Here is a 576,716-nt window from a genome sequence, read left to right on the forward strand (position 1 = left end):
GCAAAAAAAACGCCGCGTACATCGATTTAGGTTTTCGGGGTTTATCCGTCATAGTAATAAAATCAGTTGCTAGTTCAGTGCGACGTGTCATTTTTATTGTGTTTTAACATCTGTCCGTGTTCTTATCAGTGTACCCAATCATAAAAACCCTGTGTGATTAGAACTAATTTGGTGCACTGCACTACGACGTCTCTCATAGCTCCTTTATCTCTTTTGGATACGTAAAGCTCAATAAACCAATAACAATCAATTAGATTGAAGAAAAAGAATACAAAAGCTCTAAATGTCCCATCGAAAATTATTGAGAGAGGCAGATGCAGACCCTGGCATGCTACTCCAAAGTTTGGGTGAGGTGATATGCGCAACGATCACAAAACAAGTGCGAGTACAGATCGTCTACTCGTGCAACCACGGACAAACACATGCGTGTTTAAGCTTTTCGCGGTGTCACTTCAGCTTTTTCTTTAATCTATACTCGCAATTTCGGCCTCGTTGACTCCACTGCCGGTAAAAATTAAAGAAGCGGTAGATGTTTTTAATGAGGCGGAGGTGGACATTGCAATTGAAGCACATACGCAAGGCGTGTCCCTGTGGAACACCCGCAGGCGGTACACGTTTCCTTACGGGCCAAGAATGCCGCACAGTTTCAAACATGAGTTGCGGTACCAGTGGAGCGCCGCGTTTGGGGAGAAAGTAAACATTTATCGACGGTAACAATAATCCGGGTCGTTCGTTGTACGGGAGATTACATACAGCCTCCTGCCGTGGAATGGTCACGTGACTGGCCCCGAACGTGGCGAATGAGTGCCGCGCGTACGCGGGTCCACATAGCTTCGGGAGTAAATCTCTGGGAGGAGCGACGCAACTCTCCCACGTGTGTAGATTGTGCGTCCGACGTGTGACGACTGCAATGGCACAAGAGGCACCGCGAATGCGGAACGAAAACTCTGCACCCTGTTCCGTTGTCCGTCGCGCCACCCCAGTCACATTCCCCTTTTTTCCCCTCGGGACGACCACGACAGTAGCATATAATTTTTGGTTTAACGCTATTCCGTAAAAAAGTGAGGTTGCGGGTGACAAAGTCGGAACACCTCGGTTGATGGATTGTAGCCTACGCTACTTCTAGTGGGAGAACAAGGAGCTTAGCCGAAGGCTCAGGATGCAATTAGGTCGTCTCGTTTTTCTGTTGGAAAGCTGGCTCGCCTCGGCTGATAGGCGCGCACGGAGCCAATAAAAGGAAAACACTGTGAAATGAAAAAAAAAAAAAGATCACCGCAGCAAAACTACGAAGCACGGTGAGACACGGTCGCGAAGAAAGTGCGCTAAAGCCAACTGTTAGGAAGTCATGCTGTAATAGAGGCCAGGAAAGCACGACACAGCGTAAGAGGGTGTGCGTAAGCGGACGAGTGTGAGACGAGAGTGGCGATAAAACGGGGTCGGTTCAAGCGCCGTCCGGCGCGCCACACTTCTTGGTCCGTGTTTATGATCTGTTTTGAACGAAGCTTTTCTTTCTGAATGTCTCGCCGCCGCGAGCGCCCACCGTAGGGCTGTATCCCGTAATCCTCCTTTACCTCTCCTGCGCTGCACTTAGAAAGAGAAGCAAATTGTGGGGACCAAAGAGGGGGGGAGGAGGAAGGCTTGTAAACTCCTGCCGAGCAGTCCATGTCCTCTATATCGGTTTTCTCGTAGCACCGTTTCTCTACGACTTCCGGGTCACAGCGCTTGGGTGGCCCTTGAGTGCTTACTCGTGGGGCAGGGCGCGAATTTTTGTTTGGTTTCGAACACGGGTTGACTCGCGCTCCTCTTATAGCGAACGGCGGTGTCCTTTGCGTGCGCGCTTTGCATGAATGCGCCATACCATGCCGCTTTCCTCCTCTGGAATAATGTTAGGCGTATAACGAGTGAAGCACCCAGCATCAATTAACATTTTCAAATCTACAAGCCCAGCATGATACTTACGATGTGTTACAGCAATGTGCTGATTAGTTTTGTTATTATCTGTTATAGAAGCCGTATAACCGGCATTCGTAAAAATAAGATTCAGGATCTGCGCTGCGTGCGCGCTAGACCCGTGCACGCGAGGGAGGAAGACCAGCCTGTGTATACCGAGCCCGGTTGGCTGGCTCACACTTGAGGAGAAACAACGCGAAGACGATGATGCAAGCGATGAGGTACAGCAAACATAGGGCTGGCACACACATGGCGGTCATGCTTGCCACTGCAGCGGTTCGGTACTTTGCGACACGGTATATTTTAGTTTAGAGTCATGCTTAAACAACGTCGATGGCGACATCAAATGTAATGAAACTATACAGGTAGGGGACACAGAAGCATGCAAGCGCCCAGAGTAATGTAAGGCTGATTTCTCGACAATAATAAAGGATTGGGTCAGAGTTGGTCGCGTTCTCTGCGCTGGTGTATTCACCGCTCATTTCGTGCTTTCTTGGTTACGCAGCCTCTTTTATGGCTGTCCAAGGTGGACCTCTTGTGCCTGTCGATACACTTCCCGTAAAGTGCCCTCGCGAGTGTGATTCCGCCATGGCAATCACTCACGCTTAAAAGGGTCCCTTACGGCGAGCGATAAACATTTATAACGGAATGTCCGTGACTGCCTCGTGCGTGCGTGCGTGCGTGCGTGCGTGCGTGTGTGTGTGTGTGTGTGTGTGTGTGTGTGTGTGTGTGTGTGTGTGTGTGTGTGTGTGTGTGTGTGTGTGTGTGTGTGTGTGTGTGTGTGTGTGTGTGTGTGTGTGTGTGTGTGTGTGTGTGTGTGTGTGTGTGTGTGTGTGTGTGTGTGTGTGTGTGTGTGTGTGTGTGTGTGTGTGTGTGTGTGTGTGTGTGTGTGTGTGTGTGTGTGTGTGTGTGTGTGTGTGTGTGTGTGTGTGTGTGTGTGTGTGTGTGTGTGTGTGTGTGTGTGTGTGTGTGTGTGTGTGTGTGTGTGTGTGTGTGTGTGTGTGTGTGTGTGTGTGTGTGTGTGTGTGTGTGTGTGTGTGTGTGTGTGTGTGTGTGTGTGTGTGTGTGTGTGTGTGTGTGTGTGTGTGTGTGTGTGTGTGTGTGTGTGTGTGTGTGTGTGTGTGTGTGTGTGTGTGTGTGTGTGTGTGTGTGTGTGTGTGTGTGTGTGTGTGTGTGTGTGTGTGTGTGTGTGTGTGTGTGTGTGTGTGTGTGTGTGTGTGTGTGTGTGTGTGTGTGTGTGTGTGTGTGTGTGTGTGTGTGTGTGTGTGTGTGTGTGTGTGTGTGTGTGTGTGTGTGTGTAACAGAAGTGCCGGCTAGCGAGGCGCATCACCAGACCTTAAGTACGAAGCCGGTTCTCGCTGCTCGTAGGGTAAAACCTCCCCACCCAGTTCAATCTTTCCCTCCTTGCATACCCTGTCAACAAACACCTTCACAATTTTTGGGTGACTTGCGCGAAGACGGGACAAGGAAGTTAACAAACACGAGAGCAGACTATTAACATATGATTTATTTGAAGATACACAGAGCATTTATACTGACACAAATGCACGCCTTGTTAGTCGACGAATGAGTCTATCTGTTATCCGAGGTAGTCATGCTCCTTATCTGTCCCTTCGGTGTATTGCGAGGGCCTCAAATACTTCACGCGTGAGGCGATTATTGTACGTGTACAATGTAGTGCTACACTCAAAATCTGGTTTGCGCATACTGCACGTCGACTCGTGCAAAGGGAGATTGCTTCCGTGGCCGGCTCTGAGCGAGCATGAATGCTCTCTGAGGAGATAATTAACACAACGCCCCATCTGTCCTATTTACGAGCGACCGCATGACAAAGGGACGTTGTACACAACATCGCTGCGGCAATCCACAAATATTTTAAAGTGTTTTTTCCTGTACTTTGCGGACGTCGCATTTTCTCGGTGTACCAGGCTGCATAAATGTGCTACTTTGTTGGTTGCCGATAACACAAGCCGTACCCCAGCCCTTCCAGCAATTTTCTTGATGTGATGTGAAATGTTACGAATTTACGGTATGGCGGAAGTGTTCCGCTTGTCAATGGTGAAAGAGCGCACTGTTCATCCAATTTGCACTTCTTGGACGAGTTTCTCGGCAATGTGTCGCATCGAAAATTTCGTGAAGCCCGCTGATCGTAGCCGTACAACTTGCGACTTGAAACTGTTCCGCATTTCATGCGCACATTACATTTTTAGTGCGTTCCTAAGAAAAGCTGTTGCCACTCGCCGTTTCATCGTCTTTGAATGCGCAGATCAAAAAGGCAGAAGACCCTTCTGAGAACGGGGCGCATAAGCCCAGCATACGTGATCACTAGGTAAGTGAAGTCTCAAATCAAACAACCTTATTTCTTGATTTTCGGGATGCTCTCCCGTGAGGACAAGTTCAGTCAAAGCCGGTGCAATCAAGTCATAAAGGCAATCTATCTCCTGGTCATCGTAGTCTGTTTTATTGAATATCACAAGGAAATCATCCATTAACGTAATATTCTAACGACGCTCGTGCCTCGCAAGACTTCCAGAAGTTTCCTTGTCCCTTCGAGCGAGCAATGCTTCACTCAGAACCGGCGCCCTATACAAACACCCTCTCTGAATATGCAACTCGCCCCGGAATCCAGCAAATGTGGACCTCAAATAGGGCGTCAGGTTGTCCATGAAACCTCCGAAGCTGGTGCCACAAGAGTTCTGGAAGCGAGTAGGCCCAAAAGAATCAATGGCTTACGTGACAGCCTCACAAACAGATGCAACAGGGAGCGAATAATATAGGTCCTTTACGACTACAGAGAATTTGTTTGCCTTACCAGGGCACCCGTCTTGTAGGTAAGTGGGCGCTTAAAAACACTCAAAAATACAGCTTGTATTAACAGTCGAATACCAAGGCATCCCCTCCTTCACTAATACAGTGGTCAACCTCTCTGTGTATTTTCAAATAGATCGTATGTTGACAGTCTGCCTCATGTTTGTTTCCTTCCTTGTCCCGCCTTCGCACAGTCCACCAAAAAGTTAATGTGCACCAAGAAGCCCAGCTTTTTCCATTGTTCCACTAATAGTATCCACAACAAGCGCAACATGGCAGTTAAGACGTTTCTATGACGTCTAGAAAATATGCGAAGTTCGAATAGTTGGTTCGAGGTTGACATCATACGAATATCGCTGACGCCTGTACTGTTTAGAAGCAAGAATTGTAATGGAGGACTTCGATTCTGAGTAACAAATGGTAGTTATTTCGATGGAAATGTAGATTACACACGGCGTAGCGTCGGCAGAAGATGCAAACAGAATAACACAACTGAAGTGATAGACGAAGGTCAGAGGGCACAATAGTACGTACTGCACCAAGTCATTCGCTAATGCTACACGAAAAGAAACTCGACCGGGTGGGTCCGCGAGGATGTTAACGGGGGAAGTGCTGACAGGGAGAAATCCGGTAAGAACCGGACCCGTAGGGACTTTCGAAGTAAGCTCGAGGTCTCTCGAGCTTCGCTAGCTGTTTTAAAGCTACAAAAAGAGAAGGTCGCCGCTCTTCTTATTCCAAACCCTTTCATGCGTCCGCATTCTAGGAATGCAGATTTCAGGGGGATGTGCTTCGGGCAGCAATGTTTTGCATAATGCGAAGCTATGTGGCGAAGTGCGGGTGCTCGCTTTTTTCCGCGGGACAAAGAAAAAACACATAGTGGCTGAAAGCTAGGCGAGCGAGCAATAGGCAGCGAGTTTTTGCAAGGTCTTTTTGTTCTTCCTGGCAAAGACGCATTGTTTTGTTCTTTTTTTTATTGATATGATATAAGGAGATGTTGGCACACAGTTTAAGGCATCGGCTACTCCTTATCTCCTGGGTGGTTCCGTCATACATCATACAGGGTTCAAGATTTCATATCAAATAATCTTTTCACACAAGCACCAGGACTTATCACGCAACGTTTCCACATGAAAACTATGACGTAAGGAGCACATGGTACATACAATATACAAGGTAAATGTCTCCACCCTTATGTAGATGAGTCTCAAAAGTACAAAGGATACTGTCCCCTAATAACACATTGTCTAGTCAGCGGGTGGTACATACATCGTGTAAATGCATTGCCACATACAGTCACAACAGAACAGTCAACTTTTTGCGCTCACGCCGCCGTAAACTCCTTTGCGTACGTAGTGAGAAAGGTCGATCCCGCCCACTTGTCGTCGTCGTCGTCGCCGTCGTCGTCGTTGTTGTTGTTTTTGTCATCATCGTCGTCGTCGTCGTCGGCGGCGGCGGCGGCGGCGGCGGCGGCGACGACGACGGCGGCGACGACGTCTTTGGCATGCGAATTTCCTAAGAAAGTTTATAGAGCCGCCGCTCGGCACAATATGACCAAGAGCGGTCTCCCCTGCGCATGCGTGACCGTTTGAACCTTCTCGGCAGACGCCTTCTATGAGAAAAGTGAGAAAAGGGCAGAGAGATGCCGTGAGCGTTCTCTGCTATTACGTAGTTAGCAGTGATCTGATGGAGTGGATCTAGGGAGTCAGATATGTGTTATTATTTCCTCTTATTAATTTTAGGCGGAAGATTGGATGTCGCTTGTGCTTGGTGAGTTGTGTGTCACTCTTCCTATGCGATCTTGCGTGAACTGTACTGAATGACCAGATGGCACTTACGGTGCTGATGCCTGTGGTGGCACTGCTTCGGCGCTTAACGCTGGTTTAACAAGGGAAGGAGCCAACTTTTCGAGAAGGCGACTGGTCTTCGTCAGCCCCTCGGTCATGCTTGCACTTTTGTGCGTATAACTTATATTGCAGTGTCTACCGTTTATTGTTACTTCCAACTTGTTTTCTCCTTCCTATTTTGTGTGCTCAGTAGCGTTTCTGTCTAAATAGCCGATTCTGAGGAGGCCTACTTTTGAATTTTTCTTCACGTAATAGAAACAAGTTAATTATTTGCCTAAATATTTAACAAAGGCAACACAATAAAACATTGCTCTCCTGCGTTTGTTTTCTTTGCAATCTTGTGTTATTGATTCATACATGCAAAAGTCATATTTGTCTATTGCTTTGTTACTCCCTCAATGCTCAGGTTGGAGAGGAAATGGTCAACTTGTGCTCTTGGGAACAATGGAAAACGAAGTACTACCTATACAATGGCCATCTGTAATAGATATTCAAGAATGAGGCATTAACGAGGGTGGGGTAAAGCCTGAAGAGAGTTTCAAATAAAATGATAAGAAACGAAAAAATAGGAACAAAGTACTGAACGCAAAAAATTCTCATTTAAGTAACCAAAGAATATATATCTTTGAGTCTATGCTGATGCCCATAGAGACATATGGGCAATAGAGGCGCTATTTGTACGCTTGTGAGCCTTTATTATAAAACCTAAAAAATGGGAAGGCAGTTCCCTTTGGGTCTGTTTATACTAAAATTCTAAATACACTGCTTAGGAAAACAAAATTGAACGGAACCTACCGGTATCGGAACTGTCCAAGACATGCGTAGTTATGCGTGGTAATGATGTGTGTTTGTGTGCATGTGTGTGGGGGGAGGGAGATAGGGTGTTAAGCTGATGTAGTATGCGTTATTTATTTATTTATTTATTTATTTATTTATTTATTTATTTATTTATTTATTTATTTGGGAGGAGCTAAAACAGAGAGGTGCACATGCCGAAAATATGCATTCCGCACCCCGTCGACTGCAATCTAATGCTGCGCAGAACTTCGACCGTTCGCGTTCAGGGCGGTTCCACTTAAGAGGAAGCTTTAGCTCGGGCCCAACTCCGACGCGGCCTATTCAAATACATGTAAAAACGCAAAAACGTTTTTCTGAGATAACCCCCGGACCGATATTAATGAAATTTGTTGCATTTGAGAGGGCAAGTGAAATTCTAGTGACTGTTGGTCGCGGAATCTCTATTTAAGTCCTGAATTTTGTTAAAAAGATTTTCAAAAATTCGAAAGTTTGAAAAAAATACAAGCACGAAGTTTACAAATTCATAACTCTGCATCAAGAGCAGATATCGCGGTTCTGTAAACGAGATCCATCAGATCATTGAAAGCGGACAAATTCGATACGTCATTTTATATCTTGCGTGAATTTGTTACGTTGTTTACATTGGGTTCTTCAAAACCTATATTTCCATTTTACTATATTTTTTGACATTCATGTGTAACGTATCAATTTTATCCGCTTTAGATGTACTATTAGATGCAGTTCACGGAATTGTATTATCAATTTTCGTTGCTGAGTTAGAGTTGTAAACTTGATAGTTTCGTTTTTAGAACATTTTTTATTTTTTCCAATTTTTAATAAAAAAGTGACGACCTCAATCGAAAATCCGAAACCGACAGTCACTATATTTTAGGTTTTAGAAAGAACCGAGATGGAAGTTTCCGTGTCAGCGTTGCTTCCTTAGCATCCGCAAAACGCCTTTTGATGCTCTCAAGTGTAGTCGGCCTGGAAGTCAAGCCCTTCATCCCAGAGTCATACACGCGAAACGTTGGGAAAGTAAGACATGTGCCTCTGCAGTATACAGACGAACAACTCCTAGACTTCTTGAAAGACGCAGGAGTTATATCGGCACGCAGACAGATAAGGTATTCCCGCCAAGAGGATGGAGGAGTAAAGTCCCATCCACTTCACACGGTAATTCTGACTTTCAGAGACGATCGCCCTATTCCAGGAAGAATTTACCTGGGCTTCACCAGTCATCCTGTCGAGGAATACCTAGGACCAGCACTTCGCTGCTATAATTGCCAGAGATTTGGGGACATGTCGAAAACCTGCCGCAGCACACGTCGATGCAAAATCTGCTCAGAAGATCATGACCACAAGGAGTGCAAGTCACTTCTTCAACCTAAATGTGCGAACTGTGCGGGGAACCATGCCGCCTCCTTCTCAGGCTGCCCTCAGAACAAGGCAGCGGCACAAATGCGTCGACATGAACGACAATATCATTTGTATTTTTGAGACTTTTATCTACGTAACTGTGGAGACATTTACCTTGTATTTTGTATGTACCATGTGCTTATTACGTCATATTCTTTCTGTGAAAACGGTGTGTGATAAGTCCTGGTGCTTCCGTGAAAAGGTTATTTCATATGTATTCTTGTACCCTGTATGTTGTATGATGGATCCATTCACGAGATAAGGAGTAGGCGGCGCCTTAAATTGTGCGTCAACATCTCCTTATATCATATCAATAAAAAAAGGTGCTCGGACTCATCGTAGACTCCAACGGCACCAGCGGAGAAACGGTCAGGAATCTGGAGACGAAGATCACGAACACAATGAGGCTCATCAGAAGAATAATCAACAGACACCAGGGTAGGAGGGAGGCCAGCGTCGTGAGACTCATACACTCCTTCGTTATTAGCCACATTACCTATGTGGCCGCCTACCGCAACTGGTACGCGGCCGAATATGCCAAGCTGAACACCCAGAACGCACAAGATGGCACTGGGCCTTCCAGACAGCACAAGCACGGAACTTCTGGTACGGCTGGGCGTCCACAACACGCTGGAAGAGTTAATTGAGGCACACCAAATCTCGCAACTTGAGAGACTAGCGAAGACACGAATGGGCAGGAGCATCATGGACAAACTCGGGATAACTTACCACAAGCAGCACGGCGACAAGTCATCCCTTCCAAGCGCGATCAGGGAAAAGCTCCAGGTTGCTAATCTACCCAAGAACAAGGACCCCGAATTCAATCAGGATCGAAGAGAGAGTAGAGTCAAGGCTTTACTACAAGCCTTCGGTAGGGACAAGGAGGCGCTGTTCGTAGACGCTGCAGAATACGAGGATCAACCTGCTTTAACAGTGGCAGTCCTCAATACCGACAAACAATTGGTCTGTTCACGTAGTATACGCGGCAAAAACCCAGAGGTAGCGGAAGAAGTGGCGATAGCCGTAGCCATCGTTAACCCCAGTTGCAGATACGTACTCAGTGACTCGCAGACGGCAGTCAGACACTATGCACAAGGGAGAATTTCGCCAAAGGCTGAGGCCGTACTCAAAGCCAACGCGAACTATGCCACCTCCGAGGAGACGGAGGAACGACACATGACATGGTTCCCGGCTCACACGTCCCCCGACGCCCCCGTACCCAACGTCAACGAGGAGGTCCACCGCGTAGCGCGAGGTCTCACATTCCGCGCCCGCGTAGAAGGATCCACTCTTGGGGTAGAAAATCCAAAGGAGGCATGAACAGAGAGGGACAGAATTTTATTAAAACTCCAGGTGTGTTTATCCACCCCCTGACCCCAAACTCGACAGGCCCCAATCGTTAGACTGGAGGCAGTTACAAACCAAGACCCTCCCCAACCCCGTCCATCTCAGGAAGATATATCCAAATATCTATTCAGACGATAACTGCAAACTATGCGGCAGGGATCACGCATCTCTTAGACACATTCTCTGGGAATGTGAGGTTATATGCAGTTAAATTGCAGTTTCCTCAGATGAAGCTGCGGCGTGGTGGACGACCGCGTTGCGCAGCTCAAACCTCTAAGATCAACTATGGGCCATCCAGCAAGCCCGTGAGGCGCCAGGGAGACAGGGTCTCCGGACCTCCTCGGGGGCCGCCTAGGCCCTGGCCAAGAATTTGCCGGATTTTCAATAAAATTGTTACGACCACCACGTGCCAAAACCATGATCTGATTATGAGGCACGCCGTAGCGAAGGATTCCGGAATAATTTGGACCGTTGCCATTTGTTGGGCGTGTTGGTAAATTGAAAGCATATTTAGCGCCAGCAAACAAGGACGGAAGGGAGACGACAACACAATGCGCTAACTTCAACAACTTGATTTTCAGGAAATACACCTATATAACCCATGCACGGTGGCGCCACCTTATCCAAATCTTACCCATCCAAAAAAGCCGTTTCCTTATCTAACAGGTCGATTGAAGGGGCACTAACACACGTGTCTCTATTCCGCCAGATAGCCTGAGCTTCAATGATCTCTCGCACGTCTTTATCTTTGTGCTTCGCAAGAACCCGGCAGGATTCATACACCGGCGCACAGCCGCATTCTTGACAGTGGGTTGACAGATGACCGTATTGCTTATTTTTCACAGTTTGGCAATGTTCCCGTAATCGGTCATTAAGACATCTTTTTGGATGGGTAAGATTTGGATAAGGTGGCGCCACCGTGCGTGGGTTATATAGGTGTATTTCCTGAAAATCAAGTTGTTGCAGTTAGCGCATTGTGTTGTCGTCTCCCTTCCGTCCTTGTTTGCTGGCGCTAAATATGCTTTTAATTTGGACCACCTGGTGTTCTTTAACGTGCACCTCAATATAATTTCGCCTTAATCTAAATGCGGCTGCCGTGGCCGGGATTATATCCCGCGACCTCGTGATCTTTTAGTGTGATTAGTATCATTGGGGTATACCCAGATGGGGTTTGTATCTCACCTCTTACAAACCTTGAATTTTTTTTAAAGGCCCCTTAAAATTCCCTCGTTGCTGCGTCGATTCCAACCGGTGTCACGTGGGTTCCTCAAGCACATCAGTCCGATGCCTTAGCGCTGCGCCACGAATGCCCGCGGGCAGCGAGGGATTAATTCTCAGCAACATAGCGCGCATGCCGCTCGATGACGCAGCATGTCAAGAGGGTGGTCCACCTTCCAGAAGCATTGGGTTTGAAAGAAGGTATAGAAAGATGAACTGATCAGCAGTCGGGGGGGGGGGGGGGGTGATATAAGTTAGAGACGACTGCAGCACTGGTGGAATGAAAGCAGGGAAGAGAATGACAGAACCGGGGTCATTGCAATTGTAGGTAATGGTACAGGGTAGTGATAGCGGTTTTATATACGGAAGCTAAGATCGATATCAGATAGGCAAAAGGCTAGATAGCGATAGATGTAGTGAAACCGAATAAATCATACAGGCTAGGGGGCTATTTGTCCCCGCCCTGTTTCTAAGGGATAATCATTATAATAGTAGTAATAATAATCAGGAAGCGCGAGAGAGGAACCCGGCTTCGAGTACACGCCACATACATGTCGCGTTTCAGGCGGTGGCCGCGCGGTGTGTCGCTGCATTGAGTGAATGCTTGACGCCTTAACGTCGGCTATCATCGTGGGATGGGTTCTACTAAGTTTTTTTCTTGTTTCCTTTCTTTCTTTGCTTTATTCTTAACTGAGTAGGGTATTTGAAATCTTGGGATAGCCGACTGCAAAGAGGCATTGTGCTTTTTCTGTATATAAATTTAAAAAATGTTTATCAACGTTAAAGTGTGTGCACCCCCTTGCAACTACTGTCGTTATAATAAACTTCTCGTTTGCCCTGCCAGCTCGCTATTTGCTTTGCAGAACTTTGTATGCCTGAACACGTGCACAGCTCTGAGGGATTTATCCTCTTCCTCATTTTTTTTTCTCCTTCGAGTGTGTCTCGCCCTTCTCCGTCCTGTAAAGCGAACATGAACATCTCGAGCCTGTGGATAGAAGCTCCATAAGCAGCTTCTTTGCCCTCCTAAGGGAGCAACATTGTGCGGCCTCATCCTGCTGAAACGAAGTAATCTCCTTCAATGTTAACGAGGCGTCCGTACTGCGTTCCTTGTTATCTTGTACTTTCGTAGCACCCATTTGACCCAAGCTATTTGTCCGTACTAGTTGATCTTATCTTCCCGTGTGTTTAAATGCTTGTGATAATCAATACCTACCTGTTCTTGGCATGTCTCCCCTTGCTTTGCTTTTCTTTTTCATATATTTCTACACCCTGTTTATTGCCCTCTTGAGGTCCATCGCTAAAGCACGGCAATACTTTCATCCGGAAACGTGGGCGGTGGTCTGCCGTGCTTAAGGATCTGCAACACGAGACTTCCACAATGTCTGTCTAAGGTTTTTTTTTTTCGTTTGTTATGAACTTATACGCGGGCCATCGAAGACATTCCCCTCCCCCGTCCCCTTTTCTTACACAAGCTTAGGCAGCAGTTCTTCCCTAGTATTTATAGTGTGCTTTTGAGTAACGACGTCGTTATCCAGGACTCTAATGTCGTAGATGCCGTATTGGTGGCTTCCCTGCACATGAAGGCGGCGGTTCTGCGGTCACATTTCACACTGTTCTCCATTGGAGAGTATAGCTGTATTTTGTGCAACCTAACGCGTTTCATTCGCGTTTGATCCCTCGTCCGTAGTCTTGGGTTACTAAAGCTCGAGGACGAACCCGGTCATTATTTTTGTCACATTGATCACATTGCTCTGACGCTTCGTTTGAATGGACTTGGCAAGTTTTATTATCCCTTCCCTATTTGCGGAAGTGCCTATGTTCTATGCATCGTTGTTAACCAGCGTTTAACAGGCAGGACTTAGGTGCACGTTAAAGAACCCCAGGTGGTCGAAATTTCCGGAGTCCTCCACTACAGCGTTCCTCATAATCAGAAAGTGGTTTTGGGACGTAAAACACCATAAGTTAATTTTTAACAGACAGGACGACAGCAAAATGATATTTATTTTTCACCGAGTTGGGGTCGCTCTGTTCGCATAGCAATAAGTAATGTCGACGCGTGCGCTGCATATTATTTGTTTCGGCGTCTCACTCGGTCCGTTGTTCCGGCCCGATGGTCCGACGAGTCCACACCAGATGTTTTGTTTGTGTTGCATTCTGTGTCCGTTCACTCCGTTCCACAGTACACTGAAGGATTGATTTTTTGCTGTTGATTGATTGATTGATTGATTGATTGATTGATTGATTGATTGATTGATTGATTGATTGATTGATTGATTGATTGATTGATTGATTGATTGATTGATTGATTGATTGATTGGCGTCCCAAAGCAACGCCTTGACTACGATCACGACTTAGTCAAAGGCGCCGCGTTAATTTTGACCCCGAGATCTTCGAGATAGCAGGTGCATTTAAATACGCTATCAGTCTTGTTTCCAGCCTCCTCAAAAATGCGTCTATCGCAGCCCGGGAAACGAACCTGCGACTTCTTACGCAGAAGCCAGACCCCCACTCATGGGCGACCCCCACGCAAGGTGCTGCCCAGCGGTTAGGTCAGAGGACAGTGACTGAAGGCCTTCGTTCGCATAAGTGACTGGTAATGACGTCGTTCCCCGACGCAGTCTGCTCGCAACATGCTAACAATGGCACTGGGACGACTTCCGTCGGGAAAGCGCGCACCCGCGTAATTATCTTTCCCGCGGCGCGCAGGGGGCTTGTCGTGCTCCGTCTTTTCCAATCACCCGGCTTCCTGGAATATCCTAAAGCATGCACATCCACCTCGTTTGCCAATCCTGGCTAATCAACGACGTGTCACGTTGCTTTTTGCTTGATTTTCTCGCTATAGTGGGGCACCCGGCGTTGCAGTGTGTAAAACGTATTATCTTTGCGTTATTGCTCTTGTATTTTACGAATGTGCGAATTCTTGTTGATTATGTTTTCTTTTATGTTCGTTTATGCTTTCCTAGTTTTTTTGTTTGTTTTGTTTTGTCGCTGATGATGACGTAATCAATGAAACCCTCTTCGATAACCTCTTGAGGAGATTCTATAGGCATAAATGAACGAATGAATAAAATGGTGCAACTAACAACGTCCCACTACGAAAAGACAAGATATTCGAGGTTCTTTGTTTCTCTATAAAAATGTGCGTTCCTAATCATCGTCCAACATTATGCCCAGCATTATGCACTCGGCGGATTTTACAACACACTACATGATCAAATGTAAAGCTCCAGCTTACAAGAAAGAGATGAAAGAAATAGTTTTATTAAATTTAGGTTAATATCAACAGAGTTTAAGGCTATTACAACTTTAGCCTTACTTAATGGAACCTGGTATACATTCTCGTCCCTTGTGTTTTTCCTTATCGACCATGCGAGAAGGGAGTAGCCAAAGTATTTCGATGCTTACTACAACAGCTTCTCCGTAAGACAAGGAAGTGCGATATGGCTGGAGCATCAGAGCTTGCTTAGGGCTCCTATGACTGTGAGAGCTCAGAGAGATGTATAAAAAAATCCGAGGACACCCAAGCACTTCTTATGAGCTACAAATGAGAAAGCATTAATGTCCAAATAAACACCACTTCCAGTTATGAAGTGCTCGCGGGCAAGTGAGTGCGTTGAGACACTTGGCTAACAGGCCAGTGCTCTCCGATCCATGAGGTCACGCTACCTTGCCCGGCTGCCCCAGAATCTAATGGGGCACCCCCGAGTAAGCGGAGGGGATTTTGACGTCATCGCTTTCGTGACGCCAGGCTTGGCAATGGAAATTTTGGTCCAAGTAACATGATTTCGTATGCAGCAGAGTGCACAGACCTCTTATCCAGGAGTCTGGTTTAGCCCAGTGGTCAAGACACTCGACATCTGAGCGTGGGGTCGTAGGTTCGAAACTCGCTGCCACCAGCGTCTTTTTCCTTTCAAATTCATTCTGTTCTTTTTATATACATTATTCCTTTATAGCGTTTACCGAGGAGAACGTAGGCGAGATTTTGTGCGTGCAAGGAACGAGCGGATAATACAGGTTTCCGCGAGCGAGGGTGATGTTACGTAGCGGCGATGTCCTCTGCCCTCACGTAATACCTGGCGCACCAGCGAGGGGGCAGGCGCTCGCTTTCCCCCGCTCTGCTTCGTCGAAGCGCAGCTCGTGACATGACGTCGCAGCCAATGGGAAATTGGGTGACGCATTTTGCTGCTACGGACGCCGGCGTTTTCGCTCATTAGGCCACGTGATGTTCTCGCATCAAAAATAAGGAAAGGGCAAGAAGGTTGACCAGGCTGAGTCCGTGCGCTAGCTCGAGTAAGAAAGCAACTTTCCATTACCTAACCACCTTGATGAAACCCTAATACCTTGTGGCCGCTTCCTATTTATAGCCACTCAGACCAGCTCCACCGGCGCAGTGGTTATACCATCACGATCAATAACCATTCGATAGAAGATTTCTCACTTGACAACATCCACCAGTTCGGAGCTTGTTGCCCTCCGAGGTGCCGTTGATTATATTAACAACCAACCGGCTAATTCGTGGGCGATATTCTGTAATTCGAAGGCAGCCCTACGATGTATTCTGTCATCTCTTCGTCGCGGGTCCTGTGAACAACTCATGTCGGAGATACGAGAAATGCACCATCGTATGATCGCGAAAGGACACGACGTCGTGGTTCAGTGGCTGCCTGGCCATTGTGGTATCTCCGGCAACGACCTCGCTGACGAAGCTGCTAGGAAAGCACACGAAGGAGCAACCCTTGTTTCTGTACCTTTATCGCGGACTAATGTAGCCCAACACTTAAACAAGCTAGCGCACAGTATGACATTAGAAAAGTGATACACACCTGTATTCACGCAACATCGATTGCATTCCCTCGATCCATATGCAACTGCGGCTGTCACCAAGGCTTCCGCGTAATGAGGAAACAATGCTGTGCCGCTTACGCTTGGGCCTCGTATTCACCAATGCATATACCTTTCTCATTGGAATGGCTGATAGCGCCGAGTGCAATGCCTGCGGTGTCGAGGAAACTATAGAACATCTACTGTGCTACTGCCCATTTTTTGAAAATGAAAGACATGACCTCTGCACAGCTCTGATTCAGCTAGATAAAGAACCGTTCACCTTGAACAAGATCTTGAGACCATGGCCTCGCATATCACAGCTACAACAGGCCACAAGAGGGCTGCTGCGAGAAAGCTACCGGATTGAGCCAGCGTCTGTGATCCGGTCTGAGTGACTCAGTGGACTTTCTCTTCTTTTTTTAATCTTTCCGTCCCTCTTTCCCTTTCCCCAGTGTAGGGTAGCTAACCGGGCTCACTCCTGGTTAACCTCCCTACCCTTCATTTATCATTTGCTCTCTCTCTCTCTCGCTCTGTTATTTATAGCACATGCAGGACTGCACGATATTTAGCGCTGCTTGACGTTCCGCCTTTCTCCGGCGTCCTTTGTCTTCTGTGGCAACGAAACGACATAGTCCGAATAAGTGTCAGTTTTCTGTTGAAACCATCTGGTAACGCAATCGTTAAACCTCTGTCGGATGATAAATTAAGAGCGGCATAATCGCTATCGCTTTTGCTTTAGTTTTCAAAAGGTTAAAACTCGTTGTGCGTGAAGGTGGGCTAGAGGTTTCGCATGGCTAAAACACTAAGACGATAATGCATTTCCGTCTCGTCGCGGGAATTGTAAGTTCAAAGTTACAACTACTGGGCGTCGCCCGCTTTTAACCAGATGTTCTCTTTCCTTAGTCACAATTCCAAATGGGTGCACACAGCAATATTGCCACTATGTGCTAACATAGCGTCGCACAGATAAGAAACCTAATGACCTCGAGATCGTTAAGGCAAGCAGTTAGATGCTGAAAACAGCTCCACGGAAAACATTAGGAATCGTTCTCAAGCCCATAATGACACGGCAGCGTCGTCTCGTCTTCGTCAGTCACGGCTGCAGAACCGCGTATTTCATGGCACAATTTATGGTTTTGTTTAGTTTCCTTTTCCGAACTTTCGCTTTACTCTGGAGTCTCCTTAATACCTTAATTCCTTTTTGTGTGCTGAATGGGCTAGATTTAGCACCATGTGCTTCCCTTCCCGCCATTTAGTACGTGCTCAAACCTTTCGCTATCATCGTTAGCAGCAATGCGCGGCCCACGACAGCCCATCCGCTCCTTTCTGTTTCTTCTTTCTTTTCCTTTTACTGGCGTAAGTCTCGCGTTCCATTGAAGCGCTCTGTTCTTTCGCTGTTGCCTGGTAGTTCGCATTTAGCGCTAGGGATTTCTCGTATACCTGTTCGCAACGCCTGGCATGTTCTGCCAGTGATTATCTCACCGCTAATTTGCAGGCTGCATTCTGCGGGACGCTGAAATGGGTGGCGCCTTTCCGTATATACCGCTATTTCTTTTTTCTTCGCATGTTCCTCCTCATTTAGCGCATTCCGGCAACGTTTTCTTTACCACCACTTCTTTTTTGTACCTTTTCTTTCTTCTTCTTCTTTCTCTTGCGAGTACCACACACCCGCTAGGCGCCGCTCATGCATTCTGCGAGCCCGCCGAGCAATCTCGCAAGCGGAAATGGTTGTTAGCATGGAGAGCCCACCGACATTCTAGTGCAAAACAAAACAAAAAATAAAACAAAGGAATAAGAATTTACAAGTGGCGTTATGGTGTTGCGAGCACTCCCAATAAACGCTCTGCGCAATCACTGTCAGACCAGTCGCAACGTTTTTTGCGCCCCCTCCGGCTCTCCGCAGGCCCTTCGCTCTCACTCTATTCTATCTGCTTCCTTCCACACTTTTCAATTGCCTCTGTGCCTTTTTCTTTCCTGCTAGTAACTCCGGGCAATTATTTATGAACAAAATCTGAAAGACAAAACTGGGGCTTGCTTATGCACAAAGGCTATATGCGAAGCGGCACGGTGGTTAGCGAAAAAAAAAGCGGAGGGGGGGGGGGTGATGAGGCGCGCTAGACAACAAAGACCAAGGCAACGCTGGAGAGGGAGCACGTTTTCACTTCTCATGCATTAGGGAATTCTGGCTTGATTACGACCATTTGCGTGCGCTCTCACAGGAGTATCACTTGCCCTCGAGTTAGAATTCTACAGGAGAGCTCTTCTTTACTTTGTTCGTCCGTCATTTTTATCTTTCAGTAAGCTGTCTTCACCGGAAATGTTTTTCAGGTAAAGTTTTCACAACAACCAATGACACCCGGATTCTTTCGCGAAGCTTTTGCATGGAAGAACTCTGCAGCCTGACGTCATCACACCGCCTTTCTGTATAGGTTGGCGCACTGTCGAGGTAACCGGCAATATCTCGCGTCGATGCGTGAGGCGGTCACAGCGCCACTGAAGCGTTGTCGGGAAGCCGCTTCATTGGGGCTGGCTATGGCAGCCTCGATAGCTTGAGTAACATATAAGGGCCAGTTGCCTGTTCCACAGTTCACGCACGGTTTTGGTTGAAATATGTACCGAGTGTTGCATACATAGGTGTGCATGGCTCTCGAAGCTAAAAATTCCGCTGATTTCAAATCAAATCAAATTTCATCATTCATCCTTAGTACAGAAGGAGGTCCCGGAGTCACAAGAACTGTCAGGGGGACCTCCTATTAGTAATTTAACAATGCAAGAATTAATACATTATGGCAACATAGCAGCGACAGAAATCAGAAAACACGAAGTTAATGAAGCAAAAAAACAAGTACAAAAAGGTGCTTACAATAATTGAAGTTCAAAATACAAGCAATTGAAACCGATACAGCGTATGAATAAATAAATATGTAGTAATTGACACGTTATCGAAACATAGAAATGAGACATATCAAAGAACACGAGGTTAATGTAACAGATAATTAGAAACAAACATATGCTTACAATACGCCAAGTACAAGTGTTATATAGACTATTGGACAAAAAGTTTAAAGCGCCTAAAAAAGGAGAAAAAAGAAGACAAAGAGAGATATAGAATAAAAAATAAATAAAAGCTATCGATACATTACCTAAATACAGAATCATTGAAAAACTGAAAAAAAAAGTGCGGACACAATATATACTTATAGTAATGAATCAGTAGCCAGTAGTGTCGTTAGTAAATATTTCTTCGTATCTTTCCTGAATGGTAATGTTGTGCGGCAGGCTTTAATATGAGGTGGCAGTTTGTTCCAGTATTTAATGGCCGTAAAAAGGGAAGTAAACCTGCCATAATTAGTGTTTATTCGAGGGAGTAAAAAATTGTTGTTAGAGGAAAATCTCGTATTGTTAGTGTTGGTAAGAGCAGAGTTATTAAATGCATCTAAAATTATTTCATCATTTAGTGTGCGGTATATCAGTAAAACCAGTTTGAGCTGGAGCATGTAACGTAATGGTACTATTTTTAAGGAACTGAAAATTAGTACTGCATGTGACATGTAACTAGAGAAATTGATGATCCTCAAGGCTTGATTTTGTAAATGTTGTAGATGTATTATGTGCGAGCAATATATGTTTCCCCAAACTGAGATGCAATATCGCAAGTGACAATGAATAAATGCGTAATAAAGTGAAGTTCTAACGTTTTGTGGAAAATACGAGCACGTTTGAATTAGTACTCTTATTCCAAAGGCAATTTTTTTTAGACCATGTCAGCATGCAAGTTAGACTTAAGTTGGGGGTCAAGTTTGACGCCAAGGAAGAAAACTTCATGTGCAGGTGAGAGAACGCGAGTTTGTAAGACGAGCGGTGGCGCGGGCGCGATGACGCGTTTATGTGCATGAAAAAGCATAAACTGAGTTTTCGAAGGGTTGATGTGAAGTTTGTTTCTTGTGCACCACGCAGATAAGTTGCTTAGATCAGAATTTACTCGTTTTATTACAGTATTTATGCATTTGCTATTAGTAAATATAGTTGTGTCGTCAGCATATAGTATAGATGAAGTACTGGTTAAACAGTGAGGGAGATCATTAATGTACACCAGGAAAAATAAAGGGTCTAAAAGTGAGTCTTGTGGGACACCCTTAGTGAATGATTTAGTACGTGAGAGTGAACCTCCGAAATTTACAACTTGTGTTCTGTTAGCAAATAACTGCGGATGAGCGTAAGAGCTGGGCCACGAATGCCCAGAGCTTCTAACTTGTAAGAAGGGTTGTTATGACAGATGGTGTCAAATGCTTTACTGAAGTCAACGAAAACTGAACCAACAGTGTGGGAGTTGTCAAGGGCATGTTTTATTTTGTCAGTGAATGATGTTATAGCTATTTCAGTCGAATAACCTTAACGAATTTGCGCTCACCTTTCGCACAGACTAAGCATTTTGCAGTCGTTTCCATTTAATACCACGCTCGCGAGCTTTGCTTGTCCCTCTAGTTCATAAAAAACCCTTAGTTTGCGCCGTCTGTGGCGACGTCATTAATGGTACGTTCCACTGGTCGCTTTCGAGCGCTCCAGGTCACTCTCGCGGCACGCGTTGCGTTCGGCTTGTTCTTTCAGAGCGCCGCGCTCCAGTTCAGAGCGCCTGCAGGAAGCGCTCTCACGATCTCGCCTTCAACTTCGGAACGCCACCAGCGTCTACTGGAGCTCCGGCCACGTGGCTCCTGCAGCTACCGTTGTTGGCGTTGCGTCTGCCGCGACCGCGGCGGCTTGCGCGGCATTGTCAAGGCGCACGCGCGTCGTTTGTTTACAGTGAAGCCGCCGATGTGTTTTCGATCTCTATGGAGAGGGACTGCACGTTCGACTCGGTCACGCTTTGTCTGGCTCCGATCAAGAGCCGGCTCCACGTCCTTGTAATCCGAGTGAGAGCGCGGCATAGGCCAGCCGAACATATCACAATAATATTGTGATTTTGGGGCAGTGGAAGGGTGGCCCAGCCGCCACCATTAGGCTGTGAAAGGCGCATTCCACAATAACACTGACAGATGGCACCACCGTTCCGTTTCGGCATACTCGAGGTTTTTGGTGGCGTCAGCGCAGACGATGCACACTACGCCTTTATTGTGGACTAAAAAGGCAAGTAATGCTCTCAAACGTGGTAATAAACTCAGCTTAGTGTCAAATGTTATTGATTTTGATATTCAGCCAGTGCATTAGCTGGAAGAATCGCACACGCCTGGCGCTCCTATTTTAGCAACAGTCCGTATATTGCACGACAACCGCCAGGTACACGAGTAACGCTGACTGAGACTACCAGTACTGGGTTTAGTACGCATACACAAATTGCCAAAAGCGTGACCGTCGCCGACAGGCGCAGTCGTAGTCCAATTGGTCAAGCATCGCACACTTTATGCGGAGGTTGCGGGTATGGCACCTGTCAGCGACAAGTTGCGTATTTTTTTATTTACTTTCCTTTTCGTTATTATATTTAGATTTAAATAAAAATGGTTAATTTCTTATGGACGCTGAACTCTTGTGCGTCGCTTGTTCAGCAGGTCATTTCATTGGTGACAACCTTCATATGTTCACTTATAATTGTTAATGCATATTATATATATATATATATATATATATATATATATTTTACTGCGTACAGCCCTGGTTAAGCTCCCCGATTTCGTTTGTTTTAAAGCGAAGCTTTCTTTGCCTCTTCCTTTGACTTTTCCACTGCTGCTGCTGTGGCTGTCTTGCACGCCGTATTGGGGGTTGGTTCAGAGCGTGCATATACATAGAAGGAAAGTGGCAAGGAGGAAAGCAGACGCGAGAAACTAGTTTGCACCTTCACAGCGCGTCTAATGGGCACAGTGGCCTGTGGAGCTCCCTAGGCCTCGCCACAATACCCTCTTGACGGCTCTAATTATCCATGACTCCCCGCAGAATCATTGCAGAAACTGAAGCGTTTACCTTTCTACTCATGCGCAACCGTCCAGGGGGATAGTATATAGAATGGTAGAGAGGAGAGAGCAGAGGAGACAGAAAATGTGCAGAATCAACGCAGTCGCAAAACGAGTGAATAACAGCCTTACTGTTCTTCACTTGCCACTTCACTTGCAGGGCGGGAAAGAGAGAGCATGACGCCAGAAGGCTATTAAGCAATTAAACACTACTATTATAAACACGACAGTGGTTGTGGGCAAACTGAATGTGCGGTACGGTCCGTTTCTGTTATTCTTAAAATAGACACCGTGCAGATGTGTCAAGCGGACAACTGACGCAGGGCGTGTAGACGCAAAGCCGCATTGAAGTACCGTTGGGTCAAGGCGTTCGCACGTCAAATCAACACTTCTGTGCGCGCCGCAGCAGCTTTGCGGCTGTGGCATTGCTCGAGTTCGCGCGTTCTATCCCTACCGTTGCATCCACATTTCTACATGATCAAAATACAAAAAACGCTGAAGCACTTAGGTTTGTTTGCACATTAAAGAACACCGGGGTATCAAAATTATTGCGGAGTGAGCGTGCCTCTTAATACAATTATGGTTCTGGTACGTATACAGCCCAATTATTCAATTGAAGTTCTGCCACGATGCGACGTGCCACACACTCTTAAAACGGTTGCACCCTTTGGGGTGTATATTTGTCCCACAACAATAATCGTCATCTGTCTTGTCCGCATTTTCTTTCTTTAACGCTGTGAGCCCGGTACTAACGCTGTGAGCCCGGTACTGTGAGCCCGGTACCGGGCTCGCAGCATTAAAGAAAGGAAATGCGGAAAAGACAAACGACCCAAAGGGTGTAATTTTCTTTAAGAGCACAAGTGAGGCAGTGATAACGCTCAACCCTGTCAGATATTATGAACAATGACACACAACGCCTAAACCAAACATGTCTTCCCTGTGTGTTCTGTGTACTACGCAGACAATCCGCAGCGTTGCACTCAAGGTAACGTTTAAAATTAATTCGCTGCTCTCGTATTGTACTAAACTTTGAAGAAGTTAAAGAATTGCCGTAATCATCACGGCTAATTATCGTCAATTAAAGCAAACAGCACAGAAAGCTTTTTTGTCATCTCTTTTTTTGACAGCCTTTTCTTTTTTCTTCAAGTTTCTTCGTTGACCCCAATCACCTAGAATAACACGTCAGACATTTCGCGAGCTGTAATCATAATATCTATCTACCTACCTATCTATCTATCTATCTATCTATCTATCTATCTATCTATCTATCTATCTATCTATCTATCTATCTATCTATCTATCTATCTATCTATCTATCTATCTATCTATCTATCTATCTATCTATCTATCTATCTATCTATCTATCTATCTATCTAATCTCTTCTTTCTTTATTTTTCGATGTGCAATATTCTTCTCCGTCACTTGCCGCACCGTACATGAACAACTTCTGTTTTACAAATTTTAGACGGCACGAATGGCCGTGTGTTTAACATGTCAGTAAACGCGCTCAGAAAGAATTTTGGCGCATTGCCGTCGACGTACTCATTGTCATGTGGAAGCAAGTATATATAAATTATATACAGGAAAATACTTAAGCTGTGGACTTGGAGGGCACAATCTGAAAGTTGAGAATTATCGAAACGGTCATCTCTGCGTTCATTGTCAAAAGTGCGGCTACGCGGCTTTGCTCTTAACAGATTTGTTATTCTGGCCAGACACGAAGAAAATAATGTTGTCCAAGTAACAATATAAGCAGAGAGAGATGAAGACATTAATTTAAAAAAAAATAAAACACACGCACGCTCAGCTCCAGTTCACATCCACGTAAAGCACGTAAAGCAAAGTATTGATGGTGTGAGTGGCTATACATATATATATATATATATATATATATATATATATATATATATATATATATATATATATATATATATATATATATATATATTGTTACAAGCACGGGGAAAAGGGGTTTATTTAGGCGTGCGAGGGCAGGAACGGCAGGCTACGAAGAACAGGAATGGCCGCTTCACAGTCTTCGTTCTCCTCTTCCCCTCTCTTCTTGATCCCCGCGTCCCTTTGACGCGCTTGGACGTAACATACCTCCCCTCGCAGACAAAGCCCCCTGGGCGAGTCAACTAGCTTGTCGTGGCGTACATGATTTCAACCGTGCGACATGCGCGACTTGTGTCCTAGCAGAACGTCTACCAGTGTTCGTGAGGCGCGCGAGAGTATAGTTCACTTCGCTGACTTTGTCGATGACAACATACGGTCCATCGTAGTTTGCCAGCAGCTTTTGACACAAACCGCGCTTCCTTGTGGGAGTCCAAAGCCAAACGAGATCACCAGGGTGATATGTAACAGGCCGATGTCGTGCGTCGTAGCGGGCTTTGGAGTTTTCTTGTGATGCCAAAGTCCGCAGACGCGCAAGTCGCCGAGCCTCTTCAGCGAGGCATAGCGTATCGGCGACCGTAGGATTTTCGTGGTGGTAAAAGGGGAGGACAGTGTCGTGCGTATACTGGGGTGGCCGAGTATATAGAAGGAAGAAGGGGCTGTAGCCGGTTGTCTCGTGCTTGGCGGTGTTGTAGGCGTAAGTAATAAACGGTAAAACTTCATCCCAATTCTTGTGATCGGACGCAACATACATGGAAAGCATATTGGTGATTGTTCGATTAGTGCGCTCAGTGAGGCCGTTCGTTTGCGGATGATACGGCGTCGAGTGCCGGAGGTGCGAGTTACATAAACGCACAAGCTCTTCCACGATATCCGCCGTGAATTGACGTCCCCGGTCGCTTATGATAACACCAGGCGGTCCACGTCGTAGAACAATAGCGTGAAGTAAGAAAAGCGACACTTCGGTGGCAGTTGCTGATGGTATAGCCGCCGTCTCGCAATAGCGTGTGAAATAGTCGGCGCAGACAATTATCCAGCGGTTCCCCTTAGATGACTTTGGAAAAGGGCCTAACAGATCAATTCCAACTTGCCGAAAGGGTGAGCTGGAAGGCGGCACAGGTTGAAGGAGACCAGATGGGGCAGTGGTTGGGCGTTTCCGACGTTGGTACTGTATGCAGCTGGCGACATAAAACTCAACCGAATGTCGCATCCGGGGCCAGTAAAAGCGTTCTTGAATGCGATAAAGTGTGCGCACAGTGCCTAAGTGACCGGAGGTAGGGTCATCGTGCATAGCCTGAAGGATTGCTGGCCGGAGACGCTCCGGCACCACTAGAAGGAAGCGTGCACCCATGCTTGAATAGTTCTTTTTGTACAGGAGCCCGTCACGTACACAGTAGCTGCTTGTTGCACTTGAATGGGCAGAAGTAAAGAGTGGCTCCAATTTAGTGTCTGTCTGTTGTTCTGCTTTGAATGCATCGATATCTGGAAAAGCGGGTGCCACAGAAGCGACGAGATGATCAAAATCGTCTGCGTCGCAGTCCGTCGTGGCAAGCGGCATACGGGAAAGGCAGTCTGCGTCAGCGTGTTTTCGGCCACTCTTGTAGGAAACAGTGAAGTTATATTCCTGCAACCTCAAAGCCCAGCGCGCAAGGCGACCACAAGGGTCGCGAAGGTTCACGAGCCAGCACAGGGAATGGTGGTCTGTGACGACTTGGAATGGGCGTCCGTACAAGTACGAGCGAAATCGCTGAACCGCAAAGATTACAGCGAGGCATTCTTGTTCTGTCACCGTGTAGATGCGTTCAGGTTTGCTTAATGAGCGACTTGCATAAGCAATCACGTGCTGACGGTCGTCATAGCGTTGGACCAAGACGGCACCCAGACCAACGCCACTAGCATCTGTGTGGATTTCTGTTGGCGCAGTAGGATTAAAGTGGCGAAGGATAGGTCGGGAGGTTAACAGGAACTTCAGCTGACGAAATGCAGAATCGCACTCGGGTGTCCACTCAAACCGTGCGTCTTTATGTAGCAGATTTGTCAGAGGATAAGCGACGTCAGCAAAACCAGGAATAAATCGGCGAAAGTAAGAGCAAAGACCCAGAAAACTACGAAGTTGCTTCACTGACTGCGGTGCACTGAATGCCTCGACAGCTGCCGTCTTGAGGGGATCAGGCCGGATACCGTCTTTGTCAACAAGATGACCCAGCACAAGTGTTTGACGGTCACCAAAGTTACATTTCTTGGAGTTCAGAACCAGGCCAGCGTTTTTGATGCAGTCGAGGACAATATCCAGGCGCGTATTGTGCTCATTGAATGTGCGCCCAAATATTACAACGTCGTCAAGATAGCACATACAGATGTTCCACTTTAACCCACGTAGAACGGTGTCCATGAACCTTTCAAAGGTTGCTGGAGCGTTGCACAACCCAAATGGCATCACATTGAATTCGAATAATCCATCCGGGGTTATGAAGGCTGTTTTCTCCTTGTCTGCCGGGTGTATCGGGATTTGCCAATATCCTGAGCGCAGGTCCACTGAAGAAAAATAAGAGGCCGAATGCAGGCAATCAATTGCATCATCAATCCGGGGCAGGGGATAGACATCCTTCTTAGTCACGGCGTTTAATCTTCGATAATCGACGCAAAATCTCCAGTTACCGTCTTTCTTTCTGACAAGTATGACCGGAGCTGCCCAAGGACTCGAGGACTCTTGTATTATTCCATTTTTCATCATGTCATTCACTTGTTCCCCGATTATTTTCCGCTCGTTAGGCGACACGCGATAAGGCTTTTGCCTGATCGGGCGCGCAGATCCCGTATCGATAGTATGGCGTGTTCGTGACTCGGGGATCGCGAACGCTTTGTCCGGCTGCGCAAAGTCAAACACTGACAGATGCTTAGAAAGCGTATCCACCAAGGTATGGCGCTCCCTTGTGCTGAGTGACTTGTTTATCATAGACAGAAGCTTTTTGTCTGAGACGTGGCGAAGGTCAGCAGGTTCACACGGCCGATCTGTGAGTACGGCTACGGACGAAGACGTGTATTCTGTAAAGTAGGCGAGTTTCAAGCCGTCTGGAAGCAGGATGGATTCTGCCGAGCAGTTGGCCGTCCACAAGCCAGCACGCCCGTTGCCGATGGATACCACACAATGAGGGACAAAAACGTTCTTCTTCATACAATTGAGATGCATTGGCTCTACGGAGGCATCAAAACTGTCTGGAACTTCACCGCGACACACAACCGGCACGCACACAGAGGTGAACGCAGGCACAACAGTATCTGCAGACACACAAAGTTCACCTTGACGGCAAGTCTCCTCTAAGAGCCCGGACGAAACATGGCCATCGACGCAAACTTCCCCCGTGCGACAATCGACGGTCGCACCACACTGTCGCAAAAAGTCGATGCCCAAAATCACTTCGTGCGTCGATCGGGGAATAACTACAAACTCCGTCGCGAAAATTCCACCAGCCAAGGATACGTCAGCAGTGCACACACAAACAGGGCGCAACGACTCGCCGCTCACTCCACAAAACGTTGCAGCCTGGTCCCACTGAAATACAACTTTACGCCCCAACCGACCTTTAAAACCGAGACTCATTACGGATACAGTTGCTCCGGTATCCACTAAAGCCATTGTAGGAACACCATCAACAAGTACATGCACTTTGTTCTTAATCATAGCAACTGCGGGGGGCATTTCTGTCGATAGCACGTGTCGAGCGACCTCACCCCCATCGGCCGCGCTAGCTAGTTTTCCGGTTGTGAAGGCGAGGAGGAGCGGCGCACTGGCGATGGCGATTGACGTAAACGCGGTGCACGAGAAGTTGGCGGTGGCGTCAAACTCCTGTCAGATGCCGGCGAGCGGCTCCTGAAGCTTCTCTGCCAGTAATCGTTGCCAGGAGGGACGCCAGCTGACCAAGAGGTGGTGTACGGCTGTTGAGTTGTCCTCGTAGGAGGTGTGGGCCTGGTTGAAAATCCGGATCGACCATTCCACGTTGTTGGGCGACGATTGCAAAACCTCGCTATGTGGCCCGCGACACCGCATTGGAAACACACCGGCAGATGCCTCGAATTGCGATGTTCTTCCATGTAGTCGCGCATGTTGCTGTCGACTGCATAGACAGCAGGTGGGTGACATTCATCATGGCTAGGCATCGGCCGCCGGGAGGCCTGCGTGCGGCGTGGGTGTTGGCCGTAGTCATGATTTTGATAGCTCATGGTCCCTCTCGTTTGTGGGGTAGACCTATACTCCATGGTCGCTGAGTGAACCGTGGGTTGCCATGCGGTCGAAACGGCCGTGTTTCTCATCTCGTGTGGTGAGTACGCGCCAGTGATGCCGGGTGTGCAACGGTACATCTCTTCCTGATGGAGCAACTCTTCGCGAACAATCTGCCGTATAGTGGATGGAAGGTCAACACACGAGCTCGGGTCTACACTCGCCACCGTTGTGACATTAGCCAGGCGACCAAACTTCGGTATTATCCGTCGCATCTTCAACGTCTCAAAGGTCCTACAGTGGCGAATGACGTCAGACACGGAGTCCAAGCTTTCCTTGCCGATCAAAAAATTGTAGACGTCTTCGGCTATTCCTTTCAACAAATGTCCCACTTTGTCATCTTCAGACATCTGAGAGTTGACTATTTTACACAATTTCAGCACTTCTTCGATATAAGTCGTACAGGTCTCGCCGGGAATCTGAGCTCTTTGCGAAAGCGTCTGTTCAGCGCGTTTCTTTTTTTGCGCTAGAGTCTCCAAAACACGCTCTGAGCTCCTCGACGAAAAGCTCCCACGAAGTGAGTGTGTCTTCGTGATTCTCATACCAGACGAGCGCTGTGTCGGTAAGGGAAAACACAACATTGGACAACTGTGCGGTCGAGTTCCAACCGTTAGACCGGCTCACCCTTCGGTAGTTCGTGAGCCACTCGTCGACATCTTCTCCGGCTTTTCCTCCGAAAGTGAGTGGCACCCGGTAGTATTGCCACGGAACACCAGGTGTTGGCCTTGAAGCCGCGTCAGATCCTTCGGGAATCTGGCAGGCGTATTCAGGCATGGCAGGTGAGGGTGGCGGAAGTCCGGCAAGTCGACGGCTTCGGCGAAGTTGTAGCAGCGTAGGCTCCGTGATTACGAGGTGTACCCCGCACCGTCCACCAATTTGTTACAAGCACGGGGAAAAGGGGTTTATTTAGGCGTGCGAGGGCAGGAACGGCAGGCTACGAAGAACAGGAATGGCCGCTTCACAGTCTTCGTTCTCCTCTTCCCCTCTCTTCTTGATCCCCGCGTCCCTTTGACGCGCTTGGACGTAACAATACATATATATATATATATATATATATATATATATATATATATATATATATATATATATATATATATGTATATGGCACGCGTAGGCCTCTGCGAGCCCCAACCCCCGGACCAGTCCGGAATCTAGCTTTGGTGTCCCCGCTACCGCTTTGGTGTCCAGGAAGCGCCGCTATTAATGCGAAATAATGGCACGATATTTCAATTAGTAAAAAAAACACGATTGAATAAATATAATTACGTCCAGCCGCCAACTTGCGACGCTAAGTTCAGCACTAAAGCGCCCCGCGACTTCTGCCGGCACGCTTCGGGACAAACGCATACAACACGTGCTAAGAAACTCCGCCGTAGTACCTAGGCAGAGTCATATATTCAAGGAGCAACAGTCCCCACATTTCCTCTCTCGCACCCGCTCGCGTATTTCCAATAGTAGGTATAGCGGCGCGTGGCACTTGCAGAGACGATGGCCGTTTGCGCGCATGCGCGAGTAAGAGCGGGTGCGAAAGAGGCAATGTGGGGACCTTTGCTCCCTGAATATGCGACTCTGCCTAGGCACTACGGAGGAGTTTCTTATCGCATGCTGTATGCGCTTGTCCCTAGGCGTGCCCGCAGAAGTCGCGGGGTGCGGTAGTGCTGAACTTAGCATCGCAAGTTGTCGGCTCGACGCAATTATAGTTATTCAATCGTGTTTTTTACTAATTAAAACAACATATCATTATTTCGCATTATTTGGGGCGCCTCCAGGATACCAAAGCGGCAACGGTGACATCAAAGCTAGAACCCGGACCGGTCCGTGGGTTGGGGCTCGCCGAGGCCTGCGCGTGCCAAGGCTGTAGATCGGCTGTCCGTTGTTGCGGACAGCCAATTTTTTTGTGCGAACACCCCCTGGCACGCTTCGGCCTCCGCGGCCCCAACCCGCGGGCACCCTGCTTCCAGCTTTGATCCCCCGCTACCACTTGGGTGCCCCGGAGATCCTGCGCTGCCTGCTTTAATATAACCTCAGGTGCTCTCCTGGGGCCTCCGTTTGCCGGTTACATGTGCCCTCCTGGAGCACTACTTGTAAAAAATGCAACCTATCGTCGTGACTAAGAAAGCGACCCGCGACTTATACAACACCAGTCAGAACCTTGCCCCTTCAGACACAGTGATCACCAAATGGGGCGTCCGTGTGCACTGCCTCACCGCGCGGGCAGCCAGCGGCGGAGCGTAAACAAACTGGACCGCACTCCGCAATGCCGGCATGCCTAGGGGACAAACGCATACAACACGCGCTAAGAAGCCTCCTCCGTTGTGCCTAGGCAGACTCACATATTCAAGGAGCAAAGGCCCCCAGATTTTCTCTCTCGCGCCTGCTCTTATTCGCGCCTGCGCAGAAACGTCGAGTGCCACCAAAAGCGCACTGCCCCGCTGTACCTCTAGCAATTGTAAAAACACCACTCGCTCTTACCCGCGCATGCGCGCACCCGTCCGGCGTCTGTGCAAGTGTCATGCCCCCCTGTAGCTACTAGCAATTGTAAATACGCGTAGCGGAGTAGCAGTGCATGCAACGGACGTGGTAGAGGCACCGATTTTCTTTAAAGAACGTCGTAAGTTGTCGAAGTTAGCGTCACCGCGGTGCCCGACATACGTATTCATTTTGTTCTTTTGTACTTGAACTAAAAAAATTCTAGGTACTAACTATGCTGCGTGAATGCGTGGGCTGCTGTTGCCTCCGAAATATATGCGCAGACTACGCCACACCCCGAGTCTGCGTTGCGCATGCTACGAACCCCTACACGAACTGCCAAGCGCGCTTCCATCCTAAATACTGCTCTTTGCCGTAAACATTTCTGTTTGTTTACGTTTTTTTTTTAGCTTTCAAAAGCGTACGAATGCAATCGGCACCAATGTTCTCATTTACCAAGAGGAGGGTTTTAATGTATTGTTTACATGACAGCGTTATTCATAAGCAACAATATACGCGCACGTTGGATGTAATAAGCAAGAGTTGCCACAGTATAAAAATGTTTGCTGCAATAGTTAGAAACAAAATGCATGATGAACGAGGTGTGCGAACCCATTTCCAATGCTGAGATGGATGAACACAGTGCGTCAGCAAGAGTTTTCCCCCCTAATGATGTCTAGAAGCCATGTACTTTGCGCGCGCGAAGCTTGGCGCGTATCAGAAGTTGGGGAAAACTAATTTATCACTCTTGTACATCGGGAGGCTAAACTGGAGGCTGAGATAAAAAAAAAGGAAAACATGACAAACATGGAGCATAATAAAGATTCGGTGTCGTCCCAAACCGGGGCAAGAAATGTATGCTCGACAGCCACTAACTCAAAAGCGAAGTATTGAGCGAGGGGCGACGAAACACACTTGGGACAGGAAACGGCTGTGCGTGAGTGTGTGTACGAGACAGTTACAGTTGTCATGAAGACTATTCCCTGTTTTCGTGGTCACACAAGCCGCCTCTGCCCAGACTGTCACCCCCAATGTCGATGGACAACATCGTAATCAATCTTCGATGCACCGTCGGGTCCTACTCTTTGATCGTGCAGAACGTGCACTCCGTGCATTATCAGTGCTTAAAAGCTATTGAAGAGTGCTTCTTAGGCACACATTTTTGTGCTTGTTGAAGAAGATGCGGGTCCAGACTACGTGCGTAGCACAACAAAGAATGCTGAAAGCTTCATTTGCAGCACTAAGTCCGTCGAATCGGAACAGCGCCGTGCTCTTTCTTAAGCTATTATTTATATGCTGAAGAATCCGCAGCCGTAGGATGTGCTCAGTGCAACCACTTTCAAACTTTATTTCGCAGGCCCATTTATCGGATGACACCACTCTAAAGAGACCGTCGAATGAGGCCTCCGGATGAGCCATAACTTCAAGTCAGACTTATGGTGAGTTAATTGCGACAACGCTGAATATGCGTTTTTCATATTGATTCAGATCGAATAGCACTCCAGAACCATAGGCAATGCTCAGGCATACTGACTAAGTCATGTTTTCAAATTGAAGCTGACGTAAGCGCGCTGGTCTCTTGCGTATAGCGTCTTTTTCGTCCCTGACTGCAGAATATGACTGACATAGACAACACTTAGACCATTGGTTATCTGCCAAATGCATTACGTGTCTTGCTCAACTCTATGCCTTCCTTTTAATGTCAACTAGAATATCGCTACCCCTATTTGCACCCTAAGCCACACCAATGTTTCATCACTATACTTAGGTTAAAAAGCAAAGCAAACGTAATCAAAAGTTGGCAAAATGGCATACGAGTGGTAAATGGTCTATTACACATAAAAGTTTGACATTTCGTTTCTAGAAGCATTGGAGCCTTAATAAAAGCACATCGTTCCACACAAACATTTGCACGTTTTGTGTGCGATCTTACGTGTATACATATTAGTGACCTCTCATCAATGTTTTTTGTATATACTTCCTCATTTTCCGCCCAGCTGGCGTCAGCAAGATTTGACCATTCGCCGTCCGGCTCCCCACACTGACGGCGTGGCCCTTCAAGAAAACATGCTCGATGCCGCGCTTGCTCGCTTATTTATTATTTTTTTTATTTGGGGGGGGGGGGATATACTGCAGGCCCGTCGCGGCTCGGGCAGGAGTGGGTACATAAATGCGTCACTAGTAGAAGGTGCATAATATTGGTAATTATTCATGGTGAAAATTCAACACACTGTATTTAGTTCATAAAAGATCAATGTTACCGCAAAGCGCAATATCGTTAGGCAAATTGTTCCAGTGGAAGATAGCAGACTGAAAATGGGAGTATTTATGAGCGTTAACATAACTTAATGGTTGGCGGTTTGTTTTTGAATGGCTTAGTCTCGATTAGCGCTTGTACAGGTCTCGCAGGTAATTAGAATGTGTTATGTTTCGAAATGACCATGGTACAATTGATAAATTAATTTTAGTCGTGAAATTATTATTCTCTGTGAAAGTAGTTTAAGGTTTGTCCTTGCGAGCAAACCTGAAGCGCTTCTCTGCCTTAAGTTATCCGAGTATATAAATCTGTCTGCTAGTTTTTGTACGTTTTATATATTATGAATGGGATGTTTTTATTGGGGACTCCAGATTAAATCGACGTACTCTAAGCACAGCTTTATTAGTGTCTTGTCAGCATTTATTTTGACATGTGGCGGCGTAGTACGTAATTTCCTTCTCAAGAATGAGTTTTCGCCCAGATTTCTGACATATGGCTGAGATATGTGGCCCCCAATTAGGGATAGACGTGAGTTTAATACCCAGGTACTTTACCTGATCACTTTTGTTCATTTTAGTGCTTCCAACCGTATGTGTAAAGTTAAGTGGCTTTTTCTTATTTCTAAATGAGATGCAATTAGCTTTTGATACGTTTAATTTCATGCGCCAAGTGTTACACCAACAGCAGATTGTCTGAAGTGCATTGTTAAATTCTATTTGATCGACTGTATGGCTGTATGTAGGACTGTATGTATGGCTGTATACACAACACAGTCATCAGCGAACAGTCGCATCTGGACGAGGTCTTAAACGGGAAAGTGAATATCATTAATGTACAGCAGGAACAAGAGTAGTGCAAGAATCACTCGCGAAAGATGCGAATGGTTCTTGTTTCGTTTAAGATGCGAAACCACGTCGAAGCCCGATCCACTGGTGTAACTCTTTTTCCCTTCGTCCGCATCAGACCGATGTCCATTACTTCTGGAGTCGTAATGGGGGGCACAGCAGGAAGCTTCTTGTGTGTGTGAAGTGATTTTTGGAAAGGAAACGGAAGAGATGAGTGCAGCGCCGTTAACTGCCGCCGCCACACGCACACTTCCTGGCGACATTGCACCCCGACAACAATAAATCATGTTCCGACTTACTTCCTACCACGTCCCTTTTCCTACTGCTTGTCCCTTCGCTCATCTGTCTTCACCAAATGATGACTCTTCGGTCTGTCTGGTTGTCTTAGCGAGGCTCACATCGTTGGAAATATGCATTAAGGAACACAAAAATGGACACAGCAGTGGACCGACGAGCTGAGAATTGGAGGGGTAGGATAGAAGAAACTACGTCTTCAGCGTGTCTTCCTTAGATTTCTTGCACGGTCGGGCTTGCAATGTGAGACAGAAAACGAGATGCAAATGCGACGACGCAAAAGCGAAAGGTGCACGGGTTGATAGGTTCAGGGTAAAGCGATATATTGCTAAAGTTCTCACTTACTTTCTGTTTCAATTTAGTTTCTGCTGAATCTTTATCTGTTTTTTTTTCAATTGTAGTTCTTACTGTATCCAGAGGCGGTACCATTCCTAGCCTGCAGCGGCACATTCACCCAATTAGAGCTAGAGGCTTGTCAGTAGGACCGTAAACTTACGCGCTGGCAATGACAAAGAGAGTCTGCACTAGAAAAAGAGAGTTTATTGGTAACTGAAGCTGTCAGCTCTGGTATGTACAGGGCTTGCTGCCTCAGATAAGGTGCTTCAAATTACAAGAAAATGACAGGAAAAATAATTTAAGATGTAAAATAAAACCCAGTAAAAAATTCTGCAGTAACACTTACATTGTCAGTGTAAGCGAGTAGCCAGAATGAACGAACGAAGTAAGGAACGAATGAGCGAGTGAACGAACGAGCAAGCGAAAGTCTTCTTTGGCAAATGCGACCACCGAACAAAAAAAAATGGCCGAAAGAGTCAGAGAAAGCTGTTCACTTCAAGAACAATGAACACAACAAGGGAGATATATCAGACGGTATCAAAAGGCCAACGAATGTCTAAAAGTCCGGACTGGCGCAAGCACAGCAGCACGGCTTCTGCGGCTCGAACACAAGGGCCCTAGCTGTGTTTGTCTACGTGTATCAAGTAAAGTATTTGGTTCTAACCAGCCAGTGGCATAGCGGCGGTGGCGACACAGCACGTCCTCAATATCCTCTGGTAGATGGGGCACAGCGGCGAGCTCAGTTGCCGACTCTAGAACACAAAACTTCAGGTGTGCCCCTCTCACACAAGCCGCCTCTGCCCAGACTGTCACCCCCAATGTCGATGGACAACATCGTAATCAATCTTCGATGCACCGTCGGGTCCTACTCTTTGATCGTGCAGAACGTGCACTCCGTGCATTATCAGTGCTTAAAAGCTATTGAAGAGTGCTTCTTAGGCACACATTTTTGTGCTTGTTGAAGAAGATGCGGGTCCAGACTACGTGCGTAGCACAACAAAGAATGCTGAAAGCTTCATTTGCAGCACTAAGTCCGTCGAATCGGAACAGCGCCGTGCTCTTTCTTAAGCTATTATTTATATGCTGAAGAATCCGCAGCCGTAGGATGTGCTCAGTGCAACCACTTTCAAACTTTATTTCGCAGGCCCATTTATCGGATGACACCACTCTAAAGAGACCGTCGAATGAGGCCTCCGGATGAGCCATAACTTCAAGTCAGACTTATGGTGAGTTAATTGCGACAACGCTGAATATGCGTTTTTCATATTGATTCAGATCGAATAGCACTCCAGAACCATAGGCAATGCTCAGGCATACTGACTAAGTCATGTTTTCAAATTGAAGCTGACGTAAGCGCGCTGGTCTCTTGCGTATAGCGTCTTTTTCGTCCCTGACTGCAGAATATGACTGACATAGACAACACTTAGACCATTGGTTATCTGCCAAATGCATTACGTGTCTTGCTCAACTCTATGCCTTCCTTTTAATGTCAACTAGAATATCGCTACCCCTATTTGCACCCTAAGCCACACCAATGTTTCATCACTATACTTAGGTTAAAAAGCAAAGCAAACGTAATCAAAAGTTGGCAAAATGGCATACGAGTGGTAAATGGTCTATTACACATAAAAGTTTGACATTTCGTTTCTAGAAGCATTGGAGCCTTAATAAAAGCACATCGTTCCACACAAACATTTGCACGTTTTGTGTGCGATCTTACGTGTATACATATTAGTGACCTCTCATCAATGTTTTTTGTATATACTTCCTCATTTTCCGCCCAGCTGGCGTCAGCAAGATTTGACCATTCGCCGTCCGGCTCCCCACACTGACGGCGTGGCCCTTCAAGAAAACATGCTCGATGCCGCGCTTGCTCGCTTATTTATTATTTTTTTTATTTGGGGGGGGGGGATATACTGCAGGCCCGTCGCGGCTCGGGCAGGAGTGGGTACATAAATGCGTCACTAGTAGAAGGTGCATAATATTGGTAATTATTCATGGTGAAAATTCAACACACTGTATTTAGTTCATAAAAGATCAATGTTACCGCAAAGCGCAATATCGTTAGGCAAATTGTTCCAGTGGAAGATAGCAGACTGAAAATGGGAGTATTTATGAGCGTTAACATAACTTAATGGTTGGCGGTTTGTTTTTGAATGGCTTAGTCTCGATTAGCGCTTGTACAGGTCTCGCAGGTAATTAGAATGTGTTATGTTTCGAAATGACCATGGTACAATTGATAAATTAATTTTAGTCGTGAAATTATTATTCTCTGTGAAAGTAGTTTAAGGTTTGTCCTTGCGAGCAAACCTGAAGCGCTTCTCTGCCTTAAGTTATCCGAGTATATAAATCTGTCTGCTAGTTTTTGTACGTTTTATATATTATGAATGGGATGTTTTTATTGGGGACTCCAGATTAAATCGACGTACTCTAAGCACAGCTTTATTAGTGTCTTGTCAGCATTTATTTTGACATGTGGCGGCGTAGTACGTAATTTCCTTCTCAAGAATGAGTTTTCGCCCAGATTTCTGACATATGGCTGAGATATGTGGCCCCCAATTAGGGATAGACGTGAGTTTAATACCCAGGTACTTTACCTGATCACTTTTGTTCATTTTAGTGCTTCCAACCGTATGTGTAAAGTTAAGTGGCTTTTTCTTATTTCTAAATGAGATGCAATTAGCTTTTGATACGTTTAATTTCATGCGCCAAGTGTTACACCAACAGCAGATTGTCTGAAGTGCATTGTTAAATTCTATTTGATCGACTGTATGGCTGTATGTAGGACTGTATGTATGGCTGTATACACAACACAGTCATCAGCGAACAGTCGCATCTGGACGAGGTCTTAAACGGGAAAGTGAATATCATTAATGTACAGCAGGAACAAGAGTAGTGCAAGAATCACTCGCGAAAGATGCGAATGGTTCTTGTTTCGTTTAAGATGCGAAACCACGTCGAAGCCCGATCCACTGGTGTAACTCTTTTTCCCTTCGTCCGCATCAGACCGATGTCCATTACTTCTGGAGTCGTAATGGGGGGCACAGCAGGAAGCTTCTTGTGTGTGTGAAGTGATTTTTGGAAAGGAAACGGAAGAGATGAGTGCAGCGCCGTTAACTGCCGCCGCCACACGCACACTTCCTGGCGACATTGCACCCCGACAACAATAAATCATGTTCCGACTTACTTCCTACCACGTCCCTTTTCCTACTGCTTGTCCCTTCGCTCATCTGTCTTCACCAAATGATGACTCTTCGGTCTGTCTGGTTGTCTTAGCGAGGCTCACATCGTTGGAAATATGCATTAAGGAACACAAAAATGGACACAGCAGTGGACCGACGAGCTGAGAATTGGAGGGGTAGGATAGAAGAAACTACGTCTTCAGCGTGTCTTCCTTAGATTTCTTGCACGGTCGGGCTTGCAATGTGAGACAGAAAACGAGATGCAAATGCGACGACGCAAAAGCGAAAGGTGCACGGGTTGATAGGTTCAGGGTAAAGCGATATATTGCTAAAGTTCTCACTTACTTTCTGTTTCAATTTAGTTTCTGCTGAATCTTTATCTGTTTTTTTTTTCAATTGTAGTTCTTACTGTATCCAGAGGCGGTACCATTCCTAGCCTGCAGCGGCACATTCACCCAATTAGAGCTAGAGGCTTGTCAGTAGGACCGTAAACTTACGCGCTGGCAATGACAAAGAGAGTCTGCACTAGAAAAAGAGAGTTTATTGGTAACTGAAGCTGTCAGCTCTGGTATGTACAGGGCTTGCTGCCTCAGATAAGGTGCTTCAAATTACAAGAAAATGACAGGAAAAATAATTTAAGATGTAAAATAAAACCCAGTAAAAAATTCTGCAGTAACACTTACATTGTCAGTGTAAGCGAGTAGCCAGAATGAACGAACGAAGTAAGGAACGAATGAGCGAGTGAACGAACGAGCAAGCGAAAGTCTTCTTTGGCAAATGCGACCACCGAACAAAAAAAAATGGCCGAAAGAGTCAGAGAAAGCTGTTCACTTCAAGAACAATGAACACAACAAGGGAGATATATCAGACGGTATCAAAAGGCCAACGAATGTCTAAAAGTCCGGACTGGCGCAAGCACAGCAGCACGGCTTCTGCGGCTCGAACACAAGGGCCCTAGCTGTGTTTGTCTACGTGTATCAAGTAAAGTATTTGGTTCTAACCAGCCAGTGGCATAGCGGCGGTGGCGACACAGCACGTCCTCAATATCCTCTGGTAGATGGGGCACAGCGGCGAGCTCAGTTGCCGACTCTAGAACACAAAACTTCAGGTGTGCCCCTCTCTCATCATTACCATCCCTTATTTCACCTTCAACGGCCTCAACAGTGTTATAGCATAAAGTGGAAAAAGAAGCAAATGCCAACACAAACTAATGTGATAGCTGTCGTTCACTCTATCCCCCACTTTGTGGTTTATATGTTTATGGTGGTTTATGTGACCTTGAGAGAGGCCTTCCCTCGTGAGATTTATTTTATTGAATTCAGTCCTCTAATGACTTCATTAAGATAATTAATGAACCATTTGATTAGGTTATGATTATTTTTTCTACTTCTTCCCGTACACTACAAACTATTTTCCTGTAATTAGCAATTTCCAATTTGTCAATGCCTCTCTTCTTGTCCGATCCTTTTAACCATCTGGCCACTGTGGGTGTACGCCACAATCATTCGGAGCAACAACAAGCCAGGGCTTTGAGACACTTTGCGTGTTACGCGCATAGAATAGCAACAATTTACTTTAAAAAGTGAGAGCGATGAACGTGACGATGAAGATTGAAGCCACGGGACGCGTGCGGTGTCCAAACAAGCCAATCATCGCACTGTGGTGCTGTGCTATGTTTCTGTGACGTCTAGCATGTCGCGTCTGGTTGTTCAACACGTCTTACTGTTGAACTCGCTTTTTCTACAAGGTCCACCATGGTGGCTGAGGGTCGCTTTCGTCAATTAAATCTGCAGCGCGTCTCTTGTCGTGATAAGCAAAACACTGCTTACGAAGATGCCAACCCAAGGTTGGTACTGTCGGGAATTTTTTTAAACAAAGCTAAGTATTGTTAGAAATGTAGAGCAATGAACGAGCGAATACTAACAATATAAACGTTTTGATAGCCGTCTTCTTTTGTATAGTACAGTAAAAAATAGCGGAAGCATAAATTATGTAAACGTACAGACAGAATTATAAACAGAGGTAGCAGCAAAAGTATCTAGTTATCACTTCCGTAATTTTTTCAGCATCACGCTCGATAACGATTGGTTCTGATGGACTGCTCCAGGCTTCGATTACGCTAGAGAGGGATAATTTGTTAAATGCGCGGTATGTTAAAAGGCTCATTAAGTTGAAGGTGCAACAAGATATGTGTGTGGGTGGAATTAGTATGATCATGCAGGTGATAATTCTAATACCATTTGTGAAAGAAACAAAATGTAAAATTTCTCGTCTAAGAGTTGGAAGCTGGAGTTCCAAAGATTATATATTGTAGCTCGCACTGTGGTTACAACCGTGATGCGACGTGATTACCAATTGACCCTCAGTCATACAGCGCCTCCTTGAAAGAAAGGGCCATATAACGTAAAATTATTCTATTTTTATTCCAGTCCCTTGGCGTCAAATTTACGTAACCGCCGACGCAAGCAGCGGGCGATGACTCGCGGTGTTGCTTGAACAGCCCAATCAATCCTCATTTATAGGCGTTCACTTTTGTTTGATTTCGAAGTGACTAGCATTTCCTACTTTTACAGGCTTTTCAGGCCGGCAAGAGACGAGGAGCACGCAGAAATGGCGAGCGTTTTGGTGGGGCCAAGCCAACGCTTCCTAAATAGCAGGCTAGTGCAATCTGCTTTGTTACATCATGCTACTTGGATCGCAATATCTATTGCCAAGCCCGGCGTGACGAAAGCGGTGACGTCAAAATCACCGCGGCTCATTAGTTAGCATTGCTATTATATTTAATGGCAGTCGGGCTAGGTAGAATGACATCATGGATCGAAGTGCAGAAGCCTTGTGCTTTATAGGAGGCGTTGGCTTAGCTAGTGCAGTGAAAGACGATAACCGGATGAGGGGGGTGGTGCCGGTGTCTCAGTTTGACCCGCTTCCCCTTGCTTAGCTTGCGATGGCTGGTCGAAAATCGCTGCTGCGTGCAACGGAAGGTTAAAAAGGCCGCTAATATGGTTCCTCAGCGAAGAAGAGTTGACAGAGCGATGTCTTATACGTGCCGAAAGGGCTCGGCGACGTTATACCTGCTACGTAAAATTTTTATTTTACTCAAGTAAATCCGTTCTCCCCGGCCACTTCGAGTAGTCAGTGTCAGAGCGATCTCCTTTTGGAACGGGGCAGTCTCCGGCTATTCGGAAAATGCTCAGTTTGGTTCGGCATATTAATGCATCTTTAAAACATACACGCAATTCGGCGCGGTGAGTTTCCGTTGTTTTGTGACTTCAATTGGCAGACAGGCGAAGAATTGGACGCAGCCCGAAAGCTTTAGATAGTGGAGGGCTAATACCAAAGAGGTGTGAAAACAGAAATGCTTATTTTTCTTTTGTTCGATCTAGTCATGCATAATAAGCGTGCACACCTCATACCAGATGTTGCGTGACCAGCAGGCGAAGCGGAGGTAGCCCGAAAAATGTTTGACCTATCGTGGAGGGCTGATTGCAGAAATGGAATGGCTTTGCGCCCGAGGTGAGCATTCTGAGTGTGCATTCATCAGATGAGTCAGCACATAGCTTACACCATGAATCTGCACTGGACCTTTGCGTCTAGTCGTGAATCAAGAACGGCTTAGTTTTTCTCTTTTTTTTTTTTGTGTGTGTGTGGACGAATACACGGTTACACACACAAGCACGTTCGCACGAGTGCCCCACAAGCAAAGGCGTGCACACTCACGTAACCGCGTTCGCACGCACACATTTCTTTAGCACATGCGCACTAAGCAACGTCTGCCTTCAAAGGGAGCGCAAGAAAGTACGAAACGAAAGAGACCGAGCTGCCTGCCAAGCCTTTCCCAAGAGAGGCCACAGTGCCAGACCTCCCTCCGGGGAAAACAAAGGTCGAGATTCTTTTGCCCTTTGTACTCCATGAAAGTTAGGGTAGACGTGTAAAGAACTGGCGGATTAATCACACCGTCGAGTTCTATTTGTCACCTGCGTTCCACTTCAACCTGCTCTCCTTTTCACCCACGTTCCATTGGCGGACAGTCACGGCGGGAGCAATGTCACGTTCGCGCTACACGTTGGAATGGGGTTGTAGTTTGCTTGTGACTAAATAAAAGTACAGAACGGAGAGGACCGCTGGGCAAACCAAGTATGCAGCCAACCAAATGAACGAAACAGTAGCGGGAGCAAAAAGCGCGCTTTGGCGAAAAACATGGCCGGGCCATTTGCGACTGTTTCCGAGTCTTGCAGTTTCATCTTTCCTTGCCACTGTTGTTGGTTATTCGCCTTGTCGCGTGAGTATATCGTTTTCACGCCACACCGAGGCTTTATTTCATTTCTCGTTGTGCTCAGCGACGCATAGCATTTGCTGTTTTTTTTCCGCGGTAGGGAAGACAAATAAGTGAATAACAGGCAGAAAACTTCCGCTACCGGATTCTCGTGCGTTTAACCTTCGCGGTCACAATCAGGCTCGTACACTTTTCCTTTTTTTTTCATTTCTCGTTAGTACACACAGATTACGTTGCGCGTTAGGCACAAGGACAACAGAAACAAACAAATGACACAGACACGGCGCTATTGGTTCTCGCTGTCACCAAATTCGCGTGGAACAAAGTCATCGAGTTTTCATCGTCGCCCTGTTGTGTTAAAACCAAGTCATCGAGTTTTTTCGCCGACGTCATACTGTCGATGCACCAAGTCGTCGAGTTTTAGCCGTGATTATGTTTTACTAGAATCAAGTCTATTTTTCGCCGCCGCTTTATTGGGAACAAAGTCATCAAATTTTCGCCGACACCACATTGTGGTAGAATCAAGTCATCGAGTTTTCGCCGTCAGCATATTGAGGTGAAACCAAGGCACCGAGTTTTTTCACCTACGCTATAGTGTTGCGGAACAAAGACATCGGGTTCTCGTCGTCAAGTCATCGACTTTTCGCCGCCGCTACAAAGGAATGGAACGATGTCGTTGAGTTTTTTTGCCGACACCAGATTGTGGTAGAACCAAGTCACGGGGTTTTCGCCATCACCATATTGTGGTGGAACAAAGTGATCAAATTTTAGTCGTCAACATATAGTGGTGTGATAGACCATCGCGGAGCAAAGCGCTCGAGTCAAATAAATGTTTCATAAGCATAACGTTTGTCTGCAGCATACATATAACAGACTGTGTCATATATGAAAAGCCCTAATTAGAATATGCATATTTATATACAGTAAATGACGTATGACAGCATGTGTGACGACAAGTGAGCCTACCACAAAGTTCACGAATACTGGAAAAATGCACCTTCAAACTGCGCTCAAATTGCATTGCCTCCTTACGCTATCTTATCGGAACCATTCGTACACAGCTAAAAAAAGCAAGAAACGAAAACAGAGAGAATTAATTCTAAAATGAGCTAAGAGCCAATTCTGCCTGAGAAGTAGGTTCACGCCTAAATTTGCATGGCAGGAAGAGTAGCAAATATTACTTTTAGTGCACGTTAAAAAATATCTGAGATTTATAGGCATGGTAGTTGAGCAGGCTTACCGCAGCAAAATATCTTATTATGTCTGAGTGGCATGACAAGCGTTTTTCTTATGTAAACAGTCTTGTCGTCTTCGTTGCAGACTTTTAGAATTTACGACGTCCTTGTCGAGTCATAGAAGAGAGCTAGCGTTGTACCGCCAAGAGACGCCTGCGACACTCCAGTCGGAAGGGTCCGTACATATTTGTGCAAGGAGCAACAGAAACTAGGCGAGGCGCCGGAGCATACAACATACAGGAAGATCATTCATCCTAAAAAAAACTCAAAGCATGAGACCTCTATGTGCACGTAATGGGCGTTTTGCGGGCACAGTAAGGAAGGCGTGATATGCCCTGTAAGTATAAGTTGCTGAGAAATCTATAAAATAAGTTTTTTTTTCTTTGTGGCGTTAGCGGTATCTTTCGGAAGATTTCTTTGGACGATAACGCCGAAAGTCTCCTGAAAAATTAGGTTAAACAATGTAAAAATTAGCCCCGTGCTCTTTAGGACGTGCAACTTTTCGCGCCGCTGAAAATATTTGTTAGCATCGGAGAACAGCATCTATATTTCTCCATTCGGAATGGTTACTGGAATTTTGAGTACGCGCTCACTTGAAAACACGACACGAATAAGAGAAACAGACGAACACTTTACAGGACAAAGCCCTTTGCCGTATATATGTGCGTTTCGTGTTGCTCTTTCAAGTGGCTTCCTCAAAATTAACGTGAGCCAGCTAGCCCCATCTATTGTTCAATGGGGAGCACCAAGTGGATAACGATAATCACAGTCGGTGTTAAAGCGTTTGAATGCAAATCGCGAACTGTGACAATGACTGGATGATAGGATAGATTGATGAACTTTATTCTCCAACGGATAAGGTTATCTACCGACCCCCCGAAACGCAGGTCAGGGGGCGGGTGCCGCCGCCTCAGATGCAGGCTGGGAGGTTTTGGGTCCCAGCAGCCTCTTCAGCCCGTTGTACGAGCCGGAGCTGGAGCTCAGAGTCCGAGCGGCGTACCACGTGTCTCTACTACCTATATTGTGCCTACCCCGGGAGAGTGTGGGCATTCCCTTATTATGTGGTCGAGGGTCCCTCTCGCCTCACAAAGATTACATCTATCGCTCCTGGCCTCGGAAAACATGTTCGCCATAACCGGGTGCGGATACGCATAGGTTTCTAGTCGTCTCCACGCGACTGCTTGTCTGTTGTTTAATTTTGGGCCTGCCGAGGATGCCAGTCTACGAGCCAATCTATAATGCTGCGTGATTGCCCCATATTTTAGCATGCGCTCTCCGCTCCCTAGGTCATCGAGGGGCCCCGTAGCGGCTCGGTGGTAGAGATCTCGAGCCAGCTCGTCGACCGCCTCGTTGCCGGGGACGGCTTCGTGCGCCGGAGTCCAAATTATTTGAATTTTTCTAACTTTCTCTGGCCTAGGATTCTGGCCAATAAAAGCGAGATCCTTCGTTTGCTAAAATTTTGTGTGACAGTTTTGCTGTCATTGATCACAAATTTCGCGTCCGTCCCAGCGCAAGCTAACGCGATCGCAATCTCCTCGGCAACTTCTATGCTGCGCCCGCGTAGTGTGGCAGCTGTCTCGGGATTGCCCCAGCCGCTGACGGCGTTGCAACCGCAAAACCGCCGCCACCTCCCGGCCACCTCATGTTCTGAAATTTCGTCGAATCTAATTTGTAACGCTTCTGCTTGTTTTTTGGCTCATGTCTTTGTTATGTTCCGGGTGCACGTTTTTTGACGCGGGGGGAGGAAGAGGGGGAGGGGATAATCAGATTTTTTCTGTATCTACCTCCACTTTTTGGGTGGGGCCTCTATCCGAATTTATTCCAACTTTAGTCAATATGACTCTTCCTGTCCTCGTCGTGCTAAGTCTCTCAATTTGAGAGGTTCGCATCGCCTCCGCCAGTTCTGCCCATGTGTTGTGCACCCCTAGAGCCATCAGTCTCTCTGTGGATGTGTACATGGGCAGTCCCAGCGCTCTTTTTACGCATTCTCTCTTTAGAGAATCAATCTTTTCTCTTTCCGCCGCTTTCAAATCGAGATATGGCGTTGTGTAGCTCACCCGGCTGAAGATGTGCGCCTGTATTAGATTAATCAAATTTTTCTCCTTTAACCCTCGGCCTTCGCTGGCCACCGGCCTAATTGGTCTGCATCGCGTGATTCTGCAGCCTCTTGACGGTCACGCCATTATGGCCGTGTGACTACAGAATCAGGCCCAAGATTCTGATTTGCTTGACTATTGGTACCTCCTTACCTGCCACTTTAATTTTAATCTCCAACGGTGTCTTGCGCCTTAAGTGCTTCGGATTGTATATAAACACTTCTTATTTTACCGGCGAGCACGCTAGGCCTCTCTCGGCCGCGTAACCGACTATGATGTTGGTGGCGGCCTGGAGCAGGCGTTCGATGGCCGACTCAGGCAGGCGGCGGCAGCCAGCGGAGCCCTGGACTTGGTGCCCCACCCATCGAGCTCATAACCTTTCATCCCAATCCCTTTCAATAAAGTTATTCCTTCCTTCCTTCTTACCCGCCGTGGTTGCTCAGTGGCTATGGTGTTGGGCTGCTGAGCACGAGGTCGCGGGATCGAATCCCGGCCACGGCGGCCGCATTTCGATGGGGGCGAAATGCGAAAACAGCCATGTGCTTAGATTTAGGTGCACGTTAAAGAGCCCCAGGTGGTCAAAATGTCCGGAGTCCTCCACTCAGAAAGTGGTTTTGGCACGTAAAACCCCAAATATTATTATTATTCCTTCCTTCTTTCCCCAGTTGACCCAGAGGGTGATATCATCCGCATATATACTAAATTTTAATTCCTCGAGCTTTGCCAGTTGCTCGGGGAGTTCCCTCATAGTCATGTTGAAGAGTAGGGAAGACAGCATTGATCTTTGAGGCGTTCCCTTACTCCCTAGCTCAATTGTGGGGGATTCCAGTGTTTGGAACTTCATGCAGGCAGTTCTGCCCGACAGGAAGTCCCTGATGTACCGATATGTCCTGGTACCTACATTAATCTTGTTCAGCCCTTCCAGGACCGCCTCATGCTTTACGTTGTCGAAAGTCTTCGTTAGGTCCAGCCCCAGAACTGCTTTTGCATCTTTAGACCTTGAATCTATTATATCATGTTTGATTTGGAGCATGACGTCCTGCGTACACAACTGAGGTCGGAACCAGACCATCACATGTGGCCACAGACCGCCCTGCTCCATGAAGCCCATCAGTCTGGTCCGGACGACGTGCTCCATCAATTTCCCCACGCATAAAGCCTCCCCAATTGGCAAACTTATGGTCGATAGAATGAATCAAACTGATGTCTCCTTGTAACGTACCGTAAAATGTGAATATCTTTACAGTGGACTACATAACTGGACATGAATGAGCTTGAGAGCGTTCCCTCACTTCTTACATTGGTTAGGCTTAATTGCCGAAAGTAACGCCGGGGCTAAGGGACACGTCGTAGAGAAATCCAGATTGATTTACAACATCCATGGTTTTATAACGTGCACTTAAATCTACGTGAACGAGGGTTTCTCGCTTCCTCACGACCAAGATTCGAACCTATGACCTCGTGCTCCAAAAGCAGATAGGCACTCGCGGTTAAACAGAACGCGCATTCTTTTGCATGCGCTAGCAACGTGCTCCTTCAGCATAGACAAGCTAACGACTGCAAGACTATAGCAATTCAGCTTACGTCTCACTAAAAGAAAAATGTAATCTTGCCTTATCTATTTCGAAAATTTTACCGTACGCCCCTTAAGCTGCAGGCGCAGAAAAAAAGAACGGCACGCCATTTGTAAGACAAAGCACGTGCGTTTCACTTTTTGTTTTCATTAGTTACAGTTTCCGTCCGCGGCTACGGAGCAAATCGTCCTCGGCAATCATGCTGTGGCACAATTTAGCGCATTGCGCAATGAGCGGAAGCAGCACGCGCGCTGCCCCGCAAGTTTGCGTGCACAAAGCGCGTCAGGCGAGATGTCCGCACTGGGGCCCATTTGAGCGGCTCGTGCAGCTCGAAGCTCGCAAACTTGATTTGGCGGGGAAAAAAAAGTTTTGCCTCTGGAGAATATTGGAGCGCACTGTCGGGGACGAGCAACTAGGCTAATCTCCAAGTTACGCAACACCTCCTCCTTCCTTCGTCTGCTTCGTTGCAGTTGGAGCGCGCCGGTGTTATTGCGCAGGAGCACGGGCTAGGGAATGCAGGGCGGCGCATAGAGTGCGTTCGCGGCGCTACACTGTCTGGTACAGCCGAGACCAGCCCGTGACAGAAGCGAGCTAACCGTTCGGGAACGAACATTAGGTGCTCTTGCACAACACTCTCAATGTTGTTTTTCGCCCATTACAACAGCCTGGGGAGAAACGAATTTCCTGTCACGAAAAGGCGGGCAACTTAGATGTTGGTTTACTTATCGTTAATGGCACTCCTGGCGGCAGAACGGAAGCAAGCGACAAAGATCTCGCGGGATAGTCGGCATGTGCTTGCGATGTCTGCTATGAGCTTGTTTATTCTGCGTCATATGGTAGAACGCGTATTTGTGATATACTCATAAGTGAGACGCCATTCGTGAGTTGGAGAATGCGTGGGGGGGGGGGGGGCTAAGTATGAGAGAGAGTGAGAAAAAGAAAGGAAGTGCAGTAAGGTGAACTAGAGGAACGTCCGATTGGCTACCCTGAACGGTCTTAAGGGGACCAATGATCACAGCGATGCAAGTTCGCCAAAAACAAAATGCCACCAATTCTCTTTTCATTCATTTCCTTTTATTTATCACTTCGTTAAAACAATTAACAACTACAAATAATTTCCCCTATATTTTCATTGAAGTCATTGTCTGTTGGCTTCTTTTCTTATGCTATGACTAATAAAAATTGAGACCCTCGCGTTCCTTTCTTGTCCTACAAATATATATATATATATATATATATATATATATATAAGAGAGAGAAAGATGAGACGCACAACTTCGCGGTTATCTTCTGTTTATTTGTCCAACAGATTCGGTCGGTGCCGAACTTTTTCAAGGGCTGCAGTTAGTACGTCCACGAGAACTTCAATCCCTTTGAGCACGGAACTCCCGTTTTCTTGTGCTACAGCTGCACAAGGCTCCACGGTGTTCCCGGTCTACTTCAGCATGTGGCACCGACAGTGCCCAGGTTGGTGCTCCACATGGGAAACGTGGTCATCGCAGATGATGGAGGGACGCAGGATCTGCAAGGGTTAAAACAACTCGTCAAGAATATTCGCTAACAGCGAGCACAAACGGAGATCTGCCTGCCCCTAGCTATGAACGGCCGCCACCGAAGAGCGAAACAACGCTTCGTCTGCTGATTCACCGTAGAGAGCTGCGACGCGGTTTCTTTTAACTAGACCACATAATCCAGGACATGCCTGGCCGCCGACGGTCTTCATCCGAGCTCTGAAGGCGTGGCGATGCAGGAGCTTCATTACTGACGCCTGCTGACCACCAAAACAAGTCGTTGGCACCCATGCCAGCTGACCTCCCAGCCAGCTGACCCATCTTGCACGCCAGCTCCTGAGGCCCAGAAGTCCATCCCCCCTCCGGCACTACCGCAGATGACCTACGACCTTCGCAGCTATGCCGACATCTCTCGGTGGTCGACGCAGATGCGCGAGAACTGACAACTTGCAGGTTTCAGCTGCGGTCCGCTCCGCTAGTACACGGTCACGCGCATTTCAGCAAATCAGGAAAACGGTTGAGAAACGCGTAAAGTATAACCTCCACAGCATGACGCTTAAGTCACATGCGGCCTCTATTTGGCGCTGAAACGCTTTTGCCTCAAGCTAAATCCGGCAATGACAACACTAGATCGTGATGAACAGGCACAGTGAGACAAAACATTCCATGACGCGTCACTCAATCTCATGAAAATTATTATTGACCACAGTAAACGCAAACGTCACAACCTAGAACAGGCTGAACACTCACTAAAATGCCAGTCCGATCTCAGTAAACAGGAAGGTAAAAATAAAGTTGAGCACGAAAATAAAAAATAAGAGAGACAAAAGAGCGTGAACGTCGAAAATTGAAGCGGGATGGCGTACCTCAGCGCGAATGTATCTGCGGCCATCAGAAATATAAACAATGACGTAGAAACAATGGTGGTCGACCTTTCGTCTGCCCCGTTATCTGCTTCTGCAATTAGTCTTCTTTCTAAAGGCCTTACATTCTGTCCAGTAAGTGGTAAATTCAGTGGATTTGGATTATGTCAAGATTTGGATAATTTTGCCGGAAATGTTCGCTTGCGGGAATATTTTCACAGCAAACCTAGCCGAACAGCCTTTCCCAGAGCATCAAAAAAAACTTGGTCACCACCTGCTCAGAGGGACAGATAATTAGAAATGTATATATCCGCCGTCAATAACGATTTATTATTATTATTATTATTATTATTATTATTATTATTATTATTATTATTATTATTATTATTATTATTATTATTATTATTATTATTATTATTATTATTATTATTATTATTATTATTATTATTATTAAAAACGCAAAGGCATGTGCAAAATTAAAGAACGTTTCCTCACAACTTGTCTTATGGAGAGTGCAAGTCATTGGAGTCGCTGAGCCGCCGATCGTATGTGGTAATTAAACCAGCGGATAAGGGTGGCACAATAGTAATATTGGATAAGATCGACTATATCTGAAAGAAAAATATTGGCAATCAGAAAATAAGCACTTCGATACTGATTCCGCAGAGGACCCCACTAAATTGTTTTAATCTGAAATAAACCGCGAATCATATCTACTCCACAAGGAAGGAAATATATCTAGCGATATGCTTAAAGCAATGCAGCTTATTCAGCCATCCCCAGGTCGTTTCTATTTGCTTCCTAATATCCACAGAGCTAACCACCCCGGTCGCCCAATTGTCTCAAGCAACGGTACGGTAACCTAAAGAATTTCAGGTGCCGTGAATGTCATAATTAAGGAATTAGTTCCGACCATTCCATCTTACATTCAGGACACCAAGCAATTTCTTCGCATAATAACTGGACTCGAGATCCCCAAATATAGCTTCCTGGTTAAATGGATGTAGTATCTCTATGCACAAACACACCACAAGCAGATGGCACTGACTGGACAGTAAACGCTTGCATGAAGGCAAACACGACTGTAAATTTAGACGAGGACACGCTATTAACACTACTGCGTTTAGTACTAGGCTACAAGAACATCGAATTTGACAAGAAACCCTTTCTCCAGATAAGCGGAACGGCAATGGGCACAAAGATGGCTCCTAATTATGCAAATATTTTTGCCATCACTTGAACAACCCTTTTTGCAGCCAGATCTTTGAAGTCGCTCACCTGCAGGAAGGTTCTTAGAGGACATATTCTTTATTTGGGACGACGGCGAAGAAATATTCCTTAGATTCGTAGCAGAAATTAATTCAGCTCATCCATCAATCTCTTTCACTCACAGTTATTCTGAATCAGCTGTAAACTTTCTTGATATCACTGTACAAATTAAAGATAATTGCACATTGGCAACTTTGTATAAAAAGCCAGCAGACCACCATCAATATCTTCATTTCAAAAGTAGCCATCCACGACATTGCAAGACAGCCATATGCCGTATTCACAAGCCCATTGATACCGCCGCATCTGTTCTGACGGGGCAGATTTCAAAATTCACGCAAAGGAACTCAAGGCGATGGTGAAGGACAACCCGGAAAGTATTGTTGATGATGCTGTATGCCGAGCAAAAGCCTTAGATAGAAATGACATTTTGTCGGGCTCAAAGCCGTGCCACGATAAAAATCAAACCAACCTCGTCCTCACTTACTCGTCTACACTACCGCCCTTCAGCAACATCCTATCCAAACACTTCAGTATTATTCGGCAGAGTAGACGTCTGTCATCCATTTTCCCAGAGCCACCCCGAGTTGTCTATCGCCGGGAAGGAACCTAAGAGATATCCTCGTCAGAGCTAGAACAACCAAGGTTGAAAACATGGAATTTGGCTGCGAACCGTGTGGTAAACAACTCTGCAAGGTCTGCAAGCATATGACTTCAACCTGCCTTGCTAAAGCTACTTTGGCTATGGTGTTGGCTTGCTGAGCACGAGGTCGTGGGATCGAATCCCGGCAACGGCGGCCGCATTTCAATTGGGGCGAAATGCGAAAAAACCCGTGTACTTAGATTTAGGTGAACGTTAAAGAACCTCAGGTGGTCGAAATTTTCGGAGTCCTCCACAACGGCGTGCCTCATAATCAGAAAGTGGTTTTGGCACGTAAAACCTCGTAATTCAAAAATAAAAGGTTGCTTCCTCTGATTTTACATTCAAAATTGAGGAACATCAAAACTGAGACTGTCGCAATGTGGTCTATACGCTACATTGTGACGTCTGCGATCAACAGTATGTAGGCCAGATTGGGACCGCATTCAGACTCCGTCGAAGTAACCGTAGATCCCACGTCCGCGCGCTACCCCATCTCCCATTTTCAAAACATCTCAGTCTGCCAGAGCATTCATTCGACAAAATACGTGTCACCCTTCTCCAGTCAGACTTCCGCGCATTCTCGGGAACTGGAACAAAGAGAGTCATACTTTAACCGCGAATTTATAGCAATCACGTACGGCATAAATGAAGACATGGGAAACATCGGTTCTTAGTCCGTAAGTTAGAGAAACTAAATAATAACTAAATCACCGAGGCTCAAAAAATGTGCACTACTCAACTGGGGGCACGGACCGAGCTTGTTTTTCATTTCATTCTTATTTCGTCGCATCATTATACAGTATATACTGTTCGTTTTTTTTTTCTTCATTTGTTTTCCTACTTGTTTTTTATGTTTTTCTTTAGTTTTTCACGATCAGTTCCTTGTACTCCTCGGAGTTGACTCTGCTCCCTGCCTCGTGCCTTTTTTTCTTTTGTAATATCATTTCATTATAGTTATTAATTTCTTGAAAATTTTATCTGTTATCTTTTTTACACATTCTACTTATATTGCGGTGTCTTTGATCAGAATACTACAAAATGGCTTGCGTGTTCGCCTGCCATGTATAGCACGCCTTTCGAATTCCTTTTACGCCTCTCAATTACTCACCCCGTGACATTCGTCTTGGGGACGTATCAAGAACCTGAACACTGCCAATGTTTTATGCGTTTGAGCATGTGTATGTTTGTGTCAATATATAGGATGCTCTGTTTTCGGAATAAATAGTTGTAAGTGTATTGCTCGTCCTTCCTTTTCTTTCGTCCCTCTTTGTTTTCCTTTTTTTTCGAGTTTTCGTGCTAGAAGGTATCATGCCAATGATGAGAAGCGTGACTCCACGAATGCGCGGGAAATAACCCTGTTACCAACAGGTAATCTCTGTAACCCCCGGCTCTATCACACACTTTTCTTTCTTCTTTTTTGCACCGCCTTTCTTCTATTCTTTTCTTTCTTTTCTTTTTCTTTCTCTACCTACATATATAAAGCTCTTCGGCAAATAAACAGAAGATAACCACGAAGTTGTGCTTCAGTAACCCAACACACACACACACACACACACACACACACACACACACACACACACACACATATATATATATATATATATATATATATATATATATATATATATATATATAATGATTCAATGTGGTGTGACTAATGTGATACAAAAATTGTCTCGAACTGCCGGACCTGGCCTCATAGACATTCTGGTGACGTCAAGACACAGAGCGAAATTCGCTTTTGTCGTGTAGCAATAAGGCAATAGGTATGGCGGTGTTGGCCATAAAAATAATCGAGGAAACTCAGCACTTCTTATGACGTGAATACGAAAGCATAATGTACATTTGAACGTCGTTGATCAGTCCTTCGAGTTGTGAACTCCTTGCGGGCAAGCGAGCGCGTTGAGCCGTTTGGCCGGCACTGATTTAGCCCAGTGGGTAATACACTCGGCTTCTGAGCGTGGGTTCACAGCTTCGAAACTCGCTGCCGCCAACGGCATTCCTTTCAAATTTATTCCGGTTTTTTTTTATACATTAACATCTTTATAGCGATTACCGAGGCGCAGTTAGAACGCAGGCGAGAGCTTGCGCGGACAGGGAACGCGTGGGTGACGCAGGCTTGCGAGAGCGAGGTTGACGTGGCGTCGCGGTTATGCCCTCTCCCCTCACGCAACACCTGGAGCGCCAGCACCTTTCGCCCACTACGCTCTGTCGAGGCGTGCACGTGACGTGGCGTCGCAGCCACTGGGAATTCAGATGTTGTTTCGCTGCTACAGACGCGAGCTTTTTAAGGTCAATGGACCAGTTTACGTCTTCGCATCAAAAATACAGTGCTGGGCGCCTTATTGTAGGCTGCGCTCACATGTGGCATGCAGTCGCAGAGATTACAGATACGGAGCGAGCAAGTGCATTGTGACGTTACCATGCATCCATCTCCTCAAACTCTGAAAATTCTTGCCAGCACCTCTTCCGCGATAGTTGCCGTGTTTAGAGTGTTATTAAAGCGAGCGACGAATGAACCCGCCCAGCAACCATTTTTTTTTATCTCCTCAGGGCCTGGATTTTTTTCACCTCTGAGCTATAACTTCCCAGTGCATATATGAGTAACATCGACTGTTGTGTAAACCAGGCCACGGCGGCCGCATATCGATGGAGGCGAAGTGGGAAAACACCCGTGTACTTAGATTTAGGCGCACGTTAAAGAACCCCCGTAGGTCCAAATTATTCCGGAGTCCCCCACTACGGCGTGCATCATGATCAGATCGTGGTTTCGGCACGTAAAACCCCATAATTTATTTTTTTAATTTAACTATTCTGTAAGAGCATTAAGAGAATGAAGTGTCCATTTTAAAAACAGTAGTATAAAAGGCGCTCTTATGGGCATCGTTGGGGTTCCCCAAGTAGTATTTGAGCAATGCCAAGGCACTGCAGCAGACGAAGCAGGGTTAATTAATCAACGCTAGCTCGGTCCAACGTTTTGACCTCACATCGATGTTGCACGCTTCGACCGCGCTGGCTTTCGCAAGATATGTGCTACAATTAAAATCATTAACTCGATCGTCGTGTCGTGTTTCTCACGTCGCATGTTGCTCGAGGCTGTGATTTGTTTTTGGCTGTTGTTCCTGCCTTCTATATGGGAGAGATAAATGTTAAATTGTAACTAACCTGTTGTTTTATTATTTCTCTTATCATACTTTTCCTTCCTCATGATCCGCATTTTTACTGTGAATCATCACTATAACCATGGCAAGAGAGCAAGATCTTGCCTGAGCGTATTTATGGTCAGCTGTCTCATGTGCGAGAAATAAAACATTGAAGACCTACGCCCATGTTGTAAATTTACGTGAAGCGAAGCTTTAGAAAAGTGGTGAATTACTCGTAAATGACATACAACAAACGGCAACTTTCAGTACGTGCAAAGTCTAATCTTAAGCAATGTTTACGTTCGTTCACCACAAAGGTCACAAGTTCAATCTAGCGTTAATTTTTATGTTTTTGCACTACACGGCTCGCAAGTCATGCCGAAAGGTTAACTCGGAATCCACCGGATGCAGAGTGTGCGTGCGTGCGTGCGTGCGTGCGTGCGTGCGTGCGTGCGTGCGTGCGTGCGTGCGTGCGTGTGTGTGTGTGTGTGTGTGTGTGTGTGTGTGTGTGTGTGTGTGTGTGTGTGTGTGTGTGTGTGTGTGTGTGTGTGTGTGTGTGTGTGTGTGTGTGTGTGTGTGTGTGTGTGTGTGTGTGTGTGTGTGTGTGTGTGTGTGTGTGTGTGTGTGTGTGTGTGTGTGTGTGTGTGTGTGTGTGTGTGTGTGTGTGTGTGTGTGTGTGTGTGTGTGTGTGTGTGTGTGTGTGTGTGTGTGTGTGTGTGTGTGTGTGTGTGTGTGTGTGTGTGTGTGTGTGTGTGTGTGTGTGTGTGTGTGTGTGTGTGTGTGTGTGTGTGTGTGTGTGTGTGTGTGTGTGTGTGTGTGTGTGTGTGTGTGTGTGTGTGTGTGTGTGTGTGTGTGTGTGTGTGTGTGTGTGTGTGTGTGTGTGTGTGTGTGTGTGTGTGTGTGTGTGTGTGTGTGTGTGTGTGTGTGTGTGTGTGTGTGTGTGTGTGTGTGTGTGTGTGTGTGTGTGTGTGTGTGTGTGTGTGTGTGTGTGTGTGTGTGTGTGTGTGTGTGTGTGTGTGTGTGTGTGTGTGTGTGTGTGTGTGTGTGTGTGTGTGTGTGTGTGTGTGTGTGTGTGTGTGTGTGTGTGTGTGTGTGTGTGTGTGTGTGTGTGTGTGTGTGTGTGTGTGTGTGTGTGTGTGTGTGTGTGTGTGTGTGTGTGTGTGTGTGTGTGTGTGTGTGTGTGTGTGTGTGTGTGTGTGTGTGTGTGTGTGTGTGTGTGTGTGTGTGTGTGTGTGTGTGTGTGTGTGTGTGTGGTGCCACAACTCAAAAACCAGCGGTGGCGCTGGCTCACACTCCCAGGGCTAGTTCTAGCAGTAACACATAAATACCCCCGAAAGTGGATGCGAAAACGGAGCCGTTGTAGCTCAATTGGTAGAGCATTGCAAGCGTAATGCGAAGACATGGCATCGTTCCCCACCAGCGGCAAGTTGTTTTTTCATCCACTTTCATTTTCGAATAATTTATCATTTCTTTGTTTCAGTTGGTAAATACAATTTTACAATACAATAAATACAATACAGGCTCCGCGCCGAGTACATGTGGGAGCCGATGTCACAGTTGGCTGCGCAAATTTCTGCAACGTTTCACGGTAGCTTGCCTCGCGCGCAGCGGAGCCAAGTTCGATTCGCAATTCATGCCGGCGCGAGGAATTACTGCGACAGCACTTAAGGCTACAAAACAGTGCTTAAATTAATTAAGATCTGAGGGTTCACGTGCCAAAGTCACGATCTGATAATGAGGCACGCCGTAGTGAGGAACGCCGGAATAATTTTGACCATATGGGGTTCTTTGACCATGTACATCAGGTCTTTTTCTGTGTGTGACAGGAAAGGTTGTGGGTTCGGTTCCCACCTACGGTAAGTTGTTTTTTCATCCACTTTAATTTCCATTATTTATCGTTTCTTTGTTTCATTTATTAAGCACAAGTAATTTCCCCTATGTTGTCCTTGGTGTTAGTGTTTGTTGGCTTCTTATGATATCGCATAGTTATGTCACCTAACACTGTTTGAATATTACTTTAAAGAAATTATGGGGTTTTACGTGCCAAAACCACTTTCTGATTATGAGGCACGCCGTAGTGGAGGACTCCGGAAATTTCGACCACCTGGGGTTCTTTAACGTGCACCTAAATCTAAGTACACGGGTGTTTTCGCATTTCACCCCCATCGAAATGTGGCCGCCGTGGCCGGGATTCGATCCCGCTACCTCGTGCTCAGCAGCCTAACACCATAGCCACTGAGCAACCACGGCGGGTTTTAAATATTAATTGACAGTTATTCTATGCAATGCACATTCAATGTATGTCAAAAGTACGCTGAGCTGTCAATTAGGCTGGGGCGGCAAGTTCTTCAAACGGATATACCCACTATTCTTCGAGCCCTTCCCCTGTGTATTCTCGAAGTGATAAAGTACCACTTGAATTAGAGATGTCACTTTAACGGTCACCTAAATCTAAGCACAAGAACGCTTCTGCACTTCGCCCCCACCGAAATGTGGCGGCCGCGGCCGAGATCGAAACCGCGACATCGAGCTCAGCAGCGGCGGGTTCGCTATGACCACCCGTTCCGTTACACGTTCGTCGTTGAGCCGTGATCTATGCATAAAATGTATAATATGGATATCGCATGTGACATTTCCCTGCCACAGGACTGGAGTCGTACCGCCGCCTTTCCACGTCGTTCACGTCGTGTTGTCGGGCCGCCATCTTGTCGGTGCCGTCGCCATGTCCCCGTCGTTTCCCTGAGGTTGTTGATGTCTTTGTTGTCTGCATGCCGTTGCCTTCGTTATACTTCATTGCGGTAATCAACGTTGTCCTGCCACCACCGTGGTCGTTGTCCTCGTGTTTTCGTGATTGTGTACGATTGGAAAAGTTTGCACATCATCGCGAGAGCTGCGAACAAAGTCCTCCGCTGTTCCACTCCTCTAACTGTGGTAGGGGCGTCACCGACACGTCACGGTTACGTCACAATTCCCTCCGGCCAATCTGATGCAGCCGACTGCGACATTGAAGAAGGTTCTTAAAAGAAAGGGGCGAAAGTAGGATAAAGCGCAGCGCAGTAACTGTCTCTGAGCAGAGGGCACCTCAACCGCGCTGCACAGGGGAGAGGAGGGGGATGAAAGAGGAAGTGAGAGAGAGCGCATCAGCAGCAACAACACCCCACGGACGCGAAAAGTGTGTACTATGTAAAAAAGTGCACTATGTACCAACTGGCCCGGATTTCAACCCTTCTGCGAAAAGCGATGGAGTTACAGGCTATCGGCAAGGCCGACGGATTCGGCGGTCAGCAGCGCGCGAAACAGCAACATGTGCAGCGGCCGTCGAGGGCAGCAGCAGAGGCATGAGAGAGCGTGGTGCGGCGGCGTGAGAGCGCAGTGCTGGATGACAGAGAACACTGATTTATTGTCTGCGGCTTCTCCGCAAAAATGACGCTTCAGCATAAAACGCTAAGAGGAGGAGGAGGAATAAACTTTATTAGTTGAAATGAGCCGACGGTAAAATCGTCCGAGGTGGGCGGCGTCCCTAGTCCAGGACGCTGTGGGCCTGAGCATATAGCTTGGCCCTGCTCACCAGGCGATGCTGGTCTTCAGGGCTCGAGCTTGTCAGCTGGGCCTCCCACTGCTCCACGGTTGGTCCGGTGATGGGCGGTGTCGATGGGTTTTGTTGACGTTCCCATACCATGTGGTAGAGGGTATTGGGCGTAGAGCAGAAGGCGCATTTGTAAGTACAGCTCGTAGGATACATGGCGTGTAGCAGGGTGCCGTGCAGGAATGTGCCGGTCTGTAGTTTTCGGAAGATCACCGCCTCTAAACGCTAAACAATATTTATATATCAAAATCAAAAACCCTGTAAAGGCAAAGTCATGAGTACGCGCGATGTGAAATCTGAGAAAGAGCGAAGTACCTCCTGAGCACGCAGCCTCGACTTCGAACGTGATACGTGTACTAGTTCACGCGTTGTTCGAATACTGGAGCCGCCATGGTGGCTCAGTGGCTATGGTGTTGCGCTGCTGAGCACGAGCTCGTGGGTTCGATCGTGATAGGAACCGGATGCAGCGGCGCCCCTCTACCGTGCATTGGGTACAGCGCACTTAGAAGCCGAAAGTAATTTTGGCTACAGCCTACAGCACACGGAGTTTAACGTAATCTGTTCTTGAGCAAGAAAATACGAGTTAATAACCGGTATGGGCGACCATTATCAAAGTAATACGTGTTACATTCGCGAATTCTTTTAAAGTTAACAAAACAGTAGACTGATTGTTTAATTTGCTTTGATAAATTAAGTGAGTATTATCAGCAATGTGTCCAAAGCAAATAAATAGAACAGCGATAAATTGAGCTTTGTTGAGTTTTCTTTGTCTTTTTACATGTAATGTAATTTCTCCCGAGACCATTGTATATTTCCCCGTGTCAAAGTGCTAAATAAATAAATGACATAAATATATAGATTTCTTCTTGCTTATTTAAGAAGTACAGTTGGGCTACTATACGCGCATATTGAAACAGCAAGAAGAGAAACGACAAATAAATAACTGAGCTTAAATATATGTATCCTCGACTGCATATGTCTGAGCTGCAAATATGTCTCCGAGTTCTGTACTGCATAAATTAGATATTTAAAATTCAGTTGCGGAGTTTTACGAGCCAAAACCACGATACGATTATGTGGCACGCCGTAGTAGGGTACACCGTATTGATCTTGACCACCTGGGCTTCCTTAAAGTGCACCCAATTCACGATACAGCACGGGCGCTTTTGCATTTCGCCCGCATCTAAATGCGGCTGCCGCGGCCAGAGATCGCTCCCGCACCCTTGGGCTTTGCAGCGCAACGCCAAAGACCACCACGACGGGTGTAACGAAAATAATGGCAGTGCTTATTTGAGTGCATCCATGTGACGGCTTATCACGACTCCTGAACAAGTCTGCAGCAATCGGGTGGAAATCTAGCCAGAAAGAGAACAAATGGTAAGAACGCGGGTGCGTGTCTTGGGACATCTTGTGGCAGTAGCTGAAACGTTAAAGGAAGGAAGGAAGGAAGGAGCAGGAAAGAAAGCGAGAAGGCAGGAGTGGCTAGCCAGAAGAGCGTCTGGTTGGTTGTGGCAAGTGTAAATGGCAATAGGGAGGGAGGGAATTTCCACCGTACAATGTCGGAAAGCAGAAACACGTCTCGCGTCCCGTGAAGGCCCTGTCGCGATCCATCTCTGGTCGTTTGCACGCACCACTGCTCACAGAGTTGCGCCGTTCACTCTGAGACCGCACATAGATCAATCAAGGACCCCTGTTGATACCAGAGTACAGCCGCCTCCACTTCAACCCCCTGTGCGGATCGCCTCTATGACCGTACGAACAGCGGTCAAAAATTTGGGTCTCGGAAGAATAAGCGAAAACTTTGTTACACTTTTCGTCCTTCCTGGCCTGCGTTGGCACGATCAAGCAAGCACAACGTTCCGTCAACTCCTCACAAAGGCGCCTAAGGCAGCAGAAAGCTACATAAGCCTACATTGTGGCTCAGTGGAACAGAGAACAATATCTGTCACTTTTCTTGGACCGTGTATGGTCAACATTTTCTTTGTTGTTGTTGCTCATTTACTGCGACAGTACAGGAAGTTTGGCTACTGAAGAGCCCTCTTTCCCAGAATAATAAGTAAAGAATAAAGAAACGCACTTGACGCAAGTACATTGATACTTATTGATCTCTTACTGATACTTACGTTTTTCTTGAAATCGATTGCTTGACTACATATCGTCTGGTCTCGTCGTAAATTTATGTCAAGAGAAGGAGAAAGACGCCAACGAAAAAGTCGATAAGAATTAGACCTTTCGGCTTCCTTATCAGAGCCGAAACTCCGAACTCTTCTTGCGAAAAACGCCTTCCGTATGGAAGCCTAAACATCTTATATGCATTAACAACACATTTCTGGTAGGCGTCCTTCTCTTTCTTCAGACAGGACTTACCTGTTTTCTTTTTCTGTGTCTGTGTTATGCGCGTGCGTGTTATATGGGGAAAGCAGTAGCCTCGATTTATTTACTGTGTCTTGGGTTAGCCGGCTCTGACGTAGCCCGTACCTTGCCGTTTGTGAACAATTTTTATTTATTTATTTATTTATTTATTTATTTATTTATTTATTTATTTATTTCAAATATTTTCCTTGCCTGAAGGCATTACACAAAGAAGCGGTAAGTACAAAAAAAGGAGTACATAACTATAAAATAAGAGGTTTTAAAAAGCGGCCGAAAATACAGTAGTCTTGCAATTGTCAACGTCAAAAATGGCAGCGATGGAGGGAGGAAGGTTGTTCTATTCGGCGCTTCGTCTAAACAAAAATACAATAATATGGAAAGAAAATCGTAGAAATAATTAGAACTTTATTACAATTACTCGGAATGAAGGAAACTCACACTATATAATAGCAATGCATTTATTTGCAAATATTCCAAAAGTACCATAAATCTACGTCTTTTCTCACTTGCTGATCTAGACTTTAAGTACTCTGGTCAGTTACTGCAAATTCAAGAGTTACAGATCGGTGTCTAGATGTTTAACCTAAAACAACGCCCGTCTTTCGGCGTACTCGGTACGCAGATTCTCGCGTTTTTGGTGTTCAGTTTCGGTATTTTCCTTTTTTTTTTTGCGTCAGACGCACTCGTTTCACTCCGGCTGCAGTTGAACGAGCGCAAATGCGTCGATGCAAATGTGCTGCAACCCCGGCTGCAGCCACGCGGGGTTTGTTCTCGACTAAGACGGTGAAGCGAAATGCCAGCAGCGACGCATCCCACCCAGCCACAGGTCGTCTGCTCCTTTATAGGGCTGTTTAATTATTGTGCACGCGCGTCGCCATAATTATGTCGCATGTCAGGCACTCTCGCATTCCACTCTTGCGTCCGCTTTGCGTCCTCACGCTATTCACCCGCGTGACTTCCTACTATAGTATTGTAATGAACGAAAAGAAAGGAAACAGATGGGTCCGATGTTTATAAGTCATATCATAAGAAGCCAACAAAGACGCCAAGTACAGCATACGGCAAATTACTTATTATTGCGATAGCAATTATATGAACAATCCAAGCGCATTATCGTCGTCGTCTTCTCCGTGATGTTCCGTATAGAATGCAAGGGCGATCACACCATCGCTGCGCGTCGTATGCTGTATGTGCAAATGAAAGCACGCGAGGTAAGCCGACGATCGAGGCTCAATCTCGCGCGCCATATATGGAGACAAGCGGGGGGGGAGGGGGGAGGAGGGACGGAGGAGGGCGGCTTTCTTTCCTTTCTTCTCGTTTATTACATAGCGAGGGTACGTCTAGAATCTGGCAGCACCGATGCCTTCGGATAGCATGTGTGGATTTATTGACCCAGTTGCTTTCACCCAAAAAGTTCACGTACACGTGACGCCAGTGGTAAAAATGATGTTCCAGATCCACCGCCAAGGCCTGTGAGTGGTGGCTCTGGCTAAACACTCCAAAGTTTAGTTCTGGTAGATAAATGCCACAGAAAGCGGATGGGAAAACGGCGCCGAGCCAGCTCAGTCGGTGAGAGTAATGCGAAGGCTCGTGCACCACCTGTGGCCAGTTGTTTTTTCATCCATTTTCATTTCGATTGAACGATCATTTATTTAATTCAATTATTAAGTACAAGTAATTTCCCCTATGCTCTCCTTGGTATCGCTGCTTGTTGACTTCTTGTGATACTTCAGTACTGTGTCACACAGCACGCATCTCTAACGCGAAAGAATGCTACGGTGTAACGCAACGCGCACGAACGCGGACAAGGTGGCACTTTCGTTGAGTCAAAAGGACTACACGAATTGCACTAACCTGCCCGAAAAACGCTGAATAAACAAGCACAGGACTGTCCCGCTATCGGCTGACGGATAGGGGGAAAAATCCCGAGGTCCCAGTGACACGTTTATTCCCTTGGCCTAATGGCTGTGAACAGCTCTTCTGATATTTCTGCACTGAACAAACGTTGCCGTCGGGCCGTCGACATGCTGTAGTATTCGTCGTCAGCGTCGACACGCCGCTTTCGACATAACCATCGTCGTCGTGTCCATATAATTGTTGTGGTCGTCGTTGCTGTGTCATCCCCGTCTTCATGGCTCTTGTCATTGTCGTCATAAATCGTCGTCATCATGCCGCTAACATGTTTTGTCGTGTCTATGTGCCACGCTGTAGAAACTGTACAGCTGGCCGCTGACAGTACTTAAGATATTAGGGCACGTTGTCACACCGGATGGGTGCGCTAATTGGGCAGCTAGAGCACAAGTTCACTTCCTGTGGTCTTTGGGCCTGCGAGATAGACCGTGATAGTGACGTGTGCCGCCTCGCAATCTTGAGCGACGGTTTCCGTTTCCCTATTCATTTTTCTCCCTCCTTCGCTACCAATGTTGCCATCCTAATTTACGTTCAATGCCAGACGAAGGCCTCTCAGAGAGATCTGCTCCATGTCGGCTCAGCTGATTTCATCCTATGAGAAATTTCGATTTTGTCACACCACCTAATTCTCTGCCGTCCTCGAGTGCGCTTCCCTTCCCTTTCCTCCAATTCTGTGAGTCTATAATACACCGACGGTTATCTGCCCCACGCATTGCATTCCACCAGACTCCATTTTTTCCTCTTAGCTTTAACTAGAATGTCGGCGTCCCCCGTCTGATCTCTAATCCACCCTACGGTCCTTTCTTTCTGTAATGAAGACAAGTAGCGATGCTATCGTTGCCATTTTCTTACGACAGCTACTACTTCTTTTGGCTCACTTAATAACATAAGATAATTATATATATATATATATATATATATATATATATATATATATATATATATATATATATATATATATATATATATATATATATATATATATATATATATAAAGAGCGCGCGCAGGACAAGGCAACGACTGTAGAGGAGCGGTTGAGAGGCAGGGAGGCTCCTTGCGCGGCTGACAAGCGAGATAAGAACGTATGTAGTGGCGAACGAAGCGGTACATGCCGCGCCAATAGTAGCGGAGGCAAAGGCGGGTGTAGCTTTTCAATACTCCGGCATGTACGCACTGTGGGTCAGTGTGGAAGGCGGCGCATGTGTCAGAGCGCAGATGGCGGGGAATTACGAGAAGCCACTTGCGTCCTTCGGGAAGATAATTGCAACAGTATAGCAAACCGTCGCCAAGAATGAAGTGAGGCGCTAGACGGCGTATTTCCCGCGAGAGGGGACGCAGCGTGGGTTGAATCAACAAGCGGATAACAGAAGCAAGCCAGGGATCCTTCCTTTGCTCCTGAAGCATGTCGGCGATGGCTAAGGAGGACACGTCGTAGGGAGACACAGACGGGGTCACAACGCCAGGTGGGAGAGGTGAGCGGGACAGAGCGTCCCCATCAGAATGTTTGTGTCCCGATCGGTAAATGACGCGAATGTCGTCCTCCTGGAGCCGTAATTCCCAACGGGCGAGTCGACCAGATGGATCTTTCAAGGAGGAAAGCCAACATAACGCATGATGATCTGTAACCACGTCTAATGGGCGGCCGTAAAGGTAAGGGCGAAACTTTCCTATGGCCCATATGATGGCTAGACACTCTTTTTCCGTAACCGAATAGTTGGCTTCAGCTTTAGTGAACGCACGGCTGGTGTAAGCGATGACGCACTCGTCAAATTCAGGTTTATGCTGGGCGGTCACAGCGCCAGGGCCAACCTCGCTAGCGTCTGCGTGGATTTCGGTCGCGGCGAATGGGTCGAAATGTCGCAGCATCGGAGGTGACGTCAATAGGTGGCACAGTGTGGCGAATGCATTGTCGCATGCTGGTGACCATGCCGAAAGGTCGCGGCTGCTGCGGAGAAGCTCAATCAAAGGTGCTATGATGGAGGCATATGTATATGAATGAAACGACGAAAATATGAACGAAGGCCGAGGAAGCTGCGAAGTTCTTTCGTTGGGGTCGGTTTAGGGAACTTGGAAACGGCACGCAGTTTTGTTGGATCCGGAAAGACACCATCGCGGGAGACGACATGGCCAAGAATAAGTAGCTTCCGAGCACCAAAGCAGCATTTCTTTAAATTTAGTTGTATTTCAGCGGAACTGAGGCAAGCGAAAACAGCTTCTAGGTGTTCGAGGTGCGTCTTGAAGTCATGCGAAAAGATCACAATATCGTCCAGGTAACATAGGCAAGTCTGCCACTTGAGGCCGCGAAGGAAGTTATCGATCATGCGCTCAAAAGTGTCAGGCGCGTTGCGGAGCCCAAATGACATCACATTAAATTCATATAAGCCATCGAGAGTAACAAAGGCTGTTTTAGGGTGGTCATCTTAAGCCATCGGGGTTTGCCAGTAGCCGGAGCGCAGGTCTAACGAAGAAAATAATTCGGCTCCTTGTAAGCGGTCCAAGACACCTTCTATGCGAGGCAGTGGATAGACGGATAGATAGATAGGCTGAACAAGAGTTCAGCCGGTGGTGGTACTGGCAGCCGGAGCCAGTAGAGATGTCACAAGAAAGAGGTACCAGAGCGGATGAGAAAGGGGGTATCGCAGAGTCAGCGGCAACAAACACTTCTAGAGGCATAGGTGGCGAGTCGACGAAAGCGAGGTCACACAACGGCGAAAACTCGACTTCGGCGCGAGCACAGTCGATGACGGCGTGCTGGGTGGAAAGGAAGTCCCAGCACAGTATTACGTCGTGGGAGCATTACGAAAGTACTAGAAACTCGACGGTGTACAAAATATCTTGAATAACGACGCGTGCTTGCACGCCGCGGAAGGTCGGATTCGTTGCGAGCTCGCAGTGCTCAATGTAAAGTCAGAAAGCGGTGTCGCTACTTTTCGGAGTTCGCGGCAAAGTTTTTTTAGTCATTACAGACACTGTGGCTCCCGTGTCAACAAGGGCTGGAACAGTAACACCTTAGACACAGACGGCAACAGCATTGGAAGGACACAAACGAGGTCTTGAAAAGTTCGAAAACTGCGCTGTTCTAGCCCCCGGAACTGCGGCTTCTAGTTTTCCTCAGGGGCAGGCTGAGGGCGTCGCAGCACTGGAGAAAGGGAATGGTGACGTGGAGAAAACGAGCGGCGCGCGTTGAAGTTTCAGTGAGTCGAAGAAAAGGAGTCAGCAGGAGGACCATACGAAGGATTCTGAAGTGTCGATACAAAACCATAGTTACTTGGTCGTAAGTAATCACGAGAGAGAAATCCATGCCGGCGGCAAAACCGCGCTGCGTGGCCTGGTATGCCACACGAGTAGCATATGAGGTGGTTGTCAGGGGTGCGCCACGGGTTTTGAGAACGAGGCGCCGGTAGTTAGCTAGGACGGACAGCCTGGTACAGGTTGAGGCGGCGCAAGAAAGGTGCTTGTTCGCACGTAGAAGTTGGCGATGGGTAGAGGACGAGGCGTGACCACGGCTTCGGCGTAGGTGCGTGGAGACAGGCGCGACCACGGATCCCACGTAGTTGAGCGGAGCAATCACCGTTAGCGCAGAGGCTGTGGGGAGCACCTCAGAAACTTTCTCATGAACAACGCGCTGTATCGAGGGCGTCAGCGTAGATGGGGCAGTACCAAGGGTACAAGGCAGAAGGGACAGCTGGCGCGCAACGTCCACGAGTACGAACTGCTTAATTTCGTTAAGCAACACGGAGTGGTCTCCTGCAAGGTCAGCCGTTGTTAAAGCCGAAATGGTTTCTTCGGACGAGCAGGCATCGCGAATAGAGTCGCGTTGCTTCCGGAGCTCGTCATAGCTCTGACACAGTTGAATAACGTCGGCTACCATTTGCTGGTTCTTGGCTACAAGCATCTGAAATGCATCGTCATTCATACCTGTCAATATGTGTTTGATCTTGTCGGCCTCTATCATGGATTGGTTGACGCGCTTTCAAAAGCCGACCACATCTTCAATGTAGCTTGCGTAGGTCTCGTCCTGTTGTTGAGGTTAGACCGCATAAGCGCTGTTCGGCGCCCCACCTGGGAACGGCTGGACGACCGAATACCTCCACGTGTTTCATTCTGAAGGCCAACCAGGTGGCAAGGCCACTTTCGTGGTTGCGGAACCACTGATTGGCGACGTCAGTCAAGTAAAATACGACATTGTTGAGCCTATGCGCGTCGTCCCATTTGTTGTGCTCGCTTACCCGGTCGTGTGATTCAAGCCTATTCTCCACGTCCTGGTCGTCGGCTCCTCTGAAGAAAGCAGGGTCGCGTTTCCGAACGCTGCCGGAGCAGACCACAGTCGGAGGCTCGGAAGCAACCGGCTGCTCATGAGACAAGGTACGGCGGCGGAGACCCGGGGTTGTAGGGAACCAGCAACCTCCACCGAATATAAAGGGGGGGGGGAGTCTGGAAGTCATAGGCACATTGACAGCTCTACGTACACGGGACCTGTGGGGAAAACACATACCTGCCTTGCAGCGGGCATGCCGACTAGGGCGGAGCTTACAGCGACACCGGACGCGGTCATAAACTCTTGTCTCGACACCACTAGTAGCGGCAGACTGGACGCGTGCGCTGCGTTTAGCATCCAAGTGCAAGCTTTAACGTCTAAGTAAACAGCAGCGTCGTAGCATTCATCGCGCATGCTACGAGCTTTAACGACAAGAGCGAATGAATGCAAACCATGATAAACGCGCTCCCAGGAGTCGTACATGGCCATACACGGGTATAGAATGCCGTTTGTTCCGCCCGCGCTCAATGTTTCACTTCTGAGATCACTGCGAGGAGACTGGCCAAGAGCACTAGCCGGTCATGGTCTAGTGGCTTCGGTTTTTTTCTGCCCTTGACCATAGCATCTGGATGCTATAGAGTGCAGACGAAGTTTTAATGCTCTGGAAATCTGTTTCATGTAAACACGTCTTCTATAGGTTCGGGTTCTGTGGATGCGAGAACGGGTCCCCGTGCGAGTTCTATTAATGGTTGAAGGCTCACTGTCACATGAGAGGGCACACGAGCTGGCAAAATGCAATCTGAGACCAAGTGTCATGCTTTAGTTTCAGGTATGCGAGTCTTGGCCATCGACGTTATGCAACCCTCTCGCAGGACGCGAGTGCTGCTGCAGTTCTAATTGGTGTGCGTCTGCCAGTTCTGCATCGGTATCACGGTCTCCACGATTTCCATTTATCGTTCTTGTTTTTTCTCCGTGACATCAGAGTGAAGAATTTTGAAGGAAAATGACATCCCAGCGTCTGGGTTTCTGAAATGCACAATCACCCGTAACCGATGAGAGTCGAAGCAAACAGACAGCACCGAAACGTTAAAAAAATAACGAGGTATATACAGAAGACACACGAAAGCAAGACGAGATAATAAATCAAGAAGTAACCATAGACAGCGAGAGAAAGAGGAAATGAAATGCAGCTTAACTATGTTTTGTCCAGTTGGCTACCGTAAACGTTGAGAATGGCATGGGTGAGTGAAAGAAAGAGAGAAGGTGGGAGTTTAGATCAATCACGTGCACTAGGCAAGAAGCAGCATATCTGGTTGGGCTCTCAAATTTGTCATTGACAGAGTTCAAAACATATCAAGAAGAGGAGTAAAATACAAGGATCACGTAAAAAAGCAGTGTCTTACATATACTAATAATGTTATGCCAGAAATACTGCGATGTTACCAGCTATAACGACGCATTTTTAGTTGAAAACGATCTCTTTGCAAAGTATCAAAGTCGTTAAAAGCCAGAAGGACAAAGTTCGGGCAAATCTATGTGCCACTCATCAATGCTAAGTTCGTTCAACTGCCGTATATGCGGATCCGCGGACGGACTTGCCATGCCCTCCGATATTGTGCGGCATGTGATGCGTGCTCCGCCCAATAGTAGCTATCGAGTATAAACGTCAAGCTCTCTCTTCAAGATGACGTCTTCCGTCAAAATCGAGCGACGTGAAATAATAGTTCTCTACAGGAAGCCACTTTATATGCTTAACCGTTTTCATATATTTATTTACTCCTTCCATTTCATCTTGTCTTTTTATCTCCTAGACGATCTTCTTTAACGAAACTCTCAATAGATCTTATCTTCAGAGGCTGCACTAAGCGCGCAAAGCTGAGACGGTAAAGAAACAATCTGAGAGATTGTTTTACTGAGTCATTTCGTGTTGTCCTTTGCTAGAACGCGCTCGATTAACAAGCTCTGTTTTCCCTATCAGGCCCCTCGTGGTGAAGGCTCTCTTTTACTCATCCCGCGCAAAGTTCTACAAAGAAAGTTTGTTCGCATTTGATAGCCGTGCCGCCTCACGCGCTCATACGAACTTGGTTTTCCGTTTACAGCAACAAAAGCAAAAGCAGTACACTCAACCCGGACGGCTGAGAGCGCAACGAAGCGGCATTGTATCGCATCAAGAAAAGTGTCAAGATCCGAGCAGGGGACCATTTCAGAAAGCAAAATTTTACGATATTGCACTTTTTTCGTATGTGTCTGTTTGTCTTCCCACACTTATGAAGTTTGAGTTTGTTCATACGCAAAACATAAACACATAAATCTAGCGTCTTACATATAAATGTGCGATGAGTTGCAAATGTTGTCAAAGGAAGGCGAGAGATATGCGTTTTCAAATGAGCAGTTCCATCACTCTTCAGATAGTGCCATTCGATTCTGCTTCTTTCTTTCTCTTTCTTTCTTCTCTCTTTTCTTCGCACGAGTGAGTACAGCGTTTCATTTTCGCATCTACTTTCCATAATAGAAGATCAGCCCTTTACTTAAAGGATGTTGACGAGAACGGGATACGATAATCCACCATGACTCCTTCGTACTTTTTTACTTTTCTGCATGTAAACGCGCTTCATTTCCTATACATTTCGTGCATCTTAAGCTTTCAGCTTTCTTTGGCTCGGTAGGAGGCTATCAACATTCACAAATAGGAAAAACGGTAAAAGGTCCCTCTTCGACTATGCGCTCGCTATTTTAACGTTTCTATCTAGAGATATTGTGTGCGTGGCTGTTGTAGCATTGGGGAAAGAAAGAATTAATAAGTTCGGAAAATATTGCGGCTATCTAACTTTCTAGCTGAAGAACTTTGTTAATTTTGACCCTCTGGCCCGAGGTTTCCAAGTTATTACGAGGTCTTGATATTGCCACGTTGTAGCGACGGTGAAGAACCATGCAGCAAAAACTGTGAGCCACAAAACTAACTCTTCTTTGGGGGAACATGTGCCCAGTAAGAAAGGCGACCCTCAAAGCACAACAAAAGCGGCGAGCACAGTCGTCTATCTTCGAGATCTGATCTGCGGGTCCAGCAGTCGGCCAGTTCTATGTGACTCGTCGAAGATTCAAGCGTTATCTCTGGTGCTCGTGTGTGTTCTAGAATGTACAACACCATCCGCGTCGCGCACGCAGTCTAATTACACGTGGTTCGGCCAACAACGTAGGCAACAGATAGAATCGGCGACAATATTCGAGAAAGTACTGATACGGGAGTGCCCATCTTGCACCGAGCGACAACTTTGTAACACTTGTTAGCTGGTGATAAACGTTCACTAGAAAAAGACAAACCGGCACGCGCGTCAATATTGTAATATGTCCATCTTTTACGGCCACAATAGCGCGATTCAGTGTTCTGGTCATCCTTTTTTTATTCCTTGTCTTTGTTCGCGCTGTTGCACCTATGAACGCATACCACCTTATCTAATTTACAGTCCTACTGTCCTACTATAGTGACGTTTTGAGGTTAGGTCCGTGTATGTCGTCTGCTTCCTCTGCGATATTTAGTTTTGTGATGAGTCTAATCATCGCATTAACGCTGCCCGCCGACGACTCGGCCAGCCACTCCTCGAGGGTTCGTGATTCAACTTCATCTATATTTTTATTATTATTTTTTATTTCCCTTTAGTGTATGGACACTACGACAGCGTATGTTGCGGGTAAACCCCCCCCCCCCCACACACACACACATTTGTCGCATGTGAACAGTCCTTCATTGCCATAATGTAGTGCATGTAATATTGCGTAGAAAATATACTTTTTGACACCTGACCTTTTATACCTGACGCGAAGGCCAGCAGGGCAGAAAAAGAAGGTGATTAAGAATGGACACGTAAAGACACGTAAATATGCGCAAATCTATAATCAGTTATTTCTAGCCATACCTAAAGATTAGTGAGCAGTGACAATAATATCGTTTGGTTTGCCGTCCTCCTTCCCAACGAGAGTTCCGAATCTAAATTAATTTCCTCCAGTCCAGGCCACGAAAAACTGAACCCTTGCGAAATGCGATCAAGCAAGCAAACCTAGAGACCGAATCGCAATTTATTTGTTAAATGCTTCATTTGCGGCCACATGGAAGTGAGGCCACGCGAAATAACGCGGTTATTGTCCAAAGCTGCATCTTTATTATTAAAACGACTTGGAACGTCAACAAACCAAAATACGACGATATCTGAGTGCACAATTTTTCCAGCGACTCGCCAATAACAACAAGATCAAATATTCTTATAGTAATATTCGCAGAAATGCTCATCCTACAGGGCATATCAAACAGGGTACTGCGCAATGCAGAATGTAGAATGTGAGAGCATTTAAGACAACAAAAAAAAAGTGTCTCAACTGACATCGTGAAATCTTGCTAGCGAGCACGTTTATGAGACGGTCGGAATAATATAAAAAAGTGAAGAAAAACCGACATGTGAGATGCGCGAATGATCGCACTTCGTGTGCGAAATAAAATATTCTCATCACATTCCACGGTGAACAGCGCGCTCCTCAAGAGACCATTGAAAAACGGCTGGGCGTCAATTTTCTTGACTCCTGGAACGGAGCCGCAGGCACTTTTCTTCCCTTCACGCGTTCCGAGCATAACGCTTCGCACCTTCCTTCCCATCGGGCTGTCAGGCAGGCTGGTTGAGAGCTATTCGTGGCACGGACACTCGGCTCCTATTCGACTTGCGGCTGCTTCGCGGGCCGGCCGTCTCGTATTTGCTCGCCTTTCTCGTCCTTCCCGACGCGCCCACGAATCCATTATGTTTGCGTGTTCTACATTCTAGACCATTGCCTTGCCTTGCTCATCTTACTGCACCCCCCTTTGCATTCTTTATCTTTCTCTAGCATATCACCCTTCTCTGTCATCGTGTGCCTCGAAAAAATCTCAATTCTCGCACCATCCCGTTTCGGTGCACCCGTATTTGCTCTTATTGTCTATTCCACTTTTCCTCGGCTTTTCTCAATCACATCTCAAAATAAAGGAAGGGAAAATAAACAATATAAACCTTTCTGAACGTCGAACCATTAAGATATTGCTTTACGGCTTTCTTTTTTCGTTTTGTACTAACCATGCGTCCGTACTACCGCACAGATTATTGCCTTTCTCTTCTTTACGCACAAGCGTACCTGCCTCGTCTATGAAATCGGCGAGATTATCTGTGTCGCCGCAAGGGAAGCGAGCGCTGGAGGAAAAAGGCGCCTGTAAGTGGAGAAGAGAATCGCGCGCCGTAGAAAGTGCGGAGGAACGCGCTGAGTGTGCTGAAAACCCTGAAACTTCGTGAAGTAGCGATACTCTCCTCCTCTGCCTTTGCTCCTCCTTGTTTCTCCTCTCTTTCGCGCTCCCTGCGCGTGCGTGGCGCCACTTACAATGCTTGAGCGTAGCAGACGACCTTTGTCAGAGTGAATACACGCACAGCAAGGCTGTGTGCTTTAAGCTTTAGCTTTATAGCTCCGAATAACTTTGTGTACGGCATAGAATTTCATCACGGAGGGTTATACAAATTCAAACACATTTTTTTCCTGTTTTGATAACTATTTTTGCATAAGTATCTAAACGAGCGCTAACGCCATACCGTGACGACTCCAAATGTATCGCGTATAATACATTTAGGTAAGCAACATTTGTCAAGCGCATGTCACAATATCTTGTTGCAAACGGTTGTAACTAACGCATTAACGATCAAACGCCAATATCCTGGCCTGAAGCAAGCACTCAGTAAGCAGGCGCTCTGTCCCGTCTCCTTCCTTGTGTCGTGTGTGTTTTCGCGCCTAGTAGCCAAGATGAATTGTGACCAACTCGCCCAACAAGACGTCCTTTTAAACTTAAATAATCCGCGGTGCCCTTACCATGTGAATTCACAGTGCGTGTCAGCTATGACGTACAAAGGTTGGCAGTCGTTGATATTTAGACACCATTTGTTGCCTAATTACGTAATTAAACGCACTATCATAAGTACCTTACAGTTAGCGCGTCTCAGAGACATAGTGGCCGTACTAATAGTTGAACTAACGAGCAAGCAAACGACTAAACGAGCGTGTGAACGACAAACGAACAAGTAAACGACTAAACGAACGAGCCAACTATTAAACGAATAAGCAGCAAACGACTGAAGCGACTGGACGAAAAAATAAGCGGCGACTAAGCGAGCAGTGAACGAGCGGGCGACCGCACGTTTTGTCTGCGAGTGCTCCACCACCGCGTCTTAACCTTGAGCACGCACGCTTTTCATCGGTGCCTTTCTATCGAGAATCCGCCGGCCGATCCCCACCGACGAACACGAACAAAACAGGCAAACAAAGTTATTCGCTCTAAAGAAGGCTAGTAAGTCGCCACAGAGTTGGTTTCCTAAAATGAGTTTTCACGCTCAAACCTCATATTTTGTCAAAAATACTGTGCTGATTCTTAAAAGTTTTGTAATCACGTATTCGCCCACAGCCTCGTGTGCCCGCGAATTCAAGCCTGGTAGGCGTACAAAACGATTAAGCGCACTAAATACTACGACGTAGTGCTTATATAAGCAAAGAACACGTAGCGTAAGAATCGTGTTAAAACGTGCAGATAAACGGAAACATGCTCAGTTAACTGCGCAATATCTGCTACGTTATGGCCCTCAACTAACGACGCAAGTCTGACACCTACTATACTATGAGAGATTTGCAACTTACATCGCATAGTCGTGTGGAGGATGTTGGTCTGATGTTCTCCCTCCCAGTTCGATGTATCCATGTCTTTCTTCTTAACCCGTGGCGCTCATCGGATGGTATCGCGAAGAGCTTCTTGCCTTCGCTGAAGGTATTTTGGCATCTGAAGGCGTAGCAGGTCAATCTGATCGAAAATGCCGTGAAGCGCCGTCGCACTTGCCACAAAACTTAGTTCAAGTCGTTCGCAAATCCACGCAACACGAAAGATCAACGACGTAAACATGCGCTCCTCGCCAGTCGGTAGACATTTTTCAAGCATAAATTGCGTAGGAGTGAGACTGTAAATTAACGAAGCCAGCGCCAGGGCCCATGTGATGCCAGCAGTCCAATAGCGACTCGCAAGGGCACGCGAGAAGAAAACGGCACTCTTCAAAGCGTGTCGCTACTTTACGAAGTTTCATAGGTTTTATAGCACGCAGAAAAGCAACTCCACCTAGAGGAGAGTCTATGTGGCGTTGAGCGAAGCGGGTAAGGAGCAAAGAGGCAAAGCGTCGCGGAGGAGGAAGGCAGGCGGAGGCGCGCTTGGGTTGCGTTGACCTCCTCTGGCAGTTGCTGCTGGTTCTGTGTGCGCTGTGGACGTACCGGGTTCGTCTCGTGATCGAGAGGTCTAGCGACGAGCGAGAAGGATGGAGCAGCAACGCAAGCGGAGGCAGGCCGAGCGCGAGTCGACCGACCCCCAAGTAGACTTGTTCAGCCCGATTCCGGCAAAAGGCACGGGCTTGGCGTGCCTAGGAGACTCCAGAAGAGGAAAGAGAACAAGAAAGGAAAAATGAATAGTGTGAATGGTACAGTACCAAGTTGCTTGATGTAATAAAGACTGCGCATTTCCTTACAGTGCTTTATCATCTTCCCTAATGGCACTTTGTACTTTACAAAGGGCGGAAAACGGACATAAAACATACAAAATAAAAAATTATGCTCTAAGATCCTCCATACTTACACGCAATTAAATAATTTTTAAAACATTCTCCAGGCAATGCACTGAGCATGTGCTGGTGGGCTAGTTGGTTAACCATGATTACAAAGACGGCGCCGAATAAAACAACACACGAAGGAGGGAAGACGTGCTTGTCTCGTGCCTCCCTTCGTGTGTTGTTTTATTCGGCGCCGTCTTTGTAATCAGGCAATGCACAAAAAGAGAATAGCACCAACACGCTTGCGCTTAACCCACGTTCATGAAGAGAAACATCTCTGTAACGTCTTTCTATCTTTTTTTTCTTTCTTCTTTTTTTTTTTGTTAAACAGCGTTTTCTGCTTCTCCCATTAATGTATACCGACCGTAGTCAAATACCACGCACTAGGCGATCGGTTTTAAGAAGGGCCTGGAGAACAAAGAAAAGATGACACGTAAAAATAGATGCTGCTGAAGACGTAATTCGAGTTTAACATTGTTGACGAGGCACGCAACCAATGTTAAAGAAAAGAGAAATCGGAAACGACAAGCAAGGGTCATTCTTTTAATCTAATGTCGCTAGTGAGAGACTATAATCTCGTTGGCCTGCGGTGTACCACACTCGACGAATGTTTGTACCCCAGTGGTTGTGCGTCTTGACGTGATTAGGCTCATCGCGCTCTACTTACTTTTCTAGAGGTAAATAACTTAGGTTCACGTTTGTAGCGTCTATACTATTTTTTCTACTTACTATTCTGTAGTTGCGTGACCTTCAGTGACCAGCCCTAGTGTGCGTGATCTGTACTGTGTGTTCTACTTTATTCTTTTAGGTTTGTCATTTGCTCTTTTTTTCCTCTTTCCTCCCCTCCTTCCTATCTTCCAGTTGTGTGTTGCTGTCACCTCCCTTCTAAAGAGCAGGCACGCCTTGTGCCCCTTCCGGTGGCAGTTGCCAGCCTGCTCCTCGTTTTTACTGTTCCTGTTAAATGTATAGATGTTTTAAATAATAATAATAATAATAATAATAATAATAATAATAATAATAATAATAATAATAATAATAATAATAATAATAAAACGCACCTCCTAGGCGCCCGTTTCTGCTGCGAGTGTCGGCGTTGTGCCTCGTAAACGAGCGAACGAGCACAGCGAAAGATGAGAGCGAACGCTGAGCGCAGCGAAAGATGAAAGACGACGAGAGCAAAAGTAGCGGGAGGAGGAAATCAGAGAAGGAGGGTGCAGCGGAACCACGAGGCGGAACTCAGAGGAGGAGGATATGGCGAAAGCGTGAGAAGAAAAGCGTAGTGCAGTGCAAGACGAAGTGCGGCGACGATGGCTACGAGATGGCGCCAGAGTAGCGCGCGTCGTTAGGGTGCCTCGATGAGCTGGCTCGTCTCCGCTCCGTTTGCGTTGACGCGCGCATCGAGGCACTCTACGCGTCGTCTGTTCACCAAAGCGCTGCATGAGCGGGACTCGCCGTGGTTTCTTAGTGACTATGAGGTTGGGCTGTGAAGCACGAACTCGCGGGATTGAATCCCGGCCACGGCTGTCTCATTTCGATGGGAGGGAAATGCGAAAGCACCCGTGTACTTAGATTTAGGTGCACGTTAGAGAACCTCAGGTGGTCCGAATTTTCGTAGTCCCCCACTACGGCGTACCTCGTAATCAGATCGTCGTTTTGGCGTGTAAAATCCCCACAATTTGTTCATGAGCGGAGGTCTGTCAGCGGCGGTTGCTGTCAATCGTGCCCACGCATCAGCCACGCGCTGCCTGCCGCGATCTCACGATTAACGAGGCAGTCGCGCCACACTTCGCTCCGTTTGAAATGTACCCCACGATACAGATTGTCCGCACCAGCCAATATATCGCGAAATAAAAACAGATGTAGAGCTGCACTCCAATTTCGCATTAGGGAGTATCGTAATCATCGCTGATTTTTTTCTACTCGAGCTCGTACTGCATTACTCACCGCCCTTTTCTACTGATAAGGCGCGCCGACTGTCTCGAAGTGCAGCTTACTGCTTGACGAGTACAAAATATTTCACGGTAGTGCACTGCAGACTGAGGCAGGCGGTTTGCGAGCTTGGAGGAGAGAGATGGGAGGCGAGGGCGTTGTAAACAAAAACAAAAAATAACAAGAAAGTTTTGACGTGACGGCAGGACGTCGATTTCCCATGATGACGTCCGTTTGACGAGCCGTCCGCTTGCATGTGTGTCTGTTAAAAGAAAGTCGCCACTGTGCTTGCACAAGGAGGCCGATAAGGAGAGAGGATAAGATGCAGGTTGAGGGACTGTTAGAGGAAAAATTTCTCAAACCGATAAAATTTACGATGCAATGGAATAGTTCAGATGGATTACTTCTAATGCTGCACTTGCGAATGTTTATTTCCGTTTAGTAAATGCGGAAGATGTCTAATACAGTCTCAAGGGCCGCCGCCGCTACACGCACTGAACACAAAAAGGGGAAATGTGATATATAGGTTGCATGGATGAATACTGGCATGGAAGTGAGAAAGACGCATGTGGCGTTTGGGCTCACAAGTGCCCGAGGCATGTCAAGTTGGCGCTTGCCACTATAGCAAAAAGCAGATTGCTGGGCGTTTAGGCAACGTGACAAGGGCGATCTTACAGCAATCGTTGTTCGACGCTCCTCTAGAGCGATTACATTATATGTGATGAGGTTTATCCTTGTCCACTCTGCTACATCTCACCGGCAAGAAGTCATACGCTTTGTCTGCGCTGTGAAATATCGCCAAACACACACAGACACACACACACACATGTACAAAGGTAGCTGTTTCATATAATTTTACGGAAAAGTGCTAAACTATGGTTCTACACCAACCATGTCGTTTACTAGCGCTTCTGACTTGCAACCACAACGTCATTAACAGCGCCGACACCTAAAAGTCACTTGTGTGCAGGCATTTACAAAAGCTGATTAATCTAACTTTTACATCTCACATGTGGCGACATAATATGACTGAAGAGATGCCGACCAGTCTGCTAAAGCAATATCTTAAATTGAGATGGTTGGTCGTACATATCGAAAACACTTGACCGCGCTATAGAGACGGGGAGGAAGCGTGTACAACGTTCTGGCGCCCATGCTCTTGCACGTGTTTCGTCCCCGTCTCTAGCGCGGTCAAATGTCTTCGAGTCTGCTAAAATGACTCGAGAGTGTACTGCCTTGCGCTAGCTGCCCGTCACTCCTCATGGGGAACTGCTGAGTCACGTAAACGATCATCCACCGAGTGACAGGATTTACGCAAATTCTTTTATGTCCAGCAGTCTCCGGTTACCGCGCCAACAAGTGAGGCAAAAGCCATTAGTTGACAAACACAATTAACTTTATACGGGTAACACAATTACGAGGTACTGTTAATCGTGTTAATCAGAGTTATTTGCTAGCAAGCACAAGTTTAAACCCCGAGCACTCTGCTCTCAAGCACCTGTAAAGGGTGCATTGCCTCTTTAAAGATATTTATGTGGTGAAGCAAACATAAAAAAATCAAGACGTTTTGGTATACAAAGAGTAAGAATAATAACAACATGAGAACAGCTCCTCAAATAAAGGAAAGAAGGATATTTCTGGAATGCTCTGGGCTCAAGGAAAGCAATTACATGTTTAAATAAATCAATAAGGTATCATTAAACTTAAGAGAAAGTAACCTAGTAAGCTTCACAGAAGTTGAACAGAACGAATAGTCTAAAATCCCTGAAACCTGTCAACAAGGAGAAGGATGAAAAAGAAGGAAGGAAAGGTAAGGAGGTCAACCAGACGCACGTCCGGTGTACTACCCTACACAGGGGAAGGGGTTTAGGAAAGAAAATAAAGGAGAGGGAGGGAAGAAGGTACTATCGGTGGGAATATGTGCGGATGTCCATAACTTCACGTCTATAATCGCTCACTGAGGCCAGTCGCTTTCATGAAGCGTAGCAGTGCCCGCGTCGCTTTGTAAGCCTGCGACACGTGGGGCCATGGTCCGAGAATCTTAGTCTCTGAAAATAGTCTATTATTTAATCAGTTTAACATTCTCTGAAGAACGTTCGTTGTCATAGAGATTACTGAAACACAACACCTGCTCGTTCGTCTCTTCACAGTTGCACGAGTCACCGATCGGTGTGTGGGACATTCCAATAAGGAATGAGTAGACTGTCGCAAAAGTTACCCCTAACCAAAGGCGGCATAGTAAAGTTGCATCACGGCGGGAGAAGTTCGATGGAATCTGCAGCTTCAGTGTAGGTAGGATCCAGCCGGTAGATACTGTAGTTGGAGAAAATCGCGGTGTTTCACAAAGTTTCAGTCTTGGTTTGAGCAAGTGAACGAAGACCACTCGCAGCAGCTGTTCTTGATAAAGGTATAGGAAGTGTTAGGCTTTCTTTATGGACTCCCTGTCAACAAGCGATTGAAAAATTCAAGCGGAAGCCGTCCAAGAAAGATTTCAGTGAACGCACGCAAACGTAGCCTCTGTGACATATCAGAGCCTGCCGAACCGATGACAGCCCCACTTAGTGGTAGCCCAGACAGAATACACCAAGTAGAAACAAGAAAGAAAATACGACTTTTCAAAAACAGATCTGCAGTTTCACAACAAAATAATAAAATAAAGAAACGACTTACGTTCTTTTCTGTTGATTCGTAAAGAGGATTTCCGGTGGGCAGGCTGTTTACAGGCATTTACCGAGCCTTTCTGCAATTAAGCCTTTCCTAGAGAATTCCTCTTCTCTTTAGTACTCAGGAATAATGTGCGGCGTATGGAAACACACACACACGCTAAAGCTAGAACAAGCTCAACAAGGAAACCTTAGTGAAGGCAGCGTAAAAAAGATGTAAGGTCCATAGCCAAGTCAGTGGGCAAAACGAAACTCTGCTTATCGAGAGCGAGAAAGGCATAGGAAGTCAGCAGCCAATTTGTAGCGAGCTGGCGGAATGTACAGCAAGATTACCCAGAGGATGAACAGGGATTCTTGAAAGAACTCAAAGAGAAAAAAATACTCAAATAAAGAAAAGGAAGCTTACAGTTGGAACGAAGAAGATATAGTATTGAGTTTTTCTAAGCTATCATTTAGGTTCGTTCCCGGAAGCGAAGTTTCCCTAGCAACAGTTTTTCATAGCAATAGGAGTGCGCAGAGTTCCAGTATTTCTTTCATCTGAGCAAGACAAACTGTAAATTTGAAAACAACGAAAACTTTAATACGCCGTAAAGAGCGCAGCTAAACAGTAAAAATGGCCAGACATAGCATTAGTCGGCAGAAAGGTCGCATCAGTGAGGTTGTTTTCTTTACGGTATTAGGTGCAGAAAGCTGGCTACAAAATAGGAAGATAAGCTCCTCTAAAAAGCTTCAAACGCTACAGAATCTTTGAGGCTGCCATTGGTAACATGCGTTACTTGAGGCAGTTTGAGTCTACAATTCTCGGAAGACTAAACGCACTTCATTATTTCGAACCGCCGAACATACTTGAACAGCGAAAAAAAAAAGTTGAAATTTCTTGCCTATCACAAGATAATAAAGGAATCAAGCAGGTCGAAGTGGTGGAATTTCACCTGAGGGCAAAGCCAAGCACGCTTTGTCAGAAAGCTGCCGCAGTCCAAAAACCGTTTTTAGTACATAAAAAAAATCGGGTAGGCTGTATCAAGGATGCACCCTCAGTACTGCATTGAGTGCTTGAAGACGATCATTTGTTTGGCCTGTTTTTTTCCCAACGAACAAGACATATCTCTAGAATAGCAGCTTGGGCTTGTTGGTTTTCCATCCTGCTAGTAACAGCGCAAAATATAGACAAGGGACGAGAGAAGAAGACACCACAAGCGCTGACTTTATAAGAAGCCGTGTTTCTTTCAGAATAAACGTTGTTGAAAGTCAGCGCTTGTGGTGTCTTCTTCTCTCGTCCCTTGTCTATATTTTGCGCTGTTACTAGCAGGAAGACATATCTGTCACCCAAAATACTCACAATCAGACAGCAGACTCAGACAAATACGCTGAACCTGAACAAAGCTACGGCTTCGAGAGCTATCCGGAAACATGAGGCGTCCGCTGGCTGCGAATCGCACTGTAGGGTGAACGTCGAGAGAGCTTCGGCAACATCCCCTGCGAAAAGAATGTCGTGGAGTGCAGCAACGTGAAAAGCAACGTTGCGATTGCAATACACGCTATAAGGTAATTAGTTAAATGTTTATTGTGATTTTTATTAATTAGTCAATTATGCATTTCAATCTTTTGCGCAAGTAATGTCCGCCTCTTTGAGTAGACGAGCTCATGGAATAGAATTGTGATATCTGCCATAGGCAATTTAAAAGATTGTTTAAAGTGTTCGCTGAAACACTCGGTACAAAGCAGTCTTGCTGTATCACACCTATAGACACAAGATGTGTGACTTCCTCCTCAGGGCATTGTAAGTACTTACCTTCCTGTTTTAGCGGGAAGTTTCGGCAGCCATCACTCAGCCGGCTTCGCTAGTGCCTTTACTCATCTCTTCGTTTACCTAGTACTGCTCTCGCCATATGCGATTTCCATCCCCTTCAGCAGATGAACACTCATGCATCATTGATAGCGTGTGAAATAAATATACTCACATAAATAAAGCTGTCATCGCAAAATTACAAGAAGATAAGTCGTGATGTTCTACTACTCTCCAGCAGAATAGAAGTCGGGGATGAAATATGCGGCATGCGTTGAGAAGATTGGTTCTTTCCCAATCGCCACTCATGAATGAAGCGGGCGGGATGTTCCAGCTCTTCCCGAAAGGCTCGCCCATACATCAACCCTACAGCCTGCGCGTTGCCGCCTCCTTGGCTCGTACTGATGGCTCGCACATTGTTTACCTCATCGGAAATCCTCAGCTTCTCAGAAGACCAAGAGCACGTGCGCTGTGTTTGCTGTTGCATCTTGCGATAACAGAACATATAGATTCGTGTCCGGAGTCGCTACATGTTCCAACCTAGCAGCCCAACTCTCTTTGCTGCTCTAGACGTGGAAGTAATCATCCGGACCCGCTACCGCAGCAAGACCGAAAGCGGACGTAGAAGCTCAGGTAAGCGTTAATCTTCTGAGCTTCCATCCATCCTGGCAAGGACACAAGTATACTAATCTGTCAGTGCTTGTCATGCTGCGCACCGACTAATCACAATTATACTAAGCTGTCAGTGCTTGTCATGCTGCGCACTGGCTAATCACAATTATCGTGTACTACAGACAGACTTCCCTCAGCGTGTTCTTACTTTATTAAGGTGTCGTTTATTTGCTGCTGCCGTACTTAGTGATCAGTGCTTCCTTTCAAGGCCAACGGGGTTGCTCTTAATACGTGACTAATTAACTCATCGATGCTGAACGTTAATTTGTGAAATGCGATCCACGGCTTCATAACGTGCGCAGTGGCTGTAAGGAACGACAGAAAAGCGCATGACGGAAAATAAAGTGGTATAGAGAGGCCACAACACCAGCATTATACAGAGTATAAAAAACGGACTATAACGGATAAAAAAAGATAGCATTTCTACACAATGGTTTGTTCTATCCACAAGCATAGCCAAGCCTGCTGGTGCGTATTCGTAGCAACGAGTACACAGCAAGGTGGATGGCTCGAATTTATGTCTGCTGCTATCCATACTTTCTGCGTACTTTCCCAAAACCCTGAAGACTTCTGTGATACATAAACCAGAAAATTGTGAATGTTTCATTTAAAACTTCATTCTGCTGAAGCCGAGGAGCAAGAGAAGTACGTGTGCGCACAAAAAACTTGAATGTGAAATCCGTATGCTCGTATACGTTCAAGGCTGATTCTTGGGCTAGTTGGTACGGTTTACTCATAATGGCAAAGCCTTTAGCGCAATTCAAGAAGACAGGCACGTGTCCTGTGTCTCTGTCACGTCCCTGTCTTTTTGAATTGCGCTAAAGGCTTTGCCATTATGAGTAAACCGTATACCTTGTTTGTCGTTTTATGCCCCGCGCAAACGTCTATGCACAAGTACCACAGCAGGCAAAATATGAGGCACTCTGAAGTTGAAGCAGTACATAAGCGTTACATAAGCGGTGAAGTCGACGGCCGGGTAATGTCAACTGTCCTGCTGCTCTGCTTTTTGCTTCTTTGTACCCATTTTCCTCGACGCACGCTGAGTTAGTTGCCCTCGTCCCTTCACCCTGCGTCTCGTTGGTGCATTTTTCTATTTTCTGCAATGTTCATGCATTACACTCGATTTTCACGTGTTCTTCACGATGACTACAGGTGCCGGCACAACGTTCCGCAGAACAACGTCTTGTTTTTTCGTGCTTGTATGCTCTTCTGACTATGTAATACAATATATTTGTGTACAGACACCAAATATCACGAAATACTGCGTCGCACGAGAGGAAAAGGGATTAGCCGAAGGGCCTGATTTTTTATTAATCATATCATAAGAAGCCAACAAACAAAGACACCAAGGACAACATAGGGGAAATTACTTGTACTTACTAATTGAATTAAAGAAATAATCCATTAATTTGTCATTTCTTTAGTTCAATTATTAAGTACAAATAATTTCACCTATGTTGTCCTTGGTGTCTTTGTTTTTGGCTTCTTAAGTATACTACGTTGCATATTGAAGCATGGTTACAGCATTAATCGGTAAAACGAAGCACAACTACGACAAGTATAAAAGATGTCCATACACCCTGACGATTGACAGCGCGCGTTTACTGGGTGGACATTAGGCGAAAACGTCTAGTCTGATATACGAAGCCTCCTGTACAACTATGCCTGCGTCAGCACACCTTCTAAATGGACCTCGAATGAAGAAATCCATTACTTGAGCAAGCGGATGCGTGGTGCGCGCATGTTATGGGCGATTTGAGTTACGTACCATGTATTCTATAATTTCGCTGCGCATTCGAGCCTTTTAAACATGTAGTTACAACCAGACAAATAAAACAGGTGATGAGGCCAGAGAAGCCGCCACCATGACTGTGAGGGACGCTGCCTAACACTCCCAGGGCTAATCTTGCGCACATGCACAAACACACAAGAAAATGGACAGATGGCGGGCTGCCGCGGGGGCTTAAATAATTTGCTCAAGCACCGAGAGCGTAATACAAAAGATGTGTGTTTGGTTCCCACCTCCGGTACGTTGTCATTTAGTTCGCTTTCATTTCCATTTTCCTCAATATTTATAAATTTCAATCGAACGTAGCCATTATTTCCTTTTGTACTTTATCTGGTATTAGTGTCTGCTTTTATACGGTTGAAAGTCGATTTAACGAAGTGATGACCCCGCTCGAATGATTTTGTTGAATCGGGAAGTTTGTAAAATCGAGAAAATAATTTTTTTGGTTCTGCGAAATCTAAGATTGCAACGTAACGACATGCAAAAGCTACCGCGCCATCGTATTTGCCGCTAATCCAGCCATCTGTTTCATAAACAGTGACAAAACGAAAGCAACCGCTGCCGGCCCTACCGAGGCGGTGTTTAGTCCGCAGTTCCGTGTATGGGCGCGGCGTGCGGCCACCTCGACATAAAGCTAGGGCCGCGACTAGGACGCCTAGATGTTCTAACGCGCTAGATTTAGTGTGCACGCTCGAAGAAAAACCCGTCTCTGTCAAAATTGGAAAGAAATCACCGCTTTTTTTACTCATATATTTCAGGAAGAACTTCGTTAAATCGAGTTTTGTTAGATTGAGTTTTAACTGCGCGCGCGCGCGCGCGCGTCTGTCTGTCTGTCTGTCTGTCTGTCTGTCTGTCTGTCTGTCTGTCTGTCTGTCTGTCTGTGTGTGTGTGTGTGTGTGTGTGTGTGTGTGTGTGTGTGTGTGTGTGTGTGTGTGTGTGTGTGTGTGTGTGTGTGTGTGCGTGCGTGCGTGCGTGCGTGTGTGTGTGTGTGTGTGTGTGTGTGTGTGTGTGTGTGTGTGTGTGTGTGTGTGTGTGTGTGTGTGCGTGTGTGCGTGTGTGTGTGTGTGTGTGTGTGTGTGTGTGTGTGTGTGTGTGTGTGTGTGTGTGTGTGTGTGTGTGTGTGTGTGTGTGTGTGTGTGTGTGTGTGTGTGTGTGTGTGTGTGTGTGTGTGTGTGTGTGTGTGTGTGTGTGTGTGTGTGTGTGTGTGTGTGTGTGTGTGTGTGTGCCGTTTCTAAATCCCTCGCAATCAATCCCCTAGCGCATACTCCTGAAGTTTACGTGTAGCTCCTTAGATTAGTTCTCACGCTTCAACTATTTCAACAAAATTTCGGCACTACCATGGGAACACCATTCGCTCCCACGTATGCAAACATTTTCATGGGACAGCTTGAAGCAGACCTGTTTAAATCCTACCCTTTAAAACCCCACACCTATCTTCGTTACATTGACGACATATTTAATATATGGGAACACGGCACAAGCGCGTTAACCGACTTAATTAGCCATTTCAATCGCTTTCACCCAAGTATTAAATTTACTGCTCCCCCCTCTCCTAGTCAAATCAACTTCCTCGACACGACGGTCTACATAAAAAACGGAAAAATGAGAACTAAATTTAGCCTAAGCGTACGGGTAGCCAGCAATATTTAGACTACAACTGTCATCACCCGCGGCAATGCAGCAAGGAATTTTTGTCGGACAAGCGAAACGAATAATAAGTATCTGCAGCGAGGACCACGATTATATCCACCACCTAAATTCATTTATTTATTTATTTATTTATTTATTTATTTATTTATTTATTTATTTATTTATTTATTTATTTATTTATTTATTTATTTATTACAGCATACTGCCGACCCTTAAATGACCTTAAAACAACGCTAGCAGAAAAAAACTATCCCCAAGTTGCTCTCGATAGAGCTTATGATGTCGCGTCAAGACTGGAGAGAGAGTCAGAATTAGCAAAGAAACAGCCTACACCAGACTCTGACGGTCCGCCAGTCTTTACAACAAAATATTCTAATGCACTCCTAAACATAAACAACATCCTACAAACATACCACCCAATATTATGAAGCAACAGGCGTCTGAGAAAAGCGTTCCCGGTGGTACCAAGGATGACCTATCGCCGCAGCAGAAAGATTGAAGATATGTTAGCGCACATAAAAGTCTGCCAACAACATTCCTCCGTAATAAAAGCATGTTGTCACCCCAGGTTCAAAACCTGCAGGAACCTTCAAAGTGACATTAACATTAAAAACACCGCAAATAGTTATACACACGAAGTGAAAACTAGCTCTATTGTACAAGTTTGGATGTGATTTTTATATGCTTGAATGTTCCTTGTGTAAGAAACAATATATCGGTGAAACGGCACAATCAATGAACGTAGGATTAAACGGACATAGCCGAGACGTAGCTAAAAAGCTTCCCAAAGCCGTCGCCGAGCATTTCAACCAACCAGGTCATAACTTTAATAAACACAAAGTCTACATCTTACAGTCAAATTTCCGTTCTGAACGAGAAAGAAAATGCAGAGAATCATACCTTATCCATAAGTTCAAGACATTGCAACCAATAGGCACAAGCGTTTCAAAGGGAACTTTAGAATCTATTCGCTACGCTAAACTTCAAGCTATAGGCAAGCAACACTTAGTTTGGTTGCTTAGTGTGTTTTTCTCCCAGTTTTCTTTTTTCGTTTTATTTATTTATTTATTTATTCCATCTCAGTATCTTCCTTTATTTTTTTTCACGGGCACCGATTTCTGCTGCTCCTTCTATTATCTCTTTCAGAGGCACGACAGCACACGACCACCAGCGAAACAGGTAATAGAGGGCTGCTGTGCACGCCGTTGACACGCCGGCTGACACACGGCCGTTGACACGTGATTGACAGACGGCCGTGTCACTGGCCTTGTGCACAGCACTCCTTTATCCTCAATTCTGCACCCTCGCCGCCAACAAACCTTCGCTCGTTGCCGCACCCACCCGCCTTACCGCTCTCCTTTTTAGAAGAACCCCACCTACATATACTGTGGCTAGGAAAGCATATGTCGCCTTGAAGAAGACAAGTCCTCTTGTCGAAACGTTGGCTACTGCTTTCACCTTGTTCTCGTTTCGCTCATCGTCCTATATATGTGGTTGTAGCTCTTAAAAAGACCGAAGTCCTCGGATACTCTTGTGCCGCATTTCAAGCATTTAATCATATGCGTTGTAAAGCCAGTTCATCTCCAGCGCCCCTGCTGTGTATTTCATTGTTGTGTTTCGTCTCCCACAGCGCTGTGGCCACGCGTCATTATGCCAGTAGCCCAAGCCGCCGAGGTTTCAGCAATAATAATAAAGTTACGTTGCTTAGTAACGAGGCTGGTCAGGAGTAAATGCTGTGTTAGTCACGTAACTGGACTAATCGTGGTTCTGGCACGTAAAACCCCAGAATTCAAGATTTGTTTATGAGGCACGCCGTAGTGGTGGCCTCCGAAATAATGTCTACCACCAAAGTATCTTTGACGTGCCCTCAATGCACGGGGCACGGGCGTTTTTGCATTTCGCCCCCATCGAAATGCGGCAGCCGCGGCCATGATTTGATCTTGCGACCTCGTGCTTAGCTGCGCAACACCATAGCCGCTAAGCCACCCCGGCGGGTAACGCGTCCCCTGCAGTCAACGCTGAGCCCTCCGAACTCAGCCAGGGGCGGAACCTTAAAGTTCCATCAAACGCCAATGTCCCGCTTCCGCCAACAAAACTAGGCACTTGCTGACTCTCGTTGTTTATACACAGCAGCCCCACTATAAGCGAGTGTCACACCGAATGCAGCAGTGCGAGCATTTCACGGAAGAGACGAAAGCATGAGATCCAGACGTTACACCGTTGGGCAGGTCTCGCTACGCTTAATCGTCATTACCTTAGCCACTGCACATTGATGTCGGAAGGCTAATGCTGCTTGGTGAAACGATAGCCTCCTCTCGCGGATATATATCGAAACGCCATGTGTTTTGCTGGTTCGGTCGTCTCGAGCTAACGTGCATCTGTCTTCCTGTAACAATGTGTTCGTAATTTAGAACAGGCGGCTCATCGTACCTATCAGCCGCCGTTCAGCGTGGACCGAACGAAAGGCCGATTCTATTGATTACACTATTACGCGTAGCAACGAAGAAGGCGTCGGGATGATCGCGCATGCATACTTTAGTGGTCAAAAAGATCTGCAGCAGTTTGATTATAGGGGAATATTTTGCCAGCGCGCGCGCGCGCGCGCGTTTGTGTGTGTGTGTGTGTGTGTGTGTGTGTGTGTGTGTGTGTGTGTGTGTGTGTGTGTGTGTGTGTGTGTGTGTGTGTGTGTCTGTGTGCGTGTGCGTGTGCGTGTGCGTGTGAGTGTGTGTGTGTGTGTGTGTGTGTGTGTGTGTGTGTGTGTGTGTGTGTGTGTGTGTGTGTGTGTGTGTGTGTGTGTGTGTGTGTGTGTGTGTGTGTGTGTGTGTGTGTGTGTGTGTGTTCTTTATTTGACAGTCAAGAGAGAGAACAAGGACAGGAAAGGCAGGGAGGTCAAATGTTATGAAAGAGCTGGCCGGTGAAAGTTTTCATTTCCAATATAATCAAAAAAATAAATAGTTGTTGTTCCGCCTGTTTGGAAAGATACATTACCTTTCTATTTTATCTCTCCTTACCTTTGAAAGACCGATTCGGCGCGAGCCTCATCTTAAAGAAACGATTTTGCAGCGCGAACCAGAAATTGTAATTGCACCTTAAGGAATCGACTAAAGATTCTTGTTTCACCGTCAAAAGACGACTCTAAGCGACTCCTTGGACAAGACTCCCGTTTCTACCATCTATTTTACTGTCGGTCACCCGCCGTCACGTATTTCTTTTTTCACAAAAAAATATATTGTTCCTGGTTGCTCTATAATTATTCATTTTGGATCCCTTTACGTACTCACGTCAGTGCCGAAATAATATGTTACCGTCATCAGTGTTCACGGTCAATCTAGCTTGCTAGGGCTGAATAGCGGTACTAGTATACCCAGAAGATGCACGTGTCCTTTACGTGCACTGGGTTTTTGACAACACACGAGCGGATACTTTGTCGCGCTTCGCAGGGCTAAGACCATCTCTTGCCACACGGCGCATCTGGGTCGCCTTTCAGCCCGAGTTCGCTGTCCAGAAGCTCGCTGGCGAGGCACTGGAGCACTCAGTGCGCTCGCGCATCCGTGTACCCACTCAGTGCACCGACGACCCTCGACAATAAGCGCGTCCATGCACGAACTCGTCTCGAGGCCTTTGGCGAGGGACATTGACCGCACATAACAGAAGGCGAATAGAACGCTACAAGTAGATTTAAATGAGAACAGTGCCGTGTGTCGTGTGCGGATGTTAAAAATACGTGTACAGCGAATCATGAATACGTAAAGTGCAGATTCTTTTCGAGTACTAAGCTTGTATATATATATATATATATATATATATATATATATATATATATATATATATATATATATATATATATATATATATATATATATATATATATATATATATGCAGAGGTTGTGCAGGCGGCAAGTTATGTTTTCGTCCACTTTCATTTCCCTTTTGGTTCATTATTTTCTTCTACATTTCAAATTTAAGTACAGCTAATTTCCCCAGTGCTTTCCTCGGCTTCACTGTCTGTTGGCTTTATATGGTTTACAGGGAAGGAAAACAATTTCACGGCCTTTGAAAGGGCAGTGCCGCCATACTCGAAGTCAGGTTAGGCCGTCCCAAGGGGCGTAGTTATAGAAGGTTCTCAGATGAAGACGATTCGTGCTTAAATCAGAAAAATGGAGACAGATGCTATTGAGAATATTCCGATAGAATGTCACAGTACCCGTCCCGCGATATGAGTAGGCAGGCTGCCTGAGAAATAACAGTTCTGCTTCGAAAATTTGTTTAACATTTGTTTTGCTTCGCAATAATATTTATTTATTTATTTATTTATTTATTTATTTATTTATTTATTTATTTATAATAATGGTTAGCTTTAGCTCCCTATTTTATTCTCACCGTTGCCGATGCGCAATGCGCAAAGGCGAGCACGCCTTGGATGCTGCAGCATCAACAGGCCACTATTGATTTTTAATTCAGGACAGAAGACTGCAAGGTATGTCTGATTGTTTCTAACTTCTCTTAAACGCATCGGGCGGTTCTTGCATTGCCGGGGCAGACTTTTGAAGTCAATCGGAAATTTACCCACTCGGATTTCTTCCGACTACAGGACGTTAAGTAGATATAGTCTCGATGCACATGCGTTTGACATCAGCACTGCATGGGGCTGCTCGCGGAACAAGTGACAGAATACCGTGAAAGTGACGCGCGATAATCGTGAGGCTAAATTTCAATGATCCGATCAATTTCGCGGCTTCGTTATCTAACACGATACGAATTATTTATTTCCTGGTGTTTATTTCACGTGCTGCATGTGAGCGTGAAACAGAGCGAGGCCTCTATCGTCGTAGCCTCCGGACGCTGACTAAAGAACCGTGCTCCTGGTCGAATGAGAAACAGCTGCGACCGTTCACAGTGCGTGTCTCGACCCGGAAACTTCGGTTCGGCGACTATAGCGTTCCTTCCCTGTGCTCTGACCATAAAAAGGGGAGAGCTGGTTGGGAGAGGGGGAATGCGAGGTCACTGGAAGTGCTCCGACCCTTCCAATCCACCTTAACCTATACAATGTATTCACGCAGACGTTCTTTGGTTTACCAGCGCATGCGTCAGTATAATATTCCTAAGCTTTCCGCGGTTTTCAGAAATAACTCAACTAGCGACTAGCCTTCCCGCAGTCTTTGCGTTTCAGCGATTCCCTTTTCTGCACTGCGCTGCGTTTTGTTGGATATCAATTTTTTTTCCGCCAAGCTTTTAGTTTAGTTATTCTCATCTTGAACTCCTATGCGCATCAAACTAGATCGTCGAATGGCGTGTCTCGGCAACCCGTTCTCCTTTCTTTGCGTCGTCTCCTCTGCTCCCCGCTCGCGTTGGCGTCGAGTGCGTGCGATGCCACGGGTACTGCGTCCCTTGAAGTTGAGTTGCCGATGGAAAGCGAGGCTCGGACGTCGGAGTCTGCCCAGAGCCACTCGGGCACGCTTCACCGGTGAATCACGCGTGGGAAATCAACGACAGGAAGGAACATCAGGCAATGATGCGCAAGAGCCCCGATGTTCTTTGGATAATTTTTTTGGTCCCTCTGTCCTTTTATGCCAGCAGCCATCACGCATAAAGCTTTCCATGTGCTCAGCTGTACACTCGGCCACAACGTATTACGGACCATGAAATCTGAGAAAAAGCTGAATATCTACCTAACCTCACAACGCAGTCCGCTGTTTGCATTTCGGGCCTCGACTAGAATGTGCTAAAAACATTGCCTTATACAGTTTTACTGACTATGGTTAAAGGTTCCTCGGAAATTGAGCGCTTTCTGCGATCCCATAGTCCGTAAATTCTTGTGGCTGGGTGTACATGTTCGCAGTTACTAAATAGTAACCCAACTTTCAAAGAATTGAAACCTTTAAACGAAAGAAAATATTTTACTGGGAAGGCAGTCCATAAATATCAGTAAGAGGCGATTGGAGGTTTCGTGGCAGAAAACTAGGGACGCCACAAACAACAGACGCGTGCAAAAAACAAAGTTCCCAGTAATGGTTCAGAAAGTTTGATGTTGGAAATTCTTTGTGTGTGTGTGCGTGTGTGTGTGTGTGTGTGTGTGTGTGTGTGTGTGTGTGTGTGTGTGTGTGTGTGTGTGTGTGTGTGTGTGTGTGTGTGTGTGTGTGTGTGCGTGCGCGCGTGTGTGTGTGTGTGTGTGTGTGTGTGTGTGTGTGTTTGTGCGTGTGTGCGTGTGTGTGTGTGTTTGTGCGTGTGTGTGTGTGTGTGTGTGTGTGTGTGTGTGTGTGTGTGTGTGTGTGTGTGTGTGTGTGTGTGTGTGTGTGTGTGTGTGTGTGTGTGTGTGTGTGTGTGTGTGTGTGTGTGTGTGTGTGTGTGTGTGTGTGTGTGTGTGTGTGTGTGTGTGTGTGTGTGTGTGTGTGTGTCATTAGGTAGGGCATTAGCCAAAATAAGAAAAATAGCTTGGTGGCGCAACAAACCACTCAATTTCAAAGGGGACGCTCATAGCATCCATTCATCCATCCATCCGTTAGCGAAGAAACAAAAGAGCTAGAAATAGAAACAAGAAAGAAGAATAAATAACGAAAAATATAGTAAACCACGTCTCTAAGAGCCGTAAGAAATACGGAAGATTACAAATGCTATTATTGTTATTTCATTTACTAACGTAGATGCACGAAAGTAGCCCGCACATTATACAGGGTGTCCCACGTAACCTTACAATATGCAAATTCTACGTAGCTGAACAGAACCAAGGTAATGCTGTTCGCCGTCTCTTGGAGCTACTCAGATTTTTTTTTAATTCTACCTAATTACATAGTTATTCTTAAATAATTGATAAATTTCTGAAGTATTATAATTAGATTAAAAGTGTCAATGAGAAAATTGTAGAGCAAGATGAAAAACTCCCTATACAGATTTCCGTTGCTCAGTAAAATAGACGTGTTTTTCTGGGCGTGAAAGAAATCTGCGAATACACGCAAAATTGCCGCGTGACTGGCTTCTCTAGGCACATTGGGTGCGCATATATGGACCGCGCGCCAGTTTTCGAAAGCGAAGGTGACGTGGCGTCATGGCGATGCCGTCACCCCTAACGTCACACCAGGCGTGCTAACGAAGCAGCAGGTATCCCCTTTCGCCTGTTCTGCTCAGTCGAGGAGGCCGTATGACGTGGCGTCGCAGCCAATGGGAACTCCGTCGAGGCTGGCGTCGCAGCCAATAGGAATTTAGGAGCCGTTTCGCTACTACAGGCGACAAACACCGGCTTTTTCGATCAGTGGGCCATTTGATGCTTTCGCATCAATAAGCGTATTTACTGTTGCTCAGCGATCGCGGGAAGGAAGCAACGAAAATACGAAACCTCAAAAGCAGGACGCTCTTCTGCTGCGTTGAGTCTCCAGTGTTTTTCGACGCTGTTGGAGCGGAAAACAAGGTAGACGGTAGCATTTGCACGGCGCAGACAACCGGTGACGTCGAGTGAGTGATCTGTACTGCATAAACGGAGCTCAAGCAGAGGAAAGGCTCAGAGCAATGGGGGCACTGCAGCAGACGGAAGAGACAGGTCGCGATGGCGTTTTTATGGGACACTTGGGGCACCAAGAGTCTTGTCTATCCCGCACACTCTTGCCTAAAAGTCTCACTTTTAGCTCCTCTTTCTTACTCAACTTACAACTTGATCGCTTGAGCTGTATTAGTACAGAAAGAGAGAGAGAGGAAAAGCAGTGGGGGTTAATCAGAGGCGAGCTTCCGGTTTGCTACCCTGCAGTGGGGTGCGGGATGTAGGGATTGTAAAGACGATAATAATAATAATAATATTTGGGGTTTTACGTGCCAAAACCACTTTCTGATTATGAGGCACGCCGTAGTGGAGGACTCCGGAAATTTTGACCACCTGGGGTTCTTTAACGTGCACCTAAATCTAAGCACACGGGTGTTTTCGCATTTCGCCCCCATCGAAATGCGGCCGCCGTGGCCGGGATTCGATCCCGCGACCTCGTGCTCAGCAGCCCAACACCATAGCCACTGAGCAACCACGGCGGGTTGTAAAGACGACAAATAGCGAGAGGAGAAAAAAGGGGGAAAATAAAAAAGAAAAAAAAAATAATACAGGTAACAGAAAAGTTGTTCCAATCACAGTCGTTCACACAGGCCGGTAGTTCTCAAAAGACGCAGTAGCGCTTGCACGGCCTTTTGATGCGATGTTAAGTCGCGTCGATGTTGCAAAATTCTTTCTTCCGACAGAGGCTGGTCGTCCAACTGGTTCAGCATGACTGAAAGTGATTGTCTTTGCATACTGGCACTGTGTTCACTAGCAAAGAACATGACGAATCGTTTCCGCGTCGCCGCAATCGCCACGTGCTCCGGTGTCGGCCACCCCTATGCGGAACTCGTAGGCACTCGTAAACGCGACGCCCACCCATGGCCTACACGAAAGGGTCGCGTCTCTTCGGGGAAGTCTCGGTGGAAGTCGGAGGCTTAAGGTTGGATCCAAGGAGTATAAACGGGTGTGCATAAAAATGTGGTTCATTCCACTCTGACGTAGTGTACTGGCGTGCAAGTAGGCGGAGCACCCTTGCAGAATCTCTCCTCGACAGCGAGATCGATAGGTGGTTGCCTTCCGCATGTGCTGAACGAGCAGCTTGATCGGCACGTTCAGTACCGATGATACCACAACGACTTGGTAGCCACTGGAATATTTTCATGTCTTTTCACAGTCAGGTGGGGTATGGCCTCTGTGATTTGAAATACTAACTGTTCATGTAGACCGCGCCGTGAGGCTGACAATAAATGTTGCAAGTGCCGTTTTCGAGTGGCAGAAAATACACCATTTATGTGTTGGTTAGTCTTAATAAAGCGACTTGACTCGAAGCGCTGCGAGGTCTGCTGCCGTCGAAGTTGTCATGTCAGATGCTGTCAGCTTGATTGTGGTGGCTTTTGCTAGAATTACGACAGCTGTGGCAGAGCTCTTCAGCCGGACGGAGCCTATGTGGGTGCAATACCGGTACTTCTCATTTTAAAAATAGGAGTAAGATAAGCTGTTTAAGAACCGGCGATGACATATATATATATATATATATATATATATATATATATATATATATATATATATATATATATATATATATATATATATATATATATATATATATATATATATATATATATATATATATATATATATATATGTTATATTGCGAACGCCAGGTATTGTCAGGTTGATCTTTGGTTGAATGAGACAAAAAGGAGCTAGGAGTCGAAGGTCTCGCGGCAGGTGGGAGGCAAGATGGTATAGCCTCACAATGTGCGGGTACCGTTCGGCAGAACGAGGCACGTGGTCTCTCCGCAGGTAGAGAGGCTAGATGGTGGTAAGGAGTGTGTGCAAGGTGCCTTAAGTGAACTCTTAGTGCTTCAACAGCTATGTGCGTCTTGATGAGGTGGTCTCTGGCATATGCAATAGTTGCCGCCGTTGACGCACTTCGAGGAAGACCTATACAAACCCTGAGCGCCTCAGCCTGAACGATTTGAATAGTGCGTAGGCTTGTTTTACTTGCGTTAGTCAATGCTGGCAAACTGTACCTCAAAAAGCCGAGAAAAAGTACCCAATATAGTTGCAACATAGCACTTGTGGATATTCCCCAGGTCTTTCCAGCGAAAAACTTCAGGGTGAAGATGAGATGCCTGTCAATCGCTTCTTCATGTACAATACATGGGGGCTCCATGATATATATCTGTCAATTATGACACCCAAGAATTCGTATGACCGTAGATATTGTATCATCTGCCCATTTATTAATACACTGTAGTGCATCATGGGCTTGCGCGTAAATGCCACAAGTGCACATTTATCCGAGGAAATCTCTAGGCCTTGATTGCGGAGGTAGAGCGTAGTCTGAGTGGCAGCTATTTGGAGCGTTGCGCGCAGCTGTAAGCGTGTCACTCCAGATGCCCATACGCATATGCCATCCGCGTACATTGATAATTTAACTGTTTGGAAAGTGAGGAAGGAGACTAATCAGAGTGAGGTTAAACAACGTATGGCTCAGTACGCCTCCTGGGGGCCGCCAGAGTAAATGTGATGTATAGGAGTGTCGCCGTCCTCGGGGCTCGCAAAGAAAGATCACATAGAGCGATAGCTATGTATCCATCTAAACATCCGACCACCGAGGCCTACCTCTTAGAGAGTGGCGAGGGTGGCTTCATGTGTAACATTGTCGTACGTCCCTTGACGCCGAAGAACAAAGAAGCGCAGAGACGTTTACATCCTATGTGGTGCTGAGCGTAGGTAACCATGTCGACGATGTTATCAATCGATTAGCGGCCACGTCGGAAGCCTGACATGGCATCTGGGTAGACGTTGGGGCATTCCAAGTACCACTCCAGGCGTCCGAGGATCATCCTCTCCATCACTTTGCTCACATAGTTCACTAATGCAATCGGGCGATACGATGAAAGCTCCAATGGAGACTTGCTAGGCTTCGGTAGCGGAACTACGCGACTAGTCTTCCAGCTTGTGGGGAGTGTGCCAGTTAGCCAGGATTCATTATATATTTCAAGCAGAACACTCATTGCCCGCTCACCCAGATGACACAGAGCTCTGTAAGAAATTCCGTCAGGTCCTGGTGAAGACGTACGTCTGCACAAAGCTAGGATGGCTTGAGTGGTGAATGGCCACTACGTGACCCCCGTGCGGGGGTCACGTAGTGGCGGAAAGCTGATGGAATGTGATAAGTTGTTGGAAGCTGCGAGTTGCCCGGATAATCTGGCACAGAAGTCTTCTGCGACATCAATATCTGGTCGCTGTTGGAAGAGAGCCAGAGCCTTGAATGGAGACTGCTGTACGGGTGGTGTCCTAAGCCCTCGCACCGTCCTCCATAAGTGCGATAGGGGCTTGCGATTGCGAGGGCCTTGCGATTCACAGAAAGCAGTCCAGCGTTATGACTCCAGTTCGCCGTACCGGCGCTAGATCTTCTTTTGTAGGCGTCTAGCAGCTTGTAGATAGTCCACTGAATATGTGTGTCAGTATCTACGTTCGGCACGTCGCCGAATTGCTCGAAGTCACTCTAATTCTCTTTCAAAATCAGTGAATTTAGAAGAGCACATTAGAGTACGCGTATTGTCTTTCGGTGTGCTCTTGATTGTGTCTTCCAAATTATGTAGTAAATTACCCTGATATGGGTCTTCCATAACAGACTGGAATTTAGGCCAGTCCACTCTTTGGATTGTATCATTTGAGCTGGAAGAGGAAAGTCCTCTGATCTTGACATGCATGGGAATATTGTCACTCCCATGTGTTTCTATGTCTGTAAACCACCTAGTACGCCTGACGGGACTTCTTGAGACGAAGGCCAAGTCAACACAGCTACTGTATGTGGAGCCGCGTAGAAATTTAGGACTGTCGTCATTTAAAAGCTAGAGTTCGCTGTCGGAGGCGAAAGATGACAAGTATCTGCCTTTTGCGTTGATTTTCGTACTTCCCCAGAGTGTATGATGAGCGTTGAAGTCCCCTATGACAATCCATGAAGCAGGAGATGTTGGCAGGATGTATCGTAATATTTTGTAATCAAATCTACTTGATGGTAATAGTAGGCACTCGCAACAGTTAAGGCAAGCATTTTGTTCTTTACTGTTAAGCACTGTGCGTCGGTATTGGTTACCGTGATGAGGTGGTACAGGATGAAGAATGTAAGTGAGGTCACTGTGAATAAACACCATAACCTTGCTGTTTTCACCAATAGTTGGCGACATAAATGATTCATAGCCGGATAGCCTGATTGAGTTCGACAAGTTCGGCTCGCAGATGATGATGATGATGATGATGATCATGATGATGATGATGATGATGATGATCATGATGATGATGGGAAACTTGTTGGCGTACACGAATGCGCTGGGAGCCGCAAGTGACCACTGCTTGAATAGGTAACGCATTTTTCGAAGCAGTCGCAGTCCTACGTGAAGATTGTGTATGGCGACGTCCTCTACGTCACACTGTTTCAGAGGCCTCCTTGTGGGTTGACTTGTCCCTAACCATTTGTTTGAGCACGGAATTTTTTTCCTAATCTTCGGGCAGTCTTTGTAAGAAGCACTGTGAGCGCCTTGACAGTTAGAGCACTGCAGAACAGTTGAACCAAAGTTTGATTCTGTGTGGGGCTCGACGCATCGGGGAATGGCAGAATCTGTGCAAACGCCCATCCTCTGGCAGGTATAACATTGCAGTGGTTTCGGAACAAACGGTTGAACCGGGTGACGGAAGTAGCCAACCTTCACGTAGGAGGGAAGGCAGTCACCCTTGAACGTTAATTTCACACAACGTGTCCTACAAAGACAATCGTCGTGCACAATAACATTTTCTCACTCGCTAATTTTATGAACACTGGAAGGTCTACATCGGGGATCTCAATGTCAATGTCACAAGTGACTCCTACAATGGTGGTACCATCCGCTGGGACAATGGATCGAACCCTTATGTTGCCCAGCTGTGTTACACGCTGCATAGGGCTCAGCGCCCTCGCGGTCATCACGTCGATGGCCAAGATGTTCTTCCATGCGTTGCCTCACGTCTTTGATCTCGTTTGGAACAGCTTTCTCAAAAAACAAGTACAGTGCTTGCCTGTCGAGGACGCGCAGGTTGTCAGTCGAGTTCTGTGGCACAAACAGGATGGTATGAGGCCATCGCTGAGGCGCTTTCTTTTTTTTTTTTTTTTTTTGGGTGAACGAACTAGACTCCGAAGATGCCTTGGCGATCCTTCGCTTTCGCTTTGCGGTTCAAGACAGGTTCAAGACCATCTTGCGATGACTCGTCAGCTGATGCGGAGTACAGCTCAGTGTCCTCGCTGTCGCTAGATGTATTTCCTCGCTTCCTCGAGGCAATTCCCGCTAATGAAACGGAGCCGGACGGGACCTCGGGAGGTTGCACGTCCATCACCGCGAGATGTGGGTTGGCAGACCCGACAACAGCAGTGAAAAACCCAGAAAAGCAGAGAGACGGGCAGGTTTTGTTCCACAGAAGAAGCACTTCGTCATCCTATACAGAGACATAAACATTTATTCCTACTGGGGTGGGGCACCTTCATCGCAAGGTGGAGCCTTAGTTCAGGGCCCCATTGGCTCGCGCCATTCCGCGTACCAAAGAAGTCACCCTTACAATCACAATTTGCTCTCTCTCTCTGCTATTATCTCCGCACCCGCCGTGGTTGCTTAATGGCTATAGTGTTGGGATAGTTTGCACGAAGTGGCGGGATTGAATCCCGACCACTGCGCCCCCATTTCAATGGGAGCTAAATGCGAAAACACCCGTGTACTTAGATTTAGAACCCCAGGTGACCCAAATTATTTCTCAGTTCCCCAATCCGGCGTGCCTCATAATCAGATCGTTGTTCTGGCTCGTAAAACCTCATAACTTAATTTAAAATTTTAATTTATTCTTTCCGTCTTCCCCTTCCACCAGTGCAGGGTAGCAAACCGGAATCTCTTCCAGTCAGACTCCTTGTCTCTCTCCCTCTCTTACCGTCAGAAGAGACCTGCTACAAAGAAAACATGTAATAATAAAATAACGGTGGCGCCTTGAAGTTCCCACGCCTGCTGGCAGTGACGTCATGAATTTTGGTGACGTCTGGTCAACCTTAGTCAATTTTTTTATCCGTAAAGGTAGACTACATTGTATTCTTAAGGAGCCAATTGTGTTTGTGTTAGCAAGTTTCAAGAATTATTGTTGAGCCACAGTGGCCCGAATAAAAAGAATACGTTGCGAAAATAAAAAATGGAACATTTACCTTCGTTATCCCATCTGATAATCGAGGCATTGCTGCGAAATTAACGACAATTAGGTTTTGAAAGAATACTTTATCAGTGTAAACTGATTTAGTGTTTCTCTTCAGTGTCCTAGACCACGTGTATGTAATAGGCACAATGGGGCAAGAATTAAGCTAGCTATGGTGGTTTGTTAGACCCCCTTATGTACTCGGAAGCTTACTTCATCTACTAATTGAGTGATAACGAACTTAAATGGTCTATAGAATGGCTACGGAAGTGCAGCAGAAGATGTATCTTCGATAATTGTCCCAAAATTACACCCTTCTAAAATTTAGTAGGCGTAATTGCTTGTCGTCGTTTTCTAGTACATCGCTCTATGCTCACAGAAGTTATTACCCATATAATTATTTTTGCTCAATTTGTGGCCCGTATACTTCGAAACGGATTGACAGCGGAAATTACATAGACTGTAGAGGACAAGTATCAGACCACAAGTCCGCAGAAAAAGCTTCGTAGAGTAACGTCTAATAACCATCCACGAAGTTTCTAGGTAAACTATTGTGAGGGCACATGCACATCTCTAGTAAGACAAGTTCGAGCAAAGCACCGGCTCATGAACGGAATAACTTTTATTTGGTTTATTTGTTCGAGGTATCGTAGGGCAGACTTCGTTACACAAATGTTATAATCTTGTAGTTAAGATATATCGGAAATTCGCAGCGCAAGAACATTGAACCGGCTTCAAATAATCAGACCCTGCTTCTGACCGTGCTTCACATTTTCGAATGTCATATTAAATATCATGATGAAGTTTTTCAGTCACACAAAATCCATAGCTACCCATTTCGATTTTCCTTTCTTCCACACGGTCATTTCCACGGGAGATCTAAACAGGTGGTATATACAGCATTCCTTATTTTTATTATCATTTTAAACATTAGGCACACGTGACAGAATAGTGCTAAACTGCCACCGGTTTTTAAAAAAGCTATTAGCAAACGCGAAAAAATTATCAAAGTCGTCGGGCGACGATAATTTTACGAAATGTGCTTTTTTCCCTTAAATTCGCAACAATGCTTAAGGCCACAAAAGTATAATATAGCAAATATCTTTATTTACAGTGCAAATGTAAAGCAGTGTAAAGGGGAAGTAACTCACGGCATTTTATAGATTTCTGAACAAGGTAACTTTCTTTAAAAAAGTTCTCGAAAGCGCTATAGTCTTCTACCTTGCTCGTCTTTGGGACTCTGTTTCTGCTTCTCTGTCCCAGTTCTTAAAGTCATAATTTTTTACTCAACATATCAACATTAGAAAAGTGTTACTTTACTGAAAAATGTTTATAAAAAAAACGTGTCGTGCGACATGACATCGCTTGTAACTGCGTAAGTGCGTATTGTTTTACTTGTGGTTACAAAACATGTGAAAACTGACTTCTTTTTTTTTTTCGTGCATTGATAGGATTGAATATCATTCGAAACAACAAGGGCAGTCCAGTTTTCTTCGAAGTCAAAATGCAGAACGAAGGATGCTTGCTGCTCGCATTGTTTTGCTTCACGAGTGGTCGCAGCTTGTATCTGCCGCATATAGCCTTGCGGAGGAGGAGGAGGAAAGAGAAAAGAAGAAGGCAGGGAGGTTAACCAGAATAACGTCCGGTTGGCTACCCTACACCGGGGGAATGGGAAAGGGGAAAGCAAAGATCACAGGGAGAGAGAGGAGGGAAGGAAAGAATGAAATTGTGGCAAGTTCGCTGACGCGTGCGGTTTTGCAGAAATTGCCTTAATAGTCACAGGTGGTCGCACAAACCCGTCGTCCTTAAGAAACACAAAAGTGCCTTCACCGCTTTATGGGCCGACGGGCGATGGGGGCGGTGTTCCAGCAGCACCTGCACAGAAAGCGGCCGATTGTCCAGTTTTTGGAAAGCTTTGGCAAGTTCTTGTCGCTCTAGGGCATATCTTGGACAGTGGCACAGCAGGTGGTCGATGTTTTCTTCGGTGCCACAGACCTCGCATGCTGCACTGTCAGTCACCCCAATTAATGTAGAGTATGCCTTTGTGAAGGCCACTCCTAACCAAAGGCGACAGAGAAGCGTAGCTTCACGTCGAGGAAGTCCGGGTGGAGGTCGGAGCTGCAGGGATGGGTTTAGTCGATGTAGTCGTGTAAGTCGTAAGTTTTGCGAGTTCCACTCGGTCACTGTGAGGCTACGTGCCAGGTGTCGAAGCTGCCTTGCAGCGTCAGTCCTCGAAAGCGGAATCGGAATGCAGTGCTCTTCTTGATGAGCTGTGCGAGCAGCGTTATCGGCGGACTCATTGCCACTGATTCCACAGTGGCCAGGTACCCACTGAAAAACGACTTCGTGGCCTTTTTGTTGGACATCGTGGTGAAGTTTCACGACTTCGTATGTCAATTGGTCATGACATCCGTGTCGGAGAACTGACCGCGTGCACTGTAATGCCGGTTTTGAATCACAGAACACAGCCCATTTTCTGGGTCTTTCCGAATCAATGAATTCCAGTGCTCGACGCAGGGCCGTTAGTGAACCCACTTGGAAATCCACTTAGCTAGTTCATTCACGCCCGAAGTATGCTTTCTGTTCAATGCCTCCATTTTCCCACACCTCATATGTGACCTCGGCCTCGTGTGGGACTCCCAATGTTCTTGAGGTTATTCCATCGCTCATAGTCACACTCACCTAGATAGTATTTCGCTTTTGGTGAGGAGGAGATGCAGTTCTTACAAGTTTTCGATGGTATACGCATCACCCATCAAAATATTCAGTAAACGTTCTGAGCTGTTTCCTCATTTACTTCTATTTGCACTGCAAATAAATATATTTGCTATACTATACTTTCGTGCCCTTAAACATTGTCTCGAATTTAAGAAAGAAAAGAACACATTTCATAATATTGTCGTCGTCGCCCGAAGACCTTTAGTAATTTTTTCCCGTTTACTGGTAACTTTGTTTAAAGATCAGTAACACTTTAGCACTGTTCATTCACGTGTGCGTAATGTTTAAAATTATCAAAAATATTAAAAGTGTCAAATATACCACCTGTCTCGATCTCTCGTCGAACTGACCTAACGCAACTGAATTATGGAAACACTTATCCAAGTCTTGCTTCAGATGATGCATATATGCTTCTGAACAAGCTGTGGAAATGTACTTCCACGACTGTGCAACTTTTTTTATGTATTTAGTGTTTTGTATTATTTTGACTTTGAGTTTCTTATGGCCGTGCTGGTTCCTTTCTTCTTTTTTCCCCTCCTTGTTATGACCCCAGCAGTCGGTTGGCAGTAATAAATAAATAAATAAATAAATAAATAAATAAATAAATAAATAAATAAATAAATAAATACTTGTAACTAAATTCTTACCATCGAATTATATAGTAACAACGCATAGGGACGTTATAGGTCGGCGCCATCTTTAACGTACCCTGGGCTGCCAATTAAGCCTTGTACTGTTATAAAATTCATTAATTTGCAAACTTTTGCGAGTTGAGCCTATTTTGATAACGGTGACGGCGCAGAGCGAATAAAACACAGGCAAGAGAAAACCAGCATAAGGGAGAGTTGAAGGAAGGAGGGTAAGCGTGTGAAGGCAAAGTGGGGTGCCGTTAGATCCCGACCAACTCATTACCGGCAACAGCTTGGCGCCCCGTTAGTGGCCGAGCGCATAAGCTTTCAGCAGCGACCACCCGCCCGACCACACTTTTGTCCTCGGCGGTTTCTGTTCCGTTCGTCGTCACATAACAAGTCGTGGCTCTCGGTGTCTGTGCGTTTGTGTGCGTGAGTGCCGACCGAATGCTTTTGGGCTGTCTGCGACTACCCCGTCAGACGCAGCTGCTGCCCTCTTAAGTGCCGAAAGGGGAGGGGGCTTCTCTAAAGCACGGCGCAGGAACAGCACGCGGGTCTGGCAAAGTCCGCCAAGAGGAACACCTCGAATGCTCGAACAAAGGGCCACAACGTATCTCCCGGCCTCGGGGCTTCAGCATTTGCGCCTGTGCTACAAATGGAATCGGTGTCGACACGTGTGACACAAGCTGTACGCTCGATGTGCGAGGACCTCGGAATCGAGGTTGGGCTGCGGAACTAGAGTGGGTGGGATAAAACTATAATTTTCGTACGGCATGCACATAATCAACTTCTAATTAGGATTGACTTATCACCACCGAAAGCTTAGTTTACGGCCTTGTAACATGGTCATGACGCCTGAAAGAACGTCAGGCTGGCATGAAGCGACCGAGATCCTAGCTTGACAAGGTCGCTCGTTTGATGCTCGCACGCGCACTTGCCAGGCACGAGCCGTCACGTCACTCGCGGGCGTCTGCTGTTGGAGAGAGCCACTGCTGACGGTGGCTCTCTCCAACAGCGGCGCTTCTCTGCGTGGAACTGGTTGGAATATATTGCGTTGTAACAATTGTCAGCGTCAACTTTTTTGCCTTTCCGGAAGTGGTTATGAGCTCCTCGGATGGCACGCTTCAAGTCTTTGATTGGGATCAAGCACAAGGCCGCTTTGACTAAAAGGTTGTTTAGTCTAATTTACACATTTACTTGCCTAATTACTACATTGAGTCATTTGCAAATGTATGAATTTATGGTAAAAGCAATACAGGGAAAAGAATTTAGTTATCTCATTTTCCACATAGTTAAGAAATCTTGGATGTATTTAGTTAAACACCCAGCATATTACAAAACTGTAACGAAAAGCACGTCGCACAGCGAATAATGGTTTGAAGCGAAACCATCAAATGGTCCATTAAGTTTTAAAAAATCATGAGTCATTCCGCTCTGTAAAGGTGAATGACCAGCGAAGCTGTTTAGCATACGATATATACAAAGGTGACACAGAATTTTGGACAAAGGTACGAACTCATTTACCCTGATATTTATTTGCATTAGCGTGCACGACGGTAACGCCGCCCCGGGAGAGTAGAAGTAAACGAAAGTAGACACGGCAAATGCTTGGAACGCCGACAAAGAGAGGGCGGTGCGAACGTAGACATGGCCGACGCGGCCGGGTCAAAGTGTATTATCTGTTCTTATCAGCTTAATATCTGATACAGGTTGTATTTGGAACCAAGATATTAAATTTGTATCTGCAAGTTTGCGGCTTGAAGCAGGCTTAAAGCCTGCTTCACCTCCGCCGCGGGTCGGCCCGGTATTCCACTAACTCCGGTATCGCCCCACGGTTCTTGCACACGCAGTACAAAAATGCATGGAACCCTAGCCATAAAGAGCTTCGCTATGAAAGCCAGCGTCTGTAGTCTGGAGAAGCCAAACGGCACCTAAATTACCATTGGCTGCGACACCATGTCACGTGCGCGCCTCGACGGAGCTGAGCGGGCGAAAGGAATACTTGCCGCTGCGCTGGTGCGCCAGATGTGGCGCGAGGGCTTCGCCGTGACCCCACGTCACCCTCGCTCTCGAAAGCGTGTTATCAGCGCTTTCCTTGTCCGCGCAAGCTCTCGCCTGCGTTGTAACGTCGCGTAGATAATCGCTATAAAGGATTTAATCTACAAAAAAAATTTGAATAACTTCGAAAGGAAAGTCGTTGACGGTAGTGAGTTTCGCACCTACGGCGAAACTGAGTGAAGCCAAGTGTCTTACGCGCTGGGTTAAACCAGCGCCTCCTAGATAGCAGGCCTGTGCACTCTGCTGTCTGGCGTCATGCTACTTGACCGAAATTTCGATTCCCAAGCCCGGCGTGACAAAAGCGGTGACGTCACGATCACTGCGACTTACTCGGCAGCGTCCCCATTAGATTCCTTGGCAGTCGGTCAAGGTAGCATGACATCAGATCATATATAGGAGGCGTTGGCCAAGCGTCTCAACGCGCTCGCTTTCCTGCTAGGAGTTCATAACTCGAAAGACCGCTCAGCGGCGTTCAATTGCGCATTAATGCTTTCGCATTCACAACTCATAAGTGCTTAGGTGTCCTCGTATTTTTTTTTTTACAGGCTGATATGGGTACACGGGAAAACAAGAATACTTTATTACAGCGGCAAATACACGAAGTGCAATAAGTAAATAATGGATTCCTTTTGTCGCTTTATTTGTCACACTCACTCAGCGTATCCTGTACGAATGTGCTAAACAAAGTCTGCAATATGCGTTGTTGGTGAAATAGACATAGAAGTATCAATCTGGGTATCACTGTTTACATACGTATATTGACCTGCGTAGTCCCAGCCGTTGAGGTGTAGCGTGTATTGAATGTATACGGAATTTGCAATTTCATACGCCGTACTAAATAATCTCAGTACACGCAAACACATATGCCCTACTCGCATATGTGTTTTGCGTGTACTGAGTCTACGTACGCAAAAACGTATAGATGTGCGGCAAGCGCTCGACAAGAGCCTCTCATGTAGGCCTGCGGCCTACATGAGACTTGCACTTTTTGCACTTCTCGAGCACCCCCCCTCCTCTTTTCTCTCTCTCTATCTCTTTCTGTCCTGTGTTGTGTGCAACGTCCGCACCTGATCAATTCAGTTGGGCTTCAAAGAGGCTCCCGTGTCAACAGCTTGACATCCAATGGAACACTACGCTGGCTTGACAGAATACAGCTGAAAGGCCGCAGGCCCGTCATCCGTTGCAAGACGCACGCGATCTGCGCACGATCGAAAGTAATATTGCAGCCATTTTGCTCCAAAAACACGTCGCAATACATGTCGCTTTCATCGCTGGCCACAATATGATGTTATTTCGACATATGCGCCACAGTGAAAAGCCGGCTGTCGCAGTCGAGAAGCAATAAGTCAGAAGTTGCATAACTAAGGCAGCCTAAGTATTCGTGAATCTGGCTAAACTGCCGGCACGATTGCGCTCAAACTTGTCTGGCAGCTATCGCTTCATGTAGAACTTACGCGCAGTTTGCGGCAGGTCAGACAAAGATCGTAAGTTTTAACAGTAACGAAGCGGTGCCTCCGTCTGACGCCTGTACGGCAAAACCCCTTTAAATTCCATATTCACCACTTGCAACTCCTAGAGTGCTTCCTTGTAGTGGACTTCTTACACAATTGGCACTTCCTCCTAAAAGAATGATACCACTCGGCCTTCAAGCCGCTGGCCTGGTGTGTCTCCCAGGGCATATATTTGGAATGAATCCTATAACGAACAGATCAATTTACCCATGCCCTCGCCACACTTTCCTGTTGATCTCGACCACATGAATATAGATCTCTGTTTCTGGTTCCCGTATTCTCAAATTTAGCAGCTACAGTTGATTTCTGTGTAGCGTGTTCTTCACCTGCAAGTTTTGGTACGATGCGCATCTCATTCTGCGACCTCGGAAACGTGAGCCTAAAACTCGCTATTTCTGCGACACCCTTTCGTACTCCACCTCTTTTTGTTTCTCAACGCGTCGTTCAGGCCGCCCGCCAGAACGACGAGTGCAGTGCGCAGTGGGTAGTTTCCACCATCAACGTCTCTCTCTCTCTCCACGATATTTTCCGACTTGCTTGTACCCTTTCTCGGAGCGCCTTGCCGGAAGGTCCCATGTATTGCAGGAAGGGCACAAGAAATATTAAGCATGATACAACAGAATCAACTGAGTCCATGCAGTACAGTCTATAGTCGTACAAGTTCAAAGCTTGCCCAACATTATAAAAGTTTCGTCTGAATTCACCATTTTATCGTATTCGTTAGTGCCTGCCTCTTGCGCCTTTGTAAGTTCAACAGTCCTTCTTTAAAGTCTGTCGTCACAACAACTAAACAAAACCCTCAACACGATAAATGAGCACCAGAAAACATTAAACACACACCTAATACTGCTTTCCCCGTTGTAGTGTGCATGTTTTACTATTAAGTTATGCTAAGGAACAGGATATCCACCCCTTTGCTCCGCTTCGTCCACGTCCAAAATCTGCGGCGTCCGGGCAGCGCTTAGTGCCCATGCTCAGTCCTTAGCACTGTCGGCCACGTAGTGCCATCTGTGCTATCATCTTGAAACTATGAAAAAGCAGCTACGACCTCCGAGATTCGACAGCGCGACGAATGGTTGAAGCCTATCGAATTCCGCGCCGCGCCTTCTGATCTCGAAGGCCATGAGTCAATAAGAAATTGATGGTGGACGTGCGGCGCCATCCATTCGGTAACCCACGAACTGGGCAACGTCACAATGCGTCTCACTTGCGGAGAGCAAGCGAAATTCTGCAGGGCCTGTTAGCACCTCGCTAAATCTCGTTTCGTTTCTTTCTCTCCTCCTTCTCCTTTGACGTGGGTGATATGCCTGCTCAGCACCTTCATGCTGCTCGATTACTGAAGAGATGGGCATTGGGAAATTTGAGCATGTGAAATTACTTCAAATAAATTTGACAATCAATTAGTTAACCGATCACAATGAATCACAACTTTATTTTTCATGGCAAAGGTACCGAATAGCGTGGCGTTAGGATAAAGTCACCAAAAACGGCGACTCTACTGGTAGTAATGACCAAGACAAATAAAAATAGCAGCAAGCGGTATGAAACGAAAAAGGTCAGAATTAATAAATCTGCGGCAAGAAAAATGTTTGAGCCAGAAACCTGTAAAGGCGATCGCAAACAATAATTCAGGAATATTGCCACGACAGTGCGGGTAGAGATTATGTGCACAATGTAGTTTACAATGAATAGATATAAGCAAAATCAGGTTCACTTCAGGAAGAAGACGATAACATTAGAAAACTATGTAATTAATTACTTGAGCACGTGATATGTTTTGCAGACCAGAAGGAATGTAATAATTATGAGTGAGATTCTTGCATCAAAAGTGTATGGCAAGCTAGGAAGTGCGTGACCTTTTATTTGTCGTCCACTTTTTCACCTGAGCTGCCGCTCGGTCAACAGTAGCACTGGCTAGCTGCAGTGTCTTTTTTGACGCCTTGATCTTTTATTTTTGCCGTTATTATGTTTAGCGAGACTTGGTGTGGCAAGGAATCAAGTTAATACAAAACTATACGCATTTCGCGCAAAACAGACTTGGACGCAGGAGGGGGTAGGGTGTCACTGCAGGTCTTGAACATGCGGAAGGTTACGGAAAACAAGAACTTTACGTTGTCCAGCCCAGAAATTGAAATGTGAAGCGTCAAAGATATGTACAGGATGATTTTTTTTTCTTTGCTGTACCGCTCACCGGACGGTGACATAGAAAAAATGCCTTAGTCTTTTAGAGGATCTCCTAGATTACGTGTCAAGAAATCAGCTTCGTTTGTTTCTTGCTGGTGATATCAGCATTGATGTACAAGCTGTATCACCGTCACAGAAAGAGTTTGTATCATTCTTGTGTGCTTACGGTTTTTCTAATTTTATCGATTCACCGACGTGTGTTACGTGCTCCAGTTCCACAACAATAGACATTATAATCACAAATGCTGACGGTAAAACGGCTTCCGGTACATTAATGTCTGACATCAACTATCACCTTCCTGTATATGTTTGTTATTTATCTATGTGTAGCCCCGATAAAACTTCTACCAGTAATCCTTTGCAATATCAACGAATCGGTGCAATTGCTTTAGACCGCTTTCTAACTGCAATTAATGCACTTGATTGGTGCGACGTGTTGTCTTTGAACGACGTATAATGCACTCATAACAAAAATCATACCTGTGTATGACAAATGCTTTCCATTACAACGCACTCAAAAACAAAATGTCGGGAAGCCTTGGATCATGTGCGAACTGATGCGCAAAATAAAAACCAAAGATAAGGTGCTCGCTCAGTTTTCGAAATCTAGAGAACTTTCAAAGTTGCAGACATACAAAAAATATCGTAACCAGTTAAACCGGAAGCTCAGAGTATCTGAAATAGAGTATTTAAGAAGGCATTTTCATATTCACCTAACAAAAGTGTGAAGAACCAATCGGACCACCTAAATAAAATTCTATACTGCAGTTCTTAGAAACACTGTTACGTCACTTGTGAAGGATGCATGACTTGTACCAAGAGGAAGAGACCTCGCTAATGAATTAAAAATGTTTTCATTAACATCACTGAAACGTTGTGTTGTTCTATCACTCTCTCAAATTACGTCCGTCATGCCCCTGGTGTTTCACATTCGCTTTTTTACGTTTCCCACAATGGAAAATGAGATAGTTACAGTGTTTTCGAATCTTCAAACAAGCAAATCTGTAAACAAATATGGATTTCATGTGAAACCTTTAAGGTACTTTGTCGACTTGTTAGCCCCAGTGTTGATGCACATTACTCTTTGCACAGCAGTTTTCCAAAAGAAATGCAGGTAGCGAAAGTTACCGTCACCATAAAGGGGGTGACGTATCGAACTTGTGTGACTTTCGACCAATCTCGAGTCTTCCATTGTTATCAAAAGGCCTAGAAAAAGTTATATATACCAGAATTAACAAGTCCTTAATGAAGCATTATGTCCTATCTGATTGGCGGTTCGGTTTACGGCATAAAACGTACACAGAACCAGCACTGATGAATCGAAATGACATTATAACTGATTGATTTGAAGGAAAATAAGCAATTAGTATTGGAGATATATGTCAACTTTTTGAAAGCATTTGATCTTCTGAAGCACGTCCTACTAATACCAAAACTCGAACTCTATGAAATGAAAGGGAATAGTCTGAGGTTATTGAAATCCCACCTGAAACATCGAAAACAGATGGTTGTTCAAAACCGCGCATTTTCTAGACTAGCACTCATCCGATACGGTGTAACACAGGGAAGCATTTTAAAGCCTCTACTGTTCCTTCTGTACATTAATGATATTTTTGCCCCCGTTTCAGTAAATATCATAGCGTACGCAAATGACTTAACCATGCTAATTTCAGGTAAAACATAACGAGAAATACTTAATAAAGACAATTATTTTTTTAATACATTCGGTAATGGGGCACTCGAAAACTTCTTAAAAATCCATACCAATAAAACTAAAGGCCTTTTTTTTAGACCAAGAAACCGAATATATCGCTGTAACCTTGATATTATTTTAGGGGATAGTAAAATAGACATCGTACCAGCCAAAAAAAAAAACTTATGCATGGTTTTTACTGAATCGCTTACTTGGTAGGCGCATGTCTATAGCGTAAGGTTAAGAATAAACAGAATAAATGGTATAATGAACCGCCATAGGCACATACTACCTCAGCAGGCTAATATTTTGATATATAATGCATATATACTACCAATTATTTCGTACTGTTTTACTATATGGCGCAAAATGACAAAGCAAAAGGAACAAGAAGTTATTGTTGCTCAAAAACGAGCAATACGTCTAATCGTGAATGTACCATGGTACACGCGCACTAACCCGTATTTCATCGTTTTTCGTATCCTCAAAGTCACTGAGTTCTATCCCTACAAGTTGTGCATTTGCAAAACCGCAGTTCTGGGTAACAATGACGGATTCTTGTCATTGTTCAAATTAAACTGTTCCATACCTGCTTACCATACCCGACATTCTGTCCAATGGAGCCACCCTTTTTGCCACACTATACTCCGTTTCATACATCAGGTGCAACGCTGTGGAAGGTATACGCTAGTAGCGCAGTCTCCAAATTTTATCTCTCCGCGCGTTCCGACCACGCTTGGCTGCGCGCCAGCGGCGTTTGCTCGCGCGAGCATGCACGTGAGGCTGCCGCGACGGGATGCAAATAAAAAACAACGAAAAGCCAATTGACAACGACGTGTTAGCAGCCGAATGGACGCATGGTTTGATTGCTTCTAAGGGTAAATTATTTTCATTCAGAACTGGTCTTATATAAAGAACATTTTCACAAAAATCAGCCAAAAAATTGGAGGACGCTTAAGCTTCGCCTTCAAGAGTGGAACGCGACAGCGTTCCCGTGACAATGGGCTACGGCGCAGCGACTACGCGCCCCGCATCGGACGCGGTGAGCGTCGAGCAACGCAGCGTTCGGCGCGACAACGAAATGTGCGCCTGAGCAAGCGACGCACGCCTGAGCCTTAGAAACAGCTCGTTTCTAAGGCAACACCGCGTTCACTAGAGGCGCTTTTGTACCGCTTTGAAGCATCGAACTCGTGGCTCAGTGGTAACGTCTCCGTCTCACACTCCGGAGACCCTGGTTCGATTCCCACCCAGCCCATCTTGGAAGTTGCTTTTTATTTATGAAGTGCCTGCCGTGATTTATCGCTCACGGCCAACGCCGCGGACGCCGACGCCGACACCGACGACACCGGCTTTTCTGCGACACGAGCTCCTTAAGCTATCGCGTTAAAAACACCAAATTCTTTCTAAGTGCGACCGCACCTACTGCAAAAAGTATCTCCAGCCTCCACAGCGTTGCACCTGATGTATGAAACGGAGTATACATATCGCCAAACAGTATGCATGATATGTTTAGCTAGATACTTTAATATAGTAAATGCAAATAACATTTCTGTTGAACAAATCCTAAAGGGCATGCTGATTAACCACCTTTACATGTTTGAATATGTTTAGTAATTATTTCTCTCACCTGTTCTGACTGATCAGTGTTGTAAATGTCATTTCCTTATTTATCTGTGCAAATTCTTGTCGTCGTCATCATCATCATCAGCTTATTTTATGTCCACTGCAGGACGAAAGCCTCTCCTTGCAATCTCCAATTGCCCCTGTGCTGCGCCAGGCGATTCCAACTAGCGGCCACGAATTTCCTCATTTCATTGCCTCACCTAGTCTTCTGCCCTCCACGACTGCGCGTTTCCCTTCTCTCGGCGCCCATTCTGTAACCCTAATGGTCCGCCGGTTATCTAACCTGTTCATTACATGACCTGGACAGCTCCATTTTTATCTCTTAATGTCGATTAGAATTCCGGCTATACCCGTTTGCTCTCTGATCCGAACCGCTCTCTTTCTGTATCTTAACGTTATGCCTAGCATTCTTCGTTCCATCGCTCTTTGCGCAGTCCTTAACTTGTTCTCAAGCTACTTTGTCAGTCTCCAAGTCTCTGCCCCATATGCAAGCACCGGTAAAATGCACTGATTGTGCACCTTCCGTTTCAATGATAATGGTAAGCTTCCAGTCAGGAGCGGACAATGTCTGCAGCATGCGCTCCAACCTTTTTTTTTTTTATTCTGTGAATTTCCTTCTCATGATCAGGGTTCCCTGATCGCAAAATTTGCAATGTCCTTCTGAAGGGCGGCGCCATCATTAACATTTCTTGCCGCTTTGAAAAGTTTTGCTTCATCAGAACATAACAAAATTGCAGAGCTTTGAATGACTGCCGGAACGTTATTAATCAACAGCGAGAAAAGAAGAGGGCCCAGGACAGGCCCTTGAGGAACTCAAATTGTAAGCACATAAAGTTTTGACGAATGACCATTCACGCTAACGGAGAGGAGGAGGAGGAGGAGGATGATAATGATGATAATGATGATAATGACGATGATGATGCTGACGACAACGATGATGATGATGATATTTCCTTTAGCCCTATACAAAGCGTGGGCCACTAAAGAAACTGCACCATGCGAATTGTGCCGATTTGACTAAGCTACACAGTACAGACCGCAGTAAAGCTCTTTCAACCTAACACAATACGTAAACCTTTCCAGTATACTCTACTACATATTTTAGACTAAGTACATTCCAATATAAACAGCTCAAGAAAAGTGTTCAATAAATTTGGCTAAGTCAAAGCAACATGCAGAATGTAAGAACAAGCAAAATGCACCTTAAGTAATGACTCCAAAAGACAAGACTACTCCTTTTCAATTGATATACATCATACGTAGTATAGCTAAAGCGGAACTGAAATACTCGAGCTGGAAGAGTCCTGTGCAAAAGAGACCCACAACCTCAGTGGCGAAGCAAAGGAAACGGAGAGCATTTGGCTCACAGCCAGGAGAAACCCCCCAAAACAGACTGCTGCCTCGGACAGACGGAAATGCGTGCATGCAGCCTCTCCCGGCCTGTGAGGAAGGTCGATTGCCTCACGCAGTCGTGCTTCTGCCTCAGGCCAGCATTTCAAAAGTCCTCAGCTAGCAGCAGCTAACAGCTAAAGAAAGCACTGCATGGCCCATGATCAGGAAGGTGTTGTCGACAGCACTCGTCGGACGGTGTACTCTGAGGTTCACGAGCAATTTTAGTGGGTGCTACGTGCAGCTCATCTACGGACATCCCCAGCGAGTACACCTAAGAATAACTGCAACCTCAGAGCGGTAAATGTGCTCTTTTCTTGGAGGAACCACATGAAGAATGTGAGGCAACTGAGAGTGAAGTGTTTGCAATGTTTTACGCACTAAGGTCTACCATGGTCAGAGCAGCAGCATAGCAACTAGCAAGAGCTGGCAGCTAAAAAAAAGCACTGTGTGAAACGTGATGGCGTCATCGCAGAGTGCCCCTGCCAGATTGCGTACTCAGGCTCGTGGTCTATTTCACTGGGCACTACGTGTGGCTCAAGTGAAATGTACAAAGACCTGGCCAGTACACCTAAGAATAACTCCAACCTCAACGCGGTAACCTCACTCTTTTCTTCGAAGGACCACGCAAAAAACCTGAGGCAGCCGAGTAGTCTTGCCCTTTGACAGCAAAATGTTGAAAGAGTTTCCAAGGTTATGGTCTGTCATGGTCACTGCAGCAGCATAGCAACTGGCAAGAGCTAGCATTTAAAGAAAGGACTGCTTGAAACATCAGGAGAGCATCGTTGGCAGCATCATTCAGAAGGTGTAGTATATATGAGGTTCATGGGTTATATTAGTAGGTGCCACACACAGTGCACATACTCAACAAGAATACTTAAAAATAACTGCAACCTCACTGCATTATGTGTGCCCTGTTCTTGGAGAGACCACTCATGAGAAACATGAGCCAACTGATGGTGAAGAACTAAAAACATTTGCAAGACTAGTTGCAGTGTGGTCTTTTGTGGTCATCATCATCAGCCTATTGTAGGTCCACCGCAGGATGAAGGCCTCTCCCTGCGATCTCCAATTACCCTTGTCCTGCGCCAACAGATTCCAACTAGTGCCCACAATTTTCCTAATTTCATTGGCCTACTTAGTCTTCTGCCATCCTCGACTGCGCTTCCCTTCTCTTGCACCCACTCTCTAACCCTAATGGTCCAACGGTTATCTAACCTGTGCATTACATGGCCTGGCCAGCTTCATTTTTATCTCTTAATGTCGATTAGAATACCGGCTATGCCCGTTTGCTCTCTGATCTTAACCGCTCTCTTTCTGTATCTTAACGTTATGCCTAGCATTCTTCATCCCATCGCTCTTGGCACGACCCTTAACTTAGTCTCAAGCTTCTTTGTCAATATCCAAGTCTCTGCTTCATATGTAAGCACCGGTAAAATGCACTGATTATACACCTTCCTTTTCAATGATAATGGTGAGCTTCCAGTCACGAGCTGACAATGTCGGCCGTATGCGCTCCAACCCTTTTTTTATCCTTCTGTGAATTTCCTTGTCATGATCAGGGTTCCCTGTGGTTAATTGATCTAGGTAAACATGCTCATTTACAGACTCTAGAGGCTGACTGGCGATCTTGAACTCTTGTTCCCTTGCAGCAGAACTAATAGTTGGGCGAGTTGGTACGAATTCGCGGTGAAATATTTAGCGCGCACAATTGACAAGGACACAGTGAAGGTGGACACAAAGCGCTCGTGTGTCCCCCTTCACTGTGTCCTTGTCAATTGTGCGCGCTAAATATTTCACTATGAATGTCTTGTTCCCTTGCCCGGCTATTAATCATTATCTTTGTCTTCTACATACCAATCTTCAGCCCCACTCTTACACTCTCTATCTGTTAAGGTCCTCAATCATTTGTTGTAACTCGTCTGCAGTGTTGCTGAACAGAGCAATGTCATCTGCAAACGGAAGGTTGCTGAGATATTCGCCGTCGAACCTTACTCCTAAGCCTTGCCAGTTTAATAGTTTGAATACTTCTACCAAGCACGCAGTGACTAACATTGGAGAGATTATGTCTCTTTGCCTGACCCCTTTCTTTGTAGGTATCCTCCTACTTTTCTTGTGTAGAATTAAGGTAGCTGTGGAATCTCTGTAGATATTTTCCAATATATTTACGTAAGCGGTCTGTACTCCTTGATTGCGTAATGCCTCTATGACTGCTGGTATCTCTACTGAATCAAATGCTTTTTCGTAATTTATGAAAGCCATATAGAGAGACTGGTTGTACTCTGTGAATTTCTCGATTACCTGATTAATGGCATGGATGTGATCCATTGTAGAGTATCCCTTCCTGAAGCCAGCCTCATCCCTTGGTTGACTAAAGTCCAGTGTTGTTCTTATTATATTGCAAAGTATATTGATGAATATTTTTATAATACTATAAGTAAGCTAATGGGCTTATAACTTTTCAATTCTTCAACGTCTCCTTTTTTGTGTATTAGTATATTGTTTGCAATCTTCCAGTTTCCAGACCCTCGAAGTCGATAGACACTTCGTATAGAGAGCCGCCAGTTTTTCAAGCATTATGCTTCCTCCGTCTTTGAATAAATCAACTGTTATTTCATCTTCTACTGCCATTTTTTCCCGTTTGATGTCTTGCAAGGCCCTTCTGACCTCATCGCTGGTTATAGGAGGAGTATCTGCAACCTGTTCATTACTGCGTCGAATGGAGGCATCGTGGCTCCTCTGGGTACTGTACAGGTCTGTAGAGAATTCTACCTCTTTCCTCCCTTGCCAACTCTCCTTTACCCCCTACGCAACAAAGAGCTGTGGGACGATGCCCTCCGCGACGGACCTCCCGAGATCCTCCGAGCTCGAAACATCGCAGGAATCATCTAGGGACCCTGGACTGAGGGTTCCTCCCACGCTCCTCTCTCGGTTCAAATATTAATATTAAAGAGGTCTCTCTCTCTCTCTCTCTCTCTCTCTCTCTCTCTCTCTCTCTCTCTCTCTCTCTCTCTCTCTCCGCTGCTTTTACTATACCTTCGAGATTGCTGATGATATTACCCTGCTTATCTTTCAGTTTCAGTGCATACATCTTGGTTTGTCCTACGCCAAGTTTCCTTCTCACTGGTTTCAAGCTGCGTCCCTTTATTTTATGGGTTCTTCAGTCTTTCTCACGTTATAATTTCGAATATTCCTTATTTTCGCCTTGTTTATCAGTTTTGAGAGCTCCGCGAATTGTATCTTATCTCTTGAGTTCGACACTTTCATTCTTTGTCGTTTCTTTATTAGGTCCTTTGTTACTTGGGAGAGCTTGCCTACTGGCTGCCTTGGTGGCTTGCCTCCCACTTCAATTGCTGCCTTTGAAGCCAGCCTAGTTACGGTTTCAGTCATTACCTCTATGTCATCGTCTCTCTGTTCTAAGGCTGCACATTCGTTTGCAAGTACCAGTCTGAATTTGTATGCTTTTACCCTTACTGCATGTAGGTTGGCCTGTTTCTTCTTGACCAATTTCGCTCTTTCTCTCTTCAAATTGAGGTGAATCCTAGCCCTCACTAACCTATGATCGCTGCACTTTACCATACCTAACACTTCTATATCCTGCACTATGCTGGGACCGGCAGAAAGTATGAAATCAATTTCATTTCTTGTTTCACTATTAGGGCTTTTCCAGGTCTACTTTCTGTTGCTGCGCTTCGTGAAGAAGGTGTTCATTATTCGCAGCTTATTTCTTTCTGCGAATTCTACCAGTATCTCTCCTCTAGCGTTCCTAGAATCGACGCCGTTGTTGCCAATTCCTTGTTACAATAGAGTATTACAAATAATACAAATGCTTGTATTATTGGCCTACTGATACTAGTACGTTTCAGTAGAAGTGTCTATTTTACATAAGTGCTTTATATCGCATTTACTTTGCTTGTGTTTTTGACCGATGAAAGTAAGTCTGTTTCAGTGAATTCTAGATTGTTGTCTGCAACAATCGTTGGTATTGCTGTTCTCCATTTCGTGGGTACAATGCAACTGTCTGAGTGACGTGTGACCTACGGGCGCAGGACGTTTCTCAAGCTGCAGAAAACAGCTTTTTGCTCGGCGTTCACTCTTCGTGATGTTCAAACTGTACCACAAGGAGAAATAAACTTCTATATGTTCATCAACTTTTCAGTTATATACATATACGTCAACGCAAGAACCATTTTGTCTGATACGTATTTAACTTGTTTTATCTGCAGGTTGTTAGTATCACACGTTTGGATCCTCTTTAAACCAGAAGACATGCACATTATTTCAGCAACAGTTTTAGGCTGAAGGAGGATGGTTTCGGGGCAGTTGGCAGTAACGTGTGGTAGGCAGTGTCTCCAACACTGGTCGAGCCAGCTGCTGCAGTTATGGGTGACACTTAAAGTACAGTTGAAACTCGATTTAACGAAGTGATGACCACGCTCGAATTATTTCGTTAACTCTGGAAGTTCGGAAAATCGACTGAGAAATTTTTCGTTCCTTCGAGATTTAAAATTGTAATGTAGCGACACCCACAAGGTGCGACGGCATTGTATTTGCCGCTAATCCACGCCTGCAGGTGTAAAAAGCCCGCGAGGGTGGTCCAACTACCGCCGCCTCTGGCGCCATCTGGTAAATAAGGACGCTAGCTACTGCTGAGTGTGTTGTTCCGTGCATGGGCGCGGCGTGCAGCCTCGTCAAAATAATTCTAGCGCCGTGGCAAGGGTGTCTTAACGCGATAACGTTAGATCGCACGCTAGAAAAAAGACCGTCTGCGTCAAAATTGGAAAGAATTCGCAGCTTTTTTTACTCATTTCTTTCTGGAAAAGTTTCTTTTATTCGGGTTGGTGACAACATTGAACCTTATGGGTACTTGCCGGGAACTGGAATTTTTTTCGTCATATCAGGAGCTTCGCAAAATCGGGTTTCGTTAGATCGAGCTTTAACTGTATTAAGTAGTAATTGATTGCTTACTTAAATTAATTAATAAATGACAATAAATAAAACAATCAGTAGAGAAGCCCTGACATATGTGGCAAACGCAGTTAAATGTGTTTGTGGTTCTAAGCCCAATGTCTGCCGTATCATTTTCCACACCTTCACCTGCGCGGCAAAACGTCCACGTAGAGATCGCGACCGATCGATGTAAACGATTCTGGATGGTGTTTTCGGTACACCGCGGCAAAGGATGCGTGTGTTGAGAATTTAATCACGGAGATCGTCAGCAAACGTTGCCTTTCTAAAATGATCGCTCGTGAAGGCTACCGGCACAGTCATTCCTTCGTATTGAAAAATTTCTTATTTTGTCTCTACCACGCCATTTCTCGAAGAATGGTATATTCGTTCTTTTTGTCTCCTTTCGTGATGAAGCACTGAAGTCGCGGCATGCATAAGATAAAAACTCGCACCCATGCTCTTTCCTAATTTTATAAGGAAAGTTACGCATTAAACACCTCTCGTCCGCATTTGTTTCTTGGGCGTTATTTAATGAGGGTCCCCGTAGGTCCACCCCTGCACAACAAACCATGCAGCACAGTTAGGCAAAAGATCGCTTTCTAGCGAGGTTCGTAAATAGTGAGCGTATAGTTTTCTTATGGGGCAAACGCCAGCTGCCATGCAGCGCTGCACAGGAAGAAACGTCAGTGACCAAGTGCCTGAGCACGAAGCGTTCTTCTGGCGCTCGCGTTGCGTTTTAAATTACCCTAACTTTACCAACTTCAATATTTCAGCCCTTTACACGTGCTTCTTAAGCTCCTTTGCCTAAACAACCAGAAATATCACTAAAGCTACTGCACGGCAAACAGTCCACGCAATCTGGGATGAAATGTAGCGTGCGTTTAATTTTCGTTCCTTAGATGCAGTCTCTGTACACGTAGCGGCCGTCCTTCTCGTTTAAACAAAGACGATGCAGCAGCAGCACGGCACAGAAGAACATTTATTTCACCGCCCCGCCAGCGCATGGTGAGATGGAATACAAAGGGAGAAAGGGGCGAGGGGAGGGGGCAGAGTCCGCTCGTATTTTAAGCCTTCGCTTCGCTGAGATATGCAACTTTCCCTGCTCTTTGGCTTTCCAACAAAGACGTTTTCGATTGGTAGCTGTAGAAATCCCACGCGCCTCCCACACTTCGCTTAAATATCGCGGACAGATATTCACTTGCTGTGAATGCAGCAAATATGTTCGTGTACTGAAAGAAGGAACAGAAATCAAGAAATAGTGATAAAGATTAATACATTTCATTTGTATTATCTATTCTTTCTTGCAATATTTTTCACATTCTCGTATTTATATCGCCAGTCTGTCGTATTTCTGTCGCCATTAAGTCGCATTTTTTCATTGTGTAGCGCACAGGCAGTAAAAGAATGGTCATGGCTTGCACTTTGGCTGGGTGCCATAAAGGAGCACGTTTGGCTGACATAGTGAAAGGTCCTCAAAATTCAAATGACGACGATCATGACTCAGGGATTGTGGAGCATGCATATTTATGACGCAGGTTTGATTCCGCCCAGTACCGGATAAATTTTAAAGGAATTGTTTTTCGTTGAGTAACGGCACATACTGCAGTGGCCTGCATAGGTTGGTGTCAAAGAAGTTCATCGATGAGCAGCACATACCCAGTGTGACATATCCAGGTACCCAAGTTGGTCCAACGGTTCGTTTTTCTATAGCAGCCATGGTCATCTTCCTCGGCCGCCTTTTATATATGGCGCGTGCGCCTCGTGCTGCGAGCTTAGAAGAAAATGAAAACAAAATAAAAAAAAGTTTCTTCGGCTACTGCTATCGGTCCCGGCGTTTCTCAGGTCTTTCGCTCACTGCCTCACACATTGTCGTAGGAGACCTGCCTTGGTCCCTATACTTTTGAACCCGATCCGGTTTTGAACCCGAGCAAAGTAGCCCGATAATCTCTATCCATTAGAAATTAGACCATGGACTACTAAGTGAGCCAAGTTGGCCCGAAAACGGTTAGAGACACCGGTAGACACCGGAATGTGCGCAAGATATTCTTAGAATGCTGATCGCATTACAAGACCCCTAATTTTAACAATTTATTCAGTGCCAGTAACGAACGATGTTTTCAACAGCAATGCATTTATAGGGTGTCCCAACTAACGTTACCCAAGCTGCTCAAAAAAAACTGTTTAAAAGAACACGGCGCAAGATACCATTTTAAGAGCTACGGGGTTCGATCGTCCGAGCTCTGGCAATCGAATACCGCAACTAATTTGTATCTTGCACAGTGTTTTCTTATTCTTTTTTTTGTTGCTGTTGAACACCTTGGCTAATGTTGGCTGAAACACACGGTATATGCAGGGTGTCCCAGCTAACTTTAGCCAGAGTTTAAATAGATGCCGATGCACTCTAAGACGACGCGACAAAATGCATGTTGCTGACTATTGTATGGAGTAAGTCACTCTATATTTTTGTATTCTGCTTAATTGCATAATTAGTCAAGATTAATTAACCAACTTCGAAAGCAACGAAGTTAGGCAAAAAATTCCAGTTCGAAAGTTGTAGAGCGCTTTGCCACACATCTGATTAAACAGTTTCTTACTTTCTATCTATTACGCATTAGTGTTTTTCCGCATATTGCAGACGCCCGCGAAACACAAAGAATACCACGTGACATGCCCGCTTGCACGTCATGATTGCAGCACTCCCAAACGTTTCTCGTACAAACGAGCGTAGCATCTAGCAGGGTGTGCTGCCGCTTAAAAGGCAACAGGGCAGGGACCCAGTGAAGTCGTGCAGGAACTGTTAGGGTTAGCATCTGACACCACGTGGCGACAGGTCATTCACCCGACCTTCCCGGAACCGGAGTCCAAGTGCACCGGAGGAGTCATTAACCCGACCTTCTCTGAACAAGAGCCCACATGCACTGGAGGGGTCATTCACCCGACCTTCCATGCACCGGAGCCCACGTGCACCGGAGGGACCATTCACCCGACCGGATTCGTCGCGGAGAGGATCGACCTCTCCTACCCGTGTTTGGTACTGCAGGAGGAGGGGCCCTCTCTCCGTGCCTGTCACGTGTCATCGATGGACGCAAGATCCCGCCCACACTTCTAGAGAGCTATTTAAGGGGCTCCGAAATGTACTTTGATATACTTCTTTCTTGAGACTTCATACTTCATGCTTTTCTTATTTTCTTTCAACTTCCTTTGAATAAACAGTGCAAGTTTCGCACTAGCAAATCGTCTCGCCCCTGCTTGGTCGCCATGATCTACCGGATGCCTGCAGCCCGCCGACAACGCCACGCTACCCAATAAGTAATGTCGGTCGAGCTTCGTTAGGCAGGCGCCGCTACTTCTCGGCAGCAGTACGGTACACTACCCTGGAGTACGCAACAGAACGCAGGGGGCCTGGAAGGTCCCAAAGTCCCTGTCAAAATAAAGTTTTTTTTTTCTCCTCCTCCTACTCACTCGCGGCGGTTCATGAAAGCGGTAAGCAGGCGCAGGGACAGCACACCCGACTAAATGCTATGTTCGTTTGTACGCGGAGCGTTTCAGAGCGCTGAAATCACGGCGCGCAAGGCGACATGTCACGTGGTAGTTTTGTGTATTTCGTGCGCGTCTGCAGTAAGCAGAACAACACTAATGCGTAATCGATAGAAAGTAGGAAACTGTTTAATCGGACGTTTTGCAAAGCGTTTTACAACTTTCTAATTGGAATTTTTTGCCTAACTTGGTTGCTTTCGATGTTGATTCTTGACTAATTATTTAATTAAGCAGAACAAGAAATATAGTGTGACTTACTCTATACAATAGTCAGCGACATGCATTTGGTAGCGTCGTCTTAGAGTGCATCGGTATATTTTTAAACTCTGGCTAAATTTAGTTAGCTGGGACACCCGTATATCCCTGTGGTTGCGTCCCAGCATGAATTCTCCAAACAAATCAGCACGGCAGCACATATCCACAATAAATTGCGTCTTCTTTCACACGAGCTACCCGAATAAAACTGGGCAGAACGAGAATTCGTAAGCATTGTTTGGCGAGTATCGCAGCAAGATCTGTCCGTCCAGTGGCGCCTTACATCTGCAAAATAACTGCATAATTGTTCAAGTTAAAAGGAAGCTTTAACTCGGGCCCGACTCCGACGCGGCCTATTCAAATACATGTAAAACGCAAAAACGTTTTCTGAGATAACCCCTGTACCGATTTTGATGAAATTTGTTGCATTTGAGAGAGAAAGTTAAATTCTAGTGACTGTTGGAAGCGGAATATTTATTTAGGGCTTGAACTTTGTTAAACGAATTTTCAAAAATTCGAAAGTTCGAAAAAGAAAGAAGCACGAAGTTTACAAATTAATAGCTCTGTATCAAGAGCAGATATCGTGGTCCTGTAAACGGCATCCATTAGATTATTCAAAGCGGGCAAAATCTGTACGTCAAATTACATTAAAAAAATTAGATTATGGGGTTTTACGTGCCAAAACCACTTTCTGATTATGAGGCACGCCGTAGTGGAGAACTCCGGAAATTTCGACCACCTGGGGTTCTTTAACGTGCACCTATATCTAAGTACACGGGTGTTTTCGCATTTCGTCCCCATCGGAATGAGGCCGTTATGGCCGGGATTGTCAATTTACATCTTACGTGAATTTGCTACGTTGTTTACAAGGGTTCTGCAAAAGCTGTATTTCCATATTACTAATTTTTATATTCATGTGTAACATCAATTTTGTCCGCTTTAGATGTACTATTAGATGCAATTCGCGGAATCGTATTATCATTTTTTGTTGTTCAGCTACAGAGTTGTAAACTTAATAAAAAATTGACGACCTAACTCGAAAATTCGAAACCAACAGTCGCTAGATTTTAAGTTTTTCTTTTAAATGCAACAAACCTCGTCAAATTTGGTGCAGTGTTTTCCGAGAAAAACGAATTTTCCTTTTACACGTATTTAGATAGGAGCACCCGAGCTAAAGCTTCCTCTTAGCACATGTAATCGTTATAATAGTGTAATAGAAGCTTATTTGTATCGTTAGAAAAATGCGAAATGCCGCCCCCATTCCACCCTGTGAAAGCGGGTGTATAGCGAAGCTGTTGCCGACATTATACAAGCAATACCACCACAAGCGACGTACGGCACTCGCGCACGCACGTGTGCGGAATTGCAGCATACATCCTCACTCATCTAGGCCCTCCGCCAAGTGCAAGTGCTTTATTGAAGTAAATAAATGTTTAAAAGTAAATAGCGTAGAAAATGCGTAAAGCACGACTTACACACAAGCCGCAGACATGATAGCTTCGGATTGTTATTCGAATATACGAGAAAACATAAACCTGTTACGCGGAAACTGAAGCACAAAGCCTTTTTGCAGTTGCCGTTTGAGGTCTGTCTGAGTGGCTGCGGCTGCCAGGTGGCGGAACGGTTAGCACAGCATACATCCTCATAATTGCAGGCCGGTTCCAACTAGCGTAAGTGCGTTATTGAACTAATTGAATTTCTCGAAGTAAAAGGCGTCAGAAAATTCGTGAAGTACGACTTACACACTACCTGCAGACATAATAGCCTCGGACTGTAATTCGAACATACGAGAAAACATAATTCTCGTACGCGGAAACTCAAACACAAGGCCTTCTGGCTGCCGTTTGTTTTTGAGTGAGCACGCCACGAAAAATCCCGACCCACTAGAGGCTAACAGCTTCGCTGTAAAACATAATAATAATAATAATATATAATATTTGGGGTTTTACGTGCCAAAACCACTCTCTGATTATGAGGCACGCCGTAGTGGAGGACTCCGGAAATTTTGACCACCTGGGGTTCTTTAACGTGCGCCTAAATCTAAGCACACGGGTGTTTTCGCATTTCGCCCCCATCGAAATGCGGCCGCCGTGGCCGGGATTCGATCCCGCGACCTCGTGCTCAGCAGCCCAACACCATAGCCACTGAGCAACCATATATATATATATATATATATATATATATATATATATATATATATATATATATATATATATATATATATATATATATATATATATATATATATATATATATATATATATATATACTTCTGACCAGGATTCGAACCATAGACCGCAGCGTAAGTAAGCATTATTTGGCGAGTACCCCAGCAAAATCTGTCCGTCCCGTGATGCCTTATATCTACAAAATAAACGCATAATTGGTCAATTTAACACATGTAATCGTTGTAACCGACTGAATCCATGATAGAGTGTGTAAGCGCGACTGAACGAGGACGGGTAGAAACAGATACACAGAGACAGCGCTGCTTTCAACTATAGATTTTATTTTTGCATGTATCGATAAATATATAAAGTACGAGCGGAAACAAACGTGACAGCAAAAAAGAACATTCAGTGGTGCTTGTCGATGAATTGTACACGTGTGCAAGGCATGGTGAAGACATATACTGCAATGGCTGCGACGATAAACCGAGGAATCGCATCTCCTTTTATGATAGCGACACTGATGGCTAGCTCACGCGCCTTTCCTCTCATTTTGTAATTTCATAGGCCTGCACAGTCTCCCTTGTCATGCTATGAGCCTTATACAAAATAGAAGTAGTTTCAAACATGGGCTTGCAGGGACAACCTCGGCAATGAATATCCAAATGACCCGAGATTACCCTAGTGACGTTATATCGATGCTCTTTTAGTCTCTCATTAATGCATCTGCCGGTTTGACCAACATACATTCTTCCGCACGAAAGCGGAATGGCATAGACAACGGTATGAATGCAGGTTACATATTGTTTGCGATGTTGAGTAGAACATGCGTGACTTTGTAATTCTCTGAATTAACCTGTTTGCATAGCTTCTGTAGACGCTCAGGGGCAGCGAAAACCACGTCCACCCCCGACTTTGCCGCTAGTCTTCTGAGATTATTTGAAATTCTGAGGTTGGTGTTATGTGATTGAGATTTCCACTTTCCACACTTTCCGTGTGCTGCGGACATCCTTACATGGCGGCATGCTGAGTGCACTTTATGGAGATATACCGAGGCCTCTTGCACAGTGTTTGCCATTATGTCAATTACGGTTACAGCACACGCTGTGTGACAGATACGAACAGGCAGAGCGTCCACGCTTCAAGAACAGATACATTGTGTTGTGTACACACGTTACGCGCGCGCGCACGTGTGAATAAGGGCAGCATATACTCCTCATTTTTCTATGCATTTCGCCAAGCGCAAGAGGCTTATTGAACTAACTGAAGTTTTCTAAGTAAATTGCGCCGGAAAATTCGTAAAGGACGACGTACACAAGAGCTATCGTAGCTTCTGATTGTAATTCGAACTTGCGAAAAGAAATTGGAGGACGCTTAAGCTTCGCCTTCAAGAGTGGAACTCGATAGCGTTATCGCACCCCGTTCGCAACGCCCACTCATTCGCTCGGCATGCTCTTGAGTCACACAAAGACGAAACGTGCGCTTGAGCAAGCGGAACGAACCAAAGAACTCGGTGTCTCGGAGGAAGAAACGATCTATGCGAGCCAAACGACGTGATCGGCACGGACAGCCGGGCCGCGACGCCCCATGAAGGCGGACGCGATCATGGGGCTGACGCCTCGATGGGAACGTCTTCTATCTCGCTTGGGAGCACCACGCAGACGCATGACTCCTCGCCAGCAGCACAGCACACATCGCAGGGGACGCTTTCCCACAAGACGCGCTACGGCGCAGCGATCACGTCAGAGGCGTCCCGCATCGGACGCTGCACATACGAATCGCGCTGTGAGCGGAAAGAGGAGCCGCGTCGCGCGGGCGAGTGGCGCGCTACCTGTCGGGGCAGCGCCGTACATTGCGAGAAGGGAGTCTTCTGTGTTTACCGCAAGATGGCTCTGCGTGCGCGCCAAGCGCAGAAGAAATGTAGCGGAAACGTACTTCGCTACTCGTTTAACTGCGACTTCTTTAATTCACATGCTCATAATCACCGATATACACCGCAGTATAACTTTCTACGGCACGTTTCTAAGGCAACACCGCATTCACTAGAGGCGCTTTTGTCCCGCTGTGAAGCATCGAACTCATGGCTGAGGGATAGCGTCTCCGTCTCCCACTCCGGAGACCCTGGTTCGATTCCCACTCAGCCCATCTTGCAAGTTGTTTTTATTTATGAATTGCCTTGCGCCATTTTTCGCTCACGGCCAACGCCGCCGACGACAACAGCTTTTCTGCGACACGAGCTCCTTAACGCTATCGCGTTAATACATAATTCTGTTACGAGAAAACTAAAAGACAGATAAAGCCTCAGTTGGAAGATTACTTTTCACGTGTATGTCAAAAGATGTTCATGTGGGATAACCTTAGATGATAGGATATCCGAAACAGATCCATGTGATATACTTCGGACATCTGTCAACTGGAAGTCCAGTGCATGTCCTATTTGTATCCGAAATGATGTATGTACATTGGCCGGGACATGATTCGGATGTCCTATATAGACGAAGTGTGTTCACTGGGCATAGAGTTTCTCACTATAACACCTAGAGGGTAATCTGGCGCCACCGTCTATGGGAATTTCTTAAGGGGGCACCGTGCCGTCATGGGAATGACGGTATATGTGTCTGCGAGGCTCGTGTTGGCTGATATTGCAAAAGGCTTCGTCTAAAACGTGGCTATGGCTACGCAAATAACGCGCTCTCAAAGTAAAATCTTCATAAAAGGCTTCCATTCACACATATTACATCTTTACTCACCCACAATGCATGACCAAGCGAAGAAAAGCAAGAAGAGACGGCCAACTGTTTCAAAGCGAGCGCGAACCTTGTCGCCTGTCCTCCAACTTTAGCGGCACGCTGATACTTTTTACGTAACATGTAGTCGTACACACAATAACAAGTTCTCATAGTTAAACAAAACATGGTTTCGCGTAATAATAAAGCTAAAACAGCTTTTCACGTGCTATTTTAGTAGAAAGTGAATCATTGTGACAGACGGAACGGTATTTGTCAAGCGCGTCTTCAAGGTGTCCTGTCTCTACCAGAACGATGCCAATCCGAAGTCACAATATACCGGCATTCCCATGCATACCACAGCGCAGCAGCGCCAGATTTCCCTCTAGGTAATGTAGTGAGAAACTCTATGTCACTGGGTATACTATAGTCATGAGTGACATATACCAGTTTAATTAGTGAGGATTTGTTAACGAACTACCTGAACATTTCGGTCTTTCGTGCAATGTCTCGATCCAGTAAATCACCTTCACAAGCCGCATTTCGCACGAGACGTTCATTTGAGGGATCGCCAGCCGTTTGTGCGCAGGCGCGATAAAGAGCGGGCGCGAGTAGAGTTACTGTATATGCTACCACCTGTGGTAGCATATACAGTAACTCTAGGCGCGAGAGAGTTTACGCTCCGCCGCTGGCTGCCCGCGCGGTAAGCCAGTGGGCACGGGCGCCCCATTTGGTGATCGCTGTGTGTGAAGGAACAAGGTTCTGACTGATGTTGTATAAGTCGCGGGTCGATTTTTTCGTCGCGACGACAGATTGGATATTTTACAAGCACGGAGGGCACATGTAACCGGCAAACAGAGGCCTCAGGAGAGCACCTGAGGTTATAGTAAAGCAGGCGGTGCAGGATTTCAGGGCACCCAAGGGGTAGCGGGGTGATCAAAGCTGGAAGCAGGGCGGCCCGTGGGTTGAGGCTGCGGAGGCCGAAGCGTGCCAGGGGGTGTTCGCATAAAAAAATTGGCTATCCGCGATAGCGGACAGCCGATCTTTTACATCCCTGGCACGCCTAGGCCTCGGCGAGCCTCAACCCACGGACCAGTCCGGGTTCTAGCTTTGGTGTCCCCGTTGCCGCTTTGGTGTCCTGGAAGCGCCGCCAATAATGCGAAGGAATGACGCGTTGTTAGAATTAGTAAAAAAAACACACACACACACACGATTGAATAAATATCATTATATGTCTAGCCGGCAACTTGTTACGCTAAGTCCAGCACTACCGCGCGCCGTGACTTCTGCAACACCAGTCAGAACAATGCATCTGAAGGCACGTCGGACAGACTTTCTCGCGCCTGCGGCGCTCGTGCTGGGTCAGTCATCGTGACCGGCGGCCTTTCAGCCACTTGCGTTCAACCGCCGTTGCTAGAAGCCGGAGCGGCTTCTAGATTTTGAATATATGCGGCCCGGGCTCTACTACGGTCGCTACTGCTCCCACAGAAACATCTGTGATGTTATTTACATCGCCGTAACGCGCGAAGAAGCTACGATCTGACTGCTTCATCTACTGTACCGCGCCGTCAGCCAGCGTACGAGCGCGTACAAACTCGACCCCACTACCCCAGTGCCGGCACGCCTAGGAACAAATGCCTACAACACGCGCTAAGAAACCTCCTCCGTAGTACCTAGACAGAGTCATGTATTCCAATGAGCAAAAGCCCCCAAATTTTCTCTCTCGCGCCTGCGCACAAACGACTTGCGACCCCTCAAATGAACGTCTCGTGTATTTCGCTGTCTGTCACATGAAATAAACAAAAATCTGTCCGAAAGAAAAAGAAACTCAGAAAGAAGAGCGGTACAACAAGCGATTTTCTATGTGCACCTCTACGGCGGCACGCGTTAACTACTGCAATGTTTTGCACGTATTGTATGGACATTTGTGAGCACTGTACAAAGGAATTCGTTATTGTGAGGTGGTTAAAATATCAAGAATAAAAGCCTAGGTGCGACTGTGTCCAAACAGCGAACAGTTATGCACCTTAAGTGAGCTGTTAGCACCAGTACCTAAAGAAGATTGGCTCACCTCTCAGTTTCGTTCTTCGGGACTTACGCCGTCGACGGCGCACCAAATATACGCCCACAGCTGCTGTTTTCGTGCTTAGCTAACTATATGCGGATATTAAACAGCAACTGAATGCCAGACCAGCAAAAACCTCCGATGAGAACGTGTTTGGTTCCGAAAGCGCGGCGCACAGAAATTGAGCTAGCAGACGATCGCCTGCTAGCATCAATATGACCTAGAGGGCGCCACTAACTTTTAAAGTCAGTTTTACACAAATTTTATCATCTATTTAACAATAAAAATACAACATAGATAAAATATGTTTAATTACGGCTACTGTTTATTTTTTAATTGTGTATACTTTGCTATAATACTCTGCGCTGCATGCAAAACGTTGGCTGCATGCGACGCTGAGCTTGTTGAGTTCTAAGTTTAGACGCAAACCACAATTGCGCAACCACCATGTGGGGCTTCGGATTTGTCTCGGGCTCCGTTTCGGCCTCGCTTGACTTGTGAAGTCATGGTGACGACGATGACGAATGTTCGTGAGGAAAGGTGCCTGCAGCAGTTGCTTTTCGGGAACCACTAGACGCCAGCTGACCATGGAAGACGGACCGATGGAAGGTCCGGGTGCCGGACTTCAAAAGCGCCTCGTCTACAACCGGCTGCTGCCTTACAGCGACCAGATCGACGATGAAGCTGCCAAGCTTCTCGCCGAAATCAAGACGAACCTAGCGCGCTCGGTGATGCTTCGCGAGGTGAAACCAGCTACTGCATCTTGGACCGGTCACCTAAACAAGTGCGTAGATCTTTGGGTTTCATCACCTGTTCCCTTCTTGTTCCCCAGCGTGCACTGATCCTGTGCGCAATGACTCGTGGTGGGAAGCATCGCTGCTGGGCGGGATTTCGAATGTCGCGCGACGTCGTAATCACAAGCGTCCGTTCGCGTCACGGTACGGTAGATTCCCCCGTGATTGGTTTGGTTTAGCTAGAGACAAGATCCTACTTCTTATTGTACCCCAAAATTCAGTGTTTCTTGCCAGCTGGTTCCTTTACGAATGAATTAATGCACCAGCTGCTAATCGGAACGCGTCCAGCTGTTTCATCCTCATCGTAGTTCCGCATTTCTTGGAAGAATAGAGTGCGAGATACTTTTAGCGCTGCGGCTCATACCACAGCGCCTGTGTTTGGCTCCATGTAATGCAGCTTTATTGGAGGTTATGCGTAGCAGCTGATAAAATGACCTGCATACTGACGTCAAACACTGCGTACGGTTAGCCCACGGCCCAAAAATCCTCATGGACGTGCCACGCAGCGCTTTTTTTAGCTCTTTGCTGACCTTAGCTGTGCGTACTTTCGAAACTTCAGGATGGCGTTCGTGACCACTCGAGGCCAATTGCCGATGGTTCTTGTGCTTAGCGAAACTGCGCTCGGCACCGAAACTTACTGAGCGCATTTCACGAATCCGGAGACTTCCGGTGCCGTGCGCCAGCTTGTTGACACTCGGTCATCGTATTTCGCTCGCCGCATTGAAGCTTGTGCACGTGTTGCCTGTCAGCTAGAGCACTCTTCTTCGTTAGTTTCTTGACGAGCATTTTGGTGGATTACGCAATGCTCTCTCTACTCAATCATTCCAGCACTGTGGAGAAGCCCACCTTCTGTGATTTCACCATGCAGTGACCTTGCCTCATCCTTTGCAGCATGGAAAGGTAAAGACGAGTTTTAAACAGCTGAAATGAAAAACAAGGTTGTTGGTACAGCGACGTTCTTGTCTGTCTTCGTTAGTCCTTTGTTTTCCAGTTCAGACGTTCAAAACTCGTCTTAGCGATGAACCAACTAGCTCAGTTAAATACTATTCTGATGAAAAAGTGAGCCACTGGTGTAAATTTCGATTTCTCGAAATGCACTAAACGCACCGTCATACGCGCGAAGTTTGCAGACACCAAAGTGGTAGTTTAGTTTGACAAGCAATCGACTTTTGTGGCATCTACCACTTTTTATTTTGTTGAGAGAACAACAAAGCAAAATAGGTAACACTCACCGGTATCGCATGGTGCTTTCTGGTACGAGAGAAAGTTGCAAAGGGTTTACAGCACAGAAAATGACGACAGCAATTCAGATGTATGACATCTTTCATTCCATTAACTGCTTTTTGTAACATTAGTCAAGCAAGTAAGTGGCAGCTTTAAATATAACCCACCGCGGTCGCTTAGTGCATGGTATGGTGTTGGGCTGGTAACCACAAGGTCGCGGTATTGAATCCTGGCCACGCGGCCGCATTTTGCCCCCATCGAAATGCAAAATCACCCACGCACTTAAATTTAGGTGCATGTTAAAGAATCCCAGGTGGTCCAAATTCTTGGAGTCTCCCTCTAAATGTGTGCCTCTTAATCAGATCGTGGTTCTGGTACGTAAAACTCCATAATTTAGGGGTTTTTTTAAGCGTTAGTTATTGGTTGAGATATTTTAGATAAGCGTAACAAAATTAGTTGTGCCGAAATGCACAAAGTGGAGCAAGTTATTGAAAAGGATATTTTCCCATCTCAGTGTAGTAAAAAAAAAAAGCTAACTGATATAATGCAGTAAGGTAGATATGTGGGCGGGTCAGTATACGCTTGCACTGTGAAAAAGGCAGCGTGAAATACGGAACACAAGAAGGAGAACTGTACAGACGCTGTCCTGTTGTTCGCCCCTTCGTGTTGAGTATTTCAGGCCAGTTTTTTCACGATGCTGGTATCTTTAAGAAGCCATTCCTTCCTTAGTATCATACAACTGCAATCATGGGAATGACAAAATTTGCTCCTCAAAGGAGCTTATAGAGGCTGCATTTTTTCACCATAATTGTTTGAACCTGTAACTGTCACTTCAGTGCCTGGTCATGTTATCCCTTTTCAAGAGTAGTCATCTTGCATGCTTTACTTTATCTTTATAAACCAAGAGAGCAGCACTGTGTGTGTGTGTTCGTATGACTTTAAACAGTAATTATTCATTCTTTTTTCTTCTTTCTTTTTTTGCACTTTACTTTTAGTAACAATTTTCATGCGTTCAAGAAGCTAAGCAAGTAAAAATTTATTGACTGTGAAAACAGTTTCGTGCTGTTTTCTCAGCAGTAAAGTATTCACATACCTGAATCCGTATAGGGCAGGAATAATGCAAGCCATTGCAGTGCAAGTGTTCAATACACAAAGAATGTACCAATTAATTCTCACTGGGAACATGTGCTTGCCTATAGACCAGTTATACCAATTTCTCAAATAATTTCACTTTGTCAACACTCCTGCAAAACATACTGGTAGTAGTAGTCTGTGGTAGGCTGAAGGGAAAATATGGTGGGATAGATGTGTTTGTGCCATGACACACCTGCTTAGCCCTTGAGATCAAAAGGCCGAGAGCTGACAACTAAAGGATTCTACAATAAGAGTCAAGTCGAGGAGCCTCAGTTCTATTGTTTACATTTTTATACTTAACAATTGTGTGTTGTGAAATGAGAATGAAAAGCAAGTGCCCATTCCTAATGTAATTTATGGTTAACAGAAAACAACCTTCAGATGCCGTAAGATAGTGCTGAAACACGAAAATAAAGAAGGCAGTACAGTACACTACCCAGTGTTTAGGCTCACTTCAGAAAAACCAACTTGTGAAAGGAGCATACAGCCTATGCCATACACTGTGTTCTTGCAGTCTAGCCTTTTTTATGTGGTCATGGGATCCTGCTGTGAAGTTTCCCGAAAGCACACACAGTGCTTAGTAAATTCACATATGTATTGCTTTTCCTTACTGTTGTTCAGACAACGGCTTTTGTTACTTTGACGATGTGCACAAACACCTTGGGTGACCAACTCCTTGAGTACGCAGTCCTTTTAGATTTTTAGCTAATTTCTTAAATTAGTTTTTGAGCTGATGTGCACTGCAGTAACCTTGCTTTGGCTTGTTAAAATACTATGGTACGCCAGTGCCATCACCTAGTGCACTTTGATTTTGTCTTTTGACTTTAGTGACAGGACTGGTAATGCTAAAAGCTTGCATTGACCACAATGTCTGGACCATAATATAAACAGACTTTACTATACTGTAAGATCTTTAACAAACTGTGTGTGCACAATTTGTTAAAGATCTAAAGTACGTAACAGCTTCCTCTTTTTGTTCATGTGTACTTCGCACTATCATAGAATGTCAGAAAACAGCAGCTTAGTAGGGATTCATAGTCTGAAAAGGCACACATCCAAAATACAAACAAAAGCGGAATGAAATATTCATGAATTGCAGTGAGGTGGGTAGTTACCAGCTCTGCTTTCGGGGCTTTTACATGCCTTGCTTTGGCCGTCCTTTACACTAATGCTACGCAAAGTAGTCGACATGTCTCATTCGACACAGCAGGCCCATCCCTTTTTTGCATGCACATGCCTTCTTTTGCTGTCAAGCTCTTGCCAGTATCTTTATTGCTGCATTGACAGTGGTAGGCCATGATGCAGGAAGCAGCCTTGCGGACATTTATAGTATTGCACATTCAGTAGCTTCATATTCTTCATATAGTCTATCCTAGAAAAGAGTGCGTATAATGTATTGAGGTTGTAGGTTTTCATAGGTGTGTTTCTAATGTCAGTGTACATTTCAACTGAGTTATACCATCAGAAGTAATCTAGTCTATGCACCTCCGGATATGCGACAAACAGTTGCATAGAGAAACAACTTTCCCTCAGAATGCATGTATGAGGCAGTACTTTTTTTAGTGTTTCCACTAACTCCAGTTGCCTTGGTGTTATGTTGTACGTGTTAGGCTATAGTGCAGGTAGTCTTGCAAATGCTTTTAACACTCAGCGGACAGTTATGTAGGCTTTTCATGTGGCCTTTTCCATAAAAGAGTGCACCTGTTGCACTGAGGTTGCAGTTATTCCTAGGCGGGCTTGTTGAGAGTGTATACATTTTGCTTGAGCCATGCGTAGTACACACTAGAATAGCCCACAAGCCTCAGCCTGTGCAGCATGACTCCAGCTGCCAACAAAGTCCTTCCAATCTACTTTCTTTAGCTGTTAAGGAGCTGCGAAGGTTGCTGATATATTCGCCGTTGATCTTTACTCCTAAGCGTTCCCAGTATTCAAGCTGTTAAACTGGGAAGGCTTAGGAGTAAGGATCGACGGCAAATATCTCAGCAACCTTCGGTTTGCAGATGACATTGTTCTTTTCAGCAACATTGCAGACGAGTTACAACAAATCATTGAGGGCCTTATCAGAGAGAGTGTAAGAGTGGGGTGGAAGATTAATACGCAGAAGACAAAGATAATGATGAAAAGCCGGGCAAAGGAACAAGAGTTCAGAATCGCCAGGCAGCCTCTAGAGTCTATGAAGGAGTACATTTACCCAGGTCAATTAATCACAGGAAACCCTGACCATGAGAAGAAAATTGACAGAATAATAAAAATGGGTTGGAGTGCATACGGCAGACATTGTCCGCTCTAGACTGGAAGCTTACCATTGTCATTGAAAAGGAAGGTGTACAATCAGTGCATTTTACCAGTGCTGACATATGGGGCAGAGACTTGGAGATTGACAAAGAAGCTTGAGACCAAATTCAGGACCTTGCGAAGCGTGATGGAGCGAAGAATGCTAGGCGTAACTTTAAGAGACGGAAAGAGAGCAGTCTGGATCAGAGAGCAAACAGGTATAGCCGATATTCTAATCGACATTAAGAGATTTAAAAAAAACTTGGCAGTTCATGTAATGCACAGGTTAGATAATCGTTGGACCATTAGGGTTACAGAATGGGTACCAAGAGAAGGGAAGTACAGTCGAGGATGGCAGAAGACTAGGTAGGGCGATGAAATTAGGATATTTGTGGGTGCTAGTTGGAATCGGTTGGTGCAGAACAAGGGTAATTGGAGATCGCAGGGAGAGGCCTTCATCCTGCGGTGGACATAAAATAGGCTGATGATGATGACCACAAAAGACCACACTGCAATTAGTCTTGCGAATGTTTTTAGTTCTTCACAGTCAGTTGGCTATGTTTCTCATGAGTGGGCTCTCCAAGAACAGAGCACACATAATGCAGTGAGGTTGCAGTTATTTGTAAGTATTCTTGTTGAGTCTGTGTACTATGCGTGGCGCCTACTAATATAACCCATGAACCTCATACTACACCTTATGAAAGATGCTGCCAACGATGGTCTCCTGATGTTTCAAGCAGTGCTTTCCTTAAGTACTAGCTCTTGCCAGTCGCTATGCTGCTGCAGAGACCATGACAGACCATAACCTTGGAAACTCTTTCAACATTTTGCTGTCGAAAGGCAACCTGAGGCAGCCAAGTAGTCAAAAGACTACTCGGCTGCCTCAGGTTTTTTGTGTGGTCCTTCGAAGAAAAGAGTGAGGTTACTGCGTTCAGGTTGCAGTTATTCTTGGGTGTACTGGCTGGGTCTTTGTACATTTCACTTGAGCCACACGTAGTGCCCAGTGAAATAGACCACGAGCCTCAGTACACAATTTGGCAGGGGCACTCTGCGATGACACCATCATGTTTCACACAGTGCTTTCTTTAGCTGCCAGCTCTTGCTAGTTGCTATGCTGCTGCTCTGACCGTGGTAGACCTTAGTGCATAAAACATTGCAAACACTTCACTCTCAGTTGCCTCACATTCTTCATGTGGTTCCTCCAAGAAAAGAGCACATTTACCGCTCTGAGGTTGCAGTTATTCTTAGGTGTACTCGCTGGGGATGTGCGTACATGAGCTGCGCGTAGCACCCACTAAAATAACTCGTGAACCTCAGAGTACACCGTCCGACGAGTGCTGTCGACAACACCTTCCTTTCCGTGGGCCATGCATTGCTTTCTTTAGCTGTTAGCTGCTGCTAGCTGAGGACTTGTGAAATGCTGGCCTGAGGCGGAAGCACGACTGCGTGAGGCAATAGACCTTCCTCACAGGCCGGGAGAGGCTGCATGCACGCATTTCCGTCTGTCCGAGGCAGCAGTCTGTTTTGGGGGGTTTCTCCTGGCTGTGCGCCAAATGCTCTCCGTTTCCTTTGCTTCGCCACTGAGGTTGTGGGTCTCTTTTGCACAGGACTCTTCCAGCTCGAGTATTTCAGTTCCGCTTTAGCTATACTACGTATGATGTATATCAATTGAAAAGGAGTAGTCTTGTCTTTTGGAGTCATTACTTAAGGTGCATTTTGCTTGTTCTTACATTTTGCATGTTGCTTTGACTTAGCCAAATTTATTGAACACTGTTCTTTAGCTGTTTATATTGGAATGTACTTAGTCTAAAATATGTAGTAGAGTATACTGGAAAGGTTTACGTATTGTGTTAGGCTGAAAGAGCTTTACTGCATACTGTAGCTTAGTCAAATCAGCACAATATAAATTTGCATGCTGCAGTTTCTTTAGTGGCCCATGCTTTGTATAGGGCTAAAGAAAATGTAATCATCCTCATTGTTGTTATCATCATCATCATCTTCTTCGTTAGCGTAAATGGTCAGTCATCAGAAATTTATAAGCTTACAAGTGGAGTTCCTCAAGGGCCTGTCTTGGGCCCTCTTCTTTTCTCGCTGTTGATTAATGGCGTTTCGGCAGTCATTCAAAACTCTTCAATTTTGTTATGTTCTGATGATGCAAACCTTTTCAAAGCAGCAAGAAATGTTAATGATCGTGCCGCTCTTCAGAAGGACTTAGCAAATTGGAGATTGGAATTGGAATTGGATTGGAATTGGAATTGGACTTAGCAATTGGAGCAAATTGGTGCACTGAAGACAGGCTAGTCATAAATGCATCAAAAACAAAAGTTGTAAGCTTCACGCAGAAGACTAACAGGACTTTATTTCCCTGTAGCATTGAAGATATTCTCCTGCCAAGAGCTCAGGGAATGAAGGACCTTGGATAGCTCTCTGAGGTTCTCACCCCACGCTCAACAGATGAGGCAGCGTGCACTTCGAACGCTCGGCACAGCCTTAAAATTTTTGTGACCCTCTATTTAGAGCGCAGGTGACATATAATGCCCATTCAGAGTGCCTGGATATCTTCGACAACAGCTTCGACATTAATCATTTTAATTTTAATTTTAATATTTTCCTGAAAGTAATTGCAGAGAAATTTCAATAACTGAACAAAAACTCTCATATCTGTTGTGCGTTCTGTCATTCTGTAATCCTTTTTTCTGTTTTTCCACTTTTGCTCTCTCTTTGTATTTTTGTATTCTCTTCGTGTACACATTTTCTGCTCTGTTAAAATCTGTATTTCCGAAATTATTATTCTTTTTTTTTTATGTTTGCTCGTGTGTGTGTGTGTGCGTGTGTGTGTGAAAGAGAGAGAGAGCTTGCATTGTTCTTCCTGTGCATTGTTTTGCCAAGTGCACCAGCACCAGGACCCTCGAGGTTGTTCCTGGGCACATTAATAAACACCTTTGATTGAGTTGATTATTATTATTATTATTATTATTATTATTATTATTATTATTATTATTATTATTATTATTATTAAGGTGCTGCTGCTTTATTAACAGCTACCCTAATTACGTACAAGAATTCATTTAGGCATTTTTGTACCAACTGTCAGCTATATTGTGCTGAGCTAGCGATATTGTTGCACTTTTGTGGATTTATGAACTAAAATTCGTAAGCTTTCATACTGGATTAGTGCAGATTTTGTAAACTGCCTTTGTGATGTGTTTCTTGTGTATGTTTCCCCTCATCTATTTACTTATATATAGTCTCACTGTGGGGGGGGGGCAATCATAATGGGTACCTAACAGAATGTGGAAGCCCCTCCCCCCCTTTTCTTTATCTTTGTAAAATTAACACATCTACCAATTAAGCAGTCTGCTAGCACTTTAGTGACCACAGATGTAATTGGGTATTTTTCTAAGAAAATAAATGCACATAAGGCGTTACTTTAACTTGGGGCCAATTGCGATTTTTCTTGGTAGCGGTGCATGGCAAAACAAGGACACTGAAAATAAATAGATGGGACAAGCATGCTGTCTTTCAACTTTCCTATCTGTGTCCTTGTTTTGCCATACGCTGCTACTATGGATCAGTTCCATCTCGCCCTATTTGCCATCCTTGTGCAATCCAATTTTCCTATTTCAACTGTATGTAAAATGCAGAAATGAAGCAATTTAGTACATTTGAGACAAAGTTTTAATTCTGGCAACTGTATGAAACAGAATTTTAATTTAAGACTTGGTACCTTTTACAAAAATTTCTGAAAAATCAGGAAGGTTAAAAAGGAAGCTGAAGCACCTTGTTTTACAAATGTGTAACTGCTCTAGAGAGAGGTATTGCAGTTTTGTAAACTGTATACGATAGAACATCAAAGTGGGAAAACTTGATTGACTTTGCAGTTTATGTGAAATAGTTAAAATGCTTACAAATATTTTGCAAAAGTCCTACGTTGCAATCCTTACAAAGATCTTGCACAAGTCCTACTCACAAATTAGTAGTATTTAGGAGAGCAGCGTATAATACGTCATTTTCCACTTTAAATGTAGTAATAGGTGGAATATGAACTTAGTATTCTAGCTTTTTTATTTTGCAATATTCAGCAATTTTTGTTTTAATATTGATGGCTTACAGAAAATCTGCCTCTTATGGTGACTACATTTCAAGTTTTTCTTTCATATGCAGCAAAAATAATCAAATTCAGTTCTGTGGATGCCAAGCAAAACAATTTCTTCATTTCTGCATATTTAGGTGGGAGTACTCCTGAGCTAAAGCTTTCTCTTAAATTATTGCTCGCTAATTTTGCTCTCATATAAACTGTTGCTCATGCTGATGTCATTTCTTGACTTCTTATGCTGTAAACTAATCTCTCACTTGTGTTCTCCACTTTTGTAAATACTAAGGTGTATCTGAAGTGGAAAAAGGCTATTATTTAACCACTGCTTAAGTTACTAGAATCAAATTTGTTGCATCTGAAGTAAAATTTTAAAGTCTATTTGGAGTAGCTTTAGTGGCATTCTCAGTTATTATTATTATTATTATTATTATTATTATTATTATTATTATTATTATTATTATTATTATTATTATTATTATTATTGCAGATGGAAAATTTTGAGAAATTGAAGCTTCATGTCTGCACTTCTGTCACTGCTCACTAAATGCAGGCTAAATGTTATGTAAACTGTATATTAGGAGCTATTCAAAGTAAACCAAATTGATATATTATACATTATTCTGAAATGTATGAATGAAATAACTTTTTTACAGTAGGCTTGCATTAATAATGTGCCCATTTCATGTAAACTGCCAACCAAAGCATTAGGTGTGCCTGCTTTAGATTCTTAAATAGCTTCAATTTACAGAATTGCTATTTCTACATTTGTGATGTGAAGTTGTCAATTTGGGGCAGTTGTTTTCAAATTATTAGTAATATTTACCAATATTTAGCAAGTTTTGCAACACATTAGAGGCTCCAAATTATAAATCTTTCGGAAGTAAAGGGAATTAAACTTTTTCCTTTATACAAAACAAATTTCCTTCAATTTGGTTTGGTTGAACAGTTGTCTGATTGGGGTACAGTATTTGTACATTTCACTCACGAACGTGAAAATGGGAGCCCCAAGATAATTTGTGTGTGTAGTGGAGGCTTATTAAACACTCGCACAGAAAGAAACAAGCAGGCTGCATCTGTGCTTGTTTCTTTTTGTCTGAGTATTTAGTAAGGCCATCCTGCAAACATGAATGCAAGCTCCAGCAACCAACTAAGCCTACTTCACTGCATTTACTGCCCAAGCTAAAGTTTCTTTTAATAGGAATATTAAAAATGAATACTTCATTAAGCTAGGTTTATAAATTGCACATTTCTGGGACACTTAAAGCATCAATCTTGCTGTATGCAGGGAATTGGTAAGCTCTAGTAAAGGTGAAGAAAAACTGAATATGGGTTAGTAATAATGCAAGTTTCCTCACTTACAGCCCATGACGTCATGGATTTCCGATGTTTCTGCTTGGAACTAAATAATGTTTTGTCTGTAAACAAGAATCACATTGCTTTTGCATTTAATTTTCCATTGTATAACCTTTAAGGCCAATACTCCAAACTAACAAAGAAACTATTAGGAACACTAACAACCATGCAGTGAGCAGTGGAATAAAAATTGGTAAGCACAGTATTTTGAGATAGGACAGCAATATCGATTAGATAGTAAATGCATAAAGATGCTACCCTAGTTGAGAGTAAGGGTAATGTAGTTGGGCAAGCCATGTAATGCTTAGAGCAGATAACTGGTGGTCCATTATGCAATGTAACACATTAGAGTGTTTAACAGAAGGGTGCAAAGGGAAAGAGAATTGGCTATTGAAGGCAGTAGAGGATAGATATAATAGTAAGGTTAGGACATTCACTGGCATAGGGTGGGTTTGGCTGATGCAAGGCATCAGTAACTAGAGAACTTTAGAATAGGCCTTTGTCCAGCACATATGATGATGATAATAATGATTATGGGTCACTTTAAAGGGATGCTAAAGGAGAACAATAAATCAATTTAGACTGACACAGAATTATTTGAAAATCTGTTGTCATCATTTACACAATAACTAGGTTGCTTACGAAAAGAGAAAATGAAGTTCAAAGTTTCATTTTTTAATGTTTGCACTGAAATCTCAGCGCCGGTGTGTCAGTGCGACATCATGGATATCAAAGTTCTTTTATTTATTTATGCCGCGTTGGCTCATTAAGAGCTCACGAAACTTGCCATATTCAGTCTATCCCTCCTTTGGAACACAAAGTGGTCAATCTTTACCGCTAAATATTTAACTGGACCCTAGCAGATGCTGTCAAGGTCCATGACGTCACGGTGAGCTGGTGCGGAAACTTCAAGGCGGCATCGCCACCCGTCTTCTGTGTTTTTCATTTTTTCTGGCTTACCAAGTGTCTTCTTGCGGTAAGAATGGTATTTTTGGTATTGTGGAAGAGTAATTTACTGATACAGAAGGAATCATTCTTGTCACCAATTAATTTTCAATTCTTCTCTGAGTTTTATCAACCTTACAATAGGTGGGCCCCTTGTGAGGACTCTACAAGAACATGTTATATTAGAACATTGACTATTTCATACCTAGCATACTTAGGTAGCACCTATTCAGCCACTCAAATAATGTGCTTGACATAAAACATTGTGTCATACTGACATCGAGACCAGACACCGAGTCAACAATTTTCTAACTTGTCTGGCTAAAACACTTGGCAAATACGTATTACTCAAACTTGCAGCACAGGTGCAATCGGATGTGCTTCGTGTAGTATGCAACAGGTTTCAAATACCAGTATTTTCATTGGTACCTTTGCTTTTGATGGACTGCCTTGGTGTGCTTGAAAAAAAGAAAAGAGCGCTACAAAGATGCAGACTAAAAGAACTACATCCTGTTCTAAATCCTGTTTCTTCAAATAAATGTTTAGTAGCAAGTTAGTGCCTGTCTGTTGTACATGTTCTTCTCTTACTCTTCGTAGCGCTCTTTTCTTTTCTTCAAGTATGTTAAACAAACTCGCCCACATCAAGCTTCTGCTATCTAGATGTGCACCATTGTGGACGTGGTGATGGAAGGGTTTAAAAAAGCACAGACTTTTCAGTTTTATGCATGTCCCACTGTTACACTAACATTCTCTTTTTTTTTTCACTTCTCAATTCTTGTCACTGGCAGTTATCTGAAGCTGTATGGGTACCACTTCAGCAAGAAAGACCATGTTGAACTTGTGCACCTGCTCCTGGCACTCATCGTCATCCCCGATCTAGAGCTGGGGATAATCCAGAAACTGGCCCACACTCTCGGCCTGCTGCTCAAGTGAGTGTCCTCAGTCCCACCTGCCACTGGTTCTCAACCGAAAATTGGATCACCTGCCATGGTCACTTATTGCCTATGACAGTCTTCTGCCCCATTTTGACTGGGGCAGAATGCATACGTGCTCTTGAATGTAGCTACATGTTCCCCACATTATTCTGGAGCTAATCTGTTAATCCACATTAATCTGGAGCCCCTCCACTATGGCAACTTTCAAAGCCCATGGGTTGCTTAGGACATTAAACCCGGGACATTCAATTCTTTAAATTGCATCGAGGGAACAGAGGACCCATCGCACAGATACCCCCAACCATAGAAGTTTATAGTATCCATGAAGGAAGAACATTTTTGTCGCTGACACCTCATTTTCCCCAAAAGCAATATTTTTAGCATATACTTCCCCACGCAACCATCGCAGTGTACGTTGTATTCCTGGCTCAGTGTTGAAGGGGCAACAGAATTTAGCTTTTTCTCAAATCGCTTGCTCCAAAATGGCAAGAGACCAATCTTCGCGTAAAGAGGCTGCTCAATCTGTTCGCCAAAGTGACCAACGCTCGCGACAGAAGCATCACAAAACCATTTCAGAAGAACTACCTAGCGTGGCACAGGTACCACGACCACCTCTGCCTGTGCGTGCATTGAGGACGGTAACAGCGTCTACTGATAATTCAAGGTCGACGAGAGCATGCGGCAAACATTCACCTTCACCGGCTGATACAGACACGAAATGGCCTTTGCTGCTCTCTAGGCCCACGGCCATGCCAGCGGGCACTAGCGGTCCTCTGCGCCATGAAGCCAAGAATTATATGGCCAATGAAACCGGTGACACTACGGGCAAGCAAGGGGATGAACACATGAGAAGGAGAGCGTACAAAAAATGCTGAGGCACCTAGTAGAATCAACGCGCGATTCTCGGTGGTCTCGAAACTCCGGCCACTAAATGTGCCCTACAAGTGCTCGCCGTGCTAGAGCCGCTTATCGTAGCTCTTTATATGCTATAAAGATTTTGTTTGGCGCTTGTGCTGTTCACGCAGGGGAAGCCCAGACCAGCTTCGTCCTAACGCCTCTATTTTTTAGTTCACTCAAATTGGTGACTACAGACTTGAGGCAAAACTAGATTGTGGCTTCATGGATGATATTTGTGAATGTTTATCATCACTGTGTTGAACTTGCTTTCACCTTTGCGCATCCCTCTTGCTATGTCATCATCATCCCTCATCTAATCTTTATGTCCCCATTCCCCCTCCTCCTGTGCAGAGTAGCAGGCTAGAGCACCTTAGCTCAGGCCAACCTCTCTGCCTTCTTTCAATTAAATTAGCTCTCTCTCTCTCTCTCTTTTCGGTCGTCCGTAAGTGCTTGCGCCCCACTCTAGCAGTGCAAAAGAAACTTTGTGCTAAGGGGCAGCAGATTTTAACCTCAATGGAAAACATTAGCGATGGCTAGCATGCATGTACCTAGGTGACCATGATTTTTCTCAGTTTTGATATTAGCGGTAGACATTCTTTTTTTTTCCTTTATCAAAGTGACAGTTCTTCCTTAGGCTTTGTGATTTTTATTTCCCTGGAATTAACCCCCTCCCCCCTCTGTCTCACTCTCTCGTGGGCATAAAAAGAAAAGGGGGGATGCTTCGAGCCAAGAAAATACATTATTAATTCAAATGTCATTCTAATCTGACATCCTAAAGTGCCGGAATGTGCGTCCAGGCAGAGTTTGTATGCCACATGCTGAAGGTTCACACCTACAGGGCTTTCAACAGTTCAATGCACACTCCACTTTCATTTTATAAGTTTAGTGCAACAGGATGGCTGAGCATGAAATTTTGATGCATTGTCAAAGATCTCCAAAGGCAACGTTTAAGTTAGTTGCAAGTACTGTAGCAAGGTGGTTGGATCAAACCCCTTTTTCTTTTTTCTATGTTTGTTTTCGTACCTTTTTTTTTTAGATATAGGTTATTGGCCTGTGTATCTACGCTTCTATTATATTATGAACCATTCCCTCGCTTTAGGTGAACTCTTCTCTTGCTTAAGCTATGTTGAAGTGTCTGTTGAGTATAAGGTTGATGGAAGAATGTTGCCAGTTATTGCAGTGACTGATATTGTCTCTATCTTTCCACCAGGAAACGTGAACTTCTTTCTCGAGAGGACCTTTCCATAGAATGGAGGCCTTTGTATGAACTCTATGAGCGTTTGCTCTACTCACCTTATGAGCATCTGGGCATGCTTCTCCTACCTGTGTGAGTCCCTCCCACCACTAATTGTTAATTTACTTGGACAAATGAGCACAGTCTGTGACGCCATCTGGTACATTACAGAAGATTAAAAGTTGACACGGACCACAGGCATGACACTGGTAGCACAATAGCACTGAAATTTAGTGTGATTGAGTTCACAGTTGCTTCAAATGGCTCACTCAAAGTGCATGGCAGGCAGTGTGATTGTGGTAGTGGTAAAACCTGAGTGAGCATAGTCCTGTTTTTCACAGCCTCAATCGTTTTCCAGCATTATTTAAGTGTAATGCATTCCCATGCTTGACCTGTGGGGTTAATCAGCCCAGTTTCAGGGAAGTGACTAAAGCACCTTTTTTTTTCACCACGAAATGATATGCAGGGCAAGAAGCGTGTCTTTTGCCAGGTAGATTGTGCTGGCAATATCATATTAGAGCAACAGCCTTTAATGGCACATTGACATTGATGGATCACTGACATGAAATTTTTACTGCTTGCTCTTTGCTGTAAGTTAAGGTCCAGAGGTTTAAATAGAAAATACTGGCAAGCACCAGAACACCCTAAATAATTTACTGTAACCTTCATTTCTATGAACCGATTTTGGTTTCCGTAGTTGGGAAGCGGATGTTTCATGACATCACAATATGCTCCTCCGAGAACATCTGAGTGCAGCCAAAAGGAATGCATGCAGCACCCTGGTTAACTTTTTTTCTATGAACACTTCGACTGTACCTAGCCTTTGTGCTACATGACATCAGCATAGTTTGGTCTGTGTTATGATGTCATGACAATGTCGGTGATGTCAGGTCCATCATTTGAAGACAACTTCAGTATCAGATTAAAATGTTATTTTAAAATTGGTTAAATATTGTAATAAAATATTGTTTCCAAAGCTTCATACTTGTCAAGCGTCATCCTTTTACTTCCCAAAATTTCTGCCAGAAATTTGTGATACGGTGGAATAGTAGTTAGGCTGTTTGGTGCAAGATTGCATGTATTATGTGTAGCATGAAGCAGACGACCACACAGGCACACTTGCCAGTTAGCATTTGTCCTGTTTGTCTATATACGTGTTGTCATTTGCTTCACACTAAAGCTATTGTCAGTGTGGTACTGTTTTTACAAATTTTTAATGTGGGTCAGTACTCCTATACCAGAGGATTACGGTTGCAGTATTTCAGATTTTGCATGCCTGGGCATGGACAGTAGCTTCGTTAGAGAATTCTCGTTGCAGTTTTTATTGAGAGGCTAAACATGTATGCACTTTTCATCGGGAAAAAATGTACCGTTTGTGCCCCTTTTGTGCAGTGAAGTAGCTGGATGACTTGTCTGCCCTTATACTTGCCTTCTTGTGTTTCTCACAGTGGTGTGACATCACTTAGGTTACACCGATGAACGTATTCAGCATTCAAGCCTTTTGCCTGTTCAAAAGACATCTCTCAAAATGAAACCTCGTTTGATATTCAGTACTTGGTCTACTTGTTATTTCGTCAATCCTCATTTTTGCTATGGAAGTTATGAGTGATCACCATTTTGCACACATAACCATTCTCAAGATTTCCCGTAATATTGTGCATCTAATGTGAGCATTTGTTCGATTTAGGTTTTTCAAGTTTGCCTTTTTATCTATAAAAGCATCAAATTTTAGGGGGTCTAATTGTTTTTTTGTTCTCGTACACCCAAATATTACCCCTCATATTCGGGTCCATGATGACATTTTATGGTACAGAGATTTCCATTAATGCAACTCCGTTTAATTTTGTTTTTCGGTTAATTAGATCCCGACCGAAGGACCCGGCGGGCGCCCATACATTTCTATGGGCCCAAGTTTGTGGTATTTCGATCTCAAAATTAACCTTCGCCGGAGAATTCGAACTAAACTGATCAGCTTCGCCGCACTACACCCGTGTTATGCGGTGAAGCATACCAAAAATGAAAAGTGGCCATGCCATAGTTACGGAATCTGGTACGCGTTCCATAAATATACACGCGTGTACGCGCCGTCTGCGGTCACAGTACGAGCATCTAGAAGCTAACTAAGCATACTGGCAGCCATTCAGCGCTGTTTCTTTCGTTTCTGTGGCGATTTGAGCTCTCGTTTCGCCCACCATGCGTGTCTCATATATGAGACCGTTGACCGGGCCCATTACGCGTTGCTTAATTACACGCGCGATGTACCGAGAAGCGGTGAACGACCATCTGTGTTTTCAGAAAGCTAGCGAAAAGGAAGGCAGTAAGATGAAAAACTCCAAAAGTCGAGGAGATGTTTGGGGCCAACAAATGAGCTGGGGTCTGTTTAAAACTCAGAAAGCCTACCATTGAACTTATTAAACATCTCGGCGCTCGTACTATGACTAGAGACGGCGCGTGTGAGTGTGTAAGTTAAAGAACACGTGCTATGTCCCTTAACAGTGGCACCTTTTCTTTCCTTGGTATGCTCCACCGCATAATATAGCTGTATTGTGGCGAAGCCAGACTTAAAGGCAAATACTGCCAAGTGAATTAAGAGTTTTAGAATAGGGGCCCCAAAGAAATAGCGACGAAGCCACTGCGCATGCGCGAGATGCAAACTGTGTTTGAGTTTTGCGTTGGGAACGCTATTTCATAGATTTAGCGGGAGCCCGAATAGCGGCCCCAATAGCTTTGCATCAGCAAACATGGCGGCACCCATCGAAGCGGCAACTTTAACCTAGCACCAAACTGGGTTCAATTCGTGGTAACGTGAGAAGTTCGCAAGCTAGGAGAAGTGACTGAGGTTATCGCTTTCTCTCAACTAGCGTGTGTTATAAAGATTGATTCATTAGACGCGACTGATTCCGAATTCGATTGTGGATTTTATGGCTCGTAGGCCTAACATGACTAAACTTGGCTGTTGAAGGCACGTAAAGTTGGTTTGCTCAAAACTATGCACAACTAATTGTTTGCTGCTTACAGAATAACCTCTAAATTGTAATTAAATGCGAGTACACGCAAGTCAAAATTACTATTCCTATCATAAAATGGTATATTTTATTTAATTATTTCTAATAGCTTTTCTTTGACGCCATAGTAGTGCTGTCAGCGCAAGACGCTATTCACAAATGCAAAGCTCAATCCTAAAACTCTTCACTCCTGCGTGCCCCAACGCTAACACCCACAAAGCTCTTTGGGGCCTCAAACTATTGGGGCCCCTATTTTAAAACTCTCTAATAATGTGTTTCGGCATTTTCATTTTTTTTTTCAATTCGACCGGTTCGGTCGGTCCTGTCAGGATATAATTAACGGAAGTCGACTGTTTAGCCTGTTAGAGCTTTTGGCCAGCCTCTTGCACACCACTTGTACTGATGTAGTGAAAGGCCATGAGGTGAAAGAAAGGCATGTCTTTCACGATGCAGGAACCTGGAGACAAACATCAAGCAGCTGGTGCGCTTCTGTCGCACCTACTTCACAGTGGAGTCAACTCAGGAAATGCTTGATGAGTGGGAGCCCTTGATGTGTCCCTTTGATGTAACCATGCACAAGGCCATGGCGTACTTTGAGCTCTTCCTACCCACCATGCTGCCACCCGAGCAGCATGACCGGGGATTCAAGTATGTGCCACTTGTGGTGTAATAAACAGGGGGCAAACAAGGGAAGCCTCAGCAATTTGGAACACATGGATAGGAATGCAAATACCTTCGACACTGCACAAAGAATTAGTCTTCTTGTCTTCATAAGGGACACATCTTTTCAAATGTGTAATAAAATTGAGGGCCCCCTGCTGACAAAGGCAACTTTAACAATGACAAATCTTGATCACAAGTCATCTTGTGTTCATCTTCAGGTGAACACATCTTGTCTTCTTGTGTATTCTTTGACAGGGAAATGAAGACAAGAAGAAGACTAGTAATTTTGTCAGGTGTTTGTTCTCTTGTAGAAATGTAGACTGCAAGCTTTCTTGTTTGCCCACTGTTGCTCACTTTTAGGTTTCCATCTTCTTGTGAACTTTTTATCTTGTCTGTGTTTTATTTTGTGCATTTCGTTTGAATGCTGCTTCACACTGGCACAATTTTACGGCACAATGTGGCTTTCAAAACATGCATATATACGAGGGATATTCCGAAAGTAAGTTTCGTTATGTTTTTTTTAAAGAGAAGATGGTACACCACGTCAAACAAACAATTGCCATAAGAAACCATGCCTGTTGCTGGTTCAATGACGGAAGGAACTTGGCAAAGGAGGAATGACACCTGCGCAGAGCACCGAAAAAGAGAGTAGCAGTAAACCGGCATGCCCAAGGATTTGAGTACAAATAAAGGTAGCAGACAGACGTGTGCTGACAACCTGGTCGCCAATAAAAGTGCGTGCTCTTATCCGGTATGAATGGGCATGTGGCACTAGTGCGTCCGTCATCCATGAACACCTACATGTTGTGTATGAAGAGGTCATGTCTCGGGACTTGCACCACCGGGCACCCAGTTTTACCAGAGTGGTTTCTTCTAACTGATTGCACGCTACGACAAATGCCTCAGTGTCGGTGGTGAGTATGCAGAAAAATAAATGATGAAACTTGCTTTCAGAACGTCCCTCATACAGGAATGTGCCAAACAGAATAAGTACCACCAACGTTGCTGTCTGGATTTTTCTTTATTTCCTTTTCTCTGAGATGCATGACATTTAGAAGATGTTGGAACCAAGTGCCACTGTGGGCTTCTTTCTAAAATTAATACACACTAAGAAAGTATAAGAAATAGGTGATACTGAAAAAAAAAAAGGAATATCGCAGGTATAAAACAACGGTCACATAAACACATCCAAGCATAAAGTTAAGTACACTGAACACTGGTACATAAAAAAAATGCATTAACTCGTGAACAGAAAGGAACATAGGCAAAATATATCGCATAAAGTCTGTGGTGTCTCTCACACCCATGCTCTTGGGACAAAGGAACGACAACACAGTAGTGCAAACAATCACAAGGGCATTTATTGCACCTTTCATAGATCAATGCCTGCTAGCCGAGTTGCTATCCACAAAACATGCCGATGGGCGCGCGACAGATCTAGAAGTCCGACTCGCCGCGACCGGAAAACGAGCGAATATGTTCGCCCCAGGCTGGATCCCAACGCCTGTTCGTTCGCGCGTACTGTCACGCGAATGGTGGCGCATTCCAAGGCGGCCACGCAAGGCGGTCTCGCAGAAGCATGGGTCGGCGGCGCGCGGGATGTCCACGCCTTTCGCCGACCCGCCGGGGAAGCGCCAGCCCGTCCTCCCCTGCGCCCCCAAGTAACCCTGCCGTGAGGTGGCGTTAGCAACGCAACACTCGCGCCATCTCTCGCACTGCGCCCCAACCACATCGACCGCCGCGGGCATCACGCAGGCCACGCGGCGAAGCCGGTTTACAGGAGACGCGCCATGCGGGAAAAACATATCAGGGGACGCGCGAGAGTCGCGCATCCCCACATCCACCCAACCTTAAATCACCACATATTCCGGCGAGACATATCCCACGGTCTAACATCAACGCAACAGTGGCCGCGCCCAGGAAATGTCCACACGCTGTCCATAGCATGCGAGCCGACATTGTCCTTGGGTACACCGCTGGCGTCCGCCGGTCACAGCGGCAGCTTTGCAGACTCGACGGCACGATGCAAGGCCAGGACTCCGGAGACGACGACGCAGTAGTCGGTACGAACAAGCGTCGCTCGCGCCAACGCGCCCTGCTGGGAAGAGCCGCCGTAGCTGTCGGTGACCGCCGGCTCTTTTGTCCGCCGCCGAGGGTTGTGAGCTGGATGCAGGAGGACGCTGAAGTCGGTGCGCCGAACTGGCCACAGCATCAGGTTCGCCCGGGGTGACTCGATCGCAGTCCGGGGCAGCAGCGCAGACGATGTGCAGGTGACAGCAAGCCAGGGGTGACTCCAATCACGCTGCGTACACTCAACACACTCGGCAAACACTAAAGTAGTGCAAGGGAGAGGAATTATGCATGCGCATCGCCCACGTGGTACGATGTTCAACTCGGCCAGCAAAAGATCGGGCAGCTACTCAGATGCTAAGTTCACGTGAACGAAGCTCGCTTTCTTGAGTCGAACGAGTAATTTCAATTCGTGCGAGGCTAACTAGAATGAGGGAAGCAACTTGCAACACCTCAACGCCACGGTCCACCAGGTTGTGTCCCTTCACGTGCGACAGGCAGCTTCGTAAAGCCTTAGGCCTAAAACGTCGCTACCCTGACAACAACCGGCATCCAAAAACAACACCCAAAATGAGCGCGAAACAGGCAGCCGCGAGGAGACCTCAGCTCTGTGAGGTGGTCCTACTCCGCTCGGTGCACACAGCATCGGAGTTGACGGCGCCCACCGTCCCAGACGGTGTCGGAGCGCCCGGTGCCAGGCCGCAACACCAGTCAGCCCGTAGTGGCACCCGTGGCCCGCGGCCACCCGGCTCCCAGAGCCGCGACTTCATCAGAGTCAAAGAGATAGAAGAAGCTATTTACATAAGAAATTCGGACCACCCACGAGGCTTCCGTACTCACTCGCTTCAGGCTTGCCACTGCTCCGCGGGCGCTCAGCCTCGCTCTCCCAGGATGCAGACCACGTGGCTCTCGTACTGACGAATGTCATTAAAAAAAAAACACTTGCGAAAAGGCTTAGCATGTTGACATGTTCAAACACACTACAGCCACCATCACCTCGCTCAAGAAAGCACGCCGCCGACGTTAGCGATCAAAATTCACGCTAGGCCTACGCTTCGGTTCAAACAAAGATCTCGAACGAAGCAAACTGTTAAAACTATCGTCCGATGCCCCAAGAGCCCCACGTTGGGCAGCCAGATGTGGGATCTCTCACACCCGTGCTCTTGGGACAAAGGAACGACAACACAGTAGTGCACACAATCACAAAGGCATTTATTGCACCTTTCATAGATCAATGCCTGCTAGCCGAGTTGCTATCCACAAAACATGCCGATGGACGCGCGACAAATCTAGAAGTCCGACTCACCGCGACCGGTTTGCGAGCGAATATGTTCGCCCCATGCTGGATCCCAACGCCTGGTCATTCGCGTGTACGGTCACGCGGATGGTGGCGCGTTCCGAGGCGGCTACGCGAGACGGTCTCGCAGAAGCAGGGGTCGGCGCACGCGCAGGTCGGCACGTCCGTCCCGCTTGCTTCCCGAACCCCAAGAGAGCCAGCGCCTTCCTTTCGGCGCCCAAGTAACCTCGCCTGTCGGCGGCGTTAGCAGCGCAACACTCGCGCCATCTCTCGCACTGCGCCCCAACCACATCGACTGCCGCAGGCATCACGCAGGCCAGGCATCACGCAGGCCACGCGGCGAAGCCGGAATACAGGAGACGCGCTATGCGGGAAAAACATCAGGGGAGGCGCGAGGGTCGCGCATCCCCACAAGTCTGATACAAACTGTAATGAATATTGATAGTAGTACTTGCTTTTAAAAATCTCTGACAAGCCTCTAGTGTTCACCTTTTTGTGTTATCCTCCTGAGGTTTTATTTTTATCTCCTTCTAAATTAATTCAGTTCTTTTTGCTCCTCCTTTTTGCATGGTTCCTTTATCTTCAAATGCACAACCAACTGCTATGTCATGCCATACACTGGCGCCTCTGTGCCCCAACTAAACCCCTGTCAGACGGGCAAATTTAATGTCACTTTGACTAAGTTCACGTTGCTGTTAGTGTCATTAGCAAGCTTTCATACTGAGAGGTTTAGTGATGCACCTACTGAGAACATCCTCGCCAGCGAGTGCATTCATCTAACTTGGTTCGCTGCATCAAAGGCACTGTAGCAGTGCTTCAAAAAATGTATAAAATAACGCTCAATGCAGGGTTGGCACTTATTCTAAAGCCACTTTTTCTTTTTAGCTTCCAAATGGTGTAAGCATCCCTGTGCCATTTGCAATGGAAGCCGTCTATGCTTTGCCACACTCAGCACTTCACTTCCAAATGCGCATTGCATCGCTCAGGTGTTCAGTGCAATGCTGTCTGGTCTTGGTTCATAATTATTGATCATGTTGTATTTTTTACAAATATATACTAAAAGAAGTATATAATGTGCAAGCTGTATTTATGCATTGAAACTGCCATCACTTCCAAATTACGCTTTCGTTTCCCACATAAAGTGACACACTCTGCGCACAAAGCGTGCTCAGTCAATGTGCCACTAGATTTGTCCGCGTCATTGAGGTATAAATTAGCACGTGCGGGCAGTCATTAGTTGAGTTTGATTCACAACTACATGGCTACTTAGCTGCTCCTACTGTCTGAAGCATGCTGTTGTTAATGTCTTGTTATTTTTTTTCTTTATAATGTTTGCAGACTGTGGTTTGACAAATTTATTGGTCTCTGGGAGAACAGCCACAACTCACCTGTATGGGAAAATGTAAGCCCCATATTTTTGTGTACAACATCAAGTCACTTTGAATTCACTTATTAAGTCTGCGTTCCTTTGGATTTTCTTTTTATCTTTTAGAACCTCGTGTGGCTGTTTGCGAGGCTTGCTCAAAACAACATTGGCTACATCAACTGGGACCCTTACATTCCAACAGTGAGTTTTTACCTTTCATTTCTCTGTATAATTAATAGCCTACATCAGCTGCAATTTTAGCAAGAGATTAAATCAGGATACCTGTTGGCTAATGGATAAATTTGTGTTGCAGACAAAATTTATCTGTTGAGTGAACTCGGACCTAGAGGAAAAGTAGATTACAGGGACACTATCTTTAAGACTAGCATTGGGGACCTAATAAACCAGCTGCTTTTATCAGACGTGCGGAATTCAAATGAATGTAAAAAAAAAGAAAGTCTGTGGGAACTAAGTTTCCCAAGCAGTTGAGCTTATTAGAAAACTTTTAAAGAGTATGTCTTAAAGGATGTCAACTGCAGTATTGAAAAGAATTACAATTGATCTGGTCACTCAGCTTGGCTGAAAGCAAGCGGTGATAAAATTTTTGAATATTTTGAACGCCTGCTTGTGAAAAAGTACTGTTTCCATGATGAAGCATCACTGGTTGATCAGTTTGCACGCCTGATTCCTTTATTTGTTCTTCCTTCTTTGCATAATTTTTTTGTCTTGGTAATAGTGTACTACTATCACAGAAGCTATGAAATGCGTTGTTTTCCTCAGATGTTTACACGCTTGCTGCGAAGCTTTAACCTCCCGGCTGCTTCAGGCAAGGTCCAGGTGAACCGACACAGCAACTCCTATGACAGCACACCTGTTGTCAACTGGATCACATCACTCCTGGTAAGAAAGTATTATTGTCTTTCTCTTAAGGTTATGCCACAAGGAAACGTCACAATCTCACTTTCAATCGCACAATAATTGTTTTAAAAAACCGTTTTTTTGCAAGGACTACCAGAGACTGGAACAGTCTAATGATTTTGTTCTACAACCATCTCTTGAAATGTTTGCCACTTGTTTTTAACCGCTCACTGAGCTTCAGGTTTTGCCTTTGTTCACTATTAGCATGGACATTGTTCTCAATTTTACTATATCCCACAATTATCTCTTTGAAATATTGGTATGGTATCTCTAACGATCCACTAAATTATTTTTTTTATTTTCTTGTATTTTGCCTTTTCAGGCGTTAGATATTGTATAACTTGTAACTTGTGCAATTCTGCGTTCCTACTTGTATTTTCCATCCATATTTGATTATGTTCTTGCTAAATATTGTATACCTGCCAAAACTCTCATTTGTACTACTCTCAATTTTAATTCCCACTCTGCTAAAATCCCTCGATGGAATTGCAGTATCTATAAATAAAATATAAAATAAAGTCGTTCACAGAATCATGTTAGATCTACAAATTTTACTGTAAAACCACCAGTCTGTTTGCTTATGTTTTCATTCAGGAACTGTTTGGTGTCTTCATGAAACTGACTGCTTTGCAACAGTTATCAAAGTGGTTATCTGAGTTCTTCTACATAAACTGTGGGGTAGAACCCCTTTAATATGTTTTTGTCATTAAATCAGAGGAGTAGAATACATTAGCAGAGAAAGTGCATTGCAAAAGCATGCTGAACGTGTTAGGCTTTCAGCGATGTTACAACCTGAGAGGTGTATTAGTGAAGCTCTGGAATACGATCGGAGATCGTTATTCGAAAAGCAAGTTTAGTTTGCGTTCAGTTTCGCCTCAGGCAACTGGCCTAGGCCAGTTGCGTTTCGAACGATGATTTTCGATTGCACTTCTGATGTATTACAGACTAGCGCACTGATGCTTTGAGGGTGTAAACTGCAAAGTTGACAAATTGTAATTTAATTCAGATTGCTTGTTGGCACACAGCTGCTGTTGTAGAAACAGTGCATCCTCACATGCATGGGGAAAAAAATGTTATAAACTCTGTTTGATACGTCTGCATACATTGTTCTTTCTTTTGATAGTTTGTTCAATTCCTGCATATTAAACTTGTACCTGTTAAGTGAATGCTTGCAGTGTATTTTGGCACCATCAGTGAAAAACTTCATTTCAAGTTCCTTTTTTTATGTAGCATGCAGTTAAGGTTCTGCCTTTATTGCATGCTGCATGAAGGGTGTGTTGTAAACAGCTTTGAGTGATTGATTCATTAATCGTCAAAAGTATTCAATGTGATTACATTGAATGTCAAATTATAGCTATCACTTATGATGCAGAGTTACAAGTCATTAGGAAGCTCTTAAAGGAATGCAGAATAAAAATCCAAGAATAAAGAGAAAGCCCCACAATTGCATTCCTAAGACACGATTGCTATAGTATTTTATTTATTTATTTATTTATTTAGGAATACTGCAGGCCTTAGAAGGCCCAGGCAGGAGGGGAAAGGTACATACAAAAAGAAAACACAATAGATTGACGAAGGAGTAAAAAAAAAAGCTCTGGAAAAATGTAATAGAAAGTACAATTACATAATGAGTAAAGCACCTCTAAATAATGCATAGAGAGTGGCAGATACAAATTGAAACGCTGTTTCACAAGCACAATTTCAAAGCACAGGAAATGTAATAGAAAAAAAAAAGGAGGAGTGCATAATTAAAAATTACTACAACGCGCAAATCAATAAATATTGCACAACAATACAAATTGAAACGAGATTTCGTAAGAACAAGCACTAATATTAGATAGTAATAGACGCTATTGAGTCAGTGCTGAGAAGTTTGTTATAGGGTAGGCTGTTCCATTCCGTTACTGTTCGAGGGAAAAAGGAAAACATAAAAACATTGGTTCTACCATTATAAGGCGTTAATGATGCAGTGTGGCGATGTCTAGTTCGGCGGGCAGTAAGGGGTGTTATGTAAGGTTCAGGAGAAAGAGATAGTTTATTGTTACTCAGCAAGAAGAGAAATTTAAGCCTGTGAATTTTTCTTCTTAGTTGCAAAGACTGAATATTGTGTTCACCCATTAACTGAGTTGGAGAATCACTTGAGCGATATTTAGAGAAGATGAACCTTACTGCTTTACGTTGTATCATTTCTAGCGCATCGATGTTAGATTTAGTATAGGGATCCCATACAATAGCTGCATAGTCATTATTCGGGTTACTTTTGAGCGGATGGCTTTATTTTTGACGCTCTGTGAGCGGCCACTGCGTCACTCACAAAGCGCTCCCGACAACAAGCCGCCGGATCTGACATCACACCTACCGTCAGCAGCCACGGGGCGAACGGATCGGCTGCACAGTATTGTTTTCCTTGCGTTGGACAGTGGGGGTGCGTGGTCTGGTTCCTGCGTACTTTCACCGAGAAGTTGATCAATGATCTAAACACAGAGGAATAAGGTTTCAGAGCGCAGCTCTTATGCGCCGTTCCTGAACTTCACGTCGGCGTTGCCTTTGTCCCTCGCCGTAGCCCAGCTCCGCAGATGGCGCGAGCATGCTGCTCTAGTTGCACGCGCTCCTGGCGCAATCTCGCGCGCGAATCTTGCTCTCCACTTTGCTCATCCTCCAGTGCCACGCCTTTGCAGCGGTAGCCAGAGCACCGGCTCAGCCAAGCCGAAATGCAGAGCCATCTCCGTTATCCACTGCGTGCACCCCTTACCCCGCCCCCCCAATTCCTTTTAGGATCGCTAAACGCACAGCCCCCTCCGTTGCGTATGCGGTCGCCTACGGTTGAAATAAGACAGCAGCTGCCCTCAAAAATTGCATTACCAAGAAGCATAATCGCAGGCCGATTTTTAGGCACGGCCTGCAGTATTGCCACCAACAAGGAACCAGTGGTGAGCAGGTAACATGCACCTCAGCACATTCGCGCTAGCTAACGTGCCCGCTCCCATTGTTTCATTGCAGCCGAGCACTCCTTCCCTTGGTGCAAACGAGATGGCGCCACCAGTCTCATGTCGGCAATTTTTTTTTTTTTGTCAGCCGTCGTTTCAGACGATGCGCATTTCGATTCATCCTGGCAAAATTGGCCAAGCATCTGGCTCAAAACGTCGTACAAACAACAAATTACAGTTCTGCGCAGCTTCTCATCTTTCGGAAAAGAGTGGCACCGCGTGTCTCGCCCGACAATACTATTTCGGCACCCTTGTGCGCAGCAGACCCTCGACATTCTGCGGCATTGACACAGCTGCTCCACACATCACTCCACAAAACCACGAGATGAAAGACGAGGTTTTCGAACAGCTCACATGAGGAAGCGGTGTGAATAGGACGGTCGAACAAAGAAAGCGCGTCGCTGAAAACGTCAACTCGAACCTTCGCGCGCTCAGTGTGGACGATCGCTCACAATGGGCCTCGAGGTGGGTAAGTGTGACGTGATATCCAGTTTTGCAGGAGCTTTCAGAGGAGGCAGGTAGGTGCTGTGATTTGAGAAATATTCACTAAAATAGTTACTTTTCGCTCACTTCTCCTCAGAAAAAGAGAGAGAGAGAGAGAGAGAAAACTTTTATTGTCAAGTTTTAGTGGAGCTTTCTTTCCCAGTGGTGTGGGCTAGCGTGGGCGTCTGCTTTGCCGCGACGCTATCAGCCCATTTCGCCAACCGTATCTGATCTTGCGGGTTGGAAGTTTTCGTCTTTTTCTCCCACTCATCATGTGAGGGAGCTCGCCTAAAAAGTTCTCTCGGGGGAGGGTTCTTTTGGCATCACCACAAGATGTGATCTTGGTCCGCAAGGGGACAGCTACAATGTTTGCAGTTTGGTGGATATTCACCACCGGTCATTGCAGCTAGCCTTTTTGGACTAAGTACAGATCTATTCTGTACTCTCCTGAGGTTAGTGGCCTGTATTCTTGTCAGTGTCTCGTGCGGGGATGGATATATTTGCCTGGATTCGCGGTAATAAATGGTCATTTCGTTGTAGGTGTGGATACCTTCAGGTCGGTCAACCCCGTCGGGCAAGCCCACCTCCCGGTTACTAGCTGCTCGGGCGGCTAGGTGGGCAGCCTCATTGCCAGGGTTGCCTGCATGAGCGGGTACCTACACCAACTTCAATTGATTGAGGTTTTTGTTAATTATTCTGAATGCTCGAGGGGAAATGAAACCTGAGGTGTAGTTACGAATCGCTATTTTCGAGTCGGATATAATAATCTTGGTGCCCGGAATGGAGGTGCCCATGGCGATGGCGGCCTCTTTCCGCCTCCACAATGGAAGATGTGTTTACCGTCGCACAGCTGAAAAAGCTGTGAAAAAGCTCAGAAAGAGTGTTGTTTTGGTCACTGTCGGTGCGACAGCTATCACTGGAGACAGAAATCTCGGCGACAAATTTTTTGTTCACTATCCCTTTAAACAAGAGTGTGCTTTGTTTTATTTTTGTTGTGCAATAGCATTGCTTTGTCAATAATCATGCATCAGTCAAGGAGGCTCAGTGGCTACCGGCATTGTGCTGCTGAACACAACGTCATGGGTCCGTTTCTCTGTCTTAAGCAGTCGCATTCTGATGGGAATGAAATGTGAAAACATTCATGTACTTAGATGTAAATGCACATTAAAAAAAAAGTCATAATTTGGATCCCCTCCCCGTACGACATCTCTCGTATCCCGCTGTGCAGCTTTGAGACACTAAACATCACAGTTCGATTTTTGAATTCTTGTATCGATAAAACTTGACCGCTGCTTGTGCTCTTCCGCAGGGTGGTAACAGTTCCTGCCAGACATACGTGAGCCACTTGTTCAAGGCCATCGAGTCCTTCTATCATCCATCCAACAATGGTCGCTGGGTGGTGAGTACCTTTCCTCAGCTGCAATGACAACATTAGTCCATTGCACTGTGACAGTGTGCTCTGTATAATGTTTGTAGGGCTTATTGATCAACATAGCTTGATGTTAAAGCATGAAAGGGATGCTGAAGAGGTGCAGTATATTTAAAGTCAACCTGGACCAGTAGATTACACTTTTGAAGCAGCACATAAATTAGTCTTATCGGGGTCTGAGGCTTGGTAAGCAAGGGAGGTTGTGAAAAAACAAGAGAATGGTGGCATTGTCTTCTGGAAGTTGCCGTACCAATTTCTCTTCAATGTCATAGACACTGACAGCGTATTCATGGAGTCAGCTAACTGTTGTTCAATAAAAGATTACGTTATATGCAAACGGCAATAGAGAGTCGACCCAAACAATTTCCAGAGTTTTTTCTGTATGAGAGCTGCTGAAATGTATAGGAATACTGGGAAACCCAAAATACTGCACTGGCTTCATGGCATAGTTTTGGGCATGGCGTTCAAAGAAGAAAAGTTTAGCCTTTATTTTCTTTGGCAGTAGTCAGTCTTGCTTTGTAAATGAATTAATGATATGGTGCTGAAAGAATGCTCTACAAATGTAAACTGATCTGCTGTATTTCTCTTTTCATTTAAGTTCTTCCACGCTATGGAACAAAATGGGGTTGTTGGGTGGAAGAAGAGAAATAGAGGCAATTTACCATGCTTCCATTTCTCCTCTTGTAGTATGCAGTAAGTTGACCTTTTATCGACATTCAGGAAGCAAAATATGAAGGGGCAAAAATATACAGGCAGAGAAAAGGTCGCCCAGTCAGTGCTTGCATGTTCAGCATGTGCCTGTCAATTCTTTCCCATTTATTTATTTGTTTGTTTGTTTGTCACAATACCCGCAGTGCCCATAGGCATTACAGTGGGGGAAAGCAAGCAAAGAACCAATAAATAATGCAGGTAAAGGAAAACATGTACCTAGGACACTTTCATACTCGCACATGCACACACAAAAAAGAAAAAAGAAAAAAAAACTGTCTTACTTCGGTGAGCTTTATAATAGTTTGCATTCTAAACATCTATAAGTGCGTCAACCAGCTAGCCCATCCACAAATAGTAAAAAGTAAGTTGACCATCTTGTGTGACTCGGTATTAGTGATAAGCTTGGTCTTATTCTTACAGATAGAGCTTGGCCTACTTGAACCAGAGAGGAAGTTCAAGATAATCACTTCACTCATCAGGGACATGTTACACGGACTGCATTTCCAGATGAATACAGGGATCTAGGTTTTAATTTCTATATTGTGCCAGAGTTCTGGGTCTGCTTTCTGTCTGCTGGCATCACTGGAGAAGTATCTTCATAGTCACACTTGACTTTGTGGGGTTCTCACACCGTACTCTTGGGACAAAGGAACGACAACACAGTAGTGCAAACAATCACAAGAGCATTTATTGCACCTTTCATAGATCAATGCCTGCTAGTTGAGTTGCTATCCACAAAACATGCCGATGGGCGCGCGACAAATCTACAAGTCTGACTCACCGCGACCGGATAACGAGCAAATATGTTCGCCTTATGCTGGATTCCAACGCCTGGTCGTTCGCGTGTACGGTCACGCAAACGGTGGCGCGTTCGATGGATGCCACGCGAGACGGTCTCGCAGAAGCATGAATTGTCGCATGTGCGGCAGGTCCGCGCCACTTGCCGACCCGCGTCGACGTCCACGTCGTACCTCAACCCGCAGCCAAAGAGGAAGAGCCTTCCTTTCCCGCGCTCAAGTAACCCCGCCGGAGGCGGCGTTAGCAGCGCAACACTCGCGCCATCTCTCGTACTGCGCCTTAGCCAGACCGACTGCCGCGGGCATCACGCAGGCCACGCGACGAAGCCAGATTGCAGAAAAAAGGAGCTATGCGGAAAAAACATATCCCCACATCCCCCCAACCTTAAATGACTACATAGTTCGGTGAAACATGTCACACGGTCTAACATCAAGGCGTGCTTCGTGAACAAGGTATTACATGCAACAGTGGCCGCGCTGAGGAAATGTCCACATGCTGTCCAAAGCATGCAAGCCGACTTTGTCCTTGGGTACACCGCTGGCGTCCGCCGGTCACAGCAGCAGCTTTGCGGACTCGACGGCACGATCCCAGGCCAGGACTCCGGAAACGGTGACGCAGCAGTCGGCACGAGCAAGCGTCGCTCACGACGACGCGCCCTGCCGGCAAGAGCCGCAGTAGCTGTCGGTGACCGCCGGCTCTTTTCTCCGCCGCCGAGGGTTGCGAGCTGGATACAGGCGGCCGCCGAAGTCACTGCACCAAACCGGCCACAGCATCACCATCGCCGGGGTGGCTCGATCGTAGTCCGGGGCAACAGCGCAGACAATGTGCAGGTGGCAGCAAACCAGGGCTGACTCCACTCACGCTGCGTACTCTAAACACTCGGCAAACACTAAAGTAGTGCAAGGGAGAGGAAGTCTGCATGCGCATCGCCCACATGGTACGATGTTCAACTCGGCCAGCAAAAGATCGGGCAGCTATTCAGATGCTAAGTTCATGTGAACGAAGCTCGCTTCCTTTAGTCGAACGAGTAATTTCAATTCATGCGAGGCTAAATAGAATGAGGGAAGCAAATTGCAACACCTCAATGCCACGGTCCACCAGGTTGTGTCCCTCCATGTGCGACAAGCAGCTTCGTAAAGCCTTAGGCCTAAAGCGTCGCTACTCTGGCAACAACCGGCATCCAAAAACAACACCCAAAATAAGCGCAAAACAGGCAGTCTCGAGGAGACGTCAACTCTGTGAGGTGGTCCTACTCCGCTCGGTGCACACAGCATCAGAGTTGACGGTGCCCACCGTCCCAAACGGTATCGGAGCACCCAGTGCCAGGCTGCAATACCAGTCAGCCCGTAGTCCGACTCACTGCGTCCGGATAACGAGCGAATATGTCCGCCCCATGCTGGATTCCAAAGCCTGGTCGTTCGCGTGTACGGTCGCACAAACGGTGGCGCGTTCGATGGATGCCACGCGAGACGGTCTTGCAGAAGCATGGATCGGTGCACGCGCGGGACGTCCACGTCGTACCTCAACCCGCAGCCAAAGAGTAAGAGCCTTCCTTTCCCGTGCCCAAGTAACCCCACCAGAGGTGGCGTTAGCAGCGCAACACTGGCGCCATCTCTCGTACTGCACCTCAACCAGACCGACTGCCGCGGGCGTCACGTAGGTCACGCGGCGAAGCCGGATTGCAGGAAAAGGGAGCTATGCGGGAAAAACATATCAGGGGACGCGCGAGAGTCGTGCATCCCCACAACTTAAAGCACAAAAAATGAGGGTGCAAGAAGGACAACCAGACAGCACGAGTGCTACTTCAAACTAATGTTTATTTCCGGAAAAACATGCCTATTTATCAGTCAACACAGATCAAAAGCAAAGTACATCATTGCACAAGTGCACTCAAACCCCCCCAAAAGATTAAGAAAGTTCTAAGAGTTAATCATGACATAGCTGTGCCCATAAAAAACACAGAAGACCAAAAGCTCCAAAAGCATAAAACATAAAAAGAAGCTCTGACTCGGGCCTTTCTCATGTAGACACTGAGGATGTATTTGCAATGAAAAACGACTTATTGAAATAGGCTTTTTCACTTGTGTGAAGGCTTGTCGAGGGCTGGCTGACACACGTGCAACCATTTTTTTTTAAATATAGAAAGCCTCTACAACCTCCCTAATGGTCCCATCTCGGCGTAAGAAAAGGACTGATGGGGCCTTGCAGAAAGAGTTCGCATCCACATTGTCGACAGTGTACAGCAAGATATGAATATGGTGACCCTCTGAAGAAGCTCCCTGCCTTGGTGCTCTCTGCCTAGTCTTCATATTGTTAAAGGTACTTTTAAAATGCTTAAAGAAATGGCAGATGTGTCTGGTTAGTACCCATTGATGAACCCTGAGATGATCGGCTGATGACGGTGCCACTGCTCAAGCCGAGCTCACAGTTTCTTTTGTTGTTGCTGCTGCCGTTGTCTTCTTGCCAAGATGCCATGCAGGCACTGATTGTGCCACTGCACTCGCATGTGCAGTTAGCTTACAGAGTGGACTGCTGATACCCGCCTCTGGTTGTAGAACGACTGAATGATTATGCATGTTGTGGGCATTGGGCTGATTGATGAGTTGCACCTTTACATGCTGTGCACTGCTTTTATAGAAGCTGCTTCACTATGTCTACTCTATAGCTGTTGAAAACAAAACTCTGCATGGGTATGTCTGTTGAGATGTTTGTGTATGTACCTGTTACAGACAAAACTTCAGAGGGTGCTGTACAAATTGCCTGCTGAAGTGGTGCGGAGGCTTCACAAGTACGTTTCTGTTAATTCCTGCTCGTGGCTTCCAGTTGTGTCTCTTTAAGCCCTTAATGGCCAACACTTCCGACCAAACACCGTATCAAAATGGTCCTTAAGTTTCAAGGCTCTAAGCTATAAACTGTGTCACCCGAAGCGTCCTCTGTGGGCAGTCCTGAATTCAATAGTTATAGACCTGAACTGCCATCTATTGCATCTAATGGCGACTACAGAACTGTTCTGCATGGCCAGTTCATCAAAAAGCTTACTAACAGCTGAAAAATATGCCTGATAAAAAGCAGGTTCATCAAACCCAAAAAAGTGTTTTGGGCAGTAAATAACAGAACTTGTCTATGGCTTTTAATGGGTTATGCGAAGTACCTGTGTGAAACTGTGTAGCTGCATTCCTTTTTTGGCTCTTAGCTCTACATTATTAGCAAAGAATTATTGACGCAGTAATGTGGAACACTTTGCGCAATGTGTTAGCTGTAACTGCTTGTCATGTCTTGTGCACAGGGCAGGGTGACTTCTGAAATGTTGTACAAGCTACTCTCATTCGTAGCAGTGTTATACTCTATATAAAGTTTTTTCAGTTAAATGTTGGAAGTTAGTCTTAACTTGTGAAACATTTTAATTTCTCGTGAGTGGCCATCAGCCATTTCGAAACCTTTTTGCCAATTTGTGCTAACCTAGTTTCTTTGGTACGTCAGAACTTTTGTCTGCTACATTTTTGCAAATTGACTATTCCTTTTATGTACATAGAGACATGCACTGTCCCCTGTGCAATTGCTTAGCTGCTGAAATTAATTTTCATCAAGCTTTTCATCAAGCCTGATTGCTGTCAACTGTTGGCCAAGATGTTGATCTGTCAATAGCACTTTTATGGCTGCTTCTTTCCTTTCGTTGAACAAAATATGCATTAGGTTTAACTTCGTTCAACTTGTTGCAGAACCATTCTGAACACTGCTTCACCATGTGCTGCAAATGTGCAGGGAGCGTTACAGGCCACCCACCTGGGAGCCAATTCCTCCAGAGTCACACCGCTTGACTGACGCAGAAGTGACATCGTTTGTGGAGAGCGTGCAACCAGTGGTTCTGCTCTCTATGTTTAGCAAGGGAGGCAGCTCCGGTGCAGCTGTCGCTTTGCAAGACCTTGCCCTTCTTCGACCAGAACTGGTTATTCCGCCTGTGATAGAAAGGTAGGTAGTAGTGCTTGCCTTATGTCCACATTTAGAAGCAAAGCTGGCTTCCCACAACCGTAGAGTTTCTTATTAATTAGAGGGAAACCTGACACCCCTCCCTAAGTGAGTTTCCTAATGTGCCACAACAGAAATATCAGGATATGGGCCTGCGAGGCTCGTCTCAAACGCGGCTTAGCCTAAAACATGGTCATGGCTGCACAAATAGTGCTTTTAATGCATTAGCATTAGGAGGGTCAAAGTGGAAATAGGTATATATGTGGGAAGCCAAACATGGTGGTACAATTAGAAAGGAGATGGGTGGTGCTTAGAAGAGTGCATGCGTGAGTGTGTGTGTCTGCATGCATACGCACCCCAACTAATGGAGCTCTGCTGCCGACCACTGCAGTTACACTATGCTCCTTGAAGAGGCAGGACAAGGGTTGGGTGAGCTCCTGAACAACACTTAGCAATGTGGTGAAGTGAACGCAGTTTAAAGCATGGATCCGGGACCTCCAAAAGGGGCAAAGTAGTGCTCACGCATTTCTTTTGCAATAACCATTAAATCGCCACTGAATTTCTTGGAATGAAATTTTCAATAAAGGTTTCAATACACCCATTGTACATCTGCCAATGAAGTTTAATTGCGTGCAGTACAACAAATAAGAGGAGAAAACAACAAAAATGTTCTAATAGCACTTCCCTGTGAAAGTCGAAATAATCCTCTTTTGGTCATCATTCTGTTAAATTCTCTTATGTTAATATGGTGACCTGAGATTTATCTTGAAAACATTAAAAAAATATATATATTTTGTGTTTACACTGCTTTGCTGTTGTATAAATTTTGTTAAAAAATCGCATATTATGGTTCTAACTATTCATTATACTGTACTGTAACGCTTGGCACTGTTCCTTTCTTAGCTAATTAAAAAAAAAAATTTGAATTTTCCGTTGTCTGCACCGCTCAGTCTGTCCACACTGTACCCCACTGGGAGTAATTTACGACAATGCTTTGCCAGGCCATACATGCTGGAAGTGACCAGCTGATATGGTTTGTGCATCTCATATGGCAGTGGGCTCAGACAAATGCAATTTCACTTTTTAAACCCGCCTTTCTTTCACTCTTCTCCCACTTTGTCTGGATGGCTGTGTGGCCCAGTTCATAGAGATAGTGTAATCTGTGGGGGGGTCTCTCACACCCGTACTCTTGGGACAAAGGAACGACAACACAGTAGAGCAAACAATCGCAAGGGCATTTATTGCACCTTTCATAGATCAATGCCTGCTAGCCGAGTTGCTATCCACAAAACATGCCGATGGGCGCGCGACAAATCTGGAAGTCCGACTTACCGCGACCGGTTTGCGAGCGAATATGTTCGCCCCATGCTGGATCCCAACGCCTGGTCATTCGCGTGTACGGTCACGCGGACGGTGTCCAAGGCGGCCACGCGAGACGGTCTCGCAGACGCATGGGTCGGCGCACGCGCAGGTCGGCACGTCCGTCCCGCTTGCATCCCGAACCCAAAGTGAGCAAGCGCCTTCCTTTCGGCGCCGAAGTAACCTCGCCTGTCGGCGGCGTTAGCAACGCAACACTCGCGCCATCTCTCGCACTGCGCCCCAACTACATCGACCGCCGTGGGCATCGCGCAGGCCACGCGGCGAAGCCGGATTACAGGAGACGCGCCATGCGGGAAAAACATATCAGGGGACGCGCGAGAGTCGCGCATCCCCACATCCCCCCAACCTTAAATCACTACATATTCCGGCAAGACATGTGACACGGTCTAACATCAAACGGTGCTTCGCGAACAAGGTGGAACATTAAACAGTGGTCGCGCCGAGGGAATGTCCACGCTGTCCATAGCATGCGAGCCGACATTGTCCCTGGGTACACCGCTGGCGTCCGCCGGTCACAGCAGCAGCTTTGCGACTCGACAGCACGATTCCAGGCCAGGACTCCGGAGACGACGACGCAGTAGTCAGTACGAGCAAGCGTCGCTCGCGCCGACGCGCCCTGCTGGGAAGAGCCGCCGTAGCTGTCGGTGACCGCCGGCTCTTTTGTCCGCCGCCGAGGGTTGTGAGCTGGATACAGGAGGCCGCCGAAGTCGCCGCGCCGAACTGGCCACAGCATCGCCATCGCCCGGGTTGGCTCGATCGTAGTCCGGGGCAGCAGCGCAGACGATGTGCAGGTGACGGCAAACCAGGGGTGACTGCAATCACGCTGCGTAAACTCAACACACTCGGCAAACACTAAAGTAGTGCAAGGGAGAGGAATTCTGCATGCGCATCGCCCACGTGGTACGATGTTCAACTCGGCTAGCAAAGATCGGGCAGCTACTCAGATGCTAAGTTCACGTGAACGAAGCTCGCTTTCTTGAGTCGAACGAGTAATTTCAATTCGTGCGAGGCTAACTAGAATGAGGGAAGCAACTTGCAACACCTCAACGCCACGGTCCACCAGGTTGTGTCCCTTCACGTGCGACAGGCAGCTTCGTAAAGCCTTAGGCCTAAAGCGTCGCTACCCTGACAACAACCGGCATCCAAAAACAACACCCAAAATGAGCGCAAAACATGTAGCAGCCGCGAGGAGACGTCAGCTCTGTGAGGTGGTCCTACTCCGCTCGGTGCACAAAGCATCCGAGTTGACGGCGCCCACCGTCCCAGACGGTGTCGGAGCGCCCGGTGCCAGGCCGCAATACCAGTCAGCCCGTAGTGGCACCCGTGGCCCGCGGCCACCCGGCTCCCAGAGCCGCGACTTCATCCGAGTCAAAGAGATAGAAGAAGCTATTTACATAAGAAATTCGGACCACCCACGAGGCTTCCGTACTCACTCGCTTCAGGCTTGCCACTGCTCCGCGGGCGTTCAGCCTCGCTCTCCCAGGATGCAGACCACGTGGCTCTCGTACTGACGAATTTCATTTAAAAAAACACTTGCGGAAAGGCTTAGCATGTTGACATGTTCAAACACACTACAGCCACCATCACCTCGCTCAAGAAAGCACGCCGCCGACGCTAGCGATCAAAATTCATGCTAGGCCTACGCTTCGGTTCAAACAAAGGTCTCGAACGAAGCAAACTGTTAAATTTATCGTCCGATGTCCCAAGAGGTCCACGTTGGGCCGCCAGATGTGGGGTCCCTCACACCCGTACTCTTGGGACAAAGGAACGACAGCACAGTAGAGCAAACAATCACAAGGGCATTTATTGCACCTTTCATAGATCAATGCCTGCTAGCCGAGTTGCTATCCACAAAACATGCCGATGGGCGCGCGACAAATCTGGAAGTCCGACTTACCGCGACCGGTTTGCGAGCGAATATGTTCGCCCCATGCTGGATCCCAACGCCTGGTCATTCGCGTGTACGGTCACGCGGACGGTGTCCAAGGCGGCCACGCGAGACGGTCTCGCAGACGCATGGGTCGGCGCACGCGCAGGTCGGCATGTCCGTCCCGCTTGCATCCCGAACCCAAAGTGAGCAAGCGCCTTCCTTTCGGCGCCGAAGTAACCTCGCCTGTCGGCGGCGTTAGCAACGCAACACTCGCGCCATCTCTCGCACTGCGCCCCAACCACATCGACCGCCGTGGGCATCGCGCAGGCCACGCGGCGAAGCCGGATTACAGGAGACGCGCCATGCGGGAAAAACATATCAGGGGACGCGCGAGAGTCGCGCATCCCCACAAATCAAAGGTGGGGACTATAGATATGTCAGTCCTGCTACCATTGCTATGATATGTGTCCTTGCAAGTTTTCACATAACTTGTAATGCAGTCTGATCCTGGAGGGAATGCAAGGTCACAACACTCACATGTCTCATAGCATTTACCAACAGAGCTAATGAATAAATGTCAACAGCAGCACATCTCTGCAGGTCTACTGGGAAGTTGTCACTTGTATTTGGGCAATCCTCTTCTGGTAGTTTCTGCCATTTTTTTTTCTTTTTCCCTAGAGAAACTAGGCAAAGAAAAGTGCTAAATGTCGTAGTGAAAAATCAGGACCATAAAATGGAATCTCGCTGTGAATTTTGAGCAAAAACAAACCAACTGTAAGCACAAAACCATTTTTATAGTTTTTGAGACAAAAACATAGATCAACTGCCTGACCTGACTAAGTCAAGAGTCAGGAATCTATTTTTTCCAGTGCCGTTCAAATGTCTTATTTTATTGAGCTAAGAAATGTTCTTTCCTTGGTGTGCAGGCTGTACTCTTCACTGGAGACTCTGACAGAGCCACACCGCCTAACAGCTGCCATGCACTGCGTGTTGGCGGTGGCACGCAGCCTGGTGCAGGGAGGCCGCTTCTTTCCTGAGGGCCCCTCCCACGTAGTACCCCTGCTGAACAGCTGCTTGCCTGGAATCGACCCCAATGACATTCGCAAGTGCATCGTGAGTGCTATGGGCTGCTCCCCTGTTTCTGTGCGTCAGATTGGTCAAAGTCTGACCGTGAGTTCGTGGGTTCAGCTCTCACCTGCAGCAGCAGCTTCATGAGGGCAGAGCGCAAAAAGCTGTGTACTGAGCCTAGTGTGCATGCTAAAATACTCGAAGAGGTCAAAATGAATCCAGACTCGAATGGCACATCTCCGACAGCCCCTGTGCTGCTTTTGGACTTTGTTAAGAGCCTTGTTACAAATAGCATTAGTAGCCTCCATTAAAAATTTTGCATCTGAAATATGAGTGAATGCATCAATAAAAGCTAGCAAAAATACACATTTTTGATACTGGAACGGGAGAAAGGGCCGCCATCTGCATGCACCTGCTTTTAGGTGCTTTTTATGGCCTTTTTATTTTAGGTGCTTTTTATTGCAGTTACCAGTCCTGCAGCTTGCCACTATTGCTTCAGAAGTATGCCCCGCTCATTGATAACTAACTTAAGCAATGCGAAATGTCATTGCATTTGGTATTTAAACTTAACCACATGAATGGATCAATCATTTGAAGCCCATTAACTGTGAAGTTCGAAATTGGGCATTTTCATCAGAGGGAACATAACCTTGCTGTCTGTGAAAAACAGTGCCACATGAGTTTGTCAAAATACGAACAGACTTCTTTCTTTTGTCCATGTACGTAAAAATCAGTAGAATTATTTATTTTATGATGACGGCTGTTAGAAGCCCAAAACTTGGTTTGCTGTGTCTGTCTCTCCGTGTGTCCTTTTTGACAGTGACGATGATCGCCACCGTCATCATTGTCATCATTATTGTGTCATCACCAGGCCGCCTCCTCAATGCCAGCTTCGCTCTCACCGTAGAGCACAGAATAATGGCAGCTGCTGCCACCGGGATCTGAACACGTTTTCCTGTGGCAATGTGCAGTTAGGAGCTGGATGCACTCACCAATGGGCTAGCATGCCACTTTGGCGCTTGGTAATTTTGGGGGAAGTTTGCACCCCCCACAGACTAAGAGGACGGGCATCTGTGCATACATTTTAAAGGACATAACAGGCAATACTGTGATGTATCGTGATGACTTTGGATGCATGACAGAGAAGGAGTCGTTCTTGAGAAGATGGGAGTTTCCATTGTAAAGCCTGTTACAGTAAATTAGTCCAGAGCTTGAAAAATTGTTGAAGGCTGCTGACTTAATATTTTTGGTTGGAACCACTCTTTAGAAAGGCACAACTGTGCATTCCTGTGCAGGTGACATTCCAGTTCATCTCAACATTTGCCACCCTTGTTCCACTGGTGGACTGCTCCAAGGCTGTGAGCATTCGCACAGACCTCACTGAAATTGAGCAAGATGTGTGCTTGGCCACTGCAGGCTTTGAGGACTTCGTGCTACAGCTCATGGAAAGGTATGGCCATGCCCTGCATGCCACCTGAGCTGAATAAGTCCCTATCTCACCAAGTTTATGCAGTGCAGTGAAAGCTATGGTATAGAGGCTGCTAGAGGAGTATGTAGGCCGATTGAGCGTAGTTCACCACTTCTCCGCATCATGACACAAAATTGTCGCTGCAGTCAGTAGAATGGCGCTCCTGCACGTGTCATTAATTATAGTGTGGTGTAGACAAGAGTCAGAGGCACAGGGCGCTTGGAGGCCATTGTTCTGATACGTGGTTCCGATCTCTGAGGCTCTGTTCTGCCGGGCAACCCGATGGAGATGATGCACCGCCGTGTTTGTGCGACGAAAATTGAAAACACTATGTGTTAACCGATACATGCACAATAAGCTGGTATAGTTTATGTGGATACAAAACACATTATATTCAGTGGCCACTGAGTCGGGGATTTGACTTTACTACTTTTATAATGAAACTACTGTTTAAGCAGGTGCGGTTTAACGAGATTTTACTGTACTGAGCGCAGCACCATGCTTCTGCGTCACGATGCGGAGGAGTGGCAAACTATGCTGCGGACGAGTCAATTGACACACCTAGTCCTCTAGCTACCATAGCTATGGGTTGCATCAGCCAACGAGAAGAGAGAACGAGTAGAAGGGCACACCCATTGTATGCCTCTGATTGCTTTCACTGTGATGCTAACTGAATAGAGCAGCTTCATGGAAGAATTACCGTGTATACTCGTGTAAGGGTCGCACCCCCACTTTGAAGTGCAAAATTGGGGGAAAAAATTAAAAATGTCCCGCCAGAAAGTGAAGTTTGTTCCGTTGCCGGTAGATGACGCTAGAGGAGGGAGCCCTGTTTGGGTCAGTGCTGGTCAGGGATGATGGGCCGGCATCTGAGGTCATTTACTGCAGCATTGTCATTTGTGCCTCTTTTGCCCTCTGCTATAGTTGTGGAACAGTGTGAACCTTTAGCGGGCCGTCATCGGCCTGATTCGTGTAAAGGCCGCACCCAGCCCAGATTATAGAAAAAAAGTGCAGCCCTTACACGAGTACATATGGTATTAGTTCACCATGGGTGAGTCCTGAAATGAGCAGCCATGTTTCATGACCGATTCATTGACGCAAACCCTTAGCCTTTGCTCTGCTGCATGATGTTTATGGCACAGAGTGTAAGCACTTTCTATTGGTCACATTTCTGTTTGTTTGATTGCTCAGAAAATAGCATGTGTGTGTGATGGATTTTCAACGATTGTGAACTCTGCAAATGCTTGTATGGAACAGCTAACTTGGCAGGATAACTTATTAACTGACGTGACATTTCAAGCTTCTCTTTTTTACAGTAAATGAGCAGGGAAATCCTCTAAACCCTAGAAAACTAGACTAGCAAACGTCAGAGCAAACTAAACAATTTACTACAGTACACTTCGTTAATTCGACTCTGGTTGATTCGATTCTTGGTTAATTGGATCCCGAGCAACAGTCCTGGCTGGTGCCCATGCATTTCTATGAGGCCAAACCTCTATTTCTATTTTTATATTTATTTTTTTGAAGTCAAAATTGGTTTTTGCTGAATAATTAAAACTTGGCTGGTCAGCTTCGCTGCAATATAGCTTGGTATGCAGTGAAACATACCAGGAATTGAAAGCAGCCACTGTTACAGGACAGTGGCTCAGTGGTGCACGCACCGTCTCTGGTCACCATACTATCTGGTAGATGCCTGATAAGCATGCTGGAAGTCATTCAGATCCATTTCTGATTTTGCTGTGGTGATTTAAGCCCTCATTTTACCCACCATGTGTACCTCACGTATGAGACCATTAGCAGGGCCTAGTAAACGTTCCTTTATTATGTGCACGCGCCATGCATGAAGAAGCAAAGGAAAACCATCTGTGTTTTGAAAAAGCTAGTGATAAAGAATAGAAGGTTAAGATGAAAATCAAGAGCACTGACTTTTGGGCGAGTTGGTTTTGAATAGCAGAAAACGGTCAAGTGCATACAAACAAGGACAGAGGGAGATGTAGACAGCATGAGCGCTTTGTCCAACTGATAGTTTATTCACAAAATTGCATAATATGAACACTTTCCTTCATGACGTCACAAGACCGAAATGCCGACATCAGGTGGCCATGCTCAGAAACTTAGTTTCTTTAGATGACAGGCATACAGGAAGTGCGCTGACACATGATGCACCCACCTTTCTAATGCAGTCTGCTTCTAGTATCTTCCTAACATCCTGGTTCTTATTTTTGGCTACTGTCCTACACATCTGGAACAACGGTTTACATGGCTTCTTGTTCTTTATTCCACACTCATGACAATGCACAGAAAGATTCCCATCATGTTAATTCCCCACCTTCCTCCTGTGTTCTAGAAGTCTCGTTCAGACACCTACCATCTAACCAATATAGCTGGAACCATACAATAAGGGAACTTCATATACCATGCCAGAAACATGTTACGATAGGATCACAATGTTTGATAGTGCACAGCTCTTTCTTTTTCTGGAAAGGATTAGTCATTTGGCAAAGTTTCCCTAGCTTCTCGGAGGCAGAAAGCACCACTCTGACGTTGCTACGATTCCTTCTTTAGGTGGCGTGAGGTATTGGGCATGTACGAAATTACTGCAGTGTAGAACCTATTCCCTTCTTGAAAGCACCTTTACTTTCTTGTTTTTCTTTTTTTTAAACTTCCCTTCAGCTATAAATACCAGAACATTGTGAGGACAACCTGCTGACATAAGTCATGTCACATGCCTTTGGAAACTTCCTCCAGTGGAATGAAAGCAGGATTTCTTCAGGGTGTTAACTAAGCACTGCCCCGCTATTGCCCTTTTATAAATTTTCAAGTGGGATGAATGATAAGGTAACAAGTGGTTACTTGCCCTTGGATGGTACTCCCAGCACAGATGATTCTTAGGGAGTTATGCTTTCAAATAAAGAAACAGTAAAACACCATCTTCTGGAATTTTATTCATTAATGTTAAAGGATTGCAAGATTGGCCAAAAATGGCTAGGAGCTAATTTACAGTGGCTGGAAAGCCATGTTTGCTTCCTTGCATTAAAATGAAAAGGTTGCCCACATATCTGAACACATTCACATTACTAAAATCTTTGACAAATCAGTTCTGCAGAACCCATAAGGCGCAGGAAAGTACATAAAAGGGAGAAATTGGGGGCATCCCCCCGCATTGCAGCATGAAAACCCATATGAGTTTCCTTGTAGCTTCATGCTGCAATTCAAGTGGATGCCAATTTCTCCCTTTTATAAAATCTTTGAGGCAGTGAAAAATTAGTCCGTCACAATGAGCTAAAAAAAATATCGCTAAGGACAGGAGCTATTCATGAGCCTATACAGACATCCTCCTTTTGAATGAAGATCTGGTCATTCCATTTAATGTAGGTCGACTTCAGATAAAAGCTTAGCGATTCAAGGAAACCTTCTATGGACATACCTGCTGCATGCTGAAATGCTACAGAGCCAAAGCTATCTATGCAATCTTCCACATAAAGAAGGAGTTAGTCTTGTGGCAAGAAGTAGTATAAACCTTTTATGTCCAACGAGCAGGTCAAAAAACGTTTGTCAAAATTCTTTTTTAAAAAAACTATCACCTTTTCAGAATTTTGGATTTGGAAGGAGTCATCAATTTTTATAGATTTAAATTCCTTTGTAAGAAGATTTCAACCGATTTTTGCCACCTGCCGTTCTCAGAGACGATCACCCTTAGGGGGCATTCCACGTTGTGGGTTCTCACTGTGAACATGGCCTTCAAGAAAGAAACATTACTATTCCCAATACGCCTCTTACACCTTGTCCCAATACATGTTGTCTACACCTTCATCTGTCCTTGTTCGTGTGCGCTTGACCGTATTCTGCTAAGATGAAATGATTCACAAACTCGAGGATACCTTTAAAGCCAACAAAAGCGCAGTTTCTATCTAAAACTGCCAGCCAACTTAATTAGGCATCTCGCCGCTCGTAGTGTGCGTGTAAATTAAAGGGACACTTAAGACAAATATTAAGTCAAGCTGAAGTGATAGATTAGTGCTCAAGAACATTTAAAGCGTCTATATTAACGCAGACAGAGCTTTAGTACTCGAGAAATTGAGTTAAATGCATAACACAATTAGAGACTTCCCTAAGACATTCAAGTATTCACCCGATGACGAAGGCACTCCTCATTATAATTCTGTCACTAGCACTCTACCACTTGTAATAAAAAGGTGATTGTATTGAATTATAAGACAAAATAAAATGCTAATTGCCCAGTTCTATTTGGTTTTTAGAAAAAAGAACTCAACGTTACCCATCACAACGACGCGGGCGGTTGAAAGTTTTCATTTTCTGCACTCCGTGCGGTCCGCACTTTCACGTTTCAGTAGCTTTGTTATTGTGTAGTGCAGCCATGGATTAACTGGCTCGCAAAACTCGCCTAAAATGAAAGTAGCAGAGAATGCCACGTCCATGTGATGTCACAGGATACCCGAATGGTCCATGCCACTTGACCTAGAGCAGTTGCAGCGGCGAATCCAACACTCTGTCTTAGCTCGATTTCTTCGTGGCAGGGCGCTTGAAACCACAGGGCCGTCTGTCGGGCACTGTTTTACTCACTGACAGTGATGGCATATACAACATCACCACTTCCCGCTCGGGGACGGGAGATTTGAACTGCCCTAAAGGTATGTGGGCCCTTCAGATGCAATTTTCTCATAAACCAAGACATCTTGTCACGAAACAAGCACTGCGAGATCGCTGAACTGGTATTTCAACAGTGCACGTCGACTTAGTATCTGCCTTTAGTGTGTCTTTAAGGAACACGTGCTATGTCCCGTGACAGTAGCACCCGATTTTACTTAGCATGCTTCACCGCATAACATGGCTGTATTGCGGCAAAGCTAATTTTAAAAGCAAATACTGCCAAGTCAAACGGCATGTTTCGGCATATTTTGCTGCCATTAATTTTGCTGCCGGGTAATTCGAGCAGTTTCGTCGGTCCCGTCAGGTTTGAATTAACTGAAGTTGACTGTGTAGTATTATTTCTGCAAATTATTTTCGGTTTCTGTGCCCAGAATGTGGATGTGGCATGATGTCATGATGCACCACTCCATTCCTGCAATCGCTGTGGCTGCTGCATGCGAACAGAGCCAGAAGAAACACACGCAGGTCTATAGTTTCTGTTCTTTTATGAGCATAGTTATGATACCTGGCCTTATTGCTACACAAGTCAGCAAATTCATCTCTGTCGGGACACCACAATATTATTGGTGGAGCCGGGTTCTGGCCTTTCGAGGCCAAATAAAGATATCCTGTGTCTTAATTTCATACTTGCTAAATAGTAACTACTTTACATGCAAAAAGTGCGTGGTTGAGCTTTTATAGATTTAAAAATACATTTCATTAAGTAAACTCACTGTTGTTCCCTGTCAACGTGAGTGCCACACAAGTCCACAAGTGCTCTCTTTCCCTGTCCTCATCTTTTTTTAGCGGTTAATATGATATGCACAAGTGTTGCTATGTGAGCTCACAAGTCGACACGAATATTAGCAACAAACTCTTTACTGGTGTCCTTTCGTGGTGGTAGGTGCTTTTCGCTGATTGAAAATAGCAGCTTGGAGAATCCGACAAGGCTGGACCGTGATACAGACAAGATGAACACGGAGGAGAACATTCTGGAAGTGGGCCTTTCCTCCACCTTCAGCAGCATTCTGACTCAGTGCTCGCCCAACATATTCCAGGTAAGGGTTGTAAACCTCTTGCAGGCTTTGTTGCACCTTAGCTGCTACTACAGTAGAACCCACTCATAACAATATTCAAGTGCCACGAAAATTTCATTGTTATAACCAATAATTGTTATAACCGGGTTGCATGAAAGAATCAAAATGGGGGATGGCAGAGCTGATGTGAGAAAACTGTAATGGCGTTTGTAGCAGCTGCAACAGAAGGAACCCATACGGGTTCCTCGAAAGAAAAGCCTCGCAGTTGAAGAAAAATTCGTCCTAATCCGGGACTCGAACTCGGGACCACCGCCTTTCCAGGGCAGCTACTCTACCATCTGAGCTAACTAGGCGGCTAGCAGATGGTAGGGCGAAGTCGAATTTGTCAACAACTCGAAGCAAAGGCAAGAGTTTCACATAATAGTTCTGCGGAAATCCACATGGTGGAGAGAAGCAATTAATAAAGAATTTTTCTTCAACTGCGAGGCTTTTCTTTCGAGGAACCCGTAGGGGTTACCTTTGTAGCAGTTGCTACGAGTGGGTGGATGTCTGATTTTCCCTTTATTAATTATAGAAAGTAGTATGCGGGGTCAGAATACTCTGCCATGACTTTAAACACACCTTATACTGGAAGGCACTTTCTGTGTGCTTAAATTAAGTTGAAATGTCAACTTAAAATGTTAAGACATCAGCTTGAGGATATGCCTGGTAGTTGGCTGTAAATAATCACGAAGTGGACTTCCACTAATTTTACCTATTCGGAAGTGGCATTAGCTTTAATCATTTGGATCTCAATTTCATGGAAGTTCTTGAGCATGTGAACCTTCTTTTTTAAGTTTTTCAAGCTGAATTGAATTACATAAATTTTGACCGCATTTCGATGGGGGCGAAATGCAAAAACACCCGTGTGCTTAGATTTAGATGCACGTTAAAGATCCCCAGGTGGTCGAAATTTCTGGAGTCCTCCACTACGGCGTGCCTCTTAATCAGAAAGTGGTTTTGGCACGTAAAACCCGAAAATTTAATTTTTTTTTTTACATAAATTTTGAGATAATTGGTAGCCCGTGACAAAAGTAATCGTGTTTGCCTGTTCTTTTGCATTAGGTGCAGGAAAAGTATTATGTGAACTGTGAATTTTCAATTTTTCTTTTTCATTTTTCTTGTTTGCCGACTGCAAAATAATGGTGTTTTAGTTGCTTTTACAAGTCACCTATAGTCTGTACAGGAAGCCTGTCCCAGCTGCATGGATTTGAGCATCTATGTTTCGAGTTCAGAACAAAGAAGAGGATATAGACTTGATGTGATCAACTTTGGCTTAACAAGAAAAGCCTCAGCATGGACTTATTGTTACGACAAGGGTATTTGTTCTGACAAGGACAGGTCCACTTGTCAAAAAGTTGGCTCAGCTCAGCCACTGTTCATATTCTGAGAAACTTCTTTATTCTCGAAGATTCCATGCTACAATGACAAAGAAGTCGTTGCTCTGATGATGATATGTACAGATACGATGATGACATGAATCGATGATGATATGTACAGATGAGGAAGATGAGATGCGAATACTTTGCTCACACTAATTTCCCCCTCTAGCGGAAGCGGGCAGCCTGGCCACAGAAGTGTGCTACGAAACGTGCCGTACAGAAGGTTTCAAATGTGACACGTGCACACTCTCGGTCCCACGACGACGATGGTCAGAGGGAGTACAAAGAGGCGAAATGTGGTAATTAACAGGCAAAGTTCGTTCAAGAATCTGGGAGGGTCCAAGAAAACGACTGTGAAATTAGTCACATAAACTGGGGACACGTACAGGTGTCCAGAGTAGTACTTCGCCGCCAGGGGCAGAAAATCTCACTGAGGCGAGTGGAGTCATAGCGGTGATTGCGAGCATATTGGGAGATGTCGGTGTTCATGTGGTCGAGGTAGTGGCAGTGGGCGAGGCGGGAAACAAATTGTTCAGAAAAAGACATTGCTGATGAGACAGGGGCCATGAAGGAAGATGCATCAAGGGCGAAAGTTAGTGAGCGGCCGAAGACAAGCAAGAATGGGGGAAAACTGGTGGTATGTTGAGGTGCAGTGTTATAGGCAAAAGTCAGAAATGGAAGGATTGCATCCCCGTTTGTGTGGTCCAGGCTGATGTACATTGAGATCATGCTAGAGAGTGTACGATGGAAATGCTCGGTCAAGCCATTGGTTTGTGGATGGTAGCTGGAATTTGTTTTATGAACAGTGCTGGTAGTTCGTAGAACGTCAGCAAAAATGGAAGAGAGGAACACCTTTCTGCAGTCGCTGAGGAGAACGCGTCATGCTCCATGGAGGAAACAGATGCCTCGCAGGAAAAAGTCCGCAACTTCAGAAGCTGTCTCAGCATAACGAGTGAGGGGATTAACAGCTGTCACGATCCAGCAATTACCGTTGGCAGTCAGGGGAAGACGCCCGTACAAGTCTATTCCGATGACCTCAAAGGGAGAAACAGGACAAGGGAAGGGTTGCAGGGACCCAGCAGGTGCAGATGTAGAGCGTTTGCGGCATGGACAAGGCACGCAAGAGGCGACATACTTGGCCACGACGGAGGAGAGGCCAGGCCAAGAGAACCGGCTTCAGATCCAGCCATACGTCTTGTAATGTCCAAGGTGCCCTGCCATTGGATCATCGTGAAAATCTTGTAGAGTGTTACTTTGCAGAGAATGGGGAATGACCGGGACCCATTTTTTGCCATCTGGGTGAGAAATGTAGCGGCATAGGGTACCGTTGTGCAACTCGAATTGGTCAAGTTGTCGACGCAGATGGGAGTTTGGGGGCGAGGAAGAACCGCTAAGGCGGTCAAGAATTGTCTGACAGCATGGGTCTGCATGCTGGTGCGCAATAAGAATTTGATGACAGTCAGCACCTTGCCAGTCCAGTGTTGCTATTTGTAAAGGGGATGAAGGTGGCTCACGAGACGGGCTATTTTATTAAGGTGTGGGTGTGTGAGGTGAGAGCGGAAGCGGGCAATGAGAGAGAGGGCGTCGGTGTCCTGGTGCTTCTTTCCAGACCTGTACATTTTGTCAAAGTCGTACTCCTGTAAGTGAATCACCCAGTGCCCAAGACGACCTGATAAGTTCTTCAATGAGGAGAGCCAGCACAACACGTGATGGTCTTTATTGACCGTGAAACGGCGGCCGTGTAAATACAGGCAGAATTTTTACACAGCCCAAACAACAGCGAGGCATTCCTGTTCAGTAACTGCATCATTTTTCTCTGTTGTGGACAGGCAACAACTGGCATAGGCAATGACTCGCTCATGAGAGGTATGTTCACGTTGTAATAAAACAGCGCTGATGCCATGACCACTAGCGTCGGTGTGGACGATGGTAGGTGCAGCTGTGTCAAAATGGCGTAATACCGGCTCGGACGTGAGCAAATCGTTTTAGAGCCTGAAAAGCTGCTTCACAGGCCTCTGTCCAAACTAGGGGTACGGCAGCTCCAAGAAGTTGGTGGAGTGGAGATGCAAGCGTTGCGAAGTTGCGTATAAAATGGCAGAAGTAGGAGGTGAGACTAAGAAAACTGCACATGTGTTTTAATGGGTTGGCCGGGGAAAGTTAAGGACTGCAACAATCTTCTCTTGGTCCAGTCGAATCCCTTCTTTACTAAGTGTCCTAGAACCTTGATTGTCCTGCTCGTGAAGGGAAATATTTTTGTGTTCAGCTGCATTCCAGCCTTGGCAAGACAGGTTAAAACTTCATCAAGGTGCTCAAGATGTTATGAGAATGTTGAAGAAAAGACAACTATATCGTCAAGATAGCAAAGGCAGGTCTTGCATGTGAGGCCACGTAAGACGCTGTCTATCATGCGCTCTAATGTGGCAGGTGCGTTGCAAAGTCCGAAAGACATCACATTGATTCGTAGAGCCCATCAGGGGTGGCAAATGCTGTTTTCTCTTTGTCAGGCTCGTACATTGGTATTTGCCAGTAGCCAGATTGAAGATCAAGACTGGAGAAGTGCTCAGCGCCCAGTGAGTCTACTGCGTCATCAATTCGTGGCAGGGGATAAACGTCTTTGCATGTGATTTTGTTGAGGGCACAGTAGTCAACGCAAAAGCAAACTGAGCCATTCTTTTCCTCTACAAGAACCACTGGAGGAGACCAGGGACTTGAGGAAGGGCATATTTTATTCCAGTCAATCATATCGCACATATTTTTTTCGATGACCTTGCGCTCGGTAAGAGACACTCTGTGTGGACATCGGTGAATGATGTGGAAGCCATTGGTCTGAGTGCGATCGGTGGCGACAGGTGTTTTACTGAGGACAGTAATGGACGTCAAACAAGGCACTGTGTTTTTTTAGCACATCGAGTAGATCTCGAGTCTGAGTAGGTGAAAGGTCTGGGCTGATAGAACTTGTCAGAAGAGAGCAACAAGAGTCGAGAGGAGGCAAAGTTGATTTCGTCAGTGCAACAGTCAAAGGAACATGGACAACAGGTAGAGCATCAACAGTGCATGTGATAGTTGATTCACAGTGCAACAATTGGGGGATCGGGAGTAGCGTTCAATGCAGTAAACATTGCGCATCCATCAGTGAAAAGAAGAAGGCTGGGAGTGATCACAATTCCTCTAGATGAAATGCGGCCATAAGGGTGAATGAACATGTCACCATGTACAATCTCGGCGGACAAAAAGCACATTATCTGGGGCTGTTACGAAACGGCTATGCGCATCATCTATAGAATGTCATTGCTGACTGGTGTCGGTCAGGGAAAGGAGGCGTTGGCAACTGCTGATAAACACGGAGGCAGATGACAAGAAATTCCAACCCAAAATAAGTTTGAGTGCACTCACCATAATTATTTTGTTTAGTGCAAAACAACGGACACAAGAAAGATGACAGGATAAGGCGTGAGTGCACTCACATAGCACGGCAAATACAATGTGATGACGGGTGCCATTGATAGAGACACGCGCTGTACATTGTGCGATTGGGTAAATCCTGGCATTGTTTGCACCATAGAAAGGAACGCTACAGTATGGCATGGTCACTTTTGATAGACAGGAGCATAAATCAGCACAAATGATAGAAATGGTAGCAGCACTGTCAGGGAAGTCGGGCCCATGGTTCAAGAACCAAGCTTTAGCTATGCCAGAGAGGTAGAAAGGGACATTGCATAGTTTATGAGAATTGTCCCACCTGTTGTAGTCGCTGACTTGATCGTAGTTATCAACCCAGTCTTCGACGTCTGCCTCGCATAAGCCAGCGATTAGTACTTGGGGAGTCACGCTGACGGATGTTGATTGTCCAGATGGAAGAAGACTGGGCAGAGACGGCAGTGTCAGTTGTACAGGGTGGGTCTTGATTGGACATTGTGGCACAGGGTGGGGTGATGTGATGACTTGAACGGAACTCTTGGGAGAAACGGGGAGAGGACTTCGGGAACAAGGAGCAGCCTCCACCACTTCTGAGATACTTCTTTATTCTCGAAGATTCCGCGCTACGACGACAAAGAAGTTGCGGCTCTGATGATGATATGTACAGATGCGATGATGACATGAATCGATGATGATATGTACAGATGAGGAAGATGAGGTGTGAATACTTTGCTCACAATATGGTCCCATTTGCCATTTATGCTGCAGTAATTGTTAAGCAAGTGATCCTGTGGCTTGTGTTTCTTTACAGGCAGCTCTGAAAAAACTGCATTCCTTTGTGTCCAACCGAATCCTGGAGACTCGTGTGTCTGGCCGCTATGTTGCCAACTTGTGCCGTTGTATGGCCCGGGTGAGCCTTTCTTACAATGATTGTGGTTATAGATTCTTTCAACCCTCAATATGTCTGTAGGTCCATCCATAGTTGATGCCACAGAACTAGCTACTTTAATGTTTGAAATTGCTTTAAGTATTTGTGTAGAAGTTGTCCTAATGTTTCTTCAAAATTCGTAACAGCTTTTAATCACTAGCAGATATTAATAAAGAATCAGGCATGAATGTACATCTTTCAGAGTGATATTGCCATTACAGGAAAGCTAGGTTCTATTAAAGTGACCCTGAACCACTTCCTTCTGAAGTTGAGAAATACATTGGAAGTTAAAATAGACTATTTCAGAAATACTTTGCCGCAAAAAGTACTTCAGTGTGTTCAGAAGAAGCAGAGCTTTTGGCAACCAAAGATTGCCTACGATCTCTTTCACTGTGATCCCATTCCTTCTTCAATGCCTTGCCTTTGCAAAGGCTATAGCGAAGCAGGGCATGCCCCCAATGCACTCCACCTACTGAATATCACCACGGTGTGCATTTCAAATTTTATTTTGCATGTTCACATATACGCCACTACTTTAAATTTTGGTGCCTACAACCTGCCAAACATAGCCAAAGGCAGTTGTCCTCAGCGAGCCACGGTGTGCTCAGCCAGCGAACTTGCCATGGTACCTCGTGGCAGCCACGGTATCTACACAACGTAGGAAACCGCAGCTACATGCAACTGAAGTGCATATGCGCAGCGTTTGCTTTGTGCATGACAGGGCTGGAGTGTGTGCTCGTGCTCATGTGCTCCAGTCTGGTCGTACTACATGGTGTGTACTGGCTTTGTCCTGCACCAGTTTGACTGACTGGTAGTGGCCACATCCAAATTGCACATTTCAAAGTGCCATCAATAGCTCAATATGAAGCGAAGTCTGCTAAGGCATCTAACCAGGAGCGGCCAGGAGCGAGCGCACGCTGACAAGCGTGCGTGTGGTCTGACGTTAGGTTTCATTTTGTTTGAGGCTAGTTGACTGTTCAAAACTAGTCTAAATTAGCGAGACCCAACAGCTACAACTCCGATAATCAGAGTGACTAAAGTTCAATTCCTACACAGGTGGTTGCAGCCGAGTGTGATCAGACGATAGTCAACTTCTTCCGGAAGTATTTAATTCTTATAGAAATTCGAAAAAATATTTTCGCTTACTTTTTACTAAACGTGGTCAATAAATTTCCACAATAAGAAGCACATTGATGCTAACACCCTTCTTGGTTGATGTCAGCTATTGGCCACTAGCAGCCGCATATGAGAATCTGCCTTATTACAAAATAAAGCGTCCAGAAAAGAGTGCAGAGCAGGCTTCTGTTGAAAAGAGAGTGTGAAAAAAAGTGACTGCACTCCAGTGCATGCTTCATGCACTGCACACGACTGTAAAATTTGGCTGAAATATTCACAGCAGTGTGTGCTATTTACTGACTGTTTTTTTTTTTTTTTCCACCAAGCCCAAGGGGTAGTTCAGGACTCCTTTCACAATCTTGTAAACAATATTGCTGTAAAAGTGATTCTAAAGTGACAGCAGTGGCAACTCTGAGGTAATAGAAGATGAAAGTGATCTTAACAAATGTGAACTAAGTGACCATCTTGTAATCTCTTCATTTCTAGAGCAAATTAAAAAGGGTGCTATAATGAATTAAAGAGGGCACTGACTATCCTATATAGATGCATTGTTTGAGGTCAGTTTTTTGCATTTCATGCATTTTTCTGTGCATAATTTAGGTCAATCCCAACCTGGCACTGGCTACATTTGTGCCACACTTCACCAAGCTTGTCCTGGCGCTGACCGGATCTGAAGAGGTGGCCACAGAGGAACTACTTGACGATGAGCTTCTCTTTGACCTGCTGTTGCTTTCCGAGGTAATGTGAATGGGCATGTTGTCTTTGCATATCATTTGATGCACTTTCTGACTGCTGCAAGATTGTTGCACATCTTGACATCAGAGAAGAAAAAGAAGTGTCTGATGAAAGAAAGAAAAAAAGAAACCTGTGAAAATGTCGGATCCTGCAAAGTTACACATAGTGTCTTGTTTAGCATCCTAGTCCTGTGTATACTCCTTCCGAGTCATTTGCAGTCGTATAGGGGCTTACAAAGTTGCACATAGTGCCAGATCGTGTGCAGTTTTTCACAGTGCTCTGCAGTGCACTGTCATCTGCAATCATGAGGAGCTATGTGCATCATGTGCAGCTTCTGCAGTCATACGACAGTCCTCTACAGTCATAAGCAGTCTTCAGCAGTCATGTATAAAACCTGCCTGATCCTCTGATGTTATAAATCGGTAACTAAAGGTGCAGCACTGCTCCTGTATGACATAATACAAAACCACCATTGTTGCTGTGTCTTTGTTTATGCCTTTGTCGAGGTATTTGGAAGCATGTTACTGGTAAGCAGGTTAACATAAAGTATTTGTCGAAGACTGCCCCTGCTAGCACACACCTGTAACCTTTCCATCCTGTCTGATCATTCGGCACAGATGGTGCGCTGCAATGGTAAGGAGCTGCTTCCGCACCTCCCCTCGCTACGGGATGTGCTGCATCGCACACTGCACCTGTCATCACGACGCGGCTACCTGCTGGCCAGCAGCCTGCTCCGAAACATCCTTCGGGCTTGCAGCTTGGTCTTCCCTCTTGACTACCGCATGACAGCAATACCATGGGAGCAGTGTCTCGACTTTGCAAACTACTTGCCTATCAGGGTGGGTGTAGCTTGTTGGACACCACTTGTTGGTGATTCAGTTACTAAACAGTGCAGAATATGGATTCATCAGATATCTCCAGCTGGTAATTTGACTGATAAACAGTGACAGGTTCCTTTGAACCGGTGATGAAAAAATATACTATATATAAACTTCACTGATGTGAAAGCAATAAAAGGTGCCTCGCTTGTGATGTCATAATAAAGGATTACCCCTTACATGTTTTATTAGAGTCAAGAGTTCAACGAACTACCGTCTGGTCAGGTAAAAGCATTGTTCAGAAATGAAGCACGTCACTGACCAAAGTTAATATAGAAATAAAATGACATTTCGGGATCCATTCGGATCCCTTGTTCACAATGGAATTTCGGCTGTGCACAAGGTTCTTAGATAGTTTTCAGCACATGACTCTAAATTTGGGAGTACACATGGTTTAGAGTATCAGATGGTGTTTTAATTGTGTTATTTGTTGTTTGAATTATTAGTGATTTCAGATTGAGCCTCATTGTCAGGTTCTTCTCTGTGGCCACGATACATGCATTGTCCCAGTTTATCTCGCGACCCATCTTCTTGGCATGCTCTGCGAGGGCATTTGTCACTGTGTGGACTTTAGCAACATCGTTCTTGTGCTCCTTGAGATCTTGCAGGAATTTCCGCTTTCGCCAATATACATTGATTCACAATCGGCACATGGAATCTTGTACACCACGCCAGGAAAACGTGCCCAAGGAGGAGGATCCTTCACGCTCATCAAGTCTCCTTTAAGCTTGCTTGCTGGCACATGCATGATTGTCCACAATTCGGATGCTCAGTGCTTTCCAGATATGCAATTATTTCTGAAAAATGCGACTCAAAAGAACACTGGTAATGCCTGTTACTTTTTGCCTCTTATTGCTGTTAATAATAAGGCGAAGTAGCGCAAATGACAGGGAAAGAGATGCACAGGCACAACAGCGCATCTATTCTGCTTTTATATCTTTGTCTCATCTTTTTTTGCTCGTCCTGCTGAACTAGTCCAGCTTAAAACTCTAGTGCAGAAAAAGTGTTGATACTGGCATACAGCAGTAGCTTAAGCATTTTATAGGCCTACTGCAACAAACTTCTTTATTGTGTATAAAAGCCTAGTTTGAGATAATGTAGATATAGAAAAGCCTCCGTGAAAATTTAATGTTTCTAATACGAGCGGAAGCATCATAAAAAAGCTCACAGAAATATCCGTTTTTGATACTGAAACTGGAAAAAAATGCCAGCATTACCACTCGCTAGAATTAATGCACAACTTGGAATGTGTGGCTTTTCAGCAGGACCTCCAAAATAAGGTGGCAACTATGGCTGGCTACCCCACGCTGAAAAATCCCGGAGGCAACTTGCTGGGGCTAGCGTCATAGTGACACCCACCCGGTGCACGCATCGTATGCTTAGGTGCTGTTTAACCCTTCATTGATAAATGTTGCCTACAGGCAACATACAAGAAAACATATTTTATTTGCCGAGTTCAGTTTGAATTTTCTGGCTATATGTCTTCAGTCAACCCTGAATGGCAGGCAGCTAGCATCATTGTTGGTTTAGAGCAGCAGCACATGACAAGATAGAAGTTTGGCACGCGACTCGCTTTCTTTTGAAAGCATGGTCAGCGGAGACAGACCGATGCAAGATCTCCAGATGCAGTGGTGTCACACACGTGATGTAAAGCAAATGAAATGTACACCCGCGGTTCACATATGAGAGCTGTGTGTACAAATTGCAAACGAAGCCTAGGTGGCTTGGGAGAGAAACACACTTCCAGTTTTCTGCCTGGGGTTGTTTCCCCTTTTGCTGAAAAAGTTACTGTGAATTATTTTGTTATTTTATTGATAATGGTTATTCTTAATGTGTTTACCACATTTAGGCAGAAAAAAAAAAGTTTTTTGGGAGGTATATATATGTGCCGTCATTAAAGGGTTAAAGGCTACTAACAAAAAGCACTACATATACAATTGCCAGCCCTGCGGTTCTGCCAAAATTGTTGCAAGGGTATACACTATTCATTTATAACAAGTGTAGTCAAAGTGAAATTTTGTTGCAGTTGGCCTTTAAGCTTCAACCTTGTTAGCATAAATGGCTTACTTACTTTTGCAATTTTTTTTTTTCATGACGAAAAGCGATCACAGGGATATTGATAGATGATAAGAGAACAGAAAGTTAGCCTGATTGCCATTGGATTCTTCTGTAATAATGATAAAGCATGTTGTCTAATGCCTGCCAGACGTCAGAATCCAAGATTGAAGAGTGCTTAATTGCGTTCTGATTGTGCATTCTGGCAGGAGTGGGGCCGAGCGGGAGACCTAGATCATCTGGACATCAAGTGGCACGTGCCAACCAGTGAAGAGTTGGCATGCGTGCAAGACCTGCTTGAAACGTTTCTGCAGCCCGAGTTGCAGGCTTTGCTTGCCTGGAGCCGTGGGGAACGCACTCTGTCCAGGTTGGTCTAGAAGCCCCTTCGTAGTCTTTTACAACAGGGCAGGGGGAGGTAATGTCATATAGTACAGTTCACTTCTCATTTTTGACTGCTCTCGCAGCATGTCTTATGGGGTTGAAATGATCTAGGGAACAAAGTAAATGACGGTGTAGTAGTACAAGCATACAAAAAGAGATTTATTGCTCCTTTCATGCAAACAAATTACAAGGAATGATCCCTAAATGGTGACATGCAGAAATATTGAGTGAATGTTTACCAATTCCAAACACTAGGCCTATCTAGGCCATTCGCAGAAGTGGTACCACAGACCAAAATGGGCAAAGCAGCTTCACCCAGCAGAGTGGTAGCGAAATTCATCTTAAACTCGGATCTATTGATCATACTTTTGATATTCAGTGGTCATATTTGTTTACTTAGTGACAACCTGTGTATTTGTGTGCACCTGGGTCGAATAAAAGCGTGCCTGAGTCACGTGTGACTTGCTTTCAGTTCAGGACTCTTGATTGGTGATATACTTTTCCAGGGAAGAGGTGCAGCGTAGTCTCAACCTGGTCCTGGATTGTATTCTGGGAGCAGGCCTGGTGCTGCCCCTTTGGCCTGGCGAGCCAATCAACCTGTGAGCTTCGATTTTCTTCACGTGTGTGTGTGTGTTAAGTCAAGCCAGTGCTTGACTTGGCTTACATTAGGGTGGGTCTGAGGTTGGTTAGGTTGTGCAATTGTTGACTCGTGAATTTGCTTAGGTTAAGCCTCTGACCTAACTTTAGGCCTCGTGACGAGACCTTCAGCTGAGGCACCAACTTTTTTTCAGTGAAGAACACTTCCAGCCTATATTTCTTTCTTTATCTTTACGTACATTCATTATGAGAACAAAGCATGGTGTATTTTGTAAAGGATTATTGTAAGCGAAAACACGTAGGAGAACAATATGAAGTGATGATGGACTGAATACAAACTTTGCAGGACTTAAATTTATTGGAAGGCTTTGTGAAAAATTTCGTATACTCTTTGGTCACGTAGTCTCGGTTTGTATAAGGGTAGAGAACAAACATTAAGCATACGTTCTGCTCATGGGGCCGATACTGTTTGTGCCAGTTGATTCGAGAAGCGGTAACAGTGGGTGATTGTAGAAATTAAAACATGTTCGTGTTGTCGGCTTCTCTACTCTTGTGTCCTGTCTGCGCACCTCACTTCTTTTTTGCATACAGAAAGAGAAGACAGGAGAGGGGCAATGCGTAGGGCATTGCACAGGGCAGCGCGACGAAGGTGTGCCACAAAGGCAAGTGTGGTGAAAGTATGTAGCACGCAGGTGAATGCGGCAGCTGCTTTTCTTTTCTTTTTTCCCTGTATATTGAGTTTTTCGTCTCAGCGCAGACACTCTGTAGCCACATTTAATTCTTATAGCCAGTAATGCGGCATGCGAACGTTGTAGTTAGTGGTCTATTTTATCGTAGAACACACTCAAAAGTTCACAGTGCCAGGGCCTCCCATTGTTATGTCCGAGTATTGTTAAAACCGGTAGTGCTATAAGTGGGTCTGACTGCACTTCTGTCTGTCTAATGAAGATGTTTGGATGTTTGTCCCCTGTGCCTTTTTCATGCAACCTGGTTATGACAACCTGGTTATAGCAATTATCAGTTATACCAGTGGGATTTTCTTATTTTCCTTGCACTTGAATATTCTTATAAGTGAATTTGTCTGTAACAGTTAAATCTGGCTACAGGGTAAGGTGTATGTGCGAAAAAAATGAAAAACTGCAAAATTTTTTGGGAAAAGAAAATGCAAGATGCTGCACTCTCCTGCATGACCCATGCCTTCGCTACATCCGCTTTTGTGCTATGCAACCCACACAGCACACCTTTGTCGCATAACGCTACTTATTGCTGGACTTGGGCACCGACGCCAACACAAGGGTGGAAGGGAGACCTGGTGCAACCTGATTGTAACAACTATCGGTTATAGTAGTGGGATTGTCTTTGCACTATAATATTGTTATAAGTGGGCTCAACTGCAGTAATGGTGGCAGTGTCAGCAGGCTATTACTTTCACAATTGCAAAAAAAATAAGTGTCTCTTGAAACATGTTCCACAGGCACATCAAATAGTGAAGGAGCCGTTTTTCATTAGAGCTGCTTTGGTTTTGATTCCTTGGTATTTTCACTGCAATGCACATATAGTTCACCTGTAAATAAATATAATTTGAAAATTAGTACCACATTTCTATAGTTCTGTAAATTAATAGTACATTCTTATAGTTGTGTACATTATTGTTCTTGTCTCATTTTTATTTATTTTTGTATGCATGTGTGTGTGTGTGTGCGTGCATGTGTGTGTGTGTATGTACAAACACTGTATTGGTTGCTAATGCCAAGTAATGCTAATTTGATGCTGATCATTAATTGTTTGTCTGCCTTCTTTCCTCCTTGCAGACTTGCCTCAAAAGTTCCTGCTCACTTCGAGTACAAGGTCTACCTAGGAATACAATGCAAGTCTTGAGTCATTCTTGTTAAGTCCTTGTTTCAGCCAGCCGTTGTACATTGTAGAGTTGGATCATGTAGAGCAACTGTTCTTAACTGGGAATGCCGAAATGTGTCCGTACTGAACAGGCTTAGTTAATTTTGTATTAAGTCACTGGACATATTGTGAGGAGAAATCGGACACCTAGGCAGTCAATTATTGCAGTTTACGATAATGTGCCAATATGTACTGGTGTGTACCATGATTACCCTGAAACTTTGTTTGTGTAAATTGTTTAAGAAGGACTTCTTGAATGTTTCATATATTCAACTTGTATTCATTAAATTATAGATTTTGTGATACTGTTTTCAGGTGTAAACCTGTATTTGTGAATGTTTATTTTTGCAATTGCTACTTCGATTGAGCGTAATCTTGTATGAATGTATTCTGGTATTACTTTGACTGTTGACTGCATTCTTGTTGCTCTGACATGTACGTATTTACTTATGTTTGGCCTCAGGCGCACTAAAGCTACACTTTTCTAGCCTTTACTTTAGGGTCCATTGCCCAATTTGTTGTATGAGAAAAATAAATGCAATTTTTAATATGTTTTTCTAATGTGAATGAGTAGTGGTCTTGAAGCACAGAGTGACAATTTTGAAAGTATATGCTCTATGATTTTATTACATGGGTATTAGCAGTGGTTATAACATACTAATTAAATAGATTATCGTTGTAAATTAATAATTAAGAAAACTGGAATCCTCAAAAATATTTTTACAGACCGAAATTTTAAGATAGGAAAAAATTAGAGGTGGTGTACCAAATAGTGAACCCCTTATTATAGTCACATTTACAATTATAAGATATAATGAAGCTATTTTTGCATTATATGCTCCTTGGATAAAGCGATGTTTGGCATTGTGTGTTAAAGGAAATAAGATATTGCTGCTGCACAGTAGGGCAGGTGTCAATTTTTCAGGGCTTGGGCTGTCTTGTTTTACTCGCATTTGGCCACCGATGCTAATCACTTGTGCTTGTTTTCAAAGTATTTTATTATTATTTTCACCTTGCAGCCGTGGACTTCAAATCTGGAGAAAACGTGCGACAAGTCATAGCCACCATCATGCAGAAGGTTTTAGGTACGTGGTGTCTGGTTTACTGCTAGCGCTCATGGACTGTTGGCTTTGCAGACCATACCCTGGAGACTCATGAGGATGACATCAAGTCTCTTTGCCTGATCATCAAGGTAAATCCTAGCCAAGCATCACACACAGTGCATTTCAACTGCAATGCCTCCTCTCTCATTGTAGATCTACCATGAGCTCATGTTCTTCTGGGGAATCCCCAAGGACGATTTCGATACTCGGTGGAAGGGGTTCAACATTGTCAAGAAGGGCTTGGAGAACAGGGTACGTTTGAAATATTTGCAAGGTGTAGCTCGTGGTAACGTGCGTGACAAGCGGAACACCACCCTATATTTTGTCACACTGTTGCAAACGTAATTGTACTCCCAATTTTGAAGGTACTAGTAAAAATCTATTCAGACAAAGGCAAGAAGTTTATTTTATAGTTAAGGCTTGCCATGTCTGATTTCAGTAGCACATGTTTGTCAGCCTTTGATAAACGTTTGTAAACACAAATTGTCGTGTTTGAACCTGTTGAGAAAAACATGTGTGCACATGGTTAACAGGTTGGCATTGCCATCCCCAGAGCATGTGCAGATAGTTCTTGTTTTCGTTCTGTTTCTCTTCAGTGCTAGCATTCAGTTTTCACTCAGCGTCTGTGTTGTCCTTTTTGATCATCTTGTGTCCATGCTTTTTGTGCTTGCCTTTTTAAACCATGAATGGAGGTTGTCAGTAGAAAGTGGTAAGTCAGAAAAAAGAAACATAGTATCAAAGTCAAGTTAATATAAATACATATTTATAAAAGCCAATTTATCACTTTAGCATATTACAGAACCAGCGCATACAAATCATAGTTGTCTCGCCATCTTTTTCATTGCAGCTGGCCAGGCACAAGCAACACATCCGAGCTCTACTGGTGGACAGAGCGCAGCTGCAACAAGAGGCGAGTTCATCGATCGTCATATTTACTTTATTTTAGCATCACAATACGAAGGATACCCATGTTGAGGGCCATAAAGGTATAAAAGCCACAGAATAGCTTGACGAGGCCCATGGTCCCTTTAACTTGGCACAGGCAGTCTTGACATAGATCATGAGGATGGGTCATGAGGATGGGTCATGAGGGTGGGTCATGAGGACTGGCCATGACAGAGCGCCGCATGGTTTAATTGAGAACAGTTGTAACTCCTGCAATCATGTACTGCTTCTACAGACTTGTTTTCACTGCTGTGCTGGAGCTAGGGACTTTGAGAGGATTACAAAGTAATGCACATTAAGCTTTTTACTCATAGCTTTTAGTCAAAGCTCACATGCTATCTGATGCCTGCGGTAGAAAGGATGTTCTACATCCACTGTCACGGCTGTGAGTTATGCCACACGCTAACACTTCCAGGGTTATATCTAGTGCCCCAAAAGGGGATAGGAAAATGGCATTGCAGTAGCTCAACTGGTAAGAGCCTCACTCGTGTAATGTGAAGACATGGGTTTGGATCCTACCTATGGAAAGTTGCTGAGCTTGCGCTGATCAATAAAATGCCATTGCCTATAAGCCAAGGCAGCAGGCTTTTGTTTATTTTGTTATAATTATATAAAATAACAGATGCAATTTTTCTTTTTGTGAGATTGCAAGATGTTTGGTCAGTGTCCTTAAATCATATTGTCAAGTAGCACTTCTTTATGTACTTTCAGATGTTGCAGGATAACATTTCATGAGTAGTTAAGGCGTTATGTTGTTACTCTCTTTTTCTTTTTGTTCACGTAATACACAGAAACCTCATTAAACCGTAGTTGGCCGGAGCTTGCAAAAAGTACGTACTAAACAGTAGTACTGCTTAACCGAAGTAGCATGAGACGAAACTAAGAGTGTGATGAAAGGGGAAAAAGACATGCAGTATTTATTCACCTCGTGTGACAAGAGTGTTATTTTTGTTTGGCGCCACGGCGGCCTAGCAGCAAAGACAGCGGTCTCAAACTTACTGAAGCCAGCTTTTCAGCCAGCCCCCTCTTCTTGGCAAACACTCGCATGGCAGATTCCTCGTTGGCGTTGCATGTTCTCTGTACACGTGGGCGGTAGTACTGCAGAAGTTGCAGGGCACTTTTTTCATTGTGGCGTGCTGTTCTCGTCACGACAATTGCATTCACGAGGCTGAAGTAACGCGCAGCTTCTGCCACTGTCAGGCGTGAATTGCCCGTGCTGTCACTTTCTGTGTCGTTCTCATCACTGTCGCTAGTTGACACTTCAGCAACAGAGGCAACGATGGTGAAGAGTTGAATCTCGTAGCCGACATCTCTACACGGTCGCAGCAGCGCTGCCAAGCAACTTCTTTGCATTCCAAATGTCACACACTGTGGTCAACAGTAGATACCTGTCGCATGCCAGCGCCAACTTCTTCGTATCACATTTGATAGCACGAACTATGTCCAATTTTTCTTCGATGCTGAGCACCCGGCATCTTTTTTATCTGAGCTTTGGCATGACAGGAGTCCTTGTTCGCACGATGCCACAACGCTCTCTGGCACAGTTCTTTATTCTATTGCATGGTGCCGAAATGATGTTGATGTTGATGTGGCTGCATGCGCAAATGCACAAGGCACTTGGAGGCCGTTGTTCTGATCTCTCAGGCTTGTTGTCCTGCCGGGCCGCCCAATGGATGCGATGCATCGCCGCGTTTGCACGACAAAAAGTGGGAACACTACGTGTTAACCGATACGTATGCAATAAGCTGGTACGATTTATGTGGATGCAAAACACATCATGTTCAATGGCCACTGAGTCGGGTATTTGACTTTGCTACTTTTAAAACGAAACTACTGTTTAAGTGAGTACAGTTTAACGAGGTTTTACTGTACTACACGAATCGGATCACTTGTTGTTCAGTTGTTCCACTCTAACACCGGCCCATTACTGGACTGACTCAATCGATAAATGTGTTCCGGTCTGTTCACGGTGTCCCGAATTTTTCCATGCAGATGCGTGTTCTGAGCCGCCACCTAAGCTATTTCACAGAGCTACACCAGGACCTGATGTTCGACCTGTCGCGCCTTGCCACTAGCCACTACAGCGAGGTAAGTTGCCTGCACGAATTGCTGAGCTTGGTTTTTGTACAACGCGTGCTCCACCATTGGGTGCAGGTGCGAATTCAAGCACAGGAGGTGCTGGGCAACTGTGTGCACAGTTACCCTGGCTCGCACACTCTGCTCCTGAAAGGACTGCTGCAGCTGCTGACACCAGAGCGCACCGAAGTGACGCATGAACAATTCAAGGGCGCCCTGTACACTCTGCTCGGAAAGAAGCAGCGAACAATGCTTGTCCTGTGTGACTGGCCATTCTTGGGATCCCTGTGGCCTGCACTGGTCGGGGCACGGCACTCCGAGAAGCCATCCATCATCTGGCTCCTGGAGCACATCCTCGAAACGTTGCAGAAGCACCTCGAGACCATCCAGCTGGCGCTTAAGGTGCAGAATTGTCACATGTTTGCGATGCCACACTGTCTCAATCTATTGTTTCACTGCTGAGTGTATTGTGCTATTTGAACTTAATAATGTAACAGCTGGCCTAAACATGTGCCCTAAAGGCAGATGATGACAAACATTGGAGAAAACGGGACATTTTTACTTGCATAATGGCCTCGCTTCTTTCTGTGGAAACGATGTGAAGTTGGAGGGTACAATAAGTATGCAGGGAAAATTTTCCCTGTCTAATTAGAAAAAAAGATTCTGAGTTTTGATGCCAAATGTAGGGGGTTGCAAGCATTATGTGTGTTGAAGAATTTTGCAGGTAAATAAGGTGCTTTCTCTTTCCTTTAATGAACATGTACCAGCTATAGAAGAGCAAGTAACACGGTGGATGTGTGAAAGACTGGCATAGCCTGTAGTCATCGGACGGGGAAACATGATTTGCTAACGGTTGTAGTTATCTCACATCCTAAAGCAATTTAGATCAGTTGATGGTGATCGCAATAATTTGGAAACTTACTGTGTGCTTGCTTGCAGTTCGATAAGACAGGCAACCTCCTTACAGAGGAACCTGCAACAATTGTGACATGAGAATGATTGATGCATAGGGCGTATTCATGAGGGCAGAAACACAAAACTGATAACAGTGCAGAAAAAAATCTGAAATGGCAAAGGATAAGACTTGTATTATATGATTCGCATAAAACCTGAAACGATTCGTTAAAGCATGTGTACGATTCGTAAAATATGCATAAACCTTTCTTGTAAGTGTGTGTTGCTTGTGGTTATATGCATAAATCGTACTTTTTCAATGTGGGATGCAATGTAGTATTCAGTCACCCATGTTGTGTGGGCTCAGCTTATCAATCTGTTGCTTGACATTGGATTGAAGTTGGGTTATTTACTGGGTTGTCGGGCTTTTAGAAAGATTGTTAGGTGTTGTATGACTTTAAGGGTGCAGGAAATAAGCATAAGCACTGATCATGACTGGGAGATTACTTTGTTTCATCGCAGCACAGTTCCCTGCAGTCTGTAATTATTATGAGTATGCAAAAAGGGATTTTTGAGACCAAATCTAATCAAATATTGATGAATAGCTTTCTAGTACTTTTTGACTAATGAACAGTCATTATCACAATTAATATAAAACAGTGTTCACATCCTAGTATTCTTCCTGTTGGCAAGCTACTATCATTACATAGTTCGTTATGAAGGTTTAGGTCTCATGTTTTACCATATTTGTATGATTCTACCGTGCCACCGATTGTAATGTGCAGTTATATTAGCACCCAAATATATTTTAAAAAATAACTTGGTGCCGATTCTACCACACACATCAAGTAACGAAACCTGGGTCAATGCGCGCTGTATTGAAACAATATTATGGAACATACAAAGGCACACACACACACACACACACACACACACACACACACACACACACACACACACACACACACACACACACACACACACACACACACACACACACACACACACACACACACACACACACACACACACACACACACACACACACACACACACACACACACACACACACACACACACACACACACACACACACACACACACACACACACACACACACACACACACACACACACACACACACACACACACACACACACACACACACACACACACACACACACACACACACACACACACACACACACACACACACACACACACACACACACACACACACACACACACACACACACACACACACACACACACACACACACACACACACACACACACACACACACACACACACACACACACACACACACACACACACACACACACACACACACACACACACACACACACACACACACACACACACACACACACACACACACACACACACACACACACACACACACACACACACACACACACACACACACACACACACACACACACACACACACACACACACACACACACACACACACACACACACACACACACACACACACACACACACACACACACACACACACACACACACACACACACACACACACAGACAGACAGACAGACAGACAGACAGACAGACAGACAGACAGACAGACAGACAGACAGACAGACAGAGTTGAATCTTAGCAGCTAGTCACTATTGGATTCCAAGGACACCTCCTTTTGGCTATTTACCAACCACAGAAAATCATCTTCAGTTCCATTTAATGCATTAGAAATGCCACACTTCTTGAAGGCTTGCGGAACCACCATCTGTGGGAGGACATTCCACGCGCCATGGACCCGCTTTGCAATGTCTCCAAGTGTCACTTTCTTCAAATAACCCATTCGATGGCAGTATGGCTAGCTATCTTGCATTGAGTTTTTTAGTGAGAATCTGTTTCGTTTTTTATTGCAAATAGACTTAGTTACATTTGTAATGCGCACGCAAATTTGAATGCACCTTTTATTCAAAGAAAGGTACATGTTACAATCATGCAAATACGATATGTCTATACTATGCCTGCTGGGGTGAAAGTATATCATACTTTTGCTCTAATTCTATGTTTAATTAGGTGCAGTTGATGCTTTGCAATAATCAAAAGGAGTTAGAAAAATATTTGCATTTACAAATAGTGACTACAGTGGGGCCCCATTGATGTGTTCCTCACTGTTGCGTTTTCCAAGCTGTTATGTTGTGTTTTCGTGTTCCCGCCCTAAATCCCATTGACTCCTATGTATTATGTTCCCATTTGATACAGCAGCATTCTGTAATATTCCCTCATTTTAAGTTTCATTTGAACATAGCCGTCACGTAAATATAACGGTGCAGGAAGAAATTGTCTCTCGCATGTTGTAACAGGCAACCAATACAATGCAACAAGCTACCAATTTATTGCAACAAGCGATCGAAATTTGCAATAAACGAAGAAAGTTGCACAAGCCAGGTACTGTACAAACATTGGGAGAAAGAATGCACAGATCAGTTGGCGAAGCATCTGAAAAAACGTGGGCGTCGATTAAAACCGACTGGTTTCCAAGGGAGGGACAGGGTGGCGTGAGGTGGGGAGGGCTACGCTCATCTGGGGCATCAGCTGCTGAGGTCAGTTCGTGGTACCAGCTTGTGTGACAGGGATCACTGCTCCTGCAAGGGGCAATGGTGAGTGGCTATGAGTTGTGGGAGCAGATGTGGGAGATACGGGGTTCTCCTCCGTACTCTTGGGACAAAGGAACGACAACACAGTAGTGCAAACAATCACAAGGGCATTTATTGCACCTTTCATAAATCAATGCCTGCTAGCCGAGTTGCTATCCACAAAACATGTCGATGGGCGCACGACAAATCTAGAAGTCCGACTCACCGCGACCGGAAGCGGGCGAATATGTTCGCCCCATGCTGGATCCCAACGCCTGGTCCTTCGCGTGTATGGTCACGCGAATCGTGGCGCGTTCGAAGGCGGCCACGCGAGGCGGTCTCGCAGAAGCATGGGTTGGCGCGCGGGACGTCCTCACTGTTACCCGACCCGCCGGGAAAAAGTCCAAGCGCCTTTCTTTCCCGCGCCTAAGTAACCCTGCCGCAGCGCAACACTAGCGGCATCTCTCGCACTGCGCTTCAACCACTCCAACCGCCGCGGGCGCCAGGCCACACGGCGGGCGAAGCCGCCCTGCAGGAGACGAGCTATGCGGGAAAACTAGATCTCAGGGGAGGCGTGAGAGTCACGCATCCCCACAGAGTAAGGCTCAATGGGACGCTTATTTGGGTGTTGTCGCCGCTGGCACTGGTGGCACGATTTCCCCACGACGAAGGGCCTCTCTCAATGTTGGTGAAACGAAACCGTGAGAAGAAAAGCAAAGTGCCATGCAAGACGAGCTGTGCAGCGACGATGGCTACAATATGGCACCATAGTAGCCTGTGTCATCTGTATGGAAACAAAGCACACTACTCACAGCATTCTCTTCCTAATATAAACCGTGTACCTATGTATATTTATAATACAAAATATTGACACATGAAATGAAAACATGTATAGAGCTGCACTCAAATTTCGCATTAGGGAGTATCGTAATCATCAGTTAACTTTTTTACACGGTTTCTTTAAAAACGTATCAACAGGGTCCTGCTGTGTTTGATTCGAAGACCGAACCAAAGAGGACGCTATTCGATTCGTTATTTGAAAGTTTTGAATATTTGCACACCCCTAGTAATTCTGCTCTTGTTGTGTGCTACTTCCTGTCTTCACCTACATTGTACATTGTTCAAAATAAGTCATCAGATGTTTGTCGAGACTCATGTCATTTTCTATTGTTCTGGTTGAGTCTTGGTGCTATTTCCCCCATCCACAAAAAAAGAAAGGAAACAATTAGCGGTCATAGAAGTGCCACTTTGTTGAAAATGGAGAAATTTAGCTTGTCCGTAAACTAGAGGTGTTCAAATAGTGAAGCTGTGGTAGCTCAGTTGCCAATGCACTTTGCTACTGAATAGGAGGGCGCGAGTTCTTTCCCTGCCGTGGTGGCTGCATTCCAATGGGGGCGCAATGCAAAAACGGATCAAAATTAATCTGGAGACTCCTACTTCAGCAGGCCTAATAATCAGATCATAGTTTTTGTACATAAACCCCTGAATTGAATTATATATTTTGAATAGTGCAATTTTTTAATTGAATTCAGATAATCAAGAAAAAGTTCAAAATATTGAATACTTTTAAATACAGTAGAACCTCGTTATAGCAAAGTTGCATCCGACAGGAAGATACCTTCGTTATATCTGACATTCGTTATAAACAATATTTGTTACATGCTTATATCGATGGGAAATATTTCATATTTACTTTCTTATATCCAATAATGTGTTATATCCATGTTTGTTGCATAGCAGTTTGACTGTACCATTTTCTCAATTCTAAACAGAGCAAAATAAAAAGGTTTTGTAATGCCTTTTTGGCAGCAAGCATATTTCTAGGGTGTGCAAATATTTGAAAATTTCGTATATTATTGAATATTATATTTTTAATATTCGTATTCGACTTGAAAACTGGGTATTCGAATATATTGCTGGCTGTGTAAAAGCAAACATGGTTCTTAGCTTTTATTTCTATCTAATCTAAGATAGTGTTTCTGATTTTGTGCCAAATTTTGTGATAATTTCATGCTGCTGGCAAAATTTCACCTGTATAACACGCTTGGCCACTGGATGCATAAGCATTGCAGGAAAGCGCCAGCCTCTCAGCAGCAAGGGGCATGGGCTTGCGAACAGCGAGGGTGCACCCTTTTGCAGGTTCCACACCTGGTCTTGAGCGTATTGATTGATAGAAAATGTGATGAGTGATGACTGGTCAAATGCATGAGTTTACAGGAAATTGATGCGGTATAATAAGGCACAGGTTGACAAAAACAGACAACTAGCAGAAATTGCTCAATTTTCCAAAGCTAACATGAGCCAAATACACAATCTTTTAGTATAACGGCTTAATAGTTTATTTTTTTTTTACCAATGACAATGTAATTGCAATGTTCCAACATGTTAAAATATACCAACTTGCCAATAAACGCATGTTCATATCATTTTTTTATATTTGATTCAATATTCAATGCTAAGTATTCCTATTCGATTAGCATTTATCCAAAATTTTGATATTTGCATGTCCATACATATTTCATCATTTTATACATGACACTGTGCTCAAATGGGCATCAGGTCAGTTGAGCACATTGTAAATGAGAAACAACAAAAAGGTGATCATACAGGTGGGAGATGGCTGCAGTTATTCATATTTAATCTCACTTTGGTTTTCTCAGCACTGACTTTGTGCATTGCATGCCCTTTGTTCCTTCAGGTGCCAGCATCCTGTTTGGAATGTGCACAGAAACTCGCACTCGCCGCATCTGCCGAGGAAATGTCTGCAGCTGTGGAAGCTGAGGAGCAGTGCAACAACAGTGCAAAAAAGTAATTGCCACAGAAGTTCAGTGCATTAAGAGGAGAGATGGGGAGAGGGGGTATGCCAGCCCTCTGCTGAGTGTTCGAACTGGTCTATTTCTCATAACCATACGTGGTTTGCAGTGTCTAATATTTTCCAATTGAAATCTGTATTGTAGCTCTGTGCATGAAGAACATCGTGTTTTCCTTTAATTTTTCTGACCAGATTGTAATGAATTTTTTCATAGATGTAAATTGAAACCATCTGGATGGCCCTGCATTTGGGGGATGTAACCTGCAGCTAATTGCGTTTCAAGAGGTAAATTCAATGTGGCTAACAGACAGAGGGAGGAAAGGAACACATTGACATATCACTCGTGTCAACATGGGCCTTTCATTTTCGTTGGCGTGCAGAATTCTCAATAACCCTTACCAATTGGCTCTGTATACCCTACTTCTAATGGTGCTTCTCCAGTTAGTTAGAACTGTTGCAGGTAATATAACTAGGTTAAATATACCTGTGATATTCTGCGTCCAAACTTACATTTATTATTAATCAGCTTCTTTATAAGGCCATTAACAAATTAGCACTTAAACATGATTAAGGTTTTTCAGACCAGTTATCTTTGAAGGCCTAGCCCATTAGTGCCCAGTGTACTTTTGAAAGTAAAGCACCATTTTCATTTGTAAATAGTTAAAGAAGAAACATACCGTTTTCTTTAATACGCCATTTTGCTAAGAAAGGTCTAGCCAAGATGACCACATTGCTGTCTTTTGTCAGCTGCATGATGTCTTTAATCTATTCATGTCCAAACTTGGAGAAGTGCTGAACGTAGCAGGCATTCCTGTGGGCACACCGTGCTTATTTTTTGTCATGCTCAGTATTGGCTTCTCAAGCTGATTTTTGTATGTAAGATTTAGAAGAGAATGTCATAAATGATGAATACATGACATTCCATATATGTAACAATGGATCTTTATAGCATCGCAAGAAAATGAATGTAGGTGGACTTTATAAACTACGCTGTACTTATGTGTATGTGAGCAGTGTTTACTTGTTCTCGGAGCACATACAATGTATTTTTACCTGTTTTTAGGCAAAATATGTTTTGCTGGTTAAAAAATCTTCAGAGACAGTTGCAAGTATAAGAGATAATAAAGATCACATCAACAAGGTTACTATTCCTCCTGGCCCCTTTCTTGCCTCCAACAATGTCATGTCTTCACAGTCGATGAAGTAGCAAACAATGTAGCTGAAAATTTAGATAGATAAAAAATAATTTAAGATATTTTCTGAACATTTTATATAAAAACAGATTATTTGGGCATAATTTTATTAAAATTGCAAAATAGGTGCGAGGAAACAGAAAAGGACAAGGTTGATGCATATTCCTCTGCGAAGTGAGATGAGCTATGCAACAAAAATAGGGTAACTAGCATTCGGGAATCAGAGGTGGCCCCCATCTCATATTAGGTCAGATAATGTTAACAAAATAGTTGCCTAGCAAATCGTACAATAGGATTATAGTGTAAGAAATCGGCTTTCTTCGCAGTTGTTGCCGTTATGTTTAATGTTTCAACCGCCATAGAACCAAATGCTGAATACTTTAGTCTGGTACATCGTAAAATGTCATATCAGTGTCACTTCTTATATCAGCACTGCACGCATCTTGTAAAGCAGCACCAAAGCCCTTCCCCGGTACCTGCCGAAGTCATATGTGACACACTTGGGTAGTAAAAACACCTCCCTATAAAACAATAAGTGCTGCTAAAGTGCTAATTTTTCCATCGGGAAGCTAAGTAGGCCTGTATAAAGCCTAATTTTACTATTCAATGTAAGCTTTTTCGTTTTAGGACGTTCCAAAATATAGCATACCTCTGAGGACATGCATCAGATTTGGCTCCCATAAAGGCCCGGCATACTTAATAAAGTACACCATCATAGCATTTGAAATAATAAAGCACTTTCACAGCACATTTGTAGTATGAAAAGACCATTGAATGCCAAAAACCAATAACATCTGGCTGGTAGACTTTTGTTGGGCTTCATTGGTTAAACATGTACCCTTAGACTGACTGACTTGTTTAAATATTGTTATGTTTGTTAAACTGTTAATTATTTGCTAATTCCACAGGGAGTATGAAAACCTCGTCTGCAAGCTGGTTACTCAGGTGGAGAGTGGTAGTCTGTGAGTATCCACTCATGCTTTTTTGAGATTTGCTTACTAGGAGATTTAACATAGCGGAGACACACTAACATCGACCTATGCTGGAATGTCTGACATGGCAACAGTAGTGCTGCTAGTGACATCTTGTGACACTTGTTAATTATAGTAACAACAAAGTGAAGCCAAGGAAAGCACAGACAATGGTAGCATTTCGTGAAGTTGTGCTGTGGTAAATTTTCAGTGTTATTTTGCCTTCTGACCATTGAGTGAAAAGGCTGTCGTAAACAATTTATTTACATTTTGTTGGCAAATTTGTGAAGCTTCGAATGAAGGAATGATCACCTCAATTTGTAGGGATAAAAGTGTGCCAAAGGTGCTACACCTCGGCACACCGCACCTGCCCATCAACCGTGGTCCTGTACAAGCTCGAGGAAACGATGAACGACGACCACGTGTAGACTTGGAAAGCATTTGTTATGCTTGCAACTAACGCTTCGAGCTGACCAGCTAACTATAATTTACACCACTGGGGGTTCCCTCAAAAAGTATAATACACTAGGTACAGAGAGGCTTCCGGCTTCCCAGCTAGAGGCACAGCCCATGGCAGAAACATGGTTAACTAACCACGTGCTGAAAAACAGGAGCGGCGGCGGAGCCTTCTACACTCACCACTTGCTGGGTACCAAAGATAGTCTGGCAATGTCAGAGGAATTTCATGTGAAATGCTCAGTGGCGCTTGCAATTCCCATGCACCGCCCATGATGGGAAGGTTTCCCCTCCTCTCCCCAAACCTACAGGAGCTTGCGCCTGGAGTGCGTCATGGGACATGAGGACTCCCAGAAGCTTTATTTCACGAGATTGTAAACTAGCGGGACAAACTTCCTTTGTCAAACTTCCCTTTTGATGGTCAATTTAGTGTGGTTTTCACAAAACTGTGCAAGAACCATCAGCTGCATTAAGCAGCAGAAATAAATATAACTGAAAGGCTTAAGGCAGCATAGTAGAGAGCAAATGTAGCATTTTAAGCAATACTTGCCATGGTAGCATAGGGGCAACTTGCCATGATGGTAGATTCCAGCCACAGTGGCTGCGTTTCGATGAGGGCGAAATGCAAGAACACTCGTGTACTGTGCATTTAGTGCATATAAACAAACCCCAGGTGGTCAAAAAATTAATCCGGGTCCCTCACTATTGCATGCCTCATAGTCATATTGTGGTTTTGGCATGTAAGAACCAGAATTTAGTTTGTAATTCTAAGCAATCATGCAGCGCTATTTCAAAATTGCCTCAATGAACAGTGAGAACATACTGCTTTGTTTTGTCTTTTCTAGTGTATATAACTACCTATGCATTGTTTCTCTTTTATTTACAACAATTTATGTATGTACATTTCTTTCAGCTGGTACGTGAGTAAGGAACTCGAGCCACAATGGCTAGCAATGGCTTTATTATAACAACTGCATACGAGTAACGATTTTCAATTGGAGCTGTTGCCTTATACTTTTATACAGTGTACGCTCGTTACAACGGGCTGTGGTAATCCAGCGAAAGATGTCCGTTACATCCCAAGTGCGTTCTATCCAAAATTAGGGTCGCGGTATGTTATGAAATGGCGGAACTTCACAATCGTAAAAATGATAAAAACATCAAAATTAAAGTAAACAACTACCGTATTTTCTGGTCTATAAGTCGCACCTTTGTAAAAGTGTATAAGATGCACCTGTTATGTATGCACCGGTGTATAAGATGCACCTGTTCATTCAGTAAGAAATTTAAAAAAGATAGAGTGATGCTTCACTTGGTGAACCCATGTCACACACGAGCATATCGGTGCCATTCCTATAGAATTGCAATAGCAATGATATGGACATTCCGGGTGCATTTCTGCCATCGTGGTCGCCATGATGTTCCATATAAAGTCCAAGGGTGATAACATAGTCTCCGCACACCATATGCTGTAAGCGCATTGTATTTGTATTATGTAGACAAAATTTTCCCCTGAAATTTGTCTGTTGTAGCTGATAGGTTATAGCTGGGTTTGTTAAAAGCAAAATTGGTTGCATTGATAATAAGGGCAAACCAAAACTAAGTGAGAAGAACAATCTGTTATATAGAAAAGTATGTTTTATATGAATCCGTTGTCATTGACGTGGACTGTACGTACAGTTCAGAAAGAACATATATATACACTTAAAAAAAAGCCTGTTTACATGCTAACTTCTTGGCCGTCACACTTTTGTTAGAGTTTATCGGCAAAAACAAGTTCGCACTTTTGCATTAATGCAAGCAGTAGTGCTTGTAAATGTCAGTAAGTACTAGTAGCACTGCTATTAGCACTGCAACTGGTACTCTAGCACTGCCATTTGTAGTAATAGTACTTGTAGTTCCAGCAGTGGTACTGTAGCACTGCTGTTGCAATAACACCACTACTGGTATGAGTAGTGCTGCTAGTACTAGCACTGCTTAGGCTTCTAGTACTAATACCACTACTAGTATTCCTAGTACTAGCATTGGTACTACAAGCACTGGTGGTAATAGTTGTAGGGCCTAATACGCATGATGGGGATTGTGCAATGACAGTGTTACATGCGCAGCCACTGGCGCCACTATCACATGGCCCTGGTGATGGTTAAGCTGCTCATCAGGAACGACGTCCCCCTTCCCGGGCCCGCTGTTCACATGCTGGTCAATCACCTGGTGCATGACACGCTCAACGTGCGCAAGGTTGGCATAAGCTTTACAACAGACGGTTTTTTTTTGTTTTGCCCACTCTGGAAGTTGCACGGTAGCAGTAGCTTCAGAAACTGGGGTTATTGTGAAGGACAACCTCCTGATAAATTTTTATTTTGCATCAATACTCCTGATGTTATACCTAACCGCAACAGTGTTCTGTTCTGTTTAGCTCTAGTTGTGCACCACCCAGAGGTGTTCTGCATATGTACAGGGTCAACCATTTTTAAAGGAAGCACCTGATTAATATTCAAGTTCTCATGGCATATTAAGTTTGTCAAAAAATCCAGCAGACTAGTAGTACACATTGTCTCACATGTTAGTGCAGGTTGTTCAAAATTTTAGCTTCAGTGCAACACAGATTTAGACGACAATAACACAAGTGTGCTACTTTTAACTATTGGAAGTTGCACACTTGCAGCTGAGTTGAACACTGTGTTATTTTTGTTGTCTATGCTGCGCTGAAGCTAACATATTGAGTGGCGCAGCAGAATTATTCTTCATTAAGGTGATTTAAAATGTCGGTCACAGGTGATCAATTTGAATAGGCATGGTAACAAAAGAGTTAATAGGTATCAGCATTAAGTGTTGTGTGATGCTCATTTGCCCTATGAAGTAGACGAAATGCTGAATTTTATACTGACTCAGATACTGATGAAACACTTGCCCTTAAAAAACATAGATGATCCTGTGCATGTGGATAGTGTAAAAGTCTCTGCCATGCTTACATTAGCAGACAGAGTGTCTACCATAGCAGACAGTTTCTCTGCTATATGCCTATACGTAGTGCATTGTGCTTGTTACATGCCTTGCTTCATTCTTTTTAATTTCTGGCTACAATATATTCATGTCTTTTCACTAATCCACATAGTGTAAAATCTTGTGCCGCCCATGTTGTCAGAGCATAGACAAAGTGTGGCCTCTTTCATAATGTCTCTGACGCGCCTGAAAGCACTCATTGTTTAATGTAATTCCTGAAGATAGTGGCACTTGTTCCTTACAAGGGACTTGCCATGAATTAAACAGCATCAATGAAACCTAGTGTCCAGAATCGGGAAAAGGAAAAGCAAGAACTCAAATGCTACAAAATTTAAAGAAAGGAGACCTGGTATTGTGTAGGGGTAGGTACCACTATCAAAGTATGTGAACAACAGATCAGTGACATTATTAAATCAACGTCCCTGATCTGTAATAAAGGCGACTGCTGGGCACTTTGGTTAGGATTAATTTTCCAGATCAAAAGGAATTAAAGTGCAAGAGAGAATAAAATCCTTTAAGTATCAAATAAGTCCTTGCTTCTAAACCCAGAAAAACATTCAACAGCGGAATGGGTGCTGCTGCGACAGGATGCGAGGAAGGGGGTTGTCTCGTAGATGGTATAACAGGAACTGACAGATCTAGGTTAAGTCATTTCACGCAGCATTTACAAAAGTCTTTATTCCAAAAGGAGCTCTCCTGAGTCCTACTTTTTCTTGGCTCAAACTACGCACAGGTGGCCATCCTGGGAGTGGGCACAGTGCTAAAGCAACTCAAGAAGAAGCACGTCAAGCAGGAGTTGGCCGAAATTGACCAGGAGTCGATCGAACTAAGCCCAACATTAGCCACCCTGGTGGAGCGGGTTGGGGGCAAGCGACCCGCCAACCTTTGGCTTCAGTACAACAGCGCCCTACGGCCAGACACTCAGGAGCAGTGGCAGAAGCACCACTTTGTGCACAAGACTCACATTGGATTCTACCGGCTGCCACAGCCTTTCCTTGTCTACGCGCCTGAGGAGCAGCAGCCCTCACTGGATTGCACCATCGAGGAAATGATGCCGGTGAGTGCTGCCCTGGATGTCATCCGTTTAACCCTTTCTTTACCACTGACAAGTATATATTTATCACTGAAATTTGTTTGAACATAGCCAATGACGAATATAGCTGTCATACCTCGCAATGTGAACCAATAGCAAGTATTTTCATCATCTTGCTTCCTTAATTGTGGACAACTTTTCTTCGCTGTAAAGCAAAATATATAGAGAAGAGCTTCTGCACATGTATTCGTTTGCAATGTAGTCCTGGCGAGTTTGGCATTGGTTTCTGCAACCTTGCATAGCTTCTTTTTTACTTTAGTAAAAGCAGACATGGGTAACTCTGCGTGAATTTTTGAAGCTAATCAATGTTTAAGGACATCCAATATGTATTGATTTCTGAACAGTGAGCAACGCTGCCTGTGTCAAAGCACAAAAGCCAGCTGTATGACCTTGGTGTTGATTAGAATGTACAACCGGCGTTGGTAGAGCCAGTGTAGCATAAAAGTCAGCTTGTTCACTCGTTTGTACAAGCCAATGGTGATTTCTGGATGGTTTCACCTGGTTCTTGGTTGGTTTCACCAGCTGTTGCTATAGCTCAGCTGATAAAGCATTGCATGCGCCACGTGGAGGTTGGGGATCAGGCTCCCACAAACAGAAAACTTGTATTTTACTCCACTTTGATTTTTCATTTCCTTTTTAAGAATATGAAGCTTATCACAGGTTAAAGCCTCATTCAGAATTTATTCTGCACTTCAATTAAAAATAGTTAATTTTCTCAGTTCTTTCCTTGACTGTATTGTCTAGTGGCTCCTTATAATTGTCTATAAAAAAAAACGAACCCCTTGTGATTCTTATTCTTGTCACTCACGCCAAAAAGACACATGAACAGAAAGAAACAAAGTACGCTATACCTTTTACTCCATCACTTCTTATCCCATCAGTTGTGAATTGTCATCAGTGCATGAATTCATTTCTATTTGTGCGTCGCCGCACTAGTTCAGCTGGGACTGCTGCCCGTCTCATTGTCTATATTTATACCTTTACTGTATTCGCCATTTTAGTGATAAGTATGTGTATTTTACCTGTTATGCCATTTCAAACGTTGTGGTCATGCAACTAGGTTACATTTCATAAGCAATCACTTACAGATGCTACTATGTGTTCCAATTCTTATTTTTTCTAATAGTCTGAAGCGGACATCTTTAAAGCCTTCACTTCAGAAACATTTGTGGAGCAACTCTCCAAGTACCTGTCATTGGAAGAACGGAAGGGCCACGATCGATTTGATGCCAAGAGGTTCTACATGTTCAAGGTGAGTCATCTGTCTAGTGCCATAGACAAGCACCAGCCATGGCAGTGTAACTCAGTTGCAGTGTATGAAGCAAAATAGAAATTAAGTTGAGGCCCTTCATAAGAAATACCAGTTAGAAAAAATTTCAAGCACGACGAAGTTCTGTCTATTTCTCGGTAGTGCCTCATACAACTTAGTGCATCAAAATTACAACCACAACAAAGTTCATGACAAGCACATCTTCACCTCAGCAAAGGCGTCATAGAACAAGCCTCGACACCACCACCTTCAAAAAAAGAAAAATGCACTCAAAAGCTATTCTTCTAACTCTTGATGGTAAGAAACTGGTGATTATCAAATTAAATTCAAGCATCTACTCTTTCCAGTGCCCTTCAGAAATAGTGCTGCCAATGGCCATGTAACAGCAGCTCATTGTCACAGCCAGCATCATTGCCTTTGTCATCACAGGATGGCAAGAGAAAGAATTTTGATGTAGTTTACAATGACATTCTGCCACTTTCGTTGCGAAAACTGATACAATAGTATGTTATTTTATCTGTTAAGCTAGCAGCAACAATAATGTGTCACATGTTTCTGGAAAGTCGTCTTTGAGTTGATAATTAGAAGGCGCTGGTTGAGCCAAGTTAAGCATCAAGTCCCGTGATTGTCAAGACTGACTCCCATCTAGTTGTTCGCAAAGAAACGAGTGGTAATGAAATCATCAAGCGGGTTTGTGACAATTTTAATGCGAAAGCATTATATGTCTCATTATATGTCCACCCTCCTGTGAACTGTATTATTTTATCTGGGCAGGTTGCACCGGTTTCCTTTATTGGGGTTCTAGTTACACTAATATGTTTACTTTGTATTATCCACTTTGTATGCTTGTGTGCCGGGCGGCTTCATTCGTGCCACAAAACTGTGCAATTGTATAAAAATATTATTACATCTGCATGGTCCTTCGTGACTGGAGTATACTGTAAATAAATAAATAAATACATAAATAAATAAATCGGGTGTGATGAAGTGATGGTACCAAAAATGGCTGACGGCGCAAAGAGTAAAAACACATCAAGAAATGCTCGAATTGACGTTGAATTTCTCAGGGAGGTTCCTGTAAACAAAGTAAATTAATGCCATTGAAAAGAACATTTGGTAAATTTTGGTCTAGGTGGGAATCAAACCTGGGCCTACGGGGTCCGAGACAGGCGCACTTCCTCTGACACTAAGGCGGCTCCACGGTTCTGGTTGACTAAAGCTGTGCCTAGTGCATGCGTCATTGCATGCATCATGTCGCAGCCATCTGGTTAAGTAAACATGTGTCCTATTGCGTGCTTCATTGGGCATGTGACGGCGCAGCCAATGGGGAGGAGGTGACGTCATCAGCGTTGTGTATGACCTCAGTAGTAATGCAGAAGATAGTAAATGGTATAACAACATTAATTAGTAGTGATTATGGGTAAATAATATGAATTAAATTTAATTAAGGTGAATCAGTGAAGTAAAGTGAATTAAAGTTAAAACAAATTAGAGTAAGGTTACATAAGGTGGAGTAAAGTGAATGAAGGTGAATTAAAGTGGAATAAGGTGGATTAAAGTGGATTAAGGTGGTTTAAGGTAAAGTTGTGAAGTTAGTATGGTGACTTAAAGGGACACTAAAGGCAAATACTAAGTCGACGTGAACTGTTTAAATATTATTCCAGAAACCTCGCAACGCTTGTTTCATGCCAAAAAAAGACTTAGTTTACGAGAAAATTGCTTCTGAAGAGTCTGAATACCTTTTTTGAAATTCAAATCTCCCGCCACCCAACAGGGGGTGTGGTGACGTTGCATACGCCATCACCACCCTTTGCTGCCGTCTGTGAGTAAAATGGCGGCCGATAGACGGCGGTGCCGTGCCAAGACAGAGCGGTGAATTCGCTGCTGCAGCTGCTTTTTGGTCAAGTGGCGTAGACCATTTGGTAATCCCATGGCATCACATGGAATTTGAATTCACTGCTACTTCCAGTTTGTGGGAGTTTCGCGAGCCAGCAAACCAGCGCAATGCTACACGATAACGAAACTTGTGAAATGCGAAAGCATGGGCGGTACGGAGTCGAGCAAAACGAAACCCTTTGACTGCCGGCGTCGTTGTCAAGGGTAATTTCAATCAGTTCCTTTTTCTAGAAATGAAATAGAACTGGACAAGTAGCCTTTTATTTCATCTTATAATACAATACAAGGATGTTTTTTGCAACAAGTGGTTTGGTACTAACGAAAGAATTTATCTGAGGAGTGCTTTCATCATCGGGCAAGTACTTGAATGTCATGTGGGAGTCTCTAATCATGTGCTGAATTTACCTCAATTTCTTTATTATTAAGGCTCTGTGTGCGATAATCGCGATGTTTACCTTAGAGAGTCTTGAGCACTAACCTATGACTTTAGCTTGACATAATATTTACCTTTAGTGTCCCTTTAAGGGTGAAGTGAAGTGTATTAAGGTGATTTTATTGTGAAAGCATTCAAATTGCTTAAGGATATTTTTTTTTTTTTTTTGAACTGTGAAGATGCTGCCACAGAATATGCGTGCACTATGGCAGCATTTCGTGTAATGGATACCTTTGACACATTTTGAAATTTTGTTGTAGCGTTTGCCAGTAATGCCATGATGGCTCACTTTGCCTAAAGTGCGCACAAACTATGGTAAGTTCACTACCACATTTGCGGGAATAAAACTATGGAATTCTATTTCACATAGCATTAAATCATCCCCCACAGAGCATATATTCAAGAATCAGGTTAAGAAATACTTTATGCAGCAACTCTCTTTATCCTAACCACTGACTTTTGTGAATGTAATCATAATTGACTTAGCTATTATACTACATGTTATGTTACTCATATTTTTATTCTATTGTACATTTGCATTGCTTGTTCACTACAGAAGTCTTCTTCGCAATTTTTTGTCTTACTAAACAGTTTTGAATTCTTTTTTCGCGCTGTTTTTTATTTAGTCTGTAATGCCACCGTAACCAATGCTTGACTTGTATTGTCTTTTTTTTAATTATTTTTTCATGTATGGGAGTCCCCCTGACAGTTTGTAACTTTGGGACTCCCTGTGTAGTGCTCATTTTGCATACAATTCTTGTAAATGTCACATCGTTGATGAATAAACTTGAAACTTGAAACTTCACATTATGCTAAAATTCATGTTACACCACTGCTTGCCAGCAACAGGGATGGGAGCAGCCATGGAAGTTTTGGAACAGCTTTGGGAGCAGCAAATTCGGCCCTTTAGTGCAGGAATTGTCCATTTTGGAACAACTTGGTAAAGCTCTACATGAGTGAAATACATGCAGATAAAGAAAAGGTGTTCTTTATTTGACTTTGTAGAACACTATTAAGTTACTGCAAATAATTTCTGCAAAAGCCTGCAGAACTTCTGAACTTGAGTGGAGGAAAGTTCATGAAAGAGAAAAGTTGTCATCCACCTGACTGTAGCATGAAGCTACAACGGAAACACATAGAAGTTTCTCAGAAACCACTATTAGGTTACGCACCGGATGTGCCATCTAAATGTGGCCAAAAAATATTTACCAAAGGCTTTATTTACCAAAGTTAGGTGGGCGGATGAGATAAGAGGTTTGCAGGGACAACATGGCCACAATTAGTACATGAGCGGGCTAGTTGGAGAAGTATGGGAGAGGCCTTTGCCCTGCTGTGGGCGTAATCAGGATGATGATGGTGATGATGATGCAAACAGCACCCATTGTGCGTTGATAGGCTTTTGTTAACACTATTCAAGAGTAGTAGTAGTTGTTTTCCTTGTGTACAAGCTACTAATATTTAATTTTATTTAGTCAACACTTATTTAGTTATTTGATAACATGCAAATGCAAAGGTTGTGGAGGACGTCGGGAAATGGCTAGTAACAGCATACCCTAGGTCTTGCATGCTCCTTTATTCCGACAAGAAACAAAAACATATCCCGTAAATTTTTGAAATTTCAGGTTACATTGCATCCCTGTGCCAGTGGTATTAGCGGTCTCAGACATAAACGTCATCTTCTAGTATGTTGTGTATATCATGCCCCTGTGAACTAGGAGCGCGGTCTTGTAACAGTTTGAAAAGCAAACCGTTACAAGATCGCACTACTTCGGGTTTCATAAGTACCGAAGATGCACGGCAAAAGTTGGTGACACATCGAGAAAAGAGCACAGCCACTCGCTCCCACTGCCATATTTGACAAGGTTTACATTGAGATAGATTTTTTTTTCTTTCTTTCTTTAGTAGAATAGTCTGCACAAATCCTAGGTTGCTTTAAATGCTGTCACTGGTAATTTCTCAACGTGCTCCAGAACATTTTATTTGACATCTCATCGATTAGGTCAGTTTATAAAGTTAGCTAATTAAACATATACAATGCACGATGAACAAGAAGTACTCACAGTGACAACCATGAACAACACCTATCATTATACAGTGAATGCTGTCCACATAATGCCCTCTGTAATTTTTTTATTCCTTTGCACATTCATTTAGAACATCAAAATACCATAGAATAAATGGGAAGTTATTTCCTTGTTCATTGCATGTTTGCCAGTATTCCACATCGTTTGGCGACAAAAAGCTAATATTTTTGAAAGGAATGAAGGGCTCAAATTTTCACTGGCTTTCTTCATCATCGACCAATATTTTGCACAGGTTCAATTATTCAGGCTTATTCGTAGCTCCGCCTCCGGGCCCCATAAAGCCTATGTAAAATGGCGACCAATATTTTAAACACTGAGTGATAATTTTAAAAAAATTATCTTGACTGTATGTACAAGTTGTGACCATTGTTGGCATGAATGCAGTTTATGTTCGGTTTTCACCGCTATAGTTGACTAAAACCGAAACATTACACAATTGGCTTGTGTTCTACAGCAGCAAAAGTCTGATTTTTTGTAGTGTGGTTGTATAGAAAATGGAGTAGCTAGAATTCAAATTTGAGTGAAGATTACACTTGCTATTGGATATTTGTGGTCAAGTCTCACAAAAGCACATAGGTCGTTTGTTGGTATGCTGAACTATCATCTTGGTAACTGAATTCCATGCATGTGCGAGATTGATTTGGTATGGTGCATGGTGTTCGCCCATTAATCGACGCGAATTTGCCAATAGAATGCACAAACGAGGGCTAAATTGTATAACGAAACTTATGAGCTACACGCTGAAGAGACCGTACGACTTATTAATTCGGCTGAAAGCACAGCTTTTCTTCCAGACTGCCCCATAAAAAGAGCGCCAGTTCAAATAATCTTTAGCTAGTCTGCGTAATACGCATATGCATATCTCATATAAAACATACATGATGCATTGTATACCATGAAATTAATTTTCCTTTCCTCGCAGCCAAGTTTAAATGTACCACTAAACACTCCTACACTCAAAAGACACGAACGCTGAAATGGATGGCTTAGGCTTGGATTCCAAGGCTAAACCCTAGCCAATCCATGACTATGGCTGTGTGATTTCCACTGCACACGCACATCCCACTAAATTTAGTGACTTCAGTAGAAATTAGTGTTTTGGCACAGGTTGTCACAGCTTGATTTGGTTTGACTTGGCACAAGATGGCGAGATTGGTGTAGCACTTACATCCTTGCAGCAAGCACGAGCACGTAAGAATTACAGACTTTTGGGATTTTAGCTTCCTGTCTGTGCCACTGAACCACATGTTTCATGGTTATTTGTTGATTTGATATCTATAAAGTTCTGCAACAACATTTTTTTGCAAGCCTCATCAATTTTGTTGTAGTGGGATTAGACTATATATCGTTAGAGCATGGCTAGTTTGGTGAAGCATTGTTCAAAGCTGCTGAGGCCTGAAGAATACATAGAGGAGGGATAGCTTTTATCTCATGTTCTAACTGTCCTTGAAGAACTCTTTGTATAAGCTACATGAAGCTAATGGTAAAACTGGTCTTGGGTTGCTAGAGGCTATGTATGGCTGTTGCAGTAGCAACCTCTTAAAATTCTTTTTCTGGGCAGTAGAGGGGCAACATTTTGCTATGCCTTCCGACTGAAAAAGATTGGGCTCTTGCAGTCGCTGCACTTGAAAGTAGCTGCAAGTTTTGCTTTTGATAGTGACTCCCAAGTGTGTTTTGTATCTTGGAATTGCAGGGCCTGTTTCGCAACTATGGCTCAGCTGTGCTGCCGCTCTTCGAGAAGGTTCTCCTCACCAAGATTGCCAGCAATCAGGAGAGCCACCAGCGTTGTGCGTTGGAGATCCTCGCAGGCTTGATGAGGGGCAGCAAGCATTGGGGTTTCGACAAGGTAGTGCACCATTGCTTGCATTTTGAGAGCAGCTTGGCCATGTGTCAGCCCCAATAGGCTCTTCTCATACTGTAAAGCTAGCTTTTCCGCATGAAAGTTTGCCGTGCTAATGGTGTCATAGCCATTTTTACATTTAGCGTGTTTTGCGTACAGTTTACTTGCATTGTGACATGAGAAATGCAGGCGTGGCTCAAGTTATGAAACCATGAGCAAGATACTAGCCCCAGCATGTGTAGTTAGTACTTCATAACAAACAATGACTGGTCCGGGCATTACATAGGTAAATGTGCAATGCCAGAAAGCACACTTGCAAATGAGCTTTCCTGCCTGTGGGAAAAGCAGCAGTTCCTGGTTAGTCTTGTAATTTTTTATTTTTTATTTTTTCTTATTACAGAGCATGCTTGATAATAGAGTGCATAGCATCAAATGGAAGAGAAAGAATTTTTTTTTTCCGATGGTACTAGTCCCAAACATAGTTATTAAAAAAGTTTGAAAGATAAATATCTAGACAAATGTTTTGTAGAAAAGAAGAAATGTTCTAGAAAAACGTCACTGTTGCTTTGCACAGAAAGGCCATAAAAAATTTTCAGAGTATGCATTTTCAATGCAAATGACCTGTGCAATATTCCAGCAAATATATTTTTATGTAAAAAATTTCCTGGGATATAAAAGAAAGCGTTAACCCTAGTAACTAGCCCTAGCACGTTGCCAAGGTCGACTACCAGCCATCTTTCCAGACAAAACTTCACTCCCTGCGTGGCCACCGCCAAATGATCCCGACCGAAGGATGTCAGTACCCTGCCGATAAGCACTGTGACCCTTAGAACACATAGGATATCTTTATATCAGCACAGAGCAGCTTTCAAGCAGTTCGGTGAAGAAATCGAAACTTCATTGTGAAATCTGATGAACCGAAGTTGTCTTCCATGTCAGTGCTGCTTTCAAAATCCAAAGACTTTTGCATAGAGGGATTGGAACGGGTAAACACCGACACTGTCTTGGAAACTATGAGTGCTCATCACACAGACCACGCCCCTTCTCCTGGGGTGCTTCAAAAATTCATGTGCTGTGTAAAAAGAAAACCGAAAGCCAAAACTGACTAATGGTACCTAAATGGCCTAATTAACAATGCTAGCTGTCTAAGAGCACTCAGAAGGGGTCAAAATATGAATTTGCAGTTGTCGGTAGCGGGTTATCGATGGGAATAGGCTTGGACAAGAAAGTGTTAAATAAAAGGGTTTAGAACAATCTAGAGGACGTCGCTAGTGTTCCTGACTAGGATGGCTGTGAACATGCTGCATTTTGGTGCATACATTTTGCATGAAAATATAAAAATGAAACTGTACAGTTATTTGTATTTCATGTGCAGCCTCACTTGGTTTCATGGTAAAACTTTTGTTGCTGAAAAGTTTCAGTTCAAGGTTAAATTTGCGAATTGATGCAACTCTTACTGTCATAAACCCATAGTGCGCTTCAGTGAAGTTGCAGTGGAATCGAGGCTTGTTGTAAATATAGAGTGAAAATTGTCTAGGGCTTCACTTTGTGTTGACAAGGGTCAACACAAAGTTATTTGTTCAAGGCTGTGCTTAAAGCTTAATAGCAACACACACTACTTTGTACACTCATCAAAACCTTGTACAGTGAAACCTCGTTAAACCGTAGTTGGCCGTACTTCGAAAGAAGTATGTACTAAACAGTAGTACTGCTTGACCGAAATAGCGCGAGATCGCCCACTTACCTGTCAAAAATGGAACTCAGACATAGTGAGATGAAAGGGCAAAAAACATGCAGTATTTATTCATTTGTCGCGACAAAAGTCTGGTATTTTCGCTTGATATGTCGCGGCGGCCTAGCAGCGACGACAGTGGCCTGTGAGCCAGCTTTTCCGCCAGCCTCCTCTTCTCAGCAAACACCTGCATGAGGCTGACGTAACGTGCAGCTTCTGTCACTGCCGGGTCTGAATTGTTCATGCTGTCGCTTTCCATGTCATTCTCATCACTGTTGTTAGGCGACACTTAGGCAATAACAGAGACGACGAAGGCGAATAGTCAAACCTCGAAAAGTTGAACCCCGTAACCGACATCTTTTCGCGGTCCCAGCGGCACTGCGGAGCATCTTCTCCTTCGCATTCCAAATGCCACACATCATAGTCAACAGTAGATCTCTCTCGTGTGCCAGCACCAACTTTGTGCCACGTTCGATAGTACGAACAATGTGCAATTTTTCTTTTTTTTTCGGAGCACCCGGTTTTTGTTCGAGCTTCGGCATGACGAGAGTCCTAGCTTGCACGACATTGCAACACAGGTGACCACTAGCCAGCCACAATGCTCTCTGGCTCAGCGCCAGTGTGATGTTGATGTGAATGCGGCTTCGCCCTTCCAAGTGCCCTCTGCGTTTGCGCTTCAAGGCTGTTCTGATCTCTAAGGCTCGTTCTTCTGGCTGACCAACGTACACCGCCATAATTGCTTCATGAGAAGTGCTGACACTATGTGTTGACTGGCAAGAACACAATAGGCTGGTACTTTATGTGGATACAAAACGTATTATGTTCAATGGCTGCTGAGTCGGGAATTTGACTTTGCTACTTTTAAAACGAAACTACTGTTTAAGCAGGCATGGTTTAATGAGGTTCTACTGTAGTTTGGTTGTCTGCAAGCCAATGACTACCTCACCACTGTGGAAGCTTTGCCTCTCTCTGGAGTAAGGCTTTGTGTTTTTGCGTTTTGTTGTTTGACGCATTCATGTTCTTAGCCTTTCATTCTCAACTCATTTGTCCTGTTATCGTAACCACTGTACGCTGTAACATTTTTATCACCTTGGTCATGCTTTCTTTTTGCATGGGAGTCTTCCTGACAGTTCTGTACTTTGGAATTCTTTATTAATTATCAGTAATGAATGCACTTCTGTGTATTAGTGATGTCATTTAATAAAAATGAAACTTTGATAGGATATCTAGCAATCTGAGATGTGGGATAACAGCAGCCTTCACATGGATCTCCAGATGCAGGAGCTGCGCGCTGTGGTGGAGCCTGTGTTGCGGCTAGGCATGACCGCAATCATGCCAGAAACTCTGCCTGACTGGGGGACATGCATGGCCACAATATCGGTGAGAACAAAGTGATTTTTTGCTGGAAACCTTTTTGCACCAATCAAATTGTGTAGCGCCACTCTTATAGAGATATAGGAGGGTTAGTATTGACTAGGAAGTCAACACTCATACAATAAGCTATGAAAATTTTGTTACTTAAAAGAAGCTTTGCCTCAGGAGATGCTGTCTAACTACATGGAAACAGGAAAATAATTTTACTTGAATTCCACTGCACTGAACTTGATGAAGTTTTTTGCATTTCAAGGAAAAATCTATAATTTATTGACTGCAGGGAGTAGATTCTTGATGTATCCATAAAGTTTTTATAAAGCTTGTTGAAACTTGCAGAATTTTTCAAAATTGAAGCGTCAAGTTTATAGCAAGCTTGGCATGGGGGGCATCTGAAGCACAACATGGCAAGCTGCTGATGGGCCATAAAAATCGGCCTATAAAGGCATCACACTTGCATTACTTTTGTATAAACCCACTCCCTTTTTGTTTCTTTTTTGCTGACGTCACCACGTTTGCTTGTCATGAATAACGGATTTAATGAAAGGAAAACACAGGGAAGGCGGGAAATGAAATTCAAGGCAATGAACAAAATGTGAACAAGGCAAAAGCCGGAGCCAACATTTCGACAAGTGGACTAGTCTTCTTCAAGGCGACATATGCATTCTTCAGCACAGTATATATAAGTACACTTCTTCTAGAGGGGAGAGAGGGTAATGGGAGTGGACGAACATAATGAAGGCATTTTGTGTCATATGCAACTTCTTTATAACAAGATTCTACTGATTTAATTACTATAGAGCAGTGGTGTCACGCTTACAAACCGTTAAAGTGAAGTTCTGTGTGTCATATTATGCATGTTGATACAGTCGAACCCACTTATAACGATACCGGTTTTAACAATGTATCTGTTATAACAATGAGAAGCTGCTGCACTGTTGACTTTTGTATGTATTCCGTAGTAAAATAACCCGCTTACTACAATGCTCTAATGCCGCATTATTGGTTATAACGAAGTTTGCCTGCTGGGTGTCCAAGCCTAAAGGTAGTGAAATGCGAAATTTTTGCAGAAAAAAAAAATCGAGAAATTCGAGTCGCTGCACGATGGGCTGCTGCTTCAACAGCCGCCGCACGCTCGTTTTCCAGCCATCTCCCCATGGCTCTTTCCCGTCACCGTTCCACCCCTCTGAACACGAATGGGCTGCGCCACAGCTCTACGCCACAGCTCTACGCCGCCCCACCCTCCGAAACACAAATGGACTGCGCCAACTGCGCCGCAAGCAGATTGCTCGCACGTTGCTTGCTGGCTCCTCATTCAGCACAGTTCTGTGAACAGCTTAATCGCTCACATTCGTCTTTGTTGGTTGCATCGAAGTCGTTCCTGGCCACATGGTTTCTCAGCTTTGCTTGTCTCGCCACTGAAACGGAAGATGGCTGATCTACCCGCTGATCATTGGCAATGCACGATGTCGCCGGTGAAAAGAAAGCACATGGCTATAGATATGGAAACTAAATGCTTCTAACTGATGAGACGATCGTTGCAAATGTGCTTTCATCAGATAGTGATGGCAGCGACGACTCATTAGGGCAGGCTGCCTCAACGTTGTCCTCACAGGAGGCCTGCCAGATGATTCAGTCCCTCCGGGGCTTCGTTTTCGCGAGGAACCTTCCGCTGCACTACATAGAGCACTTGAATGCCTTAGAGAAGGATGTCGGCAAGCTTCGTGTAAAGCATGCATGGCTGACGGACATAGGCTTTCCTCGTGCAAGCCACTGAGAAGTACATGGCGAGATGCTTGTGGCGATCTCTCCTCAGCGTTTCTTCTGGATTTATCAAGCTGACAGGCTGCCGCAGCAGCCTTCCTACAATTTTTAGAAGGCCCCTTTTGGGACCACCAAAGTAATACCTTGGTGGTGCTCGCATATCGCTTGCCACCCGTGACACCTCTTTGCAGTTGTTATAGCAGTGCCATTCTTTAATGCCGACAGCTGCGGCTTGTTACACGCAATCGGAGCGCCCAGGAAGCAGATAAACAAGTGAACACAATCAGCAGCCGGGCGGAGGAAAGTGGTGGGAAGGGGCACTGGCCTCCCTGCATATATATGGTAGTTTTCTCACATCAGCTCTGCCATCACCCTATTTTCAATTTTTCATGGAATCCAGTTACAACAATTATTGGTTATAACAGTGGAATTTTTATGGCACTTGAATATAGTTATAAGTGGGTTCGACTGTATCTGTAATGCATTTGGGCCTGTTCTTTCATACATTCAAAGTGCCTGCTCTTCCAAGTGAAAGTGCGTCTGATAACTAGGGTACTACAGTCGAACTTCAATATATCAAACAGTGCGGTGATGTAAAATAGTTCGATATAGCCAGAATTCAATACATAAAATCACATCAAAAATGAATAAAGAACTTGTACAAATCAATCAATGAACCAATCATGGCGCAGTAAATACTCACTTGAAGCTTCACACAAAGTATTTATTTCTTTGGCTGAAAGTACTGCAGCAGTGTAGCCTGCTTCTTATTGGCAGCCACGTGCTTAACCATGGCATCCTCAACATAGTCTAAACGATCCACAAGCAATAGGTCGGTGCTTTCTATTGCGCCGCTATAGCGGCATAGAAGTGCCAAAGCAGCTACAGCCTCAGGTGAAGTTGGGAGCGGGGCAAAATTAGTGCTTGCGGGATCGACTTCGGCAGCATCTTCCTTTGGCCGCTACTTCCGCTGCAATCTCCATGTCCGTGAATCGAAGTGTTTTGAAACACTCGATAACAAAGTATTAAGTGGCGTCTGCCATGGATTCTATGAGTGAGTCCAGTGAACGCGTGCTATCGCGCGTATTTGTGGAAACAAACCGCCATTCCTCACAAGCCGCGGCAGGTGCAGAGCACGGCGACAAGGAGGAGTCGGTGCAGCAAATGCAATGCGTCATTGACGCTGTCGAACTAGCCAAGCCGCCACTTGCATGCGCCACTATGTTAAAATGGTGCCTTCAGCACAACCAATGTGTTCAGCTATAGTGCGCAGCAGTCAGGAACATCGCGCAACCACCATCTTCAAGGGTGTTGCTGGAAAGCTTGCTGCCTGTCAACAGAGCACGCATGGTCTGGGGTGGCGGAGTATGATATATCCATTTTACGTCCGACCCCGCTCAAAACTAAAAATTAAAATGCATGCAGTTTTCTACGTGATATAGAAGGTGTTCTATATACGCAATAATTCAATATATCTGTGTTCGATATTGCCACGACCTCGGCACAGCTGACAGCCACTCGGTGCGATTCGGTGCCACATGCTAGGCATGTTGGGTGGCTCCCAGAAGAAGAGAACGACGAAGGTGCCAGGACAGCAATATATAAACAGATCTATAGTGTCGACCAAAGTCTTTTTGTGGTTTTGCCTGTGACAAACTGGTAGAGGCGCTGGGTACGCGTCAATGTACTCTGACCCCCCAGGAACTGGAAGCGGACAGCCTACGCAAAAGCCGACGGCTTCAAAGACTGCCTCCGGAATACGGCCTGCAAGATCTGCTGAGGATGTCCACTACAACCGCAAGCCAGACACAGGAGACCTACAGTGCGGGACAGCCTCCTGCGTCGCTGGTTCTCCACACCCCCCGCTGGCCACGGCCGTTCCATGGTGAGCCTTTTGAGGACGTGGAAGACTGGCTCGACGACTTCGATCGTGTAGCTGACGTCAATTATTGGGACAAGCAGAAAAAAGTTAAGGAACGTGTACTTCGCCCTAGAGGACTCTGCTCGAACATGGTTCGCTAACCATGAGCCATCCATCGCCACCTGGCAAGAATTTCAACGGCAGGTACGCAATACTTACAGCAGCCCCGCAATGAAAAGAGCGAGCAGAGCAAGCCCTTCAGGATAGGGTTCAAAGGCCGAACGAAAGCATAGCCATGTTTGTAGAGGACATGTCGTGGCTTTTCAAGCGTGCTGACCCTTGGATGACAGAGGCAAAGAAAGTACGCCTGCTGATGCGTGCAGTGAAAGAACAGCTGTTCGCTGGACTGATGTGAAGGCCTCCAGCTACAGTAGCTGAGTTCATCAGTAAGGCAACAACAATGGAGCGAGCCCTTCAGCAACGCTTCTCGGTCTACGATCGCCAAATCAGCCTGGGATCAGCATCTTCTCTCTAGTTGCCCTATGACACCGATGCGCTTCGAGAGCTTGTACGTAGTGTCATGTGTATGGAGCTCGATTGACTACAGGGAGTGCGATTTCAATCGACCGTAACATCCCTCACAGATACAGTCGAACCTGGCTATATCGAACTCGAAAAAAAAACGCTTATCAGTTCGATATAGAGCATAATTCGATATAAGCCTGCTAAATAATTGGATGTCATAAAAGCACATACCATTTATAAAATCATTTTATTGATGGACTTAGCTTAGTGTCGCATGAACTAGTCCTGCATTTTCTTCTGCTTGGGCAATTTCGCTGCCTGTGACGCACACACTTCTGTACATTGTCTAAGGAGTTGGAGCTGCTGAGGCCGCTCCTTCCGCATTCGCGCAAAAGCACCGGACTAGTGCGAGCGCACCAATCACTTCGGAGGACATGGGCAAAGGACCGTCGTTGCTTTGCTCATTATGCCTAATTTCACTTGTGTTCAGTATGATATCGGCAATGTAATCTTCGTTTTCGGGCTCTCCCGTGGTTGCGACACCATCATTTGCACTCACGAACTCGTCCACCGTTGATTCGTCAACAGCTTCCGGAAATTCTGACAGCTCGCTCCAAACTTCGGCAACACCGGCAACGAGTTCGTTGCATTCATCAGTCAACACTGAGCACGCGGAAGCCAGCACGGCTGAAGCAATTTCGGATGAACCACTCGTACACGGCCGTGCGTACGCGTCGGGCGCAGGGTTGCGACTTTGGCCGCTTTAGCCCTAATCTCCCCTTATTCTTCAATATCATGCTGAGAGTGCTCCTCGGAATCTTGCACGCTGCGGGGATATCTGACTTGTCACCGCGTTCGACCCGATTTATGATTTCAAGCTTCACGACGAAAGGCAAATTCTGCTGCTTCATCACGGCAACAGTGCGAGAGAAGGCCCACACGACGCACACACAATGAACCAGAAAAGCAGCGCGACAACTCGCACTTTCGCCATTTTGCACGACGAGGGCACAAGAGCCTCTCATTGGCTGTCTGAGCAAGCGCTGCGGGTGGGCCAGGATCATTTTTTGAAGGGGGGTGTCGGCGGCTTGCTCAACGCAGCGCAATCATGGTAGGGAGAGCGGTTGGATGGAGCCGCGCCGCCGGGTTTCCCCACCACCGCGAGGGAAAGCCAACCTGTGGGGGCATTTTTCCGCAGCTTGACGTTTGATATATCGGGAATCGCTACTATTTTTGTTCGATGTAAGCGAAATTTTTGCTATATGTACTCATTGTAACTATACCGTGTCCAGAAATTGTTCGATATATAGAATAATTCGATGTAAACGGGTTCGATATAGTCGGGTTCGACTGTATCGACCGCGAAGAAGTCCTCCAGGCAGCACAGCCACTCGTGCAAACTAGACCAGAAGCCACCCCTGTACTGACTTATGCACAAGCAGTGAGGCTACCTGCACAACCCGAGAACCATCGTAACCCGCCTTCTTCTGAAGAAACGCTGTGCCACCTCCAGGGCCAAGCTTCATGTACGGGTCCACGAGCCCCCGAATCAATACGCGAAAGTCAGACGTGTGGCGCACACCTGACTATCAGTCACTCTGCTTCCACTGTGGCGAAGCGGACCACTTGTACCGTGCCTGGTACTACTGAAGAATAGGACTCCAGGGCTATCGCCCTGGCGCTCGTCGCCCACGTGAGGGAGAGCGCCCGAGAGAAATCCAGCGATACCTGGCCAGTCAACCTTTGTCGCCGTACGCGCAATTCCCACCGGTTGAACAGTCCCTGCCAACGACCCGATCTCCGTCTCCACAGAGACGCCAGTCACGATCACCACCTCCTCGACGATCGGTGTCACCTAGCCGCTACACTACGTTCTTCGCTTCCGTGGGCAACCAGCCCACGAGCCCAAGTCGAGGAAACTAAGAACAGCAACCTCCGGGGTTGGTGCCACTGTCCAACGCACTTCGAAAGATCCTCCGCTGCGACACCCCGACAACGACGATAACGACGACAACGACGACTGCGTACCTTCGACACCTTCCTTCGAAAACCGTGAACCTGTTTCAGCCGACGTACTCGTTTCTGTAGATAACCACCCAGTAACAGCTCTTGTCGATACTGGTGCCGATTATTCTGTCATGAGCGGACAACTGGTTACTGCTCTTCGCAAGGTGACGACACCGTGGCCAGCACCTAAGCTCCATACAGCCGGCGGCCATGTTCTCACGCCGATCGGCAAATGCACTGTGAGGGTACAAATTTGTGAGGTCACATTTGTCGGTTCATTTATTATACTGGCAGAGTGCTCTAGGCAGGTCATACTTGGCATGGACTTTCTTCGGGAGTACGGCGCAATCATAAACCTTCACGAGTTGCTTGTCACTTTTTCCAGCGAACGCGCAACTCATTCAGACAACTGCCATCCGCAGTCCACGGTGTTACGCGTTTCGGGTGACTGTGCTACTTTACCACCCCGGAGTACTGCGTTGATCACCGTAGAAACAGACGATGATCCTCCCCATCTCGGAATCGTTGAAGGCAATCTGTCAGTCTTGTTGGCTCGACAGGTTTGCGTAGCCCGCGGCATCTTGCAGCTGTCGTCACGGAGTGCTCAGATTTTAGTGACCAATTTCAGTCGTGAATACCAGCACTTCGCGCCATGAACTGCCATCGCCTATTTGGAGCCAGTCAGTGATTTTCCCGCTTGTTTAACTGTAGGACACAATGATGGAGGTCCTAACTGTGAGGTACCAGCCAACAGCAATATTGATGTGAATTCTAGATTATCAGGTGAACAACAGGCTAGCATTCGAAGCCTTTTACAGTCTTTTGCGGTCTGTTTCGCTTCAACATCGAAGGTCAATCAAACACTTATTGCGAAACACAGAATTATTACAAATCCCAATGAAAGATCCGTGCGCCAACATGCCTACTGTGTTTCTCGTAAAGAGCAAGACGCCATCCGAAATCAAGTCCAACAAATGCTTACCGACGATATTATACAGCCTTCCACCAGTCCATGGGCATCACCTGTGGTTCTGGTGAAAAAGAAAGACGGCGCCCTGCGTTTTTGTGTTGACTATCACAAGCTTAACATTGTTACAAAAAAGGACGTTTATCCCCTTCCCCGCATCGACAACTCTTTGAATCGCCTTCGACATGCACAATACTTCTCATCGATGGACCTTTGCAGCGGGTACTGGCAAATAGAGGTTGATGAGCGTGACCGTGAGAAAACCGCATTTATTACGCCTGACGGACTCTACGAATTCAAGGTCCTTCCTTTCGAATTGTGCTCTGTGCCTGCTACTTTTCAGCGCATGATGGACACGGTTCTATCAGGTCTCAAGTGGCAGTCATGCCTTGTCTATTTAGATAATATCATTGTGTTTTCATAAACTTTTGAGCAGCACCTCCAGCGCTTACAAGCAGTTCTTGACGCAATTCGTACTGCTGGCCTGTCTTCAAAGCCTGAAAAATGCCATTTCGGGTATGACGAACTCAAATTTTTAGGCCATGTCGTCACCTACGAGGACATTTGACCAGACCCCGACAAAACCATTGCTGTTGCTTCATTTCCAACACCTTCGAACAAACATAAACTCCGCCGTTTTCTAGGGCTTTACACATATTATCGACGCTTCGTGGCAAACTTTTCACGGATAGCCGAACCCTTGCAACGGCTGACTAAGGATAATGTTCCGTTTGTCTGGGAGTAGGACCAACAAGAGGCCTTCTGTGAACTCCAGAAACGTCTGCACACACCTCCTGTTTGTTCTAGGACACTTTGACGAAGAAGGTGACACCGAGTTGCACACGGATGCCAGCAACATTGGCCTTGGTGCCGTCCTCGTGCAGTGGCAAGATGGAGCCGAATGCGTCATTGCGTACACGAGCCGCACTTTGTCTCCAGCTGAAACGAACTATTCCACTAAGGAGAAGGAATGCTTGGCCGTTGTGTGGGCAATTGCTAAGTTCTGACCATATTTGTACGGCCGATCGTTTTGAGTTGTGACAGATCACCATTCATTGTGCTGGCTCGCCAATCTGAAGGATCCATCTGGCCGTCTTGCACGCTGGAGTCTTTGCTTGCAAGAATACGATATGACGATAGGGTTCAAGTCCGGGCGTAAACACACCGACGCCAACTGCCTGTCACGTGCTCCACTTCAACCGTCGCCATGCGACTTTGATGAAGAGGACGCATTTCTGTCCATTATCTCAGTATCAGACACCAGCAAGCGACAGCACGATGATTCAGAGCTCCGGCCTCTCATCGACTACCTTGAAAACCGTCTAGTACCAGAGCCGCCTCGTGTGTTCATCCGCAAGTTACCCTTGTTTTTTCTCCGCGATGGCGTTCTCTACAAATTAGGTTTTCACTCGACCGCAACTGCCTGCCTCCTTGTAGTGCCTTCTTCACTACATGACGACATCCTGCAGACCTCTCACGTCGAGCCATCTTCAAGCCACTTGGGATTCGCACGGACGGTTTCACGCATACGCCAAAAGTACTTCTGGCCTAACCTTCGCCATGACGTAAAGCAATACGTGAAGACATGCCGCGACTGCCAAAGACGCAAGACACCACCCAAGCGTCCCGCTGCACTTCTCCATCCTGTGGATCCTCTGCGAATCCCTTTTCAGCAGGTTGGCATAGATTTGCTTGGACCATTCCCCACGTCAAAGGCTGGTAACCGTTGGATTGCTGTTGCCACAGGCTACCTTACATGTTACATTGAAACCCGAGCTCTCCCACGAGACACTGCTAATGACATTGCGATCTTCTTTGTACATGGTATCGTACTCCACCACGGTGCTCCAAGAGTGGTTATAACCGAACGGGGCACAGCATTTACAGCACAGCTCACAGAAGATATCATGCTTCTCAGTGGTACCGTTCACCGCAAAGCCACTGCTTACCATCCCCCAGACGAATGGGCTTACAGAAAGGCTAAACAAAACAATCACTGAAATGATTTCCATGTATGTTGACGTTGACCACAAAAACTGGGACGACGTTCTCCCATATGTTACGTTTGCATATAATACTGCCGTTTAAGAAACTACCGGCTTCACCCCTTTTCACTTGGTGCACGGCCGGGAAGCTGTCACAACGTTGGACACAATGCTGTTACCCACCTACTGTTTTAATGTTGTCACTGATGCTGCCGAATTTGCTCGATGCGCCGAAGAGGCGCGCCAGCTCGCACGAATGCGTATCCGCTACCAACAGCACAACGACGCCGACCGATACAATCTTCGTCACCGCGACGTCACATATAAACCCGGTGACAAAGTATGGGCGTGGACACCGATCCGCCAGCGTGGTCGGTCAGAGAAACTTTTGCGCCACTACTTTGGACCTTATAGGGTTGTTCTTCGGCTCAGCGACGTCACATACGAAGTGATTTCTGAAGAAGAAGGCACCGCTCGCCATCCCCGACGCCCACGCCTGTCCGATGTCGTTCACTTCAGTAGATTGAAGTTATACCACTCCCGCTGAATGCAAAGTTCCACACCTCTCTCACCATCTACATCTCCCTTAACAGCATCCCCGTGGCAATCTCCAGTGCATCAATGTTCCGCATCGAGACGATGCTCCTAGGGAGGGGGGTAATGCCACGACCTCGACACAGCTGACAGCCACGCGGTGCGATTTGGTGCCACATGCTAGGCATGTTGGGTGGCTCCCAGAAGAAGAGAACGACGAAGGTGCCAGGACAGCGATATATAAGCAGATCTATAGCCTCGTCCGAAGTCTTTTTGTGGTTTTGTCTGTGACAATATATCAAGGTTGGAGTGTGATACTATCAAAATGAAGTTATCACTGTAAATTGATGTTCCAAGGCAACTATACACTCTTTTAAAAAATTGACTGAAAACTGCTTGTTTGCAGGGCAAAGGCACATGCTTACTGTTAACTTAATAATGCAGGAGAGCCGGGATCCGAACAAGTACCACTGGTTCTTTGAGTTGCTCCTGGCAGAGCCTGCAAAGAGTGAGGAGGGCTCCTTCCTGCAGTCTAGCCGCCTGTACGTTCAGCTGGGAGGCCTTGCACAACAGGAGTGGCGTGTCTGCGAGTTGCTGGAAGACCTGCTCAAGCGGCTCAAGCCACGCCTCACTCACAGCTACCAGAACGTGCGTGACAAGATCGGCGGGTGAGTCTTACAGGCCTCACCCAGAATGTTAGTGGTAGTTGATACTACTAAAACTGGCTTACAAGTGGTATCTGAGAACATGAAGGACAAATCAAACGACATCAAGATAGCCTCCCTGTTCATCCTTCGAGTTCTTTGGTGCCATTTGTAAGCTATAACAAACCAATTTGCCCAGCCATACATTGTGTTAAAACTGCTAAAGCAGGCTTAATCTCAGTTTCGGTCAGAATTGCATTCTACATAAATATTATTGCATTTATACAGAATGTCATTATAAAAAATTACACTGGAAAAAAATTTTTTATCTCTTTGGAGGTAATAGAAACACACAAAATGATTATTGGTAAGTGCTCCTGTTGATCACTTATGAACAGCTCAAACATACTACCCCGTATTTGGCAGAAGTTCAGCTTTGCGTTGAGATTGCATAGTTTTAACTGATGTTACTTGCAACTGCCAAGAACCAAGTCACAAAACGTGTTGTGCTGAAACCATTCTAGTGTTTTTCTGACCACTAAATTGCTCATTGGTACTTAGATTTAGCTGCGCGTTAAAGAAATGTGGATGGTCACAATTAATCCACAGCTTTTAATTATGCCATATTTTGTAAGCCCAAGTGCTGCTTTGATACATTGAACTCACTGAATAAAGTTCATTGCCTGCCTGCCTTAGGGACCACGAAAATGTCTGAAAAAACACAGTCCAAAGAAATGAATACATGCCTTTTACTGCCCCCAAGGGCTAAAATTGCCACAGGCACATTCGAAATAGCTCCGAAAGCTTGCTAGTACACTTATTAGGCGTACCAGTGGTCGTTCACCTATAGGAGATGGTAGGTGCATGAATGTATAAATAAAGAATACATAGTGTGTCATGTGATAATGCCCCCCCCCCTCCCTTTTCTTTTTCTCGGTATGCTGTGCTGCGCAACACTGCTGTGTTGCGGCAAAGCTGACTTTTGCGAATCGGCATTTGCAACATTTGATCTTTGCCGTTCTCTCCACACTTCAAAGCTATCGGCGAGGATGATAAAAGTGGAGGCTCAGTGGCGAATTCTTTCAGTGAAAAACATGCCACTGAACAGCAGGAAGCTTGGTAGCAGATTGTCATAGTGGCTAGGCATAGCTTTGCTGCAGTGGCGGCTATCGCTATCACTGCATCGACATGCGAGAGTGCTGGTTCGAGGCAGCAAGATAATTCATGGTGGCTTCGATTAATGCCATTTTGAACCTGTGGTCACGGCAAAAGTTCCAGAAATCGGACAGCGAATGGTTTCAGAGTTTGAAATTTCAGACATTTTTATACATTGTCTCTATGGGAGTGCATAGCGGTGCCAGGAAGGCGTCTGAATTATTGGGCATATGAAAAATTAGTTGCTGGGTCTTTACATATATATATATATGTATATATATATATATATATATATACACACAAAGTTGTAACGAGGCTGGCTTCAGAGGCAGCAATTGAAGCGGGAGGCAAGGCACCAAGGCAACCAGTAGGCAAGCTCTCCCAAGTACCAAAGACCTAATAAAGAAATGACAAAGAATAAAAGTTTCCAACTCAAGAGATAAGATAGAATTCGCGGAACTGTCATAACTGGTCAACCAAGCGAAAATAAGCGATATTCGAAATTGCAATGTGAGAAAGACTGAAGAAGTTGTAAAAAATGGACACAGCCTGAAATCAGTGAGAAGGAAACTTGGCATAGGACAAACCAAGATGTATGCTCTGAAAGATAAGCAGGGTAATATCATCAGCAATCTTGAAGGTATAATTAAAGCAGCGGAAGAATTCTATACTGACCTGTACAGTACCCAGAGAATACAGGAGTATTCTATTCAAAAAAATAATGAACAGTATACAGAAACTCCTCCTATAACTATAACTATATAACTCCTATAGCATGGAACGGGGAAAAGCGGCAGGAGGGGATAGAATAACAGTCAATTTAATCTAAGATGGAGGAGACGTAATGCTAGGAAAAGTGGCGGCTCTCTATACGAAGTGTCTATCAACTGCAAGGGTCCCAGAAAACTGGAAGAATGCAAACATTATACTAATCCACAAAAAGGGAGACGTTATAGAACTAAAAAATTATATGCCCATTAGCTTACTCCCAGTATTACATAAAATATTTACCAAAATAATCTCCAATAGAATAAGGGCAACACTGGACTTTAGTCAACCAAGGAAACAGACTGGCTTCAGGAAAGGATACTTTACAATGGATCACATCCATGTCATTAATCAGGTTATCGAGAGATCCGCAGAGTACAATAAACCTCTCTAATGGCTTTCATAGATTACGAAAAAGCATTTGATTCAGTAGAGATACCAGCAGTCATAGAGGCATTGCGTAATCAAGGAGTACAGACCGCTTACGTAAGTACCCTGAAAAATATCTACAGAGGTTCCACGGCTACCTTAATTCTACACAATAAAAGCAGAAAGATACCTATAAAGAAAAGGGTCAGACAAGGAGACACAATCTCTCCAATGCTATTCACTGTGTGCTTGGAAGAAGTGTTCAAGCTATTAAACTGGGAAGGTTTAGGAGTAAGGATCGACGGCGAATACCTCAGCAATCTTCGGTTTGTTGATGACATTGTTCTATTCAGCAATACTGCGTACGAGTTACAACAAATCATTGAGGACCTTAACAGGGATAGTGTAAGGGTGGGGTTGAAGATTAATATGCAGAAGACAAAGTTAATAATAAATAACCGGGCAAGGGAACAAGAGTTCAAGATCGCCAGTCAGCCGCTAGAGTCTGTGAAGAAGTACGTTTACCTCAGTCAACTAATTAAAGGGAACCCTGACCATGAGAACAAAATTCAAAGATGAATAAAAATGGGTTGGATCTCATATGGCAGACATCGTGAGCTTATGACTGGGAGCTTACCGTTATCATTGAAAAGGAAGGTATACAATCGGTGCATTTTACCGGGGCTGACATATGGGGCAGAGACTTGAAGACTGACAAAGAAGCTTGAGAACAAATTAAGGACCGCGCAAAGAGCGATGGAATGAAGAATGCTAGGCATAACTTTAAGAGACAGAAAGAGAGCGGTTTGGATCAGAGAGCAAACGGATATAGATGATATTCTAATAGAAATTGAGAGAAAGAAATGGCGCTTGGATGGTCATGTAATACGCAGACTAGATAACCGTTGAACCATTATTGTAACAGAATGGATACCAAGAGAAGGGAAGCGCAGTAGAGGACGGCAGAAGACTAGGTGGTGCGACGAAATTAGGAAATTTGCGGGTGCTAGTTGGAATCTGTTGGCGCAGGGCAGGGGTAATTGGAGATCACAGGGAGAGCCCTTCATCCTGCAGTGGACATAAAATAGAATGATGATGATGGTGATGGTGGTGGTGGTGGTGGTGGTGGTGGTGGTGGTGGTGGTGGTGGTGGTGGTGGTGGTGATGATGATGATGATGATGATGATGATGATATATGCACAATTATAAGTTTAATGTAGCTTTAACACTTGGTTCCACCTAGGGTCTGCTTTCCACTTACTCTGCTCTTTCTCTCTCTTCAGTCTGCTGTGCAACATCTTCCTGTACGACGTGCAGCTGCCCATGTTTCAAGCTTCGCTGACCCTGGTGCCACGGAGGTTACGTTTTATGGACTACGTGATGTCAGTTCTGGCACCCCTAACTGATGCTGCCAGTGATGAGCCTCCATCGAACTCGTCAACAACAAACAACCACCGAAATGATGTGGCCTGTCATGACGGTCAAGTGACTTCTGAGCGCAAGGCAGCTTCCCGCCTTCTGCAGACTGGTGTGTGCTATGCCATGTGCTTTGGCCTTTCATTGCTTGAAGGAAAACAGTTGAATTGCACTTAGAAGTACTTCTTTTCATGCACCATTTTTTGCTACTCCAGGGGGAAATTAGTGTGCTTGTCACAAAAAAAAAGAAAAGATATTTAGTGTGAAAGAATACCTTTATATGCACATGTTCTCTTGCCATATGTCCTTTAATCTTTGCCATTTTCAAGTCATCCATTATACTTACTCTGCCTGCTGTGGGAAGTTTGACATGGAAATATATCCTCTCATTTATCTTCTTTCTAGCTACTTTCTTCTGCAAACATTCATATCAAAATAACTGGTGCCCTTCTTTTAAATCCTGACAATTTTTTTGTCTACTGTGGCACATAGCACAATTCTATTCCTTTACCTGGACTACTCGAAGAGTTACCCATTACTTTCATGAAAAGTCTTGATGAATAATTAGGTATGTAGCATTTTCACTATTTCACTAGGGTTGCTAATTAACTAGGTACTAATTTGATTATGAGACATCTGGCAATATAAGAACTGGAGCCAGTTAGCTTGCAAGGCGTATCCACTTGAAACATTTCTGAGGCCTGCACCAGTTTCAATATGTGTGTTCCCAAATTGTACAGCAAAATTTCTCAGATAACTACTATGCAGCTTAAGCAGGTACAGTTGTTATAACAAAGCTGCTTTACTGGTGTGGTCGCCTGATTTGAAATTTCTCCCAGTCTCCACTCCAAACTCATGCATTTTAAAGTGGATTGCTCGAAGCGTACCAACAAGCTGCTCCGCCTAGAGCAAACTGGCAAGGGGCATGTGCACACTCATGGCGGCACTTGGCACCTTCCATGCTGCGCCAGCAAGCGACCCTCAGCCTTTTCATTGCACATCCTTTTCCTCCATGCTGGGCTCATGCGTTATAAGTGGCAAGTGGCACTGTGGAAGTAGTGCGCAAAGTGCGCAATGGAACAGACAAATGTTACTCTGCGCTGCCTTCTAAGCGCCTGGCATGCCCAATGTCACCCAAACCAAGATGCACTACTTCCTCTGCGCTTGCCTGCGCACATGCATTGGTTGGTGCAGGCTTCGTGAACGTGCAGTTTGTGGGTTGTTTTCGTATATGTGCCTCACGTATGCTTTTGTGGTCTTCAATTGGAAGTGGCACTGCCAGTACCCGCACAAAAGTGTCTTACCTTGGAACAAAATGTTCCTTTTGAATGTGAGGTGGAAAAGGCCGACCAGCAGAAATGCGAAACTGGAAAGCAATGCGACATACCGCATTCAACGTTGTCAACTGTACTAAAGAAGCTTAGATTTAGGTGCACGTTAAAGAACCCCAGGTGGTCAAAATTTCCGGAGTCCTCCACTACGGCGTGCCTCATAATCAGAAAGTGGTTTTGGCACGTAAAACCCCAAATATTATATTATATTATTATTGTACTAAAGAACAAGGAAGTCATCGGCTTCTCAGCCAAACAAAAGCACAGCCATGATTCAAAGTATCCTGAAGTGGAGAGTGTGCTTCTTTCAGTGGCTGAAACACACCAGAAGTGCAAACATCCCCATGAATGGACCTGCACTGGCCACAAAAGTTGAAGCTCTAGCCCTCCAAACGGGCAAGCAAGATTTTAAATGCAGCAACGGCTGGCTTGAGTGCTTCAAACAACGAAACAGCGGGTCCTTGGAATTGATTGTTTGCGAAAGTGCAGGCATGGACTGTGACCCCAAGGAGGGATGGCGCAATTACTAGCTGAGCTCCCTACTTCAGCAATATGAAGGGAAGACACTTACCACCTACACCAGGTGAATCTCCATTGGGAGGCAAACAAAGCAAGGAGTATGTTACAGTCCTGTTCGGTGCAAATGTGACCGGTGAGGACAGGCTTCTTTGTTGTTACTGGGAAAGGCGATAGAGCCGTGTTGCTTTCGTAACTCAACGATGCCTAAAGACTGCATATATGAAAACAATAAACGTGCTTGGATGACTGTAGCAGTTTATGAAGAGTATTTGCCCCTCTTGGATGTTAGGTTCAAGGTAAAGCATTGCCATGTGCTTTTTGTTGCTCACAACTGTCCCAGCCATGGGAAGATTGACAATCTCAAAGCAATCACTTTGGAGATTCTGCCAGCAAACACAACCGCAGTATTGCAGCATGTGAATCAGGGCATTATTAAGACCACACAAATGCTACACCGCAAGAGCCCCTTGCAACACATGCTCATTGCATTTGATGCCAACAAGGGCTAAGGCATCAACCTGCTTGGTGCCATACGTCTGTTAAACCATTTATAAAAAGAGCTGGCACTTGCAAAGATTACAAACTGTTGTGCTCATGTCTGTTTTTCCCGGCCGCACTTAGGTGAGCCTGCCAATGATCACCAGATTTGCAATGATCACTACAAAGTTGTGCGCAGAATCATTGGCAAAGAGGTGGAAGGCAACTTCAACTCATTCGTGTCGGCTGACGCGGACATTCCCGCTGTCGCCGCATTTAGGGATGCCTAAATAGTACTCAGTTCTCGGTAGCCCCAATGAGGACGATAATGTGCACCCTTGGGATATACTACCAACAGTGCCTCAGACACAGGAGCGCTCCTGTCTGTTGTGAAACAAAGTTTAATGCACAAGCGGCAACCATGACCTCATGCAGTGCCTGAACAAACTATAGCAGGCATTGCTTGCACACAGCAGAAACACCCGGCAGACCTAGCTGAACACCTTTTTTGCACCTCAATAAAGGTTTGCTTCCTTGAATATCTCACATTTATACCAGTGTCACACAGCCACGTTCAAGAGCCTGATCTGTATCGAAATTCTTGACTGTGATTGGCTCTCTCCCACAACTTGTACAAAGGAGCCAGTCGTGATCAAGAAATTTTATCCCTAGTATGGTTTAATCACGATCGAAAATGCATGACGTGACACCTGCATTGGACTTCTGTGAAGTTGTGCTAGTTCGGCTCTGCTTTCTTAGCTTTAAGGGGTAGTTACTTTTATCGAATCACCGCTTACATTTACATTTTTTTGCCGTCCCATTCACTTCATTATAACGAGGGTTTACTGTATTTTGTTTGACAAAGTCGTGGCAAAAATGACACATTTTGGCATGGGTTTGACAGCGATTATTTAAAAACTTTTGCTAGTTTCCAAATTTGTTCCAAATAGGTGTGCCTTGTAAACGCACTCCATTCAATACATCAGTCACAACATGTGGCCTAAAGTGATCAGTTAAGTTTTTTAATGAAATGTTGCTAACAGCTACACATATTGATTGATTGATAAATCTTTACATAGAAAAGGACTGGCTCAAAGGCCTATACAGGAAGGGGAGTAAATAGAAGGGAAGGGAGATAAATGATGGCCAATATCCACCTCGTGCACAAAGTCCCAGAGTGACAGCAGTGTTATGCTACATATACATAATGTCTTCCTCTTCAAGTAATCTGCCTCAAGCAATATATTTTTGCTCCCTGCTGCAGTTAACGTTATGGTTTTCTGATAAGAGGAAGAAAACAAACATGGTATTTTATGCAGTGTTTTGAAATGTATTTAGGTAAGGTCAAGAAAGAACACCTGGTGTACATACAGACGATTTTTAAAAGTTCTGAGATAATTTAAAAAATGACCCTTGTATTTCTTACAAGAAAAAAAATGTTTTAATGTTTGAATAGAGACAGTATTCTAAAATTTTTGTAAAAATGAGATAATGAGAACATTTAAAAACCTGGGAATTCTGGGATACAAAGTAGTATTAATATTCTGGTATTCAGGATTTAGAATAACACTTGATATATTACATACAGGCAACATTTTCAAATTCTAATAAAATTCTAAAATCTGGTATTTCTTATATACATATATCTTAAAGATCTGATAATCTGGAGACGAGCTAAGGAAATGTTATATTTCTTACAGCCAGTATTTATATATTCTGATAAGATTGAGATAAAATGAACGGGGGGAAAACACCTACTGGTGTCTTACATATGTGAGGAGTATCAAAGCCATGAAATAAAGGACCAGGCAGTGGTGTTGAGATGGACCATGTGCATTTTGCTTTGTCACAGTCTGCAAGTGGATCCTGGCCAGTGTGTCTCAGTCCCCAAGCGCGGCTCCTCCAGAAATCTTCAGAGTAGTCCCCGTGGTGAGTGTCCTGTTATACACCTGGCATCAGAATTTTGTGCATCATGGTATTGGTGAGAAGTCAGATTTTACCATCTCCTATGCAAGCTGCCAGGAGTGTGCAAGAGGTGATTGAATCTTGATTGTGAGAACACCACAGCACATGGAAGCTGCATAGATAAAAGATGTTAATATTACAGTCAATCTCGGATATATCTAACCCAGCATATTGAATTATTGTCCATATCGAGCAGTTTTAACATCCTCTTGGAATTAATTCGCAAAAGTATAGCACTATACTACGCATATATCGAACTCACGTTCACCGCCATACTCAATGCACAGGGCGTTTCACTTAACTCAAACCAAACTTTAGAAATATTTAAATACTACGGCCAGAGAACCAAGGTAGTGTCATTTGCCATCGCCCTGAAGTACTCAGATTATTTTTTGCTTTCCACCTAGTAAGATAGTCTTTATTAATTAATCAACTTATCAGTTATTTTAATTAGATTAAAAGTGTCAATGAGAAAATTGTTGAGCAACATGGAAACTCCTGATACAGCTTTCTGTTGCTCAATACGTGCTACATAAAAGTGTTTTTCAGAGCATGAAAGAAGCCCGCGAATACATGCAAAGTACCTTGAGCGGCCAGTCACGTGTTCCAAAAGTGGGCAACATGTGGCAGCCCTCCCTGAAACGCTGCTTTTTGCAGCTGCTGGCAGACGGTGACACAAGTTTATGCTTGTGCCGTCACGGCAGCATCTCGCATCACTATAAGCGCAGACAAATTTGAATTTTTTTCTTAATAACCAGGCAATTAACTGTGCCAAGTGTTATACTATGTAAATAACAGGCTTCAAAATGTAATCTTTATGCAAAATATGAGCAGGAACAGTGCAACAGTGAGCGCAAAATCTTTTTTCGAACATACGCAGTGAAATATGCAGGAAGCAATATTATGGTAGGGAAAAGTGCTAATGGAAATTATTATGCTAGCTATCGTGGTGGCTTGCGCAGTGGATATGGTGGTTTGCTTCTTATCTGAAGGTCTTGGGTTCAACTCCCTGTGGCCACATTCTGGTGCAAAATGCAAAAGCGTTCAAATAGTGTGCTTTGGGTTCCTGTTAATTATCCCCAGGTGGTTTAAAGCAATCTGGAGCCTATCACTAAAGTGTCTTTTGTAACCCATCAGTTGCTCTGGAATATCTAACCAGTTCATGCTAGTTCCCTGGGAAGCAGTAACTAGTGTGAACACTTTCACTCCCTGTTCTTGATTTCTATAAATGCCTGTGGTGGAACCCCCTTTGTTCAGTGCGCTTAGTTGACAATGCTTAAACAAGACAATGCTGAAACAATCAAGATCAAAATTACACACTAATTTTGTGTGGATTTTAGTGTGAAATAGGAGCAAGCTGTGTACTGTCAGTTTGCAATCATGGAAACCTATCTTTTCTTTCTCTGCTCTGCCAGATGAAGCAGGCAGTTTAGCCATTTAAAGGAGTGCTGACATGGAATTACCTTCTTTTTCTTTTCTTTTCTCGTGTTCCTTTTTGTGTAATGTAAAGGTCCAGATTCATTAAATGATAGGAAATAGGAAATATACTGTCAAGCACCAGAGTGTGCTAAATACTTTACTGTCATAATTGTTTCTATGAACTAGTTTTGGTTTTTGTACCCAGGCAGTGGATATGTCATGACATCATATAATGGCTGGCTCCACTCCTGTGATAGACATGGCTGCCATATGTAAGTGTAACCAAAAGAAATGTGCACAGCACTTCAGCTTGTTTTTTATGAGCAACACGACCAAACCTAGCCTTATTGCTACATGGCAACAGCAAACATCGCTCAGTGTCATGACATCATGATAATTTCGATGATGCCAGACCAACCTTAGTTTTCCAGCCTTTGTCTTGCTTAGTGTTGTCATTCTGTTGGCGGGAAGTGGGTAGTAATGTCTCGAAAATGTGCCATTGCTCAATAATGTTGCCATACAGTTAAAAGCATTTAAAAAAAAGGATTTAATATAAGACTGGTCAACCGAAATATGTTGCATGTGTAAAATTTTGCAAGAGCTTACACTGGCCTTTTTGCAAAATAGGTTAGTTGCATCATGTAGTGCATAAAAAGTGGTACCTAACCAATCATTGCTCATTTTGTTATGTTCTAATTGTCATGTGCTGGAACTTCGGATGTCCTTGAAAGTCTTTTCTTTTTCTGTTTTCTTTTTCTGTTTTTCTCTTGGAAGCCTGTTTGGTCTGTGTGACCAAAACTAGGGTATTTCAAAACAAATAAACATAGAAGGACCTGTGGTTCCCAGAAGTCTGCAGTGACATGAGTCAGCATTGTAGTCTGGATGTGGCCTTCTCTGCAGTTGTGCCAGATGCAGAGCGATCAGACGGATGAAGAGTTGCAGAAGGATTGTGCAGTTGCCCTAGCACTTCTGGGCAATGCCTTGCTGCCACCTGAGAGCATCCGGGCTGCCCTGACCACCATAGGCGAGGTATGAGCATTGTGGGTTATTTGTACCTAAACTTGCAAACAGTGTGCTTAAAGGGACACTAAAACGCAAATAGTAAGTCGACGTAGATTGTTTAAATACCACTCCAGAAATCTCGCCACGCTTGTTTCGCACCAAGAAAAGACTTAGTTTACGAGAAAATTGCATCTGAAGGGTCCGAATGCCATTTTCAAAATTCAAATCTCCTGCCACCCAACCGGGGAAGTGGTGACGTTGAATACGCCATCACCACCCTTTGCTGTTGTTGGTGAGTAAAACGGTAGCCGACAGATGGCGGTACCGAGCCAAGATGGAGTGGTAGATTTGCCGCGTCAGCTGCTTTTTGGTCAAGTGGCATAGACCTTCTTCCGTAAGCGGGATAGCTGAAAGTGGACGTGGAGGAGCCCGAACCGTGGGACTAGAAATGAAATAGACTTCATACTCTGCGCTAACCCTGGCATCATACAAGATGTGGACGTGCTCAGCAAGGTGCGCTGCAGTGACCATAGGATGGTAAGAACTCGAATTAGCCTAGACCTGAGGAGGGAACGGAAGAAACTGGTACATAAGAAGCCGATCAATGAGTTAGCAGTAAGAGGGAAAATAGAGGAATACCAGATCAAGCTACAGAACAGGTATTCGGCTTTAACTCAGGAAGAGGACCTTAGTGTTCAAGCAATGAACGACAAACTTGTGGGCATCATTAAGGAGTGCGCAATAGAAGTCGGTGGTAACTCCGCTAGACCGGATACCAGTAAGCTATCGCAGGAGACGAAAGATCTGATCAAGAAACGCCAATGTATGAAAGCCTCTAACCCTACAGCTAGAATAGAACTGGCAGAACTTTCGAAGTTAATCAACAAGCGTAAGACAGCTGACATAAGGAAGTATAATATGGATAAAATTGAGCATGCTCTCAGGAACGGAGGAAGCCTAAAAACAGTGAAGAAGAAACTAGGAATTGGCAAGAATCAGATCTATGCGTTAAGAGACAAAGCCGGCAATATCATTACTAATATGGATGAGATAGTTCAAGTGGCAGAGGATTTCTGTAGAGATTTATACAGTACCAGTGGCACATTCGACGATAATGGAAGAGAAATTAGTCCAGAGGAATTCGAAATCCCAAAGGTAACGCCGGAAGAAGTAAAGAAAGCCTTGGGAGATATGCAAAGGGGGAAGGCAGCTGGGGAGAATCAAGTAACAGCAGATTTGTTGAAAGATGGTGGGCAGATTGTTCTAGAGAACCTGGCCACCCTGTATACGCAATGTCTCATGACCTCGAGCGTACCGGAATCTTGGAAGAACGCTAACATAATCCTAATCCATAAGAAAGGGGACGCCAAAGACTTGAAAAATTATAGACCGATCAGCTTACTGTCAGTTGCCTACAAACTATTTACTAAGGTAATCGCAAATAGAATCAGGAACACCTTAGACTTCTGTCAAGCAAAGAACCAGGCAGGATTTCGTAAAGGCTACTCAACAATAGACCATATTCACACTATCAATCAGGTTACAGAGAAATGTGCAAAATATAAGCAGCCCTTATATATAGCTTTCATTGATTACGAGAAAGTGTTTGATTCTGTCGAAACCTCAGCAGTCATGGAGGCATTGCGGAATCAGGGTGTAGACGAGCTGTATGTAAAAATACTGAAAGATATCTATAGCGGCCCCACAGCCACCATAGTCCTCCATAAAGAAAGCAACAAAATCCCAATAAAGAAAGGCGTCAGGCAGGGAGATACGATCTCTCCAATGCTATTTACAGCGTGTTTACAGGAGGTATTCAGAAACCTGGATTGGGAAGAATTGGGGATAAAAGTTAATAGAGAATACCTTAGTAACTTGCGATTCGCTGATGATATTGCCTTGCTTAGTAACTCAGGGGACCAATTGCAATGCATGCTTACTGACCTGGAGAGGCAAAGCAGAAGAGTGGATCTAAAAATTAATCTGCAGAAAACTAAAGTAATGTTTAACAGTCTCGGAAGAGAACAGCAATTTACAATAGGTAGCGAGGCACTGGAAGTGGTAATGGAATACATCTACTTAGGGCAGGTAGTGACTGCGGATCCGGATCAGGAGACTGAAATAATCAGAAGAATAAGAATGAGCTGGAGTGCGTTTGGCAGGCATTCTCGGATCATGAACAGCAGGTTGCCATTATCCCTCAAGAGAAAAGTGTATAATAGCTGTGTCTTACCAGTACTCACCTACGGGGCAGAAACCTGGAGGCTTACGAAAAGGGTTCTACTCAAATTGAGGACGACGCAACGAGCTATGGAAAGAAGAATGATGGGTAAACACTAAGGGATAAGAAAAGAGCAGATTGGGGTAAGGGAACAAACGCGAGTTAATGACATCTTAGTTGAAATCAAGAAAAAGAATTGGGGGGGGGGGGGGGGGCATGGGCAGGACATGTAATGAGAAGGGAAGATAACCGATGGTCATTAAGGGTTACGTACTGGATTCCAAAGGAAGGGAAACGTAGCAGGAGGCGGCAGAAATTTAGGTGGGCGGATGAGATTGAGAGGTTTGCAGGGACTACATGGCCACAATTAGTACATGACCGGGGTTGTTGGAGAAGTATGAGAGAGGCCTTTGCCCTGCAGTGGGCATAACCAGGCTGATGATGTTGGTGGCGGTGGCGGCGGCGGCATAGACCGTTTGGGCATTCCGCGACATCACATGGAAGTTGAATTCTCTGCTACTTGCAGTTTGTGTTAGTTTCATGAGCCAGCAAAACCAGCGCAGCACTACGCAATAACGAAACTAGTCAAATGCGAAGACGTTGGCAGCGCGGAGTCGAGTGAAAATGAAACCTTTCAGTCGCTCGCATCATTGTCAAGGGTAATTTCAATGAGTTCTTTTTTCTAAAGAATGAAATAGAACTGGACAAGCAGCATTTTATTTCATCTTATAATGCTATACAAGGATGTTTTATTTCATCTTGTAATACAATACAAGTATGTTTTTTGCAACGAATAGTTGAGTACTAGTTACAGAATTTAACTGAGGAGTGCTTTCATCATCAGGCAAGTACTTGAACGTCCCGGGGAAGTCTCTAACCATGTCCCGCATTTACCTCAATTACTTTATTATTAAGGCTCTGTTCACAATTATATCGACGCCTTAGAGGTTCTCGAGCACTAATGTATCACTTTAGCTTGACTTAATATTGACTTTAGCTTGACTTAATATGCACCGCGTACAACAGCAAAACAGCAGCGTATGCTACCCACAGACTATGTTATTTCACCAAGCCCGAGGGTTGGTTCAGGGCCCCTTTAACTGAACCTAATTGTGGCAGGCTGTGACTAAGGGTCAGTTCAACAGTGGTCAGTGTGTTCAGGTAATTAGCGCATACTGTCGTTAGAGAGGCCAACATAATGTTTTAACAGTAATGTGGTCCCGCTGCTTTTACTCCTTTGTTGAAATTTTTGGAATTAAATTTGTATTTCTTACTATAGCAGCATGTATGATACCAACAAATGTATGTGTTATATATCTTGGAACCTGCTTGTTTCATGTTACTTGTATGCCTTTCTCTAACAGCTATTGTAGTGATTCTGTTTGTCAGTATATCTGTCCGAAAGCTTCTCTGTATTACTGGTTATATTTTGTTCCCTCCTACGTAATGCCTTTATGGCGATGTAGGTACTCTGTAAATAAAATAAATAAATGTGCATACTGTGTTGGCTTCATTTCTTCATAGCATGGTCAGAGGGGTGGCCAAGTTATGTTGAAAGACAACTGGATAGAATTTTTCCTAATAACAAACTCAATTTATTTAGTTTCTTTCCTGAATGTTATATAGCACACTTTGAGCTGTACTGTGTTGAGGTTGCTACATCCCATTGAACCAGTAACTGTGTCGTCGTTAAAGTGCACAAGCTTGGTCATTGGCTTAGTGTGCGCTGGGAATGAAGCAAGCATTTCCTTGGAAATGTCACCCTAAACAGTGCCACCTTGTGTTGACATGTGCAGGTGATAAAGAGCCCACACTGGCATTCGCGGGCAGCCAGCTGCAACCTGCTGCAGTTCCTGGTGTTCACCAACCTGTTTACCATGCAGAGCTGCTCTGAGTGGAGGGACACCGTCATAGGGCACACGCTGGCCTTGCTTAAGGACGAGCGCCTGGAGGTGAGCCTGTCTGTGCTCAAGAAATTGCTGTGCGATACACTGTATGGGGAAGCAATAAAGGAGAATGAATAAAAATTCTCAGGATCTCTTATGCTATTCCTAAGACGAAGGCAAAAGTCCAAGTGCCTATTCAATAAATATGGACGCATGAAGGGCACATCCCCTTTAATTCGCTTACTGTACTTTGCTTAGCCATTCCTCTTAATTCGCTTACTCATCCTCTTAAATCACTTAGTCATCCCTTGAAGAAAGGGGGTTAACCAAGGGGCCCGATTTTTATTAGTCATATCATGAAAAGCCAACAAACACTGACACCAAGGACAACATAGGGGAAATTACTTGTGCTTAATAAATGGAATAAAGAAACGATAAATTAATGGAAATTAAAGTGGATGAAAAAACAACTTGCCACAGGTGGGAACCGAACCCACAACCTTCACAAAATGCGAAGGTTGTGGGTTTGGTATGCGAAGGTTGTGGGTTCGGTTCCCACCTGCGGCAAGTTGTTTTTTCATCCACTTTAATTTCCATTAATTTATCGTTTCTTTATTCCATTTATTAACCACAAGTAATTTCCCCTATGTTGTCCTTGGTGTCAGTGTTTGTTGGCTTCTCATGATATGATTAGTCATCCCTTGTAATTCTGAAGGTCGAGGGTATGACTTCCACCCAAGGTTGTGGGTTCGGGTGCCTTAATTAATTATCCCTTAATTAGATGTGTCTTAATTAAATGTGCCTTCATTAACACTGAATGTTGTGGGTTCGACTCCGACCAAAGGTCGTGGGTTCAACTCCCATCAAAAGTTGTGGGTTTGTGGCCTTTTTGTACCGTTCATGTTGTCGATGCATTTTCCGCTCAAGATTAGACTGACTAATGAGACATACATGCAAGGCTTTTGCCTTAATAACCAAATGAAGCAAACAGACAGTAAAACCAGGGAAGTGTACCGTATTTACTCGAATCTAATGCACACTTTTTATCCAATAGAACGGGTCAAAAATAGCATGCGCGTTAAGAATCGAGTTTGACCCTAGATCTGCCTTACCATATTGCCATCGGCATTTCAAAATGGCCGCCTCGCACGCGCTTCGAGCCTAGCTGCCGTAGCTTTTTCCATGTGCTGTAGTACGTGTGCTTTGGCAATGCTTCCTTTGGCTTAGGTTAGTGCACCTTCTGTCTTCCCGTTTTCTATGTTTGCGCTATCAATGTGGAAGTGCCGACTGCAGTGACATGCCGAGTTCATCACGATGCCGCAATTAAAAGGAAAGTGATCATGTGTGCGGAGAGGAACTGAAATCGGGCCGCATCACGGGCGTTCGGAGTTCCCAAAACATGCTTGCAGGACTGGCGCAAGCAGGAGAAGCTTTCTACTCCGGCGGCTGCTATGTACAGCGCGGCCATGCGGCCCCTATCTTGAAAGCGATCTGCGATGGAGACAAGACTCTACGCACCTAAGCGCACCGTGCTTGTTCTCGTTTTGATAAAGAGTTTCCGCGGTCGTTGCATGAGACGTGTTCCCGCTTGCTTATGCACGTGATACCATGCTTGTTAATTTAGTTAGTAAGTGAATGTTTAAAAGTTTATATGGCCAATAAAATTTGTATCCTTACTTTTAGTATAGCTGTCTACTAATTTGCTATCGTAATCAATGCTTTGCCTTTTGGGCAAAACTGCGACTTCTTTTATTTATCACAACTTTGCTATATTGGGAGTAAATCTTTGTTTTTCCAAATGAGAGAAAGTTGTATTCCTGTATGAAAGAATGAGGTGCATAGTACTGTAAAGGACTTTTTTTTTTTAGGCCGCGGGAACATGCGCACATTAAAATCGAGGGCGTGTTCATTTTTTTCATTACACTCAAGGGTACATTAGAATCTAGTAAATACAATAAATAAAACTGGCTCTTCTAATGTGAAGGCAGAGTTGCAGTTGAAACTTGCTGTAAAAAAGTTATTCCAACACAAAAGTACATTCATTATATCCAATATTTGCTATAAGCATATCTTTGTTTTACGCTGATATTGGCATAAAAAATTTAGGCAGACTTTGTTACATCCAACATTCTCGTTATATTGAGATTCGACTAACACTGAAAAGGAAAATAAAAGTGAAAGAAAAGACAACCTGCTGCCGGTGGGACTCGAGCCCACGCCCTCCACATCAGCTGTCCCTCATCTACTTTCTTAAGTATTTGTGTCATAGATCTACCTTTGAGAGGTCTAAACAAGGCCACTCATCGCCGTAGCGATGGGTGTGAAACATTTCATAAATTGCTGGCAACGCGTAACATGCAAACTTTGAAACAGAAAACTGGCCAGTAAACGTTCTTATGCTACCTCAAGGCTGCCAGGGTTGAGACCATTACTACCCAGGGATCTCTCCTCGATCAGGACAATGAATAGAGAGTTTTAGAATAGGGGCCCCAAACGTTTTGGGGCCCCAAAGAAATAGCGTCGAAGCCACTGCGCATGCGCAAGACGCAAACTCCATTTGGGTTTTGCGTTGGGAACGCTATTTCACCGATTTAGCGGGAGCCCAAATAGCGGCCCCAAAAGCTTTGCGTCGGAAAACATGGCGGCACCCATCGAAGCGACGGCTCTAACCTAGCACAAAACTGGGCTCGATTCGCAGTAACGCGTGAAGTTCGCAAGCTAGTAGAAGTGAGTGCTGTTATCGCTTTCTCTCAACTAGCGTGTGTTATGAAGATTGACTCATTAGACACCGCTGATTTTGAATTCAATTGTGGATTTTATGGCTCGTAGGCCTAACACGGCTAAGCTTGGCTGGTGAAGGCTAGTAAAGTTGGTTTGCTCAAAACTAAGCGCAACTAATTGTTTGCTGCTTACAGAGAATAACCTCTAAATTGTAATTAAACGCGAATACACGCAAGTAAAAATTATTATTCCTATCATAAAATGGTATAATTTATTTAATTATTTCTAATAGTTTTTCTTTGACGCCGTAGTGGCGCTGTCAGCGCAAGACGCTATCCGCAAACGTCAAACCCTATTCTAAAACTCTTCACTCCTACATGCCGCAACGCTAACACCCGCAAAGCTCTTTGGGGCCCAAAACTATTGGGGCCCCTATTCTAAAACTCCCTAATAAGACTTCATATAAATGCACATACAGAAACACAACTGTAGCTAATGAAGTTCATTTGCATTTCAAGTGCTTGTACAAAGTACATCATGACAAAGCCATGGGATGCTTGCTATCTTTTAGCTGAGTTTAGGAAACACGCTTATGTGACAGCAAGAGTGGATGGTGTAATTATGCATATGAGACCGTCAATGATTTGTTGTTTATGCCTGAATAAATCTTGCGTATATTTATTTTTACAGGAAATGATTATGGCAAATCAGTACTGTGGAAGCCCGCAAGGTGGAGAAAGGGAAAATTGTCATCCACTCGACTGTAGGATGAAGCTACGAAGAGAACCCATATGGGTCTCTCAGAAACCTGGGCCCCGATTTTGTAGCGATGCCTTTCCTGATGCTAATGCCTTTCGGTGCTTTTCGTGTTTATGAGTGGTCAAGTGACACTCCACTACTGAGCAGAGCATCAAACAGGGCCACTTATGAAAGCAAAAAGCACCAAAAGGCATTAACATAGAAAAAGGCATCACTATGAAATAGCGGCTCACTGTCAGTTTCCTTTGTAGCTCTATGCAGCAGTTGGTTGGAAGACAGTTAGTTTTTTTCTGAAGATTATTATGGTACACCTGAAAAGAGAGAGAGAGAAGAAAGGGAAAAAAGGCCTATTCATAGTCATTGCAATGCGCTGTCAGATGCCCATCTCTGCTACATGTAACATTCTGTTTTTGCCCTCCTAACCAGTCATTTATAAATCAGCTTTACATTTTGTGACTTATATAATGATATCATGCCACATGATATACTTGAGCCAATGGAAGAACAAGTTAGAATTGAAATAAGGTTAACGTAGGGGATGAGGCAAGTACACCTGCCTTGGTGGCACAGTGGCTTTGCATTGGGCTGCTAAACCTGAGAGGGTGAAGGACCACATCCCTGCCACAGCGGCCACATTTTGACGGGGGAAAAATGCAAAAACCCCTGCGTACCATGCATTGAGTGCACAATAAAGGACCCCAGGTGGTCAAAACTAATCTCGAGTCCCCCACCCCAACGTGCCTCATAATCATATTGTTGTTTCGGCACATAAAACTCCAGTAATTTCATTTGAGGCAGGTGCCCGACTTAGCATAAGTAACTGCAGATGAAGTTGTAACATGTGGTCAGCTTTGTAAGGTTTTGCAATAACGGCAAAAACGCCATCGCAAAGTACTGCACAAGTGCTATACACATTTACATTGCAAGCACTCCTAGTTCTTCCAAGTACTTGTGTGAATTACATATGATTTTGAGATTTACAGGGACAGTGAGTTAGCAAAGCTGCAGCAAAATCTGAAAGAAGGGATGGGAAAGAGCAGACAGCCGTGTCTTAGATCTGCGAGGTAGATTGTTCACTGTGTTTTCTGTGAATGATACTCCTTGAATTTCTGTGGAGTTTACTGTCCTTAATATTGCTACGGAACAGCTAAAAATCTACCAGTGTGCTTCTGCCGCCGGGGGTAATGCTACGGAACAGTTATGTCATTTGCCAAGAGCAGGCTTATCATGATTGAAGGGACGGTGAGGAGGACGACGATATAACCTGGCAAGAATTGTTTGTTCTTGGCAGGGCTACATGCATATGCGCTTGTAAATATACTTTTATATAGTCATTCCTGTACTTTATACGTAACAATATCACTGTCACTGTTATGTACAAAGGTTTGACAAGAATTTCAGCTTTTTGTGCGAGTGACCACCAGGGGACTGAGAGAGATGACAGAACAATTCTATCCCAGGTGCGGGAGACGGCAAGTGAGACCCTTGGAGGCTTGCTTCACTGCGAGTTTCTCAAGGTGACCGATGGGCTGTTGGTGAGTTATTGTGCCAGTATTTTTCTATATTTTCAGATGCTATGTAGTCGTCTTTTTTTTTTCTTTGCTGCAATGTGATCTTGTGTTATTTCTACAGTACTGGTAACTGAGCAGTGCACAAACAAGCTTGCTAGGCCCTTTCAGATTTATCCTTTATATAGGCGACATTGCATAGCTTGTTGATTTCCACTTGTTTATTCGTGCATTAATGGTAATAAGTATTGTGATAAGTTGTGACATGTAATGGGAACTTCGACTTTCTGTGTCTTTCTATGTGTATGTGTGCATGTAAAAAAAGCTGTGTGATGTTTTGATGTGTAAGTTATGACAATATAGATGCTATCACTCCTTTTGCATGGGCAGTTCTCAGCTTTATTAAAGCTTAACTGTTTGGCAGAGGTATCAAACTTCAAGTGTGCTTTAAAGAAGAAATCTAGCAGCACTTTACCTGTGCTGTTAAATTGAAGGAAATATAATTGCAAGATAGATGTTTTCAATGAGAGTGACCATGTGGGCTTGTTGGTTGTTCACCTTGAAACAAGCGAGTTGCTGTGCGAACAGGGAACTAGGACATGAGTCAATACGACTTGTTGTTGAGCGAGCTGGTTCAGACTGCAAGGAAATAAATGGACTGTGCAGAATTCAAGATGTCCTTGTCTTGAATTCCGCGCAGTTCATTTATCTCCTCGGAGGACATCAGAAGTGTGTTTATTCTTTTGTGCCTTCTCGTGTCCTTGTTCCCTGTCTGCACTACAACTTGCTAATTTCAATATAGTTTCAAATTCTTAGCATTTTTCTACAAAACAAAGCATGGATTTGTTCAAAAGGTCTATTCACGTTTGCTCAATTTACCCCACCCCCCCTTCACTCTCCCTCTGGAAACCATTAAGGGAATGGAATGAACTGTACATGATGTCGTGACTGTCATTTCCGGTGACATATTTGTTTATTTAAGTGACTTTTTGTAAATGCTGTGTTGGTGATACATATTTGCTACTGTGTAATATGTTTCTTTTGTTACTTTTTGGTTGATAACCTTAACTTTTACGTTTGATCAATCTCCCCCTACCCTGCTCTCCAATACAATGTCATCATTTGGCACACTGGGTATGCAATGAAATGTTAGTCAATGTAGCAGGAAACAACTGTTTCCCGCTACATTGACTAACATTTCATTTCATTTCAAGTGATAAACAATGGTTGAACAAGAGCTTTGAACAAGAACAAAAGCGCTTGTCTTTGTCCACCTTTCTTGTTTCTGTGTTTTTGTCTCGCTAAGTTACTACTTCAATTATGGGAAACCAACTAGCCGAATACTAATCAACTTTTCTAGAACAAGAGCTGTTTATGGAGCCGACATTCCAACAAGGAAACTTGTCTGCTACAAGGCAACCACTGCATTCCTTGACACTGCGGGCGGGTGGAGTAGGGGACAGATGGCATTGCTAATCATTGCTTTGTTAAACAAAGAATTGCGGTATTTTGGTGCAGCATGTGCAGGTGACAGCAGATGCACAGATCCTGGCGTATGATCCATTTTATTTCCCACTTTGATACATGCCGTGGTTGTCACCTTCTGTTTGTTTCGTTTCCTTGGTGAGAGTTCTACGTATGGTTGCTATATGTACAGATAACATATCCTTAGTAATAAAGCTTTAATTGAAAGTTCGCACTTGTGCTTGTCTTATCCCTCTTGCGTTCATGGTTTCTGCATACCAGAAAAGTTTGGTCATGGGATACCAACTAGCTTGATCGCTCACATTGTCTGAAACAGTAGGTATACCCACTTGGTGCTGTGTGCCTGCAGACCCATTCTGACATGTTTTATGTGCATATGTAGGCGGTGTTCAAGGCCCAGTGCATGCACAAGAAACGGACAAAGCGGGCCAGAAGTGGGGCACGAACGCCGCTGGAGCCGTGTGACCTGATCGAGCGCCATGCGGGCATCCTGGGTCTGTGCGCGTGTGTTAATGCATTCCCTTACGACGTGCCGCCCTTTATGCCCGAGGTCCTCGTCCTTCTGGGTGACCACCTCAACGAACCACCGCCCATTCCGGTATGCACCCACGATTTTGGCTAAAGTTGATTTAAATGCATCATGACATACTGTGAATACAAAAGCATTTATGTGTTTGCACATGTTCAGTATTTGAAGATTAATCCAGAACCTTCCACTACACTGGGGAGCTTTGGGATGTAAAATGCCAATAATTGCTATTGATAACCACTCACTCAATCAGTCTATTCCACTACCTACTGTACTTATTCGAATGTAAGGCGGGGTTTTTTCCCAGGATCCCTATCCTCGAAGTCGCCCCCTGCCTTACATGCAAGACTGATACATTGTCACTAACAACGGTGGCTTCAGTGCCACATTTCCAGGAATGCAGATTTAGATGGCAGCTCAAATTGTAGAAACTAATAAACCTTGGTGGGTGAGGCAGCACTGTATTTTTTTGCAAATAACCCGTACCAAGAATTACAAAAATTTAACGCTAAAGGCAGAGTGCCAGTTATTGTGAATTTCACCTTGAAGGGTGCGTTCATAGCAGTGCAGCGCGCACTGCCGTAAAGTCGCATCATAAGGCAAAATTTGCAGTGCCAGCAAGTGACACCTCAAGGCGAAATTTGTATATGACCTGCACCGATTATTCCAGGGGCTTCAGATTGCTCCGTATTTAGGGCAGGCCTCACCAAGTATGAATAATTCATTGGCTACTCTATATCGACTTATATTTGTGTGGATACTTAAGTTCTTTTTCTCAGGTCCCTCAACTGGCACCCTTGCCTTATACTAACCATGACTGCCTTATAGTTGAATAAATATGGTCTATAGCGTAAACAGGCATACTTAAGTGACACCCCAGAAATGTAAGGTTGTTGGAGGGGTCCCTGTAATATATATTGGCATGAATATAGAGAAGTGTATCATTCAAGAAAAATGTGAGTTAACATGTTGTCGGGAACATAGAGTAATAATGAAATTAAGGGTGCAAATGTGAAGGATGCTGTTTTATTCACATATATTGGAAATAGTCGTACAAACACTTCGAGTCATGTTTAAAGACCTCGTATCTTGGGCTAAACTACTCCAGAATCATGTGTCAACATATGAATATGAAAAGAAACTGAAATTTGTCCTTATCCTTGGGACTGGTAATGATTAAAAAAAATAACACATTTAATACATAGTGACTTGTGTTTTTCTCTTAACCCTTTGAGGGTCAATGACGTAAATATACAGCGCCATGAACAAGTCCAAAAATGGTCTATGCCGTATATTTACGGCGCCGTCTGTACGTTTAAAAAGCACACCAATTTCCAAACATTTTATTTTCTGTCATGTGCTGCCACTATGTGGGAATACAGGGAATTTTTTTTGTGCACCTCCCTCTCTCGGTTTTCGTTGCACGGTTTGTTTTAGCGCTAGTTTGTTCCCACGCGTCTATATACTTCCGCTCGCGCATTGGCGCGCGCCCGGTTGGGTGGCGGTTTGGGTTTCGTTTTCGCGGGCTGTTTCGGCTTCTTGCGCTTGCAAAACTGATGGCTATCTCATTACTAATCACTCAAAGGGTGACTGCTTGTTTCTCACTCGCTTAGTGCTCACAGGGGTGCGCATAGGAAGGATGCTGCTGTGTATGCGTTTCCGTTGCTGCTTTTCTTTTCTTTTCTTTTCCTTTCTTTCTTTTTTTTTTTTTTTTGAGACTCGTGAAAACTAATTGCCTCTGATTGGCAATAAGATGACGATTAGTGGAAGTTTGTCACATGTTTTGCTTTTTTGACGGGCACACAATCGCACAGTTTTCTTGAGTGCACGCACCTACGCAGTTCGATTACACCATGGGTGTACATATTAATGTAAGAGCAGGAACATTTGAGTCTTGAGAAATATTCTTGTGTGCGCATTTTCAGAGCCCTGAACTATAACAATGCATCAAGTTTTTTAATCTTATAAGTTGCAGTAAAATACGTTGTGGGGCTAGTTGGTGCATAGCTTTCAATAGATGGTAAGTTAATAAGTTGATTTCCTTTTTTATTGATGTTATTCATGAATGAACAGTACATATATACCAACGCAAAATATTTTTTTCTCGCTTTGCAGTCACCCTAGAAAAATTACAGTGAATTTTTTTTTAAAATAAGTCCCTAAGAAGAATCAGAATCTGCAATAAAAAAAATATCGACCCTGGGCGGTCGCATATGGCGAAAAAAATCGACCCTCAAAGAGTTAAAAGCTTCAAAAAAAATTTACATTTACCTCTGCTTTGTTCATGTGGGAATTTTGCAGTGAGATTGAACTTTATGGCCCTGTCATTCAATATAACACTTTGCACTTACTTGCCTGGTCCTCAAAGGCAATGCTTTACCAGACAGCAGACACCATTTGTGACCAAGTGATGTCATAGCTGTCATGTTCCAGGTACCATTTCTGGCAAGAGGCTTAGACAAAGGCAACTTTGCATTTATCTTGGGCAACATTGTTTGACAATACAGGCAATTAAGTAACAGTGCCAAGTGTTATACAATCTAGATGAGAAAACACTCTCTTGCTGTGAAAATTAGCAAGAATAAAGAGGTGGTAAGCATGAGAGCTTTTCAAGTTTCTGTAGGTGAAACACGAGTCAGTGCACAACCAGCCACAACAGTTTAGGGGGCGTGAGTTCGACAACAAATGTCAATTCCTGCTCTTAAAGCATGGTGCGTTTAATTTAACTGATCAGTGCATAGGTCACTAATAGCCCTGTCATATGGGCACCCGTGAACTCCGTTGACATGAAACTCCCTAATAGAGATTTATGGCAGTGGAGTTGCGGCCGTGTTATACAGCACAACGCAAGCTTTTGACGGGCGCCACATGGGACAGAAATGACGCTGCTGCGCTTACTTCTGCATGCAACTGCTTACATATATAGTCGCCGTTAAAGGCAGTTTTTTTTTAACTCTTTATATAATCTAATAAAGTCACAGTGAGAAAGTTTGCTGTATGTTACCATAAGACTTTTTTCAACCATAGCGAAGGTGAAAGCATTGCTGTACACACTGCACTCCTGCTTTCGTACGGGGGCAGCATGGGCGTGGGAGTCACATTGTTTGACTGGTGCGCTTTGAGTTGGGATTCTTTGCTGTGTAATCGTGTGTGTATGTGTCTTTGTTGTGAGCTTAACTGCTTCCAGATGAGTGATGAAGCATATAAACAAATTAAATGACGGAACGTTTCCCCATGTGGCTTGGTGAAGCATTAATGTAAAGGGTGCAGGCGCTATGTCCTTAAAAACAAATTAAAAACTCCCATTACATGGTGCATAAACCAAGGCAAAAAAATATAATAGTAATATTTTAAGTGAGCCAGTTAAGACAATTTTATTATCGTGGTCGCAGCTGTAGCTATCTGGGAACTAGAGTACTCTGTCCAGCCGTAATGGTCATTGCCGAACTCCCTTTACCAAAATCTCCATTTAACTTCCTTGGCGGAAAGGAGATTGTGTGATACGGAGCAGAGCTCCTTAGACGTAAAGGCGTAGGAGTTTAATAGAGTAAGTGGGTGCCTATGTGACAGGGGTATGAGGTTAATACATGCAGGAGCTCTGAATTTAAAGCCATGTGCGCAGGCTTTGTGACAACAAGTTTTTTTTTTTTTTTCAAATTGTGTGTCCCATAGGCTTTTGTGCCCAACCGCGCCTGTGCCTTTTGGACACATGACTCAGTGTTACTGCTTTATTTTTTCTTCTCATTGCCGAAGGCCACCATCAAGAAGACGCTGTCCAACTTTCGACGAACTCACCACGACAACTGGCGTGACCACAAGGTCAAGTTCACCGACGACCAGCTGGCGGTCATCACAGACCTGCTGGTTTCGCCCAGTTATTACGCCTAAGATGCCCGGCCACTCATCCTCTAACACACAGGACTGGCCCTCAAAAGTCGGAGGCATCAGGGCACTGTATTCATTTTGTGTATATGCCAAGTGACTCTTTTTATTGCGAGGCCCGGGATCAAGCACAGTGGGTGATTTAGTGATAAGCTCCATCTCGCGGCCGTAGCTGTGAGGGAGTAGTGTGTTTTTATATTGTGCTTCATATTGAAATTTTTTTCACAAGAGTGAGTGTGCATTATCTGTCTTTCAAGAGACTCTATAAAAAAAAAATGTAGAGTAAATTAAGGCGAGCAGTGTTTTCCTTTTTTTCTTTCTTTTTTCTTCTTTCTTTTTTTTTTAAATACCGGTGGGGAATCCTTCATTGGGGCTGTTGTTATACAGACATAAATAAAGAACTTGTTTATAAAAAATATGCTGGTGCTTGGACTCTCGTTGTGCAAGTTTTGTTTGTGAGTAGTACCTGTGACACACTACATAGTGGTGAAAAGTTGAGCTTTGTAAGAAACACTTAAAGAAAGTCTCAGTTGATGCAGCAGGTGCAGTTTTGTGTCCAAAGGGAGCAGTGCATGTCCTGACATTGAGGAGAGGAATAAACTGTGTTCATGTCTGCATGCCTTAGGTGTTCTATTTTTTTTTTTTTAACACATTGTGTTGCACTTTCTTTTTATAGAAAGTATTTTTCAGAAAGCTCTGCACAAAATATGCAACTGTAAGCATACTGGCAAACATTAACTGCAATTTTTTTCACAATGGTGTTAGTCAAACCTCAATATAATAGACACTGATATAATGAATTATCATATATGTTAAAACAAAGTAAATATAGCATTTCTCACCAATAACAATGTACAATAAATATATGGTCATAATGAATATCACGTAAAGAAGGCATTTTCTTGTTGGATGCAAGTTTATTATGACAAGGTTGGACTGTATGGCGTTATCTTTTTTTTATCCGTAACTCAAACAGGTATTTCAAAAAATTTCTTTTCAGGTGGCATCCTGAAAAGTGGTGACAAATTCATTCAGATCCCCGCGCTCAAGTGGCTATTGTATTTTTAAAGAGCACATCCCCCTAAAATTGCTGGCTTGTTGGCAACGTGTGCTGATCAATTTGCTTTTATGAGTGTCTGTGTAGCTGTGATCAGTAAGTCTGTAGAGAAAATTTGAAGGCAATGGTTTGTCCCATTCAGTTTATTAAAATTGTAAGAAGCTATATGGAATGACCCCCTCTATGCAGCTCTGAGAAATGCTACATATCCTATAGCATCGCACATGTAATGCGAAGACATGGGATTGTTCTCCACCTTCAGCAAGTTGTTTTTTCATCCACTTTCATTGCCATTGATTTATAATTTCTTTAATTCAGTTAGTAAATACAAGTAATTTCCCCTATGTTGTCCTTGGTGTTTTTGTTAGTTGGCTTCTCATGATACGATACACATCCTATAGAATTTTTTGCAAGGGTAGAAAACTAAATTGCATATAAAATTATTTTCAGTATGCCTGCTCTCTCATGACAAAAATGCACAGACGCCAGTGGCCCATTGTGGTGGAGCCACCTTCCCAGCCTGCCTGTCATTGCTAGAGCATGAAAAGCTTTTGCCATGTGTTGCCACCGCTTCTTTGATTGTATCAAACTGTATGAGTGGTGGCAACAAGCGTTGTAAAAATTGTCACCTTAAGTGCTCGTCTACAACTGGGACTTGCATTGGCACAACTTGGGCTGCCAGTAGCCACGTTCTAGCAAACAACACAAGAGTTGGGTGCCAGCAATATGGGTGCTGGACACATGGCTTGGAAATCTCGGAAGTGATCTTGCAAGATGATTCCTGGTTCAGCAAGGTTGTAGTATGGTACTGACACATTTAGAAGGATTCATGGTGCTTCAGTAAAGCCGGGAAGATGTCTATCGCATCTAAAGGGGACGGTCCAGTAATGTCTTTTGTTCGTTGCTGTATTGCCTGGAGGAACAAACAGGCATTTTAAGTTGGTTGCATGGCTGTAGATCGTCTTCCACTTGCTGCCTATCTCATACTCGCCATGCTAACCACTACTGCGACCTTTCAATATGTTGCTGTTTGCTCAACCAGGCACTGATCGTATGCAGTTACACGACTCAAGAAAATGACGACTGTTCTTTAGCAAAAATCTAGTTCCATATGAATGGCAGAACAACATGCATGGCTCAGTGTGCGGCAGTAAGAAAACCTGGAACCATGTGCATACACACGCTACTGCACAGAGATTGCATGAAAATTAGGGATTTCTAGTGTAGCAGAGGCATGATAGAATGTACACTGGAAATCTGGTGCACTTATCTGGAAATTGTGATGCCTTGCATTTGTGATGTCTTGCAGCATTGTTATCCATAACGCACTAAAATGGTTTTTGCAAGACAGTGATTTACAGAAAGGTTGGGACAAAGGGGCCGAGCAGAGGAAGCCTCAGCCTAGAGCAACATTTTGACGAGGGACTTAAGTTTCAATAACTCATCTTCCATTTCAAACTGCACTGAGTGACAATAATTGCAGTAACACAGACACACCAGACAGGATGAGAAAGAACAATAATGAAGGAATACCAATTGGCCCAGTTCATCGCGTTACTCGGCTCTTATCTCTCTTGTTTTCTTTTTTTGGAAGTGTAATCTACAAAAGTACCTACGTGGCGCACATGTTGTTGCTGACATGTTTACACCAACAAATAAGTAAATTACAGTCCACTGCAATGTCACTGCTGCTGCTGCTCGTGTGTCTTGCTCTTGTGCTAAGGCATCTATACCATGCTATGGCTCTCTAACATGTATGAAACATTGAAACTGAACATCAGTGTGAATTATTAACTGTCAGGAAAATGAAAATGCTTTCTTTTTGATTAAATATATCGGGACAAAAAAGATTGCAGCACCAGTACTGTTAGCTTACTGCAACCAATCCTGCAACCTATCCCCACTATAGTAAAAAAGTAGGTTTCACCATGGCCTTCGAGATTTGCTCCGGCTGTCCCATTCACACGAAGAGAGTGATTTCAGTTGTGGTCGTAGCCGGTTTCTTCTCCACACTACGGCACTCACACTCGAGGACTTTTCATTATTCGAGAAGGCTTTCACATGCTCCAGTATTGTTGCTGCAGCTTGGATGAGATGAGAGAAACACGATTTTTCACAGCTGTACGATCCCTTACTCATTAGGAAATAATGGCTGAAAAGGTGCAAGGGGCAAAGTGCGTGCTGGTGGCTATTTATTTTCAAATGCATTAATATTTTGTGCACACACACTCCCACTACATTCATGTGGGTGTGTAGAAGTGGTATATCTCTGCAAGAGTTTGTCATGAGATGCGTAGGAGGTATGAAATGCCACTGACTAGCCCCTTTCATTGACCTTTTTAACTATGTATCTAGTATTTTCTTTGTTAGCAAAAAAACAAACCTAACTCGCAGGAATAAGTGTGCTAGAGGCACATATTCAAAGTGAATTGTCACTGAAAGTACAAACGCACAATGAATGTTTCAGCTAAGGCTCAACAAGCTTTAAGAAAAAGTTTCATCACAGATTAAACAAAATCCGTTTGTTCTGTTGCATGCATTTTTGTGCCATTGCCTGCTGCGTGCTGCAGTTTCAAGGCTGGATGGGGCGAGAAATTGTGTGCGAGGCATGAAGTTATAAATTATGCAATTATTTATTCATTTATTAGCATATTATAGTTCCCGCCCAATATCAGAATTATGAATTATCAGTATGATGGAAATGTTGCACAAAACACAAAAATATGTGTGTCTCATTCGCATGTCGGCTTTCAACACATTTATTTATTTTGGGGAAATATATTTGTTTATAAATACTTTACAGACCTTTAGGAAGGTATTGGGTAAGGAGAAAGTTATGGTTACATCTACATAAAACGGGTGTTACGTAAACAAAGCAAAAAAAGCATCAACTATCAACATATCAAAAGCTTTATTTACACAACATAATAGCATGTAATATGTGTGCGGCCAATACAAGAAGTACAATTAAAATGAAAGCTACAAACAGGAAAAAAAGTACGCACAGTAAGATACTAGTAAATATTACATGAATATCACCTCACTGCAGAGCAGGCATACAACGCGTTGTGGCAATAGCCATATCAGTTGCTGAATCGCCACAATGCAAAGCACAAGAAAAAAGTTGCAGTTTTGCCCAGAAGGTGAAGCATCAATTGCGATAGCAGATTAGTGGACAGCGATAGTAGTTCTATCAGCATACTAAATAAATTAACAAAGCATGGTGTCAGGCACGCACAAGCAAACATGAACACTTCTCACTCTATACCAGCGGAAACTCGCTGTCGAAATGCTGGAATGAGGAAGCACGGCAGCAGCAGCGAGCGCATTGATCTTCAAGCTGCGTCTCACATTAATGCGAACTAAGCCGCGAAAACAAAGCGTGTGGCGAACTCTGTCCCCATCACGTATGACTTTCAGGATACAGTGGCTCAGAGTAGAATGCGCCCCCCCTCCCTACCCTCCCCCTGGAGCTTGGCGCGCAATGAAAGATGGCGTGCTTCCTCCCCGCTTCCCTCCCTTGCATGCACTAGCCTGAACTGCGATTGCTGGCTCACCCTCGCAAGCCTTCACCGGCACACACAGCATACAGCGCATGGCAACAACTTTATCGCCCTTGGGCTTTATATGGAACCACACGGTGATGGTGACAGCAGAAGTGGACCTGGAGTTGCCATATAATTGATCTCGCAATAATAAATAAACAAAGAAACAAAGTAAGAAACTGCAACAACAATTGAACTCTTGTATCTATGATATCCAAGGATTCAGAGAGCACTACTGGCGTGTGAAACCACGCATGATTTGTTTTGGAAAAGAAATGATTAAACATAAGTATTACAAAAATCAACGAATAAGAATATAAAAAAGCACTGAAAAAAAACTAGGCACTGGAGAACTAGATGGTTGAAACATCAAAATGTTCGAGGCAGAGAGGAAGGATTGCCTGGAATATATCCTGTGAAAATCTCCAACTATCGTGCGTTCTTTTATTTATTTTCAATAAAGTTTTTACTCATTCACTTACTTCCATAACACATGAAATGAGACACAATGCACATGTTGAGATCTCGCACAATCTGCCTTCCACAGCCCTTAAAGAATAGAAGGGCTTTAGTATGATGATTATGATGATTTAATGGCATCCCCTTTGAAACGGGGCAGTGACAAATAGTCACCTGGCCTGCTTGATTGAATCAGGTAAACTATACATGTTTTTTATCTAGCGTTTTTATATACATCTCCTTAACCTTGTTTTTTTTTTTTCTTGCAAAATCTACCTTGTACCGCTAGATATGAGTGTGAGACATCCGGTTGTATCAATCTTTTCACTACTTTTTTTCCACCAATACTCTAAATGTCTCTTGCTTATCTCAACTGCAGACTGGTTGACGCATCCGTCCACTTTAAACCTGTTATTATAAATAATCATCATTATTATTGAATCTGTCATAAATAATCACCTATCTAACGCTGTGCCAGTAACATCAGGTGTTCCGCAAGGATTGGCTCTTGGCCCTATATTATTTTTAATACATATTAATGACTTACCTTCACATGTGTCCTGTAATATCCAAATGTTCGCCGATGATTGTGTCATTTATCGCACTGTATGTAACACCTGCAATCAAACAGCCCTGCAGAAAGACCTCGCCAACATACTAACATGGTGTGACGATTGGTTAATGAAACCTAATATACAAAAATGTAAAATTATGTCTTTCACTCGTAGCAGTAATCTCCTGGTATTTCCCTACCAAATTAGAAGCATGCCTCTCGAACTAGCAGAGTCCTATAAATACCTAGGTGTCACTGTATGCAATGATCTGTCTTGGCATAAACATATTTCTAACATCATATCATCTGCTAATAAAACACTAGGTTTTTTAAAACGTAATCTTCAGCAGGCACCTCAAAACGTAAAACTGCTTGCCTACAAGTCCCTTGTACGGGCAAAACTTGAATATGCATCTGCCATCTGGAGCCCGCACCAAACATATCTTATCACCTCACTTGAATCTGTTCAGAACCACACTACTAGGTTCATTCACTCACAATATTCATATGATGTCAGTATTTCCACACTTAAAACACAATCCGGACTAACACTACTATCTAATCGCCGACGCATTGCTAGCCTTGAGCTCTATCACAAGTTCTTTTTCAGTACCCTTCATCATGCGCCATACATCGTTCCTTCGGCACGCATCTCTCACCGCACCAGTCATCTGCAGCAAGTCGCACGCCCGCGTGCCAGAACCACTCATTTTTCCGCCTCGTTCATTCCTCGAGCAGCTAAAGACTGGAACGGCCTTCCTGCTGACATTGTTAGCATCAGTTGCCTGTCTTTATTCCTACAGCGTGTGATTGATCACTTTGAATATAACTAATGAAGTGTACCAAATGTGGAACTAATGTTAAACCTACCCCTTATGTAATACCCCCTCTGGGGGTCTTTAAGGACAATAAACTGAACTGAACTGAACTGAAGTGCTTATGGAAGGTTACGTTACCTACAGTTCTCAATCTATCACCATTACTATGCAGAGCATACATCGCGTGATAGCAATCATGTCTGTAAAGTATTACATCGCTACACGCTGCGGAAAGATTTGAAATTTCAATCCGAACGCCGTTTCCCTCTTCACTCGTGGCCACTGCGCTCCAAGCCGGACGGTGACACAATCGTGCTCCTGCGCCTACGTAATCGTGTCCGCAGTGTGACGTCACTCGTAATGACATGTGACTCCAAGAATTATTCAAGACAACATCTGTTATTTGTGCGATCTGTTGCTTGAATTGACGAATTGAAGTTTAGAGAAATAATAAAACACACAAATGGAATGTTTGCGTGTTCTTTGTTTTACTTCGCACCGAAGCAAGAGAGATGTACTTCCGCTTCATTTGCTTGTACCCACGGTCGTGTGGTCACATGCACAGGTACCATAACTATCCCATTTTCTACCACGTTCCAGCACGTAACCACGCTCTGCGATCAGCTTGTTCTGCCTCAGTATTCGTGTAGCACTGAAAAATAAGTGAAAGCGTCCCGCCTTCACTTTTTTTTTTTTTTTTTTTTTGCATGGTGACTGCTGTGACGTATGTTTCATGCGATCCTTGAGGTCTGGCATGGGAGAACGCAGCAGGGAAGGAATTTCGCTTGCGAAGGCTAGACGGGGCGAGTGTAGAGGGAGTCTCGCTATGTAGTGGAGCCTGCCTGCTGAAATCATGGGTTCGCAGCACTGAAATATTTCTATCTCGGCTATTAATGAGCCGACTTGAAAAATTCAGAACGCCCTTGAGGACATGTAACAACTTCCAGCGTGAAACCAAAATTTGCTGTGGGGCTTGGTGAGGTGCCCTAAAGCCTTAGTTCTTGCACGTTTAATTTTCTCTTGCATGCAAGCTTACTTGCCACCCTTTTCTTTTCTTGGTATTTGTTTCATATAAGGGGCACCTCTGCAGATAATTCCAACTTTTTGGCTTCTTGATGATGCCTATACATGCCCAGCTGCTTGTACTCTTCTATAGCTTGCTTTATTTCCTAAATTGTTCCACCACTTACATGGTTTCCTCTTAATTTCCAATCCAACAATTTTTATGCCGTGTCTGTCTTATTTCCTGCTGCATTATGTCCGCCAGTTCCTTATATTCCCAGACTGCTGCAGGAAAAACCACCATTTCCTTCTCTATGTTTTTCGTCATCTCTGTTATTTGCTATTCATTCATTTTTAAAAATTCTGATGCTATTGGTTTGTGTTATGTGTTGGTATCACTCTCAAACTTTAATGTTAAACATCTATGATCACTACCCAGGCTATTTTTTCCATGTTCGTCTATTAGCATTTGGTCTAGTTGTTCGTAGACGATCTCTGAGACTAAGGCGTAGTCTATACATGACTGCCTGTTTCCGAATTGCCACGTTACCTGTCCATGACACTTATTCTCCCTGTTAACTGCCATAAGGTTCTGTTCATCATGCAGATCCAACACTAGAGAACTGTTGTAATCATTATATCCATCTAAATCATCCATGTGTGCGTTCATATCTCCCACTAATATCAGCTGGCCCAATTTCTTTAACTCATTAATATCGCTTCTAATGCAATCAATCAATTCTTTATTTTTATATCTGCTATCACTACCTGTTCACAGGTTAGCTACTCCCAGCCACATCTTTCTGCCTTGCCATGTGGCGCTAATCTATAAATGCTCGTTAGATGTCTCTTTTACCATTTGACACTTCATACCTCGCCTAATAAGCATGCATACACCTCTGTCTTTCGTTGACCCAGTCATTCTGTTGCACCTTTCCCATACAAAATTGTCAATAACAGGTGGCTGCTCCAAATCTCACAGATGCATTTCGGTCAAGGCCATAGAGTTTCATATTATTGCGCTAATTGCTTCATCATTTATAGATAGATGGATGTTATGAGCATCCCCTTTGGAATGGGGTGGTGGGTTGTGCCACCCAGCTGTTGTTATTCTTTATCCTGATGTACTACCTATGCTAAAAAGGAAAAAAAAAATGACATGGTGAATTAATTCCTATAACCAAAGTTTCTGAACCTCTTTTGTGAGCTTTGTTTTTGTACACCTCTGTTGTTTGTTGTTCCCCTACTTTTCTTCCACGAATCTTCCAATCGCCTCTTACTAATTTCTATTGCGGATATGTTAACCTTCCCCCTTCTCTCGCTGAACGCAAGGGCTTCAAGGAGGCCAGTGATTCCTAAATCGTCCGCTGGGCAGATATGTTCACATTCTAATACAACATGCTCCATCGTTTCCCTATCTTCATCGCAGCAAGCATGTGCTTCTTCTTCCTTATATCTCGCTTTATAAGTGCGTGTTCTAAAGCATCCTGATCTTGCTTCGAAAAGTAATGAGCTTCCCTTTGAGTTATCATAAATTGTTTCTTTCCTGATTTCATTTTTTCCTCTTATGTAGTTACTCATGGCAGCTTTCTTTTCCATTGCCACCACCCATGAGATTATCTCAGCCTCTCTGACTTTCCGCTTGACTTTCTTTGTTGCTGTGTTGCTCCCCATACCACATACTTACTGGTAAGCCTCCTAGTTCCTTTCCTCTACTGTGAAGCAATGTTATTCCTGTACAAATACCTGAACACTCTCCCAGCCCATTTACTTCCTTCCATCTTCCTCAGTCGTTCTTCATAATTAATTTTACTGTGAACTTTCCTCACTTCAAAACTTGTCCAGCTCATATCACCCTGCAGAGCTTCGTCTGTAGTCTTCCTGTGAGCGCCCAATGCGGGGTGTCCCACTGACCTTTGGTTGCCGTCAAGTCCTCATTGTAGCCCTAATTTTGAGCAAACAGCCACATTTCCAAATGTAAGTCCTGGAACCATTGCACCTTTCCACATACCCCGGAGCATCTCGTACCTATTGCATCCCCATACACTTTTAAACAAAATTACACCTTTTGGGTCGTATCTTGCCACACAACAATAATTGTCATCTGTCTTGTCCACATTTCCTTTCTATAATGCTGCGAGCCCATTACTTCCAAGTCACGAACGGCATGCACATTATCAGTATGACAGAGCATTCTCGACAGGAAAGTAGCGAGCGCATCGTTTTCAAGAAAGGAAATGCAAGCAAGGCAGATGACGATTATTGTTGTGTGGCAAATATACACCCCAAAAGGTGTACATTTGTCTAAGAGTGTAGCGCTCTGTGTTTCATTATGGCCGCATTTCTATTCCCCTTTACTGTTATTGTTTTGTCCTGCGTTTCCATATATCTATTGCCTTCGTTTATCCATGTACCAAGGTGAGTGAGTGAGAAAACTTTATTTCGAATCAGAACGATTACCGTCTGGCGAGTTAGTGGGCTGGGACACCCACCGAGGTTACGGCCAATAGTTCTTGCCTCTCGGCGGCTTTCTTGGCCCACTGGACTGCCCAGAGTTGGTCTTCCAGGTTCGAGCTAAGCAGCACGGCTTGCCATCGTGCGCGGAGGCTGTCAATTGAAGCTGCGCTCGCATTGTCCCGTATTAGTTCCTGGCATTCCCATAGCATGTGTTCTAGCATGGCTCTGGTGCCACACACTTTGCATCTATCTGTTGTGTATATGTCTGGATAAATGGCATGCATTAGTATTGGGCTCTTGTATGATTTGGTTTGTAATTGTCACCACTGGACAGCTTGCGATCTAGTGAGTTGTGGATGGGGTGGTGGAAGAGTGCATCTTTGCATCTTGTAATGGTTGGTGATGTCGTTGAATCTGGTCCATTCTGTCTTCCATTACCATACATCGAAGGGTCCTGTCAAGGGGTCTACGTTCGTCGCAGCTCGGAAAGTCATTCCTCGAGCTACATTGTGTGCTGCCGTGTTAGGTTGTCCTCTCCCGTTGATTCGGTGGCGTGGGCTGGTATCCATAGGATTTGGACGCATCTGTCTTCCCTTGTTGGTTTGCCTTTTCTGAGTATGTTTAGCGCCTCAGCTGAGATCCGGCCATTCACGAAGTTGCATACTGCCGTCTGTGAATCGCTGATTATATATAGTATGCGCTGGTTTGTGCTATGGCTAACGCTATAGCCGCTTCCTCCGCCATTTCGATGCGTGTCGTGTTTATCGTAAAGCTTGTGCAGTATTGTCTGTTGTGGTTAAGTACTGCTGCGACAAAGCTGCATTTTATATACTTTTATGTGAGGTATTTCCTGGCCTTGTATCGTCACTGTCTGTTTGGTGTTTTTATTGAGTACTTTTCATTGAATATCATTTAGCCCTCAGTTAACAGCGCCATCCAGCACCTACCGGGCGTGTGTGCCGCATTATATTTTTTTTGCTGAAGAATGCGCCGAATCGGTTGGCAGGAGCAGAACTCCTGCCACGAGAGTTCTGTGGTGATAAGCGACATTTCTTTCTCATACATTTCTTGAGTAGGGTCACCGCAGCTAGACAACGCTAACTTCTGCTTTAACTGGCAAAATGCTATCCTATTATCCTCTGTGCAAAACCGGATCAGAAATCATCTAGCGGTTGAACTGAAAGAGTCAAGTACACATAGGAGCTGATGCGCTGGAGTTTTGAATGCACCACGGCGCAACCTGGCGGCGGTCAGCGAAGTTGGCCGAGTATGGAAAATACGTTGTCCCATAGAGTAACATGAGTCTTGCTCATTTTGTGCTTTGTTTTCAGTTTTGTGTGTAGTTCTCACACTCGAAAAGTGTTCAACACGTACATAGGGTGTTGTGTGCTACAGAATGCAGCACAGGTCATGAAGTGCGGGCACTCTTTTTGTCCGACAAACCATGCTGAAGGCGGGCAGACCCAGTGAGTATACGGCAGACAGTGCCAAGCAGCGAGCTGTCCCTAAGCATCATCACTGCCGTTATTGATGTGTGGTGAATTGTCATGAGGGTCGTGGGCCTGATATGCTGGAATTTTCAACACACTGTGCAATGACTTGGTCGCGAGAGACAAAACTGGCTGGGTAGTATACAAGTCGCAGCTCTCTGCAGTTACGCTGTCAGCGGGCTGCATACTGCTGGCCTCACTTGCTTTGTGTATGTGCTCAGGGTTCATTTCCTGTTTTATTTTTGTGTTCAGTTATCGGAAAAAGCACCTGTGTTCGCTGTGAGTAGCCTGTGGATCATCTCGTCAAGAGTGCTTAGCCATGAAAAATGTTAATTTAATTTTAGCTTCACCATGAAAAACGCAGTTGTCTCTATAGATGCATGCGGATGATTTCTTTTTATTAGAAAACTGTCATGCACAGAAATTTACACGATCGAAAGTAATTCTCATGGCGAAGTGGCCCACCTAATTAAGCAAAAGTTCATATAGAGCCATTGAAACTGTTTCAGAATGCGCTGCTCAGAGAATTAACAAGTGAAAGAAAATGAATAAACTGATGTGGCACAGTCAGTTGTGGCAATAAAATAGGGAACTGTACATAAAAAGTGGTGTTTAAACAGCCTTTCGCACATTATATGTTATTGTAAACAAATGAATGACAACAAACGAAACTATATTTGCTGCGGCTGCATCGTTCTTCCTCCTAAAAAAAAAAGGAGCTACCGCGCATCAGCCAATGCTAAGGATACAGACACTCAATCACAGTATTTACTGATTGCCATGTCTTGAAATGCGCTTTTGCAGCATATAAGCATGTGGCCGGCATGCATAAGCTGTGGCTGGCAGTCTCAGTGTCAACACATACCAAAGCCGCTTAAGCTGAGTCACAGTGTTAATGCCAGCAGATTATTATATTGGTTTCATTAGTTAGCTAATTCATTGTTATTGGGCCATGCTTCTGAGTTGGTGCACATGCTTAAGCAAATTGACACATATTGCAGCAGTCTGCCGTTGCGTGACATTGTGCTACTTGAGCAGCACACGCATTGAAAGCGGCCGCGCACCAAAACAGCGTCTGCGCCTTCTCGTGCGCAGTGCATGCATTTGGCTCAGCGTTTTGCTTCCTTGGCGACGGAAGGCGTGTTACAATGCTTCGCATGCACGAAATTCTCAAAAATTCCTACCGCAGCACAGCTGAGACAAGCAGATAGACCACGACGCCATGCATTCAAAAGCAGGGCATCGCATTTTGTACTACCCGAAATCTATAGGCTCTGCATAGAGGGCTCTGTTGACCGGCGTTTCCGCAGCGCCACCAAGCATCCCGTCAGGCCCGATTACTTTTATCACACAAAATCGTTAGCCATTAGCGGCGAGCTTGCTCTCTATGGACCATTTCGCACAGTTGGACCAAAAGTGATCTATCAGGGCAATATACAGGGTCCTGCATATTCGCTTAAAGGGCAACTCTGGCGGTTTTTCATATTAGGAAATAGTCATTTTCAAATGACATTGACAGTCCTGTCACTGGTGGGTGGCTGCTTTGTTTAGCGGCCGACAGCTGGCGGCAGAAGTTTATGCTTGCGCCGTCGCGGCAAAAGCTCACAGTGCCATAGGCGAAGGTAAATTTGTACTTTTTTTTCTTAAAAACCAGGTAATTAACTGTGACAAGTATATTCACTCTAAAAAAAGTTTGCATCCTTTGGGGTGTATATCTGCCACACAACGATAATCGTCATCTGCCCTGATGCGTTTCCTTTCTTTAACGCAGTAACGTTTAAAAGTAACGAACGGCATGCGCGTTATCAGCCTGATAGCATTTCCTGTCGGCAATGCTACACTCTTAAAACGGTTGCACCCTTTGGGGTGTATATTTGTCCCACAAAATTATCGTCATCTGCCTTGCTTGCGTTTCCTTTCTTGAAAACTCGGCGCTCGCTACTTTCCTGTCGAGAATGCTGCGTCACACTGATAACGCGGCGCCGTTCGTGACTGGGAAGTACCGGGCTCGCCGCGTTAGAGAAAGGAAACGCGGGCAAGACGGATGACGATTATCGTTGTGGGACAAGATAAACCCCAAAGGGTGTACATTTTTCTAAGAGTGAGTGTACTGCACTCCATGACAAGAAGTTTACACCCTTTGGGGCTTATCTTGTCCCACAACACTCATAAAACGGTTGCACCCTTTGGGGTGTATATTTGTCCCACAACGATAATCGTCATCTGCCTTGCTTGCGTTTCCGCTCTTGAAAGCTCGGCGCTTTCTACTTTCCTGTCGAGAATGCTGTCTCAGGCTGATAAAGCGCAAGCCGTTCGTGACTAGGAAGTGCCGGGCTCGCAAGAAAAGTAATGCGGGCAAGACAGATGACGATTATCGTTTGGGAAGAAAATACAACCCAAAGAGTGGAAACTTTTTTTAGAGTGTACTCTCGAACTATATGCTGTGTATCAGATAAAATTCCGCAGCGTGGCAATGCCGGCATCATCAACATCGATAATCCATCAGCAACAAAGGGCCGCAGGGCGTCGCGGCGATCAAATCAAAATGGCCACGTGCGACCGGTGAGTAACTTTTGCTCCTTTTGTAACAAGAATTTTTGCGTAAATGTCGATCAAATGGTGAGTATCTTGCACTGGGTCCCTTACAAACAAACTTTCGCGTTAGCTGTGCTTCTCCAACTTTATTTGAATAGTCATATGTGAGCTACTTAACCTGGAAGCTACGATTCCCTACCGGCAACGATATACACGTTATCATAACGCCACCACCTGACATTAGCTCCCTCTGCTTCGAGGTCCACACGCCCGTCACACGTCTAACCCGCGTATTCTTCAATGCATTAGTTGCGTCTCCCGAAGTATTGGCAGAACTAGGATTGAGTAATTTTTACGAGGGCCTACCCAGAGCTCTCGTCTGTTTGGCGTCACCGGTGCTATATGTTTTACCTCTTCACTAGGGCGAGAGCTATGCTCAGGCTAGTGGTGCTCTTCGCCGTGCTGGGGCATGTCTCACTGGTCGACAGGTCGAACTTCAAGTCGTGCAATGACAGCGGTTTCTGCAAGTAAGTGTGTCGCAACTTTTACCCGTTCCTTCCTTGCTACTACGTGAAACGCCTCCCTCCTAGTCACAACCGGTTAGACAGTACCTACGGTAGTTTCTGAAATTTAGTCTCCTCTCTGAAGGTTGAAATCCAGTGCCGACTGGCGTTACGTACGAATTATCGAATTGGCTCCTGACCCGTGCCGTCAGTGTGATTACGGGCAACGTAAGATGCTGTACCGGCTCGTGCGCAACTCAGCCGGCCTATCTGCGGTTACTGCTACGCGATAAGGAGCGACGCGCCTTCGTCGAATGCTTGCTTCTGCCTTGAACAGTTAAAGTTTATAGCAGGTGCGTAAGGGTTGCAACAGACGTTGCCCGGTGCCGTATTGACCAAACGGCCTTTGAAGAAGTCCTATAAAATCTAAAAGGACACTGTGAATGAATATGCTAATTAAAAAGAAATTGTGATAAAGAACATGAAATATTCAGAAGCATGTATTTGTGGCATGTCCTAGCAAAAAAAGAAAATGCTTCATTATTAAAAAAAAAAAAAACTAGGTTGACCATTTGTTGAGGTCTTGCCACTTATTGCTTTGCTAAGGCCTCGCCCAGAATCTTGGCAGTTTTATAGTTAGTAATCGTGCATAACTTGCAGCCACAAATACTCGACTGGTGGCACTTGTCATTTGGAGCATATGCGTGAAACATGTGCTTTACAAGCAAAGCCTTTCCTGAACCACTCGTTGCTGGCACCATCGAATTCTTGTGTGAAGTTTCGGCAGTTTGTGTACAGGCAGGGACAAAATAATATGGGATCTGTGAACACATGCCAAACTGCATTTTTGTGCCCTTTACCGAAGTGAGTACCTTCTGTCAGGACATGGCGATGTCCATGTGCATCCTTTCATGCTTGTGTGCTTGCGCATACGTACACTTTCTGCCAGCCTCCTGTTGGAATCAAGATGATTGCAGGAGCTGTATTTATTGGCCAGCAGAGTTTGCAGTGCATTATGACACATGATGGTTGCAACAGACATAGCTCTCTTAGTGTAATTTTCGGCAATGATCGCAATTCCGATAGCAAGCTGGCAGAAAGTGGGCATATGGGCAATCACACGAGCATAAAAAGACACGCATGTGCAGTGTTGTGTCTTGACAGAAGACTCTTGCTTTGTTAATAGGCACAAGAATGCAGTTTGGCATCTGCTCACGGTTCTGTATTATTTTGTCCCCGCCTGTACACCTAGTTCCTTAGTCATTTATGAAATGCTGATTTATAGTTGTCACACAGGCACAATAAATTACATTTACTGCTTAATGCCTTAAATTTTAATGCCATTCCTGTGCTGCCGCACAGGCATACTTAATGGCATTAAAACTTAATGCCACTTGTGGCATAGTGCATTCTCCCAACTCATTCGGCAGTCAAAATGCGTACTCTCACTCCCAAGTTAGCAGCTATGACTGCATAAGATACATCTCTTTAACTATTTAGTGGCATTTTTTTGCCTGTTACATGCAGTAACATTTCTTTGATATTACTGTCAGCAAACAACATTACTGCATTCACTGTAGCTATCATCGCGACATTTAGTGAAAGTATAAAAGCGCATGTAGCCACTACTTCAGAATTAATGGCAATAATAAATTGAAAGACGTAGACTCATAATGGCATTAACATCGTTCATGTGGCCCGGGTATTAGGATTTTTGTGTGACATACATGACAGTGTTTCATGTTGCCTGTGCTACAACTGTGCAGGAGTGTAAAATTATACTGATGTGTATATCATATCTTTATATAACCTGTCTCTAGGAAAATTTGTTTTGGTTCTTTAGTAGTAGTAGTAGTAGTAGTAGTAGTAGTAGTAGTTTATTGTATATGTAAGGACAAAAAGGGGGAAGGAAAGGAAGAGTCCTGGGCATTGCAACTGTCACATTTTCCAATGGACACCTAGACTTATCTATTCTCTTACCATGTATCTGTCCCACAGCCATGGTACAGGTGCACATTAAGTCAATAGTTAAGGGAGAGCAAGGTTACAAGATATGTAAAGACAATAAGAGGAAAAAGAAAGTGACGTAACTATAGGCACTGAAAAAGTAAAAGAACAAATCCTATTTTGAAAGCTTGAAACTGGCATCTTGTGTTTGCATGCAGCACAAAAACATGTTACGTTGGCTAAACTGCAGTCTCGAAAACTAGTGATGACCTGTGTGATGTGCGATTATAAAGAAGTTGTAAACACTTTGTTGCAGACGTAACCGCAACATGAAGCCTGGTGAGTCCCCATACAATGTCCAGTTGTCCACCGTCAAGTCCACGTCACCAAGTCATGTGGAGGCAGATGTCATCAACTTGAACACCGGAGTGGTGCTGCGACTGGAGCTGATTGCACTCGAAGAAGGCATCCTCCGTATGCGGCTCAATGAAAAAGAATCGGCTGTTGCACGTTTTGAGCCAAAGGAGGCACTTCTTGAGAGCATTCAGGAGTCTGAGTAATTATACTTTAAATGCATTTGTTAGATATTGAATGTTCTGAGAGATTAGAGAGCTGGGCTAATTGGTATAGATTCATTGTAAGGGAGCACAAACAGACACAGAATCTACCTAAACAACATAGGTGCCTGTGGTGCTTAGGTGCTCTGTGTCCATTTGTTGGCGCTCCTTTACAGTGGTTTTAAGAGATGCGTTATTGAGGAAGTTGTTGCTCATTTTCAATATGTTTTCAAATGACAAGCAAGTTTGTTCCTTTAGCCCTTGAGAATGCTTGGAGGGAGAGTGGAAGATATGGCAGGGGTAGCTTGCAGTGGCTGTAATGATATAGCAATACAGACTTCAGTAGTGTTATGCACGTACTTGCCAATATTTACGGTAATACCGTAAAAATGCCAGGTTATTAGCGCTCTTTTGCAATTGTCATATTGACACAAATATTTTCCAATTTATTATTTGTTACAGTTCAGGAAAAAACATTTCAAGAATGAAAAATACAATCACTGAGTGATATTTATGGCCTGTTTTTTTTTTTTGTTTTTTTTTGTTTGACCCTTCGATTATATGGACCAACCCATAGAACCAATGTATGACAACTACTGAATCGTTGACAGCCACTGTGTTAATATTTCATTAATAAACTTTGTCTTCATTTCTACTTATATGCAGCAGCGATTGTTGTTGCTGTGACTATAGTGCAGACTATCATTTCACAGCATGCCTACAGAACAAAGTCCGTGAACCTGTAATAAACAGTGAACATACCAATCAAACAATTTTTTGTATTTTTCACCAAACTTTTGTATTTTTTTTACTTCCAATGTAGTGTTTTATGAATCCTAAGACCTCTAAACATCATCATGCATGTTTTTCAGTTCTGATGCCGAACGTGCATAGTATGTCTGTAGGCTGCCTGCGTGAGCCGCATTTCAGTAGGGGCTAAATACAAGAACACCCGTGTACCATGCATTGGGTGGACCTTAAAGGGACACTAAAGGTTACCAGAAACTCCAGTTAAAGTGGTAGAGCAATGTTCTAGAACGTCTAAGGCGTCAATATAATCGCGAACAGAGCTTTAGTAACCGAGAAATTGAGGTAAATGCATGACACGATTTGAGACCCCCCAGCGACATTCCGGTACTAGCCCGATGACGAAAGGTCTCCTCATAATTTGTGTTACTAATACTCAACTACTCGTATTAAAAATATCATTTCATTCGATTATAAGCCGGAAAAAATGCTACTTGTCTACGTCTATTCGATTCTAGGAAAAAATAACATTTTGACGTTACCCTTCAGTAATATGGGTGTTCGAAAGGTTTCGTTTTCGCTCGACTCTGCGCCGCGCACGCTTTGGAGTTTCAGTAGTTTCGTTATCGCGTCGTGCTGTGAGGGTTCTGCTCGCGAAACTTTCATTTGGAACAAGCAGCGAGAATGCCACGTCCATGTGATGTCGTGGGAAGCCCTCGTTGCTTTCCCGCTCCGGAGAGCCGGTGTCGAGGCCGCCGTCGTAGTACGCAACGACGCCGGCAGTGCGAGCCCTCAGAAGCAGGTCGCGCTCGTCGGTGCTCAAATCGCTGAAGTTGAGCCCACCATCGCGAGCCAATCTGTCGGTGTCAGGGTCCATTGCGACGAGCGTCGAAGTTAGCGTCATAGAATGAAGTACCAGCTTATGGGCGTCTTGCGCTGGAGTGTGAGGTATAGTAGCGGCGCCTGGTGGCGGTGCGGGAAACGACATCTGGGTCGTGCCAGCTTGGGTCGTATTGAGCCCTGGCTGTGGCGAAGCACGTTTCTAGGCCGAGTTTTGCGTCGATTCGCACATTTTTATGCCCTGTTGCGAGTGCGAAAAGGCTCGTCGCTTCTCATAGACCACGCCGACCACGCTGCGAGCTCGCTGCAGCCTATAGTTTAACGAAAACGGACTCTCCGTGTGCCGTGGGACGTAACGTGGGACGTAATTCGTTTCTCCTTCCGCTAGCCACCATACTCCCGCTTTCGCTCTGCTGTCGGCTCTGTCTTGGCTCTGTTTCTGGCCGCGCGTTCGCGTTTTGCGCAGAAAAGCCGTAGCGCCGTCTGCGGACGCCGTTCTACTCACCGATGGCGCAACGTCACTATGAGACCATGATGTCAGTTCTCCTCGATCGGAGGGCGGGCGATTTGAACTGCGCTAGAGGTACGCGGACGCTTCAGAACGCATTTTCTCTTAAAATAAGTCTCTCCTTGGCACGAAACAAGCGTTTCGAGGTTTCTGGGATGGTATTTCAACAGTCCACGTTGACTTAATAGTAACCTTTAGTGTCCCTTTAATGAACCCCAGGTGCTTCAGATTAATTCGGAGTCCCGCACTATGGTGTGCCTCATAATCTTACTGTGATTTTGGCGTGTAATACCCACAATTTAATTTAATTAATTCAGTATGTGCCACTGGGAACGTGCCTGTTCTTGGCCAGTACTTCAGCATGTCCCACTCAGACACAAGAGGCACAGAATCCCTAAATGTTGCTTGATACGTGTCATACTTTTCTGTGCATACACCTGTCGCCACCATTCTTCCCTCAACAAGGATCGTTCGTCCTTGTGGTATCGCTGCATGTACATCTCGTACCGTGCATGCCGCTGAATTTGTGTAGCGCATAGCTTGTGAACTATGCAGTGCATAAACATAAAAATTGCATGACAATAAAGCTGTGACCTTTGTGGTGAAGAACCAAAAATGTTCCATGATATTACACGTTACATAGGATAAAAGTAAACAAAATTGTATACATCACCATTAGTTGTAAAGCATTTGATTATAGCTAGTTTACTAAGGCATTGCTTCACATAGATTCCAATATGCGTGTTGGATCTCCATAATATTTACTCTATCAGAGAGAGACTCTATGAATACATGCTATTATGACTGTGTGTGTGACGTGCCTCTTTTGGCTTTCTTATTACAGTAGTACTTGTAAATTAACAAATTACCTCTCATCTTGCACTACACCTGCTGTAGCCTCCATCTTGAGAGCAAGGACGACAGCTCCTTCGCGGTGACTTTTGGGAAGCATCGTGCGGTTGTGCGCGCCACTCCGCTGGTGGTCGAGGTCTACTCCAACGGTCAGCTCGTCCTGGTGGCCAATGCTCGAGGACTCCTGCGCTTTGAACACTACCGGCCACGAGGAGCCGCGTAAGCCCGCCATCCTTGTTTATTGTACTTGCTTTGGTTCCGTGCTAGTGCTGCAAAGTTTGACTTTGCAAAGCTATTGCTGTAGCACCATGGGATGGCATTGGCAGTTTTGAGCTATTTATGCTTCTTCCTATCATTCAGCACTGCTACCCATGAAACTTTTGAGCAAATTGTTGTATTTTTGTGACTAGCAGAGTTAAAGTGACATAATGTATTAGTAAGCTACCCATCTAGGATACCAAAAGAAAGCCACTCTTAATGTGAGTGAAGGCCTCATAAGCTAGACAAGACATAAACAAAGGGTACTTGGTGATGTCACTTTGAAGTTCCTGCACTAGCTCATCAAGGTACTGAAGTACTATAGCGCCAAACAGACGACACAAGAAGAGACACGGACGAGCGCTCAAAAAGTTCTGCTCATCATGGTGTCATGGATTTTGATGGCATCTGCCTGGGCATAGTCGGATTGCGTTGTATTCTAAAAGAACCAGAGGCTGAACTTGGCAAGTTTCAACAACTTTTACTGAGCCACAATGGCTCAGATATAAAAAAGTAGTATATTACGGAATCCCTGACATCACACTGACTGACCGGCACTGGTATTTTGGTGCAAAATTAAGAAAATGGAATTTTTACTTTTATTTACTTTTTTAAAAATAGATCTGTTACCATGAAATGAACAAATAGTTTTGACAGAATACTTTGTCAGTCTAGAGTGATTGTTCCTCTTTTGGGTCCCTTGTGATCCTAGCCATAGACATCTTTGCTGCAAGAATGCTGACAAACATCAGAGAACCCTAAATAATTACTGTGATACTTACTGGTATGAATCCATTTTCATACTCTGATGGAGGATGTGTCCTGACTCCTGACATCATGATGCATTGACTTGGTCCGTTTCAGCCATCACTGTAGCTCCCACACACAGGCACAGCCAGAAGAAATGAGCGCAGCGCTCTAGCTAATTTTTTTAAGAACATCTGCAGACCTAGCCTTATGGCTATGCAATTTTGGCACATTTCTTCCTGTGTTGGGACGCCAACAACATTGTTAATGATGCAAGGCGCAACATTTCAAGAGCAAATTTAATATCAAATTAAAATACCTTAAAAGGCCCTGAACTACTGCCTCAGGCTTGGTGAAATAAAATTGTCCGCAGGTAGCATATGGTGCTGTGAACATCTCGGCCAAGTTTTGCTGTCATACGCGGTGCGTGGAGCTCGCAAGCAGATCACGACGTCACGTTTCTCTCAAACGCTCTTTTCTGCAAAAGGCCCGGTCCTCACACTCTTCTGGACGCTTTATTTCGTCATTGGACGCTTTATTTTGTCATTCCCATAGACTGCTGCTATTGACCGATAGATGACATCAAGCTGCGGTCGGCTACACGGCGTAGATATCGCGGCCACACAGCGGGGTGCCGCCACAAAATCCACTGGCTAAGCGTACTGTGGCTCGCTGAGAACAACCACATCTATCTATTTATTTATTTATTTATTTATTCCAATTACCTGCATCCCCTGAAAGCATTATTGCAGAGAGGGTCAGGATACATAACTAAGCAAAAAGCGAGTAAAAAAAACTACAAGGCATGACAAGCAAGTACTAAATGAAGACAACTGCACTCGTTTATACATCTGATAACAAGGTCCGAAACATTGGCTCAGATCGGCACTAGACAATTTGTTTGCCCAGCCGGTTCCATTCACGAATTGTAACTGGAAAAAATTTGCTTTGATAAGTGTTAGTTTTACATTTCTCTCATTTTCCATCCATGATCAAGTCTATTCGACCTGAAATGCGGTGGAAGCAAAAAATATGTCTATTTTTATTTTACCGTGATAAATTTTATACAACATTTTGAACTGAAAGTTCCTTTAGCGAATACATAAAAGCTCCCATCCCAACGTTAGTACACTACTACAGAAGTTATAATCTCTTGATACAAATCAAGTGGCACAGTTTTGTACACGTTCAAGCATGTTAGTTAAATGTAAAGTTTGCGGTCTCTAAACAACACAAGTATACTACAATATAGGCCGAACATAAGTTAAATATAAAAGCTCTTCAACTTTTAGTGGTGCCGTTCTAAAATTTCGTCTTAAAAACTTCAGCATTCCACAAGCTTTAGACGAAACGTGCTCAACATGATTATTCCACTTGTGGTTGGAGGAAAAGTGAATGCCAAGGTTTTTGTGATCAGATGATACTCTTGATAATTGGAAGAATCTAATTCATGTTCGGCTACGTGTGAAGGAGATAATCTGACACTTTGTTGAATTTAAGTACATTTTCCACTTCAGGCACCATTGTTGGATCTGGTCCAAGTTGCTCTGCAAATGAAATGAATCTGAATAATTGTTTATAGTCCAGCAGACAACCACAGTCATCTGCATATAAATATATTTTACAAGTCACATCTTTCACAATGTCAGTAATATACACTAGAAAGGGCATTAGAAACAGCACTAGAAACAGTGTTTGGCTTATGTTTAGCACATCTTAGGCAGCAAAGGTGGAAGTCGTGGTGGCTACGTTAACATCCAAAATGAAATTTGAACTGTGTATCATGGTGACGTTTAGAAGGCGGAACACTGTGGGCATGCCCCACAGCGTCCTAGCCTTCGCCGTGCAAGACATTGAAGAAAGAATGGGAGCACAGCGGAGGCCGTGTTTGATTGCCAATAACTCCACTTCTGTTTGTGAAATGGCCTATTTCACTATTAGCACATATCTCGGGCAGGGATAGTGCGAGCGACAGCTGGTTGAGCGCTCCATAAACAAAGCCTGCCACTCGGTGCACTAGCAGATCGGCATTGTAGGAAAACTCGGGGCTTGCGCGCTGAACAGCTTGTTGTTTCATTTTCTATGGGTACGACGCTCTGTTACCGAAGTTTTATCGTTCGTTTGTGTTTGTTTTATCGGAACAGTGGTCTCGCATTTCGGCAAGTACACTCAGTGACGTGTTGCTTCTGAGATCATGCTCAGGGCCTTGACTCAAGGCAGTGAGTATGATTTCAGAATTCATAATTCACTTATTGAGAAAAATAAATACAATGTTTTTATCGTTACACTGCATCACAAATATTTTTTTGTGCAAACAAAGACCATTATAAACCGTTACAGATATATTTTTTTTCGTTTCGGAGCAGAACCGGAACGGAACCCTTTTCAGTGGAACAAAACCAAAACAAGAACGAAAAACATTTCATTCCAATGCCCTGATTGCAGGTACGCTATACATGCTTTTCGTTCTAGCAAACTTCTCTATCTACCTTGTACTGCTACCTATGCATGTAATGGATCCAGTCGTATCAATCTCTTCCCTGTCTTTTGCCACCAATACTATAAACATCTCTTGCTTATCTCAACTGCTGGCCACTTGATAGTTTCGTCCATTTTAAATACAAATGCTTCTGATAGGTGTACATTACCTATGGGTCTCACTGGATGAATCCCTTCACATTCCATTTGGATGTGCTGAGTGGTTTCTTCTGGATTTTTTCTGGAGCATACGTATGCCTCACCTTGTTGCGAATATTTGCTGCGGTATGGTATTCTCCTTAGAAAACCAGCTCAGGCCTAAAATATCAACGCCCTTTGTTTTACTCATGGTCTTTTTGTTTCGATTCCTTGCATCCAATTCACTATCTTTGTTTCTTTCACTTTCTTTTTGAGGATACCTGGTTGTCTATGTACACTTTCAGTTTTCCTGTACTTGGTTGCCAACTTTTCTGACCTCTTCTTCCATTCTATGTCCACGCTTTTCAGGTACAGACACTTGTGCACTTTAGCCACCCATTTATTTTCATCCATGTTCCCGAGTCTTTCTTCCATGTTCCCGAGTCTTTCTTCAAAACTAATTTTGCTCTGCGCGTCTCTAACTTCAAAAGGGGCCCAACCCATGTCGCTCTGCACTGTGTCGTTTATGGTCTTACCATTAGCTCCCAAAGCCATCTGGCCTACCGATCTTCGATTAACTTCCAACCTGGCCCAGGTATCCAACTTTAAGCAGAGAATAGCATTTGCAAACATTAGCACTGGCACCATTACACATTCCCAGATTCCACTCACCAGTTCATATTTATTGCGGCCCGAAAGTGCTCCATTTCATTATTGCTGCGTTCTACTTCCCCTTTATTTTCCGATTATCTTGTTGCATGCTTCAGTAAGTCTTTCTTTTGTTTATGCATACGCTGAAGTATTTATGTTGCTTGACCATGGGCATAACTTGCTGTTGAATTGACACCACATACTAATTACTCACCTCTTCATTAAAGGGACACTAAAGCGAAACAATAAATCAGTTTAGACTAATGAAGCATTATTTGATAACCCTGCAGGCAGTCACTTCAAAAAAGTAGTTTCATTATTAGATGAGAAAATGAAGGTCCAAGTATCAGTATTTGAATTTCGCGCCGAAACCCCAGCGCCGGTACGTCAGCGTGACGTCAGGGATTCCGAAGTATGTTTTCGCATTTGGGCCGCGTTGGCTGAAAAAAGGTTCCCGAAACTTGCCATGTTTAATATTTGGTTCCTTTAGAACACAATGTAGTCAATTTGTACCACTATATATAATTAGTAGGCCCTAGAAGATGCCATCAAAATCCAAGACGTCACAGCCCCCAGGATCGGGAACTTAAGTAGGTGTCGCCACCCGTACTTCGTTCTTGCGCTTTTTCTGGCTTACCAAACGTCTTATCGTTGTAAGAGTGGTGGTTTTGGCATTGTAGAAAGGTAATTTACTGATGCAGAAGAAATCATTTTTCACTTTAGTGTCCTTTAAAGCTCATAATTCCCAATTTCTCTCTGCTACACTTAAGACCTAGATTTGTCACTGCATTGCCATACATATGCAAGTGTCTGTAAATCTCTTGCATTGTCCGCTAGTAGCACTGCATCATCTGCATACATCAGTCCGGGGACCTTCTGTTGCACCGTTTGTCCATTATGCAAGTAAGGTAAATCAAACCCTAATTCACTATTTTCCAGTTGTCTTTCTATGCCCTTAACATAAGGCGTGAACATCATTGGAGACCGAGGACATCCTTGCTTCAGTCCTTGATGAATTTCCACTTCATTACATTTTTGGCCATACCATACAATTTGTACTCGGTTTTCTGTGTATCTCCCTCAGCAGCTCCACGAAATCATCTATACCTTTGTGCTTCATAATATCCCCTAACAATTCCCTGTCTACGTTTTCTAGAAATGCTGTCCATAAAGGTCTATTCTGAGCTACTCAAATATCTATGCACTTAGTTAGTACAAGTATATTATCCTCTAAGCGTCTGCCTGGTCTGAACCCATTCTGTAGTTCGCCAGGACATTGTTTTTCTCCACCCACTTCGACAGTGATAAATTTGTCTTGCATTGCCATTCTATATACAGTCGACTCCCGTTAATACGAAGTTCACGGGGACCGCAAAAAACTTCAAATTAAACGAACTTCCAATTAAGCACAAAACACAAAAAACAGCACTTTATTTGTGGCGAATTCGAGTATTTTCTCTAAGAAAAATAGTCGGTCATCTTGCTTTGCTTCTTCTTGCCGAATCGCGCTGCTGAAAGCAAGTTCTGCAGGCTGTAGATGTGGCGGAACGGTTCTTCCGCGTTACCTTCAGCGGCAAAGAAGCGCTCCGCAAGAGCAAGGCCTGCAGCTACATCGGCAGCCTTAGGTTGCGGCTCGCCTTCAACGTCATCGTCGCTTTCCTGTGTCGCTTCCTGGGGCCGAATAATCTCTACAATTTCGCTATCCGTCAGCGCACCGCACGTTTCGACCACCTTGTCTACGGCGACGTAATCTTCGAAATTGACGTCCCCGAGAGCATCACCAAAATCAGTGCCGTCAAGCTCGCTTGTTGACGCTTCCTCCGCTGAAATTTCAGAGGCATCCTCCGAAGAAGCTGCCACAAAACCGCAAGCCCTGAAGCAGTTTGCGATTGTTTCTTGCTTCACACGATCCCATGCTCGCGCCAACATGTGGATGGCACTAAGCAGGCTCACCTCGTACTTTGTGGAGCTATCCATACACAAAATCATGCGCTCGAGGAGGTGCCGCCTGTACAGGACTTTAACATTCTTGATGGTGCCTTGTTCCATTGGCTGCAAAACAGCCGTTGTGTTTGCAGGCAAAAATGCGAGGCGTATTGCACTCAAGGCTGGCACATTCACGTGAGCACTGCAGTGATCGACAAGGAACAACACCTTGCGGTTCGAAGCAGCAAACTTGCGGTCCAATTTGCTTATCCAGCTCTTGAAGATTTCGGCCGTCATCCACGCTTTTTTGTTCACCTCATAGTCCACAGGCAGCGTCTTCACGCCTTTAAAACATCTCGGCTTCGCGGCTTTCCCGATCACAAGTAACCGACATCGTTCCGTGCCAGTCATGTTTGCCGCGATCAGCACCGACACTCTCTCCTTGCTGCGTTTGCCCCCAGCACAGTCGTCGTCCTTGAATGTCAGGGTCTTCTCTGGTAGAAGCCGATAGAAGAGTGCAGTCTCATCTGCATTGAAGATTTCTTCCGGTCTGTATTCGGCGAGATATTCACGCAGCTTTCCGTCCTTCCACGTGGCGCATGTTTCCTGGTTAACGGACGCCTTTTCACCACACACGCTCTTGAAAACCAGGTCATGGCGATCTTTAAAGCGCGTCAGCCATCCATCTGACGAAACGAAGTCCTCGATCCCCAACATTGCTGCAAGCGTTCGGGCTTTCATCGCAACGATGTCTCCGCTGAGAGGAAGTTTGTTGCTCCTGGCCTCCCTAATCCAAACCAGCAGAGCCTTCTCCAACTCTGGGTAAGCGCCAGTGCGCATTCGCTTCCGAGAAGTATTGAACTTGTCGTTCTCAAATGCATCCATTATTGTGCGCTTATTCTTAATGTAAGGGAGCGTGTTCGGCTTGATCCCTTACTTCCGCGCTATGTCTTGTTTGGCGGCACCTCCCTTCTCAACTTCCTTCAAAACCTCGACTTTCGTTGCCAGGTCGAGCGTGCGATAAGAGCCACTGCGCGACTAGGTACAGTCAATTCCGAATCACCCGTGGAACAACCTAGCCTACGAGCTTCCCGCACAAAGGCGCTCGACCAACACACGCCTGACATACGCTGCGCACGCTTCAAGACTAATCTCGCACAATCTCGCCACTGCCAGTATGCAGCGCTGCGTGCACCTATGGCACCCGCGTGGCCTCCGTGATCAGCTCCGGCCACGCGCGGCAGCCGCACGTGGCCTCCTGCGGGAGCCGCTTCGCCTCCCGCCGGAGTTCATCGCGGAGGCCACGGCAGCCGTAGCAATGAATAATCGTGCCGCTCCAAGATGGATGGCGTTGCGGGCGGCTGCGGTGACGATGACATCAACGCGGAGCACGGAACTGTTGCAACACTTGAAAAATTGCACATTCTACCAAAGAATGACGGTCACCTCGAGGATCCCGGCTGAAAATTAACTTCCAATTAAACAATATTACTGGATGAGGACTTCGAATTATCGAGCGATTTCTTCTATAGGATTACATGCAAAACTGACAGGACCAGCACTTCACTTCTAATTAACCGAAAATTCCAATTAAGCGGCTTCGAATTATCGGGAGTCGACTGTATCACCGACGTTACTGTAACTGGCTTGCACGAGCTCATAGTATCCTTATCACCTTCGCCTTTGTAGATGTGGTTCATCTTGCTTTCACAGCATCCAACTGGAATGTTCCCTCTGAACACTCGATGCCATCTACCGCCACCACCACGAAACTTGTGTGTGGCCTCTGGAATGGGCTCTTTTCTCGCGCTTATTTCTAGACATGCTGCACCATCTAGTGGCACTGCCGAGAAGTCCGTTATAAGCAGGTTCGACTGTGTACTTATTGCATGTTTTCTTTTTTTTTTTTTAAACAATGAACCATGTCATATATTTACACATTTTAGTGACAGAATTTGAATTTCTTTGCTTGTTTCAAAGGGTTGATTGAGTATGGAACTCCCCGCATTGGCTTTCTCAGAGTGTAGTTGCTTTTTGAGCAACTTTAAAGGCTGAAATTTGACCATGCTTTCAGCAGGCATTGTGGTTATTGTTTTGAAGAGCCTAGGCAAAAACGCAGTTGTGCCTGAAGTTTTTTAAACCTCAGATCACTTTGTAGAACTAAGAGTTCCTTCACTGCCTGCATTAGCATACGCATAAGTCCGAACTTAAGAGGTACCTTTAGGCCGGGGGCTCCTATCTAAATACACGGGAAAGGAGAAATCATTTTTTTCGTCAACCACTCTACCATTTGTTCAGGTTTGCTGCACTTAAAAAGTTAAAATCTACTGACTGTTAGAAGCGTTAGGCAGTAGTGTTTCTAGAATAGAAATTGTTGAAAATAGAAAAAGTTCAGAAAATGAAATCAAGTTTACAACTCTGTAATTCAGCAACAAAAACAGATATTGGAATTCTGTCAGTTTCACCTAATAGCACATTTAAGGTGGACAGATTTGATGTATTATACATGGTTCTCAAATCCATCACTAATATTCGAGTAGCATTTTTGCAGTATCTTCGTGAACATTGTAACAAACTTACATGAGATATAAATTAATATATCGGATTTGTTTGTTTTGGATGTTCCTATGGATGCAATTTACAGAATGGTGGTATCTGTTTTTAATGCAGAGGGTCAAAGTTGTAAACTTCGGGCTTCCAATTTTTTTAAACACTCAGCTATATAAACATTCTTGTAAAAAATGTCTTGCCATAAATCAAAATTCTGCTTCCAACAGTCACTAGAATTTAACTTTTTCTTTTGAATGCCGTAAATTTCATTAAAAGGAGCCCAGGGGTTATATTGGAAAAGCATTTCTGCGTTTTACATGTATTTGAATAGGTGCCGTCGGAGTTGGGGCTGAACTAAAGCTTTCTCTTAAATGCATCTGCATCTTCTCCTTTAAGCTACACAATTCTTTCCTACCCTGCTCATACATTCTTCCATTGTGTTTGTACCATTAACATGTCTTAAAATTTGAATGAATGCATTCATGGCATATGTATGAGCTTGTCCTTTTTTTTCACATACATACTATTAGGGGAAAACAGTTACTGACACTTCTTTTTGAAATATTAACCTTTTGTTCTGTTCCATTGTGACATTTCAGTATTGCATGCATTAGAGAAAATGTTAACCTGTTAACAATAGGCTATATTATTTATCGGGCTACAAAAAACCTTCTACGCTACTTATTTAGCTGTGTGGGAAACTGCACACATTGTGAGCAAGCATATGGATGCACCACATGCTAATAAAGCAAGTGATTTTCTGCTAGTTTTGATGTGTCCATGCCTGTAACAGTGCTTTTTTTTAGCCATGCAATAGACCATTTTCTGACATGTTCCAAATTTGTGGTGAAAATGCACTAACAATATTACGCTGAAAAATGGCATATGTGCTGAACAGCATATTGCCAGTTAACCATACGAAAAATGCATTCATAAAGCGCTGTGACTAGACAATCGTTGCTATGCAACTGACCAATCAAGTTTTTAATAGTTGCTCCTGTTCCAGTTTAAATTATCTCTGTACCTCACTTGAGCCAGTGTTTCCCAAACCTGCAACCCATAAAAATACGAGCATTTGGAGGCCAAAAGTTATTTCATCTTGCTTGTGGTCTGTTCTGTTTTTTTTTTTTATTGTGCTATGTCACACCCTAAAGTCCACTCCCTTTGAGTACCACCACTGTCCCTAAATTTTCAGTGCTGTGAGCTTTTTATTTTGAATGTGTTACCAGTAAGAAAGAGGACAAAAGTTTTTTTACTTGAGGGTCTTTGTTGTTACAGTAAACAAAGCGGGCCAGAACACACTGAGAAAAGTATGCTTCCTAAGATAAATGTTTTTGACTATTCGATTCTTACACTAAATCAAGTTAGTTTACTGCGTTGCACAGTTTCTTCAGACAGAGATGTTTGAATGTCTGTTTAAATGGTATCATGGAGTTCAGATTAAGTTTTCAATACTGAACCTGCAATACAGAGCACATGATTCAGTTTAGCCAGCATAGGCTACTTTGCTACAGATCATTTGTGACCCTGTGGGGTTCATGACCCACAGAAGCACTGCAGTGCACAAAATGGTTGGTCACCGAAACGTCCAACTGAAATGAAGTGGCAGAGTCTGCATTGCCATAGCCATCAGCGGAATTTGTATGTGAACGACAGCAATGCCGGAACACTTTGTGCCTATCTGTGCCTTTAAAGCCTTTATTCTTGCGTTTACTGCCGCGCATGACACCGCGCTGGCTGCGGGCTTTCATAATTGCGTATGTCGCTATCCGTGATTGCATTGATAGCTGCTGCAGTTTCTTCTGCAGCAGTTACAGCAAAAAGTAGTTTCATTTTGACTCAATACGCATGTTGGCCGGGTGGCTAAAAAGACTGCGGTTTCATCTGCAGTTGCAGCGAATGGTAGTTTCGTTCCGACTCTGTGAGTGTGTCGGCCACATGCCTTATAATACTCGCATCAATATGTCGGCCGTGGTTTCCTCCGTAGTGATTGCGGCAACCAGTTGTTTCGTTTTGACTCGGTACAAAGCTGTCGAGGATGAAGAGCACATCGTGATAGACGTGCGGCCTATTGGCGATCAGCTCACTGGCGAAAAAGTAACGAGGATGGACACGCAATAGCGGAAAGTGTGTCGCAAATGGAGGCGCACGTTGCTGCCATGCTGCGAAGGAAGTCGTGAGGCCTTGAGCGCAGCATTGAGAGCCAATCGGCCACAAAATGACGAGGATTGCAGCTTCCACACTGCATTTCTGCAAAATAGCAAAAGGATTTGCACATTAATTTCCTAACAAAACCATGCTGACATAGTAAGCATTTGCTTCTTGTTTTCTGGATACCCTCGAAAATGCGACATTTGGTTAATTCGGACTCTGACATTTTTTTTCCGGTCCCATGAAATCCAAATTAACGAGGTTTTTTGTAATATGTGATATATAGCTCCTGTCATATGTAGGGATGAGCGAATAGTGATTTGGTCGAATAATTTTGACCAAATCCCTATTTGTCCATCCCTACATATGACAAGTGCTATCTGTGCAATTTCCAAACGAAGCCACAGGTGACTTGGGGTGAAGCCTGCTTCGTCTTTCTGCCTGTGGTCTCCCCCATTGCTGAAAAAAGCTTCCACCAAACATTCTTTTTTCTATTTGCTGATTATGCTTATTCTCGATGCATTTCGCACATTTAAATGTCAATAAACAAAATTTTCTGGTATTTGTATATGCCATCATTAAGTAACCCTTTGAAGGTCGACATTTATCGCCATATGCGACCACCCAGGGTCGATTTCTTTTATTGCAGATTCCAATTCTTCTTCGGGACTTATTTCGAAAAAAATTTACTGTAATTATTTTAGGGTGACCATAAAGTGAGAAAAAAATATTTTGAGTTGGTATATATGTACTCTTCATTCATGAATAACAACAATAAAAAAGGAAATAAACTTATAAAAATTAAAAATTTGATGCATTGTTACACACATAGTTCAAGGCTTTGAAAATGTGCACACGAGAATATTTCGCAAGACTCAAATCTTCCTGCTCTTACACTAATATGTACATCCATAGCATAATAGAACTGCGTAAGTGTGCGCACTCAAGAAAACTGTGTGGTTGTGTACCCGTCAGAAAAGCTAAACGTGTGACGAACTTCTACTAATCTTCATCTTATCGCCCATCAGAGGCAATTAGTTTTTGCGAGTGTCCAAAAAATAAAAAGCGACGAAAGCGCATGCATGGCGGCATCCTTCCTATGCGCACCCCTGTGAGCACTAAACAAGTGAGAGACAGGCGGTCGCCCTTTGAGCAATTAGTAATGAGATAGCCATCAGTTTTGCAAGCACAAGAAGCCGAAACTGCCTGTGGAACAAAACCCAAACCACTGCCCGCCCGCGTGCGCGCCAGTGCGGGAGCGGTAGTATATAGACGCGTGGGAGCAAACTAGCTCTATAACAAACTATGCAACGAAAACAGAAAGAAGGAGGCGTGTGAAAAAAAATTAACTGTATTCCCACATTGGCGTGTTTTTTAAACGTAGAGATGGTGGCTAAATATATGGCATCGACCACTTTTGGACTCGTTCGTGGCGCCGTATGTTTATGTCATTGACCCTTAAAGGGTTAAAGAACCCCACGTGGTAAAAATTAATTTGGAGTCTATGTCGACGCAGCAGAATACATAGAACGCAACTGTATGTCCCTTGCAGGGGTGGACTCCTCAGGTCAAATACGCGCTGGTGGTTCAATTCGCACCAGAAGCTCCGAAACAGCGGAAGAGGCAGCTATCGCTCTGGCAATAGCCTCCACACATTGTCATTACATTATTAGCGATTACAGAGCAGCAGTACGCAATTTTGCGAAAGGTTGGTTCTTGGCTCCCGTAAAACACATAGTAGACACCAACCAACACCCACGACCAATCCAGATCATTTGGGCACCAGCACACTCCTCCCTACCCGGCAATGATGCCGCCCACACCGCCGCTCGAGGACTCGCCAACTGAGCACCCGGATGGCTCACGCTAGGATCAGAGAGGGATCGCATGGTCAGTTACCAGGAAATAACTCAGCACTACAGGTTAGCCAGGGCAGTGTACCCGCCAGCACACAAATCGCTTAACAAGCGACAAGAAGTAGCTTGGAGACGTCTTCAGACGAACACCTACCCCAACCCCGTAGCCTATCACTACTACTATCCGGACCAATACCCTAATACATGTAAGCATTGTAAGCAAAAAGCGGATCTGTTCCATATTATATGGTCGTGTCCAGCCGAAAATCACACAAATCACGAAATAAGTAATACTGAGCAGTGGGAGGCCGTGTTGCTCAGCTCCGACCCTGACCTGCAGGCCAAGGTCATCGAGAGAGCTGAAGAAGCCGCCCGGGCCCAGGGGCTGCCTAACAACAAGGTCATCCGTCAATACCTTGTTTTTAAGTAGTCTTTACTCACTCACTCACTCTCTGGAGTCCCCCATGCAACGTGCCTCTTAATCAATCATATTGTAATTTCGGTACGTAAAACCCCAGAATTAATTTTCTTCTCTTTCTCTCTCTCCTTTTTTTTAACATTGGCACTCTCTTCTTTTGCCGTGGCTAGTACCCACAAGTGACATTCTTTCCCTGTTTTCTCCCATACTGGAGTGAGGTACCAAGTAACGTTTACATCACAAGTTCCCCTTCTTCTCTATTTTTGCTGTGTGGGGCACACTTCCGGTGCCTGTTTTGCGTGTTTTGAACGATTTACAGAAGGGGTGTGTCATAATTGATGAGGTTGCCGGCATTTGGTGTAACATTGACACTTTTCTGGGAATCAAGGAGCTCTTGGAAGCAAAAGGCACAGAGGCTGCCATTTGAATTTTCACCTGCCTGTTGCAGCATACCATGGTGTAATACCTTGCAGAAACTATTTTCAGCACATGATCTATGTGTCACACTTGTTCACTTGCAATGCCCGAATCTGATGAGAGGCCGACGTTCTAGGCATCATGAGCCTTGTGGAACAGAATACCTGACTGTGCAGATTTCTTGTAATACAAAACTTAATGTTGATATTAGTGTGCATTACTAAAATATGCATGTCTTGCAACAGTCCCACACTTTTTCTCCCCTTTAGCAATGACGCTGGAGAAGCTGCTGGAGACAGCCAAAATGAGGTAAGAATTTTTTTGACGAGGCTCTATAAATACCTTTCAAATGTTGACCTGCTTGAAACAAGTTGCACCAATCTTCAATATTTCTTATGTTGGCTTAAGAAAAGCTTGCTACACTGTATGTTGTATTGTTCAGGGGAAAACTTATAAACAGCCTCGGCGACCCACTGGCTTTATTGTTCTCAAGTTTCATACAGAGCTGATGGGATCATGGCACTGCATTTGTATGTCAATGCATTTTAATACTACATGTGGGAACTGCACTTGCCTATTTCATGCAGCATGAATACATACCTTCTTGTTGTTCTTAGTGATGCCTGAATAATGACCCACCATGGTGTCTTGATGGCTGTGGGATTTAGCTGGCAAGAAGTGCTATTGGTAACAAAGGAAACGGGAAGCAACATTATAGTGCAAGCAGAAAAAGGGCATTTACTTCTCCTGCTATACAACAATGCTGGATAGCTGAAATATATGTAGCAGGCATTAGGCAAGCCAGACTGCCGACGAAGGAGCAGAGGGTTTTGAAGGTGCTATCATGCTGTCTTGTATGCTGCTGACCCACAGCTTAATAATAGCCGCTAGCCTATTAAGTGTTATTCGCCCTGAACGTTGCGTTCTTACATATATAGAAGGAATAGTTCCTCAATGGAGACACTTTGAAGGATCAAGAAAGTTCGATTTGCTACGCAAGATTACTGAGCGACTGTTTGCTTGGGCTGAACACCTTGGAGGAAGGAGAGCTTAGGAGAGGTCTCAACTAGCCCAGCTGCATTGGAAAAAGTGTGGCCACAGTTGTGTACTCCTTTTGCAAAGGAGCGCTGGTACTGGTGGTCTTAATGGTAATTTCATAGCAATCTAGCCTCGGTTCCCTGTTCAAGCAAGGGAATCTGCTTCACGACTGTTGTTCATGAATGTTGGCATGACTGCACTTGCACTGCATGTTCCCAGAACTTTTCTTTTCATGCTGTGTTCCGCAATTACTGCAACACACGCTTGACTGCACGGTACGCCAGTGTGGCGATGACTAGGTGAACAGTGAGTCTTTGAGAAAAGGGGGGACAGAAAGGGTAGAAAATGGATGAGTAGGATGGCCCACCAAGATGGTAGTGCCTTTACATCAAACTTCGGAAAATGTCAGGGCTTCTCCTCTTTTGTATTCCTAGTCCATGCAGACACTAAGAAATGGGCGATTGGTGGGTGCAGTCTCGTAAATTGATGTGCATTTGAGCAATCATGTTCATCCACATTGGTGTCGCATTTCCAAGTCAAATGGGAAGCGTTTGGCAGGTAAGATCTGCAAAAAGCAACGACAAGTGCGCGGTCAGTCTGCACACATTGCCATCCCGCAGCCACAGAAGGGGCAGCAAGTTCTTCTCGCACCTGAGTTGCTCAGGCTGTCAGGTGGCATTAGCATAGGAATGCTCACGCCATCGCTTTATAGCTCGTAACCATGACACAGGGTGCCACCTTCACACATGCGTTGTGCGGGAAGCCGAACATAGGGAGATGCAAGAGTCTTGCAGGAAAGATGTCTGGGGATGCAAGGCAGTTGAGCGTCTTCATAAGCTGCTGAGCATAAGGTGACGGGTTTGATTCCCAGCTGCGGCAGTCAAGTAAACATTGCACTTTTTATATCTCCATTATTATTAGGTCCGTCTTGAAAATTTCTTCGGAAGTATACTCATTGAAAGGCATCACACTCATTCCAAGTCTCAGGCTTGAGGAAAAAAATGTTGCAGGGCCTTCTTAAACTTGAGCCTTCACTACAGTGTCTCACAGCCCATGTGTTACTTTGGGACGTTAAACACCCATAATATAATGCTCAAATAAAAAGAATTTCTCTTCAAGGAATAGTAGTGCCACCTCTGACTGCAAGGCCAATACTGCTGAGCGTTGCTTAGGGCCTACAGTGGTTGCTTCACCCCTGTTTACATGGGCAGTACCACTCTTTCCGATTAAAAAATATTTTTTGGAGAAGCATCACGGCAGATGGCACTTACTGCATGTTCAATTTCTACCGAAATGTGTTGTTAATCAAAACAGACACAGTATCACTGCAAACAACGTTGCTGATCTGATGTCACTGCAGACGACACATACTCTAAGTTTGTACTGCACCCACAGGCAGTATTGAGCTTAACAAGCTGCCATATGCTACTCTTCTGTGTGGAAGTTGAATGAAAAAGTCTGGTTTAGTGAGGTCAGCTTCATACACCTGTCTCTACCTGATCAACACGACATTCGGTACTGCCAGTAAAGTTTATCAGGGTGCATGGGAGTGCCTAGGCTGAGCTCTTGCTTTTGCACCTTTTGAAGAGCTTCATGTGTGCTTTTGCAGTGCTTGCTATGCATGAACACTGTGCTCTCCCCCACCCATGCATGCCACAGTTCTAATTGAATGCTTCCTGCTACCCTCATTCTTTCCTTTTTCTCTCAATTTCTCCCATGGAAAAAAAAAAAAATTTTAGGAATCTGAACCTGTAAGTTCAGCCCTTGCCTTGCTTCAGAGTGTGCTGCACAGAATTTTGAGCTTGCCACAGCAGATTAAAAATCGCCTTGGCTACATGGTAAGCGGTTTGGGGGTGTAAAGTGAAGTGTGCTGATTTTTGAGGTTGTGATTGCTTGGATGTGAAATCTACAGTATTGACATTCTCAGGTTTGAAGAGTATGAATTAAAGATAAGCTTGCAAAATGTGGGGTTTATAATGAGATGTTGGAGTGTAAGCAAATGACTTGACATGTTCTTGTGGCTCCAGAAGTTGACACCTAATGTTACTTGTGGCTCCAGAAGTTGACACCTAATGTTAAACATCAATATTTTTCTTTTTTTTCTGTGTTTTTTGAATATTGAATTTGGTCATGCAGTGCTGTTCCTAACTCTCCTTTTTTTTTGACTGGTGGAATGCTTCATGTATTGTCTGGAAGTGATTCACTTCTAAGCTGTTTTCATTGTGAGGTTTAAACAAAAGTGCAGATACTGTGGCATCCATAAACTCTCAAAGTGCAGGTCAGTGCACTGCTTATGATGAAACACGTGCACACTATTGAATGGTTAACGTGCTCTGACTGCAGAAGTTTACGCCTAAATGTAAACAGTAACATTGCTTTTGTGTGTGTATTTTCTGAAAGAAGGAATTGTCCGCAGTTAATCATTGTATAAGTGTTTTTTTCTACCATAGCATTGTACGTGTGTTTTCCACTCTGTGCTAACTACAACTGTTGATGCCTTGTTGCTTGTAGTCAAATGCTGTTGGAGTTGGCGGAATGTTGAAAGCATCGATTCAAGTGTCTTTGTGCTAGTTTTGTCAGTGTGTGAAACATTATTTCGATTCAACTACTTGCCGCCTTAGTGGACATAAAGCTACATGATTATTCTGCTCTGGCTGGTGCATATGCTTCTGAGTTGTAAAAGCCTATGCGCCATGCGCAGCGCAAATAGGGGTGCCACTGAAAGCCACATAGCGGCAGCCGTTCGAACCGCAGGGGGGCCTTGTGCCGGAGACGCCTGCTTCCACTGCAGGCATGATTGAAGTGTGTGCGTGCGGTTTGCTGCTTGTGCGTGTCCCAGATAGTTACTTTTGCGGTGTCAGTGTGCACAACGAAATCGCACTGTACAATAATGGACAGGTGTCCGACTTCATGGCTGTCTGGGACGACATTCTCTCCTTACGCGGCAAGTGTTTGCCGCACATGAGCATCAACAAGCTTGCCTATGAAGTGGAGTTCATCGCCAGTATGCCGCTTTCATTGTAACGCCCCGGCCGCTAATGGCTTCATTTGTTGGCCCGTGAACCAACATTCTTTATGCACACACTCGCTTTGTTTACACGCCGTGTTTTCTATAGTAGGTTGAGGGAGCACCGTCGCGCCTGAGAATGGTTCGTACAGGTGCGCTCATGTGAGAAGCCAGTGACGGTAAAGCTTGCAAACCAGCTTGATGAGCTTGAGCAAAATAGCACATATGAGACTCCAACCATAATTAAGGGTTAATTGTTTTTATGTTTGCGTCTTACCACTGTCTGCACAGCACAGATTTCACAGGTTTGAATGTTAAACAAGCAGAGCGCTTCGATGATTTCACCGGAGCACGCTAGTGAGATATCGGAAGACGCCATAGCTGAAAATTTGCCTCCCTGGTCAGTCAAAAGCATGTTCCTTTATATCTTATGTTATTTTTTAGTATCACCACCATTTTTACTAGTATCACCCTCGCATCCAAATGCAGAATTAGACTGCATGTTGTATCGCCTGTTGTAGTGCCCTGAGTCTGAATAGCCAATGCAGCGCTTTTTAATTAGTTAAAAGAGCATGTTGACACAATAACAGTTTGAAAGCAAATGCAAAGCATGGCATTAAATAATTATTGTAAACCAATTGCTATATTGAAATCGTTCTCAAAGCAGACACAACTACACTGAAGCAACATGATCATATATTGACCCATTTCATGCATGCAAACGAAGAAAAAGAGAGCAGGCACTCGCTACCACCACTGGCAGGAAAAAAGCAACAAAGAAAGAAACATGGTTTCAGAACTGACCACAACACATGACATAACTGGGGTAAAGTGAATATGCATTAGTTGCACACATCAGGGCTCTGAAGTTTAAGCTGTGAAAATTGCCACGAAGTGACATTAAGAGTTTAAGAAGGAAAAAGAACTGCGACTTCAGACGGGATGTGACGAAGGAGTGGACAGGAGGAGCGGTAACTAGCAATTGAGGTTTATTACCATGAAACACATCGCAGCAAAATGTCGCATCTGTGCGCAGCGTGCCTTGACATACTGATGAACAAAATGAAACACGTGGCAGAAAGCACCTTATATGACTATGGAAAGTGCCAAGGGGCAAAAAATAAACTATCACAGGTTAATCATAAACCCAGTTTTTAATAATCTAACAGTCCCATCTAACTTTAAACGTGGAAGCGTGCTCTAAAGGTGCCGCTGCACCTTTAGAGCACTGAAAAGTAAAAACAGTGATCACTCTAAAACTGCAGTAAAGAAAGCGCGATTGCTTCTCCGTCGTACAGCCACGATCGCCATCGCTCTTGCTCGCCAAGCAGCACCATAAGCTAGGTGCGTGCCTGACGAGTTTTCGCACGTGTTAAAGCACCCAACTCGCAACAGTTGCTTCAAGACATTGCTGAAGGCTGACAGGAGCATTAAATTACGATCAAGAATGCAGACATAACAGCACACCCATAGGTGCTGACGGGAACAGTGCTTCCCCGAGCTCGCCTACGCTTTGCAGCCTTAGTGACAGATGGCGTTGTTGGCGCAAAACGCCGACATCTCTCATAAGGTCTCTGTAGATGCCACCATGTTTGAGACTAGGCAATAATGACCTTTTTCACAAGGCTTCAAGCATGTGGAAGTTGCCCTAGAGTTCCCTACAAGTTACTAGAGGAAGCTCTGCCACTATAGTGTCTATGGAAGCCGCGAGTATAACATATCAGCCAGCAGGGAATTGACAGGCAGTAGCACCACAGGGATTGGCCTAAAGTTCGTCCTTGAGACTTCAAATGTGGCTTTGTGATTTTTCAGATTGACCATATTGAATAGCATATTGCATCATAAGTGCCACAATTCACAATCTTTATGCATGTGCACAGAGACTAATTGTCTCACTGTGTTTTGAAATCTCTGAGTGCTTAGAAATTCAGAAAGTTAAAGCATTTATATTTGAAGCCACATGCTTGAAGAATAAACAAGACCATGTACCATCCATCGTAGTGACAATTGTACTGACAGAGTTCCCTATAATAATTTTTGTAGGAAGCTCTGTGGCCATAACAGTCCAAGAAGTGCAAGAAATGTGCATCTTCAACACCTTAGAGGTCTGTAGAGGCATATAGCATATCTATTTGGTATAAGGGACCTATTGTGGTTACTGCAATGCCGATATATGGCTTTTAGGTCCAGTCTGGCCACAAGAAACTTTGCCTAACAAAATTAAAAGCAAGTACATAAAAAGCAAGTAAGTGAAATAAAGGATGCAAGACAGGAGCATCTTTACAAGGTTGTGGTTGATTTCAACAGCTTTGTGATGCGGAGGTTTAAAATACCTTTTTCAACACTTTTGTGTTCTCTATGTTGCATGGCTTTATGTAGCACTAAAATAAGTTTAGCCTTCTGTATTATGAGAGTACAGTAGTCAACAGATAGCTCTGGTTGTGAAGAGAACTTGAGGTAGCAGTTATTCTGGTTGAGATTGATATTTTTGTGTTTGGGGTACACAGTGAATATGTCAAGAAAAAGACAAAATCTATCAAAACGTTGATTGCAGAGTCCAATATTTGTTTCCTAATTTCTTTTCCATAATGAATGTGTTTTGCTGCCGAATGCGTCGCCCATGGCAACACTTTTCCACAATTCAAGGTATGTCTAGAATGTGTGTGTGTACAGTATTCGTAGCAGCCCTTGAAAGCCTCTGAATACAAGAATACAAATTTCAAGGCCTTGACATTTCTTGAATTTCAGGTAGTGCTCTAAAATTCTTTTGGTTTTGCTTACTGTAGTATTTTGTTGGGGCATATGCACATACTCTTGGTAAATTTGAACATTCTAGCCAATTCAGTCTGGTTAACAACTTTGTGGGCCAGGTTGGTAGCCGTTTGGTCGCTAAGCCTTCTTTGTCCAGCTAAAGAAATCTTCCACATTCTTGATGACTGTGTTTTGTTTCTAAGCTCACAAATATAGCTTACAGTCCCGAAAATCTTTTGTCAGGGTCCTTAAAGTTCTTTTTTTAAAATCTTTGAATCTTTTCCACATGAACTGCCATGAACCCTGAATTATAATTTCACAAAGATGATGCGCAGTGTTACAAATGTATTGCATCAGTATTAGGGACATTTTATAGTAACTTTGATGTACTAACATGTAGAATAGCACATGTCCTGTTTCATGAGATCCTGGTAGTTGTACTGCTTTTGTACTCGAACTGGTGAAAGCTTTCAACAAGTGTAACAGTGCCAATCGCAGTAAACAAGACACAAACAATGCACACAATTTATGCTCTATTTGCACATGTGTCATTCGGGTCTCTCATCTGCACCGTTCACCTTGTCAAAAGTAAACCTTAAACTAGCCTGACATTGTACTCTTGTGTGGAAAGCTAAATTTTGTTGTGATTGGAATCTGTATCTATCATGTTGACAGGAATCAAATTCTGTTCTCCCTCTTTTTCAGGATGATGAAGAATACGTTGATGTTAGTATTGCTTATATTTTGCCGGGCACTTTGTTTTGCATGCTTCTTTTCCATTGTTTGCAACAATGTGTCAATGAGCTTAAGTGGACAACTTTCTTGTATTTCTTCTCACTGCCTAAGCCAGATTTCTTTTCTTTCCATCTTAGGATTCAGAAAAATACTATGAATACGTTAGTATGTTGAAACTTATCATTTTTTTCGGCTTCATTCTGTGGAGGCCGTGTGCTCAGTTTACAATTCCTGTCTGACAAATTTGTCTTGGTTACTCAACATTATACTTTCGTTATGGACATTTACAGTGTTCACAGAAGTGGCCTTACAACAAGGCTGCTCTCTCTGTAGCAACGGTATATCAGTCCTTGTTGAATCAAAGCTTGGAATTGTTCAATAGCCCTTTAATCCTGTTTCATGCTGTTTACATATCCATTGCCCATATCCATATATCCATATTTACATATCCAGTGTGTGCCATGGTTTAGGATGATTAATGACTCAACATAAAGACGCGTAGAATGCAATGACGCGAGATTTTTCCCAGGTAATCATATGTTACGTAGTTTAGCAGTCTTCGGCCAGGGCATTCGACGCAACGTGCCATTTCTGGATATCATTAATGTGCTGTTTAAGTCTTGTTTTGAAGTTGCCAGTTTCTTTAACGCTGACATAGCAACAGTCTGCATGCAGAATGACAGGCACCACGCCTGGGAACTTGTCCTATTCCAAAGGGTGTTTCACATGCATGAGCTTGTCAGTTCCTTGGAGGGAATGTGCGCAACCTGCACGTTAAATGACTGCAGGACGCGTCTAAGCATCTCACTTATGCCTGGGACGTAAGGTATCAAAGCCTGTTTTTTGGGGGCCCAGGGTTGGTGGGTACTGTGCAAGCCAGCTGGCGCCCTACTGCGTCAATGAAGTACTCGGGGTATCCACAAGCCGTCAATTCCCACCGCGCAAGTGCATTGTCTGCCTTACAGTCTTCTGCTGTTGTGCACACGTTTCTCACCAGATGAAGAGAGCCAACAAAAGTCCTCTTTCACAAGTCAGGGTGCACCAATATGTTGTTGAGGTAGTGACCAGTGTGAGTTTGCTTCCTAAACACCTTGAATAACAGATTTGGCCCTTTGCGTTGCACAAGGGCGTCCAAGAACGGCGGTTGTCCTTCAGATTCTGCTTCTGCGGTGAACTTAATTGCTGCTTGTATACTGTTTAGGTGAGCCCTGAAAAAGTCGTGCAAAGCACTGAAACAGTCATTGACATATCTGAAGAAGACTTTCGGTGTCGGTGTAATTGAGGACAACACTCGGAGCTTCGATTGTCTCCGAAATCGATGCCCCCATTGCCGCTCCATGTACTTGCCGAGAACATTTCTTCTGGAACGTGAAATATGTGTTTGATAGGCAAAACTTTAGTGGCCTACCTAGATCATGCACCTCGGTGGGGGATCTGTTATGCAACGTTGAGTCCTTGTCGAGGGCAGCGACGCAAGCAAACATCCACGGCCATGTCTATTGGTACACTCATAAACAGAGATACCATGTAAAAAGATACTAAGACTTCGTCTGGGTTGACCCTTCTCCCTTTAACCTTTTCAATGAAGTCATACATTTTGCTTATAGGTATCACAAGAGTAGCACCCTAAGAATGCTAATGGATAAAAAAAAATGACACCACACTGCCAGGCGCTTGGCGGTGAACATCGGAGCAGCTAAGCCTAGCGTTGCAGAGTGCACGAGGGCCACAGTGGTTGCTGCTGGCTACGGCTTCCAGCAGACTGGTGTGCGAGAGTGCTGGGTTGAGGCTGCGAGATAATAAAAATGGTGGTTCTGTCTTTGGTTAATGTTTCAGACTTGCAATCATGACAACATTTGAAAAGTTGGACTAGAAAGGGTTTCAGTATCCGAAACTTTAGGTACTCTCATACGTCACTCTATGGGATATGCGGCGGTGCCATGAAGACGTCCGAATTATAAGGCATGTCCGAAAAATCGGTCATTCACTGTAGTGGCTAAGTGCTTTTATAGAAAACTTGTTTTGCTTTTCTTAGTGCAGATAACTATTAAGAGTTGAGAAAGTAGTTTGCAGTTACATTAATACGTTGATAGGAGATTGTGCTATTTCAGGCTTAGTCTGTTGGTGGAAGAAACGCTAGTGATAACCAGGTGGCAGTCTATCAGCCTGCTCACATGGTAATTCTAATTCCACATGGGGCGTGATAGTTCATAGTGTTCTTTTTGTCTTTTCATTGCTTAACCTAGGTAGGATATTAGGCAGTATAGTAGCAAGAGCTTGGTGGCGCAACCCACCGCCCCGTTCCAAAGGGGATGCTCCTAACATCCATCCATCCATCCATCCATCCATCCATCCATCCATCCATCCATCCACACAATTGTTCATTACCATTTAAAGCAGGGATTGCAGCCTAGATTTTATTACTAGTGCGCACATATGAAGTTGGAAAGCATTGAAGTTGTTATGGCAGGGACTTGACAGCATGTTGTGAAAGCAAAAAAATAAAAAATAAATAAATTTGCATTGCTCGATTTGAAGAGCTGCATTGCCTCTTGGAGATTGCCATAGGGCATGAATTTGGGCAGTTCCACGAATGTTGATTAGATACCTAACTGGGGAAACAAATTCTGATGTGCTCTAAATAGTATGTGGTGGCAAAGCTGCACTAGCCATACCAATGAGACAGAGGTATCCCAGGGCATTTTGCATGCATTAAAATTTATTGTACAGTATCACTGATACTTCGCTGAATATGTGATTCCTGTCCAACACACCTGTTGCTGGTGGCCTGTTTCTTTTGTTTGGTGTTTCAGGGAACTTAGCACTGTCTCACCACATAATGGGTAATATAAACGATGGCTAATATTTGTAAATGTCTGTTATCATTTCACTGACCTGGAATTGGTAGCTAATTGCTTGTCCCATGTTAATTTATCATTTATCCACTTCAGGAAAATTCTGCAGTGAGCTATTTGGTTCGACATACTTAACATTGTTGCGCAGAGCAACGAAGGGACAGGACTTGCTCGAGAAAACAACACACAACACCTGAGCGTAAACTATCAACTGGTTTATTTTTCTGTAAACGAAGCATCCATATAGCTTACATGCATGTGCAGGGGTGTTCTCCTTGGTCTACCTGCGCCCTCTATTGTCAGTGATTATGCTAATCCCTTTATTGCTGATTGAAATAGATGGCGCGCTGACACATGAGCCCTGTGGGTCCATCATGTATGCTTCCGCGGCTTCTCTTTTTCTTTGGTTTCTACTTTTCGGCAGAACCAGTCTTGTGGAAGATAGCCTTGCACTTGCGTGAAGTGCATACATGCTGTGCAGCAGATCTAGATGAACTGTTGTAACGTTTGCTAAATGTTAATATGTAGTAATTTGTTTTGAAAAAAATTGTGTACCTTTTCCCAATGATGGTTACCAAGTGGTAGGAAGGTCTTGATGCGCTATAACTATGTAGTATCTGTTGTTAAACCTAATGACCCCATGAGCTGACACGCATGTTCTGTAATTGGAATTTTCTGCACATTTTTAGGATGATGAAGAAGGTGAACAATCGGCCGTAAGTTTTGATTTCTCTTGAAACTTGAATAATTTGTGCTTGTAACTGCATCTGTTTAATATGGTAGAAGTTGATTTCCGTTGACAGATTCCTCGCATACCAGGGCCTAGAGATGATCCGCCGGACGATTTGCTTGACAGCCTGCCAGTTTCAGATACTGTGCGCTCTGATAAGAAACAAGAACAGCCTGATGAACATGCTAAAGAACCGTTTGATGAGCATGCTGATCAGAATACTGAAAACCGTGTCAAGAATCAAATTAGCAAGAGTGCATCCAAACAGCCTGAGGAGGCTGCTGACAATATGGGACTTGAAGAGGTGAGGCACAGCTCTTCTTGATAAAGTATGTGTTGGCGTGGAGGTTGTGTGAGGTCTGTGCAGGAATAGGGAGTTTTAGATTTTTCACACCCAACGTTAAGGATTATAAACCACGGGGTGTGCAAGAGCATGCAAACAGATAGACAAATAAATGCAGGCAGGACATAAGACTTAAGGTATCCAAGGACGTTTGGGTGCGCAATTTCTAAAGCTCCCTAATGGGTCAGGTGAAGAGGCTGTGTACCAGTTTTGATTAAAAAGAACAGTTCAGAAACTGTTTGCTTCGAGTTGTTCTCTTTCTTTATATTGTCTTTTTGTTTATGACCACAAAACTGATTAGTTTCTATAGTTTCTGTAGTTATTTTGGCTATTTGTACAAGGGCTGTCAAATGTGCCTTAAAGGGCCCCTGAAACGGTTCGGACAAATTTTGCAGACACGTAGGGTACAGCTTAAATAGAACATTCGCACCACAATTTAAGTGAAGCGTTACGTATTAATGGAGCTACAAGCGATTAGGAGTTACCCTCCTCCCTATCTATGCTTTTCCTCCTCAACTCATTTGCTGAGAGATTGGGGCTAAGCTCCGCCTTCACTGGTTCTGCGTCACTATGCGACGTCACATCGTCCACTTCTGGTTGTTTTGGAGCCCACGCGAAACCTCTCCGCTTGGCCGTCGACCCCAAGCAAGAGCTATCGAAGCAGCGTGCGTTGCAAGCATTCTGTTGTAGCGCCGAATGTGTCTAGTATTCCGCTAATCACACACTATCTGAACGTTTCGACGGAACGGTGGAGGCATAAACTCAAGCTGATGAAGGAACCTTAGCGTAGATGTACGTGAGCTGCCTGATTGGTCTCCACGGTCCAGCCACCCGTTGGCGCAGAGCTTAACCAACCAAAGAAAGAGCTAATATTGCTCCAACCAAGTGTAAAGCATTTTAAACATGTACAAAAACAACGTGTTAACGATTACACTCCTGCGAAAAATTTACACCAGCAGCAAAGAAGAATACATTTTGTTACTGCTACTGTGTGTGGTTGAGCTCTATGCCACCAGGTGGCTGCAATGTGCAGACCATTCACATTTGCGCTTCTGTTCATCCCCTGAAACGACACGCAAGGAGACATGGCCAGACACTGTCCCCTTGCGCTTGCGTTTACTCTAATACGGGACTCGCGAAACGCTACTGTGTTAGTAATCTTCCGGTGTAAAGTGACTGCCGCAATCGCGCAAATCCTGGCGCCGATCGGATAGCGGCGGTTCGATGCGTTGCAGCCAGTCCGCTCGTCTGCTGCCTTGCAGAGGGACACGATTTCGCAGCTTGATATATTGCCAGTCGCTGCGTTTGCAGCCCACAATGCAACAAAGTCGAAGCATGGTGCTTGCGAAAAGACGGAGACAGACTCTGACCGCAGAGCTCTTGTCAAAATGGAGCATGTTGTAGCACAGACGACACTTGATGTGTGCCGGAAGTGCTTAAGCGTAGTGAGAAATTTTTCTTGTGCACTCTCTTTCTGTTACTTTCTTTTTATAAAAACAAATTAACTAACATTTCAACTATTACGAACATTTGTTCACCATAAGGTTGGAAAATTTATCGATGACACGCCCTGGGCAGCCCATCGGATAGTTCGCCCTACTAACATCATTGGGGTAAATGATGTCAAATGGGTGTTAAATGATGTTAAATTTAGCCGAGCAATGTGCTGCAATCGGCAGCGATGTACATATTTAAAACCGTATAATAAATTATACGGTTTATGTGGAGCACTTAACTGCGTCAATTAATGATAAGAAGGACCTACTCTGACTCGGTATGTTTGTACAGTATCGTCAAAATTGTTTCAGGGTCCCTTTAACCACCGCAAAGCTGGGTTGGGAATTTTATTTTGTAAGCATTAAAGGGACACAAAAGTGAAACAATAAATCAGTTGAGTCTAATAAAGCATTGTTTGAGAACCCTGCAGGCAGTCATTCCGAAATAATAGTTTGATTATTATATGAAAAAATGAAGGTTGAAGTATCAGTATTTGAATTTTGCGCCGAAACCCTGATGCCTGGACGTCAGTGTGACGTCAGGGATTCCAAAGTATGTTTTCGCATTAGGGTCGCGATCGCAGAGTAAAGGTTTCTTAAACTTGCCTTGTTTAATACGTATTTGGTTTCTTTAACACAATGTAGTCAATTTGTGCTGCTGTATAATCAAGAAAGCCGTCGGAAATGCCATCAAAATCTGTGATGTCACAGCGACCAGGTGAGGGAACTTCAAGGAAGCGTCACCACCCGTCTTTCGTTCTTGTGTTTTTCTAGTTTACCAAGCGTCTTATCGTGGTAAGAGTGGTGTTTTTGGTGTCATAGAAAGGTAATTTACGGATGCAGAAGGAATCATTTTTCTCTTTATTGTCCCTTTAATGTGGTTATCACATATCTGTTTGATGTTAAAATCTGTGTATGTTCGATGTTACACATTGTTGTCATTGTAAAAGCAATCTCGAAAGGTAACAGGCGCAAACACATGTATCGATGTTGTAAACACTGACCAAGCCACACTTAAATTGAACTTTAAGAGCATACTAACTATACCTACATACATACATTGTTGCAAATGCCAAATGAGGGGAACAGTTGCAACAGTGTCACTGGTCTACTTCCGTGGTCCTGTATGTCTGTAGGTCTCTACTTCCTGTATGTCCTGCATGTCTGTAGGTCTCTGCGCAGTTTTGTCCAAGTTTCAAGTAAAGCTTGAGGTACAGTGTTCGCAGAATGAAACACGATGGGCAGCGTTTAAGTAGAACGCTCCATATGTGCAACAACTCTATAGAGCACCACATCATGTCGCTAGTTAATCTTGTCACCAAAGGTAACGTGGACTCTGATCTAAGTGTAGGCACCAAAATTGCGCCATTGTCACACGAACTGCAAACGGTGGAAATGAAAGTATGCACATTAGTTAGCCCTAAAGTTACATGTCCCATTCCATGAGCACTGTAAATGCATTGATCTTTGGCATCCAACAAAGTACTTATCACTTTTCTTTTTCTTGAATAATGTTGCTTTTTTGGTGTGAATGCGTGTTTGTGATGTCACGTTTGTTATCCTTTTAGTGGGCAAGAGCCAATTGCTGCATCACTTCTTTATTTATTTATATAATACTGTGGGACTCATGGACCAAGCAGGGTGGTGAATACAAATACAAAAGAAACAGCAACGAAAAAAGGCAACGGTAATACAGGCTCGGAAATGTTACTTACTGCTGTACATATTATTACACGTAGGCGATGGGAGAAAAAATTTAATTTTTGCTGCCCATGTTCAAAAATAGTTGCAAACATCAGAATTTGTGTAATAATTGCCAATGCAAGTATCAACAAAATTTTACTAATGAGCTTTTAAACACAGACTTTCAAGAGCATCTTGTAATTGCAGAATTGAAGTTGGCCATTTCTCAAGTACTTTGCACTATGCTCATTACCATGAATATGCGTACTAATTCACCGAAGTTTTCATTTTGGCTCAAAGTACTTATAACCTTTTTGGTAGGACCTGTGTCTCTAGTACCAATTCTGAGAAATGTGGACTCTTAATGTGCCATTATATATATTCTTGTTTTACTTGACGTTTTTCGATATTGCATTTTTCTGCCAGTGTGTGAACATTAACTGAAACTTCAATGCATTTTGCTTTAGATTTTGAGTACTAGTATTTCAAAAGCGGTGCAAGGCACTGAGTTTCTAGCGATAGGTGGTTTTCAATACTGGTTGACCATCGTGCCCTCAAAAGTCAATAATTAGAATTTTAATTTGTGTTAATTGTATGATGTCAATTAATCACACTTACAATTATTGCATAAATTCTGATGCCCACTATTTTCATGAAGCTTGGTCAGTAAAGTGATCATTTTGTCAGGAGTTTCTCATTTTTAATAATCTGAGCTAGTTGTCTTTGAAACAAGTGATTAACAGGCTGCCACTTCAATGTCATTGTGACTGCAATTGTTAATTTGGTAGGTGACTGTTTCATAGTACAAACCTCTGTCACATCTGACACAAAAATATCTTTGTTATATGCAATATTTGTTATAAGCATACATGCTTATTCATGATAATGTTCTTTATACCAAGTTTCCACTGTACTTGCAAGGAAAATTGTACTTGATGAAGTTCCTGTGGAGCAGCCAGCAACAAGTCACATCTCCCCATCCTCCGAAACTCGATGTCATACGTCACTGTCCAGGAAGCAGTCTGCCAAAACAAGAGCATCAACAACCAACATGACTCATCTCTGCGAAGCCTTGTTGACGTTCTTCCTTTGCAATCTTGGAGATCACTGTTGTGTCAAAGGCCTTAATGTTTTGATGATCAGATGTGCACCTTGTGGGGGTGCCTGGAGAGATGTCTCCCCACTTTCGCAATCATTCAATCTCTTTTTCCTTGATGGAAGCTTTTTGAAGACCTATGTGAGTGAATTGTTTGTGTCTGTGTCGAGTTTGGTTTTGTGCCACATTAAAGACTCCTGAGTTCTCTATCATGACACATTACACTGCCTGCATTTTGGGAGCTTGCAACTATAGGAAACAAGGCTGGGCTGGTATTAAGCTGCAAGTAATGACTGTAGCCACCAGTTAGTGATGAAAAAGCTAGCCTCTTTCAGCGTGCATTGCTTAGCTAGCTCAGTTGAAGTGGAGGCAACAAAAGCTGATGCACACCAGCCACCACCGTCATTTTAGTATTGAGCAGTTCTTGAGTGCATTGACTGAAAAAAGTAATAAAGGATGCCGGCCACAGAAAAAAATTGAAGGAAAGACATTTTGAAGATGAATTGAAAGAAAGTGCTTTAGTATTCTTTTCTTTTTAAATTATTTTTCCTGACCAGACACATTTCCATCAAAACCTCAACTTCAGTGCATTGACTGTATGCCCATTGTGTGATTGAAGAATTTTGTCACTCAAAGATGAAAATAGTCGAAGCCTTCCACTGAAAAAACTGCCCTAACATTCCAAGTAACTCTCCTGCTCGGTAGATTTCGCTATAATTGTAATTTTACAGGTAAATTTGACTTTCACATGCTTTCATTGGCATTAGTAATGACTATGTTCTTCGCTTGTTCAGTAATTTAGCCAGCTCATCACTTGTGCACTTGTCTTTGTGTAGTGCCTAACTGGTAATCTAGTCATGTCAGATCCTTACACCATTAGCTGTGCAGATTGGTCTCATTTTTGCAGCAAGTTTTGCAAGGCTGTGGTGGGAATGCAGCTCAAAGTACCAAAGTGTGGGAAGATAGGTGTGCAGCATTACAAGCCTAACCTTGAAATGCTGCACAGCTGTTTGCAATCTACCTAGCTGTATAGTATCATTCTTCTTGGCCTTTGCTGTTCTGGCAACCACGCTTTTGTTGGAATATTGGCAGGCTGAGAAGGAGGGCAAGCCCAAAGACGATGGCGACATGGAAGGTGCCTGGGAGGAGACGTTCAAGGGGCACACAGACTCAAAGAAGCATGGTATGAGCATCTTCTACTTGATGTTGGCTCCTCTGTTTAGGTTTTTTTCTTGAATTGCAAGACACACAGTGCACTGAAATTAAACAATACTCAGTAAAAAATGTTCAGAATCTGATATGTGAGCTCTTTTGCAGAATGGAATCTCTTAAACGTTATGCCATTAGGGTTGACTGCATCTGAGTTGTCTTTGTGTCTTGTGGTAGATTAAATTGGATGTCCTCTAGCAGCACAAGCTAGCGTACGACTTCTGTTGGATGACAATATATGGTTCATAATTATCAGTACTACCTTATTTCCATCATGTAGTAAAGGTGTGATGTTGTTAGGATCGTCACGTTGCAAAGCGTGTGACGCGAAGAAGATGGAGGAGACGGTGCATGATTAGCAAACACACGACAATTATATTAGACGGCACATAATCACGAAGAATACCTTCAACTAGAACCACGCATGTCAGGCTGTTCGTAAGCAAGACAAATATAGTCTCACGAGGTTGCGGTTGAAGGCCGGAGTGTGGTGAGACGTTGAGTCCTTGCGGTGGAGCACTCGCTGGTATGAGGAGGACCGGCGTGGTAGAGCAGACGCAGCAGCACGGGGCAGGAAAAGGTGGACGGCCCACAGCTCCGTAGACGAGAACAGGCCGCTCGGTCGCCCGGTCACCCGAACCTCGCGCGTAGACGCGTGTTCCAAGATGCCGGCAGGCCGACCTGAGGCCTCGTGCAAGGCAACGACCCGAGGCGCTCCTCGTCTCGACGACGGACGCTCGCTCTCCCGAACCTGGCGCGTAGATGCGGGTTCGAGGCTGCAGCAGGCCGTTCCGGGGTCTCGTGCCGTGCAACGACCCGAGGCGTTCCCTGTCCCGAAGACGGACGCTCGGCCAGGTGAACCTCACCGGTAGATGTGGGTTCCGTAGGCCCGGTGGCCCTAGTCGCGCCGGCGTTCCAACGATCTCCGTTGCGCGACACCCTTTTCACGCGCTCCACGAGCCTCCCTCGTCTTTCTTTTTCTCTTGTTGAGGACGGCCGCAATGTCGTCTGCTCTTGCGCTCGGTAGTTTGTGCGCACTTCTTCACAATCACCCATACTTAAGAAAGTTCTTTCGTTCAAAGAACTTGAGGGTACTCGATATCTGCTAGTTCACTGTAGCACACACGTACCACAAAGCAGTACTACTGCACCACAGATCTGAGCACCGCACACTCGGTACGTTTGAGTACACATAAAAAATACCACAGTGCTACAGTTCCGAGCACCGCACACTCGGCATGTAAGAATACACACAAAGATTACTACAACACTAGAGTTTCGAGCACTGCACACTCAGCATGATGACTACCTTAACAAGACACAACACCACGATAGAGGGTGAAAAAAAAAATCCACAAAACTAACATGCCAGGAAATGTTGTTCAATATTAAAGTTGCACCGGTTTGAAGTGCTTGCTATTACAACACCATGTTTAGACACCATGTTTAAAACACCCTGAGAGAGTGATTCCGACAGACTCGCGTCGGCCGCCGCTTCTTTTTCTTGAAACGGTACGCATGTCGATCGTCATTTTCGGTGTCATCAGTCTGACAAGCAGCTGACGCTTTCGGTAACGGCGGTGATCTAGGTACCCGTTCCTCATACTTCTTCAGTAGATTTACATGAAATAGTGTCGTCCTTGTCCCGAGGTCAATAACGTAATCGACGTCATTTTTCCTCTCAAGTACAGTGAATGGCCCTTTCCACGTAAGAATCAATTTGTTGTTGTCCGAAGGCAGCAGTAGCAAAACCTTGTCTCCAACGGCGAAATGACGTGGTCTGGCCTTCCGGTCATAGTGTTTCTTCTGTAAAAATTTAGCTTTTTGAAGCTCCTCCTTGGCTAAACGACAAGTGTCTTCAAGACGCTTCCGTAGCTCCACTACATACCCGTATGAGGTTTTTGTGTCATCATCAAGATGATCACCTGTCCATAATTCTTTCAATATCGCCATGGGTCCTCTGACATGACGGCCATACAACAAGTCAAAGGGTGAAAAGCCCAGGCTTGACTGAGGGACTTCGCGATAAGCAAAAAGCAAGGGTGCCAAGTAACGGTCCCATTTTTTCGGGCTCTCTTGACACATTCGTCTTATCATATGTTTAAGGGTGCCATTGAACCTCTCCACAAGGCCATTTGCCATCGGATGATATGGCGTTGTTGGCAACTGCGTAAAAGAGAGAAGACGGCTTAGCTCCTTCATCAGGCGTGACGAGAATGATGTGCCTCTGTCACTGATTATCTCCTGTGGGACTCCCACACGAGAGAACATCTCTAGAAGTGCCTCAGCAATTTTTTCTGTTTCAATGCTTGGCAGTGCCACAGCGTCAGGATACCGCGTTGCCATATCGACCATTGTCAGAACGTACTTATTCCCTTTCTCTGACATGGGAGTTAATGGTCCCACAATGTCAATGGCAACTCTCTTAAACGGGGTATCAATGACGGGAGTATTTCCCAATGATACTCGACCTATTAGATGTTTGGGAGAAGTCCTCTGGCACGTATCGCACGATTTAACAAATCGCGTGATGTCTGATTGGAATCCAGGCCAGTAGAACTCTTCGCTCACACGGTCTGTGGTTCGCTTTATTCCTTGATGTCCGGCAAGGATCCCTTCGTGAGCCATTTTCATCACAAAATGACGAAGGCTTCTGGGTACGACAAGCTGTTCCATTTGTTTCTTTGACCGCAGTGTGTATCTTCAGTAAAGAATTCCCTCCTTTATAAAGAATTGGACGTCGGCGAACCTAGTCTTCATCTCTTTGTCCACTGCTTCAAAGCATTTAAGATTGCTGTCCTCCCTTTGCCTGCTTTTCAAGTCGATTGGGCTGATGTCTAGGGGGTTTATAGCTGGTACTGGTAATGAAGGCGGACTTGATCTTGGCTGTCTGGTTGTCGCCGCCACTTCCGACTTGTCCCTGGTTTCACTAGCAGCCGATGATAACATGTCAGCAGAGATGGATTCATTAGTAGAACCGTTTCCACCTTCTGCTCTAAAGCAATCATCCGCAGCGCTCGGTGTATAAAGATATCTTTTCCATTCATTGTCAGGATTGGAGGCATTCCGTACGCCTTTCACATTTCCCAGGACAACATCATATAAGGGATTGTCCATGCATAAAACTCTAGTCTTGCCTGTGAAGAACGGTGACGTGATCTGCACGGTTGCTTCAGGTAGCTTCAACAATCTTCTATCCAGGAGACACACCGAGGAAATTTTTCCTGTCAGCTTACTGTCTGGTACAAGGGACCTCTTGACAATAATAGAGTCACATCCCGTATTTCGCAAGACAGTAGCGGGATGTCCTTCAAGCATACCTTCGGCAGTAGGCATAGACTTCTCGTCTCGTTTATGCGTTTGCGTTCTCCCGCATTCCGAACTTCCGGGAACTCGACGCAAGGTCGGTGTCTCTTCGTTTACTGCCTTGGACATGTCTACTTGTTGCATCGAGCATGAAGCCTTCTCAGTACTGTTAGGTTTTTTGGGGCAGTCACCTGTCTTGTGCCCAGTGTGGCGGCACTTTCCACAGAAATATGTATTTGTATTTGGACCCTTCGTATTGGTCCAGCAATCAGCAGCTCTGTGACCGTGTTTACCACAAAGAAAGCAGCGTGGTCTTTCCTTTTCTTCTTGTCGCTCAGGAGTTTGAGCTTGACCTGGTGGCTTGCTAGGTTCTCTCTCGTTTTTACCCTTGCCAAGGTTGACTAACCCTTGCGCCTCCAGGTAATGATCAGTAGCTTCCGCTAGCTTGTCAAGTCCCTGACAGTTCCTCTCTCTCAAAAAGACTGCCAGTTTCTCATGGCAAGTCATCAGAAACTGTTCTGAGACAATCTTGTCCCGCAGAGCATCGTATGTCCGGTCTGTATTGGCCATTTCTTGCCAGTGATCGAAGTATCCCAATAGACGACCGGCAAACTGTCTACCAGTTTCGGAATTATCGGGTTTCGCCGACCGAAACTTTCTTCGGTAGCCTTCCTCTGTGAACCTGAAGCGTTGCAAAAGCGTCTGTTTTAGTGTCGCATAGTCCATGGCCTGATCCGGTGCCATTCTGCCGACAACACTTAGAGCTACGCCTGTCAAACAGAGGCTCAGCGATAGGGCCCATTTGTCTTGTGGCCAGCCCTGGCTCGTTGCGACGCGCTCAAATCGTTGAATGTATGCATCCAACTCATCGCGTTCTTCGTTAAATGGTGGGATTAGCTTGTGCGGACTTTGGTAGCTCTCGGAAGCACCTGCGTGCACACTCTCTGTAAGCTGCCCAGTACTCAGGCTACCCGCTGTCGCGTCTAACTCCCTCAACTTTAACTTGAGCTCGAGCACTTCCCTTTCTGCCTTCAATCTAGCTAGCGCTTCAGCATCGGCTTCTTTTGCTGCATTGCGTTCAGCCAGACGTGCTTCACGCGCTTCCCTTTCGCGTGCGCGCTCTTCGTCTACCCATTGTTTCAGTGCCGGGCCAGTCAACCCCACTTCTTTTCCAATTGCCGTAAGCTTGTCTGTCTCCATCCTCACCCGTCAGACACGCATATGCAATGTGCTGCTCTTCTCGATAGCGTAAGAGCAGTCCTGTTCGCGGACGCCAGATATGAAGTGCGCACAAACTACCGAGCGCAAGAGCAGACGACATTGCGGCCGTCCTCAACAAGAGAAAAAGAAAGACAAGGGAGGCTCGTGGAGCGCGTGAAAAGGGTCTTGCGCAACGGAGATCATTGGAACGCCGGCGCGACTAGGGCCACCGGGCCTACGGAACCCACATCTACCGGTGAGGTTCACCTGGCCGAGCGTCCGTGTTCGGGACAGGGAACGCCTCGGGTCGTTGCACGGCACGAGACCCCGGAACGGCCTGCTGCAGCCTCGAACCCGCATCTACGCGCGAGGTTCGGGAGAGCGAGCGTCCGTCGTCGAGACGAGGAGCGCCTCGGGTCATTGCCTTGCACGAGGCCCCAGGTTGGCCTGCCGGCATCTTGGAACCCGCTTCTACGCGCGAGGTTCGAGTGACCGGGCGACCGAGTGGCCTGTTCTCGTCTACGGAGCTGTGGACCGTCCACCTTTTCCTGCCCGTGCTGCTGCGTCTGCTATTCCGCGCCGGTCATCACTCGACGAACAAGCGTTTCACGTCAAGGACTCTACGTGTCACCACACTCCGGACTTAACCACAACCTCGTGAGACTGCATTTTTTTCCTACTTACGAACAACCTTGTATGTGTGGGTCTAGGTTAAGATATTTTTTTCGTGTTCACGTGCCGTCTAATATAATTGTGTGTTTGCTCATCATTCACCGTCTCCTCCATCTTCCTCGCGTCACACGCTTTGCAACGTGACGATCCTAACAACATCACAAAAGGGTTACGAGCAAAACACTAAAACAGTTCAGGTTGGTAAAGTCTTATACCCCTGTCACACGGCAAATCTAATATCATTTCCAACAAATGACATTTGTTGCGATTAATGTCATTACCACAGCGTGCTGTCACACGGCGAAAACTAATGTCATTTGAAAATGATGATAATGGCGATAGTAAAAAAAAAGAAGCAAAAATAGCCTCAAACTCGCTTTTGTCCAATAATTTCCAATATGCTGAATTCCACTGGAGTATATGATCGTCCCTTTCACACCGTAGTGTACGGTCACTAATTTGTTTGCATTGCCAACGAAGTCTAGTCAAGCCAAGCCAAAGATAAGGCAAGCAACATGGTGATAAGCACGATGGGCGCATCCGCTACATCTGCTAAAGTGGAATGAGAACGGCAGTTGCATGTCATGGAGGGGCCATTCTGATGTGCATGCGGGCTCCTAATATCCTCATTCTTGGCGCGTGCCACAGGAAAACGCGCATGCTTTTACGTCAAGTGAGTTGAAGTGGCCATGGCTGATGCTCCGGTGTGAACCAACATGACTGCTGCAGTGAAAGCTAAAGACGGCTGTCTAGTCATTTGATTGAGAGTAGCTTTCTGTAATTATGCACGTGATGGACCTCATTGTCGTTAAAGTAATAATTAGGTAATAAAATTGATAGAATAATAGTGATTCCTTGTGAAACAAAAAAGCATGTGCTGTTTGCAAAACACTGGTAAACTCGTGTTGTCGAGGATACACATTCGGTTCCAAAATGAATGCGAATGAGTTTGATGAACTCATTTGTTTGTAAATGTCATTACGTTTTACCGTGTGACAGCAAACAAATGGCATTATCAACGAATGTCATTCGTTGTAAATGACATTAGATTTACCATGTGACAGCGGTATTAATTCTGCTGTAAGAGGTTGATTACTAAAAGAGAAAATGAGTCGTTCCAATTCTTGAAATTCGTGCTGAAAACGCTAGTATGTCAGTATGACAGCATGGATTTCAAAGTATTTTTTCATATTTGGGCCTTTGCTGCTCATTAAAAGTACCTAAAGCTTGCCAAGTTCAGTTGATCCTCCTTTAGAATAAAATGTAGTTGATCTTTACGGATAAAAATTAACTAGGCCCAAGCAGGTGACATAAAATTCATGACATCACAGCCAGCTGGTTTGGAACTTAAAAGTGGAGTCACCAGCCATCTTTAGTTGTTACTTTCTTGGCATTCTAGAAGGCTAGTCTACAAATGCAGCCTAAATAGCTTCTCTCTACTGTCCCTTTAGGATACATTTTAAACAGTGGTAAATATATTTATTCCTATGCACAAGGGTCACATGCACAAGTTTGATGAAGCGTTTGTACTCATTGGGACAGGTCCCATGTCAGTGGGCCTTGACTTTACATTCGAGGGCTTTGACCACGTCTATGGACTTCCGGAGCACGCAGACTCTTTTGCTCTTCGCTCCACTGTGTGAGTCGTGTTTCATTTTCATTATATTATGCTTTTTGTTTGCTCGTTTTGGTACTTGCAGATGTGTGTTTAATTGTGACAAAAAGTTCCGGCCATCTTTGGTTCTTGAGAAAGGGAGAAGAAAGCACCAAATCTCTGTGTTACTGCGTTCAAAGTTCTACACAATGAGCAGCTGTTTTGCGCACTACTCCTGTGCAGTTCTGTGCCATTGTGTGCAGTCATGTGCGAAACCTATGTTATGCTGTGCCACAGTGTGGACAGCTAAGGCCGCATTACTGCAGCATGTGATAATGCCAAACAATTTTCGCCGCTCTGCCTTTCTATATGCCCTTGGTAAAGTATTTTTCCAACTGCAGTGAAAAACATTAAATTTGCCAAAAGCAGGACAAGCTGGTTACTGGCATTATTAAACATTGTCACAGCGCTAAGAAAGAGGAAACACATCCTGTGCATTTAATATAAACTCGCATTTTGTCTTTCGTAGCACTGTAACTGCATTTCATAACCAAAAATTTGGCTGATAATTAATAGCGCCGGTAAGAAGGGATATCACCAATGACTCTTCGTGTGGCCAATCACTTCAGGATACTGCCTGCACATATGAGCGAGAAGAATAAAGTGCGACAAGAGGCTCGATTTTTGTTTTCAAAATTGTACAAAGGGACAGATAATGACAGAAATTAGATAGTGACAGAGGAAGTGAAGATGAAGTTAACTGTTGTTTAATTGAAATGTAGAAATATACGGGAAAATAAAAGTGCTTGAAAAGATAACTTGCCACAGGTGGGGACGGAACCCGTATCTCCACATCACACACACATCACAATTAACTTCCGCTATGCTTTCTCTGCCTTCGTTATCTGTCACTTTGTATGATTGTGACTACATGGGGACATGCACACGAGGTGGAAATAGTGCGATGCACTCGTAATGGCTGTTCACTGTGCAAACTTGGTTTCAGCAACTACAGTCCATGTTATGCTATTCGTCTTCTTCTGAAGAGGATCTTTTATCAGATTCTCCCAGAACTGATCCCTGCAGAATTTCAGCAATTTGTTTACATTTTTAAATTTCTCATGTCACTAATTTAGGCCATAGGATGGCCTGCAATCTGCTAGTTCAAGGAGCACTGTAGCACCTGGCTTCATTCTTTCTCGCGTGTTTGCCCTGAAACGTTTAATATCTCTTGAATGCAAGTATCTTTCTGGTTTTATCTAGAATGTGGTCTTACGTTATGAACTTCGATCAGCAAAGTGTGATTTCCTTCTTTTCTGTGTGCCAAGTTCAACCACTAAGGATATATAGCTGCAGAAGAGAGCAGGTCTGAGACAGTGGCACAACATACTGATGTTGTTGTTTGGGGCATGTTAGTTGATACTTGGGGAAGGCAACACATTCTCTTGTGAGACAGAGAGTGAGTGCACATTTTTATTTAACACACAACCTCCAATCAGGGTCCATTGAGAAACACAAATTACATTTCTAGTACAGTGGGCACTTGTATGTGTCTCTTCTTTAACTTCGCAGGGTTATCTGTGTAGAACCTATGCTGCCCCATCTTTTGTACTTTTTGTTTGAGTTTACGCTACATTGCCTTCCCCAAGTACACTAACTGAAGGCTAAGGAGGCCTTTCATCAGTGTATCGACCTGAAACTGAAATTATGATGTACTATACTACGCTCAGGATGAGCTACAATGCGCAAGCGCGTGGCAAAGTGCATTCCTTATCTAAACGGGGAGGGTTCCGCTGTTCCTGTTCTGCACGTGGCACCTTCATGCCTGCTTTCATCCTCTCTCCCAGTTCGGTGGGCAAAATATTGGTCTCACGAAAATTATGAGGACTGCCAGTAGCCACCTTTTGTGTGACCTGTGCGTCATTCATTGTTCTATGCACTTCAGCCGATGCAATGTTGCAAATAAGAGACAGCGACTTCGCAGCGGCGTTTATATTGTGTATACAACGATTCCACGCAGAGAGTGAGAAAGGGCAAATGTAGGCATTGAGCTGTAATGCAGAAACCTGTGTGACATTGCATCGAGGGGCAATAAATCAGTCAGTCAAGAACTTTATTGAGGTCCTGAGGAGTTTCAAGCCGTTAGAGATCCCATGCGGGGAACTCCTCTGGCCGAAACCGTAGGCGACGCCTAAGTCGGGACGGGAACGTGGTGACGCTCCACCAGTTCTTGGGCCCTCTGGACGGCCTTGAGTTGGAGTTTGAGGTTCGGGCTTTTGAGGGCTTCTTCCCATTCGTGCTCACTGGAGAGAGGGCCCTTTGGTAACGCGGTACATTGCCATAGTATGTGCGAGAGTGAGCAATTTTCTGGATTGTCTGAGTTGTAGTGACTTAGTAAGCCTCGTGACAGATATGCATTCGAAACATGGCTGCCTGCGCGCGTTCGAGCTTGGCGTGCGGGAGTGGGTATTTGGTTCTGCCTTTTCGATAGTGTGAAGTGATTTCTTGGTAAGTGAGTAGCGGGTCATTAAACTGAATGTCCAGCCCCTCGGAGGCCGTGGGACCATAGTGGCGGGCAAGTTCTCGCGCACGGTTGTGGGCCGTTTCATTGAGGTTAGCTTTTTGTAGGTGAATGTCTTTCCTCATGTGAGTGGGGAACCAGGAGAGGCACAGTTTGCTCTCTTTTGAGCTCACTAGTAGTATACGCACTACTTCTTTAGATACGTTGCTGCATTCGTAGGCCCAAATTGCGGCACGCGAGTCCGTGAAGACATTGGTAAATGTGGGGTCTGCTATGGCGATGGCTATGGCTGTTTGTTCTGCTTTAGCACTGGGGGTCATTTTAACCTATGCGGATGATCGTAATGTTCCATTGCCGCCCACAACTGCCATAGCGAAAGTGGATGCGTCCACAAATGCGGTCCCAAAGCATGAGCGGTAGTATATAGACGCGCAGGAGCAAACTAGCTCTAAAACAAACCATGCAATGAAAACTGAGAGAGGGAAGCGCACGAAAAAATTCTCTGTATTCCCACATAGTGGCCGCACATGACAGAAAAGAAAAAGTTAGGAAATTGGCGTGCTTTCTAAACGTACGGACGGTGCCGTAAATATACGGCATCAACCATTTTTGGACTTCTTCGTGGCGCCATATATTTACGTCATTGACCCTTAAAGGGTTAAGGTGTGAATGCAGTGCCAACCAATGCCGATATCCAACCCAGGAGAGCACTTTGGCACGCACTCGAATGTTGTAGTTCATATTGAATGTGATAGTACAGTTGCAGACATTCAGCACAGATTAAGTGAACAGCGCCCAATTATCCATATTACAAATGCTACTGCTTATTCGTGCTGTTTCCTTCTCTCTCGAACATCAGCCGCAGCACCCTGATGTGCTATCGGGTTGTGTCATTATCATGAAAACATATACATTTAAACTATTATATAACAAAATCAGTCAAATCACTTTGTTATATTGAAATTTCATTGTATTGAAATCGACCGTTTATGCAAATAATACAGTCATCAAACTATTTTTCTTACACAGAAGGGGCCGCAAAGTTTTCCGCATTATTGGGCAACTGGAAAAAGCAAATTTGAATGAGAAAAAATATTTCATTGAATTTGAAAGGCAATGATGACAGATATGGTTTCATGCCATGTGGAAGATTTCAAATTAGTGGTACGAAGAAAAGCCAGCCGCACTTTCCCGTCCACTCCACCACTGTGGCTGACAGTGGGAGGACACTATCATGAAAAGTACTGGAGGCGGGGAGTGAATGCTACATCTGCCTCTCGTTTCAACTCTTCTTCGAAACTTGAGATTATTCAACCTGCAGCATGAAATGCGCAGGAAGATGGTGCACGATCCCACGCCATCTCAGCTTGCCCAGTCTTTGCACACGTGGCAGGTTGCCTCTAAAACAAGGTGTGCAGGCTGCGTATGAACTCAGTCACGTAGGCCGCCATGGGCAGCTATGGCCGCGCTATAACTCGCTCACCTAACCTGTTTCCTCTTTGCTCATGCGGGAAGATGGCGCTCGATCAAGCCACCACCCTTCTCTGCTTACCCTTGCAAGCTTTCACTCGCACCTAAAGTATACAACGTGCAGGGCAAGGTAGGATCTTATTGCACTTGGACTTTATGCGGTACATGATGCTGCTCAGCTTCAGTGGCACGGCGCACAAGTCGAGAGTGCGATCGCAAGCCACGACATGTTATCCAAGCGTTTGACCATCTGTATCTGCGGAAGTTCCCATTTAATTTCTCTGTATTCGTTCGTGGCAGCAGTAAAACTTAGTTATATTGAAATCTTTTATAAGCACACCTCGTTAAGTGGAGGCCCAAAATACATGGTGTTTTATGGACAAGAAGTTATAAAGAAATTTCATTATATTCAAATTGAGGTTTAACGATTTCGGTATTGAGGCGCACTGTTACCTCCACCATTCAAAGACCTGGCTGGCCAATTTCAAGTAGCTTTCTACTCCATGGTTGTGAATACAGGTTTGCTTGGTTGTTGAGGTGCAAGATCAGGTGTTCTGTTACTACATTTGAATAGATGTATATTATCTCAGACATTACATCTAACAGACAATGCAGCATGCTTTCTCACCAACAGAAGAAGCAAATGCTCCTAATTGACCAGTGTGGTTGGACATTGTACTATTTGTGGCTGCACTGTATTCATGGGAATGTGCCAACTCTGGGGATGTTCAACTGGTTGCACAAGTTGCAGCAGCCTGTGCCAGGGTGTACTGATGACATTGAAATCATCGCAGTGGCTCGTCAGACCCAGTACGGATGTACAACCTGGATGTCTTCGAGTATGAGGTGGACAATGTCATGGCTCTCTATGGCAGTGTGCCCCTTATGCTGGCTCACAGGTACGCATGTTTCTTATTTGCAATTGCAATTTATTGAAACCATTTGCCATGATGGCTGAGCTGCTGTGGCGTTCTGCTGCCAAGCATGAGGTCACGGGTTTGATTCCCTGCCACGGTGGCTGCATTTCTATGGTCTGTAGTGCAATACACTCATGTGTTTGGGTGCACATTGAAGAACCCCATGTGGTTGAAATTAATCCGAAACTTCCCACTACGGCATTTCTTGTAGTCCTGCTTTGCTTTGGGGTGTTAAACCCTGTGATTTAATCGGATTGCAGCTATTGAATTGCTAAAGTAGCACATATCCTTGGATAAGCCAAGGATGGGAAAGTTGACCCATGAGATCTGTACAACCCTTTGCCGAATCACATGCAAATCATGCCCCTGCACTATTTTGTGATGCAGTAGAAGTGTGCAGTATGTTTTAAATAAATTTGTCGCTCTTATCTCGCTGTACAAAGACTACGTGGCGATGAATGATGGTGCTTTTGCAGTGAATCCAGGACGGTGGGAGTGCTTTGGCTGAATGCTGCTGAGACTTGGGTGGACATTGAGCCAAACTCCAAGCAGGTCAGTAAGCCTCCGACCATCTGTTTATACTTCTATGTGTCAGAATGTTAAATTACAGTCCCACTCGCATTAACTAAAATTTCTGAGGCCTGCAGATTTTTCATTTGAACTGTCTTTGAACTGTGTTTGTGAAGTTGAATGAAATTTGATCCAAAATGGAATTCTAGTTTAATGCTTGGGCAGATGCATTCACGTACATTCAGAGCTTTACAGTTGTATGGGTAGGGCTTTGAAATGAACCACTGTTGTCTCTTGCAGGAAAGTGGCCATGACATGGTAAACACACCCAGCTGCGTCTTTCTTTTTGGCTATACTGCTGTACCAGTGACTTCCTAAAAGCTGAAATTTCATGCATTAGTTTCTTCCCTTCCAGCCCATGCTATTGATTCCTTTTGAACAGCAACATCTTATGTACACTTACATGCACATTGTCAATTGCTAACAGAGAACTTCTTGCACACTACTTAATATAGTACACTTCTTAGCGTGTACAGTAGAACCTCGATGATATGATCCTGTTACATACAATTTCCCAGTGCCAACATTCACAATTGAGAACACAAAAGATTATCCAATACAATTATGCTTTTTTCCTACCGGTTCATACATTTCCAGAAAATACACTCTTTCGGTACCAATGTTCAATACGTCTCCAAACTGCAAACGTATGGTATGTTTTCTGGCCACTAGACCTCATGTAAACAAGGAAAGGTGCGAGGCGTATGCAACAGTAGCCCCTCGTGCAGCAGCTTCCCCGCACTACTTGCCCGCTCACGTGAAATATGCTGGCACATAGACAATTTCTCATTCCGGTACCAGCAAATCTCCTCCCGGGTTGTTGTGCGCTGCATTCACAGCTATCTCTGCTGAACCTGTTACAATAAGCTTCTTCACCTATGTGCTTTCGCAGCACGTGGGGCATAGTGCCATTGGAAGCATACTGTATGATTTTAATAGGCAACAACTCAAGCTCATTGTCGTTCCCTACTGCAGGCAGAGCAAAGTGAGTGTCATGTTTCACTCTGGCTGCATTGCAGGCATCGTATTGCGGCATCACTCACTAGCTTGATTTCATTTCGATTTCCCATTGCCGTCTTAAAACACTACACAATAAGAAAATGACAACGTGAATCTTGGATCACTGGGGCCCTACCAGCTCGACGCACCTTGGTGTCTTGTGCCACAATGATTCACACCGAGTCGGCAAGTCACAATTTCCTGCCAAAATGCCCCACCCGAAGACGCCACTGACCCAGGCCGAATTTGAGGAGTGCAAATGCAAGCTCGCAGAAGCTGCAAAAACTATGTGCATCTCGGGACATTCGAACTTGCCGCACGTCAGCTTCTCATGCTGTAATGATTTGCTAACAGTTCACGTAACATAGATGTCAACTACAGTTGAGTCTGCCAAACATTTGATTGATGTTGATCATACATATTTTCGGTTATTATGTTTTTTGTACCGTTAATTTTTTAAAAAACGTATCAATGACGTTCTGCTGTATTTCTGTTACACAACAGTGATGGTAAGTGTTGTGGCATGACAAAATTGCACTCTTAATTGTGTAAATTGTGCTTCTAATGAGGCATTCAATTTTACAAAACTACGTCAAGATGGCAAGTTGGGCCAGTTGGTTGGGATTCATAGTAAGGTTCGTTACAGCTCAACACAAGACAAGGACAAAAGAAGGTATGAAATCTTCTTCATCGTCGTATCATACTTTCTTTTGTCCTTGTCTTGTGTTGTGCTGTAGCGAACCTTACTATGAATTTACAAAAGTACATGCTCAAGGGTGTGGTATCTGCACCCCATACTCTTTACATCGTTACATTCTAATTGAACCCTTCCGGGCGTAAATATTTAGCATGCATGGTTTCTTGTAAAAAACAGTGGTGACTTTAACATGGAGAACAAAAGAATTGCACGGACTAGCTTTCATCCTTGTGTTTTGTCTGTGTTTAAGTCGCACACTGCTTTTCACAGTGAATCTAAAACAACTTTCCCATCTTTCACCCTTATTGCAGTGTATGGTTTGCCAGGACATTGATTAATGCAAAAGCATTAGTATGTCTCGTGAGCTAGAAAAGCCGGCATTGTCCACAACGAGTTGTAACAAAATTATCATCATACTGATGTCAGTAGCAATAGAGAAATAGGCGAAGTAAAGTGAATTAAGGTGAATTAAGGTTGGTAGAAATTCAAGTAAGGTAGATTAAAGTGGATTAAGGTAGAGGTATGAAGTCGTACTACTTTCGCATTCGAATCACGTAAAGATACTTAAATGACTATGAATTTTGATTTATTTATTATTATTATTATTTTTTTGCCTTGCTCGGATGTAATACGGCTTTTGTGACCCCTCACAATTTATCAGTCAGTAGTGCTTCTCAATAAATACGGCAAAAATATTTTTATTAGTTGTGTTTGAGTTGCAGTAGCTTGTCTCTAACAAAAGAAGAGCAAGAACTTCATATCCATTTTTCAGAATACCCAGGTTGGTTTCAGGTTCTGCAATTTTCTTGATTTTGAGTGCTGTGCGGTGTGTGGCACAGAAGTTTGAGTTTGGTACGGCACTTCCTTAATTCTTGCTTTTCTTGCAAGTAAATTTAATTGCCCCTTTTTTATGAAGCTTTGAAAACAATGTGACAACTGCAAGGCATACTAAAGGCATGGCTGTCAGAGATATATTACTGCAGTTCTAGTATTCACATTGTGTTTTACATCCAGAAGTTTGTGTTCTGAGCACCAGTTGCAGTGGCATGCACTTGTGAGCTGCATTAGTGGCACGTCAAAACTGACCATAACAGCAAGTCGCACTCTTGGAAAGAGGAACACGGGTGAATTGCTCCTGGCCATTAGCGGCACAATTATGTACTTATGTTCATTCAGCAGAGAGACAAAAAGGACAGTTCCCAAGTATTGAGCAGAAAATACATTTATTCTATTTAAAACAGACAAGTAGAAATTCGAAAACCTGATTGCATTTATCTGGTACTCAACAAAGGGCAGTGGAACTGTTAAATATTCGAACTGCTCAGGTGGTCATTGAATGTTCCTGAACAAAGTTTGACCTAGACAGAACCTTCAGTTCCAATCAATAAGCAGAACTTATTTAGGCTACTTGCAGAATTGAACATTTTTCTGCGAATATTGATGATATTACTGAGTTTGGGCTCTAGACGCTTTAGACGTGCTTTCTTCCGAATACTGAGCCACGCTGCTGGTTGAAATAAGAATTGAATATATTAGGTCTGGTAGCTTTTTTCATTGTCACCACAAGTACAGACCTATGAGGTATCTTCAACCATACAGTTATAACCTCCTGTTTTTGTTAAAATTTGCATAGCTGCCAACTTTTACCATCTTATCGTAAGATGCCCAATTTTTAGCACCCATTTGTGGTTGTATTGACACAAATATTTAACTATTTTTCATTTGCATGTAGTTTAGGTCATCTAGTTTTTCAGACCCATTGATGACATGGGCATAGCAGTGGCATCCAACTGATAGAACTAATGTGTAATGGCAACAGAATATTTGACAGCCGTTACGTGACTACAGTTAAACCTTTATATGATGAACTCAATCAAATGGGCAATTTGCTTTGTTATACTGACATTTTGGTATATTGAAATTCGACCATTTATGCAAATAATCACTATATGTGCACGATTCTACCGCATCACCAATTGTAACGTGCAGTTACATTACCACCCAAATATTAAAAAAAAATAACTTGGTGCTGGTTCTACCGCACACGTCAAGTAATGAAACCTGAGTGGACTCGCTCCATGTTGAAACGGTATTACAGAACATACAAAGGCACACAGACACATACACAGCTGTATCTTAATGGCTAGTGGCTATCGGCGTCCGATGACACAATATTTTTGCTGTCTACTGACCACAGAAAGTCATCTTCAGTTCCATTTAATGCATTAGAAATGTAACACTTTTGAAGGCTCGCACAACTATCGTCTGTAGGAGGGCATTCCACACACCATGGATACAACTTGCGATGTCTTGCAGCGTCACTTTTTTCAGATGACTCGTTCGCTGGCACTGTGGCTAGCTACCTTGTGTAGAGATATTTTTTTTTAGAGTAAGAATCGGTTTCATTTTTTATTTTGAGAAGAATAAGTTATGATTGTAATGGGTGCATGCAAATTTGAACACACCATTCATTAAAAAGGGTGTTGGAATCGTGCAAATATGCTAGTCACTGATATTTTTTAGAAACATAAGGGGCCGCAAAGATTTCTGTATCATTGGGCAGTATGAAAAAGCAATCTTGATTGAGAAAAAAAATTCATTTTGATGAATTTGAGTCGGTGACGAAAGATAGTTTCATGCCGTGTGAACATCTTGACATCGGTGGTACAAAGCGAAGCCAGCCACGCTTTCCTGTCCACTCCGCTCCTATGGCTGACAGCGTCGTCCTCAGTGGGACAACACTATCATGTAAAACGCTGGCAGCAGGGAGCAAATGCTATGCTTGCCTCTCACTTTAACACGTCTCCGAAGCTCTAGATTATGCAATCTCCAGTACTAAATGTGCTGGAGGACAGCGTACATGATGCCCCGTCATCTCAGCATGGCCACTTTTTGCACAGGCGGCAGATCACCTTTAGAATGGGGTGCATGGGCTGTGTATGCACTCAGCCGTGCTTGCAGCCGCTCGCAGCCATGGCACTAGAAAAGGACTTGCTGAAACCTGACTCCCCCAGCCCCTTCTTTTCCCACCCTTTCTCGCGCGCGCTTGAATGCATTACTTTGAGTTCGCTCCCGTCCCCCCCCCCCTTTCCCCTCGCTCACGCAGAAAGGCTGTGCTCATCAAGCCACCATCCTTCTCGGCTCATCCTTGCAAACTTTCACTCAAACCTAAAGCATGCAGTGCACCTGTGGGGCGCTATAGGCTCTTATTGCACTTGGACTTCATACGAAACATAACGCTGCACCGTTTCCAAGGTTGCTCTTCATAGCGCAGCATGCAATTTGCGAGTTGCACTGTAAGCAGCCACTTGTAGTTCAACCATTTGACCATCTGCATCCGCAGAAGTTTCAGTTTATTGTATAACTTTGTGGTGGCAGTGAAGTTTCATTATTTTCAAATCGTGCATAAACACACTTCATTATATATTGAGGTTCCAAATGCGTGGAGTTCTATGGACAAGTGATAAAACGTTAAATACTTCATCATATTCAGAATTTCGTTATAGGAAAGTTTGTTATATTGAGGTTTAACTGTATTGTATTAATAAACTCCATAAACGGTGTTGCGTGTCTGCAGCACAGATCATTGCTGCTGCAACTCGTATAGGGCAGATTGCCTGTTCACAGCATCCCTACAGAACAGTCTGCGAGTCTAAAATAGTAAACATATTAAATATTTGAATAATTCCTTGTATTTTGCAATAAATTATGGTGTTTCTTGCCTTCCACTGTAGTGTTTTTCGAATATTAAGGTTAGTAGGTCCAAATTTGGTTAGTCATATAATTTCTTTAATGTGACAAATGAAAGCTAACATAGTGTTTCTGTAAGTAAGGAAGTTTCTTTAAATGATTCTCCTTTTTTTAATTTTTGGAAATCTGACCCTTCAGAAATAATTGGTCCTTCAAACATTTTGCTCTACACATTAAACTCAGTTTAGTGATACTATGTTCACTTTGATTTTCTAATTTTTTGCACTTTAAAATTATTAAAAAGCTGAGACAAGGCTGAAAGCTTGAAAGGCAGACTCTCAAGAAGAGTTGTTTACAGTATCCTGCAAGAACACTGCATGTGTCTGCCCAAGCACCTTGCTGGTTTGTGACCACACTAGCATGCAGTATCCGCCTAGGGACTTTCAGCAGTGTTAAAAGAATGCTGCAATGCTTTTCATCACAGGGTGTGCTGTCGTCGGTTGTGGACTTTGTGAAGCGTAGCCCGCCGCCCAATCACCGGGAGACTCACTGGTTCTCTGAGAATGGCCTCATCGACACATTTTTTTTGTTGGGTCCAGGGCCAAAAGACGTCATGCGCCAGTACCGGTCCCTCACGGGAACCACACCACTGCCACCGGTGAGGTTTTGGTTTTGTTTGCCTATTGTGATTTGGTTGATCTTGTCAGCATTGCTTGCTTTATACTCAGCCATCAAGAGCTCGGAATACCATTGCCAGCTTTTGGCTTTACAGAGAGCCTGCGATGCGGCAGTTAGGTTAGGCCTAACTGTCCCCGCATGGGAGCAGCCCGCAGTGTCGCCCTAAGGGGCAGTGCTTATCACGATTCCTTTAATAAAGTTCTTCGTGTCCGTATCCGTTATTTCCATGACTTGTCGTCAGAGGTCGACAAAACAAACAGAATTTACTCACTCGCAAAATATATGTTCAGACTCGGAGCCAGCAGAATCTCAAACAGGCTCACTTCAACGCAGTTCGCACTGAACTCGAACTTTCTTGCAAAAATAAACAGGTTTACGCAGTAATTGTACAACCACGTGGCATGGCATCATCTTGTCTGCCGTTTTCCAGGCGCTGGTTGCTGACGAATGGCAGTTCATGCCTACTAGAGCGTATGTACATTAGCACAACGGTAAGGATAATGGCCAACACAAATGTGGGGGAGCAGGTCGGCCATTGACGCAGTGCCGAATGCCCAGCCTGAGTGCGCAGCTGCAGCTGATGACACAAATAATGGCTGCAGTTTGTACTTCACAAAAAACAGTGGCAGGTAGTATAAACTGATGTCTTAAGTTTATCTTTTTCAACAAGCGACGACCATTGTCAAATCTGTAGCACGACTGAGAGCCGCTGTACAAGACAAATTCAGCTCTAAACCCACATCATGGCTGCCGCTGCACTGCATGGAGACTGCATCAGGCACCCTGCAGTCTGGAAATCGCGAGTAGCAGAATATCCTTTCTCTGCACAAATTCTCAAAATGGTGCATTTTGCAATCATCAGCAGTTGTTTGCTTGGCACTGAACCACCATTAGTGTGGGCGGCAGTGGTCCGTTGCGTGGTCGACACAAAAAGTTCGCCAACGGTGCGTTGCGTGGCACACCATCGCGAGAAGCTTGCTGCTGGTGTATTCGTTCTTTAAGAAAAAGCATATTTTCGAAAATTCTACAAGCGGCCAGAAATAGTTGTGTGCAGCTTGTGTGCAGTGCACTGCCGCAGCAAAGTGCCGCAGCAAAGTGCCGCAGCAAAGTACATTGCTTTGCCGCACCAAAGTACATTGTACAGTTAAATCTCAATATAACGAAGTAGGTAAGATCTGAAATTTGCTTCATTATATTGAAATTCGACCTTTTATGCAAGCAAGTACAGTCGCTGATCGATTTTTCTTACACGGAGGGGGACCGCAGAATTTTCCTAATTATCGGGCAACCGAAAAAAGCAAGTTTGAAGGAGGAAACTATTTTGATGAATTTGAGAATAGGCGACGAATGATACGGTTTCATGGCCACGTCAACAATATCTTCACACAGGCGGTACGAATTAAGCGAAGCCAGTCATGCTTTTGCATGCACTCTGCCCCCGCAACTGATAGTGTCACCCGCACTGGGACTACGCTATCATGAAAAGCACTGGCAGCGGGGAGCAAATGCTTCTTCTGCCTCTCGCCGGGTCACCGAAACTCGAGATTACTCAGCCTTCAATACTAAACGCGCAGGAAGACAGCTTGCATGATGTCACAGCAGATTACCTATGAAGCAAGGTGCCCGGCTGCTTTATACTGCGATCTTGTTCCCTTTGCTTGCGCGGGGAGGCGGCACTCGTGCGTGAAGCCATCATCTTTTTTTTTTTTCGCCCTCGCAAACTTTCTCTTACACCTAAAGCACGAAGTGCGTGAGGCACAGTAGGATCTTATCGCACTTGGACTTTATACGTAACATGATACGGCTTCAATTTGGTGGTCGCTCTTGTCGCGGGCCACGTAATTTGAGAGGTGCAATCAGGCGCTTGTAATTCAATCATTTGACCCTCTGCATCCGCGGAAGTTTCCATTTATTGTCTGGCATTCCTTTGCTGCACAAGCAAAACTTCGTTATATTGAAATCGCATACAAACACACTTCGTTATATTGAGGTTCTAAATACATGGTGATTTATGGACAAGAGGCTATAAAAAATTAAATACTTAGCTATATCGAGAATTTTTTTATATTGAAGTTTTTGGTATCGAGGTTTAACTAGTAATACACACAGACAAAATTAGCCCTAAGATCTGTCTGATGTAGCCAGTAGTCCGTTACAGCCAGATCTCTAAAAGTGGAATTGGCTGTATCGATATATAAGGCAGACCAAACTAAGTGAGAATAGCCTGTTATACATATCTGAAAGTATTTTTCCAGATCCGTTGGGCATGGAATGTATTACTGTTACGCACAATCACATATTGTGTTTTCAAGTGATTAAATTTAGGAGGCGACTTACTTTGTTTCTTCTCATCAATATGTGTGCTAAAGTAATTATGGTTCAACAGTTGATTTATCGCATTAATTTATCGTTTCTTCATTACATTTATTAAGCACAAGTAATTTCCGCTATGTTGTCCTTGGTGTCAGTGTTTGTTGGCTTCTCATGATATGACTAATAATAATCGGGCCCCTCGGTTAACCCCCTTTCTTCTCACTTATTACATAACGAGGGCCTCGAATCTGGCAACATTGATGCCTTCATTTAGCATATGTGGGTTTATTGACCAGTTGCCTTCACCCAAAAAGATCACGTTCTCGTGACGCCTGCGGCAACAAGGACGTTCCACGTCCACCGCCAAGGTCTGTGAGTGATGGCGCTGGCTAACACTCCCGGGGTTCTACTAGTACACATAAGTACCCAAGAAAGTGGATGGGGAAACAGCGCCGCGGTAGCTCAATTGGTAGAGCATCACACGCGAAATGCGAAGGTTGTGGGTTCGGTTCCCACCTGCGACAAGTTGTTTTTTCATCCACTTTAATTTGCATTAATTTATCGTTTCTTCATTACATTTATTAAGCACAAGTAATTTCCCCTATGTTGTCCTTGGTGTCAGTGTTTGTTCGCTTCTCATGACATGTGTTATACAGAGTCGCACATGATTACAAGTGAGTAAGCGTAGGAGGTGATCTACTTTGTTATTCTCTACCTGTGTTCTGTTCCTGTGCATTGCTTAATCATCTAAAGTCCAACTTAGCAATACAAGTTGGTGTACATAGGCCGCTTTTAACTTTTGTGTTATCTTTTCGTGAATATTTGTTCATTTCAACATTTTGGCAGTAAGTGATCAGGCAATATCATTAGTAAAATAGATGGTGTGCTGGTTCACATCAAGTTGAACTTTAAATATCTTCCTGCCTACTCAAATTATGTTGCAACAAAGTCTGCCAATTTACTTCAGAAGTAGCATAGCACAATATTATATACGTTATTATTAAAAAGCCTACTTGATTACTTTATGTGCATTTGTGGCATGAATTCTACTTAACTAAGTGCTATAGGTCTACCTCAGTGGCTTCACAGTATTGGTTATTGGTTGTAAACTACCTTGTCTTCTTTAGTGAAATTAAAGTTCACATAGATTATTTTGTGTGCAGATGTTCTCAGTGGCATACCACCAGAGCCGATGGAACTATAATGACCAAGATGATGTCCGCAGCGTGGACGCTGGTTTCGATGAGCACAACATTCCCTACGACGCGTTGTGGCTTGATATTGAGCATACAGATGGCAAGAAGTATTTCACATGGGATCCATTCAAGGTAAAGACATCCTTCAGCAGCTATACCTTTAATCACTCATTTTATGTGCACGTGCACAGACATGTGCACACGCATTAGGGATTCTCAGACTGGCTGTTGTCATGCCCACTGCTCCTGCAGACATCACTTTCAAGCTGAATAAGTACAACAAACATTTAATGCAATTTCTCGTAAGGCTAAGTTTAATCTGGAGCTCATGACAGAGCATCTCTCATTGCGCTCTTGTTGCTTAAAGGGCCCGAAACACTCTTTATCCAGCTCGATAAAAGCATACAAAGTTAAAATATATATCGAAATACTTAGTCATAGGGTGTGTAAACACAGTCGAACCCACTTAAAACAATATTTAGCTGCCACGAGAATTCCATTGTTATAACCGATAATTGTTATAACCGGGTTGCGTGAAAAAATCAATAGGGGGATGGCAGAGCTGTTGTGAGAAAAGTATGATGGCGGAGAGGCTAGTGCCCCTCCCTGCCACATTCCTCCATCTGGCTGCTGATTCTGTCCACTCGTTTGACTGCTCTCTGGGTGCTCCGATCTCAAGTAACAAGCCGTCACTGTCTGCGTTAAAAATGGCGCTGCTATTCACTTTTTCACATCACTTTTTAAAAGGGACCTTTTAAAAAATTGCGAGAAGGTTGACGTGGCAGTCTGTCAGCTTGAGAAATCCAGAAGAAGCACTGAAGTGAGATCGCCACAAGCATCTTGCCATGCACAAGAAAAACCCATGTCCGTCAGCCTTGCATGCTTTATGCAAAGTTTGCCAACATCCTTCTCCAAGGCATCCAGGTACTCCATGGACGGTTCCTCGAGAAAACAAAGCCCTAGAAGGAGGGATTGAATCGTCTGCCGGGCCTCCTATGAGGACAACGTTGAGGCAGCCTGTCCAACCGCGCCATCGCTGCCGTCATCACCGTTGCTATCCGATGCAAGCATGTTCACGACGATTGCGTCATCAGTTAGAAGCACTTAGTTTCCAAATCTGTAGCCGTGCGCTTTCTTTTCACCAGCAAGCGTGCATTGCCGATGATAAGCAAGCGGATCAGCCATCTTCCAATTCGGCAGCTAGTCAAACGAGGCTGAGAAACCACGTGGCCAGGAATGATTTCAACGCAACCAACAAATACGAATGCGAGTGATTAGGCTGACTGAGGAGCCAGCTAGCAATCTGGGAGCAGCACAGTTGGCATGGTCCATTCATGTTTCAAAGGGTGGTGTGGCGTAGAGCTATGGGCACAGCCCATTCGTGTTCGGAAGAGTGGAAGGGCGATGGGAAAGAGGCACGTGGAGAAGGCTGGAAAATGAGTGCTTGGTGGCTGCCAGGGCCATCGTTCAGTGGCTCGAATTTCTTGTCTTCTATTTTCCTTTTCAAGGATTTCGCATTTCTCGACCTTTCGGCACGGACACCCAGCAGCCAGACTTCATCGTTATAACCGGGGCACTGTAGTAAGCAGGTTATTTCGCCATGGAAAACATACAAAAGCTGATGGTGCAGCAACTTCTCATTGTTATAACCGATATATTGGTAAAACCGGTATTATAAGTGGGTTCGACTATCAAAATTTTCTCATACGAATACTTACCTTCGAATATTGAATAATGATATGCACATGCATTTATTAGGAAGTTGGGTTATGTTAATATGTTGGAACAACACAATTACTTTGTTAATAGTAAAAAATTAAACTAGTTGTTATACTAAAACACTGTGTATTTGGGTCATGTTAAGTTGGAAAATTGAAAAATTTCCAGTAGCAGTCTGTTCTTGCCAACCTTTGCCTTATTATACAACATCAAATGCCCGTGAACTCAGAAGCACTTGACCCTGTGCCAGCCGTCACTCATTACATCTGCTATGAAGCAATAAGCTCAGGATTGAAGCTGGCTCTGCAAAAGATTGCACCCTCACTGTTCACAAGCCTGTGCCTCTTGCAACTGAGTGGCCCGCTTTTCTGCAAAGCTTAGACGTCCAGTGGCTAAGCGTGCTTTGCAGGCAAAATTTTGACAGAGGTTGTGTTCAGATAAGGACAGACCTGGGGGGTTCGGACTATTTCTAGTTTTCAGTGAAAATTTTATATAAGATGGGAAAATGTCTCTGTAGAAAGGAATCAACTTTAGTTTTACGAAACGTAGCATCAATTTCTTGGCAAAAATACTCATTTTAGTATAAGTGGAAAAAAGTGTTTTAACAACTAGCAGATTCTGCAAATTCGAAGGCCTATCAAGCCAAAATTAACGCTTTGTACCTCGCCAGAATTTTTTTGGTAAATCTAGGCTAGCACTGCTGGCCTACGGGAAGTGAAATTTGTCACCATCAGAATGTTTTTGAAAAATTGCCGAACTGCCAAAAGCAACGGCCTCTAACTGACCACGAAATCAGTTTTCTTTCTTTTTTGGCCAGTTTAGCTAAAGCGATGAAGCTGAAAAATATTTCTGACAAATCTTTGAAAGGTTTCTTGCAAACTAAAAAAGGAGTGTGCAACTACTTTATTTTTATTTATTTCGTTATAAAATTTTAAAAATGCCAAAATTACAAAGATAGCTAGAATTGGAACAATTTAGTGACATTTTTAGAGCATTTTGTCAGTGAAGGAAGAACGGGCATAGCCTCTGGGACAGGAGGATGGTGTGCGCCTCCCAATCTTGGAGGCTATAGAGCAGGCCACTGGAAGTCAAGCCTGGCCAAGCCAGCGGAAATTTCAACATGGCGGTCTTCAACATCGGGTAGCATGGCTGGGTGGCTAGAATAGGGAGGTGGGAAAACCGCGGTGCTGCCACCATTGCCTAGCGAGGCCCCACTGCGAGTTCCTGCCACTGGGGGGAAATTCGGCGCTTCCATCGGGGGCACCATGAATCTGTCAGTCTTGTAGGCCGCGGCGCTGCACAGCTCTGTCAAGCTTTTACAATAGTACATGACAGCTGTCCAGAGAGCACCACGGGAGGTAATGTGCCCCTGTACTTTTGGAATCGCTGCTGTCAGAGTAGCAGCTGCTCCCAGAGTAGCAGCTGCTCCCAGAAAACGAAGAAGCAGCCTTGGACGACACTGCACTACCTACCAAAGCAACAGACGAAACACAGTGATGCATGCCTGGTTTTTAACATTGCGGGCTACGTAGCCAGGTAGCGCATCATTTTGACTGATTGCAAGGCATGTAGGGATGTCTGCCTTGTGATAAGAGAAAGTACCGCACCAATTGCCAGCAGAAGCTTGCAAACAGTGAAACCTGGGGGGGGGGGGGGGGGGCGCAGAGGGAGGCCTTCTGTACCCATCAGTCAGTCTGTACAACCTTATAGACCCTCAAAGACACTCATTCGTGCACTTGGCACTACACAACTGCATGCAAAAGTAGTAAAGGATTTCTTGCTTCTAGCAGGCAATGTGCCACTGATTGGCTGCACTGAGCATTTCACTGCTCTAACAGGATCGGTGGCTAAGTTTTAATGCATCACGTGTTTGCTTCGCTCAAAGGGATAAACCAGTGTGCTCCTCACAACACAGTCAAGAGGGTTAAGCCGCGTGCTTTCTAAAAAAATGTCATGCTCTGCAATGACTGTACTATTTGCAATAAACTCGTATTAAGTCATCAGCATTTTGTACTTTTTAGATTTTTTTTTTTGCCACATTGCTGATATATTGCACTAACTTCCTCCCTTTAAAGTGCTATTACAATTGCAAATATGTGACTAATGTGCGCGCGACACATTCAAAGTTGTTCCAATGCGTTGGCCTTACACGGTGATTCCTATGAACCGTACTTTCGTCATGGCATAAGTGCGCCAACCTCGGCAAAAGATGGATCCAAGAGCTCTCCTCGCTGTATCGGCTGCGTGGTCGGTGCTTGCAGTTTCTGCATGCAATGAGAGCTGTGAAGCACTCCATTAAATTCCCTTGGTATCTACAAGGCTGAAAAAAATACTTGTCAGCATCGAAAGCATTGAAGCGGAAAAACTTAAGTGCGACAAATCATTTGCCCGCCCGGAGGTATGCAGATGCTGCAAGAATTTACGACGCCCCTGCCCACAGCACCGTCACACGGCAGGAACGCGTTTCGTGGCCAGCCTCCAGGGGCTGATCTTCACACCTCCCGATTCTAGCACCCTGGCATGGCTCGGAATGGGCGATTTAGTCTGTAAAATCAAACTTAGGGTCCTAAATTTGTCCGAAAAATTGGTCGCGAGAATGCATTAGCTCTATGATGGTGCACCCTGATGGTGCATCCCGATGGTGCATTTATGGAGCCCGGAATATTCATCAGGTCTGAGTTTTTGGAGTCCAAAAAGTCCATTGGTGACTGTAGTATCTTGTGTGACCGGAACAAGGAGCAGGTGGTGCCAAGTTCTGGCACGTTGCGTCGACACGTGATGCTTTCCATGGCTTTGGCAGTTTGCACACTACCGGGACACCTTACGTGGTAATGGAGACAGAGACACACAGTGCAGAAATGGCACGCTGCAATAACAGCAATGCCTGTCTTCGGCCACTTGGTTCTCACCGGCTCACTACTCATTGGCATCTTGTGTTTCAACAGTTCACAATATGTAGATGTCAAAGACAGTTGAGTGTGCCAAATTTTTAGCGACTTCAGATCACACGTTTTTTTCTTGTATTTTTTCCCATAACATATAAACGAGGCTCTGCTGTATATAGAACACAAAAAACAACAAATATGGGTTACAGTAAAACCTCATGAATTTGACCTGCGTTAGTTTGGAAGATTGGGTAACTCGAACTCCTCCTCTTGTTCCAGCAGGTGTATGCATTACCATATTTACTCAAATCTAACGTGCAGTTTTCTTACTGATAAAACAGGTCCTCAAATTCCATGCATGTTAGAATTGAGCATGACCCTAAATCTGCGTTGCCATATTACCATTGGCATTTCAAAGTGGCCACTTCATATGCGCTCCAAGCCTAGCTGTCGTAGCTTCCTCCATGTGCTGTAGTACACATGCTTCGGTTAATCTACCGTTCGTGTTCCCGTTTTATGCACTTGCTCTATTATCTATTAGCATGGAAGTGCCAACTGCGAAGACATCACAATGCCACAAATAAAAAAAAAAAGTGATCACGTGTGCGGAGGCGGGCAGAAATCGGGCCACACCACGTGCATTCGGAGTTCTCGAAACTTGCTTGCGGGACTAGTGCAAACAGGAGAGGTGTTCTACTTCGACGGCGGCTGCATAGGCACAGCTGTGCGGCCCCTATGTTGAAAGCGATCTGAGATGGAGACAGTCTACGCATCTAGGTAGAGTGTAATCTATTCGCACCGCGCTGTATTCTCGTCACTTAGTTCACATTGAAGTGAGAGGCTGCACAAAGGTCAATTCGCTCGCTCTTGCTACCGCACTTTCACTCCAGCGTTCTCATAAAAAGTTTCCGTGGTCATTGAGCGAGACGTGTTCATGTTTGCTTGCGTGCATGTGATGCCATGCTTAATTTAGTTAGAAGTAACAAGGTTTTGCGGTTGTATACTATGGATTAAATGACATTATATGAGATTATGAACCTCATCAATCAATCAATGTCGTTGCCTGACGACATCTTTCCTCTTCAGTTCTCCCAGCCAGAGCAGATGATCCGCAACCTGACAGCCAAGGGCCGTCGCATGATCACCATCATCGACCCACACATCAAGCGCGAGTCTGGCTACCACATTCACTCGGAGGCCACTGAGCGGGGCTACTACGTCAAGAACAAAGATGGCGGAGACTTTGAGGGCTGGTGCTGGCCTGGCTCTTCGTCTTACCTGGACTTCCTCAACCCTGAGGTGAAGTGGGCTAGTTGTATGCAGCCATTTACATTTTTTTTTACTTTTACACTGCTGCTGCTCCTTTCACTGTCTTGCACACTGAGTCGGAAGGTGGTTGAGAGAACAGAGTAGGAGTGCGGGAGAAGAGATAGGCGATGTCAAAAGGCAGGCCTCGTTTGGGGGGGAGTGTAGCCACAATGTCCTCTGGAGCTGCCTGGGAGTTTCCACCATGCCCTCTTCCCGCATAAACATTGCAGAAGCTGCAGAACTTGCCTTTGTGCTCACGCGCAACAGTCTGGAGAGGGAGTAGAGAGAAGAATGGGGTAGAAATGGATGCCCTGCCCATCCAGTCGCCATTGATAGAGTAGCGATACGAGTGAACAACTTACCATATTTACTCGAATCTGATGCACACTTTTTTTCCTATAAAACAGGTAAAAAATTATGTGCGCGTTAGTCATGTACGACTCTAAACCTTCTTTACCATAACGCCGTGGGTATATTGAAATGGCGGCCTGTTAAGCACTTAACACTTTTTGTGCGCAAACAAACAGGGACGAAGAATAGGAGCAACACAAGGACGAGCGCTTCGTCCTTGTGTTGCCCCTATTCTTCGTCCCTGTTTGTTTGCGCACAAAAAGTGTTAAGATGAATCTGTTCCAACTAGGCCGACTCGCAGTTATCCTGGTAAGCACTTCGAGTCTAGCTTCCATACCTTCCTCCGTGTGCTGTAGTATGTGTGCTTTGGTTAGTCCACCATCCATATTCCTGTTTTCTGCCTTTGCTCTATCAGCATGGAAGTGCCAACTGTGAAGACACACAAAGTTCATCATGATGCGGGAATTAAAAGGAAAGTGATGATGTGTGTGGAGACGCACGGAAATTGGGCTGCATCAGGAGTGCGTGAAACTTGTGTGCAGGATTGGCGCAAACAGGAGAGGCGTTCTACTCTGGCGGTTGCTGCATACAGCACCGCCACGCAGCCCCTATCTTGAAAGTGATCTGCAATTGGGACAGAGTCTACACGTCTAGGCGCACCACACTGTTCTCGTCGCCTTGTTCACATTGCAGTGAGAGGCAGCACGAAGGTCAATTCACTTGCTCCTGCTACCGTACTTCCTCACTCCAGCATTTTGATAACGAGTTTCCGCAGTCATTGAGTAAGACATGTTCATGTTTGCTTGGCTTGTGCACACCTGACACCATGTTTGCTAATTTAGTTCGTAAGCGAATGTTAAAAAGTGTATACGGCCGATAAAACTACCATCCTAACTTCCTATAGCTGTCTGTTAATTCGCTATCGCAATTGATGCTTCGCTTTTCGGGTGAAACTGCGACTTTTTATTTATCGCAACTTTAGTGCATTGGGAGTAAATCATTCTTTTTCCAAATGAGAGAAGGTTGTATTTCTATATGAAAGAATGAGGTGCACGATATTGTAAAGGACTTTTCTTTCTTTAGGTAACGGCAAAGAGGTGTGCGTTAGAATCAAGGGTGCATTTGAATTGTGTAAATACGGTAACTACTCTGCTCATGGCAGTTTGCCTACATGGCACATAAGAACGGCAATGCGATGTTATAAAGCATGTGTCATTTCGTGTGTCTCAGATAAAGGAAAAGCTACTACTTCACGTGGCAACATTTGAGGAATAAGTGTGTAAATGCTAATTGAAGGTACGGTTTGGTATGTTTTTCTGATGCTTCTGAAAAATAAACATGGTTCAAATTTGTCCTGCAGAGAACTGATGTACGGCATGCAAACACAAAGCCATAGTAAAGCACTGTAGGCATCAAGACAACATTACGCAAGCAGGCCACCTGGTAAATGAACACTTCTGTACCCGATGCGATGTTGCTCGAAATCACGGGTTTGACTCCGACTGCGGGGGCTGCATTTGGAGGGGGCAAAATACAGACGCTCATGTACTTATATTTAGGTGTTTGCACGTAGCAGAACCCCAGGTGGTCAAAATTAATCTGGAGTCCTGCACTACAACTTGCCAGATAATCAGATTGTAGTTGCAGTACGCATAAAGCACCGTACTTGAAGTTTAACTTTTCTGCCACAATGCAATGCGCCGTAAGAGGTAATGACATTCTTGCTGGCTATGAGCAATGGCTCAAAACAGTGCTTCATGCAAAAAATTGTTGCTATGTGTTCTGTGTATTAGATGGACAAACGCAAGTGGTGCGCGCAAGGGGAACATGACCTCGTCACTCTCGTATTGCACTGAAACATTCCCCACCACCCACCCTCTCGTAAAAACTTAAGCATCCCCCATCAACGTCACTACGAATTGCTGCCCATTAAGGAAAACACTACAGAAAACTTTGCTTACATCGATTCCCATAGTGTGTGTGATCCGCATAATTTTTTTTTGCATCAAATACCGTATTTACTCATATGATGATCACACTTTCTTGTCAAAAAAATTGATGTAAATTCAGGGGTGCAATCATTATGCGGGTTAAGTTTTCCACCAAAAGAAACAAAAATTTTTTTCTCGTCCTGTATTTGCTGCGGGATGACAATAGGGCAACAAACAGGTGGCTGCCTCTGTAACAATGCGGGACACCCAAACAAAAATGGTGGCCAGCGGAGCAAGCTGAATGTGCCGAACGCGATTTTTTTTTCTTCTTGTGAGTACATTACGTGCATTGAAACAGTTTGTTTTGTATCAGTAATGAATAATATAGTTAATATCGGCAAGGTTGCGGCAATAACATAGCCGTGTCCACTATGAGGGGACAGAAACTGAGATGGACGCGCTTAGCTGCCAGTGACATGGAAATACATAGCGGGTCTGCTGTTAAAACTTCGGCATTTGTCTTCACTACTATCCTAATAAGGCACGTTTCCGCTGAGCATGGGTGAATTATGTCTTAGCTGTGTTACAAGTGTCGGCATATGAATAGGGTACACTTCTAATGTATCAATGTAAACGTGGCTACTATAGTTTCCGCTCCCAATTTGTTGTGTGCCCACGAGTGCAGACAAGAGGAATCAAAAGGTGCCTTTTTTATTGTTGTTGTTGACCACAACCTTTACAAAGCCTACAAATAATAAAGCCAAGGCAAGTTTGGTTGTAGATCTTTTTTTTTTTTTTTTTTTTTTGTGGAAGTGCAGAGAGTGATGATAGGAATGAAATGGGGCACCTGGTTAAGAATCTGGTGCATGCAGACCGTTTGGTATGAAGAGCCGTGCGCGTAGCATTCAACAGCATTCGACAGATGGTCAGCACGATCATCATCAGCTAGACTTGGCATACAGTGCAGTCCACTTATCACGATACCACATATAACGATATATCGGTTATAACGATGGGTTGACATGAGAGTGTCATTTTATGCATTAGGTCTATGGGGAAAAAAACCATTTATAACGATAGGTTATTCACCGCATATCGGATATAACGATCGAAATTTTGCAGTCTGGACGGCGTTTTCCGTGCCAAATAATCGTAACACTTGCGTTGCTTAGTTCCCTGAAACGAACGACGTCGAGACGAGGCGATGTTTACCTCCGTAAGTTCCTATCTGCCGCCATTACCGCGCAGCGCGTCTTGCCCCGCCCGCGCACCGGAGAATAGCTGAGTAGGCGCAGTGCACCACAAGATAGCGCTAGCTGCTTCATGCGCGTCGGCCACAGTTGCTCCGAAAGAGAGAGAAAGAAAAAAAAAAAGCGACAAGCAAAGCGGCGCGGTGGTGCCCGTCCCGCGTCTCTCTCGCGATAACAGGCTGACGCCACCGGAGCAGCGTGCAACCAACGGTTCAAATGGTTCAACCCATGGTTCAACCCAGTTAGAAGATGGCGCCGACAAAGCGCAAAGCTGTGTCGCTTGACACGAAGATTGATATTTTGCAGGACTCTCGATGCGGCTTCAAAGTGAGCGCCCTCGTGAAGAAGTACGAGATCATCCAGTTAACGATATCAACCATCTTGAAAACCGGGAGCACCGCGATTGTGAAGGCAGGAGCTATCAGCGGCCATGCCGATCAGCGGAAAAGGGTTAGAGACCCTTTGTACGCCGATGTTGAAGAGGCGCTTTACCAGTGGTTCATCACCAATTGCTTCAAGAAGGCGGGTTTTGTGCGTAACGACGAACTTCCCCAACCCGCTGAGACCGACCCGGTGGAAGTCGCTGACATTCTGAGCTCTGGGAGCTCGTTCCTACTGGTGACACAGGTGTTGTGTCGAAGGAGGAGTTTTTGACTGCAGACAGTGCTGCCTCGTTCTGCGATGAAGTCACCGACGAGGCGATCGCCGAAGATGTGCTGTCTCGACAGACGGCAAAGTTGTGCGACGGTGGCGACGGCATCAGCGACAGTGACAACGAGATCGACAGTGGCTCCTTGACCCCGACCACGATGTCCACGCAAAGTGCACTGTCGTCGATCGACTCCTTAATTGATGTTATGCATGCTAAAGGATTGCCGCCAGTGTTCGCGCAGCAGCTGGAATCCATGCACACCGCGGTTGTGAATCTGAAGCTGCCGCAAAAGCAAGTGCAGAGTTCGGACTATTTCAGCGCGCCTAACCCTTGACACGGTCATTGGCGCTAGAAATGAAGTTTGTTTTTTACGGCCTACTGTCTACATCATATATTCTTTAGAGCAAGTAGCGAATTGGAGTTCGGAGCTGCAAAGGTATGTTCTGCGTTTAAAAAAAATTTTTTTTTTTGATAACTGCCGTCCAGATATAGCGATCATCGGTTATAACGATCATATTTTTCGTCTTTCTCGATATCGTTGTAAGTGGACTGCACTGTACAACATATAGCTGCAGCAAGTTTGGGGTGCGATCATTGCATGGTCCTCGGAGCCTCTGTGTATGTGTAACCAATAGGCCCGTTGGGGCCTGGCTGCAGGAATTGTGAGATTAGAAGGTTGCAGGTACATGCCACCAGCAAAACGTTTTGCTGTTTTTCACACTCTGCGCTGCTGAGTGGTGACAGCTGTGCTCTATCATAACATTCAGGAATGTCATACTTTTCAGATTCCCTATTCGGATAGCATAGCATTGCTCATAACACAGGAACACACAGGATTACACATTCATACACAACAGCTATTTGCTGTTGTATGGTTCAGAGGGTCATTTTCCTTGATGCAGTGATTGTGTGCTGTTTTGTTTTTTCTTATATGTGCTTTTGTTACATTATCTGCTGCTAGGGTATTTCCTCTTCTGTTGCTGTGCCATTCTGTTACGCTTTCAGGCCTTTGCAGTATTTCATTTTAGAACACGCCATTTCCATGTTTCTGTAGAAACTCTGAGCTGTTTTTAAGGCTGAATATACAGTAGAATCTTGGTGATATAATCACACCTGATACGATTTTCAGGACGATAAAAAATTTTTCAAAATTCGCGGCCCACATTCATTAACGTAAAAAGTACTAAGTTTCTCACGTTGTGAACTGCCTGTGGCGTGCAGTGGATGATGCAAACAATTCAGCTGTCACGCAATCCCAGGTGAGTAGGCCCCAGCTACATGGAGTAAGGTTCGTAGTTTTTTCAGTGTCGCTCGGGCAAAGATCTCACTTGATGACCAAGAACACTCACTGTGGCAGTGCGAGCGAACACTTTGCACTGTGCCTCGGAAGCTTGAGGTTACACAACCGTCAACACTGGACTCGACGATGCAAAATGCACATCAAGGCACCAACCATCTTGGCAGGACCTTTGCATTTGCCGAAGGTGCGGCCTGCATGTGGAATGCCGTGTGCAGCTACAGCAAGGACAGAGGAGCCGCACGTGCTAGGGAACGAAGGCGGATAGGCGTGCATCCCCTGCTCCCTCCCCCTTCTAACACATGCTTGAGCACATTACTACTTGCTCACCTCTTCCCCACCCTTCTTGCGCTGAAGGGATGGTTTATTCTAGTGTTTTCCCGAGCAATCTGAGCTGCCGTGCACCCCGCGGTCTCCGCAAGTTGTTGCACAACAAATGGCACAGCAGTGTTTCCGGCATACTGTATCTTGGCACATGCACTTAAACTGTGTTTTTGCCGCTCGATCTTTTTGTGCAGAAGGACACTTGCAAAAATCTTTGACCTTTCTCTACATTTTTATAGTTTTTTGCTAGATTTACCAGCTCAAGTACATGTTCAAAACGGCCGAAAGGTTTGCTCAATCAAAACCACGTCACAAAATCATTTTGTTAAATCATGAGAAAGAAGAAACAGTTTTCAATGGAACTAAGATTGGGAAAAAAAATAGTGTGTTACATCATGAATTTTGTTAAATCGAGGTTCGTTATATCGAGGGTTGACTGTGTATTGGACACATCCCACTCTCTTCCTAATATGTGTTGCAGGCCCTTTAGAGGTTTTAAAACTGACTTTCCAGGTTTACTTTACCTGGGCAGAGCGAGGGCCCAAAGTCTGGCAATGCCTCATTGTTTGTGCACTTTGACAGGTGCGACAGTGGTGGGCCAGCAAGTTTGCCCTCGACCAGTACAGGGGCTCGACGGAGCACCTGTTCACGTGGAACGACATGAATGAGCCCTCGGTGTTTAACGGACCCGAGGTGACCATGCACAAGGATTGCGTACACACAGGTGGATGGGAGCACCGGGACATTCACAACATGTATGGTATGTTCCTGGTAAGTGCCTTGTCTTGCAGTTATGTATGGTACAGTAAAAGCTTGTTAAGTTGGCACTCAATGTTTAATCAGTACACCATTGAATGTTACCGTCAAACATATAAGTGTAAGGTGCAGGATAAGCATTAAGAAGCTCCGGATCCTTCAGCAGTTCTGTTAGCTACAGTCCGATAGTTCAGACTCTATGGGGACCACCTGAAAGTCTGAATAATCAGGAGTCGGAAAATAAGTGAAGTTATAGCATAAGGGGCCAACAAAGCTTGTCAAGGGCTGCACTCGTGTTAGACCTGCACCCCCAAATTGGCAGTCGAAATTTAAACAAAAAGAAAAAAAAAAACTGAAGAAAAGCAAGTACACACTTCGGTTTGAGCTAGTGTGGCGTACTGTACAGTCGCTTACCGATAAACGGGACATTCATAATCCGGACATGCTTGGTAATTTGGACAGCTCTGCGGCACTGCTAACGGCCCCATAGACTTAATGTGTAAGGATGACCAATATTTCGGACAGCCGCCACCTCTGCATTCGATTGTCCGGACTCTGTCCGTGGCTATAGCACACGCCGATTCTGCTGCCATAATCTCCTCTGGCAACCTCAACGAGACACCAAGTATGTCCTTAGAGATATGAGACATCAACTATGGCCTCGGAGATTACACATTAAACGGTAGTTGCTGAAGTCTTGCCTTGGTCGCAGCACTGCTCCTCAGAGATATAAATGCAAATGCCGTTCTTGGAGGCTTTGCCTGAATTGTGAGGTCGCATTAACATAGCGATCATCATATCCTATTCTGGCACCATCACACGTGACCCACTCTTGTTTGTTGAATTTGCCAAGGGCATTTGCCTTTCAGGCAGCGGTCAGCCATTCTGTGCTTGTTTGATTAGTTTGTGTTCCAGACAGTGCTCTGCTGGCTTTCTCGCGAAGTTATCGACTGTCTGCCTTAAATGGCACCAACGGTGCCTTGCAGCCCGACTCCGAACAAGTCTTGATTTGCAGTCCGAATGAGCCCAACTCTACAACTGAAGAGCCTGAACTGCCATGTACCATAACGAGCTCAAATGCGGGCATTGTTGATGACCAGCTAGGCTGTGGTGTGCCAATTTCTGCCGCTGTTACATTGAAGACTTTGCAGACGTCAACAGTGCGGTGTCATATCTACAGGGAACATAAATGCCCTGGGGAGCCTAAATTATAGGTCATCGACTGTATCCTTGTGCAAAGCTACTAGATGGCAGCAGCTGCCCTTTCTGGATCCTAGTGCACAGTGCCACAATGAACAATGTTACATTCAAGGTAAAGGTTATACAGTCTAACACCTTTATAACGAAATGCTTCGAGTCTCTGAAATCATTCATTATACAGGTCACTTTGTTGTAAAGGTCACGCATTGTGCAGTTAAAAATATAGCCGAGAATGAGTTATTTCTTCGTTATACACTCGAACCCACTTACAACGATACCGGTTTTTAACAAGATACCTGTTATAACCATGAGAAGCTACTGCACCGTCAACTTTTGTAATTTTTTTATATTGATATAACCCACTTACTATAATGCCCTCATGTCGCATTATCGGTTATAACGATGATGTCTAGCTACTGGGCATCTGTGTGGAATGGTAATGAAATGGGAAATCCTTGAAAAGAAAAAAACAAATTTGGATCGCTGCACGATGGCCTGCCGCCCTTACAGCCCCCACGCGCTCATATTCCAGCTTTCTCCGCATCGCCAGCCTTGCATCGCCCCCCTTCCACCCTTCCGACCACGAATGGGCTGCACCCATAGCTCTATGCCGCGCCAACTGTGCTGCCCCCAGATTGCTCGCTGGTCCCTCATTCTATGCAGTTCTGCAAATGGATTAGGTCGCTCACGCTAGTCTTTGTTGGTTGCGTCAGTCATTTCTGGCCACGTGGTTTCTCAGCGTCATTTAACTGCCCCTGAAATAGAAGATGGATTATTTGCCCGCTGATCATCGGCAATGCATAACGTTGTCAGTGAAAAGAAAGTACACCGCTATAGATTTGGAAACTAAGTGCTTCTAACCGATGAAGTGATCATTGCAAACGTTCTTGCATCGGATAACGATGACGACGACAACTGCAGCGATGACACGGTAGAGCAGGCTGGCTCAACATTGTCCTCACAGGAGGCCCGGCAGACGATTTAGTCCCTCTGAGGCTTATTTCTGTGAGGAACCTTTCGCTGCAGTACATGGAGCACCTGGATGCTTTGTAGAAGGATGCCAGCGAGCTCCGAATAAAATAAGCAACGCCAATGGACATGGGGTTTTCTCGTGCAAGCCAGTGAGAAGTATGTGCGTGGAGAGATGCTTGTGGCAATCTTGCGCCTGCATTTCTTCAGGATTTCTCAAGCTGACAGGCTGCCGCGGCAACCTTCTTGCCTTTTTTAAGAGGCCCCTTCTGGGGCCACTAATGCGATGCCTCAGCGGAGCTCTCATATTGCTTGCTGCTCATGACCCCTCTTTGCAGTTGTTATAGCAGCGGCATTCTTGAACACTGAAAGCTGCAGCTTGTTACACATGTTCGCAGTGCGCAGGAAGCAGTTAAACAGTTAAGTGAGTGAACACAATCAGCAGCCGGATGGAGGAGTGTGGTGGAGAAGGGCACTGCCCTCCCCCCTCCCCCCATTATAGTTTTCTCACAACAGCTCTGCCATCCCCTTATTTTATTTTTTTCATGCAACCCAGTTATACCAATTATTAGTTATAACAATGGAATTTTCGTGGCTCTTGAATTTTGCTATAGTGGGTTCAACTGTGCAGAGAAAACACGGGGAAGGCGGCAGATGGAAATTCAGATGGCGGCTCCTGCTTTTGCATTGTTCTCGTTTTGCTCTTCAACTGTGCATTTCTTTGTAGAGGTGCTCGACTGTAGTGTACTCTGAGCAGCATGCAAGTGTGCAGCCACCCACAACAGTGGCATTTACAAGAAATACTTGCATCAGTGGTTGGTACAGAAAGAGAAGCTTGCCGCGATAAATAGAATGTGGAAGGCTTTCAGCAGGGTCAATATGGGTGCAAAGGGACCACAGGAAATTACATGTGGGTGGAAAAATTGTACCAGAAAGAGATGGCCCCGTGCAAGAGCCACACCTCGTCATAAAAAAAGAGTAGAGCCTTTCAGTGAGTGTATACAATGTGCTGGCTATGCATGCGCTCAATCTGCTGGAAACATAAACTTGATAGAACTCGCCTGGTAACATCTCATAATGACCTGACCTTGGGCTGTGCGAATCTTCATCATCTCACATGTTGGATGTCACGCTGGAATTGCCTTAAATCTGTCATTGGGATTCACTAGTAGCTTAGTTTGTCAAGGTTACTCTGGAACTGCCCCAGAAATCGTATCTACTCGCATAATGATCGCACTTTTTTGTAAAAAAAATTGATGCAAATTCAGGGGCACAATCATTATGCGGGTTAAATTTCCCACGAAAAAAAAAAAAAAAAAACCTGACAGCACAATTCTGAGCCGTCCAGCAAGCCGAGGAAGCCACTTCGAGACAAGTTCTCGGAACCGCTTCATAGTAAAATATTTAGCGTGCACAATTGACAAGGACACAGTGAAGGGGGACACAGGAGCGCTCCACCTTCACTGTGTCCTTGTCAATTGTGGGTGCTAAATATTTTACTATGAATTTGTACCAACTCGCCCAACTATCAGTTCTGCTGCAGTTCTCGGAACCGCGTCCGTGGCGGGTGCCCAGACCCACTAAAAAGATGCCAGACTCGAATCATTGATTTGAAAATAAAGTTTATGTTCATCTAGCCTTGGCTGCGGGATGACAACAGGTTGGCAAACAGGCGGCTGCCGCTGTAACAGTGCGGGACACCAAAACAAAAATGGTGGCCGGTGGAGCAAGCCGAACGTGCCGAACGCGATTATTTTTTTCTTTTCGTGAGTACATTACGTGCATTGAAACAATTTCTTCCTTATCAGTAATGAATAATATCGTTAATATCCACTAGTCTGTGGCAATAACGTAACCATGTCCACTTTGAGGGGACAGAAACAGAGATGTGTGTGCTTAGCTGCCAGTGATGTAAAAACACATGGTGGGTATGCTGCGGAAACTGCGGCATTTGTGTTCACTACTATCCTAATATACGTTTCCGCTAAGTGTGGGCGAATATCTTATCTGTGTTACAAACGTCTATGCATGAATAAGGTACACTTCTAACGTATGGCTACTATCGTTGGTGCTCGCAGTTTGTTGCGTGCCCATGAGTGCCAACGAGAAAAATCAAAAGGTCCCTTTTTGTTGTTATTGTTGACCACAACCATTATAACGCCTACAAATAAAGCCAAGGCAAGCTTGGTTGTAGCTTTTTTTTTTTTTCACCGGATTGTGAAAAGTGGAAAGGAATAAAATCGGGCATCTGCTTAAGAATGTTTGGTGCGTGCAGACTGTTTGGTATGTCTTAAAGAGTCCTTCGCGTAGCATTCGACAGCATTCGACAGATGGTAAGCGCAGCCATCATTAGCTAGACTTGGCATATGACATATCGCTGCAGCAAGTTTGGGGTGCGATCATTATGCAAGTGCGATCATAGTGCAAGTAAATACGGTATATTTGTCACAAGTTGCTCCAAAGCTGCTTCAGATTTGCCATTGGGATTCACTACAGTAGACTTCATAATTTGAGCTTGACAGGAGTGACAGAATCGATTGATTGATCTGGCAGGCCGAATTAAAAGAGGGATAGAAGAAACATCCAAACGTACCACTGTTTCATTTGGCAGGATTTTCCATATTCTAATGATCACCCGAAACTAACGCACGCCAACTTATTTATGAAATAATTATTATAGTTTTACAGTAAAAAGCAAGGTACACCCATGCACCAGATCTTGTAACACACACTAAAAACATAACATGCCTCTGAATCTGGCAATCACAAATAAGTTGAAACCTGGGGCCGTACTCTGAAACGTTCGCCTTCCGCGATAATTTCGCCACTGTCATAGTCACGTTCAACAAATCAAGCTACTGCTTACCCGTGACATCAGCATGCACTACCAACACGCGCTGTCGAACGCTTCACATCGCATGAGAGAGCGCACCGTGCGAGTGCAGAGCGGCTCAGGTGTGTTGCTTTCGAGTGCAGTGGCCACAGTACGGGTTCTGCACACTGACTACAGTTGGTTATGACCGCTTTGGTTAAAATAAATTGAATAAGAAAGTGTGAAATGTATTATTTTAAATGAATCAACAAATATCGTGCGAAATAATGCGTGTAAGACTCCACCAAAAAGGCTGCTATAAACTACCACCTATCTTATCTCTACTACACTCCACCACCAACCGAACTCCATAAGACGTGTTCACTTAATCAATATGTGTCGAGAGCACCCATCGACACCATGATGTTAAAATGACGTATGCCGGAACTATCAGATGCCACTGTTCATTTTCCGGTTTTCCGGTTTTGCTAAAGCAGCCAATCAGTGTACACCGTTGGCAGAGGCGTGGCCAAGGCGATGGTTTCGTGGAAGGCAAACATTTCAGAATACAGGCCCTGTAGTTTACTTTCACAGAATAGAAGATTTGCTGTTTGGTTTGTCAAAAGTTGCTTTAGAACTGCTTTAAATCTGCTATTAAAATACACTATTAGTTTATTTTGTTTAGTGTAGTTGAAGTATACTCTTGCACCCTGCATCAACACGTGGTCTCATACAGTGGTGACCAGGCAAAGGGTGGAGGGTAGCTGGGCATCCCTGGTTCTTAGTACTGTGGTGGTTTTAAATGCATTTGATTTGAACTAACAGGCCTCTTTTGCTTTCAGCCAATGTCTACCTACATGGGCCATCTATTGCGTTCGGGCCACAAGCTGAGGCCTTTCATCCTGTCACGTTCTTTCTTCATTGGGTCACAGCGTTATGGTCAGTTATGGCAAATTCTTGTCCTGTTTGTTTACTTGAACATGTTTTGTTCTCCACTGTTCATATTTTCTTATTACTGAGTGCCTGTTTTTTAAAGAAATTGTTTATGATCTCATGTTGTTTATCCATGATTGTAGTTGCTTGTAGTTTATTTATTTATTTATTTATTTATTTACCTAGACTGCAGCCCAATATAGGGCTATAGCAGGAGTGGGAACATTATACATTACTATACATGACGCATCAATACACACATACACAAGATGAATGATCAAAAAGAAGCGCTTTGTATGTTAGCGAAGTGCTTACCAGTGGTAGCTATAAAATCTTTTAGTGATAGTGAACGAATGTCGCCGGGTAGAAAATTCCAAAGCTCCATTGCATGTGTTAATACGAGCATAAAATGTGTTCTATTCATATAATATGTGTAATTACAAATTAAGTCTTTTTGATGATTGCAGCTGCCTTTATTTCCACTGTAAGGTAGGGCTGACTGTCACAGAAGTTCACTATATATTTGAAAAGGTGCTTTCACTTGTTGGGTCAATGACAAGAGGATTTGTTTGGCACTTCCTCTTGTCATTGTCTCACCCGTCGTTTTGCTTTTAGATTAAGGCAGTATAGTAAGGCTAGATTAAATATGCAGATCCCATGTACTGTGAGAATCTTAAGTTATGCAAAGCATTTTGCAGGTAGCTGGCTATGGCATCGATCCGGCACTGGCACACCTCGACCAACTCTTTGACCTTCATTGACTTCGAGCAGGCACTCATTGTTGAGCGTGGGCATGCTGAGGCTCAGAAACAGTGTGGACTTGCCTAGCTGCTCGATCATTACAAACACGTTAATTTTCATCTGAACCAAGTACCGTGAATTGAATTTAACGCACACTTTTTTTCCGATAAAACGGGTACAAAAATTGCGTGTGCATTAGAATCAAGTACGGCCCTAAATCTGTGTTACCATATCACTATCAGCATTTCAAAATGCCGACCTCGCACGCGTTTCGAGCCAAGATGCCGTAGCTTCCTCCATGTGCTGTAGTACGTGGGCTTAGGTTAGCACACCGTCTGTGTTCCCTGTCTTCCAGTTTTCTGCATTTGCTCTATCAGCATGAGAGCCAACTGCAAAGACATGAAAATGTCGAGTTCATCACGATGCCACAATTAAAAGGAAAGTGATCACATGTGCAGATGCGGACGAAAAAGGGGACGCGTCATGGGTGTTCGGGGTTCCCGAAGCTTGTGCGCAGGTCTGGTGCATACAGGAGAAGCTTTCAACTCTGGCGGCTGCTACGTACGGCGTGGCTGCGCGGTCCCTATCTTGAAAGCAATCTGCGATGTAGAGAGAGCCTATGCATCTAGGTGCACTGCGCTGTATTCTCATTGCTTAGTGCACGTTGAAATGAGATGCCACTCAAAGGTCTACTCACTCGCCCCTGGTACCGCGCTTCCCCACTCCAGCGTTTTGATAAAGAATTTCCACGGTCATTGCGTGAGGCTTGTTCATGTTTGCTTGTGCACACATGACACCATGCTTGTTAAATTAGTTAGTCAGCGAACGTCTAAAAGTTTATACGGCCGATAAAGCTACTATCCTTACTTTTCGTATAGCTGTCTACACATGTAGCGTATGAACAAAACCTTGCTCTTGTATGCTGGGTGCCAGGCCACTCTGGAAGCGCAGGCAATGAAATGGCAGACAAAAATGCTGGACAGGCGGCTCATCGGGATACAATTGATGTAAGCTGGGTACCTGGTGTAGACATGAAACGTGCGGTACGAAAGGCGCTCTGTAATCATTGGCAAGCTGAATGGGACAAGGAAGCTGAAAATAAGCTGCACCTGCTTAAACTGCAGTTAACCACATCTTTCCCACTGAAGCTTGATAGACTCACCAAAGTCACCTTGGCACGACTCAGAATAGGACACACCTATGGCACACATAAATGCCTCTTTACTGCAACTGACCCACTGACGTGCACACGCTGCGGTGAGAACCTAACCATCCGACATGTCCTCATTCAATGTCCTGAACTCCAACAAGAGCGAGTGGCTCATTTTAGGGAACTCTACTCACACCATATAACCCCCATCCCTCGATGTTCTTATCAGAGGATTCACTTTTTTAACTTTAAAATTTAGAGTGCTTAATTATCTTGCACAAATTGACTTTCTAGAAATTATCTCATTCCATCCTAACTGTGGGATTGTGCTTCACAGGTGGGGTACAGTCTGATGCACAGAAGTATGCCTGAGCTCTCGCACTTCTTGCGTAAGCAAGAATTGTACAGCAGGGGACTCAGACTATCCACAATAATTTAACGTGTGTGCCTGTAGCCAATGCATTTAAGGAGGTATTGTAGGGTAAATGGTACATGTTAGTTTTAACATAATATTTTAGAAACGGCTGCAGATATTCGCATCAAATTTCACGTGCTTACAAAAGATGCTCTTGGGTACAACACGAAACACTTCGTGTCTAGAGGGTTTGCCTTTTCTGTGGCCCACTCCCAAAATTTCAGGTGTGTCTAATTATTTGATGTATGTTTTCTCTGCAACCACGCAGAGGAATGTGATGGTATTACACAGTGTTATTCTAAATACCCATAAGTTATATCTGAATTAAGAAATATTATATCCACTTTGGTGTTCCCACCCAAAAAAATACAATAACTCTGCTTGCACAATGCTACAAGGGGGGGTTTCCTGCAGCGTAAATTTTTCCAGTGTTATCATTCATATCAGCAGAGAATTTTTTAGTTGAGAATATTTATGACTGGGTTGTAGTACATGTGTACGAAGTTTCACTGGAATGGCATGAACACTTTCTGGGAAGAGGTACATTGAATTTGAAAAATTCATAAAATATGCAATTTGAGAAAAATGAAGTTTTATGTTCCAATACTGCTTGTGGATGCTCAAATTGCCCCTGGAGACTGCGTTTCACTGCTGACTTTCTTGCAGGTGTCTCCAAAAGCCTTCTTAGTGTTCCTTTTTATCCGTTGTCCTTCCTTGCTCTCGGCAGAGTCATAGAATTTTGCCCTGTCAACAGGCTTTTTGTCCATCTTGTCGAGGGCAATATTACAAAACAGACCTGGAAAAATTCCATGGGCCTCCAGAACATCTTTTCGTGCAGAATTACAGTCATTGTAGCAGGCTACAGCATTGTTAGTTGCTGTCTTCAATGTGTTAGCACTGACAAAGTTTTCTTAGGGCAGTGGCACCAGATGAGTTGGTCAAGAGACTCGGTGGTGTTCTGTGTTTGTCCATGAATACATTTGCTCAAAAGACCGGTTACCTTTCAAGTTCTCTTTCTGTTCCATTTGCTGGACGATCGTGCCATCTTCTGGGCAAGTAATATATTTGAAACTCGAAACAGAGGTGACTACGATAACGTAAACAAAAGCAAGAGTTTGACGCAATAGTTCTTTTCTACAAAGGACTATTCTGTCAAACTCCTGCTTCGAGTTGTTGACAAATTCGACTTTGCCCTGTCATCTGCTTGCAACCTGGTTAGCTCAGATGGTAGAGCGGCTGCCCCACAAAGGCGGTGGTTTCGGGTTCCAGCCCCGGACCAGGACAACTTTTTCATCAACTATGATGCTTTTCTTTCGAAGAACCCATATGGGATTCCTTTGTGGCAATTGCAACAATTGGGTCAATGTCTCATTTTCTTTTAATTGATATCCGATATTTCAGTACAAATCATTTACTTACCACACACACACACACACAAGCAAAAAACTAAAAACCACGCCATAACGGAGAAAAACGCGAACAACAATGATAAACAAACCAGCCTCCGTCTACCATCTTCAAAGCGAAGGCGCGCGGCACACTTCGGCACAACATTTGAACCGCTTTGAGCGGGCGCTCCAGGTCGCGCTTCCGCAGGTTTGTTCCTCATTGTGCAGTCGATTTTTCTGTGCCAAAATTGCAAATTCGATTTTTGGGCGGTTTACCCTACCGTACCTCCTTAAGTTCTTATATTTATTTTAGTAATTATTTTAGAATTTATGCACTGATATGTATAGCTCTATCTTACGCGTAGGCCTCTATACAGCCTCTATTTTAAATCATAGTCCTAAACTCATAATTTTGCTAAATCAACACACATGTCCTGGCGCTCGTTGGCCTTAGATGCCCTTGCATCACTAAAATGGAATCATCATCATCATCGTATACCTATCTGCTAATTTGCTATTGTAATCAATGCTTCACCTTTCGGGCGAAACTGCTAATTATTTTATTTATCGCAGCTTTAGTGTATTGGAAGTTAATCTTTGTTTTTCCAAATGAGAGAAAGTTCTATTCCTGTATCAAAGAATGAGGTGCACGGTACTGTAAAGGACTTTTCCTTTTTTAAGTCGCGGCAGACGGGTGTGCACTACCACCGAGGGTGATTTTTTTCGCTTTTTTTTTTCACAGGAAACAGTCACAGAAAACAGGTGTGCGTTATAATCGAGGGCACTTTAGTGTCGAGTAAATAGGGTAGTGCAGGGTGTCTACCAACCGGGAAAAGCGGTAATTCTCAGGGATTTTGAGTAGTCTGGAAATACTCAGGGAAAACTCAGAGAATTTGTGCTTCTATCAGGGAAAATTAACTGTAATTTTATTGAAAAGGAATGAAAGTCACAGTAATGCTGGCTCGACCAACAAAGAGGAATCATAACGAATCTACTTCGACGCCGTGTCGTCGGCTGGAAGAGGTGTGAGTGTACAGTCAACGACCGACTTTCCAGACACCCGATAATTCTGACAGCTTCACGGCACCACCACGTACCCCATAGAGGCAATGTCTGAAATTTTGGACGCAAGAACCCTTCGCCATCCGACTTTCTAGACTTTTTGCCGTGACCGCAGGTGCGAAATGGCATTAATCAAACAAAGCCACCACCACCGCCATTTTCATTACCTCGCCGCCTCGAACGGCGCTCTAGCACGCAGATCCACTTGCAGCCGTAGCCACCATCGCGGCATCGCTAGGCCCAGCTGCTTTGACGTTCGCTGTTAAGCTTCTTACCGTTCGGTGCCGTGTTTTTCATTAAAAGAATTAGAATGCGACTCTGCCTTTGTGGTCCTCGCTATTAGCTTCGAAGCTCGGAAAGCACGGCGCGTTGCACACGGCAGGTTCCTGAAAGTTATCTTCGCCGTAGTACAGTAGTATTACGTAGAGAAGCACATGCAAAAGTATTGCAGTGGATCATAACAAGCGTCGGAAGGGGCAATTGTCACGGGATGCAGTATGTATTCCTTAATTATAAACGCATACAGTCGCCATCTCCTGTCACAGTACGAGCACTGAGTACTGGCACGCATTCAGAGCTTTTTCGCATGTGCTTGTGGTGATTCGAGCCCTTAAAGGGACCCTGAAACGATTTTGACGATGTTGTACAAATGTACTGAGTCAATAGAGTAGGTCCTTCTAATCATTAATTGACACATCTAAGTGCTCCCCATAAAGCGTATAATTTATTATAAGGTTTTATAAATGTACATCGCAGTGGATCGCAGCACACTGCTTGGTGGAATTTTCAGCTGCCCCTACCCATACAATTCATCCAATCATCCAATTGATGCCAGTAAGGCGAGCTATCCGATCGGCTGCCCAGTGCACGTCATCGATAGTTTTTCCATCTTCATGGTGAACAAATTATGTTCGTAATAGTTGCAGTGTTAATTTGTTTCTATAAAAAGAAATTAACAGAAAGAGAATGCACAAGAACAATTTCTCACTACACTTAAACACTTCTGGCACACAGCAAGTGTCGTCTGCTTGTGTTACAACATGCTCCGTTTTGACGAGAGCTTCGTAGTCAGAGTCGATCTCAGCTTTTTCGCGAGCACTATGATTCGGCTTTGTTGCGTTGTGGGCTGCAAACGTAGTGACCGGCAATATGTCAAGATGGGACATCGTGTCCCTCTGCAAGGCAGCAGACGAGCGGACTGGCTGCAGCGCATCGGGCTGCCATTATTTGATCGGCGCCAGGATTAGCGTGTTTGTGGCCGTCACTTTATACCAAAAGATTACTAACGCAATATTGTTTCGGGAGTTCGGTATTGGGGTAAACGCAAGCGCAAGGGGACAGGGGCTGGCCATTTGACCGTGTCGTTTCACGGGATGAGCAGAAGCGCAAATGTGAATGGTCTGCATGGTGCAGCCACCTGGTGGCACAGAGCTCATACACACAGCAGCAGTAACGAAATGTATTCTTTGCTGCTGGTGTACACGTATCGCAAGGGTGTAATTGTTAACACGTTGTTTTTGTAAATGTTCAAAATGTTTTACACTTTGTTACAACAATACTAACGCTTTGTTTGGCTGGTTAAGCTCTGCGTCAGCAGGTGGCTGGACTGTGCAGACTGATCAGGCCGTTCACCATACGTCTATGCTAAGGTTCCTTCATTAGCTTGAGTTTATACCTCCAGCCATCCGTCGAAACACCCAGCTCGCCTGTGGTTACCGGAGTACCAGAAACGTTTGGGGCTGCGACATGATGCTTGCAACGCACGCTGCTTCGATAACTCTCACTTAGGGTCAACTGCCAAGCAGCTGGCGGACGAGTTTGGAGAGGCTTCGCGTGCTCACGCCTAGAGAACCAGAAGTCGACGACACGACGTGCCATCATGACACAGAGCCAGTGAAGGTGGAACTTAGCCCCGATCACTCGGCGAACGAGTTGAGGAGAGAATGCATGACTATGGAGGAGGGTAACTTGTAATCGTCTGTATCTCTCTTAATATGAGATGTTTCACACAAATTGTGGTGCAAATGATTAACTTTACATGTACCTTACGCGTCTATAAAATTTGTCCGAACAATTTCAGGGGCCCTTTAAGGGCAGTAAAAGACATGCATTTATTTTGTCGAACTGCCCAATTTTTCGGTTGTTTTCGCGGCCCCTAGAGAGTACTAAAGATCGTACATTCACTGTACAACTGGCCAAGAGGATGGTTCAAATGGTTTGTGAAGCGAACGTGCTTCGGAAGGAGGACAAAGTGTATTGGCTGACGCCAAAATGCAGGTGTCCCTCATTCAAACTAAAATAAACTCTTTCAAGCAACGAAACGCAACGCAGGTGTTTTGCGCACGCTGAGAGTATGTCTGGACAGCTGAGCGTGACTTAACAGCTGTTGAGAGAGTAGCTCACTTGTGACAAAGTTCGGATATCATACCAATGAGCTTGTAATCAATCGATAGCAGTAGTTCATATTCGGAAATATTTGCTTCTGTATGCATCTCCTTTTTATTCGTGTTTGAGAATGGTCGACTCGATTCGCAATTGGTTTTACCATTTTTTTTTAAGGTATTTTATTTACTCAGCATTTCACTAGCCACTACCCGACTTTGAATAAAATAAGCACTACTCCTTATTATAAACTGGAAGTTGCTTTTTTATTTTTTAACATGCTTACTAGAGAGTGACAGCATTGGGCGACATGGTGTCAGCTCGCCTTGACATAAAACAAAGTTCTGTGTCACTCAGGGAATATTGCAAAGCCACTCAGGGAAAACCTGGAAAACTCGGGGAATTTGGAAATGTCAACTTGGTAGACACCCTGTAGTGCCCCAGTGGTACGCCATGCTCGAGCTGATCAAGTACACCTCTTTGCAACGCAATATCCGAGTTGACGCACTTTTCGACGAAGCTGCAGTCTTCCAAGAGCTTCTTTGTGTCAGGCACCAGTTGGCATGCACAGGGTGGGAAACTTCCTTTTGATTCGCTGTTTGCACTGAGGAAACCACCACCCGGTGTTATGCAGCTGACATGCCCAGATCATCTTATGCGCAACACCTGGCCCAGGGTATGCAGTATGCGAGAATCAGAGGCGAGAGCTCGAATGACGATCACACCAGCAGCGCGAACATGAGCGTATACCCAGCGGCTCAACTTGGCAGGCGACGCCAGCCCCACGACATAGGAGGCTAGATAGATGCACTCAAAGTGCCTGAAGTTCGCGAAGAATGCTTCACATAAAAAAAAAAAAAAAACACAAATGTCTGCTTCTTTTAATTGAGACAGGACATGCCTTCTCCAGTCTTAGTTGTTTATTTGCTCAAATTATTGATGGCTTCACAGGAGCTGTGTGGACAGGTGACAATGATGCCGATTGGAAGCACCTGCGCATCACAGTGCCTATGCTGCTGTCGCTCAGCGTGGCCGGAATCTCGTTTTGCGGTGCAGACGTCGGCGGCTTCTTCAGGAATCCTGACAGTGAGCTCTCTGTTCGCTGGTACCAGGTGAGCTGCTGCACCCTGCTGTAGCCCGATCTAGACTGTGAGAAGTATCACAGTCGGTGTTTGTTTATCAGAAATCCATTTCTTGTTTCGTAAAGATTCCAGTAGATAATAAAGATTGATGATATTCTAGTTGGGATTTAGAGAAAGGAGTGTATCTGAGGAATCTGTGTAATACATAGGACTGACTACCAATGGCCTATTGAAATGTAGCACAAGGGGTTAAAGGGGGAGGTAGCAATGAAAACTATTGTCATTATTTCTTGAAATAATTTGATAAAATTTGGTATGTGAATATAATTTATTATGCTGATATCAGATCTGCAATCAGTTTTGAGCTACCTGCTATAGCTTTTTCGTTTACAATTGGCATCTTCTAATTGTCATCCCCCAACTAATTAAAACCACAGAAATTGCTCTTGATCTTTTTGATATAATGTTCACAAAGCCTTTGCGGTATGAGGCTATTGGTTTAGTTTTTACTGCACAGTAAGCATAAGCAAACAAATTTTTAAGCTTTGTTATGCATATTAATTTACAAATTACTTTTGCAAAAGGTGTTATAAAAGTATTTATGGTATGCAGACAATAATAAACAGCATTATACTAGGGATGGGCGAATATTCGATGTTGTTGAATATTCGATCGAATTATTCGGCGCTCCCGAATAGGCAGTCGAAAGCCGCAGACGGCAAGTACAAATACAAATCTCGAAGCTTATACGTTTTTGCATTAGAGCCGGAAATGTGCGACACAAAGGAGCAAAAACAGTGCTAGCATCCAAGTGAAATGAAGTGGCGGAGTCTGCATTGTCATAGCCATCAGCGGAAATCATACATGATTGACAGCAGTGCCAGAATGCTTCATGCCAATTTGTGCCTTTAAATCCTTCATTCTTGCGTTTACAGCCATGCATAACGCCGCCCTGGCTGCGGGCTTTCATAATCGCGTAGTTGGCATCGATAGCGGCCGCAGATTCTTTCGCAGCAGTTGCAGCAATAGGTAGTTTTGTTTTGACTCAATATGCGCATCAGCCGCATGGCTAAAAAAAAACTGCGTAGTCACTATCCATGATCGCATAGAGAGCGACTGCAGTTTTATCTGCAGTCGTTGCAGCGAACGGTAGTTCTGACTCAGTGCATGCGTCGGACGTGTGGCTTATGTCGATATATCGGTCGCGGTATCCTCCGTAGCGATTGTGGCAAACAGTTGTTTTGTTTTGACTCGGTGCAAAGCTGTCGAGAATGAAGAGCACCAGTTATATTGTGATGGACGTGCCACCTGTTGGTGATCAGCTCGCTGGCGAAAAAGTAATCTGGATGAACGCGCAGTAGTGGAAAGCATGTCGCAAATGAAGGCGTGTGATGCTGCCGGGCTGCAAAGGAAGTCTCGAGGCCTCGAGCACCTGTGAGTCAATCAGTCTCGAGATGACGAGAATTGCAGCTTCCGCACTGCTTTTATGTAAAATAGCAAAAAGATTTGCTCATCCATTTACTAATTAAAGCATGTTGACATTTGTTTATTGTTTTCTGGATACCCTCGAAATAGGGACATTCGGATAATTCGGACTCAGACGGTTTTTTTTTTTTTGTCCCTTGAAATCTGAATTAACAAAGTTTTGTTATAACATGTTATATATACTATTTGAATTACTTAACCTAATCACTCTTTGCTTCGAACCTCAAATTCACTATTTGCCTATCCCAATCTTTGTCCAATGCTTTAGGAGTTATATGCAGAAAGAAATAGAATGGTTCCACCTTCGTTATTTGCAAAATGGCAAAGGGATGAGTGACTGTAGCTGTCCAAAAATTACAAGCTGAGAAAGCCTCTCCCGAAGTTCTGTTTGTTAGTCATTGCAAGAAAGCCTTAAGGCACAACCACATGCACGTGATTCTCAAGCAACGGCGACAAGTGACAGCGATGAGTGTTAGGTTTTGCCATCACAAAGGGTGATCTGTCGCTGTCGCTTATCGTATGACTAGTTTCTGGCCAGCCAAAAAATTTCCGCTGTGGCCCGGACGTTCACACAACAACTTGCGCTGGGGATGGTGTGATTGTGCAACAACATGGCAGCAACTAGTCCTCCCACTTCAATTTGAATTCACTGTTTCAACTTGCTCCCTGCATCAGTAGTAAAAAGTAAATAGTAATACCAGCCATCGGTTCACCTCATCTTAAGCTGAGGACAAGGTATCAGCATTGTTTGGTCTTCTGTTATTATTGAGATGAGTTGTTTGTTTTGACGATGTTAGGCCTGAGGCGGCGCAAAGAGTCGCGAAAGTGTTTTGAGTATTGCTCACCAGATTTTAGTATTTTGAGTATTGCTCAAACATTATGTTCTGATGGCATGGAATGAAATTCTACTGGCAATGACGGCATATTAAAGCTACATCTTATACACCTTGATTAAAGCATTGGGCTTCTGGTACATTTGCAATTTCTTTACGAGCACATGGAGTCTATTTATTCGGACAACAATGTACATTTGTTGGTACTAAAAATAATCATAGGAAAATCGAAAATTTTGACCATTTCAATTGCTGTGTCCCTCCTTAAACCATTGAGGCCATCGGCTGCAACCTTTTTCTTGTGGGAATGGACGCCATTAGCACTGCAGGACAAAGGCCTCTGCCGATGATCTCTAGTTACCTCGATCTTTAATCAACCAGAGCAATGTTATCTGCACAAATTTCCTAATCTCATCGCATCACCGAATTCCCTGCTGTCTTTCCTTGGCACGCATTCTGTTACTGTAATCGACCATAAATTTTACTGCACTCATTAAGGGGCACACCCAACCCCATTTCTTCCTTTCATTATCGACAAGATTATTGGCTGCCCCTATTCACTCTCCAACCCATAGTGCCATCTTCCCGTCAACATTATTTCTATCATTTTTTCTGTCGTCACTCGCTGTGTGACACTTGGAGCGGACGCTGAGGAGCGTGCAAAATTTCTGGCACGCTGATCCGCTGTTTCCCTTTTATTCGACGTACACTTTCAGGCTGGTGCCTACCAGCCGTTCTTCCGAGCACACTCCCACATCCACACTAAGCGACGAGAACCCTGGAGCTTTGGGCCAGAAACCCTGGAGCTGGTGCGGGGTGCACTGTACCAGCGCTATGCCCTGCTGCCCCTCTGGTACACCCTGTTCTTTGAGAATGAGCGTACCGGCGTGCCTCCTCTGCGGCCCCTCTGGATGGAGTTCCCCCAGGATAAGGCTGGCTTCACGATTGATGACGAGCACCTCGTCGGTGTGTAGTTTTCAGCTCTGTGGTTGTTTGTCTTAAGCAGGGGACACGTGGTATGATTCAGCATCTGACATGGCTTAGGTACATCTGATGTAGCGGCTCTGACTGCCAGACACTGTTGCATTGCGATGGTATATGTTGAGCTTATTGTATTTAGTTGTTAGTACAGTTACAGTCGTACCCACCTATATAACAATATTCAAGTGCCCAGAAGATTTGATTGCTATAACTGATCATTGCTACAGTTAAGCCTGGATATAATGAACCTCAGCACAACTGATATATTACGATATTTAAGTTTTCGTAATTTTTTGTCCATAGAACACAATACATATAAAACCTGAATATAACGAAATGTGTTTATACATGATTTCAATATAACAAAACTTCACTGCCACAGCAAAGAATACCGCCACAATAAATATAAACTTCCGCGAACATCAATGGTGAAATCGTTTTATTACAAGTGGCTGTCTGCAAACGCACCTTCAAATTGCGTGCCGAGAGCGACCCTTGAAGCACAGCAGCGTGATGTTTCATATAAAGTCCAAGTGCAATAAGCTCCTATCGAACCCCGCGCACTGTATGCTTTCGGTGCAAGTGAAAGCGTGCAAGGGTGAGCCAAAAGGAATGATGGTTTGATGAGCATTGCCTTCCCATGAAAGCAAGGTGGGAAAGGGGAGCGATCTTAGGATAACGAAATCAAGCGCTTATGGGCGGAGCTTCAAATGGCTGTCAGCGCAGCTGACCGCATACGAGATAGTGTGCCCTGTTTTAGATCACCCGGTAATTAGAAAAATATTGCGACTCCTTTCATGAAAGAAAAATACATCGGCAGCTAGGTATAGTTATTTGCATAAAACGTTGAATTTCAGTATTAACAATGTTTTGATATAATGAATCAAATTGCCATCACGCAGGGCGATCTGTTGCTGTCACTTATCGCTTCACGGGTTTCTGGCCAGCCAATGCCACCCAGAAAGATATTAAACCTCTTTGGCCTTCACAGCACATCGTAAAACCACACCTCAAGGCAGAATTGATACATAGCCCCGATTTATATGCAAGCTCCTTGAATTTCTGTTGCTATTTTTAACTTTTGTGTTGCACTCTACTGTCATTAGGAAATGCACTGCTTGTCCACCCTGTTACCGAGGCTGGTGCAACTAAGGTCAGCGTCTACTTCCCTGGAGAGAATGAAGTAAGCAGCCTTTGTCTTTTTGCGAAGAAGAGAGGGAGTGACTTGAGGGAAAAAAAATGAAAAATGTAGTCTGGTTTGCTGCCAGTTACTACAGAAGTGAGGTAAAGGAATGGAAAGTTCATAGGAGGCACTATTTGAACGGAATTGTCTGGGCAAGCCTAACTAAATTAATTAAAACTACCCTAACTGAACCCAACCTAACCTACTGTGTTGCGGTGTGTACTGTGTGTTAGTGTTGCTTTTACAATAGTATTCTATTGTCTCTGTTTCGCAACATGGGCTTGTCCTGTTGACCCCATTAAGATTTGCAGTATGTATTAAAAAGTAAATTTTAAAGAAGTGCTCATAAATGCACAGGACGTGCGACTTATAATCTGTCACGCAGTCTGCATGTGCTCAAGAAGCATGAAAATGAGTTTAAAGTTGTCCCCTCAGACGTCGGTCCCAATTCGTGTCTCAATCTTTTTTTCGAACAAGGTAAGACGTACTAAAAGAGTACCAAGGATGCAGCACCCAAACACAAAGAAAAACATTTGTTATGCCTCTCAGTGTGGTTCACTAACTCTCTTGAATAGCAGCTAACGAGAAAGGTAACCGAAGTGCCCAATTTTCATTGGTTACAATCCTACAAAGCCAAGGAAAGCAGAGGGGGAAATTATTGTGGTTTTTAATTAAAATGCAGAAATAATAAGTAAAAAGGAAATGCAAGTTGACGAAAAGACAACTTGTCACTCATGAGAACCAAACCAACATATTTTGCATTATGCATATGCAGTTGTGCTCGAAATCAATAGGATTTTTGCTAGTTGATTTAAGTGATATGTTTAAGTGATATGTACCCAGTGCAGATGTCTATCGTGCCAGTGTTGCATTGAATGAAGAGGCTACTTCTGGGCAGTTATATTTGAGGTTGCTCGCCTGGGTCAAAATTAGCAGAAAATATTAAAGAAAATTTGCAATAACTTCTTGCAAACCTAGTCATCTCATCTATCTCTTTAGTATGGAAGCCTGAATGGGAAACAGTCTCACCAGGTCATAAGCTTTGCATGCCATTTTTTTGTTAAAGAATTGCAATGAATTGAAAGCCACGTGACAGTTTCTTGTTCCCTTTCTGTTTTGTTTATCGTGATCGTCTTGCTTCTTGTGCTAGGTCTGGTATGATGTGGAGACCTGGGAGAAGTTCGATGGCCTAAGTACAGTTTCAATCCCCGTCACTCTGAGCAAGGTATGATACTACAGTGCAATATGATAGTTTACCTTCACATCCTTTCAAGATTTTGTGTTTCTTTTGTAAAAGGTAGTGATATGTGTGTCAGAAATACAAATGCAGGAAATGAGCCTTTGAATTTGGGTGTCTACTGAGGATGTTTAGCTGATCATTTATTCGCACATTGCTCATATTTATGATCACTTAATTATATGCTAGAGCAAAGGCCGTAATGATCAAGTTTTCCAACTTTTGGGTTTACAACACTATCTTTTATAACAGTTAGCCACTTTGATATGTGCAGCTTTTATTTTTGTTAGAGCCAGTGCGAAAATTTACAGTGCCAATTTGGCTCTGCCACATGTTCATTAAAACAATTGAACCCAGGCATCTAAGAAAGTGTTTGCTGTAGAAATTGGTTAAGTAAGTAATATTGAGGCGCTCTAGAATTCTTGCAAACACTTAGTGTGCTGTGCAATTGGACATGCAATTTAATGTGTGCTGGACACCTGCAGTTTCCATACAGGCACAGACTGGAGAATATGCAGTATGGTTGTCGATTTGTTGAATAACTTAAGAGTACATTTCAAACTTATTCTCTGTGCTTACTGTTCAGAACAGTTTCATTTTGGAGCAGTCAAACCTCGTTATAATGAAGTTGCATCCGACACAAGAATGCCTTCATTGTATCCGCTTGTCGTTATAATCATCTATTTGTTGTGCACTAATATAGGCAACAAACATTGCAGATTTTTGTTTTATCTGATAATTCGTTACATCTAATATTTGTTTGGTTGTAGTTGTTTAGTTCTTTCGTCCTAATTTCTTCAATATGCTGAAGTATTATGTTTCGTGCATTCGATAATTGAGCTTAGGTTCATGTAAGTGGTCACGAAACTGGGCCATTCTGTAAAGTTGCATGCTGCACCTATAGTCATGGAAACACTTGTGTACCATGCTTCAGGTACGCAATAATGAACCCCAGATGTTCATCATTAATCTAGATTGAGGCATCTGTCATGGCCAATAAGTTGCTTTTGGTTGTTAAGGGGGGACGCGGGTCTTAAAAACCGGAAATCGCGAAAAGAAATAGATTTTTCGGAAGTACTTGTTTCGGCATCTGTAATGCTTAATCTACACCGTATCAAAATGATTTGCTCCGAAACGCACCCTAAGTGTCTAAAAAAAATTATTTTGTCAGCGTGGACAGCGAGAAACCACCCCAAAATCGTGCAGAAACACCGGAGTTCACGGAGCTATTTCTCGTCTTTTCCGCTGCCGGGCGCTGCCATCTTGGTATCGTTCGAAAACTCAAAGTTCTGCCTTTCAGTCCCCTGCATCCTCGCCGACAATGGCCGCATAGAAAAAGCGCAAATGTAAAACAATCAGGGGCCGGTCTGGCGAAGCTCGCGATGCAGGCAGCCCTCCTATTGGCTCGGGCGCCATTGCGCTGAGAGGTGGCTTCTGATAGACTGTTGCTATGGCAACTAGATCTAGCAGACAAGCTTGTCTGCTAGGCCTGGCATTCAGTGGCTTCGAAAACCGCTGATACACCATTGTTAATCGTATTACAAGCCTAAACGGCAAATCAACCCTCTCTAAAAAAAAAAAAATGAAATCGCACAAGCGTCCACGAAAAGCGAAGCGCAAGTAGTCTCTGTTTCCTACGGCAAGAAAGAGGAGGCAGTTAGGCCAAGGTTCACATGAGCCGAGAAGTCCGCACCGAAGATAAGTCACTGCGTCGCGCAATCTCATACTGCATCGGCAGTAACACAGCAGCGAAGCTAACCATTGCCCTTTATTCCCGCGTTTAGGTTTACTTTTGAGACTGCAGACGATGTGCCGATGCCTATTCCCGTGCCTCTCACGTATACGCGGGTTTGTGCTGGTGCATTCCAGATTCTGTTGGGAGCCTATGCGTGCACCTATTGTCTACATCAGCGGAAGAATGTCATGTTTTTAATTATATTGTAATTATTATTTCCCAGTTTTGAAGCTTGAAATTTGTTTTCCCAGTTTCTTTTTCTAGTTTTTTGTTTTTCTCTAGTATAGCTTTTTTAAAGTCTCAAGTGTTGGGATCAGCACTGTGTCCCTTCTAGTTATTCAATTATAGTCATTCTTTTTTTCCCTGAATGCAGATGAGTCAGAGAGTGCACAAAAACTATGATATAGTGTCTTAGGACACCAAAATATTTTGAAATCCTGTAGAAATCACCAACATGAATTCACATTTGTAAAGCTGCATGCAACTTTAGAATTTCATAACTTTGGCTACAGTACAGATACAAACATCCAAGTGCTAACTTGCAGTATTTGAACATCCAAGAACATACCTGCTTACTTTTAGCTATCCTGTTGCAGTACGTTTTCTGCAAGTCACATGCCAAATTTTTACCACAAGAAAGATTGTAACTACTTTTTTTATTGATATTAGTAACTACTTTTTTTTATTGACATTAGAAAAAACTTAATGCATATTTGTAAGCGGCACACAAGATTAGATGTGTCCTGAAAGTTTCATGTTTCAAGAGCATTGCATGAATACAAAACCAACCAATCATGAGGCTGGCGTTTCGTTTGAGGGGCGGTGCTTGAAAGTGAAAACTCAAAAGTCACTTTCTGGATGTGTTTTCTCCTCAAGTGCCTTTGCATTATGAAAGCTTTGGTAAAGATTTCATGAATCAATTTCAGTAAATTTGGTGTTCTTGTGCCCAGCGACACCTGGGCAACATGCTAGAGCCTAAAGGTTTTCCATATGTTCAATAGACAAAAGGGGTAGTGGCAGTAAAACTTTAAATGCAATTTTCTCAATTTTCCTTTTTCGTCAAGTGCTTTTGCCTTATGGAAGTTTTGTTAATGTTTGAATCAACTGATTTCAGTGAACTAGGTGTTATTTTTTTGGTAATATCACAGGTACATCCGAAAGCTTTCCGCTTTTTCTTAAATGTGATAGATTATTAATTAGATCAGATGTAGGTTAATTACTGCCACATTGTTTTTTCTTCCCAACTTTGGTATTTATTTATTGATAATCACAATTATTTTATTGGTACTTGCTTAGCTTTAGGATGTGTAGTGGGCCTTTGGAAATGTCTGCATATTCTTAAAAACACTTTACTTTAATGAGAAATTACTACAAAGGCCTGTAAAAAATGACCTAATTAGGACTATTGTATTCTGCCATATCTTTTCTTCCAAGTGAGGTATTTGAAATCTAAATACATATTTGAAATCAGCATTCTACAACATATGTTGAAAAATAAAAAAAAAAGTTTTCATGACCCTCATCCCCCCTTAAATGCCATAATTTAGTTTTATTACAATTGTGAAAGTGATGCCCCTTACGCAAGCATTTATGCAGTTTTTGATGTCTTAATGTGAGAATCAGCTACAAGAATATTTGTCAATTTATGAGTATTAACTCTTCTGCTCTATGTCATGTGCCATCTGCCCTTAGAATTAACGCCCAATTTATAATAAATACATTACAACTGCAATATTTCTTTGGATGTTTCACAAAGAGGTGACTGATATTGTGCATTGGAAAAAAATTCATGCACAAAAAATATTCTACAGGTATTAATCACATGTCTCAGCTATAATTTATGGCAGAATCCTAAATAGGTGTTCGCTTTTGAGTCTGGGCCACAGTATACACATTAGTGCTTCGATTGTGTTAACAAGATGTGTGTACTTTTAATCCTCTTTCCATGTAACTAACATTTATTTTATATCTGTGGCCTTCCTGTCATCCAAGGCCTGCCTAACTTGACACTTCAACAATGGCTGTTGTGCAGAGCTGTCTTAAAGATGAATTGAAAGGACGCTTCTTACCATCTTGTCAGATCCCTGTCTACCAAAGAGGTGGCACCATTGTCCCCAAGAAGGAGCGTATCCGTCGGTGTTCCACATTGACCAAAGACGACCCTTACACTTTGCAAGTGGCACTCCCGAAAGAGGCAAGTTGGCTGCGGTTGTATTTTAAGCTTGTTGGTGCGTCACAGTGCAACATGAGGCATAGTGCACTTGACATAGGAGCGACACAAAATGCTTAAAGTGAAACCCAGAGCACAGATTTTTGGGCTAGTTGGTTCGTTGCATCAATTGGTGTCATAGCACTGGATTGACACGGACAAGAAAGACGACAGGTCGTGTGCTAACTATGAACTGAATTTTATTTCAGAAAAGCATGGTACTTATATCGGTCAAACGAGTGGAAATCATCGTACGTGCAACCCAACATTTCCCAGATAGGCAGTTTCCCTTCTGCTTAGAGTAATCGACTGAGTGCTGATGCAGTTAACACTTTTTTGAAATCAAGCTTGCTTGTACAATTTCCCTCCTATCTTTATCTGTATTTCTAAATATGACTACACAATCCTTAAACAGTAGTTTACACCTGCAATCATCACAATGCACGGAGACATGTCCATCTCGATAACAGTTCAATTTTTGCTTGTGTTCCCTTAGCCTGTCATTAAGGTATCTGCCTGTCTGCACTTTGTATACTTTGCTGCATGAGCTATACCAACAGCTACCACTCCTCCCCCTCCTTCACCTGTCTGTCTGTCTGTCTGTCTGTCTGTCTGTCTGTCTGTCTGTCTGTCTGTCTGTCTGTCTGTCTGTCTGTCTGTCTGTCTGTCTGTCTGTCTCTGTCTGTCTGTCTGTCTGTGTGTGTGTGTGGGGGGGGGGGGGGGGGGGGGCTTATACCACGCAAAGACAAACTCCTAACGCTCCCCGGACATGTATGCTTTAACGAGTGTGCGTGTTATTCCGTCGCAGAAACACTTTGCTTAACTTCTGACATTGGATTGGATTGGATTGGAGAAACTTTATTTATGCCTGCAGTTGGGCGCTCGCGCGCCCCGACGAGGGCCTACGTCATCCTCGAAGGTGCCGTTACTCGGCGCGGGTCTCCGCTCGCCGTTGCCGGCTCGCTGGGTCCGTGCCTTTCGAGCGCCTCGAGGACCTGCTGGACGGCCCAGAGCTGATCGTCTCGGTCGTAGCTCTTCGCGGCTGCCTCGAGCCGCGGTGGGAGTGTTCTTGAGTTAGCGTCTTCTGGATATTTAATGCAGTCCTACAAGATGTGCGTGTAGTCTGCGGTCTCCCTCCGGCAGACTCTGCACATATCTGTCGGATATGTCTCGGGGTACATGCGATTCAACAGTTTCGGGCTCGGTAGCGATCCGGTCTGGAGCTGTCTCAGTACTACCGCCTCCGCTCGACTCAGTCTCGGGTGCGGGGGTGGAAGAGTCCTGCGAGCCAAGCGGTAGGCCTTCGTGATTTCATTGTAATCCGTCATGCGGTCCTTCGTTCCGAACCACGTCGGACGGTCTGTCGCCGGGGCGCGGTTGGTTAGCGCTCGCGCCGCGGCGTGTGCCGTCTCGTTATGGTTCTCATTGCGTTCCGACGCGTCGCCCGCGTGCGCCGGGAACCACTTGAGTCGTACTTTTCGTTCGTCTAGTTTTACCGCTCGCAGTACGCGCTCAGCCTCCCTGCAGATTTGCCCTTTGGCGAAGTTGCGCACCGCCTGTCTTGAGTCACTCAGCACCGTGTGGCAGTCTGCGTCGGCGATGGCCAGGGCGATGGCTACCTCCTCCGCTTGCTCCGCTTCGGTGCTTCTCACGCTCGCTGCCGTCCTCGTGGCGCCGGTTGACGCCTCTATGACGACCGCTGCGAAGGCGTTCCGTTGGTATTCGGCCGCGTCCACGTACCGCGCGTGGTCGTCGTTGGCATGCTGGTCGATGAGAGCCTTGGCCCTCGCCGCTCTTCTTCCCTTGTTGAACTCGGGATTCATGTTCCTCGGTATGGGGTCGATTCTGGTCTGGCGTCGGACCTCTTCGGGGACGGGGAGCTTCATCTCCACCTCGTTCGAGCGTCTTATTCCCAGATCGTCCAGTATCTTCCTCCCGGCTTTGGTCATGGACAGCCGCTCCAGTTGAGAGGTCCGTTGCGCTTCGGCTATTTCTTCGAGCGTATTGTGTAGCCCGAGTTGTAACAAGCGGGTCGTGCTTGTGGACTCGAACAGGCCCAGCGCTGTCCCAGCACGATTCTGTACGCTCTTCTGATGAGCACGTTGATTTTGTTTCGTTCGTGTTGCAGCCATCTGTGGTAGGCTGCAACGTACGCGACGTGGCCGATGATGAAAGATTGGACGAGCCTAATTAGGCTCTCCTCTCTCATGCCAGCCTTTCGGGAAGTGACTCGTTTGAGGAGTCGAATCGCGTTGGCTGTTTTTGCCTTGAGACGGGTGATGGTTTCGCCGTTCCTTCCGTGCTTTTCGATGACCATGCCTAGGATCCTAATTTTGCCGACCTCGAGGATTACGTTGCCGGATTTGGTCACGATTCTGATTTTTTCGCTTTCGCGTTGTCTAGTCTTGCCTCTGCTGGATTTGGTAGGTGGGAGTATGAGAAGCTCCGATTTGCTCGGCGAACATCGCAGTCCGGTGCCTTCCAGCTGGTCTTCTATTGCGTCGACGGCGGCTTGCAGCGCGCCCTCGATGTGGGCGTCGCTGCCACCGGTCACCCATATCGTGATATCGTCCGCGTAGATGGTGTGCCTGACGTCTTCGATGCACCCGAGCTTTTCGGCCACTCCTATCATTACCAGGTTGAACAGCATTGGCGAAATGACCGATCCCTGTGGTGTTCCGGTGCTCCCGAGCTTCTTCTCTTTCGTCTGTAGGTCGCCTGCTCGTAGCTCGACGGTCCTGTCCGTGAGAAAGTCCTTGATGTAGTTGTAGGATCTTTCCCCCATGTTGAGCTTGGAGACTTGGGACAGAATCGCCGAGTGTTTCACCTTATCGAAGGCGCTCTGCAGGTCGAGCCCTAGGATGGCTTTGTTGTCGCGGGCGCTGCCGCCATCATCGATGATTTGGCGTTTGAGCTGCAGCATCGCGTCCTGCGTGCTGAGATGCTGTCTGAAGCCGATCAAAGTGGCCGGGTACAGCCCTTCTCGTTCCAGGTAGTCTTGCCACCTGTTGAGCAGGACGTGCTCCAGCACCTTGCCCACGCAGGACGTGAGCGAGATGGGCCGGAGGTTATCCGTGTCCGGCGGCTTCCCCGGCTTGGGGATCAGGATGCTCTTGGCTGTCTTCCACAGCTTTGGCAGCGCTCCCGCTCTCCAGCACTTGTTGTAGTATTGTGCGAGCTTTTCAATCGAGCCGTCATCGAGGTTCTTGAGCGCCTTGTTCGTGACGAGGTCTGGGCCGGCTGCCGACCGGCTGTTGAGGTCGTGCAGGGCCGCGCGTACCTCCTCGACGTCGATGTCACGATCGAGGTTCGCGTTAGGCAGGCCGCTGTACGGCGCGTGTTGTTCGGTAGGTGTAGTCGGCAGGTATTTGTCGTTAATGCGCCTGGTGACTTCGTCGACGCCGTGTGCTGAGACCGCCCGATGTATGAGCTTGGCGAGTCTGTCCCTTTGGTGCGACTTGGTCTTCGTTTCGTCGAGCAGGTGCCGCAGTAGGTTCCACGTCTTCCCGCTATGCATCTGCCCGTCTGCCGCGTTGCAGATCTCGTTCCACTGTTGCATGCAGAGAGCGCGGCAGTGATCCTCGATCGCTCGGTTCAGCTCCGCCACCTTCTTTCTCAGTCTGCGGTTAAGCCGTTGTTGCTTCCAGCGATTTAGTATCGACTGTTTGGCCTCGATGAGATGCGCAAGCCGGCTGTCTACTTTGTCGATCTCCGCGCCCGTTTCAATCTCTTTGGTCGCGTCGCGTACGCTCTTGGTGATTTCGGCCGTCCACGAGCCGATGTCTTCGATCTCGTCGTCACCGTCGCTCTTCTGGCTTCTGGCGTCTCGAAAGGCATCCCAGTCTATCCATCTGTGTGTTTTGACGCTGGTGTCGTTGTGTTCCGGTATGCCGATTTCCACGATGGTGTGGTCGCTGCCTAGGTCGATCCCCGTGTTTCTCCAGGTGATCGCGCCCCGGATGTCGTTCTTGACGAACGTGAGGTCTGGAGTGGTGTCCCGGGACACGGAGTTACCAATTCTCGTTGGATGTGTCGGGTCCGTGATGAGGGTGAAGTCGAGTTCCGTGGCGTCTTGGTACAGGTCGCGGCCCTTTGCTGTGTACTTGTTGTAGCCCCAGGCAGGGTTCATCGCGTTGAAGTCTCCGCACGCGATCAGGGTGTTACGGCCCGCTGCGGTGCTGGCTCTGTGCAGTAATGTCTTGAATCTCTGTTTTCTCTGAGATGGCTTGCTGTAGACGTTGAGCAGAAATATGCTTCCTTTTCTCTTCTTGCCAGGGATGATTTCGGTCAGTGTGTGCTCGATCTTGAGATTGCTTTGCAGCTCATGTTCGACGAACGTGAGTCCCTTCCTGACCAGGGTGCACAGGCCTCTGCCGTCGGGCGGTCCCTTGTGCACTCTGTAGCCGGGGAGGGACGGTGCGTCGGTTAGTGTCTCTTGTAGTAGTATAACGTCTGGCTTGCGCGCGGCATGTACGATGTGCTGTTGGATGACTGCCTTCTTCCTTCCGAAGCCGCGACAGTTCCACTGCCACGCGGTTACACCTGCTGCTGCTGGTGTTGCGTTGGCGGCCATGATTGCGTTGCCGTGTACGGGGCTCCCTGGTTGGGTGGATGATGCGCGAAGAGGGGCGCAAACGTCGGGTGGCCTACCATCGGCTGTAGGGTCCTTTCGATGCTAATGCGTGCAGACACTTTGCAACAAATTATGCTATTCTCCTTATGCCATGTTTAAAAATGATAATATTTTAAAAAAAAGACGTATTTTTTTAACGAATTCAGGCATTTATATAACTGAGTATGTTGATGACCTAGCTGGTACATGACTTGAAAAGACAAACAGTGCGAAAAACAGGGCCAAACAGAAACAAGACAGTGCACTATCATGCGTCTTCTTGTTTGCAGGCCAGAATTTTTCTAGCCCAGGTAACAGTGGAGATAACCGTTGTTTTTCAGCCAGATCTTCTAGTGAATGGTACGGCCACTGCTACTTACGGAAGAGTGAGGGCACTATTTAGCCAGTCGCCTATCGCTCAATCACACTTTCGGCGTTGTGGGCATGCTATGTTATTCTAGATTTAAAAATACAGGAGTGAAACTTTGCATTAGAACTTCGATAGTATCATATGATGCAAGCTTCACATACTTTTGGTGACCTGCTGTCCGATTTGTTTGAAGATATATTCAGAAGTAACTTGCGATCATGGTATTGTAGTCATCACGTGACACATATTGTTATTTGATCACACTTGTGAGGCAGACAATTTGAAGGAGGGCTGCTTCCTGTTTAGAAGCCTTTGTGAAAATTATGGCATTCGTAGTGCACAGTAAAATAAGGGCCAGTAGCTCCGAGAAATTTGAAAATGTTGTGCCACCTGACACCCGTCTATTCTGAAAATTTCCAAGATGTTTAGTTAGGATAGGCTCACCACACCAAGCAGCACATGTTACGACGGGGTAAGTGAGCCTCAGCCAGGCAACTGGCCACAGCCATCTGGTGTTGAGCGATTGGGTAGTGACGAGACGGTCTCTCTATGGCCAGAATTATCCGCATTCCACCAACTTCGTTCATGCTGTTTCATGCAAACCCCCCCCCCCCCATCATATCCATCACCTGACTCCCCTTCTTAAAATTATTTTCCATTACATAGTCACTACTGTCGTACTCTTCAACATTCACCGGGCTGTTGAATGGTGCAGTGGCCCCTTACATTCCTGTATTTCTGTTTCCATGTGAACTTCGAGGCCATTCACCTATTTGCTCTCCCACCTGTTTGCTGTAGCAGTTAACTTCGCTGGCCTAGCACCCCCATCCTTGATATATTTTGCGGTGCGCAAGTCAGTGTTCTATGGGTCTTTCTTTCTTGTCCCATTTTTTGCCCTGTTTTCATTCTTAACAGTGTGTACAAACTAGCCTAGCAGTAAGATCTTCTCAAGTTTATTAACGTAATGAAAGTCGGAGACAAGGGAAAGAAAAAGAAGAAAAGCGCTTCTCATGTGTTTCCTACACAAGCAAGTTGCAATATTTCTGGAATGCTTCTATTCCGCGCAGCGTGGTCGACGATTCGGCCAATTACCGTAAATGAGAAGCTCTTCAACGACACAAGGCCTGGTAGGGAGCAACAATACCCCTAAGGTTTATGCACATGCTGGTTCAATCGTTATCTCTGTGTTGAATTTTTAGTGCAGTTGCCCGCTGAGCAGTTATGGTTAACACGTTCCGGAATGAGGTAGAGGCGCACCATGAATGGGGCCGCAATGTTCTGTGCGTGGGAGAGAGAGGATTGCCCTGATGACACCCCCCTTCCCCCCTTCAAACCACTAGTGCCCGCCTTGCTTTCACATTCAAGCTTTCCCTTTCATTCATGTCACTCTTTCAGAGCCCACCTCCTGAAACTTTCTGTTCTGTGGGAAATGGGGGAAAGGGAGGGTGTTTTGTAAGAAAATTTTGGGGTGTTTCGACACCACCACACCCCCCTGCTACGCCAATGAGCTATACGAAGTAAGGATAGTAGTTTTATCAGCCGCATAAACGTGTGAACATTCGCTTACTTAAGAGCGACATTTCACCTGTGCTTTGGTTATCTGCAATATCTGTTGGCTTTATTTTGTTACTGCCACTTCCTCGTTCCCTCTGATTCTTCTTGCCCCAACAAGTGCTCTAACAGTGGATTGTACTGTGCAGTATTAGGGGAAAAACCTTGACTTTCATAATAATACATTGTGTCATACAGTAAATTTATAAATAACATAATACATGGAAATTAATGTACATGTTTGAAGAAACTTCATATCATAATATCATAACTTTCGTTACTTCAAGTTTGCCTGTACCAGCTGTTACTACCTCTCCTTTAGATAGTTGCACCTTCCTGAACACGAAAGATGCAGATATGTGCACAGTATCATTGTGATGAATCCGTAGCTGTTAAAAATTCTCACTTTTTGTGTTCAGGGCAAACCTGCAGAGGGAACGTTGTACATTGATGACGGTGCAACCTTCGATTACAAGAAGGGAGACCTGCTGTTCCTTAAGTTCAAGTTTGTGGACAACATGTTGACGTCCAAGTGAGTGTTCACAACTCTCAATTTACTCAACCTGCTGCAGTGGTTCAGTGGCTATAGAATTTTGCTGCTGGCCAAAAGGTCATGGGTTCGATTCCAATTCCTGCATAACTGCGGGGATAAAAGGCCAAAACTCTAGTGCAAAAACTTGATATAATCATGTTGTGCGTGCCAATGAAAAAGGCCTTCCTCCCACTCTCTTACATTAGGGGAAGGACCTGCTGCTTATAGCTTGATGACTGCTGCTGGACCACTGCTTTTGAGCACAGGGTCAGGGGGTTCGATTCCCATGGCTGCATTTCAGTAGAGGCAAAGTGCAAAGATGCTGGTGTACTTTGACTTGAATGCACATTATGGAACCCCTAATAGTCAAACATTAACCAAGAGCCCTCCACTGTGGTGCTTTGTTGGTCTCACTGTGTTGCTTCTAGTCATTAAACCAATTGAGTCAATTATCATTCAATTAAGAGGAGAGAAAAATGATTAGGTCACATGCCACTGTCACTTCTGCTATTGTCAACTGTTGATGCATTCTGTCATCTCGTGATTTGCCATTCGTGCCAGTATCACAATTCCCGCTTCTGAAATTTTCCTCTGCACTCAAGCAAAGCCAAATAACACAGCGAGTGATAAGCAGCTGCGGCACTGTTCGCAACTCTTTGCCGGTTGAAGCTCCTGTTGACACAGGAAGCTGAGTGAGGGATAAAACAAATTTCAGGTGCCAAGGAGGAGGGTAGATTGATAATGGTTAACCTAATTGGTAAAATGTTAAGAACATGTATGGATGTGTGTCAGCCCTCTTCAGTCCACACCCAATGCATCTGCAACATGTCCTTCCTTTGCAGGATCCTGGAGGGCCCAGGGAACTTCAAGACAAAAGCCTGGGTGGAGCGCGTGGTCATAGCTGGCTATCCTACGCGGCCTTCTGATGTCCAGCTCACTACGAGTAAGGCTTGCTTTCGATTACTCCCATATTTGAAGTCTGAGAGTCCTGCTCCTTAAAAGGGGATGTGGCAGTTAAAAGCTGTTTTGCATATTTGTACAGTACAGTAAGAACCAAGTATGTGCTGCAGGCACATGGAGCTGCAGCGCTAATACAGCTGCAAATGCCTGTTAGTCAATGCACAACCGTACAGGGGCTGTAAGAGTTGGGTCGGCCATATTAAAAAGGGGCAGCTGGCCTACGCTGTCGTCCGCCTCATTCATGGTGAGAACATTGTTGAACAGAGGAGCAGGTACTCATCGAGAATGAAGAGTACAGGGCTTGTTTACTATAATTACATGAGAAATAGAGAATGTTATGTCTCATCAATTAACATGACTGAATCAAAGCACTCCAGAAGAGCTGAAAAAAGTCTACTTAAATCCCCTCTGTCCTCTGTCGGCCAGAGCAACCTACGGTCACATCTTCCCCTAATTGGAGCGTCCAAAGTCACCAAAGTCTTCGCCTTGAGGGCGAGGGTGTGCATAGTCACTCCGGTGCCTTTGTTTGCTGAACACGATGTGAGAATTGCCCTCAGGTGCACACGGTTCACTGCCCCAGAGACAGGAGGGGACGCTCGTTGACAGGAAGGTTCAGATGTGTCTCTGTCGACGCATCTTCAGCTCATGGAATGTCTTGCAATTAGCTGTTTTGTTTGACGGTCGGCTTGGGCGGCTAGCAGCAGCTGTAAGGAAGAAGCATAGAACGCACTTTCCCAGGAGTTTTTTGGTCCTAGCATGATGGTTGGCGGCCAAGTAGCAGCAATCAACCACGTATTCATCAAACATGTAGCACTGTGGCGTCGCCGCTAACCTGTTTTGAAGGGATGTACTGTTAGCTTCACAATGCTGAAGCGATTTGTCACAGGAAAGCAGAAGTGGCTCAAAGTACACTGACCCCGGTGGCTGATAGTAACGGGGCATAGACAGTTGCTGACACTACCAACCACAAGTCATCTGCTGCAAAGATGGATACATACTTCCACACTTGCCTGAAGGAAAAATTTGTATGTACTTTACACTCATGTGTTCCTTTTAACAGTGGATCACACTGTACATTATATTTAACTAAACTTGTCAGATTTGTTTAATTTACACCTGGCAGTTGTTAGAAGAGAAACACCAGAGTTACATTATTTGGTGCCATGGCAGTGTCATCCCCAAATAGAATTATTGAACAGGAATCCCAGATCCCAGAAAAGGAAAACTTGTGTTAGTGTTTTCTTTAATGTTTATTTTGTGCAGTAGCGTTATTTTTCATTTTCATTTGTCATTAAGCTTAAATGAAAAGGCGGGCTTAGATCAGTGCACTTCTTCCTACTGTTACTGTGTACAGTCGACTCCCGATAATTCAAAGCCGCTTAATTGGAATTTTCAGTTAATTAGAAGTGAAGTGCTGGTCCCGTCAGTTTTGCATGTAATCCTATAGAAGAAATCGCTCGATAATTCGAAGTCCTCATCGAGTAATATTGTTTAATTGGAAGTTAATTTTCAGCCGGGATCCTCGAGGTGACCGTCGTTCTTTGGTAGAATGTGCAATTTTTCAAGTGTTGCAACAGTTCCGTGCTCCGCGTTGGTGTCATCGCCACCGCAGCCGCCCGCAACGCCATCCTTCTTGGAGTGGCGCGATTATTCATTGCTACGGCTGCCGTGGCCTCCGCAATCAACTCCGGCGGGAGGCGAAGCGGCTCCCGCCGGAGGCCACGCGGGTGCCATAGGTGCACGCAGCGCTGCATACTGGCAGTGGCGAGATTGTGCGAGATTAGTCTTGCAGCGTGCGCAGCGTATGTCGAGGCGTGTGTTGGCATGGTGTTGGTCGAGCGCCTTTGTGCGGATAGCTCGTAGGCTAGGTTGTTCCACGAGTGATTCGGAATTGACTGTACCTAGTCGCGCAGTTTATAGCCATGGCAAACCATGGCTCTTATCGCACGCTCGACCTGGCAACGAAAGTCGAGGTTTTGAAGGAAGTTGAGAAGGGAGGTGCCGCCAAACAAGACATAGCGCGGAAGTACGGGATCAAGCCGAACACGCTCTCTAACTACATCAAGAACAAGCGCACAATAATGGATGCATTTGAGAACAACAAGTTCAAGACTTCTCGGAAGCGAATGCGCACTGGCGCTTACGCAGAGTTGGAGAAGGCTCTGCTGGTTTGGATTAGGGAGGCCAGGAGCAACAAACTTCCTCTCGGCGGAGACATCGTTGCGATGAAAGCCCGAACGCTTGCAGCAATGTTGGGGATCGATGACTTCGTTTCGTCAGATGGATGGCTGACGCGCTTTAAAGATCGCCATGACCTGGTTTTCAAGAGCGTGTGTGGTGAAAAGGCGTCCGTTAACCAGGAAACATGCGCCACGTGGAAGGACGGAAAGCTGCATGAATATCTCGCCGAATACAGACCGGAAGACATCTTCAATGCAGATGAGACTGCACTCTTCTATCGGCTTCTACCAGAGAAGATCCTGACATTCAAGGACGACGACTGTGCTGGGGGCAAACGCAGCAAGGAGAGAGTGTCGGTGCTGATTGCGGCAAACATGACTGGCACGTAACAATGTCGGTTACTTGTGATCGGGAAAGCCGTGAAGCCGAGATGTTTTAAAGGCGTGAAGACGCTGCCTGTGGACTATGTGGCGAACAAGAAAGCGTGGATGACGGCCGAAATCTTCAAGAGCTGGATAAGCAAATTGGACCGCAAGTTTGCTGCTTCGAACCACAAGGTGTTGTTCCTTGTCGATCACTGCAGTGCTCACGTGAATGTGCCAGCCTTGAGTGCAATACGCCTCGCATTTTTGCCTGCAAACACAATGGCTGTTTTGCAGCCAATGGACCAAGGCATCATCAAGAATGTTAGTCCTGTACAGGCGGCACCTCCTCGAGCGCATGATTTTGTGTATGGTTAGCTCCACAAAGTACAAGGTGAGCCTGCTTAGTGCCATCCACATGTTGGCGCGAGCATGGAATCGTGTGAAGCAAGAACTGCTTCAGGGCTTGCGGTTTTGTGGCAGCTTCTTCGGAGGATGCCTCTGAAATTTCAGCGGTGGAAGCGTCAACAAGCGAGCTTGACGGCACTGATTTTGGTGATGCTCTCGGGGACGTCAATTTTGAAGATTATGTCGCCGTAGACAAGGCGGTCGAAACATGCGGTGCGCTGACGGATAGCGAAATTGTAGAGATTATTCGGCCCCAGGAAGCGACCCAGGAAAGCGATGATGAAGTTGAAGGCGAGCCGCAACCTAAGGCTGCCGATGTAGCTGCGGGCCTTGCTCTTGCGGAGCGCTTCTTTGCCGCTGAAGGTAACGCGGAAGAAGCGTTCCGCCACATCTATAGCCTGCAAAACTTGCTTTCAGCAGCGCGATTCGGCAAGAAGAAGCAAAGCAAGATGACCGACTATTCTTCTTAGAGAAAATACTCGATTTCGCCACAAATAAAGTGCTGTTTTTTGTGTTTTGTGCTTAATTGGAAGTTCGTTTAATTCGAAGTTTTTTGCGGTCCCCGTGAACTTCGTATTAACGGGAGTCAACTGTATATTGTTACGCCAGAACAATCGGCATTGTGCACGGTCGTATGTATACAAAACTCCAAGGTGTCCCGCCATCTGTGCATCGTGAAGTTATTCGAGAACAATGGATAGCAGATGGCGTAGGACAAGGAGCAACTCAGGGCCGTCGAAGTTGATATTGCGGCGGTAGAGGATGCCGTCTTGCAGCATGAACATGCGGCACGTGCCGTCGGTGCTGTCAGATTGCACTCCAGCAATGATGGACTATAAGGATTTGTCGCGTTGTTGTTCAGCGCACATGTCGGTCATGTCAGTAAAAGCCATTACACAGGTCACTGGATCATGCGCAGCAGGATCAGGAGGATCCACGGAGTGACAAGAGAGGCAGTCAGCGTCCTTGTGCAGACATCCAGACTTGTAGTTGACAAATGAAAATTCCTCGAGCTGCAAAGCCCAGTGACCAAGCCGTCCTGTCGGGTCTCGGAGGGAGGACAGCCAGCAGAGGGTGTGGTTGTCTGTAACGACCGAAAACGTGCGGCCATACAAATATGGCCGGAACTTGGCAGCAGCTCAAACTAAAGCCAAGCACTACCGCTCGGTGATGGAGTAATTTCTCTCTGGAGGTGACAGCAGGCGGCTGGTGTAAGCTATCACGCACTCGGTACCATTCTGCTGTTGGGCGAGAACAGTGCCGATGCCGTGGCCACTCGCATCAGTGTGGACTTCGGTCGGTGCAGATGGATCAAAGTAGGCAAGTATGGGAGGGGTGGTCAGAAACCTGATGAGAGCGGCAAACGCATGAGCCTGCTCCTGGGCCCCATGAGACTGGCGTGTTCTTCTTTAGAAGATCTGTCAAAGGCCGAGCAGCACCTGCGAAGTTTTCGACGAAATGGCAAAAGTAAGAACACAGGCTGATGAAGCAGCGTATGTCAGAAGCAGAACATGGCACGAGAAACTGTGAATTCGCAAACTTTTCCGGATCTTGTTCCACACCGGATGCGTCAACGAGGTGTCCCAACATGGTAATCTGACGGCACCTGAATTGATATTTCGTGGAGTTCAGTTGGAGGCTGGCTTTTCGGAAGACCGCGAAAATGGCAGCGAGTCGGGTAAGGGCTGTCGAACATGGGAGAAAAAACAATGTCGCCAAGATAACAAAGACAGGTGGTCCATTTTTAGCTTCGCAGAAGAGAGTCCATCATATGTTCGAATGTCGCAGGAGTGTTGCATAGGCCAAAGGTCATGATTTTGAACGGATATAAACCATCAAGCGTGATGAAGGCAGTCTTTTTGCGGTCCATTTCATCAACTGGAATCTGCCAGTAGCCAGATTGAAGATCAATGGACGAGAAGTATTTAGCTCCGTGCAAGCAATCGAAGGTATCATCGATGCGTGGTAGTGGGTAGAGCTCGCTTCGCGTGATGTTGTTTAAGTGGCGATAATCAACGCAAGAACGCCAGGTACCATCTTCTTCTTCACAAGAACTACAGGCGAAGCCCAAGGGCTAGCTGATGGCTCGATGACCCCTTTGCGGAGCATTTTGTCCACTTCTGATTGGATGACTCTACATTCAGCATGCGATACACGATAAGGACACCGATGAATAGGATTCGTGTCTCCAGTATTTATACGGAACAGTGTTGGTGAACAGCAGATCTTTGGCCTAAAGGCCTGTGCCAAATTCAAAGATGGCACTGTATGATTCGAGCAGGAGAAATATGTCCATGGCTTGTGTAGAGGTGAGGTCTGGTTCAATCACTTTTGTGAAATCATCCGTTAAGGAACCAGAGCTGTGAGCTGCAATTGGCGCTAATAAACCACTCTTGGCATTCAGACTCTCGATGTCAAATTCGGAAGTACTAGAAACTGTGGGATTCTCACCCATGCTCTTGGGACAAAGAAAAGACAACACAGTAGTGCAAACAATCACAAAGGCATTTATTGCACCTTTCATAGATCAATGCCTGCTAGCCGGGCTGCTATCCACAAAACGTGCCGATGGGCGCGCGACAAATCTAGGAAGTACGACTCACTGCGACCGGATGACAAGCGAATATGTTCGCCCCATGCTGGACACCAACGCGCGTTCGAAGGAGGCCACGCGAGACGGTCTCACAGATGCATGGATCCTCGCACGCGCGGAAGGTCCGCGCTAAAGCCCCTCCGTACACGTTTCCGCCGACCAGGTTAAGTACCGCCAATTTACCCTCCTCCGCCGCGATCCTCTCTCATTCACCCCCTTGCTTCCGGCGTCAAGCGGAACTCACATAGCTGCAGCTTCCTGTTCCGAGTGGAAGTGACACTATGTGTGTGTGTGTGTTTTTTTTTTTTACCATTGTTTACTTTCGCGTCGATGGAGAGGCTTTAACTGCACCAGCTGCGGCTTAAACTGTGAATGTGATTCCACCCAAGAACCACCGCCTATTGTAATCAGCGATGTGATCGTGTTCACTGCTTCGCGTCAACCACTCCTGCAACCACGTCCTGCAACCACTGCGAATGGTTGCAGGACGCGTCGGCTTTTGGCCTGCTCCATTGTCGGCACTCTTTGACGATACCATCAACTCTAGAGCAGCTTTTGCACATGAGCAGATTAAGGGGGCAGACTACCTTTGGATACCAACTTTTTTGTTTATTGAGATATCTTAATGAAATTTTGAGTACAGACTCATTACAAACGCATTAGTAGAACTACAAAATTTCATGCAGTTATATTCACTGCTTCTCAAGTTACAGCAATATGTCAGAATGGTGCACATGGTTTTCTCATTCCAGGCCTGGAGAATTTTCAAAAGGTGCTGCAACTGTGAAATTCACTATGATAATTCCCAGATGAATACCTCAGGGCAAGACAGAGACCATTTTTTAAATTTCCTTGCTGAAGAATTTTAGCAGACCACCGAATTTAGTGTTGGTGATTAAGATTTTATCATTCAAATTTTGATTAAGTACCCTACTTATTCGAATCTAGGCCGATAGTTTTTTTTTTTTTCAGATAATATTATTTCAAACTCTAGGGACAGCTTAGACTCGAGGATTTTAAAGAATGCGCCAGTTTTTCATTAAAACGGCTTAATATGGTGCATAGCTAGCGCCATCTAAAAAAGTCAGTATCGCAGCCGCTACTAGCCGTGCCAGTAGCCAACCGTACATAAACGAAGTCGCCATTTTGACCTGTGTCGTGTCGGCCATATCGGTGTGCGGCGTGGTGTTGTCGCGATGGCACCAAGCAGGAGATGCCACTGCAGTGCCGCTTTCAAGCGAAAAGTTGTGATATCCACAGATGCATCGTCGAACCTTCAAGCTGGACTACGGCGTCGACGAGAAAAACGTCCATCGTTAGAGGGGACAATGACAGCAGGTTTTTGCGTGCACCACAACGAGGATGGGGATGGCATTTAGCGGACCAAAGAAAGGCCATCACCATGAAGTAGACAGTTTTGGCCGACTTTGTTCGGACGCAGAGAGCAGCTGCCCTTCCAGTGACAACAGAAGTGCACCAAGAGAAAGTTAGGGTACTTTCGAGGGAGCGAGGCCTAACGCCAAAGGATTTCACAGCCAGCCGGGGTTGACTTCAGAAATTCGTGAAGCGCTTTGGCTTCTTCCTCCAACGTCGCACTTCAATCACGCTGAAGCTGCCAAGCGATTTCGAAGAAAAGCTGATAGCTTTTCAGCGCTATGTGCTGCGAAAGAGAAAAGCGGCAGGCTACAACCTTGGGCAAATCGGCAATGCCAACCAGACGGCTGTGTATTTCGATATGCCAGTGGCATACACCGTGAATGAAAAGGGTGCCAAGGAGGTGAAGGTGCGCTCTGCGGGCTATGAGAAGCAGTGCATAACTGTCATACTGTGCTGCACAGCTGATGGACATAAACTCCCTCCTTATATGATACTTAAAAGGAAGACACTGTCTGCTCGAGAAACTTTCCCAAGAAATGTCATTGTGCGGGCAAATGAGAACGGGTGGATGACGGGTGTGATGGTGGAAGAGTGGGTTAAGATTGTGTGACGATGGTGTCCAGATGCCCTTTTGACAAAGGACTCGCTCCTTGTCGTCGACTCTTACCGTGGGCACTTGACCGACAACGTGAAGGCTGCGCTCGCCCAAGCGAACACGAACCTCGCTGTCATACCAGGCGGCATGACAGGCCAGTTGCAGCCACTTGCAGCCACTTGATGTCTGCATCAACAAACCTTTCAAAAATCGTCTGCAGAAATATTACACGGACTGGTTGACTGACGAAGACCACATGCTAACGGCAACGGGCCGCATCAAACGTGCATCGCTATCGCAGCTGACGGGCTGGGCAGCTGCAGCGTGGGACGACATCCCAGGTACTTTGGTCGTGCGCGCCTTTAAAAAGTGCAGCATATCTAATGCGCTTGATGGTACCGAAGATAGTGCACTGTTTGAAGGTGACAGTGACAAGGAACACGGCGACAAGTCTAGCAGTGACGATGACATTGAATGAGCTCTGCACGTTCAGATTCAACAAATGCTGTTTACATTTTGTGAACGCTGTCCTCCCTTTTTTAGTTCGGCCTACATTCGAGGTAATATATATATATATATATATATATATATATATATATATATATATATATATATATTGGGCTTCAGACTTTAGGGGGTCGGCTTAGAATCGGGGTCGGCCTAATTCGAGCAACTATGGTATAACAAATCACAGACACAACATATAAAAAAATGGGCTTGTCTTGCCCTCAGAAATTTATTCAGATGCACAGTAAAAAACAAAACAAAAACAACTTCGGGAAATTTGATGAGCGGTTACAGATATGGCTGGAACAAGCAGCCTCACCAGCCAAAAAAAGTCATTTTGAGAAAATGAGCTTTGAAAGACTTGAGCACATATATTGGTATAAAATGACCCTGCAGCGTAACTAAAGATGTCCTTAAGTACTCTCTTCTTTTGCCGCCTTTCCACCTTCTCCTGCTATCGCGTATTTGCCCTTTTCAAGCGCAGAGAATTTTTCTGGGCTGCCAGTTGAATGGCCAGGTGGCCAGGTGTTAGCCCCACTGATGAACATAGCTCTTGGGTGGCCCTGTGGCAGCCAGCATTATATCTTGAAAACTGCCTCATGCAGTGCTGTCTCCACAGCAATCAGCGGCGCATGCTGCTCTTTGGGCATCAGGGACCACAGCACGGAGTGAAATGATTCTGATGCATTCTGCGTCTTTGCTCCCAGGCAGCATTGCAGAAGAGAAGCCTGTGAGAGGTGCTCATAAACAGGTAGCAGTGCTTCTGCAACATAGCCTGGAAAATTGTACCGATGCTTCGGAGGTGGCATACCATCACTCTTGCTGGAGTTATGACGACACCACGAGCCTGCACCTTCAGGCCACAAGTCGTGGTGAGGATCCTCGTTCGTCGATGTCACGTGGTGGTATGATGCCATCGCTGCACGCTGCTTTGCAGTCGCATCGTCGGAGTGGTTCCGTAGGGCCCAGCCATAATAGTCAACTTGTTGATGAGGGCCTTTGTCAGCCTGCCCTTCCCTCCTAAAGCCTTGTCACTTTTCTGCACAAGGTTATGCAGTGCTGTCCCCATCCTCTTCTGGACATGGTTCAGGCATTCCTCTTTCGAAATGGGGACCAGTCGATAAACATTTTCTTGCACAAGGGCACAGAAGGTGGCACTATCTCCGTGAGACACGAGCATTGTGTAACGGAGATTGTGCTTTGGCGCCGAACGTGAGAAAAGGATGACAGCTGCCTCAACCTCCATCCTCCCAGTCGGTGTTTTTCTGGCACTCATGATCCTCCTGCCAGCTTGCGTAGCCTGGGTCTCCAGGCTTTGGTCCTACTTGGCAACCAAGGCACTGATTTGATAAAACAATGGCATCCAAGATGAGGCCCGTATGATATTCAGTCATTGCACCAACTCCAATATGGGATGTGTGGCCACGCTTGTGCCATGTTCCATCAAAGCTTACTGTGATATCCCTGCTGAAATATAGATCCATTTCCTTGTAGGTGGTTTTCACAGCCGAAGCAGATTCTGCATAGAACTTGTCTATGCACTGTGTCTGCGGTTCCCTTAATTTCTTCAAGTGCTTCTGAAAGCCTTATGATGCAGGTCACCATGTGACAGGTTCATCGCTGCCCAAATATCGTTGAGGGTCGTTTGTCCCTTCCCTATCTGTTTTGTTGCCACATGTCTTTGTTGCCACAATGTTGCCACAATGCCACAAGGCCATTGAGTCATCCTGACGAGCAGAACTCTGAGCTTGCAACTACTCCACAATGTATAGCAGCTCAAGCTTTGTTGCTAGTCCAAGTTGAACCTTCATCCCAGTCGCGAAGTATCGCTCGCACAAGGTCCTGGATAGCAGGTCGCCTAGGGCATTGACTTGTGCAAGGATAAATTTTTTGGATTCACTTGTAGCGGTGGCAGCTTCAGGATTGCGCTCCATTGCTTGAAATTTTCGCTCCTTTGCTGACATAGTGCCAAGTCCTCGCTGCACAGCAGCGTGTTTTTTATCTGTCGCCTCTTTTTCTTCACACGTCAGGAAATGTGTTTTCAGTGCACAGTGGATGATGGGGGCGAGCGCACTGTCCGAGGCAGATGTGGATGTGGAAGCCGCTGTCGATGAGCACGCTACACCAGGCGCACTCATCACGAAAAATTCTTGCGCTTGTGGAGCAGGAGTCATGTTACTAGAAGCGTTCACACAGCCACGCTCTTGCATAGATAAAGCAGAAGCTGCTTTTTCATCACCACAATCATCATCGGTGCGTGGGCGAGCGGCAAGCTTCACCATGCGGGCGAGCTTCATAGAGCGCTTCCTTGCACCGACGCGTGTAGCATTTTGAGTTTCTTTGGGCGCATCGTGGCCGACCGCACAACAATCGGCAGGCTAAATGCAATAACGGTCTCGTAAAGACTGTTGAAAATCATCTCGCAAAGACGGTAGAAACTTGGAGAATATGCAAACGGCTGCAAAGATGGACGATATCAAGCGGAACATACAAAGGGCGCCAGCGATGGAGGAGCCGAAGCAGACGACGACCGGACGCATTATGCAGGAGACCACTATGTCATCGCACACAGCAGCCAATTGGAGTCGCGGGCTCCCCAAGCTCCCGTGAGCCCTCCAGTCATGAGCGATTTACACCGCTCCCGCACTGTCTCCACCGTGGCTGGTGGGAAAAAAAAAAAAGCACAAAACTGCATGAACAAAACACCAATATGGCGGCGCTTGGGGGAGCGGTGGAGAAATAGTGTTCGCGCCACAGAAGGGTATTTTGAGTGCTCGCTCGCTGCTCGAGGGTTGTCGCGGCTTGTTATAAACTTTATTTGAAATAGTTTCGCGATGAATTAGACGTTGATATTTACAGAAATGGTAGTTTATAAGACATACTGCCCGAATATGTGGTTTTCCAAAAATCTACTTTTTCGCGATTTTTCGGTTTTCAAAGGTTGTGTCCCCCTTTAAAGGCGTCGTCAGCAATTCCCTTCAGCACACACTCACATTCTCAGTTTCTGTCATGTTGTGAGCGGCTTTACAACAACAACAAAAAAAAAAGCGCCAGCACGTCCTGGATGTACGAGACATAAGACTCTGTGGGTGATTGGGCACTGAAGGCCAGTTCCTGCTTTGCAGCAATATTACGGCCGGCTGGTTTGCCAAACAACCCTGTCAACTTCTTTTCGTATTGGTCCCAGCTGGTTAGCTCCTCTTTGTGGTTTTCATACCACATCTTTGCTGTGCCTCGTAGGTAGAACAACAGGTTAGCTAGCACAAGCGTAGGGTTCCATCTGTTGATTCCACTCGTGCGTTCGTGCATAGCCACCCATTCTTCCATGTTGATGCCATTGGTCCCGCAGAAAGTTCCAGGATCCTTGGGTTGCACAACCACAACTGCAGTGGACAGCGACATAGCTGTTGATGGTGACATTGGAGGTGGCAACGACGTTGATCCCACGTGGTCACTGTCATTCATGGTGGGAACAGTAATGCGACGACCACTGCAAAGCTCCGTTTTCAGCCGTGTTACCTAGCAGCTCCCACCAATATGGGGAAAATATGAGGATGTTGGGAGTATAGACAGACTGTATTTACAATACAAGCAGAGTCAATGTAATTAAGATGGCTGACCAGCAACAACACGCAGCAGCCAGCGTCTTGCGATCTTCTTCTTCCTTTCTCTTCTTTTATCCTTCCGTAACAGTATTTAATGACACAGTTTCATATACAGGCTGAAGCAAGCAAAAACCTCCTTCTGAATTTCGATAAGAATTACCGTATTTTTGCACCTATAACATACCAAAAATTTTTTTAAATAAGCAGTAATGTCGGGATGCAAATTATATGCGAATTTCGCCCTGAAGTGCGGCTTCATGACAGCACGAGCACACTGCTGTGAAACGACTCAAGGCAAGAATCTCTGCCATTCAAGGTTTCGTTATCTCCTAGCGAATCCCACCCTCTCCCCACACCTGTGGGTTGAAGCTCCCTTCACCCCTCTTTCATGGTCGCCCATTCTCGTCCTCTTTACAGCTTGCCACTTTGCATTGGGCACACGGCGTCTGCAAGCGCATACGTCACCCATTCTCGTGGCGCTTCCTCGGTCAGCACGAAGTGCGTCGCAATATGGCAGTGAACCAAATTGCCGTAGAGATTTTCAGCTCCGTTGCGTTCACTCCATTGCCGTTGCCCATGTGAGGGCTGCTCCTTCCATGCTGTCATTCTCTGTCATGTGAATACTAGCTCAGAAGTGATCTGATTCATGTCATGTAGTATCACATTACGGATTCATCCATGGTACTGTCTGGCGTGTGCATCCAGCTTTATTAGGATCACCGAAGAATGGGGCAACAGAGCCGGTAGCCAAAGATATGACGTGAACGAGTCATGCATCTGCGAGTGGAGTCTGTTCTTGCAAAGATATGAGCGTTATTGTGTGCAGTTATTTTCGCAGATTATATGCACGAAGCTTTTTCTCTTTCCCAGCTGTTGTAATTGGAAGTGCAGCTTATATGCGGTGGCAAGTTATGCATAGAAAAACATGGTACATACTTAGGGAAGAAGCAGGCTATCATTGCTCATGGTTCGCGGTGGTTGCCTGCGTAGTAATTACACTTTGGCCAGCCTGCTTGTAGTTGTTGTAGCTGTTGAGTCTTGCTAATTTCGATTGGTTTGGAACACAACTAGCCTGGAACCATGTGAAGCTTAATGTCAGACCACACACACACTCGCCAGTGCGCGCTCACTTCTGGCTAGACGCCCTGGCAGACCGCTTCCTAGTGAGCTATTGAAAGTGGTTCAAAATGCACAAAGCCTTCGCAATGTAAGGCATTGAAGAAGGAGCTGGAGTACTGCGAATGAGATCACAGGCTATCTTTGATAGCCAATTACTGCACTTCTGCAGCATGCATTGAGAGAGTAAAACATCTTTATTAATAATATCTGAATGGCGAGAGCAGTGTGGGAGGAACCCTCAGTCCAGGGTCCCTAAGATGATTCCGGCGATGTTCCGTCGCGGAGGGCATCGTCCCACAGCTCTTTGTTGCGTAGGGAGTAAAGGAGAGTTGGCAAGGGAGGAAAGAGGTTTGCAGTGCACTCAATCGTGACGTGGAAGATTGTGGGCGAGCTGCCATAGCCAAGGCAACGATCTGCATAACAGTGTGGGTAGAATTTATTGAGAGAGACAAGATTAGGAAAAGTTGCGGTTTGTAAATGGCGTAATGCCACTGCTTCCTCCCGCGAGGACGGCGGTGGTGCGGCGTGGGTGCGACGAATGCTTGTATAATGACGGAGTATGTCTTTATAATGGAGCAAGGGATCCCCCCACTCTGAACTAGTCGCCTCACCACGCTGAGTCGCCCGGAGGGAAATTTCTCGGGCAACCGCATGTGCGCGTTCGTTACCCGGCAGCGAGGTATGACCAGGGGTCCAGAGTAAGTGGATGCAGGGAGGTGTGGTTAGTGTATTTTGTGGGATCTGTTTGAGAATTTGGTGCGCCGCTCTTGGGATGCCATGTCCTGATAGGAACGCCCGGCATGCCTGTTGCGAGTCCGTCAATATATACACTTCCTCAGGAACACGGATGGCGTATCGAATTGCAAGAGCAACACCGAGAATTTCTCCGTAAGCGGCATTTGTTCCATTGCAGCAAAGTCTCTCAGGGATTCGGTGCCATCCAAAACTACCAAGGTATAGCCCTCTTGAGTGCGTGATGTGTCCGTGCATAAAGTGTGTGTTTCCGGGATGTTTGCAAGCATGCGGCCAATGTATCGTACACGGGCTTTGCACCGCCCTTTGTCATGCTCGGGGTGCATATTACGTGGCAATGGATGAATACTTAGTGCTTGGCGTATCGCTGACGACAAGATCGTTGGACGGGTTTCAGACTCAAGGGGTGGGACAGAGTATCCTAGCCGTGTGAGAATATGGCGGCCAGTAGGAGTGAGTAGGAGGCGCTGGCGATAACTGACCCAATGTGCCTCTAGCAGCTCTCCTAGTGTGTTATGGGTCCCTACGTTAAGGAGACGGTGTGTGGAAGTATAGTTCGGGAGGCCATGGGCCAGCTTTGTCGCTTTGCGAATCGTTGCGTCTATGCGAAGTTGTTGCGCTTGGGTCAACCGCTGAAATGGGAGATGGTATGTAAGGCGGCTGATCACGCATGCCTCCACCAAGCGCAGCAGGTCCTCTTCTCGAAGGCCCGAGTGCCTGTTGGAGACCCTCCGGATCATGGCCAGAATGTGCTCAATCTGTCTGGATAGAAGGGAAACAGTGTAGTTTGACCTGCCATCCGCTTGAATGTGTAGGCCGAGGATACGAGCACGATTAACCTGTAGTATCAATGTGCCATCCACGTGCGCAGTGATAAGGGGAGTAGAGGAACGGCTCCGGGGGCGAATGATTATGAGCTCCGACTTTTCCGGAGCACATCTTACGCCGCATTTTCTCGCGTACTCGGAAACTGTATCGACTGCTTGCTGCAGTCGGTCCTGGGTGGCTCCGTCAGAACCCCGTGTCGACCAGATAGTAATATCGTCCGCATAAAGAGCGTGGGCGACATCAGGGATCTGGTCGAGTAGTCGGGGGAGCCCTGCGAGCGCGATATTGAATAAAGTAGGGGAAAGAACTGAGCCCTGGGGTGTCCCACGTCCTACAAGGCGAATCGTACCGGATCGATGCGGTCCCATTCCTACGGTGGCTGTGCGATCTCGAAGAAATGCGCGGATACAGTTGCACATACGAATTCCACAGTGTGAATGTGCAACATTGCGAAGGATGAGGTCATGTTCAACATTATCGAATGCCCCTTTTAGGTCTAAGGCTATGTGAATGCTCTCGTTTGGGCGGACGACGGAGGTCCTATGACTTCCTCCCGCAATTGTAAAAGCACATCTTTGGCAGACAGATGAGCCCGACATCCGAATTGAGAGTTAGAAAAGAATGATTTTTCTTCGAGGAAGGGCTGCAGACGCCGCAAGAGTACCGTATTTTCCGGTGTATAAGACGCACCCTTGTATAAGACGCACTCGCCATATATGAAGGCTCTCATTGAAAAAGTTGGTATATAAGACGCACCCGTGTATAAGATGCACCCCAATTTACCCACTTAGGCTAGTCAGGGTTAATTAAACACGCTTGATCGACCATCACCACTCAACCACTGAGCCACCGCGGCGGCCTGTGAGAAGTTCTTAAGCAACGCTAAGTGATCGCAAAAGGCAACACTCACGCCATACCCGCCCACGTTTTAGCAAAAAAGAAAGAAAAATACGACGAAAGAACTCTCCCATATGTCCATAACAACATTTTATTTTTACTTAAAACCATCGAAGTCTTCATCTTCGGATGCGCTCTCAAAAAGCTCGCCCATTTCTGGAGGCAACGCGGCTGAAGCATTCTCTTCATACTCAGAACCGCTGGTCTGATTGTCGTCGTGCTCGGTTGGCGATGAAGCTAGCAGGCCAGCCTTCCGGAACCCTGCAGTTATGGTTGCCACTCTAACAGCACTCCAGGCCTCATGGACCCACTTCGCAACTTCGCTGTAAGAAGCGCGCCTCATGCGTCCAGTTGCGGTGTAGCTGTGCTCGCCTTCCGTCATCCACGCCTCCCAAATACGTCGCAAAATAGCTTTAAAGCTGCGGTTGACGGAAATATCCAAAGGCTGTAGAACCTTCGTCAAACCACCGGGTATTATTGTAGGGGTACAGTTCTTCGCCTTGATTTGCCTCAGTGTCAAGTCAGTAATGTGCGCCCGCATGCTATCCATAACCAGAAGGCCTTTCCGGGAGTGAAAAAATCCATCCGGGCGCTTCGAAAAGCACTTTTCGAGCCAAACTCCCATCATTTGCTCATCCATCCAGCCCTTCTGATTAGTTGTGACAATAACACCAGGCGGAAAGCTTTCTTTTGGCATCGTTTTCCTTTTAAAAATTATCATCGGCGGCAGCTTTGTTCCGTCAGCACAGCACGCAAGTACGACAGTGAAGTGAGACTTTTCGTGCCCAGTTGTTCATACTGTGACAGTCTTATCACCTTTCTAAGCGACACTTTTTGACATAGGGATGTCAATTGTTAGAGGCACTTCGTCCATGTTTACGATGTGGCTGTCGATGATATTATTCTTTTCGACTTCCTTCTTCACAAATTCATGGAACTTCTCCACTTTCTCTCCGAAATCGTCTGGTAGTTGTTGAGACATTGTCGTTCGCGCTCTTATTGACAAGGCTTTGCGCTGCATAAATCTATAGCACCATGACGGCCCACCAACAAAATCAGCGGCACCGATTTCACTCGCCAAAGTGCGTGCTTTCAAGCGCAACTGCACGGTTGACAGAGCCCTACCTTGAGCCCGTTGTTCAAGAGCCCACTTGAGGAGCCGGTCTTCAAGTTCAGGCCACCGCGCCTTCTTCCCGCGGTCAGCCTTCTTTCCGCTCTTCATCGCCTGCAGTTTGGCGGACGACTGTCGCCACGTGCGAATCATCTTCTCGGTGACGTCGAAATGGCGGCCCGCAGCCCGATTTCCGTTTTCGGTAGCATACTCGACCGCAGATAATTTGAACTTTGCGGTGTAGCTCTTGCGCAACTTCGGTGGCATACTGTAGTAAGACCGAGCACGACAGGTGTAGGTAGTGGAAAACACACGCCGAAGTCACCAACACAGACGTAATACGTACACGGTTGCGAAGTTGCAAAGAATGACTAAAAAAGAACGCCGGCTTGGCTTGTCTTGACAATGTCGAGAAGCGCGACTGTCGCCATCTTTGGGAATTTCACATTACTTTTGCTTGCGCCTCCGAAACGACCGCGTGTTTGCGATTCTGGAAGTCGTCGTCCCCGCCGTTTCATGATAAAGTTCACCTAAAAAAAGTTGTGCACGGCGGTCCCCGTATTGAAGTATTAACCGTGCTACTACAGCATCATTGGTAGTGATATTTTTTCGGTGAAAAAAGCTTGAGCATGAACCTGAGTAATTTCTGAACCCGAAAAAAAAAAACCGAAAAATTCGCATATAAGACGCACCCTTGTATAGGACGCACCAGCAAGATTTTTGGAAAAAAAACCGCGTCTTATACACCGGAAAATACGGTACATGCTCCATGAGCTTACCAATGCAGGATGTTAGGGAGATGGGTCGTAGGTTTTCAACCTTAACAGGCTTGCCCGGTTTGGGGATCAGTGTTATGTCGGCGTGTCGCTATGCTTGGGGAAGCATGCCCTTGCGCCAGCAATCATTGAAGATATGGGTGAGGTGGTTAATATCCGCGTCACTGAGGTTACGAAGTGTGGCGAATCGGATGTGGTCGGCTCCCGGTGCCGTGTTGCGGCGTAGGTCTTGTAGGACCACCCGCACCTCGTCAGATGTGATGTCCGCATCTAGCAATTCGTTCGCCTCGCCTACATAAGGATAGTCGGGGTACTGCGGCGGCGGGCCTGTGGGTATGAAATGCTTCTCTAGCTCTCTGAGGAGTGTCGAGACATCGTCCCTGTACTCGTGCATTAGGATGTGCAGCTGTTGAAATGTTTTCCCCTTTGTTGTAATGGGATCTGTGAGTGAGCGAAGAATCGACCACGTTTTTGCTGTGCTCAATGTGCCTGAGAGGCGATCGCAAAATCCTCGCCAGTTATTCCTCGTAAGGATCTCTGCATACTCCTGAGATTCCCGTGTAATTTGATCTATACGTTTCCTAAGTTTGCGGTTGAGGCGTTGTCGTTTCCATCGTCGTGTCAATCCTCTGCGGGCGTTCCAAAGATGAAGTAAATGCGGGTCTATGTCTGGTGTCTCGGTTGTGGTGCGCAGTGTGCTCGTGGTGGCCTCTAGATCTTGTGCGAGAGAGTCAAGCCAGCGTTCGTACCCTTGGCGATCAGGTGGGTCCTGGCGACGTTCCCTGAATGTCGCCCAATCCGTTATATGCACATTTCGCTCGGGCCTGCGCGCACCCCGTAATGACAAGGTGGTCGCCACAATGTAGTGGTCACTACCAAGGTGCTCCTCTAAAGGCCCGTGCGCAACGACTGGGCCAGTATTGCGCACGACGGTAAGGTCAGGGCAGGTGTCACGAGATACGCTGTTGCCTATCCGAGTGGGGTGCCCTGGGTCGGTAAGGAGTGTGTATCTCATGTTACAGATAGCATTCCATAAGCGGGTCCCTTTAGCCTGCGATTTAACGTAACCCCATGCAGTATGCGGAGCGTTAGTCACCGGCCACCGCACAAACCCGTCCAAACCTACCAAATTCTGTTAGGTGCTGAAAACAGTGCGTTCGCAAACGGGGGGAACTGTATGCATTGAGTATAAACAGACTCTCGCTGCATTTACCTTGCGTAATTAGTTCCAATATTTCGTGAGGAATGTCAATGTTAGTGGTATGCATGCGACATGTAACACGTTTCGAAACTAAGGCTCCCACAAGAGGAGAGACACCCGAGAGCGTGCTGTAGCCGGATAACGAAGGGGTGCAATTGACTTCCTGTAAGAGGATGACATCGGGAGGGTTTGTGGATGTGGCGATATACTGCTGTAGCGAACCTCGTTTTCGGCGGAATCCTCTACAATTCCACTGCCACACCACTAGTTGCTCCGCGTTACGCGGCGCCATCATCATCGCGAGAGGAAGCAGGCGGTCGTGCATAGGGATGCGGGCGCCGGGTGCCCACATTTGAAGGTTGCGGCCGAGAGCCTTGGTCGGAAAGCGCGCTTTCGTTGTTACCGCTAAGCTCAGGAACTTGCATGCATGCGAAAGTGCACTCTATACATGATTTTACTTGCTCCGTAATCCCTATTTGAAGGGCCTCCATTTGGCGTTCTATCCTGTCCAGAGCCGCCTGCGTACTAGTGCTCGTGTCTGCCACCAGCGCGTCCATTTGTTTTTGTAGACGCTCACAGCGCGCCTCCATGTCACGACGTAGGCGGGCTATTTCTATTAGAGGATCGGGATTTGGTAACGAATTGGTAATAGGGGAAGGGGTAGGGAGAGATTTACTGGGCGGAGCGAGCTGTGGGGTACCCTTCGCCCGACCTACCTCCCGAGGCGCCTCCATTGCTGTTTTCTTCTCCGGGTTCTGCTGCACCCCTGAAGGGACCAGGGTCACCTTGGCTTAGGCGTTGGTCTGCAGGGCTTTCTTGTAGGGTTGTCGGGAAGATGGGGAAGGAGGGCGCTTCTCTGGGAGGCGCACCGATGCCTCGCGGGATCGGGACCGAGACTTGGAGCGGGTCCGGAACTTGCGACGGGAGCTCGAACGGGTCTCCGACCGGACTTTTCTGGTCTTCTCCGTTGGGGCGCGCGACGTTCAGGTCTCCGCCGTATCTGTGCTAGTGATCGGGTCGCTGGAGCGTTGGAGTTCATGCTGCTCTTTCTCGAGAGCTTTCCGCACCCAAGCTTTGTTCAGTGTCTGCCTAGCACGCCGCGGGCAGTTTGGATCCGCTTTAGGGTAGGTGCCGTCACAGGATCTGCAGTGTGGGGTGCACGGATGTGACGGGGTGGGGTTGTCAGTCCCGCACGTCGCGCAAATGACCACGTGCGGCATAGGACAGTAATCAGCCCAATGGCCGAGCTTGTGACATATCTTGCAAACCAGTTGGCGAGGTCGATGGGGGTAGCAGCGGAGTTCGGCACCATAGAAACGCACGTAGCGAGGCACTTTAAGTCCTTCAAATGTTACCAACGCAACGTTGGTTTGACCCATCATTCGTGCTTGAAGTATTTGAGTTCCAGGAACCACAAGCTCATTCACTAGCTTGGATGACGATGTACCGGGCAAAAGGCCAGGAACTATTCCCTTGCATGAGTTGTCTGGAGCCGCAAAATATATCGTGATGGGATAGACCCGCTGACCAAGGTTCAGCTCCCTCACCTTGTACAATGCGTCGGCTACGTGTGACTGGGGTGTGCTGATGATTGCCAAGTTCTGCTGAGGTCGCAGTCGGAATATGATGTCCTGACGATCCTCGGTGGTCAAGCCGGCAGCACTCCATAGAGCACTGGCGAGTTCTGGGCGCGTCCACTCATCGAGGCAAAGTCCTCCGTGAGGCCGCAGAATTATCTTTTCATTGTGCAAAGGAAGTTGAGGCAGGTTCTGATTCCGAATGCGCTTGCGTACAGTAGGCTGGGAGGCGCCCGGAATGCCCAAGATGTTCTCGGAGGGTTGCATCTTAGCGCACGTTTGACGGTTGCGTCGCTTATGTATGACTGTCTTCCAACAGCCACCTGTGTCGTCGTCAGTTTTGTCGTTGTAAATGTTCGGGGCGGCATCTTCCTCCATCCTTTCCCCGGTCGGAGTGTCTACCTCTCGCTGTTGGGAGGGAAAATCGGCGACGATGGGATTGGCGGCCACTACTGCAGTATCCACCTCGGGCGTCTTCGTTGTTGTCGAGGAACGCGCGTCGGCGTTCTCCGTCGCCGATTGCGTCTTCTGCTCGTTGGAAAATGACGTTGCTGTAGATAAATGCTCCATCGAAACAGAGCGGTGAATTGGTCGAAGGCCCTTTGCACGCCCGTTTAGAACATGGGCCTCGGAAGAGCTGGTCGCTTGGCACTCTTGGTTCATGGTGTAGAAAACACGCCAAGGCAGCTATGGCCCCGGCAGGGGCAGCCGCGTTGGAACTGCTTCAGAGCTGTAGAGGCGCGGGGAGCGGCAACAAAGTCCCGGAAAGAAAAGGCGGTCAGTGGGAAACGGCGAGAAAGCCGCTTCCCATGCGACTCCCGGCGAAAGCGGCCCAGGCGCCCTTGGCGGTCAAGGGCGGTCGGTGAAGGTCGCGTAGTCTCGGTGGTTGCGGAGCACGCCGACGACATGACCGTTCACTTCAGCCGACTGATTGGAACTCTGCGTGCATTGAGGTAACTTTTGCTGCAAAGTTTTTCTGAAATAGTCTAGTTTAATTACGAATGCATTTTTTTGACTTCGATAAAAAGTCATTCAGGGCCCCTTAAAGAAAAAAGGGTTAAGCTTTCCTGTGCAAACTAATGTGGAAATGAATAAGGGAATAAAGTGAAAAACAAATTGAAGCATGCAGGCAAGCATGTATAACTTTCTGTACTCCTCAGGGCCATACAATCATTCTGCAGAGCGCAGTGTTGTAAAGATGAGGTGGCAGTGTTGTCACATGCTGTGCACGGAGAAAGAAATTTTGACAAACTCTACCAGGATGGGGAGTTTGCTATGTAGGCAAAATTAAGACGCACCAAGTTTTCAAAAGGTACTTTGCAAGGGTTATTCAAATTATGCTTTGAATGGTGAACAGCAAAGAAAAAAGGCAAGACGTGGTCACTTTCTGTTTTTGCCTGCACAGTGCCCGTGTTCACAAATTTACACTGCAAGTAATTAGTTACATGTAATTTGTTTAACTATGTGTAATACATTTGATACAGTTGTGTAATTGTGAACATAAAGAAATGCAGACAAAGTGCTTTAACTTTCTCTTGTGTCATTTCGTTCATGCTACAGTATATTATGTTCACTGTATGTAAAGAATCATGTGTAATCAATTGTCATTGATAACATCTGTAATTTTGTACTTGATAGATCACTTATTATATGTGGTAATATTCAATGTAATCCAGTTACTTTATTTTGAGTCAAGGTGTAGCCAGTGACGCAGCTTTGAGCACTTCAATTTGGTGGTAACTAACTGTAGGACACCTGTGGTAATGCTCCGCAGCAGCGTAGCAGCAGCACATGCTCAGACAGGCAAGCCCAGCCAACTGTTAGTGACTGGAAACTGTTAGCGAACGGCAACATTTTGAAGGGCTACTCTTGGTCAAAGATTAAAAACTCCCAGAGAGCTGCAGTGAATGTATACAGATCTAGGTCAGATTTTTAAATAGCTGCATTTGTGCAATGTTAAACTTGTGAAAGTAGTAACATAATAAATTATTGAAATCCAGGGTTTGACAGAGACCCGTCTGGTTGGGAAAAATTAATGATTGGAAATATGGAACGCTGGGTGACCAGTTGTTGAATTGGAAAATAAAAGAACAAGATGGCAAGGCTTTACCTGAAATCCCTTCATATCTAGACGATGGCGTGCACGCTCATTTGAAACTTGGGCAATCCGCCCGCACTATGCATCCAATGCTTATGTCGCATAATAAAGCATATATAACCAACCTTCACTTCATTCCCTTAATTGTTAACAAGGCTCCCGTAGTGGGGCTGGAACGTTAAAGAAAATAATAAATTTTTAAAAAATCAGTGATCGGTCGGCGCTCTATATTTCCTGCCATAATAGATTATTGTCCAATAACTGTTGTGTTGCTTTCATGGGGCAGTAATTGGTCACTGTTATCAATTTTATCAGTAACATTTGTAAATGAAGTCATTCTGATAATTTTTTTTTTCTCTGTGATGTGTAAAGTGTGATGTTCATTCAATACCAACTAGCCCTTTTTTTCTAAGCCTGTCTATAGCACGTACTTGCAAACTTTCTTTCTCCTAGGCAAAGGAACCCAGAGCCTTCAGTTTACTTACGAAGAGAAGGAGCAGCTTCTAAGGGTGCGCAAGCCAGGTGTCAACGTCGCCGAGAAATGGACGCTCAAGATTCTTTCATAGCCTTGGAAGCCACCATGTGTTGTGTGCAGTGGAAGCGCTGTCCACATTTCCCGTTAACGAAACGCTTCGTTCCTGAAATGACAGTTTTCTTTTTTTTTTTATTCTCTCCCCATGAACATGCTTGCCCCCACTTTATTTTTTTAAGATCAACATTTCAGCATTATATGCCACCATTCCTCTTTGTGCGTATTTTAGGAAAGGGTAAACCAAGTTGAGTAATGGGGACACTTGTCTACACACATAGACACACACACACACCGGCCCCATTGTAAATAACCACAGATGTGATGTGAAAGTTTTACTTGGCTTGTAGCGTTTCGGTGACGAAAGCAGAGTGAATGATATTTACATATATATATACTGGTATTTGTGAGTGGCTTTTTACAGCACTGCACTGTGTGCACTGAGGGCAGATTTCGGTGGCTGTCTTCGTTCCCTTTTTTTTTCCCCGATTTTCTAGACCTCTTTTTTAGACTTGAGTTACAGTCTTTGCCTTTACGCTGTGCGTTTTGAAACTTAGTTTTTAAAAGTTCAATAAACACAATGTCTTTTGCACTTGCTTTCTGCTATTTTTATAGGAGGTATAGTTTTTGATCATGTGTAATCACACATTCACGTAAACGTTTTCATCTGCATCTTGGTCCTGCATATTATCCGTGGCTTGATTCTGACCTGTGGAAAATGAAAAAAATAATGTATGCTTGTACAACTTGCACAAATACAGTTAAACATCAATATAATGAACCTCAGTATATAAAGTTCTCAATATAACAGATGTATTTAACTTAATGTAACTTCTTGTCCATACAACATCATCCATTTAAAACCCCAATATAACTGTTTATACATGATTTCAATATAACGAAATTTCACTGCCGCCACAAAGGAATGCGGAAACAATAAATGGCAACTTCCACGGACGAAGATGGTCAAATGGTTGAATTTCATGTGGCTGCTTCCGAATGCACCTCTTAAGTCGCGCGTTGCACGACCAACAGCGACCGCTGAAGCGAAGCAGCGTAATTTTTCGTATAAAGTTTGTGTTATCGATAAGGTCGTATTGTGCCCCACGTGCTGTACGCTTTGATTGCGAGTGAAAGTGCGTGAGGGTGAGCTGAGAAGGATGGCTTGATAAGCGCCTTCTGCCTGCGTGAGCGAGGGGAAAAGCAGGGAAGGGGGTGCGAGCTCGCAGTAACGCAATCACACCCAGTTCATCACAATCACAATGTACCCAGTTGAGGGGGAGGGGGAGCAGGTCGGCGCGCGTCTCCTTTTCTAGTGAAGCCGTGGCGGCGCATGGCTGTCAGCAGCCTGCATGCCCTGTTTTAGAGGTAATCTGCCCCATGTGCGAAGAGTGAGCGTGTCGAGTGGGACATCTTGCATGCTGCCTTTCTGCGTGTTTAGTGTTGTAGATTACATAAAATCGAGTTTCCGAGACAATGTTGAAGCGAGAGGCAGAGCAAGCATTCAGCTCTCAGCTGCCGGCATTTTTAATGATAGTGTCGTCTCAGTGCGGGTGACACTATCAGTCGGGGGGGTGGAGTCGACGCGAAGATGTGGCTGCATGACTTCGCCTTGTACCGCGAATTTGAAGATATCACCTACACGGCATGAAACCGTATCTTTCGTTGCTGACTCTCAAATTCACCAGAATGAATCTTTTCTCATTCAGATTTGCTTTTTTTCGATTGCCTGATTATTCGGAAAATGTTGAGGCCCCTTCCATGTAACAAAAATATATAGCTGACTCTACTTATTTGCATAAAAAGTCGAATCTCAATACAGCGAAAATTCAACACGACGAAACAAATTACTGATTTTACCGACTTAGTTATACAAAGGTTTAACCGTGCTAGCTTCACACTACTGAAATGCTTGGATCTTTATGTAAAATAGGAGCACACAGCTATTGACTCAAAAGAAAACCTCAGTTGCCATTTTATGTGCTTAGGCATCACCATTGTCAATGGTGTAACATGAAGATCAGTGCCATGAAGCTGAACCACAAAATTGTTTGTGTGAACTCGCATGTTTGGGTGTCTTAATTGCGTAGGTAATACGAGTGAAAATGACATACTGCATTCAACTACTGTCATGTAGGATTCAACTTATAAAATGAACTATTCATAGTTCTACTATTCTTTAATTGTAAACCGACTTTGCTTTTCATTTAAAGTTCAGGGCATAGTTTCATTTTAATATGCGATGCAATTTTTCACTAGCAGTTAACTAACTGGCCTTGACTCGATGTTGCCACAAAATTTGACATTTAAACTGGAAACCTTATGCAATGTTGTGTGTATGCTATTGCGCATACTTATTGGTCGTCCCAGAGTTCCTTGGAGTGTCCCGTATACATAAACGTGGTCTGTTTTTCAAGCTGGAACTGCCATAGTGAATTTCCCACTTCAATGCAGCATTATGCTGCCTCTGTATCAGGGTTGCATTCAGAAAGCGTGCCCGTTCCATATAGGAATGGCTGACACACCTACGTGCGACTCCTACGGGACCGAAAAAGAATACTGAACACTTCCTGTACTTGTTATGACATCCAGCACCGCCCTCTTCAGACACCATTAAACCGACTGGGCTGGAGACCGTCTTCAGTAGCCAAGATTCTTGGACCGTGGCTGTGCATGTTCCTGATGCAGAAAACAACGAAGGCGTTGTTGCAGTACTAGAATTAATTCTGCGACCGTTTGTAGATTTGATGTGTTCCTTCAAGTCTACATGATTAGCCATGTGGAGAAGTACGCATACAGAATACGTGGAAAACAAGCCAGGATCTCGTCCTGGTCAACATGGAAGACATCAAAACAAAAAGCCCTTTACGAGCATCAGGAAGTTTGGCCAATTCCATTAGTCAATTAGACACAAATTAGCTTTATGCATCTGGATTACATTTGGCTAGTTTTGTGTAAGATCATGTTACAATTAGCTGTATGACTTTGATCACGATACCAGGGCTACATACTGTTACGTTTCGCCTACGACGCGCGGTTTAGCCGGCGCGGCTGCAACAAAGCGGCAGACATTTTGGCCCGTTCGGCGCCGCCGCTACGCCTCCCCGCCAAGCGCGTCCAGGCATGTTCCGATGCCACGTGTCTTCATGTGCGTGTGTGAGTGTATGTGCATATTGGTGCCCACGCTTGTCGAAGCGCGGCAGCCGGGGAGAGGAGCTCCCAACAACTGTGAAGCAAGGGGGTCCGAGCGGCGCCGACACGACGGCTGCTCCTCCTTCTTTTCCCATTGTGCCCACGCTTGTCGAAGCGCGGCAGCTGGGGAGAGGAGCTCCCAACAACTGTGAAGCAAGGGGGTCCGAGCGGCGCCGACACGACGGCTGCTGCTCCTTCTCTTCCCATTGTGCCCACGCTTGTCGAAGCGCGGCAGCCGGGGAGAGGAGCTCCCAACAACTGTGAAGCAAGGGGGGTCCGAGTGGCGCCGACACGTCGCTGCGCCACCTTATCCCATTGTTCCCGAGCGGCACAGTCACGTGCTCGTCTATAGAGGGGTTCCTTCTTGCCCTCAACTGCGAGAGTATAAAAGCAGCTGCCCCCGGACGCCAAAGAGGGCTCCGATTTCTTCTGTTGAGTAACGTGCTCTCCCGTCTCTCTACTTCGGTCAACCTGACCGCCAACTCTTTGCGATGTTAGAATAAACAAGTTGTTTTGTTGTTACCAGTCGACTCATGCTTTGCCGGGACCTTCGGATGCTTCCAGTTGTACCCCAGGCCGCCAGGCCAACGCTACCCTTGGGGCTTGCGACCCAGGTGCAACAACGGGCGTCAGCGCCGAGATCCCAACAAATCGTACCAGCGGTGCGATTACAACAATACGCTATATACGGAATGATTTGGAACAGCAGCTATATAGTTAAAATTACTTCGTCTCGCAGAAGTTCCCGTGCAGGCTGCATTCCTGTGGTTATTTACGACGCCTTTGTGTCGCGGGAAGCTTCGATTGTTTCATGGCGCCGCAAGCGGTTTATTTACCGCTCCGCCATCCGTCAACCTTGAGAGAGAGCAGCTGCTGTCAGGCCGGCTGCATCAGAGCTGCACTTTGTGCGAGCCTGCGAGCTGTGTAGATGTAAGGTAGGTGTTCTGTGATGTGAGTGTGGTCACCGTCAGCGGGCAAGTTCTTCTAAGCACACGCACCGCTGCTTCCGTGCATCGCGCCGAGTCAGCGGAGCATGTTTTGTGTCGTCGTACACAAGCGCGCCGCGCTAACTACGCGCTGTGAAAGGGTTGTACCCTGCGGCACGGAAAGGTCTCGTAGTCGACAGAAAAACTCGCTCCGAGTCGCTCTCCGGAAGGATGCCCGAGTATTTGCGGGTAAGTACACTAACATTTTCCTCACTTGGCATATATTCTGATCTGTGGTCGACAGGTTTTATTGTTTGGTGCAGGATTCAGTGAGTACAACCAACGTCAGTGGAACTTCCGTTACTTTGCACAACTTATTGATGTGCCGGTTGACGAGAGCGTTTCAATTGCCTTTTTAATGTCAGTCAGTGTCACCGTAAGGTGGTATTGTGAGCTATGCTATTAATGCTTATCGGGGAGTGCGATTTGTCGTGGTTTTTGAAGTCCTGTGAAGGATCCCTTCGTGTAATGCACATACTTGACTCAGCCGAACGATGTGATCAACTTGAACTGATGTTCAGTGCCCCTGATGTCCTGCAATTAATTAGTTTATAAACTTTACAGCGATTCTCGTCAACCGCAACCGAACGCAAGCAACCGGAAATGTATCTCGACGTTTCTATGCGTTTTCATGTGTACAAGTCTGCGCCAATTAACTTTCTATTTTTCCGACAGGAAATTAGAGGTTTGCATAGATGACGAGGGATGTGCACTGCGTTGCACATTCGACAAGCATTTTAATGACTGAACGTTACGAGACGTTCACACAGACCCGTTTGAAATCCCGCCTTAAAATACACGGTCACGGGTTCGCACGAAACAAGCATAAACAACGCCGCGCACCCATTTTTATTTGTGGTTGATGCGTATTCAGAGTGTACTAGAATACGGTTGAGTGAATCGAGCGGCTGGGGCGGCGCACGCTTTGCAGTGGACGCGCGACGACTAAAAATACTGTGGCGGCGCTGCGATCGAAGTCGATTGGGCCGTTGTCGATTGGGCCGAAGGTCGCACCGTTGGAAACTGCTGGCGATTCTGCTCGGCGGAGTCGTTCGTACCGCTTCGCGCGCACATTTTTTATACCGCGCACATGATAGTGGGGACAGTAGCCCTTAACAGCTTAAAGAACCCCAGGTGCTGAGAACTGAACAGGGCACTTCATAAGCATATCGCCAGACGTAAAACGCTAGAATTTGTTTAATTTAAAAAGAAAATGAGAAAAAAAGAAGGCAGCTGCGTCCTTTGGCTTTTGCTAGCGGTGTAAGCGAAATAAATTGTTCTCGAGTCTGATTTGTGAGAAAACCGTGTTACGCTTATCTTATGTTTCATACCTAAATGTAATGCCGTTCCCGATTGTACGTCCGCTCAACTAAGCTTCTGGAATATAAACGGCTGTTCAGTTATCCAGTGCACTATCATAAGGACAATAACGAAGCATTTAAAAGAACGGCATGCCTCACATACACGTAGTTATTTGTAGATCTGCTGTGTTTGTCGAAGAAGATAAGTGTCGTGCCACATTGGGCACCCAGTTTTAATGGGTTGCAGTCTTGCAGAGATGGTTGCGACTGTCAAAAAAAAAAAAATGGTTTCCTTGCCTGAATAAAGTTTGCAGATTAGAATAAAGTTTGCGGATTGAATGACAGCTAGGAACTTGTTTAGCAGAACTGATTAGCACCCGTGCGTTAATTCACTCAGGAACTGGTGCGCCTCTGCGCAACAGCCACGACTCTCCAGCAGCACAATCATTCGGAATAAGAGTCCTCACTTGCATCGGCCCCTCACCTTCGAGACTTCAAAAGTGCTGTTATGCGTTACATTCGAACACAAACGGGTATTCAATAATTTTTATAGTGAATTCTGAAGTCGAATACAATCTGAATGGTAAATACCATTCGATTAGACTACATTTCTACTTCATTTCGCCTGCTGGCACGTTGAAAGAGATCGCCAGACAAGCCACGGAGATTACTTTGGTAAAGATTTCCCGGTCTCCCCGATTCAGTCTGAGTACATAGGCAATATCTTGTCCCTAACACTGTTATTCATATTAACGTCCAATATTTGCCTCGATTCCTTTTCTCGGAAACTCGATTGGTTCACGTACGGATAGTGCAGCTTTTGAAAGAAACACGCTTATTCCGGCCAGGAGTTCTCACTTTTTCAATCAGTGCAGTTAGAATATTTGGTAATTGTTCACTTAGATACATGTCGTGGATATATATGTCTATGTACCCTTATATTTACCTAGAATGCATTAGATGCATTGGTCATCTGCATCTCTTCACGCCACGGAGTTAATAAACCTCGTTTATTTCACTGTAATACTGTTTTCTTTTATCATTGTCCCTGATCAGTATTCCACCAACAAGAAGAACGCGTAAAATGGCACGATATCAATAAAATTTTCCTAGGTAGCTTCATGGTGCAGATAGGCGGTTTCTGTGGCAAAAATAACGTGTTACTTCTTGAAAACTGCGTTAAAAAGAGAGCAGTTTACCTGGCTAAAACTATAATTGATACCAGCCGACAAGAGTCGATGGCGCACCAAAGCAAGTAATTGCGAGAGAAACTGGGCGTCCGCCAGCGTCCGCGCAACGAACGCGCGCTCGCTAGCAGACGATGCACTTGACAACGACAGAAAAAAATGAAGACGTCATGTTGTATAACTCATGCCTCAAATATTTATACGTAGCAAAAAGTTGGTAATATAAATTGGCAGTTGAAATGAAGCACCATTAAAAGAGCGTACGCGTTCAATCGGTCTTAGCGCCCGCAGCGAAATTACGTTGAATATGCCGCGAAGCGCAGCGAAGCGCGTCTCCGCCCCAATCTAGTTCGCTCGCAGCGCCATCGCAAGATTGTTCCACATGCGGCGCCTCAGCGAGAGAGCGCCGTTCGGCTCACTCTACCGCAGTCTATATAGTACACTTCATAGAGTTTCGTATGGGGTTTCGTACACTTCAGAGTTTCGTACACTTTATAGAGTTTCTCACGTACACTCTAATACTATTCAAGGTAATTTGCATAGAGTTTCGTACAATAATTGGTAACTTTTACTATTCTGTTAGGATTAATGAGAGTACCGCGCGTCGACATCAACTGGTCTGTTTGCGACGTGTCAAGCAGCGCTCGTTGCGACAGGTTTCGGTGCACATTGTTAACGGCGCCTGGCGGCGAAAATGCGAGTTTCGCGATGAGCCCCTTTTCACCGGCGGCGATCGCTGGCGTCGTCGTAGCGTCTGAAGGTTGGCTCCGCCGCATGCCAGTGGTGAGACTCGGTCGAGCCCCGCGCGGCGTCTTGGATGGTGCGCGATGTGCTGATGCCGAGACCGTGCCGCGGCATCGTGATACAGGATGCCCTACGAATACCAGAGCAGGAAAGGGAGGCGCCTAGCTGTCTACCGAGTGAGTCCCGCCGTCTCCGTTGCGGCAGCACTCTTTTTTTATTCTCTCTCTTTCCTCCGGAAAGTTGACGTGACCGTAATGACGCGACCTAATCGCGCGCTGCAGGATATGTTACGTTGCCTTGTACTGGTGTCCGACATAATTTACGCAAACGCGGGCTACCAACGTTCACGAGCTACTTTTGGTGGATACTGCCGTGCGACCGTGGACACGCCTTGCCGAGCTGGACGTGCCAAAAAAAAATTCGCGCCTCGCCTGAGCTGCCGTCCTATTTTTGTAGGCCGCTGTCACATGGTGTCCTAGTCAACGGTTGGCTGGAGAGAGGCACGTTGTCCTCTAATTATTACGGGCATGACTAACTCGATGGCGACGAGGTGCTGTCGTTTTGTAGGTGAGGTGACACTGGGGCAGATTCAGAACCAACGGTGTCGCTTTAAATGCTAGCGCCACCGATAGGGAGATTTTGACATCTGCAAAATGCGTTACGTTATTGTTCTTACCAGGCAGCTTTGCAAGTGCATTGCCAACAGAGTTCGTCGCAGTTATATTTGGCACAGTATTTTGTTGCCGCTTGAGCACCGTTCGTAAAACATTTGCCACGCCTTCGCCCTATTGACTTGATCGTGAGTTATGTCTTAGAAAGGGATGATAAATATCGGCATTAAAAGAGAAATCGCCTAATCAAGGGTAATGCTTTAAGATACTGCAGATTGCAGTGCCCGGTAAGGGTATACGTGTGAATACGATATACGATAATTCAAGGGCGCGTGCAAGACAAGCGCCGGAATTAATGTTACTTGGATAAAAGGCCGGGACACGTACACTACTTTGGGGGGAGAAAAAAAAGAAAAGAGAGCAAACTTTAACGCAGTCTCTCAACAAGCCAATTTTAGCTGCGAAAAATAACGCCAATGTCTTAACTAGGCGAGCCTGTCCTAGTTACCTTCTTTCCAGCCTGTAGCCGAGCGTGGTGTTGATTAGCCCCCAGTAATGTTATACGTGGTCTTCATATACGGGGGGGCGGGGGGGGGGATGCTTGCTAGACCGTGCCTACATTTCGTTCGCGATGGCGGCGAACCATTTTATGACAGCTTTCCTACGTTTCTTGTTGCGCATATTCGTGACCACTGTGGCCTAAGCGAAGGTCTCCGCAGGCATGCCTGAAACGCGAAGGCAGGTGTTCACGTCGACCGAGGTCTGCTACGTTTGACATGTCCTGATTTATAGCGACCACTAAATCGTCATATGTGCTTCCGTGGAATGCCGCGCTTCGTCATAGCAAGCTAGCGCCTGTTTTTCTTTTTTTTTTTTTTTTCACGAAGCGCAAGCCAGACGAGTTGCGCGCAGTTGTATTCGTTGTGCAAGCATTGGGAAGCGTCTTCCTCATACGCCGCTGAAGATGGTGGTGCGTTAAAAAGATATTCCTGCAGCGCATGTGCGCGCACATGCGATATACAGCACTTTTCGGCTCTGCACGCGCAGCACGCATGCTTGCTTTCAAAGAGCGGATGTTGTGAAAGTGACGGCTAGATGGGTGCACGCATGAGCGCACGACGAGGCGAGAGAAAGCGAAAGTCGCAGAAAAGTGGAGGAGGAAGCAGAGAGACCGGAAGGGCCGCAGACGAATTTGTGTCAAGTGGCTGTGGAGTAGTAGGCTTTATTGTTTCGCGGACTGGGTCTCTGTAGGGTAACGTGCACGCGATATTAGCGTCAAGTGCGTTGCGCTGCATGTGTGAGTAGCAGACGACGCACCGATTGATGCTATAAAACTCTATGATGCCGCGCCTCGGTGAAGCAGACGATTCTGTCTGGACAAGAACGTGAGCTCAAATTCGACGTCCTAAGCAGCGCTCTGCAGAGATCGAGTGCGATTGCAAAGTTTGCCCTTTCAAAAGTTGTTTCAAGCTGTGCACAACTATAGGCTGTAATATAGCAGACGACTGCGCTGACACTTGTTCGCTGTTCGCCGCTTCGAGTAACAATTTCGGCAAAGTAATTAACTTATCCTTTATTGCCATCGGAGAAAATTTGCACCAGTAGAGTGTGTCATACTTGTGGCGCGCGGGATTAGAATATCATATACAGTAACTGTACACTATATGGCGCTCTACACTGAAATATACTCAAGTGTTGATAGTTGTGTACACCACTGTGACCCCTCGTACGTTTCCGTCCCCCCTGTACTGGTGGGTCATGTATGTTTTATGACCTGTATATTTAGGGTTTCTCTCTTTCTTCATGGCTAGGGCGTGCAGTTGGCATTCCTGCCCGTTGAAGAGAGTGAAGCTGCAAAACATCATCGTCATCATCATCAATAACAACAACACTGACTGTGACGGCAACGCCACCGCAATTTCGTGACGTTAACGAGCTTGTCTAAAGTATCGGGAGAGACATTCTCCTTAACCGCTTTCCAGTAGTGATTAAGCAACGGCCCCTTGTTAAGAATTTCTCGTTTAATGTTAAGGGCGCCTTCGAAATAGCCGCTCCGTTGTACGGTTGTGTTGTCCAGTTGACAACACGTTTACCGGAGATTTGTGCCGCGCCGTGTATGTGGCTTTTGTTTCCACTCGTCACGTCTGTCAATGGCCTTGAGCACAGCTGCACGAACTATTATAGAACCAAGCGAAGGAAAGCACGTGCTATTTAGAAGGTATGCAGTTCGTGACGTGTCTGTCGGTGACGCCTGGGAAAGTTTGCTGCAACGCCAGTTCCGTGCCTGTCGTCCATGCCGTTCCAAACAAAATCTTATAGCGTCTTTGTTCCATATATAAAGAGTGTACGTAGCTCGTACAGTGCCAGAGGAAACTTAGTCGGTGACGATAGACCAGCAAAGTGTGCGCAGTTTGCGTGTCCACGTTACCCTCCCTCTGATATATTCTTCAGCGCCCGCGTAACTCGTGCGGCGTAGAATCCGCCATGGATACAAACTCGGGTCGCTGTTTTTCGTCCAGCTGAATAAAGAATTCCAACATGACGCGATGAAAAATAATAATAAGCTAGCGCAAAAAATGCTAAGAGCGTGGAGTGACCGTGCAAGACACCTGCTTTTTTTTTTCCACAATAACTAATCTGTAGCCTCGCCATGCCTTATTCATCTCGTGTGTCGGACATCCTGTGTGTGTGTGCGTATATCATTCATCAACTTCTGAAGAAGTTGCTGTCGCTGGCCAGTTTAGTCAAGGTGATAAACGCAGAGTCGTTTCGACACGGGTTTTTTGGGTCACGAGAGCCGTTTGTCGCTTTTGTGCCAAGACGCGCTAGCGTTCCGTACGTGCTTGTTGTCAGCGAGGCTCCGAGGGGTGTCTTCTCAAGATACGATCTTCGAATCGCGTGCATGCCGTCCAGCAAACTAAGAAACCAGCTTGTGAATCTAAAAGACCAGCTTGGCAGCAAGTGTTATCCCGGAAGAATGAAGGAGCGTCAAACGGACGTCACCAAGAACAAGCAATCTTCAAACGCCCTTGCCGAGCACGTCGATGATCACGTTCACCGACTCGATTGGGATAACGCTGGCATCGTAGCCAAGTAAACGAATAGGATGACCCGGTTTCTGGTGGAATCTTTATTGATCCTAACGATGGAAGAAACTAACAAGACAGATTGAAACCTACCCGCCATCTACTCCCGCTCACTACGCCATATATTGTGCAGACACGACAAACTGCTCGTGTCTGCCTTAATGAGGCTAAGGAAACCCCGCGGGCTCCGAAGCGTCTCTGCATTTTTCACTTCGACTTGCTGAGTGGCTGCAACTTCATCATGATGTTACCTGACCGGATAAATTTTCGTCGAACCCTTGACTTCATCAGCTTCTGTTTCGTGAATATTGCATTTTCTTGCACTACATTTCCAGCTGTGATAGCTGTCACACAGCATAATGACGTGGCCGGAAGAGGAAACATATAAACGTAGATCTGAAACATCGCTGCCTAGGGATCGATCCATCTTCTACGTCGATCTTCTTTTCTTTCTTCCGCTGGTGCGCATCTGCGGGCGTCAAGCGGAGCACACAGACCACAGCCTCTGTGATCCGGGACTTGCCTCCTGGCTCTTTTTTATTGCGAAGCGGTCTTTGCTCCGTCAATGGGTGGTTTAGTTGTGATTGATTAGGGTATTGTACAAAAACCTACCTTTAAAATGCATTTTGTGCAAATATATATTCGGCAAGTGTCAGGCTCGTGCAAAATTCAATGCCTGCTACGTGCAGAAGTTCTCGCTAAAGACACATGCACGGTTGCTGAAACCAAGTTAACTGTTGCGAATTAATTGCCTTATCGTTAGACACTGTTCTCCTTCTTCGGTTTCTATACTGGCGAACTGTATTATTCTGCGTGCTCCAGCACTCAGACCATAGAGGTGTTCCTGGGCGCGTTGAGCAAATGAGTGATTAATTGGACTGTTATTATTATTATTATTATTATTATTATTATTATTATTATTATTATTATTATTATTATTATTATTGTTGTTGTTGTTGTTGTTGTTGTTGTTGTACCTTGCAGGCCTCGAGCAGCGCATTGCGTGAGCGGAGGGGGTAGTGGGGGGGGGGGGTCGGGAGAAGTGGTTTGCAGTTACCTTAATAAATACAGGGTATTTTTTTGGCTACTCCAAATTTTTAAAATTAGAAAAATATAAATCACGGTTACGTTATGTTTACCATTCGCCTGTACGGATTGGCAGCCTCTAGACATGGAACAATTTCCGCAATTACGTGCGTAATTAGCGAATGTACGATAATTAACTTCATAATTATCAACACTAGGTGGCTACAGCAAATGTATACTTTGGGGCCCGTCCTCGACACTACCTATTCCAACGGTCAAATTTTGAATAGCGCTGTTCATCTGCTTAGAAGGCGCCTTCCTTGAAAGCGAAACTGGCTGACAAAAGAGCGCCCATGTCGTCGATGTTGCGCCTCCCCCCTCGCTTTTTGTCACGTCTCCGAGGTCGCCGCCGGTCCGGCCCCGCGAGCAGCTTGCGTTAATCTCCTTGCTGTCTGCGGCGTTGGCCCAATACCGGCGGGCCGCCAAATTTACTCCGTCATTCCATTGGGTGCCACGTGCCCACTTCCACCGACGAAATGCCGTTTCAGGCTTTTTGATGAGAAGCACGTTTAGTCGAAGACTGTCTCCGGGAAAGCTGTCAAACGCGTGCGTGCGAGTTGTGTAAATAAAAACGTAAACTAAAACAGATGCAAACATAACTCACCGAGGGAAGGGGAAAAGAAAGGTATGCCACATTGTCGACGCTACAGACTGACGTGACGCCGTGCCCGCAGTATCTAAAAGCCCAAAGAGCGGGGCTTAGCGGGGTTGGCGCTACAGCGCCAACGGGGCGCCCAATTCGGAATGACGAAGTACATTTGGCGATCCACCGTCATTCAAGCGCTAGGCTACACTGCAGAGTTAGCAAGGAGATAACGCGAACTTTCTTTCCAGGCCGCCAGGCGCCGCCAGCACGATAACGGTTCCGCGGGCTTGTGACCTTTTCTGGTCGCCGCAAACAGCGGAGTTTCCACTCCTAAATGATTCTTGCTCCGTGCTCCCGTCGAAATGCGGCTGCCGTGGTCGGGGTCAAACTCGCGGCCAAAGTTCTGTAGCCGCGCTTACATGAATGCGACAGGGGCAAAGCTGCCGCGGCGGGCACAGAAGTTTTGATTTGACATGCGACCGCTTCCGTAGTATAGCCTAGATCATACAGTGGTTTAATGCGGCTGTGAGCCTGCTCGCCGTGCGTCAGTTGTCCACTTGACAAATCTGCACGGTGTTTATTTTTTCAGAAATATCGGAAACGTACCGCTTCAGTTGACCCGCAACCGCTGTAGTGACTATAGTAGCGTTTCCGCGCCTTCTCACGTCACCCTCCCCTCATGTATTGGAACTGCGAGCGAAGAGTGGAACTCGTTTCGCGACTGCGTCGGTTCTACCCATTTTCTGCCTCCTCTCTCTACCTCCTATCTGGACTTGCACGTTAGTAGAAAGTAAGCGCAGCAGTTTCTGCAACGCCTTTGCGGCGGGTCACGGATAATTACAGCTGTCAAGAGGCTAATGCACGACGCCCAGGGAGCTCCAGAGGCCATTGTGCACGTGCGACTCGATGGAAAAGTCTAAACGTGTCGCCTTTCCTCTGCCATGTTTATACACGCCCTGAACCACCACCCGACGTGCCTTGCAGGACAGCGACAGCAGCAGCAGCAGTGGAAAAGTCGAAAGAAAAGGCAAAGAAAGATACGCTTTAAAATATGCTTACGGTTTAGCTTATGGTTATGCTTTATGATTTAGCCTATGGTTATGCTTACGGTTTCACTTATGGATTATTTTAGCTTATTATAGATTATAGATGGATTATAGCTTATTTTTTATTTATTTTATTTATTTATACAATGCTGCGGACTCATGGTCCAAGCAGGGTGGTCGATACAAATACAAGAAATACAAAAGAAACAACAACGAAAAAAGCAACAATAACCAGGCTCAGAAAGCTTATTTCACAGTTTGACCACTTGTTTCGATAAGGCAGTTCCATTCACTAATGGTTCTCGGGAAATAAGAAAACTTAAATATGTCTGCGAGCAAAATATGGGGTTAGGGCGTTTTCATTGTGGCGTCGGGTGGGCCTGCTAGTTAAGGGTGACAAATATGTTGATGCATCTAGCGCTAGTTCGTTTTCCAAAAGTTGGGAAAGAAATTTTAATCTAAATGTTTGCCTTCGTGCTTGTAATACGGGAATGCCATTTGCTTGTATAATATCAAAAGGTGAGTCTAATGCTGAAAATTTGTTAAAAATAAACCTTACGGCCTTTCTCTGAATACGTTCAAGACAATCAATGTTGCGCTTAGTTTGAGGATCCCATGTAATACACGCATATTCCAGTCTTGGCCGCGCAAGAGCAGTATAGCAGAGCAGCTTAACATTAGTGGGAGCAGTTTTAAGTTTATGTTTAAGAACACAAAGCTTGCGGAAGGCGGATGAACAAACATTATCTATACGAAGATTCAAGACAGGTTTGAAGTGAGTGTTACACCTAGATATTTATAGCAATTTACTTCTTGTAATGGTGAAAACCCTAATATGTAGATATATGACAGCGGATTTTTTTGGCGAGTTACTGGAAGGGAGACACATTTGCTCGTGTTAAGGGTCATTCCCCATTTTATACATCATTCATGTATATTGTCCAGACTAGTGTTGAGACCGTCGTAATCGTTAGCGGAACTAATTTCTTTAAACAAAACACAATCGTCAGCAAACAATTTTATTTCTACACTAGGGCGAACAACATCAACAATATCAATAATATACAGTATAAAGAACAAAGGGCCTAACATGCTGTCCTGAGGTACACGGGATGTGACCGGAAGACTGCCCGAGTGTTGACCCGCTACATCAGCGTATTGTTTGCGATTACTCAAATAGGCTGAAATCCAGTCAACGAGTATTTGTGGAATGCCTATTGCTTCAAGTTTGAAAATGAGTTTACTATGGGGAACTTTATCGAAGGCTTTGCAAAAATCTAAGAAAAGCATGTCTATCCTACCGTGTCTATCGAGGGTCTATGCCAGAGAATGAAATAATGTGACGAGTTGAGTTACGGTTGATAGTCCCTTCCGAAATCCGTGCTGATATTTAGTCAATACGCAGCGTTCCTCGAGGAAGTTTGTTGTACTAGTAGCTATGATATGTTCAATAATTTTACAGCTTTGCGAAGTTAGTGAAATAGGACGGTCATTTTCTGGTGTCAGGCGGTCTCCCTTTTTAAAGATGGGTACAATTCGGGCTGTCCTCCAATCACTGGTTAGTTGTGAAGTCAGCAAAGAAGTGCGAAAAATAATAACCAAAAATTTAGCAAGAGGTAAAGCATATCGTCGTAGGAATACGTTTGGGATATTGTCAGGACCACACGATGTTTTGGTTTTCCAATTTAGTAACATAGATACCACACCAGGATAAGAAATGAAGGGTGCATCTGTATGTGAAAAGACTGTCGTGTTACATGCACAGTTTGAAACGGAAGTGTTAAGCACGCTCTGGAAGTATTCATTGAAATGCTTGGAAACGGCTCTCTGATCCGTTACGTTGATTCCGTCGACTGGCATATGTGATACCGGTTTTCTTTCTTTTCGCCGATATAATTCCTTGTGTAGTTATGCAAATTGCTTATCAATGATATATACAATAAGTTACGCAGGATTATTAAAATACTTTGTTCATCATTGTTGGGCACATTGTCTTGCGATTTCTGTACAGCCATAAACACAGCCCTCTGTATCGGTAGTATCACCAAGTCTCTGCCCTATATGTCAGCACCGGTAAAATGCACTGATTGTACACCTTCCTTTTCAATGATAATGGTAAGCTTCCAGTCAGGAGCTGACAATGTCTGCCGTATGCGATCCAACCCATTTTTATTCTTCTGTGAATTTCCTTCTCATGCTCAGTGTTTCCTGTGATTTATTGACCTAGGTAAACGTACTCCTTCACAGACGAACTTCGCGCTATCACACAAAGGCTGACACGAGGACACTATGGGACACTATAGGACACTATGTGTCTGGGACACATCCCAGACATGAGGGCACTAGGGAAAACTCGTAGCTCGCCCAGGGGTCAAAACAGTGGACGCGCTTTCACCCTATCAGAGAGAGGCAGACTCGCGATCTTGAACTCTTGTTCCCTTGCCTGGTTATTTATCATTATATTTGTCTTCTGCATATTAATCTTCAACCCCACTCTTACACTATCCCTGTTAAGGTCCTCAAGGATTTGTTGTAACTCGTACGCAGTATTGCTGAATAGAACAATGTCGTCTGCAAACCGAAGGTTGCCGAGATATTTGCCGTCGATCCTTACCCCTACGCGTTCCCAGTTTAATAGCTTGAATACTTCTCCCAAGCACGCAGTGAATGAATAGCATTGGAGAGATTGTCTCTCCTTGTCTGACCCCTTTTTTATAGGTATCCTCCTACTTTTCTTGTGTAGAATTAAGGTAGCTGTAGAATCTCTGTATATATATTTCCTGGATATTTGCGTAAGCCGTCTGTACTCCTTGATTACGTATTGCCTCTATGATTGCTGTTATCTCTACTGAATCAAATGCCTTTTCGTAAATCTATGAAAGCCATATAGAGAGGATGATTGTACTCTGCGGATTTCTCGATTACCTGATTAATGACATAGATGTGATCCATTGTAACGTATCCCTTCCTAAAGCCAGCCTGTCCCCTTGGTTATACCTCATCGCTAGTTATAGGAGTTTCTGTATCCCGTTCAACACTGTTTCGAATGGAGTTCACCTTAGCGCTCTGGGTACTGTACAGGTCAGTATAGAATTCATCCTCTGCTTTTACTATACCTTCGAGATTGCTGATGACATTACCCTGCTTATCTTTCAGTGCATACATCTTGGTTGGTCCTGTGCCAAGTTTCCTTCTGATTTCAGGCTGCGTCCATTTTTTTACGGTTTCTTCAGTCTTTCTCACGTTATAATATCGAATATCACTTATTTTCGGCTTGTTGATCAGTTTTGACAGTTCCGCGAATTCTGTCTTATCTCTTGAGTTCGACACTTTCATTCTTTGTCGTTTCTTTATTACGTCCTTTATTACTTGGGAGAGCTTGCCTACTGGTTGCCTTGGTGCCTTGCCTTCCACTTCAATTCCTGCCTCTGAAGCCAGCCTAGTTACGGTTTAATGCCGCGTCGCGATACCCGGCCCTACGGGGAAGGTGCCGTAGCGAGCTCGAACGCCGTCGTCTCGGACTGTGCAAAGTGCTACCCTTTGCGAGAACATAGCGTGTTGGGGCGCCTGAAGGTGGCCTCGACATCTCAGAAACAGCGTCCGGCCTGCTTGAAAAGCTGGACGCGCAGTTGAATAATAAAATCACATAGAACAGTTTCTTTGTGACACACATACGGCCCAGGTAAATTGATTTTCACGTATGTTCAGATGTCACGTCTGCCAGTTCTTCGCATTTATTCTTGACCTAAGAGAGATATGTCCCTTCATTTTTCGAAAGGCGACTTCACTGCACTTCGACATGCGCTGAGGCAGATGCCAACTTCCAGGCGGGACGCGCAGTCGCGTGGCAAAGCCAGCTTTCTGGGTCGGCCGGCTTGGTCAAACTGTGACGTCGTGCATTGCGTGTCATATGACAGTGGGGGCTGCTCTTTCCCGTCATTTGCTGCCAGCGTTGGTGTTCTCTGACCCCATCGGCCTGCAGTCGCATCCGTGGTAGGGCGCTTGCCATCGATCTCACGTAGTCTCACATAGGGTGGGGTGCGGTGCCGTGTATAGAAACATTAGGCTGCCGAAGGGCTTGTTGCTGGCCAAGTTGGTGTTGTTTGGTGTACATTCTTTTCAACGGGGAGCTTCCAGGGGGCGTGAAATTGTACGAACGTGCTCTCTTCGCGCTCGGCATTTTCATTATTTTTCAGTGGTTTTTCGCTTGAAAACGTCCGGAAGACTTTACCAGCAGCTTCACGAAGTTCCTAGGAACACCTGGACGCAAGCCAAGTTGGCCTACGACTGCTTGGAAGGACAGGAAGCTTCCAGACAGCTCGCCACCACGTGAACGCTAACGCAACGCCGATGCGGTGAGCCGACGGCAGCTTCACCGACGCCGGGGATTCCCGCGTCGGAGGTGGGGAGTGTCGAATGTCGGAGGTGTGAAAGTCGAGAACCATGGCTCTCGACTTGGCGACCGAGTGAGAATGCCGCCACCTATACAACAGGATGGAATAGCGGACGACCAAATGGACCAAGCTCAAGACTACTATCACTCGGTGAGTCAAGACGCTAACTCTCACTCCCGTGAAGAAGGGAACGCTAACTGGCAGGCAGTGAAATCCTCCAAACAACGTAAACAAGAGCCATTGGAGCGGAGACACGGCGACGCAGGTCCCCAAGACCAATTTCAGGCGCGCACGTCAACCTATAAGAAATTGCCTAAACTATCGCCATTGCCGAGGGACGATTACAAGATCGTCATTCGCCCGAACCAGGGCCTCCCTCTAAGGAACATTCTCACTCCCACGCTTGCACAAGCAATCATAGATGCATGTCAGACAAGCTTCAAGGATGACCAATTCATCCTTAGAATTAATCCTGGATCAACCATAGCGATCCTATCGACCAAACACGAGGAAATTGCGGACAAAGCACGCCTCGTACGCAAGCTCGTACTGAACGGCAGGGCCCACGCCGTCCGCGCTTACGCTGCAAACGGAGACGACACTCTAAGAGGGGTCATTCACGGTGCATCGATGAACACCTCGACAGACGCTCTCATGACCCATCTCCGAGTGAGAACGCAAGGGGTAAAGATCATCACAGCCCGAATGATCGGCACAACCAAAAGTGCAGCCATCACCTTTTTAGGTCCCACGCTACCTCGAACAGTCTATTATTATGGAGGGGAGCGCCGTTGCTACCCATTCAGACCCACAATTCAAGTTTGCAAGGTCTGCCGGGAGAAAGGACACCGCACGGGACGTCTGCCCAAATCCGGACCGCCCTATTTGCTGGCTGTGTGGACTGACAGATCCAACAGATGTACACCCATGTGCTGTTAGTTGTGCCTCGTGCGGGGAGGCCCATCCCACAGGGGACTCAACTTGCAGAAAGAGACTTAAGCCACTGAAATCTCGACAGCCACAACAGGAGGCCAGCCACGCCCATAAGACCCCCCGGGAAAACAGCAACCACCCACAGAGGACGAAGAACACGCGCTGGTTCTGCTCTGAAGAGGAAGAAGCCTACAAGTCGGGCGACGACAAGCGCCGCTCCCGGTCGCGCTCGCGGTCCCCGGGCCGACGACCCCGAACGCCACCAAGGAACAAGGCACAAACACCAACTCAGCAGAAGAACCACCACAACAATTCGCCAGCAGCAGGCGGCAAAAGCATCGGCGGGAGCCATGGACACACCCAACAGACACCATCGGCCAAGGTAAGCTGGGCGAAGGTCGTGGCTCCCAAACCTGCATATACTACACCCATCACACGGAACGTAGAGTATCAGAGTAACCACAGAAAACAAACAACTTAAACAACGCCTACACAGATATGAGAGCAAAATAGCCTACCTCGAAAAACAGCTGGCCCAGCTTATGGGAACCACAAGACCCATAGTACAAGCTACACGACAGCAAATAAGTAGCCCAAACAAAAAACCACCAGACAACGGGCACACACAACCACAGCCTACACCACTTGGAGATACTGTAGTTCACACAGGGACACAACAACCAGAAGCAAACCTCGCATTACCACAACAACTACAACACATTCAACAATAAATACAGCAGCAAACTCACGTACAAGTGCAGCAGTTCTTAGTAGAATTTCAGGAACTAAAGCTATACGTTCATGAAAAAAAAATGATGAAAAAAAGAAAAAAATGAAAAAGAAATGAAAAAAAGAATCGAAGCGTAAACGTAAGCACACCAAACAGCGTTCACATGAGTCCGATGACAAAAGCATGCTGACCTCGGACGCTGAAAGCACAACCACCACTTCTTATCATGGCAAATAGGCGGCCTCGAACAAAAGAGAATCTCACAGTATGGTCCTGGAGCTTTCGTTCCTTGTACAACAAACACGCTTCACTCACACTATACATACAGGCGGCGCTGATTCCTCCAGACATAATCTGCCTGTAAGAGGTGGGAGCTAGGCCCAAGGTGATTACGGGCTACAGACTACACATAGAGCCAAACCACCCGAAATTAGCGACACTCGTCTGGAAGGAATTGGTAGCAACACTTACAACGGTATCACACGAAGACACTCCACACCACGTCGTCGCGATCTGGCCAGCCGGAAAGGGACGACCGAAGCAGGTAATATGCAGCCCATATAGTCCCTCGCAACGCCGGAAAGCAGAGTTTGGCCACATCTTCCAACATCTGAACACCATGCTTCAACCGCGCGACCTCTTAATCATCACAGGGAATTTCAACGCATGGCACACGACATGGGGATATACCACAGACACACCCAAAGGTACGAGACTCCTAGAAGCGATACAGCGATATGACTACATACTCCTCACGACACCGGGCAGGCCGATCCGTATGGGAAACAGCGTAAACAAGGATACCACACCCGACCTTACAGTCACCAACAATGCCATAGCCATACACTGGATGTGTTAGACGACACCCTAGGAAGCGATCACAATGTAGTGTAAATAACCTACGAAACAGCTCAACTACGACGCCCGCTCGGAAAAGCCAAACTCACTAACTGGACTCACTGAACTCACTAACTGGACTCACTATCGAGAGCAACAGCAAGTAGGAAATGGGCCCAAACCAGGAACAGTAACTGAATGGACTCACTACATCAAGGGCATCTATGACAACTAAAAACACTAAAATATATCAGACTACGGCAGACACCACAGCAATTGACGGCCACTTGACACATCTTTCGGAAGCTCGTCGGGACCTCACCAAGCGGTGGCGCCGACAGAAGCTAAACAGAAAACTCAGAATCCAAACAGCGGAAATCACAGAGGAAGCAAACTCATACGCCCAAGAACCCTACCATAACAATTGGTGCTCATTCGGTGACTCCTTAAGAGGTACATTAAGCACGAAAAAGACATATGGAACATCCTATGGAGTTTTTTGGACCCCTCTACCACAAGAACTGAAACGCTACCCTCCAACGACTAGCAGGGGAATTTCAAGGGGACCAGGATCAGTTAATACAAGAACTGAAACAACGGTACACGGGAAAACGCAAGCGAGGCGCATATCCGATACCAAGTCAGGAATACAAAGGAGCACCCAACCACGAGCTGGACGCACCCATCACCTTTGCGGAGGTGCATGCAGTGGCACAAAGCTTCAAAAGGAACACAGCACCCGGTTTGGACGGCATTACAAACGCCATGATACAGAACCTTAGTTCTGACATATCACAAGCCATCACGGACCACTTCAATCAGGAAACCTGGACACCGGGTGGAAAATTAACTACCCACAGAATGGACACTGGCACAGATTGTACTCATACCCAAACCAGGAAAGCGGAGAAGCTATGATCAGCTACGACCAATCTCACTGACATCCTGCATGGGCAAAATCTTTGAAAAAGATATACTCGCCCGTCTCGAACAATACACAGAAGAAGGGGGGCTTCTACCAATATCTATGTATGGATTCAGGCGAGGGATGTCTGCCCAGGACATATTCTTATTGCTCAAAGAGGAGGTGCTCAGCCCACCTCCAGGTAGCCTCTACAACTTACTCCTTGCGCTCGACGTCGAAAAAGCCTTCGACACCATCGCGCATTCTCCCATATACTAGATGGTATCACAGCCATTGGATACGGAGAGCGCATATTCCACTATGTTTCTGCGTTCCTTGGCAATCGCAAGGCACAGATTGGCATGGCCGGCACAAACTCCACCATACGACCTCCCACTGAAGGGCACGCCCCAGGATTCCATCCTGGCCCCGTTCCTCTTTAACATCGGCCTCCGGAAACTAGTCCTACAACTGGAGGACATACCGAACCTAGGCTGTGCTTTTTACGCAGACGACATTACACTATGGGAAACCAAGGGCTCCTATGGCGAACGGTATACTGCAAACCGCTATAGACAAGACTCAAAGCTACCTTCAGGCAGCAGATATGACCTGCGCCCCCCAACAAATTAGGATACCTGCAAATAAGACCATTGCGCATCCAGTCCAACCGTGCGCCCCCCCCCCCCCTCACCTGACGATTGCCGGACGGGGCATCAGCAGGGCCCCTGTAGCGCGAATCCTGGGCATGCACGTACAAGACAATAACAGCGCAAAGACAGCAATAGACAAACTCAAACACACTGTCAAGAGTATTACAACCCTCATAGCTAGAATAGCAAGAAGATGGAATGACAGAAGTCGAGACACTACGCCTTGTACAGGCCTTCGTCCTCAGCCGAATCACCTTCGCCTTACCCTTTCAAGCTACACGCAAGACCGAAATAGAACACATCGAGAAGCTCATAAGAATCGCATACGAATCTGCACTGCAACTTCCCAACGGCACGAGCACAGACAGACTCATGTCGATCGGCATAAATAACACATATGAAGAACTGGCCGCCGCCACGCTAATCGCACAAAGAGAACTGCTCAACACCACACACCAGGGCAGAAAACTACTGCGAAGACTGGAATACCCACTCACCCTCCAATACTGCGAAGACGAAACGGTCATCGTACCGATGCACCTACGGGCACGTATTATCGTGGAACCGGTCCCCAAGACCATGCATTCGCTCTACAACCAAAAGCGGCGGCAAGCGCTAGCACGAGAACTCCTCCAGAGAACGAGCGTTCCTGATACCTACTACACCGACGCTAGCTTTTACTCCACACCATTAAAAGGCACCTGAAAACAGGGATTCGCAATGGCAGTAACCAATCAAATCAAGGTGGTGTCCTGCGCGTCTATACGAATCAGACCAAGCGCCACCGCGGAGGCAGCAGCCATAGCCCTCGCAATAAGAGAAGCAGAATGAAGAGGTCGCCCTGCATACATCCTGACAGATTCACAGGCCGCCTGTCCTTTATACCTCAGAGGCACACTTCCAGGTGCGTCACTGATATCCTTGGCCCCGGATTGACTGAGGACCATGCCGTCGCCTGGTGCCCGGGGCACACGGGCCTGGGGGGCAATGAGGAGGCGAACTGCGTAGCTCGAGGACTTCACTGAGCACGTGCTGGTGGGCGATTTGGTTATGCGTGATTACAAAGAAGGCGCCAAATAAAACAGCGGAGGAAGGAAGGAGACACGAGACAACCACGTAGGCGCACTCGAGGACTTGCTGGCCGAGCTGCAGAACCCTCCTCGGGACTCCCTTCAGATTACCATGAGGAAACCATCACTAGCAGGCAGATTTTGGAGTACTAATGCCTGACCAGACGGAAGTGCGCTCCTCCCCATCCCAACTTAAGCAGCCAACAAGCCAGGGACTGGCGCCGCCTTCAAACAAACACATACCCGCACATATCGAGACTGCGCGCAATCTTTCCAGAGGTATACACAAAAAGGATATGTCCCTGGTGTAACGACCACACAGCCACGTTGACACACATACCAGTGTACGGAGTGCCCAGCCCAGGCAGTGTCCAAGCTGGTGAGCTCATCACAAACACTCACGACGTGGTCTTGGGAGGCACGGCTTTCCGGGCTGGCACTGGGAAGCCAACTGGCGACCCTGGACCAGGCCCGGCGAGCCGCTACGGCCAGTGGGGCTCTACAAGAAGGCCCCATCCGATATTAACCCCACGTAGTTCATTCGTATAATAAAGTTTATTCTCTCTCTTTTCAAAGGCGCTAATCAGATACCAAACCGAGTATGGGACACACGCAAACGCATTGTAGCGTGTATGCTTGCGCACGCACACGCCATTTCGCCCAGCAACAAGCACCCGCGTTGCCATAGAACATCAAACAACAATGAAGAGAAGTTTGTTGCAGTAAAGCTCTTGTTTGGGCTAATCGATGCATTCTTGAACTCATAACAGGGCAGTGTGAAAAAAACAAGGACCATGAAAGGAACGCGCTGTTTACGTTCCTCTCATCGTCCTTGTTTTTTCGCGCAGCCCTATTATGTGTTCAGCGAAGAGACGCTTCAAAATTGACAGTCGCCTCCTCTCTTGTGAAGGTCAAAAGTAGGAGATTCTTATGTTGGGAAAAAAGTGGAAGAAATGGGGTAAAGTGTAGCGCAGTAACTGTCTCTCAGTAGAGGACACCTCAACCGCGCTGCACAGGGGGAGAAGGGAATGAATGTAGAGAAAGACACAGCCGCGCGAGTTGCGAATGTAGTGTGAGTGGGGATGGGAGGAAGGTGTGCCTCAGTGATCTGGACACAACGGCTACTGTCCGCGCCTGCCCTTGATCGTCACCCGTCGCGGCGGCTCACTGGCCGGCGTCGTTCAATGCTGCCCAAGGTCGCGCTTGTATTTCCAGTCGCGGTGGCTGCATTTCGATGAAAGCGCGCTGGGAATGTGCATTCGTGCACGGCGGTTTTAGCGCACCGGCACGTTAAAGCGGTTAACAGTAATCCAAAGCTCTCCACTGCGGAACTTCCTCTCGTAGTGTCGTGCATTGTGGTTTCTGTTTCCAACGATTCTCGCATAGGCTGTAATCCCCCTCACGCAATACTCCAACTCTGGAGCCTGCGAGCTACCTGGAATAAAAGTAAATTACGTCTGCAGTAGCGAAGCGGACACTCTTACCTTGAGAAGGAGGTCTTGTAAACATCAGAAAAGGCGTGAAAACCAGAGACGGGTGGTGTAGGAGTTGGAGGCGATCCCACCGCTGCCACCAGTTGTAGGAGTTGAGGACGGACTTTGCGATGAAACACTTGGGGGGTTTATTTTACATTATTTACAGTGAGACGTCAATGAACAGTCGTACAGTCATTACGGGCCGGCAGCAACTCGGACGCTGCGGCCCGCGGCAAGAAATTCGAGAGAGGTGAATCAGGGAATGCTCTAGGAATCTCTGGAATGCTCTTGCTGCTCCCGGTCTCTCTTTTAAGCCCTTCGATGTCTGGAAGACGCGTCATGTTCGGCCAATGGGAGAGTCCGCTCAGATGACGCCATTTTCGGCCAATGGTAGGCGCCCGTGCGGTGGTGTCACACCCGGCGGCTCCCTGCGGCCTTGCCTTGCTGACTTGCAATGCGCTCTTCAAAGGCGGACGGGAGCGACGCTTGGGCCCCAATTGTCCGAGGCCCCCTACTCCCGGCGGTATGGCCTCGCTGGCTTACAAATGCCCTCTTCAAAGGCGGCCGGGGCGACGCTGCCAGGCCTTCCCGGTATATCACAGCCGTCTGGCTTCGGGACTCACGTTACCTGGAACAGTGCCGGGCTATCCCTTCGTTTTCTGGAAGAGTCAAGCATGAAATAGCTCCACCGGCTGTGGGGCCCGCCGACTTGTTTGCACGTGTCGTGCCTCCGGAATGTGGCATCCGTGCTCCTGCATTCCTTACTTAGCAGTGGTGCGATTCGATGTGGTCTGGGGAACTCGAAGGGGGCCTAGAAAAAGGTCCCGTATCTAACAGTGGCAACACCGCCTTGAATTTCCCGCACCAGCTCCTCGTGAGGTCATAAATATTGTCAGCACGTAATTGGGTCTAGTTAATTGATTATCCCCAAAGGACTATCTTGAATTTTGAAGGAAAAACAAGTACTCGGCATATTTCAGAAACTTTTCTTGCATCAAAACGGCCCGAGTGAAAAAAAAATATCATTTGAAATTGTAACGTCATAGTGACGAGCTGGCTCTATGGTCATGGCGCGAAATTAAAAAGAAAAAACAAAGGGGGGAGGGTGCGTAGTTTGGCCTTCAACGCACTAGTAACCAACTTTTTCTCACGACAGATATCTAATATCAAGCGAATCAATCCTGAATGCAAATAGATATTTGAAAGAATGACATTAGCCGTCTAGAGCGTCCCTTTAACTGAGCTCGAACGACGTGCATCAAAGCGCACGTGGTATGAAAGAACACAATAAAGACGTCCTGTTTGTGGTACTTTGTTCATAAGCCGTTACACTGCACATTGGCGGTACGGCAACCCATGGGAGCACGTCTCTCCTCCCGTTACCATGGTAACGGAGACGCAGCTTTGATTGCATTGCAGTGTCACGTGGCTGTTTTGCAGAAGAGCGGGGCGTGTGCAGAGCTTAGTTCAGCGTCCTTCCCACGTAGCGATGTATTGATCTTCACTTTCCCCAAGGACGCACCACATATAAGATATGGAATGGACGCCTGCTGTGCTCTCTCTTATTCAGTGCTTCTCAATAATGAGCAGCATGTTTATTAGTGAAACACACGTTGGGGGGGGGGGGGCGGAGATTTGCTCTAAGGCCGTTGATTTGATTATGGTGCATGAGTGCATGTGCAGTTTATTCCAGGTTGTATACAAAAGTAAAATCAGATTTATTTGTTTGTTTGTTTGTTTATTTGTTTGTTTGTCAGATCCAGCTCTCGTAGTGGCTTCTGTGAATGTGAATAAAGCCACGCTTCGGAATTGTACTTGGCTTGGCACCTGACAGAGTTACGCGAGGGTTGCTCTTAGTTAAAATTAAATTAAATTGTAGTGCTTAACATCCAGAAATTGCACAGTCGCTTATATAGCAGGCGCCGTAAAGAAAGGTTCCAGATTATAGTTTTACCCACCTGTTGACCTGAGGTCTGACCCTTGTTCATGTCGCGGTCATTGCACTGTTTTTGCTGCTCGAGTGATCAGCTAGCCCGTCCAAATACGTTCGCTTCTGCAACCATTGCGAGCGGTGGGAATCAGCTGACGTAGCTGCTAACATTAGAGCGCTTGTTTGTTCCTTTTAACAGCGTTTACGTGTGTCCTACTTGTCTACGGTCTGCGTAAAGGTTGCGCTGGTTATTTACTTTATATATTTGTACGAACTCGCCGAAATATCTGCTCTAATAAACATTTGAGCAAAATCAAACAGAGAGAAAACAAACAAACATTGACTTGCACTCAAGTGACATCTGGACCTCAAAACGGAGCAGAGCGGACGCACCAGAGCAGAGCCACCAAGTCTAGTGTAGGTGGTTCTGACTAGAGCCGTCATGTGTAGGTGATAAATAATGCAGCACGTTTAAAAAAAAAACTTTTTTCTAGCCTCCTTGGCGAAAATTAGGTTTGTTGCAGTCTCTCAGGTGGTCTCTCCTGGGGGCACGAACGATGGGGGCGAAATGCGAAAACACCCGTGTGCTTAGATTTAGGTGCACGTTAAAGAACCCCAGGTGGTCAAAATTTCCGGAGTCCTCCACTACGGCGTGCCTCATAATCAGAAAGTGGTTTTGGCACGTAAAACCCCAAATATTATTATATTACTGGGGGCACGAAGAGCGAGGCATCGTCGTTCAAAACGAGTGCATGCGCGTGGCGCAACACAAGCGATGCGGCTATCGCTGCAAGTTAATCGGGCCAGCGCTGTTTCCTGAGTGTGCTATAGTCTGCGCGAATAGAGGTCGCACTGAAGAGATCTGCTCACGACATATTCTGAGGACGAAGTTACTACCTGTGTGTGCCTAGATGTATACGTATAAAGAAGTTCGAAAACAGACTATAGCCCGCAACACCAACTCCGTGCAATGGAGCGATGACTTTAGGGTTTGTGTCAGCCAGTCACTAACGAGAGCCGCTTGCGCGCTCTGAGATAGAAGGAGACCTCGCTCATTGTGCGCTATGGTAATCGTTCCGCGACGCGTGTTCTTTGTCGGCGTCATGCGGAAGCCGGTTAGAGGCGGAGAAATGTAGGAGCTCCGTCTTCTGGTTCTCAGGTTTCTGGTTGGCTAACGCGAATGGCTGACTTTCGCTGTCCGGTCTCGCAGCGCGCCGCCGATGATCAGCAGATCGTCGTGAAACGCGAGCGTGCGCTGCCGCCGCTACCAAGTCTCCACGCGCCGCGATGGCCCCGTGTCGATGACGTGGTGGTCTGAACACGAGGTCGCGTGTTCGACTCTTGAACCCTGCGGCTACGTTCCTATGGAAGCCGTATGCAAATGAATGTTTGTGTGCTGGTTAAAGAAACCGAGGTACTCGAAATTAACGCGGATGACTTCGACTGCACGCCGTCCCTCGTAGCAGACTGTACGAAGCCTTGGGACGCCAGCCGGTCGAACAGATGTGAAATCGTCGGCGACCCACCTGCCGGCGCTAGCAGCATCAACGCGCAACCTTATTTAACGTCACTGTTGGTTATTTAAGCCTCCCAACTTGGGGTGAGCGACCGTGTTGCAGACCGTTGGGTTCCACCACGTCTGATCCCTTTGTTGACGCGAAATGATTGACGACGCTTTGTCTACGGATTTCCTCCATCGGGGCTTTTGCATGGAGAGGAACACAGCAGCACTCAGCAGCACCTTGTAAGAATAGACCGACTAGAATGTTGGTTGTCCAATGGACGATCGAGATTGACTTTGCGACGCTCGTTTCCATATCCCGCGGTGCACTTTCAACTCGTATCGACCTGTGCCGCGTTGTGTAGTCTGCCGTGTGCCATGGCGCCTCAAGAACAGCAGCTCAATTGTGTCGGCCAAGAGGGAGCTTCCTGTGCAGTATTGTGTAGTACGACGAAATATCCGAGGGAGTTAGCCTGCACTCCTCGTCCATTTCTGCGAGGCTTGAGCGTGTGCCCGATGCGCCTGCTGTAAGAGAGAAACATGTTGTACGTTTACAAGCGAATGTGTATAGTACAGGCAATAAGACAGAGAGAAAAAACTTATTTTTCGCCAACGTCCGGCGCCCAACACAATAATAATAATAGGCGACTGCGTTAACACTTCTCTGCTTATTAGCTGTTCGCTGCTTTGAGCAATCTTGACAAAGTAAGTTTCAAAAACTGTACCCTGCCTGTCCTGTAGGAGCAATGAAAACACATTGGTTTGAAAATTTGATGTATTATGCATCGCTCTGAAATGTATCAATAATTCGTAAATATGACTTTTGCAAAAATTACGTAAACTTAGTGATGGATTTAAGAAACGACGTAAATTAATAACGTAAATTCGTCTTCTTTAGACGCTCTAATAGGTGCAGCTTACGGAATTGTGACACCTATTTGTGGCGTGGCCTCGCAGATTTGTAAACTTAATGATTCATGTTCTCCTTTAAATTTGCTAATTTCTAACGAAGCCGTAATTTAGTACATTTGAGTGCCTAAACAAACAAACAAACAAAAGACGTCTTCCAGCCTCACTGTGATTTCATTAAAATTAGTTTAGCCTACCTAAATAAATTTTTTCTTTCGTTTTTTTTTCTTTCGTTCCCTGTGTGTTTGAATAGCGCAGTATCGGAGTTGTCCTCGAGCTGAAACGCTTTTTTTTTTTTTCATGTGAGACGCTGGCAGTTTGCTAAAATTGCGATGCTGTTATTATGGCGTGACGCGCACACCGTAATTATAGCATAAGTCCGACCCATTCACCATCGGACTGGACTATCGTGTGCGAAGAGTCCAGTCCGGCCGTGCCAGTACACGCGTCGGAAATGTTTTCTCGAACGCCTCCGTCCGGTAAAGTTTTCTTTGCCGTTAGTGAAGAGAACATTGTGGCAGAAACCAACTACCAGGCTATGAACAGAGGTGGCAGCGCAATGAAGCGACTTGTCAACTACAGTAAGCGGCAAAACTTCTGTTCCAAAATTCGCTGTTTAGCGGTTGTCGCGCAGCCTATGAATGATTAGGTATAATATTAATATGTTGATTTTAAAATGTCATAACAATACGTTTACCTATTTCTTTATCGCAGGTGGTGTGCATGCTTGTAGTTCCGATAGATACTAAAATCGCTTGCTTCCAAAATAAATAAAAATGGTATTTACCGGTTGTCGTGCCGCCTATGAGAAAAGTTGTTAACTAGGATGCGCAATATTTATATGCCAGAACGCCACATACAGTTATGCTTATTTTCTTCACAGACGGCGCGCAATTCTTTAGCTTTCTGAATATTGGAAGAAGGAGGTCCTTGTTGCAGGGGCGGAGTTTGAGGACTGCTGTGATTAGTAATATTTCAGGTTGTGTACCAACTTAAAAAACCTGGAATTGTCAGGGAATTTCAACCCGCCTGCAAAAGTCAGGGAATTGTCAGGGAATTTGTCAAAAACCTGGCCAGGTCATGGAAATTGACAGACGGAAGTCTGTGCGAAAATTGCTGGAAACAATCTATGACACTCAGGGGCGTAAGGGCCTTCCTCCGGGCCGGGAAAAAAAAATAATCTGCTCTCCTTTCTTCATGTCTGCGGGACGTAGCTGTAAAATAGCTTTTGACCGCCCACAAAAAAAAAAAAAAAAGTATAGCCAAGCCAGCAATCCAGGTTCGATCCTGATTCAACCCTTATAGCTTGCACTCTTGCTCTTTTAATGTCAGCAACGCCAATGCCTGCGTCGAAGCTCTGTTGAGCAGCCAGATCTAATGCGGCCCACAAGTTTCATCACTAGCATGGTGGCTTCTGAATGCTCTCCTCAGCTGCATGAGAACAGTCAGAGAATACGCTTAGAATTATCAGGGAAAACCTGGAAAAGTCAGAGAATTTGGAAAATTTATTTGGTAGACACCGTGTATTTGCATTTGGGCCAAGTTGTCATGTCAGTCGCTGAGTTTCACGCGGCTAATGTTCTTTCCTCTCCTGACCTTCGGAACGCTTCCAGGCTGGCATTTATAGGCGTCCCGCCGCTTCCGCGAAACGATCAAGGCTCAGCTGGTTTACGACGCTCGCGCCGCGGTGAAGACAAATGCGGACTGATCAGGAGCGACGGTTTCTCATCGTCTATCGGAGTTCTGTCATCCATGTGCGTCGCTACCAGCCTGATACCGTCTGGAAACCCACAGAAACGTCGTCGTGCAGACGACGAAAATATCGTATGCATTGTCATTGTACTTTGGAATAGATACTTTGCGTGCGGGACGTTCTGCAGCTGGTGGCGGCAACAGCTGTTACTCGGACGAGCGCCCCTCTTCTTTCTTTCGCGCTTCTTTCTGCGGGACGGAATTTATGTTTACTGGGATTTGATGCTACATATGAGATCATTTAGCATACAATGATGAACATAGTTCCGACAAAAGTAGACCTCAGGAGAGGACCTGAGATTGTAATAAACAGGCGACGCACGATCTCGCGTGATTTGAGTCACGTGCATGTGACCCAAGTAGTCCAAGTTTATCCGGAGCACCCCACAATACGGCGTCGCTCATATTCCGCGTTGCTTTGGGAGATTAAATTCCACGAATCAATCAAACCGTTCACGTGTGCTCACGTTGTTCACTTGCGCCCGCCGATATTTCCAAATCGTCTTATAGCGGCGTCCCGTTGCACTTTCGAAGCGGGCAAACAGAGTAGTAGCTTTTTTTTTTCTTTTTTCCCCCCTTCTTTCTAGTGCCAGAGCTTTGGCAGCGCAAGCTAGTACAGCCTATCACAAAAAAGTAAATTCCGCTGAGCCGTTGGTAGCAATGTACGACTGGCTTTTTTTTTTTTTTTTGGTAAAGTACACATGCAGTTAGCCGCAGAAGTTTACGGACCGCGGGATCCGAGAAAACGGCAAATACAACTGTTTCCGTAGCCTGGGCTCGGTAGCCTGGTAATCGTATTTCCAACCTGTACTATGCATGGTATATGCGAACCATATGGAGTTGTACGGTTTTATTGGGCACGATCACAAACTGCTCGGAAATTCACGGTTTTCTCAGATCTCGTGATGCGTGATCTTTTTCGACCGACTGTACTCGCGACCTTCATACGCTTGGACCTCGTTGGTGCCTGTGTGTATAATTAAGTTTAGGCCAGTGCGGTTGACGAAGGCGGTTCATGCGGAAATTTTTTTCTCTTCATTTTTTTTTTTTTTTTTTTTTTTTTTTTACGTACGGTAAAGGTACGGTAAAGGGAGGGCATAACCGTGTTTCGAGCCAGAGGGTGCGGCATACGAGAGCTGTCCACGGTCCTGGGCAATCGGTATGACGCGATTGCTGTTTCACAACTTTCATGCCGTGTTCTGACTGTGGCGTACGTGTCGAAGCCAGCCAGCCGATGCCTTTCGAGCTGAGATCATCTTCTCTTTTATTCTCGAGGGAGTCCCATCACCTTCGGTTTTGCGGTATCAGAAGCGCGAAAGCTGGAATTCTGCGTAAAATACTTTTCTCGCGTGGTTTTAATGACTCACGTGATCTTAACGAACCCGCTATATTACGTTCTGAAGCGACACGTGGTTCCAGAGCATCGTGGTCACAACTCATAATATTTGGCGGCGCGCCACTGTGTTCAGGAACATCAGATTTCTGTTTAAAGCCGGTAATTTCATTGTACCTGTGATAAACTTCTTTTGCAATAGATAAGTTCCATGGGAATTTTTCAGAACGAGAACTATGTGGCATACGTATATCACTGATAAAGTTGTGACTGACACATTTGAAGGAATAGCTGTTAAAAAAAAATAAGTGTTCACCTTCACATTTGTTTGGGTGGAGCGTGTACAATGTTAGTTTTCAAACAACGGGTATGACGTAGCATTAACGCTGTACGAGAAGCGCTATGTGGAACCTGTTGTCCGTACAAGACAAGGAAAGGCATAAGAATACAAATTTTATTAATTTGCTTATTCATAAATCCAGCACAGAAAACAAAACATACAGGAGGAAGTCCCAAAGCATTACGTTGGCTGGATGGATAAATCAGCCTTTTTCTTTTTGTAAACTAGACGTTTTCTAGAGTTTTATATAGGTAGTTTAGCTGACTTTAAAAGAAAATGTGTTTAGTTAAGACAGTCCTTTTTTTTTGTTATTGCATTACCTACACATGCCTTATAAGCAGCAGTCGATTAAAAACGGCGAAGTCATGACTCCACACATTGTCTATAGAGAGTCATGAACTTAATAGAACATGTTGTTAGGCTATTTGGTTCATACATGCAAGTTTAACAAGCGCACACTTTATACGGCCCAATCACATGGCTTGTGTGATTACATTACCTTAGACGGCACTAATTGTGCCGTCTAAGGTAAGACCTCGAAGCCCAGCGCTCGATCATCCGGCAGGCTTAAGAGCAGCGGTCCTGGACTAAGGGCTCCTCCCAGCGAGGACTACCGCCCAACTTACACAATGTCTCCGTCATGACTTCCAAATGAAGCATAGATGTTCTTGTGTAAAATAGACTTACGTGTACACAAACTCACAGCGACGTTGTCGCGCAATGAATTGGCAAACTTGTTGCAAAATCGACAAGTGTGTCGATCAACGATGCAACCCCCCCTCTTTTCTCTCCCTCTCCCGTATTTCTTTTTCTTTTGTTCTTACTCTGGGAGCGGTGGTTGGGAAAGTCGTGCGTTGCGTAAACGGGAGAGGATATTGCTGCGCCGACGGCGTGCAAAGTCGACTCTCGGCTTAGTACGAGCGGGTCCCTTCAAGGTTGTCCTCTTTTTTTTTTTTTCTTCTCAGCTCGTTGGGTGTCTTTTTTTGTTGTTGTTTTTGTCCTGTCGTGCCGCTCCCAGGGAGCGCCGGTCGGCCAACTTTCCTATAGCCTTTCGCATCGCCGTTATATGGTGACTCGCTTTACGGGTGATGTGCGATACTTACGGCCTTAGGTGTTTCAGCAGCCGTGAAATGATAGCGCTATGAGACTGTATAGAATTTGACACGGTTGTCGCACATAGTGCGGGGTTATTTCTTTTTCTTCGCACCTGATTTATGGTTGGAGAGCGTTGTTTGCGCCGTTGAGCCGTGCTTCGCTGTTTCATTTCCGGCCGCCTAATCGAGAATAGTGGGTGTGGCACGAGTGCGCACGTGGTGTCTTTCGAGCGTCCGATGCGCGCGCTTCTTGGCGAGCAAAAGTGTTTGTTGCTCCGAAGATCGGGTGGCAGACATAAGCGAACGCAGGAGGCCTCGTTGTATTTTTCTCTCAAAATAAAGTTGATTGGTTCGTTATGCTTTAAAGGCGAAAGCCAACACTGGGGCCGTGAGCGACGTCGTAGTGGAAGGCAGGGAGTCAATTTCGACCCCATGGGACCTTTGCCGTGCCACCGAAATATAAACCACGGCCGCGGGGATCGAGCCTGCGACCTCATGCTGAGCAGCAGAGCGCCATAGCCACTGAACCACCGTGTCGGGTATCGTATATATAGTCAGTCACACAGCTTTGTTTGACAGCTGCATATCCCCTTCAGTCACGCATTGTGATGATCTGTCGAAAGATGTGGTCTAGTTACACAATTTTATTCCATGGCGCTGCAGACTCGATTGAAATAGTGTGTCACAGTCATGGAGGCATCCTACATTGGAAGAAAGCCAGAGTGGTGCTTTGTGCATTTACGAATGAGTCCTAATAATTACACAATGAAATATTGTCAATATTTTATAATACAAACCGGGCAATAATTCATGTGTGCTTGATAAAACTGATTTCTTTATCTACACGTATACAGTTTACATTGTTCTGCGTCCAAATCTCACGGCCATCAACGCGGGACATCTCTCTCCCTGTCGTCGTAGCAACCGATGCCCTTGAACGCTGCGACAATGGCAATACGATGTCACGCGGTCATTTCACCACAATGGCAATACGATGTCACGCAGCCATTTCACCATTGAGCGGGGTAAAAGGGGAGAGCACAGCAGAGGTTCAGCGGCCTTTCCTCGTGTGGCGATATTGATCTGTCTGTTCCGAGGATGACCGCGATGATGCAGAATCGACGCCTGCGCTCTTCCTGCATTTAGTTTGTAATGTCGAATAGGACTGTTTGCTGTGCTTTTACCAAAATGTGGGCAGTGATGGTGGAGTACGGTGGATTATATGGTTGCTTTTTTGATCCCTGTCAAAGGCAAGTTTGTCTGGCTTTTTTTTTTTTCATTGATTCTCAATTTATTTTCGGCGCGTCATCTTCGAGAGTGTAATACGTACGTTCCGCGCGTCATTCCTGGTTTGGGAAATCCGTACTTGTGGAATGCGTGAAAAGTGTGAATACTTTACAATGGAAAACTACTTTTTAACGTAACGTAACCGAGTAACGTCTGATAATTAATACACTTGCCCAGTGTTTTGTGTACAGGCACTTTGCTCCTAGATGGAACATTATTGCCATTATCGTTGATGTTTTTGTTAGTGACACAGCGCTGTACACGCTCATTAGCACCTACGTAGCTATCAGAATGTCGATACGAAAAATATTGGCATCACTGAGCGTCTCTCAGGCTAACAGCTTATGGACGCACAGGTGCTTGCGTCGATATTCGACTCCAATAGCGCCCTCGATGCAAGGCCAAGCTGTGGCCTATAAGCACCGTAGCTGATTTCTTCCTCCCAGGAAGAAGGCCTGAATATGAATGCTGTTTCGTGGAACGCCTTGAGCACCTCGTCTTCTCTAGGAAACGTCCCGAGACGACGCGGCTCCCTTTCTCTCATAAAAGCGGCCGAGCATACGAATAAATCGTTCGGTCGCGCCGGCGCGAGTCTTGTGCATGGAGTGCGTCGCTCTTACCCGCTGATATCGGTCAAGCGGTGGATGTCTGCTCACGTGATCCCTCGGAGAGCCCGAAGGAGGCGAGATGAAGACGAGGAGGAGGCGAAGTGCCGTTGCGTGGGAAGACATCGCTGGAGAGGAGGGTGGGGGGTAGTAGGGCAGCACGTTTGCGTGCTCGCTGCCGGCCGATGCCATGTGGCGTCGCCAGCGTCGCCGTTCTTTCGCTCTGGCTGCGGCGTGCGTTTACACAACGTTGGCTTCGCTCGGCGGCGTGTTTTGCGGCGTTGGCGTCGTCGAGCTGAAGTTGAACGTCGCATCACGACCGTCGACGCAATTTGCGCGGGCGACCGACCAACAAGCAGCGGCGCCGGCAGGCTTCGTCGCGACCGCAACCACTTGTTGCAGCTTCGGCGGGCACGCCGCATCGCATCGCTGCGCGGCAACTCCGTCCGCATACGTTCCATACTCACCTGGCCGTGACACAAACTCGATGAGCGCGCCCTCGCTGTTGGAGCTTGCCGACCGGACGTCGGAAGCAGCGACGACACGACTCGCCGCCACCTGCCGTTCGCACTGCGCCGTGCACCGGCATTGCTTGCTTTGCGGCGTGTGCTTGTAACGGTGAAAACCTCGCGCCTGTGTGATTGTGGGCGCGTGCACGGAACGGTTTGCCTTCACTGCCCGGACTCACCGCCGTACCGGCTGGCTCGTCACGTGCGTCGTGTTGGACCCCGCGCGGGATATTTTTAAAAGCCACACCCGCCCCTTCTGCCTCGGAGGACGGAGGGGCCCCATTCGGCAGCGCCGGCGGCTTCGGCTTTGCGGCTTCCTGGTTCTTCCAAGGTCGGCGGCGTTATAGTTGTGTGGTGGTGAGGCCCGCAGTGGACCGGGCGGCTGTTTGCTTCGGAAGATTCGTTTTTTCGTCGTGTTTCGTCGGTGTGACGCGCTGAACTGCAATCGTTCAGATTTGTGTGCCGTTGTCTGCTCAAACTCTCTTGCGTTGCGTAGTCGCCTGACGTGTGGCTCTTCAGAGGCGAACCGTATACGCCCGCCTGCGCCTCTAAACAGTGCTGTGTGCTTACTGGTGCGTGACAGCCATCGTCCTGCAAGACAGAGAAGAGCGTGAGTCTGACGGGCGTGTGCCGGCAAGCCGTCGTGCGGTGGGAACGCTGGCGCCTTGTTTGATTACCCGCTGCGCCGGTGCATCTTCGTTCGACGGGCGCGACCCAACCTGAGGGAGACGGGCGGCAGTGCTGTTATCTGAGAAGGGGCGTGGGAGATCCGTCGGGCTGCTTTACTCAGCTCATCGTCGTCGTAGTCGTTTTGGCAGCTTTAGAAAAACCGTCGTACCGCCATGGGTCTGGGAGTGAAGCTGGAAGAACGTCGCCTTTCTTGGAACACGTGGAACACCAAGGCGCCCATCTACAAAGTGAGCGTATTTCTGACATCGTCACGCATGACATGTAACCGGCCGACCTGACGGTTATTCAGCGGCTGTGCACTAGCTGCGCCGAGCGCGAGGTCGCAAGTTCGACACCATGCCACGAGAGTTACACTAGAGAGATTTAATCTGCACCTTGAGAGATACCGAATAGTCAAAATTGAATCAGAACCCTTCACGTTACTGCTTCATTCATAGCCAAATCCGGAGACGTGTAAGCATCGGGTCAGTCGGTCGAACTACGTGTGAATATATTTGGCAAATTGTAATGCCTCACTGTAGCGAAATTTCGCAATACCTTGAGAGGCGTGGTCGATACAGCCTTTCTGAAGAGGGTCTGCTGTATAGTATATCGAAGGTTTCTAAACAGTGTTCTACGTTAATCTCGATTGGCGGTTGTTTAGAGCACACCATGCCACGTTGCAGTAATACTGTACGTTAAAGCGCTGGTCGACACGCTCCCTCCCCGCCCCGCCCCCGTGTAGCGCAGCGCGGAATTACTGCATTGTTGCATCAAATGACACTGGCAAAAAAAAAAAAAAAAGAAAAGAGGGCGGGCGATGCGGTATAGCTGTGGGCGTAACTGATGGGTGCTTGGCAAAAAAACAAAACAAACGCAACTTTGTTTCAAGAGGATCCGGGCATACGCGTCGTAAGTGTTCGTATCAGAGCTCACACCCTCCAGTTTCTCTTTCATTTCCTGTACTGCCCGCTTGACGCACTTAAATAAAGCAACACTAGGTGGTGTTGATCGAAGGCTGCCGGTATACAGTAACTCTAGCGGCCGGTAGAACTGTGTATTGCGAGTTCGCAATTTGACCGCGTTGCACATACAGCGTAGTGTTCATCATTTTTATATCGGAATCTAAAAGCAAGAGGGAACAAAAGACACCGGGTATTGTATTTGCTGAAAGAAACCACGTGCAGTGACACTGGGAGCGCGTACATGCGTGCGTGTGTTCGGTCTGCACCGTCCAGCAGCGTTTCACGAAGGCGCGTAGGAAACTCTGCTTCTTGCAGCTCTCGATAATGTTTTTTTTTTTAAATGTATTTACGTGCGTTCCGATATCCACAAAGGATGAAACCGGGCGTGTGTCTGTCTCTTAGAACGTTTTTTTTTTCCTTCCTCAGGTTTACATATTTCAGACATGCGTGTATGTGAGGAAGTCGAGAAAGCCTGAAAGTCCGGTTCGTGCGGTCATTGCGTACACAGTGCGCGTCAACGCTAAAAAGTAGTTATGCCAGTTCTTGTTGCTTACGTATAGCAGGATTGCTACTACTGACGAAAGAACTCGAGAGAGAACGCTTTCTTCTCTGTTTGGAGCTGACTGAAAAATATATGTACGGGATAAAACTAAGAAGCTTTATCTTGTGTCTGTCGGCGTCGTTCCTCTGCTTGTGCTCTGATCACGCTGCAGTGACCAAGGCACTTGTTTGTTGGCTCACAGCACGGCGTAATCTTTGATGTCTCAACAACAATCGCCGTGCTGATACGGAGAAAAAGCAGACTTACAATTTCTGCGGCGTATTCGTCTCACTTTCTTTCTTTAGGAAACGTCCATGATCTGCCGAGTCTCTCTGGCGGCCTAGTTTGGCAAAAAAGAGGGGGGGGGGGGAATAAACAAATAAATGACGCGTCCAAGTTTCGTGCGTTACTCCAGCGCGCAAAGAAAAAATAAAAGAAATACAAATTCACCGTGCTCACTCGTGGTTTAAATTTCCACAGGTCGTCGAGCGCACGGTCAAGTGTTTGCCTTCCAGCCGCGCGTTGATATCATATTGACAGGCACAAAATGCAAGAACACCTGTGCACTGAGAGTCTCCTGCATTAGAGGAGTAACACATATATGTGTAACAGTGGCGTAAAACTAGCAAGAGCCGACGACACGTAACTGCGGCACCATGGCATTGACGCCATGGCCCTGAAGTCAAGTGCATGTTGCCCCATCAAAGTTTAAAGACATAAAGAGAAGCACTAAATCATACTGATAAAGTATTCTTTCAAAACTCTATTGTCAATAATTTCGCGGAGAGAAGTTGATCACGTACTAAAAGTCAAAGTGAAGGCAAAAGTTACATGACGGCACATAGCTAGTGCGGGAACTCCAAGGAGGCGTCGCCACCGGTTTCTTCTTACTGCGTTAATGCGTCTGACGATGGCATATATCTTGTGGAAAAGCGTAGAACGAGATGGTTTGCCGCATATTTGCATTGACTACCAGGAAAGGGTGTTTTTCATTGTTGTGGTACCGATAATACGATTGTAGTTAGACAAAATAAAACTTGATGCGTTATTCTGTATATCATTTCGTCAGACTGAGCATGCATATTATAGTTTTCGACGCAATTTATTTTTATCTATAGTGCTACCTTCAGAGCTTAACAAAAATATCGAGAACATCAAGTACCGCGTGGCTCTCGCCCTTATTTAGCGACAAAAAAAAAAAAACTTATAAAAATGTGAAAATATGCGCCTGTAATAGAAACTAGTGTTAGGAGTGTTCGCGCAAGATACCGTAGTTTACACGTATTTTTACTGTTGCGTTTCCTTACTGTATTTGTTTCCCTTTCGCGTTACACCCTCATTACGTTCTAGAAATTTTTTTTAGTGCTTGATTCTAACGTTCCACGGTTGAAGAGGTGAGGGACGCCGCTGCGGGATGACTGCAAATTTTGACCGCCCAACATGTTGGCTTCTGTAAATTTTACTCTGACTCATGTATACACTTTTAGCTTCACGTTACCTTAGACTCGTAATAGCATTACTTAGGATAAACGGGCAATATTTTGGCCACATTACCATTTTTAGGGTGACAAGTGTTGGTTACCTATAAATGTAAAATTTGCAACATCGTAAAAATATCCGTGCATATATAGAGTGTACCGTCTGTTTCGTAATTACCGCCCCCAGCGTTATCTTTATTGTTGCCGTCGTCGTTGCTTTTGTGACCATAAATAACTGACACCTTACTAGAAGTCACGACTGACGGCCCATACTGGCTCCAATTGAACGAAGCCTAGCGCACAGTGCTTAGTTTCCGGCTGTCCGCATGCAGCGGCAGGCGCGGTCGATGGCGAGTCGGTGCACAAATTTCACCTGTCCTGTTTCTGCATCGCGCCCGTACCTGTCGCAAGCACGCCATTCTTCTATCGAGCGCGACGTTTACCCCGTCACTTCGAAGCGCGTCGTTGTCACGGGCAGCTGTGCGGGACATGTGACACAGCTACGATCCCCCCCCCCCCCCGAACACACACACACCTATTTTCATTGCTTTCTTTTTTTTTCTTTCCGGCGAATTACAATATATTACTGTGCGAGCTCATTGCTTCAGCGAATCATCCCTTGTAATGGGACGTATATGTGTGCCGTTGGAGGACGAGTGTTTTCATGAAAGGCAAGCTTAAACGTAAGCTAAATCTAGGTGTTTGTTTTGAAGTTTCATTCGCTGAATCCCTATTCGCTAGCACCATAGAGAGATGCCCCAGGGGTGGCTCCGGTTTAATTTTGACAGCGTTCTTTAATGTGCACTTAAATGTAATAGGTACGCGAGCGTTTTGGCACACGCCCGCAGTAACGTAGTTTTCTACAAGAATCTCAACAATCAAACATTGTTACACGCATCCTCAGTTAAATAGTTACAAAGATTACTCGAGAGAACTCTGGCGCTAATGTCTACGGGAGCTGCTAGCGTGACGCTCCAGCCAGCATGAGGATGCTGGTTATACTACATGAATTTGCCTAAAATTCGTCTTTATTGTCGCTTCGAACGTCTTTATGACTGCATATTGATAATTTTCAACACAATATTGCGTTATAATTACAACAAGTCGCAGTGATTATGCATGTGTGCACAGTCTTCTAGACGTGTTGCATTTACAAAATATATGCTTACATATTTAGAAAAAAAGAAAGTAATAAAGAAACGCGAAAAGTGCGCCTAAAGCTACAAGCAAAAATATTAGGCAAATGCACGTGCTACTTGTCATTGTCAGGGCTGCTGAACCATATAAACGCCTGAATTCTCTCTAGTAATGCTTTTCTTTTTTTATGCTCAGTTCGTGGCCTCCCAGATCGCAGCACGCCGGAGAGATCTCGGGGGCCACGCTCAGTTATGTGTTCTGACTCGGTTAGCGGTGACTCAGGCGCTCGCTGCAGAGGCATGTGTAGCGCTAACGTAAGCGGTACCTGCAAAACAAAGCGTCGTTGTTCTGGAAGGCGCTCGAAAAGCGGTCGACAGGAAGGAGAAAGACACGGCACTGGCGATGACTAACGACTGAATCATTTATTGTTCAGATAGTACGTGATGCATTGGTAGGGTGGCTAGAAGTAGGGTACGGTGGCCATTCTAGCCACCCTAGCATTGGCTAGAAAAAGCGAAAGACGCATGGCGAAGACAAAAACACACAGGTGTTTTCATTATTTATTCACCGGGAAATTATATTTAATTTTCTTGTTTTTTTTTCTTTCATCGTAGTCACCACCTGTCGTTATGTGCCGTTCTGCACATGTTGCTGCACAAATTGCTGTTTAGATTTTCTCTTTTCTTTTGCTCTGTTAGCTAAGATAGCTGCTGACTCTGTAATCACAGCATGACGCCTCAGTTCCTCGAACGTACAAGAAATGATGAATTGTAAGATATTTTAAAGTGGCCAATTCAAAAAGCGCGCCGAGTTTTCTGTCGTAAGGTTTCTTTACAACTAATCTGTGTACATCACAAAAATTAGGGGCACCCAATCTCTCACAGAGGACAGCGACAAGCAAGCGAGCAAGCCAAGCCTTTGCAAGGCACGAAGGAAGCGGTTTGTGACCATAACCGCCGATTTTCGTGACGCACAGAAATAACTTGTAAACAGACCCTGCGGAAAGAAGCTGCGCTCTGTTTGACATATCTTTAAAACGGTCACCTTCGAGAATATAATTGGCGACTTTTTTTTTTTTTTTGCGCGTTCGACGCTGTAGTTATGAAGCCGAGAGCCATCTGATAGATAAAAAAATAAAAATATACATGCCAGTACACATTTAAATGAAACTACAGAGGTATTTTTCCTGAACGAAATTTAGGGGTGGCTGGTACAAGGAACCATGTTCCGATCGGCGAAGGTCAGGCGGATGACCGGGCTGTTGCCCCAAGTTTGTGCCATTTGTAGTTAACTAGTGAAAAACATTAAACAATAATGTCATCATTTAATTATTTAAATAAAAGCCTTACCTCGGGGCCACCTCTGATCTCCATGTCGAAATGGATGTGCTTGTATTCAACATAGAAATACTCTCATTAAACAAGTTCAACCGATTTGAATGAAATCTGTTCCACTTGAGAAAGAAATCTAATTTCTTCGACTGTAATAACCAGAATTTCGAATTAGTTCTCCATAGTTTCTACTAACATTGCCTTAATTTCTTTAATTCATTTAATAAGTACAAGTAATTTCCCCTATTTTCTTTCTGACGTTTTATGATATGATTAATAAATATCGGGGCTTCGGTTCCCTTTCTTCTCGTACATATATATGAAAGGTACTTAAGGTTAAAACTTATAGTGAAGCAAAACGGTAAAAAAAATCCATCTCTACCTAAAAGAATCGCAGCTCTCTAAACTGCATCTGTCGAAGAATTTGAAGCGGACAAATATAATAAACGATATATCATATATATTATTATATATTAAGCGAAAAAACTTAATAAGAGGTATAGGTTAAAGGTGGTATAAGCCCACGCGGCTAGGATTCACCTCAATTTGAACAGAGAAAGAGTGAGATTGGTCAAGAAGAAACAGGTCAACCTAGAGGCAGTAAGGGTAAAAGCAGGTGAATTCAGGCTGGTACTTGCAAACAAATATGCAGCCTTATAACAGAGAGATGAAGATGACATAGAGGGGGGCAATGAATGAAACCGTAATTAGGCTGGCTTCAAAGGCAGCAATTGAAGAGGGAGGCAAGGCACCAAGGAAACCAGTAGGCAAGCTCTCCCAAGTAACAAAGGACCTAATAAAGAAACGACAAAGAATGAAAGTGTGCAACTCAAGAGATAAGATAGAATTCCCGAGACTGTCAAAACTGATCAACAAGGCGAAACTAAGGGATATTCGAAATTATAACGTGAGACAGACTGAAGAAGCCGTAAAACATGGACGCAGCCTGAAACCAATGAGAATTCTATACTGCGGAAGAATTATATATTGACCTGTACAGTATACCCAGAGGTGTCAGGATACTTCCATTCGAAGCAGTAATAAACAGGATGCAGAAACTCCTCCTATAACTAGCGATGTATGCACCAAGATGCACCAAGAGTATAAACAAGATGTATGCACTGAAAGATAAGCAGGGTAATATCATCAGCAATCTCGAAGGTATAATAAAAGCAGCGGAAGAATTCCATACTGACCTGTACAGTACCCAGAGGACTCAGGAGTATTCTATTCGAAACAATAATGAACAGTGTATAGAAACTCCTCCTATAACTAGAGATGAGGTCAGAAGGAGCTTGCAAGGCATGAAACGGGGAAAAGCGGCAAGAGAGGATGGAATAACTGTCAATTTAATCAAAGATGGGGGAGACATAATGCTTGGACAACTGGCGGCTCTCTATACGAAGTGTCTATCGACTGCATGGGTCCCAGAAAACTGGAAGAATGCAAACATTATACTAATCCACAAAAAGGGAGACGGTAAATAATTGAAAAACTATAGGGCCGTTAGCTAACTCCCAGTATTATATAAGATATTCACCAAAATAATCTCGAATAGAACAAGGGCAATACTGGACTTTAGTCAACCAAGAGGACAGGCTGGCTTCAGGAAGGGATACGTTACAATAGATCACATCCATGTCATTAATCAGGTAATCGAGAAATCCGCAGGGTACAATCATCCTCTCTATATGGCTTTCATGGATTTACGAAAAGGCATTTGATTCAGTAGAGATACCAGCAGTAGAGGCATTACGTAATCAAGGAGTACAGACCGCTTACGTAAATATCTTGCAGAATACCTACAGAAATTCCGCAGCTACCTTAATTCTACACAAGAAAAGTAGGAGGATACCTATAAAAAAAGGGGTCAGACAAGGAGAGACAATCTCTCCAATGCTATTCATTCACTGCGTGCTTGGAAGTATTCAAGCTATTAAACTGGGAAGGCTTAAGAGCAAGGATCGACGGCGAATATCTCAGCAACCTCCGGTTTGCCGATGACATTGGTCTATTCAGCAACACTGCAGACGAGTTACAACAAATGATTGAGGACCTTAACAGAGTGGGGTTGACGATTGATATGTGGAAGAGAAAGGTAATGATGGATAGCCGGGAAAGGGAACAAGAGTTCAAGATCTCCAGTCAGCCTCTAGAGTCTGTGAAGGAGTATATCTACCTTGGTCAATTAATCACAGGGAACCCTGATCATGAGAAGGAAATTCATAGAAGAATAAAAATGGGTTGGATCGCATACGGCAGACATTGTTAGCTCCCGGCTGGAAGCTTTCCATTATCATTTAAAAGGAAGGTGTACAATCAGTGCATTTTACCGGTGCTTACATATGGGGCAAAGACTTGGAGACTGAGAAAGAAGCTTGAGAACAAGTTAACGACCGCACAAAGAGCGATGGAACAACGAATGCTAGGCATAACGTTTAGAGACAGAAAGAGAGCGGTTTGGATCAGACAGCAAACGGGCGTAGCAGATATTCTAATTGACATTAAGGGGGGGGGGGGGGGAATGCCACTGGGCAGGTGATGTAATGCGTAGGTTAGATAACCGTTGGACCATTAGGGTTACAGAATGGGTACCAGTAGAAGGGAAGCGCAGTCGAGGACGGCAGAAGACTAGGTGGCGCGATGAAATTAAGAAATTATCAGGCGCTAGTTGGAATCGATCGGCGCAGGACAGGGGTAATTGGAGATCGCAGGGAAAGGCCTTCGTCCTGTAGTGGACGTAAAATATGATGATGATGAATATAAATTTCAGCCTAGGTAAAATTTTCACACAGTTTACGGGAGTTTTGCAAAAGTGCTACTCACAAATTAATGATTTATGTCGAGGTAGGGTATAATACGTCAATTTTATAAGCTTCCTCAGTAAGTGCAGTTAAAAATTGCGAGATCGTTTTTGATGACTTAGTTGGTGCTTTAGTTTATACATCTTTGCTATTTTCAGCCATTCTTGTGGAAATATATGGATAGTCTAAATAAAGGATCTGCTCGCTAAAATGCGGTGGATTGTAACTTTATTTTAAATACAACAAAACTAATCGAACTCGCTGCGGTGGAGGCCGAACGAAACGATTTTTCCGTTGCCATAGATTGGTGCTCCTATAAATGAGGTATAAGGCTTCCTCTTAAAGGTATTTTTATGACCCCGCGATAGAGAGAGAAAAGAACCCACGTCTCTGCTGCACTGTTGAAACTTTGTTAACGCCTGCCCCGTCACTATCTCGTTTGTGGCACCAATGTGCCTCAAATGTCTGAAATGGCTCGCTTGAAAAAAAGAAAAAGGACGGCGCAGCACGGCTGCCGCGTGCGGAGATGCGCATCCGTCGGCCAGGCGCTTTTTTTGCACGCGACGGAAGCCGCCGGCAGAACTTGGCATGGCTTCTAATTGCCCCCTAATTACCCGGTTACACGGATGATCCCCGAGAAACGTTGGAAATGGCCGCTTCCAGTCGCAGTGCCAAACCGGACCGTGTCTGCCGCTTCCTTTTTTGTCTCAGCACATCCAAAGGGCCTGCGGCTGTGCAGCAGCTGCGGAGCTCTCTGCTGCTGGGCCGGTTTCTGCCGCGAGGTTGCAGTATCAAGTTGGTGTAACGGTTGGTTTCGAACACTATTCCCTCGCACATCATCCCGATGTTCTATCCATCAGACCATGGACTGTGGACTGCCTAGCGACTCAAGTTGCTGGAAAAGTTAAAACTGATAAATATAGATACCAGGAAGTGCGTCGAATTAACCGTCGATTAGTTGCATTGACAAATCTCTGCAACACGTTATTCTCAAGACCCACTAGATACGTCGAGCAAAGCGACGTACTCCCGTATAACGTGATCGGTTTCCGCCCCGGGCTATCGACTCAGGACGCCATGCTCCTGATCAAATACCAGCTCATACAAGTTAGCGCGGTGGAAGCGAGAGCGATTCTGGGACTAGACGTCAAGAAAGCTTTTGATCGCATAGAGCACAAGGCCATCCTCGAGGTCTTGTCCGAGCTGTAGTTGGGCGAGAGGCTATCCAGCATAGTCAAGGCGTTTCTGGGCGGTAGGCAAGCGAGCCTCAGGCTAGGAGAACTAAAGTCGAAGGTGATGAACCTGGAAAACAGGGGCACCCCGCAAGGGGCCGTGCTTTCGCCCATGTTATTGAATCTAGCAATCACCAGAGTCGCGAGGAAACTGGAGAGTATAGAAGGTATACACTTTGCAATATACGCCATGACATTACCATATGGAGCGCCAACGGTAACGTAGGCCAAACGGAGAAAAGACTGCAGGAGAGCATAGACACCGTGGAAAGCGCAGTAGGCGAGATGGGACTAAACTGTTCGGCGGCAAAATCGGAGCTTTTGGTCCTAAAACATAGGGGCAGGAGTCGAACACCCCGGGGCTACGTCCCCGGGGAGGAACCCAATATTATCTTAAGCTGTCACGACGGGTCAGCGATCAAGCAGGTCGAGAAAATTAGTTTTAGGCTTCCACATAGCGGCGCATAGCTTCCACATTGCAGCTTGGCCTCCTCCTAAGAGGAAACATTAGGTCGGATCGTCATCATCATCATCATCAGCCTAGTTACGCCCACTGCAGGGCAAAGGCCTCTCCCATACTTCTCCAACTACCCCGGTCATGTACTAATTGTGGCCATGTTGTCCCTGCAAACGTCTTAATGTCATCCGCCCACCTAACTTTCTGCCGCCCCCTGCTACGCATCCCTTCCCTTGGAATCCAGTCCGTAACCCTTAGTGACCATCGGTTATCTTCCCTCCTCATTACATGTCCGGCCCATGCCCATTTCTTTTTCTTGATTTCAACTAAGATGTCGTTTACCCGCGTTTGTTGCCTCACCCAATCTGCTCTTTTCTTATCCCTTAACGTCACACCCATCATTCTTCTTTCCATAGCTCGTTGCGTCGTCCTCAATTTCAGCAGAACCCTTTTCGTAAGTCTCCAGGTTTCTGCCCCATATGTGAGTACTGGTAACACACAGCTGTTATACACTTTCCTTTTGAGGGATAGTGGCAACCTGCTGTTCATGATTTGAGAATGCCTCCCAAACGCACCCCAGCCCATTCTTATTCTTCTGGTTATTTCAGTCTCATGATCCGGATCCGTGGTCACTACCTGCCCTAAGTAGATGTAGTCCCTTACCCCTTCCAGTGGTTCGCTACCTATCGTAAACTGCTGTTCTCTTCCGAGCCTGTTAAACATTACTTTAGTTTTCTGCAGATTAATTTTCAGACCCACCCTTCTGCTTTGCCTCTCCAGGTCAGTGAGCATGCATTGCAATTGGTCTCCTGAGTTACTAAGCAAGGCAATATCATCAGCGAATCGCAAGTTGCTAAGGTATTCTCCATCAACTTTTATCCCCAATTCTTCCCACTCCAGGCCTCTGAATACCTCCTGTAAACATGCTGTGAATAGCATTGGAGATATCGTATCTCCCTGTCTGACGCCTTTCTTTATAGGGATTTTGTTGCTTTCTTTGTGGAGGACTACGGTGGCTGTGGAGCCGCTATAGATATCTTCCAGTATCTTTACATATGGCTCATCTACACCCTGATTCCGTAATGCCTCCATGACTGCTGAGGTTTCGACTGAATCAAACGCTTTCTCGTAATCAATGAAAGCTATATATAAGGGTTGGTTATATTCTGCACATTTCTCTATCACTTGATTGATAGTGTGAATATGGTCTATTGTTGAGTAGCCTTTACGGAATCCTGCCTGGTCCTTTGGTTGACAGAAGTCTAAGGTGTTCCTGATTCTATTTGCGATTACCTTAGTAAATACTTTGTAGGCAACGGACAGTAAGCTGATCGGTCTATAATTTTTCAAGTCTTTGGCGTCCCCTTTCTTATGGATTAGGATTATGTTAGCGTTCTTCCAAGATTCCGGTACGCTCGAGGTTATGAGGCATTGCGTATACAGGGTGGCCAGTTTCTCTAGAACAATCTGACCACCATCCTTCAACAAATCTGCTGTTACCTGATCCTCCCCGGCTGCCTTCCCCCTTTGCATAGCTCCTAAGGCTTTCTTTACTTATTCTGGCGTTACTTGGGGGTGCGAGGGCTTACCCCCTCCCAGGTCGCTCCTGCCAGCTCCCTCACAACAGACGTGGGAAGAGCTGCTCAGAACGCCGGAAGAAAAAGTACAAAAAGCCCTCGTTGCCTGGGCCGAAAGGGTCGCTCCTCGTGAGGGGCCATTCTAGGACTCGGGCCTGCCAGGTCATAACTGAGCAGAGTGTCAATAAAGTTGTTACCACCCTTCTGGCGTTACCTGTGGGATTTCGAATTCCTCTAGGCTATTCTCTCTTCCACTATCGTCGTGGGTGCCACTGGTACTGTATAAATCTCTATAGAACTCCTCAGCCACTTGAACTATCTCATCCATATTAGTAACGATATTGCCGGCTTTGTCTCTTAACGCACACATCTGATTCTTGCCTATTCCTAGTTTCTTCTTCACTGTTTTTAGGCTTCCTCCGTTCCTGAGAGCCTGTTCAATTCTATCCATATTATAGTTCCTGATGTCCGCTGTCTTACGCTTGTTGATTAACTTAGAAAGTTCTGCCAGTTCTATTCTAGCTGTAGGGTTAGAGGCTTTCATACATTGGCGTTTCTTGATCAGATCTTTCGTCTCCTGCGATAGCTTACTGGTTTCTTGTCTAACGGAGTTACCACCGACTTCTATTGCGCACTCCTTAATGGTTCCCATGAGATAGTCGTTCATTGCTTCAACACTAAGGTCCTCTTCCTGAGTTAAAGCCGAATACCTGTTCTGTAGCTTGATCTGGAATTCCTCTAGTTTCCCTCTTACCGCTAATTCATTGATTGGCTTCTTGTGTACCAGTTTCTTCCGTTCCCTCCTCAAGTCTAGGCTAATTCGAGTTCTTACCATCCTATGGTCACTGCAGCGTACCTTGCCGAGTACGTCTACATCTTGTATGATGCCAGGGTTCGCGCAGAGTATGAAGTCGATTTCATTTCTAGTCTCACCATTCGGGCTCCTCCACGTCCACTTTCGACTAACCCGCTTGCGGAAAAAGGTGTTCATTATCCGCATATTATTCTGTTCTGCAAACTCTACTAATAATTCTCCTCTGCTATTCCTAGAGCCTATGCCATATTCCCCCACTGACTTGTCTCCAGCCTGCTTCTTGCCTACCCTGGCATTGAAGTCGCCCATCAGTATAGTGTATTTTGTTTTGACTTTACCCATCGCCGATTCCACGTCTTCATAAAAGCTTTCGACTTCCTGGTCATCATGACTGCATGTAGGGGCATAGACTTGTACCACCTTCAATTTGTACCTCTTATTAAGTTTCACAACAAGACCTGCCACCCTCTCGTTAATGCTATAGAATTCCTGTATGTTACCAGCTATTTCCTTATTAATCAGGAATCCGACTCCTAGTTCTCGCCTCTCCGCTAAGCCCCGGTAACACAGTACATGCCCGCTTTTTAGCACTGTATATGCTTCTTTTGTCCTCCTAACCTCACTGAGCCTTATTATATCCCATTTACTACCCTCTAATTCCTCCAATAATACTGCTAGACTCGCCTCACTAGATAGCGTTCTAACGTTAAACGTTGCCAGGTCGGATGCTCCTATCTAAATAGATGTAGAAGGAGAATTCATTTTTCTCGGCAACCACAGCACCAAATTTGATGAGGTTTGTTGCATTTAAAAGAGAGACTAAAGTTCTGCTGACTGTTTGTTTTGAATTTTCGATTTAGGTCGTCATTATTTTTTTTCAAAAGTGGCAAAAATTGAAAATTTCCAGAAAACGAAACAATTAAGTTTACAACTCTGTAAATCAGCAATGAAAATTGATATCACAATTCTGTGATTTGCACATAATAGTACATCTACAGCGGACAAAATTGATATGTTACACATGAATCTCAAAAAATTAAGTATTATGGAAATACGGCTCTTGCAGAATCCTTGTACATAACATAACCAATTCATGTAAGATACAAATAGACATATCGAATTTGTCTATTTTGAATGGGTAATGGATGCCGTTTACAGAACCGCGATATCTGTTCTTGATGCAGAGCTATTAATTTTTAAACTTCGTCCTTCGATTTTTTTCGAAGTGTCGAATTTTTCAAAATATTTTAAACAAAGTTCCGACCCTAAATCTAAATTCCGCTTCCAACAGACACTATAATGTAACTTTCTCTTTCAAATGCAACAAATTTCATTAAAAGCGATTCAGCAGTTATCTCAGAAAAGCGTTTCTGCGTTTTACATGTATCTGAATAGGCCACGTCGGAGTTGGGCCCAAGCTAAAGCTTCCTCTTAAACAATTTGCCTAGGGATCAAATACATGAAAAGTAACTGCATTGCCATTACCAAAGATACTGTAAGCGAATTCTTGAATGCTACGCACTGTCAATACAAGTAAAATGTGTATTTTTTCATAAAATATTACACTCGTATGTGCCAAAAATTGTGTCCAACATAACTGATGTCGATGTTTCCATGTTTTTGGTCTATTTAATAAGTAAAGAAAATATCACACGAGCTTTAGAACTACATCAGCTCGAAAGCAGCAAAGCAGTGCATGCTGCTAATATGAAAAATGTAAAGGCCATGAAATGAACAAGTTGAGGACAAATATGTTAATAAAACTGTGATTCAAGATACTTGTTTACATTCTTGTACATATGCAACGGCTAGTAAAAAATCTCAACGACGCTGTCACTTGTTCCAATGTATTACGCAGGAGCAGCTGTCAACGGTCGTGTATCGTGAGTAATTGCACCGAAATTATAGTCGCAGCAGAGAGCACGTATAAAAAACACTTCTGCAGAATATACGAGGGCGAGTCAAATGAAAGTGAGCCAATGTGAATATACGACAAATAGGGCACTTTATCTAAAAGTAGCCTCCATGAGCATTTAGACATTTGTCCCATTGGCTATAGAGTTGCGAAATTCCCGTCTCATAAAGCTCCTTGGGTTGCCGCTTCAAAACGTCTGCAACTGACTTTCACGTCATCGTCCGTGACGAATCTGGTTCCCTTGAGTTCTTTATTCGGTTGCCCCAAAAAATGGAAGTCGCAAGGCGACAGATTTGAGCTGTATGGCGGATATTGCAGCGTTTCCCACTTGAACTTCGCCAGTTTTATATTAACCACATCAGCGACGTGGGGATGGGCACTTTCGTGGAACAAGATGATCCCATTCGTCAATTTTCCACGTAGTTTGTTCTTTATTGCGACACGCAGCCGATCCGGCGTTTCACAATATCGGAAACAATTCATAGCCTCTTAAGATTTAGCAAATTCTATCAGTAATGGCCCCTGACGATCGACAAGTAAAAGTCAACAACACCTTTCTTGCGGAGATGATGGCCTTTGCTTTCTTTGGGGGGTGGTGAATTCGAATGTTTCCATTGTAAGCTTTGCCGTCGTGTTTCAAGCTCGTAGTAGTAGCACCATGGTTGGTCCCCGATCACAATTGCAGACAAGAAATCGTCACCCTTATTGTGATACCGGATCAAATGAGTAAAGGCAGCGCCGAACGTCTCCGTATTCTGGCGGTGGTTCAAAATCTTGAGCATCCATTGCGCACACAAGAGCCGATAACCGAGATGTTCATGAATTATGGCGTGAACGGTGATGGTGAAGCGAACCGTTACTGATGATCACACGCTCTGCCGATTCATCGATGCTTATCCTCCGTTCTTGTGTCATCAGCTCATCAACCTTTGCAATTTTGTTAGAGGTGATTGCACGGTGGCTTTGGCCCGGTCTTGGATCGTCTTTGCAGCTTTCACGTCCTTCTTTGAACCGTTTGTTCTAACGCTTCACAGTGGCCGATGAAATGCAATGTTCAATGTACACGACAGCCATACGGTAACTGATTTCTTTTTGGGAAACACCTTCAGCTGTCAAAAACCTCACGGCACCACGCTGCTCAACTTCTGGAGCGTCCATTACATCGCGCAACTATGTTCAACCCAGTGTATGAGCGAATTAAAGAACATTTATCCTCACACCTGCGTGCCACTTTTGTAAATGAGAGATGCCTGCGTGCTACGCGCAGGCCTTGCAGATAATGAACAGAACCATAATTGCGCGGGGTGGGTAGGCTCACTTTCATTTGACTCCCCCTCGTACATTAGAAATGCGAAGATACAATGGAATATACAAATGCGAAGATACAGCTTGATAAAGGGCAAAAAATTGCCACTGGAAACAAAGTTCACTGCACTCCAATAATCTCCAAAAGTCTCCAATAAATCTACGTATCTAAGAAAAAGTCATGGTATATGATGGGTCAAACAAGGCAAATAAACATGTTGCGCAATCACAGATTCACAGAATCCTAGTTCCCGCCCCAATTCCATCCACTCCCCCCGATGTATCGCGCGCGACGGAAGGCGGCGCGTTCCTCCCCGCTTTTCTCCTTTGCGCACACAAGGCTGAGCCACCATCGTCGGCTCACTCATTCCCCCCCCAGCCCCCACACGCTTTCACTCGCACATACAGCATGCGGCGCGCGGTCACGATGTTATCGCCCTTGGACTTTATGCGGAACATGAGGGCGACGGCAGGAATAGGCCCAGAGTCTCTATAGAATTGCTATCGCAATAATACTTTAAGAGTATCCGGCAGCTGAAGCGTCCCATGGCCCATTACTTTCCGCAAAAAAGTAACAAAATAGAAGTTTCACCATGAGACAATTCGCTGCGCCGCAACATTTTTTTTTCCTTTTGTGAGGCGGGGGAACCGCAATGAAAAAAAAAAACGCAAAGGAAAGTATGTTGGTCACAATCGAATGCCTACTTTGGGCAACTAATGTGGCTATTAAAGGAATATCAAAGAAAACACGAGACGCTTGGTCCACCAAGAACCATGCGCATACTGATCGGTATCCTACGCCGGCGAGACAAGACTTTCTGGAGAGGCTGCGCTCAAGCAAACGCCGTACAATCCGTCGAGTCCCCACAGTGATGGCGGCGAGCGACCGTTGTTTCTTTTTCTCGTCTGCTAGCTAGAAAGCGTCCAAAACTGTGCCAGGCGAAAATGCACTCGGCCAGAGAAAACCGAACGCGCACCGAAGTGCGCCGCGCGGTGGTCGGTGCAACACGAGAAAAACGCATGCGCTCTGGCTGACCCTGGCAGCCCCCGGGTAGGGGAGCGAGAACAAAAAAATTGAAGAGACTCAATGTGTCCTCGCGATTAAAAGTCAAAGTAGAAAAAATAAATAAGAACATAGTTACCTTGGCTGGCTTTAGTGTCTTCACTGGATGCTTTGGCGCACGTGAAAAAAAATGTTGATATTTTTTTATGTGACATGACGGCACAAATGAACCACTACAACGCTTCGTCTCATCGGGCCTCGCTGCGGGCTTTATCAACTTGTCTGATAGTATGTTGATTTGGCTTGTCTCGTTGTATGGCTCGATGTACGACTTTGTAAAAGTTAATGCACGTTTGGCGTCATATTTATGGGAACATTAAACTTACAAAGTTCCGTAATTGAAAATCTAAAGCAGACGTTTGGAAATGGCAATGCACCTTTCACGTCAAAACTTTTTGAAAACATTATACCCATAAAGTTTCGGAATTGACATCCATGCGCTCCGTAGATTCCATGATAGAGTGTAGATTTCGCGGCCTCTGCGAGATGCCGCGGCGAGCCCGTTCGCCATCAAAACGTCCTTGCAACTTTGTGCTCGGATGGGGCTGCTTGCGTTATGTGACTCCCGGTGCATGGGCGTTGCCGCGAAATCCGGCTCGAGTTCGCAATTTTCGCGGTGAAATGGCTTTTCGAGCATGAAAAAGACGTTCTAGACAAAATCCAGAAGGATTTCCTGCGCTGGGGGTTGCTTTGGTCGGCGGTGCATGGACAACACAAAAAAATTTCGGGGGGGGGGGGGGCTGAAGCCCCATAAGCCCCCCCCCCCCCGCCCCTGGCTACGCTCCTGCTTGGGGCGTAGGCAATTTCCACTGCCACACGTAAAGTTGAACAGGGCTCAGGCAGTCACACTACGTTTACTGCAAACCGGGACGTACCCCGCTCCGTATTTTATAAATAAAATTCATCCCGAAAGAGAAATTAGGAAACAATGTAACGTGTGCGATGGCATCATTGACGTCAGGCACATGCTGGCGGGCTGTCCCGCGACTCTCGCCGACCCCGAAGAAAAATGGCTTTACTGGCACAAGATGATATCAAGCTCTTCATATCAAGATCAACTACGGGCTGTCCAGAGGGTCCACGATGGCGCCATAAGGCTCGGCCTGAGGGTGCCGACGTGGACGCGGCCCGCCTCGGTCTGAAAAGACCGGGCTTCTGGACTCTAATATAATAAAGTTTTGTGAATGAATGAATGAATCTCAGCAATTAGGCCTTTCTACAAGGCACGACGTCGTCTCGGTTGTATGACCATTGTGCACTTACAAATCAAAATCAGAATTTTATTACGTTTTAGTAACATTGCAGGCATTTGTATGCAGAAGAAATTTCGTATAGAGAACGTCATAGTTGAAGACTGTGACGGTGCCTCTTGCACAAAACAATTATTAGAGTTAGAGCTAGTTAAAGCTACAGTAACAGGGCAGAAATGAAGTGCACAGAAATAAAGAAAGCCAATAAAATATGTAATTGATTACGAAGGCTGGCGTGATTATAGCATATGCCATGGTAGCGAAACATATCGCAGCACCTGAAAAAAAAAGGTCATGAAAACTGGATATACTAGTAGCATACTAAGAGCACTCACTCAGTCGTAAAAAGGGATATATGAACTTCAGTCTGATCGTAATAAGTACACGCTTTTAGTTCATTCTTAAATATGTCGAATGACAGTGTGTTACGACATTTGCGAAATCACATTGGGGTCAATCTTGATCGCAGGCACAAATAATGTCACTTCAAATACAATTTTCCGAAGCTGCGTTCCAAATGTACCCATGTCGAGGGCTCGATAATATCGTTAACCTATTTTTATTGCAGTTTAATGTTATCTTAACATGCTTCACGCGAGGCTGGTAAATGGCCAGAATAAAGCGAGCACTCACCTAAGGGTAAAAGAAACATGTTTGTTTCCACCTTGTTAGTGCTCGTTGTATTTTGATCATCTGTTTTCTATAGCTATCACCTTTTTCCATTGTTGCCGGTCGTTTTGGTTCATTGGTGTTAGTGTGACAGTCTTTTGACCGCGCTATGAAGCGAGCGGTGCTGATAACCATAGACAATAGAGCGGCATACGCAAAAGAATTGGAGCCATTGTAGTCTTCTATCAGCTGAGCTGCAGCTGCGACCACCAAGGACGGTTGTCAACCTTTGTGTGGAGCTATGTCGCGCCTGTCGGCTGCTGCAATGGTATTACGCCGTTATCTGGAGTTATTGCTTGGAATATTTTTCGTAACGAGTCCACAGTGTGTGTAGGGCAAGTTCTTCCCCGACGATAGCGGGGCATTATCTACCACCATTTCCTACGACGTTCTTATAAGTTACGTAACTCTGTGAATTTGTTTAGAAGTCATTATTGATTACTTTTAGGCCCTTGTCTTCTTGAATAAAGTTTTGTTATAAGCGAGTCGCCGGTTACTGCCGTGCGGGATTTTTCTTTTTCCTTTCAGACAACTTTTACTTCGTTTTAGGAAACTTATTTTTCTTTTTGCATTTGTCATAGCGAGAGCTCATTTAGATTTTGATTAAAAAAGACCCATATGCGGCGTACCATAATCCACTGAGATCACATATATAGTTTTATATGAGAACATGTTTTTACACATGATCCCATATGATCATATAAGATTATGAATAGAGGGCATCTGGGGCATAATAGATTTAACAGCATGATTGTATTTATTTCTTTGTTTGGATGGTACTGCCAGGCTGTTTGTTCGTAGCCAAAACAGGAATGGTACATTTGACAAGAGAGGCATTGACACTGAATTTCGAAACGTTCGCATCCCTTTAAACACTACGAAAAGATGACGAAAGAGTAAAAAAGGTGGAAATTCAGATAAGTTAAGAGAAACAAGTTCAAGGTTTAGCTCTTTGCAACAGTAGATTACCGCGATAAAGAAAACGAGAAAACGAGGGAAACAAATCAAACAGGACAAGAAACTCTATCGCATAAACTTATCTACTAGGCATGATGACGACACCGCAGATAAATATGAAGAAACCAGGGACCCGATCGTAGATCCTTGTTCGAAGCGCGCGTTCTGTTTGAGTTCAGTTTCGCCTCACGCGACTGGCCTATGGGACGCGCCGACGTCGTCAGCCGGCCAGTTGGGGCAGCCTAGGCCACTCGTGTGCGGCAGGGTGTCTACCAACCGGGAAGAGCGGGAACTCTCAGGGATTTTGACTAGTTTGGAAATACTCAGGGAGAAAACTCGCGGAGTTTTTGCTTCTATCAGAGAAAATGAGCTGCAATTTTATTGAAAGGGAACGAAAGTCGCGCTAATGTTGACTCAAGTAACATAGAGGATTCGTAACGAATTGCCTTTGACACCGTATTGTCGGGAGGAAGAGTTGCCAGTGCACAGTCAACTACCGATTTTCCGGACTCCCGATCTTTAGGACATGCCCGATAATTCGGATAGCTTCGCAGCACCACCACGTACCGATAGAGTTAGCGTATAAGAACGTATGAAATTTCGGACGCAAGAACCCTTCGCCGTCCGGTTTTCCGGACTTTTTGCCGTGACCACAGTTGCGAAACGACATTACTCAAGTCCACCACCGCCGCCATTTTATCTCGCCGCCTCGGACCAGCGCTCGAGCCTCGCGACCGCAGATCCGCTGGCAGCCGTAGCCACCACTAAGGCAACGCCAGGCCTAGCTGCTTCGACGTTCGCTACTGTTAGCGATTCGCCACTGTTAGCAGTGGCACCTACGCAGCCTTCGTAATCCTCGCCAATGGCTTTGAAGCTCGGAAAGCACAAAGCATTGTAGTACGCCGGTTTTCAGAAGCAAGCTTCGTCTCTGTGCATTGTTGTTACGCGGTGAAGCATATGCGAAGTATTTCGGTGAAGCTTAACAATTGTGGGAAGGGACAATTGTCACAGGACCCACTACGTATTCCTTAATTATACACGCGTGCACCCGCCATTTTCTGTCACAGTACGAGCACCGATATTCATAAGTGTACTGGCAGGCCTTCAGAGCTTTTTCGGACGTGCCTATGGCGATTTGAGCCCATAAGGGCAGTAAAAGGCATCCATTAATTTTTTTCGGACTGTCCAAATTTTCGGACGTTTTCGCGGCCCCTAGGGAGTCCGAAAAATCGAACGTTGACTGTAAAACTGACCAAGCGGATGCTTCAAATGGTCCGTGCGGCGAACGCGCGGCGAAAGGAGGACGAGAACAGAGAGACCGACGAATTGAGGAATGGACGGAAAAGGAAGCGTGTCGCTGCTTCTTTGAATGAGCTTGATCTCAAAAAACTAAGTATTAGCTGACACCGAGGTGCAGGTGTCTCTCATCCAAACCAGAATAAACTCTTTTAAAGCAGTGAAATGCGACACTGAGGCGTTGGGCGCGGGCTGAGAGTATTTCAGAACAGTTGAGGTTGAATTTCCAGCTGCTGGGAGTGAATCTCACTTGCGACAAAGTTCGGGCCTCGTGCAAATGAGCTTGCTATCAGTTGATAGAAATAGCTCATATTCGAAAATATTTGCTTCTGTATGCATCTCTTTTTATTCGTATTTGAAAATGTTCGACTTGATTTGCAATGGGCTTTACCATTTTTTTCGAAAATATCTTATTCGCTGTGCATTTTACTAACCCCTCCCTTCTATATTCTTTTTGTATAAACACCACTCCTAACTATTCAAACTGAATGAAGTCGTTTTTTTTTATTTTTTAACATGCTTCCTATAGAGTGACAGCATCGGGCGACATGGTGTCCAGTCCGTCTTGATATAAAATAAATTTCTGCGTCACTCAGGAAATTTCGCAAAGGCACTCAGGGAAAACCTGGGAAGTCCAGGGGATTTGGAAATGTTATGTTGGTAGACAGCCTGTAATTGTAACATTAGGTACTACAGCTACAGTTCTCTATCACTCAGGCAATTTTGCAAAGGCACTCGGGGAAAACTTGGAAAACTCGGGGAATTGGGAAATGTCAACTTGGTAGACACCCACGAAACTGAACGCAATCTGAACGAGTGTTTCGAACAACTCGGGCCCCTAGATGTCGTACGGAACCCGAATCCAAAAACCGTACCAGAATCGCAGTTTTGAGCCGAACTGAACCCGAAGCCAACCTGAACCTAAAAAAAAAAAATGGCTGTGGCTTAGTTAAGGTTAAGCCCAGGATGCGAAGCATACTAGCCTTTATTTTAGTTGTTGAACCACTGTTTAGCCTGGTGAACTGCTGTTGCTTGGCTATATTTGGTTCGGCTAGACGAAGAAACAACTCATGCGTTACTCTGCTTCGCCTTCAAGAGTGGAACGCGACAGCGTTCCCGTCGACCCGCCACGGGGTGTAAGACAATGGGCTACGGCGCAGCGACTACGCGCCCCGCATTGGACGCGGTGAGCGTCGAGCAACGCAGCGTTCGACGCGGCAACGAAATGTGCGCCTGAGCAAGCGACGCACGCCTGAGCCTTAGAAACAGCTCGTTTCTAAGGCAACACCGCATTCACTAGAAGCGCTTTTGTACCGCTTTGAAGCATCGTACTCGTGGCTCAGTGGTAGCGTCTCCGTCTCACACTCCGGAGACCCTGGTTCGATTCCCACCCAGCCCATCTTGCAAGAGTTGAGCCAAAGCCACCTAGAAAATCAGTCTCTGTAGCACGCCGCAACCTTCGCTTCTCATTCCAACGAGCAGCTCTGTCTCCAGGAGGCATCTCACCTCGTGAGTGTGTAGCAGAGGCAAGCGCAGCTGCTTATATACCGCCGCGACGCCGCGAGCGACGGCGCGAGTTGGAGCCCCATTTCTCCTCTGTCGTGACGTCACGGTGTCACGTGGTATTGAAGGCGACACCGCCGCGCCTGAGGAGCTGGGTTGAGCTCTAGCAATATGCTTCGCATAAAAAGAAGTGCGCGTTCCTTTTCCGCGCAAGCTCTAGCCTGCGTTTTAATGCCATAGCGTCAAGGGCTCCGAGTCGCAGAAAATCCGATGGCGCCATCCCGAGTTCAGCGTCGACCGTCACTTCGCGAAAAGCATTCCTAATTACGCAATTCTATATCGCACTAATGTTATTCTATCACTTAAATTGTACGTACGTTCTTTACAATGTTATTCCTCGGAATGGCAGCCACAAACAAATCTTATGAAACGACAACACATGCCTTTTATGTGAAATCTTTTCAGACTGAAATATCAAAAGTGCGAAACAATTGCAGAAGATCGGCCCAAACAGCAGGCCGCGTTTCTACCAGAAAGCTCGCTTTCGGGCATGGATTTCTCCGCCAGCGTATCCCGCTAAACGTTATGGTTACATAATCTCCACTTGCCGGGAAACGTGAAAAACAGTCAGGGTTCTTTGAATGCTATCGCGTTACACTCTTAAGAGGAAGCTTTGGCTCGGGCCCAACTCCGACGCGGCCTATTCAAATACATGTAAAACACAAAAACGCTTTTCTGAGATAACCCCTGGACCGATTTTAATGAAATATGTTGCATTTGAGAGAGAAAGTTAAATTCTAGTGACTGTTGAAAGTGGAATTTCTATTTAGGTCCTGTATTTTGTCAAAAAAGATGAAGGTGAAGCCTGCTTCACATTCGCCGCGGGTCGTCCCGGTGTTGCACTATCTCCTGGATAGGCCCACGGTTTTTGCACGCGCAGAACAAAAATACACGGAACCCTAGCCATGCACAGCTTTCCAGTAAAAACAAACAAGCAAAAAGAATGTCGGTGAACGTCGGGCTGCTGCTGTCACCACCTACGTTGAGTAACTCCCCCGACCCCAATTTTGTTTTCTCGTTATCCTAGCAGCGCCAAGTTTTGTGTGCGCGAACGCAAGCGGAACGTGTTCCAAGAAACTGGGAATGCGGCACTCTTTGTCTGCGGAAAGTGACTAATTGTTTTGGCGAAGCCGAGAAATACACATGACACTGGCGTTTTCCTTTCGGGTGAAGAAAATGGAAAGATTGTTTCCCATTCGTCTGCTTTGGATCTTTTTCGTCGTGTTTCTTCCTGTGTTTAGAAGAAGCCAAAAGAACGAGGAAGATGTTTTTGCCACACGCACACGCCCCCCCCCCCCACACGCACATACGCACAGACGCACACTTAGCGGCAGGGTATCGAACCGGAACTGAAGAGAAAACCAGAAAAACCTTATTTTTTCTCGAACCGCAAACTTAACCAGAACGTTCCGTTTTCTTTCCTCTTTTTTTTTTCTTTTTCGCTCCTCAGCGAAATCGAAAGGAAAAATAACAGCTTTCGGTTCAGGTTGACTTCCTTTGCTGGAGCTTTTTATTCATGAGTGCCTGCACTTGTGGCTAAACTAAGCTACCTCATTTGCATATACACGCCCTCTTCCAGTGATATTAAATGTAGCAGCACCGTTCGTTCAGCTTTCAGCATATTGCGTCAGGGGTCAGTCTACGTGTTGTGTTAACGCGGTACTACTTGTATTGCATCGCACTCGCGGAATTGCCAGAATGTGATGCGTGCTAAGCGCCTAAGACAGTGGAGCACATTTAGGATGCCCCAGCTAACGTTAGCCAAACTGTTGAAAGAAAAATTATTTTTAAAATATGATGCAAGATACGACTTTAAAACCTACGTGGTTCGGTGGTCAGACCTCTGACAACTTGACATCGGAAGTCTGATATTCGTGTTCTGCAGGGAGATTTTTAAATCTTTTTTTCTTTAAACAGCTTGGCTAATGTTAGCTGGGGCACACGGTATACTTGCTGTTTGTACCCAGTATGACTTTGAACGACAGGCATTGATCTCTTCCTTAGCGCAACTTAACAGACCGTTCAGTGAAAAAAAAAGTTCTACTATAGGCCATTGACCGGAAATATCGATGAAGCGAGCCATCGAGGCTCTCTTAGAATATTTAGTTAACACAGCCTCGATTCGAGGGTCTAAACAGGCCCTTCGTGCAAGAACGTATAAATAATCATCATCATCGTAATAATGATCATCATCAGCCTACCATGTCCACTGCAGGACGAAGGCCTCTCCTTGCGATCTCCAATTACCCCTGTCCTGCGCCAATCGATTCCAACTAGCGCCCGCGAATTTCCTAATTTCATCGCCCTACCTAGTCTTCTGCCGTCCTCGACGGCGCTTCCCTTCTCTTGGTACCCATTATGTAACCCTAATGGTCCACCGGTTATCTAGCCTACGCATTACATGACCTGCCCAGCTCCATTTTTTTTTCTCTAATGTCAATTAGAATATCGACTGTAGTCGTTTGCTCTCTGATCCAAAGCGCTCTCTTTTGTCTCTTAACGTTATGTCTAGCATTCTTCGTTCCATCGCTTTTTTCGCGGTCCTTAATTTGTTCTCAAGCTTGTTTGCCAGTCTCCAAGTTTCTGCCCCATATGTCAGCACTGGTAAAATACACTGATTGTACACCTTTCTTTTAACAGCGATCCTCCTTCCCCGTCCTTATCATTACTCCTAATGTACCCATATTTTTCTCCTCTCACCTTTCCCCCTGAGCAGAGTAGCAGACTAGAGGACCTCTCTGCGTTTCCGCAACACATTCCCTTTCTCGCTTTCCCTCAACAAAGCTTAGTTTCACATAGACTCCAGCGTTGATGTTGCATCTGCATAATTATTTTGTAACTACGCGCGGCCTGAAGAACGAACAAAATGCGTAATTTTTTGGTACAGCTTAGCAGCAGCATCGAGTTCACGTACGAAATAAATTTGTGTTTTCCTGTAATTATTATTCGGTTATGCAAATGAACTTGAACCGGTTTGAACCGTTACTCTTTCGCTCCGAATTTGAACCGTAACTGAACTGTCTTCGGTAAATCGAAACGAAAACCGGAACGAAAAAAGTTTCAGTTCGTCACTCTGCTTAGTGGCTGCCCTAAGAGCTCGCATCCTTGAACAGCTGGCCACCTCTTGAGGAAGCGTCGCAAAGCATCCGAAGCGCTCCTCCGTTTAATTTTTACTTCTTTCTTTCTTTTTCTTTTCGCGATTTCGGGTGAGCTAAGTTTAGGGACATGAACCTCGCGCTGTCGAGGTGGCGGGGCCGAATCGAGTCAACAGTAGTGTGAGAGAGAACAAAAATAAAGAAACGGGACAGAAAAAGAATGTCATAAAACTGAGTAGTACATACGAAGCATGCGATGTGTGCTGAGGCACACCGGGGCAAGAGGTGGCGGGGGCGGAGAGAAGTTTGGACAGGGACGACAGGGGTGGGGTTTCGGTAGTACGGTGCAGCGTGTTACAAAGCTGGGAACCCACAAAATCTTATTTGGCGATACATAAACTCCACGGAGCTTGAGTTTATTTCGCACAATATGTGTGGTACGGTCGAATATTAAAGAAAACATCTTACTATTGTAGCAGTCGGAGCGCCTGCGAAGTAACATTTATCAATGAATGATTGTCTAATGAATGACATCATGCAGCAACTTTCTTATGTCCTCTCTCGAAATACTCGAAGAAATTTGCAAGTTATATTTTGTTCAGTTCTGATTAGCTGTTTGCTTTAAAAATGGATATTGTGCAAAGCATAATAAAAGGCTGCTACTTTCTCTGCTGGAGGGGCCTCGCCTCCTCGGTTACTCAGCAGCAAGCGAGAAGAAATAGTACAGTTAACTTGGGGCAACGTCAGATGCTCGACGCCAGCTTTGGATGCACCCTGGAACGGGAGAGATCAGGCTTAAAACAGTTTGAAAAAGGAAGTACTGAAGCCAGACGTACCTGAGACTAATCCCGTTGGGTGATGGACAGTAAGTTTGCGTAAATACTGCTACACTTCGTGCACAATGCAGGGTTGAAAGCCTTTATTTGATTATTCCTCATATGGGGCCCTTGTGGCAAATCCCCCCCACCAAAAAAAAGAAAGAAAGAAAAGATACGTGTCATATGCGTTACACACACAGTGCAACATGAAATCATGCATTACAAATTGCGAGGAACTTGACCAAAAAGCAAAGGATATAGCTTTTGGTAAAATTGGAACACATTAAGTTAAACACTTTTTTTCCCTTGTACTGAATGTTGAATACATAGAGAATTCGATATCAGGGACTTTATAGGCTAAAACCGCTGGCCCATTTTCGCCGGATATTTTCGCAGTTCATATATTGAAATGTAATGCTTAGTGCTTCGCCGAGGAAAAATAAATAAATAAATCGGATCTACACTTTACAGGGCTGACAAGCTATGTCCCTTACATGGCGCACTCATCCAAACTTGCCTAATCGTTATTCAAACATGCAAACAAAACATAAAAGATCTCAAAATATCCATATCCAATTACACACGGTATTGTATGCCTTCAAATGGATGTTTTAATACGAACGTACCAAACAGACCATGTTTTGTCCTGCTACCTGCGGACGGACACTTACAAGTAGTTATTTTTGTTCCCTTGCAAAGTCGTCGTCGTAATAATAATAATAATAATAATAATAATAATAATAATAATAATAATAATAATAATAATAATAATCCTATTTTATGTCCACTGCAGAACGAAGGCCTCTCCCTGCGATCTCCGATTACCCCTGTCCTGCGCCAACCGATTCCAACTAGCACCCACGAATTTCCTAATTTCATCGCACCCACCTAGTCTTCTGCCATCCTCTACAGCGTTTCCCTTCTCTTGGTACCCATTCTGTAACCCTAATGGTCCAACGGTTATCTAACCTGCGCATTACATCACCTGCCAAGCGCCATTTTTTCTCTTCATGTCAATTAGAATATCGGCTATACCCGTTTGCTCTCTGATCCAAATCGCTCTCTTTCGGTCTCTTAAAGTTATGCCTAGCATTCTTCGTTCCATTGCTCTTGTTCGGTCCTTAACTTGTTCTCAAGCTTCTTTGTCAATCTCCAAGTCTCTGCCCCATATGTCAGCATCTGTAAAATGCACTGATTGTACACCTTCCTTTTCAATGATAATGGTAAGCTACCAGTCAGGAGCTGACAATGTCTGCCGTATGCGATTCAACCCATTTTTATTCTTCTATGAATTTCCTTCTCGTGATCAGGGTTCCCTGTGATTAATTGACATAGGTAAACGTACTCCTTCACAGACTCTAGAGGCTGACTGGCTATCCTGAACTCTTGTTCCCTTGCCCGGTTATTGAGCATTATCTTTGTCTTCTGCATATTAATATTCAAACCCACTCTTACACTGTCTCTGTTGAGGTCCTCAATCATTTGTTGTAACTCGTCTGCAGTACGTGTTACTGAATAGAACAATGTCATCGGCAAACCAAAGGTTGCTGAAATATTCGCCGTCGATCCTTACTCCTAAGCCTTCCCAGTTTAATAGCTTGAATACTTCTTCCAAGCACGCAGTGAATAGCATTGGAGAGATTGTGTCTCCTTGTCTGATCCCTTTCTTTATAGGTATCTTCCTACTTTTCTTGTGGAGAATTAAGGTAGCTGTAGAACCTCTGTAGGTATTTTCCAGGATATTTACGTAAGCGGTCTGTACTCCTTGATTACGTAATGCCTCTATGACTGCTGTTATCTCTACTGAATCAAATGCCTTTTCGCAATCTATGAAAAGGCATTCGATTTAGTAGAGATAGACCATTGGAATTGCATAGCCGAGAACATTCGTTCGTGTTAAGCGTATGTTTAGCTGCACTTGTTAGCGATTATTTTGCTTCATGTTTGCTATAGCACCATATCTATATTGGTCTGGATTCACCTTGTTTTATGTCGTCTCCAACTTCTAAGAATACGAGAAACGCCAGTCTTGCCATGAGCGAAGCCTTGGTGTAAGCCAGGAGAGACGCAATCGCGAAACACGGGTTTGAAACGCTCGCGCACCGCGACGCCCCGAGATTTGGGCAACGTGTCCCCGAGGGTTAGCACATCATTGATCGATAATTAAGAATTACAATAAGAATCGCGCTCACTGACATGTAGCATACGCCATTCCGCTGTTCAGTCCACGTTAGGGCGAGATCATCTGCGACGTGGTTTGATGCCAAAGGCAGGGCGAGGGTGCAAAGCGCGCACTCTCTCTCTCTCTCTCTCGTCTGCTTTGCTCACCAGCTGTCGTCCCGTCTGTTTCATTTCTTTCACCGTGTGCGTGCCTTCCCGAATTTTGCGCAGCTAATATGAACACAAATTGTACTAGGTGACTCGTTTTCGTCAGTTGTTCTCCCCGAACAAGTTAACAGGAAGCTTTATCTCGGGTGCTCCTAAGTACATGTAAAAGGATAATAATATTTGGGGTTTTACGTGCCAAAACCACTTTCTGATTATGAGGCACGCCGTAGTGGAGGACTCCGGAAATTTTGACCACCTGGGGTTCTTTAACGTGCACCTAAATCTAAGCACACGGGTGTTTTCGCATTTCGCCCCCATCGAAATGCGGCCGCCGTGGCCGGGATTCGATCCCGCGACCTCGTGCTCAGCAGCCCAACACCATAGCCACTGAGCAACCACGGCGGGTACATGTAAAAGGAGAATTCGTTTTTCTTCGCAACCACTGCACCAAGTTTGATGAGGTTTGTTGCATTTGCAAGAAAAACTTAAAATCTAGTGACTGTTGGTTTCGAATTTCTGATTTAGGTTGTCAATTGTTTGTTAGAAATGGCAAAAATCGAAAATTCTCAGAAAGCGGAACTATCAGGTTTCCAGCTCTGTAACTCAGCACTGAAAAATGGTGTCATAGTTTTGTGAATCATGTCTAATAATACATCTAGAGCGGACAAAATTGATGTTGCACATGAAAAGAAAAAAAAATAGGAATATGAAAATACAGCTTTTGCAGAACCCTTGTACCCGACTTAACAAATTCACGTAATATATAAATTGACATATAGGATTTCTCCGCTTTGAATGGTCTAATGGATGCCGTTTACAGAACCGCGATACGTCTTCTTGATGCAGAGCTATTAATTTGTGAAATTCGTACTTCTATATTTTTTTAACTTACGAATTTTTGAAAATCCTTTTCACAAATTCAGGCTCTAAATCGAAATTCCGCTTCCAACAGTCACTCGAATTTAATATTATCTCTCAAATGCAACAAACTTCATTAAAATCGATCCAGGGGTTATCTCAGAAAAGCGCTTTTGTGTTTTACGCGTATTTGAATAGGCTGCGTCGGAGTTGAGCCCGAGCTAAAGCTTTCTCTTTAACCCCATGGTCGAAACATTGGCTCCAACGTGCGACATTCTAGCACTTTTGATCACTTGTATCCCAGGAAGCCCAAGTACCAATTCTAGATATCAAGGAAAGTTATAACAGCTTGGTCATCTTCATGTCTTGCTATCGGGATTATACATTCGTGTCAACGAAAGGTAAACTAAGAAACAGTGGAATGGTACTTGAGTTACAAATTAATTAACTTAGTAATGGTTTCGTTGAACTCCCCACGACTGAGACTTCACTGTATCAATAACGCAAGTATATGTTTTGTGTTAACTTTTCATTCGCTCAAGTCGGTATTTTTAGGTATCGGAATGAGCTTATCAAAAATGATACGTCGGACATTGAGGGGTTAAGCATAGTCATACCTTACAATTGGCCGCTACGAATCTTGCCTTCGCAGCGCTGCATGCATTTATTGAGACCGCGCGTGGTGTGGCGACCGCCTTCGCAGTGCAGTATTTACGTAGCCTGTGCGCCGATGGGTGTGAGTCAAGCGCCGGCGACGCGGCGGTTGAACGCGCGCGGCTGCAAAACAGCGAACATAAAATGTTTTGGATGTGCGTGTGCGTGGACGCGCGCGCGTGTGTGGGCCGTGTGCGAGCGGTATTCCATGGCGGCGCAGGACCGCTAGTTGATCGTAGTTCGGACGGAAAGTGTGGGCTGTGCGCGTATTCTTTTAGGTCTTGCGCCGGCGTTCGTGAAACTTTCTAAGCTCTCTCTCTTTCTCTCTCTCTCTTACAATTGTTATTTATTCTGATGGTTCTCGTGCTCGTTCTTTCTCATTCCTGCGTTTGTATTCGTACGTTGTGTAGGGGGTGCTCCAAGACGAAAAAGTTACGTAGCCTATGTCATCGTTTCTCTTTTGACGCATGCGAGTGAAATGACCAGTCGTAGTCGTTTTGGCGGTGTAAACTTTCTCATGTCTATTTTGAGAATGCGGGTGCCCATTTTATACAAATGAAGGTTCGGCTTAGCAAAATATTGATAGATCGATCTATCCATCGGTTGATTGAAAGTGAGAGCGAGCGGGCTTAACGTCGCAAAGCAACGCCTTTCACACGCCGTACAGTGAATGGCTCTTTATTAATTTTGATCCCGTGATGTTCCTTTGCAGCAATTGCTAAGATTCGGTGGACGTCTAATTTTCCCTTAACTAAATAAATACATGATCTTATTTTTATTTTGCCGCATCGGAACAGGGTGTAGGGGAGGCTGCCAATTGAACCCGTGACCTGGAGCACATCATCCCAGCGGTTTGACTGCTGGGACACCGCGGCTTGCATTTCTGAGATAACTTTATTGCAACAGCCCTGCAGTTTAATTGGCGTTGCAAAAAGAAAAGAAAAAAGAAATTGATTACTTTATAGGACTCAACATAAAGGCGCCTTCCAAGGTTTTTTTTGTTTAACACATTCGCGCGAAGCTCCGTGGTGGTCCCGCTTTAGACTGAAGAAAGAGAATAAGCTTCTTTCCTTATTGTTAATTGCGGGATTATCTTACCCCTCTGTACTGCAAATGTCGCAGGCTGCCGTAATTGACCGAAAACAATACGCCTGTCGAGGAGCCAATGCACTCTGCGCGCAGAAAGTTGCGAGGCTTCGGCATTCACCATAACGACTTGGCGGTTCCGACTTGCAACACACTGCTGCTTTTTCTTTGAGTAAGATTTACTGCTTTCGAAGTGGTCGGCGAAAGCGATTTCGCAAAGAAAGTCGTTGTCCTCGTGTCGTTAGCCATGCCCCGCGACCCTTCGCCAACTCTTTTGTTTCGTCACAACTTTGACCCGCGTACTTAAACAGGCCTGCATTGTCGTCTTTCTTTTTTTTTTCTTCTAGTATGAAGGCTCTTCGGTATTGGTCGTCCTTGAATACAAGGGCAGATAGATCCATTGCCCAAACACTCTGTCGAGGCATCTCATCTAAAGTCCTTATTGAGCAGTCTGCTGTTTGCGGTCACTGCTGTATAGCATATCGATTTGGTAAGCGTTTATGTCTTTTCCCAGGCCACGAAAACAAAGGAGGCTTTCGCACGTCTTAAGCCAACGCGAGTGGGTTAGAAAATTAAGCGTGCTTATTTTTTGTGTGTGCGTGGCCCAAAGCCACACAGACGCCAAAAAGCAATCCCTTTAATTTCCACTTCGCTAATTTGCGTCCTTGGCGCGGGCGTTTCATGTATACACATTAAGATTATGCACAGTGCGTTCTAGCGTTATTGGTTATTATAAGAAGAGCCCGCAAATTGTGAACGCATTCGCTCCCTCTCTGAATGATTAGCAGTTGTTTTCACGATCTTTATTTCCCTTTACTTACAATTTTTTCGTCGTGGTTTTTAGTCCTCATGATATTTGCTCGACGAACTTGTTCTAAGAATTAAGGGATATATAAAAAAAAAAATCAAACCACGAAAATCCCGACGAGAACTGAAACGAACTCGTCGGGGCGGTAGGACTGGCGGATAAGTTAGGTTACAAAAGCTTTCCGTGCCGAAAGTGAAACACATTGAGACGGACGAAAAATTTGAACAAGCATGAAAAGGTTGATATGAAAATATTTAATCTACGTAACTAATCCTACAGCGCCGAACAGCTTATACGTACGTTTGCTTCAGCCATCTAAACAATGTTAATGTATACCACGCTCATGCTTGCTTAACCCATACCTAAGAATTTCTACCCTAAAACCAACCGTATCCAACGTATTGTGACACGTGCTATAACAACGCTATAAGGACGGCGTGGCACAAAGCATGAAGTGGAGTAGGACGGGCGCCATGGTATTTTCTACACTAATTGAAAATGCAGAACGAAGCGTTGAATTTGCTTCACTGCTCGTAAAGAAATTAATTACATATTTCGAATTAAGGTAAGCAAATTGTAGTGTGCACGCAGGCACTTCTGAAGGTCTTAGCGTCATGCCATGCGAACCTTTGTCAGTAACCGTTGCTGCATAATGACGCACGTTGTTCTCGTGCATCTTATAGCCGAGAAGAGAGTACTCAGCTCCATCATTCATCGCTCCTGCGACTTCGTGTCTTCCTCAACACTCTTAACGTGTTTCACAATGTCAGTATATATAACTGTCACGGCCAGCACTTTCAGCAGAACGTAGCCAATATCCACGGATATGAGTTCCGCTTTTTGCTTCTTCAACGGTGATCCTTTCAGAAATAGCCAATAAAATCTCACAAAACTCTGGTAATGCACTTCTGTAACCACGTGGTTATGCTTGCTCCTATACAAGCGTTATTAATTATGCGCTGTATTGTATAGCTCATATATACAGGCCTCAAAATAAGTGTTTAACAACAACAACGACCAATCAGTCAATCTTTATTTACCGATCCCAGGAACAACCATGAGGTCCCATTGCTGGCGCAAGCATACACTGAAAGAAAAAAAAAAAATATCGCGTTCCTTTTCAGGAGACGGCGAAGACCACTCCCATAGCTAACCATTAGACCTTGACCTATATGTCTTGCGTCAGCGACATCATCATATATGTCTGCAAAATTTTCCAATCTACTCACTCCACCTACTTTTCTGTTCCCTCCTCAATTGCATTTCCCTTCCCTTGGCACCGATTATTTTACTCTAGCAGACCACCGCTTATCTGTTGCACGTATTGTCCATCTGCACTTCTAGAATGAGCTACCGATTCGCATTCGGTTGTAATCAATACGGCTGTCATCCTGCGTCCTTAAAGGGACACTAAAGCGAAATAATAAATCAGTTTGAAGGTCCAAGTATCAATATTTGAATTTCGCGCAGAAACCCCAGCGCCGGTACGTCAGCGTGACGTCAGGGATTCCAAAGTATGTTTTCGCATTTGGGCCGCGTTGGCTGAATAAGAGTTCCCGAAACTTGCCACGTTTAATATTTGGTTCCTTTAGAACACAATGTAGTCAATCTGTACCGCTATATATAGTTAGTAGGCCCTAGAAGATGCCATCAAGATCCAAGACGTCACAGCCCCCAGGTGCGGGAACTCAAGTAGGCGTCGCCACCCGCATTTCGTTCTTGCGCTTTTTCTGGCTTAGCAAACGTCTTATCGTTGCAAAAGTGGTGTCTTTGGTGTTGTAGAACGGTAATTCACTGATGCAGAAGAAATCATCTTTCACTTTAGCGTCCCTTTAATTTCATCCTTAATTTCCTTTAAGCTTTTCCTTAGCTTTTCTATTTATCTTCTATAAAGGTTTGATCGCCCCCGTTTATGCCTCGGTTCGCGCGTCTCCGAAAGACCAATCGTGTTCGCCCTTCTCTCGGGGTTTGCCACAGAACAGCGGTGTGTAACCGAGTCCCTTAGGCGCATGCTGACTGACACCTGAACGCATGGCAGAGTGCCGTACAGGAGCTGCGTGTTGCACTCGTCGTCTTGCGGAACGTCGCCGCGATCGCTTTTTACTTGGGCGAGTGTGTAGACTATGCATTTGGCGTCGCACGTTCGTCTGCTCGCCACGTGACCTCGATCACGCACCAGTCGTCTTGGCTCCGTGTCAACTGCGGTGGACGGCGGACCGTCTCTGCGGCTCGCAATTATTTATTCACGCCCTTCCGTCGGCGACGCTGATAGCGCGTGTCTCGCGCTAATGATGTCACAACCCTCTCCCACGTGTGCTACAGAGAAGCCCACACGGCAGGTGCAACGCTCGGTCGCCGTGGTTGCGGAGTAGGCCCAGATCGCGGGTTGTAGTTATTGGATCGTTGACTCGTGCGTGTTCATTGATCCGCGTGATTCAGTTCTTGCTATTCGATTTTTTTTTCTTCAATGGCTTACTCATCCCCGTACTTCGTTAAGCGTGGTGGTGCATTATTATGTTATCACACGTGGATGGCGGCAGTATCCCGACCACGGTGTTCCCCACTCTGGACACGCCGTCGTCTGCGCAGTGACTGAATCGTCAGATCAAATTCATCAGTCCTGTGGGCCCGGAATCCACCGGGTGGAGGGAGTTTCGAGAAATGGGAATATATTCTCGCCGTGTGCCTCGAATGGTCGACCATTTTTACTCTTCGTGAAACTTAGCTTGCGGATTTCCGCCGAACTGATTTGCTATAAGCGTGGTGATGGGATGATTTATTGGCGCATGCTTGCTAGCTTTTACTGCAAACGATACATGTTTCTGGTGAGCACTAGGTCGCGGCTTCGATTCCCGGCCGTAGTGGACGCGTATTACGATGTGGGCGGAATGCGAAAACGCTCGTGTGCAGTGCCTCAGATCGCAGCGCTAAGGAACCCCAGGTGGTCAAAATTATGACGGCGTCTCTTTACCGAGCGCATGTTACGCGACGTTAAACGGCGTAGTTTAATATTTAAAGCGCGCACGCCAATATTTACCCATGTTTTACCCACGTTTCCTCGGAAGTTTGTCACGTCACGTAGAATGAGCACTCCCTTATGTAATTACCTCCGGGCTTTTAACGAGAAAGTAAACGAAAATATCGTTAAGTTGTGCCAGATGTTGAGTTTCCTCCATTGTTTGGTGGCATTTAACGCATTATACATTGCCAGGGAATCGACAGTGCTTTGATTTTTAAAAGAAATCATATTAATTGTTTTTTTTTTGTTAAATCAAGTGAATAAGCCTAATATTGTGTTCCTGTACTCACGTGCACGTTCCTTTTGAATTGTTAGAGAACGTTTATTTATTTATCGTGAATTCATTCTTTTTGTTTTTATTCTTTTAGGGAAAATGTTCTCTGGGGAAGCGCGATCGAAGCTGGGAGGGGTGGAGTTTGCGCTGTGCAATTCACTCTGCACACACGCTGCTTCATTCCTTAGAGCATCGTTTCATGCGCAACTTTCTGAAAGTTTGCACAACTTTCACATTCAGTATAAGCGCGCGTGTAAAGTCCGAGTTTATGTACCCCTATAGCTGTACCCCTACCGTGTGCATGGATTAGCCTTTGCTTTCATCGGTCAACGCACGCGCGGTTGTTCGTCTCGGCTGACCTCTTCTCGGGGGAGGCCATATAGCAGAGAGGCTGTGGAGTACGGAATTCCGAAGCAACAGGCAGCGAGCGGCTGACGACGCAAAACAGCCGCAGAACGGATCTCGCGACCCTTGCAAACGCCCGCTTCCCGAGTTCCGCGCGCGTACACAGATGAATAAGGCACGCGTCTGGCAGTCGTTTGGCTGAAAGCACCCTGCCGCGTGATGGCTTTTCCCGTTAAGTGGAGAAGCGCACTTGCAGCGCTCATTATCCAACATTGTTTTCCACCCATCGTCGAGGCCGTGGGCGCTGGAGGGTAGATGTTCTGGTAGGAGGCGTGCACGTGGAGGAGGTTGACCTGCCCAGTGTGTGTGTGTGCGTATGTGTATGTGTGTGTTTGTGTTATCAGGGTGTTGGGGAGTACTTTGTGCTTATTTCTCTCTCTTCCAACCCCACAGCACGTCGACGTTATTGCCTGCCTTAGCGATAAAAATAGAGGATACGGCGCGCGGAAGGGCCGCGCCTTCCCGCTTGGGGCGATAGGCGGTCTCCTCGGCATCCCGCTGCCTCTGCTTCGTCGGCAGCGCTGCGTTGCCTAGGCGAAACGCGGCCCCCTTCGTCGCTTCCTCCCTCCCAGCCTTCCTAGCGTTGTCGGCGTCGGCGAGAAAAAAAAAAAAAGGAAGCGCCGTCGCAGCTTATGTGCTCGAAACTACGCGCGCGCAGTTTCCGTTGCGCAGTGCAACGCACGAGGAGTTGCCCGAGTGTGCGGCCGGTGGAGAGCGAGGCCCGTGTTGTTATGTGTGTGTGGTGTGCGCGTGATGTATATGTTTTGTTCTGACTGAGCCCCGGGGTCCAGGCGCCGAGTAACCTCGGTGGCTCGAGCGCCCCCGTGTATAAGGGCGCGCGCGCGTGGCCCGCTCCACTTGGAACGGCCAGTCCGTGGTGTCTGCACCACCTGTTGCTTTTGTCGTCGTCGTGTCTCCAGAACTGCCCCGTCGTCTTCCTTGCGTGGATCGCAGTCACCGTCCTGTGATCTTGCGAAATCGACAGGGCCGAATTCGTGGATCGTGCTGGTTTACGCGTGAGTCTTTAGATGCGTACTCCTGGTGGTACTTCGTGAAAAGTTGTGTTTCGACGGGCGCTGTTCGCTCTGCTTTGCCGGTATCGTCGAATATATCCTTCCCGTCTGCTGGGACTATTTGTCAAGGATATATCAACGCGGCACCGCCTCGTGGATAGCCATCACCGCGACAACTCCTCGGTCGCCGCAGACGCGTCGCGGCGCTCCCCTGCTCGGAGCCTTCACGCTTCAGTTTCCGATCCCCGCTGGGATCCACAGAGCCTGTCGGCGCCGGGGCGTTGGCGCGCGCCGGTGCAGACCATACGGGAACTTGGTCGGCACCGCCTTGGCTGTGTACGCCGCTGCTTCTCGAGGTTCGTCCCCCGTGTACCTCGCTCTCTCGACAGTGCAGGGTGCAGCGTACAGAGCCGCGGTTGCTGCTGGCTCAGCTCGTGTCCTTATAGCTGCAGTTTTTTCTCGCTGAATGTGCGTCTGAGAGGCGACTCTGCAGTGGATAAAAGTTCCCTCTCTCGTCGGCACTGGGAGCTTCACCGCTGGTTGTTTACTTCAACTTTGGAGTCTATCTTTCTTTGTGTGAAGTACAGACATCTATCTGGTCCTGTCGTGCGTCGATGGATGTTCGTCTCGGTCCCCAGTTTTGTGCAGTCCGGGACACACTCGCCCTGTTTCTGACTGAGATTCGTCGATAAGCCACTAGTTGGTTGGCGCTGTTTCTATTACCTCCCGGTTACCTTCCCAATTTGTCTGTCTTTCAACACAACGGTATTTACTTTTAGCTGGTATAGAAATCGCGCGTCGCCCGTAAGTCGAACCCGGCACAAGTACGTCACACCGGCCAGTGAATGTCCCTGTGTATGTACCCATACGTATTAGCATTCTAATCGGAGTTCCGTTCGGCCAATTCTACTTGTAGTCGTCAAACTCGCAGAGAAGTGCGACTCTTCTTCGACTACAGCATCTGCAACTTCTGTACGTCGCTTGAAGACTATCGCCTTCGTTGAGCCTTTCGACTAGTCGAAGCTTTTACTACGCTGGCCAACGTTGGACGACCATTTTCTGAGCCGATAACAAGGCTTGCCGCCTAGCTTTGAAGCTCTATGATGACGTTCACCGACTTGTTTCGCAAAGGCGCACCGAAGACAAAGAAGGTAAGATCTCTACCGAGTGTCGTGATTTCTGCACCGTGGCAATCATATATCTGTTATTTTCCTACGCTGTCACGTGTATTATATGGATGGGTGCGCTTGTGTATTCGTCCGATGCGCCTGAAGGCGCCTATACGGTGTGCTTTGCTGTTATCGAATGCCTTGCTCGTTCTTTTATGTGCCGCCCGGATCGCTGCGATTGTATCGCTTTATGGCTGTGAAATATCCCCGAAGAGACGGGCGTTTGCTACTTTTGGTGCTATGATCGCGGGCTTGTGTTGTTTGCATGAGCTTTCCCATCGGAAGTGTTCCTCTCTCTCTTTACCACCCGGTCGTCTAGAGCGCTTCCCGTTCGTTGCTAACGCTTCCCATGCTGCATATGCAGGCGAGGAAAATTCTAGATGGCGCGTCGTGCACTCTTACTCTTATTCGTTGCACCTCTTAACCTTAACTCTTACCCTTAACCTGTTGCACGATGCAAACTCGACCTATGATTACTTTCTTTGTTTTTTTCATTTTTTGAAAGGCTGATTCCAATGACGGTGCTTTCTTCGTATACGACAAATCCAAAATGTTGAACCGAAACTGATAAAATGGCGCGTCACGCATGTATATAATTTTCACGATACTGCGTGTCGTACGGCGCAGCCTTGTCACGTGTATGCGCGCATTCATTTGATCAACCTTTCGCCTCCCCCTCCCCGTATCCTATGCCAACGTTTACGTGCCACACGCCTACTCAAAAACACAGCGGGTGTTGTTGTTTTTGTTTCTTTTGACGAAGCAGAATTTTTAGAAATCGTCTGTAGCAGATGGCCTAGTTCTAGTGGGTGAGCTGGATTACTCATAGAGGCGGACTTGCACGAGAGATAGAAATGCAAGGTCGCCTAATTAACCAAAACACAATAAAATTCACTCTTTACCTTATGATTCTTTACGGCACAAATTGCAATTGACGAAATGCGTTTGCAAGGCGAGTATCCACTTTGAACGAACTTGGAGGATGACAGCGGTTTCGAGATATTTATTCCGAAAGTGTGCGATGAAATAAATGGCCATTTCCAATTCAGTTACTTTTACGTTTCAATGCATGAACGGCGGTTTGTTCAAAAAATAAAATGGTACAATATTGCATTCTTACTGCAAGTTTCACGGCAATAATCTCGAAACCCGTGCGATCCTTAGAAGTTGTTCCAAGTTCCTTGCAAACTCACCGGCTACAATTCCTAACTTACAATATGTTCCGTAAACCAATTAATTAAAACGTTAATCAGTGCAATTTTGTTCGTTAGTTGATTACGCATTCCGATTTCTCGTGCGAGTAATATCCGCCGCTTCGAGTAATTCAGCTCAAGGACTGCAATTACGCTATCTGCCACAGGCGCTTTTAAAAAAATTGTGTGTGGTTAAAGAAAAAGCGCCGACAACAACAACAACAACAAAAAGCACCCCGTATATTGGTTTAAGTATACCGTGTGACGCTTGCATCTCAAAATACATGTCGTACAACGCAGCTTGTTTGTGACGCGCTTGCTGCTTTCGCAGTCATTGTTAGTTCTGTTCTCGCTGCTTCATGCATTCGAGCCTGTATATGTCATTTAAATTTAAGACGCGAATAAGAAAATCAAAATGGAAATGAAACTGTTGGAACGCTCTGTCACTCTGTGTATCCTGACGAGAGACGTCGTCTACGGCACTGACTGTGACGTGTGCGCTCAGCTGTCATCCGTATTTTTGTTTCAGCCTGGTCATCTTTCTGACGTATAGCATGGCGTATGTGTTTGTTTATAAGCACGGCTTCATTAGCGGGATGCGAGCGAGCTGCTCCGGAAAGCTAATTGACGACTGCTGCACTGGTTACGAGTCGGTCGTTCGCCTTACGGTTGTTTGCCGCACATTCCTCTCGAAGCTCTCTTTGTGTTCATGAATACTTTGTTTAGCGCAAAACGACAGACACAAGAAAGACGACCAGGACAAGGCGACCAGGACAAGCGCCTTGTCCTGGTCGTCTTTCTTGTGTCTGTCGTTTTGCGCTAAACAAAGTATTCATGGATTCGCACCAACTAGCCCGCCAACGCATTGTGCTGAACTATCTCTTTGTGTTGTTTCTCGCCCCAGTGTTTTTTTTTTTTTTTACTTTTCTGTAATCTCTAAGTGCTGCTCACTTTTGTGATCGGCTGCAGATCATTGACCAAACACGTTGCGAGAGTAATGGAATGTTTCATTCTGGTTTGCGATGCCTATATGTCATCGTGCGGTGTGTGTTTGCATGCGGATCGCCGTGCTTTTATGTTAGAACGTCGTCGGATTTGTTTTGCGTAACCCTACGGCTGCCACCGTCACATTTTGAATTGTTTCCCAACTCGTTGGTTTATTTCCTCGTCATTATAATTTTTTTCTTTTTAAATCTGTTCTGCCTTTCGCCGCCGCAGGCTGGAAAACCGCATTTGTGTTGTTGTGCACTCATACGCCGTATATAATGGTGCAATGCTTGAGCTCAGTGTTATTTACCACTCATCATAGTGTTATAGAAGCTGGACGATACGCTGTAGAAAACAATATTCCTGTTCTGTAGGTTTTCTGCTGTATATAATTGTGCTTACTGCCCAACTAGTAGCGTATATGGTCGCCAGAAATATATGGTCGCCAGAAAGGCACAGTTCGAAATAGGGGATCAGAAAATTTGGTTGTGGGAGTTCATAGGTTTTTTTTTTTCATTTTTTTTTCTTCTTTAGCCTAGGTAGAACATTAGGCAGTTTAATAGCAAGAGCTTAGTGGTGCAACCCACCGCCCCGTTCCGAAGAAACACTCGATCCTTTACCAGAGCCTGAGTTGGGCTCTGTGCATAGTCTATGTACACCTAGCATAGAACCAGAAGCATTATAGGAAACTCTTACAAAGTTATCCCGCTGCTCTGAGAGAACCAAAAGTGGCAACAATTTTATATTTAGAGAGCACGAGGGCCATGTTATGGATGATGTATAGCGAAAGTTGTTAATTTTGCGCTTTTCTTTTCCTGTTTTCATGCGCTATACGAGGCACATAGTTGATACTAGTTGGTTGATATTGGGCGCACTTTGCAGGTGATGTACGACCAAAGCTTAAACGGTGTAGGTCAATTACAGCCTTTGTATAGAATTAGCTCCTCCCAGACAGAGTGCTAGAAGCTTATTTTGCGGACACTGTAGGAAGTTTGCTTCGTGTCCTGCAATATTGAATAGGGGGGAAATGGTTCGCTTTCTCGGGCTTCTAGCTAGAAAGGAATACCATTTGGGCTGCTCGCGAGAACGCGTGTAGCACGTGTTGGCTTTGTCTTTCTTGTGCGACACACAGCTGTGAAGAAGCGGCGCTGCTCTGAACTGCGTTCCTGCGTATCCGCCCCTGAAGCCCGGTCAACCGGGCAACGAGGTCCTCGGATATATATATATATATATATATATATATATATATATATATATATAATATTATACATCTATTAGAGATTATGATATATATGCGTATTTAAATCTGTGTGGGTGTTTTATTCAGAACTGAGGGATGACAAGCTGTTCGAACGAAATGCAGTCATCTTACTTTCTGGATGTGTAAGGTGCCAACCGATAGACTGATGCACACTGATAGACGCTACGGTGGCTAGCCGACACTTGATGGCTACCTAATTGCCTTCGAGAAATCGTGCTCACTGCAGCTACAGTGGAGAACGCTTATGCCATGTAAGCACCTACACCACGTAGTGCACGGCGTTGCCAATTAAGATAACTCAAGAAAGAACGCGTACAGTACTAGTGTTCATTACGTCTATCACTTGCAGCTTTCTAGACGAAGAGAAAGGGAAAACTACATGTTTACAAGCGCGCTACGTAGGATTTGGATGTTATGGTAACTTAACTAACTTGACCTGTTCCTTGAACAGTATAGGTACTGGATGCGGCTCAACAAAGCGGCGATTTACAGAGCTATTAATATTCTTGAGGGGCATGTTCTTGAGCACCGTCGTGAGGCATGGCCTGCTACAAGATGGCTCCGCCCGATTTGCATGCCCTCCGAGATTTGCTCCGGCCGTCTAAGTTCGGTGGTGTGCGTGGCCGGCTCCTTCTCCGCACAGCGGCGTTCACAACAGATCAGGCTAACATGTAATTACAAATGCGTTTAAGAGGAAAAAACGTAATCAGGAAAGAAACAATTTATGATAACTCAAAGGGAAGCTCATTACTTTTCGAAGCGAGATCGGGATGCCTTAGAACACGCACCTATAAAGCGAGATATAAGAAGGAAGAAGAAGCATGTGCTTGCTGCGGTAAAGCTAGGGAAGCGGTGGAGCATGTTTTGTTAGAATGTGAAGACGTCTGCCTGCAGCGGTCGATTTAGGCACCACTGACTTCCTTGAAGCTCTTGGGTTCAGCGAGAGCAGTGGAAAGGTAAACATGTCCGCAATAGAGATTAGCAAGAGGCGATTGGAAGATTGGTGGAAAAAAAAGTAGGGAAACAACAAAAAACGGAGACGTACAAAGGCACAGTTCGAAATAGGGGATCAGAAAATTTGGTTGTAGGAGTTCATATTTTTTTTATTTTTTTTTTTTAATTTTTTAGCCTAGGTAGAACATTAGGCAGTTTAATAGCAAGAGCTTAGTGGCGCAACCCACCGCCCCTTTCCAAACGGGACGCTCATAATATCCATCCATCCATGCTAGTTGACTATTTGTCACCGTCCCGTTTAAAGGGGATGCCAATAAATAACAATCATCATGGTAATGATCATCATAATTTTCATGCGTCGGAGGCTTCCTGGCGCTCCGATACTCTTGCTGCGGCTACGATTACGCAAGAAAAAAGTTATATTACGCTGCTATGTGATCCCTTACTGATTTGGACATGACGCGTGACAGCCTACGAGGAGCAAAGTGCATGCTGACGGTCTGTTTATTCGCAAATGCGCAATTTTTTTCCACGCACATAGTGTCAATGCATTCACGTTGGCATGTAGAAGTGGAATATATCTGCAAGAGTTCATGTGCCGGAAACGCGCCATACTTCACAGTTAGCAGGTTAGGTGCATGCTTATTGTTCTTTTTTTTAGTCGTTTTCAAAGCTTTGAACGAGTCGCCTGATGGTGTCGGCGCTTGCTTTCGTCTATGCATTTCGCCATCGTGATAGGGCGCCCACACAAACATGCTGCAATCGCTGGTGTGCTTAGATCTAGGCGCGCGTTAGAGAACCCCAGGAGGTCAAAATTAATCCGGAGCCCCCGCTTCCACCCCCTCCCCACTCCGCTACAGCGGGCCTCACAATTATGTCGTGTACTTCGAATGTACGCCCCAGAATTTCTTTTTCGAAATTTTATGCATTTTATTTATTCACTCATTGTGTGCCACTTCAAAGGTAATTAATTATTCAAGGTGAAGTCTTACTGAAATACATAAACGCACAAATAACGTTTCAGCTAAGACACACCAAGGTTTAAGAAAGTTCTTTTTTGGGAAAAAAAGAAAATTTGTATGTTCTGCTGCGTGAGTTAGCGTGCAGAACATACGTCCCCAGGCATTCTGCGACGATCACTTTCTGCGTGATCACGACGATCACGCACGCCTCGGCTGTCAGGCGTGCGCTGATTATCTGGTTGGGCAAAATCGGATGAGCTTATTGGCTGGTTGAGCATTACGTCATGCGAAGGCGATGTGATCCGAAGTGATCGTCGCAGAATACGTCCCCTGCTGCGTGGTGCAGTCACGAGGCTGGATGGAGCAAGAAATTGTGCACCAAGGGTGAAATGATAAATTATGCATTTAGTTATTCCTGTTAGTCTGTGTAGTTTCCACGGAAGCAGGCATTACCATAACTAATAACAGTAATGATTAAATGTGAACTACATCGAACACAAAAATACTAGTCGCTTTTCTGCATGTCTGCTTATGGCATGTTCATTTTTGAAAGTATATTTATGTATGGATACCTTGCAAGAAGGCATTGGGTAAGGGGGTAGTATGGTTACATCAATGTAAAACAAGCGTTATTCAACAAGACAAAAAAAGCACCACGTAACGAAACCATTATTTATACAATGCAATAGCACGCAGCATGAAACTAAAACAGGAACAAAGTGCCCACGGTAAGATACTAGTAAATATTACATGAACATAATTGCACTACAGAGTAGGTGTACAAACGCGAAAATTGCCATATGAATTGCGGAATCATAGCAATGCAAAGTGACAAAAGAAAGAAAGAAGCAAAACAGAAAAAAAAAAGAACTCTGCAGACAACAATCCAACTCTGCCATATACGATAAGCTACCAGTTGAGACAATGATTGGTACCGGAACCTACACATGATTTGTTTAGAAAAATAAATTAATAAACATAAGTACGGACTGTAGATGCAACAAAATCAATGGCTCAAGATGTAGAAAGGTACAGAAGAAAGTAACGCCGCAAAAGAGCTATACTGTTCAGATGGCAAAATGTTCGAGGCAGACCATGAGGCAGAGCTTAAAGGTTGCCTGGGATATAACTTGTGAAAATCTTGTGCAACACAAGAAAATAAAGGCAATGCGAACGTTGAGATCTTGCACGATCTGCCTCCACGGGCGCCAGAACTTCTAACAGTGCAGCCGGGTGCGAGGGCCGCATTACACTTTTTAGCCGTGGAGCGCGCCGGATGGGACGACAGGAGCAAAACCTGCCAGCGCGCGCATTGTCGGAGGCCATGCATGAAGCAGCTCAGTAACGAAAGCCAGTGCTATATGGCGCCATGGTTGCCATTAGAAAGCCTCGTTTATGCCACGTTTGTGCCACGAGAAAACAGAATTGCAAATTATTGCAAATTTCACCTCCACTTATCTGACCACTGCCTTGCAGTTTACAGGATAGACGGTGGGCTAGTTCGCAGAGTGCACCTTAATATGTACTTTATTCTATCTTAATGAATATTGAGTTGTACGTGCTTTTAGAGCTGGACTCATTCTTCAGGTGGCACAGTGTTGGCCAGAAAAATATGTGCTGTATCTGGTCCCTTACTAGTGGTTACATCACAAATTCTTTGCACCATACTTTCTGCATCCTTAAGGACAATCTCTACGTGAAAGTCTAGGGCGAGAGAAAACGCCCAGTGTAGTCTATCTTTTTCGATACTCTCTCGGGCATAGACTTGCAGGCAGTGATCGAGAGGTGTGCAACAACTTCCACGTGCAACATCTCTCAGTGGCCACTCTGGTGTACTAGACAGTCAAAGAGACCGCTCTAGAATATTGCACTGCAATGCCAACAACATACACATTTGCAGAGCGGTATGAAGTGTGAGAAGTAACCAATGCAAACCAATAGTAGTACCACTGTCCGTCATCCTCCTATTGCGTTCTTCTTGTCACCTAAGACAATACAGAAACACTGCAAGCAAATATGGCTATATTGCCATACTTGTCTACTCTTCCAAAATTTTCATAAGGTTTACAATGTTGGGCTCATTCTGTGGATTTACGAATGTTGCTTCAAGTTTTTCGAAAAATAAATTCTGTTCGTGGCAGTCTTTTAAAGGTGTTTATTGCATACAAAAAGAAATTGTGATAGTACCAGGGCGAACGTGCTGTGGCAGCGCAAGATTCCATAAGCAAGAGGAATAATCGCTTCGAGGAAGGTTATAGCACTCGTGCTGCACGTGAAACCGGCAATAGCAAAGTCTCTGGAAAAGTCACCGTGATCTAGAAACAAAGTGTTCCTCTTCAGTCTCTGCTTTTCAACTTTTCTGCTGCTTTGTGTGCTGTTTATAAGGGCAAATAATCGTAAATAATGTGTGCATATGACGCAAGAAGAGTGTGTGCTCTGGGCAAACTCCGAAAAAAAAGAGTGCTACTTCCCCCTTCTCTCCTTCCCTCAATTCTAATGTATCCCAGATTTTAACGAACTTGAATGCTCGTGGGTGGGCAGGTATGCGTTGCTGCAACTCTGCATGTGAACTTCTTTGTTTCCTCAGTGCTGCAATGTCATTCCTGTTCTGATCTTTGCCTGCTTCTCCTTTGCAGCTGGGTGAGCGTGGTGCTGGCCTAAAGAACCGCAGTGGACGCATCCAGGACTTTGACCAGCTGCGCAAGGAATGCCACGCCAATGGGGTGCTCTTCGAGGACCCAGAGTTCCCCTGCAAGGGCAGCTCTGTTTGGGGCAACAAGGACCCTAAGTTCCCCATCGCCTGGCTTCGGCCACCGGTGAGCCAGATTGCAGCAGATTTCTCGCCTGCTCAATTTTTTTTTTTTTTTTTACTGGGTTTGAAAGGAAATGTCTGAATGATTTGAAGCAGCATCATACAGATAGATAGGTTAGCGAAATGACATTTCTGTGGAATGTTGTATCTCTGTTTTAAAGGGGCCCTGAACCACCCCTCGGGATTGTTGAAATAACATAGTCTGCGGGTAGCGTACGCTGCTGTGAACATCTCTGCCAAGTTTTGCTGTCGTACGCGCTGCGTGGAGCTCGCAAGGGGATCGCGAAGTCACCTTTTTCTCAAACGCTCTTTTCAATAGAAGGCCCTGTCCTCACTCTCTTCTAGACGCTTAATTTCGTCATCGGACGCACTATTTCGTCATTTCCTTAGGCGGCTGCTATTGGCCGATAGCGGTCATCAGGGTGCGGTCGGCTACATGGCGTAGATACCGCGGCCGCGCCGCGGGGTGCCGCCACGAGTCCACTGGCTGAGCGCACTGCGGCTCGCCGGGGACAACCGCGTTTGGCTTATGTTAAGCTCGTTGCAGGCACCGAAGCTAGGCGCAAGTCGTAGCGTCTACGTTAACATCCAAAATGAATTTTGAACTGCGCGTCACGGTGACATTTAGAAGGCGGAGCCTTGTGGGGGCACGCCACACTGCGCCGTAGCTTTCGCAGTGCAAGGCATTGAAGGAGGAACGGGAGCACAGCGGAGGCCGTGTTTGATTGCCAATAACTACGCTTCTGCTGAACGCATAGAAGTACCAGGGTGTCTACCAACCGGGAAAACCGGGAATTATCAGGGATTTTGAGTAGTCTGGAAAAACTCGGGGAAAACTCAGGGACTTTGTGCCTCTATCAGGGAAAACTAGCTGTAATTTTATTGAAAGGGTCGAAAGTCACGGTAATGCTGGCGTGAGTAACAGACAGGAATCGTAATGAACCGTCTTTGACGCCCTGTCGTCGGCTGGAGAGAGTGACAGTGTGCTGTCAGCGACCGACTTTCCCGATTTACGATAATTTGAACGTCTACGCGGCACCACCACGTACCCCTAGAGTCAATGCATCAGAACGTCTGAAATTTCGGACGCAAGAACTCTTTGCCGTCCGAGTTTCCGGACGTTTTGCCGTGACTGCAGGTGCGAAACGGCATTAATAAAAGTCACCACCACTGCCATTTTGATTGCCTCGTCGCCTCGAACCAGCGCTCTCGCACGCATATCCGCTGGCAGCCGTAGCCACCACTGCGGTAACGCTAGGCCTAGCTGCTTCGGCGTTCGCTATGAAGCTTCTTGCCGTTGGGTGCCGTGTTTTTTATCGAGAGAGAGAGAGAGGATAAACATTTTTATTGGGTGCATGCAGCTTTGGAGAGGCGTCCTCATTCCAGAATGCCTTGAGCTCGGGCCGCATCCTGGGCCCTCGCAATCAGCCGTTGCTGATCCTCGAGGTCGGAGCTGACCAAGGCTCTCTCCCGAAGCTCGTTAGTGGCGTAAGGGTTCGGAGGATTTAATGATGCCGCTCTGCAACCCCCTACTACGTGCCTGAGGGACCCGGGCTCTGCGCAGAAGTGGCATTGCGGAGAGAATTGTGTAGGGTGGGGGAATGTATTAACCTGTAGAGCTCGGAGGAATCGCTCCTGTTCTCTAGGCAGTGACTTGTGTGGGGGTGCATATGTTCTGCGGATTAGCTTGTAGTGTTGTGTGGTCTTGGTAAGAGACTAGAGGATGCATGCGCTCGGGTTCACATTCCTCGGCGTCGGCTCGGTGGGTCAGATCTCGAGCCACGTGGTTGGCGACCTCGTTGCCAGGAATGCCTTGATGAGCTGGCGCCCAGATGATCATGACTGATCTCGTTGGCGGCTTTTGATTGATGATCCGGAGCGTAGTGGTATGAATTCTGCCGCTAGCAAAGTTGCGGCACGCCTGTTGGGAGTCGGTCACTATGACTTCAGCCTCTGTTTGGGAGAGCGCGAGGGCTATGGCCGCTTCCTCGGCTTGGAGGGGATTGTTTCGCTACTGTCAGCAATGGCACGGATTCCGCCGTTGTGGTCCTCGCGATTGGCTTAGAAGCTTGGAAAGCACAATGTGTTGCATAATGCCGGTTCCCGAAAGTCAGCTTCGCCTTCATACATAAATGTTACTTGGTGAAGCATACGCAAGAGTATTGCAGTGAAGCATAACAAGCGTGGAAAGGGGCTCTTGCCACAAGACACAGTATGTATTCCTTAATTATACACGCATGCACCTGGTATTTCCTGTCACAGTACGAGCACCGATATGCCTAATACGCGTACCGACAGGCCTTCAGAACGTTTTTGAATGTGCCTGTGGCGGTTTGAACCCTTAAAGGGACACTAAAGGTTACTATTAAGTCAACGTGGACTGTTGAAATACCATCACAGAAACCTCGAAACGCTTGTTTCGTGCCAAGGAGATACTTATTTTAAGAGAAAATGCGTTCTGAAGCGTCCGCGTACCTCTAGTGCAGTTCAAATCGCCCGCCCTCCGATCGAGGAGTACTGACATCATGGTCTCATAGTGACGTTGCGCCATCGGTGAGTAGAACGGCGTCCGCAGACGCTACGGCTTTTCTGCGCAAAACGCGAACGCGCGGCCAGAAACAGAGCCAAGACAGAGCCGACAGCAGAGCGAAAGCGGGAGTATGGTGGCTAACGGAAGGAGAAACGAATTACGTCCCACATTACTTCCCACGGCACACGGAGAGCGTGGTCGGCGTGGTCTATGAGAAGCGACGAGCCTTTTCGCACTCGCAACAGGGCATAAAAATGTGCGAATCGACGCAAAACTCGGCCTAGAAACGTGCTTCGCCACAGCCAGGGCTCAATACGACCCAAGCTGGCACGACTCAGATGTCGTTTCCCGCACCGCCACCAGGCGCCGCTACTATACCTCAAACTCCCGCGCAAGACGCCCATAAGCTGGTACTTCATTCTATGACGCTAACTTCGACGCTCGTCGCAATGGACCCTGACACCGACAGATTGGCTCGCGATGGTGGGCTCAACTTCAGCGATTTGAGCACCGACGAGCGCGACCTGCTGCTGAGGGCTCGCACTGCCGGCGTCGTTGCGTACTACGACGGCGGCCTCGACACCGGGTCTCCGGAGCGGGAAAGCAACGAGGGCTTCCCACGACATCACATGGACGTGGCATTCTCGCTGCTTGTTCCAAATGAAAGTTTCGCGAGCCAGCAGAACCCTCACAGCACGACGCGATAACGAAACTACTGATACTCCAAAGCGTGCGCGGCGCAGAGTCGAGCGCGCAGAGTCGAGCGAAAACGAAACCTTTCGAATACCCATATTACTGAAGGGCAACGTCAAAATGTTATTTTTTCTTAGAATCGAATAGACGTAGACAAGTAGCATTTTTTTCCGTCTTATAATCGAATGAAATGATATTTTTAATACGAGTAGTTGAGTATTAGTAACGCAAATTATGAGGAGTCCTTTCGTCATCGGGCTAGTACCGGAATGTCGCTGGGGGGTCTCAAATCGTGTCATGCATTTACCTCAATTTCTCGGTTACTAAAGCTCTGTTCACGATTATATTGACGCCTTAGACGTTCTAGAACATTGCTCTACCACTTGAACTTGAGTTTCTGGTAACCTTTAGTGTCCCTTTAAGGGCAGTAAATGACAACCATTTATTTTTTGAACTGGCCGATTTTTCGGATGTTTTCACGGCCCCTAGCGAGTTCAAAAAATCGGACATGAACTGTAAAACAGACCAAACAGATGCTTCAAATGGTCCGTGGGACGAATGAGTGGCGGAAGGAAGACAAGAACGTAAAGTACCTACGCATTGAGGAATGAACGGGAAAGGAAGCGGGCTGCCGCCACTTTGAAGGAGCTTGAGCTCAAAAAACAAAGTGTTGGCTGATGCCGAGATGCAGGTGCCCCTGATCCAAACCAATATAAACTCTTTAAAGCAGTGAAAGACAACACTGAGGTGTCGTGGGTGGGCTGAGAGTATGTTAGAACAGTTGAGGTTGGCTTACGAGCTGTTGAGAGAAAATCACAATTGTGACTAAGTTCGGGCCGCATACCACTGAGCTTGCTATCAGTTGATAGAAATAGCTCATATTTGAAATTATTTGCTTCTATATGTATCTCATTTTTATTCGTATTTGAGGATGTCCGACTCGATTTTCATTTTTTTGAGACATTTTATTTGCTGTTCATTTTACTAACCTCTCCCTTTATCCTCTTTTTGAATAACATAACACTACTCCTTAGTATTTAAATTGGATTAAGTCGTTCTTTTTTTAAAAAAAAAGTTTCATATGCTTACTAGAGAGTGACAGCATCGGGCAATAATGGTTTCAGCCCGTCTTGACATAAACATAGTTCTGCATCACTCAGGGAATTTTGCGAAGGCACTCAGGGGAAACCTGGAAAACTCAGGGAATTGGAAATGTCAACTTGGTAGACACCCTGAAGTACTTTTTTGCGACAAAGTATTTTTGAAATAGCCTATTTTCATTTCAAATGAGTTTCTCCACTTGGATAAAAAGTGGTTCAGGGCCCCTTTAAGTTTTTTTTAAAAGGAAGCTTTAGCTCGGGTGCTCCTATCTAAGTACATGTAGAAGGAGAATTCGTTTTTCTCGACAACCACTGCACCAAATATGACGAGGTTTTTTGCATTGAAGAGAAAAACTTAAAATCTAGTGACTGTTGGTTTCGAATTTCTGATTTAGGTTGTCAATTTTTTATTATAAATGGCAAAAATCGAAAATTCTCAGAAAGCGGAACTATCAGGTTTCCAGCTCTAACTAAGCGATGAAAGATATCACAGCTCTGTGAATTGCATCTAATAATATATCTAAAGCAAACAAAATTGATATGTTACACATGCATCGGCAGGCGCAGAGGCCAGCGGGGCCCTCTGGGGGACTCCGACCACCCCTCTTTAAAATCTCTTCCTGACAAATAAAGTTTCTATATATACACATGAATATTAAAAAAAAAATAGGAATATGAAAGCACAGGTTTTGCAGAACCCTTGTACACGACGAAACGCATTCACGTAAGATATAAATTGACATATTGAATTTGTCCGCTTTGAATGATTTATTAATGGATGCCATTTACAGAACCGCGGCCCAACTCCGACGCGCCCTATTGAAATACATGTAAAACGCAATAACGTTTTTCTGAGATAACCCCTACATCGATTTTAATGAAATTTGTTGCATTTGAGAGAGATAAAGTTAAATTCTAGTGACTGTTGGAAGCGGAATTTCGATTTAGGGCTTGAATATTGTTAAAAAGATTTTCAAATATTCGACAGTTTGAAATATATAGAAGCACGAAGTTTACAAATTTATAGCTCTGCATCAAGAACAGGTATCGCGGTTCTGTAAACGGCATCCATTAGATCATTCAAAGCGGACAAATTCGATATGTCATTTTACATCTTACGTGAATTTGTTACGTTGTTTACAAGGGTTCTGCAAAACCTATATTTCCATATTACTAATTTTTTTTATATTCATATGTAACATATCAATTTTGTCCGCTTTTCACAGAGATGCAATTCACAGAATTGTATTATCCTTTTTCGTTGTTGAGTTACAGAGTAGTAAACTTGATAGTTTCGTTTTTCGACAATGATTGATTTTTGCCAATTTTCAATAAAAAAAATGACGATCTAACTCGAAAATTCGAAACCAACAGTCACTAGATTTTAAGTTTTTCTTTTAAATGCAACAAGCCTCGTCAAATTTGGTGCAGTGGTTGCCGAGAGAAACTAATTCTCCTTTTACATGCATTTATATAGGAGCACCCGAGCTAAAGCTTCCTCTTAATTGTAAGCTTCGTGGTTATGATTTTCTCGAACTTTAAAATTTTTGAGAATTATTTTAACAAAATGCAGGTCCCAAATCGAAATTCCGCTTCGAACAGTCACTACAATTTAACTTTCTCTCTCAAATTTAACAAATTTCATTAATATCGGTGGAGGAGCTATCTCAAAAAAGCGTTTCCGCGTTTTACGTGTATTTGAATAAGTCGCGTCGGAGTTGGGCCTGAGCTAAAGCTTCCGAGTCATTTCATGAGCAAATTTAGATAAAATTCATCAGATGTAGGTCGCTGAGTATAAAGGGTGTTTTTTTTTTTTTCTTTAGCTGCATCAAATTTTTAAGTTTAAAAAGATATAAATCACGGTAATGTTATGTTTACGATTCGAGTGACCAGATTGGCGGCCTCTATTAGGTATACAGAGCAATTGCCGCTCTTACGTGCGTAAGTAGCGAACTTACGGTAATTAACTTTCTAATTATCAGCAATAGGTGGCTACACCAAATGAGTACCATGGGGCCCGTCCTCGACACTGCCTATCCCAACGATTAAATTTTGAATAGTGAATTTCATCTGGGAGCTACGCGAACAATTAGTTCCCCTTGGCAGGCTTCTTGAAACCGAAACTGGCTGGAAAAAGATCTGTGTCGTCGATGTCGCCGCCCCGCTCCTTTTGTCACGTCTCCGAAGTCACCACTGGACCGGCCCCGCGAGCGGCTTGCGTTATCGCTTTATTCTATGGGTGTTCTGTGGCGTTATATCTCCTTGCTGTCTGCGGCGTTGGCCTAGCGCTTCAATGCCAGCGGGCCGCCAAATTTACTTCGTCATTCCGTTGGTGAAACCGCATTTCGTCGATGGAAGTGGACACGTGGCGCCCAATGGAATTTGGCAGACGCACGAGCAATTCAGTCGAACCGCTGGACGGGCCACGACGCGTGCATTGCATTTGTACGTGGCACAACTTGACGGGGGGCGAAAACGATCTGGCACAGTCGGCGGCGGGGCGCATCGTGAGCAAGCCACGGGCCGGGCGGGTAAAGTACGTGGGGTCAAGGCCCGCACAAGTGCCCGGTGGTTCGCTGAGAGGCCAGACGCGGGATGCAGCGCAGCCGGCACTGCGACATTGCTAAAGCCGGGAGCGGGACGAGGCCGTGAGGCGCGAACGTCGACCTCCGTACGGAGGCAGCAGAGGTGAAGACCCGGAAGGGTCTTCACCTCTGCTGGTGGAGGGGTCTGTGCCAACAGCGCCGAGGACTGTACCGACTGCTGCAGATATGGCCCATTCGATCTCGGTGGTCGCAGAATATCGTGGCCCGTGTCCGCGACGGCGATAGCCGGCAAGGTAAAAGGCAGCGGAGACGGCAAGGTTCAGTGCTCGCGCGCCGGTTCGGAGGCCGGCTCAGCGAACGGCGTGAACGGATCGGGTAGAGGGCACGACCTCCGCTATAAACTTTGTAGAGGAGGTCGTGGCAAAGGGTCGGTAGGCGGTCAAGTCGCAGGATCGATGTTAGCGTGCGGCGCGGGAGCCGACGTTGGGTCGGCGATGTCACCACAGGCACGTGTCATATCGTTGATGTTGATAAAGGCGATGTGCTCGGGAAAGGCGCATCTGTTGGTCGACGAGACGGTATCGTCGCAGGTCGAGGCCAGAAGGCTGGCCTGATGTCGCTAATGGCACAGGAAGAGAGGCGCTGAGTGCTGGCGTTGAGAGTATTAAATGTCGGAGCAGTATCGCGTGCCGTGCGGCATTGGCGTAGCCAGGGGGGGGGGGGGAGGCTGCTTAGGGGGTCGAATGAGCCCCCCCTCCCCTTGCCCACGGAACAGAAAGTTTCAGGAGGTGGGCTCCGAAAGAACGACCTGGATGAAAGGCAAAGCTTGAATTTGAAAGCAAGGCGAGGGTTAGTGGTGGTCCGAGGGCGGGGGGGGGGGGGGGGGGGAGGCGGCTCGTGGCATAAAATGCCATCGAGAACAAAGTTGGTGGAATGCAGATAATTATGGGCACAGGGGAGAGCGTCTTGTCACTGCCAGGTTGCTCAACACCAGATAGCCATGACCAGTCGCCTAGCTGAAGCTCGCCTACTTTGTCGTAACATGCTGCTTGGTGCGGAGAGCCCATCCTAACTAAACATCTTGGAAATTTCCAGAATAGACGGGTGTCAGGAGACATGACACTTTCAAATCTGTCGGAGCTACTAGCCCTTATTTTACTGCAAACAATGGATGCTGTAATTTTCACAAAGGCTTCTAAACAACAAGCAGCTCTGCTTTGAACTATCTGCCTCATCAGTTCTTGAGTGTGATCAAATAACAACATGCATTGCATGATGACTACAATACTACGGTCGCAAGTTGCTTTCAAACATCTCCTCAAACAAGTCGGACAGCAGGTCACCGAAAGTGAGTGAAACTTTCATCATATGATACTATCGAAGTTCTACCACAAAGCTTTGTTCCTGTATTTTTAAATGTAGAATAATGTAGCATGACCACAACACCGAAAGCACAATTGAGTGATATGCGACTTGCAAAATAGTGCCCCCCCACTTCTGCATGTAGCTGTAGTCGTACCACTCACTAGAAGATCTGGCTGGAAAACAGTGGTTATCTCCACTGTTACTTGGGCTGCAACATTGCAGCCAACAGACAAGTCTGGCCAACAGACAAGAAGACACACGATACTGCGCTGTCTTGTTTTTAGCGCTGTTCATTTTTCCAAAATTTATGGACTAGCTAGGTCACTGACATACATAAAACATGCATGTAACTACCGACCCATTTCGTTAGCTAGCGTATGCTCTAAGATCATGGAACATGTCAATTACTCCAATGTCGAGACATTTCTAACATCTGTCAACTGCTTTCATCCTAACCAGCATGGATTCCCGAAAGGCCACTCGTGTGAAACCCAATTAGCTTTGTTTCTGCATGACATTCAATATCCCAACCGATGCACTGTTCCTAGACTACGAGAAAGCATTTGACAAAGTACCCCATTCCTGCCTTTCCCTCAAACTGTCTCTTTTAAACTTTCCATCTGCATCTCCTTAACTGTATTCGAAACTTTTTAACTGACCGCGTGTAATTTGTTTCCGCTAATGGCTTCTCATCTTCTTACTCAGATGTTCTTTCAGGACTGGCCCGAGGCACAGTTCTTGGCCCTTTGCTCTTTCTAATATATATTAATGACCTGCCTTCCATAGTAACATCTACTATCTGCTTTTTCACTGATGACTGTGTAATCTACTGTCCTATAGCTAACGCTGGCGATTCTTCTGTCCTCCAAAATGACCTGTATAACATACAGAAATGCTGCGCTAATTGGCTAATGCCCCTGAATACTGAAAAGACTGTGCTAATTTCTTTTCACCGCTGCTGAAATCGTACTCTACCTACTTATAAAATCAAGGATACCACCATTATTTCTATTAGCTCTATTAAATACCTTGGTGTTTACATCACTAGTGACTTATCATGGTCTTACCACCTTAACCATATAATAAATTAATCTAATCGAACAATTGGGTACCTTTGCATGGCACCTTCTTCCTTGAACATACTAACTTACAAAATGTTTGTGCGACCTAAACTTGAATACACTAGTGCAGTCTTTGATCCACATCAGTCTGACCTTTTTTCAGCTCTCGAATCAGTTCAAAATCATGCTACACGTTTCATTCTTTCAAACTACTTGCGATACTCTAGTATATCTGCTCTGAAGATTCAGTTACAACTGCCTTCTCTCATTTCCCATCACCATATTTTACGCCTCTGCCTTTATCATAAGCTCTTCCATTGTTCACCCCGAGACAGCCAGCTCATCCAACCAGTGCGTCAAACACCACGCACAGGCCATCCAAACAGCGTCATGCCGCATTGTGCCCGTGCTACTACGTTCCAGAAGTAATTTTTTGTGCACATAGCCCACTACTGGAATGACCTTCCCTGCAGCCAAGCTCTTAGCCCTGACCACACTGATTTCAAGAATGCCATCGAAGAGGCTATGTACTCTTCATAATTTTACACAACAATCCTTGTTATACGCCATTCATGCGCCCTCCCCTCATGTAAAGTCTTGTCTAGGGACCCTTGAGGTTCAAATTAATTAAATAAAAGATGCATTACAAAATCCATCAACTCATAAATGAAAGTTTAGTTTTTCTTTATATCATTTTTAAAAGTAGCATAAGGATGATAACATAATTCAATGCCAAGTGGCTGCATGCCTTAGCAATGATATACTATATATACAGGGTGTCCCACATAACTTCAGCAAAGCCTTAAAAATATGCAAATGCCACGTAACTGGACCAAACAAAGGTAATGTTGTTTACTGTCACTTGGAGATACTCAGATTATTTTTTGCATTTCGCCTACTTAGATAATTAGCATTAATATATCAACTTCTGAATTAGTATAATTAGATGAAAAGTGTCAATTAGAAAATTTTAGTGCAACATGAAAAACTTCTGATATCTGATACAGCTTTCTGTTGTTAAATACGTGACACTTAAATTGTTTTTCCAAGCGTGAAGGAAGCCCACGAATACACGCAAAACTGCCGCACGACAGGCCGCTCGAGGCACTTGGATCACCTGGATTGCGATGTAATTCAGCTCCATAAGCGCCTCAGATTGTGAGAACCAAGTGCAGACGTAGCGGGATCGGAACTGCATTAGCAGTGGGCTGAGCTGGGGCTCCGGCCAGTTAGCCATGGCAGAGTGTCGCTCCATGAAAGGCGCATTCTCCCAGGTCACCCCTGTAGGAAGTTGTGACAGCAGTCCACGAGCTGTGCCGTCGTTCCTACATTTATTTCAGCAGAAGAGCAAAGGCAGTTTGGAGTGGAGGCGGAGTGGAGCGTCGGCTGCAGTGACAAACGTAGCAGACTTCCAGAAGAACACTGTGTGTGCTGAGCTTATGCCTTGAGCACATGCCACCCAACTTTGTTTTTCTCTTCTTTTAGCAGCCGGCACCAAGGAGATAACATTTGAGAGAGCTGACGAGAGCGTACCCGCATTCCAGCATCGGCAGGCGCTACACACTGAAGTGTTATTTGAATAAAAACCTAATTAGTATAGTAACTAATTAGTAATTCGTTTTCTGAACTATACACAACTGAGGGAAATTTGCTCCAAAAAGACTATGATGTACATATGGTAGGCTTGCTGTGCTAAATTAAAATTTTGAGGTATCGAACCAAATTTATCAAGAATGATATGCTAGGCATTGCAGAGTTAAAGAATTAATGCTATCAATGCATGGTTAAGGCATCGTACAGAAACAGTTAGAAATGGAATTATATGGAACCTTATCTTATTGCTGACTCAAGTTGCAAGAATTGTATTCTGCTTACTCCTGTCATCTGAGAAGTCACTTTATATGTTATATTCTTCTTTCTTGAGTTGCGAGTTTGCTGGTCTGATTAGAACACACATTACTGTACCATTCTCTTTCTTTTTTATGCAGGAAATGTGCAATAATCCAAAGCTGTTTGTGGATGGAGCATCAAGATTTGATGTTGTTCAAGGAAGTGTTGGTACGGAGCATTTCCTCGATTTTGTAGTTAGCAATTTGCCACTCAAAACTTTGCTTTAAAACTTTAAAGTTTGTCACTAAACTAAGAATTTCAAAATATGCACAAGATTCCAACTGTAGTATTGTGGCCTGTTCCAGGCATGTTGAAGGTAGCACCTAATGACTGCATAAAACTGTACTGCTAATTTGTTGCTGTTGGATCCCAGTCCTAATAAACACTCACTTTTAGCTTAAATGTTTTTTTTGCTCATGAATCTTTATTGAGCCCATTGCACGTTATTATTGATCATAAGGCTATGTGTTTGCTGTATGCAGCACACATGACAGTACAACTCTCTGCACTTCAGTGCTCCGTAACTCATCTATTATAAATTGTATGCTAGTGCACACACTATAGTTATCAAAATAAAAAGGGAATATATCTTTACTGCCTCTTTGTGCAAGGCCTCAACTCCTGCGTGATTAAGTCAAAACCAAATATTTAAAGTAAACTTATGATAATAAGGCATTTTAAAAGGTGTTTGAAACAAAGTTGTTGAAAAGGTCCTCCTCAACCCTTCTCACAATGATGACAAGGGTAAAAAAATTATCCTCCTGCCTTCAGTAACAAGGGTCAAGATTGACCTCCTTGATTCTTAATATGGCTTTCACTGCAATATACACAGGCCACTAGTCTCAAAAGAGTGCCAATGTGAACTCAGGTGCTGCTCTGCTATTAAAACAATCCTTTTAGATAATTTTTTTACTTGTTTTATGAAATAGAGAAGTCGTTTAAATGATTGAATCTGATTATTAAAAATTCCAATTAATATTTGTAACTAGTTGACAAACCTTTAAACAAATATTTGTAATGTAGTTGGCCCACCGTGGTGGCATAGTGGCTTTGCCATTGCGTTGCTGAGACTGCCGGTGCAGGATCAAATCCCGGCCGCAGTGGCCGCATTGTGATGGGAGCGCAATGCAAAAACTTCTGTGCATCATGCATACAAGTGCAAGCAGCTGACAATTCAAACTAAAATGTTTCGTCTTCTGGAGCTTTAACTAAAGTAAATTGACTGTATATGCTCGCCATTACTTAAGTTTGATTTTGTGCACCAAACTCTTTCTCTCTCTCTTTTGCAGGGAATTGCTGGATGGTGGCATCTGCTGCAAATCTGACACTGAGCGACGAGCTGTTCTCCCGTGTGGTCCCTGAAGACCAGTCATTCGACCAAGACTATGCAGGCATCTTCCACTTCCGGATTTGGAAAGCCAATCGGTGGATCGACGTGGTGATAGATGACCGGCTACCAACACTTGATGGCAGCCTCATCTTCATGAAGTCACGCTCGGGCAATGAATTCTGGAGTGCCCTGCTTGAGAAGGCTTATGCCAAGTGAGCTATGCTTACCACACATTACCATTCTCACGTTCACCCTTTCTCATGTTAAAGGGGACCCTTTCTTGAAAGTAAGCAATAGGCTGAAACGAGTGCAGTTCGAGGAATATAATTTCCGGAGACATTTACAGAAATGGCCTAATATGAAAGGATATACTATTAAGAGTGCCATGTTTACTTTCCCCATTTCCCCTCAACACAATGTTTCCTCTCATCTGGGGCAGTGCCGGTAGCAATGCCCTGTCTGTAGCTCTTCTCTTCCTTTTCTTGTTTTAGAGCGCAGATCTTAGGCACCCGTTCCTGCGGTCAGCGTCGATGTCCTGCCTCTTAACCGAGCGAACAAGCACAGCGAAATATGTGAGCAAATGCAGAGCACAGCGGGTCATGAAAACAGCGGCAAGAGTGAAGAGCACAAGGTGGAAAGTGGAGGAGGAGGTTATGGCGAAAGCGTGAGAAAAGTGTAGTGCCGTGCACAAAGGGCTTTGTGGCGACAATGGCTACGAGATGGTGCCAGAGTAACACGCATCGTCTGTATGGAAACAAAGCGCTGCGTAAGCAGAGGTTGTCGGTTTTCTGTAGCGGCTGCGGTGAATCGTGCCCACGTATCACTCACACACTTCCTCTCGCAATCTCCTGATTAGCGAGGCAGTCGTGCCACACTTAGCTCCGTTTGCAATGTGCCGCACAAGACAGATTGTCCACACCAGCCAATATATCGCGAAATGGAAGCACATATACAGTGGCGCTCAAATTTTGCATTAGAGAGTATCGCAATCTTTGACAATTTTTCTTGCATATGATAACCCTTCAAGGCTGGTGCCTCACAAAAAATCTCCGAAGGCAAAAAAGAGTCAGTCGCTAATCAGAATCAGGACACATTAACAATCGTTGCTTCTTCATTTTCTAGAAGATTAGAGGGTGTGCATGTATGTTGTGCCCACTGGTTGGCATCTATGAGCCATTGCATTTCATTTAATGTCATTGCTGATGTTGCTCAAAGCAAAAAAAGAAACAAATGCATATTCAAAGCCCCAGGAGTGAACATTGATTTATTGTGCAAGATTGTAGGTTTCCTGCTGCATGCAATGGAATATCTGGCTCGCATATTCATGGAAGCATTCTCCACAGATCCTGCATGTTTTCTTACCATGTTCAAAGATTGCTTCAGTGCTCCTTTAATCTACTATCATAGTAATCAATTCTCGCATTCATTCTCATGCACAGACTCCACGGCAGCTATGAGGCACTCAGTGGGGGCTCGGCCTGTGAGGCTATGGAGGATTTCACGGGCGGCCTTACGGAATCCATCGACCTCAAAAACCCACCTAAACAACTGTTTGTGCTCATGCTGAAAGCATATGAGCGCTCTTCACTGATGAGCTGTTCGATCCCGGTATGCAAAATAAAGCAACTCGCTTTACACGACTGCTAATAATGTGTTAATAATGAAATAGGCTTATGGTGTAGAGTTAAAAAGTGTTCTAAATTAATATACAATGCAGGGAATGCACTTCTCAGGAATTTCTAACACAGTGTGTGTACAATTCATTTTAGCCCTGATATTGATTGAGTGTTGATGTTTGCTTTGAACATAATACAGGAGAAACATTTTATTGGTTAAGGTGCTAGAAAAGCTGCAAGCTTTTGTATAAATGGGACATCAGGTGTTGGGAAGGATAGGATTCAGTGTTACATGGACATAGACATGTAGATACATGCAAGGATTGGCAAGACCAGCTCCTTCTCCTTTTGTGTATGCATCTGTTTATGCCTAATGTCCGTACAACAAGGATTGATGATCTAGCTTAGCAAGAAATTCTTGGTAAGAATAAGAAAAGAAATACAGCAGAAAACGCTACTATATGTTCATTGCACACGGAAGCAGGCTTGTAATCAAAATCTAAAGACTGCCAATGCATACTTGTGGTCACTTGACATGTCAGTTAGAGCATCTGGCGCAGTATTAAAAATTAAACAGAGAGAGAGAGAGAGACGCTAATATTTATTTCACTTTGCAGTATTTCATCTGTAAATGTTGCATGCTTTGACCTGCACCTATGTCTCTTGTGTTTATTATTCTGCATGATGTTGCTATATATTGAAGCCTTTTAAACCTTTTGTGCATCTATTTCCATAAATTTATCCTTGTTTGCTGTTAATCTGCAAGTGAGGTTTAACAACTATCTAGGAAAGGAATGTATCTTTCGTGTGTGGTTGTTTTCTTTTGTAGTCGGTACCATTTTGCTGCTGTTTAATTTTGGTGTGATACCATTGACACGTTTCACAGTTTACCTCATGCCATTTGGCTGCCGCTTGAAGAAGCAATGAAGGGGGCTAGTTGGTGAATGTTCATGGTTATATTGCGCTCAGTTTTACACAGGCGATATTAAGGAAGAACAGGACGTTGACGGACATAGCGCTACGTCCGTCAACGTCCTGTTCTTCCTTAACATCGCCTGTGTAAAACTGAGCGCAATATAACCATGAACCACTTGAAGGTTAACTGCACCAAAATTTTACATTGTGTAAAAAGCCTAGTTTGAGATAGTGTAGATATAAAACAACCTCCTTGTAAAATTTTATGTTTAAAAAATATAGTAGGATGCTTTGCAAAAAGCTATCAAAAAGAGACATTTCTGATAATGAAGCTGAAAAAAAATATTCTTCCATTAGCACTGATCGCAAGTGGCACATAACACAGAACCTTAAAAACCAGTGTGCCTCCTTGATATGACCTCTGAGCTAAGGCAGTGCCCGCAGCCCGCTGAAGATCTCAGGATGTATGCTGGGATTTGCATCATATCCACTAACCACCAGGTGGATGCGTCATCTGCTTAGGTGCTGTTTTAAGACTGTTAAGAAAATTAGGCAAGCACCATCCTTCTAGCTTTGCCACGATTGCTCTGATAGGGATATGCAGTAAAACCTCATTGGTTCGGGTTTCACGGGACCAAAAGAAATGTCCAAATTAACCGAATGTCGAATTATTGAGGGTGTCAAGAAAACAATTAACACATGCTTACTATGTCAGCATGCTTTTATTTACCGAATGAATGAGCCAATCATGTTTCTAATTTGCAAAACAGCAGTGCGGAAGCTGCAGTTTTCGTCATCTCTTGGCTGATTAGCGCTCGCAGCGGCAAAGGCCTCGCTATTTCCTTCACAGCACAGCCATGGCACGCATCTTTGTCCGAGACAGGATTTTTGATACCGTGTGCACATTGCGATTATTTTTTGTCAGTTAGCTGGTTGCTGTCCGTTACTATATAGCTGGTGCTCATCATCCTCGAAAGTTTGTCAAAACTAAACTACTGCTTGCCACAACCGCTGTGGATGAAGCCGCAGCCGCTGTCGACGAGACCTTGTGGTGCTGAAGGCGCACGGCGGCTGACGCAGACACCGAGTCAAAACGAAACTACCGTTTGCTTCGATTGCGGATGCAACCGCGATCACTATCGACACGATCATTGATGGCTGTGTACGAGACAGTCGTGGGAGGAATCTTTAGCTGTTTGTATGCAGGTGTGAGTACAAGTGGGTGCAAGTTTGACCGCGTTCGGCAGGCGATTAACCTGCGTACCAAGTCAAAACGAAACCACTGGTTGCCGCTATTTCCGCGGACGAAGCTACAGCCGCTATCGACACGATCATGTATGGCAACTACGCAGTAACGAAGGCGTGCGGCCAACTCGGTTCTATGCGCGGCGATATACGCAAGAATATTAAAGGCACAAATAGGCACAAAGCGTTCTGGCATTGTTGTCATTCATGTGCAATTTCGACTGATGACTATGGCGATGGGGACTAGCGATGTGCTAACGCCATTTCTACTCTCTTGCGTCGCACATTTGCGATGCTCCAGTGCTTGCCGACCTCCGTGAATTGTACGAATTAACTGATGTGCAGCCAAATGTGCCCGTATTAACAAGAGTTTCATTACATTAAGTAATGCATACTTCTGTTGGGACCGAAGGAAAAGTACGAATTATCTGATTTTCCAAATTAATGAGGTTTTACTGTACTACTCATTTATAACTAATTTAACAAACATCAAATTCTGTTTTTGTTGGCGTTTAAATGTGCGCTGTTGAAATTAGTGCACCATACCCTGTGGGCAGTCTACTGTCATTTTTGTGCCTCCCGCATATTTCCCCCCATCACTTCCAACCACAGCGAGGGCCTAACGTCTCGGGTATCTGCCTCGTCAGCATGACGGGGCAGGTTTTAATTGGAACAATACTTCTTGAAATGAACACAAGGACTCTACTCCCACTGCCTTTGTGCACCCACCTATCTCTTGTCAAATGTTGGCAGTTAAATAGACTAGTGATGAAATGGCAGCAGCCAAATGTCCTCTTTTGGGATAGTGTCATGGTAAAATGGCATATGATGTATTAGCTTCACTGAACAGGCCATGGCAAACCACCTGTGATGAACTGTCCCAGACACTTATGAAAAACATAAACATTATAACAGACTATCAACAGTGCTTTTAGTGCATTCTAATGTATCACTTTATTTTTTCATTAAGGGCCTGAAATTTAGTTTACTTGTTCAACAGTTTCCATTTCTTTGTGATTTCTTTCTTTTCTTTTTTTGCACATATTGCTCTTTCTTTATTTTTGTCTAAAACAAAAGAAAATGCTGCTCATCTTCATATCTCCCTGTGCACTTTGTTGTGTTGCCTGCACTTTGTTTGAAGGCTTGATCCAGGCCATGCAAGCAGCCATTCACAAGCTTGTATCCTTCATTTTTTTTACTTGGCACTGCAAAATGAGACAAGTGTGTCTGTTCCACTTGCTGTTGGTGTTATGTGCACAGGTAAAGCGCAGCTTGTTGGAGATAATAAGTGCATTGCTTGCACATTTTAAAGCATGTCATCTGTGCAACAACCGGGTGAGTGTCACTCATTGCTTTTGTACACGTAAAACGCTCTTCTGACTGCAAAATTTTTGAAAGATGCACAGCATTTTCTTACTGTTACTGCCATTACTATCCTTAGCAGTGCCATTTCATTGTGCAAAGGAAAGCACTAGCATAGGCTACATTTTGCAGGAAATTCTGGCGCAGAACTGACCAAAATATGTAAGGTACAGCACCTCGAATGCCTATCCCTACCCCAATCAGCTAGGAACACTCATTCTTACTGGCTCACATTCCCCCCACCCCCTTTATGTGTTGGTTTCTAGCACAGAGGATACACTTCAACTATCTTGACTTGAGTTAAAACTGTGCTGTTGTATTATTCATAATTACTATGCATGCACTGAAATCAAGAAGGTTGTGTGAGTATGATGGGTTGGAGGGCAATGTAATGGTGCATTGTTTGTATTGTTGAGTCATAGGGAAGCACGTTTAGTGACAAACTTTTGTGCTTTACAAGATTAACTTTTTGCTTATAGGCTACTAGTGATCCTGGACTACTGGAATGCATAATCCAATGCATTGGGCTTCACACTGCAGAGTTGTTTGTATTTTAGCTGACTTGGTTTAGTTTAAAATTATAGAGACCACCGACTTCTGAACCATTGCAAGCTTGAATTACCAGAATATGAATACGGCCCAGAAAGAAATTTCGCCTTATTAGAGATATTAGGCATAAATCAACAGAGAGAGTATAACATCTTTATTAATAATTGAATGGCGAGAGCAGTGTGGGAGGAACCCTCAGTCCAGGGTCCAGTCCAGTGCATGTGGTTAGGTATAGTATAACTGCAAAAGGTATAAGAACCCCTTCAGGTGCCAAATAATTCTGTCTATTGAAAATTTACTTTTACCACATTCCTTGCATCTTTAGGATTGTGAAAAGCCTACAGTTCCAGAAGATACTAAGAATTTGTAATTTTTCAATAAGTTTTGTCAAGTTTACAGAATGTGAGCTTCACAAGAGAACTCTACAAGAATGTCAGATATGAAAACGTCAACCATTTCACGTCTGGCATACTTAGCACCGTCCAGCTACTTGACAGATAAGGCTGGTGCATAATACTGTGAAGAACACGCAGAAAAGTGAGATTGGATTTTAAGTAAGCCGAATTCAGGGTTTCAAAAAGCACTGAACATATATCACACCAACCAAAATCTTGATCTCTGTATGAATTAAAAGGGGCCTCGAGTTATGTGTTTAGCTATCACAAATCTACTGTACCTTGATATTCTAGGAACTCTCACTAATAGCAAATGAAACTTTCGTATGTTTCATCAGAACTGAAGTGCCACATTTTATTGCATGTTATTGTTAAATAAACTGCAGACAGCCTGTGCCAACTTTGCAACTTGCCCACCTTCTCACTGGCATATCAATGTCCAAATAATCATCAGTGTGTTAATTGCCTGGGCGAAGACTGAGGTATGGTTAAAATAATCTTATTTTCTGTCTGCCAGGTGGGCTCAATCCCGGAAGAGAAGCTGGCTAGCGGGCTTGTTGCTGGCCATGCCTACAGCATCACTGCTGTGCGGCTGGTAAGCCTCTTTACATAGTTTGCGCAGCAGTCATAACCTTGAGGAGCACTGGTGTGACATTTTCAACTTGTCATTTTAATTTTTCTCATTAAATAAAAGAAGAAACCTCTAAACCTTAGAAAAAACAGTGGCGAGCATCAGAGCACACTAAATAATTTGCTATAATATACTTGTTTGTATGAACCAGTTTCGCTTATGGTACCCAGGCGGCAGGTGCAAAGTGGCATCATAAAACACAGGCTTGCTCAGTTCCTGCGATCACTGTAGCTGCCACTGCAGCTGTCACTGTAGCCCAGCCAGAAGAAACATGCATAGTGCTCATGTTTACATAATTTCTTTTATAAGCAACGTAATCATATCTATATTGCTGCACAATGTTGGCACATCTTGGTCTGTGTCATGACATCCCAATGTTGTCTAGGATGCTAGGTCTGCATTTAAGAGATCACATTTCTTATGAAATTAAAATATCTTGAAGTGTTTCCCAGCCTTCATACTCACTAAGTGTCATCCTTTTCCATGCAAGAGGCCTGTGGTAGTTTCTGCAACTTCCAAAGTATGTGTCTGTACTCCATTGATTATCTTGCTGGAGCTAATATTTCCTGAAAGTAATTAAACTTACACCTTTAGTAACAACCATATGAAGCCACCAAACAATGATGCTAAGGAAAGCATAAGAAAAATGAACTGTATCTTGAAATGTAGATGAATTACGAATAAGGGCTTTGTATTTATTAAAAGAAGGAGCTGTGAAAATGGAAGAAAGACAACATGCTGCAACTGGGAGCTGAACACATAACTTACACATGATGCATGTGATGCGTTACCAATATACAGTGGAATCTTCATTAACAGAAATCGCTTGAACGGAACACCATCTTCATGACAGTTTTCATAAAACTCACCCAAATCAATTGGTATTGTTACCATCTTCACGGTTGATTGGTTTTGTATTCATGCAATTGTATTCAGCTTTGTCGCTCAGCAAATACATGGAACTCCTGATAAACAGAACCAATTTCCCTGGCCCCTATAGGTTCCATTTAAAAAGAGTCCACTGTAGGTACAGCCGCAGCTGTCCCTGTGCCTACTTTCTTCGGTATTTGTGTGCACACATTGATACCCTAGCAAGAATTTGCAGTTGAAAACCAATAGCCTGTGGGATTATTGGCATCAGTAGGTGTGTTGGTTCTTTAGGCATATTGGTCCTATGGCTGTATCGGTTTTGTAGTAGAATATATAAATCCTATAGGACCCATCGGCAGGGGCAGCCACACATGCTAGCGCGATAGCAACATTTACATCCGTATAGAGCTCACTGTACAGTATTTGCGCTGTGTAGGGCAACACTTATCTCGGACACGCTGTACAACAGCCACACAAAAATCAGTTAGGCAGGCATAAAAGTGATGCTAAGTTCAGAATTGTGCCCAACGTTGGCGAAACTCAGTTTGAAAATTTCTGGTGCTGGTTCGAAACAGCTTTGAATATGTGTCCATAAAGACAGCAAAAAATTTTTTAAAAATCTGCTGTGAACTGCTAAAACTATCAGCTGCACACATGAAGTATGTGCTGATGTATTGCTGCTCATCTCAGTCTGCCTTTATAAAAGATAAGTCATGTCAAGTCATGCCAACATATCGCCTGTCACAGCACGCACTATTTCAATACTCCTGCAAATTTCTGACTAATGGATGAGGCACTGAGCACGTTCAAGTCAGATCATATCGTCAATAAGCACGCATTCTGTGGGCAACATCGTCACAGTCATTAGGCCTAGGTCATGCCAGCTTTACATGAAGTTCAATGTGGCCAACACTTCTTGTTATATTCGCTGTACGGGTGCCAGAACGGTACTTCCGTGCGATTCAGGACTGCGGACAACAATTGCAAATCGATGGCGCAAATCTCAGCAAACATTACAGCATGAACATACAGGGCAGAACTTTGAAAGACTTGATTTTGTGCTACGTTTTATGGCGAAGTGCAGATTGGCATGCGGAGAGTCCTGTCCCGTATTGAACCCTATTGGTCCCAACACAATCATATTTGTCCTATAAGCAACAAATAGCTGCCACTTATTAGACCGTATCGGTGCCACTACACACGTATTGGACCCTATGGGTAACAAATAGATGTCACCTATTGGGCCCTTTTTGTACCAATAGAATCCTCCTAAAACCCATGGAGTTCAAAGATTTTACCAATAGAACCTATAGAACTGCTATATTGGACCAATAGAAAATTGTATTGGTATTTTTGCTTTGGTAACCTTGCCCTGTGAGTGTGCGAGCTTCACACGACTGTTACTAAACAAAAAAATTGAGTCTCAAGGTTCCCCTAATACTTCTTGCTCATGTCTTTAGTAAAGAACAAACTGCCGCAGACAACCCTGTTAGAGAAAGAGATCGGTGTATTGTGTATCTTAGAATGATAGCCTTTTTTAGATTCATGCATGTCATTGATTGATGAGTAGACATGTGGGCGAAGATGAAGCATGGAGAGTGAAGTTTATTACAAGTGCACAGAAGTTACGGTTATTATATCGACTCTATGAGCTGCGTAGAACCAAGGATTTGTAAAAGCAGCAGTTCATGCAGTCAAGCCAGTCTTCATGGACGCATAAGATACATTCATGACACATAAGAAATTTTTGCACAAGTAAAAAATTGTTGAGAATGGACAGCAATAAAGGAACATGATGCAATTTAAGTTAGAATATTAGAACCACATGTTGCTAGACCAGCTAGTTTATGCTTGTAGGTTTTAAACAGCACACATGTGAAGACAAAAACAAAAGAAAGACGTGTACTAGTGTCTGAGATGTCTTCCGTCATTCTCTAAAGAGAGTGCATGTTTAAACATTTAAATATGATTGAACCTGTAAGTTCAGTGTTGCTTTTTGCACATTCCTGAATTGCCATATGCATGCAATACGCAGGTGTACATTGAACGGCTGAAGGGTCGGATGCCCCTGATACGGCTGAGGAATCCCTGGGGAGATGACACCGAATGGAGGGGGGCCTGGAGTGACCAGTGAGCAAGCAATGCCATGCTTTTAATGTACAGAGCAGTCCACCGTTAAAAGGAACACCAGAATGCGTGGCGTCTGCTCTGTGCCACTGCCAGCCGGCGGCTGCAATGAGCTTTGTGCAGGCACAATGAGCGTAGTGGGCACTGCTGTTTTGTTGTCTGCTGCTGTCTGCAACCGCAGTGAGTGTAGTGGGTGGTGCTCTTTCATCGTCTGCTACTATCTACAGCCGCGCTTCAGATCGTCATGAAGAAAGCAGCTTGCGTAGTTCGTACATGAAAGCGGGCACTTTCCTTCCAGCTGAAAGGAAAGTGACTGCTACATCAATCTATCAATTTGTTAATCCCATCACTTTCCTTCCAGCTGGAAGGAAAGTGGGGGGATTGATCTACAATCAGATAAATGTAACCCTACACATCAGTCACAATGACACTGCCATCTTGTCTTCGCCTTATCAGTACATAAAAAATTGCGTGCTTCAGAAAACGTTTAGTACGCACGTCGACTACCACTATTCCACAGTGACTCGAGTGACATATGATGAAAGGCAGCATATTCTTGAACTGTGACTAGGGAAGTACAGTCAACACGCTATTTCAAGATTAACGGAAGGGCCACTAAAAATGGTTAATAGAATTGTTCAAGTGTATAAGAGTGACCGACACATATAGGACGCTCCTAGAAAGCCACTGCATCGGGCCATGAGCCATGCGGAAGACCTTGCCATTGTAGCTGCTGTAAATGACAGACCTCGGCCTTCTGTTCAAGACGTCAAAGAAAGCCTTGGACTGAATTCTTCAAAGGCAACTGTGAAGCGCCACTTGTATCAGGCAGGGCTAAAAAGCAAAACAGCTGCACAGAAGGTACTCCTTCGCACTGCTAATAAGAACAAGCGCCTTCAGTTTGCGGAGTGTCACGCAAGCTGGATGGCACAGGATTGGTAGAGGGTCGTCTTTACTAATGAGTCTACTTTTATCACCGGTTGGGACAAGAAGATGCGTATTTGGTGCCCTGACTGCACTCAGTAATATATACCTTTACTATAATGTTGTTCCTTGCACGATTTTTTGTTTCCATTATTGATAGCTGGAAACTTGTCTCTCTAGTCCTGAGATTCCCTGGAAGCATTTGTAAAAGGGGACTATGTTCCATAAAACAATATAGAATATCATTTGCAGAACCCTACCTGTCGCATCACACGGAGCCTATCACAGTTGACAATAGGGAAAAACTTTATTTAATATCCTGCAAATGGATGGCCTGGGTCTACGCCGTGCCGGGGGCGGCAGAGAGACTCTGTCTCTCGGTAGCTTCTCGGGCTTGCTGCATGGCCCAAAGCTGGTCCTGGAGATCTGAAGCAGTCGGTGCAGCTCTCCACCGCACCCCTAGTTCATCCGGGGGGACTGCAATTCTCCTCTGAACTATTTCGCAATCCCAAAGAATATGCTCTAGGGTGGCTCCTCCATCATCACATAATTTACATTTGGCATCAGGGTATAATACCGGAAACATGCGGTTAAGATGTACCAGGTTCGTGTAAGTTCTCGTTTGAAGGCACCTCCAGTGAACCGCCTGAGACCTGTCCAATTTTGGGCTAAGAGGTGGATATATACACCTCAACTTTCTACAGAATTGGTTAATATAACTGCTCTCAAATATAATTATTTCAAGAATAGTTTGAAAAACTCATAAACGATTATATCTGGTATGAATATATAGAAATGGTGGCTAATATATAGCAATGGTATCAGCAAGGACACATCACATTACATTTCGGGGGCTTCTTATGCCACAGACGTAACAAACCTGGAGGAGCAGTGTGATTTCTTGTGGTTAGAGTTTTCCGAAGCTGTCTGTAGTTCCATTTTGTGAAAAGCTTTGCGTGGCATAAGCTGAACTCGGCTATTCGAGAAATACTGAATTTGATGATGCACCGTCGAGTATGCAGAAACTTCCAGTTTAAGAAAAAGATCCGCGGCTTCCATTGCCCGTTAGCATGCATTGCCGATCATGTCACATGCTTATTAAAGCTCCGTTATTTCATACCTCAACTACAGGCCGGAATACATCCAGTGGCTCGCTGCAAGCAGGACAGTCATCATCATTTCGGGCTTCATGACAAAGGACCACCTCGGGCCTTTCGTCAGGCTAGAAGCAAAATTCATGGCCCTCAAATACTGCAGTGTCATTGAACATGTGGCCCTCCCTCATGCTGCAAATGGTGCTTCCCAGTTACATGACTTCCTGTTCCAGCATGACAACTTCCCCGTGCACACCGCAAAAAAAGCTCTATGACTTCTGCAGCATCACCAAGTGGAAGTTCTCAGCTGGCCACCGCAGTTTCCCAACTTGAACCCCATAGAAAACATTTGAGGGACCATGAAGAAGGTCCTAGCAAGTGAGTGCCTGCATGGGCTCCCTGCGGACAAGCTTTGGAACACTGTCAAGGCCGAATGGGAATGTTTGAAGCTAAATGTGCCCTTTTGTGAAGCCTTGTATGCAAGTCTTCCTTCAAGAATGAAGGCAGTGCTGGAGGCAAATGGCAATGTGACCAGATATTGAGGGAAGCACGGGGATTACCCCCTTTGTTTTTCTAAAGCCTGAAAAGATGACACGCGTTTTTAAGAGTACCTTTGATGTCAAGTCCTAATAGAAAGATCATAGCAATCAGTATCTTGAATGCATACCCTAATATGGCTACCATAATCACAAAGGCACCATTTGTAAATGTTAACAGCCTAATGCTTTAGAAAAATTTCGCCATGCTGCTAAACTTCAGCATCCACTCTGCAAGTCTCTGCAACTGTGGGAGCTTGACACATTACACACACCAATATGTTTCCCCATCGAGCTTACCACTGTTAATTCTGTTGAATGCTCTTTAAAGGTGCTTGTTCAGCCTACGCACTGCAGCAACTAAAAAGTGGAGGACGCTCAAGCTTCGCCTTCAAGAGTGGAATGCGATAGCATTATAGCTCCCCATTCGCAGTGCCCACTCAAAACAATCTACGCGAGCCAAACGTCGTGATCGACACGGACAGCCAGGCCGCGACACGCCATGAAGGTGGACGCGATCATGGGGCGAGTGGCGCGCCACGTGTCGGGGCAGTGCCGTACATTGCAAGGAGGGGGTCTTCTGTGTTTGCCGCAAGATGGCTCTGCTTGTGCGCAGAGCGCAGAAGAAATGTAGCGGAAACGTACTTCGCTACTCGTGTAACTGCGACTTCTATAATTTACATGCTCATAATTACCAATATTCACCACAGTATAACTTTCTATGGTATGTTTCTAAGGCAACTACACATTCATTAGAGGCGCTTTTGTCCCGCTTTGAACTATCGAACGCGTGGCTAAGTGGTAGCGTCTCCGTCTCACACTCTGGAGACCCTGGTTCGATTCCCACCCAGCCCATCTTGCAAGTTGTTTTCTATTTATGAATTGCCTTTCGAGATTTTTCGCTCACGGCCAACGGCGCCGACCACACCGGCTTTTCTGCAACACGAGCTCCTTAACGCTGTCGCGTTAAAATATGCATTGGTGTGCATGAGGTGGCCACTATACACGGAAAAATCCTCTCTAATATAGTTGCGCCACAGAGAGATATCTGTAAAAAATTGTCATGTTTGTCTCGTGAGTCAGACGGCAAAAATAACTGCAAGGTAATATTTTGCGCCATCTAATTCTCTTTCAGCCTTGCAACGGCTAGCTATCTGAGTGTGACCAGGCAGCCTCCGGCCAACTTTATAACAACATGTGAATGGGTTGCTTTGCAACAGTCTGAAGCATGTCTGCAGATGGTAGCAGACGACAAAAGAGCACCACCCACTACACATACCATGCTTGTGCGAACCTCGTTGCAGCCGTCAGCCGGTGGTGCTGCAGAGCAGATGCCATGTGCTCCGGTGTTCCCTCTAACAGTGGACCACTCTGTACAGGGTCATTTACTTCTGAGTGGGACACCTCCTTAATATTTGAGCCAATGCAACTTCAGCATTTATTTTGCTTCTACATCACGGGGTACATATGCCTTACGTGCAGCCTAATAAGGAAATGCATTACAGTCAAACCTTGTTATAATGAACGTGGAGATAGGAAATTATCAGCTGTAACAATCCAAATAAACATCTTCTCACTGGCATCAGTTTGTGCCAAACATATGCTTATAACAAATATCAGATGTAACAATGGTAATTGCGTATTGGATGAAACTTCATTATAACAAGTGTTGACTGTATTGAAAAATTAGCACACTGAATTCAAGCCAAATTTATGCTACTATGAGTGTTTGAATGCTAATGAAATGTGTCCCTAAAAGTGAATGACCCTGTAATGCGTTGCCATGTCGATCTGCTACTTTTGAAGCTTGATAAAGTGCAAATGAACTGTAGGAGAAACACAGTTTGTTGTAAGCATGTCTAATTTGAGTATGGCAACAAACTTCCTTTCGTGAAAGCAGGAAAGCCTATATGGTGGCCTGTGTGAGCAAGCTTTTTTTTTTTTTGCCTTAAAATGTTTCGTGGTTTTGTCAGATTAATTTCTCTGCATATCAATTAATTTTGTGTTGCATCGCATATTCTTTACTTCTGCTGTTTACTCACCTCTTCTTCCTTACTTCTGGAATTGTCCTTGTCCCTATTACCACTCTTTTTAGTTATTTTATAATGCACCATCACTCTTAAGCTTCTCCTATTAGCTGACTGAATAGATGCATCAAGACAACACATAATATGTGCTCCAATTACATGCAGAAGTTTTTGGACATGGTTAACTCAGCACCTTTTTCCTTATTAAAGTATGTTATTGACTTATGATAAGTAAGGACTGTGTATCTTTTATGTCTGATTGGGCCTTCAGCACCTGCTGTTTTTATCATGTTGGCAGGTCGCGTGAATGGTCCCTTGTGTCACCCGAGGAGAGAGAAGCCATTGGCCTTACATTTGATGCTGATGGTGAATTCTGGCAAGTGCATTTCTTATACCCTTTTTTTATAACTTGTACTAACTGCTTTGGTTATACTCTTGCACAACAAAATAGTTTATGTAGTGAAACTTCGTTAAACTGTAGTTGGCCGAAGCTCAGAAAAAGTACGTACTAAACGGTAGTACTGTTTAACCGAAATAGCATGAGCTCGCCCACTTACCTGTCGAAAACGGAACTCGGAGAGAGTGCGATGAAAGGGGAAAAACATGTAGTATTTATTCGCTTTGCACGACAAAAGTGTTATTTTCGTTTGATGCCGCAGCGGCCTAGCACGATGACAGCAGCCTCAAACTTACTGAAGCTGCGTGCCAGCTTTTCAGCCAGCCCCCTCTTCTCGGCAAACACTCGCATGGCAGATTCCTCGTTGGCTTTACGTATTCTCCGTGCACGCGCGCAGTAGTGCTGCAGAAGTCCCGGGGCGCCCTTTTCATTGCCGGGTGCCGGAGTTTGGAATACTTTTCGTTCGGAATAGTTACGTTATCGTGCCCCTGTTCTCGTCGCGACGATTGCATTCATGAGGCTGACGTAACGTGCAGCTTCTGCCACTGTTGGGTCTGAATCGCCCATGCTGTCACTTTCCGTGTCATCCTCATCACTGTCGCTAGTCGACACTTCGGCAACAACAGAGGCAAGAATAGCAAAAAGTCAAACCTCGTAGCCAACATCTCTTTGCAGTCGCAGCAGCGCTGCCGAGCAACTTCTTCGCATTTTAAATGCCACACACTGTAGTCAACAGCAGATCCCTGTCGCGTGCCAGCGCTGACTTCTTCGTGTCACGTTTGATAGCACAGACGATGTCTAATTTTTGTTCTCTGCTGAGCACCCGGCATCTTTTTTATCCGAGCTTCGGCATGACGCGAGTCCTTGCTTGCACAATGCCACAACGCTCTCTGGCACGACGTCGAAATGATGTTGATGTTGATGTGGCTTCACGCGCAAACGCACAGGGCGCTTGGAGGCCGTTCCGATCTCTGAGGCTTGTTGTACTGCCGGGCCGCCCGATGGAGACGACGCACTGCCGTGTTTGCGTGACGAAAAGTGGCAACGCTACATTTTAACCGATGCGTACACAATAAGCTGGTATGGTTTATGCGGATACAAAACATTATGTTGAATGGCCGCTGAGTCGGGGATTTGACTTCACTACTTTTAAAACAAAACTACTGTTTAAGCGGGTACGGTTTAACGAGGTTTTACTGTATATATGCATTACATTGTGAAAGCACTTGGATGATAATCTTTCTTTGTGTGTGTGTCTTGTCAGGATGTCTGCTTTGTTCATTGCCTTCATTCTTGACAGATGGTTCTAGCGTGTATCTTATGCACTTGCATTTATCTGTGCTCGTTACATATATTATGTTTCCACTTTCTTGCTGCAATTTCAATGTGTTTGTTGATGGGAAAGATGGAATTTATCTGTAAATAGTGAACAAACATGGAAAAAAAGAAAAAGAAAAAAAATTTATCTTTTTAATGAAAGTACCACAATTGCAAAACAATTTTCTGAATCTTCCTTCACTTTGCCTATTCCTGTAGAACTTATTTGGTCAGTTGTGCTGTGTGAAGCTTATGTATACTGTACTGCTATTATGGATGTGCTTGTATATTGTTTCCCTTCATGTACGGCTTATACTTCATGTTATGTCCAGTGAAAGAGAGAACTAGTTTATCTGAAAATCAAAATAGCTCAATGTAGAAGCTGTGCACTTGGTGGACATTTTCAGGATGCCCCATAGTAGGTACAGCATGCCAACTCTTCAGCATTATGCATTGCAACTGCGTGCCTCTGATGATGCCGGCTCTGTTGCAGATTTCCATAAGAAGTTGATAAAAGGAAGCAAAAAATGCTTCTGCATAAGGTATGAACAGTTTTAGAGACTGGTAATGATGAAATTGCAAAGAGAAAAAAAGATTTGGCCGGCCAGTACCACAGAGATGTTCAGAAAATAAGTACACTAGACTTACGTAAGTTTGACTCCTGTTAATTCTATTTTTCAGTTCGATCGAGGCTGAAAATTCCAGTCGGTTCCCATGCACTTCTGGCCCAAACTTTCGTTACTTCGATCCTAAAATTGGCCTTCCCCGGATAATTTTAACTTTACCAGTCTGCCACACGTGCCTGGCCCTTATTTGTGGCCCCAATAGCAAGCCCTTTACTGGCAGCGTTCGTATCGTTGGAAGGACAGTGAAGGCATTGAGCACATCAACTCCCGTCAAAAATGCATATCGTCAGCCTCTTCTAGGAAGATATTCAAGCAATAACTGTAGCCAACGATGTCTGATTGCAGTATTCACCCGATTCTAACATGCGCCTTTCTTTGTTTTTCTATCCCAATTGGGCCGGAAATTGCCGGCGCCGCACAGTCGGACACACTATCAAAACCGTTTGCGCAGCGTTCATATGCTTTGTCGCACAGCACGTATGTATTGCGGCGAAGCTGACTTCAGGAATCTGGTCGCCATTGTGGGACACATATTTAGACCGTATTTTTCTTATGGAAAAAAAAAAATGGGTGCACATTACATTTTTGCATTGTTTAGGAGCATTAATGTCATATATACCTTAGTTATCTACTTTGATCGCAATAAAGTGCACGCGTGTTTGATTCAGTGGTGTGTTAGAATTGAGAAAATACTGCCCAATGAATTAGCTGCGTGTTCTTGCATTTTATTGCATCTTGTTTAATTTGATCAATCTTGTCAGTCCTGTCAAGGTCAAATTAACGGAAGTTGATGTAATGCAAGAAGTGCACAGCTGGCAAAATTTTGCTTAACTGTACCATGTGAAAGGATGAGATTGGTAAAAAGCAGATTTGACAGTGCGACATGAGCCGCATAAAGAAACACTAGGACATAGTGCTGCTCTCTGCGCATGCTGATCAGAAGGTGCCAGTCCTCTGACAGGAGCAGAAAGTTCGTGTAGTGGCAACACATTCCTAACCCTTTCAGTCACAGTGTCTCCATATGAAAAGGCAACATAGTTTTGAATGTTCGTACTAGTGGGAACAAGAAAAAAGTCGCACCTGACAGCTGAAGTCACACTTGATTTAACCTGACAGACGATGCATTGATTGCAATAGCAAATAATTAGACAGCTGTGTGAAGTAAGATTAGTCATTTTATCAGCTGCATAAACTGCTGCAAACATTTGCTTACTAACTAAATTAACAACCATAACTGCGAGTCGGCCTAGTTGGAACATATTCATATTTATACTTTTTGTGCGCAAACAAACAGGGACGAAGAATAGGGGCAACACAAGGACGAGCGCTTTCTAACAACTGGTTTTATTTTTGAAGAACTACTTACTTAAATACCCACAGAACTGCGCGATCTAGAGAACAGAGCACGCCTACAGCGCATATGATACCCGCTGATCTGCGCGATCAAGTCAGAAGAGCAACGTCAATATTACATATAACACTTGTGATTAAAAAAAAAAAAAAAACCGTGGACAAAAGCCACCCAGTCATACTGAAAACAGCAAAGTGCATAAAAACAACCACTTACAATAACATGCGTTAAAGATGTGATGATAGAAGCGAATTTTCTTTATCTAACGATGAAACAGAAGGATGGCTGATGCATTTTTCTTTTTGTTTTTCAATCCAGCATGCTTCCACGATTTCCCTAGCGGTTTGATTCCTATGCCTGTACAAAATGTCTGTGCTAGTAACACAAGGGGAGCAACCATGTTCTTGGCAATGCATTGCCAAATGCGTACTAGGGCGACCTTTCAGGCTAGACAAGTGCTCCCTTAACCTAGTGTTAATGCATCTCCCGGTCTGCCCTACGTACACATGACCACACGTCATAGGAATCTGGTAAACAACGTTCTTCGCGCAAGCAACAAATTGGTTCTTGCGCGGATGTTTAACAGTGCATTCTTTCTGTACATCATCCTTACTTTCGAACTTCTTTTTAACCTTGGAACACACACTACCTATTTTGTTTTTTGCCGAAAATACCACTTTTACTTCATAACTACCAGCCACCTTCTTAAGTCTGTGTGAAAGGCCGTGCACATACGGAATCACTGAAACATTGGAATCTCCATCCTTCTTCCTTTGATTCTTTGTGCATTGTCCTTTATCCTTGTTAAGTTCTTTCATTAGTCTAGTACACGTCGCCAGCATCACAGCGAGCGGGTACCCAGCCTTTCTCAACCTGTCAACTTGCTCAAAAAATGCAATCCTTACAGTGTGGTGACATGACTTCAACAACGCTGACCGGAAACACGAAATGACTATTCCATTTTTCACAAGCCTGGAATGGTTTGATGCATAGTTCATTAGCGGTTTTCCAGCTCGGGGTGAGAAAGACCAACACACATGTTCCGGTAGGAATGTTAACTTGTCATCAAGAAACTGTAGCTTATTATCTACCGGTACTTCCGAAGTAAATGTTAAGCCCTTTTCCAGAGAATTGAAGGCTTCTACAACCCTATTTCTGAAAGCACCCTTGTCTACAGGACAACCTAAAATCAAGTAGTCATCGACATATCTGTATACCTTACTTACTACACCTTCTAAATCTTTGGCCAACTCTCTGTCTATGCTTCCCAAAAAAATGCTACTTAGGATGGGAGCTACCTTTGACCCGATGCACACACCCCTTGCCTGTATATACGTTTCACCACAGAACCCTACATGTGTATTCGCTAAATAGAAATGCAGAAGTTCAAGAAAGGATTCAACTGCCATGCCGCACGTATTGCGGAATGACACCTCGTCATTCTCATTTGTTATGCGATCTTTAACACTGCACATTAGGGGCCCTTGCGGTAAGGAATAGTAAAGATCTTGAACATCTATGCTGAATCCCCAGCTGCAGCTTGTACTATCTAATGCCAAACAATCCACAAGGCCTTCAGAGTTTTTCAATATGTACGGATCCTGCACTTCTAGGGAATTCAAAATTTTTTGCAAGAACTCCGTGACCAGAACTTGCCAACACCCTCTCTCGGACACAATTGGCCTAAACGGAATTGCTTGCTTGTGGGTTTTTGCCGTAAAAAGTATCTCCAATTTCATTCCTTTTGAGTTCTTTACACGTGATGCAAGCTTATCTTGGTCAAATTTTTTCAATAGCTCCACCGCCTTCTTTTTAACGTTTTCTACATTCACATCACATTTCTTAAAGCACTTGTTCACCGCTAGGAAAGCTTTTTCTAAGTAACAATCATTTGGTACAACAACCAGAAAGCCTTCCTTGTCTGCTTGAATAACACGCAGATTATTCTCAACCAAATACTTAGCAGTCCTATCAACATTGGGCCTGGATCTATCGCTTACCGAAGCTTTAGCTACCACGTCCACACATTCCACCACACATCGATCTTTTTCTTTCTCTGGTACACTCCTGGCAATGTCCCTTGTAAGTGCCAACCTGTCGACGATGTCGATCCTTAGTTCCACGCAGAACTTTGGCCCCAACTTGAGAACCTGCTGATGCCGTTCTTCCACCGTTGCACCCCCTATTATTAGAAGGCGTCCCTCTGGCACTTCCCTTTTCTTCTTCTTCGGCAATTTTCGACGAACATGGTTCCATATAGCCTCAGTCACAATATTTGCCTGTCTGCACCAGTCCCGAAAAGCCTTCACGTTAAAAAGGCCACCGGAAGCAGACGGTATTGGGTATTTAAGTATTTATTTATTGGGTATCTGTGGGTATTTAAGTAAGTAGTTCTTCAAAAATAAAACCAGTTGTTAGAAAGCGCTCGTCCTTGTGTTGCCCCTATTCTTCGTCCCTGTTTGTTTGCGCACAAAAAGTATAAATATTAACAACCATGTTGTCATGTGTACACAGGTAAATAAGAACACATCTTGCTTAACGACCGCAGACACTCACTGTCAGAACACTGGTGTGATGAAGAGCAGCAGAAGTGGCACGCTGTGCTGCCTTTGTGCTGCCTCTCACTTTAACGCAAACTAGGCACGTGAGAACACAGCACGCTTGTTTCGCGAGAACACAGTCCGCGTGCTTGTTTTGAGCTTGTTCTTTATTGAAACATATGCATTTCTGTGTGTTACATGGGTGATTTCAATGAATGTATGCACTGTTCGCTTCACTTTGCTGAGCACTTGTAGCCTCTGCCTTAAAGGAGTATGAGCCATTGCTGATGATGACATTTTATACCACTCGACTAGATGCCATGTTTTTTAGGTCTGAGCCATTGCAATGAGCCACTTAAGGCTTTTGCCTTAAAGAGATTAGCCCAGGTGACCGGTGTGACTGTGATGCCCAAATATGGGACGGAGGTTCGTGTACTCAAAGGTTTTAACGGTTCTCTTAGGCGGAGCCTCCGAGAAGGCAATTGAGGACAAAGCCTTTGGTCTGAAAAACACACACACAAAGACTTTTAATCAAACTAGAAGCATAAAATAAGTTCTCATTGCTGTTTTTTTCCTCCACTTCTGTTTCGTTTCAGGATGTCAGAAAGGGACTTTGTGCGGGAGTTTCAATTTCTAGAAATCTGCAACTTGGGCCCCGACTCGCTGGACAGTGAAGTACTTTCAGACTCATCAAAAAAGAAGTGGGAGGTGTCCATTTTTGAAGGATCCTGGGTTCGAGGTGCCACTGCTGGAGGTTGCAGAAACTACCTCGGTTCGTATAACTGTGTTAAATCTTATTTGTTATCCTATTGTTACATAGGAAGACGCAAACGAAAAGCTATGTACAAGTATATTTACAAGAAAATACGCTGCGCTTGGCCAAGAGGCAACAGCCCACGCTAGCTTCTAATCGTCGTCGTCGTCTTCTTACTGCTCGGCTCTTCGTCATTGGAAATACTATCCTGTAGCACTATTATCTATTGTTAATTTGTTACAGTATAAGATATTGTATATAGGAACGTAAGATATCTTTCCTCTCTGTTGTCCTAAACCACAATTGCACTGTCACTTATGTAAGGTATATGGGTTAACAGTAGGGACATGCAAGTGTATGAATTTTTTTTCTAATGATCAGTCAAACGGTTAGGTTGCAGAACTAATAAAAACAAAAATCTTCTACAAGTATCCATATGTGATTTATTGCCATTACCTTTTGCTTTATACTTGATTTGGTCTCAAATATAACCATCCATTCACTCTTATTTAATGCTGTTTGCAGTGCATTTGAGAACATATCTGCTGCTGAGTTCAGGGTGGAGCGTTTCCATTCCTACCCATGGCAGCTGGGTGTCAGTAGGAATGGAGTGACAAAATGACCATGTTCTGAGAATTTAGCACACATGAAACAACTTCAGGTGTCATAAATTAATTCAGAGCCTAGCATTATAGCATCCCCCACCATCTTATCATTGCTTTGGAACAAAGATGAATTGGCAGTCTAAAATACAGTCTTGAATCCAACATAGAATGATTGCTTTACCACTGTAAAAAAAAAGGCTCTGGCCAAAAATTACACAGTTCCCACCCACTGTGAGAATACTGATGCCTTTTAATGCATAAACTGCATGAACTAAACATAATGTGCCACAATGAGTACAGTATAGACTCTCAATAAACGGAACTCCAAGGGACCGAAAAAATTAGTTCCATTTAACAGGAGTTCCGTTTACTGAGACAGATGTGCAAAAGTGCAGATTTATGTGCGTGCACTCTTAATACCATTTTATGGAACCCTAAGCACTAGAAGGTGAATGTACCTGATAAGTTTTTCAGAAACGAAGAAAACTGCAAGAGGTTTTGGTGCAGCACTCACAAAGTTTATTTGGCAACAATTAGTCACTGTGCACTAAAAAGTGCACTAATTTTGCTTTGATTGAGTCCTTGGAACTGCATCTTTAGGATTGTTTTTTCCATGGCACTTAAGCTTTGGACAAACATTTCAGACCCTGGTTCCTTCAGAAAAAAATTTTTGAGATACTGCACAGCTGATTCTGCTCCTTGCAGTGTGGTAGGCTCCACGGTAGCTACCCCTTCAGATTCCTCTTCTGGCTCACTTTCTTCTTCATCACATACTTCAGCAACAATACTCTCCACCGTGTTTTCAGGGCAAGTCACAACATCACCATCGATATGCACGTACTCATCAAAGTCCAGATGGATTTCCTTTAAAGCACACTGCTCTACTACCTCCTGCCTGTCAAGGGCATCTTCACCATCACATTCAGACAAATCCTGCTAGTCGGATGCCTGGCAATGAAGCACGAATGGCACCACCACGGCACGAATGACGTGGCGGGGGCTAAGCCCTGTAACCTTGGCGACTTGAACTGACGAACGACTAGAATAAGAATTGCGCTAACACAACACAAGAACTGCTCATTCGTTGTGCAAACACGGCTGACTACCAACGAGGTGAGGCTTACGACTAAAAACAAGAAACAGCCGGAACCGGAAAAAACTGACAATGGGTCTGCCAAGAAGTTTCATTTTCGGTTCCGTGTACATGGTGACACGTAAATTTTAGTTCCGATTACCGAAAGTTTTTTTTACGTTATGTGAATACAAAACCAACCAAACTACAGACGACTGATCTGTTTTAGCGGCGATTCCGTTTAAGCGATTTCGGTTTATCGAGATTCTACTGTACTTGTGTTCAGGCATAGCACTGCAGTGTGGGCACACACAGAGGCACAATGTTATAATTTTGTTTAGCATGCACTTTGCCATGGTAGCCTAGTGGCTATGGCATTGTGCTGCCGAATTCAAGGTCATAGGTTTAATCTCTGCTGTGGCAGCTGCATTCCGATGGGGCTGAAATGGAGAAACGCTCATGCACCACGCATTGAGTGCAACCCCAGATGGTCAAAATTTATCCAGAGAATTTATCCAGCATACCTCATAATCAGATTGTGGTTTTGGCACATAAAACCCTAGAATTAGATTTTTTTGTTTTGCATAAAATATGATATTGCTTTGTACAGGTGCAGCCACTGCTAGCGGTTGAACGAGAGCCCATGGCAGTGCTCCGCAGAGCGCCATTACCAGCGCCTTGCGAAGTGTTGACAGAAGACTTGCCATAGCAGACGACTCACCGGCGTTTCGCCAATCATTTTGATTGCGCCTGCACCACAAAACTTTTTGAGGTGCCGGTGGTGCGGTACTCTGCGGAGCAATGCCATAGGGCTCCATGCTCCCACTAGCAGTGGCCATACCTGTACATGTGTTGTTAAGACCAGAGTTTAATTTTTGTGTCATTTTGTTTTGAAAATCTGGCACTCCATGTTTCAGTGTCTATGACAGTCAGAAGGGCATATGTCTAATAAAGTACAATATATATTTCCACCCAATTTTAAATTTCAGTTATCTTACACGACATTCCGCATGAACTGTGCCTACTTGAATTGATGTACTTGACTGATTTATTTTACTCTGACAAAGGAACGTTACAACCTGTTTTGTTATGAATTGATCCTGAAGATGGTGTGCTGTGTTAACTGGACTGTTCCTGAAAGTGATACAAAGTCAGATGCTAACTTGAAACCTGGTAAACAGAAAGTTCAAGATTGAGGCAAAGAATTCTTCACATTGAAAGAGAAATAAAATAAGATAAACATTCAGCTCAGTCTGCTCTGCTTCACTCTCATCCACAGGCTTTATTACTTTATTTACTTTATTAATACAGAGGAATGGAGGCACCATATTTTTGGTTATATAGAGAAATCAAATGATGCAGTGTAAAATGATAGCATGGCCTTCTTATATTCAGTGGAAGTTGAAGTGCCCTGAAAGTGGTTCAGTTTTTGAGAAACTCTTAATTTTCACAATGCTCACAAAGCTCGAACAGTTTGGGAATAAGTAGTACTGTAAATATTTTGCACCTTTTCTTTCTGATGCTACATTGTTTTCTGTGGTACTGTTATGTCCTTATGTTTTATGGATGGCAAAGGTGTGTGGCCTTCTTTCTTTTCTGTCCTCTGCCTTGCATGTGCTGCATTGTTCAAAGGTACAGGTCTCTCTTCTCTGCCAGTGCAGTCCTTGCTTGCTGCTGCAGAAGCATCAGTGTTGAAACAGCGCACTTGATAGAATAGAAAGTGAAAAGAACTATGAGACGCTGCCTTCTGCTTCCATGACAAAATGATGTAATGACAATGTTGCCAATATAAAAGAAGATGAGGCAATCATTTCGTGTTTGTCAAGACGTTTGTCATGACAGTGGTGAAAGGATTAGCTGGTCTTAAACATCTGGTCTTCTTTTCCTGATGAGAAAGATGAAAAATCCGAGCACAGACCACAAATGTCAAGCTTCTGCCAATTTTAGACATACCACTGGCCAAGATCAAGCTCGCTTAATTGCAGCCACCATGCCTTTCCTGTACACTTTTATGTGCGTTTGTAATCGTATATCTAGACCTTCTTAATTCGCTTAGAATGAATGAGCTGTCAGGAGCAGGTCCCATCCTTGCTTCAGTTATCTTCAGCTCTTACCCAAGTGTACATCCTGGACACAAGTGTCTGTAGCACTAGCCTGATTTGTGCAGATACCTTCTGGGTGAATCCACAGTATTTCATCACACTGGAGGACCCAGACGACGACGATGAGGAGCAGAACTGCACCTTGATCGTGGCACTCATGCAGAAGAATAGGCGGGCAGCCAGGACTCTAGGGGCAGGACTGTTCCTTACCATTGGCTTTGCCATCTACAAGGTGAGGAAGCTCACCTGCTTGTTTTATAGAGAGCCTATAAGCTAAAGCAAGTTCGTGTTTGCAGTAAATTAACACAGGGTTTTATATGCAACTAGGTGAAATGTACAGAACACAACACCGAAATGACATGGCATGTGAAAGGCTCACCTATTAATGGCTACCGAGACAAGTAGTTGTGGGAAAAGGTGATTTATTAATTGTACAGTGAATGAAAACTCACTGATGCAGTTTGACCCTTTCTTTTTAATGTGATATAAGTTAACCTTTACATAATGAACTTCAATACAATGAAATTATTAATAGTATAACGAAGTAGTTAACCTTTTATAACTTTTTGCCCATAGAACACCATGTATTTGGAACCTCAACACAATGTTTTTGCGTATATAACTCGTACAAAAATTTAAAAGAAATAACACATTAAATTCGGCATGCAAGTTATATGCAAATATCGCCTAGAGGTATGGCATCACGATAGTGTGCTGCTGCCTGCTGTGAAGCCACACTTTGTGGGGATGCGCGACTCGCGCGCATCCCCAGATATCTTGTTTTCCCCCATCTCCTGCAATCCCGCTTCGCCGCGTGGCCTGCGTGACGCCCGCGGCGGTCGATGTGGTTGACGCACAGCGCGAGAGATGGCGCGAGTGTTGCGCTGCTACCGGCGGGGTTACTTTATGGCTGCGGGAGCGGAAGGCGCTTCCTCTTTGGGACGGGACAGCAAGCGGGACGGACGTGCCGTGCCACGCGTGCGCCGACCCATGCTTCTGCGAGACCGTCTCGCGTGGCCGCTTTGGAATGCGCCGCCGTTCGCGTGACAGGACGCGCGAACGACCAGGCGTTGGGATCCAGCATGGGGCGAACATATTCGCTCGCTATGCGGTCGCGGTGAGTTGGACTTCTAGGATTTGTCACGCGCCCATCGGCATGTTCTGTGGATAGCAACTCGGCTAGCATGCATTGATCTATGAAAGGTGCAATAAATGCCCTTGTGATTGTTTGCACTACTGTGTTGTCGTTCCTTTGTCCCAAGAGCACGTGTGAGAGACACCCCACAACTTCAAGCAAAAGGTCCTCCGCCATTCAAAGTTTCGTTATCTCCTAGAGACTCTCGCCCTCTCTCTTCCCCTGCGTGTTTATGTCGAAGCTTCCTTTCTCTCTACTTTATGGTAGCCCATTCTCCTCTTTACATTTGCTATTTTGTGTGTAGTAGTTAGTGAATAGTATATGAGGAGCAGGCAAGCTCGTATGTAACCTGTTATTGCGATGATCCCTCGGTCTGCATGAAGTGCTTCGCGACACGGTGTACAGCCAAATCCCCGCCGAGATTTTCGGCTCGGTTGCATTTGCTCCATCACGGTTGCCCATGCGAGGGCTGCTCCATCCGCATTTCTGTCCTCTATCTTGTGAACCTGCCGTGGTTGCTTAGTGGCTGTGGTGTTGAGCTGCTAAGCACGAAGTCGTGGAATTGAATTCCTGCCATGGCTGCCGCATTTCAAGGGCGGGGGGGGCAAGATGCGAGAACACTCGTGTGCTTAGATTTAGGTGCACATTAAAGAACCCCAGGAGGTAAACATTTTATGAGTCCCCCACAACGGCATGCCTCATAATCAGATTGTGGTCACTAAAACCCCATAGCTCTCAGCTCACCAGGGAAATTGTGGAAGCTGATTTCATCAGAAAACTTGGTAGTATTTGCGTTAGTGCGCCCTCAATCGCGCTGACCCCTGCTGAAGTCTCGTATCTAAACAGATAGAAATCGTAATGCCCATATATTTTTTTTATATTTTTAATTTTTTTCAGGTAACCATGTTCTTAGTTCAATGACTTGCTGTTAGAACACCCCATGTGACTGTCGTACATTTTCTGCGCATGCCTCTTCTTGTATATATACACATGATGTGGCAACGCAATACAATATTGTTGGAAGTCAGCGCTGTGTATGTCATCTATCGCTGTCCTTGTCCTTTGCGCTGTACGTTATTTTTGATCATGAATTACCAACTAGCCCAAGCAACCACCCTAGCCCATAATATAATTCAAATTTTTTGTTAGCTGTGAATTGATACGATTCATGTCACATGTTACGTGACTGATTCACCTGCGATCAGGTCAGTCATGGAATTCAGCTTTATCAGCAACACCAAAGAGAGAGAGGAGGGGTTTTCAGTCAAAACACTTGGTTCGTAGGATGTCTGAATCATGTCTTAATGTCTATGGACAATTTAAGAGACAGATAGGACATCTGCCGGACATCCATTTTTGGATATCCAACCGCAGATGCCCCAAGGATATCGCGCATGGACCTGTTTTGGATATCCTACCATGAATGTCCCTAAGAAATTCCACACGGGCTATTTTTGACATACATTAATATTTGTCCTGCGATTGAGGCTTTGTCTGAGTTTCCTCATAACAGAATTATGTTTTTTTGCATGTTCTAATTACAATCCGAAGCTATTGTGTGTGCAGCTCGTGTGTATACGTCCTACTTTTCAAGTTTTCTGATGCAATTTACTTTGAAAACTTCAGTTAGTGCAATAACCCCCTTGCTCTAGATGGAAGGCTTAGAAGAATGAGGAGCACGCTGTACTTCTGCACATGTGCTTGCACATGTAATGTGTGCACGCAGTGTATCTGTTGTTGATGCATGGGCGCTGTCTGCTCGTTGCATCTGTTGCACAGCGTGTGCTACAACCATAATACAGGTTGCAAACTGTGCAAAAGGCCCTGGCATATGTACATGAAATGTACGCAGCATGTCACCAGGGTGTCCCTTGCCGACATGCATGGGTTGCAAGGGCCTTACATAGTGCTGGTTCCCAAAAAGTCAGCTTCACCACAATACAATGACAGAGCATATGTTTGGGCATGTTGGTATTCCATAACTTGTAGGTTTTTAGCGCAAAAAAGGGACGAGAGACAGACTGTGTCATATCTCTGTCTCTCGTCCCTTTTTGTGCGATAAAAACCTAATACAGTGATGTTACGCAGTGAAGCATATGTGATGTATTGCGGCAAATCATATCAAGAGTGAAAAGGGGAAACTATCACGGGACACAATATGTATTCCTTATTTATACATGCATGCACCCTCCGTCTCCTGTCACCATACGAGCACCAGTATGTCTAATAATTGTACTGGCATGCCTACAGATCTATTTCAGACATGCCTGTGGTGATTTGAGCCCTTAGAGGTCATGAAAGGCATGTAATCATTTTTTCAGGCTGCCCTATCATTCTCACGGCCCCTAGGGAGCCCGAAAACGCGAACATTGACTGTATAGTGAGGCGTGTATGCTGCCGCCAAACTGCTCTCATCTGCTTTTCTCTTCATATGCTGCGCCATCTAGCAATGCTGCTGTGAAGTCCGCTTGTGGCGTGTCTGTTAATATTATTAACACACACGCATGGACTTCGGGGCAGCTTTGCTAGATGGCGCAACGTTTGGAGGGGAAAGCAGGAGAGAGGAGTCCGGCTGCACTTACGCCCATACATGACACATATCTGCGGTGGCAATATGGCATGTCGCTACACTATTTCAATGCTCATCACATTAGTGTTGACATTTATCCTGAGGTAGGTTCTACCAGAATTTTTTTTCCCTGGTGTGATAAAAATGTGGAATGCACTATCTGGTCATGTTGTTGACAAAGAGGATGTTTATGATCTTTAATAAGCTTTATATAAGCATTTCATAATTTTTATAACTTGGTATATGTGCTTCTGTGTTATTTTTTAGCTGACTGCACGTGTAGATGACGTAAAAGTGAGCATGATCTCACCACCCGCTGTGGTAACCCAGGGGCTGTGCTGCACTGAGTACAAGGTCACAGGTTCGATTCCTGACTGCAGTACCTTCATTTCAATAGAAGTGGAATTAAAGAACCTTGTTGTGCATATTAGATTTTGGTGAGCATTAACAGGTGGCCAAAATTAATCCAGAGCTCTTCGCTACACTGTGCAGCTTTGGGGTGTTGAACCTTACAACTCTATCATATTTTGGGGGGGGGGGGGACCTCTGACCCTCTCCATAATTATCCTAGGTAGGGTTTTGCAGTATCAATGAATGAATAAAAAGACAAAAATTTAAAATAAGGACAGCCGTATGCTACACCCCACAGCAAAAATTTTGATGTTTGTCTTTGTTCCAAGGTTTTGTCTACAAGATTGCCGATAAATTTTCTGAATTTCTTGTGCGGGTTGTATGTGCTGAAAAGCAATACGTGGAAAGACAATGATGACTCATTTCTGGTGGGGGCAAGTGACATTTTTCGGTGTCCCTCCTTATGGTAGATTGACGACCCCGACAACTGTCCGACGCCATTGGATATGACGTTCTTCAAGTACAACCCGTCGGTGGCACGGTCACACACATTCATCAATTCGAGGGAAGTGACGACACGCTTCCACCTGCCTCCCGGCACCTACTGCGTGGTGCCCTCCACTTTCGAGCCCAACCAGACGGGAGAATTCCTCCTGCGAATATTCACCGAAAAAAGGAACATTTCCCAGTATGTGACATTCTCTTGACATTCTTTTTGGCTTTGTGTGCTTGCTGCATACAGACATACTGTGCAGTGTATCTGTAATCCTGGCTTTCCATGATTTTATGCCATCTGTATAGGTGTGCTTACTTTTCTTTTCTTCTCTCTATTTTAGTGAACATGATGTACCTCCTGCCATTGTTCCTCCTGCCGATAATGTAAGCACATTATTGGTTTATCCCTAAGCAACTTCTTGTTAGATGGTCTGACAAGACCTTAAACAAGATCATAAAGGGGCCCTGCAACACATTCTGTGAAACGTAGAGAACGTATTTGCCAATAAATGGAATCTTCTCACAATGTTTCCCTAAAATATATATTGTAATGCGCCTTGTATGAAGCAAGTTATGGGTAATGAGATACTGCTACTGCTACACCATCATAACGTTCCCTCTTTCTCATCGTTCAAACTGTGCTCGAAGTGATGACGTTGCACCTGCATGAAACGGTGCTCTTTGTGATCTGTGTGTCACCCCGATAACCTTTTATACCAACATAACCTCACTATTGTGTTGCGACTCGCCGTCGCATCACCCCATCTCGGAAGCCATTTCTCAGTGCCGTGGTATCACAAGATGGCTGATCTGCCTCGTCAGTGATGAAATTTCTCCAGTCCTGCTCTTGCTGAATGCACTGCTTAGTCATAATGTCAAAATAAATACTGCTAATAGCTCTCGTGTTCAAACGATTCAGAAGAAGTCAGTGATTTTAGTATGGTGAAGGAAAGAGCAGGTGGTCATTTGAATGAAACTGCAAGGACTGCTGCAAGTACAGTAATGGTACTAGGCTCATACCGTATTTATTCGAAAATAGATCACTGCTATGCCCACATTTCTATGGGGGTGAAGTGCAATAATATCTGTGTACCGTGCATTAGGTGCATGTTGGAAGAATCCCAGGTGGTCAAAATTAAGCCAGAGTCCCTCACTACAGCGTTCCTCATATTCAAAGCGTGGTTTTGGAATGTAAAACCCCAGATTTTAATTTAGTGTAATATAGGTCAAACTTTATTTTTTACTTTTTTTTAAATGTTACCCAAAATGAGCTGTCGACCTATATTCGTAAACAAAGCTAGCGAAAGTACCACTGCGCCCTCCGTGAAGCCAGTCTAGAGATTCTCCAGATTGGCGTTGAGAAATGCTGCATATCCAAAGCACTCAACGGCACTGAAGACGCTGTTGTTCAGCGTGCCAAGAACACCTGTAAAGCATCCCAGGCATTTCCAATGATGCAGCTTGTGGCATTGACTAGAGAGATATAGTAGTCGAGCTTGCAGTAAATAAAGGTGTGTCATGTACAAAGTTATTTACTTTTTCTAAAAAAATGTCTGTTGACCTATATTGGAATTACTTTTTTGTTTCAGTGAATTCGTTATATTGAGGTTGACCTATAATAGTGTTCAACCTACTTTAGAGTAAATATAGTACATTAACGACAGCATTCTCTAGTAACTAGGTAAGCAGCTAGAATGTTCAAAAGGTGTTGCAGGGCCCCTTTAATGTACTCAATGGCATTTTCATTGTTTCACCTGTATTACTGCTGCTTTACATTTTGTTACAGTTTCGATTCGGCTTCGTATTGCAGTCCCCCACAGTAAGGATTTACTGGGCTATAACCAGTGCGGAGTAAAATGAACTTGTGTCTAGTACAGTCAAACCTCATTTTTAACAGTCATATCCCACATAAAGGTGTAGCTTTGTTATATCTGATGTTCTTTATATCTATGTGTGCATTTGGTAAATGCTGATACCAGTCAGAACCGTGTTAGCTTCGCTTATTTCTGTTTGACAGTTTTCACAGCTCAGAACACACCTTGCAGATGCATTCAACACTGTATCTTGTGTTTTGAGCAAACTACCTCTAGCACTATGTCTTGCTATGTTTACTATTTCTCAAAGTTAAAAGACTCCGTCTGTGGCGGTGTTTTTTGGGTAATATGGTGCAGGCATCATTAACTGAATGAAGAGCCAGAATGTGCTTCATGATCATGAAAAGGGATGAGTGTTTTTATTGTAAGAACATTAAAAGAAGCTCTTGCTTAATGCTGCTTTTTCACTGAAATTCTTCAACAAAAATGTGGGATTATACAAGAAGCACAGTCAAAAAACCAACACAGACTTTGCCTTGTGGCAAACTAAGCCCCTATGTGATGTACAAGGGGCGGCAGCAGCAAAACCAGATAATACAGCTTAATTACAGCAAACAAATGCAGATATACATTGAACTGTTGGTAATAATACAAACACCAAAATGACTATCTACAACTTGCTGGACATGATTATAAAAATAGTGACAAATTCTTCACATGCATGATGAAATCAATTAATTAATCATAGCACTGGTGTATCTGTGTCATTTGGGTTTCCTTTGTAGCTTTATGCTGCAGTTGGGTGGATGACAATTTTCCATTTCATGGTGTTCCTGTGAATGTCACCACAGCCCTTAATAAATTACACAGGTGTAATTTATTAAGGGCTGCTGGTAGTTGATATTTAATTCTTTAACATCCATTCTCTGTCCTACCACTGGTTTGCATCGTTCAGTGAAACACTTGGTATTGTTGCTTCACTGGTTTGTCCAGTTTTCTAGTTGGCAAGAGGCAGAGAACAAGTATATGTCTTTTCCCCCGGACGAACCAGTTAAGAAAAGATGCCAAGTGCTCCACAAAATGATGTGGACCGAAACGTTAGATCTTGCTTGGAGTTTTCAGTGAAAATATTAGCCGTAAGAGCAAACTCTTCTTTCCACATTGTTAGAATAAAAGCATAGATCACTGTATATTGTGGCAGGTTTTGATGACAAACATCTCCATATTGTAGCTGCCTCAGGATGCCTGCTAAGTTGGCATGCCTTGAGCATTGACCAGCTTCAAATCAAATCAAATCAGTCTTCATTTTCTAGTAAAAGAAACAGAACTGGATGGTCATTTTGGACTAAAAGCTGAATTTGACGTGCCCAAAAGACCTCACATGGCAACACCAGCTTGGCACATGATCAAAACATTGTTGTGTCTCTGTGCATGATCAAAAACATAATAGTCATGACTGCATTACAAATAAGTATGTCATTGTGCGCCATAATAACGACAGCAAATGCATATGCAGAAGAGACAAACATGAATTTCTACAAGAAACGGGTGTTTGCAAATGCAAATGCATTTGCATTTGCACTTTTATAATTGCAAAGTGTAAACTAAAGTAACTAATTTGAACAGATGAGATGAACGAACTAGTGAGCTTTAGTTAGTTAATCAGTCATTATCACATAAATTCAGTCTAGTGAAAATGATGTCTCAGCGTTGCCAGTACCCCCCAAAAGTGATAATCTATTTATACTGCACCTTTTTTTAAAATTAGCACAGTCTTTGCTGGAATGCAAAGTCAAGCTATATTGGTAAAATTGCTTCTGGGACACTGATAATGTCGGTCTTAACCCCACACGAACAGTTGGTAAGCCAGTAAAGTTGGAAAAGCAGAAGACGGGTGGTGATGCCATTATAAAGCCCCTTACACTAGCCCTTGACGCCATGAATTTGTACAATGTTTGCTTGGGACTAACTAAAACATTTCACATGCTATAAACAAGAGTCATATTGCATTCTAAACAAAACCAAGACGCAGCCTATTTACAGGCACTCGGGCACCTTCAAGCTGTCTTGGGCTGCCTTTTGCTTGGGTGTTCCTCAACAACACTGTGGGAAATAAAACTGCTTGGGTGGTTGTTTTATTGATTGATCATGAGTTTTGAGAACTTTCTCCACATACAAACAGTTATGTATGTGAAATTCGTGACATAACTTGGTGTACGTACCAACATTGCAGTCCTTACATGAAATTGAAAGAGCAATACCTTTTGTTTTCTCTGTTAGTAATCGAAGTTTCTCCTGCCAAATAAGTGAGAACAGAGTCTTCAAAGAATATTTAATGGCTCTGAAATAATTTAGTGTTACTCTTTAGTGTCTTGCGCTTAAAAAGAGTGCATGGTAAAGTTGATTGCAATGTGATCCCAGGTTCGTGCGAAAGAAGAGGACCCCAGTTCTGATCGTGCTCGGCAATTGCGAGCGCTGTTTGCCAAGATTGCTGGTGATGACATGGAAGTGAACAGCTATGAACTCCAGAAGATTCTCAATATGGTCTTCCGCAAAGGTTGCCCCACGCTGTTACCAGTTTGTTTTGCAGCAGCTTTGAACTTTGCATTACGTGACATATTTGTACTTTGCTATATACACCATTTTTATGTTCATTTACCTTAAATAATTATTCAGCTTTGCCCTTTCATTATCATTGCGCTCTAGTGTGGCTTTGACTAAAATTGCTAATGTAAACTTGTGCACCATAAACTTCAGTAAGGCACATTCAATTCAGTATAAGCGATGTTGTGCCTGTAATCATTGCAGAATTCAGAAATGATTTATATCACATTGGCATGAAAAGAGTATATTTTAGCTACATGTTATTCATTCATAGTGCCAATATAACAACCATCTATTCATTCACATGTTGTGTAGAACTAAAACTGAAGGTACGAAAACATCAAATGTTATTCAATGTTTCATGCTTCAAACTGAATATCACAAAGAGTTTGATGTTATTCAAGGTTTCCTGCTTTAAACTGAAGATCCAGCTCTTTGTGATATTCTTACAGTCTTTACTACAAGACAAATCTTGCGGATACTGTGTTTACTGGCATACCTTGGGTATATTTCATTTCTTGAATGCTTGAAAGTTGTTGGAACCAGGGTTGTGAGTAGAACTGTTTCAACACAACTACATTTCGACCAGTCATCGCTGCACATTATTTCTTATGGACCAACTCCTTAAAGAAAGGTTCTGCATGTTTGCCACTGACTTTTGAACTAAGTATTGAATTTATAGCATTTTCGAACATTTAAGTAAAAGCAGGCAGGTTGCGAGGACAAGCTTTAAGCTAGAGTAGGCTGGCATTGCTTTCTTCTGCTCCCATGAAAGTGTGCCACACACAGAGTGCTTAACTTTTAAGACACTAGAGTTGTAAAAAATTGCTTGGTAGAATTGTGCTGAACATGAGAATCCAGTAGCCTTTGCTGCAAAACTGGCGATTGAAGTTCAATGCTGAATACCTTTGACTGTTTCTTTCTTTTGTCAAATTCTTTATATTTATGAAGACGGAGTGTTTCGAAAGTTATTTTGTTATTTATATGTTAACACTGCAGCCCTGGTTTTAACACTTTCATTTAGATTTGTGCACTCTTTATGTAGGTTTCAGTCAACTTGCTTTCATTCAAACTTGCAGCAACTACATGATTCAGCTTGAACTGATTGGGAGGGTTAATCATCAGTAATGCAACAAAATATGGTTTAAAACAAGAACTTCGGTCAACTGTGTCGACAGATAATGTGCAAAGCATTTTTTTCCTTCTACATAATGCCAAGCGAAATCAGTCTGTGGGTGCAATGCCAGCATGGCTTTTCTGGTTGGGGGGGACGTTGTTGCTCAGCAGTCATCAATAGTTGAGACACTTGTATCACCTTGTAAACAAGTCAGGTGTCAGAAAAAAATTTTGCGCGCTAGCCATGATTTAATGTCACTGCACTAAGCATGCAAATGTGACCGAAGTTCATGTTTCTTTAGCCATCCATATTCAAAAATTGCTTTTTAGCCACATCCAAAGATGACTTTTGAGCCACCTTTGGATGTAGGAGCCAGGTTGTTTTATTAATTGTTTTGCATGGGAAAACAGTGTTTCGTTTGTGATGTCTATGCTAGAATACATTAAAAACATAACTCTTGAAATTACTTGAATTTAGGCCAGATTACAAATTACTTGAGTTTGAATTAATGCAAGTCGACCGCACTTACACACACATTTTTTTAGCGTTGTTTTCATGCATTATGATCAAGGCCATGATAATGTAATGGTTCTATTCCTGTGCTATCTCTATTTACGCCTTAACAGTGATCCTAGTTGTGTTCCGGCCACATTATCACTGAAATCAGTTGCCTCTACATGATGGATGATTAGAAATAAATCGAATCAACTGAAAAGAATCCTTACATTATACCACCTCAGGTTGTGACTCGAAAGTTCTACCACTTTGAGTGGTGCCTTATTGGTCATTCATGATGTGCTTGGCACAATGTTGCATTAATCAAGTTTTCCTTTCTTCACTGCTCACCAACAGCTGCGAAGCATGTAATAGTTTCTGCTACAAGCCATGCTCTGCATAGCTGCAAATTTTTTCATCTGGTATCAGTCACACTTCCCTGGAATGCACGTTTTAGCACTCAAAGTTACAAAACTTTTCCTGAAGAGCAGTTTTTGATGCTAGTTCTTTTGACACAGCATTGATACAGTAATTTTATGGTAATCTGTGTTTCTTCTGACCTTTTGCAATTTTTTGCACTTATCAAGTTTAGCTGTAGTGTACCAACAAGTCCTAACTTCTACTCAACCTTTTATGATACAGTAGGTTGACAGATGCTAGGCCAGAAATTCTGAAAAGCAATTTTCATGCATACAGTGGCACAAAAATATTTAATTGTGGGCAGAAATCTTTAATTCTGGGCAGAAATCTTTAATATGTGTTCTGATCATAGTTGTCACAACCAAATTGTGGTATACAATATGTTTACAAATGCTATGGCCAAAAGCTTCAAAAGTAGTATTCAGTACTAAGTTTTACGATCAAACATTGTATACAAGTTTACAAATGCTGCTGTTATGAATGTTTAAAGCAGTGTTGTGACATATACATTTTATTTTGTCAAGAGTGGTGCATGAATGTGTATACAGAAGTCAGTAGTATTTGCCAAAGAAATGTACCACTTTCCTAAGTAAGGGTAAGATTAGCAGCTCAATAGTTCGTCTTCACTTAACAGAATTATATGTGTAATGAAATTTCCCATAGCACTAGTTTTGCAAGAACATGGTTGAAACCAGAGGAAACACGCAAGATATGATATTTTATATAAGTAGTACTGAAATTTTCTAGCCGTTGAGTTCTGTCATTTTTTCTGGTCTATATATAGGTTAGAGGGGAATCACTCATGCTCTTCTATAGGCGAATAACTTCACTGCTTTGGCAGTAAGCCTTCTCACTACTCTGTCTTCCAGCATTTGCTACAATTTACAAATTTTCAAGGAGAGGACGTGGTATTCCAGCAAGTATGACTGAACACATGAGTATGTGCCATGTGCAGTGGACCACTGATAGCTCGTACCATGCACTGCTGTATTAATCACCTTGACTTGGATGCGACTTGAACTTTTGGATCCTGTCTACTTAAAGGAGTACCGACACACATATTTGAAGTGGCAGAGCCTTGACCGCAAGGTTCTCATGTGTAAAAGGATGACATTTTGCAAGTATAAATCTTGGTAAACAAAAGCTTATTTTAATTTGATACTAAAGTTGGTCTCAAAATGCCAGACCTGTTGTCACCAGTACCACCATGGCACCATGACACATGGAAAGATCTGCTGACATCACATAATAGTAAGGCTAGGTATGATGACATTAATAAAAAAAGTAATAATAAGCATGAGTGCTGTGCATATTTGTCCTGGCTGCACTTACGTGTGGAAGCTGCAGCAATTGCAGGAACAGATGCAAGCCAATGTATCATGACATCCTGGTATATCCACCTCCTGGGTATCGAAAGTGAAGCTTGTTCATAGGAATAAGCGTGTCGTGAAGAATTAGTTAGGGCACTTTGACTCTTGCCAATATATGACAAGTCATAAATGTAATTTCAGTACTCCTTTAAACCACATACTAGTGTGCATGATTGATGGCATTGCACTTTCGTGATGTCTTGTCTTATTAGTCTTTGTTTTATCAGTAGTCCATTGTATATCAGCCTTTAGTAATTTGCATCTTCTAAACCCTTTGTGACCCTGCTTGCCGAGGATTGCACACTCAGATTTGCACTAAACATCACTGTGGCATTGTGATGCACTCGTGTTGACTTGCATTCTATCCTAATAACCTGCTTGCTGTGTTTTTGGTTTTAATTTTTTGACGACCATTTAACCCTTACATTTTCATGGTTTACAAGCATAAAAACGGCTGCTGCATGAGCAGCAAAAATTAATATCTATTATGAACAATTCCTAACTTGTGATAATTGTGATGTGGAATCGTGGCTTATTCACATTGGCAGGGATCCTAACATTTATTCTCAGTGTCCCAGTCATTGCTCATCAGGAGAATCGTACTTGACAAACATATTATTTTACGTAGCTTTTCTCCATACCTGAGCACTGAATCATTGCAAAGTTTGGAACGTTGACACCTCGTGCAGATCTTGAGAAACAAGTTAGAGCTGTACCATAAAAATGCAGGTTTGCAAATGCGATACCTCTTTGCTCCTGATTTTATATTTTGGACATGTCATGTATCATAACAAACACAATTGCATTAATCTCGCCTCCCAACAGCATGCTCTTGTGGCATGCGTAGCACAAGCACGTTTTTCACTTCTATAATGTTATGTGTACATATAAGTTCACTCTTTCCTTTAGTACTTTTTTTTTTAGTTTGTAAGGATGAGTGTCTAGGCTGTCTAGCACAACAGACATGTACACTCTCCCCCTGTGCGCCTGTCCTCCTTGGTTTTCCGTTGTAGCAGTGCGCCGCACGGTGTCAAAGCCACCACCGCCTGAGCAAGATTGCGATTGGCGCCAGTTGCTTAAGTGTCTTGACTGCTTTAGCTCACAATGTAAGTCCTTGTATGGTTCTTCTTTGCACGTGCACACACAGAGACACATGCTAAGGCAATGTTAGGCTCATTGTCTGAGAACATTGGCGAATGCAATACCAATGAAGCACTTGTTGCCTGCCTCGGGCAAGTCGCAAACTATGCTTGGGAGCACTGGCCCCGCCTCCTTGCAGCACCTCCACTCTCGTACGCTTCATACCACGCTTCTTCTTCCTCTTTCTCTCTTCTATGGCTTCGCTTAATTCGTTGCATTTAGTGGTAGAGCTACACTCCGGACAAATCTGAAATGCTGGACTGGCTCTGTTGGCATTCACCTTGATATCTCTAAAAGGGCTGACACATTGTGCAGTCACACTTGATTTGAGTTGCACTTATAAAGGTTCATGATGGCAATAAGTCTAATGAGTCTATAACATGTTATCATATTATATTGTAAAAATCAAGTTCTCTGTCACATTATGTCATTGGGGCACATGAAATTACATTGACAATGGCTAGTTTAGGGTCTGTGAAGTCAGCTACTCCATTTATTTTGAATAACTGAACCTGGAAATTAATCCTGATGTTGGGTTAAATGCCACTGTCCATATCTTCATTAGTGGCCTAGTCACTTAGAAACTGTCGGTTGAAGGCATGTTTACAGTCTAAGTTTTTATTTTTGTTCATGGTAGCTGTCCATGGCTTACATCATTTCCTTATGGTGCGTTATGGTCAATTTTAGTACAGAGTTAGTTTTTCTGGCATGTTTTATTTATTGCCCCCTATCAAGAAATGGCAAGTGTGAAATCACGCTTAAATGTAAGCTCGTTTCAGTTTATTGCCAAAGTAGAGCGAAAATTGTCATAAGCGAGTCTAAGTGAAGAGTGAAATTGAGTTGTTTTTCTCGCTGTTTTGTTGCAAAACCTTCCCTTCTCCATTGTCTCTCCATGCTCGTTTTGGGCTCTCACCAATGCCCATTGCACCACTCAGCTCCCCAGGAAAATGGTGACGATGACGGTAAGCGGGCAAACCTTCTGCAGTGTGTCGTGTGCATGGGCTGTCATCCTTCACTCTTGTTTCCGCCACGTTTTCGAAATATTTTGGCCCACCCAAATCTCCTGTTCGTCTCGCTCCCCTCATGATGTTGGCTTCAAGTATTGTGTGTGTGTGTTTGTGTGAGTTGTTTATTCGAGCCATGTCTTAGTTAACTATGATGCCTAAGTATGACATCGCATAACTTTCTCTCTCTGGATACTAGGATCTATCTTTTTGGTCCACACGTTTGACGCAGTTCTTCTTGCCAAACATCAACTCGAGCATTAACGGTGTGGCCTGTGAAATTTTTATAATCTTACAAAATGTTGGGCCACATTTTTACTGACTGAGTAAAGGTGGCATATTGGCGTTCTTTTTTTTTGGGGGGGGGGGGGTGAGGGGGGGCTAACATAAATTCATATCAAATCCAAATAGCTCACTATAGTGAGTCTTGTATTTTTTACACAATTTCCACATGCATCTAAAGGCACACTACCAGCTGTAATTGGCAGATTACAAGGCCTTCAGCTAATTCACTCTCAGAGTCCTGTAAGAAGTAGCATTGCTTTTTTTTTTCATTCTTTCAAAATGTACTCCCAAATGTTAAACTTGAAGGACATGCATCAACCATTCATACTGGCCCTGATATTCACCAACAGTATTCTGATGGTTCAGACTGGTAGAGGCTTTCTAGCTTAATCATTAATTTGTATGTATACCTCTTAAATTGCATATGTTCTGTACACGAAATCACAGCATTGATTTATAACACTACTGTACTCTGTTGAAAGCGTTTTGTTGGGGCATCTTTCAAGAGATTTGTATGTACAGTTACTGTGCCTTGTAGCAGCTGATATTTGTAGGAAATGCACGTAATCTTTTAACAATTACCTGTAACATTGCCTTGTGGTTATTCTGGTTTCTGTTCTGAGTTGGGTTTTTGTGCATATATCTGAGTGTGCATTGCCTTGGAAGTGTGCTAATTTGTTAAGACCACCTCCTTAACAAATTTTCTGAATGCATTATTAGATTGAAAAAATAATTGATAATGCAACTATTAATCACCACATAGCCCCTTATTACATCATTATACCAGCCCATTTTGCACGCTCTTGGCTAAAAGTATGTGAAATAATTTTGATGAGCAGTTCTTGCCCCATGGGTAATTTGGAAACGAGTTCATGCATCTTTTTGTCTTGCTTACTTTTGTAATTTTCTGTTGGCAGAAATTCGGTCTGAGCAGTTTTCTCTGGATGTGTGCCGGAGCATGGTGGCACTCATGGACGTATCCTTTTTTTGCAGTTGTACATTAAAGTACTATCATGGAGCGTATTGTGTGGTGTTGCACAGTGTTGTGAGAAGTGGGAGCCGAAACGGTGGGAGCACAACCGCGTTTGTGCTTGTGAGTTTGTGAGTTTAGTTCCCACAGGCGACACATTATCTTTTTGTCCACTTTCGTTTCCCTTTCTTTGTTATTTTCTACATTTCAATTTCATCTGTGCATAACTTCCCCGATGCATTCTTTGGCTTCATTGTTTGTTGGTTCCATATGCTCACAAGGTGCCCCTCCTTCTCTTGACATATGTGCATGGTGTTTATTTTTGAGAAGTAGCAGAAACGTACCATCATGTATCTTGAAACTAAATTTATCCAGTTTCCCTGCAAATTCTGTTGTTTCTATAGTAGTAGCATTTCCTCACCTTCTTGCGTCACCTTTTTGCTATCCTTCCCCCCTCCCCCCTCTCTGCTGTATTGGAACTAAAAGAGTGGCAAGGGTGTTATTCACTTGTTTTGCAACTGTGTCGGTTAAACCCATCCTCTGCCACCTTTCCCATTCTATCTGGCTTCCCTCTGCACTTGCACGTTAGTAGAAAGGCAAGTCCTGCAGTTTCTGCAATGCTTTTGCGGGGGGATCACTGATAATTACAGCTCTCAAGAGGTTAATGTGGCAACACCAAGGGAGCTCCAGAGGGCATTCTGAATATTTGACGCAATGAAAAGGTCCAAGTGAATTCTGTGAACCTTCTTTCCTTTCTGCCACGCTCCTTCCATGTATGTGCACACTCTGAATCACCCCCATTGTGGCATACAAGACAGCAGCAACAGCGGCGGCGGTGGCGGGAAACTTGAAGGAAAAGGCAAAGAAATCTTTGCTTTAAAACAAGGGAGGAAACTTGAGCCACACGAGAAGTAAGGGTAATCATAACGTAGTTTGGTTAGGACGATAAGGGGTGGTCACAGTTCTCATAGAAACCAGCTCAGTAATATAAGCTAGTACTGTCCAAGCACATAGCAAGACACAAGCAAGGTGGAATTAATAGGCAACAGTTTGTCCCATAGGATTCAAACGTGCCCAGTCGTCACAGCAGCCATGGCAGCAAGATGGTGAAGGAACGAAACATACTTTTGCCTTTTGCAGTCACCAAATGTTGCCATTCAATGCACTCGCAAGTCACCCAGAGTGCATGTGGCACCAGGGGTGGTCAGACATGCTGTCATTTTAACTTAGCAGTACCCGCTGTGGTTGCTTAGTGGCTATGGTGTTGGGCTGCTAAGCATGGAGGTCGCGGGATCGAATCCTGGCCACAGCGGCCGCATTTCCATGGGGGCGTAATGCGAAAATGCGTGGGTACTTAGATTTAGGTGCACGTTAAAGAACCCCAGGTGGTCCAAATTTCCGGAGTCCCCCACTACGGTATGGCTCATAATCAGAAAGTGGTTTTGGCATGTAAAAGCCCATAATTAAATTTTTCTTTAATTTTAACTTATCAATGTGGAATGCAGCTATGTTTAGATTAGTCTTTGCCATTTTAAATTGCCAATGTGGCATACACACTAATCACATGAGCAACTTCTATGATTTTTTACAGCAGAGGTCAAATGCTTATTTTGCCAGCAGTTTGCCATTTTCCTTGACTCTTTCTTTCACGCTCAGGACGACCATTCAGGAAAACTTGGACTGGATGAGTTCAGAGCTCTCTGGATCCTAGTTAGGACCTGGAAGGTGCGTTTTGTGAAGAAAGCTCACTGTCTATGGTTTACATCATTGTTGTGCATGTTCTGGCTGCAATTCAAACATTTGCTTCTTTATTTTTGTGGCACCACTTTCTTTTAAACTACAATAATGCTGCAACCACAATAGACTGATTTCACCACATTCAAAGCACATGTGCAATGAGTTAACTAGCACAGCACGATGACGGTAGCGCTTACCACTTTCTTGCTGTACTGATAATTTAATTGTAGATATTTCCTGTGAATTTTAGGAGGAAGTTCGGTGGGCTCTATCTCCTCAACCCTGCTTCTATTGTAGAATCTTTTTATTCTCAGCTCTCTGCCTTTTTATTTCGTGGGCTGAGTGGGTTTGTCATATTACAAACGCATCTTTTTACCATTTTCGCTCTTTGCCCCGGTGAAGATTACTACTATTGGCACGGTTTGCAGCAGCGATGTTGCTGTGAAATACGTTGTGACATTAGACTATGTGTTACCGCATTTATTCGAATCTAGGCTGACTTCGACTCTGTGGCAACCCCTGGAATTTGGAAAGTCAGAAAATAAAAATAAAGTACAATAACATAAAAGCTTTTCTTGTATGTAAGCCAAACAAAAAAATATTGGCCACCTATTACGCTTCTTGGTAATGCGATCTTTGAGCGTAACTGCTGCCTTATTTCCGCAACAGGCAACCGCATACGGAATACGCAGTGCGAGATGGTTCTGCATTCGAACCATCTGCAATCCGAACGCTGCAATCCGCCGCTACCGAGCAGGCACTCCAGCGACGTGCCATTGCGCTATCATATAGTGGGTCACCGCCGCGGAGAGGGGTGGGTGATTAGCAATTATTATTTAATGTTTCTTCTGAAGTGGGACGAGGAAACAGATGGAAAATAGTGGTATTGAGTAGAGGTCACACACTCATTCACTCACAGACAGAAGGCTTCAGTGTGGCTGCACAAGGTTGGGATGGGAAGTAGAAGTAAGGGGATGAAACGCTATAGCTGCCTTTCGAGTCACTGCAATGGCACTGCGCCAGGTAAGGAGAGGTATAGGGCAAGAGTTCAGGCGGGAGAAGGACAACCAGGCGGAAGCACTGCCAGAGGCGGCAAATGCCACCGAGGAACATGCCCCACAAACGGGGAAGCGAGAGACATGGCTGAGAATGGTACAGCCACACGATATGGAGACGGAGGAACGGAGAGCCATGGATCATGTGCAAGGCGGCAAGGACTGCCCACTGCCGGCACCGTGGTAGTGCCACGACAGTGGCAGAAGGGACGGCAAGGGCGGAGTGGAGGGTAGCAGTGAGAGTCATCACAATAGTAGCACTGCGCGAAGGAAGGGGCAAGAGGATAGGCGAGAACACGTGATCTGGCTTTGGAGGACAAGGGGAGAGCAAGACTTGCGCCATGTGCGAGAGATGGCAGCAGGAGCGCATGCAGCTACAGCAGCGTGCGGATGATGGCCTCGGTTACGGCAAGGCTGACGGCGACGCGAAATGCAGGAACGGGTGCCAAAGAGCTGCACTCTAAAGAAAGTACCATATTTATTCGAATCTAGGCCGATCATTTTTTTTTTCATATAATCATATTCCAAACACTAGGGTCGGCTTAGATTCTAGGATTTTAAAGAACACGCCAGTTTTTCATTGAAACTACTAAATATGGTGCATAGCTAGCACCATCTAGAAAAGTCAGTATCGCAGCCGCTACTAGCCTGTCAGTAGCCAACCGTACACAAGCGAGGTCGCCATTTTGACCTGTGTCGTGTCGGCCGTATCGGTGTGCGGCGTGGTGTTATCACAATGGCACCAAGCAGGAGACGCCACTGCAGTGCCGCTTTCAAGCGAAAAGTTGTGATAGCCACAGAGGCACCGTTGAACCTTCAAGCCGGGCGGGACTTCAGCATCGACGAGAAAAACGTCCATTGTTGGAGGGGACAACGACAGCAGCTTTTTACGTGCGCCACAACGAGGATGGCATTTAGAGGACCAAAGAAAGGCCATTACCATGAAATGGAGACAGTTTTGGCAGACTTTGTTCGGACGCAGAGAGCAGCTGCGCCCTTCCAGTGACAAAAGAAGTGCTCCAAATGAAAGCTAGGGAACTTTCGAGGGAGCGAGGCCTAACGCCAAAGGATTTCAAAGCCAGCCAGGGCTGGCTTCAGAAATTCATGATGTGCTTCGGCTTCAGCCTCTGACGTCGCACTTCAGTCACCCAGAAGCTGCCAAGCGATTTCGAAGAAAAGCTGATAGCTTTTCAGCGCTACATGCTGCGAAAGAGAGATGCGGCAGGCTACAACCTTGGACAAATCGGCAACGCCGACCAGATGGCTGTGTATTTTGATATAGTGCACTTTTTGAAGGTGACAGTGACAAGGAACACAGCGACGACGATAGTGAATGAGCTCTGCACGTTCAGATTCAATAAATGCTGTTTGCATTTTGTGAATGCTGTCCTCACTTTTATTGTTCGGCCTACATCGGAGGTAATATATATATTTTTTTGACTTCGGACTTCAGGGGGTCGGCTTAGAATCGGTGTGGGCCTAGTAAATACGGTATTTGAATGCAAAAGGAATTAGCATGCAACATTGTTGAGATTTTGAGCGTTCAGATTGCCCACATTATTAGATTATCCTTACCGTGCCGGCATGACCCACTCCACTACCTGACCAAGTAGACAGGTCACAGGGAAGAGATATGTCGAAGGCATGTCGAAGCGGGCAGGTGTCTCAACTTGTTCCGTGCCGCCTTGCATATTTGCGACTTCCTTAGAACTTCACTGTATGATTTATGTTGTTGCAGGCATTTCCAGTTCCTTTTCTGACCGCATAATATCGGCAATACTTTTTCCACCTTCTGTCATCGACCTTTCTGGGGTCGGCAGTGCCTGGTGGTTGCAGCCAAACCACATCCTCAAATCTAAGCCGACCCCAGACATCTGTGTCTTATATTTTTCGAAGAAAAGTATCAATGTACATTCAATTAAACGCTTTAACAATGTACATTATGGTCTGCTGTTAAAGGGAGCACCCATTTACTGCCATATATATTCAAATGTAAAGTGAGACTTTTTCTGTTCCAAAATCCTTAGTCTGTCACCCCCTCCCCCCAGTATGTGCAGGGCTCATAGGTTCAGTTGCTCTTTTAATGTGGCAGCAGTGCCATATTTGTGGCAATCCAGTTCTTAAGTGGTGGGGCAAGATTTGCCATTACACCAACACAATTACAATGCCATCGTAATTGACATTATGCCAATACAAAATAATTGTCATCACGGAGACATCGAGAGAATGAAGCACTGGCTCGATAGCTGGTGTTGAGCAGTTGTGGAACATGCTAGAAAGTAATAAACGAGGAGAAAGGGGGTTAACCGAGGGGCCCGATTTTTATTAGTCATATCATAAGAAGCCAACAAACACTGACACCAAGGACCACATAGGGGAAATTACTTGTGCTTAATAAATGTAACGAAGAAACGATAAATTAATGGAAAATAAAGTGGATGAAAAAACTACTGAAGATTGTGGGTTCGGTTCCCACCTGCGGCAAGTTGTTTTTTCATCCACTTTAATTTCCATTAATTTATCGTTTCTTTATTTCATTTATTAAGCATAAGTAATTTCCCCTATGTTGTCCTTGGTGTCAGTGTTTGTTGGCTTCTTATGATATGACTAATAAAAATCGGGCCCCTCGGTTAACCCCCTTTCTTCTCGTTTATTACATAACGAGGGTCTCGAATCCGGCAACATTGATGCCTTCAGGTAGCATATGTGAGTTTATTGACCAGTTGCCTTCACCCTAAAAAGATCACGTTCTCGTGACGCCTGCGGCAAAAAAGATGTTCCACGTCCGCCGCCAAGGTCTGTGAGTGGTGGCGCTGGCTAACACTCCCAGGGCTCTACTAGGACACATAAATACCTAAGAAAGTGGCTGGGAAAACGGCGCTGTGGTAGCTCAATTGGTAGAGCATCGCAGGCGAAATGCGAAGGTTGTGGGTTCGGCTCCCACCTGCGGCAAGTTGTTTTTTCATCCGCTTTAATTTCCATTAATTTATCGTTTCTTTATTTCATTTATTAAGCACAAGTAATTTTCCCTATGTTGTCCTCTGTGTCAGTGTGTTGGCTTCTTATGATATGCTAGAAAGTAGTGTTTTACAGGATACATATATTTTATGATGTTAGAACTGTTATTCACTTTATGACTGATTCTGGTGAACTTCCTTTTTCGTTTCAGAATGTCTTCACTGCATTTGACAAAGATGGATCAGGCTTTTTGAACACGTTCGAGCTGAGGGCTGCCTTGAATTCCGCCGGTGAGGACCTAACTATGTCTAAACTTGCTGATGTGAAATAGTTGCAATACACTAGCATCCTTAAGTCGCCTGCTAAATTTATTTAAAGAGAGTGTTAATTTGTGTTTTTGTGGTTTTATATACTGATGGTCACGGGGACTCTAACTTTTTCTGAAATGTGTTTTGTTACATCTGCTTATGAAAAACAGCATGGGTATATTTCATTAACCTTCATAGTGATATACCATGGTATCTATGTGCAAGTATAATATATAATGACTGCTGGTACCACTGGCATAATTTAGCAATAGATGAGCACACACGTTGCATTGTTCATTACACCTTAGCAAGAGTATTGCAACTGAGATGAACACTGCTTTAATTGTGTTGTGATCCATGAAATGAACCCATGAAACCACACTTGAGTCAGCAGAAAAGGGGCTGAAGGTATGGAATGTGTCCTTGTACTTCAGTGAAATTTACTTAAAGTGGCAATTACAAATTCACTTAGTCATCATGCCGACATGTTCTTGCATTGAACCTGGTTCACTGTAAACTAAGGGTTTGCAAACATTAGACATTTCGTAATCTGAATAGAATAGTTTGCTACATTAGTGATGTTTTATTGGAGAGCTTTAGGCACCTAAAATTTTCTAACACGTTCGCCAACTGATAAATTGGACACCGATAATCCAGACATGCTCGGTAATTCGGACAGCTTCGCGGCACTGCCAATGGCCTGATGGACTTAATGTGTAAAGACTACAGATATTTTCGACAGCCGTCAGCTCTACATGCGATTGTCCACACTCCGTCCGTGGCTGTAGCGTACGCCGGCTTTGTCACCATTACTCCTCTGGCAACCCCTACGAGACATTGGGTATTGCCTCAGAGATCTGACACACCAAGTATGGCCTCAGAGATTGTGTGTTGCATGGCAATCCCTGAGGCCTTGCCTTGGTCGCAGTATTACGCCTCAGAGATTTAACTGCAAATGCCAATCTTGGAGGCTTTGCCCGAATTGTGACGTCGCGTCAACATCGTGATCATCACATCCAAAAGGGCACCCCACAATGTTAGGTACCACCGCGCATGGCCCACTCTTGTTTGTTGAATTTGCCTTCCGAACAGCGTTCTGTGCTTGTTTGTTTAGTATGCGTACCAGACAGTGCTCTGCTGGCTCTAAGAAGTCTTTCTCATGAAGTTATCGACAGCCCGCTACAAATGGCACGAACGGTGCCCTCACAGTTCGAATGAGCCCAGGTCCGCAAATAAAAGGCCTGAACTGCCGCCTACCAAAATGAGCTCAAATGCGGACATCATTGATGGCCTGCTAGGCTGCGGTGTGCCGCTTCCTGCCACCATTACATTTGAAGACTTTGCAGACATTGACAGCACGGTGTCACCATGTGCCGAACAAAACAATTGAGCAAGTTCTCGCACCGTCAAACTGAGACTCGGATGATGATGATGTGCCATGTCCGGAGCCTTCACATGTGGATCTGACTCATGCCTTTGCAGTCCTTGCATTTGCATACAGAGACAAGACAAAACTGGCAGAAATACAGGTGGACTTGATTGCACATAAGCGGAAGCGTGTGCAGCAATGAATCAACCACTTCTTCCTTGCACAGGGGCCTTAAAACATTAATAGAATAATCTTTTTTTTTTTTTGGAAACATTGTTTTTTTCTGACATTCGATAGCTCGGACTTATTTACATTCCCCGCAAGTCCGAATTATCGGTCGTCGACTGTATATATGCACCTGTGGCTGAATTAACGTGGGACCAAAATTGTTAGTTCCTACTGGGTGAAAAAAAAAGCAAAAAAAGAATGCAAGGCTGCTTCAAATGTGTGTTCTTGATCCATCTTTGTAGGAAATACTCAGCCAGTAGTGAGAGACACTAGATTCGGAAATTATGTGTGAAGCGGCGGTTTTTCGTCCCTTTTTCCCTTGACAGCTTGCATTAGCTACCTGACCAAGAATGTTTCTTCTCTAGGTTGCCTCCAGATTTCTTGCTTCAATATTTTGAAGTATTTAAAATGCGTAAGCATTTTATGCCTACCCAACGAGAAACCTGTCCGTCACGTAAGACGAATGCAATCGCTCGTATACCCCATAAGCAGGCAAATTTATTTAAATAAACCATGCAACTCAGAGAACAGCATACGTTTGAATAAAAAACAAGCTCTAAACAAGCATCCGAACCATCAATGAAGCATTGCATTATGTATAAGAGTCGGATCATGTATGATAAGGTTGATAATGGCACCGGGCTGCATGGACATGAGCAAATGTCGCACCGCAGCAGTTCGTCTCGCCACGGTGCTGTCACAATTACTGTAATGGCACCAACACGACCGCAGCCGCTTACTGAAGAAGAACAGATATGCAGAAATGCCGAGTATCAACGTCAATGCAAAAAAGGCCAAGAACAATTCGACTCTGCACAGAGTGGGGAACTACAGCAGGTTGCTCATGAGCACAACCATCAAGAGGAAAGGTGCCATGTCACTGCCGTCCGACAACAACATTCCAGGAAAGACCACAACGCAGAACAAGTGCGAGAAGTACATGCACGCAATACCCAGTGTCACCGGGAACATCTTGCCAATGCCCGATGCCATGGAACAACATTGCATACCCCCCCTCCTCAGCAAATGTAGTGGTGGTTTTGCTACAACTTCGCTAAGTTAACCCTAACTCACCTTAACACCAAAAGTCAAGGGTTTAAGTGTCTTAATTAAATGTGGTTAACTCCACCTTAGTTAACACCAATGTTCTTGGTTTCGAGTGCCATAATGAACTCTATCTTAAATAAACCTGCGTTATCGTGTTCGCCATAAAACATAAGCGAACGACCGATGACGGTTGATAAGGGTTTATACTGGTCGGATCAAGTTCCATAACATTGATAATGACACCGGGCTGCGTGGAGATGAGCAAGTGTCACAATGCTTACACATACTTATACAACTACCTACCAGAGGAGTTTCTGTGTGAATTTTTTAGTAGACTACACTATGTTCACCATGTTTGCACTGAATTTATGTTCTTTCTATGCCTTCTTTAAACCTCTTCTGGCACCAAATAATTGTGTGCATTGAAATATTAGTTTCACCATATTTATTGCATCTCCAGAATAGTGAAAAGCATACAGCTGCAGAACAGATTAAGTATTTTCAGTTATTCAGTGAGCTTTGTCAAGTTTACATGATGTGGACTCAATGCAAGAACTCTGTACAGGAAATTCACAAGGATGGCTTGGTGAGCTAGTTGGTAAAGCATCTTAAAGGGTTAATAGCGCACACAGACGGGGACAGGGTGAAGAACAACAGGACACGGGTAATTCTTTTGGGTCCTTGGCTGAGGACATGTATCACATCACTAGGGAGGAGCAGATCTTCAGTGGTGTAGACAGGATTGGGGGTTGCTGCGGGCTTCCTTCTCTGAACGATGGCTTGTAGACTGGGCAGTAAGTGCTTCCACCAGCACTCGGTTGTACATGCAAGCATTCCTTCCACAGTGTCCTGGCACGGGTAACCCCTACACCTCTGTGCAGACGTTGAAACAGGCAGTGCTTATAAAAGCGACTTCGCTCTTGTCACTCCACTCGGGCTATTTCGCTGGCGGTTAGTCCACGCTTTCGCATTGGAGGGAGGCCTCCAAACATGGGCAGGACTGCCGGTGAAATAATTTTGTTACGTAGGTAGAAGCCTAGCTCCCACAACCGCCATCTTGTACAGACGGTGAGCGTGATGAGAATGTCTGTAGGGGCAGACAAACAATTAAGAGCCCAGGGATGTGGAAATGAAGTTCACAAGGATGGCTTGGTGGACTAGTTGGTAAAGCATCTTAGAGGTTTGACAGAGTGAAGAACAACAGGACACAGCACCAAGAATTGGTGCTGTGTCCTGTTGTTCTTCACTCGGTCCCCGTCTGCGTGTGCTGTTAATTCTCTGCAGAAACGTCAGATGTGAGAACGTCATCTATTTCATGTCTAGCATACTTGCAAAACTCCTATCCAGCCACTTGGAAAATATCCCCAATGCAAAAAATAGTAAAAAAAAAGTGAGAAAAGTGAACCCACTACATGATGACATAATCTCCTTGAGAGTAAACATCCAGTGCCTATTTTCCAACTCATTGTATTAAAGCACTTTACATATGCTAGTATTCCAGCTTGCTACACATCCAGTCATAAGTATTCCCAAGTTGTTATTGCATTTGATGGATCATATTGGTGTGTGCACAAGGCGAAATTTTCACATATCCACATTCTAATATAATAGAAAATTTCACTATTCAAGTGCCCTTACAATATATAAATGTCCATTGTATTTATTTAAAATTGTCTGGTTTGTCACCCTGCATAGGATACCAAGTGAACCAGCATATTCTCAAAGCTCTGGTCCTACGGTACGGCAATGACGATGGAAACATTGCTTTTGAGGACTTCATTGGTTGTGCTGTTAAGCTGAGGACCATGATAGGTGAGATATGTCAAACCGCACTGTCGTTATATCCCTCTTATTTAAATCTGCCGATACTGGTATGCAACAGCTTTTGGGAGAGCACACTGCGAGGCTTGCAAGATGGAATTTGCCTTTTTTTTATTGGTCAAACGATGCATCACTGAAGCATTCCATATGGAGTCCAGTAACTATGTCTGTTACATACTGTGTTTATGTTCATTGATGCAGCTATTATATGGAATCCTGAGCAGACTGATAACAAAAGCTGTAGAAAAATATATTTTTGCATATATGCAGAATTATTGACTGTGCATGGAAGTGTTGTTTGTATATATTTTTACTGAATACCATATTTATTTGACAGGCTTTGTCAATATATGAATTTTTATATCTGTGCTTTCTGGGAATGCATCAGTATTAAGATGGCAGATAATTAGCACTCACAGATACAGGTTTGATCTTTGTAATTTAGTGTTCACATCAGTATTAGGAGCAGTGCCAGCAGTACGTACTTTAGGTTTTCTGTAAACAATATAGAGTACCTGTACTGCATGTGACCCTGTTCCTTGCTATTGGTCAAACTTGCAGATGTTTATCATCAGCACAGTAAGTTCTAGTCCCAGATATTTGGGTTCAGTTTGTCACTCTCATTTTCCAAGTCGCGTTTCCTCCTAGTTAAAAAAAATAAGAGCTGCAACAAGTTAATGACCAGTCAGCATGTGCACAAAGATCTCCAAATTATGTATTCGTCATTTATGAAGTCTAATTTACTTTGAAACTTTAGTGTTTTCTGAGAAAAGGCACTGTTTGCCATGAAAGGTTTGCTTTCTAAATGTTATTGTCTCCTAGTATTTGTAAAACTCAGGTTACAAATAGAATGCAGTTAAGCTATAGTGTGAGTGAAAAATGGCATATGTGGTTGATTTTTTATATCTTGATTAGTAATTCATAGCACAACTCCTCTGTCATGTCAGGTATCTTCCAAGTTGCTTTGCTTCTGTCTCCTTCAAACTCTCTCTTCACACTGCACATGGAACTTCTGGTTGGTGCGAGAAACCTTTGCAAAGTGTCAAAATTTATTGTGCAAACTGTATTCACTCATGCATGATTTCTTTCTTTCCATGCACAGGGTCTCTTCGTAAGTCATGCTCCTAGCAATGTTACTATGAAATATTTAGCAAATTCCACATACACATCTCTGTGCTGATATGGTATTGTACTGTATTTGTGAGATTGCAGCATGACCTCAAAGATAATGTTGGTAAAAAGAAAAGTGCAGTAAACGTAAGAAGAAAAACACAGTGACACTTAACTTTTGTGTGCCACATTTTTCTTTGCCGTGAATCAGCTACGGGGGGTAGCTGATTCACAGCAAAGAAAAATGTTGCACAGAAAAGTTAAGTGCCACTGTGTTCTTTTCCTTACTGTTTCCCCCCCCCCCCCCCCCTGAAGTAATGTGTTGCCTTGACTTGGTGCCTAAGTCGAGGTCTTAAGTAAAGGATATGCATGCATCCATGGTTGAAACGTGGAGGAAGGCAAGAAAAAACTTAAAATGAAGCTAGTAGCAAGCAATAGCATAGCAAGCAATAGAAAACAATAGGACTAGCATTAAGAGACAGAAAGATGGTGGTGTGGATGGGAAATGAAGCATAGTGTTCTAGTTGTAGTTATCAGGAAGAAGTGAAGCTGTACAGGCAATGCGTATAGAGCCAGTGGTCTGGTTAGCAATGTAAGCGGTGTCAAGGGAAGGAAAACTTGGCTGAAGTCAGCAGAGGAGTAGATGATGTGATGAAATTAGGAAATTGCAGGCATGAGGTGATTTTGGATGGCACAGGTAAGGTGTGATTGCATATTTGTAAGGGGAGAGACACTGGACCTGTTGTGGACCTAAAAATAGTCTACTCCTGAACTGATTGGTTAGTATCAGACTGATAATTGATAGACTAGCATCAAACTGATCAAAAGGGATAGAAAGGGCTGCTGGATCTATCACTTGTGTGTTTAAGCTCCCCCTTACCAACCAGGAGCGATATGATCTAACATATAAATCAAGCCGTCACTAACATCTCCCCGCTGCTGCTATTGCGCTGGGCGGCACTGCGCCTCTTTGCATCTTGAAGTGGGGAGAAGCCTGTTTACAGGAACGCTTTGTGAGATTTGGGGTATGCTTTCTTTCATTACTCGTGTACATTGTGGTGGAGCCCTATGCCTTAAAAAAGAGAAGCGTGGTGGGAGGTGGGGAGGGGGTGCTGGAGTAGTGGACTATTGTGCGCTGTTTAATTAGTTGTGGGCTATTGTAAGGAGGGAAGTCTGCATTAGGGCATAAACTAAAATCAGCTATCTTGGTGTACATGCGGTTCACTTGTTCTTATCAAAATTTGTTGGAATATTTTCAGAGGTGTTCAAGGAGAAAGACACAAGGAGTATTGGAAGTGCAGTGTTTACAATTGATGAGGTATGTGTTTGCATCTTTTGTAACCTTAAGTACTTTGCTTTTGCCATTTTTAGTTGTTGATGTACTCAACTATAGTGTAATGCTCAACTGGTATAATTGGGTCCCATTTCCTTTCATATACTGTTCGGGCAATAAAAACCAGTTAAAATCCAACTTGTACAAGCTGTGATTTGGACAGTAATCCAATTAATCTTGTCAGCTTGTCAGCTGTATCATTTTAGAAGAGCTGAAAGTAAATGCTCACTGTTATTATTGGCGAGGTTGGTTCAGGATAGAAACTTCAGAATTAAAGAAATAATTTCTGCCCCAATGTAAGCAAATTCATTTAAATCTGGGCTTCACTGATGAAGATTTCTCTTGGCTGCCTTCCTTTAAAACGTCTAGAAACAGCACAAGAGTCACCTGACAAACAGCAACTTCACGGTCTCTTAATGCCATGATTTCATGATGTCAAAAACCAAGAAAGCTGTCATCACCTTAAGCTGCACTTCGTCATCGCGAAAAATGGCCGGAAGGTCGATTTTGTTTTAAAATCATGTTTTCAGTTTCTATAATCCTTTTTCTATCTGATCTCGAAATATCATCACTGAAAACCACGTAGAAGTGCTATACAAAATTTGTTGTGTCATCCAAGGTGACGAAAAAGTTCAAATAAATCACGAAAGAACAGCGTTTTTAAAGCCACAATATCTCCAGAACAGCACAACCGAGCGCTGTCATCTTGTTCTCTTCAGAATGCAGATTTCTTCGTTTTCAAATCTGTCGCTTCATCTATCTCCTCATTTCAGAAACACGTGCACAAAAAGCAAATTATTGAAGGTCGTTCTAGAGTCTCTGATTGGCTGCGCCCGCCACGTGGCTCCAGCGCGGTTTTCCATTGGTCCGGCGCTCGCTCTGGGGGGTGTCATCTGCTCATTTCATCTCGTGAGCTCTCAACGTCTAAACCACTGCGATCTCGATGAGTGTTGAAACAGGTGCGACGCAGACATCACAGACGCGCGGCTGACCCCTCTGTTATTGGATGTCTCAGACCCATGGCTAAGCATTTCGCTCATCGGCGAACAAGAACATCACACACGGGCTCCTTTGACCCGCAGTTTTAAGCATTTTGCACATCGGCCCCTCGGATTCGGCGATCGAGCACAGTGTGCACGAACTCATCGAAATCATGGCTAAGCATTTTGCACATTGGCACCTCGAGCTCCGCGACCAAGCACATCTTGCACTGAAGTCAAGCTGTTTTTTATTTATTTAGTTACTTTTGTTATTTTTCTTAATCACGGTTTCTGGAGCTACTGTGCAGGTCAGGACTTTCTCGATTTTTTGGCTTGATTATTTAAATTTGTTCACACCCAAAGTGTGTGAACAATATTCAAATGTTCATCATCATCATAATAATAATTTATTTTATCTTAAAGACCCCGAATTACGTAAGGGGGGGGGTGGCAGCAGGAAACATCGCAGTGCATGATATGACATAAATGGCGACAGTGAACAAGAAAAAAAAAAGACAGAATTAAAAGATCTACTATAACAAGAACCGTGCACAGAAAAGATATCATTGAGGGGCGATGGGGGAGAGATTTCTCTCCCGATCTTCATTGACTGGTGTTTCAAGAGAGTTGTTCCTTTCTTCCCGAGGGAAAGACAAAAATCACAGCAAAGCATTTAAGTAATAAAAAGGGCTGCAAGGCCATCATTGGATTTTGAGGGATTTCTCTCATTGACAATAGACACGGGAAGTTTGTTCCAGTCTTCAATAGTGCATGGTAGAAAAAATTAATTAAAGGATTTGGTAGATCTGTGGAGACATTGTAACCTATAAAAATTGAAAAGACTGCGGGAAGTACGATTAGGAGGCAGCGGTAGAACTCCGTGAATAGTATATCTTGTGGAAAAGAGAAAGACGAGGGATCCTGCGGCGCACTGCTAAAGATGCAAGACCAGGAGATGATTTGATATTGGTAATACTAATAATACTGTCATATTTAGAAGTGCTAAACTGTGAGGCTTGGCTCTGAATTACTTCTAATGCGCTAATTAAATAAGCTTGATGGGGGCTCCAGATGGAGGATGCATACTCAAGTCTGGTGCAGATGAAAGTTTCGTAGGCTAGCTGATGAATGAAAGGTCGAGATAGAGCGAGGGATCATCTGATGAAGCCGAGGAGACTTGAGGCATTAGCAGTGAGCTTGAGTATGTGTTCTGACCAGGATAAGTTGTTAGTGATCATTACTCCAAGATATTGATAAGAATCAACTTGCTCAATACTAACTGAATTGAGGGAATAAGGATAGATATCCTTATTCGGATAGATATTCTTATATTCCTTATATCCAATGGTATAGTGATATTGCACCAATTCTCAATTTTATGCAAGTCATCCTGGAGTTTAGACTGATCACTGCTGGAAGCAATTCTTCGATAAAGGACGCAGTCGTCTGCAAAAAGCCGTATAGTAGAAGAGAGTTTATTTGGAAGATAATTTATAAATACCGTATTTATTTGCATAATGATCGCACTTTTTTGTAAAAAAAATTGATGAAAATTCAGGGATGCCATCATTACGCAGGTAAAATCTCCCGCGAAAAGAAAATTTATTTTCATCCCGCGTTTGCTGCTGGATGACATTAGGTCAACAAATAGGCAGCTGCCGCTGTATGTAGTGTGGGACACCAAAACAAAAATGACGGCTGGCAGAGGAAGCCGAATGCGATTTTTTTTTTCTTCTCGTGAGTACATTACATGCATTGAAACAGTTTCTTCCGTATCAGTAATGAATAATATAGTTAATATCGGCAAGTTTGCGGCAATAATGTAGCCATGTCCTCTTTGAGGGGACAGAAACAGATGGGCCCGCTTAGCTGCCAGTGACATAGAAACACATGGTGGGCATGCTGCGGAAACTGCTGCATTTGTCAATATGACATGTTTCCATTAAGGGTGGGCCAATATCTTAGGTGTGTTAAAAGCGTCGGCGTATGAATAGGGTACACTTCTAATGTTTCGCTGTAAACATGTCCTTTATCGTTGCCGCTCGTGATTTGTTTGCGTGCCGACGAGTGCAGGTGAGAAGAAGCGAAAGGCACCTTTTTTGTCGTTGTTGTTGACCACAACCATTATAAAGCCTACACATAATAAATGCAAGTTTGGTTGTAGCTTTCTTTTTTTGTCATGGAAGTACGGAAAGTGATGAAAGGAATGAAATGGCGCATCTGCTTAAAGGGACACTAAAGGTTAGTGTCCCTTTAAGGAAAGTCAGTTAAAGGAAAGTCAAGTTAAAGTGGTAGAGCAATGTTCTAGAATGTCTAAGGCGTCAATATAATCGCGAACAGAACTTTAGTTACCGAGAAATTGAGGCAAATGCATGACACGATTTGAGACCCTCCAGCGACATTCCGGTACTAGCCCGATGACGAAAGCACTCCTCATAATTTGTGTTACTAATACTCAACTACTCGTATTAAAAATATAATGTCATTCGATTATAAGACGGAAGAAAATGCTACTTGACTACGTCTATTTGATTCTAAGAAAAAATAACATTTTCACGTTACCCTTCAGTAGTATGGGTGGTCGAAAGGTTTCGTTTTCGCTCGACTCTGCGCCGCGCACGCTTTGGAGTTTCAGTAGCTTCGTTATCGCGTCATGCTGTGCGGGTTCTGCTGGCTCGCGAAACTTTCATTTGGAACAAGCAGCGAGAATGCCACGTCCATGTGATGTCGTGGGAAGCCCTCGTTGCTTTCTTGCTCTGGAGAGCCGGTGTCGAGGCCGCCGTCGTAGTACGCAACGACGCCGGCAGCGCGAGCCCGCAGCAGCAGGTCGCACTCGTCAGTGCTCAAATCGCTGAAGTTGAGCCCAGCATCGCGAGCCAATCTGTCGTTGTCAGGGTCCATTGCGACGAGCGTCGAAGTTTGCGTCATAGAATGAAGTACCAGCTTATGGTCGAGCGTTTCTCCTTCCGCTAGCCACCATACTTCCACTTTCGCTCTGCTGTCGGCTCTGGCTTGGCTCTGTTTTTGGCCGCGCGTTGTCGTTTTGCGCAGAAAAGCCATAGCGCCATCTGCGGACGCCGTTTTACTCACCGACGGCGCAACGTCACTATGAGACCATGATGTCAGTACTCCTCGATCGGAGGGCGGGCGATTTGAACTGCGCTAGAGGTACGCGGACGCTTCAGAACGCATTTTCTCTTAAAATAAGTCTCTCTTGGCACGAAACAAGCGTTTCGAGGTTTCTGGGATGGTATTTCAACAGTCCACGTTGACTTAATAGTAACCTTTAGTGTCCCTTTAAGAATGTTTGGTGCGTGCAGACCGCTTGGTTTGTCTTGAAGAGTTATTCACGTAGCATTAGACAGATGATAAGTGCAATCATTATTAGCTACACTTGGCACACGACATATAGCTGCGACAAGTTCAGGGTGCGATCATTACACCAGTGCGACCATTATGCAAGTAAATATGGTATGAAAAACAAGAGAAGACCCGGAACCCGACCCTTGGGGAACGCCTGATATTATGTCGCAAGTTTTAGACTCCTGATTTTCAATAACAGTGAACAGCGAATGATTAGTCAGAAAGCACTTAATCCATGATAATATTAGTGGGTCAAGGTAAAGTCAAGAAAGTTTGGTCAATAAACGAATATGGGTTACGCAGTCGAAGGCTTTAGTGAAATTGAGATAGATCATGTCTGTCTGAAAAGAAGAATCCATGTTGAGGTGAAGATCAGTAGTAAATTCAAACACTTGTGTGTCACAAGACAGACCTTTCTGGAAACTATGTTGTTTGGAAAAGAAAAATGAGTTTTTATCTAGGTGGGATGCGATATTTGAATATATAATGTGCTTTTAAGAGTTTGCAAGCGATGCAGGTGAGTGATATTGGGCAATAATCTGACTGGTCAGAACGATTACCAGATTTGAAAACAGGAACAACTTTACTGATTTTCCAGTCCTTAGGAACAGAACGATTAGAAATTGATTGTGTAAAAATTATTTGTAAAATTTTGCTGGAAACCAGTGTAGTACTCTTTAATACTTTTGATGGAATATTATTGGGACCCGGGGCACTGTATACCTTAAGCTCCTCAATAAGTTTCATAATTCCTTCGTTGGTAATTAGTACAGGATCCATTTGGACAAAACTATAATCAGGTAGGGAGTTTAAGGGAAGTGAGGTTTTGAGAATAAAAACAAAACTAAAGTAGGAGTTCATAACATCAGATTGGAATTCAGAAGAAACTGGGGATCCATCAGGATTAGTTAGGGGAATGTTGGTGAGTGCACTGTTTTTCAGCGAAAGTAAGTTCCAGATTTCTTTTAGGGTTATTGCGGAGTACATTCAGCAGGTCCTGGTGATAGAATTTTCTTTTTGAACGCTTTATTCCAGTCATATGCTGGTGTAAGCACTCAAAGTATTTCTGCCATTTATCACTAGAATTTATTCGTTTAGCATGTCGGAACAGACGCTTCTTTCTTTTCTATACACTTCTTCATTCAAGAACCACGGCCTGCTGACATCACCGTTTATGTGAAATAATGGTACATGAGCATGTATAAGAGCAAGATTTGTCTGCTTATATGGTGACCAGTTTTGGTGTACAGACCTGAAATATGCTGATCGGGAGAAATGGTGATAGAATATATCAAGTTCCACATTGATTGCTGTAAAATTGGCTCTTTTGTAGTCGTGTATGAACTTTGTCAGAAGTTGGCGGCTGGGAGTCATGATGGGAACGTCGAAAAGAGTCAGGTTGTGATCACTATGCCCTTTTATGCACTGCGGTGATTGAATCGTATCAGGATTCGAAACTAGAACAGGGTTGAGAGTGTTAGAGCCACGAGTTGGAACTGTGATTATTTGGCAGAGGTTAAACAAAACAGCGAGATCTAAGAAATGTTTCGATTGGTGACTCGTTCCAGTAAGACTAGACCAGTCAGTGTCACGAAAGTTGAAATCCCCACATAATAATAAACTTGTTTTAGAAAAGCATGACTGCAAGACTAATAGAACTGTATAAAGCCGTTTAATAAATGAAATATTGCAGTCAGGCGCACGGTAGCACGAAAGAAGTAAAACAGATTGTGAAGCAGAGATATGGCAATGCAGAGAATTTCATGTTTGGTGTTTATTGCAGCAGGAATCGAAGCCAAGTTCACTTTCACAAGGACCAGAACCCCACCGCCACACCTACCAGCCCTATCAAGTCTATGAACTATGCATCAGGAACTAGTTGAATATCTTTCACTTCGGCAGATAGCCACGATTCAGTAAAAACGGTGATATCAGCAGAGTGATCCTTGTTTAGGGCATGCGCTGTGTGTTTTTGGAAGATAACTTCGAACGTTAGCTACCATCACAAGACACATTATGGTAGGACAGCAAAACTGTTTTAGCGGTAGCACGATGGACACGTGGCAAGGAGAGCAACGAAAACTGTCCTGAAGGTCGTTCTAATTGCTATGGCTTGATTTCAATGATGGAGTCATGGTCAGCTTCACAAATGTATTGTTTATTATCAATGTGCAGTTTGTTGAAGCGAATTTTGAATGGGGTGTTCAACTGCTGAGCGTATGAGTAAAGTTTCCGCCGAGCTGTTTGCATTTGCTCAGAAAAATCTTTGCAGACCGAGAATGACGATCCCTTCTGTTTGGAAGTGACGGAAGGAATCTTAGATTTGTCTTTAAAGTGTGTAAGCTTAACTATAATGGGGCAGTTTTTGCCTTGTCGAAAACACCCCAGCCTATGTGCGCGCTCGATGTCAGAGCCAACGACAGCAATATCAAGCTTTTGAGCACAGAAGGAAATTACTTGGGTCTCGGATTGCTCCCACGATTCACCATGCTTGTCTGGGATTCTAAATAATAACAAATTTGATCTGCGAAGGTGGTTTTCAGCATCATCACACTTTACTGCCAGAATCGTGATGTTGGAAGATCGTTTTGCAATGGCCGTGCTAGGGATTGATTCTGAGCATTCACCAGCAGTTTGAAGATCTGCTGCAGTTTTTTCACTGCATTCCACTATTCCACTGCATTGCTTAGGCTCTCCAGGCCCTCACAAGGTGAAGGTGCAAAGGAGAAAATGTTTGTACAGTACAATGTTCTCAAAATATGGTAGCTGGTGCAAACATTAAGATGCAAAAGCGCAGGGTAAACCTCCACATAAGTACTGGCTTCCAAGGCATGCATGTTTGAGCTACATTGCTGCCCGTGTAACAGTGCCTTTCTAATGTGCAGCTAGCTCCTCAGCCATTGTCGTGGAAAAAAAAATGAAAATGCTGCTAAAAGCCTTCATTTAGCCACCTGGTCATTGTTATAAAAAGACAAAGATGCGCCATTGAATGCGACAGAGGCATCGTGTGTGATGCTGAGGAATAAGCCTTCTTGCTCCACTACAGCAGCCATCAACAAAGCAGTATGCAAATACAATTCTAGGATGCGCTGTGCTTTTGTAGGAAATTGTGCAGGTCTGCAACCTGGCCAACATGTTCTTCACAGAGCAACTGAGTAGGATGTATTGGGGAGAAAAAGGCAAGCAAAACACTAAAGGCAAAATGCAGTTCAGGGCATGACACTCTTGTTTATCCAGTGTCACTTTTCCTGAATTAATGACTCAACTAGTTGTTCAGTCTAGATGCCTGATATATGGTCTCCTCATAACAAATGAGAACTAAAATAATCATGTTGTAAATTAAAAAAATCTCAGAATCTCATGCCCTCAACCATTCATTCTGGAACGCACAGTGCTTCGAGTGAGTCTTCTGTCACATTTTCCAATTTGTTCAGGCTTTGGACAAGCCCAAAAGAGAAGAAATTTGTGAATAAAGAAGTTGTTGAGATATAACTTCAAAAATTTCTATGATAATCTCACAGAAACATTACCACTAGCTCTCCAAATGTTCATTAAAATCCATGAGTAAATAAGGTAGTTGGTTTCGAAAGCTACGCCCACCCTTAAGGTTTTGAATGTAGTTGCTGTACTTTATTGACTGCGGTTCTTTTATATTTGAATGTAGCATGGAAATGATTTGAGCACAAGTTATATTTTATATCTCTTGATTTTTCGTAAGTGTGCAATCTGCCTAAGTGTGCTATGGCATCTCATCATCATCTGGATGAATAAGCACTATGCATCTTGAGTTGCACACAGGTGAATATCTGAAGGTGCCATTTGTGCCATTTATAAGCAATAATATCAAAATGTTCAAATTTTTGTGTGGTGAAAATAAAAATTTTATTAAGAAGACAAAGCATTCTGGTTCTCTTTTTGTTTGTTTGTTTTTTCTGTTTGAGTGAGATCAAAATGAATACTGTTTTACCATGTTTCATCTCTGATACATGATTTCATAACTGCCATCTTTCCCGCAGTGGCTGGAGAACACGATGTATGCATAGGATACCGGATGCAACTGACACGTGACGATCTTTGATATGTCTCCTTGGGGAATCCCAGCCAACAAACTGCCAACTCCCGTCACTTCCAACATCTCTTTTTGGTCTTTGCCTTAATACAAGTGGACTCCTCTTGTAATGCAAGGCTTTAAAAACTCGTGCTCCCTGTCATGCATAGCTTTTGCAAAGTGTTGGTGCTGCTAGCATTGTGTACCAAAAATGACGTCATACAGCAGCTTATTTTCGGGGGTCGACTTTTGTAGCTTGACGTAAATGCTATTAGGTACTGCTTTGGATGCTCACAACTAGTCATCTTGCTAAGACAACCATTAGAAGCTGAAAGCCTTGCATTTTTGCCGTATGCTCTGTGATTGTCTTTATCCATGTTGAGCATGTCAATAATGTCGTCTGCTCTCCCTAATCGAGATCCATCTGGGGCAACATTCTTCGTTTTTTCGGGATGTCTGTGACATTTAACTGTGCTTTCAGCATTATGCAGTTGAGCTTTGTTATAATGAAGTCTATCAACAAATTCACAATTTAGTGAATTTTGTTTTCATTTGCCCAGCTTAGCCCCATTGGAGGTGTGTGTTTTATAACCCCAATATTTCTTTGGGGATTTTATTCATATACTCTTACTTACGAAGTATTGGCCATCAGAAGAGTTCGAGGACACAGTGAAATAGTCTAATCTATTGAAATGCAGAAGCCCCGCTACATACTGTATAACAAATTTCATTACTTTTGAAGCTTTTGGTTGGATGTATGACTTCATTATATTGAGTTCTGACTGCACTTTGCATAAGTGGTGTAACTTTATTATTATTTTCTAATATGCAACATTGGCTGAGTTTGCTGTCTTCGTTTTTTTGGCAACAGAAAGGCCGGAATAGCAGCACATTTTTCAAAGCACTTCTGGGAAGTGTCCCATTCACTCTCAGGAAGGGGAATTCTTATTTTCCCTCCATGTCTTGTTACGTTATATCCTTGTGAGTGTGCATGGATCTTGGTGGATGTGTTTAAGTATCTTGACGCATAATATGTATAAAATACAGATGCATCTGAAGTAGAGACATCTTTTATGCATATGCTGCTCTTTCTTTTCCCTCTTATTCGTCTTTAAATGGACTGTCAATATAAAGTTATCTGTCAACCTTGTTGATTGTAATCAAAATGCTGTGGAGCCATATCACTGGCCGAGGCAGTGATATGGACAGCACTCTATGTTGTCTTTAAAACAATTGTTTACGATTACGTATCGAACACCAATAAAAGTGGCTGGCAGTGGTTACATTTACTGTCAGCTGTTTACCATGGCTAGCTCCTACTCTTATTCTTGTGTTCCTTTGATATTGAGAGATTAGAATTTCTTGTCGATCTAAGTAAATCAGGTGCACTGTATTTCTACATCCCTTTTTGATGGCGGTACTCCTTTTTCTTATATTAATCTGCCTGTCCCCTGTTTTGTTATGTATTGTTATGCCTGTTGAGGCAGCCATTGTAAGTTGCAATCTTCCAGACATTTGTTTTCGTGACTGTTGTGCACTTTTTGTTCTAACAATATTCAGAAGCGCTTTATTGTTGATCAAAATAATAAAGAACCCGAACACACCTTCTTAGCTCTCGTTGCTTGTATGCTTTATTCTTTATTATTGCCTTTTTGGTGCGAGCTTGTTTTAGGTTGACAAAGCTGTAAGGTTTCAGGAGTAGTGAGTGTTCATTAATTAGTTTGTGAATTGCATAACAAAAATTTGTCATTGTGGTGTAGCTTTAGTCACTGTATGTCTAGTTCATACTGACACTAATCATTATTATTGGCTTATTTAGGTCTTGCTGGAGGATAAGGGCCTCTCTCGGCAATCTCCAATCACCCCTGTCATACAACAGCTGATTCCATCATGTGCATGCAAATTTCCTCATTTTGTCCCGTCACCTAGTGCTCTGCCATCGTCGACTGCACTCCCAATTTCTTTGCACCCATCCTGTAACTCTAATTGACCACTGGTTATCTGCTCTACACATTGCATGGCTTGCTGAACTCCATGTCGTCCTTTTCATCTTGACTAGAATATCGGCTACTCCAATTTTTTCTCCAATGCACACAATTGTCTTCCTGTGCCTTTACATTACACCTACCAATTTTTGTTCTGTTGCTCATTGCACAGTCCTTACTTCTTCTCAAGCTTCTTTGCTAACTTTGAAGTTTCTGCGCCATATTTTAGTGCCAGTAGAATGCAATGATTGTAGACTTTTCAAGAATAGCAGTAAGGTGCCGGTCATGACTTAGTAATGACTGCCGTATGCACTCCAAACCACTTTTCTTCTGTAAATGTCCTTCTCATCCAGGTTCCCTGTGGCTAATTGACCCACATAATCATACTTCTGCACAGATTATACTGACTGCCAATCGTGAATCCGTGGTCTCTTGCAAGACAATTGAACATTACGTTTGTCTTCGGCACATTAATTTTCCATCGCAGCTTTTGGAACCTCTTGTGTGTGTGTGTGTGCGTGTGCATGTATATATATATATATGTATATATATATATATATATATATAGCCTTCCTCACTCAGATGAAGCCCGGTCCTCTGGCCTCCGGCCCCTCGGGCGTCTCGCGGTGGTGTCATCTTTCTTCGTGTACTTCCTTCTTGTACTTCGCTCTCACTATTACTGCTTCACCTTCCCCAAGAAACTACAGCCTCTTTCTTTTCTTTCTTGCGAGTCCGAGCATAAGCGCTGCGGCGCATGACTGCTATTGATTCTGATTTCGAGTGAATCCAGCTTGGCCTCATTTCAATTACTGAGTGAATTATACAGGCCGTCTCAAATACCATGCACCATGATTTAAAAAATAAAGCAATTGCCTTACTTGAAGAAAACCTAGTGCATATTGTTTCCAGTACAATGGAGTAGCAGCCAGTAATTTTTTTAATTACTGAGTTTTAATAAGATCATTGTAATTAATTATCGATCTAGGCAAGTAATGTCCTACTTATCAAAATGTCAGTGAGGCATTTGCAGGCACCCCCAAATGACATCTAACTGTGGTATTTTCAGCGACATACTAATTGCGTGCTAATTTTTTCCCCACTGGTAAAGAAACTCCATGAAATATGAAAAATATGTGTCTGCGTTCCTAAACGCATCATAAAGCAGCGCCCTCAAATAAACTGATTCAAAGCAACTGCTTTGCCTGTCGCAAACCCAAAAAGACAGCCCATCACTTTGATAATGGTATGGATGGAGCACTAACGGCAGGTTTCCTGACTTCGCAGCTATTCCACCCTCTCATTTCTATGTCACAGTTATTACGCGTGAAAGAAGCCCGCAAATACGCGCAATATTGTCGCTCGACTGGCCACTCAAGGCACTTTGCATGTATTCGCGGGCTTCCTTCACGCTAGGGAAAACACGTTAATGTAGCATGTATTGAGCAACAGAAAGCTGTATTGGGAGTTTGTCATGTTGCTCTACAATTTTCTCATTGACACTTTTCATCTTATTATGATGTTTGAGATGATTAATTAAGAATAATTACGTAATTAGCTAGAATGCAAAAAATAATCTGAGTACCTCCAAGTCACGGCAAGTAACATTATCTTGCTTCTGTCCAGCTACGTGGCATTTGCACATATTTAAATCTTGCTGCGTGATAATTGGAACACCCTGCATAATATTTACATATATTGTGGCTGTGTATGGAGTTCACAGTGGAAATTTAAAAAAAAAGAAAGGTTGAAGTGAAAAATGCAGATGGTGTAGCCACCGCTGGCGCTTTAATGCGCTTGTCCTCGTATTGTCAGGATTTGCAGAAATAAAGCGAAAACGTGAAAAGCCGTGCACCTCTGTCCAACTATATATGATGCAGTACGTAAGCTTTTAGCTACAATAAAATTTAAAGTAAAGAGGTAGAAACAACTCAAAAGAAATCTCAAATGACGTGCTAGCAGAACACTGTGATAATGGCACTTTAAGGGGGGGAAGGTAGGTAGGCATCGGTATCGCCGGGAAACTGGAGGTGGCTCGGGCCCCGGAGCCCCCGCGCAGCCGGCGCCTATGAAAGGGACCCCGAACCACCCCTCGGGCTTGGTGAAATTAGGTGAACTAACATATTACGGTAGCGTACGGCGGGCAGCATACGCTGCTGTGAACATCTCGACCAACTTTTGCTGTCGTACGCGGTGCGTGGAGCGCGCAAGCGGAACGCGAAGTCGCCGTAGTAAAGCGAACGTTACTGGACCAGCTTCAGTTGCAAAACTCCCTGCGCGCGCGCTTACAGCCGCTGTCGCCACTTCGGTGACAGCCGCCAGATGGCAGCGCTGTTCCATCGGGCTTAAAGCCCCTTAATCGGGCTCCACTGCAGACGCCTCGTCACAGACTAGAGGTCGTGCGGACGGCAGCTTGCGCGTGTTTCACGCTCGTTGGCGTTCTCCCTTGTCCGAAATAGTGATACCACGAGAAAGCGGTATCCACCTACTGCAATAAGATTTATCGCGCGAGTTCGTTAATACTGAAACAAGGGTAAGCTGCACGAAAGGAAGAAACGCATACAGCGAGGCGCAGAAGCTGCGTTTCTAGATGCCGTGTGTTTCTTCCCGTCGTCTTAACGTTTCGCGCAGTTTAGGCTCACGAGCCTAAATATCTGGCCAAAGTGCGTGATTGTAGGGTGATCTTCATCCCCACCTAAGCTTCTCACCACGCCAAAGAAGCGCTACAAAAAGAAAGATGAGGTCGGTCTTTGTACACACAAGCCAAAAAGAAAAAAAAAAAAGAAAAGAAAGGAGTCGGATTTTTCATTCCGTGAAGATGGTAAATCAGCGAAGCTGAAACGTGCGGCCCCTGTGTTTATCACTGGGTTAATCTCGAGGGTTCATAAAAGTATTTCTCAGTTATGAGGTTACACGCACAATCGGCTGCGACGGAGAGAACGACGTCACTGACGGTATGCCCGCAGTCTGCAGTTGTCGCTTGCGTTCGATGTCTCGAGTTCGCTCGGCGGCGTGGTTAGCAGCCTTCGCCTGCGATTTGCCGCTTGTACATTCTTCGAAATTAAATTTCTTCAAGCCGGGCACGACTGCAGCGCCACGAAGGCGCGGGCGGGTGGCGGTTATGCGCAACGGCGCAGAGTTTTAAAACTGAAGCTAGTCTAGTAACGAACGCGGATTCCCATACGCGGCTGCTATTGGAGCTGCGGTCGGCTACGCATGACCTCTGTGATCAACCGCGGTGCGCGCTGAGAAACGCGTGCGGGAGTAAATCTCGGAGGCCATGGGCTACGTAGCATAGATACCGCGGCCGCCGTGAGGTGCCGCCACAAGTCCACTGGTAATGGGTCGCCAGGCAACAGCGTTTTTAGGGGGACCCAGAGCCCTGAAAGAACCAGCGAAGGCGTGGACGATTCGAGTTGGTTCTTTATTCTATGGTTCGAAACAGGAGCCACAAACAAGCAAACATCGGTGCTCTAGGAGAGGCGACAGGAATAAGCACCAGAGCCAAATTAAGTCAGACATAGGGTTCATTAACATGCAAAGTGGAAGAAATAGGCTAAAATGGGAGGAAATCGAAGAGCAACTAAAGCAGGAGAACTTAATGCAGACCCTGAAAAAATTAAGGACAAGTATAGCCGCGGTGCTGCGGGTGATCAGCGCTATAGCTGGTCCATATTGCGTCTTTTCAGTTATTTAATTTGCTTTGAATTGGGACAGGCCGCCATTGGAATCTGAACCTGGCAACGTTTAACGTTAGAACGCTATCTAGTGAGGCGAGTCTAGCAGTATTATTGGAGGAATTAGAGGGTAGTAAATGGGATATAATAAGGCTCAGTGAGGTTAGGAGGACAAAAGAAGCATATACAGTGCTAAAAAGCGGGCATGTACTGTGTTACCGGGGCTTAGCAGAGAGACGAGAACTAGGAGTCGGATTCCTGATTAATAAGGAAATAGCTGGTAACATACAGGAATTCTATAGCATTAACGAGAGGGTGGCAGGTCTTGTTGTGAAACTTAATAAGAGGTACAAATTGAAGGTGGTACAAGTCTATGCCCCTACATGCAGTCATGATGACCAGGAAGTCTAAAGCTTTTATGAAGACGTGGAATCGGCGATGGGTAAAGTCAAAACAAAATACACTATACTGATGGGCGACTTTAATGCCAGGGTAGGCAAGAAGCAGGCTGGAGACAAGTCAGTGGGGGAATATGGCATAGGCTCTAGGAATAGCAGAGGAGAATTATTAGTAGAGTTTGCAGAACAGAATTATATGCGGATAATGAACACCTTTTTCCGCAAGCGGGTTAGTCGAAAGTGGACGTGGAGGAGCCCGAATGGTGAGACTAGAAATGAAATCGACTTCATACTCTGCGCGAGCCCTGGCATCATACAAGATGTAGACGTGCTCGGCAAGGTACGCTGCAGTGACCATAGTATGGTAAGAACTCGAATTAGCCTAGACTTGAGGAGGGAACGGAAGAAACTGGTACACAAGAAGCCAATCAATGAGTTAGCGGTAAGAGGGAAACTAGAGGAATTCCGGATCAAGCTACAGAACAGGTACTCGGCTTTAACTCAGGAAGAGGACCTTAGCGTTGCAGCAATGAACGACAATCTCATGGGCATCATTAAGGAGTGCGCAATAGAAGTCGGTGGTAACGCCGTTATACAGGAAACCAGTAAGCTATCGCAGGAGACGAAAGATCTGATCAAGAAACGCCAATGTATGAAAGCCTCTAACCCTACAGCTAGAATAGAACTGGCAGAACTTTCTAAGTTAATCAACAAGCGTAAGACAGCGGACATCAGAAACTATAATATGGATAGAATTGAACAGGCTCTCAGGAACGGAGGAAGCCTAAAAACAGTGAAGAAGAAACTAGGAATAGGCAAGAATCAGATGTGTGCGTTAAGAGACAAAGCCGGCAATATCGTTACTAATATGGATGAGATAGTTCAAGTGGCTGAGGAGTTCTATAGAGGTTTACACAGTACCAGTGGCACCCACGACGATAGTGGAAGAGAGAATAGCCTAGAGGAATTCGGTATCCCACAGGTAACGCCAGAAGAAGTAAAGAAAGCCTTAGGAGCGATGCAAAGGGGGAAGGCAGCTGGGGAGGATCAGGTAACAGCAGATTTGTTGAAGGATGGTGGTCAGATTGTTCTAGAGAAACTGGCCACCCTGTATACGCAATGCCTCATGACCTCGAGCGTACCGGAATCTTGGAAGAACGCTAACATAATCCTAATTCATAAGAAAGGGGACGCCAAAGACTTGAAAAATTATAGACCGATCAGCTTAATTACTGTCCGTTGCCTACAAAGTATTTACTAAGGTAATCGCAAATAGAATCAGGAACACCTTAGACTTCTGTCAACCAAAGGACCAGGCAGGATTCCGTAAAGGCTACTCAACAATAGACCATATTCACACTGTCAATCAAGTGATAGAGAAATGTGCAGAATATAACCAACCCTTATATATAGCTTTCATTGATTACGAGAAAGCGTTTGATTCAGTCGAAACCTCAGCAGTCATGGAGGCATTACGGAATCAGGGTGTAGATGAGCCATATTTAAAAATACTGGAAGATATCTATAGCGGCTCCACAGCCACCGTAATCCTCCACAAAGAAAGCAACAAAATCCCTATAAAGAAAGGCGTCAGACAGGGAGATACGATATCTCCAATGCTATTCACAGCATGTTTACAGGAGGTATTCAGAGGCCTGGAGTGGGAAGAATTGGGGATAAAAGTTGATGGAGAATACCTTAGCAACTTGCGATTCGCTGATGATATTGCCTTGCTTAGTAACTCAGGAGACCAATTGCAACGCATGCTCACTGACCTGGAGAGGCAAAGCAGAAGGGTGGGTCTGAAAATTAATCTGCAGAAAACTAAAGTGTTGTTTAACAGTCTCGGAAGAGAACAACAGTTTACGATAGGTAGCGAAGCACTGGAAGTGGTAAGGGAATACATCTACTTAGGGCAGGTAGTGACCACGGATCCGGATCATGAGACTGAAATAACCAGAAGAATAAGAATGGGCTGGGGTGCGTTTGGCAGGCATTCTCATATCATGAACAGCAGGTTGCCACTATCCATCAAAAGGAAAGTGTATAACAGCTGTGTGTTACCAGTACTCACATATGGGGCAGAAACCTCGAGGCTTACGAAAAGGGTTCTGCTGAAATTGAGGACGACGCAACGAGCTATGGAAAGAAGAATGATGGGTGTAACGTTAAGGGATAAGAAAAGAGCAGATTGAGTGAGGCAACAAACGCGGGTAAACGACACCTTAGTTGAAATCAAGAAAAAGAAATGGGCATGGGCAGGACATGTAATGAGGAGGGAAGATAACCGATGGTCATTAAGGGTTACGGACTGGATTCCAAGGGAAGGGAAGCGTAGCAGGGGGCGGCAGAAAGTTAGGTGGGCGGATGAAATTAAGACATTTGCAGGGACAACATGGCCACAATTAGTACATGACCGGGGTAGTTGGAGAAGTATGGGAGAGGCCTTTGCCCTGCAGTGGGCGTAACTAGGCTGATGATGATGATGATGATGATGAATTGGGATCCCACGCACGCACGCATTAGTGGGTGACGATTATTATTTGGTTTTCTCACGGATACAGGCAATTCGCAGGAGGTGTTCACATGACCGCACACACTTGCTCGCACTGAAATTTCGCGATCGTCCTATTCAGTTTAGAGACCATAGCGCAAAAGCTACGTTCACATAAAGAAGACATACACATGGACGGACGATGCATTCTCGACTAATTCATTATAAGTAGGCAAGCACAGGCAAGAAGAAAACGTCAAACACAGAGGGATATGTGCTACAAGCAATACTAGATCAGATGCACAAAGATAAGAATCACATATTGGCAGAGGAACAAAAAAATGACTGGAGTTTAGAACTCGCGTCAAAGGTCCTTTTACATCAGTATGCCCAATTCATACGCTTTTAAAAAGAAACCAACCTCCTCATACATGTTACCGTCAGCATTCTCGATGCCGTTATCGCCATTCTTCAAAATTTTCTACACCACTGGAGCGCGCAACTGGCCCAAACTCATGCCCGTCCGTCGAATGCTGCGGCCCGTCCGCGGGGCCCAAGGGGAGAAAGCGTGTCGTGCGCAACGCGCGCAGCCAACGCTATGGTGTACTAGAATAATTACTAGAATAGTGTACTATAATATTCTAGTACACTGTAGCCAACGCCCTCTAGAGAAACTCTCGTCTAGGTGGTGTTGGCGCAGCACGCGCGCGAAGAGAATCGAGGAGGTAAGCGCCGCGGGGAGGAGAGTGTCGCTACTTCCAAAAGTAGCGACACTCTCCTTATTAAATTAATGATAGTAGATTTTCTAATTCTCTCTAAAGTCTCAGCGGGAATTATTAGGAGTGCCTGTCACGTCAAGTAATAAATCTAATAAATAAAAGCGGCGACGGTGCAGGCAGCACGTCTGACCGTTGTTCTTGCACATTACAGGTTGGTAACTCTCGTGCACTGTGTGCACGCTTCTTGCTCTCTTTTTACTGTCGCCGCTGCCACCCATTGTGTTTTGTGCCATTGTTCTGATACTTTGAGTTGCAAGCATGCCTGAGTGTTACACTTGCCGAGCTGTACTGAATGATGACAAGAATGTTATTACATGCAGCGTTTGTGAATTTAGCTTTCATGGCACAGTCTGTTCGGGCATGACAGAAGAAGCATTTGCGTCCAAACGCGATACTAAGAGGAAGAACTGGAAGTGCGAGGCTTGCAAGCCGGGCGGTACGAAGGGCAATGCACCTACTGTAGAACTGTTGGGAGATGCCGAACACATGATAGTAGACATGAGCAAGAAGATAACCGCTCTCCTCCCTTTGACTGACAAAGTCGGAGAAGTGGAAAGGCTAGCTCAACTGCTATCTGATAAGTTTGATAGCATTCAGGAACGTCTAAACAAGCACGAGAACGAGATAAAATGCATTCTTGGACGAGTTGATAAAATTGAGAAAGCCTGTGATGTTAAAAGTCTTGCCCAGCTACAGCTTGACGTTGACGACCTTGAATGGCGCAGTAGGCGCTTGAATGTAGAAATCCACGAAATACCTGAGGAAGAGGGGAAGGACCTTCTATCTAAAGTCAGTGATGTCGCTACAAAGTTGGGTGTTGATAGACTTGGTCGTGCATACATTTCCGCCCTTCACAGGATGGCATCCAAGTCGGGCAAGATACGGGGAGTGATCGTTCGGTTTGTGCACCAGGACACACGTCACATCTGGCTGGCGAGGAGGAAGGCTCTCCGACGGTCTAATGAGGGCCTCTATATAACGGAGAACATGACTAGGCATGCAAGAATTCTCCTTGGGATAGCAAGAGCATGGGCTACAAGGGTTGGGTATGATTATGCATGGCACTCGAACGGCAGAGTCCTGGTGCGCCGAAAGAATGGGGAACCAGCTGCAGTCATCAGGGGTGAGGACGACTTGACTGCCCTGTGCGACTGACCTATTTTGTCAGCGTATCTGCTTGTGTAACATATTACACGACTTGCAATGGATTCCTTAGGATGTATTACACTCACTGAATTAGTCCGAGAATTCGATAATAAGCACAGTGGTTTTCTTCGGTGCTTTCACTTAAATGTGCAGTCCATTGGAAACAAGATCGCGGAACTTGAATGTCTTTTCGAGAGGATGAATCACTGCTTTGATATTATTATGTGAACAGAAACCTGGCAATTAGATGACTTGGATGTTTTTCAAATTCCCGAGATGAAAACGTTCTTTGTGCGTAGGGTAACCCGACGAGGTGGAGGCGTTTCTTTGTTGGTCAATAGTTCTTTTAAAGCAGTTCTAGTTGACGAGTTTTCTTGTGTAACTGCTGATTACGAAGTAGTGTATGTTCTTTTTAGCAATGTTGTCATTGTTTCCTGTTATCGTCCTCCAGATGGCAACATGCGTTCTTTTCTTGTTTTCTTAGATAACTTGCTTACATTTGTAAATGAAAATCAGTATAATGTTGTCATCGGCGGAGACTGCAATATAGATATGAATTGCGATAATGTAAAAAAATGAGTTCGAAAATTTGCTTTCATGTTATAACTGTGCAAACGTAGTAAATATTCCTACAAGGGTTACCATGTGCTCGCAGACCATTATTGATTTGTTTATAACAAATTATTATGAGTCCTTGGTTACAACAGGAGTGCTTTCGTACCCAATCAGTGACCATAGGCCAATATGCTGCTGTATTAAGACCGACAGTCCAAGAGTGGACACTGATGTTGCTTCTGGTTTCCAGCGTGTCTCGCAAAAGGCTCTGGATGCTTTCTATTTGGATATAAGTAACGTGTGTTGGGACAATATTTTTCACTCTACTGATCCCAATGTGGCTTATGATACTTTTTTGAGTTGTTTTTCGGCAGTATACAAAAAACACTTCATCTACAAACGACTAGAAAGGGTGAAAGGCTGTCGAAAGCCATGGATGACACGTGAGCTTTTGCACAATATTGACAAAAAAGATCGTTTATTTAAGAAGTTTATGCGCACACGTAAAGAAGTAGACCTAAGTGCATTTAAGCGGTTTAGAAATGCCTTAGATAAAGAACTTAAAAAATCAAAGGAAATGTATTACTTTCATCTATTTTCTTCCTGTTCTAAACGAACAGATGTATTATGGAACAAGTTGAATTCACTTATAGGACGGAGCGACAGGAAGGAACCGGTGACAGAAGTCTTGCACGGTGGGGGAACAGTCAGTGGTGACCGTATGGTCAACGTGTTTAACAGCTATTTCGTGCAGCGAGATTTTGACACTGGGCCACGTGCATCCTACACAGCTCTAGACCCTCCAAATGCAAATACATTCTTTTTGGAAGCAACAGTAGAACATGAAGTTAGCGCTGTTTTCTTGGCGTTAAAAAACAGCCGAAGTTGCGATGCTGATGGGCTGCAAGTAAGGCCAGTAAAATACGTAATAAATAAAATTGCTCCTGTGCTGACATATATATATAACTTATGTATTTCAACCGGTGTTTTTCCATCCAAAATGCAAGTGGCTCGTGTAGTGGCTTTATATAAGAAAGGAGACAAAAAAGACGTCTCGAATTATAGACCAGTGTCGATACTGCCTGTATTTTCTAAGGGTTTCGAGAAAATAATCTATAATCGACTATATCCTTTCTGTAACAAGCACGTGATAACGAAATGCCAGTACGGATTTATAAAAAATCGATCAACAGAACTAGCTCTTCTCGACCAGAAAGAATATATATTGGAGAAATTTGAACAAAAACAATTTGTTCTTGGTGTTTTTGTTGATTTTACGCAAGCCTTTGATTACATAAATCATAAAATTTTATTTGACAAATTAAGTCACTATGGCATTCGTGGGCTTCCCCTGATGCTTCTGAAAAGTTATCTTTCGGAAAGACGTCAGTTTGTGTCAATGAATGAAATGGTATCTGAAAGAAAGCAAATAATCGCAGGAGTACCGCAGGGTAGCATTCTCGGGCCTTTGATTTTTAATTTATATATAAACGACATAGTCCATATATCTTCAGAAGGTAAATTTATAATTTATGCTGACGACACTAGTATATTTGTTTCGTCTTCATCAGATGCCGAAATTTTTCATAAAGGTAATGCCATTTTAGAGGAACTAAGCACGTGGGCAGATAATAACCAATTAAAGATAAATGCAAAGAAAACAAAGGCTGTGATGTTTCATTCTATAGGCAGGAAGGTTTCAGTAGTACGTAACCTAATTTATCGCTGCTCAGAGATAGAGCTAGTTAGGTCTATTAAAGTACTTAGTGTACATTTTTCAGAATCACTGCAGTGGGATGAGCATATCAATGCGATATTACAAAAGTTAGGTGCAATAACGGGAATTCTGAACAGAAACCGCTACTTAATTCCGAAGTCAATAAAATTCTTAATCTATAACGCCCTCTTCGCTTCCTATCTAAACTATTATCATTTGATCTGGGGGACTACAACACAATCGAATTTCTCGCGGCTATCAGTCATGCAAAAAAGAATTTTGAGAATAATTGAGAATGTGCCACTCCGGCATTCTACTGTGGAGCTCTTTAAAAAAATTTAAAATAATTAGAGTACAAGACACATATGAGCATAAATTGTTGCGTGAATATCGCCTTAACTATGATTGTCATAATTCTATCTTCATGGGTTTGGTGAATCTCCATTTGAAGGAAGCATCATATGCCACTAGAACAACAGAAATATGGAATGTTCCATATTGTCACACTGGCTATGGTCGGCAAATGCTCCAAAACAAACTTCCACGTCTACTAAATGAGTTTAATAAAAAACAAATCGATATTCGCGAAGCAACATTATCTGACTTGTACACATTCTTTCTAGCCTAACATTGACCACTAGAGCTGTTAACGATTTCTATTTAAATATATTGTTTCAATGTGACTATTACTAAGCGTACATTGTTATGAAATGTGCTGTCATTCGATGCTGAGGTGAAGTAAAGTATGTTAACGCATGTAGCCCTACGTAGGACAGTAACTAATGCGTTTAATTTTATGGTTTTGTCAAGGTTTATGGCAATGTTGTGCTTAATATGATGGTTTTGCAAAAGTGTACGACCATGTGAGCAGGACGTGTGTGCCTCTGCTGTTGTCTTTGCCAGCGTGGGGGCGAAGGACTCCCTCAAGCCATCCTTGAATGGCTTTTCCCTTCGCCTCCCATCACATGTATATGTGATAAACCAATGTGATTGATGACAATGTGATTGATTGATTGATTGATAAAGAATCAATCAATCAATCTCAAGTGGTATTGTTCCATCTTACTTAATTGTTTTACAGCGGAGCTGTTATACGCTAGGTTCTGGCGGTTAATGCGTGGGTAGAATGATCGTATTCGAGCAACCGCCATGGTTGTTCAGTGGCTATGGTGTTGGAGCACGAGGCCGCAGGATCGACTCTCAGCCACGGAGGCCGCATTTAGATGGGGGCGAAATGCGAAAACACCCGCGTACTTAGATTTAGGTGCACGTTAAAGAACCCCAGGTGGTCGAAATTTCCGGAGTCCTGCACTACGGCGTGCCTCATAATCAGAAAGTGGTGTTGGCACGTAAAACCCCATAATTTTTTTTCACCTTCACAGAGTGGAATGGCTCTGAATTTTTAAAATTTTAAACGTCTGAAATTGCAAAAGAATCCCATTTTACGATAGCAAACTATCGGACAACTACACAATGTAAGATTTCATTTCCAGTTTTATCGGCCGTAAATATTGCAGTAAACGTTCGCTTAGTGATTTAATTTAGCAAACACGGCGTTACGCGCGCACTGGCAAACACGAACAGATCTCGCCCGATGACCGCGAACACCCGTCACAACGCTGGCGTGACGAGGAGCGGCGGCAGCGTGCAGAGGCGAGCGAATGCCCTCCGTGCTGCCTCTCGCTTCAACTCGAACCATAGGCGCGCGATAACGCAGCGCGCACGAAGCCACGAGCCATCTCGGTTCGCGAAGCTTTGCGCGCACACCGCCGATATACCTCCAAGAAACTCTGGCTTTGCCCAGGTGCTGCGGGGGACGACGCGTTTTGCTCCTTTTTTACCGCCGCTTAAACGTCCGCCCAAGCGGGTTCACGTATAGCGGTCGATACAGAAGACACTTATTTGTCGCCGGCGGTTGGCCCGTGTCACTAGGGGGCAGTGCGTCTTCGGCGCTCTGCCAGTGCGAGTGTAGAACCTTTCTAACCTCTAGAGTTGCGAGGGCCGCCGGCGACGGGAGGCCATCTTTACAGTACGTGCCACATGGGCCCGCTCTGCGTATACCGCCCAGCCATGAACATATGAAATTCAGTACAAGCTGCAAATGGGTACTTTACTATAAAACGGATTCGCAGTCACAGTGTATTATTATTATTATTATTATTATTATTATTATTATTATTATTATTATTATTATTATTATTATTATTATTATTATTATTATTATTATTATTATTATTATTATTATTATATGCTTTGGTTATGTGATTTCTTGTCCACCACAGATTGATAATTGGTGACAGACAATGTTAATGACCAGTTTAAAAAATTAGGGTCTGACGTGCCAAAACCACTTTCTGATTATGAGGCACGCCGTAGTGGAGGACTCAGGAAATGTCGACCACCTGAGGTTCCTTAACGTGCACCTAAATGTAACTACATGGACGTTTCGCATTTCGCCCCCATCTAAATGCGGCAGCCGTGGCCGGGATTCGGTCCCGCGACCTCGTGCTCAGCAGTCCAACACCATAGCCACCGAGTAGATGAGTTTACGGAGCTTGTTATGTGCAGTATGCGCAAATACATTCCCCAATATACAGACCTAAACGCTCCAAATATCCTTACTAGTTCTCGTCTGTCTGAACTCATAAATCCCTAATATATAAAGATCACGAGCACCGAGAATCTAGAATTCCTGTGCCTAAGGAGTGGAGAGAAGAATCCCGCTTTTTTCGGGCTCTGTGAACGGCATCAAGACTCGTATATTGCGTTCTTGAAAAAGAGCGCCTCCGACCGGCCAGCGGTATTTTGGAAGTACATCCGTGAGCGCTTTAATAAACGCGGAGAGTGTTTTCGCATGCTTGACTCTGGAGGAGCATAGAAGTCCAAGCTATCGCGGATTGTTTTGCTGCCCATTTCTCATCATTATATAAGGCAGCTGGTCTCAACGCTGGAGTCAGTCACCAGCTAGTACACGACGGCTCCTACATTGTGCTGTGTTGTTTGATGAAAACCTCATCTTCGAATGCAAAAGCACTTAAAATATCCAAGAGTAGCCAAGCCGCAAGAGGAATAAGTGAAAAGAAAAAAAATATGCAGGTCCCACACACTGTGGGAATCGATGTAAGCGAAGCTTTGTCTGCTGTTTTCGTTCATTGACGTTATTTGGCTGTGTTATATTGACGGCATACGACACTCGTAACGGGATGTGAAATGTTAATTACCTTGCCTGCTCCGCTCGGCGCTTTATGCGAATCTTCGTCTCGTCGGCACCAAGTGCACGCTTCGGCGTCCCTCTGGGTTGTAGCTCACAAAAGTGCCTCCTCCTCTCTCTCGCTCTCTATTCCCTCGCTAATATTCTCCCCACCTCCTCCCTCTACTGTCGTTGCTGTTGTGGGTGAGCGCGGGGTCAAGCGCAGCAGCTCCTGCACAGCATTTGTGACGGGTCACGCCTAGTTACGGCGTCCAGTGCAGATGCGACGCCGTGTAAATCTTGACACGAGCTTCTCTGGTCGTCTTTCCTTTGTGCCACACTCCTCTCGTGTACTAACGTGATAGCGGTAAGGGCCTCGTGTCGCAAAAAATCCGATGTCGACCACAGAAAAAGTTGAACCTCTTTCTCTGTGTGTCGACGCCGCGGGTGTCGCAATAATCATTCTGAACCACAACCACGAAGGCCCTCCACGTGGTGCATACATTGTCTTATATTCTTTACAAAGTTATTCCTCGACATCTTGAGAATGACAGCTCATACACAAATGTCATGAAAAAAAAAACACCGACAGCGCATGCCTTTTATGTTTAGTGACATGGCGAGCATTTCAACTACGTTTTGACGTGGCCGGCGTTACAGCATGCTGTAACGCCGGCCACAGCAGCAGCAGCAGTGGGAAAGTCGAAGGAGGAGGCAAAGAACGCTTTGCCTCTTCCTTCACTAACTAAAACACTAAAACTAAAAGAAGTGTGTTGAATGCCTTGCAGGCGTTAAGTTGCGGAAAAGGCTACGTAGGTCACACAGGCAGATGTCGGAATGAGGCTGCGGGAACACTGTAACCAAATGGGAAAGAACGACACCCACGGTTTTTTGTCTCTTCATTGCCAAAAATGAGCTGCACTCCCCGTTTTGGAGAAACGATAGTATTAAGCAGAAACGGGTGCGAGTTAACTCGCCTGATTATAGAAGGAGACTAGATCTCCAGGGATGGTTATGCATGCGTTAGCAAACCGTATATTGCACTGTCCAATAAAGTGAGAATTTCTGCGCATGAGCTGAAATTATCAAATTGTCAGCATTCTCTTCTTTTTGAAAGGTAGTGTTAATAATTTTTTGTTATAATATTGCCGTTGAGTAAGTGTTCACGCTAATGGCACGTGTTCGCTGACGTGCGTGGCAGAGGATATACAAGTAAGTTCCTGTAAATAAACATTCTTGAAAGTTAGCGCCGTGTCTGTGTCTTCCATGTGCCTGCTTGTGTCATCGTCTGCACATACAATGATATTTTGAGGAATCATTGTCAAGAACTTAAGACCTAGACCTGGTGTGAGCTACCTCGGTGAATTAACAGCACAGAAAATCAATTCTGGGACTTTACGTGCCAAAACAACAATATTTAATTCTGGGGCATGCCGTAGGGGGGTGCCTCCGAATTAATTTTGACCATCTGGGGTTCTTTAGCCTGCACCCAATGCAAGGTACACGGGCGTTTTTGCATTTCGCCTCCACCGAAATGCGCTCGCTGCGGCAGGAATTTGATCCCGCTTTTTCGGGTTTTTAATAATATAGCATCTACCTTGCATGTATTACATGTATAAGCATATAGCATACATATACTTAAGTATATACGGAGCATTACGGCGACGGAGAAAATTCGCCTGGAGTGTCCATGCAATCGCTATTGCAATAAAAGGATGCCAAAACGAAACCTGAGTGGCGTTGCTACTGTAAAGCTCCCGCACCAGCTCGTCGTAACGTCAGGGCTTTCAAGGGGGTTTCCTGAAGACTCATGAACTGTTTGTCAATAAGAAAGGATTACACATCACGATAAATTAACTGAAGGCTCAACTTAGCTAGCCTCTGGAATGTTTTCTGCGCAAGAAGAGCCCAAAAAGATGAAAAGGTTTTTAAATCCGTGACGTCGCACTGACGTGCTGAAGTTTGGACGCCAAATTCATGGAGGAAAACTTTGACCTCAAGCGATTCCCGCCATATAAACGCAGAGTGTTGAAAGAGGACTTTACTTGTATAAACTAGTCTAGTGTTTAGTGTCTTTTCGCGATCATTTATGTATTTCGCGGGCGTCTGCGGTAAGAGGAAGAACACTAATGCGTAATAGATAGAAAGTAGGAAACGGTTTATACGGACGTTTCGCAAGGCGCTGTACAACTTTCTAATTGTAATAGTTTGCCTAACTTCATTGCTTTCGAAGTTCGTTAATTAATATTGACTAATTATCAAATTAGGCAGAATACAAAAAATTGTGTGACTCACTCCCTATAATAGTTAGCAACATGCACTAAGTCGCGTCGTCTTAGAGTACATCGGGATATTTTTAAACTCTGGTTAAAGTTAGCTGGGACACCGTGTGTACAGTACGTCAATGCGAGTCCCACGACGCCTTGGAACAAGTCTGCGAATCAGATGAACAGTCTCAGATCATAATTTGCAGGTCCTTTAGTGTCTAGCGAAAGGTCCATGGACCCAAGACTTGAATAAGAACTCGGCACAATATTCTCGGCAACTCACTTTTAAGGATTCTGATTCTATCACCTTTAGCATATACCTGCATGGCACTGGACGCGTCGACATCTACGGGCGGCATCGTGCTTGGTATATACTGTAGTACGATACCATACTAGTGCTTGGTTAAGAGAAAGCTGTCGATGCCGACACAACCTGTGCTAGTCACATGACGCTACGCGAACATGAATGTATCCCCGAAAGTGGACGACCGATAGAATATCGCTCCTGAGCTCGTACGTGTAACTTCCATCATCATCATCTCCATTGTCATCATCACTCTTCTCCCCCTATCCCCTTCCCTTCCTCCACGTCGAGTAGCAGTCTAGGGCACTACGCATCAGTCGGACTTCTCAGCTTTCTTTAAACTTTCGTGGTCTCAGCCCTGCAGCTGCAGGGAAAATACTTGTACCGACAGGGTAAAGTGCAGATTCAGTAATTTTTTTGCGAGAACGCTAATCACAGTCGCAAAGCCCGGTACGGTCGCCAGTAGCAATACCTTAGGCTACGTTCTGTTCGGTCGACGTGAGTATAACAGAGGCCTTACACGTCACCATGGCCTGGGCCGTGCCATGGATGACAACGGCGCTTCAGAATCCTGGTTCTCGAATGAACTCGAAACTGCCATATAAGGAAACAGGCTGGGTTTACAAAAAACGGGAATGTATACCGCTAAATGATGCGTCACGCGCTAGTTTTGATGGCATTTATGTTGCCTTCCTTATGCTTGCGTCTGTTTTTCTTACGCCTGCCTTTCCGTATCGTGAGTCACGTGATGTTTCGCAGGAGCCACGCCTCCGCTCAGCTCTTCTGCGACGTGCGCAGTGTGCCATCCAGCTATACGACAAGCCACGCTGGATCTCGGAAGAGATCTAAAAGGCACAGAAAACGCTCGGCTCAGAATGATCCCGTTGTGCAGAACGAATCGATCCGAGCTAGACAACGCAGCCGATTTGTGTGCCTGTAAGTGCCGTTCCCAGAACGCGCGCGCGATCTCATGCAAATTTTATGGCGCCATTTCGGTGGCACAGGCCGCCGTTTTACCCGCGATGTTCCAATAGCTTTTCGAGTGCGTGGCACGTACATCTATGCACGCGATTGCCCGTGCTATCGGCGCAGTTTGCCGTTGTAACGCGCGCCCGAAAACAGCAGCTCTGTATTCTCCACGCTTGATCGTCTCTCATGGCCATCGGCTGGACATGCTACATGCGGCGGTGTCGGATTGCTTCTTGTTCGTCGCAGCACCAGCGTGGTTCGTTGTCCCTGGGCAAAATGCCCCAGCATTCGTCGTTGCGCACGTACTGAAACGATTTTACTTATGTATACGGGAATAAGGTATGCATCGCAGATTTGGAGGCCTAGAAATGGCACTTTAAAGGTGGCGCCCCCGGTAATTTGTCATTGCCCCCGCCCACCTCCACCCCCCACACGCGTGCACACGCACATTGACGCAAAAGAAGAAATCAACACAACGCTAGATATATTATGAAATTCATGCTCTTATGATGACTGCGTGCGGAAATCATGACTTCTGGATTTCAAAAGCGCTACAGCAATATCTTTGTATCCCTCTCTTAACTGTAATGCCGACGTGTCCTTACGACAGTAATGAACGAAACTTGTCACACATTGGGACTTTGATGGATGGTGCATACCTACAAATGTGATTAGCCCTGCGGTGAGAAACTTAGAAAGACCGCAAATTAATGCCACAATTTGAGAACAAAGAATACTCTCGTGAGAAAAGAAATAAGTAAAGCTTATTCAATCAGTACAGTCGGCTTTATGGCAAAGCGCGCTGCTTTTGGCAGTGAGGGACGCGGACACACGTAACTAGTGGATATATTTTAGAAGACACAGACGAAACGAAGCGTGAACTAATGACTGTTTATTCTTCAATTACGTATTCCCTTTAATGATATAACGGTAACTATGTCACTTTATCTGTACATGTCCCTTTATCTGCACATCCTTTCGCGGAATATCGTGTTATGAGGATGACACATGGGATAACAGTATACCTCCAAGTAGCAACGCTTGTAGCGCCATCTTGTGGCTCTTAGTCCAACAACAACGCGTTAGAAACGTTCTTATGTTGTACGGGTGTTCGCGTCTAAGGAAGATAAAAGCTAACAGCATGTTGACGATTATGTCGCACGCTGCGAATTGCACCAGCAGCTAGGCAGAATAGGGTAGATCACTGCAATAACAGCTCTGGGTCATTTCTGGTTAAAATCTGCGCCGCAAGATGGAGCCACCAACGCGGTAGCTCATGTAAACGTCAGTTTAACGGTTTAATCATGGTTTAACTATGTGTTCATTTCTTCCACATTTTGCGCTTCTGTTTCTTCAATCATGAACTTATATCAACTTGCCCAATGTGATATCCTGCTTCAATGAAGTTATAGTACGTCCTGTGACGTTTCTGTCGTGGATTGCTGTATGTCGAGCGAGTGCTGCTACTGCACACTGTACTCGCGGAAAACGTTATCTGGCGGTGAAGGGAAAGCTAGGGGCCGGACCTTTTGCACGCGGGCTACTGCGCCATGTAGTCCGGCAGCGTTTGTCAGCGCTTTGGGGGGAATCGGCGTAGCTTCCACGTGTGACGGCTTCACATTTTCCGGAGCACAGAGAGGTAGTCACGTTAAACACTCAGTGATCTACTTCGTCTTATTTTGCTGTTGCAAATAATATTATGTTCTCTTTTCTCCAGCTTGAACTAATGCGGATGAGAATGTTGGACTTGGTTCAGGAGCTCTTTTGTGAGCTGTTTGCTGTCCGTAGCTTTCCCTTCATTGCCACAGACAGTTGTCCGTGAGTATAGCGCGTTCTGCCGAAAATCTAAATGAACTTGTGGATGAAAGCGCAAGTTTCCAATTAAATTGGTTGCAGCCAAACTTAACAGGGCCAAATGATTAGTTTGTGGTGGTATAACTACATATCTGGGAGAGGCTTTCGTCCTAGATATAGCGAGGTCAAAACAGGCTACCGCCAATGAGATGAGCATTCGTTCCAACCCGTCGTCGATTCACTTGGGAATGATAAACATCTGCCGCAGGAAGAGATGGTGTGTCACGACCTACTGGTGTGACTGCTGAACGCACGGAAGGCTTCCTTCCTCCACGACCGAACACTTGTCCACAGACGACCTGGAACGTAACAGAGTCCTTCGATACTTTTCTAACAGTATGAAAGGATTCTGAACCCAATAAGAAGCTTTAGCTCGGGGTAAACTCCGAGGCCACCTATTCTAATACATTCAAAACGCAGAAATGCTTGAATGAGACAAACCCTGGAGTGATATTTTAATGAAAAGAGAGAAAGTTAAATTCTAGTTACTGCAGAACACAGAAGTTCGATTTATAGTTTGGCTTTTTTTCAAGGATTTTCGAATTTTGGTTAATTATACACGTTAAAGTGCGAAATTTACTAATTCGTACCTATGAATGAATCAAAAAGAGATACGGCAGTTTGTGAATTGCAACCGTGAGGGCATCTAAAGCGGACTAATTTTATATATGAATTTACGAGTTACGTGAAATTGTTGCAATATTCATGAATGTTCTGCAAAAGTTCTACTAGCAAATTAGTGGTATACTTAAGAGCAGTGTATAATAAATCGATTTTGTCCGTTTCAGATGTATTATTAGGTGTAGTTCAAATAATTGCTGTATCGTTTTTTGTTGCTGTGTTAGAGTTGTAAACTTGATAGCTGAGTTTCTTGAAATCATGCATTTATTTTATTTATTTATTTTGATTTGAACCTCAGAGCTCCCCAGACGGGACTTTACATGAGGGGTGGGCGCATGAATGGCGGATAAGAATTATTGTTGCGTGGAGAGAGATAGCAAAGCGAGGAAAGACAGGGAGGCCAGCCAGACGAGCGTCCGGTTTGCTACCCTACACTGGGGATGAGGGAAAGGGGGAATAGAAAGAAGAAAATAGGAAGGAAGTGATGACTGTGTGTGCAGTGAAGCACCGTGACACCAAAGTGGAATTCCATAGCTGGTGAATTCCGTTGATCAGATCTGGGACGACCAAAGGGACAGTGGTCGTTGCGCGAATATATGAGGCTGCGGGTGAGCTATGAAGCTAACTCGAGAGCTGCAAGCACTGGATTAAGAGCATCCAGTACTTGCAGTGGACTTGCCGCTGATGGAGTAGGCAACTTGCTGAAAAGTGCATGAAGGATATTTATGAGGGACCGAATCATCACAACCACTAGCTGGTTTTCTTCGGACAATTTATCGGGAGTCGGCGCTGTGGACTTTACCACTGTGACTCTGGCTGTGGCTCCGGCTGTGGCTCCGGCTGTGGCACGAGATGTGGCACCGGCTGTAGGACCGGCTGTGGCATCAGTCGTAGCTCCAGCTGTGGCTTCGGCTTTGGCTCCGGCTGTGACTTCCAACTATGCCATCGGCTGTGGCGGGGGCTGTCGCTTTGGTAGCGCGGGCCAAGCTTTAGTATTGTTGTTATGCGGCACAACCTTAGACTCCACTCCGCCAGGCCTAGGGGGCAGAGGAAGAGGAGTTGGCGGATGTGGCGCGCTCTTCGCGGAGGCATCGGTGTTCTTTGAAGTTCGACGGCGTCGGAAGCATCTCTTTCTATGGGCCGCAACAGCTTCCTGACGAGACGAATGGTCTCCCGCCATCTGCTTCAAGACTTCCCTTTCCTTCTTCATTTTGGAACAGTCCTTTGAGGTAGCATCATGGGACCCAATGCAATTGGGGCATTTGAGAACCGTGGCTACACAGCAGTCTGCAGCGTGGGGCTCTGCACAGCGCGAGCAAACTCTCGTGCTCTCGCACACAGCTCTCACGTGTCCCAGCCTCATGCCATTGCGGCATTAGAGTGGTCTTCGGATGAATGGTCACACAGGGTGTCTAAAGTGGCTCACCTTGACGTGTGAGGGAAGAGATTCGCCCTTGAATATTACCTTCACACAGCGGGATTCGCCGAGTCGAGACACGTGAGCTATGGCGAAGCCATCAACTGCTGGCTTCACTAGAATAGGCAAATCAGCGCTGGAGACGGAGCCGTCCACGTCGTAGATGACACCAGTAGTGGTGTCACTGTCCAGAGGAATATACGAGTGGACCTTCGTGCCGTCAAGTTCCGTAAGGTTGCTCAAAGTTCACAGCGCAGTCTCATATACAACGTCAATAGCCAAGACATCTTTTTCGTATATTGACTCTGGCGTCCGCGACTTGATTTGGCGTCACTGCTTCAAGAAGCACCGAGACAGACTGTCCGTTGAGTCGCCTCAGGTTGTGGGTAGCGAGTTCTGGTACAAATAGAATCGTACTGACTAAAGCATTCGGTTCTACAGTCGACGTGATTGAAGACAGGTAGGCCCTGGTGTTTCCTCGTTTCGCCTTGCGGCTCCTCACAAGCTGAAAGTAGTCATCGGAGAAGTCCTCACTGCTGAGCGAGTAGACACTGGTATAGTCGCAGTTGGTGTCGCCCTGGAGGCCAGCGCGCTTCCTAGACGCAGCCACCACTGAAGTCGCCGTCCCCAGCAGAGGCGTGGTGACGTCAAGTTGTATGCGTGCCACAATCCATGGCGGATGCCCCGTGATATACACAGAAATCAGGCGAAAACAGCTGAGCTAGAAAAATAGCGTCCTGGCTCGCAGTCACTTCGTCTTCGTCCTTGTTGCGTAGAATTATGAAGAGTATATAGATTCATAGTACACAGTGCACGTTTTCGGGAACTTCTCTAAAAATACTGATGACTTTGTTTAAATTTGCTTCTTGCAGTTACTAGATTTTAACTTCTTTTAAGTGCGACAAATTTAATGAAAATTGTTGCTGTGGTTGCTGAGAAAGGATTTCTTCGTTCCCATGTATTTATATAGGCGCGCCTGAGCTGAACCTTCAATTACTGAAAATAAAATAAAAGAAAGATGTAGTCACCCTATCATGGTGACGGCTGCTCCTTTTCGCATAGCATACTCAACTATATAGAATATTTATGTGTAGTAAGAAAAAGGAAAAGAAAGAACGTCATAGGGCCTGTCACGGTGCGGCATTATTCGATTCGGCTAAGCACCGATCAACGGGAGCCACAAAGTCGTAGGAATAGGAACCGGCAACTATGACGGTTATTGCCGGCCACTCCGGCAAGCGGCCGAAAGAAGTCGAAGGCAGGTTTAGAGATTATTGTCTTTTTGTCGTCGGCGCGACCGTGACGCCCCGACGGCTTTTTGTAGGAACCCCTGTGTATTCTTTAAAACTGATGGTAGCGCTAAAAACCTGTGTATTCTCTGCCCCGCGTGTGCATTGAGATGATGATGAAAAACTTCATTTATCCCTCATTAAAGGGAAGGGGGCAACGGGATAAAGGGTGAGAGGAGGAACTACTTGGAGTAGGCCTCCTCCATCCTCTCAGCCCACTCCAGGATGGCCTTCTGAAGGTCGGGCCTCGAGCTGCGCAAGGCAGCCTCTCACTGCTCCTTACTAGATATTAATTGCTTGAGAAAAAGGGTAAGTCTGCTTTGGGAGAGGCGCGGAATTTACGAGAGGGAGAAAGGTAAATGGAGGAATGAATGCGGTGGAGGAGGTAAGGGGAGGGAAAGGTGTGAGTCTGCAGCTGTCCCCACAGAACTTCACACCTACGCGGGGATTTGGCCATGAGTGGCGTAAAGGTTAGACGGTCTAATCGGTAATGTGTGCAGATGTCGCGGTAGGGAATAAGCCGATCCCGTGCTGTAAACGGCGCCTCCTCCGTAACGAAGTCTGACACATGTGATGCCTCAACCCGGACTGTAAATCCTCGGGCACTGGTATGAGCCGCCTCGTTTCCGACAAGGCCCACATGCGCGTGAGTCCAGATTGATGCTACAGTTTGAAGGAAAGGATTGGCCAAGAGGAGGGAAAGGGCTGGCTTAGAGACCTTGCCTGCTCCGAAGTTATGTATGGCCGTTTTGGAGTCGCTAGCTATAAGAGATGAATTTGGGATTGTGAGGGCCAGAGCTATGGCCACCTCCTCCGCCTCTTCCGAGGAAGAGGCAGGAATGGAGGCGGCCGCAGCGACTTGGTCGTGAGAGTTAATGACTGATGCTGCATAATGATTTCTGTTCGCGTATTCGGCAGCATCAACATAGAGCGTGTCTTTTGAGGTGGCGAATTGTTTTTGGAGAGCCTTTGCTCGCGGCCTCCTACGCTGTTTGTGGTGCACAGGGTGCATGTCTTTAGGAAGTGGCGGGATGCAGAGGTTCTCGTGTATGTGATGTAGAATGGTGTATTTTGTCTTGACGACGGGTCCCGGAGTGATAGAAAGAGTTCGTAGAATGCGTCGACCTGTTGCGCGGTGTTAGAAAATCTGCTATACTGGGATGTGAGATGGGCTTCTGTGAGTTCAGTGTGTTGAAGGTGCCAGTAAGCATGAGCCTTTCAGTGTAGGTCCGTATGGGGACCCCCAGAGCTAATTTATATATCTTGCGTAAAATAGTGTCGATTTTGTCTGATTCTGGTTTAAGAAAATGTAGATATGGTGTTGCGAATGTAATCTTACTGATAACGAAGGCGTGGACCAAGCGGAGAAGTTCGGCCTCCTTTTGTCCGCCATGTTTATTGGAGACTCGCCCTAGAAGGCGCAGGGTGTGCACGATCACCTGTGGTGTGCAGTGTATGTAGGGGATATGTGTTGAACCGGTTTCTTTGAATGGTGTAAACCAAGCACCCGGAGCCTGTCCACTTTAGTAACAGGGATGTGCTTTAGAATGACTGGTATATTAGACATGTGTTTTTGGGCACCCCCCGGTGGGATGGCAGGAGAAGTATACCGGATTTTTTAGGGGAGCATGTGAGATTCATAGCTCCTGCATGTGCCACGACCGCGTTGGCTGCGGCCTGCAGAGGGTCTTGAATCCCTCCATCAGAGCCGCCAGTCGTTCAAAGAGTGATGTCGTCGGCATAGAGCGAAAACTTGAGATCAGGAATAGATCGCAATGATCGCGCCATCGGCATCATAAAGAGGTTAAAAAGAAAAGGGAACAGCCCTGAGCCTTGGGGGGTGCCGTAGCTACCCAAAGCGTACGAAGGGGATTGCTCTGTGCCTATGTGTATGGTTGCGGTACCTATGTAGTCATATATCTTTCCGCCAACCCCAATGAGATTAAGCTCTAGGAGGATGGCGGAATGTGAAACGTTATTGAAGGCTCCGTGGAGGTTCAGACTCAGAATTGCTTGCGTATCTGGACTGCTATTAGGATTAATGATGTCATGTTTCAGTCGAAGCATGATATCTTTGCATGAGAGAGATTTTCAAAAACCCACCATTTCTGATGGATAAAGATTGTTGTCTTCGATGTATTTGCTGAGTCGGTTGAGGATGACGTGCTCAAGTGTTTTACCTAGACAAGAGGTTAGTGATATAGGCCTAAGATTAGAAGTGGTCAATGGCTTCATTAGCGCGAGCTTTTGAGCCAGTTGGTGCATGATGGCTTGTTTGGCTCTGGGATAAAAATTACCCTGCTATTTTTCCACGAACTAGGGAGGGTGAAAGCAGTGATTGAAGTACGCCGTGATGGCTGTGACAGAGTTGTCGTCTAGATTGCGGAGTAGTTTGTTGTTAATAAGGTCGGGGCCTGGTGCTGACATTGCGCGTAGAGTGGCTAGGGCATGGCGAACCTCTGCTTAGATTGCTAAGAAGGCAGGGGTGCGAATACTCTGAAATATGTGGTGTCTCTGTGCAATCCTGTGTCCACGAATTGCTGACAGCGTATGTGTGCCGACAGCGCCGTATGGCCGGCTGCCGTCGTTTCCCCAGTGTTTGTGAATGAACAATAGAGTCCCGCCAGGGACTCAAGGGTGTGCGTGTGTGGTGCAATACAAGTGCACGACCTCTAACAGCAAGGGGGAATCACCCGTTCCCTCGCCCCTAAATAAAAGAGGCGCGGCCAAGACCTTTGGAGGAGCCGGGATACAATTGTGTGAACTTCATTGGATCGTCACCAATATCTGCCATTCCCCAACCCAGGGAACTAGGGAAAGGAGAAGTTATTTAAACGCAGGCTTTAGACCTAGCTAAGCAGTCTAGAAGCTGAGCCTGCACTCTGCTGAGAAGCGTCAAGGAGCTAGTGCCGTCCAGTATCGCCTGGGCCGCCTAGCCGCGTCTCAACGGCGAGTTACTAGTTGACGTAAGAGACGACAAACCAACGTTTGCAACGAAGCTTACGGTAGTTCCCCACAAGTTACCTCAACCTACTCGAGGGAAGACGTCAGACCTAGACTCCAGGGAAACCCAGCCCAGCAATCGCATACACTGCAACGAGATCGGCTTGCCAGCGTTCTTAGGGAAAGCTCTGCCGTCGACTCCACGCTTTGTGGACTTGCTGCTGCTGCCCGGCCATGCATATGCCATAATTTGTTTTCTTTTGAACTCTGTCTAGCTGACCACCGTTAAGTGTGTTTTGTGTAGTGTTCATTTCTATATTTACTGTTAACTGTTCGTTGTATTTTTGTTGTCTTCACTTCTGATCTATATAAGTGCATGTGTGTTAATGTTCTCGTGTTTCTTTTAATTTGTCTATAGTCGTCAATCGATAAATATTCTTTATCTCTCTTTCTCCCGATTCCTTCGCTCTGTTAGCCTGAGTACGGAACGACCAACCACCACTTCGCGCCGACGGCGAACGGGCGACAAGCCTTGACAGGACCAAAAATCCACAGCAAACAATCCTATACACACGTGAACATATATATATATAGAATACAAAGACAAGTTGCACCACAATGAGTTCGTAAACAGAGTCACAAACACACACAAGCGGCCGCGATGTAGACTGCGATGAGCATGTAAAGAGATGAGGAATACACAGTAATAAAATAATGCACGCACAGTGATGTGCCAGTCAAGAGTGAGCTTCAGAATAGAATACAAAGGAGTATAACGGTTATATACAAGCGCTAGTAATAACAAATAATGGAAGCGAAATGTAGTTACATTGTGTAACTATTCAGTGCAGCATCTAGTACTTGTTAAGGATACCTGTGTCTTAGAAAAAATGTTTGAATGCGTTGGATGATTTTCGCTGTGTTGTTTTCGATGGCCATGGGCCCAGCAATTTTCCGAGTAAGCTTCAATTTCGCCATAGTGATTCGCATTTTAGTTCGCTGTAAAACGCGTGCTGCTGAAATGCAATGTTGGTCCTTTGACGTCAAAGAGGCTTAAGGTTAGATGCGCCTCAGAGATAGATTTTCTTTATTAATGAAGCTAATTGACTGTAATTTACGTACAATATTTAGAGCTTATTCTTTTATTTTCTGATATGTTATTACTTTCACAGTATCTTATGCCTGGTTATTTTTCTGTGCGGAAAAGTAGGAAAAGTGCGATAAGTAGGGTCTCTTGTACAAGGTAAGGGCTTCATACTCGTGCAAGGAGAGTGGTATAAAATAGCCTAAATTGCCCTTTATAAACAAGCAAGTGCAATTGAGCTCAATCATTATTTTGTTTTAGCTTTAATATTTAAAAAATCACTCTCGGCTATAGTTGCCAAAAACACTGATTGGTTTCCTAAAGTGCACATGGGTAAAATTGCTGCAAATTACAATAAAGCCTAGATATTTGCATTTTAAACATGGTTGTGCATGTCGATTCGACATACCAAGACAATCAACTAATGATCGTCCACTGACGTACAGACACTAATGGGATATCGTCCCCATCGATCATCGTCCCTAAAGGCAGTGAAAGCACTTTTCTGCTCTTTGAGAACGACTGGCTCGTGCGAGCGCTTTTGACTGCGAGGGGCCCTCCCCACACACACGCACATATTGACCGCCTTTCTCTTTCTTCTTTCTAGTACCGTATTCCCCCTTGTATGCGCTGACCTCCTACTCTGCATAGGGGAAAAAAAGGAAAGGGGATAAAAAGAGTGGTGCACGATTATGATGAAGAGGACAGGAAG

At 44.9% G+C, this 576,716-nt stretch overlaps 3 protein-coding genes and 1 non-coding gene across 17 annotated transcripts; all 4 read left to right on the forward strand.

Moving 5' to 3' along the window:
• Positions 1-103,284: 103,284 nt before the first annotated feature.
• Positions 103,285-103,484, forward strand: LOC142589177 (U2 spliceosomal RNA). Its single transcript, XR_012829850.1, has one exon. It is a non-coding gene; the product is annotated as a U2 spliceosomal RNA (small nuclear RNA).
• Positions 103,485-128,283: 24,799 nt separating this feature from the next.
• Positions 128,284-251,204, forward strand: LOC142588482 (proteasome activator complex subunit 4A-like). Its single transcript, XM_075700264.1, has 40 exons — positions 128,284-128,589; positions 140,414-140,554; positions 142,668-142,784; positions 146,150-146,344; positions 151,065-151,128; positions 151,219-151,293; positions 151,873-151,992; positions 156,790-156,879; positions 161,148-161,206; positions 162,181-162,387; positions 166,561-166,747; positions 167,998-168,152; positions 173,722-173,875; positions 179,504-179,602; positions 181,337-181,474; positions 182,089-182,310; positions 184,614-184,771; positions 185,292-185,384; positions 187,194-187,249; positions 188,298-188,363; positions 188,415-188,470; positions 188,535-188,633; positions 189,229-189,291; positions 191,319-191,414; positions 191,481-191,804; positions 197,630-197,739; positions 199,845-199,898; positions 202,472-202,601; positions 204,100-204,423; positions 205,586-205,711; positions 211,836-211,988; positions 214,990-215,094; positions 225,173-225,396; positions 228,948-229,192; positions 233,260-233,336; positions 235,692-235,820; positions 239,811-239,966; positions 244,841-244,915; positions 246,756-246,971; positions 250,656-251,204. The coding sequence occupies exons 1-40, from the start codon at positions 128,330-128,332 to the stop codon at positions 250,788-250,790; spliced, it is 5,553 nt and encodes a 1,850-aa protein (XP_075556379.1). The 5' UTR covers positions 128,284-128,329; the 3' UTR covers positions 250,791-251,204.
• Positions 251,205-264,647: 13,443 nt separating this feature from the next.
• GCS2alpha (glucosidase 2 subunit alpha) lies at positions 264,648-390,414 on the forward strand. Of its 8 annotated transcripts, none has more exons than XM_075700265.1 (27): positions 264,648-264,727; positions 265,123-265,227; positions 267,467-267,706; positions 270,700-270,873; positions 284,514-284,553; positions 287,022-287,120; positions 291,746-291,766; positions 295,320-295,346; positions 295,434-295,664; positions 301,071-301,161; positions 307,908-308,004; positions 312,745-312,849; positions 313,344-313,419; positions 313,678-313,695; positions 319,308-319,481; positions 322,978-323,142; positions 328,701-328,913; positions 335,310-335,498; positions 341,307-341,403; positions 349,487-349,647; positions 352,652-352,901; positions 354,023-354,099; positions 355,250-355,324; positions 359,152-359,265; positions 366,233-366,345; positions 367,188-367,288; positions 389,747-390,414. In XM_075700265.1, the coding sequence occupies exons 1-27, from the start codon at positions 264,711-264,713 to the stop codon at positions 389,857-389,859; spliced, it is 3,183 nt and encodes a 1,060-aa protein (XP_075556380.1). In that variant the 5' UTR covers positions 264,648-264,710; the 3' UTR covers positions 389,860-390,414. The 8 variants fall into 8 exon arrangements, with proteins under 8 accessions (XP_075556380.1, XP_075556383.1, XP_075556382.1 ...); XM_075700269.1 differs by lacking the exon at positions 264,648-264,727 and adding an exon at positions 264,756-264,784; XM_075700268.1 differs by lacking the exon at positions 291,746-291,766.
• Positions 390,415-393,942: 3,528 nt separating this feature from the next.
• Positions 393,943-548,922, forward strand: LOC142588484 (calpain-B-like). Of its 7 annotated transcripts, none has more exons than XM_075700278.1 (21): positions 393,943-394,189; positions 472,447-472,626; positions 483,906-483,975; positions 485,097-485,349; positions 486,577-486,745; positions 491,737-491,814; positions 494,756-494,850; positions 499,727-499,804; positions 506,256-506,431; positions 510,258-510,424; positions 514,718-514,935; positions 515,084-515,126; positions 518,978-519,113; positions 523,576-523,668; positions 524,638-524,664; positions 525,909-525,967; positions 527,618-527,686; positions 531,923-532,001; positions 536,359-536,475; positions 538,854-538,912; positions 547,287-548,922. In XM_075700278.1, exons 1-21 carry the CDS (start codon positions 394,172-394,174, stop codon positions 547,311-547,313), a joined length of 2,211 nt encoding a protein of 736 aa, XP_075556393.1. In that variant the 5' UTR covers positions 393,943-394,171; the 3' UTR covers positions 547,314-548,922. The 7 variants fall into 7 exon arrangements, with proteins under 7 accessions (XP_075556393.1, XP_075556391.1, XP_075556389.1 ...); XM_075700276.1 differs by lacking the exon at positions 393,943-394,189 and adding an exon at positions 397,211-397,408; XM_075700274.1 differs by lacking the exon at positions 393,943-394,189 and adding an exon at positions 425,601-426,820.
• The last annotated feature ends 27,794 nt before the right edge of the window (positions 548,923-576,716 follow it).

Source organism: Dermacentor variabilis, chromosome 7 (genome assembly GCF_050947875.1).
Source record: "Dermacentor variabilis isolate Ectoservices chromosome 7, ASM5094787v1, whole genome shotgun sequence".
NCBI classification, from domain to species: Eukaryota; Metazoa; Arthropoda; class Arachnida; order Ixodida; family Ixodidae; genus Dermacentor; species Dermacentor variabilis.

Bases quoted from the DNA above. Each gene is read 5' to 3' on its own strand.
- LOC142588482 (XM_075700264.1), top strand. From the start codon at position 128,330: ATGTTCGTGAGGAAAGGTGCCTGCAGCAGTTGCTTTTCGGGAACCACT. The intron at 202,602-204,099 runs GTTGGCATAAGC...AACTACGCACAG, and splicing joins ACACGCTCAACGTGCGCAAG to GTGGCCATCCTGGGAGTGGG. The intron at 233,337-235,691 runs GTGAGTGTCCTG...CCTTCTCTGCAG, and splicing joins TCTTCAGAGTAGTCCCCGTG to TTGTGCCAGATGCAGAGCGA.
- LOC142588484 (XM_075700274.1), top strand. From the start codon at position 426,746: ATGGGTCTGGGAGTGAAGCTGGAAGAACGTCGCCTTTCTTGGAACACG. The intron at 485,350-486,576 runs GTGAGCTATGCT...TCTCATGCACAG, and splicing joins CTTGAGAAGGCTTATGCCAA to ACTCCACGGCAGCTATGAGG. The intron at 499,805-506,255 runs GCAAGTGCATTT...GTTTCGTTTCAG, and splicing joins GATGCTGATGGTGAATTCTG to GATGTCAGAAAGGGACTTTG.
- GCS2alpha (XM_075700265.1), top strand. The intron at 295,347-295,433 runs GTAAGTTTTGAT...TTCCGTTGACAG, and splicing joins AAGAAGGTGAACAATCGGCC to ATTCCTCGCATACCAGGGCC. The intron at 301,162-307,907 runs GTATGAGCATCT...TCATTGGGACAG, and splicing joins CACAGACTCAAAGAAGCATG to GTCCCATGTCAGTGGGCCTT.